General features: G+C 36.1%; 1 protein-coding gene, 1 long non-coding RNA gene and 1 pseudogene across 3 annotated transcripts, besides 3 other annotated features; 2 read left to right on the top strand and 1 right to left on the bottom strand.

Annotated features, from left to right (window-relative positions):
• Nucleotides 28494–28994: an enhancer, noted in NCBI's record as "H3K27ac-H3K4me1 hESC enhancer chr4:107994239-107994739 (GRCh37/hg19 assembly coordinates)". NCBI's record gives its function as "activates a minimal SCP1, AML or CMV promoter by ChIP-STARR-seq in naive H9 embryonic stem cells {active_cell/tissue: H9 hESC(naive)}" and the evidence as "EXISTENCE:reporter gene assay evidence [ECO:0000049][PMID:30033119]".
• DKK2 (dickkopf Wnt signaling pathway inhibitor 2) lies at nt 65763–180274 on the top strand. The gene is made up of 4 exons (NM_014421.3): nt 65763–66706; nt 176127–176277; nt 177376–177531; nt 177872–180274. Exons 1-4 carry the CDS (start codon nt 66485–66487, stop codon nt 178120–178122), a joined length of 780 nt encoding a protein of 259 aa, NP_055236.1. The 5' UTR covers nt 65763–66484; the 3' UTR covers nt 178123–180274.
• Nucleotides 122767–123538: an enhancer, noted in NCBI's record as "H3K27ac hESC enhancer chr4:107899695-107900466 (GRCh37/hg19 assembly coordinates)". NCBI's record gives its function as "activates a minimal SCP1, AML or CMV promoter by ChIP-STARR-seq in naive H9 embryonic stem cells {active_cell/tissue: H9 hESC(naive)}" and the evidence as "EXISTENCE:reporter gene assay evidence [ECO:0000049][PMID:30033119]".
• Nucleotides 123539–124312: an enhancer, noted in NCBI's record as "H3K27ac hESC enhancer chr4:107898921-107899694 (GRCh37/hg19 assembly coordinates)". NCBI's record gives its function as "activates a minimal SCP1, AML or CMV promoter by ChIP-STARR-seq in naive H9 embryonic stem cells {active_cell/tissue: H9 hESC(naive)}" and the evidence as "EXISTENCE:reporter gene assay evidence [ECO:0000049][PMID:30033119]".
• On the top strand, nt 264505–265575 carry ACTR6P1 (ACTR6 pseudogene 1; annotated as a pseudogene).
• LOC105377356 (uncharacterized) lies at nt 287793–576233 on the bottom strand. 2 transcript variants are annotated; one of them, XR_939051.1, is made up of 6 exons: nt 576141–576233; nt 474943–475042; nt 460062–460128; nt 394638–394738; nt 312775–312840; nt 287793–287874 (listed from the first exon to the last, which is right to left on the bottom strand). It is a non-coding gene; the product is annotated as an uncharacterized LOC105377356 (long non-coding RNA). The 2 variants fall into 2 exon arrangements; XR_939053.3 differs by lacking the exons at nt 287793–287874; nt 312775–312840 and adding an exon at nt 353724–353891.
• Nucleotides 576234–576716: the final 483 nt, after the last annotated feature.

Raw genomic sequence — 576716 nt, 5'->3', positions numbered from 1 at the left:
TGTCATTCTTCTGCATATAGATAGCCAGTTTTCCCAGCACCATTTATTGAAGAGACTGTCCTTTCCCCAAAGTGTGTTCTTAGCACCTTTGTCAAAAGTGAGTTCACTGTGGAAGCATGAATTTATTTCTGGGTTTCTAATTTGTTCTACTGGTCCATATATCTGTTTTTATGCCAGCATTATACCATTTTGTTACTATTTCTCTGCAGTGTAATTTGAAGTCAAATAATGTATTCCTCCAGTTTTGCTATAAGATAGCTTTGGGTATTCTGGGTCTTCTGTGGTTCTACATAAGTTTTACATTTTTTTTTCTATTTCTATGAAGAATGTCTCTGGTATTTTGATATGGATAGCAATAAATCTGTAGCTTGCTTTGGTTAGTATGGATATTTTAATAATATGCATTCTTCCAACCTATTATCTAGAATATCTTTCCATTATTAGTGTTCTCTTTGATTTCTTGCATCAATATTTTATAGCTTTTTATTGTAGATATCTTTCTTTTTTGGTGGATTCCTAGATGCTTTATTTTATTTGTACTCTTGTAAATGGAATTACTTTCTTGAATTCTTTTTCAGTGTGTTTGTTGTTAGCCATATAGAAATGTTGGTGATCTTGCAAGTTTACTGAATTTATCAGTTCTAACAGTTTTTTGATGGAGTTTTTAGTGTTTTCCAAATATAACATCATATAATCTGCAAACAAAGATAATTTGACTTACTGCTTTCCAATTTGGATGCCGTTTATTTCTTTCTCTTGTCAGATTTATCTAGCTAGGATTTCCAGTACTATGTTGAATAACAGTGGTAAAAGTGGGCATCCTTGTCATGTTCCAGATATTAGAAGAAAGGCTTTCAGTTTTTCCCCATTCAGTAGGATACTGGCTTTATTTACGTTGAGGTATGTTCATCTTATATCCAGTTTCTTGAGTGTTTTATTATGAAGGGATGTTGAATTTTATGAAATGCCTTTTCAGCATCAATTAAAATGCTAATATGGTTTTTGTTATTTATTCTGTTGATAAGATGTTTCACATTAATTGATTTGCATATGTTGAACCATTCTTACATCCTTGGGATAAATCCCAATTGGTCAAGATGAATGATCTCTTGTATGTGTTGTTGAATTTGGTTTGCTAGTATTTTGTTGAGCATTTTTTGCAACAATATTCCTCAGTGATATTGGCCTATAGATTTGCTTGTTGGTGTATCTTTATGTGGTTTTGGTATCAGCATAATATTTGCCTGACAGAATGAGTTTGGAAATGTTCCCTCCTCCTGTACTTTTTGGAATAATTTGAGTAGGATTCGTATTAGTTCTTTTTTAAATGTTTGGCATAATTCAGCAGTGAAGCCATCAGGTCCTAGGCTTTTCTTTGCTAGGAGAGGTTTTATTATGGCTTCAGTCTTGTTACTTGTCATTGATCTTTTCAGGTTTTTAATTTCTTCATAGTTCAATCTTGGTGCATTATATGCGTCTAGGAATTTATCAATTTCTTCTAGATTTTCCAATTTGTTAACATGTGGTTACTCCTAGTGGCCACTAATGATCTAGTGAATTTCTACACTATGTGTTGTAACGTCTTCTTTTTCATGTTCTATTTTATTTTGGGGGGGTCTATTTTTTTTTCTTAGTCTGGCTAAAAGTTTGTCAATTTTGTTTATCTTCAAAACCCACAACTTTTTGCTTGATCAATTCTGCTATTAAGAGACACTGATATATTCTTCAGTATGTCAACTGCATTTTCTAACTCCAGAAATTTTTATTGGTTCTATTGAAATATTTCTACATATTTGTTAAATTTATCTGATAGGATTCTGAATTCCTTCTCTGAGTTATCTTGAATTTCTTTGAGTTGCTTCAAAGAGCTATTCTGAAGTCTCTTTCTGAAAGTCATGTATCTCTTTTTGCCCAGGATTGGTCCCTAGTGCCTTATTTAGTTCATTTGTTAAGGCCATGTTTTCCTGGATGATCTGAAGGCTTGTGAATATTTGTCGATGTCTGGGCACTTAAGGTATTTATTGTTGCCTTCTCAATCTAGGCTTGTTTGTCCTTGTCCTTCTTGGGAACACTTTCTAGGCACTCAGAAGAACTTGAGTGTTTCTATTTAAGCTGTGTATGCATTAGGGGACACCCCAAGCCCAGTAACACTAGGGTTTTTGTAGACTCATAGAAGAAAGCCTTTCAATTTTTCTGAAATCTGGGGCCACTTTGATGGTGTTGGTGAAGATCAGGAGAAATTCTCAGGATTACCAGGCAAAGACTCTTGTTCTCTTCCCCTATTTTCTCCCAAACAAATGGAATCTTTTTCTGTGCTAAGCCATCTGGATCTCGGGGTGAGGTGACATAAGCACCCCTATGGCCATCACCACTGGGACTGCACTGGGTCATACCTCAAGCCAGCACAGCCATGGGTCTTGCCCAAGGTCTGCTATAATATCTGTCTGGCTACTGCCTATGTTTGCTCAAGGCCCTGGGTCTCTACAATCAACAGGTGGTGAAGCTAGCCAGGCTTGTGCCCTTCTTTTCAGGGCAGCAAGTTCCCCCAGGCCCCAGGTGGGACAAGACATGCCGTCTGGGAGCCAAGGACTAGAGTCAAAAACCTTAGAAATCTACATGGCATTTGATTGTACCGCAGCTGATCTGGCACTCAAATCACAAGACGCAGTCCTTCTCACTCTTTCCTCCCCTTTCCACAGGCAGAGCAGATTCACCCTGTGGCCATCTACCACAGGTCCGTGGGAAGTATTGCTGGACTACTGCCCATGTTCCCTAAGGCCTAAGGGCTCTTCAGTCAGCTTGTAGTGAATGCTGCATGGCTTGGGACTCACCCTTCAGGGCAGTGGGGTGCAGGTTGAAAAATGTTATTCAAGAGCCAAGTCCTAGGATTGCATACCCCAAGTGCCTGGTTGGTGCTCTGCCCTCCTATGGCTGAGCTGGTACCTAAGGTGAAAGACAGAGTTCCCTTTGCTTTTCCCTCTGCCTTTCTCAAGCAGAAGGAGTCTCCCTATAGCCTCCTTAGCTAGGAAGGTACTGAGTCTAATTTGAAGCCAGCAAGTGTCAGAGTCTCACCCAAGGTCCACGATATACTATCTGGATATACTGCTGGTTATACAGGGCCAAAGGATTATTTAGTCTGCAGGCAATGGCTTCTGCCAGCACTGGGGCCTTCCATCCAAGGCAGTGGGTTCTCTTCTGGCGTCTAAAAATGGGTGTGTCTAACAATGTTGTCTAGGATCTAGCGTCTAGAAAGGGGGCCTCACGACTCTGACTGGTACCCTATCCTGCTGTGGCTGAGCTGATATCCAAGATGCAAGACAAAGTCCTCTTTTCTCTCTCCTCTCCCCTCAAGCAGAAGAAAGGGATCTCCTTTGGAGCCACAAGCTGTGCAGCCTAAGGTTGGGGGAGGGGTGACACAAGTAATCCCTTAGCCACCTGGCTGGTGTCCTATTAGATCACCTGCCCCCCAAGTCCGCTGGCTCTGAGGCTAGCTCAGAACTAGGACTCACCTAACAGCTGCATTCCTTGTGGCCTAGACTGCCTTCCAAGTTTGTGTAGCATCCCAAAATACTTTAGCCTGAGTTGGTGATGCTTGCCAGAACTCAAGTTTCAATTGCTGGGATGGTCTTGTGTAAATGTTCCCTTCACAGGCAGGTGTCGACAAGTTCAGCCAGGTGTTGCTTTCTGCTGTGACAGGGCAACAGTGAGTTTAATGCAAAGTCTCACAATTGCTGCAGTCTCCCTCTCCCAACCCACAGATTCTCCGTCTGTGCCATGTGACTGCTGCCAGGGGATGGTGGAGGGGTGGCATTTGCAATTCAAGGCTGTCTTTCCCACCCTCTTCTGTGCCTCTTTCAGTGATATGAAGTTAAAATCGGGTACTGTGAATGCTGACCTGATTTTTGGTTCTTATGAGGGTGCTTTTTATTTGTAGATAGTTGTTAAATCTGGTACTCCTGGATGGGGAAGATTGGTAGAGCCTTCCATTTGGCCATCTTGCCCTGCCCCTCCTCTCTATGGATCCTTTTACAAACAAAATTGATGGCTTGTCTTAGTTGCTAAAGGAGAGCATATCAAAATTAAGAGATATCCAGCTTCTGATCTCAAGAAAAAGGTGGAAATCTCTAGAGGATAATATTTCCTTTGCATACTTGTACAAATAAATTTAGCCTTTCTGTGGAAAAGTCCTCAAAGTGAGGAAAAAAATGAAAATAAACATGTTGTCTGTTATCAGCTATCTGATAACTGTGTCTAAACAAATAATATATGATAAATAGAATTTGGAGAATATTTTACAAGTACAGAACCCATGCAGGAAATGTGGTTTTTAAAATTAGTTTATAACCAATGTCAATTTTTTCCCCATTCAACTTCATTTCTTTTTTGCAAAAGCAGTCATTTCCTGTTCTTTAGTGGACTCTTTTGAGAAGTTTAACTCAAGGATTGAAAAGCATCTTAGATATTTATGTCTCTGACAAATAACATTTCTAACTGTTTTGGGCTGGGAGTCATGATTGGATAAGTAAATAAAAAACCAAATAAATTTGGAATTATGGATTTGATTCAATATTTATCTCCCTTTTGTTATTTAATATGCTGGTGTAAAATGGGCTATAGCCACAGACGAAGACATAGTAATAGATGGCTTGATATAGGGAGGCTCTTACATGAGCAGTTTACCTTTACAGAGTTCTGGGAGCTAATGTGAACTTCTAAGTATGTTAACTTATGTAGCAAGAGGAAAAACAAAGCCATCCTTAAGAATATCCAAGGGAGATGGCTTTATGAATCCAGATATCAAGGGAAAGGGAACAGATAATGATACATCAAGCAGAGATTAGTCCTTGGGAAAAAAAAGAAAGAAGATATAAAACTGGAGTTAAGTCCACAAATAACAAATGTGAAAGGATACACAGAAGTCATGGGGACTGTTAGGTACTTTTATGTGTGCTAGGCATATATCCCTATTTTTGTGCACAAGGTACTTACACTTGTAATCATCAAGAGTAGAAAACTTAGTAATGGAGCAGAGAGGATTTAGAATCTTCAACTCCAATTCAAAGTCCATGATCTTTAAAATCTCCTGCTAAAACAGGACCAGCTGTTTGAAACAAAATCAAAGTCAAAGAGCAGATTGATAAACCACTGATTAGAAATCTTGCCTTAGTCTTACCAAGTCTCTAGGATAATGAGAAAGACAATTTCTGAGGAAAAGCATCAGTTATTATACTGAGATGTTCTAGATTTTAAGACTTGTTTTATTCTTGATTTTGGTAATGGTAGTTGAGAGACAGACACTACTAATTAGAGAAGCTTTATTTATTGTTGTTTTTCCTCATGTGTTTTTAAATATATAAACATATATTTTACTATTAAAGTTTCTCACTTGTGTTTTCTAATCTCCAGGGAAACATCTCTCATTTTTCACTATTTAGCACCATCCTTCTTTTTAGAAATGGCAGCTCGCCCATTCAATATGACTCTATTGGGACTACCGATCATAATATTGCACTCATTTGGTAACAGGAATGGGTGTGTGATCTAGACAATAATTTTTTTAACTCCCTTGCTATTGTTGATTGATTCAAAGGTAAGCAAGTGACCAAACGCAGGCCATCAGGGTTCTCTAAGAATCTTTATGTTGGAGCTAGGAGAAGATTCTTGCCCTTTTGGATAATAATGTTTAAAGGGTATGGCATTTGTTAGACTATGATTCAGCTGATGTGACAAAGACCTCAAGTTAGCATTAGCTTAAATAAGATAGAAGCTCATTAATGTGTCATGTAAAAGTCTGAGCTGCATGGTAGCTCTCCTCAACCAAGTCATTAAGAGCTCAAGCTCTTTTTGTCGTGTTACCCTGAAATGTTAAACATACAGCTTCTGTCTCATGGTCTAAGATAATTGTTCCAGCTTCTCCCATATGTCTGCATGACAGCTAGTGTGAAGGAAGAGAACAAAAGGAGGATACACCCCATCCCTTCAAAGGCATAAATAGGAGATGTACATGTTACTACTGCTCAGATCATATTGGCTATTGTTTACTTACACAGTTACTCTAAGCTGCAAGAGAGGCTTTGGAAAGTAGCCCTTACATGGAAAACCATATGCATAGTTAAAAATTCTATTATTATGGGAGAAGTGGAGGATGGAAATTTAAGGAAGCATATCTGTTTTCACCAAAGATAAGTATCAGGGTTTCCTGAAAGCTACTCCTTTTACTATATGAAGTCTTCTTGTAGTTAATAAGAGTTAGTTTAAGTATTTGAGGGCACTTAAACTCTTGAATATAGTTGTGGTACTTTCTGACTTTCTAGTTAAGTAGACAAAAACCTTTGTGGGTGTGTGTGTGTGTTTACACACATGTCTGTGTTTTGCTACATAAATTTAAGTCAAGCTGTTGCCCTTTGTGGTCTAAAGAGTCCTCAGTCCTACAGTGCTGCAAAGAGTGAGGGGAAGTTAATTCTTCATCAGCAAGAATGAATAAGGGAGGGAGAACAAGATGGCCAACTAGATGCATCCAGGAAGCACCCGTCCCACTGAGAGAGACCAAATATGGAGTTAAAAGACATAATTTGAGCAGATCTTTTGACAGAAAACACTGAGAGTGGATGGAGAGGTAACATAGACTCCCAAGTTGAAGAGGGAGGAATCTGGGAACCTTGCACAGGGTGCCCAAATGCTAGGGCTAGATCCCAGCCCCAAATTGGCTCCAGGAAAAAAAGGTGGGTAAACTACTGAGGCACAGCCTGCTCTTGCCATGGATCTCTGGGATACTATCTATAGGGCACCTCACATCTCCCACGGACTTTTGAGCAGGCAGAGGGATCTTCCCAGAGAGTAGGGAGAGACAGGGTTTCAGCTGGCGTGGAGCCCATGGGCTTTTGTGCTCAGAGAAGCTTGCGTAAGTGTGGTTATAGGTGCCCATCCCCCAGGGTTCTCCATCTCCCTTTGAGAAGGATTAGCCCCAGCTGACTTTTGGGCCAGGAGAAGGCAGGGCCAGCTTCCCTGCAGGACTAGGGCATGTCTGTTCTGGAGGGCCCACTCAAACCTCTGAGGGCCCCTTCCTTGCTAACCTGCAGTAGCATGTGCACAGCACAGCTTCTGCTGCCCAGTCTCAGTGCTTTGCTCCACCTGAGTACTTTCCCAGCATCTGGGGAGCAGTTCAGATCCCCAGTGAAGCTGGAGCCCAACTCAAAATGCAGGCCAGTCCCAGTGCCCAAGGGATGTGGTGCACAGCTTGAGAGTGCTAAGCCTAGATCTGTGGCTGGCACTGAATTCGGGGAGGAGTGCCCACCCTCAGAACACTGAGAAAGATGAGACACACAGGTTTGTGTACCTGTGTGGGAATGGGGCATACCTCCCTCTGCAGGGCCAGTTCAAAAAGGATATGGCCTATTTAGGAGCGCTTGTGGCCTGGAACACCTAAAAAAAGAATGTGTGTGTAACACCAGTGATGGGGGGATTCCCCCAAGGCCCAGAAGTAGACCTGGTGAGAAAGTTGTCTCTTCCCCCACCACTAAGAAGCATGCCTGCAAATGCAAGGAAATAAAGAGCCACATGACTAAGAGCTTTTCTACCAGCTGTTACTCTTCCATGCCATCTACTGGATCTCAGACCAGACTACAACATCAAAAAATATTCTGCTAACATTCACCCCTGTGAAAGCAAAGGCAAGAATCCAGCGACAAATAAAAATCCTGTACAGAGCCTTGGCCCTGTGAAAGCATTGAGAAATGAAGCCAACTGACTATACTCAACTTAAACACCAGACCTCCTAGATGAGAAAGAACCAGCACAAGAACTCTGATAATTAAAAAAGCCAGAGTGTTCCCTTACCTTCAAATGAGCCCAATCGCTCCCCAGCAATGGTTCTTAACTAGACTGAAATGACAGACATAGAACTTGGAATGGCAAAGAAACTCATCAAGACTCAGGAGAAAGTTGAAACTCAATCCAAGGAATACAAGGAATTCAACAAAATGATCCAAGATCTGAAAGATGAAATAGCCATTTTAAGAAAGAACCAAGGCCTGGCACCATGGCTCATGCCTGTAATCCTAGCACTTTGAGAGGCTGAGGCAGATGGGTCACCTAAGGTCAGGAGTTCAAGACCAGCCTGACCAACATGAAGAAACCCTGTCTCTACTAAAAATACAAAATTAGCCAGAGTGGTGGTGCATGCCTGTAATCCCAGCTACTGGGGAGGCTGAGGCAGGAGAATCACTTGAACTGGGGAGGTGGAGGTTGTGGTGAGCCGAGATTGTGCCATTGCACTCCAGCCTGGGCAACAAGAGCAAAAACTCCGTCTCAAAGAAAAAGAACCAAAGTGAATTTCTGGAACTGAAAGAAATCACTAAAAGAGTGTCCTCACTTCGGCAGGCTGAGGTGGGCGGATCACGAGGTCAGGAGATCAAGACCATCCTGGCTAACACGGTGAAACCCTGTCTCTACTAAAAATAGAAAAAATTAGCCAGGTATGGTGGCAGGTGCCTGTAGTCCCAGCTCCTCGGGAGGCTGAGGCAGGAGAATGGCGTGAACCCGGGAGGCGGAGCTTGCAGTGAGCCGAGACTGTGCCACTGCACGCCAGCCTGGGTGACAGAGGGAGACTCCATCTCAAAAAAAAAAAAAAAAAAAGAATGTCCTAACAATCAGAAGTGTTAACAGCAGCATAGACCAAGGTGAGAAAAAAATCTGAGTTCAAAGACCAGTTTCTTCAAATCAATTTAATTAGATAAAAATTAAGAAAAACAGAATTTTTAAAAGTGAACAAAACCTCTGAGAAATATGAGATTATGTAAAGAAACAAAACCTACAGCTTATTGGCATCCCTGAAAGAAGGAGAGAGAGTAAGCAACTTGGAAAATATATATTTGAGGATATAGTTCACAAAAATGTTTCTAATCTTGCTAGAGAGGTTGACATTCGAATACAAGAAATACTGAGAACACCAGCTAGATACTATCTAAGACAACCATTCTCAAAACACATGGTCATTAGATTCACCAACATCAAAAGAAAAAAAAATCTTAAAGACAGAGAGAAGGGTTAGAGAAGGGTCAGGTCACGTATAAAGGGAACCCCACTAGAGTGGCAGTTCATTGAGAAATGAAGCCAACTGACTATACTCACAGTAAGAACCTCACAGGCCAAAAGAGATTGGGAACCTATTTTTAGCATACACACACACACACACACACATTTCAGTGAAGAATTTTACCTTCCACCAAAATAAGCTTCACAAGTGAAAGAGAAATAAAAGCCTACTCAGGCAAGCAAACATGAATAAAATTTGTTACCACTAGAGCAGCCTTACAAGAGGTCATTAAGGGAGTGCTAAACATGGAATCAAAAGAACATCTACTGCCACAAAAACACACTTAAGCAAAGAGCCCACAGACAGTATTAAGCAACTACAGCATCAAGTCTACATAACAACCAGCTAACAACAACTTTGTCCAGATCCATCAGAGAAATCATGCTCTACGGCACCTACAGATTCACAAAATATATTTCTTAAATAATACTTGAAAATTGGAATTACTCCTTGATCCATGGCCTTCAGAATGGATGTCTTCTTATCAGGAAAACACACACACACACACATTAATCTCCTTGTAAGTCTCCATCAGAGCTCTTGGGTGACCGAGTGCATTGTCAATGAGCAGTAATCTTTTGCAAGAAACCTTTTGTTCCTGAGCAGTAGGTTTCAACAGCGGGCTTAGTATACTTAGTAAACCATGCTGTAAACAGCTATTCTGTCATCCAAGCTTTGTTGTTTCATTTACAGATCTCAGGCAGAGTAGATATAGCATAATTCTTAAGAGCCCTAGTATTTTTGGAATGGTATATGAACATTGGCTTCAAATTAAAATCACCAGCCACATTAGCCCCTAATACGAGTGTCAGACTGTCCTTTGGAGCATCGAAGCCAGGCATTGACTCCTAGCTATGATAATCCTGGATGGCATCATCTTCCACTAGAAGGCTATTCCTTCCACACTGAAAATCTGTTGGTTAGTATAGCAATCTTCATCAACTATCTTAGCTAGATCTTCTAGATAACTTAAAAAAAAAAAAACCCTTTCATTTTAAGTTCAGGGGTACATACGCAGGTTTGCTATATAGGTAAATTATATGCTGTGGGGTTTGGTGTACAAATTATTTTGTCACCGCAGTAATAAGCATAATACCCAATAGGTAGTTTTTTTATTCTTATCCTCCTCCCACCCTCCACCCTCAAGTAGGCCCCAGTCTCTGTCGTTCCCTTCTTTGTGTCCATTTGTACTCACTGTTTAGCTTCCACTTACAACTGAGAATATGTGGAATTTGGTTTTCTGTTCCTTTATTAGTTTGCTTAAAATAATGGCCTTCAGCTTCATCCATGTTGCTGCAAAGGAAATGATCCCATTCTTTTTACGGCTACGTAGTATTCCATGGTGTATATGTAACACATTTTCTTTAACCAGTCTTTCATTGATGGGCATTTAGGTTGATTCCACATCTTTGTTTCTGTGGTTAGTGCTGCAGTGAACATAGACGTGCTTGTGTCTTTATGGTAGAATGATTTATATTTCTTCTGGTATATACCCAATGATGAGATTGCTGGGTCAAATGGTAATTCTGTTTTAAGTTCTTTGAGAAATTGCCAAACTGCTGAACCAGTTTACATTCCCACCAGGAGTGCGTGTTTCCTTTTCTCCATAGCCTCACCAGCATCCTTTATTTTATTTTATTTTTTTGACTTTCTAATCATAGTTGTTATGACTGGTGTGAGATGTTATCTCATTGTGGTTTTTGAATTGCATTTATCTAATGATTAGTAATGTTGAGCATTTTTTCATATTCTTGTTAGCCACGTGAATTTCTTCTTTTGAAAAGTGTCTTTTTATGTCCTTTGTCCACTTTTTTATTTTATTTATTTATTTATTGAGACAGAGTGTCGCTCTGTCACCAGGCTGGAGTGCAGTGGCCCAATCTCGAATTGTTTGTTTTTTGCTTATTGGATTGTTTCAGTTTTTATAGATTCGGGATATTAGACCTTGTCAGATGCACACTTTGTAAATATTTTCTCCCATTCTGTAAGTTGTCTGTTTACTCTGTCGATCGTTTCTTTTGCTGTGCAGAATCTCTTTAGTTTAATTAGTTCCAATTTGTCAATTTTTGTATTTGTTGCAATTGCTTTTGGAGTCTTTGTCATGAAGTCTTTGTGGGGTCCTATGTCCAGAATGACATCTCCTAAGTTATATTCCAGAGTTTTTATAGTTTTTGGTTTTATATATAAGTTTTTAATTCATCTTGAGTTAATTTTTGCATATGGTGTAAGAAAGCTGTCCAGTTTCCATCTTGTGCATATGGCTAGTTAGTTATCCCAGCACCATTTATTGGTGGAATGGAGAATCCTATCCCCATTGGTTGTTTTTGTGGCTTTTGTCAAGGATAGGATAGTTATAGGTGTGCAGCATTATTTCTGGGCTCTCTCTTATGTTCCATTCGTCTATGTGTCTGTTTTTGTACCAGTACCATGCTGTTTTGGTTACTGTGGCCCTGCTTTATAGTTTGAAGTTGGGTAATGTGATGCCTCCAGCTTTGTTCTTTTTGTTTAGTATTGCCTTGGCTATTTGAGCTCTATTTTAGTTCTATATGAATTTTAAAATAGTTTTTTCTAATTCTGTGAAGAATGTCATTGGTAGCTGAATAGGAATAGCATTGAATCTGTAAATTGCTTTGAGTAGTCTGGCCATTTTGACAATATTGATTCTTCCGATCTATGAGCATAGAATGTTTTTCCATTTGTTTGTGTCATCTCTGATTTCTTTGAGCAGTGTTTTGTAATTCTCATTGTAGAGGTCTTTCACCTCCTTGGTTAGCTATTTTCCTAGGTATTTTATTCTTTTTTGTGGCTACTGTGAATGGGATTGTGTTCTTGATTTGGCTATTCGCTTGAATATTGTTTATGTATAGAGATGTTACTGATTTTTGTACATTGACTTTGCATACTGAAACTTTGCTGAAGTTGTGTATCAGATCAAGGAGCTTTTGGGCAGAGACTACGGGGGTCTTCTAGGTACAGAATCATATCATCTGCAAACAGGGTTAGTTTGACTCCCTCTCTTCCTGTTTAGATGCCTTTCATTTCTTTCTTTTGTCTTCTAGATAACTTGCTGCAGCTTCTACATTAGTACTTGCTGCCTCATCTTAGACGTTTATGTTATAAAGACAGCTTCTTTTCTTAAGCCTCATGGACCAATCACTCTTGGATTTCAGCATTTCTTCTGCACTTCCCTTGCCTCTCTTAACCTACATAGGCTTGAAGAGTTAGTGCCTTGCTCTGGATTAGGCTTTGGCTTAAGGGAACATTGTGGCTCATTCGATCTTTTATCCAGATCACTCAGACTTTCTCTATAGCAGCAATAAAGCTGTTTTGTTTACTTACCATTCATGTTTTCACTGAGTAACACTTTTTTATTTTCTTCAAGATCTTTTTCTTTGCATTCAAACCTTGGCAAACTATTTGGAGCAAGAGGATTAACTTTCGGTCTCTCTTGGCTTTTGACATGCCTTTCTCAGTAAGCTTAATCATTTCTAGCTTTTGATTTAAAGCGAGAAACATGCATCTTTTTCTTTCATTTGAACACTTGGAGGACACTGTAGGGTTATTAATTGGTCTAATTTCAATATTGTCTCAGGGAATAGGAAAGCCTGACTAAAGGGAGAAAGACAGGGAAGTGACTGGTCAGTGGAGCAGTCAGAATACATACATTTATTACTGAAGTTTGACATTTTTTATGGGTACAGTTCACAGTATCCCAAAACAATTTCAATAGAAAAATCAAATATCGTTAATCATGGAAGTTTTTGAAATATTGTGAGAATTACCAAAATGGGACATTGATACACCAAGTGAGGATGGGCTGTTGAAAAATAACCCTGATAGATTTGCCTGATGCAAGATTGCCACAAAACTTTAATTTGTGAAATAATCCCACAATATATGTGGAATGCAATCAAGTGATGCGCAATAAAATGAGGTATGTCTGTTATGAAACTAGAGGAATTTAAGAGACTTTTCATATGTTTCATAATAAGCAATGGGCACAGCCAAAATTGGAATTTTTTTATTTATCCTCCCTTTCTGCTGGTTATTCTATAATTCTCACTGAATATTATATTTTAAAGTATTCCTGAAAGAAATCTGCTGGTAGTGTTTTTGTTGACCCAAAATGGGTGTAAATTTACCTCATGACAAAGATTACAATGTTAAAATGGATTTAAACCAAATATCAATAACAGCAGAACTCACATCTAAGAGCTGAAAGAAAATACTCCCAAGTCTGTCTGCTGAAATGTAACCTTTTACTACTCCTTATGGAATGGTGGAACTTAGGTACTGGATGAATCTGCATTTAACAACGTCCAAGAAGCATTAGGAATGAGAGGCTCTATGCTTAATGGAAATTTCATTTAAAGTAGCCCCCCCAACCACAAAAAACTCATTAAACTTGTTTATTATAAATTTTGTACCAGTATTTATTTTCTCTTAGGAAGAGAGTGTTGTGAATGAATTATCTCACATAAGATTGAGAAACGTGAAATTTGGAGATAGTAAGTTTAGGGTACACACGTGATAAAACACTCTTACAGAAAATTAAGTGACTGTCAGCGTTAAAAAAAAAAAAAAAAGAATCACCAGAGCATGTGTTTTTAGTCATTTGATGAAAATACACAAAGTTTTAGAAAAGAGAAAGAGAGTACACTCCTCAGAGGTATTTACAGAATTCTTGGCTTGTGTCATTTCTAGATGAGCTGATGGCTCCATGTGGCCAAGGTAATGTTAGCTCAAATCAGCATTCTAGTTAAAACCTCTCAGAGAGTTGTGGCAAGAGTCAATGACAGTTGTCCTTAATGCTTCCTTATAACTCTGTCATTTAAAGTGATGTATAATATTTTATAATTAGGAATTACATTTGTTCAGTATTTTTCATGTGCCTTAAAAAGTTTCAAGTGGTTAGCATGTATTAAATTATTTAATCTTCTAAACGAACTTCTAAAATAGGCATTATAATAACTTCCATTTTTCAGATGAGAAGACTGTAGAGTGGTTATGTAGCTTGTCAAAAAATTGCCACTGGTCAACTAAATGCTGCCATGATTCATTTAGTTTCTTATCAAATTAGTGAGCATAGAATACTTAACTATATTCTAAAACTTCTGTAAATGAATTGATTAATTCATGCTTTGGTTGCTGTTATTTCTTAGCTCAATGATCTCTTCTACAAATACTGACTAACATATTCCACATCTATTTCAGAAATACTGATTGCCTAATCTGATGCCTCAGTATAAATTCATATTGAATGCTAAGTGTATTTCTATTTTTCATACTGTTGAACAGATAGGAATTGTATAATTTTTCAGGTTATTATTATTTATAAATAATGCAAGTTTGCTGTGAAAATCAATGACAATTATCTTGAAATTACTGACATGGTTTTTATTTTCCCTATAACTTAGAAAGCATGTCATTTAGGCTGAGGTGAAAGGGTCACTTGAGCCTAGGAGGTGAAGGTTGGAGTGAGCCAAGATCGCACCACTGCACTCCAGCGATAGAGGAAGACCCTGTCTCAAAAAACAAGAAGCCTTTCACTTAATTTTAAAATATGTCTTAAAGATACATCACACAATTTCATAATTAAAAATTTGATTTTAAAGTTTTTAACAAATTGAGTAAAAAAGTATAATAATATCAAATTTGTTGTGAAAACCTTGTACAATATTTCTTTAGGAGAACTCTGTAATTTCAGAGTTAGAATATAATATTTAAACTGCTCTTCAGTATCTACATAGTTTATAAAATAATCTATTATTTATAGGGTTATTCTTAATTTCATTAATAGCACTCATAATAATATTCGTTATTTTGGAGACTCTTTCACAAAGATTCTTGCAGACCAATTGTTGCTATGTATAATGCAATGAATTGGGAAAACATCTGTTTATACTTTTTTTAAGTTGACCATATACATAAATTGCATGTCAACCATAGCTTGGGCTCTATTTGTTATTGCAAAATGTATGCCATTGGGAAATGGATTCTTTTTCCAGGAATTAATTTTTAAGGCTTTCAAACATAAGTGACCCTTTTGTATACATTGTATGTAATTTTCAACATAACATAACCACTAATACTTTTGCATTCCTTAACAGTCTTTACATTATGAGTAATAAAACATCATTATCAAACAGGATAGTTTCATCTGTTATAATCAAAAGTTGACTGTAGTTTATTGCTCAGCTGGTTTTCTACCTCTTTCTCAATGTTGTTGACGTTTCTTCAAAAAGAACCATGGCTTGCTGAACAGAAGAAATTTTTTGTGATTATTACTTATAAACTCTTACTCATATGATAATATTAATTTTAGTTTAGTGTTGTGAGACCCATCATATTTTGTAATTATTTATATTCTTGTGTAAGAAACAACTTATTAAAAGCGTTTTAATCAATTCAGTGTTAGTATTATAATATTCATTCTTTTTCTCTGAATCTCGGTAATGTAATACACATTTGCCAATTTTATCCTTTATACTCTTCCTCTTACTACTTGCTCACCCTTCTCCCCTTCCTTCCTTCCTTCCTCCCTCCCTCCCTTCCTCCCTCCCTCCATTCTTTTCTTCCTTCCTTCCTTCTTTGCTTCCTTCCTTCCTTCCTTCCCTTCCACTCTCCTTCCCTTCTTCCCTTCCTCTCTCTCTCTTTCCATCTCTTTCTCCATATCCCTCTCTTTCAAGCTCTGTATATAGGTGAGCTGTATTTTATTAAACACATTCCCAACAATGTTCATTTAAATTTGCCCAATTTTTGCTGCAAAAAAATTAATATCTTAAATATGACTTTGCAAACTTATTTATACAAAATTTTTATAAATAGAATTGTTGGAACAAAGGGCTTAGACATTTCTTTGTGTTTCAGAGGAAGAACTGGAATTGTGTTCTCATTGGTGATCAGATTTCTATTTTTGTATTTTCTTCCATCTTTCACATTCTTTGTAGGCTGTTAAAATGCTATTTTTAATTATATAAATGATACATGAATTTATATTTGATGAATAATTACCTGGAGAAAATTTTTTATTCCCTTTTTACTCTCTGACAAATGTCCTGTGGAGAGGACATGCATTTATACACAGATACCAATTTTTTTCTCTTTATGTAAAGTGGGCTATACTATTCATATTATTCTATGAATATGTCAGATCATTAAGTCAAATTTTTATGTTTTCCCTTTTAAGTAGACTTTAAGGAGGGATAAATAAAATAAAATAAAATAAAATAAAATACATTCATTTAAAAGGTACAGGCCAGGCGTGGTGGCTCACGCCTGTAATCCCAGCACTTTAGGCAGCTGAGGCAGGTGGATGGCTTGAGCTCAGAAGTTTGAAACCAGCCTGAGCAACACGGCAAAATCCTATCTCTATAATAAATACATAGTATAGTTTATTGAGTTTTAACAAATGCTTACATCCACGTAGCCACAACCACAATCAAGATGTGAAACATTTTCATTATCCTACAAAGTTGTCTTGTGCTCCTTTGCAGGCAATCTCATTCCCAAATCTGGTTCTAGGCCACCATTAATCTGATTTCTATCATTTTAGATTAGTTTTACCAGATTTAAAAATTTATAAAAGTAGAATTATACAGTAAACAGCCTCTTGTGTCTGACATCTTTTTTGATAGCAGGCATTCATTTTTTGAGAGTCATTCATGTTGAATGTATTAGTCATTTGTTCCTTTCATTACTGAGTATATATATGGATTTGTTTATGCACTTACCTCTAATATACATTTGGGTTGTTTCTACCTTTTTACTATTATGAACAAAGCTGTTGTGCATACATGCACACACACACACACACATACACACATGTCTTTTTAGAGACATATAATATCATTTATTTGGGGTAAATACCAAGAAATGGAATTATTGTGCTAAATATAGCAGGCACATCTTTGATTTTATACAATTTTATATAGACCAATTTATTAACATTTTTAAACAGTCTCTGAATTTAGTTTCTTTCTTTTTTTTTTTTCCTTTATTATTATACTTTAAGTTTTAGGGTACATGTGCACATTGTGCAGGTTAGTTACATATGTATACATGTGCCACGCTGGTGCGCTGCACCTACTAACTCATCATCTAGCATTAGGTATATCTCCCAATGCTATCCCTCCCCCCTCCCCACACCCCCCAACAGTCCCCAGAGTGTGATGTTCCCCTTCCTGTGTCCATGTGATCTCATTGTTCAATTCCCACCTATGAGTGAGAATATGCGGTGTTTGGTTTTTTGTTCTTGCGATAGTTTACTGAGAATGATGATTTCCAATTTCATCCATGTCCCTACAAAGGACATGAACTCATCATTCTTTATGGCTGCATAGTATGCCATGGTGTATATGTGCCACATTTTCTTAATCCAGTCTATCATTGTTGGACATTTGGGTTGGTTCCAAGTCTTTGCTATTGTGAATAGTGCCGCAATCGACATACGTGTGCATGTGACTTTATAGCAGCATGATTTATAGTCCTTTGGGTATATACCCAGTAATGGGATGGCTGGGTCAAATGGTATTTCTAGTTCTAGATCCCTGAGGAATCGCCACACTGACTTCCACAATGGTTGAACTAGTTTACAGTCCCACCAACAGTGTAAAAGTGTTCCTATTTCTCCACATCCTCTCCAGCACCTGTTGTTTCCTGACTTTTTAATGATTGCCATTCTAACTGGTGTGAGATGATATCTCATTGTGGTTTTGATTTGCATTTCTCTGATGGCCAGTGATGATGAGCATTTTTTCATGTGTTTTTTGGATGCATAAATGTCTTCTTTTGAGAAGTGTCTGTTCATGTCCTTTGCCCACTTTTTGATGGGGTTGTTTGTTTTTTTCTTGTAAGTTTGTTTGGGTTCATTGTAGATTCTGGATATTAGCCCTTTGTCAGATGAGTAGGTTGCGAAAATTTTCTCCCATTTTGTAGGTTGCCTGTTCACTCTGATGGTAGTTTCTTTTGCTGTACAGAAGCTCTTTAGTTTAATTAGATCCCATTTGTCTATTTTGTCTTTTGTTGCCATTGCTTTTGGTGTTTTAGACATGAAGTCCTTGCCCATGCCTATGTCCTGAATGGTAATGCCTAGGTTTTCTTCTAGGGTTTTTATGGTTTTAGGTCTAACGTTTAAGTCTTTAATCCATCTTGAATTGATTTTTGTATAAGGTATAAGGAAGGGATCCAGTTTCAGCTTTCTACATATGGCTAGCCAGTTTTCCCAGCACCATTTATTAAATAGGGAATCCTTTCTGCATTGCTTGTTTTTCTCAGGTTTGTCAAAGATCAGATAGTTGTAGATGTGCGGCATTATTTCTGAGGGCTCTGTTCTGTTCCATTGATCTATATCTCTGTTTTGGTACCAGTACCATGCTGTTTTGGTTACTGTAGCCTTGTAGTATAGTTTGAAGTCAGGTAGTGTGATGCCTCCAGCTTTGTTCTTTTGGCTTAGGATTGACTTGGCGATGCGGGCTCTTTTTTGGTTCCATATGAACTTTAAAGTAGTTTTTTCCAATTCTGTGAAGAAAGGCATTGGTAGCTTGATGGGGATGGCATTGAATCTGTAAATTACCTTGGGCAGTATGGCCATTTTCACGATATTGATTCTTCCTACCCATGAGCATGGAATGTTCTTCCATTTGTTTGTATCCTCTTTTATTTCATTGAGCAGTGGTTTGTAGTTCTCCTTGAAGAGGTCCTTCACATCCCTTGTAAGTTGGATTCCTAGGTATTTTATTCTCTTTGAAGCAATTGTGAATGGGAGTTCACTCATGATTTGGCTCTCTGTTTGTCTGTTGTTGGTGTATAAGAATGCTTGTGATTTTTGTACATTGATTTTGTATCCTGAGACTTTGCTGAAGTTGCTTATCAGCTTAAGGAGATTTTGGGCTGAGACAATGGGGTTTTCTAGATATACAGTCATGTCATCTGCAAACAGGGACAATTTGACTTCCTCTTTTCCTAATTGAATACCCTTTATTTCCTTCTCCTGCCTAATTGCCCTGGCCAGAACTTCCAACACTATGTTGAATAGGAGTGGTGAGAGAGGGCATCCCTGTCTTGTGCCAGTTTTCAAAGGGAATGCTTCCAGTTTTTGCCCATTCAGTATGATATTGGCTGTGGGTTTGTCATGGATAGCTCTTATTATTTTGAAATACGTCCCATCAATACCTAATTTATTGAGAGTTTTTAGCATGAAGCGTTGTTGAATTTTGTCAAAGGCCTTTTCTGCATCTATTGAGATAATCATGTGGTTTTTGTCTTTGGCTGTGTTTATATGCTGGATTACATTTATTGATTTGCGTATATTGAGCCAGCCTTGCATCCCAGGGATGAAGTCCCCTTTCTTTACTAAAGAATCTTTGCCTGTCCTAAATGACTGAGCATTTTCTCCTATGATTTCTTCTAGAAGTTCGGTAGTTTTAGCTTTAACTTTTAGGTTTAAGATAATTCCAAGTTCATTTTAGTGTATGTTATAAAGTAAATGTCATTTTTTCCCATGGGAATATCCAACTTTTTTTTTTTTTTTTTTTTTTTTAAGGCAGAGTCTTGCTCTGTCGCCCAGGCTAGAGTGCAGTGATGCGATCTCGGCTCACTGCAAGCTGCGCCTCCCGGGTTCACGCCATTCTCCTGCCTCAGCCTCACATGTGGCTGGGACTACAGGTGCCCACCACCATGCCTGGCTAATTTTTTTGTATTTTTAGTAGAGATGTGGTTTCACCGTGTTAGCCAGGGTGGTCTCAATCTCCTGATCTGCCCGCCTTGGCCTCCCAAAGTGCTGGGATTACAGGCATGAGCCACCGCACCCAGCCTGGGATGTCCAACTTTTTAACACTATTTTTTTAAAGACTGTACTTTTCCAATTGACCTACCTTGGCACCTTTGTTGAAAATTAATTGACCAAATATGTGTGGGTTCATTTCTGCACTGTGTTCAGTTCCATTGATCTATGTGTGTATTCTTAGAGTAGCACTATACTGTCTTATTGTACCTTTAAAATAATCCCTGAAGCCAGATAATCTGTCTTCCAATTTTATTTTTTGTTCAAAATTGTTTTGGCTATCCTGGAATTTTTAACTCTTCATATATCAACGTATATGATATGATCTTCATATCAATTTGTCAATTTTCAAAAAAAACCTTTCTGAATGAAATTTGGTTTTCAGAACTGAACTTCTCTAGTTTTCAGAAATTTTATGATCATGTGCCTCAGTGTTGTTTGTATGAGTGTGTGTAAGTGTGTATGTGGTATCTGTGTATTTGTGCATGGGTATATATGTGTGCATTGTGTATATGAGCGTATGTGTATATATGTCTGTATATGTATGTATGCATGTGTATGTATACATGTGTGCATGTGTATGTGCCTGTGTGTATGTTTGCAGGTGTCTGTATGTGTGTATTTGTATGTACATATGTGTATGTGCATATATGTGCATGTGTCTGTGTATATATGTATATATAGATGTGTTTAAGTGTGTGCATATGCATGCATGCACTTTTATCTTGCTTTGGATTCCTTGTATTCCTTGGATCTATGGTTAATACTTTTCATCAAATTTGGTAAGTTTTTGGTCATAATGTCTTCAAATATATTTCCTGGCCAAGCATCCTGGGATGTCTAATTGAACATTTTAAGACCATTTGATATTGCCTCAGATGTTCCTAAAGTTCTTTTCATTTTTTTACAGTCTCCCCTCTACCTCCCCATCAATTAATTTTAATGGTTTCTATTGAAGTTTATTAATATCTTTTTTCTTCCAGTGTCAAATCTGATGTTTAGTCTATCTAACAAATTTTTTATTTCAAGTTTTTTTTTGGTTATGGAAGTGTCATTTGATTTTTAACAACAGTTTATGTCCTCATTATATTCATGTTTTCCTTTAAATCTTTGAACATATTATAATAGTTATTTAAAGATCATTTTTGCTAATTCCATCATCTGTATTATTTTTCAGTCTGATTCTATTACTGATTTTTCTTCTGGTTTAGGTTACTTTTTTTCTGTTTTTTGTCATTCAGTAATTTTTTAATTGAATACTGGTGATTGTAAGTTATATTATTGAGAATTTGGATTTTTGTGTCTTCCTTTAAAGAATGTATACTTTGTTCAGGCAAGCAGACAAATTACTTACAGATCAACTTGTTTCTTTCAAGTCTCGTTTTTCTCTTCTAGAGCTAGTTCAGCCTTTCTACTAAGATATGTCACTTCCAGGGTTCCTGCTGAATGTCTTGAGTATTCAACATGCTCTCCACAATGTGGCTTATCCACATTTGAACATCTCTCAGCCCTGCGTACCTGGAGGCCTTTTTGCCTGGCTTCTCTAGAGTTTCACTCCATCATACACAGGTTTACATTCATCCAAAGACTCAAGGAGACCCATACTCAGACATCTGAAGCTGTTTTTCTGGCTAGCACCCTTCTTTTCAGTGCTCTGCCTCACAAATTCCAGCCATCTCAGCTTCCCCCAAATGGACATCTCTCTTTCACTCAAAATATCACTATGTTCTTCCTCTACCAAGACCCAGAAAAATACCTACAGACCAAAATCCAGGTGGTTAAACTGATCACTTTTTTGGTTTCCTTTTACCAAGGATCACTCTCCCATATTATCTCCTGCCCAGTATCTAAAAATGCCTGTTTAATATATTTTGTACAGTTTCTATTAGTTTCACTGTGAAAGCCAGTCCAGTACCAGTTACTCCATCACTGCTAGAAGTAGAATGGTAGGGACATTTTACTTTGGTAAATTTTGCTGAATTTCCCTTCAAAGAGATTGTACAAATTATCACCTCCACCAACTCTGTATGATAGTGGGTACGTACTTTTCTAGCCATTGTCAAAACTGAGTTTCACTAACTATTTTAACAGTTGTCCACATTGTCCATTTGGAGGGTGACAGCACTTTATTTTTATAATTCTTTGACTATGAGCTAGGTTTGATCTATTTACAAATGTTATCAGTTATTTGCATTTATTTTTCTTTGCCTATTTATGGCTCTTGGATATTTTTCCATTATATTAGAAATTTTAAAAAAATTTATATATTATATATTTTAAATATTTATTTATATTTATATTTTTCATATATTTTTTATGAAAAATGTATTTTTATATGTATTTTAATATTTATTCAACTATTCATTCATTCAATCATTAAGTAAATATTTATTGTATACTGGCAATGTTCCAGGCCCTGTTTTGAGTGTTGAGGACACAGCAGCATGTTGACTACACACTGATGAATTTTATATTATAATGAGTAAGGAGGAGAGAAAAAAATTAATATAAACACATTTGCTACATCGCGTAGTGATAAGCAAGTATGAAGAAAAATAAAGTAGGGTATGGGAAATTCAGTACAATGAAAAGATATTATGAGGGGAGGCTTCTGTTTTATATAAGATCCGAGAAAAGTTCTTTGATAGGTGATATTTAAGTGAAGACTTGAATAAACAGAAGGAATGTGGCTATCTGGAGGAAGAGCATCCAGTTGGATGAAACAGCCTGAACAAAGGTTATGAGATGTTGTTGCTAATCCCACTGAAATAATTGCAGAGAGGGTACTATGGCTGACAGGGAAACAGAGGAGAGGTGGCGTAGCTGTTGTGGGTCCATCAGTTAGCAGGGGAAGGTGTCTAGGTTACATATAACTTGGTGGGAAATTGTGAATTTGTTGTTAATTCATTGATTGGGTTAAAATGGGAAGCCATTGGAGGATAATGTGCAGAAGATGGGCAGAACTCACTTTCATTTATAAAGGATCTCTCTGGTATCTGTGTGGAGAAGATACTGTAAGGGATCAAGAAAGAAACAGGAACAGTGGACATGTGTCTCAACACATTATTGAAAAACCTAATATTAATTGCGTTGTGCTGTAGTGTTACTGTTATTATATACTAAATTCTCAGATGCATTTGGATTTTTCAGTTCTTTCCATTTGGATCTCTCAGTTCTTTGCCTTTGTTTGTCTTATTGTTAATGTTAATCTTCATCTCAATATCTAGTAGGTCTATAATTAGGGTGACCATACTGTTCAGTTCACTGAAACAGTCCTGGCTTATGCCTGTTGTGAATCAACTAATATTGTTAATTACTTTTAATTTGCTTTTCCCATAAAGTGTCCTGGTTTGGATAATAAGTTACATGGTCACTCCATTTTTAACGTTATCACTATGCTTTTATTCCTAATTTTCTGGGTATTCTTGCATATTTATTTACTTTTCAACTATGGTTTGCTTTCTATCAGGCTTCAGTGAAAATCTAGCTGGCATTTTGTTTGGGATAAAATTGAGTTTTTAAATTAGTTTTTATTTTTTGAGATGTCACTCTTGTTGCCCAGGCTGGAGTGTAATGGCATGGTCTTGGGTCACTGCAACCTCTGCCTCCCAGGTTCAAGTGATTCTCCTGCCTCATCCTCCCAGGTAGCTGAGATTACAGGCACCCACTACCACACCTGACTATATTTTGTATTTTTAGTAGAGAGGGGTTTCACCATGTTGGCCAGGCTGGTCTCAAACTCCTGCCCTCAGGTCATCTGCCTGCCTTGGCCTCCCAAAGTGCTGGTATTAAAGACGTGAGCCATAACTTTCCTAACTACAATAGAGTTTTGCATTTTTAAATATTGAAGTATTCTATATACTTGAATATATTTTAAAGCTTTTAAAATATAGTTATTGCACAATTTTTAATTCTCATATTTATTTAACAAAATATTTTTTATGGAATGTTTCAAATATGCAAAACTAGAGTATAGGATGATAGCCTCATATAATCATCAGCTAGCTTCAATTACTATAATCATTTTCATAATTTTTTAGTAATTTTCTTGCTATTGTTATATTTCTCCTGCTGTATTTTCTGAATAATTGTTGTTTATTTATTATTGTTAATTGTCACCTTTCTGAATACTTTTTTTCCTTAAATCTTTATTCTCATTAGTTTGCCAAGTATAAAACCCTGTCAGCTGCAAATGATAATTTTGGTTCCCTTCTCTCATTATTTACAGCAGTTTTGTGGCATTCTTATGCTAACTAATCTCTTATTAACTAGCATAAATTTAAAATAGCATCATAATAGTTACGCTTATAACAAAATGATAGAAAATATGGTGACAGAAACTTTAATACTTTGTCTTTCTAAGAATCACAACTTGTTTTGCAGAAATTATTTGTCCACATTATTAGAGATTTCTTTTTGTAAACATTGTCAATATTATCTACTTATTGTGCAAATGTTAAAAAATATAGAAAATTATTTTAAACATTGATTCATTCAAAATGTCAACACCAACCTATAAGTTTTGGTATTTCTCTTCGGTAGTCATTTTTCTAAGAATTAAAAAATGTGTATTTAATATAATATTTAATACATGATCATTCAAATCCAGATTTTGCATCCTTAATTTTACAAGCTATGCAGTGGCAAACTTTTAAAGAAATCTTCATAAACATCATATTCAATGGATGCTACAATATTCCATTGACTCTGTACATCCCATCTGGTGGCAGACTATAAGCTCTCAGGCTGTGCAATACCCCCTTGGGAAGTACTGTACTCAGTTTCTGTGTGTGCAGCTGGACCATGAAGCCAAACCACAGCAAGCCACAAACCATTTGAGTAGTTTCTACGTGTCTGACCTTCTCCATATCGCATTCTATTCCATCACTTACAGTCAAACTGCCCGCCAATCTCCTACTTTTGACCTTCAAGCAGTCTCATTTTTCCTATTATAAACAACACTGTGCTGAACAACTTCGACTTAAAAAGAATGAAGGATCATCTTTTCATAAATGGTCTCAATATCCCTATATGAATATTTGAAATACTTCCCCAGTTTTATCTAGGGCTAAAGTCTTTGTAATACTTCCCCAGCAATATCTAGCCTAACATGGTAGGCTGTCTTTAAAGAACTTCTTGAGTTGTGAGCATATCACCACCTAGGCCAGAAAATACAGCCCAGAACCTGAGCTAATCCATAGCTGCAAAGGCTCAATCTTCACCATTTTTTCTAACTGCAGCACTGAGTTCAGAAGGGTGAATGTGTGTTATGTTGCTTATGTTGTGATATAACGTTTTATATTCTCCAGAGGCACTGACAGAGGTGGCAGAATAAAGCAATCTATAATCTTGAATGTCTATTTTCTCACTGTTGCAATTTTCAATATTAGAAGCAGAGTTTAATAAAGATATTTTTGCTTCATCTTTTATGTGGTAAGAACATCAAAACAATTTTTTACATGATCTATGCACATGTCTGATTATTTTCCCAATATAAATTTTTAGAATTCAAAGGGCTAGAGTAAAATGTATAGTGAACTTTATTATGATGCACACTTCCATATTTGCTTTCAGAAATGCTGTATCCATTTATGTTTTTACTAACAATGTTTGAGAACCCCTATTTCCTCACTTACCAGCCTACATGTGTATTATTAATCTTTTGAACTTTGGGTATCTGATGGGCAAAATATGATATCTCATTACTGCTTAAATGTGCATCTCTTTGATTAGACATATTTTCTGGCCACTTTTTTTTAAATTATACTTTAAGTTCTGGGATAATGTGCAGAATGTATAGGTTTGCTACATAGGTATACGCGTGCCATGGTGGTTTGCTGCACCCATCAACCCGTCATCTACATTAGGTATTTCTCCTAATGCTATCCCTCCCCTAGGCCCCCAGCCCCTGATAGGCCCTGGTGTGTGATGTTCCCCTCCCTGTGTCCATGTGTTCTCATTGTTCAACTCCCACTTATGAGTGAGAACATGCAGTGTTTGGTTTTCTGTTCCTGTGTTAGTTTGCTGAGAATGATGGTTTCCAGATTCATCCATGTCCCTGCAAAGGACCTGACCTCATCCTTTTTTATTGCTGTGTAGTATTCCATGGTGTGTATGTCTCACATTTTCTTTATCCAATCTATTATTGATGGGCATTTGGGTTGGTTCCAAGTCTTTGCTATTGTGAATAGTGCTGCAATAAACATACGTGTGCATGTGTCTTTATAGTAGGATGATTTATAATTCTTTGGGTATATACTCAGTAATGGGATTGTTGGGTCAAATGGTATTTCTGCTTCTAGATCCTTGAGAAATTGCCACACTTTCTTCTACAATGGTTGAACTAATTTACACTCCCACCAACAGTGTAAAAGCATTCCTATTTCTCCACATCCTCTCCAGCATCTATTGTTTCCTGACTTTTTAATGATTGCCATTCTAACTGGTGTGAGATGGTATCTCATCGTGGTTTTGATTAGCATTTCTCTCATGACCAGTGATGATGAGCTTTTTTTCCTATGTTTGTTGGCTGCATAAATGTCTTCTTTTGAGAAGTGTCTGTTCATATCCTTTGCTGACTTTTTGATGGGGTCGTTGTTTTTTTCTTGTAAATTTGTTTAAGTTCTTTATAGATTCTGGATATTAGCCCTTTGTCAGATGGATAGACTGCAAAAATTTTCTCCCATTCTGTAGGTTGCCTGTTCACTCTGATGATAGTTTCTTTTGCTGTGCAGAAGCTCTTTAGTTTAATTAGATCCCATTTGTCAATTTTGGCTTTTGTTGCCATTGCTTTTGGTGTTTTAGTCATGAAGTCTTTGGCCATGCCTATGTACTGAATGGTATTGCCTAGGTTTTCTTCTAGAGTTTTTACAGTTTTGGGTCTTATGTTTAAGTCTTTAATACATCTTGAGTTAATTTTATCTCCATTATTAATCACTTTACATAGCCGCAGTCTCTTTGGGTGTTTATATTTTTCTTATTGATTTGTAGAAGCATAGTTTTGAATAGGGATATCACCCATGTGACTGATATATATTATCCCTCCAAATGGCCTTGTTTTACTCTTTAGAAATTGTATAATAATAAGTTGATGAATATTTTCCTGTATTAAAATTTTCTTTAAAAATATTTCTAATGTTTCTCACTCCAGTTCTTAAGCAGAGAGGCAGTGAAGTACAGGGCCAGGCCACCTGTATTCAAACACTCACTCTGTCCCTTACTAGTTTCATGTCCTGTGGGAGTTTATGTAACTCCTGAGGTTCCTTCTTGTCAATCCTGAGTTCATCTCTCACCTCTTTCTTCCTTATACTCTGTGCTTAGGCATCCTTTAATGATGTTAAGCTCTCACTTGCCATGAGGCTTTTGTACATTATAGAACACTCCCCTCTGACTTTTCACCCTATGATTCCTCAAGTCTTCATGTAAATGTACTTTTTTTATTTCACAAACAAAGGGTAAGTTTTAGGGGCAGACACTGCAGGTTGAGTCAAAAACGATTTCCAACAAATCAGACACAGAAAAACAAATATTACATGGTCTCACTCCTAAGTGGCAGCTAAATAACATGTACACATGGACATAGAGTGTGGAGTGATAGACAGTGGAGACCTGAAGGGGTGAGGCAATTGGAAGGGGGTGGATGATGAGAAATTGTGTCCAGAATTGGTGGGTTCTTGGTCTCACTGACTTCAAGAATGAAGCCATGGACCTTCACAGTGAGTGTTACAGTTCTTAAAGGCAGCATGTCTGGAGTTTGTTCCTTCTGATGTTAGGATGTGTTCGGAGTTTCTTCCTTCTGGTGGGTTCGTGGTCTCGCTGGCTTCAAGACTGAAGCTGCAGACCTTCGCGGTGAGTGTTACAGCTCTTAGGGTGGCGCGTCTGGAGTTGTTCTTTTTTTCCAGTGGGTTTGTGGTCTCGCTGGCTTCAGAAGTGAAGCTGCAGACCTTCACGGTGAGTGTTACAGTTCATAAAGGCAGTGTGAACCCAAAAAGTGAGCAACAGCAAGATTTATTGCAAAAAGCAAAAAAGTAAAGCTACCACAGTATGGAAGGGTACCCAACCTCGGTACCAGTGCTGGCTCAGGCAGCCTGCTTTTATTCCCTTATCTGGTCCCACCCACATCCTGCTGATTGGCCCATTTTACAGAGAACCAATTGGTCTGTTTTACAGAGAGCTCATTGGTCCGTTTTGACAGGGTGCTGATTGGTGTATTTACAATCCCTGAGCTAGACACAAAAGTTCTCCAAGTCCCCACTAGATTAGCTAGACACAGAGCACCGATTGGTGCGTTTACAAACCTTGAGCTAGACACAGGGTGCTGATCGGTGTATTTACAATCCCTTAGGTAGACATAAAGATTCTCCAAGTCCTCACCAGATTAGCTAGATACAGAGTGCTGATTGGTGCATTTACAAACCTTGAGCTAGACACAGGGTGCTGATTGGTGTGGTTACAAACCTTGAGCTAGACACAGAGTGCTGATTGGTGTATTTACAATCCCTTAGCTAGACACAAAGGTTCTCTAAGTCCCCACTAGACTCAGGAGCCCAGCTGGCTTCATCCGGTGGATCCCTCACCAGGGATGCAGGTGGAGCTGCCTGCCAGTTCCGCGCCATGCGCCCTCACTCCTCAGCCCTTGGGTGGTCAATGGGACGGGCACCATGGAGCAGGGGGTAGCGCTCCTCGGGGAGGCTCGGGTCGCGCGGGCCAGGGTGGGGGGAGGGGGAGTGGTGGTGGGGAGGGGGATTGGTGGGGGTGGGGGGGAGGGGGATTGGTAGGGGTGGGGGGGAGGGGGATTGGTAGGGGTGAGGGGGAGGGGGGAGGGGAGGCTTAGGCATGGCGGGCTGCAGGTCCTGAGTCCTGCCCCCCACAGAGGCAGCTGAGGCCTGGCGAGAATTCGAGCACAGCACTGGTGGGCCAGCACTGCTGGGGGACCCAGTGCACTCTCCGCAGCTGCTGGCCCGGGTGCTAAGCCCCTCACTGCCGGGCGGGCTGTGCTGGCCGCCGCTCAGAGTGCGGGGGCCACCAAGCCCACTCCCACCCCGAACTCACGCTGGCCTGCAAGTGCCACGTGTAGCCCTGGTTCCCGCCCACACCTCTCCCTCCACACCTCCCCACAACCTGAGGGAGCCGGCTTCCGCCTTGGCCAGCCCAGAAAGGGGCTCCCACAGTGCAGCGGCAGGCTGAAGGGTTCCTCAAGCGTGTCCAGAGTGGGTGCAGAGGCTGAGGAGGCGCCAAGCGTGAGCGAGGGCTGCAAGGGCTGCCAGCATGCTGTCACCTCTCAAAATTACCTTAGGAATAAAATGTACATTATTTGGATGATGGATGCTCCAAAGCCCTAACTTCACCACTATGGAATCTTTGCACATAACTAAATTGCCCTTGTTCCCCAAGCATTTATACAAATAATTTTAAAACACCTGCACTAAAGCAAACAAACAAACATAAAACTATTTCCAAATCCCCTCACATTTTCTTTCTTTACTGTAGAGCAGAGAATATCAAAGTGTGGCCCTAGGATCCACAGCATCAGCTTTATCTGAAAACTTGTTAAAATCGTTAAAACCTACTGTATTAGAACTCTGCAAGTGGGGTCCAGCAATGTTTTAATAAGTTCTCCAGGTGATTATGAAACATACTAGAGTTTGAGAACCTCTGCTATTGAAAGCAGAATAAGTAGAATGCCAATACTCATTCCCCAGCTTCCCTTGATGCTAGAAGTGGTCACGTGGCATAATTCTGGCTGATGAAAATTAAGTGACCTTTGCTGGTAAGGGTCCTGAGAAAGATTTTTCTGTCTTCAAAAGAAAAAAATAAAAAAGACAGATGCAGTGGGATGGCTCTTTGCCTTTCTCCCTTCTTGCTGTCTACAGTATAAGAAATGCTCGGAGGTGCAGCAAGCATTTCACAATACCTGAATACCTGATAGCTTTGTTAAGCAGCTGAGCTAATTAGAAGAAATTAACACCTTTTTTCTTTTGTATCCTGAATTTTACATTATATATATATATAATATATATATATTAGTTAAAAAAGTTGAAAAATATAAATGCATTTATCTTTTTTTGTTGTTGTTGTTTTGAGATAGAGTCTTGCTCTGTCACCCATCCTGGAGTGTAGTGGCACGATCTCAGCTCACTGCAGCCGCTGCCCCCCGGGTTCCAGCAATTCTCCTGCCTCAGCCTCCTGGGTAGCTGAGATTACAGGCACACTCCACCACACCTGGCTAATTTTTGTATTCTTAGTAGAGACGAGGTTTCTCCATGTTGGCCAGGCTGGTCTCAAACTCCTGACCTCAGGTGATCCAGCTGCCTCTGCATCCCAAAGTGCCGGGATTACAGGTGTGAGCCACCGCATCAGACCATATAAATGCATTTCTATTTACAGTCATATGCTCTAGGAATTACCCTGAGAAACCCTCTTGTTACCATCTTTAGACATGTTCAATTGAATATAAAATACCTTATTTAAATGTAAGCTACATAAACCAAGAGAGAACTGAAGCCAGAGAGGTAAGTGGGAGTGTAGGCAATGATATTTCAGGAATGGACAGTTGGAGACAACTGGGAGTTAAGGTTTAAAGAGCCATGCAGGGGAAGTAGAGAAGACCTACCTACCCAACTGTGGATTCAGGCTGAGATCATAGCATTAAGTGGGGTAAGGGTGATAAAGGGAAAAAAGTTTCCCACCAGCAAAGGTAGATAGCAAGAAAACTTGATCATCATAGCCTAGATTCTGGAAAGAAAAACAAAATCTCTCTTGACAGTACTTATCTATGACTCATCTACAAATAAGCTAGGTGTTTTAATTTCCTGTGCAATCTTGAAATTAACATAAAAAGTGGTCTCAAGTTACTTACACATTTAGAGCACCTGGCTAAAACAAAAACAAAACTTCCCTAAAGGGATATACCCTCAATGCAGATGGTACTTCCAGAGATAAAGTCTCACAGAACATGAGGTCATAATCTAAATTTATAATGAACACAAGAATATAATTCACTACAAACAGCACATGACACAAGAGCAGAATCAGACCCTGCAGAATGTCAGATTCCTTAGACTTAAAAGACAGAGAATATAAAATAATATGCTTAAATCGTAAAACATTTACCATTTACATAACATAAAGAAAAAATCTGAGACTTGGACTTCTTGGTAGCAGTGAAAGGGATAAGAAGTTCTGGATATGTTTTGAAGGTAGAGTTGGCAGCATTTGCTAATGAATGAGGTGTGAATATATGAGGATATGAGGTGTGAAAAAAATTTCAGGTTTGGGGCATGGTTTTTGATCTAAATAATTGGAATAATATACACTAAAGCTAAAACAGTATTACAGTTAAAGAAGATAAGATGATTTCTTCATTAGGAAGACACGAGTTCTCTACACTTACGTGTACTGAAGAAAAGAGCCTCTGAGTATGTGATAAAATTGACAGAATTACAAGGAGTTATTGAGAAACCCACTATCATAGTGGAAAATGTTTAAGAAACTTCCCATAGTAATTAAAAGAGCAAAGAGAAAAAAGTAGAAATATAAATTATTTTAACAGCACATTTAAAATTTGATCTAATGGACATATATTAAGCTCCTATACTCAATAATGAGTGAATACACACTTTTACACATGTATGGTATTTACAAATATTGAAGTCATATTGAGCAATGAAACAAGGGTCAGCAAATGCCAAAACATCAAGATCACAAAGACAACATTTTCTGACCACAATGTTGTAGAGTTAGATATTAATGACAAAACATAATTAACTCCCTCAATGTATTTAAACATTCTAAAACATGTTCTAAATAATTTATGGATCAAAAAATCAATAAAAATAACAAAATATTTATTTCTTATTTAAAACATTTTATCTATCAAACTTTGTGAGTGGCAATTAAATTAGTATTTGAGAAAATGTGTAGTATCAAAAGCTCATATAATAAAATACAAATTTTATTTTCATCACATATGTAAGTGCTTTAAATTGCTGTTGAAAATGTTGTCTAGGACATAACCTAGTGCTGAGACCTCCTTCCATGTTAATGTAGACAGTCATCTTTTTATATGGTTTTAACACCAAGTGTGAATACACCTATGTGTATTATAAAAAAGAACGCTTTTATGCACAGTTGATTATGTCAATTTCTAAAGTTTCCATCAATACTTGCCTTTATCTTATGATCCATCTGAACCACTTAGGTGTTCCAAGCACATTGTTCCCTCTGTTTGGAATACCCTTCTCCTTTTATTTTCCTGGAAAATCCTCACCTTTTATTCACCTCCTATCAAGATATTCTTTTTGTGATTGTGGTCTTTAGCTTTACTCTCAACTCATCACTCTCTCCTCTGTACCATATCAGTTTCATATACTTTTATCTATTTCATAGATAGAATTGTATTGCAATGACTTTCATATACCTATCTTTTCTACTGACCTAAACATTTTGAGGGAAAATACCATATCTTAATCAGCATTAGCATAGTGCCTGACATATAGTATGTGCTCAGTGAATAGCTATTAAAGTCAAGCAAAGGTAAATTATGCAATCCTTCTGCCTTCTTTCTTCATGCATAAAGTAAAATGAATGATGTCTAAAATTTTCTTTTACTCTAATATAATTATTCTATATAGCTACTAGTCTATCTCTCTAGGGTATTATCAGAAAAGACTTTAAGAAAATATAAGAAGGGAGAGAAAGAGAGTCAGAGACAGAGAGAGAGAGAGGAAATAAAGATCAATATGCTTACAGAGCTTAAACTTTGCAGATAAATTCAACAAAATTCATAAAGGGAGGAAAGGAGAGAGTTGGACAGAAAGATGGGAAGCATTAATATTTAGGAAGTGTGAGAAATAAGGTCAATTCATGAAAGATTTAGATAAGAATCTACATAGGGAGCGGAGCCAGGACACTGAGTCAGAGAAGCCAAAGGAAAGACTGAGTGGGTGTCACTGAGAGGAGTGCGGATGTTGTAAGTGAAACAAAGTGGTTAAGAAGATGAGAAGTGAGAAAGGAGCTCTAGTTGAACCTTGAGCAACATAGGTTTGAACTATATGGCTCCACTTACACGTAGATTATTTTCAACCAAACTAGGGTCAAAAATACAGTATTTGTGCAATGAGAAATCTGCATATATGGAGGGTCAGCTTTTCCTGTATGTGGGTCCACAGGACCCACTGAGTATGCGTGATTTTAGTATACGCAAGGGTACTGGAACCTACCCTCCCATATACGGAGGGACAACTGTGTGTATTTGGCTGTCGGCTGGTAAAGGATTATATTTTTGTACTGGGCCATAGTAGATGTCATTAGAACTAAATGAGGGTTAAATATTTGGGGGTTTGGGGTGGACAGGGAATTTTTATAATTTAGAATAATTACAAAGAAAAAGAGCTCTGGAAAACCTTTCTTTTTTTGTTTTAGAAAAAGCCATTTATTTTTAAAGGAGGCACTTTCAAAATCTTTATCCAAAGTAAAAAAAAATTCATACTTTACCATAATTTCTCTAATTATCTACATGACTTTATATATTTTCTTTCTGTTTATTCAGGATAAATCTTCATTCTCTTTGGAGAAAAGTGTAAACACAACATATGTTACATTATTTCAAAGTTATCAACTGTACTTTCAGAATACACTTAGTTATGTTATATGTTACACTCCCTAACACTAAATTCTGATGGTTTCATTGTATCACAATGAAAGTCAGGGTGGGCTTAAGAAAAAAAGTGAAACTTTCAGAATGCACATTTGCTATTGATTATGAGAATGTGTCAGATTTGTGTGGGGGGAAGAGGGAAGGGTGAATTGTGCATGATCTATTAATAAGAAACAGTTTAATGCAGTAGATCACTAAAGCATGGCTAATTCTGAAGCCAAAAGCCACACATTCTTAACTTTCCCCCCTAGCTTTAGAACCAGTCTCCACACACTCCCTACAGGAACTGGAACATTACTCTTTGAAAGCAAAGCCGGTGTTTAGAAAATCTGAAATTGAACTAACAGCACAGCATATAGAAGTCACACAGGATGTTATTTTAAACTGTAATGCAGAAATGTCAGTTCCTTTGATATCTTTATTTGTTACATGTGGGCTTGAAGAAAGTGTGTTATGTACGCTTTAGCTTTACATAAACTGTGTTACAGGGTATTTTCAACTGTCAGGGAAGTTTGAGACCCATCAAAAAACAAGATCTTTGCTAATAGTTTTAAAAACTTGGAGAAAAGAACATACAATGATTTCTCTCATTTATTCCACTTGTAAAGATTATATTTAAAAATATCACTCAGGAGTGATTCAGAAAGGATGTCTAACTGGAAAAAATCATACAGCGTTTTAATTGATTTAAATCAATTTAAATGGCTACATAATTTAAACATCTAACTCATGTTCTATCAACCTGCCCCCTCTCCATTGCACACAAGTCAAAGATTTAAACACACAATTGGATCTAAAGGAAGAGTCGTGCAATATCCAGAGGTGGTGAATATCACGTTTAATTGGTCATATTTAATTGATGAATGCTTATGCTACTCTCCAAGCACTAAGGTTGAAATGTCTTATGTAGTACACACTCTGCACTTAGATTTTCTCCCTTTATTTCATTACCAATTTGTTTGACTTCTCCAAAAATGTTAAATAGGGTAGTTGATTGATGACCTTCTACTAATTGATTAGCTACTATAAGAGGAAAAAATGGAACATGAGGTTTTAAATCAATAACACATGCTTTCATGTTCACAATAATCTGCAGATTATTATGATAATCTGCACAATATATCTGCACAATATATACCTCTGTTCTGCGTAAAATATATAAAAATGATTTAAAAATCAATCTGAATTTTTATGTCTCCATACTATAGATAAGCAGAAAACTCTATTAGATATATCAGTAAAATAAAGTAATTCTTGGTAACTTTGTTGAAAATGTTTCCAAAATAAAAGAGAGAGAGAAAAGAGCAAAGTTATTTTTCTTTAACCAGGATGTAAAGAAAGAAAAATGTAAAGTAAAAAAGGACCTGAATTTTATCACCTTAAAAATTTAGAAATGGAGGTCTGTAAGCTATGCCTATATGTTATAGCTGTGTGGATAGTGTCTTAGTCTGTTCATGCTGCTATAACAAAGCACTGTAGAGTAGGTAATTTTCAAAGAACAGAAATTTATTTCCCACAATTCTGGAGGGCTGGAAATCCAAGTTCAAGACACCAGCAGATTCAGTATCTGGTGAGGTGTTCCGTCTCTCTTTCCAACATGCTGCTGCCTTGTTATATTTTCCAGAGGTGAAAAATGCTGTGTCCTCACATGGTGGAAGGGACAGAAGAGCAAAAAAGGGCCTAAGCTACTTCCCTCCAGCTCTTTTATAAGGCACTAATACACTCCTGATGGCAGAGACCTCATGACTTGACCACTTCCTAAAAGGCCTCAATACCACCACAGAGGATTAGGTTTCAACATATGAATTTTGAGAGACATTCAGATGATAACATATAGAAAAATTATACAATTTAGAAAAGGGTCCACCAAGGTGTGGTGGTGGTTTTGCATCTTGATTGAGGCCACAGTGTCTGAACAGCCAGAACATGTTGGAGATAATGTACTATAACTTCCTCTCCACTACAATTTAATCTAAAAGAACCACCTGTCAGTATAGATATTTCTAAACAGATGAAGGGATATATAAAATATTATATGATTTTAAAATTTTATCACCTTCAACAAAATATTTTGATAGGACCACATCTCTTTCAAAATTGTGAAATTAAGCAGAAACATATTTAATGTGGATTTTATAACCAAGTGTGCTCAAAAAACTAAAGCATACCTCTTTTGAAATAACTGAATTGAAAAATTTAAAAATAAGGAAAGCTAAAATTACTGAACACATTTTATTTAAAAATATTTATTTCAAGCTGCTTAATTAGGAGAGGACTCCACAGTTGCATGTCTGCCCCTGCCACCCCACAAAAAAGGTAACTATGCAGCAATCAAGAACACTTACGTTGACAGCCATTGGATTCCTTGAATGTTTTCATTGTTGTTGTTTTATATTTTTATGTTTTTACTTATATCCAATTAAATTAAAGGTTATTATTTTAGTGCAGTGGTTGATATTTTATTATGATTTAAATAACAGTAGTCAGTACAAATCCACTGTCAAGAATAACTTTTGGACAGTGAATACCTATAAAATAATTTTGTTTATTCATTCACTTATACATCCAGCAAATATATTTTGAATGACATTTCTTTAGTAGGCATCATTTAGGCACAGATGACATAGCACATAATAGTTCACTTCTTAATGTATTTTTGATAAGTTTGTCGTCAGTGTATTCCCTGGGATTCATTTCTTGATTGGAGGATCTCAAACTATTTTGAAGAAAATAAAAAGAAGAGATTGATGAGAGAGATCACTGAACAACTACATGTTTCTAGTTGTCAATTTTTAGATAGTTTGTGAGTTCCTCATGTTGTCAATGTTAAAATCACTTCCTTTTTTTTCTTCATGTGAGAAATATCCATCAATGAATGTGTTTACTTTGAGTTGACAAGACTGAGTTTTCCATCTTCAATGGACATGGGGGCACAGGAATTAAATTCACAAAGGGGATTGAAAAACTCAATTTCTGCATAGGTGAACTTGTGATGATAAACTATATAGCTATTATATACACATTGCAAAGGATTTTGTGGCATGTATAAATAAATTATTTATAAATCTTTACTTATTAGTATCTTCCTCATTTTTAGAAGGGAACATTTTTGAAATTCTGGCCTTGCTCAACCCAAGAAATCATGATGTTATTAACCACATATGCAGCTATTTATGGACTTTTCCAGTACATGGAGACACAGAGAGAGAGACAGAAAGAAAGAGGAAGGGAAAGAGAAAAATTTTAAATCCCACATTTAGTGACATGGTAAATAAAATATAATACACTGTGCTACTTTTGAGAATTTTGTACATAAAAACATAAGATAAAGAAATTCTACTAGAAAAATAGAGGTGGACAAATACATGTTGAAGGAATAATACTTTACAGCTTCAGGAAACATCAACTTGTTTCAATACATCAAATTCAGTGTGAAAAGAGAATTTACAGGAGAGAACTCGAAGAGTCACTCCAGATTGTGTTGGCACTGGCAGAGCAGACAGACCCACCACACATCTAAAATCTCCAATCTCACCAGGACTCAGCACCGTGGCTTGGCTGATCAATTCTGTTGCTCACAACAGAGTGACCAGCATGCAGACTCTGGAACCACACTGTATGGATTTTGACCTTTGTTATGAACTGTGAGACTTCAGGAAAACTAATTAACTTTATACTCTCTAAATTCCCCAAGGTAGTACTGATAAAATTCTCTAATTCATACAGCTGCTCTAAGTTAATAAAACTAGACCCTTTAAACAATCTTTGGTGCCCAATAGTTATCTGCTATTATTATTTTTGTTTGCATTAGTGTCTACTCCAAGTATTACCATTCTCCTGAGATCCATTAATAACTCCACCCATCTCATTCTCAACTGACAATCTCAACGTCCAATTTAACCGAGATTATTGAATTCCTTGGGTGTTATCTCTCTCTACTTCCCACTTCTATTAATTAGATTATCTATAAATTAACAAGTGTCTTAACTGTCAGTTTTCTAAGCTTAGAGATATGGTGTCTGCCCTATTGTGGGCCAGCCTATCTATATTCTTAAAGTCATTCTGTCTTTTTCATCTTTGTTACATTTGTTCTACTTAGAGTGAACTTTTCAAGTTAGTTTTGGTCAACTTGTTCCTCTCTGTAAATCCTTTTAATGGGATTCCTGGGTCCTTAGAATAAGTTGCTAATCAGACAACATGGCCTCCATGATCTGGCTTCTGTCTACATCTTCACTCACACTACCCATCACACTTCGCGTCTTGGCTTTTTGTGGTTTCAGCAACCTCATTTTTCTCTAGTCACACTAACAGAATAAGCTCCTTCCCACTGTAAAACTCTGCTCATGTGATCTCACTTGCATGGAGTGTCCTTCTACCATGCAAGCATCTTATTAAGCCTAACTTGATGCTACACCTCTTATTCCAACTTCAATATTACTTTATCAAGTAGAACTTCTCCATCATTCCAAAGTTGCTGATTTTAACCTCCTTTAAAGTATCCTAAAATTTCTCTACCATCTCTGAAGTGTTCTGACACTTCCCTTGATACGATCTAAACTGTAGACTTCATAATTACTTGTTCAATTCTTTGAAATCTCAAGCAAAACTTCAACAAAGTCTACAACTATGCCTTCTTGCTCATTGTTATATTTCTGGCACTAAGTGACTATTTTTTAATAAATAAACAAATGCTGGTGTTATCACTAGAAATTTTAATGTTAGAAAACTTTCTTCATCCTCCTCTTTAGGCTATTAAATTTCACTACATGATTTATGAGATTCACCTAAGCTTTAAAGTCTATGTAACCAGCAGAGAAACTGATGAGGAATGTTAATTATTTCACAGCAAATTATGATGAGTTGATTTTCTTACCCCTCTAAAATCATTTTATGGATTACTTATGAATGTTTATTAATGGCTTTTATTGCATTAGTTATAGCCATCTTGTAATTTTGTGCTGAAGAGGTGAAACTTTGGCAGGTTAGTTAATCTGTGTTTGACTTAATTTTCTAATTTTAAGTGCGAAAATATATTTGGTTATCTCTAAAGTTTTGTGTTTTTTTTTGTTTTTTTTGAGATGGAGTCTCTCTCTGTCACCCAGGCTGGAGTCCAGTGGCACGATCTCGGCTCACTGCAAGCTCTGCCTCCCGGGTTCAGGACATTCTCCTGCCTCAGCCTCCGAAGTAGCTGGGACTACAGGTGCCCGCCACCAAGCCCGGCTAATTTTTTGTATTTTTAATAGAGACGGGGTTTCACCGTGTTAGCCAGGATGGTCTCGATCTCCTGACCTCGTGATCCACCTGCCTCGGCCTCCCAAAGTGCTGGGATTACAGGCGAGAGCCACTGCACCTGGCCCCATCTCTAAAGTTTTTAAAGACATTGTTCTTGGAATATGATATCTACTCAATAAATGATAGAAGCTCCTTGTGATTCTTATGATTAATATTAAAGTCAGATATAAAAACTACAGCTTCAATCTATTATGTCTGTGTGTATGTGTGTGTGTGTGTGTGTATGTGTATATATATATATTTGAAAAACCTATAAAGCAAAGTATAGCTTACCTGGTTGCAACCCACCAAAAAGCAAAGAAGAAACTATTCCATGAGGAAGGACCAAGAACAGAATTTGTTGTGTACAGTAGTGTAAAGTATATGTTTGTTGAAAGAATAATAACAATTATAGTATTATAACATAACTTTCATTTTTTAGAAATACAGGAAAAATAGAAGTTCTTTCAAACTAGAGGGTTAATTTAACGAAATTAGGATATTTTAACATCCTATATGTCCATGTTGGTAGATAAATTTACTTTTTGATGTATTACTCTGGGTTTTTAAGTGTAATTTAAGGTAGTTAAACATTTAAATGTAGGACGCTTAAATTTGGAGTGAAAAGGAACCTTGATAAAATGCAATATGAATTCTTATTAATTTTTTAAAATTATCTAATACTTTCTAGTTATGGTAGAATCCTTCTTAAAAGGTTTGAAGTCATATATTATCATTTCTGACAATGGAGCCCGCATAGGATATTTTAAAAATCTCTATAATTTTCTTATCTTGGAGGTTGATTATGAGTGTCTGTTTATGGCAGATGTTGCAGGAGTAATTATAAACAGTAAAATGATTCTGTAAGATTTACATGTAGTAGTTGGCATTCTAGGTCTATCCTGCACCTTCAGAGGCAACTGTATTCTCCACTATTATTAGGAAAGACTCAACTAAGACTAACTAATAATTGATAAATATTGCCTTCCTTAACAAAGTCATGTAGCCCATAATAATACGGGCCCTGCTTCTCTGGATTTGTCTTGAAAGTAATAAGCAGGTGAAGGGTAAGCCCCTACTTCCGATGTCACCATGTTAGGAGTTGCAGGAGTTGCAAACATTGAGAACCTATTTTCGTTTTTCATTTTTTTTTTTTTTGAAACAGAGTCTTGCTCTGTTGTCCAAGCTGGAGTGCAGTGGTGCGGTCTCAGCTCACTGAAACCTCTGCCTCCACAGGTTCACGTGATTCTCCTGCCTCAGCCTCCTGAGCCTGAGGTTACAGGTGTCCACCATCACGCCTGGCTAATTTTTGTATTTTTAGTAGGGACAGGGTTTCACCGTGTTGGCCAGGCTGGTCTTGAACTCCTGGCCTCAAGTGATCCACCCACTTCAGGCTCCCAAAGTTCTGGATTGCAAATGTGAGCCACCTCGTCCAGCCTTAATAACCTATTTTCTTGTAAATGAACCATAGTTGAGGTCAGAGTGGGAGGTAGCTCTGTGGAGCCTCTGGGCCCTGTTCACAAACCAGGGCAGCTACAAAGACTTTCTAGCTCATTCCTATTAGGGTGGCACTCCATGAGGAAACCCTACTCTCTCTTCCATCTTTGTGCAGGAGCAAAGAGGACAAATACACCCAAACATGGCTAAAAAAAGACAATCACATCACATAAGTCAAAAGTTACATTTATTCTTAGGAAGAATACCTAGAGCTGTCCCTTGGATAGGGCCTTGAGACAGAAAGGGAAAACGGGGGTAGGTATGACTTGCATTTGCATTCACTACATGCCCTTCCATTCAGAAAATAAAAATCTACAAAACCTATTTCCTAAATTTCTAGGATTGAGAGCTCAATTCATTCAAACTATCAAGATAATTTTGGGAGTAATTATCTTTAAAATTATTTAGGTTTGTTGGGAGCCATTCTGAAACTTCAGTTGAATAAATGAAAATGTTAGACTGGAAACATATAAACCTAAAGAATGTTGCAGAAGTCTAAGTGTTCACTGGAGTGGAGAGTTGGAGGTAATGCAAATGATACTTGTCCGGTTTCTTACTCCTAAATAAGTTCTACTGATGGAGCTCCAAGTGTCTTAGCGGCACAGCACAGCCATTAATGAAACTTACAAGACAGACAATGCAATTGTTACAAAAAGCCTGGGACTTGGGAAATGGTTATGCCAGACCTTCCAAACCTGACTCTACCGGTTAGAATTTTATGTTGATTTAAGACAATATAAATGAAAGTTTAAGTAAAAAAACATTGAGATTGGTGGGAAGAGATGAGAGGCATCTTTTATAAAATAATTTATAACTTCATAAAATATGTGACTAAAGAATTCTTGCTAATAGAGAGTTCAATAACATGAAATTAGAAATACTGAGCTTTTCAGTATTGAATCTACTGTCTTGTGCAATTCTTTTTCTTGTGCAAAAGTATACATCTCCCTGTAAAATTAAAAATGTAATAATTCCAGACAAAAATTTCAAATTGTGTTCTATGAAATCCTGGAGTTGGAGCAATAGTTTAAAGAGGTTCATTGAAATACAGCGTGGTCACGAAAGACATGCTTTAACACCACCACCTTGGGGACCTGATGCTGACACGGAAAGTTATGTTGGGAATAGAAAATAAAACTGTCTTCTCTGGTTTGGGGAATTTAGAGTTGCTTTAGGGAAACAGTGACTAATTTATGACGAATATTTGGAGACGAGATAGTCTGTCAAAATAAACGTATCTTTCTTATTTGCTTGAGAGGAAGCAAGCTGCTTTGTGGAGTTCCTTGGAATCCTTAAAAATAGCAGTAAGATAACTGTTTCCATTATTCATGGAATGTTTTATTCTTGCAGGCTAAACATGTCAAATATTTGTGCTTATATAGGTGAAACTGAAAAACTCCACAAAATGTTGATTACTGAGCTCTTTAGGCATGATCCATGCCCATGGCTTGTACCTGTGTTCTGTTCCTCGGGCTTCCTCAGTCTAGGAACCAGTACCTGACTTTAGCCACACACAGATTCTGAAGATTATGTAGGTCAAACAGTGGGCAGGAGAGCACTGTATAGGGTAATAGGACTATAGTTGGAATTGAGTGCTTGTTTTCTTCCCGTGCATAAACAAGGCAGAATTTACACTGCAAATTCTTCAATCCCCCTGCTTCTATGCATCATCAAGACTATTTATTCTACCTGAAAAGCCCCTCATGTCTTCTTTCCCCCATCCCCCTTAAATTTAATGCTTTACTTTTGGGAAGCTTCTAAAAACAGGTATATCTGAGTTCAAAGCTCATTCTCATCTGTCAATTGGATGTAATATCAATTACTTGCAGGGATATGGTAAAGACAAGGTGAGAAAATATACATGCAGCACTTAATCAAATGACTGAGACATAAGGGACACTTCAAAAATGACAGCCTAAAGTCAAAGATACTGAGATCTGAATCTATTTGCTTTAAATATTGTCCATATCAATACTATCCCAATGTGCTCTTTCTCTTATTTTCAGTTTCTTCAGTGAGTACTACCTGTACTCTTCTTTGTATGATCATAGATAACCTATAAAATGATATTACCTTGTATTTTTTCTATAATCATACAACATTTTTTTCTATTATGGTTATAAGCTTACTCAGGTTGAGAAATAATTAACCAACTTCCTTAGATTTTATCCTTAGAGGCTATTTTAGGCACACAGTAGGGAGCACATAGAAGGTTTTGATAAATGATACGGAAAATGAATTTTAAATATGTAAAGGCCCCTGACCACATATCAAAAGTGGGACAGCTTAAGTAAACAATTTTTACTCTCTACTAGAAACAAATGTGCAAGATAAGTTGGTGGATGGTATTTGGCAGATTTGGATCATTTTGGAAGATATAGAGGAAAATAATACTTCATAATGATTCTAAATTTAATTTAAAATTGATTCAAAAGTGCTTCTTTTTGGTTATTACAATTGTTTAGGTTCTGGACCTCCTCCTCTAATTACCATGATTTCGGGCCCCTTGTATTTCTCCTTTATTTATTGCCAAGGAATAAAATCAAACCCTGCTGTGATTAGCTTTTTTAGTTTTTTTCAACCAAGCCGTTTTCTTTTCAGGAATATAGAGAGTAAAGCAGGGGAAATAAAGTTCTGTTTGAACTGTTCATCTCTGAATTCTCCTCCTCTGGGAAACTTTTTTTCTACATCTTCCCTCCCCTGAATCTCTGTAGATGCTATGACTCATAATTATTCACTTTTCTCACTAGCTTTGCACCCTGTACACATTGGTACTCTTTCACTTTACCACATTGTACTATAACTTATTTCTTTGTATACCTGACTCCCTTCTGAGACTGAGAGTTGCTTGAAGGTAAAGACTGTGCTATAGTAACTATCCTGAACTCCTGTTTCAATATATGTTTGGCAATTATCTATTGAAATTAATTGTTGTGTTCTTAGGTCATTACTGTTACTTTTAGTTAACACATTTTAAAAACATGTCTACAGTTTGCTTTCACAAGTGATCAGTGATAACTATTTGGCTAAGCCATAATTTTGAAAAATTGTCTACTTTTAAAAGTCGTTGTGATGTTTTGTAATCTCCAGACTCTTGGCAATGAATTACTTCTGCTTCACATGCAGCTTCAAGCTCGTGGTGAAAAGTTTCATGCCTGTTCTGCCTTTTCTGATTAATGTTTTCCTGGTGGGTGTGTATAAGTTACTTACTTTTCCTATAATGGCACATTCTGTCCAACTATATAGTGCCTTTTACCTATGTTGTTATATAAATATCTCAGATTTAATTGTCCCTAAGGAAATAATCTGATATTTAAAAGATTTATATTCTCCCTGTTGCTCCTCTGATAAGTTCAGCAAATACAGAAAGGATGTTCAATGGGATATTATGTAATATATCTTTAACTGGTTTAATTTTATTGCTGTGGGGGAGATAAACATGAGACTATATAAATTAATAAGTGAATTCTGTTTATCTCTCTTCTGTATTTTCAACTTTTATACTTTAATTTTTCACTGTATAAACTTCTAAATACAACAGCATTGTAATGTTAATACTAAAATTTTTCTCTCCTCATAAGAGGGAGAATAAAGCAAGATATATGTACATAGATAGAAATAGATATTGATATGGTTTGGCTGTGTCCCCACCCAAATCTCAACTTGAATTGTATCTCCCAGAATTCCCATGTGTTGTGGGAGGGACCCAGGGAGAGCTAATTGAATCATGGGGGCCAGTCTTTCCTGTGCTATTCTCAAAATAATGAATAAGTCTCACCAGATCTGATGGGTTTATCAGGGTTTCCGCTTTGTTTCTTCCTCATTTTCTCTTGCTGCCACCATATAAGAAGTGCCTTTCGCCTCCCACCATGATTCTGAGGCCTCCCCAGCCATGTGGAACTGTAAGTCCAATTAAAACTCTTTTTCCTCCCAGTCTTGGGTATGTCTTTATCAGCAGTGTGAAAACAAACTAATACAGATATACATATATTTTACATCAAAATGATTACTGATATTAGCACATATTAATAACAGTAAAATTATTTTCTACATGCAGTCAGGGCCGAAAGGGCAAAAATTAATTTTGTCATATAGAATTAAATTATTTTATGAATAATAGCAAATCAAATGTTTTTTAAAATATTTTAAATTATATTTGAAGTAAAATGATCTCACATTAGCTTTTTACTGTTTAACTGCTATGATATTTTACATTATTTTATAAAATCATAACATTAATAAGTTTAAAGAGACCTTAATGTGAGTTGTCATTTTGAAGATGAGGTTAAGTTACTTGCCCAAGGTCACACATCCAGCTATTGGCAGAGTTCTCTTGACGTGAAGGCTAAAGTCCTCTTACTTTTAGGCAAATACATCAAGAATACACATTAAACCATGAATTATACATGTATTCAGTTCTCTCTTTATCAACTATAAGACTTTTTATAATGGGCTGTATGTTTGGTGACAAATTTTCATTATCTATCAATGCAAGACCTGCTATAAATATGTAGAAAGCTATTGCTTAGTATTTGTCTCTTTATTTATTCAATAAACGTGTATTTAGTACCTACAATATGCTGCATGGTGCTAGGCATGCCAAAGTGGATGAGGCATTCCCACTGCCTGGGAAGGCATGGATTTAGTAGGAGAGCTAGCCATGTAAACTTATATTCTGAACAGCAAAGTCTCTTTGAATGTTCGATGAAGAGTGCATTTGAGTAAGGGCAGATTTCATTCTTGGAGTTGTCCAGGTTTAAGAAGCTAAAACTTTTAGAAGAATATAATTACACATATTGAAACTGTGAAATAAGTCAATGGGGCTCTCTTGTACCTAACTGAAAAACTGTTTTCCTGGCATTGTTACTTTTACAGTCTCATCTTGTTTGTCCTCAGGAGTTTCTATGCTCCACTTTTTCAGGACTGCTTGTTATTTCTTAAACTCCTGCCATGCATCTTTGCAGCTCAATGTCTTTTCACTTTTCTTGGGATCTGTTACCTTCCTCCAGGTCACTATTACCCATTCATTCCTTAAACCTCTGTTCAAACATCGTTTCTTATTGGAAGCATTTCTTGGCCTCTAAAAGCTGAATTTATTATTGAGTCATTCCAAATGCAATATATTTTTGAAGTGACTGCTATTATAAAATTCTGCTATACCTACTTTATTTTATTGTGACTTCACACTTTATTAATTAATTTAAGTGAGTGACTCCTAATATCTTCCTAGTCTTAATAGGCATATGCGGCTCTCATTAGAAGAAATATGTCTCCTTCCTCAAAACTGTATTGATGTAATTTAAAGACAACCTCCATCATTTACAACAATGATTGTTTTAATATTCACCTCATAGTATAGAGATAGGTTGACAGGAGTTTTCTTCTGAGGTTCCTTAACTTTCTGACTTATAATTGTAAGAGCAAGTCAGATGTTTCTGGGTGAGCTTTGAAAACCTTGATTTTGTACCACTGAAGAAATTAAACAAACTAAAAACTGCAGGTAGAGAACAGAGTGTGTGCCTCAAATAATAAAAAGTTTGAAGCTTCTTTAATGTGTTATCCAACATTTTTTTCTGTCTTTAAACATAAGAAAAATGCTTTCATGTTCAAAAACTGCCCAATTGGTTTATTAATAAAATATTATAATAATCACACCTTTATGAGTTTGAAATACCAAGCAATATAAGAACATTAACAGTTATAACAAGTATCATACACTATTTTATATTGTTCATATTAATGACTCTTTAATGTCATTTGCCTCTTTCATCTTCTAAACTAATATCATTTACTCAATTCCTTCATCAGTACTGTTTTGTTTTATTTTGTTTTGTTTTTGAGATGGAGTCTTGCTCTGTCACCCAGGCTGGAGTGCAGTGGCGCGATCTCTGCTCACTGCATCCTCTGCCTCCCGGGTTCAAACGATTCTCCTGCCTCATCCTCCCGGTAGCTGGGATTACAGGCACCTGCCACCATGTCTGGCTTTTTTTTTTTTTTTTTGAATTTTTTAGTAAGGACGGGGTTTCACCATGTTGGTCAGGCTGGTCTCGACCCCTGAGCTAAAATGATTCGCCTTCCTCGGCCTCCCAAAGTGCTGGGATTACAGGCATGAGCCACTGTGTCCAGCCCAGTACTCTTTTTAGTAGAGATTATTTCAATATGTCACTTTAGAAAAAATATCAGATCTTGGAAAGCCTGAATTTTTTGCTTTAGTTTCCTCCTAAATTGCTTTGTATATTAGGTCATTAAGATTTCCTAAAACTAAATCAGACAGATTCAATTTGTATGGTTATACTTTCTTTGTTTTAGATAAATATTATCTATTACAATAGAAATATGTTTTAAATTATTTTATGATGTCTTGAAAAATTATGTTCACTGTAACATCAGAAACAATTTTGAATTTTTCAATTGATCTTATGAATTAGTCATTGATGTTTTTCTATTTCCCTTTTTTCCCCTGAACTGTCCAGTAAAATCAACATTGCTAAACAATTATCAGAGTGAATGTAATGTTGATTTGTTTCTAAAATCTGTTTTGAGTCCTGAAGTATATATATATATACAAAAAAAATCTATAGAGATAATGCCATTAATTTGAAATGTCATAAGACATAATGGATAGAATAAATTTGAACATGTCTAATGAATTTTTTGAGATACTTATATTTTAATTTGTTCTTTAATACAAACAAGCCAGACTCTTTCGTATGGAGCAAAAATCATTCAATAGTACTTTTAAAGTATAAATTAATTATCTGAAACATTATGATTTGTTTTTAATACCATCTGTTATGATTTTATCCTGCATCCCCAGTGAGAAGAAATGCATAAGTACCCCTGTGGTAATCAGAATAGTTTTTACATTACTTTCTGTGGTAGAAAATGTAATCATTGCCTTCCTGCTCACGTCCTTTTTGAAAAGGCCCTTTCTCTACTTGAAGCCATGGGGGGATGGTGAACCAATGTAGGCTGTTTGTACCAGGTGATCCTACCCCTAAAATGACCTAAAATGATTCTCTTAGCCAGGTATTTGGAATTTAAAACCATCAAACTGAGTGGATCATCTAGCAGAGATAACTGAGTTCCAAGATCATAAAGAGTTGTGACTAGAGTTGGCTCTAAAGAAAGCCAAATGCAGTTGAAAGCCAAAGTTCCATAGCGAAGAGAGCCACAAGTCAGCAAACCAAAAGAGTAGTAGTAGAATCAAGCAGAAGCGCACAGCTAGGCAGTATCAGGAGACCAGATGTCTCACGAAAAGCAGAGGGAGTGGTCTTATTCTGGGCTCCCAGGTCTGGATCCCATGCTACCAAGCTGAGCTTTTGTTTTATCCTCAGATGCTTGGGTGCTCTTAATTGGGAGCCTGTTGTGCTCTTACTATCAAGTTTCTTCTACTGCTTACTTCAAAATTTCCATGCACATTTGAGCAAATTCTTGTTAGTTTCAAACTAATAATCCCAAGAGAGGTATTTATAAATCAAAAGTGTAAGAGATTCTTCTTACAGTTCCATTTCATAAAATTAGCAGATCCAAAGTATATGAATAATAAAATACATTTCAATCTTAAAATAAATTTTCAATCGTAATGTGTATACCCATATTGGAAAATCATAAGCACTTGTTTTCATATAATATCTATCACCAAAAACAGTTGTGTCAGATGTTCTCTAATAAATTCTGAAACATCTTTTTGCTTCCATTCAAACCCAAACTCTAGCATGTGTTAAGCTTGAACTTAAAGGAAAATAATACTTATGTGTTCAAGAGCTTCAGTAATGAATTTCCTCTATTTGTTTCTAGGTTGGAATTTTCCAAAGTAGAGCTTTGATTCATTCCAAATTCAGTGTATTTTTAATCTATTAGAATTCTTTTAATTATAAATGATGAAAACCCAGGCTTGAAGTAGCTTAAGTAAAAAGGGAAATTTATTGGTTTTAATAGGAATGTCTAACACTGGACTTCAGGTATGGCTCAAATCATCATCAGTAATTTTTCTCTCTTCATTTTGCTTTCCCTTGTATGACATACTTTCTCAGGTAAATTATCTTCTACCTTACATCCTGCTAGTTAATAAACCTTGACAAAAGGAGAACTTCTTATTTCCGATGCTTCCAGCAAGTGTCTGACCTTGCTGCTAAGAATCAACTTTTGTGGCCAGGGATAAAATACTCCAAGTTGCTAGGTCTGGATTCTCGGTTCACTGTTACAGCCACGTGAAGTAAGAATAGGGCAAGGGGAGTGGGGTAGTTCTACAGAGGAAAACCAGGATGCTCTTACTATAAGAAGGAAGATAGATGGTGGTGGGAGGCATAAGCAAAGATATCCCTTATATCCACCCACCACTTCACCTATTTCTGTATTCATTCTGACTTCACATGCCCACCTCAACTCTTATGGTTTTGTTGTTGTTGTCGTTGTCAGCTATGGGTTGTTGACCTACTCCTTCTCATGCACTGATAGTGCATTGTCTTTCAAATGGCATCCACTAATTCAAAAATTATTTATCCAATAAGAATCTTAGGATTTGAGATCTCTTACGTGATACAATTCAAAGAGTGCCTGGAGATTTCGTTTCCAAATATTTCCTCCCACTATGTGACACTATCACACTTTTTGAGGTCTTATGGGTCTTGGAATTTTATAGTTTTATTTAAACACAAATGTTCCCCTGGAGCAGTAGTGCCCTAAGCTACTCAGAGTTGGTGCAAAGGCAGGAATTTCATCATGGCCACTAATACAGTAGTTTTCTTAGGAGCAGTGTGTAAGGGAGACCAAATATTAGATGATTTTCATTGGCACAGCATCAAAGATTTATTTGATCTAACTTCACAATTTTGCTTAGAGTTATTCCTGCCTTAAGATATATTTTATGTCTTAAATTCCAATGGAAAAATACAGATTAATTACAACGGATATAAGATCGAGAAAAAAACTAAGAGAAATGAGAAAAAAACTAAGAGAAATGACAAAAAGGTGTATTATTCACAGATGTTGAGAAAAATGAAGAAATTTCAAGTGCCTAACCACAAGAAACACAAGATATGGGCCAGACACAGTGAATCACACCTGAAATCCCAACATTTTGGGAGGCCAAGGTGAGGGGGTCGCCTGAGGCCAGGAATTTGAGACCAGCCTGGCTAACATGGCGAAACCCTGTCTCTACTAAAAGTACAAACATTAGCTGGGCATGGTGGCACTCACCTGTAGTCCCAGCTACTTGGGAAGCTGAGTTGGGAGAATCACTTGAACCCAGGAGACAGAGGTTGCAGTGAGCCGAGATCACACCACTGCACTCCAGCCTGGGTGACAGTGTGGTGAGAATACATCTCAAAAAAAAAAAAAAAAAAAGACAAGATAATGATAGCAATGCATCAGTGTTTGCAGGCTGTTCAGACTAAGTAACAAAAAGATAATGCCATCTTTGAATGTTTTTCTGGTAAGAAAAACTTATTTCAAAATAACAAATATTGAGAGCATGAAAATATTATGAAATACAAGTACAGAGCAGTAATGTTTTATTGAGTTGAACTGAAGAGGATTTAATTAAGTCTTTTATTAAGTGCCTTCTTTTTTTATTTTCATTTCTTATTATACTTTAGTTCTAGGGTACATGTGCACAACGTGCAGGTTTGTTACATATGTATGCATGTGCCATGCTGGTGTGCTGCACCCATTATTAAGTGCCTTCTGCATGCCAGGCACTGACCTAGGTGTTTGGCATTCATCCATATGTAAAGTAGACTAAAATCCTCACTCTCACTGAGCTTACAGTGGAGGATGTATATAATAATCAACATAATAAATAAGTAAAATATGTAGAATTATACAATTTATAAATGCCATAGGGAAATATATACAGCAAGTTAACAGAGATAAGCACTATGGAGTGGTAATGGTGCAATTTTAAGTAGGGTAGACTTGATTGAGAAGATGATATTTGGGCCAAGATTTAAAACTGGCGAGGGAGTGGGCCACACAGCTGTTGGCAGAGGTGCCAGCTAGGGCAAAGTTCCCAAATGAGAATGGATCTCGAAGGTTCAGAAGCAGCAAGAAGGCTGGTGTGTTGGGATTTAATGAACAAGGAGGAAACATGAGAACAGAGAGAATGTCATATATTCTATAACAAAATATCTTATTACAAAGGTTGCATCCTCTGAGGTTTTAGAAGTGTAGCTATTACATTTTTTAAAATGTGTTCTGCTTTGTGAATATGACTAGGTTAACAAGATCTGTGCTATGGTCTACTTTGGTTAGATGTGGTTTTACCTATTTTGAAGTCAAAGTTCCATAGAGAAGAGAGCCACAAGTCCACAAACCAAGAGAGTAGCAGTAGAATGAGGCAGAACCACACAACTAGGCAGTATCAGGAGACCAGCAGTCTCATGAAAAGCAGAGGGAGTGGTCTTATTCTGGACTCCCAGGTCTGGACCCCACGCTACCAAGCTGAGCTCATTCCTCAATTTGGGATCTCATTTTATAAATAGATGTATAAAATCTCATTTTATAAATAGATGTGAATTACAGTCATGTGTCCACCACAACATTTTGGTCAACAATGAACCACATATACCACAGTGGTCCTATAAGATTATAATACTATATTTTTACTATCCCTTTTCTATTAATATGTTTAGATACACAGATATGTATCATTGTATTACAGTTGCCTACAGTATTCAGAAAGCTACATGCTGTATGGATTTGTAGCCCAGGAATAATATACCCTAGGTGTGTAGTAGGCTATACCATCTAGGTTTGTGTAAATACACTCTATGATGTTCACACAATGATGAAATCTCCCTAGGACGTATTCCTCACAATGTATCCCCATCCTTAAGTGATACATCACTGTATTTCCTAGATAGATGTTTCTCCCATGTATATTATCAATAAAAGAGTGCTCATAAAAATGTGTTTTCTTGATAGAACCTAAGGATGCAAAGTGGCTTTATGGAACTGTATGCAGCCATAGACATGACAATGATAAAAGGACATCACCTTGCTGCAAAATAGGCCCAAGAATGGATAACTGCAAACAATCTCCCTCTAGCGTCCAACAGGGAAACATGTGTAAATCCCACTAAAGTGGAATTTGTGCTGAAATGAAAAGTCACAGGGGGAGTTCACTTTGGGCTTTGCTACCTATACTCTGAGTGACTATGGGCCAGTTATTCATCAGAATCTTCGGTAAACAAAGAGGTTTGATTGCATCATTGTAAAGTAACTGAACCAGAGGTTAAATTGATCTGAGATCAGTTTTTACTATATGTATTTGTCAATTTGTAATTAAATTATATGTATAATCATTTGTTTCATAAACATTTTTAAGTATCAAACTCTGTGAGTGGAGCTAAAGTATTTTGAAAGAAAAATTACACAAAAAGAGAAAATCAGAATCCCTATTCTTAACTATAATATATTTTGGATTTTCTGTCCCAAATATTTATCCCTATCCCCATCTCTGCCACTAAGTGACACAATTTATGGCTTCTTTCTTTCACAAAATGTGATTACTTAGGGAATTGCAATTCATTTAATGTTAGACTAAGTAAAATAGAAGACATCTGGTTTGTAAAAGGAAATAAAATATGGAATTCCAAAAATGGGTCTTTTAATGGTAAATTGAGAATTGATAGAATTTTTTAATTGATCTTCTTTTACTGCTTTTTAGATCTTCTTTTACTAATTGTCTTGAAGTTGGTTTTGCCTTTCACTCTAGGTCTTTTATTGCTGTATTTCCTGGATATTAACATTTTTAAATTTTGTGGGTTTTTTTTTACCTATTCAAGTAATATAACACTTGAATATAGGTATATCTTAATATTTACATCATTTAAACAAAAATAGAAATGAACTATAAAATATTTAAATAATACTGAAATGTATAAAATTAAGTTACTTTTTACCAATCCCCCTTTTCTCAATTTTTGTCTCCTTCTTTGTTCTCTGGAAGAGATTCCTAAGAGTGGGATTTCTTACTGAGTCAAAGATCAAATGCATGTATAACTTCATTAGATAGTCAAATTCCTCTCCATACAAAGTGATACCATTTTGTATTCTCACCAGAATGTACAAGGGTGCTTGTTTTCTCACAGCCTTGCTGCAGAGATATGGTCAAAAATCCAAAAAAAAAAAAAATGGATTTTTGCAATCTGATAGGTAAGAAATGGTATATTGGTATAATTTGAATTTGCATTTCTCTTATTATGTACCAACATTTTTTTTCTTTTTTAAAGAGATACTTAGTTTTTTTCTCAAAACTTTCTGTTCACCTTTCCAGGCTATTTTCTCTGTAAAGTTGTTTAACTTTTCCTTTTTCATTTTTAGAAGCTCTTCATATATTAAAGATATTCACTATTTTTTCTTGGTATAAAATGCACATATTTTTCCTTTTGTCATTAATCTTTTAGCTTTGCTTGTAGTGATTTTTGCCATGAAAAAGCCATCTTTATGACATCAAATTTTCCAGTCTTTTTCTTTATTACTATTGTATTTAAGCCAAAAGTAAAAGTGTTCTGGTTATGGAGGAATTGAATTTATAAAGGAATTCATCTGTGTTTTCTTTTTATCTCTTGCATTGTTTTATTTCTTTTACATTTAAGTTCTTTATTCATTTGGAATGTGTCATGTTGCAGTGTGAGGAATAGATCCAGTTTTAACTTTCTTCATATGTCTATCTAGTTAAACCAATACTTCAAAAAAATAAGTAACTATGTGACATGACAGGTATGTCAATTTGTTTCATTATTTTAACCATTTTACTATCTATATGTATCCCGTAACAACATGTTGTAAACCTCATATGTACACAGTAAGATTTGTTTTTTAAAAATCCATCTTTTTCCTCTATGTATTTGAGATGCTGCTTCTATCTTATACTAAATGTTCATATGCAATTGACTCTACTTCTGAATTTTCTATTGTATCATATTGGTCTGTGTGTCTGTTTATGTGACAGTAACAAAGTAACCTCTTTTCCAGAGGCTTTAATTTCTGGTAAGTGTATCTCCAGTCCTCTGACCAATACTTTTCTTTTTCAGAGTTTTCCTGATCCTTCTTGTTTACTCTCCCAAAAGACGTTTATTCAATACATTAATTTTAAATAAACTTTCCCAGTTTAGAGAAAAAAGAAATATGATGTATTTTTATTGAGATTATATTAAATTTATAAATTAACTCAGGAATAATGGATATCTTTATGATCTTGAGTCTTCCACTTAAAGAACATTGTATAACTTTATGTTCACCTTAGGCTTCTTAAAATTTTTTTTCAGAAGTCTAGTATTACAGTTACATTCACATAGATTCACATAGATTTTCTATACTGTGGGTTATGTTGCATTATTACATTATTAGCTTTTGGCAATTGACATGGGGTCTTCTCTTCCATTATAATTTCTAATTTTGGGTTTTTTTTCTTTCTTTCTTTCTTTCTTTCTTTCTTTCTTTCTTTTTTTTTTTTGAGATGGTGTCTTGCTCTGTCACCAGGCTGGAGTGCAGTGGCATGATCTCGGCTCACTGCAACCTCCACCTTGGGGGTTCAAGAGATTCTCCTGCCTCAGCCTCCCGAGTAGCTGGGACTACAGGTGTGCGCTACCACACCCAGCTAATTTTTGTATTTTTAGTAGAGACGGGGTTTCACCACGTTGGCCAGGATGGTCTCGATCTCCTGACTTCATGATCTGCCCGCCTCAGCCTCCCAAAGTGCTGGGATTACAGGCATGAGCCACTGCGCCTGGCCTAATTTCTAAATTTTTAAAAATACCTAAAGGCTAATAATTATTGGATATTAAGCTTTAAAACTGCTTCTTTAGTAAGTGCTGTTCTTTGAATTTTTCAGATATATAATTATGTCAAATGTATTTTCCACATTTATACTTATGTTAGATATATACTTACGCAAATAGAAATTGTTTACTTTATACTTTCTAATTCTTATGGTTGTTACTTTTCTCTTGCTTAATTGAATGACTATTACCTCTAACACAGTGCTCACAGAAGTGGAGATTGTGGACATTCTTGTCTGAGTTTCCCATTTAAACATCAAGTGATTTGCTATTAAGTGAAGATGCTAACTTTTGTAATGAGGTGCATGTATACATGCATTCATAGATTCCCATTTTATTGATTAATTTTTTAACATGAATAGCATTGGTTGAGTGTTGCCAAATGCTTTTTTTGCATCTGTGAAAATGATCATATATAATTTTTCTCCTTAGCTCTATTATACTGATGGAGCATATTAGTGTATTGTCTAAACTTATATTTCTAAATAAGCCCCATTTAGTCATGGTTTATTATTTAAAAAGGCTTTTGGATCTTCTTTACTACTATTTTACTTAAAATTACCTGACATCAATATTCACAAGCAGATTAGTCTGTTAGTCTCTCTCATATAACTTGTTGCTGCATTTAGCCATTAGATAATACTGTGTTTTTCTCTGAAGAACATCATATAGTCTTAGTTCTACAGGTGATTTCATATTTATCATAGTCCCTATTCTCAACTATAATATATTTTGGATTTTCTGTCCTGAATTTATCCCTAGCCCTATCTCTGCCAATAAGTGACATGATTTATGGCTTCTTTCTTTCAAAAAATGTGACTACTTAGGGAATTGTAATTCATTTAATGTTAGACTAAGTAAAATACAAGACAGCAGGTCTATAAAAGGAAATAAAATATGACCTTCCAAAAATGGGTCTTTTCGTGGTAAATTGAGCATTGACAGAATTTTTTTAATTGATAAAATTTTAGATCTTCTTTTACTAATTGTCTTAAAGTCAGTTTTTTCCCCCCTCTAGGTCTTTAGTTGCTCAGTGTCTTTCATATCAGTCCATATTTCAATCTTGCCAATCATTGTAGTTGTTTTAATACTGTTTTCTGGTAAATTTCCAAGGTGGGGCTTATGTAATAATGTTTTCTGACTTCTTGCATTCGTAAACCATTTTGTCTGAAAACTGTTATGTGAAGCTCAGTTTAGCTGGATTTAAAATTATTAGTTCACATTTTCATCTCTTGGGTATCCTAAATATGTTACTTAATTGTCTTCTGATATAAAACGTGTCTGTTGAAATGTTCTTTGTAAGTGACATGATGTTTTTGCCCACTGGCCAAAGGTTGTTTTTTTCAAGGTCAGTAGTTTTACTAGAATATGTCATGGTGTTGTCCATCCTGGATTTATTTTCCCCTAAGAAAGTATATAGGTAGTTTGAAATCTTTTTGGTTTTGTTCTCATTATTTTAGAAAAAAAATTGATTATTGTTTTTAGTATTTGACTTGTTTCATTGCTTGTGTTTCTTATTTGGTGAAAACTATTATAAGTATGTTGGATCTTCTTTATCTATCGCATCTATATTATTCTGTTGAATTTTTTATCTCTTTACTTATTTCTCCTAATTTTCTCTTTCCCATCTTATATTTATCCTAAAGCATTATATGTTGCTTTTTTGTTCTTTCCAGTTTAATCTTCATTCTGAAATGATTTTTCTTCTTACATCACTTCTTCAAATCCTTTTTTCTTGAAACATGATTGGAAATTTTCTAGTTCTGATTTATAATGTTCTTTCATTGTTTACATATATTTCTTAAAAATTGTAGCATATTTTGAATATTAAGTTACTGTTTATATGTATTCTCTGACATTGCTTTATAGCTTGCTTCTATTGATGCTATTTTGTCCTTGTTTTCTTTTTTGTCATATTAGATATACACATGATTGGACCACAGTCTCGTTTGGTTACCAGGTTTAAGGCAAATAAGTTTTCCTTTGCTATCAGAGAGATGGTTGGGCCAGAATAACTTTTCTAGTTTCATTGTTCTTGGCACCCCCTCTTCTATTGTTTTTATGAGGTGATGCTTAAAATGGTGTCACATTTTTGAGATCTGCTTCCTCTCCATCCTGACTTTCATTTAGAATTTTTTCTTTTGTCCCTAATTTCTTAGCCTGCTCAATTTGGATTCTACTCCAAACAATTTCTCCTCACCAGGGGCTTTGATCCTGGAATTAGGGCCTGCAGAATCCATTTTCTTCTGATTTTGTCTACTATTTTCAGATTGGCTGTGCTCTTTCCAATGAGGATCTGTTGGAAATTTGAGGATTCTCTTGTTCTCAGAGCTCCATTGCTTTCCCTCAAACTTCCTTTTTTTTTTAAATGGAGTCTCACTCTGTCACCCAGGCTGGAGAGTGCAGTGGCATGATGTTGGCTCACTGCAACCCTCCACTTCCTGGGTTTGAGTGATTCTCCTGCCTCAGCCTCCCAAGCAGCTGGGATTACAGGCGCCCGCCACCACACTCTGCTAATTTTTTTTTTTTTTGTATTTTTAGTAGAGACGGGATTTCACCTTGTTGGCCAGGCTGGTTTTGAACTCATGACCTAAAGTGATCTGCCTGCCTTGGCCTCCCAAAGTGCTAGGATTACATGCCTAAGCTACCGCACCCAGCCCAAACTTCCTTTTTTATAGTAACTGATATTATGTGGGCCTTGTAATTATTGGGAATTAGGCTTACTCACCTTGTCACCTAATTTTACTCTAGATGTGTGTGTGTGTGTGTGTGTGTGTGTGTGTGTGTGTGTGTGGTGTGTGCTCGTATGTGCATTTTGGGGAATTGTTATCCTCATCTCTTTTTCTGGTTTTACATAGCACCGCATGAGTTAGAAAAACTATGCCATCATGTATTCCCAGATTCTACCTTCAAATTTTTACCTATGAAAATTTTGAATAACATCCTCACCTCCTACCATTGTTTTGGGTCTGCTTTATTTGATGGTTTATTTCAAGCGGTGGAACAAGGTGTAAATTCGGGATAATGTGATTGAAGAAAGAAACAGCTTGCTGAAGTAATTTTTGAAAGAACAAAGACAAAACATTGCTAACATCGTTAGCGTAGTAGGCAGTACAGCAACTAAAGGAAGGTAAAGATGGAAGTCCTTGGATTTTGTTGCATTTTTTTCAGGTAGTGAGAGAAAGACAGATAATAAAGTGGTAGTAAGTAAGATGAAAAAGGTGCTGTTAATTTCCAATGCATTCTGCACAGTCATGAGACCATTTACAAAGTTGCCTACCTGCCTCTGTTTCTGAGTAGTTTGGAAGAGCTTTTACAATGCTACATGGGCAACATCTGCATATGCCTTGGCATAGGAAAATCGTTCCTTTTCTATGAAGTTAGATAAGAGAAAACCTTCTGAATGTTTTTTTAGTTCAGTCAATCTAATATTTGAAGAGTGTTGCAAACTTTTCATGAGAGGAATAGATGCATTTATTTATCAGTTCTCCTCTATTTAATAACACTGGTATAGGAAAGGCCATTAAACACTTTTCTCCAGAAAAATTACTTTGTAATAATCTCTGGCTCATCTCTCTTACCATGACAAGTGTCCATTACTGCCCTCTGCTGCATGAACTTGGACCTCTCAGTATTTCCGACTAATAATCACTATAAGATCACTACTTAAAACAAACAATAATAACCATTACTAACCATTAACAGGAATTCTTTTGTTGTCAGAGAATAATACCATGATGGGTTGTCTTTTCCATCCCCCACATATAAAGATTTACTTAGAGGCATTCCTTAGAATGATTTCCTTAGAGACATTTTTAACATTAAATAGTCCCTGAAACAGAAAATTGGGTATGATTGTGTCAGCTATATTCAGGAAGTGTTTCACAAGTGAGTGACAGATATCATCATACAAATTAATTTAAAATCAGCCATCTTAGGCAGTATCTACACTTGGCTAAAGAGAATGAAGAGTTTGGACTATAACATGTATAACTTTTGGTTAGAACTTGCAGCTGGGGGCTTTTCTAATGAATTACCTTCTAAAATTATGCTAACATATAGGAGGAACACGAAGTAATTTAGTGAATTTGGAAGTTGTATTTAGAAGGCTGGAAATTAGCTTACCTTTTCATGTTAAAAAGAGCCCCAGTTTATAGCTATAGTCCATATATTCCTGGCCTCAGTGGTAGCTACCTCCAGTGTTAAGTGGTGGGGTGAGGTACATTGAATATTATAAAACAAAAAGATGGTTTTAAACTTTCAGTACTTCTGTTAATACTGAGCATATTTATACAATACATTTTGATATATAAAAGGCAAATTGATCAAAGGTTTGAGAGTTTCATTTTATTATTAATTTAAAAATACAACATTGATTGGCATTGGAGGACAAGGCTAACCCAACAATTTCAACTGTAACATATAAACAGCTGTTATGTTCTTGGAGATATTGATTGTTCTTTGATATATACAAATGTTCACATACATTCTTGACAATAACAACCAAAATACATTTTATAAATTTCAGAAAAAAACAACAAAAAGCTAAAGTAAATTTGAGCTTATTCCAAATCAGATTTCTTAATAACTTAAAGACTAAGTGGTCAAGTGCACTTATATTAAAAGTGATTTCATTACCAGTTTCAATGAAATTAGATATCCCCTCTGTTTTCACATATTTAGCACTGCCTTGAATTAATTAAAGGTACTGTGATTCCAAGGAACTATTAACTTTCTGAGTAAATTAAACAAATCAAATTAAATAAATGGACAAATTAAGTTAGTAACAGAACAACTTGCTGATTGCTAGATCACTGTAGTTTTGTTTGCTGCTTCCTTTTCCTTTGATCTACCATGATTTCACTTTTCTATCATGTACTGATATGTTTTATTGTTTCCATCTTTCATTAACCAGGCATTTATAAAAAATGTAGAAATGACTTTATCTTCTTGGCAAATTGCTTGCATTCTCTCTTTTCCTTTTCAGGGCCCCAGTGGAATATTGACAATCACAGTCAGACTCAGTTGGCTGATTTCTAATTTAGCCATAAGTCACACAAAAAGAGAAGGTGAAAAAATGAATATCATTAACACAGATCCAGAAATAAAATGGTAATAAAAATATTTAAATAATGTTTTCAAAATAAACATATAACACAGTTCTCCTTTGAGTTTAGGAACTCTGAGAAACTGCTGTATGTCTTGTGTACAGAAATGTTACTCTTTTCCCAAGTGTTTTAATATGCAACTACATGTATAAATCTATCTGTTATGAGCTGAATTTTGCCCCACGCCCTGCTGCCAAGTTCATATGTTGAAGCCCTAAGTCCTACTACTTCAAAATGTAACCACATTTGGAGATGAGTTCTTTAAAGAGGCAATTAAATTAAAATGAAATTAGGGTAGGTCCTAATCCAATATGACTGGTTTCTTTATAAGAAGAGGAAATTTGAACACAGACGTAGGGATGACCACAGGAGGACACGGTGAGAAAGTGGTGATCTGTGAGACAAGGAGAGCAGCCTCAGAGGAGCCCAAACCTACCAACACCTCGATCTTAGACTTGTGGCCTCCTAAATGGTAAGGAAATGCATTTCTGTTGTTTCAGCCACTAAATCTGTATCATTTTGTTATGGAATCCCTAGAAATCTAATATGCCATCTGTAGCAGAGGGCCTTTTTAAGTTCTCTGCTATATGATTTTTAAGGCCCAAGAGTTTTACTATATTAGGCAAAGCTTCAATACATGTAGTCATGTACTTATATTTTTGGTGTTCTTTGCAACCGTTTACCAAATGACTTATTTTAGCTCCTTCAGAGGAATCTGTGTTGGGGCCTGCTACAAGGGTGAAATGGCACCTCCAATTTCTTCTGATGGGTTCCCCTTTTCTTGTGTGCCTTCCACATTATTGCCATAACTGGGCATTCGTTACTACAAATGGAGACACACTGTGCTGCAAGCTACTCTTTGCTCAGTATTATTTTAATATTGGACTGTACATTCATTGTCTTAAAGGGATGAATTGTGGGATACAAATAAGAGACACTATATGTAAAGTGTTCAACAAACCTGGCACATGTAAGGCATTCAATAAATCTGACTATTATTATTACTTTTATTATTGCTGTATATTCTAAGCCAGTTACCTATAAAATTCCTTAAGCTGACTGCAGCATAGTGTCTTGACTTTCTTATATCCCAAACTATTTTTGAGCCTAGGTATTATGATTTATACCTAGAGCATCAAAAAGTAGGATCTATTACAAATGAATCTTCCAAAGATAAACTAAGCACATTTTTCATTTTCTGTTACCAAGCCCAGTTATGTTTCAAAGACAGATTTTTGAGTTGCCTCTTGAGAATCTATGTCTTTATTATTTGCAAGTAGTTTTTCCATTATTTTTAGTCTGCACCACAGTTTATTTTATGTGTGGTAAGAGTATAGTTAAAGTTTTGCCATATTCATTAATCATAGGTTCAGATAATTGATCAGGAATAAACACATTGTACAATGAATGGATTAGCTACCCTGCCTTTTCATTTTTAATGTTCCCTACTTTAAATGACCAAATCATTTCTGACTAAATAAATTGCCATATTTTTAATAGTTTCCCCATTTGAGTAATGTTCATTTTGGAAATTGTCTGTAATACTAACAGGGTAGAAATCAATCCATCATGTATTTGGTGGGTTGACGGCTCACAGAGTATTTTGTCCAATAAAACAATAACAAAAACAGGCACTTAAAATTTATCTTTGATCCAAGAGCTGGACACCTCTCCTCTGAAATATTATAAAAATTAGCACAGTTCTCAACTTACTTTGAGACCACTGCAGAACCCTAGAGACCCGAAAGGAACAGAGTCTGAAAATCACTGGTCCAGATTATCTAAATGTTGTTTGTTTTGTTGCTCATCAAGATGAGATTCCTTGGAATTGAACCTCACTCAAGAATTAAACATATGATTCTTTCACTGCCAAGTATTACTTGGTACTTTAGTACTGATTCAAAAGCTGAATCTTGAAAAAACCTGCCAGAACTCAGCAGTGAGAACTTACCAAAAAGGATATGCATTGTACAGAACTAACAAAAATTTTATATCGTAAAGGAAAATGTTTCTTATTAAACATTTGATGACTTTTTCTAATTCCACCTCCATCTATGGTCACATATATGCACAAGGCTCAGCAGAAGTTTTTATCTGCCTGAGTTTCAGATTATGTTATTTGCATTTTTTTTATTGTTTGGGTTCAGGCTCAAGGGGTAATATCTGTTCAGTAATCCTCTTTCATTTAAGTGGCAGGTGAAGTATGGATAAGATGACTAACTCGTTAAGGTTCGAAAAAGAAGCCGTTGGCTGAGCAATTGTTTCAGATTGATTTACTGTGAAATCTTCTGACCCATTTCACTTGTGCATGTTTTTGTAAGCATAGCTAGTGAATCAAATGTAGGTGATGAGATCTTTTTTATTAGCTGGTCCTGTTGTCCATGAGACCTTATCAAGATAGCATCAACAACTGAAACTAATGCAGGGATCAAATAGGAGATGCAATTTTTTCATATCTGGTATGAAAATTATTCCCATCAAGAAACACAAAAAATTTTCACAATATCAATGCAAGCTTACATTTGTTACCAGGTATTTAGAATTAATTTGCAGCAACACATAAGACTGTTGTTCTTAGGCAGAGGAGAAACATAAAACTCTCAAAGTATGAGTATTACTAGGCTACAGAGCCAGGTAGCTTGGTTTACTATGGAGAGGGAAAACCCATATAACCTTATTTTTCAGATCCTTAACATCCATCAAGTTTCAACCATACATTAAAGATTTTCATGTCTATTCTGTGTGTGCAAGATGCTTTGCGGTCCTGTGGGACCTACCAAAGACAATCTTACTTCCCAGGTTTGCTATTCTGTTCTTATTGACCTAACATGACCATCACTAGGGTCATTTCTTTGGGTTCAACGACAAATGTAGAAGTATTGTCTCTATGTACACCATTAAAATGTGCATTTAATTCTGAAGGAAAAAAAGAACTCTGGGGGACATATCTGATCACTTATATTCCCATAGTCACATGAATTCAAGCCAGCTTGGCTTGAATTCAAGTTGCAGCTATCCTGTGACAGATTGAACTCTGAGACTGGCATAATTCAGCAGTGGATGAGAATAAAGGCTCACAGCAGCAACTTCTGAGAGGGGCTAGGAGCAGATTTTAGTATATTAAGGTGTCTACAGAGCTCCAAGCCCCTTTAGAGGCAAGACCCCCATTCATTCACCTCTGTGTCCTCAGGGCCCCATACTTGCTTCACGTACGGGGAATGCATGAACAACTGCTAAAAAGGCTATTGTAGGAAATATTCACTAATGCAGGGAGAGAGGTAATGGGATGAAAATTAGTAAGCTTCAGTAAACAAGACTAAGGTAACAAGTTATATACTTAACTTACCTTTGGGATTAAGTATTCAGAAGGAATCCAGGATCCAGAAACAACTGCTGAGAAAGTAGTGGCTTTTCTATGGAACCAAAATGGCCCCACAGCTAGAGGAGCAAAGATAAGAGGGAATGTATGGCCAAAGGAAAAAATGTCCATTAAGGCACTTTCTTCTGGACAGGAAGGTTGTACATCCTGCTTTTGTACAGTCTTGTTTTTAAATATCTACTCTCTAATTATATTATTGCAAATGGCATAAAAATCTACTTTCCCAAGTAAAATATGAAGCTTTTGTCTTTACACTTAGGAAAACACACACAGGAAAAACACATATGGGGCCATGACAGTAATCCACAGGATTATGTTTATTTACAGTTAGTTGATTTTGTGTGTGCATATCTACTTGTCAACATATGGGTCATGTATGTTTGTTTCTGTCTGTCAAAAAAAATTTACACAAAGCATTTGGGTCATGAATGAAATTAGTTTTTGACTGCTTTTTAGCCTAAGGCGTAATTGTGTATGTTTTAGCTTTTGATTCTATATGTCTGATTTTGTTCTATATGGAAGAATGTTTGTGTAAGTAGATTTTATGTCGACTTTTAATTTAACTGTATTTGTAAAAAATTGCTTTTGGAACTTGCGGGGTTTGAATAAGCCTCTGAGATAATGTGTTTAGGATGGTACTCAGAGCTGAGAGTAAATGTGTTGTGCTTGATATATGTTTTCTGTTTAGCAGTACATGTGAGTAAAGTTAGGCCTGTGTATGTGGGATATTATTTTATTTAGAGGTAAAGAAAGAAGGAAGTGACAGAAATAGGCAAAGCATCTTCACATTTTCTCATGGTTCATTTGGGTTTGTTCTTCAACATATGGTCAAAGTCTACACCCTTCCAAGTGAATGTAGAGTGATCTGTTGCCTACATGTTTAGCTTCTATCTTTTCCTTTTGCTCTAAGCTACTTTTCAAAAATATTTAAACCAGTATACTCCTAACTTAAGTTTCTCAATTTCTGTCATGCTTTCTGATTGGCAAATCAGAATGAAGGCAAAAGATATACTCTTCTGTAAAGTCTAAGCTTGGAATCGTTAAGTACTTATTTATAGAGTAACGACCCATTTCCTTGCCTTTTATTAGTGCCTAGAATGCCTCACTTAACTTTATAAACTTACAAATTTATTACTGGGCATATATAGATGTTAAATGTTCTTACTACAATCATGTTATATGTATAAATACATATATATATTATACATGTATATAAAGTCACACACATATAAAATTTATATCTATATAGCATGAGATCTACCTTCTCAATAAGTTTTTAAAAATACAATGCATTATTGTTGGCTATAGGTACAATACCATATGACAAATCTCTAGAGTTTATTCATCTTAGTTAACTGAAACTTTATGATCATTGATATAGTAACTCCCCATTCTCCTCTCCTTCCAATTCCTGGTAACCATCATTCCAACCTTTGATTCTATGCATTTAACTATTTTAGGTACCTCCTATAAGTGGATTTGTCTTTCTGTGATTGGTCGAGTTCACTTAGTATGATGTCCTTCAGGGGTCACCCATATTGTTATTCCTGGCATATTTTTAAAAAGTGGAAAAAAAACCCCACACACTAAAATGTGAAAAATCTCTACCTTAAAGAAAGGAAATTCAAAAGATAAGAACACATGCCAGAGGGTGCATATTTTAATCCCCGTTTCCTTGTGTATTAAAAAAAAAATCTGAAAATGAAGAATTTCAGGGCAGACAGACTCATAGGTCAGGACTGAGAAATTTGCAAAACTGGAGCTGTCTGGGAGAAAATAGCTCTAAATCCACACTTTAGAACTCTGCGTTGTTTTGGGGGAAAATAAGAGTCACCAACGTTCTCACTTAGCGACAAGTTTAATTCGTACTCATGGACATGCGCCAGGATCAGGTGTGAAAGCTGTGAAATCTAGGTCCAAAAATTCTGAAGAGGATGCTGCTTGTATCCTCCCCTGGCGGCTAGCTGCCTTCTAACTTCAAGTTGTGGCTCAATGCTTGGATTTCTCTGCTCCTGGACATTAGTGTCTGCGAAGCAGAAATGCAATAACTTTCGAACAATCCCTTGCTTTGCTTGGAAAGTCTCGCACTTGGCCACCAGACATCACCGAACTCAGCGCTTGTCTCCTGCAGCAATTCCGTGGCTCGCTGAACGGCTGCCACTGGCGCCCCCAAGCGCCAGCGCGTCCCAGTCGTTCCCGGAGCAGCCTTCGACCTTCGGCCGAAGGGAATTGGACCTGGAGAGACCCGGGGGCTGACAGGAATGGCTTCTCTTGTAATTCACTGGGGCTAGAAGGCAGGAAGCCAAGGAAGACAGGATCTCAAAGGCTCCCTGCCCCCGTTCATTCCTATCTGGGATTTCCTATTCGCAAAAAGAGCAGTTGCCTGGCATGGTAAAGATGCTCATTCGAGCTGTGAGGTCCAAACCCTTGGAGCGTACCCAGAGCATCCCCTTCTTCCCAGTCCCTCAGAGACATAGACATATTCTACGAGTGCGGCGGGGCCCGGGGTTCCGAAGGAGGAGACTAAAAAGACCCAAATCGAACAGGCTCATCTTTTCCCCTCTTTGGTCTGCCCCTTTCCTTCCAGACCCTCTATCCGGATCATTGGCCACCCCCTGGCGCACCTATGTGGCTCCAGCTTCACACACTCCCTGGGAGGCACAGTCTAAAACCAAACGTGAGCTCACAAAGAACACAATACTAATGAGCAGATGCGCAGATGCTCACTTCTCTAAAGCTTCCATAGGGCTTTTCCAGCTCTCCTCGCGGAGTCAGGGGCTGAAGATGGGTGGGAAGATCTAAGAAAGGGTGGCAGCGATCAAGTGGTGTCAGCTTGCCCCACTCCGTTTCCACCTTTGGTCTCTGCCAGTTTCCAAAGACCCCTCCAACCGCTGGAGTTGTTGTCAGGAATTAGGAGCCCCTATGTTCCATTCACCTCATGGAAAAGCTAGATCCCCCTTTTCCAGTAGTTGTGGGTGGAGACAGAGCGGGAGGATGAGGAGGAGGAAAAGCTGGAGTGAAAGCCGCAGAAGCAGAAGCAGCACGCAGAGAGGAGGGGGGCGGAAGCGGTGGGGAGTGAGAGAAAAATTTTCACTCTTTGTCACTCTTGAATTGGGGGCGGAGGTAAAAAAAAAAAAAAAGTCCTCACTGTGGGAAGCTATAAAAAGCAAAGAGGACTGGGGAGAGAGCAGAGAGAGAGAAAGCGGGAGCCCGCGGCGAGCGTAGCGCAAGTCCGCTCCCTAGGCATCGCTGCGCTGGCAGCGATTCGCTGTCTCTTGTGAGTCAGGGGACAACGCTTCGGGGCAACTGTGAGTGCGCGTGTGGGGGACCTCGATTCTCTTCAGATCTCGAGGATTCGGTCCGGGGACGTCTCCTGATCCCCTACTAAAGCGCCTGCTAACTTTGAAAAGGAGCACTGTGTCCTGCAAAGTTTGACACATAAAGGATAGGAAAAGAGAGGAGAGAAAAGCAACTGAGTTGAAGGAGAAGGAGCTGATGCGGGCCTCCTGATCAATTAAGAGGAGAGTTAAACCGCCGAGATCCCGGCGGGACCAAGGAGGTGCGGGGCAAGAAGGAACGGAAGCGGTGCGATCCACAGGGCTGGGTTTTCTTGCACCTTGGGTCACGCCTCCTTGGCGAGAAAGCGCCTCGCATTTGATTGCTTCCAGTTATTGCAGAACTTCCTGTCCTGGTGGAGAAGCGGGTCTCGCTTGGGTTCCGCTAATTTCTGTCCTGAGGCGTGAGACTGAGTTCATAGGGTCCTGGGTCCCCGAACCAGGAAGGGTTGAGGGAACACAATCTGCAAGCCCCCGCGACCCAAGTGAGGGGCCCCGTGTTGGGGTCCTCCCTCCCTTTGCATTCCCACCCCTCCGGGCTTTGCGTCTTCCTGGGGACCCCCTCGCCGGGAGATGGCCGCGTTGATGCGGAGCAAGGATTCGTCCTGCTGCCTGCTCCTACTGGCCGCGGTGCTGATGGTGGAGAGCTCACAGATCGGCAGTTCGCGGGCCAAACTCAACTCCATCAAGTCCTCTCTGGGCGGGGAGACGCCTGGTCAGGCCGCCAATCGATCTGCGGGCATGTACCAAGGACTGGCATTCGGCGGCAGTAAGAAGGGCAAAAACCTGGGGCAGGTAGGAAAACCCCCAAACACATTCTTCAGACAGAAGAGGCAGGGGCCAGCTCTCTTGGGCTAGCGGTTTGCCATTGCATCTTGCAACATTCGGAGCGTGGCCCCAGATACAGAGAACAGGCGGCTGGGGAGGGATTCACCGAACAGGGTCTGCGTGGGCGGGGGGTGTCTGGGTGGCTGCTGGTCCTGCACTGCACGGAGTCAAAGGGTTAGGATTCTGTCTCGCCTTTGCTCTGGGGCGTGGGCACATATCAAGATCTAGTGCTTTCCTGTGGAGAAAGTGGTCAGGATGGTCCTTCCATTTAACACTGTGATGCAACTGATGAAGATGTTAATAGCATTTAACCTATAGCACCTAATAACGTGCCAGGCACAGTTCTAAGCGTTTTACATATTCACTCATTTAATCTTCACAACTCTGTGAGCTAGATGCTGTTGCTTTCCCATTCTGCTAATGAAGTAATTGAGGCACGGATTGATTAACGATTTGCCCAAGGCACACAGCTAGTATAAGTGGCAGAGAGGGATTTCAGTCTAGACATTGAGATACTGGGCGTTTAACCATTATATTTTACAATCTGGAGGGGACATTACTCCTTTTCAGGGTCTCCTTCCCTTCCAACCACTTACTCTCTTCAAAGAAGTAAGGTCACAGACAAAACAACTCCAGTAGACGCGCATTTCTCACTCACGCAGAATTGTACATAAATCACCCGGAAGGAAGCAAAATGATGAGATGACAATGACAGCGTCGTAGGCGCCAGCGATACAGCAGGACACTGAAGGCGTTTTTGAGAGAGGGAACTTTCCGCAGGCGCCTCTGTCTCTGTCATACAGACAGATAGATTGAAAGCCACTTGCAAACTGTTATACAAATAGACACGCACAGAGACGAGCGCGCACACTCGGTACCAGTTGTGGCTGGCGCGCTGTGGCCAGGAGAGGGGGCTCTGTGGGCACTGGGAATCATGACAGCTCCCCCTTCCGCTCCTTTTGTGGGAAGCCAAAACTGAGAAAGCCATTTTACCAATGGCACACGCACCTCGCACAACACAAGTGTCAACCCCTGGCAGCGGCCCACGCCCCAGAGATCCGAGTTTCCTTGGAACCGACTGATGCTGCTGTTTTGCGCGCTCTCGGTGTCCTCCGCCGCCCCTGTCCACAGCGCAGCCAGCCGGCTGAAGGTTGGTTGAGAGGGCCGAGCCATTCTGGGATGGACAGAGAGACAAGACCCGGGCTTGGCCCCCTACTGCCCTCTCACGGGGACAATTTTGCAGTTTTGCTAGTTTTGCAGTTCCAGAACTCTTCCCAGAGCTTTGAAGTGTGAACCGTTTCAGCTATCCTTTCAAGGGATTACAAAATCAGCAATCAGATTTTTTTTAAGGTCTCAGGAAAAATAAGAAAGTACATATACGTTCAGGCAAACATAACCGTTGCACATCCTCACACACGTGCACATGCCTACGCGCTTATGTGACCACTTTCCTTCGCTTTTTCTCTCCTGCGAGTCACCCCAGGATTTTCAATAGCAATGGTCCTAACAGTTTCTTAGAAGTCTGTCATGAAATGGAACAGGGATTAGAAAGAATGGGTGCTCTCAATCCAAATCATGACTCCTCTAATGCTACTGACTTCAAATTTCATGTTCCCAGTTGAAGAAAGCTTAATGTGTAGTTCCCCCAAGGACACAGGGAAGGAAACCTCAATAGTCCTGAGGTTCCTTTCCATTCTAATCTATGTATTTTCTGGGAATTTTTGTAAAGCGCTTTTTGTTTCTGTTCCACTATTGGGCCAACATACCTGATGTTCCTCTGTCAGAAAATCAGTTACATGCGTCGTTTCATTAGCCTTAGCGTTACACAGGGGAGACTGAGGGATGCATCCCAGAACCTAGCTTCTTCTTTATGTTTTAATACTGTATCTGTATATAAATCGGTATAAAATATGTTTTTGTGGTGCTACCTCTCCAAATAGCTACTTAATTATGCTTCTTAAAGAGTTTGGAAGTCTACTTACATCGCCTTAAATTGAGAATTTATTTATTTATTTCACAAATGAGTTGAATTTCTTATATGCCTTTCATAACATAGCAGTTCTATGGAATATATTTTATTATATTTACTTAACTGGAATCCTAGATTGTTAAAATTTGACATTAGGCTTGTGAAAAAAATTGTTAACATATTCAAGATGAAGGTAAAACAAAATAAAATACTGGGTTGAATAGCAGGAGGCTAGCTGGCAAATGTGAAAATTTTATTTTGTGTATTCTTCTTTAACGAATGATCTAAAGTATGTACTGTTATGAAGAAACAAATAGTAAAATATTTTCTCTTTGAAGTGAAAAGAATAATTCTTTGGATACTTATGAGTCTCTTTATCTTTTTTATTCTATAGTTATGTGGTCACCAACATTCTTAGTATTATTATTTTCAGAAATGAAATGGAAATTAGAAAGGCTATTACAGGGAAGATGTTATTTCCTTTTGTAGAGAAAAACTCTAGAATAGAAAGGTAGCTGAGCTGAATTTTTATGCATCACAATAGTAAATATGATTGAAAATATTGGAATTAATGTGTCAACTAATCAAATTAGCTAATCATGTAGTATCATCCTAAGACCTAATAAGTTTTATTTCCCCCAATTCCCTTTATACTTGACAGATGATGTTGAAATATATTCCTTTCAGGGATACAGGAGGAAGAAGCTCTAGGATGCAGCTTCAAGTAGGCAGATTGGAAACTCAGTCCTTGGTGTTCTTTCTCTTAAATGGATGTTGAAAATAGCCTATTTTAATTTTTCAGGATAGAGAATTAAATATTGCCACTGCAGAAGAAATTCTTGAATAAATTTAGTAATTCGTTAATCTACAAAAGTGAAAATGAGACTATATGAGCTCTATAGTTTTATTGAAAGTTGCCTGATTTCATATAAAGATAAACATTCTTATTTACAGGAATTCTACTTGTTCCATAGGCAAGGTGGATTATTTGTAATATCACTTCTAGAAAATGTGGCTTTGAATTTTAGAAAAAATTTAGAGAGAGAAAATCCACTGTTCTCCAGAGGTGTTACATTTCTCAATTTAAGGTTGGCTTTCAAAAACACAGTATGAGTTATAATGGAAACTGACATAGGAAATTGAGAGTGATAGTATTCAGATGATTGATACAGAATTAGCAAAAAATGAACTGCTGAATTATTCGCATCAATGTTTTAATTTGCCTTTTCATTTGCAGCTATTGCTAATAAGTACTGCATGTATGTGCTGTATATGTATACAGGCTAAATTAAGTTTCAGACTGTTACTAGTATATTTACATAATATATAAATATTTATGCATTTTAATATATATGTCAATTTCTAAGGATACTGTTTCAGATGTTCTAAATTAAAAGTAATTTCAAACAAAATCTTCAATATCATGTGAATAAATATATTTTGATGAAGTATGCCATTTCTCGATACTATCTCTAAAGTTTGAGGTGTTGACTTTTATGGACCACCTTCAAAACAAATTTTAAAAACCCAAACTACTAAAAAAATCAAGCTTTGCAATTCACATATTTTTCTGTGTGAATGAAAAACCTTTGGATTTGTGTTTGTAATTGCTTATTTTATTCTTCTCGTTTTGTCTTTCTGAGACGGGCAGATGAATTTAATTTGAATGCAATGCAGTAGCATTTTGCAATTCTTTTAAAAGTGACTAGAATAGTGATATTTATAGTTATATTTTAAATGTAGATAAACTTTCTGGCATGTGTTTCTAAAAAGAAGCTATGGTTTAACACAAATTCAGATTCTATGATTTTCTGATATGACTGGGACACTTCAAGGATAGTGGTTTGGATGAAGTTATGTTGTGAGAAAAGAATTCTTGAAATTCATTGAAAGAGAAGCTTGAACGAGTTGACTAAAGAGCACTAATATTTGTAGACTGCATTTTCTTTAATGAAAGTGTGCTGTATCTGTATGCACAAACATTCATGAAAGTGCTCACTGAAATAAACTATATACTCTAATATTCGGTAAGGGATCTCTTTACTTTCTGAAATTATCCATGACTTTTTTTTCTAACCTCAGCCCAACTTTCTCCTGCTTAGGAGTAAATAATCTGATAGCCTCTCTGGACATTGACTAACACTAAACACAATCAGGAAAGCAAATCATTTTTACGATTAAATTTTAAAAAATAAAGGAATTTGAAATAATCTACATTAACGTTCCTTTCCTCTCACCATGAATTATAGAAAATTGATAGTTGATACAAGTGGAAAGTTAGTTCTTGAATAGCAAGAAAAGTATTTTAATGATAATCTAATATGAACATCCATCATTTTATTTTTGTGTTAGACTAGAGAGCGCAAGAGGACAAAGTTGCTCAAACTTACTCCAGCTGTGACTCTGACCCTGTCATAATCTTCTTGAATATTCTTCTACAATACAAACTTTTGCACCCTCTTCTCCTTTCCAAGATATTTTGAAACTTATAATTTTAAGATTAGGTAAGGCAATGTCATAGAACTATAGCTAGTATATTCTGATCTAGGAAAATATTGGCTCTTCTTCATTTCCTTACAAAATTGCTTTAAATGTACATTAAAATAATCGGTTACATTTTAGAAGAAATTTATAATAGTTAACATATTTACCATTTTAGACTCAGTCTCTAATGGCTGTTTATTCTTTAGTATTGAATTAACAGCAAAATCAATTACAATCAAATTTCTACCTGTGACTTTCTGACGGCCTGTTGGAGTTGTTTTACTTCCTTATGCCTCTAGTCACTTGTGCTCACTTATAACAAGGAGATAAACCCGTTTTTAGTTATTTATCTGATTGTTCAAAAGGTTTATGTGATATTTGTGTCTGCCTGAGCCCCTTACTACGTCCTTTTTTTAACAGTCCAAAAGCATAAACCAAAAGGAAGTAAGGCTAATCATAATTGATAGACATATTGCATTATGTAGCATCGCTTTAAGATTACACAGAAAGATTTAATATAGAATGCATAAGAAAAATTTAGTATTACTATTTAAGGTAAGCAAAGGTCAATTTTCTGTTCCTCCTCTGTCCACTCTTGACAGGAACTAGAGCAGAATAACATATTTTTCTCTAATTGTAGTGTTAGGACAAACATAAAGCATTCTTTCAAAGAAGTCAGTCGATACAGCATTTGGTAGGTTCTTTTCTTTGTAATGGCAAATTTAATCAAAGAAAACTTTAAAGCAGAAAGATTGCAATATCCTGTTAAATTTTTTTTAATAGAAGTAATTAGTTTATGTATCACTAACAACAGAATTGCTACTCTAACATGTATTCCACAACCCCTGAATCTGCACAACAGATTATATTTTGGGAACCTGAATAATAGTTTAGATTTTTCTATGTGCTTTAAATATAAATTCAGAAATAAAATCAGCAAAAATACAAAAGTAGTCAATTTTTAAAAAAATGTTACTTATCTTTTTCCACAGAGTCAAAAGGGACAAATGGACATCAGATATCCTTTTAAATACTTTGCAGTATCTAATTTAAAACAAAATAATCTAGAGCAAAAAAAGAACAAATCTACAATTTTAAAAAATCAATGAGCAAATAAGTACATTAAATGACAAAACAAATAAAAATATCACAATTAGGGAAAATGACTTCTCAAAGTGGTAGTTCTGTCCAAACCTTTCCCAAGAGACATTAGATCTTCATGTTATACTTTATTATCCGGAATAAGATTGTTCTTTCTTCAGGGAAATAGAAGAAGTGAGCGATCTTCAGGTATATTATTTCCTTAAACTAGCTTGCAAGAACTTACGGCACACAATAACTTATAATAAAGGGTACCATTAATTGATTATTCACTCTATGCCAGGCATGAAACTAAATCGTCAATTGCGTTAACTCTTTTGATCCTCTAGGCAGCCTTTTGAAGCAAATCCTAGTATCATCCTTATTTTTATAAATGATGAAACATTTAATAAAAAAGACATTCCTGAGACATAGAGAGGTTATACAATGTGTACAAGTCACACCACTGTAAATGGAGAAAGCTAAAGTTCAAACCTAAGCAATCTAATATTAGAACCCATATATCAAACCACCTGCTTATGCTGCTACAATATGCTGTTTATTCTGAATTTAGGAAGAACATGAACCCTTACTCTTCTCTCTCTATACTTGAATGACATGGGTATAACTCCAATTTCATTAAAAGTCACAACAAAATCCAAACTCCCTGTTGCTCCCAGCTGCTATTCTGAGAAGTCTAAAGTATGTTAGTACTTCATGGATACTAAGGCAGGCACCATAGCAATACGTTATTTTCATCCCTGCCTCTACTTGCCCCCCGTCCTCCCATATACCCCTACCTTTCTTCTACTCTTTCCCATTAAAGTATAAATTATAGTGTCACCCCAAGTAGAAAGTAGATTCTGTTGCATAAAGCTTATTCTCTCTTCTTTCTTCAAAACCAGCAACAAACTCCCCTGTCCTCATCTTTCTGAATCTGAATGTCGCTATGTGACAGAGAAGCACAGGCTTTCCCAATGGTTTCTCTGCAATGGCTTTGTTTGTTTGGCTGACATGTCTTACATCCTGATCAGACTGGGGAAATTCTCTAAATTTAGAGTCTTGTATTGCTTTTGCTTTTTCCTTACCTTTGACCCTTTCTAGCTGCCGTTCAGATAATTAGATGATCTATATCCACATCACAGCACTACAATTTCAAACAGGTTTTAAATTCCACTCACCACTGATTAGTTTAATGGGTTTGGAAAAGTCACTTCATCTCTCTAGTCTTTTCTTTTTTTTAGTATACCCATAAAATAGGGATAACAATAACAACAATAACGTAAGAGTAATAATACTTAACTTACTGGGCAATGGTGAGGATCACATGAGATAATATATATGAAAAAAACTCTGAAGAATAAGAAAGTGCACTTAGTTATTTTGCTGATGACATCATTACCACTGCCATTACAGAAATAAGTAAAGTCAAATGCTCATGCACCAAATAAGTGGCCTCTTAATCTCCCCTCCAAGTTGGGCAGGGGTGACTAAACTAATGCATATGATGTACAAGAAGGAAACAAATGAACTCAATTACTCTGAGAGTAAGAATTATAAAGCAAAACAAGACAAAATAAACATGCACATACACATGATGTCACATTTCTACTATTTAATGTTTACATTAAGAGAGGATAAGTCAATGTTGTATTGCAGAAAATAAGCAAGCTGGCAAATAATTAAGTAATTAGTGGAATTGTGGAAAGAGCATGGAAACAATGGTACCTCAGATGTTAACAATACAATCATGGCAGGGCGCGGTGGCTCACGCCTGTAATCCTAGCACTTTGGGAGGCTGAGGCGGGCGGATCACGAGGTCAGGAGATCGAGACCATCCTGGCTAACACGGTGAAACCCCGTCTCTACTAAAAAATACAAAAAATTAGCCGGGCGTGGTGGCAGGCGCCTGTAGTCCCAGCTACTCAGGAGGCTGAGGCAGGAGAATGGCGTGAACCCGGGAGGCGAAGCTTGCAGTGAGCCGAGATCGCGCCACTGTACTCTAGCCTGGGCGACAGAGCGAGACTCTGTCTCAAAAAAAAAAAAATCATAATAGGTGGAGGTCATAAGCAAGTCAATATTAGTTGTTTAACCACAAGAACCAAAATAATTGAACAGCATATTAGACTGCTTCTAAAAGTATTAATTTGATATTTTCCAAAGTGAGATAGCCCCTGCACAGACAAGATTCTTGACACTTTCTACATAGTGTATTGGCCAAGACAGCTTGCTAGGATTTTGGAAGGCTGACAACCTTTGTTGAGTGTCAGCTGTCTCTTCCAGGAGGACTCAGAAACTGGGAATTCATTGTTTCCATATCATTTTCTTTCTTTTTTTTTTTTTCATTTTGAGATTTTTTGGCGATTTAGGTAAATTGAAATATTTTAGTAATGTTAAATCAAGAGTGAAACACATTTCATGGAAGCATGTGATAAATTTCATTTAACATATTGGAAACAAACTGCCAGTAAATGTTTCTATCTGGTAATGGACTAAAAAATCTTCATCCAAATGAGAGGCAGAGGGAAGAATTATCATTCAATATCACCTGAAATTACAATCACATTCAAATAATGGTTTTCACGTTCTATTTCCTCTCAACCCTTTGAAATTTGGAGCAACAGGTATTGTGTTAGTCTTCTGAAATCCAGAGTCTTTTTTCCCCATTAACCATGCTCTGTACTCTCAGCAGCCTATTGTCTAGTCCTTATACCTAAGTTATTTTTTGCATGTTTACTATTATGGTGTTTCTGTTTTTTTCTCTGGTTCATTCCTCTTTATTTTCTTCACTTATTTCTCTACAATTATCTACTTATAAATGTGAGCATTTCCTCCAGCTCGCTCAACAGTTCTCTTTTCTCTCTGTTCCACTTTCTCTTCTTTAGTGACAGTATTTTCCTTTTTGGAATATGCAGCCATCTACTTTTAGCTTTATAAAATTTTAAGCCCCATTTCTTGCTCAACTGTTTTGGAAATCCTGCCAGAAATAACAGCAACCACAACAGAAAAATCCTTGATAACAAAAATTACACCTTTACTGTTAACCTCATATTTTCTGGAGTCGGGCAACAAAATCGTGATTTCTCATAGTTATCAAAAAAGCCTGTACATTAATTAAAGCTATAACAATCAAGTCTGATTGCTGAAAATTCATTCTGTGCTCTGGTCTGTTTCATCACTCACGGGTGCCGAAAGAATGCTATGTAGGTTCTTACCAAAACAGGTGCTTTTTGTTTCTTTAATCCTACTTAATTTAATATTTGGAGTTTAAATATACTTCCATTTTTTTCTCTGTGATAGACTTGTTAAAGAAACTCATGTCTGATTAAAATGTGCAAGTAACTATGACTTAAGCTCATAAAATGTTAATATAATATGCACAAATATTTTAAACAGTATATATTTATCTTTATATCTTGAATTATGTACTAAAGAGTTTTTTTGCTATTTACTTTTCATAAATAATATTTTATTAATTTTCAGTGTGAAAAACCTTCTTAACATTTACTTTCAACCTGATAAGACTCTTTTAAAACGTTTGAATATTTTAATAACCAAGTAAGAGGATTCTTCAAATGTGCTTAAATATTATCATTAAAGATAGTTTTATAGAAAGGACCAAAAGAAACTTTATTATCTAAAAGTTTCAAGAACTTATACAACAGACTAAAGCAGGACACAGAACTGGATGACACATTGGGAATTGCCTAATTTAACTTGCTCATTTTACACACGAGGAAATCTGCTTAAGAGGTGTTTCATGATCTGCCCAATGTACTATAATCAATGCCTCTGACAAAGAAATTCTCACTGGAACTTGCATCCTCTGACTTCTAATATAAACATTTCAAATAATCAGAAGCAATGCTTTCTGTTAAATCTTGAATAAGAAAGCTTTGTGGAAGAATTACATTCAGTTGCCTTAAATTTATTAACTACCTGGTGGGAGATAAATTATACGTAGACAGTTTTTCAGCTCTAAATTTGTGTAGGTCAAAATATATTATCAAAGTTTACAATGTCACGATGACAGCTGTGTCAATCAGTTTTAAACAAAATTAATGAAAGGAAGTGGCTTCGACTGTATTGTTGTTGCTCACTTTTTCAGTCCTGATACTTTAAAGACATGGTTAACAAGAAGCCTGGCTGGAAAGTCTGCACAGCAATGGCAGGAGCACACAAAAGAAGGGACAAAAGTGGTGGTGGGGCTGCTAAGAATGCAGGCTGCTTGTCCTTTTTCCAAGTGCTAACTAGGATAGAGGCCAGTGGCTTTTAAACTTTTCTAACAGAGAAAGAAATATATTTTACATTGTGATTCTGTCTCCTCCCTCCTCCACTCACACTCCTAAAAAAAGTTTCAAAAATAAACTCTCTTACAGTAGGTAATGCAGTATGACTTCTCAATTTTAGTCCTTTTCTTCTCTTCTGCTGTGTGCTATTCTATCAGTCTGTTCTATCTTTAAAAAAATTTTTTAAATGTAAATCATTATTCATTGAATTGATTTGAATACCACCGACCCATTAGACTACGGCCCTTCCCTGGCAGAGAACTTGGGGCACTGTGCTTGGAGATCGGCAGTGTTTTAGGAAGACACTGTCTCAGAATCAGCTCCAGTGAGGGGTGCTGGAAGCAGCCTGAGCTTCATATAGAGAAATATCCATCTTCCCAGTCCTCTCTCAGTTTCCCTTCTTCAACCTCACGTGGACCTCTGACTTAGAGGGATGGACCTCTTTGCCTGGGGATATGGTTAACCTCTTCCTCTCTCTCCACTTCAGGAGTAAGTGAGCCATAACTATGAAACATTTGATACTCTGATGTTTCATACATGATTAATCTGTGTCTGTTACCCATGTTCAATCTGGGTATATGCCTTGTGCACTATCACACTTTCATTTCTAAGAACATACTGTTGAAGGTGGTTACGATTTCTGCATGGGACAGCGGGTGAGCCTGAAAGAGCATTGGATATCATTTTGGAAGAAAACCTTGTTAGCCTATTTTTTAAAAATATGCACGACCTCAAATAAATTGTATAACACCGTTAAGCCTTAGTTTTTTCATCGGTAAAATGGTTGTCATAATAGTAAATCCTTTCTCCATCTCTTTGCAAAGCATAAAACACTACTTATTTGCCTCAACATCATTAGAGGTTATTTTACGAAAAAGAAATTTAAGACCGTGCCACCCTGAATTTATAAAGTGCAAATCTGAATTAAGCAGTTAGAATCAACCAGAGAATAATTTATAATTTTGGAATCATGAATTTAGTTTCTGTTTTGATGGATTACTTTTTAAAAATATCGGTGGAGAGATTGAAAATAGAAGTTTTTTTGTTTGCTTTTTTCCTTTTGTCTATTTGTTTTGATTTTCTTGGATTTGTTTTAAAAATTAGTATCAGTAGTCATACTTTCATATTTCTGATAAGAACTTAGTTTTTTGTTCTTGCAGGCAGGCTACAAACAGCTTTCTTGCCTGCTGTTAGAATATCCTGTCTATTCAAGAAGAGCCCTATGTCTTTATTTTTTTCTGTCATGCCTGGGATGTGCTACTATTTACATATTTTCAAAACACCTTGAAAGGCTTGATAAGAGTCTCAATAATAGATATCAGTATATTTTTAAGGTTCTGAAACTAAGCTTTAGGGTCATATTTTGGACACATTATAGGTTACAGGCTTCAGAATAGACAAAGTTCAGAGAAATAACCAATTGTAAAGCCAGGTTGTATTGGTGCAAAACCACATAGATTAGGACAAAGGATATATATTTTGTCAAAAACTTTTTAAAGAAGAAAGTGAGTGTTTTTCAAAGTTGTTGAAAACACATTATTATATTGTTACACAAGCATCAAACAATGTAATAGGTCCATTTGTTCATATTATATGTGCAGGAATCTCAGAGTGGTAACATAATACATATACATATAATAATATAAGGGCAAAATTTGTGTTCAGAGAACTAGTGTGATTCTTTTTAAATTATTGTTAATAGGTTTTATTGGTTTTTGAGAGTAGTTTTAGTTTCGAAAAATAGTTGAACCAAAAGTATAGTCAGTTTCCATAAACTCCCTTACCTCCTTCTTTCCCTAGCTTCCACTATGATTTGTAGTTTGCATTAGTGTGGTAAATTTGTTACAACTGATGAGTCAATGTTGATACATTATTATTAATAAAACCCATACACAAGGGCTCACTCTTTGTGTTGTGCATTCTATAGGTTTTGATAAATGTATAATGACATTTATCCATAATTATAGTATCACACAGAATAGTTTCACTGTCCTAAAAATCCTCTGTGTTCCACCTATTTACCCATTCCTCCTCTCTAATGCCTGATATTCATTATCTTTGTACTGTATCTAGTTTTGTCTCATCCAGGATGTCATGCAGTTGTAATCATACCATATGTAGCCATTTCAGATTGGCTTCTTTCACTTAGTAGTATATATTTAAGATTCTTCCATGTCTTTTCACAGTGATTGTTTTATTTTTATAAGCTAAAATCGTTTTCCAAAATAAATGAAAACTCTTAATTTTATCCAGCTCTGAGTGTAATCTTTGACTTCCGGTTTACTCAATATGTGAGCAAAAGTAATTAATTATATAAACATGATTATTACTCTCTAATAACATGAAGAAAAGTTGAAGATTATACTCTATGGAAAAATTGCAAAGAGGGAGACTATTGTGGCAAAAATAAGGCCAAGGATTATAAGCTATCAATTATATGATTAGATTATCAGTAAAAGTTCTATATATCCACCTTCCCAGGGGTTACATCTACTTGGACATCTGACAGGCAACTCAAATTGAACATGTTCCAAAACTAAAAACAGTATTTATTTCTCTTAAACTTGCTTCCCCCCTTGTATTCCATATAAAGGCCATTAGCATCGCCACCCAACCATTTGACCAAGTTAGAAACAATCTAGGCTTCCTGCTTTCTATCCCTCCTCCAAAGCAATTATACTGTAATTAATAGGATTCTACTTCTTCCCTAATATTAATCCTTTTTTACTGGTTTATTGCTCTCCCAATTTTTCATTGCCTTGATCCAGTCCATTGTTATTTCTCAATAGATTACTACAATATTGTAAATGTTTCCTACTCTCTGAAACATTATCTACACCACTTCTAAAGTGAGCTTTCTAATGTGAAAATCTGATCTGTATATTCTCCATCTATGTCCATTTCTAGAACATGAAGTCTAAACTCCTCATCATGGCACACAATGTCATCAATTATCTTATTTCTCGCTACTGTGTCCCTCAAGCCACACAGCTCATGAGTAGCAGAGCTGGGATTTAAGGCCAAGCAGTCTTACTTAAGTCTGTATACTTAACCTACTTAATCACTGTGCCAGGCTATCTCATGTAAGTTGGAGGCCAGAGAAACCAGCTACAGACCTTCTTCTATTGGTATATTTCAAAATTCAGATGTGATTCAAATTCTTCAGATAAGTCAGTCAACGTGCTAATTGCTTACTTCTTAAGTGTATTAGATGCTATGATCACAGTCAACAAACATTTAGGACAAGGTATATGTAGCAATAAAAACAAATGTAGTGCACTTGAAGCATCTAGTTGAAATTTTAAGGTTGAAAGAGGTTCCCAGAAATTGTCTAGTTCTTGATTCTGTTTCTAATATGGTTTTAGAATTGGACAACTTGATGAGTTTTTCTTTTTCATAAAGATTTCCAAGGGTGAACATTTTTATTGTATCTCTTAGTTATCTAGTTAACTTCAGTTAAGGATGGAAACATTCTGCTTTTTGCTGGAAGTGAAGCAAATGAATAAAATAAACTGGATATCAATGTCCCCTCAAAAACCTTTCCTCATTAACAGAAAATGTAATCAAGGGATTTTAGTAATTCTTCACAGACTGGCTCTTTTGGCAGACAGTCAGGCTGACTTGTAGGTACAAGCAAGCTACCTCCACAAACAGTCAGGAAAAGATCTGATTGTGATGGGCATTATGCTGACATTGTAAAGAATTGATGTCTGTTTTTCCCCCCAAATATTGTAGGAGAAATTGAAGTTTGATTTTTTTGCCTTCGTAAATGACTCACTGTTCCCTGAGAAGGTCTGATTCTAACTTTGTAATTTTCAAATCACTTAAGAAATATTAGTGAGAAGAGGCAGGCTCACAGGGAAGTAGAAGTATGGGGAGAAATAACTAAGTTGGAGTGTAGGAATCGGCGGTAACCTCAACATGGATTGGTGGAGAGATGTCAGTAAAGTGGACAAGAACTTACTACAGGTAGGGCAGAGCAACAGAAAATGTGCTGAAATATATCAAACTAAGACATTTGATAAAGACGCACATTTAAAATATTGTCATAGATTTTGTAATCAAGCATGCTTAAACATTATTTTCCATATTAGTCACCACAGAGAACTCATTCCTTTGATATTTTTATGTAGAACGTTCTTTAGAAATTGATTTTAGAAGTAGTTTACATGTTTGTTTATTTTAGGCCATGACTTTAGGGCCATAAAAACATCATACATATTGATTAACACACCACATTCAGAATATTTGGCTCTGAGTGGCTTTTTGTTGTTTCCATGAACAAAGTACCCCATAGAAGGTGAGAATGTCAAATGAATGTATTGTTTCTCCAAATAAGTTTTTGAAACTCTAATAAACATTCTGAGTCAAGGATTCAGCATTGTGATTATAATTGTAAACCTTTCCATGTCAATTGCTTTAAGGTGGAAAACCCTCAGTTGGGTTTAGAAAGTCTTAAAATTTAAAATATAATGGAATATTATTTTATAATCTGGTCTTTTCCATTAGAAGAACGTGGTCAAAATTCATGTAATATGCTTATTATTTCCAAAAGAATCATGGTGTTCCAGAAGCAGTTAATGAACCTAGGTCAGTGGTATGTTCTCCACCCCAAACCCATGCTGTTTCTGAAAGAGGAGGCAGGAACAAATCATACTCAGTACAATTCTCCAGAGTCCAGTCTGGTGGCACATGTTACTTCATGTGCAACTTAGTTAAAATGTGCGCACAGAGACACACACACACACAAAGCCTGTCAAAAATTATTTTTAAAATGAGTTCAATTGTTTTAGATTCCACATGTAAGTGAAAACATGCATTATTTGTCTTTCTGTGCATGGCTTGATTTAATTATTCTACAACGTATTTAATAATCATAATATTACTTGTACCCATAGATTTATACAATTCTAAATTGTCAATTTACAATAAATTTGTTCTTAATTTTAAAAAGTTATTTTTTAAAAAATGCAAACCTGTCTTATTAAAATTAAGAGGAAAGACTAAACTTCTTAACCCCATAAAAATGTTCTTGCAGTTGTTCAAATTAATATAATGCTTCCACAGTACTCTTTGGAAATCCTTGTAAATTTCTTGTTTGCCTATTTGCCCTGCTGCTCTGCTGCTGTCTTCCCATCACTTTCCAGGAGGAAATGGCTTTTTAACAAGAAAAATCCTCTTGAAGTTACATTTCCAAATGGGTCCTGGACACAGCATCTGCAATGCATTGTAACATTTTTGGTCTTTTTAAAAATTCTCATTGTTAAAAGCATAAGTGGCCAATACTCAGGTCTTCTGCCACAGCCATCACAGTGATTGACTACAAATTGAATTGAAGTGTGTACTGTGAATTTTCTTGTTAGAAAATAAAAGCTTTCAACACAAAAAAAGAAATTATATTTGATGGCCTGAACCTTACAAAATTAAGACCTAAAAATATAACCCTGTTTTTTAGTAGAAATCAATAAAGAATAGTGTAGCTCAACCTCACCACTAATTTTTTTTTTAAATGTCCACTTCTGGGAGAGTCAGACACTAACAAAGAATATGCTCTAATGGTGGGACCAAGATGTTCTGGATATTCAAGGACTATTTCAAATATCTTAGGAAAACAAAGCCAAAGCACTGAACACATAATTCATGACAAATCCATGCTATTGGAATTAAGAATTGTATACTCAGTGAAGTTTCAATAGCAAACATTATAGTGATATTTAATGTAAGGTATTGAGGGAGTGATATTCTGTAGTTAAGATGCATGGAAAGGAAAGGAAGAACAAAACTGACTGCTGCTTTTAACACAATGATGAACAAAATCATTAGGATAAATAGACCAACTTCCAAATCATAGTCATTATCTGTGGATAATGCAGTCTGACATTAAATGTGGTATCAGTATACTACTCTAGTATATTCCTAGCAATATCCTACATACAGCATTAATGTGACTAGATATTTGAGAAATACATTCTTGTTTCTGGAAGATAGTGACAGCTAACATTTGTGGAGCACTTACTTTATACCAGGAATTTTATGTTGCCTCACTTAACCTTCCCTAAACCCTGTGAGCTTCTGTTATGTGCGGAGTACTCAGTAACTCTTTGAAGGAGGTAATCAAGCAGGAAGGATGATGTCAGGAAAGTGACCATATAGGTTTTGGGCAAGCTCAATCTTTGGTATCTGTGATCCCATGTGACTCAGTTTCAAACTCAGAATTATTTGATTAAAATTTTAATACAGGACAGTGTTGCCTCGTTAAGTGAGAAGACCACTTGAATTTTGTTTTTGTTTTTGTTTTTCTAAAAGTGAATGAGATTGGTTTTTTCCCAAGTTGGAGTTCTATTTTGTTTTGTTTTAGGAGGTTAACATCTCTATACAGCCGTGCCCGTAAACTCTGGAAACGTTGTTGAAGTTCTTATCTTCTCGTTTCTGAGGAGAAAATCCAAAATGACCATAATATTCAAGAGGAGCAGGTTGTAAATCTCTCTTCAAAGCAAAAAACAAACAAACAATAAAAACAACTAAAAACCACCACCAACAAAAAATAACATTTTAAATACCTGGTAGCTACTAGTAGTTACTGAAAGGTAGCAGATTGCAAAACCAGGACTTAAAGATAGTTGGCAGGAAATTCAGCTCCCCAAATTGCAAGAGTGTTAGTTTATACTTTTTTAGATGTCAGTTTTAGTAGGAAAAAAGATAGGCAGTTACTACTAATTATTCAATAGAGTTCGTATTGTCCACTGTGTTTCCTTTGACCAGATTTTCAATGATTAGGACAAGGTATGGGTCAAATATTGCACCATGTTTTAGAAGGGCTAGGAAAGAGAGATATTCCCTTCTTGGTCTGATTGTCACAAACCCAGCAACCCATAGAGCATTTTTGGAATGTGCACATGTTTAACACCTGGAATTATAGTCATACTTCATCCGTCACCAGAATGAAAAGCCAACGGCTGACTAAAGGAGAATTTCTGAGGCAATTCTTCTGGAGCTAGCAATATACCCTACTTGTCATCTCTCAGATATGAGCCTTTAATCCCCTCTTCCTAAAATTGTTTATTTTAAAATAAGAGAAAGGCTAGGGATGTTACAACCGAGTTCTGAGCTTTCTCTTTTAAGAATCTAATCCTTCAAACCCATCTTCAGCAAAGAAACTGGCATTTCATGTGCTGAGCAGATGATGTTCTGCAGCTCTGGCCAGCCCACATGTACAGCTGGGCCGGTCTGACACACAGGTGTTCTAATTTGGACCTTCTTAAAATTCTGACACCATACTCTCCTCCATTGGGAAGTATGACTTGGCTATGCTATTTGCTAGTGACAACAGTTATACTGACTTAACAAAAACAGCTCCAGCTAAGGTGATAACATAATCCTCTGGCTCAGACTGAGCTCAGATCGAGGGTGTGTGGTGTGTTCTAAGAGTCTGGGCCAACGTTTTGATTTTGATTTCCTCTTTTATATTGTGTATTGTCATTCATGTTTCCTCCCTTCACCTCTCAGAATTTTGGGTACTTCTAAGAAGGGCGGAAACATCCCTTGGTGGGAAAAATGCTAGAGTAATCGAACAAACAAAGCTAAAAATTTGTACTGAAATGGGTGTTTTTTTCAATCATTGGTAAATATTGAGCAACCACATTCCAAAGGTAAGTAGTCTGCAAGCATTTAAAAATGAGAAAAACTGGCAAATGTATAAAACTTTTCATAGCATTTGACAAAACAACTGTAAAAGTAAAAGGAGATTTCAAAAATATAGGCAATAAAGAAGAAATGTCATTGCTGTTCCTTCTGCATAATCTTTTATATAATCCTTTCAGTCTCACCAAAAATATTTCTCAGTGCAGAGCCCAGATGTTTTGAAGTTTTTTTTTTCAAGAAAGCAATATTTAAGAACTTTTCCATTCCTTTCCATCTTAGTAACAGCTGCTTCTAACAACCGCTTATAATAAGCATGGCTAAATAGGAAAAATAATAGTGGAAATGAATGAGGAAAGTAGATTGTATCACAGTTTAGAGCTTTATATTGTGTCGTTACTTGGTCTCTGATTCTCTCTCTCTAATGAAAACACAATTTTTAAAATTGTCTCAATTAGTAAAACCCACTCATCTTCACTCAAGTGTGCCTTGAAAAATCAATGGGCTCTGCCTTTAAACAGCTATAATTGCTAAGCTCAAGAGGAAACTAAAAAATTATTATCCAGAAGGGATTTTATCCCATTGCATTAAGATAACTTCAACCTTTGCCATTAATCTAAAATGAACCATATATTGAAGAGATATTCTGATTTTCAGAGAGGAAGCTTTGTTCTACAGAATGGTGAGCTTGATATTGATTCTGGACTACATTATAGAATGGATAAAGTCAAATACTTAGGGAAATAGAGAAACCTAAGAAACAACATAGGTTTACTCAGAATGAATTATGACAAACTAATTTCATTTATTTAACATGGGGACTGGTATGAGTATGACATTTCGTCCTCACCATCTCTAGTCGCTCCTTTTGTGACTTAATGGTCTTCCAGCTTTAAATACCACTACATGCCAATGACTCTCATATTTATATCTGTAGGCAAAATGCCTCTCTTGAACTACACATTTATATATTCAAGTGCCTACTTAACATTTCCACTACTAAATATTTCATATTCAGTATGTCCAAATCCCATCTTTTCCCTTTCCCAAACCTGCTGCACCCATGGTTTTCTCCATCTCAATTGACGGTAAATCTAGTTTTCCAATTGCTCAACCAAAAGCCTTGGATTCATCCATAACTTTTCTCTTTCCCTTATACTCATATTCAGACCATTAAGGAAGCCCCTTAGCTCTATCTTCAAAACACATCCTTAGATCCAAAAAGCATCTTTGTAAAAGTATGATAGTACCTTACAGAAAAATAGCTAAAAACAGTAAAAACAAATTAAAAACTAGAATAAAAGTTGCTCACCAAAAAATAATTTAGGAATTTAAATTAGGCTGAATAGGATATATAAGGACAGAGCAGAGCTTTCTAAGAAAATAGATTTATGCAAACATGAGAAATATCTTTATTTTGTAGTCTAGGGTTTGCTTTTCTCTGTCTACATTTAGAACATTAAAAAGAATTGGTATTCTAGAAACAAATTAAATAATCAAATCTGTCACGGCCAGGGCAGGGAAAATTACCAAGTAGCATTTGTTAAACTTGCTCTATAACAATAGAAAACTTTTATTTTCCACACGTTAACTGTGTTTTCTTCATGTCTCTAATTTTTTAAAAGTTTTCTTCTATGTTATGGTACACATACAGCAAACAGTGCATGCTAAGCAAACAAGGAGAATGACTTTTTAGATTTTCCACGATGTTCTCTAATGCTGTTCAGGTAAGATGGCGACTTAGCCCCCCAGACTCAGACTTTCAAATAACTTTGCTCTAATTTGACTCTTTGGAAGAGCAGGCCTTATTTGTTGCTTAAGGTTAAGAAAAATTATATCACACAAGAGGCGTTATGACAATGTTACCACACCATTTATCATATGTTCCAATTTTTATCATAAGTATTGAAATTTTCTCTTTGAATTTTCACTCCTATTACCAATATTCTTTATCTATCAGAGTGGTACATAGACATTTGAGGGAAATTGTATTTTGTTTTAGCAAACAAAGGCATCTGCTTTTGCCTAAATTTCAGGTCATTCTGTGACCCCATTAACAGAAATTAGTATTCATGTATTAAGAGAGATGAAAAGGACAGTTATTTAACTGACACTGTGGTATTCACAAATTAACCAACAAAACAGATTAGAGAGCCTAGATATAGATTGAGACACAGATCATTGAGGGAAAAAGGAACTATTTAAAAAGTCATGCTGGAAAACATTGGGTAACAATGTGGGAAAAAGTGGTATTTGAACACTATGTTACTACATACAAAAATTAATTTCCAATGAATTAGTGTTTTAAAGGTAAGAATACTAGTTTATCCAATGTACTATGAAGAAAATAGAAAACAGGCCACTAATTGGGAGATGTATGTAGTGCCTGTAGTCAACCCAAATCCTGTATGTCTAAAGATTCCTGTTTAGAATATACACAAAATCCTATAAATCAATAAGGAGTTACAAGAGAGATAAACAATCCAGTAAAAATGGGTAAAATACATGGAGAGGCATTTGACAGAAAAGCAAAATAATGGCTAATAAGTATTTGTATAGGTCCTCGATCTTATTAGTAGCAAAGAGAATGCAATTTAAGATACTGATCTTCCCTTTCATGACATTAGATTATCAAAACTTTAGAATATTAACAATACCAAGTGTATAGGTACCTATGTGAAACTTTAACATTATGGTTCATGGGGGTGTAATTACGGCAATCACTTGGCAATATCTTATAATTCTGGATATTCATATACATTATGATCTTGAAATTCTACTTCTAAGAATATAACCCACAGAAATGTTTCAGCACATGCACGAGAAGATATGTTTAAAATGGACCATAGAACCACTGCTTGTCATGTCAAAAGACAAGAAACAACCCAAATGTTCATGATCAAGATAATGTATATATAAATTAGGGTAGATTAACACCAGGGAGTTAACATTGGTGAATAAGTAAATAATCTACAGTTAGGAATAAACATGAATGAAGATTTGAAATACAATGGCTACTGATAGAAGACTGTGTGTGTGTGTGTTTGTGTGTGTGTGTGTAGAACCTATTTTTAATTTTGTTTATAATTGACTAATTGAGACATAATTGTACATGTTTATGAGGTACAGTGTGATGTTTCAATACATGTGAACATCGTAAAATGATCAAATCAGGGCATTTAGCATATCCATCACCTCAAACTTTTATCATTTATTTGTGGGGATAACTTTTAAATCTTCTTTTCTAGCTATCCTGAAATATACTATGCATTGTTATTAGCTATAGTTGATTTTCTATGTAATAGAACACCATAACATATTCTTCCTATCTAACTGTAACTTTGTACCCCATGACCAGCCCCTCCCCATCCCTCTCCCTGCTCCCCTCCTTTCTTAGTCTCTGGTAAACACTACTGTAGTCTATAATTCTATGAGATCAACTTTTTTAGATCCTACATATGAGTGAAATAATACAGCATTTGTCTTTCTTTTCATGGCTTATTATACTTAACATAATGTCCTTCAGGTTTATCTATGTTGCTGCAAATGACAGGATTTCATTCCTTTATATAGCTCAATAGTATTCTATTGTGTATATATGCCACATTTTCTTTATTCATTCATCTGTTGATGGACTTTTAGGTTGATTCCATCTCTTGACTATTGTAAATCATGCTACAATAAACATGAGAGTGCAGGTATCTCTTTGACATGTGGATTTCAGTTCTTTTGGATATGTACTCAGAAATGGAATTGCTGTATCATGTCATAGTTCTATTGCTAATTTTCTGAGGGAACTCCATACTGTTTGTTATAATGGCTGCATTAATTTTCATTCCCACAAACAGTGTATGAGTTCCACTTTCTCCACATCCTTGCCGGTATTTGTTATTTTGTCTTTTTGATAGTAGCCATTCTCTGCATTTCTCTGATGATTACTGATGTTTAGCATTTTGTCATATAATATCTCTTCTTTTGAAAAATGTCTATTAAAGTCTTTTGCCCATTTTTAAATGAGATTATTTGTTTTTTGCTAGGGAGTGGTTTGAGTTCCTTATATAGTCTAAATATCAACCCCCTGTCAGATGCATAGTTTGCACATATTTTATCCCATTTTGTAGATTTCCTCTCTGCTCTCCCCATTGTTTCTTTTTCTGTGTTGAAGCTTTTTAGTTTGATGCAATCCCATGTGTCTATTTTTGCTTTTGTTGCCTGTGCTTTTGAGGCCCTATCTAAAAATTTATTGCCCAGGCCAATGTCATAAAGCATTTCTCCTGCATTTTTTCCTGGTGGTTTTATAATTTCAGGTGTAACTGAATTAAGTAGTTAATCCATTCTAAGTTGATTTTTATGTATGTGAGAGATAGTCTAATTTCATTCTTTTACACGTGTATATCCAGTTTTCCCAGCACCATTTATTAAAGAGACTGTCCTTTCCCTAATGTATGTTCTTGGTACATTTACTGAAAATTAAGTGGTTGTAAATGTGTAGATTTATTTCTGGGTTCTCTATTTTGTTCCATTGGTTTATGTGTCTGTTTTTATGCCAGCACTATGCTATTTTGTTTACTATAACTTTGTAATGTATTTTGAAGTCAGGTATTAATAGTATGATGCCTACAACTTTGTTCTTTTTGCTCAAGAGTGCTTTGTCTATTCAGGATCCTTTGTGGTTCTATACAAGTTTTAGGATCGTTTCCTTTATTTCTGTATATCATCTATTTTTTAAATAGATTACCCAAACAAGCAAAGAAAAGATAAATAATATGAAGGATAGTGGTAATTTTGGAGGGAGTCAAGGAGTTGGGATAGGGGAGCTACACTAAATAGAGGCAAATTATTGGTATTGTTATAGTTCTTGGGTTGGATGGTGGGTTCACTCTTGTGGTTGATAATCTAAAGATGTTTAAATATATTTTGCATTTATAAAATATACTTAAAATATTGAAAAATATATAAAATATATTAAGAGATAATATAAAAGAAAGATCTGAGAATCTTTGTCTAACTTGGGGACCTTCCATTCAGGTAAGATACCTGCAGATAGGAGTCAAGGGAGAGGCAGATACCTCTGAGTACATCCTCTGAAAAGTGTTATTTTAAAAGTAATTTATAGAGAGCATATGCTGCAATATCATGATAAACAGTATTAGAGAAAGTTTTATAAAAGTAGAACTTGGACCTTAGAGAATGCAGTTAAAGCTTTTACAAGTTTCCTCCAAGAACAAAGACAAAACCCTTTCCCATTCTCACACTTCCCCACCTTCTGGAATATTAACTTGATATATGAACTAGTATATTCTTCTGTTACTCACCGTCTTTGAAAATATCCTATTTTGAGTACTTCTTACCTAACTTAGACACACTTTTCTTTTAGAAAAGCATTCATGGCTCCCAGAAACCATCCCTTCTGCAAAACACATCTCCATCCTATTGCTGTGACTTCCTAGGAAATTGGAGAGAGATGAAATTGCTTTTAATGAATGAGGAGAATAAAGAATCATAAAGTCTCAACACAAATAAATACTGATGAAATTTATTTTAATCATACTTACAAAAAACTGTTGCTGAATTGTTCTACTGTGAATGTTCTTTAATCTATTTGCTTCTTAGCCTTCTTACTTATAAAGTAAGTGATGGGTCTTAAGCTGTCATAAAACAGGTTTAATTTCTTTAAAATCTGTGTTTAAACTTTTCCTTCAGCAATATTATGTACATGGGATATGAGATCTCTCAGCACTTTAGCTTTGGATAAATTTGCTTGTAACACATGGAGGGTGTGATTAAAATGATTTTTGTTATTTAAATGGCAAGCTATATCTAGTTAGTGACTTCCTGTTATAAAGGTAATGGAGGAGGTGCTGCTACTCTTTAGGAGCAAAATAGAAATTTACTTTTACTAATATATTAAGATAAAAAATTGTCCTATGCCAGTGATTCTTCAAGTTTGGCCAGGACTCTTTTGAGAAGTCTAAAAGTTCAAAACTCTTTTCATTAATAATACTAAGGTGCTATTTGCTTTTTCTCACTGTATTGACATTTGTATTGATGGTGCAAAACACTTTGGGTAAAATTGTTGATACCTTAGCAGAAATCAAACTAGTGACAACAAACTGTATGTTGTGTTTTTTATCAACACACTCAAAATAAAATTATACACACCCACACACACACACACACACACACTCAGACAAAGATATATGCTAATTTCCCTTAGGAATGTCCATGATGAAGCAGCAAATGTTATTTTATTACATGTTGACTCTCGAATACACGTATTTTAGTTATTTTGTATGATGAATGCAGAGTATGTGTAAAACACTTTTGCTTTTGCTGCATACCAAAATATAATTGTGCAATACTTCAGCTGCAAGCTGGACTGATAGCAATTTTTCACCTAAAAAGAATGACTGACAAACAAGATATGGTTAATTATACTGAATTATTTAGCAAGTATATTTTCAGAAATGAACAAAGTGAATCTTCCACTTTAGGAAAATCAACTCATAATATTTGTTGCCATGATAAGCTTTGAGCTTTCTAGGTCCGCAGAATTCTATGAACCCACATTTTCTAAATGAACAATGAATGATATTACAAAATCACAGTGTAAAGTAGACCCAAAGAGTTTGATTGTCACAGATTATATGATGTTCATCAATATGGTTTCAGATTCCATATTGCAACTAAATTTTAAGAAACTACCATCTGTCAAGTTTTGTTGTAGTTATCAAAGAAGACTATTCATAATTATATGAAAAAGCTATTAAAATACTCCTCCCCTTTCAAACTACATATCTGTGTGAAGCCAGATCAAAACATCCACCAAAAAAATTCAGATTGCAAGAGACTGGATGCAGAAGCAGATAAGAGTATCCAGCTGCCTTCTATTAAGTGAGACATTAAAGAGATTTCTTAAAATGTAAAACAATGCCATCATGCTTCGCTCTACTTTCATTCTTGAAAATTGTTTTTAATTAAAATATATTATTTATATTAATATCTATGGGTTTTTAATGAATTAATAATTTTTTTTATTTTCTAATATGGTAACTATTGATAGATACAACAAATATAAACAAAAGCACTTTGGGGACCTCAGTACTTTTTAAGACTGACAGTGTCCTTAGATCAATAGCTTGAGAACAATTTCCTTAGGCAAATTATTATTCTTTCCTTTCCAATAGTTAGTAGAAAAGTAAATAAAAATTTTCAGGAGTTTCAGGACGTTACAGAAGTAAAAGGAAGGCAACTCGATCCCTTTTTTTTAGTTTGGTGTTCCAGTTTCTGAGACTTGACACGTCTTACTAAAGTTGGACCACATACTTATTCTCCTAATCTTTATTGTGAATCTTTTATGCAACAAGTATTGTCTAGAAGTAGGAATACAGAAAACAGAATATATGTCCCTGTCCTCTCTTAGAAGGATTATTTAAATATTGGATTTGGCTTAAATTGATAACAGTGAAACATCACATGAAAACAGCAATGTACACTTAGTAGATTATTTCAACTTAGAAAATAGGAATAGAATTATTATCTATTTTATTACCTAATGACTTCATACTTAGCTGTCCTAATAAGGGGTTAAAGCCATACTTTAAAGGGGAATCACTGGACACTTTATAGTTTTAAGTTGATGAGGCTTCAACCAAGAATCATGCTTGTAATTTAAATAAAATCACATACTATGAGTATAAATATTGTATTATTACTTGTTTCCTACTTTGGGGGAGGGCAGCCTACTGATAGGCAAATCAAATCACTCATTTACGTGAAAGGAAAAAACCCACAATTTTTTTAAGTGTAAAAAACAGCTAATATAAGGCTATGAAGTGATGGTAAACTTCACAGATGGAAAAATGCTTTGGGATCCCTAGAGGAAAATAAATTCTTTTGAAGTATAAATTTGAGGAATTGAGGCACAGTCACCTGGGGCCAAATTCTTATTCTCTGTAATTCGAGGAGAATTCCCACAGAATTACAGAGACTTAGAAACTGGTTAGCAAGTACTCATTTAAAGAAAAGTCTCTGTTAGCCAAAGAGCCTAAAATTGCTTTTTGCGTAATAAAATGCCTGATTCCACTTTGATACTTGTTCAAGAATGTCCCTTCCAATGCTGTGTCAAAGTGAGGGCTTGTGTATTTTATTAAAGTGACTTACTTGAAAAATATTGCTGTCCCTTTGCCCTCCCCCAGCTGCAAGTTCCCATGTTGAAGTATGATTTCATAAATTTATTCTGAAATAAAATTTCATTTTTCCTTTGCTCTACCCTTCCCAGCTGCAAACTCCTACCCAGCTTTGTGTTATAATTATTACATATGTTAAAATAAAAACTCATCTTCTCTCCTCACCCTCCCAGCTGCAGATATCTAGCTCTTTTGTGGTTTTATTCAGATTTTTGTTTGTAGTAATATTTCATAAATACAGAAAAAGTGCAGATTCTCTCATACCTCTTTCCAAGCTCACTCGGCTGTGCCAAGTTTCAGTGGTTCTGATTGCTGCCAGTCCAGATTAGCTAAGGTCCTTCTTCTGTTGCAACATTACCTTTACATTTCACTATTTTTATTTTATTTTTGAATTCTTCAGATCTCAAAATGTTACAAAATGAGCATTCAGAAAGAAAGATCATGTTATAAATGTTTGGTGTTAAAATTAATGGGGATTTTTTTTTTCTGTGGTTGAAGACAGTAGACACCTACCTTTGAACTGATCCTTTAGTAGGTAATCTATAATGCCTGTATGTTAAAGATGTAAGTCTGTAAAATCATTTTGGTGGTTAAGAAGATATACCTGGTTCTATCACAGTAACCCTTGATGTTCACGTTTGTTTCCATTTATCAGATTTGCAAACAGAAAATCTTTATTTGGCAGCTTATGAAAAGATATCAAATATAATCAAATATTCCTGATCATAGAGTAAGGAACTGATATTTCTGTTAGATAATCTAGTTTTGATTACGTTTCTATGTCATATTTCTGCCTGACCTTGAAAATTTCTGCTTAACATGTCTAGGAAACTCTTCTATATTATTAGTAGCACTAAAGTAATTTTATTTGACTTATAAATTTTTAGACTATTGAACAGTAAAAACTTGGAAACAAGTGTAAGCCTAATTAGACACTAAGTAAATAATTTGAAGTTCATGTGTGCATGTCTGTTTAGGTATCCCTGTGTATAGGAAATATTGAAAGAGCCTTGGCCCTCTCTCTTTGATCTTCTACATTGTGGCTCCAAGGCAAATCTGATTGTCTCTGCCCTTTAAGATAAAGCCTAACTGCCTTAATATAAGTTACAAGTCTATGATTTACAAGATTGCTTATTTTTGCCTAACACGGGGTGCTTTTTCTTTCTCCTATTAAAAATTCTACTTGGATATCTCTTACTCATCTTATAGTCTAAAATCCTATATCACTTTCTCCAAAAAGCCTTTCTTAATTTCTCAAAACCAGATTTCCTTCTAGGTGTTCCAATAGCGCATCATATTTATCCTCATTATAATTATTGCTGTTCTAAATATTTTTGGTCAGTATTACTGCTCACTTCCCATTTCCACTCAAACTGAAAGATCTTATCTTTTTCACCATCATACACCCAATGTCTAGCATGATAACAAACACAGAATAGATGTGTAGTAAATATTACTTGAATGAATGAATAAATGAATATTGAATTATACATTTTTAAGGTCCCTCTCAACCATGAAATATGATTCTATGCTGATTTTCACCTACGTGGCCTTCATGGGTTTTAATGGTGGTGATCAGAAATTCTCTATTTTCTTTTGGCTCTGTTTTACCAGCAGCTGAAACATAAGCTGGGACATAACTAGTAAAGAGCAATGGCATTGAATCAAACAAGTTTTTGCCAGGAAGAAACGGTCAGGAGGTGATATCGGGGACTAGTTTGGGAAGCTTTCTCACTCTGGGAAATTGATGTTTCCAAAGAAATCACCAAGCCTGTACAATAACAATCAATTGGAATCACCTCCTACTATTCACTGGAAGTTCTAGCAATATCAAGTATGTTTTTATGTATATACACTTATGACTTTATCCACACCAGCTCCTAAGCTTAGCTACACACTAGAATCACCTAATGCCCAGGCCACACTTCAGACCAATTAAATCTCATGATGTAAAATCTAGGCATCATTAGTTTATAAAGGTCTTCAGATGATTTCAGTGTGAAGCCACACTGATATCCACTGCACTTCAGGATGACAACAGAACTGCTGATTTGGAATCACATTCAGATTTACGAGCATGTTCAAGGACAGGCATTTTTGGGTTAAATAATCACCTTCAGTTGTGAACTGTAGCACCATCACACCCAAAATATTTGCTTTCTTTTCAAATCATTTCTTATTTTGTAGTGTTTTTATTCAAAATATATTTATTTTAAAATATGCATGACATTTCAAATCTATGGATAAACGGAGTCACTCTGATTATTTTCAAGAGTGCTAAAATAAATGCTCTATTTTGGCAAGGAAATACAATACATATGAAGAAATAATCTGATTCCTTAGTGCTACTTTGCTTAAACCATAATGATAAAGAACTTAAAATGTTTAGGACCATATGAAGAGAGAAGAGAGCCTTCATTATTCCTGGGTCTATTGACTCAGGGGGATATTAAAATTCCATGTAGAAGCATCAGTTTACAAGTTTAAAAATCATCACAAACAAATCACCTATGCTTTATAAATTCAAGATCTCCCACTGGAGGAAAAAAATCACTAAACTAAAAAAGTAAACTTTCTATAATTGTTGCTTTTCCAAGATATATGCACCCATTTATTTTATTCATTATCTCTGAAGACTTTCAGTCCTATTTGAAAGAATGTCTTCTATTTATGACATCTAAAAAAAAAAAGGACTGTTCTTTTGAAAAGTGTTCTGAGTCTATCGATGTTCGACATGTTTGTTGTGTTAACAATACTTATTTTCTTTCACCATCCTCCTCCAAAACAGATACATTTAATAAGGTAGGTTAAGATTTCCTTTTACTTAGCTCTCAAAGTGATGTACTTCCCATTCAAAAATTGAGAACAATATTTTAGCCAAAAGGTTTTTATTTAACAGTTATACATGTCCTTAATTTTCATTTAATTTGCTTTCTATAAATGCAGGACGCAAACCAAAGATTCTCAGCTGCCTTTTCACTTGTCTTTCACTTGAGTTAGATTGAGAGGTATGCAGTGTGGGTGTGGGGAAGGGGCGAGCAGAGTAAAAAGTGGAAACCACCTGCACTCAATTCAGCCATCAAATTAATCATATAGAATTTAACACTTGACAAATATGTGCAGTTAACATGATCTTGGAGTCATTAAAGATTTCAAGCAGATCCTAGAAATTCAACCCAGACAAACAAACCTTCTTGGTTACTAAAAGATTGTTTTCTGAAGGTATTCTTTTTTCCCACAACCAGGTGCTGCTAAGTGCAGAAAGAGGATCTGAGACCAGGGAGGACTTCCTCCCTGGGGTTTAGTTAGGTTTATAGAAAAATGAACTGCTTTGAAATTATCATTGAGATGCTGAAATTCTTCCTTCTGAATCACTCTATAATACCCTGCCCACATTACCAAAATTATATATTAAAAGATGATTGTCATTAATAACACATGAAAATGGTTTGCTTTTTTAAAAGTTATTTTAATGTGAACCCCCAAACCATTACCTTCTAGCTCTTTAATTTTTGTTTCCAACATTTACCTTCTAGCTCATTTGCTACATTCTAGCATTTTGATTGCTTTCTAGACCTTTGGTTTTTAGTTTCAATATAATCTTAAACGTTGGAATTGTTCTCTGAAGTAATGATTAGTTTTTACCCAGAATGGTGCTATTTACTTTAAGTCTCTTTGCCTTTAATGATACTCATTTTTGTAGAGATAAGCTGTTTTAAAACAAGGGACTATAGTAGTCCCTGAGAAGCTTCCACAATGATTCTGATGTACTGTCAGATCTAGAAACCCACTGCTCTAGAAGTCGAAGTTTATTAGATGAGGCTGAACAACTTCTTGTAAGTAGGGTAGCTTATGCAGTGGAAGAAGATACTTCTACTGATAACTGTATGGTCATAATATAGTTTATCTAATGGTGAGTATATGAATCTATCAGAAACTAAAAATGAAATGCTAATAAAATAAAAATCTCCTCATTTTAACTCCCTACTGAAAAACATCTTTGAGACTATCCCTACCTCTTTAATTGCAAGTTCAGAAAAATAATGTAAATGGGACTCGTGGGGAGCTTGACTGCATTCATAGCATACACCAAATACCACCCAAGGAAGAAAGAATATAATGATGTCGGAGCACCATCAGAATATCCACATTTATTTGGGGAGGACTGTGTTAAAGGCATCAAGAAGGAAGAAGCAGATCTTCTAGGACTTTTTGTTGATTCATTTTTTTAAAAAAATTATATTTTTTTGTTTTCTATGGCTGCTGTAATTAATTACCAGAAAATTAATGGCTTAAATCAAAACAAATAATCATCTTTTGTTTTTGTTTTTTTTTTTTTTTTTTTTTGAGACCAAGTCTCCCTCTGTCACCCAGGCTGGAGTGCAGTGGCACGATCTTGGCTCACTGCAAGCTCCGCCTCCCGGGTTCACGCCTTGCTCCTGCCTCAGCCTCCGGAGTAGCTGGGACTACAGGTGTCCACCACCACGCCCAGCTAATTTTTTGTATTTTTAGTAGAGACGGGTTTCACCGTGTTAGCCAGGATGGTCTCGATCTCCTCAAATCGTGACACGCCCGCCTCGGGCTTCCAAAGTGCTGGGATTACAGACGTGAGCCACCGCACTCTTATATATGTCAGAAGTCCAAAACTGATCTCACTGGGCTAAAATCAAGGTGTCAGTAGGGCTGAGTTCCTTGCTCCAGGCTCTCAGAAAGAATTCATTTCCTTATGTTTTCCAGTTTCTAGAAGCTTCCCACATCCCTCAGCTCCTGGGTTTCCCTTCTTTCATGTTTAAAGTCAATGATAGCAGGTTGAGTCCATTTCATCTTACATATCTCAAACCTTCCTCCCTTAGCAACATCTCTTTCACTATAGCCTGGAAAGCTTCTCCAGTTTTAAAGACCCTTGTGATTAAATTCTGTAATTTTATATTAATTCCCAGATATCCCAGAATAACCTTCCCATACAAAAGTCTTAATTACATCTGAAAGTTCTTTTTGCCACGTAAGGTAATATATTCACAGGTTCCAAGGATAGATATCTTCGGGGGACTATTATTCTGCCTACCATAACATGTGTGACCTTTAGGCAATTATTTTGTTTGCCATGTCTTCTATAATATGTAGAATTATAGAATTGCATAGTGAGGCAAATTTTGAGATTTTATTAGTGGTATTTTGTAGCAATTACATCTGCAGTTAATTCAGGTAACTTATGGATAATGGCAGGATAGATGTTACAGATTCTTAATTGGAGCTTTGGTCTAAGTCATCCTCGAACATTTCTTAGGAAGACATTATTGTGAATCCTAACATAGGTCTGTCAATAATAACCAACACAATTAGTTTTTCTTCTGTACTGGAATAGATCACTAGAATTGTGATCTGGACTGAGCACCAGATACAGTAGTTAGTAGATGAAATATCCATATCTCTAAACACTTGAATCACAGGTCAAGTGAGATGCCCACAGCATGAGAAGCACTTTGAAAATGAGACTGAGTAATGCTAGCATATTCATATAGCCAGTTCCTCACTGACTCTGCTTATGTGGTCTGGAATGGTGGGCTTAATTTAAATTGTTCCCTTTATTGCATTCTATTTTATTGATTCTTGTTCTGTATCTCTCTCTCTTTCAATCCACATAGTATTATGAATATGAGTGATGTTGGACCATACTGTTTCATCAATTCTATTTTTGGCTGTCTCTCATAAACAAGAGTAAATGAAACAAACACGGAATATAAATTCCATCCGGATGAATTTTTGCCCACCAGTGTGAAATGCAAGATTTACTTAATTTCTAGAGCTCTGCTTCTCAAAAGTGCGTATAAATTACCTGGGGATCTTATTACAATGCAAATTCTGATTTTGTAGGTCTGAGGTCTGATATTTTAAATTTTAATAAGGTCCTATGTGATGTGATGACGCTGGACCCGGTCCTGAGACAGGTTAGTTTTATACTACTGATGATATGTTGCTGCCGTGGTAATCTTGCTCAGTAGGAAAAGAATCTGCAAGTTCAGACATCTGGTGTATATGCTTGGCTGAGGAGCCAATGGGGCACAACTACCATCTGTGGAATTATGACCAAAAATCTCTAAGTCAGAATCTCTCCAAAGGAAAATGTTAGGGCAGTGCTACTGATCTTTGGTTAGCGCTCTGTGCAATGAAGGTATATGCTGGTGAGGTTGCCCACCAAGGTGGGCTCTCCAGACCTCTTCAATCTTCTGGGGTGCAAATTAGAGACCAGTCTTGTCCAGAGCATCCAAGAAGTAGAGCGTGAGCACAATGCTAGGGCCTAAAAGATGGTGAACTATGCCTGAGCAGAGGAAAGCCACAGGAAACTTGGTGGAGGTTTGTAGTGGTCCTGATGTGCAGATCGGTCATCTGACCTGGGTAAAAGAGTGAAAGACGGAATCTTCTAGTAGTTGGTTTCCTGCAAGTGTTCCTCAGTATAGTTGGCACACACAGGGAGGATGCTATGTGAAATTAAGGCAGAGATCTCTGAGCCAAAGCCACTGAAAATTGCCAGTAAACCACGAAAAACTAAGAGAGAGGCAAGGAACATTCTCCCTGAGCTCATTCAGAAGAACCCCTTCCTGCCACCACTTTTGAGGAACAAGGTTCCAGTAGACTTGAGCTAAGAAAAGTCTCACTTTCAATCTACTCATAATCCTTTAGTAGGTATCATGAATTATGTATTATTCCTCATCTGTAAGAGTGTTGAATTACCTAATGCTATATTAAGGATTTTTTATGTTATCTAATTTAATCACCACAACAATGCTAAGAGATGGGTATTCTCCCCATTTTATAGGAAAGAAAGAGAGATGAGAAAAGTCAAGTGATTTGTCCAAGGTCACACAGTTTGTAAGTGTCACAGTTGAATTCAAAAGCATCCACATTATTCCAGGATGTGAACTTTTAATTACTGTAATGCTAACTATTTCAACAAGGAGTAGACCCAGAAATCCAGGTCTAGTAGATAGAATATTATAATAACATTTATTTTCAGTTTCTCATTCTTAGGCCATACCAAATTTACTTTTGACTCAACATTTGTTCAGTGACTAGTGGTTTTCTCTTCCCTTTTCTTTTTTTTTACTGTCTTTTTGGCAGTAAAAGTCATTGAGACAGCAAAGCAGAAGCATGTGAAGCCCTCTAGCAGATAAACATTTTCCATTCACGTTTTGAAGAAAACAAAAAAGCTAAATAAAAGAACCCAAATGACAAACACTGTAAAGCCATATCTTTGTAAAAATAAATTTTTTCGGTGAAGAAGTCTTTCATTTGGAAATTAGATCCAGCTTCTGCTTATGGAAAAAGCAAGTAAAACGCAGAAACAACCAATAGGTCTGCTAACTATATAGCCACACATCATCAATACTTAGAGTTCAATAATACAAAAATGTAGACTTAAATGATTTTAATAATTTGTTTGCCTATCATGCACTATGAAATTAGACATTGTAAAGAAACAGTCTTGCAGTTAGTTCAGAACGATGTAATTTAGGACAGATTATTTTTTCCCTAACAGATGGTTTTGAAATTGAAGATTTCTTTTCTTTGAAGGAAGATGGAAAAGTCATTATATACCAAAGTGCAAAAAATTAAGTTTGAGTAAGACTTTCATAAAATGGAACATTTGACTTCCTGCTTAACTTTGATTGGGTGGATGTATTTGTTGTCAGCAAAGACCAGTGAGTTTTCCGGGTCTATCTGGGTTGAGGTCTGTAGTGGTGTAATCAAAGTAATGTAATGATAAGACTTACATGATCCAAAGGACACTAATTTATTCATATTGTGAATTCAACATGTTTATTGTTCTTAATTATTCCAGAAATCATCTTTAATGCATAGATGCACCCTTTCCTTATGGAAAATAAGTAGTCTTTCATTCTTTTAGGTTAAAATATAATTGTTCATTCTTTTATACATACAACATATTGTCTTCTGAGTGAGAACACACTGAATGGTATGAAACATGGTAATCCATGGTCTCTGCCCTCTAGACTTTAAAACCTGTGAATAACCTGAGAGAAGAGAATAGAAAAAGAAAGAGAATGCACTGTTCTTTACTGAGCACCAAGCATCTTCCAGGTTTGGGGCTAAGAACTTTAAATGTATTTAAAGAGTACTCGTTTTTTTTAAATTCTAGTTCTGTTGCCTCTAAAAGCTATTTCCTTAATGCAATCCTGAATGTAGGAATATCATCATATGAGAGTTAAATTGCTTATTTAGAAAATTCTTAGAAGAGAAAAGCCTTTAGGATTGCCCAAATCTCTATTATAATTTCCTGGAGTTGCTGTAACCAAGTAACACAAATTAGGTGGCTTAAAATAACAGAAATTTATTTTCTCGCAGCTCTGGATGGGAGAAATCTAAAATCAAGGTGTTGGCAGAACCATGTTCTCTCTGAAGGCTCTGGGGAAGGGTCCTTCCTTGCCTCTTCCTAGCTTCTGATGGTTGTGAGCAATTCTTGAGATTACTTGGCTTTGTATGTTGTACAGATTTGTGATGCTGGAAAGTGTAAAGTTATAACACCTGGTCTCATTGGGAAATTAAGTTTCTAAGCTGGGAGTAGGGTAGAGTTTTTTCCCCCTTTTGGTTTTTGTTTTTGTTTTTTTTTTCGTCAGAAGAGAGAGGAGCCCTATCCACATGTTATGGTGAGAAATAAAAAGAAATCAATCCATAGAACAGTCATCCTTAGTTTTTCCCTCCCAGGAAGCCTCAAGTCTATGAACTTAGAACCTGTTACGGTTAGTACAGTTTGAGTAATTTTGAAGTTGATGATATTTGTCTCAACTCTTATGAGTTCTGAGGGTAGGGACCTAAACTTCCTAGTTGTATGGCCATGGACATCATACTTGATACAAATTCTGTTTTTGCCTTCTATAAAATGGAAATAATAAACAATGTATGAATACTTTATGAGATGATGTATAAAGATTCTGGCATCATGCCTGGCATGTAAAGGACCATAGGTATTTGTTCTTTTTTGTCTTATGGCTTATATGGGCATGCTATATTACAAAAGTGCCACAACTTTGGAAATCTGGAACAGGGTCCCTTCAATTAGCATATAGAATAGGAAAACAGTAAAATGGAAAATGATTAGTATATAACAGACCAGAAAAACACTTAATAGTTACTAAATGCTTAAAAACATTGAAATATGCAGGTTTAAATTCCCTTTTGCCTTTTGAGTAGAAACCTCCACTATGAGTAATGTTGCATGTGCTAAAAGTAGTTTAGTGTCTAGAGTTACAAAACTGATGATATAAATTTTGCTTAGATCAAAAAACCCATAATCATTTTGTCCAAATGTTGTAAACAACATTCTTCATTCTAATGGAAATAAGTGCCATATTGTTGATGAATTAATCTCTAGTCATTAACATCATTCCAAAACCACTGATCTGTGATTTTAGTGTAAAAGACTAAGAAAGAAAAATCCATAGCAAAAAAAATAAAATTACCATTGACCAAGGACTAAGACTTTTTTAAAAAATGAGAATTTATTGGACATAGAGCCAATCCATTGAATAGTTTCAGTGGGCTTTTATCCTTGACTATTCATAAAATGATACATTCTTTTAAACATTCTGGCCTCTTAATGTTTATATTCTATTTTATCACCCCATTACACACTTTCCTCTTCTCTGATTAAATTTGCTCTTATCACATCTTTCTATACTTCTTTTTGTATTACGTATTTCATTATCACATTTATGCATTTTTGTAGTGAGATTTCAAAGCAATCCCCTTCCTTTCACAAGCATTTATTTCTACCATAGTTATTTGAAGAATTGAAACCTTGACAAATTTAAAATGCTCCATTTATACTTAAAATTTCCATTATATGTCTATAGAATATCAAAATTTAATACGAGAAAAAATACAAAAATTTGATGTATATTTTTAAATTAAATCTATTTTTTTGTTATGTAGTCATATCCTTTCTAACCAAAAAATAAAAATAAGAATTGATGCTGGAGGCATGGTGGCTGAATTTGAAAAAATTTACTTACAAAAAGATACAGGGCCGGGCACGGTGGCTCATGCCTGTAATCCCAGCATTTTGGGAGGCCAAGGCGGGTGGATCATGCAGTCAAGAGATTGAGATCATCCTGGCTAACGTGGTGAAACCCTGTTTCTACTAAAAATACAAAAATTAGCCGGGCATGGTGGTGGGCACCTGTAGTCCCAGCTCCGTAGGAGGCTGAGGCAGGAGAATCACTTGAACCTGGGAGGCGGAGGTTGCAGTGAGCCAAGATTGTGCCACTGCACTCCAGCCTGGGACAGAGAGAGACTCCGTCTCAAAAAAAGAAAAAAAGATATTTACATATGTGTTGGTATATGCACATAATGTACATATATGTATATGTTATACAGATTTTATTTATGAAGTAGGGTTACTAGTAATGCATTCTTAAAACTCTGCAACCTACTATTACCCAGGCTGTCTGCTAGATGATTTCCATACTTCAGTTGTGAGGGTCATAGCAACCCTAAAAGTTAGGCATAGAATTAGCATCAGGAAAGTTACTTGCCTAAGAACACACAAACTTAGCTGTGGGGTCAGGATACTAATTCAGATTTTTTAATCCCACAAGGTTTATATGCTTTCTCTGAAGCCAATCCCCCTTTTATTTTTCTAAAGAATGTCCTAACAGGGATAATTCTAAAGAGTTATATTATGTCCATGTTGGTGAACCCAGTGACTCCCCCATTTTTAACACCTCTGTTGTTCCTCTGACAAATTATCGCATAGTATTCAGTGAGCTATTTTTATCAGATGTAAAATCACATACTTACAACATAATCAATTTGTGAGATAAAAAATGACCTGAAATTTTACTGCTTTAGATGTAATCTTCCTAATATATTCCCCAGTAGGAGGTACTCTTTTATTTTTTCTATAATTAACACAAATAAACTGATTTCCTTTTCTGAAAAGAACATACGGCAATTTTTCTGAATAACTATAGCTATTCATATAAGACTTATTGTGAGAAAATCTGACAACAAATTTATTAGGTGTATATTTTTGGAAAGTATTATTCATACTTTGCAAAATTATTCCGTTTACATAAGAAAGCAGTGAAGAGTTTCATTTACAATTGTTGTAATTTCTAAAAATCACTATTCTTTATTGACTAGAGCTATTGAATTAAATGAGATTATTGTAACTACTTGTTGGCATTCATTTCAGAGATTGTTCTGGAAGGAACATTGACTGCTTGTCCTTATGGGAGTAAAGGAAGATAGATAAATATACCTTTACAACTTTGAGTAACCAAAGTGATTGCAATAATTTGATAGAGAAATGTGGAAACATTTTATGTATACTTCTTCTAGAAGAAAATTAAGCAAAATCACTTGTTTTGGGGCCAGATTGAGAGCTACCACATTTTGAGATTGAAACAGAATGGACTAGAAAAACCCAACACATTCAAAATGCATTAGAAAAATGTGATTCATTAATTTTGTGGAAAAACAAGATATCTTGGCAACTGAGAAGAAAAAGTCCCTTTGCTTGGATATTTCAAGCCCTCCATGCTAGTTGTTTAGCATTCTCCTACCTCACCTACTTACATGTTCACAAAAAGGGTGTTTCATATACCCAATGAGCTCCAGGTCATCCTTGTTCTTCAACAGTTCTGACAGCTTTAAGACTGTAATTCTAGAAACAAGAGCTTGATGTTAAGCATCTGCACATGTTCTCCATTATGTCCTCTAGAAGAGAACAATAGTTAGGTAACACTACACTCTAATGGAATCCATTTTCACAAAATAGGTACATTTAGTCAGTTGTAATTTGGTGGGCAATAAAAGGGAAAAAGAAGAAGCTATTTAAAATGAGAAGGTCAAATGTAAACCTATTAAAGAACTTTCTGAGTAACTGATTACACATGCATGCATAGTTGCAGACCTGAATATGCATTTCAACATACCTGCAGTCCTGGATATTATTGAAAAGAAAATTCAGCATTTAAGTCGCCACGACCTTTGTCATGGATGTTTTGGTCTGTAGAATGAATATGTTCCTGTCTCCCCATTAACTTTTTTTGGATGAAATTGCAAGGAAGTTTTTCAGTTGACATGGGAAAATAAGAGTTGAACTCTAAGGGAATTGAGAAATAAATCTCTTCGGTGACTGGATAGAGTTTTGTTGATGCTCTTGGTGGTCTCCTATATTTTGAGAGGAGTTGAATCTATTCGCATATTGCATTACATGCATGCACAAACACACATAAAACTTGGCTGATAAGTCTGAAAGCCATTTCACAGGATAAACAGAGAAAATAATGGAAGCGTTTTAACCAGGAAAGGATGTCTAGTAACATATTGACATGGAGTAATATTTTATTCATTCACATACTCATTTCATAAATATTTTTTGAAAGCCTTCTACGTGTCAGGTTCTGTGTTAGATGTTAAAAGTATAGAAAGAAAGAGCTCTTATGTTGCTTCACTAGTATAGTGGGAATAGTTATTCTCTGTATTATAACTGGAAAAAGAACTGGAACTAAACGATGGGCACTACAGAGATTCAAACTTGAGTTTTGCATGAGGTAAAAATTTCTAAACATCATAGATTTCTTTAAAAAAAAATGGCTATTTTAAGTTATAGAACTCTCCAGGAGTGTTCTAAAGGCAATTCTGTGCCAATTTGGAGGTAATCCTTAACATTTGAGAGTTGCTTTTTTTCTTTCTACTTTTAGGTTCGGGGGTTACATGAGCAGGTTTGTTACATGGGTAAATCACATGTCACTGAGGCTTGTTGATGAAATTTTCTAAGTTTCTGCTCATCTCAATGATTTATTTTTAACATAGTAAGTAATGTTTTCAGTCAAACTAAAATTAGGTTTTCAGAGTTATCCTTGGCCTATCAAGAAAGGCTAAAGTAGGTGTCAGGCAGACGTTTTTCAGAGAAGCAGGAAATAAATCTACTGGTTGTATTCCTGTCACAACTGCCTTAGGAAAGAGGAAGCCAATTTTGTGCAGCTGTTTTTCCTCATCCTGCTAGTTTGTAGACTAGCAAAACAGATCACCGAGGGAACTATGGAAATCTGTCTCCATCCCATGACCCTGTAATTTTGTGTGTGAGGTTAATCACCAGACAGCACCCTTTCTTTGATGTCTTGGGGAAAGAAGGTAGTTGTGGCCTTCAAGACTTGTCAATTTCAAAACCCATGTGATTTCGTATAGTTTATGTCAGAACTCGAGGCTCAAAAAGAACTTCATTCAAAAACCTTTCTTGGTAGCATACTAACCTTATAATCTGCTGTCTAGGAAAGGTGTTCAGTTACCTTTCCTAGAAAGAGAATGGAATCCTGGTCCAAACACTTGAAACAAGAAATGTCTCAGTTTGTACATTTTCCCTTTGAGTTGCATATTCTGTGTCTTTCTTAAGTTGAATTGTATACTATTTTAAAAATCTAATCTACAAATCGTTGGTGGTGTGGACAGCTTTGTATCTGAACAATGTTATTCTTTAAACAATTCTGTAACTGAAGATCCAGAATGACAAATATACATTGTCAATACAATTCTCTTTGACTTTCATTGCAAATGAAAGGCTTGCAATGTAGACTTTTTGTTGTTGCTTTTAATTCTTCAGAACTATTTTTCCTCCTTTATGATCTCTCAGTATCACAGAATTAAGAGTCTGAGACAAATATTCAAATAGCTGGTTGAGTAAAAACATGGAAGTAAAATTTCTTTTGGAGTGCCCATGGAGAAAGAGTTTGTTAAAGATACATAGAGTCCTGGCCAGGTGCAGTGGCTCACGCCTGTAATCCCAGCACTTTGGGAGGCAGAAGCGGGTGGATCACGAGGTCAGGAGATTGAAACCATCCTGGCTAACACGGTGAAACCCCGTCTCTACTAAAAATACAAAAATTAGCCTGGCATGGTGGGACACGCTTGTAGTCCCAGCTACTTGGGAGGCTGAGGCAGGAGAATCGCTTGAACCCAGGAGGCGCAGGTTGCAGTGAGCCGAGATCGCGCCACTGCACTCCAGCCTGGATGACAGAGCGAGAGTCCGTCTCTAAATAAATAAATAAATAAATACACATAAGGTCCTGTTCTTCAGTGACCTCATTCTGCATATGAAAATTATTTGCTTTTCCTCCTACATTATGTAAGATTATGTAATTCATATTAGTGAGTTTAGTTTTTAAAATTTCCTTTAGCAAAAACTGAATAAGCAAGAGCAAAATGAATTTGTTCTGTGTATCTTATTTCATGAGAAACAACAGAACATTGAGACTTTTATCACATGTAAAATGAAAACAAAACTAAGACAACAAATGAGAAATTGGTGACAATTCTGAGATACGGTTTTAATTTTAACTTATAAATTTTATAGAAAGTCGTGTAGGAAAAAGAATTTCAGTGCCCTAATCAACATATTTCCAATAATGTCTATAGCTAAGAAATAAAATAAAAAGAATAACAAAAATTCTATAGATTCAAATTCTGCAGGCATTAATTCTCAAAGAAGTTGCCTTAGAAAATGATGTTAGAAATATTACTAATCTTAATGTAATATTTAATATTATTAAATTTCAGAAACATAAAAAGGAAACAGATTATAGTAAATTAATATTTTAGGTAATAGTTCAAGTTTTATATGTGGTTAATACTGTTAACATTTTCTGTAACTCATGAAACCATGGTTTTAATAAAATAATATGCCAGGCTTGAGAAATTTTTGTTGTAGAATAACAGCTTATTTTAATAGAAAATTGAATGATCAAATGAGTACCCCCATCTCCCTAGAACTGTTTGAGCTGAGTTAACTGCATGTGCCCCATGTGTTGGCCAAACAGGAGCCCTTGCAGGGCTTCCTCCAGTGTCAGGTGCTGAGGGCATTCCATGGAGTAGCACCAGGACTTCAAAGGAGAGCAGCAGGGGGCCATATGGGCCAGTGGTAGCCATTAAAGCATTAATTGGGAGTTCCTTGCAAGCTCTAATTCTTCCCTGGCTTCTTTTCTGTTACTTACACAGTTATGTTATTGAATTGTAAAACAGAAAAAGAGAATTGGTCTCTACTCCCCCAGTTATTTTTTCTTCTATAGAAGATTCACTCAGCATAACACATCTTTTGGATTATTTAATTTAAAAATTATTATAAACTTTAATTGTGAACTTGTCCTATGTGTGTGTGTGTGTGTGTGTGTGTGTGGTGTACATGTGTGTGTGTGAGAGAGAGAAAGAGAGAGATAGGAAAAGAGAGCGAGAGAGACAGAGAGATTGTTCTGAAAGGTTTCTTTCTAGAAGAAAGGGGGATGACTATGTCTAGATCCCAGACCAAAATTGTATAAGTGAACTCTGAAAATTATGTCAAGTGAATGTAAGCAAACCTTTAGATGTGTTTGCCTTCAGAAATAGCCAGCAATAAACAAGCATTGCAGGCAAGCTCTGAAGGCTCGGCTTTTGTCTTCAAGAGGTCTTGGACAGGTTGGTAACAACCCAGAGATAAAGCTAAATCGCCTTACTTGGTGAAAGTAAAGGATGGTATGTGAACTTAATAGTGGAGAGACTGCTAAATACAGTGTCTGTTGGCAGTTTATAAGAACCACAAAATGCTCTTTAGGTTCTTCAAACCGAATTACTTCAACCGCTAGATAAGGTTACAATGCATGATATTATCATGCCGCAGGCTTTTTCCCTCTTCCAAGTTAATATCTTTGTTTTGATTTTGGCTGGGGAAGTTTCTTTGTTGGTCAGCCACAACATTTCCATTAACTCATATAAATTCTCCATCTCATGACTCCTGCCAATTTTCTCCCTGCCCAGACAGGATAGATAACATTAGCAATGTTGCATGAAACATTTAAAATTAAAATTATTTTCCCCGCAGCTTCCGACCACTGGATGGTGAACAACTTCAGTATTATTCACAACATTCATAATCAAAGCAATGAATTTGGGAAGACTTTTAACTAAGAATTAAAACTGTATACATTATATTGGACATTATGTAAAGGTTTAAAACAATAAAAGAGTGCCAAAGTTGCTTGAGAGATTACTTTTTGATCTTGTGAAATCTAGTTTGCCTATTTTGGCAGCTCAGAGCAGTGATCACTAAGAGCTTATATATATATTCCCCCTTTAATCCCTAATAGCTTGGAGGAATCCAGCAATTCAATCTGTCAGCAATCCAAGTAGCCAACGTATTTACTAAATACCTGTTAGTTGTAATGGAAATTGGTCTTCGTGGATATTATGGCAATGATTTCATGGATAAAGTTAGCTGATATTTTATGGTTTAAATAAACTAGGGAAATAAGTTTAGTAGTGGGTTAATTGGGAAACCTCCGTTTATTGAACATTTTAGTATGTACCAGCCATGAGGCTATGTGCTTTACACATATTATCTCTTGAATTCCTGACAACAATGCAGAAAGATAAATATCATTCAAATTTTACAGATTTACAGGCATAGCTTCTTTCAGTATTTGTCCAAGGCAATATAGTCACCAGCGGAAATTGGGAATTAAGCAAGACTCCAGAGGTTATGCTCTGAACAGTTATTTTATGCTGTTTAATTGAGCCCTGGCTAAAGCCAGTTTAGCCAGGCTTTGAGAAGAGTAGAAATGAATAAACTTGTCTACACTTGAATTGGTTTCTGATTCAAATGAACTCATAGAGAGGTCCATGCTGGTTCTTTGCAGTATCCATATGGAATTCTCATATCACTGGAAAAAGATCCCTGTTCAATCCACATGCAACTCTGTTTCTTCCACAGAAGACACAAAGACACCTGTTGAGGTCCCAGTTAGACATCTATGCAACAACAACAATAGCAACAAGCCCAAAGTGCTTTTGTCTTCAGCCAGGCCCTGTTTTAAGTGCTTTCCATGTAATAGTAGGTAGGATTTCGAGCACATATTTAAATAGAGAAATCTCCCTCTGCTACACTCTGCCCCCAGAACATTAGAATTTACCCGAGAGGGTTGCTGTGAAGACTGAATGAGATTTCTCTATTTAAATATATGCTTGAAATGCTACCTACTGTATTATTGCTTTAACAATTCACATTTCATATTGGCTTAGTAAAAGCTCTGAGAAGTTTTGCAGCAAAGAAATTTGTCTTTGTTATAGCCAGCACAACCCATATTTATTTTCATATACAATCCCTATCTTCATTCACAACTGTCAACATCTCACAGAGCACAAATTGAGGATGGCTGCTCCAGACCTTCAATAACAGCCTGAATCCAAAAGCAAACTTTCAATGGCCAAGAGGTGGGAAGAGGGGCAGCCAGGCATGAAGAAGTGTTCCTATTCCAGAGACCACACTGGAGAAGATGGACTTGGGTGAGAAAAGCTGGATTCCACACGTTAATCAGAAAGTTGTTGGCCAGTGCAGAAACAGTTGTAGAAAAATTTGGTACTTAATCACAGTCCAGCACTTAGTAAACCTAAACCTTTAGCATTTCTACTCCATCCTAATGAACATCTTTCATCTAATAATATGGTGACTCCGGGGCTTAGGGCAGTCTAGCAACACGTATGTTACTGCTAATGATAGGATAAATCTGTTCACCAGATATAAGCTTATTACATTTACTTGTAAAAGTTGTTGGTGTTTCCTAGCCTACTGCTTATCTCAGAACTCTGAGGAAAGTTTCAGCAAGTGACTGTCATTTAAAATCTAATCACCTTTCTGGATTCGTGGGATTATTTTTAGAGTTTAATGTTAAAATGGAAGCAAAAAGGAGTGACGCAAAAGACAGAATAGGAACAACTGCAGTGAAGATCCAGGTGCAAAATGATCAGGGAATCAACTGTCACTGGAGTTCGGAGTATGGAGCTGATGGTGTAGGCCAAATATGAAGCCTTCGAAAAGCTTGTACTTGAACCTCAATGATGGATGAGGTTTGGAAAAATAGAGATAATTAAAAGTGGTATTTTGGTGTGTATACATGCATGCCTGTTTTTTGTGTGTGTGCATGTATGTGTGTATGCGTATGTGTTGGGGCTGGGCAAAAATGAGTTAGCATAAAACGAAAACACTGTGGCAAATTGGGCCTGTGTTCTGGAGGTAGCAACAAGTTGATCTGGCTGCATGGATGTGCTCATATAGGACTTTAGAAATGTAGGTTAAATTCAAGTTATGAAGTTCTCAGAAGCCCAGGTGAAGAATTTGGACTTGTTTTGGTAGTCAAAAGAGTCTCTGAGGGTTCTTGACTAATGGGATGACAAAAAATGTGGTATCTTAGGAAGAATCACCTCATGGTGCTATGTAGGGTAATCTGGGAAGAAAGAGAGAAGGAAGAGGGCCATGGCAGGCAAGAACATGAAGTGAAGCATGATGAAAACCTCGATTTCTACTGCAGTGGGATGGAACTAAAAGAAAGAATCTGAAGGATTACTGGTTATGAGAAAAGGCAGCTGTAGTAGATTGTAGGTGTACAAACCTGGGCAATTCCAAAAATGGAGGATGAAAAAAATTAACTGGAGCAACATTTTATCTATGCAGCACTTCAATTTTGTCAATATACTGAATAATTACATTATTGATATAAAAACTTATTGTTTCATATAAAATGTAACATTTCAATAATTATCTGCTAAAACTCTTTTTTCAAAAGTTTTATAGAGGAAGGACATTTTTCCTTTGCACAAGCTCTATACTCACAGAACAAAAATTTTTCATCTAACAAATAAACAATCTGATGCCTGCTCTACTTAACATTCTGTCTTCAAAATATTCGAGCTATTGATTTCAGCTGCTTTATGACTGTCATTTTCTTCTACATGTACAGAAGTCAAAGATAAAAAGATAGACAGGTCTTTTAATTTTGAGCATCTAGTATACTTTCCACTTGCCCTTTCTGACCATTCTCCATTCTATTCAGTGCCATAGGAGGCTGATATGCATTCAGTGCCATAGGAGGAAATGCATCAGCTGCTTTCTTGCCTCTGGTTGCCAGTTGAGTTTGGCCAATAAAAGACACTAGCTGGAGACTGGACTGTAAGAGGTGCTTGGAGAGAGCACATTCTGCACACCTTTCCACAAGTCTGTGTTCAATGACATCATATTGTCAGCTTATAATTAGCCACGGTGAAAGAATTTAGACTATGGAAATGAGCAAATGCTGCAAATCAGGGTTTTCATTTTTGATAAGTCAAGTTACCAGCATGGAGCTAGAGGAGTGTGGTTGTAGATATTAATCCCTTTGTTTCCCTCTGTACTTGGTCTTCTAGGTTGGTTGTGTATCTCAATCCAAGGAATTCAAAGGGGGCTCTCTCCATACAGCTAACACTTGAGGTTTGTGAAACCACTGTATCCCCTTACTCTTTCAAGCTTAAAGCTTCCCTGCTCAGGTCACCTCAGACTACTACACTACGTCTTTTGTTTCTCTAAATCTGCATCATCCAATTTGAAGCCACTGGCTACATGTGGCTATTGACCTCTTGATAGTGGGACTGTCATAGTGGTGTGACTGAGGAAATAAATTTTGTATTTTATTTAGGAAAAATTAATTTATTAATTAGTGTTAAAATTTAAAAACAAAATATATAGTGCAAAATATGTTTTTATTAAACAACTTTATTATTTTTATCAGACTACATTTTACTTGAGGATTTATTATTTGAACAGGAATGGGCTGTAAATGTGAAATGCACACAAATTTCAAAGACAATATAAAAAAGAAAACATCTTACTAATAATTTTATATTCATTTCTGTTAAAATAATATTTTTGCTATGTTGGGTTAAACTAAAGATATTTTTAAGATTAATTTCACCTGTTTCATTTAACTTTTAAATGTGTTTACTAGAAAATTTTAAAATACTATGTGGCTTTGACTATTGGATAGTCCCACTCTAAGCTTTCACCATTATTATACTCTCCTCAAACACATAGCTTGAATATGCCATCAGTTTCCTTCTGTGACCCTAACTAACATCACCAACAACCAAAACAGAACAATCTACTATGATTAATTCATTTTATTCCTTGTGAGCTAAATTACAACGCTATTTTTAAAGAGAAAAGAAACAAGCTTCCTTTGGAATATAGTCAGTAGGCAATATTAATTAGGTGATACTTGGTTTCTAATGATGTTTGCTAAGCAATTGATATAATTTTTATAGTGTGCTCTACCAGAATAATTCTGAAAAATGTTCCCTGAATGGAAGGAAATATTAATATAGTGAAGTAGCTATCATATTCCAGGGAATTTTTGGATAGATTACCCAATTCAACCCTCTCAATAACCTCAAATGATAGAAATGTTTTGAGATACCCTAATTTTACAGAGCAGGAAACTGAGGCATGAAGAAATTACTTGTTCAAGTCACACAGCTGGAAAACATAAAGGCTAAAATAATAATCAGGTTTGCTTGGCTTTATAGTCCAGAATCCTTCTGGCACACTATACAATAAATATTCCTTACTCCAAGGCATTTTAAACACAATTTATGGGAGAAAGTTGTTGGTTTTACTAGATACTGATTTTAAAACTTTCCTCAAAATGTAGGTGGTCTTTAGCATGGCTTCTTCCTCAGACCACATTCCATTTCTTTCTTGACCCCAGGAGTAACCACTTTGAAATAGACATAGAAATCACCATACTCCTATGAAAAATTGCTTCCAAGTGCTTGTCAGGTCACTTACAGGAAGAGGCGAGTCAGAGGTTTGGTGGCATTAGGCCAGTTTGAGCATTCTGCATTCAGGTGAGCCTAGCTTCAACCCCAACCTTGTCTATCCCACCCTGACTTTGATCCTTAATCCCAGTGCTACTTGGCCCATTAGACAGTGTTGTTTTGCCTTTAGGATGCTGAAAAAGGATGAAAACAGAGGCTCAAACATGTAAACTGTACACAAGTCACAAAAGGAACAAAAGCCGTTGACCCTTGGATTGGAGACTTAACAGTGCTTTCTCCTGTTCTTACTTTCAGTCTAGAAATAATTTGATCCTCCTGCATCTGACTGTGACTTAAAGTGTAGTTCTTCATGGGAGTTTTTAAACGATGTTTACACACATGTTAGCACTCATTGCACTGGACTTCACTTCTCCCTTCTTGCTAAATGGGTGTGAAATAAAAATATTTTTTTAAATACAGGTAGACCCTGTACTTGAACTCACGTTAATTTGGAATTGTGCACAGCTGCATGACATTAAACACTAAAAGGAGAGTAACAGGAACTTCCAGGATCACAGCAAAATTGGTCGTTATTTAATGCAAGGAATCTTTTGGGTACATAATAAATACTGTCTGATTAAATGTAACAAAGCAATAAATCATTCCTTTTATATCCATTTTATATTTTTAGTCTAACCTAATATTATTGTGTGACCACCTAGATGTTCTCACATCTGAATGACTTTGAAACTGAAAACAAGGAGTCAATGTTACTTTGAGTTTAAAAACAGAGCTTGGAATCAGGCTGCCTGAGTTCAGCTGTTTTAACTAAAAACCACGTGACTGTGGACCACTGCCCCTTCACCTCTTTACACCTCAGTTTCCTCATCTGCAAGAAGAGGGTAACATTGGGCCGGGTGCGGTGGCTCACGCCTGTAATCCCAGCACTTTGGGAGGCCAAGGTGGGCAGATCACGAGGTCAGGAGATTGAGACCATCCTGGCTAACATGGTGAAACCCTGTCTCTATTAAAAATATAAAAAATTAGCCGGGCGTGATGGTGGGTGCCTATAGTCCCAGCTACGCAGGAGGCTGAGGCAGGAGAATTGCTTGAACCCGGGAGGCGGAAGTTGCAGTGAGCCGAGATTGTGCCATTTGCACTCCAGCCTGGCAACAGATTGAGACTCCATCTCAAAAAAAAAAAAAAAAGAAGAGAGTAACATCATGTCAGTTAGGGTTTTTCAGGTGCAAGAAACGGAAATCAACTTTTAACTATTTTTTTTAAAGAAATTTATTGTGAAGATATGAGGTAGCTAAAGGAAACAAATGAAGAACTGAACTGGGCCTCAGAAGGTATGAAGCCATCCAGCCCCAGGGTTTCAGAGAACAAGAACTTATGCTCATTATTAGGGTGCCAAAACTGGAATCAAAGAATGAATTGAATTGCATTCTTATGCCTGTCTACTGAAGTTGCAAATACCCCAGAAAGAGTCTGAGTGGCTAGTTGGGATCCTGCGTCCCTTTCCTCAGGCAGGGGAGAGGAGAAAGCAGGATGTCCTGATTGACAGCCCCATCAAACTGCAGACCATGCCTGAGGCCAAGTTTTCAAACAAAACATCAGGGTGGTGTTACACAAGAAAGGGACGTGGGTGTTAGACAAGCAAGAGAAATTGAAGTGTTTAATAGACTCCTGACTTATATAATTATTATGTTTTTCAAATGAGATAATTGACCAAGGCACACACAGTGACAGTATATATGTTATTAATAAAGATAATTCTTGAAAATTATAATTAGAAAGAGCTCACAATCTGGTTTATTCTTCTCTACTAAGAATAATCATGTTCTCAAAGATCATATTTTATACACAGCCACTTGCATACACACATATATGTATATGAATATGGATTATTTAAAACAGAACATTTTATAACAGAACATTTTAATATTGTGCTAACTAGGTGGAGATATATGAAAAACAAAGTAAGTATAATTATGCCTCAAATAGTTAGCATGCAATTATTTAATTAAAAAATCTGCCTTTGCTATTTCAAACATAAGCCAACAATAAATCCCACACCATCTATTTTAGTTATGGTAAATCATAGTTGTATGTGGTCATGATTATGGCTAATAGTGGGATAAAGTATTTAATTTTAGAATATGAATGAAATACACTCTTGTTGACATTTTATGCATGACAGTCTGGGAACAATAGGGGGAGAGCTAGCAGCTCTGTGATATAAATCCCCCTACAGAGAGAATAGTAAAGAAAGAATAATAAATCAAGGATTCTGATTGTTAATGATGGTTTTAGAAGCTCAGGCTCTCCATATTTAGAATGTACCAGCTGCTTCGAATTAGGAAGACTGTAGGCTCTTCTGACATGAGTTCATTGATGATGGTGTGTGTGTGTGTGATGTGAATGAGTCACTCTAGTTACATGTAACAGAAAATCTAGAACACTTCCCTGAACTATTAGTTTATGAGGAATAAACTGTTATTCCACACTATGATTGCCAATCTGCATTAAAATTTGTAGCTTTTTAAAGAACATTAAGAGATTATATATTTAGCACTTTGTCTGAAATTGCTTATAGACTGCATGACAACACCAAAACTTAAAAGGGAGGAACTCTGTATATCTTTTTAACTTCTGCTTTCACTTCACAACAGACAATGACTTCCATTCAACTAAACAATTAGCCCCGTCAAAGCAAGTCCTCAAACAATTAAGACTCAAAGTTATTCTCTCAGAAATCTTTAATAAAAAGCAAAATATTTATAAAACATGAAGAAGGAGGGAACTAGAGTATGCCCTTTGCTTCTTAACATGCCTCCAGGAAGAGAAACTCCTAGTGCGCTGACAGTGGCCATTTAGCGTCAAAATACAGTGGCTGTCAAAACTTCAGGGAATTCTGGAAATAAATAGAAGTTGAAGGAAATTTAAAATTGTGCCATTTTATTATTACACTGTGTGCAGCACACTGTGGGCATTAAATTGAATCTGAATAACCACGCTTCCCAAGAGGTAGCACTTCTGAGTCACCATTAAGTGGTGATGCCAAGGAGATTAGGCTGGCTGAGATCTGAAAGGTTTCCTGGTGAGATTTCTTGCCTTCCTCCCTTCCTTTCTTCTTTCTTCTTGCCTTCCCTCCCTTTTTGTCCCTCCTTCTTTCCTCCCTCCTTTCTTCTCTCCCTCCTTCCTGTCTTATTTTTTTTCTTTTTCTTTTCTTTTCTTTTTTCTTTTTTTTTTTTTTGAGACGGAGTCTCGCTCTGTCATCCAAGCTGGAGAACAATGGTGCAATCTGTGATCTCAGCTCACTGCAACCTCTGCCTCCTAGGTTCAAGTGATTCTCCTGCCTCAGTCTCCTGTATAGTTGGGATTACAGGCGCCCGCCACCATGCCGGGCTAATTTTTGTATTTTTAGTAGAAACGAGGTCTCACCATGTTGGCCAGGATGGTTTCAAACTCCTGACCTCAGGTGATCTGCCTGCTTTCACCTCCCAAAGTTCTGGGATTACAGGCCTGAGCCACCATGCCTGGCCCCCGTCTTAATTTTAGTTAAACTTTTTTTTCAGATAATTATAGATTCACATGCAGTCGTAATAAATAATGTAAAGACATCCGGTGTACCCTTCACTCGTTTTCCTTCAGTGGTAACACCTTGCCAAACTGTAGGACAATATCAAAACCAGGATACTGACACTAATACAGTCAAGAGACAAAACATCATCACACCATCACCACAAGGATTTCTCATGCTGCTTCTTATAGTCACATTCTCTTCTCTCCCACCTGTCATTTTAAGAATGTTATGGAAATGGAACACTACTGCCTATAATCTTTTTTTTTTTTTTTTTTTTGAGATGGAGTATCGCTCTGTCGCCTAGGCTGGAGTGCAGTGGCGCGATCCTGGCTCACTGCAAGCTCTGCCTCCCGGGTTTACACCATTCTCCTGCCTCAGCCTGCCTAGTAGCTGGGACTACAGGCGCCCGCCACCTCACCCAGCTAAATTTTTGTATTTTTAGTAGAGACGGGGTTTCACCGTGTTAGCCAGGATGGTCTCTCTCTCCTGACCTCGTGATCTGCCCGCTTCGGTCTCCCAGAGTTCTGGGATTACAGGCGTGAGCCACCGTGCCCGGCCCAGCCCATAATCTTTTGTGTTTAGCTTTTATCACTCATAATTTCTCTGGGGATTACAGGCTGTTGTGTGTATCAATAGTTTATTCTTTTTTATTGCTAAGTAGGATTCCATAGTATGCTTATTCCAGACTGCTTAACCATTCACCCGTTGAAGGATATCTGTATTTGTTTTCAGTTTTTGGCTAGTAAGAATGAAGTGGCTACAGACCCTTGAACACCAATATTCTTAGTGGCATTAGTCACATTAGCCACAAGGTGGAAACAACCAAAGTGTCCCATGACAGATGAATGGATAAACAAAATGTGGTATATACATACAATATGAGATTATTTGGCCTTAAAAATGAAATTCTGCTAAACAAAATGTGGTATATACATACAATATAAGATTATTCAGCCTTAAAAAATGAAATTCTGATACATGCTACAGCATGGACTAACCTTGACAACATTATGCTGAGCGAAATAAACCAGACACAGGTAACATGTTGCATGATTCCACTCATAAGCAGTAACTAGAATAGGCACATTTATAGAGACAGAAAATAGAAGTCACCAGGGGCTGAGGGAGAGGAAACGGGAAGTTAGTATTTAATGGGTATAGAGTTTCCATTTGAGATGATGAAAAAGTTCTAGAAATGGAGAGTGGTGATGGTTGCACAACACTGTGAATGTACTTAGTGTAACAAAACTGTACACTTAAAAATGGTTAAGATGATACATTTATTAATACCACAATAATTTAAAAAGTTAATAAACCTGCTACAAACATTTGTACATAGGTTTTTGTGTGAACAGAGTCTTCATTTCTCTGGGATAAAAGCCCAGGAGTATAAATACTGGGTTGTAGGATAGTTGCATCTTTAGTTCTTTAAGACATTGACAAACTGCCAGAGTGGCTGTGCCATTTTCCATTCCCCTCAGCGGTGTGTGAGGGATCCAGTTGTTCTGCATCCTCACCAGCCCGAGGGCTCTCTCATTTATTTTTTAATATAGCATTCTGATAGGTGTGTACTGATATCCTATTGTGGTTTTAATTTGCATTTCCCTAATAACTAATAAGGTCGATCATCTTTTCAGGTGCATTTTGTCATCTGTATATCTTCTTAGATGAAATGTCTCTTCACGTCTTTTGCCTACTTTCTAATAGGATTATTTGCCTTTTTACTGTTGAATTTTGAGAGTTCTTTATATATTTGAAATATAAGACCTTTGTCAGATATGTGGTTTGGAAACATTTTCTCCTAGTCTGCCACTTGTCCTTTAATCTTTTTAATGCAGTCTTTCACATAGCAAAAGTTTTTACTTTTGATAAAGTATGATTTACGATGTTTTTTGGCAGGGTTGGAGGGTAACCGTGCTTTCGGTATCAAATCTCTAAGAATTTCTGCCTAGTCTTAATTTCCAAAGTCTTTTCATACTTTTTTCTTAAAACTTTTATTGTTTCATGTTACATGTAAGTCTGTGATTCATTCAATACTTTTGAGTTAATTCTTGTGTAAGATATGAGGCTTGGCTTAGGTGAAGTTTTTTCTTTTTCTTTTCTTTCTTTTCTTTCTTCTTTCTTTCTTTCTTTCTTTCTTTCTTTCTTCCTTTCTTCCTTTCTTTCTTCTTTCTTTCTTCTTCCTTTCTTTTCTTTCTTCTCTCTTTCTCTCTGTAATATTAGAATCATAAAATATGTTATTAGAGTGGTGTTAGTGTTGAATTTGCTGACAATATTTTATTGATTCACCCAGTATTTACTGAGCACATAAATATTTAAGACATCATCCTAGTTGCTACTATGACCTCAAGGGAAAAATATTGCATAATTTCTGATTTCTAAAAATTTAGAAATTTTCTTTGTTTCTTTCTTTTTTCTTTCTTTCTTTTCTCTTTCTTTCTTTCTTTCATCTTTCTTCTTCCTTCCTTCCTTTCTCTCTTTTTCTTTTCTTTTCTCTTTCTTTCTTTCTCTTTCTTTCTTTCTTCTTCTTTTTCTTCTCTTTCTTTCCTTCTTTCTTTCCCTCCCCAATGTATAGAAGGCGACTATGCTTTCTCCATTGATTTTTTTTTTTTTTGAGATGGAGTCTTGCTATGTTGCCCAGGCTAGTTGTGAACTCTGGACTCAAACAATCCTCCCACCTTAGCCTCTCAGTAGCTGAGATTACAGGTGCATTTCACTATGCCTGTCTTGAAATTTTGTGCATTTCTCTCTCTCTCTCCTCTGCTTTACATAACCTACAGTATTTTCACTGTGGCTTTTTGTTTCTATAAACATAGGTTTGACACCTTTGTGCTATGAGATTTGATGCTTAATATGTATATGAAGACATGAATTTATATTTTCTTACATATTTACCAAATACCTAAATTGGAATTTCACTGGTCTAGTTATGCACTTTCATGATTGTCACATTAGTTAATGAGCAAAAGAAAGATTGAAATATGTAAAATAATATCAGCCCTCCCTGTTATACGAGGTACCCAGCACTAGCAGCCCGGATTCACCAGAGTTTCTTTCTGTTTGGGTGTGTTAGGAGCAATGGAAACTAGGGAATGAGACAGAGGTGACTTTCTAGTTAGTGGAAGGGGTGATGAGTACACTAACTTACGCAAATTCTGTGCACTTCTTTCTTCCCCCTCTCTCTTTTCTCTCCTTATCTCTTTCCTTCCTTCTTACACATACTCAATACATACTTGAGAATAAAATGTTGAACAAAGTATGTATTTGCTTTTATGGAGATTCCAGTCTAGTGATAGACAAATAAAATAACCAACGAAATAAACGAAATAATCACAGAGTGGAATTAAATATCACTTCATAAATTTTTATCCTTGTCATACATTGAAATACTCCAAATCTTAAAATATTTGTTCTGTGAACTAGAATATTAGAATCATAAAATATGTTATTAGAGTGCTGTTAGTGTTGAATTTGCTGACAGTATTTTATTGATTCACCCAATATTTATTGAGCACATAAATATTTGAGGCATCATCCTAGTTGCTACTATGACCTCAAGGAAAAAATATTGCATATTTTCTGATTTCTAAAAATTTATAATTTAGCTGGAGAGAGATTATACATAAACACATAAATATATTATATAAGTATGATATAAATAGGGTGAATGATAAATAAAAGTAAAGCAAAAATGGTTGGTAAAAAAAGAAAAATTCCTTTTCTCTGGAAGGATCATGAAAAGCACCCTTGAGTAGCATCCAAAAAGATGGGCTTTGCAGTAAACCTGAAAAGATAGGTAGGATTTCAAATAGGCAAAGTCCACAGAGGAGACAATGGGAAGTAAATGAGAAGATGATTGCCCTATGAAAGGCTCAGCATGGAGAGAGAAGGAGGATCTTCTGGTTCAGAGAATGACAAAAGGACTAATTTGGCATTATAGTTAAAAAGGGGGAAATTCAAATATGAAGGGAACAAGCATATGGTAATGCATTTTGAATGCTGGTGGAAAGCTACCTATTTGTACTTAGATGCTATACTCAACCATAGTTTCCAAAGCCATTCAAAGATACAGGCTTTAAATAAGAGGGGAAAATGTTTTCATCTGGGCAGTTTATTTTCAATATGTTAGACTGAAGAATGGAGAAAATGTATTGCTTTCTAAGAAAAATCTTTATTTTCCCAATTAAAGGCTAGAAATATTTATTTGCATATTGTGTCAATTATGAAATTATAATATTTTTATCATTAATTTCTTTTTTTTCCTTCAATTTAGACCACCCCTTCAAGTATCTTTAGGGCACAATTTTGCTTTACTCTGAGTCCCTTTTTCTCCCCCATATAGGTTGACCTCTAATGATTTAATAGCAAAGTCAATCAACACTTTAAACAGGCTTTAAATGACTTTATTATATGACACGTGGGCAAAATTATCAGCAAATTCCAGTTACTTTTTCATTTGGGCAGCAGTAGTAAATTCTTGCTCATGACACTTGCCTTCTTCGGGTGGAGGGATAATAATAATGCTTATTTCATATTGTTGTTGTAAGGACAAAGTGAGACCATGTTTGTGAGTTTTTAAAAAATTTGGTAGCACTCAAATCTAATATTATTATAAAATAAACTTTTGGTGGATTGGACTACCCTTTATAGATTGTTCATTCTCCAAGTGCCTTCATAGCTGGCATGTAGCACTTAGTTATTATTGGTAACATTATTGAAAATAGCAACAATATGACAGTGCATTTAATTTCCTTTACACATGAAACCTGCTTAATAAGCATGTTGACAAATAAACAGATAATGCTCTATGAACTTTAGCTTGCAGCGAATTCAGCATGTATTATCTTATTTAACCATAATAAATCATCCAGTATAGAAAAATTGTATTACTTACATCCAAAACAAACAAACAAAGAAAATTCTCACAGAACTATTACTTGTTATACTTTTGGGATGAGTTATCTAACATAATGCAGAATAAGAGTTAAATTACATATCTTCCATTGGCTTTACTTTGTCTAAGCAAACATAATACACATTATATAATAGTTAATATATAATATGCAGAAATGTTATGAAGCATAATTAAGTTTAGAAGATTTGAGCCTAAACATTTACATGTGACTTTTGATAACATATTGATAGACATATGCATATACCTGTGTATATATGTACATACACATAGATATCTATAGATATAAATTAATATATGTAAGTATATAGATGTGTAGATAGTAAAGATATATAACCATATAGTCTAAGTTGAAATCAATAATACTAGTGCTTCAGATGTACTGAGTTTCAAAGCATATTGATAGTGAAACAAAACATAATAAAACAAAATAAACATGTCTAGCTATATAGCAATTGCCTTGTTTAAATTAAAACTTTATTTCAGAGCTCTTCTAGCATACCATTTGAGAGAAGTTTTCAGTAATATAAGTTGGTATAGCAGTAACCATGATATGGACACCAAAATGATGTTTTAGAAGTTTTATGTGTATGTTTGTGAATGAGTAATTTAGACTTATTGTAGTAAACTATTTAAAGTGACCAGTATTATGAATTGCCCCCTTATGAATCTATTTGACCACTTATAAAAGTCTTGTGTGGTTCAATGTCATGGCTGAGCAAACAAACAAACACCTGGATACTGTGATGTATGAGAAAAGACAGAAACTGCATCTGTGCCTGAGTGCAGCGAGTTTGAGTAAGTCGGTAGTAAGGCTGGGAATAGCACAGCATCTGCATGTGTGTTACACACTCAGCAGAGCTGATCCTGAACACGTGCAAGCCCTCATGATTTTGGCCATGGTCAGCAACACTGTCCCAGAGTGATGTGAGGCTCCTTCTAGGATAACTCATGAGTATGTAATTTACCATGGAGTAGCCTATTTATGGTACACAGGAGGATACCTTGCTGTTTTTCCCTCCAAAGTTATTAAATCTTAGCGGCAGTTAAAATCCAAGATATAGTATGATTTTGCACAAGATGACAGGATGCTTCCTACACTCTTCCTGTATTTGAAAAAAAAAAAAAAAAGAAGGATACTAAGTAGTCTGATTAGAACTCAGGGAATGGAAATAATGTGAAGAAAGAATCTGATTTTTTGAGTTAGATGAGCTTGCCTTCAAATCCTGGAGTTTTATTTAACCTTTGTTAGCCTACAGTCAGTTTTTTGCCCAACAGACAAAGCAGTATGTACCTTGTGTGGTCATTGTGAGTATTTAATGAGGTAATGGGTGAAAATATATGAATATAATATCCTACAACTGGAGGCCACAATTCCTTTATAAAGGATGGCCACATTCCTTTATTCTTCAACACCACATCTCCTCTGAATTTCCTGTCATCCATGGAGAAGTTAGCAATAGAACTTCACAGTTTTATAAATTCTGAAAAAAAAACAAAAACAAAAACAAAAAACCTTTGAATGTTTCCTTATTTAAGATTAATACAGGTCGGGGAACTCCTTCCCCTACCCAAGGGAAGCTGTGAGGGACTGTGCTGTGAGGAGTGGTGCATTCCGGCCCAGACACTATGCTTTTCCCACAGTCTTCGCAACCCGTAGACTAGGAGATTCCCTCGGGTGCCTACACCACCAGGGCCCTGGGTTTCAAGCACAAAACTGGGAGGCTGTTTGGGCAGACACTGAGCTAGCTGCAGGAGTTTGTTTGTTTTCTTTTTCTTTTTTATCATACCCCAGTGGCACCCGGAACGCCAGCAAGACAAAACCATTCACTCCCCTGCAAAGGGGGCTGAAGCCAGGGAGCCAAATGGTCTAGCTCAGCGGATCCTACCCCCACAGAGCCCAGCAAGCTAAGATCGATTGTTTGAAATTTTCGCTGCCAGGACAGAAGTCTGAAGTCGACCTGGTATGCTTGAGCTTGGTGGGGGGAGGGGCATCCACCAGTACTGAGGCTTGAGTAGGTGGTTTTCCCCTTCCAGTGCAAACAAAGCCTCCAGGAAGTTTGAACTCGGCAGAGCCCACCGCAGCTCCACAAAGCTGCTGTAGTCAGACTGCCTCTCTAGATTCCTTCTCTCTGGGCAGGGCAACTATGAAAGAAAGGCAGCAGCCACTGTCAGGGGCTTATAGATCAAACTCTCATCTCCCTGGGATAGAGCACCTGGGGGAAGGGGTGGCTGTGGGCGCAGCTTCCGCAGACCTAAACCTTCCTGCATTCTGGCTCTGAAGAGAGCAGCAGGTCTCCAAACACAGCGCTCGAGCTCTGCTAAGGGACAGACTGGCTTCTCAAGTGGGTCCCTGAGCCCCGTGCCTCCTGATGGGGAGATACCTCCCAGCAGGGGTCGACAGGCACCTCATACAGGAGAGCTCTGACTGGCACCTGGAGATTGCCCCTCTAGAATGAAGCTTCCAAAGGAAGGAACAGGCAGCAATCTTTGCTGTTCTGCAGCCTCTGCTGGTGATATCCAGGCAAACAGGGTCTGGAGTGGACCTCCAACAAACTCCAGCAGACCTGCAGCAGAGAGGCCTGACTGTTAGAAGGAAAACTAACAAAAAGAAAGGAATAGCATCAACATCAACAAAAAGGACAGCCACACAAAAACCCCATCTGAAGGTCACCAACATCAAAGACCAAAGGTAGATAAATCCATGATGATGAGGAAAACCCAGCGCAAAAAGGCAGAAAATTCCAAAAACCAGAGCGCCTCTTCTCCTCCAAAGGATCACAATTCCTCCCAACAAGGGAACAAAACTGGACGGAGAATGAGTTTGACGAATTGACAGAAGTAGGCTTCGGAAGGTGGGTAATAACAAACTCCTCTGAGCTAAAGGAGCATGTTCTAACCCAATGCAAGGAAGCTAAGAACTTGAAAAAAGGTTAGAGAAATTGCTAACTAGAGTAACCAGTTTAGAGAACATAAATGACCTGATAGAGCTGAAAAACACAGCAAGAGAACTTTGTGAAGCATACACAAGTATCAATAGCTGAATCAATCAAGTGGAAGAAAGGTTATCAGAGATTGAACATCAAAGTAATGAAATAAAGCATGAAGACAAGAATAGAGAAAAAAGAATGAAAAGGAAAGAACAAAGCCTCCAAGAAATATGAGACTATGTGAAAAGACCAAACCTACATTTGATTGGTGTACCTGAAAGTAACGGGGAGAATGGAACCAAGTTGGAAAACACTCTTCAGGTTGTTATCCAGGAGAACTATCCCAACCTAGCAAGACAGGCCAACATTCAAATTCGGGAAATACAGAGAACACCACAAAGATACTACTCGAGAAGAGCAACCCCACGACACATAATTGTCAGATTCACCAGGATTGAAATGAAGGAAAAAATGTTAAGGGCAGCTAGAGAGAAAGGTTGGGTTACCCACAAAGGGAAGCCCAACAGACTAACAGCAGATCTCTCTGCAGAAACCCTACAAGCCAGAAGAGAGTGGGGGCCAATATTCAACATTCTTAAATAAAAGAATTTTTAACCCACAATTTCATATCCAGCCAAACTAAGCTTCATAAGTGAAGGAGAAATAAAATCCTTACAGACAAGCAAATGCTGAGAGATTTTTGTCACCATCGGGCCTGCCTTACAAGAGATCCTGAAAAAAGCACTCAATATGGAATAGAAAAAACAGTACAAGCCACTACAAAAACATACCAAATTGTAAAGACCATCGACCCTTTGAAGAAACTGCATCAACTAATGGGCAAAATAACCAGTTAGCGTCATCATGACAGAATCAAATTTACACATAACAATATTAACCTTAAATGTAAATGGGCTAAATGCCCCAATTAAAAAACACAGACTGGCAAATTGGATAAAGAGTCAAAACCCATTGGTGTGCTGTATTCAGGGGACCCATCTCATGTGCAAAGACACATATATGCTTAAAATAAAGGGATGGAGGAAGATCTACCAAGCAAGTGGAAAGAAAAAAAAGCAGAGGTTGCAATCCTAGTCTCTGATAAAACAGACTTTAAACCAACAAAGATCAAAAAAGACAAAGAAGGCCATTACATAATGGTAAAGGGATCAATTCAACAAGAAGAGCTAACTATCCTAAATATATATGCACCAAATACAGGAGCACCCAGATTCATAAAGCAAGTTCTTAGAGATCTACAAAGAGACTTAGGCTCTGACACAATAATAGTGGGAGATTTAACACCCCACTGTCAATATTAGACAGATCGACGAGTCAGAAAATTAACAAAGATATTCAGGACTTGAACTCAGCTTTAGACCAAGTGGACTTAATAGACATCTACAGAACTCTCCACCCCAAATCAACAGAATATACATTCTTCTCAGCACCACATCACACTTATTCCAAATTTAACCGCATAATTGGAAGTAAAACACTGCTCAGCAAATGGAAAAGAATGGAAATCATAACGAACAGGCTCTCAGACCACAGTGCAATCAAATTAGAACTCAGGATTAAGAAACTCACTCAAAACCGCACAACTACATGGAAACTGAACAACCTGCTCCTGAATGACTACTGGGTAAATAACAAAATTAAGGCAGAAATAAATAAGTTCTTTGAAACCAATGAGAACAAAGATGCAACATACCAGAATCTCTGGGACACAGCTAAAGCAGTGTTTAGAAGGAAATTTATAGCACTAAATGCCCACAGGAAAAGGCAGAAAAGATCTAAAATCAGCACCCTAATATTACAATTAAAAGAATTAGAGAAGCAAGAGCAAACAAAGTCAAAAGCTAGCAGAAGACAAGAAATAACTAAGATTCGAGTGGAACTGAAGGAGATAGAGACATGAAAAATCCTTCCAAAAATTAATGAATCTAGGAGCTGCTTTTTCTTTAAGATTAACAAAATAGACAGACTGCTAGCCAGACTAATAAAGAAGGAAAGAGAGAAGAATCAAACAGACATAATAAAAAATGATAAAGGGGATGTCACCGCTGATCCCACACAAATACAAACTACCATCAGAGAATACTTTAACACCTCTAGGCAAATAAACTAGAAAATTTAAAAGAAATGGATAAATTCCTAGACACATACACCCTCCCAAACTAAACCAGGAAGAGTCGAATCCCTGAATAGATGAATGACAAGTTCTGAAATTGAGGCAGTATTTAATAGCCTAGCAACCAAAAAAATCCCAGGATCAGATGGATTCACAGCCGAATTCTACCAGAGGTACAAAGAGGAGCTGGTACAATTCCTTCTGAAACTACTCCAAATAATACAAAAACAGGAAATCCTCACTAACTCATTTTATGAGGCCAGCATCATCCTGATACCAAAACCTGGCAGAGACACAACCAAAAAAGATAATTTCAGACCAATGTCCCTGATGAACATCAGTGCGAAAATCTTAAATAAAATACTGGCAAACCAAATCCAGCAGCACATCAAAAAGCTTATCCACCACAATCAAGGTGGCTTCATCCCTGGGATGCAAGTCTGGTTCAACATACTCAAATCAACAAATGTAACCCATCGCATAAACAGAACCAATGACAAAAACAACATGATTATCTCAATAAATGCAGGAAAGGCCTTCAATAAAATTCAACACCCCTTTATACTAAAAGCTGTCAATAAACTAGTTATTGATGGAACGTATCTCAAAATAATAAGAGCTATTTATGACAGATCCACAGCCAATAACATATTGAATGGGCAAGAGCTGGAAGCATTCCCTTTGAAAACCGGCACAAGAAAAGGATGCCTTCTCTCACCACTCCTAGTCAACATAGTATTGAAAGTTCAGGCCAGGGCAATCAGGCAAGAGAAAGAAATAAAACGTATTCAAATAGGAAGAGAGGAAGTCAAATTGTCTCTGTTTGCAGATGACATGATTGTATATTTAGAACACCCCATTGTCTCAGCCCAAAATCTCCTTAAGCTGATAAGCAACTGCAGCAAAGTCTCAGGATACAAAATCAATGTGCGAAAATCACAAGCATTCCTATACACCAATAACAAACAAATAGAGAGCCAAATCATGAGTGAACTCCCATTCACAATTGCCATGAAGAGAATAAAATACCTAGGAATACAACTTACAAGGGATGTGAAGGACCTCTTCAAGGAGAACTACAAACCACTGCTGAAGGAAATAAGAGAGGACATAAACAAATGGAAAAACATTCCATGCTCATGGATAGGAAGAATCAATATCGTGAAAATGGCCATACTGCCCAAAGTAATTTGTAGATTCAATGCTGTCCCCATCAAGCTACCATTGACTTTCTTCACAGAATTAGAAAAAAACTACCTTAATTTCATATGGACCCAAAAAAGAGCCCATATAGCCAAGACAATCCTAAGCAAAAAGAAGAAAACTGGAGGCATCATGCTACCTGACTTCAGACTATACCTCAAGGCTACAGTAACCAAAACAGCATGGTACTGGTACCAAATCAGGTATATAGACCAATGGAACATAACAGAGGCCTCAGAAATAACACCACACATCTATGACAATGACCATCTGATCTTTGACAAACCTGACAAAAACAAGCAATGGGAAAAGGATTCCCTATTTAATAAATGGTGTTGGGAAACTGGCTAGCCATATGCAGAAAACTGAAACCGGACCCCTTCCTTACACCTTATACAAAAATTAACTCAAGATGGATTAAAGAGTTAAATGTAAGAGCTAAAACAATAAAAAACCTTAGAGGAAAACCTAGGCAATACCATTCAGGACATAGGCAAGGGCAAAGACTTCATGACTAAAATACCAAAAGCAATGGCAACAAAAGCCAAAATAGACAAATGGGATCTAATTAAGCTAAAGAGCTTCTGCACAGCAAAAGAAACTATCATCAGAGTGAACAGGCAACCTATAGTATGGGAGAAAATTTTTGCAATCTCTCTGTCTGACAAAGGGCTAATCTCCAGAAGCTACAGGGAACTTAAACAAATTTACAAGAAAAAAACAAAAACCCCATCAAAAAGTGTGTGAAGGTTATGAAGAGACACTTCTCAAAAGAAGACATTTATGTGGCCAACAAACAGGAAAAAAAGCTCATCATCACTGGTCATTAGAGAAATGCAAATCAAAGCCAAAATTAGATACTGTCTCACTCCAGTTAGAATGGCAATCATTAAAAAGTCAGGAAACAACAGATGCTGGAGAGAATGTGGAGAAATGGGAACACTTTTACACTGTTGGTGGGAGTGTTAATTAGTTCAACCATTGTGGAAGACAGTGTGGTGATTCCTCAAGGATCTAGAACCAGAAATACCATTTGACCCAGCAGTCCCATTACTGGGTATATACCCAAAGGATTATAAATCATTCAACTATAAAGACACATGTACTTGATTTATTGCAGCACTATTCACAATGGCAGAGACTTGGAACCAACCCAAATGCCCATCAATGATAGAGTGGATAAAGACAATGTGGCACATATACACCATGGAATACTACGCAGCCATAAAAAAGGATGAGTTCATGTCCTTTGCAGGGACATGGATGAAGCTGGAAACCATCATTCTCAGCAAAGTAACACAGGAACAGAAAACAAAACACCATGTGTTCTCACTCATAAGTAGGAGTGGAACAATGAGAACACATGGACCCAGAGAAGGGAACATCACTCACTGGGGCCTGTAGTGGGGTGGAAGGGTCAGAGAGGAATAGCATTAGGAGAAATACCTAATGTAAATGACAGATTGGTGGGTGCAGGAAACCATCATGGCACATGCATACCTATGTAACAAACCTGCACATTCTGCAAATGTATCTGAGAACTTAAAGTATAAAACAAAAAGATTAATATGAAGTCATATGACAAGAATATAATAGCTTCTCATACATTGGTACTCATGGCCTAAAGCTAGACACTGTTCTAAGAACTTTATATAAGTTGTGATTTTAATCCTTGCATTAATAAATATCCTATCCGGTAAATTTTATTGCAAGCCCATTTTGCAGATTGTTGTCATAATCATGAGGGAAAAAGTGACAACTTACTTTTATTGGCTTTATAACAATAAAACAAGCTCTGAAAGAATAAGATATATCTTACCCTCCTTGTCTTTTAACAGTACTTTGTACTTAGGAAGTCAAGAAACAAAGTCTTTTTTTTTTTTTTAGATTTTCATTGTTAAACCTGGAAAGATAATAACATTCCAGAGACTCTCTGCTTCTTTGATTCAAGTAATAATCAAGAAGCTATGTAGTAAAAGTCTATCTAGGTAATAAATGAAGAAGCGAGATACTTGCTTTGTAATTAGTGAATAACCTGGATAAATTTGCTTCTGTAAATTGACTTGTTCATCAGTGTAAAAATGTGGGTGGGGAGGAGAAGTGGTGAGGCGGGGGTAGATGGCACATAATTCTCTAGGTTTCAGGCACAAGAAATTACAGTAAATTATCCTTGAAGCCATTGAATTGCATTCAATAGGTTGCACTGAAAAAAGTGTATTAGTAAAAGATTTATTACAGCATTACTGGCCTGAGGCCTTTATTTATTTGGACATATTAGCTAGCATCACAAATTAATGGACCCTTCATAACAATGGATTTGGAGTACCAAAGAAAGTAGTGTCAGGTTGCTACATCTGGATTATTTTCAGGAGTGGAAAAAGAAAATAATGAGGATGCCAACTAGGCCACCCACTGCAAAATGTGGGTGACCAAATGAGCCAACAGAACCTCTAATGAGTATTTACTCCAAAGGACTCTGCATGTAAACTACTTCCAGACTGATGTGGTGCCAAGCTTAGAGGATTAAGTCTTTCAATGGCTTTTGTTGATTAGCCGCCAAGGCATCTAGGAACAAAGGAGGGGTCTCATTATTAAACTATCAAGAATATTACTTTCAAACAAGAAGAATGCAAAGAATGGATCAAAGAACACTATAAAATAGATGGAAGACAGTAGAAATAAGTAATAGCAGCATCATTCATACTCTGGATGTAGGGGGACTTTGTTTAGTTAAGGCATTATTTTTCAGAAGACTTTAAAGCATCACTTAGCATTTCTGTGGTCTGGCCTACATTATAGGTAGTTGTGTACATGTCTTTGGTTTAGATGATCTTAGAGACAGAGAATTTTCTGTTCTGTACCATTAGAGTGTCATTAATCTTACAGTTATTTCCTCTTCCAGCACTAAACAGAGTGTAGATATAAGCTGTTTAATAATTAGTTTTGAAATACATTGAAGTGAATTCTGGGGCTACTATTGTTAACAATATAGAAAGGAATATAATGTGATTTCCTTTTAAGACAGAAAAATCCATAACACAAAGAAATTGCATATCAAGAGGGAATGGCTCAGTATCACTTAGAAAGTTAATTTCTGGGTTTATCTTGACTCATGGATCCTGTATATCTCCAAAGTAACCCAAATAACAGAGTACATATGGATAATTACATTGTCTATATGTTTACCCAGAGGGAACACAAAGCTAGAAAACATTTGCACACTGTGACAAAATTCAGTGCTCGAATAGATTCAAAGATGGCCACCCAAACAAATGTTTACTTCAGTAAAGCAAAGCAAAGCAAAACCTAATTTGGTATTTTAAAAGTTTAAAACTTAACAATAGCAGTTATTGTATTCCTTTTTTCTGTTTCCAAATGTTGACATTTTGGAAACTTCACCTCTCTAGTCCTTCTCAAAGTGCTTGATTGCATTTAATAGCAAGATTTCTTAAGAAACACTTTCAAATGTGAATTGAAACTGACCACCAGTTTTCCCCTCTTTAGGTTCAAGGTAACCATATGGGTTTTAAGTGTTGACCTGCACCATCTGGATTAAAGATTTTCCAATGATCAGCAGTGCCACTTTTGCTACAATGCTAACATTCTGTGGGCTCAGTAGGCCTTGTACAATATAGCAGTCCACAAACAAGATCACAGTGGTAATGAGATGGAATTTTGACCAAAACTGGAAACACCTATTGAGTCAATCATTTGAGAGGTTCTGTAATAGCAACAGGGATTGTCAATCAAGAGATTCTTGATGATGAGCGTGCCATGGGAAGGGTTATATAATCATGATAACATGGATAATGGTAATAATAATAGCTATTGTTGAGTACTTACTCTATGCTAAGCACATTTCTGGGGATTTCACATACTGTATGTGCCATTATCACTCTAAACATGCAGTGACATTTCATCTCACCATACCTCTAGAGTGATATTGGCAAAAATAGGTAACCATTACTCTCTTCCAGATCCACTATTGCAGGTTTGATGTTATGTGTGCATTCAAAAAGTTTCTGCAGTGCTTATCTATCTCCTTAATTAAACAATCCCACACAGTGTCAGAAAATGTTCTCAGTTCTTTACCTTAATTTAGTTAATCTTTACAATACCCTTGTGAAGTAGACAACAATATTGTCCCTATTTTATAAATGTAAAAACTCAGGCTAAACAATTGTCAAAGGTAACGCATCTCATAAGTGGTAGAACTAGAATTCGAATAAAAGCTACCTGGCTTACGTGCACTGAAGTTTGCTCCAAGCTTGAAATACATGTTGTGTTAAAAATAATGACAGTGGTTGAGTTTTCATAAAGTTTTATCTAACTCATAATATCCCTGAAACTGTATATTAAGAGTCCCTCTTTTACTTCCCAGCCAGGTCTGTAGTTCTCCAGGTCTTATGCCCCTGGAGTAGGAAGGCCCCACAGATTTGACCCGAGAGGAAGGTTAGAATTATGAGGGTGATAGGTAGATATCTGACCTATTTAAACTCTTGGAGATATTTTTGTTCTCTTCACAGCTCCATTTCTTCCTTTCATCAGCCTTTTCCTTTTGCTGCCACCAGTTAATTCCAAAGAGTTTTTTGGTCCCTGCTCTCTTCAGTTTAGAAAGCAGTAGCATATTTCTCACACGTGAAGAACTCACTCAAAATAAATATCAAAAGCTTTCAAAGTTTACAGGCCAGGGACCAAAAAAAAAATTAGAGAGGAGTGAAAATATGTCAGGGGAAAAGAATATCACTCCTGTCTTTTTTTAAACACTGTCCTCTTCTTCTCCTTTTAAATACTACACTTGGTGCAAGTTACTTATTAATTTTCAGAGTAAATTTTTTTTTCTGTTTAACTGTGGAGTCAGCATGGGGCTTTTCTGAATAGAGGACTGGGAAGCATAGGAAGTGATAGATCAACAGAGAGAACCATTAGTACTACAGAGAGAATCCCAGAAAAATAGTCATGAATACAGAGAGGTGGGAGCATCTGAGATGAGCCCTGAGTATGTGAGATGAGAGATGAGAGATGAGAGAGGAAAAGGGAGAGGGGAGGGGGAGATGGGAGACAAGCAGAGGAAAGAGGGGTCCCAAACTGGAGGCGAGAAGTTTGAGCAAAAGCAGAGCAAAGGAAGCCCAGCATCAATTCTGAGCAAAGATTAAGAAATGGCTTCTTTGAGGTCATTGATTCCTAAATTAGAAAAAAAAAAGCATAAATCAACTTCATTCTTCAGGAACTTAGCACTTAATTCCAGAAAGAACTGGGATGTACTTTTGCTCAAATGCTAAAATTTCTTTTTCAGTACTTTTGTTTTACTTTCCGCATGCCTATAAATTGACCAGGTATGCCTTAGTTATGCTTCTGTGAAATCCAAACTAGCAACACAGGAAAGGGAGGAAGAATATGACTGTGTATCTTGAGGGAATGTCTTTTTGTCTTCTTTTGGGTTGAGGAGTCAATAATATTAGCTGCTTTCCTCTTGACCTGAAGGAACTATGAGGAGAGCCAGCCCTTTAATTTTCTCTCAGCCACATGTGTGACAACCACTTGGGAATCTTACCAACTCATTCAAAACCAAACTGTCCAGAACGCCATATGGAAAATGAAGACTCAATTACTTCATTATGCAGTGCATTTTATGCATAAATAAAATTCCCACTATCTGTTAGGCGCACTGTGTCACAGAAACTTTACTTAAAAGTAAATATAATGTTTGCAATAATTTTAAGAATATATAAAGCATGGTCTCATTATTTTGATTCTTACTTGGAATCTAATGAAAATTAAGACATTCCCAGTGGAGACAGAGTAAAAGGACATGCGTGCACATACATGATATATGCCTACACACACACGTTCACATGAATGTGTTAATATTCTGGAGAGAAGGCTTGTGTGAGAACTGGTTACATCACCTTAAGCAAGTTGATTATCCTGGGCTTATCATCCCCATCTATAAAAATGGCAATAACGACCAAAATGAGATTACCTGGGATGTTTTGGAGAAAGTTCAAGGAGCCACGGTAGTAGATGGGGAATTGATTTGACTTGTCTCTAAATCCTATGCCTCTGCTGTGTCTCACTCTCTGATGTTTCCTTCCTTCTCCCCTTTTTCCCTCTCTGCCTACATTCCTTCCTGCATTCATTCCTTCCATCCTTTTTTTTGTCTCTTCCTTCCTTCCTCCCTCCTTCCCTCTCTTTTCTCCACCTTTCTCCCTTCCTCCTTTTCCCTTCCTTTCTCTCCCCCTTTCTTCATTCCTCCGTTTTCTCCCTTCCTTTTTTCCTTCCTTCCTGCCTTCATCTCTCCATCTCCTCTCTTACTACCTTTCTACTTTTCTCTTCATTCCTTTCTTTCTTTGTTTTCTCTCTTTCTTCCTTCCTTCCACCCCTCTCTCCATCCCTTAACCTGCCTCTCCCTCCCTTCCTTCTTCTCCTTTTGCTTCCCTCCTTCTTCCCTTGCCCTCTTCTTTCTTTGCCTTCCTTCCTTTTTTTCTTTCTTCCTCTCTTCTTCTCCCCTCCTTTCTCTTTTACTTGCTTCCTTTCCTAATTCCCTTTCTTTCCTCCCTCCCTCCCTCTGTTCCTTCCTCCTTTCTTCCTTCTTTTTCCTAACAAATATTTATCAGCTATATTAAGTGTCAGGCATTGTCTGCTAGGTACCAGATTTCACAAAAGCCCTGGCAGAGAAGACAGATCTGTGGCATAACATGTCATCACCCTCCTAAAAATCCTGTAGCTTCCTGTTTCTTCCAGGGCAAAGGCCAATCTCTGGAACATGGATGAGCAGCCTCATCTCACACCATCCCTACCTTGCTCTCTTCCCTCTGGGGCCTCACCTTCTTTTTCCCCAGGCTTTCTCCAGCCACAGGGACTTGACATAGGCCTTTTCACTTTCTGGTACTTTTCCTCAGCTTGGCTCTCATTGCAACTAGGTAACTCCTAGGTATCCTTCAGGTTTAGCTGGAGTACCACATTTTTGTGGTACTTCTGACTTTTAGTCTAGACCAGGTTCTTCCACTATGCAGTGTGTCACATTTATTCAGACTACTTATCTAAGTTTGGTGGCTTTATTTTATTAATTGCTATCTACTCCACAAAATAGTAAGCTCCCTAAAAGCAAATGTTGTGTTTGTCTTCTCCCACCACTTTGTGTAGCCAGTGCCTGACATGGTGCCTGGCCTGTGATAAGTGCTCAATATTCATTAGTTAAATGAATGAATTGATCTATTGAAGAACTTTGTTGATATCCTATTAGTAACTGTAAAGCTTTAAATACAGTTGTTCCTCCTTTAAACTTAAAAAATAAAATTCATGACTCCTATGATATACAAATGAACTATAGTAATGAAGGAAATTGATATGGTTTGGCTGTGTCCCCACCCAAGTCTCATCTTGAACTGTAACTCCCAAAATTCCCACTTGTTGTGGGAAGAACCAGGGGGGAGGTGATTGAATTATGAGGGTAGGTCTTTCCTGCACTGTTCTCGTGATAGTGAATGAGTCTCATGAGATCTGTTGGTTTCAAATATGGGAGTTTCCCTGCACAAGCTCTCTCTCTTTGCCTGCTGCCATCCATATAATTCTTTGGAGAGAGTTCCTCATTGTGACCTTTCTTTTACTTTATTATTAACCAGAAACCTATGGCTGAAATGGCTGTTAGTTCAGAGGCAGCCTCCAGAGAATTAGGACCTCTAGGCTCTTCATTAAGATGCCTATTGTTTAAAGAAAAGAGAACCCAGGGGCTTATAACATGCTGTTTCAAATATGACTATTTGTGAGCAATGATCAAGACATTTAGTTTAGTTTCTAACACATGAGATTTAAATAAAAAATACAAATACATTCTTAGGAAAATTGGAATGGTTCAAAATTTAGAAGAGATGGAGAGTGGTTGCATATTCTTATATATATTTCATTGTGTAAAATGTATATAAGAATCAATGAATTACACACTTGTCTGTAAACTTGAAGTCTGATTCCAAAGCAAAAAAACATTTATTATTCTTCAGAGAAAGAGTGGTACATCACAAAAGCCAACTTTTTTAGCAGAGTCACAATTATTGCATCAAATTACGAGGTGGTTATTCTATGATTTCAAACACCTCATGAGCACAAATTAATTATCACTGACTTATTACAAGCGTCCAAGCCTAAGTTAATTTGCAACCACTTTCCTAAAATCCTTTACATTTTCCCAAATTATTTTTAAATCTTAAATTACTTTATAGCGGCTGGTTCCGGTAAAGACACATGCACACGTATGTTTATTGCGGCACTATTCACAATAGCAAAGACTTGGAACCAACCCAAATGTCCAACAATGATAGACTGGATTAAGAAAATGTGGCACATATACACCATGGAATACCATGCAGCCATAAAAAATGATGAGTTCATGTCCTTTGTAGGGACATGGATGAAATTGGAAAACATCATTCTCAGTAAACTATCGCAAGAACAAAAAACCAAACACCGCATATTCTCACTCATAGGTGGGAATTGAACAATGAGATCACATGGACACAGGAAGGGGAATATTACACTCTGGGGACTGTTGTGGGGTGGGGGGAGGGGGGAGGGATAGCATTGGGAGATATACCTAATGCTAGATGACGAGTTAGTGGGTGCAGCGCACCAGCATGGCACATGTATACATATGTAACTAACCTGCACAATGTGCACATGTACCCTAAAACTTAAAGTATAATTAAAAAAAAAATCTTAAATTACTATAAGTACCACTGGATTTTCACTGAGTTTCAAGTATAACCAAGAATTAGTATTCTTTGGAATTAAACAGAAATAATTATATAAATATAAAAAACAAGGGAGGTTATATAAAATTTTATTTTTGGTGATATGTTCCAGTTTTTATTGCTTTTTAAGTGAGAAAACCTGTATAACTCTTGGCTTTGACATTCTTGAGAAACTTATTCCTGCCAAACCTTTAGAAATAACTCACTAAACTCACAAAAGGTTATGTTGTCATAGTTGAAACACGATGGCTAATATTAGTTGTCCCTCAAAATATAAAATATTAATTATCTGGATATTAACAAAATAGGGCAAAGACATATTTCAATTTTGTATCTTTGAAACTTCTATCCTATGTGGTGTTTAAATATCAAGAAACAAAATTTATAAGACATAGCTAAAGTAAGAAGAATGTAGGAGTACAAGAAAAGTATGGAAAGACAAAGATAAATATATTTCTTATTTTACCTTTATCCTATTTGAAATCATGTAGGTTGAGTGATAATGAACACTGAACTATATCAGGCAAAGTTTCCAGAGAATCAGAATCAATCAATCTATCTATCTATCTATCTATCTATCTATCTATCTATCTATCTATATCTATCTATCTATATCTAATCTATCATCTCTCTCTCTCTCTCTCCTATCTATCATCTATCATGTTGTTTAAGAAATTGGCTGACATGATTGTGGGACTGACAAGTCCAAAAATCCTTAGGCTGGAAATTCAGAAACAATTGGTGTTCCAGGCTTGAGTCAGAATTTCTACTTCTCTGGGAAATCCCATTGTATGTCCTTATGGCCTTTCAACTGATTAGATGAGTCCCATCAACATTATCCAGGGTAATCTCCTTCACTTAAAGAAAACTGATTATAGATGTTAACCACATCTAAAAAATTACCTTCACAGCAAAATGTATATTAGTATTTGATTATAGGGCACATGTGATATTTTGATACAAGCATATAATATATAATGCTCAATTCAGAATTACTGGGATATCCATCGCCTCAAGAAATCAACATTTCTTTATGATAGGAACATTCTAATTCCACTCTTAGTTATTTTGAAAAATACAATAAATTATTGTTAACTATACCCACTTTATTGTGCTATCAAACATTAGATCTTATTTCTTCTGTCTAAACATCATTTTTGTACCCATTAACCATGTCTTCTTTATCCTGCTCTCCCCACTGCCTTTCTCAGCCTCTGTTAAACACCATGCTACTTTCGACCTCCAGGAGTTCAATATTTTTTAATCTCCCACATACGAGTAAGAAGATGTAATATTTGTCTTTCTGTGTCTGGCTTATTTCACTTAATAGAGTGCCCTCCAGGTCCATCCATGTTGTTTTCAATAGCAGGATTTAATTATTTTTATGGCTGAATAATCTTCTATTGTATTAATTTCATTAATAATATTCCAGTGAACAAAAGAACAAAGCTGGAGGCATCACATTACCTGACTTCAAATTATACTACAAAGCTATAGTAACCAAAAAGCATGGTGCTGGCATAAAAACAGACACATAGAAAAATGCAACATAATACAGAATACAGGAATAAATCCAGGCATTTACAATAAAGTTGTCAAGAACATACTCTGGGGAAAGGAGAGTCTCTTCAACAAATGAATGGTACTGGGAAAACCGGGTATACATATGCAGAAGAATGAAAAATAGAGTTAGAAGAAATAAAATCTAGTGTTTGGTAGCACAATAAGGTGGCTATAGAAATGTACCCCATTTTCTTTATCAATTCATCCATTGTTGAACATGTTGAATCCCTATCTTGGCTATTATGAATAGTGCTGTAATAAACATGGGAGTTCAAATATCTCTTGTATACACTGATTTCCTTTCTGCTGGGATATATACCCAGCAGTGGGATTACTGGATCATATAGTTTTATTTTTAGGTTTTGAGGCACCTCCCAATTGTTCTCCATAGTGGCTACAATAATTCATATTCCCACCAACAGTGTATGAGGGTTCCTCTCTCTTCACATCCTCACCAGCATACATTATTGCCAGTCTATTGGATAAAATCCACTTTAATTGGGGTGAGATGATATCTGATTATAGTTTTGATTTGCATTTCTCTGATGATTAGTAATGTTGAGCTTTTTTCATATACCTGTTGGCCATTTGTCTGTCTTCTTTTGAGAAATGTGTATTAAGATTTTTTGCCTCTTTTTTTTTTTTAGACAGAGTCTAACTGTGTCGCCCAGGCTGGAGTGAAATGGTGCGATCTTGGCTCACTGAAACCTCCGTCTCCAGGGTTCAAGCGATTCTCCTGCCTCAGACTCCCAAGTAGCTGGGATTACAGGTGCCTGCCACCACGCCCAGCTAATTTTTGTATTTTTAGTAGAGACGGGTTTTCACTGTGTTGGCCAGGCTGGTCTCGAACTCCTGACCTAGTGATCCGCCCGCCTCAGCCTCCCAAAGTGCTGGGATTACAAGCGTGAAACCTCGCGCCCGGTTTTGTTTTGTTTTGAGACGCAGTTTCGTTCATATTGCCCAGGCTGGAGTGAAGTGGCTTGATCTTGGCTCACTGCACCCTCTGCCTCCCAGTTTCAAGCGATTCCCCTACCTCAGCCTCCTGAGTAGCCTCTTTTTAAATCCAATTATTTTATTTTATTTTTTTTCTATTGAGTTGTTTGAGTTCCTTATATATTCTGGTTTTAATCCTTTATCTGAGGTGCAGTTTGCTAATATTTTATCCTATTCTACGTGTTATCTCTTCACTTTGTTGATTGTTTCCTTTGCTGTGCAGAAGCTTTTTAGTTTGATGTGATCCCATTTATCTGTTTTGCTTTGGTTACCTGTACTTTTGAGGTCTTACTCAAGAAATCTGTGCCCAGACAAATGTCTTGGAGTGTTTCCCCAATGTTTTCTTCCAGTAGTTTATAGTTTCAGGTCTTAGATTGAAATCTTTAATCCATTTTAATTTGATTTTTGTAGATGGTGAGAGATGGGCATCTAGTTTCATTCTTCTGCATTCACACACACACACACACACACACACACACACACACACACACACACACACACACACACACACATAGTTTTTCTGGCTCCATTTCTTGAAGAGACTGTTCTTTCCTTAATGTATGTTCTTGGCACCTTTATTGAAAATCAGTTGGCTGTCAATGCCTGGATTTATTTCTGTATTCTCTATTCTGTTGCATTTTTCTATGTGCTCAGGATTGCTTTGGCTGAGTCTTTTGTGGTCCATATAAATTTTGGATTTATTTTTTCTATTTCTGGAAGAATGTCATTAATAACTACCAAACTTTTTAAATGGTGATGAGTGAAAACAATATTTTGAAATCCATAAATAACTATAATGAAATATGGACGAATCTGTAATTTCTACTGTTGACAACATTACAGATACTGCTAATAGTACTGTAATGGATTTTGTACATTCACAATTGAAGGACATACACTTAGAAGTTAGTGAAAATAAAGATGTCCTGTTTTCCCAGTCCAGTTCAGAACCCTCTGGTTAAAACCAGTCCACTGCTTGGTGAGAAAACTAATGATAGTTTGACAAGCTAAGACTTGAGAATTATCGGTGGATTTATGTTCTCAAGCTTTGCCCTGATGACAAGCATAATAATAGTAGTGGCTAACACTTACGGCACTTATTAATGTCAGATATTGTTTTAAGTGCTTTGCGTATGTCATAATACATCATTCTCAGAAAAACTCAGAGTGGTAAGATTTTACAGATGCACAGAGAGGTGCGGTAACTTGCCCAAAGTCAACAGTTTTGAAGTGGTGGAGGAAGGAATCAAATAGTACAAGATCTTTTAACTGTATAATTGACTGCTGGCCTGTCTGAATTACAAATGATTGTAACTAAATTGTTAATGTCAGCAGCACAAGAAAGAGAAAGACCATAAAACCATGTTTACGAAGAAAGTCTGTGACTTTTGACTTTTACCAGACTGTGTGTGTGTGTGTGTGTGTGTGTGTGTGTGTGCAGGCTGTTGGCGGCTGCAAATTTAAGAGTTTGAAATGTTTTCTAAGGTCAAACATTTTAAAATTTATTGTTATATGGTTGTTTGTTGAAATTCTGTAACCACTTATGAAAATGTCAAGGTTTTAAAAATTGTAACAAGATTAAAAATTTAGGAAAATTAATATGGTGTTAAAACATGGCTACTATAATTAAATATTAAAGTTTTCCAACTTTAATAATTTTGTAAAAGAGACAACTCACAACATGTACCAACTTTTTAGCAGGGTCAAAATCCTTTTTTCTAAAAGATTTAGTGAATTTCGGATTACAATTTTAGAACACATGGACATTTTCTTAACTTTTGATTTTCCAAAGAAATGGGAGGTGAGATGGCAAGAGTCTTCACAAATATTGTCAAGCCAAAATTAGTATTTAATATTAATATAAGCATTCTCTTTTATCAAAATATTAAACTTCTAACAAATAGATGCCTATTTAAAAGCAATTAGCCTCTTCATGTATTAACTTGCAGAAAGAGAAAACTTCAGATAAAAAGAGAGAAGAGAAAGAGCGAATGCTTGGACCCTTCTAAATATGTATAATTGTAATGAATAATAAATATACAGTGACAATATAATTTTACTATTTCCCTCAAGTAGAGCAGGCCTATGATATTAGAATAAAATAATCAGTAGAAAGGAAGAAATTTGGGAAAATATAAACCAGTCCACTTCATTGATTTTATAGTTTAATTTCTCATTATTGTTAAGACTGGCTTGGTAGAAAAAGAGAATTTAGTTAATCAATTATAAACATTCTCTCTAGTTTTAAGTTATAATGAATGCAAGGGAAAATTTATGTATTTTATAACAATATAAATACAATATGAAATATCCTGAAATTTCAGGCAGTGTGTCTTAGAGCTAGTTGACCATATATTTATTGAGACATAAATTTAGTGAGACATAAATTATTGTTGACAAAATGGATATCTTTTTTTGTTTTAACTTTTAATTTCAATAGCTTTTGGAGTACAGTGGTTTTTGGTTATATGGATAAATTGTACAGTGGTAAAGTCTGGGATTTTAGTGCACCTGTCACCTGGGTAGTGTACATTGTTCCCAAAAGTTAGTTTTTCATCTTTTAGTCACTTTCCAGCTCCCCTCTTCTGAGTCTCCAGTATCCATTCTACCACTCTGTATGCCTTTGTCTACTCATGGCTTAGCTTCCACTTAGAAGTGAGAACGTGTGGTATTTGGTTTTAGATTCCTGAGTTACCTCACTTAGAATTGTAGCCTCCAGTTCCATTAAGTTGCTGCAAAAGACATTATTTCGTTCTTTTTTATGGCTGAGTAGTATTCCATATTTTATATATATATCACATATCTCATATATATTCTATTATAGTAGTATTACTATATATGTGTGTATATATGTATATATATGTGTGTGTGTATATATATATATATATAACATTTTTTCTCTGCACATCAGCTGATGGATACTTAGGTTGATTCCTTATCTTTGCAATTGTGAATCACGCTTCAATAAAAAATATAATAAAAAGGATATCTAGATATCTAGTATAAAATGGATATTAAACATCAAAGTTTTTCTTTCTTTGCATAACTAGTTTTATACAGTTAGCAACTCTCATTTCAGCTTTTATGACACTAAGCAAATTGTTTTAAAAATTGATATCTTGAACAAACTCTGAAAGGGCATTTAAAAATTACTTGAACTTCATTGTGTATAAGCTTAATTGAGTATTTATACACCCCAAGGGAGGAAAGGCAACTAGGTTTCACAAGGGGCAAAAAGTATTTGGTGAATGAATGCATGAATGAATGAGTAAATGAACGAGGAGTGAACTTTTGCTAATTATAATTTTTTTCAATATCTTTTATTTTTCCAAACATATTGTTATGGATTTGTTTATATTCCATATTTTAAAAAGTTAAAGCTTTGAAATTTCCATTAAAATCACACCATTCTGTTCCAGAAATGAAGTTACTTATGGGAAGTTTACAAATTTTGAGTCTAGATCACACTTAATCTGTATATCCTCTTAGGCAATATTTGAAAAAATAGGCATGAAGAATCATGCCTATTTTTGGCATGCCTCAAATGGACTCCCCAGATAAATGAAAATATTTACATGAAAGGGAAAATAGTAATTTCCTTGGGTTGAGTACAGCAAGCCAACTATTTCTTAATGGCATGGAAGACCAATTTCTTAAGAATGAGATCAATCAAAAACATAAACTTATATAAGGCAATCAGGCGCTCATAAAAACAGCTTAATAAAATGAGCTTTTGGTGATGTGGATATTTGGGATATTTCATTCCTAATCTACCAGAAAAAACCCTTTTATATGTTTGGAATATTTTCTCATACAGGCAAATAAAATCTTTTTTTAGACATCTTATGATTTCAGAAAGTAAAATACAGTAATTGAGCATGTATTTTTGGTTTTCCAAAATACTGTCTGCTTGATATAATCAATTTTTAAGAAAATAAATTTACACATATGTATTTAATATCTTTCATCTTTTATATTCATATATTAACCTTTCTTATCATTTTGTTTTATCTAAGGAATGGAGATAACACTAGGAAAACTGAATCTATTAGGAATGAGGGCAATTGGTTGAACTGGACATCAAAAAGTAGAAGCAGCTGTGCTTAGTTAAGATTTTCTTTTTCTTTTATGTTTTCTTTCTTTCTTTCTTTTTTTTTTTTTTTTTTGAGATTGAGTTTCACTCTTGTTGCCCAGGCTAGAGTGCAGTGGCGCGATCTTGGCTCACTGCAACCTCTGTCTTCGGGGTTCAGGCGATTCTCCTGCCTCAGCCTCCTGAGTAGCTAAGATTACAGGCGCCTGCCACCACATCCGGCTAATTTTTTGCATTTTTAGTAGAGACGGGGTTTCACCATGTTGGCCAGACTGATCTTGAACTCCTGACCTCAGGTGATCCACCCATCACGGCCTCTCAAACTGCTGGGATTACAGGCATGAACCATCGTAATCCCAGCACTTTGGATATAGATTTTACTAACTATATCCTTCAAAAATACTGCTTGGCATGCCCCCATAAATTTAGACTTACTTCACAGTGCCTACCATATATTCAGTACAGCAGGACTATAATTTAATTTATATATAAAGGGGTGGAGGAGATATAACATGAACGGACAGTAATTATGACAATATCATGCTTGTTTCTTGAATATGGGTGCGAATCTTGTAAATTATGGGTAATGTATAATCCAGGCATATTCTCATAGATCTCGGGTTTGCATCTAGTTTTGACTAATCCTTTTAGAAAAGATTGACTAATATTTATACTTGAGTTTGGGATAGCTTTTTTTTATTATTAATAATGCTCCCAACAAAGATAAAGAGAGTAAAGCAGTCCATTCCAAGACCCTGTAATATAATCTATATATATAATATACTTTTAAAATATATTATCATTCCATCAATCATTTCTTTTGTAGGTCATAGAAACTGCAAAAAAAGTTTTGAAATGCAGACAATTCTAAATAAATTCTCAATTATTTTACTTTAATAGACATGGTCAGCTAAATTTTCTAAAGAATTATTACTCTTGGAAAAAAATGCTAGTAGAGAATCATCTTTTTTAAAATTAATTAATTAATTAATTAATTAATTTTAATTATTATTATACTTTAAGTTTTAGGGTACATGTGCACAATGTGCAGGTTAGTTACATATGTATACATGTGCCATGCTGGTGTGCTGCACCCATTAACTCGTCATTTAGCATTAGGTATATCTCCTAATGCTATCCCTCCCCCCTCCCCCCACCCCACAACAGTCCCCAGAGTGTGATGTTCCCCTTCCTGTGTCCATGTGTTCTCATTGTTCAATTCCCATCTATGAGTGAGAACATGTGGTGTTTGGTTTTTTGTCCTTGCGATAGTTTACTGAGAATGATGATTTCCAATTTCATCCATGTCCTTACAAAGGACATGAACTCATCATTTTTTATGGCTGCATAGTATTCCATGGTGTATGTGTGCCACATTTTCTTAATCCAGTCTATCATTGTTGGACATTTGGGTTGGTTCCAAGTCTCTGCTATTGTGAATAGTGCTACAATAAACATACGTGTGCCTGTGTCTTTACAGCAGCATGATTTATAATCCTTTGGGTATATACCCCTTAATGGGATGGCTGGGTCAAATGGTATTTCTAGTTCTAGATCCCTGAGGAATCGCCACACTGACTTCCACAATGGTTGAACTAGTTTACAGTCCCACCAACAGTGTAAAAGTGTTCCTATTTCTCCACATCCTCTCCAGCACCTGTTGTTTCCTGACTTTTTAATGATTGCCATTCTAACTGGTGTGAGATGGTATCTCATTGTGGTTTTGATTTGCATTTCTCTGATGGCCAGTGATGATGAGCATTTTCTCATGTGTCTTTTGGCTGCATGAATGTCTTCTTTTGAGACGTGTCTGTTCATGTCCTTTGCCCACTTTTTGATGGGGTTGTTTGTTTTTTTCTTGTAAATTTGTTTGAGTTCATTGTAGATTCTGGATATTAGCCCTTTGTCAGGTGAGTAGGTTGGGAAAATTTTCTCCCATTTTGTAGGTTGCCTGTTCACTCTGATGGTAGTTTCTTTTGCTGTGCAGAAGCTCTTTAGTTTAATTAGATCCCATTTGTCAATTTTGGCTTTTGTTGCCATTGCTTTTGGTGTTTTAGACATGAAGTCCTTGCCCATGCCTATGTCCTGAATGGTAATGCCTAGGTTTTCTTCTAGGGTTTTTATGGTTTTAGGTCTAATGTTTAAGTCTTTAATCCATCTTGAATTAATTTTTGTATAAGGTGTAAGGAAGGGATCCAGCTTCAGCTTTCTACATATGGCTAGCCAGTTTTCCCAGCACCATTTATTAAATAGGGAATCCTTTCCCCATTGCTTGTTTTTCTCAGGTTTGTCAAAGATCAGATAGTTATAGATATGCAGTGTTATTTCTGAGGGCTCTGTTCTGTTCCATTGATCTATATCTCCGTTTTGGTAACAATACCATGCTGTTTTGGTTACTGTAGCCTTGTAGTATAGTTTGAAGTCAGGTAGTGTGATGCCTCCAGCTTTGTTCTTTTGGCTTAGGATTGACTTGGCGATGCAGGCTCTTTTTTAGTTCCATATGAACTTGAAAGTAGTTTTTTCCAATTCTGTGAAGAAAGTCATTGGTAGCTTGATGGGGATGGCATTGAATCTATAAATTACCTTGGGCAGTATGGCCATTTTCATGATATTGATTCTTCCTACCCATGAGCATGGAATGTTCTTCCATTTGTTTGTATCCTTTTATTTCATTGAGCAGTGGTTTGTAGTTCTCCTTGAAGGGGTCCTTCACGTCCCTTGTAAGTTGGATTCCTAAGTATTTTAGAGAATCATCTTAACAAATATGGACTATATTAGTTCTTAGATTGTATTATTATTAGCATTTGGAATTACTGTATGTATTCAATAATTATCCACTGATCTTCTGTGTACCAGAAACTGTTTTGGGTGGATTTACAAATAGGGATGAGTTAACACCTAGTTACCCTTAGGGAAATTCTAAACAGCCATAGTAAAATGAGATCAATGTAGCTATGGTAAAATGAGATCAATGTATCAGTAAAGGTAAAAGAGTTCAGGGAGCAGGGCTGAGGGATTTGTTTCTAAGCTGGAGTGCAGGAGGAGGGCGTGAGAGGACTTGACAGAAGGGTAATATATACTTCAAATCTTTACTGGACTATGTCATAACTTAAATGTTGGATTTCTTTTTTTTATCAGTATTCTGGTAAAATAGCTTAGTACCAAGATATGGTTTTTTTATTTGTTCTCTTTATGTTTCTGATTGTGTTAAATAAAACCAGTTGGTATATCTAGATTTAGCTGCAATTTTGCCAAAGGTTTCCATGACCTATCATGTATTTGTTGATCCTTACTAGAAAACAATTTGATTCTTCTTTTGTATTGTTAGGTGTGAAAAGGGAGACTGTGGTGAATTCATGGGTGTGAAAAGGGAGACTGTGGTGAATTCATGGGTGAAATGTTGATGTGTGTTGGGTGTAATTCCATAGGGGGAAAGCAATTAGCCAACAGACACACTGTGGTGTGGCTGTTCCTCTGCCAATCCTACAATGCCCCAAATGCCTGGCCTAGCAATTGGAGCCAGCAAAGGAGTCTGTTTACAAAATGTCTTTACATTACATTATTTTCAGAAATTGTTAGCTGTAAAGATGCTTTACCTTTCCAACTTCTAAAGAAGGGGTAGAAAAATATGGATAAGAAGAGAGAGGCAAAAGGGCCATTTAGCCTTTAGCTTTTGGGAGGGCATTAAACATTAAACATTATAAGAAATAACATTATAACATTAAAAGAAAAAATAAAAGCCCATTCAGTTTCCAGTAACTTATTATTTTTAAGATAATTAACATTAAATTATAGTACATTATGTCTTGTTCATTATTACTTGATTTATGAATAAATCAAATTCCCATTGAGAAGACGTGAAGTTGCCCTGTTACACAATTCTCAAGTCTCTTCAATTGAAGCAAAGCAATGTTATTAATTATGAATGTGTGAGGTCATTGTCCACAATGGGGCAACCCCTGTACATTATTCAGAAATGTTTCCATTCCAGTCCCTACAGATAAAGCGTTCTGTTTAACATTGATGGTATTTTCTGTACAGCATGAACTGCCAAAGACCTGCTTTTCTCTGTCACATAAAAATGAACATTTCTAGCCGGGTGCAGTGGCTCATGCCTGTAATCCCAGCACTTTGCGAGGGCGAGGCAGGCAGATCACGAGGTCAGGAGTTCGAGACCATCCTGGCTAACATGGTGAAACCCCATCTCTACTAAAAATACAAAAAAATAGCCAGGCGTGGTGGCACACACCTGTAGTCCCAGCTACTCTGGAGGCTGAGGCAAGAGAATCTCTTGAACCTGGGTGGCAGAAGTTGCAGTGAGCCGAGATCATGCCATTGCACTCCAGCCTGGGTGACAGAGTGAGACTCCGTCTCAAAACAAAAAAAAGAAAAGAAAAGAACATTTCTAAAATCTGCTTTAGGATGTCATTTAAAATAATGGAGTTGTACATTAAAGAATATATTGTTATCTTGATTAAAGTGCAACATAATAGTCATCTCTTTTTCCTCTCTTATTTCCTAGGCTAAAATAAAATTTTTGATAGTATATATGAAAAAAATAAAGAAGTGATAATACTATTGTATCAGGTAAAATGAACCTGAAGCAAGAAACAAAACAAAAAAAGAACTCAAAACTTTGAAGTTCATATGCACAGTACTAGAACTTTTAGATAATAGCTTGCCTTTTAAATACATTTTCCAAAAGTGTAATGGGCACAGTGGTGACACTGGCTACATCTGGGAGAGGAGACAACTTTCCATCCTGCAGGTTATTTTCTACTCTAGAGCTTATATATAAATCAATGAGAATAATAACTTTTAAAAATATTTCATACTTTAAATAACATATTATCTCATTTGACTACTCAATGACATAGTAAATAGTAGTTATTATTATACTCACTGTGTATTTGTGGGAAACTGAGGGTTGTCCAGTAATTTGCAAGAGATGGTCCTCATACTTGGTCTAAGACCTGGATTTTCCTCACCACATTGCACAGCAGGACTTTTTACCATAAGAAAACTAGAAGTCAAGAGCTTAAGATAAGTTGACGAGAATTATAAAGTAAATGAATAGAAATTTGAATGCTTAAGTATTACGGTTTGTTTCCTGAAAGTTATTGGATTGTGCTGCAAGATCTATAAGCTCTATGTCCTATGATTCTGTGATTCTGAAATGTCAGAAAGAGGTTAAAGTGTTCCACTTCTGAAGGAGAACATCCTGAATCCCACAGATTGTCTCAAATTGACACAGAAAAAAAGTATTCTCTCAGTAGCCTCTGAGCTTCTGAGTGATGGGTGGAAAGAGTAGGAAATCTCAAAGCTTTCCCTTTTCATCTACAGAGTGAAACGTCTGATCTGTAACCTTGAAAACTGTCAAAATGGAATTGATCCTGCAAGTGGTAATGGTTAAAGCCTTCTTTGCTCCCCTCCCCACCCCATATCTTTGTGATTTTTTAAAAGCACTTTGTTCTTTTTATGTAGAGCAGAACTGCTGGGAAGGTATGAACAGAGTTTACATCAGAAGGGTGTGCAAGCTGCCTTTTTAAGTTGGTGCTGTAAGTGAATTTTTGTCTGTTTTATTTCTATAGAGAAAGGTGAAATCCAATTACCCACTCTGGAGTAGTGAACACATAGTGATAGGGAGGGCCAGCACTCAATGCTGGTTGCCCCGGTAACAACATCTCAAATCTTAAACTAACATCTGGTGTTCTTAAGTTTAACAGCTGGTGTCTACAGAAAAATTTGAACAAGGAGTTGAAACACAAATGGGAATACCACAAAATAAACGTGGTTACCTAGGAGGAACACCAAGAAATAACCTAACATAAGGAAGGAAATTAGATGCAACTTGCAAAAGACAGAGACAACTATAGCAGATATTCAAAAATATGGATAAAAGAGAATGTTGTCCCTAAAAAATACATTGAAAGTACTTTGTTTAAGTTTTGCATTATTTTTGATAAGCAAGTTGACCAACATACGAGGGGAAGATGAAAGATTAAATTTTGAAGAATTTATACTAACAAAAACAGACTGTTGACATGCTAACCAGCTAACCATGTGAACCAAACCTGATTCCCAGTTCAGCCTCTTGACCATTCATGATAAGGTGTTTGATGATCAGAAAATGCCCAGATCTTTCCCTAGAAGTAGTTGACCAATGACTTCTAGTTTTTTATTTCTATACAGTAAATTAAACATATTATCATTATATTTTAAGATTTGGAGGCTATTTTTATTTTTGAGAAGGCTGCTTACTTTATGGACTCACTGAATATGTATTGACATTGAAGTAGCCCTCATTTTAAATCATGACCTTAATATAAATAAAGAATTTTGGCATCAATATAACTTATCATTTTGAAGGAGATAGGATTTGATTAATTATGAAATGTTGTAAATAGAAAGGCACAGTGAAGATTCTTAACCTTCATCTCGTTTAAGTTGGAAAATTCAAGATGCCAGTTTCTATGGCTTAAGAAAGTTCTGCTATACCTACTATCATGCTAGGTGATATCAGTATAGCTGAAATAAAAATAGGTTCTTTTCTATAAGGAAATTAACTAAAGCCAAGAGGGTACTTTTTGGAGTTTAATATATAATCACAGCATTAAATAAAACTTCTGGACTTAAAACAGCCTACGACATACTCTGAGTTGATCTACTAGGAAGAACTATAAAAATTGAATAGGATACAAAGGTAAATAGATTTTTACTTTTTATAGGAAAGAACAGCTTAGCAATTCATTTTCAAAATGGAATGGACAGCCCCTTGAGGTAATGATTTCACCACTCACTGGAGCCAAGTTTGATGGCCACATGTCAAAATGCAGAGTAAAAATTCTTATTGCGTTAAATAACTGCTAAGCTCACATCCAAATCTAAGATTCTTTAGTTTTGTTGTTGTTTAGTCAATACCACACCAAACAGGCAGTTGTTTCCAAATATGTGTTTCTGTTTTATGGCATTTAACAAAATAAGCAAATTGACTACATTACTTTCCATTTAATACAAATGTTTTCCCAAATGGTAGACGTATCTATTATTTTCTTTCTTAGGAGCCATATTTTGCAGAAAATTTTAAAACACTAAATATTTAAAAAGAATAATTAAGCCCCTGATTCCCACCAGTTAGAACTAAGAGCTATTAACATTTTTGCATACTTGCTTTAAAAAAATAAAATGTTAGAGTTTAACATGTTTACCTTTATTGTCAAGAGTGCTCTGCCACCCACATATAGTTCTAAGCCTGTGGTGTCTGTCATTCTTCTACTTCATGAGGTCAACTTTTTTAGCTCTCATGTATGAGTGGGAATATGCAAATTTTGTCTTTCTGTGTCTTGCTTATTTCACTTAACATAAAGGCTTCCAGTTCCACTGCAAATGACACGGTTTCATTCTTTTTTATGGCTGAATAGTATTGCATTGTGTCTATATGCCACATACTCTTTATCCATTCACCCGCTGATGGATGCTTAGGTTGATTGTATATCTTTGCAATTGTGAATAGGACTGCAGTAAACATGTGAATGTAGGTATCCTTTTGATATATCGATTTCTTTTCCTTTAAATAAATACCCAATAGTGGGATTGCTGGATTGCATGGTAGTTCTTTTGTTGTTGTTGTTTTTTGAGAAATCTTCATACTATTTTCCATAGAGGTTGTATGAATTTGCCTTCCCACTCTTTCTCTCTTTTACATATATATAGAGATATACATATATTTTATATGTGTATCTATATCTTTTGATTAAACATGGGTGTGCATTTATTTTTGGTGTCACAAGAGGCAGGTAAATTTGATATGTTTGTACACTGAAAAAAGTGTGTCAATAAAAATAAATAATTATATTTACAGGCAACAACATGGGTGAATCAAAAACATGATACTGGGTAAAAAAAAAATCCATATACATTTCAAAACAACCCAACTAGTAGAATGATAATAAAAGTCAGAATATGGTAGACTTGCGGGGCTGGTAATATATGGGAGGAAGCACAAAGGAGGTTTCTGGAGGGACTATCAGTGTTTTATTTCTGTACTCAAGTTATGGTTTCATGGATGTGTTAACTTCGTGGAAAATTTAGCAATGTGTACACTTATGGATTATGTACTTTTATATGCATATTATAATTTAAAGTGCTAAATAATTTAAAGTAATAATTCAGGTAGTGAGGTAAACTTTTACAAGAAATAATAATTGGAGTAAGAATCTTTGGGGACTAAAAGACAGAGAACTTGTGCTCAGCCCTCAGCCCAAGGATGCTGGCATGTGGGAATAACGGCGGGAAGATGAACATGGCTGGAGCAGGGTAAGCCAAGGACAAGTAGTAAGAAAGAACCTAGAAGCACTAGCAGAAAGAAGGGGCTTGGGTGTTCACGCTGAGTGAGATGCAAAACCAGTAGATAGTTTTCAGCAAGTGAACTGACATGATGAGATTTCCTTTTCCACAGGTGCAGTAGGGCTGCTGTGTTGAGAATATGGTGTGGAGAATGCTGGGATAGAGGGGCAGGGTGGATATCTTGGAATAGAGTGGCAGCAATGCACACATTCAGAAGAGGCTGGATTCTAAAAACACTTTGAAGATAGAACTGACCAAATTTGCTAATGGACTTAAAGTTGGGAGTGAGAAGGGAAATTAGAATTGCTCCAAGGTTTTTGGTCTGAGCAAGTGCTTTTGTAGACTTTCCATTTACTGGGATGGGAAAGACTGTTGTTAAAAAGAAATAAAGTAGCATTTAGAATATTTCTTGAAGACCTCTAAAGAAATCCTTCCTTACCTAAAACATTTTTGCAAAACATATGTATCTACTGAGACCTTCTTGACATTCCAGTTTGTAACTGAATTGTGAAAGTTGTACAATGCAAGACATGTTTTACACTCTCCAGAAGCCTTCACACAGCAGTCATTGCCTGTAAAGCTCTTAACATAGAGCATGGCACAGAGGAAACAGTCAATATTCATTATTATTATAATTTTTTTAATAATGCTGGGCTGTGTTAACAGTGTTGATGCTATTTCATATTTAACAAATGTTCTGTCTAGGTGTTTGGTTTGGTCCTAATAGATAGACACAACAAAAAGAGGTCATGCCATACTATTTCTGTGATGCAAAAGAAAAATAGATTAATGAAAAATAGAATAGATCCAGGGCTATGGTAAGTTTTTCACTAATTGCAAGAGATAACTTGTTCAATAAAAACCCAAAACTGACTATTTAAAGCTGATTTCCTTCATTCCATATATAAGAAAACAGAAGCCCACAAATGTTAAGTGATATGTGTAAAGCTACATCTGAATTGATGGTAGAGTCAGGACTTGAACTTAAAATTCTGCCTCTCAGTCAGTGACTTTGACTACAAAATATTCTCTCTTGCTTAAAGCCAGACATCATTCTTTATGCTTTTATTTGATGTATGGGCAGAAGATAAATAAAAATCATACCAGTGTGACCAGAACTGTTATATTTTTACCCAAGGTAAAACAGAATCAAAATAGCCACCCACCCACAGAGAAGAGATCTAGAAATGTGTGAGTAATTCAAGTCACCTGGTACTATGAGCTCTGCAGGTGTTTGTAACACACACCCTTCACTGGAAAATAGTTTCCTGGTGTTGCATTTAGTCCCAGTGTCATTGCATAAAGAAGAAAATCTCAGACATCAAAGGAAGAAAGAAGATTAAAGTATCCCAGCACTTTAGAAACAAGACATTGTCAGCCCTACTGTTGACTCTCCTGCAATGCTCCACCTTACCCAACCTCAAACTAAATGACCAGGAGGGTGCACACAGATCTGGTAGGCAGATGTTGAAATATGTGTTGGCTATTTTACAGATCATCATTTATATACCCGTATACACAAAGGGAAAGGGCAAAGAAAATGGTTTTTGGTTGATGCTAAAACATTGGCCTCAACTTAAACAGAGATCTGAAAGAGAAGCAAAAGTCCCAGGCACTTCAATACATTAAGGTGGCTTTTTAATGCATTTAGACTAGGACACTGGCATGAAATCTGACTTGGCTAGTGATTAACATGTATAAAGCCCTATCCATGAAGTAGATCATATAAGTTCTGAACATTTGGAAGTGCTTCAAATAATACCAAAAGAAGCCCTCTTACCTTTGATGTTCAGTAAACTAATTTATTAGACAAATATTTAATGACTACTATATGCCAGGCACTGTGCCAGACCCACGATAGGAGATACTTCTGGTTCTGGCCTACAAACTTACACAGTTAATCAGTTTCCTCAGATGTACTATAAGAGATACTAAATTCAGCTAGCTAAGTAAAAGGGTCTTTAGAAAGACATTTAATTCTAATCTACATGGCAACTTTTAAGCTGGCAAACTCTTTTCACCTACATGTTTTCATTCCGATGGTGAGTTAACCAAATAACTGGTGAGGTACAGAAAGCAAGTACCCCCTACAAGCTGACTTTGTTTCAATATATAACCATCCCTGAATGAGTTAATAAAACCTATAATTAAAGAATAGGGGAATGGGAAATTCAATGTGGTGCAGTGGTTCCCAGAGTGTGGTCTCTGGATCAGAAACATTGGTATCACTTGGAAACATAGATTTTCAGGCCCCACACAGACCTACTGAATCAGAGGCTTTGAAGTTGGAACCCTGCAACCTGTGTTTTAACATGCCCTCCAGGTGATTCTGATGCACACTAAATTTTGAGAACCTCTGGTCTGGTAGAGAATTTGCAATTAGAAAAACTGGGTTCTGTTTCTAGCTCTAACATTTACTACCTGCATAACATTTGACAGTCTCGGAGTAGGCTTCCTCACCCGTAAAACTGAAGTTAATAATGCCCACTCAAACTGCTGAATGGATACAGAGTTTTATTTAGGAGTGATGGAAATGTTTTGGAACTACAGCTAGTGGTTGCATGACATTGTGAATGTACAAAATGCCACCGAGCAGTTTACTTTAAAATGGTTAATTTGCTGAGTATGTTGGCTCAGGCCTGTAATCCTAGCAACTCGAGAGGCTGAGACAGAAGGAGAGCTTGAAGCCAGGAGTTTGAGGCCAGCCTGGGCAACATTTCAAGACCACAGATAGGCATGGTGGTATACACCTGCAGCCCCAGCTACTTGTGAGACTGAGAGGGGAGGATTGCTTGAGCCTAGTAGTTCGAGGTCACAGTGAGCTATGATCATGCCACTGCACTCCAGCCTGGGTGACAGAGCATGAATCCATCTCTAAAAAAAAAAAAAAAAGAAAGAAAGAAAAAAGATAATTAATCAATTTTTTTAAAGCCTACCCAACTCACTTTCCTTATCAGATGGGAAAATATGTACAAAGGTTCTTTGCCAAAGAGAAGGTACGGTACAGATATGAGTTTATGGGAAGGCTGCTCCAAGAGTAACTATTCTTACCTCTTTTCATTTTTCCTGAAAAACTGACAGCTCTGTCATTTCTATTACACAGAAATTTAGGAAGTGTTGCCAAACAATGTGACATTTTAATGAAAATACTATCATTACAGTATCTTTCAAGCTGTTGTCACAGGGTACGGTACCTTTCAAGCAGCTGTCACAGGGTACCAATATTGGGCTGAGCAGAGAGGAGCATAGGCTGCTGATGTGGTTAGTAGCACAGACAGATGTTACCTTCAGATGTCACACCTCCAGGATGTATGTAGATCCCATTCATTCCAAGACCAATAAATAAATAAGTCAAGGCACTCCATATACCTGGAAAATTTTTACTCTGATCATATCCATTCATTTCCCCGTTTGCCCATGCCCACTCCAATGTAATGGAGTTCCTGTGTGGTCCCTGAAAAGACGGATTGAAAGTAAACACTTTGTCAGCACCTGAATGAGTTGTGACTACCCAGAAAAGCAATGGTTTGGTTCTGCCTTCTATAATATGGGTTTCTTGAGGGCAGTGAGGATGTTTTAAACATCTTTACCTCTGCTAAAATGCCTACATTAGTAGGCCTTTGGTAAATCATCAATGGATCACAATGGTTTGGAATGCATGTGTTTTCCTGTTAGCTCTTGGGATAATCTGTGCTCTAGGGATTTGAGGAGCAGAAGGTAGAGCACCTATTTATAAGCCCAGTTAACTCATGACTACCTTTGCACGGTGGATTTTGAACCATCCAGCTTGTGGAAGCTCAGAGGTTTATTTACGCTACCAGAGGTCTGTTCAGCCTTGTAACAACCGCATCAGAGGTTGATTTTTCAACCTCTCCAAGGAGAGGATGGAATGAGGAGAGCATTTTGATTCACAATGTCAGGGTGCTGCCTATGCTCTATGTGTAGGAACCAAGAGATTTGAGATTATGTCTTCAGCTGGCTGCTTCTTGAAGATTAGTTTGGGAGTTCTGTCTATGTTGCAGAGATTCTGTAGTTTTGTTTGTTTGTTTTTTAAGTGGAAATGTCAGAGATAACACAAAAATATAGAGAATAGTATGAGTGAACCCCTATGTGCCAGTTCTATAACTTCAACAATTTTTAACTCATGGCTAATCTTGTTTCATCTACACTTTCAACTCATCTTACTTCCCAGGGATCATTTTTAAGGAATTCTGGACATCATATTATTTCACCCATAAATACTTGTTGTTTCTTTAAGAGAAAGGATATTTTAAAAAATAGCTGCAATACTATTATCAAAACTAAAAATTAATCATAATTCCTTAATATTAATATTATTAAATATCCAATAGATGGAATTCTTGAATTCTTACAAATCTGGAAATTACCAAAGACAAGTGATTACAATTAAAATTTGTAATAAAGACCAGCAGTTGGTCTTTATTCATTTGTAAAATGACACATAGATAAAGTGCCTAAGCAAATTGTGAAATCATTTTGTAAAAAGTACATCTGCAAAATATCTGTAGTTTCCAGGAGCCTGTTATTTTCAGGGTCTCCTGGAGATATGTGCAGTTTGTAAAGAAGCTCTAGCAATCATGGCGTCTGTTAGCAGGAGGAGACTTTTGGCTGGTGAGATAGTGAATTTAAGGATCCATGGCTGGCTGTGGTTATGTGTAGAGTTACTGAACTCTAGTGAGAAATGTGAAATGCTCATCTTCACCACACCCAGGTTATGCACCCAAATTCCCAGACAATTTTTGTGTTATTTTCGGCAAATCTTGTCCTCAATAGAAAACATATTGCTCTATCACTGGAAACACATTTTTGACTTTGATTGGATATGGTTGAGGACTCAGCAGTGAACAAGCCAGACATCAGGATATGGGTATATATTACTACTCCATCTCTGTACATCCAAACATGTTTTTCTAACCATGGAAGGATTCCACTGCAGACGTGAACAGAACACATGAATGTTAAATAAAGTTCTTCCTAGAGCTCTCCAAACTTGTGTTGGAAGTTTGCAAAAGAGAAGTGGTTTGTTAATACTTAGGAAATTCATTAATTTGAAGACAAAAAGCTCTATGTACAGATGCTGTTTAATATTACTATTAATTATTATTATATAACCAGTAACTGGCTGATTACTCCTCTAACTGGTTCATTTTGTTACACTGTGTTTGAAAATCTGTAATTTCTTATTGGGAGGTTCCCAGAAAGTAGGACTGAACTTTTTAGCAAATTTTATGACACTTATTAACATTTCTATATAAGAAAATCATTCTAATGTTTCTTGGAAGCATCACTTGCAAGTTGTAAATGGCTTTCAATGTGCCATTAATAAAAGTACAGTTCCAATTCTCTTTACTGTAGGATGAACTGTTTTATTTCAAGGGCCCATTCTTTGCTTTTTCAAAACATCCTACTTAAAATCCTGGGCAAAATTTGATCAGTGTGTATCAGACAGTGCTGTGCTCTAGAAGGGAAGATGAAGAGTGGTGCATGACCATAACCTTATGCTTTTGATCTGTCTGTCCTCAGACAGGAGCCTGGCTAGTGCTAGGTTTTATAATAAACATCACTTCATCCAATTTTAATGTGGAAACAACCTGAGTTGTTTGTGTGAATAAAGTTCTGGTGATCTCATTTAAACCTAGGAAATGTTATAGTCAGACAGTAATCCATCCTGTTTGATACCTGCTGTGCCCAGGTGTTTCAGTGTCTTTCCTCTTATAGAACAAGGGAATCCAATTACTCTGGTCTCTAGAGTGTACAGCTAGATCTATAAGTCTTATAGACTTATAAATGTACAGTGTACAGCTAGATTTATAAGACTTAACATTTTCAAATGCACAGTGACATCCCTGTCTGGACTCAAAACATGTAGTAAACATGTAACTTAGGAAATTTAACCTAGAAAGTAGAGTTCTTATTTCTTGCCTCTTTGTCCAGGTAACAGGATTATATCATCTTTCTACAAATATCACATGTGAACCAAGCTTATGCTAAAGAAAGTATGTAAATTTCTTTAAATTATGTAAATTTCTGTAGGGTTTTAAACCTGGGATCAGGGTATGAAAAAATATATGGATGTTTCTAAAACTTTAATAAGCATGGGCATAATGAGAGGAGTTGTATAGATGTGTACAAAGATTGCAGACATTATTTGAAATGAATTTGGTTCAATACCTAGAAGCATTGTCTGCCTTTCTGATGAAAACGAACATGCCATGAGGTTTCACTAATTTAACATAGCTGGTGAGAACCTTGTTTAACTCAATTTGTTTAGGATCATAAACAAGTTAGACATCATATAAATGTTTGGGTGGTGACATTCTATGAGGCAAGCATTTGGAAAAATGTACTTTACTTGTTAGGTACTGGTTGCTATATTGCTGTGACTAAAGTGTATCAAGAAACTGATCTCCTTAGTACCAACAAGATGTTGAAGTCTATGCACCCCCAAGATGTTTAAAGGAAGCTGTCATGAAATATATTCTTGATCCTTTGCAATAACACCTCATAGCGATGGTGCTTAACTAGGAATACTATCAGATATGATCCACCAACAAGAAATATATTTAGTGACAAGGGCAAAGACAACTTAGAAATAATTGTTTAGGATGGAAGTGTCACCAGTGCCATCTGATCCTCAGAAACACCTATTGTCATAGCTCCCACATGCCATAGGCTTGAAGAATTTCCAGATGATTAGAAAAGGGGTAAAATAGTTACTGCTCTGAATAGCTATTGGGGAATCATTATTGCTGGGGCAGAAATAATGTATGCCACTTAGAAATGAAAGAGCCTAATTTTCATCACATACAATTTACAGATGAAAAACATGATCATCTGTAGAAATGTAATGCAGAACTGATGATAGTACTTGAAAATGTGGACTGATGGTTCAACATAAAATACTTGCAGCCAAGTTGCTGACTGCAAAAGTACTCACTAGCCAATGTTCTTTCTTCTCAAATACATATAATACTCTTCCCTCTATACTGTATAGGTTATAAATAGCTTTTGTAGGACTTCAATTTTAAAAATCAATTTAAAAATATCCACAAAGTCAACTCTTTAATTTTCAATATTTTCCTTTTTACCATTTCCTGATGGGTTCTTAATTGAGTATTTTTGTCAATTTAATGCTACAAACTTCCAACCACTGTTGCAACAAATTTCATGCATTAATTCATTAGTGGATAAATTGTGGAATGGTAAATTATTCCAGGTATAATGTGGCCACTGAAGATACAGAAATGAAAGATGATTTCCTTACTCAAAGAGTATAGGTAGGGCAGACGAAGAATTCAACAGAGCATAATCTACATCATGGTGCAAAGAAGCATGTGGTGTCAGCAACATGCAGGTTAAATGGAACATCAAGCTTATCTGGGGTGGTCAGCCAGCTTGGAAGGTTGCTTAAAAGTGAAGTCAGTTGATATAATCTCCAAATGATGAGTTGGAGTTGTTCTCATGATGAAGTAAATGGAGGAAGGGTGTTCTTGGCAGAGGGAAACTTTGCAAATGCAATGAGTCCTGAAGGAGTATGGCTGACTAGGGGATGTGCAAGTAGTACCGTACAGCTGGAGTGTATAATACAAGACCTGGAGAAGTAGGCAGGGAACACAGGGTTTATACAGCATATTAAGAATAGACATGTTTCTGGGTAGTCTTATTTGTAATGTAGATTCCTTCTTTGGTTAAAACAAACACCAGGCAAGATTTTATATAGCGTACTAAACATAGTTCCAGATACACTTCACTGTTCAATGTGAGGGAAAAAAAAATTTGAAACAAGAATAAGATTACAGACTGACCCTAGCAAAGTTGTATAAAAGCTCTATTAGCCAGTTGGTTAATAAATTTAATTTGTTTTGTTTGCCTAGACTTCTTATTACCCAAAACAGCACTCAAATTATGTGTTATGTATCTCAATCCCTGAGGGGAATTTCTTATCTGAGTTTTCCTTTCTTTTTCACTCTCCCTCCCCAGCTCACTTTTTGAAGCCCCATATCTGCTACAAAGGCTACTGGAATGGGAGGCCAGACATAGAGACTCTTAAAAAGAGTCTAGTATATCTGGGGATCCTGAGTAATGAATAAGGGCCAACAAAAGAAGTAGCAGCAATACAGAGGAGTATACTCTTTAAATAGACTAGAAGAACCAGTGGGATGGAGGGAAAGTGACTTAAATCTGGAGACAGGATTTCATTTTTTTATCTGGTAACAAATCTTTCCTTTCTTGCACTATTGAGAATGTACTGGTCACCACACCAAAGCAGATGTACTGGGATGTGGGTGGTGTGGGGGACCAACATCTTCAGTATGTTCTTTTGGGGATTACTAACACGTTGTGTATGTCATCACAAGATGTACCACATTTCTGAGGCTGAGATTTGAACACTAGGGTCACACAAACCAAAGCATCTATCATCTGGCTTATAATTTCCTCCCTTTCAAATCCTCTAGCAAAGCATTCAAACAGAACATTTTGATAGAGTCTTTCTCTGTACCATGTTGTTCACTAGACATAAATCTCTTTTGCCCTTGTGAGCTGACCTTTCCTTCTTCCACATAATAAAAATTTAAATTAATTTATGCTGGTAGGAGGCTGAGAGGCAAGTCCATGTATGTACTGAGATATTGATTATTTTTTAGAAAAGTATTTTAATAAATAACATGTGGTCATATTATTGCTATTATCAGAAACTTAAAAGAAAAATTCCCTCCATGCTGGGGCTTTTTAACTAAATCATCTGGAAAATGTCTGAAATAAATGAGTAGCTTTGGCTGTTGTAAAATTCTATCTGTCAGAAAAATAAGCAACACTTCTAGCAGGATGCTTAACCCTATCATTATGCTGAAACTCTGACGCTGCCCAAACTCTCTCAAACATAGTTTGTCCTGAGTTTTGGAACCCAGTGACGATTAGAAGGACAATATAGTGTACTTGGGGTGCTTCACTGCATAAACTGCTGTGTGAGATCTGCCTTGACAACTGAACAGTCCAAAGAAATGAGAATGTAGCTCAGGCATGGAACACATATCCTTACCTATTTTACAGGTTATGTAAATATAGGCCTGAGATACCTAGAGAAGGAATCAGGCTGGAAAATGGGAAGGCATACAGATAGTAAAAGAACTGATTATATGAGATAACTTCCATTTCTTTCTCTTACTAATGGACAAGCAATCTTGTTCAAAGCTCAGGAGTTAAAGTCCCTTATCCTGTTGCAAATATAACTTGCATCTAAGTCCTTCTATATCTCAGGGAGACATGATGATCTTAATCCAGAACTTATTCCAGAAAAATAAACAGACTTACTGTTTATTTTCTTCAAATGGCAAAGGGAGAAAAGGATCAGTTAGGTAGAGTTCTGTGGTGGAGCCGTGAATCACCTCCTTGTCATGCTTTTTTTTATTTTATTTTTATTTTGTTATTTTATTTTTTATTATACTTTAAGTTGTAGGGTACATGTGCACATTGTGCAGGTTAGTTACATATGTATACATGTGCCATGCTGGTGCGCTGCCCCCACTAACTCGTCATCTAGCATTAGGTGTATCTCCCAATGCTATCCCTCCCCCCTCACCCCACCACACAACAGTCCCCAGAGTGTGATATTCCCCTTCCTGTGTCCATGTGATCTCATTGTTCAATTCCCACCTATGAGTGAGAATATGCGGTGTTTGGTTTTTGTTCTTGCGATAGTTTACTGACAATGATGATTTCCAATTTCATCCATGTCCTTACAAAGGACATGAACCCATCCTTTTTTATGGCTGCATAGTATTCCGTGGTGTATATGTGCCACATTTTCTTAATCCAGTCTATCATTGTTGGACATTTAGGTTGGTTCCAAGTCTTTGCTATTGTGAATAATGCTGCAATAAACATACGTGTGCATGTGTCTTTATAGCAGCATGATTTATAGTCCTTTGGGTATATACCCAGTAATGGGATGGCTGGGTCAAATGGTATTTCCAGTTCTAGATCCCTGAGGAATCGCCACACTGACTTCCACAATGGTTGAACTAGTTTACGGTCCCACTAACAGTGTAAAAGTGTTCCTATTTCTCCACATCCTCTCCAGCACCTGTTGTTTCCTGACTTTTTAATGATTGCCATTCTAACTGGTGTGAGATGGTATCTCATTGTGGTTTTGATTTGCATTTCTCTGACGGCCAGTGATGATGAGCATTTTTTCATGTGTTTTTTGGCTGCATAAATGTCTTCTTTTGAGACGTGTCTGTTCATGTCCTTTGCCCACTTTTTGATGGGGTTATTTGTTTTTTCTTGTAAATTTGTTTGAGTTCATTGTAGATTCTGGATATTAGCCCTTTGTCAGATGAGTAGGTTGCGAAAATTTTCTCCCATTTTGCAGGTTGCCTGTTCACTCTGATGGTAGTTTCTTTTGCTGTGCAGAAGCTCTTGAGTTTAATTGGATCCCATTTGTCAATTTTGGCTTTTGTTGCCATTGCTTTTGGTGTTTTAGACATGAAGTCCTTGCCCATGCCTATGTCCTGAATGGTATTGCCTAGGTTTTCTTCTAGGGTTTTTATGGTTTTAGGTCTAACGTTTAAGTCTGTAATCCATCTTGAATTGATTTTTGTATAAGGTATAAGGAAGGGATCCAGTTTCAGCTTTCTACATATGGCTAGCCAGTTTTCCCAGCACCATTTATTAAATAGGAAATCCTTTCCCCATTGCTTATTTTTCTCAGGTTTGTCAAAGATCAGATAGTTGTAGATATGCAGCATTATTTCTGAGGGCTCTGTTCTGTTCCATTGATCTATATCTCTGTTTTGGTATCAGTACCATGCTGTTTTGGTTACTGTAGCCTTGTAGTATAGTTTGAAGTCAGGTAGTGTGATGCCTCCAGCTTTGTTCTTTTGGCTTAGGATTGACTTGGCGATGCGGGCTCTTTTTTGGTTCCATACGAACTTGAAAGTAGTTTTTTCCAATTCTGTGAAGAAAGTCATTGGTAGCTTGATGGGGATGGCATTGAATCTGTAAATTACCTTGGGCCGTATGGCCATTTTCATGATATTGATTCTTCCTACCCATGAGCATGGAATGTTCTTCCATTTGTTTGTAACCTCTTTTATTTCCTTGAGCAGTGATTTGTAGTTCTCCTTGACGAGTTCCTTCACATCCCTTGTAAGTTGGATTCCTAGGTATTTTATTCTCTTTGAAGCAATTGTGAATGGGAGTTCACTCATGATTTGGCTCTCTGTCTGTTATTGGTGTATAAGAATGCTTGTGATTTTTGTACATTGATTTTGTATCCCGAGACTTTGCTGAAGTTGCTTATCAGCTTAAGGAGATTTTGGGCTGAGATAATGGGGTTTTCTAGATATACAGTCATGTCATCTGCAAACAGGGACAATTTGACTTCCTCTTTTCCTAATTGAATGCCCTTTATTTCCTTCTCCTGCCTAATTGCCCTGGCCAAAACGTCCAACACTATGTTGAATAGGAGTGGTGAGAGAGGGCATCCCTGTCTTGTGCCAGTTTTCAATGGGAATGCTTCCAGTTTTTGCCCATTCAGTATGATATTGGCTGTGGGTTTGTCATAGATAGCTCTTATTATTTTGAAATACATCCCATCAATACCTAATTTATTGAGAGTTTTTAGCATGAAGGGTTGTTGAATTTTGTCAAAGGCTTTTTCTGCATCTATTGAGATAATCATGTGGTTTTTGTCTTTGGCTCTGTTTATATGCTGGATTACATTTATTGATTTGCGTATATTGAACCAGCCTTGCATCCCAGGGATGAAGCCCACTTGATCATGGTGAATAAGCTTTTTGATGTGCTGCTGGATTCGTTTTGCCAGTATTTTGTTGAGGATTTTTGCATCAATGTTCATCAAGGATATTGGTCTAAAATTCTATTTTTTTGTTGTGTCTCTGCCTGGCTTTGGTATCAGAATGATGCTGGCCTCATAAAAAGAGTTAGGGAGGATTCCCTCTTTTTCTATTGATTGGAATAGTTTCAGAAGGAATTTCCTCCTTTTACCTCTGGTAGAATTCGGCTGTGAATCCATCTGGTCCTGGACTCTTTTTAGTTGGTAAGCTATTGATTATTGCCACAATTTCAGATCCTGTTATTGGTCTATTCAGAGATTCAACTTCTTCCTGGTTTAGTCTTGGGAGAGTGTAGGTGTCGAGGAATTTATCCATTTCTTCTAGATTTTCTAGTTTATTTGCGCAGAGGTGTTTGTAGTATTCTCTGATGGTAGTTTGGATTTCTGTTGGATCGGTGGTGATATCCCCTTTATCATTTTTTATTGCATCTATTTGATTCTTCTCTCTTTTTTTCTTTATTAGTCTTGCTAGCGGTCTATCAATTTTGTTGATCCTTTCAAAAAACCAGCTCCTGGATTCATTAATTTTTTGAAGGGTTTTTTGTGTCTCTATTTCCTTCAGTTCTGCTCTGATTTTAGTTATTTCTTGCCTTCTGCTAGCTTTTGAATGTGTTTGCTCTTGCTTTTCTAGTTCTTTTAATTGTGATGTTAGGGTGTCAATTTTGGATCTTTCCTGCTTTCTCTTGTGGGCATTTAGTGCTATAAATTTCCCTCTACACACTGCTTTGAATGCGTCCCAGAGATTCTGGTATGTTGTGTGTTTGTTCTCGTTGGTTTCAAAGAACATCTTTATTTCTGCCTTCATTTCATTATGTACCCAGTAGTTCATTCAGGAGCAGGTTGTTCAGTTTCCATGTAGTTGACCGGTTTTGAGTGAGATTCTTAATCCTGAGTTCTAGTTTGATTGCACTGTGGTCTGAGAGATAGTTTGTTATAATTTCTGTTCTTTTACATTTGCTGAGGAGAGCTTTACTTCCAAGTATGTGGTCAATTTTGGAATAGGTGTGGTGTGGTGCTGAAAAAAATGTATATTCTGTTGATTTGGGGTGGAGAGTTCTGTAGATGTCTATTAGGTCCGCTTGGTGAAGAGCTGAGTTCAATTCTTGGGTATCCTTGTTGACTTTCTGTCTCGTTGATCTGTCTAATGTTGACAGTGGGGTGTTAAAGTCTCCCATTATTAATGTGTGGGAGTCTAAGTCTCTTTGTAGGTCACTCAGGACTTGCTTTATGAATCTTGGTGCTCCTGTATTGGGTGCATATATATTTAGGATAGTTAGCTCTTCTTGTTGAATTGATCCCTTTACCATTATGTAATGGCCTTCTTTGTCTCTTTTGATCTTTGTTGGTTTAAAGTCTGTTTTATCAGAGACTAGGATTGCAACCCCTGCCTTTTTTTGTTTTCCATTTGCTTGGTAGATCTTCCTCCATCCTTTTATTTTGAGCCTATGTGTGTCTCTGCACGTGAGATGGGTTTCCTGAATACAGCACACTGATGGGTTTTGACTCTTTATCCAATTTGCCAGTCTGTGTCTTTTAATTGGAGCATTTAGTCCATTTACATTTAAAGTTAATATTGTTATGTGTGAATTTGATCCGGTCATTATGATGTTAGCTGGTTATTTTGCTCATTAGTTGATGCAGTTTCTTCCTAGTCTTGATGGTCTTTACATTTTGGCATGATTTTGCAGCGGCTGGTACCTGTTGTTCCTTTCCATGTTTAGCGCTTCCTTCAGGAGCTCTTTTAGGGCAGGCCTGGTGGTGACAAAATCTCTCAGCATTTGCTTGTCTGTAAAGTATTTTATTTCTCCTTCACTTATGAAGCTTAGTTTGGCTGGATATGAAATTCTGGGTTGAAAATTCTTTTCTTTAAGAATGTTGAATATTGGCCCCCACTCTCTTCTGGCTTGTAGGGTTTCTGCTGAGAGATCCGCTGTTAGTCTGATGGGCTTCCCTTTGTGGGTAACCCGACCTTTCTCTCTGGCTGCCCTTAACATTTTTTCGTTCATTTCAACCTTGGTGAATCCGACAATTATGTGTCTTGGAGTTGCTCTTCTCGAGGAGTATCCTTGTGGCATTCTCTGTATTTCCTGAATCTGAATGTTGGCCTGCCTTGCTAGATTGGGGAAGTTCTCCTGGATAATATCCTGCAGAGTGTTTTCCAACTTGGTTCCATTCTCCCCATCCCTTTCAGGTACACCAGTGAGATGTAGATTTGGTCTTTTCACATAGTCCCATATTTCTTGGAGGCTTTGCTCATTTCTTTTTATTCTTTTTTCTCTAAACTTCCCTTCTTGCTTCATTTCATTCATTTCATCTTCCATCGCTGATACCTTTTCTTCCAGTTGATCGCATCGGCTCCTGAGGCTTCTGCATTCTTCACGTAGTTCTTGAGCCTTGGTTTTCAGCTCCATCAGCTCCTTTAAGCACTTCTCTGTATTGGTTATTCTAGTTATACATTCTTCTAAATTTTTTTCAAAGTTTTCAACTTCTTTGCCTTTGGTTTGAATGTCCTCCCGTAGCTCAAAGTAATTTGATCGTCTGAAGCCTTCTTCTCTCAGCTCGTCAAAGTCATTCTCCATCCAGCTTTGTTCCATTGCTGGTGAGGAACTGTGTTCCTTTGGAGGAGGAGAGGTGCTCTGCTATTTAGAGTTTCCAGTTTTTCTGTTCTGTTTTTTCCCCATCTTTGTGGTTTTATCTACTTTTGGTCTTTGATGATGGTGATGTACAGATGGGTTTTTGGTGTGGATGTCCTTTCTGTTTGTTAGTTTTCCTTCTAACGGACAGGACCCTCAGCTGCAGGTCTGTTGGAATACCCTGCCGTGTGAGGTGTCAGTGTGACCCTGCTGGGGTGTGCCTCCCAGTTAGGCTGCTCGGGGGTCAGGGTTCAGAGACCCACTTGAGGAGGCAGTCTGCCCATTCTCAGATCTCCAGCTGCGTGCTGGGAGAACCACTGCTCTCTTCAAAGCTGTCAGACAGGGACATTTAAGTCTGCAGAGGTTACTGCTGTCTCTTTGTTTGTCTGTGCCCTGCCCACAGAGGTGGAGCCTACAGAAGCAGGCAGGCCTCCTTGAGCTGTGGTGGGCTCCACCCAGTTGGAGCTTCCAGGCTGCTTTGGTTATCTAAGCAAGCCTGGGCAATGGCAGGCGCCCCTCACCCAGCCTCGCTGCCGCCTTGCAGTTTGATCTCAGACTGCTGTGCTAGCAATCAGTGAGACTCTGTGGGTGTAGGACCCTCCGAGCCAGGTGTGGGATATAATCTCATGGTGTGCCGTTTTTTAAGCCCATTGGAAAAGCGCAGTATTCGGGTGGGAGTGACCCGATTTTCCAGGTGCCATCCGTCACCCCTTTCTTTGACTCGGAAAGGGAACTCCCTGACCCCTTGCGCTTCCCAAGTGAGGCAATGCCTCGCCCTGCTTTGGCTCGCACACGGTGCGCGCACCCACTGACCTGTGCCCACTGTCTGGCACTCCCTAGTGAGATGAACCCGGTACCTCAGATGGAAATGCAGAAATCACCGTCTTCTGCCTCACTCATGCTGGGAGCTGTAGACCGGAGCTGTTCCTATTCGGCCATCTTGGCTCCTCCCCTTGTCATGCTTTTTTAACCAAAAGGTTTATTAGTCTATTTAAACTTTGTGGTGATCACTGTTGAGCAATCCTCTTGCTCAAACTCTGTAGGTAATCATTTGGGGCCAGCTTTTTCTCAAGTCATTGTCTCTCTGCACCAGCACACCTGAGGGATAAAATGCTTCCTGCCTTCTTGTGTATAGGTTCTACATTAAAATGGGAACATTTTATAATTTTTAAGCAAAAATTTTGTAGCCCTTAAAGTATCTCTTTTAAAATGGAAATTAGAAGTCATTTCACCATAGAATGAATATCGAGGATTATATTTTGCTTTGCTTTTTTCTATCTTCCCAACCATGAAAGAACAGTCTTTCAAATTTTATCTGCTTCCTTCAGCTGTTTCTTCAAAAGCAGAGTAGAATTTGACTATTGATCTGGCTTAATTCCTAGAGGAAATGAAAGAGAATTCAACAAGATTAGAGAAGTGTTATGTTTGGAAATTCCTATATTAAATGAAATTAACCAAGGCAATAAACATTAGCTCAATTAAATAATTGTTAAAAACAATGCATTGTGTATGTGTATGTATATTATATGTGTGTGTGTTTGTGTATGTATTTGAATGTTACATTGGTAGTCTAATTCTGCTATTAAGATGATATTTCTGAAACAAAACACAATTTTTAATAAAGAAACTTCAGTCGAGGTGCTTGATACCTCTTCTAAAAAGCTCTGCCTCTAGGAAAATAAAATTTTTCCAGCTCTCTTAGTATGAAACCATAAAGCATAAACTAGCAAGAAGACATTTCACTTTAGTATTGTAGTATTAGCTCCTCTTTAAATTGCATTAATTTTAATAGGTAATACTTGCATCTAGTGCAGATTACAAAATGTTTAAAAGAGTTTAATGTAAACGAAGTTTTTTCCTTTCCTCTGTTCTTGATCTTGTCTGGTCTCAATAATCCTGTCTACCTTCCTGTTACACAATTTCTGGGCATATTTCCTGAGATAACTTGAGCTAATTTTATACATACATATGTGTGTGTGTGTGTGTGTGTGTGTGTGTATCTGTGTGTATGCAGATGTATATATATATAGTGTGTGTATATATGTATATATACATACATATATACACATACACACACACACACACACACACACACATTTACAGGAAACTTACGTCCTCATTTCTGAACCCATATGTTAAAAATTACTTAAACTTGTATAACATTTAAAACTCACAAGTGTTTACATTTTGGGTGCAGAAATATTCACCAACCATAACCTGTTCTATAATCATAAAAAAGTATTTTCTAAACAACAATTTGAAAGTATGTTTTCATATCTACCTGAATATAAACTTTTGAATTTTAAATGTCATTTTCATTGGAAAAGAGAAAGGTGATGCTATACAAAGAAGAGCATATAATAAAAGCAGACATCATCTATTTATCATACTTGATATGGGGAAGAAGAGTGTTTTGTAAGGGCCCACTGGATACAAAATATAAAGAAAATGCAAAGTTTGCGCATTGCCAGCAAGACATAGGTGTATACCACTTGAGGATATGAAACAATCCAGCCATAATGGGTGTGTTGACAGCTCTGAGTCCACACAGCGTTCCTCCCAAAGTGCACTGGTGTGTGTGTTATGTGTTATTTTACTTTTTCATACAGTTGTAGAAATTCTCAACACCACCACCACCAAGCACAGTGGCTAAGCACTAGGAGTGAAGATGAACCTTCCTGGAAATTGTTGTTATTGTCAGTGAGCCTCTCATTTAGACTCACGTTGTTTTCAGGGAACTAATCCTTCACTTAGACCCATGTCTATCTGGAGGTAATACTGAGTTGCATTTTATACAGACCAGGCATTGTCAGTATGATATATATGCAGGAGGCATCAGTAATCTTGCAACAGTTCTATATAGCCGTGTTTCCCTATCTTACCTTATTGTATCATCACCAGGACAGTATTTGTTAAAAGTACAGATTCCTGGACCCCATCCAGTCTTCTAGAAATAGAATCTCTATTAGAAGAGTCTGTGAAGCAGTAATTTGTAAAGAAACCCCATGGAATTTTTATGATTAAGTAAGCAGGGAAACACTGCTGAATTCAGAAATTTTATCCATTTTATCATAGAAGAAACTAAGATTCAGTAATTTAGCTAACGGTCACTCAACCAATCAATTTTGTTTGATTTAAGGAAGCATAAATTGAATTGCAGTATAACTCCAAATTTTGCCCTACCATGTTACTTCTCTGAAGTAAAATTAGGTCATGACATCAGGAAAATTTATAAGGCAACAATGAAAATGTTTTACTATAAATCCCAGATTTGGAAGAGACCTTAAGATTGTGCAGTTTCTTCCTCTCTTTTGGTTAGGACAATTATACTTATCCAATTACAAATTATAGAGTACTTTATAATTATATATTACTCCCAACCACTGCTGTAAAACCTGAGATGCTGCTTTTTGAGCATGGAGTGGAAGTGTTCTGTCCTATCCATTTTAAATGAGTGGGGATGGGTCTAAAACAAACAAAAACAATCAAGAGCCAGGTAAACCTCGTAGTTTAGATATCTCTAGGAGCTGAGACCATATGGAAAAGTTTAGCTCTCTCCATTCATCCCATGATCAATATCAGTATTGTACATGCTACAGTTGAGAATGTGGTCTATGTTCCAAGTAGAGCATTCCCTAGAATTTCCTTTTGGTTTAATGACATGCAGAGAACAGGGAGGAGCAACCAAAGTTAAAGAGGACTTGCCTTCATTTGATAGAGTTACTGTTTCTTTGGATTTAAATGACGCTTTCTGAATACATTGGAGAGGCTAATGGACCACTAGAAAAAATCCATTCCTAATTTGTAATTCAGATAGTTTTAGGAGATACTCTTTCATCTCTGATCTTTCGTATCAAAAACCAATTTTCTAACTACCCTAGCCTTAAAATGAACATGTGTAAAAGGTACTGAAATATTTTCCATGGGGTGCAGATCACGAGTTGTTCTAATAAAATCAATGTCCAGATCCTCAACTTCCAATTTTTTTCTTAAAATTCTCAAGGAATATGCCTGGGTTTACATTAATTTTTTGCCATTTTATGTGGCAAAAAAAGGCAAAACCTTCATGCATTCCAAATCTCAATAGACTGCATTAGCCAAAGGTACAAAAACTTTTTTAGGTGACAAATAAGTAAAATTTGGAATTTTGATTGGAACAAAGATATGTTTAATGATTGATCAGGGCATCTTAAACTCACAAAGGTACTTTCTTTCTTTGTCTTATACTTAATTTTTTAAAAGTGAAACTTGGCCCCAGCTGGAAATTCTGTAGGCAGAATGTTCAAAATAGTTGCGATGACTTGTATATTTTATAATCTAACTGAAGGTTTCTCAGATTATGTAATTTTTCAAGAGAAAATGCCCATGAGTAAATATGTTGTGATTAATTTCAGGATCAGTATGCTTTGATTAATATAATAGTCAGAAGTCATTTTATTAATCATGTCAAATTACTGCAAATTTTATCTTAGAAAATGTTTAATTAATAGTCAAGTTATTTTATTCATATCAAATTACTGCAAATTTTATCTTAGAAAATGTTTAACATTATATTTCATACTAATACAAAAACACACACACCAAAAAATTTTAAGTGTCAAATGTATTGAAGGATATATGTTTTTTTCAAAATTATTTTGGGGGTAACAGACAATACATTTGACTGTATTGTCACTGACCTAGTAGTTTCTGGATCATAGTTGGTGTTCAATAAATAAATACTAAATAAATATTGATTGAATACTGAATAAATACCCAAGCAGCTGCCTTAATGAACCTGTAACTACACATGCAGGACATCATGTAATATCTGAACTTTTCCCCTTAAATTTAATATAGCTCAATCCCCCTGGCCTGATGTTCATGAATCCTCAAAGATGCATCCAGTACACCCTTATCCCCTAGAGGTAATAGGAGACAAAGTGAAAGATGAGATTGCACAGCCTTTGGCAGATAGTATACAACAGCACACAGGCAGATTGACATATAAGTCCCTGCACCTCCTGCAGTTGCATTTTAGTGTTTGATTTTGAAGTGACCACCTGAAGGGTAGTGTACCTTGACTGTTTGTGGAAATATAGATCTATCATGTAGAATATCATGATGAGGAAAATTAATCTTTTCTCTAAGGACTCAGGGCAAGCCAGTCCGATCAGGTTTCCCAAATGTAATTGCCAATCTTCTGCTGTGCTCTCAGAGACCCCAGATATATTCTCATCCCCAGTTCTTTGCTGCTACCTCCATCTATCCACTAGCCTCAAATGTTTTTCATTCCCACAGCTGGGTCGTCCCCTGCAGGCTTTCTTCTGCCTGCCTAGCTGATGATGTTTTTCTGGCTCCAGAAAGCTTCCGAGATTGTTACAAACAGTGCTTGTAGGGACAAAGGATTGTCCCGATTAAAACAACAAAAAAACGAGGACGGTCTTGCAAGAATCCAGATGGGTGGCCATCCCACATGAACACTGTGATGTTTCTCTCTTCTTTTCTTCCTCTCATCATTAAATAAGGACAATATTATTATTTTGAAAACTTAGGAGTTAAACTAAGGTTTTAATTGTAGTCAAAGGTTTATTCAATGATTTTGCTACTGAGATACCCAAAACACTTTTTCTCCTTTCATTGTTCTTAGGGATCTGATTACTTCATTGTTGTATTTTCATGTTCAAAGGGATAGGCAAGTGAAAATTAATTCAACCCTAAATGTAAGTCTCAAGTTATTGGGCCTTTTCTTCCTGCAGTTTTGAGAAGACTTTGGGGGAAGACAGACTCAATTATTTCAAAGAAGATTGAGTGACTACATTTTATTTTACTTTTGTTCATTAGAATATTATTTAATTATCATTATTTTCATTATGGACTTTTGATTACAACTCTGATTTACATTGAGTTTAAATGAACAGAAAACTGTGCTCAAGAAATAGAATGAGAAAATACTGTTCACAGCTTTGTCAGTGTTTTCTGCCAGTATTCTCTTTTTCCAACAGCTGCAGTAGGACATGCTGTTGGTATTCGGAGGCTTCTAGAAAGAGATGTGGCCAAGTATATTTTTCTAACCTCTAACTTCAGCACATAGGTCACCACTCAGTCACCTTGTCGATGTATCCTTTAAACTCTCACTATTAATTGCTCTTAGTAATGATATCTGAGGCCTGAACGCCAGGGAAGAACTCAAGGTCTCTAATTTCCCTGCCACTGAGCACACATTACTTATTTCTAGCAGTTACTTAAACTCTCTTTACTTTACTGCTAAAATTTTAGGTAATGATTCTAAATTAGCACAGAGGAAACAGACTTTAAAAAATATTTTATGCTAAAACGAAATACCAATTTCTGATAGATTTTATTTTCAAAATGTGTCCAATGTGTTTTTCTTCTTTTAGTTCATGTCATGGTTGTAATAATAAGTAACACTGCTATTTGTGGAAATTCACTCTATTTTTAGCCTAGAAAGGGGGTTGCAGAAAATGTCTTTGTTTTTTTGGCCTGATCACTGACAGTTCTCATGTATTCTGAATTTATGGCCAATCGTTTGCTATTATTAGGTGTCCTGAATTAATTCATCTCCTAATTATAACTGATGCAATAATGAATGATTCTGCATGAAGCTAAGTATTCCTGGATGCTCATAAGCTGAGCGTATGATTCAATTGTGGGGCAGTTTAGCATGTGATAGGTGTACTAGAGTCCTTCCCTAATTCTTTCACTTGATTTCCAGTCTTCCACACAATCATTGTTCCTCAGACAAAAAGGAAAAGTTATCTAGTCTGTTCCAGGTAAATGAAGAGCCATGAGAATGCACTATTAACAATTGCCATAGCAAGTAAAATAAAAATCAGACCTTTAATTCACCTTTAAAATAAGTACCAGGTAAGCATATTATTGATTTCGTTAAAGGGAAACTTAGACTAAGGTATTCAAGCTTATTTGTTGCTTGTCACAAAGCCATCATCAAATGAGACTAGACAATGGCCTTTGGAGGTCAAAGTAAATGGAAAATAAAGATTATCTATGTGAGAGTTTCTGAATGGCACTTTAATTAATGTATATAATTCCCTCCAGCAGTCCTTTCATTGCCACAGTCATCGCTTCTTCAGGGTCATCCACAACTACTGTTAACCCTCTATCCCTCTCTCTCTCCCTTTCACCAATGATATCATTTCCAGAAACTTTAGAGGGGCTAATGTAGGAAAAAAGCCAATGGCAACTGGCAACTGCAGAACCCTCATACTTCAGTAGAAAATGCCTTCTTTAAAACTCTTTACTAAAATAAAATGCATTATGCTTAGTAAGACATGAGAATTGTTATTAATGGGTTAGAACCATATTATTTCATGTTTTATGTTTTCTTGCTAGAAGTTATTACAAGGTAAGCTTTACGGTTGAAAAAATCTGGGCTAAGGGACATGGATTTCAGAGGGCAAGGCATGCCCCCAAATACCACTTGCTTTCCCTATACTCTTCTTTAATCAATTTATTTCATCCCTTCTTGATTGTATTCATATATAAAGACTGTTTATTGGATCCAGGAGTTACATAAGCATATTAGAAGCTGTGTAATACAACTTTACTTTTTAATTATTAAAAAATTTATTTTTAAAATTTCCAAAGAATGTCTCCTAGTATTTATGTTCTGAAATTCCATTCCAAGTACAAGTTCCCAATATACATAACCTTGTATAGTTAGGCATTTTTTGGCATACTTTCTCTGCCTGTGTCATTTTTACTTCAAGTTAATTAAAAGAGATATTGGAGCATAATAAAACTATGTATTTTCTAATATACTTTCTATTTTTGATCAAATGAGGTTCCCTCTTTCAAAATTAAATTATTATAATTTTATTGTAATCCCATTCAAATATAAGGCTACTGTGCACCCCATTTTTTTAATGTCATCTGCATCAGATATTTGTCATTTTAATATTTTCCAGTTCCTGTCAACTGAGAATGGAAAGATGGTGATGCGCCATTCACAATTTTTTGGCAGACACTGCTACTTTTACCAAACAACCAGAAAATAAACAGCTATCAATAACAGCTAATAAATAAAATAGTGTATCCTGTGGACTATTTTGGGGGGATGGAATCCAGGATTATCCTATACTCAGAATGGCTTGAGGACTTGTTATTTGAGTTGTAAATAGCACATGATGTTTTATGTGGCACATGTTTATTTCCATTGAAAGAGCATGTCCTATTTTTGAGGAAGGAAAGAAACTTGTAACTTCAAATGTTTGTTGCAAAACAATTTGATGAAATAAATGTAAATGAATCAGAAACATGTGAATTGTATTTCATTAAAATTAATGGGTTTAAATGTGAAGGGGGTAAAATGCTTGGGGGAAAGAGTGTGGTAAGGCGGGAAGGGATATTTGTTTTGTTTTCATCAGTCTTGGATTCTTGAAAAATGGCTTAATAGTCTGAATTTCATCTCACTAAGATTCTCTTAAGCCTAATGGTGGAGTTACAGAGTGGAACAATGAAATGCAAATTTATTTTATAGCTTTGTGTGGCTCCAGTTATAAAGTATGCATCAAACATTGCCACTATGCAGTCCTTCAAAATAACTTTCAATTTGAAGTTGGTGGTTTTTCTATATAATTCTTTAAAGGGTAAACAAGAAATTGTAATGATGCTAAAATACATTTTTTATCTCTCAGACTCGTACATAAACTTCACATTTCCTTTTTCTAACTGAAGATGATCTGATCACCTAAACGGAAAACATGTGAGGGCTCAATGTGTAGACATATATGCAGGAGATGGGCAGGAGGAGAAGACACTGGAAGAAAGGGAAAGAGTAAAAGAAATAAAAGGAAAAAAAGACATGAGCAATGCAGGCCGAGCTATACCATCAAACCTAATTCATAAGTAAAGCACTGAAATCTCACTAAGTATTTGAGAGCCATAACCATTTTATCCCATAGTTTATGTTCAAATTATTTATGGTTGCTTAAAAACAAATACATAGCTTATTTTATATTTTGTATTTTCAATTAAAAAATCATCTATTACTCTGAAAATGAGAAAAATATCAACTTCAAAAAAGAAAAAAAGGTTTACAAATGAGTCTCCCTGCCTCAAAATCTGAGTAAGTTTGATGTGGGTTATGACATTTTAGTTTCTCAACTTCCAGTCTTTGAACACAGGGACATTTTTAATGTTCCAAATACTTCCAAGAGGCAAGGGGTGCACAAATGGGTATATATGTATGTATAACCCCTGAAATCTTCATTTTCCTAAACTCTGACCACCTTCTGTATTATTTCACATGTATTTTTTTTTAAGATAATATATGACACTGCTGAAGTAGCCTTCTGGACATACCCCTAGGTAGAGAAATGTATGAACAGAGGTTCTTTCTTTACAATAGAAGGCGTAGTAGCCTGTGGGGCTATTTCAGGTCTGTAAGGAGTCTGCTTTTGTGCTTCCTGGGAATATAATGATATAATTGGAGCTTAGCATCTCTCTGGCTGCTGGGAGCTCAACTGCTGCTTATCACCGTGTTTGGAATGAGGATCCTGTTCCTTAGTGTCTTTGTGCCAAATAATTCACTGCCTCATACTGTTCTGGAAATGTTTCTCCTCCTTGCTTTTATAGGCAGGAACTGAAAGGGTTCACTTTTAAAATATTTGTTTCATAATTGGGCAGGAGATACATTTTGGCTTCTAGCATAGCCCTTTGTTGTTTTATTTAACATTTCTCTCATCGTTCTTTAACAGGTGAAAAAATCGAGTGGCTAAGATGGCTGTGTCATTTTTACCTTACAATAGCATCAATGCAATAATTACAACTGCTCTTGAGACCCCAAAGTCACACATAAGGGTCCTATGAATCAATAAAAGTCTAAATTCTAACTCTAGCGTTGTGTCAATGAAAATATACAAACAGCGTCAGCTTTATCTTTGTCATCAAGCAATAGATATTTATAAGGTCCTCAATTAAGTGTGACTACTTAGGCTCTAGGTTCAGAACATTATGATGATGGTATAGTTCCTTCCGGGTGAGATATATTGTGATTCATTTTCTATCATGATTTGCTATAGTAATGTTTCATAAGTGAAACACGATCTAATCCTTTACTTCTGGTGTTGTTCCACTTGATGACAGGCCTACCCTTGTAGCAGTGATAAGGAGTGTGAAGTTGGGAGGTATTGCCACAGTCCCCACCAAGGATCATCGGCCTGCATGGTGTGTCGGAGAAAAAAGAAGCGCTGCCACCGAGATGGCATGTGCTGCCCCAGTACCCGCTGCAATAATGGTAAAAGATCTCACTAAGTGTTAATGGGCCTCTTTCTTTTCATCATCATAAGCCTGTCTCTCAAGTCAGGCTATCGTCTCCTTACTCAGACTCCTGAAATATAAGAAGCCTGGTAGAACTGGTTTAGGTAGTGTAAGATTACCTGGATTACCTCCCCAAATCTTAGTTTTCCTAGAGTCTGGCTACTTTCTATATTTTATGACCTACACTGATCTAGAATATTGCCATGTTGAAGTGTTGTGTATAAATAGCAAGATGTTCTATTTCAGTAAACACATAAGTGAATGCATGTAAAAGAACCAAAGAAAGAAACTTGATATGATTTAGTAATGCAGTTGCAAATATCTATTCCAGTTTTGTGCTTTGGGTTTAGTCAAGATGTTCTGTGGCTCAGTCTTATGGTAGTAGAGTGATTGGTTCCTCCAAAGGGAGATGCAGCATTTTATTCCCCAACCTGGCTTCATCCAATATCAATGAATTTATAGGCAGACAATTCAGTAATAATGATGAAATGGATCACAGACAAGATGTGGCAAAAACATTAAATAATTGCAGAAGGTAATTAGAAATATATACTTAATCATATAAAACAACATAATCAGGCTCATTTTCTCATGCCTATTCCTGACCTCTGGGTGTAGACCTACTGTGAGTCTCTTGCACAGGAGGTGAAGGGAAGAAGACCTCACACCATTAGAGAAGTTTACAGTGTAAACTAACATTATGTTGTTAATTAATAAAGGAATCTGGATCCAGAGGATGTATGTCTGATCAGATTCTTTAAAAATAGTAATAGCTAACATTGATTCTTCACATATATTCACAATAACTTTGTGACTATATAAAATTATGCTTTTATTCCCAGTTTTGTCCAAGGTCACTTGGTCTTGAGAGAGACAAAATTCATATTAAAGAAGTTTCACTTTAGGGCCAAAGTATGCTCAGTCTCAATAAATAAGTAAATGAATGGATGGGTGGATAGATAGATAGATACACAGATAGATAAATGGCTTCATATTTCACATCAAGAGAGTATGTGGATAAGTATCACATTTCATAGAATTGAATTAGTCTAACTGATTATATGATCATCTCCAGGCATCTGTATCCCAGTTACTGAAAGCATCTTAACCCCTCACATCCCGGCTCTGGATGGTACTCGGCACAGAGATCGAAACCACGGTCATTACTCAAACCATGACTTGGGATGGCAGAATCTAGGAAGACCACACACTAAGATGTCACATATAAAAGGTAGGGATATCTGTAGTTCTGGGGTTTTTTTAAAATAAAGAAATAGAAGAAAAATATAGATAATTAATTCCATTGGTTTTAGAAAAAATTACAAGGAAGTTTCTTTAATCCTAGCTAGTCATTAAACTTGTTATTTAGGTGGCAAATAATGGAAACAGACCATAATAGATTTATGTGATAAGAGGCAGAGCCAATTGGTATCAACCAAGACTTTTCATTATAAATGGTAACAACATAGAAGATAGTATAAGTAAAAATATTTTATGTGCTTCTGATTGCAAAATAGAATTTTTTTTTTCTGAAGTGTCAGGGTAACATCTATTGGTCATCATCTCTGCAGGGCATGAAGGAGACCCCTGCCTACGATCATCAGACTGCATTGAAGGGTTTTGCTGTGCTCGTCATTTCTGGACCAAAATCTGCAAACCAGTGCTCCATCAGGGGGAAGTCTGTACCAAACAACGCAAGAAGGGTTCTCATGGGCTGGAAATTTTCCAGCGTTGCGACTGTGCGAAGGGCCTGTCTTGCAAAGTATGGAAAGATGCCACCTACTCCTCCAAAGCCAGACTCCATGTGTGTCAGAAAATTTGATCACCATTGAGGAACATCATCAATTGCAGACTGTGAAGTTGTGTATTTAATGCATTATAGCATGGTGGAAAATAAGGTTCAGATGCAGAAGAATGGCTAAAATAAGAAACGTGATAAGAATATAGATGATCACAAAAAGGGAGAAAGAAAACATGAACTGAATAGATTAGAATGGGTGACAAATGCAGTGCAGCCAGTGTTTCCATTATGCAACTTGTCTATGTAAATAATGTACACATTTGTGGAAAATGCTATTATTAAGAGAACAAGCACACAGTGGAAATTACTGATGAGTAGCATGTGACTTTCCAAGAGTTTAGGTTGTGCTGGAGGAGAGGTTTCCTTCAGATTGCTGATTGCTTATACAAATAACCTACATGCCAGATTTCTATTCAACGTTAGAGTTTAACAAAATACTCCTAGAATAACTTGTTATACAATAGGTTCTAAAAATAAAATTGCTAAACAAGAAATGAAAACATGGAGCATTGTTAATTTACAACAGAAAATTACCTTTTGATTTGTAACACTACTTCTGCTGTTCAATCAAGAGTCTTGGTAGATAAGAAAAAAATCAGTCAATATTTCCAAATAATTGCAAAATAATGGCCAGTTGTTTAGGAAGGCCTTTAGGAAGACAAATAAATAACAAACAAACAGCCACAAATACTTTTTTTTCAAAATTTTAGTTTTACCTGTAATTAATAAGAACTGATACAAGACAAAAACAGTTCCTTCAGATTCTACGGAATGACAGTATATCTCTCTTTATCCTATGTGATTCCTGCTCTGAATGCATTATATTTTCCAAACTATACCCATAAATTGTGACTAGTAAAATACTTACACAGAGCAGAATTTTCACAGATGGCAAAAAAATTTAAAGATGTCCAATATATGTGGGAAAAGAGCTAACAGAGAGATCATTATTTCTTAAAGATTGGCCATAACCTGTATTTTGATAGAATTAGATTGGTAAATACATGTATTCATACATACTCTGTGGTAATAGAGACTTGAGCTGGATCTGTACTGCACTGGAGTAAGCAAGAAAATTGGGAAAACTTTTTCGTTTGTTCAGGTTTTGGCAACACATAGATCATATGTCTGAGGCACAAGTTGGCTGTTCATCTTTGAAACCAGGGGATGCACAGTCTAAATGAATATCTGCATGGGATTTGCTATCATAATATTTACTATGCAGATGAATTCAGTGTGAGGTCCTGTGTCCGTACTATCCTCAAATTATTTATTTTATAGTGCTGAGATCCTCAAATAATCTCAATTTCAGGAGGTTTCACAAAATGGACTCCTGAAGTAGACAGAGTAGTGAGGTTTCATTGCCCTCTATAAGCTTCTGACTAGCCAATGGCATCATCCAATTTTCTTCCCAAACCTCTGCAGCATCTGCTTTATTGCCAAAGGGCTAGTTTCGGTTTTCTGCAGCCATTGCGGTTAAAAAATATAAGTAGGATAACTTGTAAAACCTGCATATTGCTAATCTATAGACACCACAGTTTCTAAATTCTTTGAAACCACTTTACTACTTTTTTTAAACTTAACTCAGTTCTAAATACTTTGTCTGGAGCACAAAACAATAAAAGGTTATCTTATAGTCGTGACTTTAAACTTTTGTAGACCACAATTCACTTTTTAGTTTTCTTTTACTTAAATCCCATCTGCAGTCTCAAATTTAAGTTCTCCCAGTAGAGATTGAGTTTGAGCCTGTATATCTATTAAAAATTTCAACTTCCCACATATATTTACTAAGATGATTAAGACTTACATTTTCTGCACAGGTCTGCAAAAACAAAAATTATAAACTAGTCCATCCAAGAACCAAAGTTTGTATAAACAGGTTGCTATAAGCTTGGTGAAATGAAAATGGAACATTTCAATCAAACATTTCCTATATAACAATTATTATATTTACAATTTGGTTTCTGCAATATTTTTCTTATGTCCACCCTTTTAAAAATTATTATTTGAAGTAATTTATTTACAGGAAATGTTAATGAGATGTATTTTCTTATAGAGATATTTCTTACAGAAAGCTTTGTAGCAGAATATATTTGCAGCTATTGACTTTGTAATTTAGGAAAAATGTATAATAAGATAAAATCTATTAAATTTTTCTCCTCTAAAAACTGAATTCAAAGCTCCTTGTCTTTTGTCTACGGGAAGAATTTTCATAGAATCATACTTTCTGAGAGTTCAACTGGACTTGGTCTGATTTTGAGGACTGGGTGTGAATCATTTGGAGGACATCAGCATGAGATAACTCAGAGCAGTTTACTATTACAAAAGGTAGTTTATTTCTTGGCAGTTTAGCTGTAATTGTTAGAAAGTTGTTTCTGTTTTTTTTTTTTTTTCCAAACCAAAATATTCCAGCTTGTGATTTACACCCATTTAGTCATATTTTGCCTTCCAGAACAACTTGGAACGAGAATATGCTCTTCACAAATTCTTCAAAATACTTTAAGACAGGTAACATATACCCCATAATCTTCTCTCTAGGCTAAAGTTTTCCAAAATGGAAATACTATTATGCTTAGAGTATTGGTTCATTTCTACATGAACCAATGAACGTGAGCTACACGATACCTTTTTCTGTGTTTGGAGAGAAACTGAGTGAAATCAAATCCACTTCCTGGGAAGCAAGTCTTTCCTCTGCTTCCTGAACCAGAGATGTCAGGAGTGTTTTGAGGAATAGTGTTCACCAAGTATGAGCAGGGATGCTACAAGAGCCCATGTTTTATTAGACATCAGAATGGGCTGCATATGTGGATAATAAACATTCTGTGACATAGTGAATGAATTAAATGTAGCTATGGCTGCTTCATGAAGCTAAAACAGTCCCACAGCTAGAAGTTAGAGTTAAAAATACCTTAAGCATTGCTGAAATACTTTCCACCATATGTTAATTAGTCATTTAAGGATATTCTTAAATCATTGGCCATTTCCTCAAATTGAGAATATTTATATTTTCTAGTTAAAGTGTGCTTTTGACTATAACAATCATATAGGCGATCTTTTTCTTTTCTATTGTGCTCAGTGAGATGCTCTGAGAAGTGACAAATTGTCCTGACATTTTTTTTTTTTTAGTTAAGAAATAAAATACCCTTAAGTAGCCTTAGTATTTTAGGGGAAAACATTCAGTTACACTTTTGTAAATGTAATTGTAGCCTTAGGATTTTAGGGAAAAACGTTCAATTATAATTGTCTTCACTCAAAATCAGGCCAGTTGAAAAACAGATTTTTTTAAAAAATGGGCAAATGAAAGATTACTCTATTGCTGGTGAAGCTGATATTGAAAAATGTAGCATATACCTGTGAGCAAGAAGACATTCTAACACTAAACACCAGAAATAGATTCTGTGCCCATTCACATTCAACACCAGACTATATCAGTTCCATCTTATGGGAGCTGCCCTGTAAAATTTATAATATGGATGGGCAGAACAGAATGACAGGCCTCCTTCTGGCAGTTAACACCGAAGATGAAGTGGGTGGAAAGTGGGCTGAACTATGCATTTCTCATTCAAAAATCTCATCCAAAATTTTCCAAAGCTGGACAATTTGTACTACATGAAAGGAGTGAGTGAGGGGTGGAGTGAGACAAAGATGATCATTCCATGCCACATCGAACTCACTTTAAAGATTGAGAAAGAAGAAGCCCTCCTCATATCCTTCCCCAGATATTTTTAACCCATTGTGCATACCATTTGTCTATGGTGAAGATATGAGTTTTAGCCAAAATCTGACCTGCTACCTCCTAGGGGAAGTGCCTGATGAAGTCTTTTTTCCTAATGACATCCATTTCTTCTTTATGGATCCTCTCAGGATGTGGTGTGGTGGGAAATTTAGCTGTTGTCCCCAGGAGCTAGCAAAATGTATGAAAATAATACATTAATTAAATAAACTTCAAGACCACTCTATATCCAGGACTAGAAAATAATTCTCTATTCTTTTAACTGCCCCAAATTATATCCATCATGTCATCTAACACAGTCTATTAGGGATTTTGCAGTGAGACTAAATGATGCATTGAGTATATGATAATAAAATATGTGAAAGCATTTCATTAATAAAATTCTAACAATGCAGAGATGCCCCACCTTTGAATATAAATCTTCTTCCATTGAAAATTTCTTAGGGAGAAAGTAAAGGACAAAAATTAAATCCTCTTGCATGTTAAAGTCAAAATAACTTGAAGTTCAAAAGAATTAAAGTCTGCAATCATTATCTTCCTGTTTATGATAAAGAGCCCAAAGACATCAAAGTTTAAAATCTTCAGGTTAATAGCTAAAATTTTTCTTCCTTATTCCATATTTTGCTCTGTCTCAGCCATAGGGTTTCCAGATGCCTGGGTGAGCTAGAACTTCTTCAGCAGCTATGGCCTGAGCAGTTTCCCACTAGAATGACTGCTGGTTCGATAGAACCTCAGAAGATTTATTAGTTTGACAACAATCTCTGATGCAGCTCACTTTTACTAAAGTCCAGTGAATTATTATATCACACTCAATTAAGCCAAAGGTGCCACCACATTTAGAAAACAAGCTAATCTTGTTCTTAGAACAGACACCTTAGGCAAAGTGCTGTTAACATATGCAGGGCTTACAATGCCAAAAATCATAGCAGAGATGAATGGACTCTGAATGTAGAAAGATGGAGAAAAATCTGGTTTTGGTTTGCTAAAAATGTCAGTAAATCCAAACCAGGTGTCTGTACCCCATGGTCTGTGAAACTTAAACTTATATGGGAAAAATGTCCCATCAAGAAGTTAGATATGGCACTATATTTTTCCTTATAGTAGGGTGGGAGGAGAAGCCACTTGTATTCTATCTCCTTATAGGGAGTGAGTGGTAATTGAGGTATTGCTGCCTTCAGTAAACGTGGTCAACTTTAAAAATTTTGCCATGACATTAGCCTCATTAGGGCTTCTTTCTTTTGTAGTTAGCCTACTCAAAGCCTCACCAGTGCTTAATTCAGAATAGGCTCTGTCTGGTGATGTGTGCTCCAATTGTCTTACAAGCGGAACTTTTTCAGGGCTGTGCACAGTGGCAGGTTCCACTGCTTCATGCTGTAGAATTATTTACTTCCTCATCTCTGCATTTGTTCTACTTGTACCATAACATCAATAGATTCCTGAATTAAAATTGCTATTGATACCTCTGAAAGTTATTTTAGCAAAGTATACACTCCTAGGAGCTAAGAAGACACTCCTAATTTACATTCCGTCATTCAACATATTCATCAAGCGTCTATTATGTGCTAGGCCACTTTGTAAGCACAATGAGTAGAAGTAGAGTACCAAACTAATAAAGTACATTTTTACATTCCAGTTAATTTTTAGGGCAATGGCTAGGAGGCAGAAAACTAAATAACAAAAATATCAATACTACAGGAGACAAAGATGAGCACTGTGAAGAAAATTGAAGGAGAGTAAAGGAACAGAGGGAGATGATTAGTGTTATTTTAGATTTTCCAGTGAGGGAAGATCTCTTAAAGAAGGCAGATTATGAGCAGAAACCTGATTGAAGTGACAGAGTGACAATGAAAATGTCTGGAGAAACTGACATGGGCAGTGGAAGAGCAAGGTAAACATTTGACAATGGGAAGAGGTTGAAAATGGAGACTAGGATGAAAAAAGGGAGGAGATAAGAGATGAGACTAGACAAGTAGCTTGGTCAGGTCATGTAGAACCTTATTAACCATCATTAGTTTTATTATGAAAGAGATATGGAACTGGTAGAAGCTTTTGAGCAAGCGAGTAGCTTGAGCTGACATGTTTCCCCAGGATCACCCAGTCTGCTGTGTGGAGAATAGACCATAGGGCAGTAGGGCATCCAGGCAAGAAATGCTGGCTCGGATAAGTGAGGTAAAGTGAAAGCCATGAGAGTTGTTGGATTTAGGGTATGCTGGAGGTGGATTTGCTGTTGGATTGCTTATCTTTCCTTCCAGCTGTAGTGAAAGAATGAAGGTGGTGAAGGAAAGAAGGGAGTCTCTCTAGACTAGCCTGAGGAACACAGAAAAATAAACTGTTGATAAGAAAAGTTAAAAAAAAATTTCCTGTCCACTGTCCTTGTATTTAATATGTAAAGAATTGCCTCTCAGTAGAATATCAGAAATTCCTTAGAAAGTGGATCTTTGTAAATCTCTCATCAGCCATCTTGAGATCTTAAGAAAAATTCTACGAAAGAAGAATTACATCCACAAAATAGAGCTTATTGGATGTGCTAAGGGAAGTGGTTGCAAACAAATGAAAGGGTGAGGGAGTGGCAGGACAATATAGAAAAGAGAACAAACAGGGATCAGAGAACAAAGACTGAGCAGAATTTCCAGTGAGAGTATAAAAAAAGAGATGCATCATCAAGTGGAATGCTGGGAATCCCAAAACGTGCTAATAAGAAGCTTCAATTTGACATAGATACCAAAAGGTGTCAAGAAAAACTTACGGGAACAGAATAGTTAACACACAGCAGTAGGCTTAGAAAATGATTTTAGCAAAGGGTGCAGCTCAGGCAACTCTCCCATTGACGTTGGGCCAATGAATTGCATTAAAGGGAAATTTCTCAAAGTAAGTAATAGTTCTCTTTGAGTATTAAGTAATTGTATAGTTCAGGACCTGGGAATTCTAAAGAAATAACAGTATGCAAGTAATTGAAGTACTTTCATGAGAAATACACTTGCCATCATACCTCTCACACATACGTCATGAATACCACAGTGCACATAACCTTTTAAAATTTCCTGGGGGTCAGCATTTCTTACGGATGCCATGGACTTTTTTATTTGCTCCACACCTTCCCACTTCACTGCACCTGCTGCACCAGTCATCATTTTGTGTTTAATGGCCAGTCAGTCTCCAGGGCCTAGTAACAGATGGAGAATATCAGATCAGCTAGCACCTGTAAAATATTCTAAGTCCTACTTAAGCTTTTCAGGCAGACATTGAAATTAAGACCGTTTTAGCCTCCATTTATTTTCCTCCCTTCCTATCTTTCCTTCCAATGGGATCTTGTTCTTCCTAATAGTCAACAATTCTGTGCCCAAGTGTATGCCATACATAAAGCTGACTTAGATAACCGTTAGATGCAGCAATGTCTGTGGGAATTTCAGAGTAACTTTCAAGCTGTTTAACACAGGTCCATGTCTTAGAACTTTTCAAGATTCAAATATAGTGATGCTTCCTTTTATAATGCCTGAAGGGAACACACAACATGACTGTGTTTTACATGTTTCAAGGGACCTTGCATTCTGTACAGGGAGTAAACACCCCAAGACACTATGGGCTTCAGTTTGAGACTGTTAAAAATCAGTATTAGCTCTGGAGAAATGTGGGGATGCTGTACAAAACTTTTCCTAATATAAGAGAGGTCAAGGCAACTTGAAAGCATTTAGGATTCACTTCTTCAATGAATATAAAGTTGCTCAAAACACTGTTTTAAGGTTACAGAAGAAAATGGGTATCTGTTGTTTAATAGAAAAGACAACCCTAAGAGAGATCTACTCAGTGTTAAGAGTAAGATAGGCAGAAGAGTTTGATCATCTGGGAGAAAGGGGTAGGAAGAGGTGATTCAAGAAAATGTTCAGGGAGCAGGAACTAGGTGGACTTCCCTTTTAGAAAAACATGTTTTGGTAACCTTGAAATAGGACAAATAAAGGGAACATTTAGAAAGATTGATTGGGTGAAAATTTGCTGTTAGGAATGGGGGCTTTACAGAAAAACCAGTGACTTAAGGACTATCCAAACAGTATTGTGTTAGTCCAACATTCTCTTCTTACTCATTAGGTCATCTTATCTCATTATCACTTGGCAAAAAGCATAATTCATAAGGTATCTCCCCATAGGATTAAAAAATAATAGTAGTGATAATAATCTTACATCTATTCAGCACTTTTTACTTTGTCTCAGAATACCATCAAGGGTGTTACTACACTTTATTCTTTACAATAAGCTACACTTTATTCTTTACAATAAGCTGTAATTCTTTCTATTGAATGTTTGCTATAGACTAGGCGCTGGCTTAGTGCTGTCTCTACATCATCTCATGTCATCCGTCACAGTAACCTCTGCACAGTTAAGAGAGGTTAAGCCAGGATTTGAGACCTTGACTGTCTGAAGCCAGAACTTTCACTTTTAATCATGAATTTATACTGCTTTCATTAGAAATCAGCCTGTTTACGATTTGGGAAGATTCTGTGGCTTGCCTGCTGTCAAAGAGTTCATGAGTATCAGAGCTGAGGTTAAAGGCTATCTTTGGCAATCATCTCTTTACTGTAAGCTTTTTTGATTACATCCTAAAACAGTTTCCTAACTTCCTCCAAAACCGTAGAAGTTAGTGCTGGTATTAGGGCTAACAATCAACATGTCACTCTCTCCTCCACCCAATATTGCTCCCTGTTCATTTCTTTTCAGAGGACAAACTCAACCACCAGTCAGTATTTGGACATTAACGAGAACAACTTAAGGGTTTATCACATTCTTCAGGTTATAAGGCATATAACTAAAATCTATATCATTTGATATGTAGAGAATTGAAAGGTAATTTTGAAAGTGCAAAATTTCACAAACAGAGTGAAGAGTAGGAATGTGATTTTTATAAACAGAATTTAAGGAGTATGTGGCTGGAATTATTAGACTTAGTATGACTAACACACTAAAATAACAATTGGCTCTCCATCCTATCCCCACCTTGCATTCTGCTGTGAGAACATGGTTCAGAGTAGAAAATCACCATTTCTTTGAAAATATTGTTATATTTTAGAAGTCAATTTAAGTTTCCACTGAACTTATGCTCTGTTGTGTCTCTTACTAGAGCACTATCTCTATGTAGATAATACACCTAGTTACTAAACATAATGAAAATATATACACCACTCTTTGACTGCATACACTTTTTAAACGTTAATCATCCTGTCACGGAAACTGAAATGCAGACAGAACCAAATGACTTGCCAAGATCACTGGGTTGGAGGCCAGACGAAGTAGAGGTGGAGATTTGTCTGAACTACGACCAATATGCTTTGATTTCACACCTGTGCTTTATTTGTGGGCCAAGTTCTCTTATATGTTCTTTAAAAATATTACTATTTCTTGTTTCTTTCCATAGTGTGGCCTAGAGAATGTATCAGCTTCTGGAGGGACTGTGATTTCTTATACTAAACAGTGCTTTGTTGATATCATCCATTCATCCATTCATTATGCTTGACTCCTTAAAGATAAAATTGATTCTCAGTTCATACATGTTTTTCTTGAAGCCCTGAGGTTTATTTATTTATTTATTTTTTGGTGGGGGGGGTCTTACTCTTTTGCCTGGGCTGGAGTGCAATGGTGCTATCATGGCTCACTGCAGCCTTGACTTCCTGGGCTTAAGCAACTCTCCAACCTCAGGATTCCATTCCTTTCTCATTGTCCTCTTTCACAATCTACAAGAGTCAAGATGTAATGTCATAATGATGGTAAATTATCAAGACCAGGCCTTAATCTGGCTGCCAAACATGTTTAGTTTTGTACACAGACAGCTGGCTTGTACAGTTGTCCTTTGGTATCTGTGTGGGAATTGTTCCAGGACTGCTAGCGGATACCAAAATCTCAAAACACTTGAGCCCCGCAATGGCCCTGGGAAATCAGCCAATAAGAGTCAGCCCTCAGTATGGTTGGGTTTCGCATCCTGTGAAAACTGCATTTTCCATCCACATTTGGTTCTGGATGTGGAACTCACTGATAAGGAAAGTGAACTGTATTTATTGGAAAAAAATCTGCATATACATGGACCAGTGCAGCTCAAACCCGTGTTATTCAAGGGTCAACGGTTGACTGATTCTAGAAAAATTTGTATTATTTACCAATATTTTGAAAAAGGAAAGTTTATCACATACAAATATGGATTTCTAGATCCTCCTGAAAAAGAAACATTCTCCCTATAGGGAAATTCTGGGCCTGAACCTCTGCCTATCAGTCATTAATTAGTGCTAAGAGACAGCTGGAGTTTTCTGGGTCTTTTCAGTTCACACCACTTCCTGATTTTTCTGAATATCAGTTGGCTTTTAAAAAAAATCAGTGTGGGCTTCCCCCTCCCTTACTAAACATTAAGGAAAAAATAATTCTCACACCATTCCTTGGCTACAAATACTCTGAAGTCTCCCATTCCCTCATAATAGCCTCTAAATCCCTTGTGATACGGCCTATCTTCTAGGCCTCATCTCCTATCTCTCTCCCTTTCTCTTGTGGCATTCCAGCCAAACTGATTTTCTTTCTGTCCCATGAACAGATCAAGCTTGTTCCCATTGAACTCATCCGTCCTTGAGTCCTTTTGCCTAGTATAGCTTCCACAAATACACCTTCACTTGAACTTCGCTGGGCTTCCTTACTTACTTTCTTGAGGTCTGTCAAGTGCTACCTTTTCAAAAACTCTTCCCTCTAGAATCTGAAGGGCTCCGTTTAGAGAAGAGAATCTAGCATGTATGCATACAACTCCAGTGGTGTTCTTTTTTTTTCTTCTGGCTTCTCTACCTTTTATTTATTTATTTACTTTAATTCCAGCCCCACCACCTCTTAGCCTCATCCACCAGTGAGTCCATAAATTGTGGCAACAAGTGAACAAATACTGCATGACCTCTATAAGGTCCAGGTTGTGAATGTTGCTTCAGCCCTGGGATTAATGGGTAAAAGAGTTATTATGCAGTATTAAAACCAGATGGTGTTATTTTAATTAGAGTAATGGGGGCTCTTAATCAGGAAAGGTGCACTAACAAAGCCAGGATATATCATCTCATCATGAACCCTAAAAAAATCAGCAAAGAATTGCAAAGCCATTACATTAAAATATCCTCGAAATTTTCTAGAAATAGCCATTTCCATTAACATGTGTACTTGTAATCCTTTTTTCAAAATTTCTTCCATAATCTTTTATTTTTTGAGTTCTTTCAATGAAAAGACAAAAACATAAATGTCTTAAAAGCACATAAACTTTGAATTTTGGTGCTTCATTTTTTGAAGGGGGAATGTGTATTTTCTATGTGCGTAAGGTGTGTTTTCCTCAGAAATAAATAAAATAAAAGACAAATCCTCCCTTTGGAACCATTACCCACAAAAGATCCCTATGAGAAAAGTGAAATTTAATTTGGGAGGGATGAATGGAACAATCTGGTCCCATAAGTAGTGCAATATACTTTGCTCCACTCCAATCATTTTAATAACTCACACCCACTCTTTATCCTTTTCACTTGCCTGTGTTTTAGCACTTCTATATATATCTCCAGAGACCTGAGCATTCTTTCCATGTTTCTGACACTTGTGCTTATACGTATTGGGGCTGATCCTCTCTCCTCCATTAGGTTTTAAATTTATGGTGCACCCAGAACTTTGTAACTCCCCACACTACTTAGTAGCCCCACAGCTGAAGCCTTACCTTCTCCACGAACTCTCCTATAGATCCTTCTGACCCCTGGTGATCCTTTTCTTCTCCAAATTCATACTGCATTTTTTCACTGCATCACACTCTGCAGCACTGTGCTGTAATAACCTTTACTGAGCACTTGTTATATGATACATACTTTTTTCTGTACTTTATATACATTACTTAATTCAACTCTCACAATAACTCTATGCATCAGGTACTATCGTTATGCCAGTTCAATAAACCAGATTAAAATACTCGCTCAAGCCATACAGCCAGTAAATGCTAGCACCTACCCAGGCTTCTGAACTTAGAGACCTTCTTTTTCACCATTCTACTTGATCATGTTACACAATCTCCCATATAAATAATGTCTATCTTCAGTTTCAGCCAAATGTACTTTACTCAAATATCATCTACAGTGCTCAGGTCTATTCTATGGGAGGCACTCAATAAATATATCTCAGTGAATTCAGAAGCTATAGTTGGAACTCAAAGGTCCTTATCAGCATCTCTGCAGTCCTACACTAGCTCACCTAGCTGAAAGAGGCCAAGTTTTTAAAATCTGTGAGACTTTTGTATTTCCATTTTGAAATCCATTAGAGTGCTCCAAAAAATGAGTTATGTTATGCAATTAAGATTGTCATTTTCAGGATCTAAGAAAGAAAAACTGAGCCAGCAAAACCTTCCACACAACAACATGATTAGAAAAAGTAATTCCTTTCTGGTGTAGAGTGAGTTACCATGTAACTAGAAATACTTCACCTTAATTTATGATGTGTGGATAAACAGAGAGAGAAGAAAAAAAAGAGGCACCATTTATTAAGCTTCTCTCTATCTTATTGCACAGATTTAACTGGTGTTTTAAACTATTAAAGCTGTGTCTTACAGCAATTTAAACAAATCAATCACAAGAAACTAAGATATCTGTGTTCCTTTCTTTGTCCTTGTGTAGGAGTTCTTAGAACTTGATGGTGTCAACAAACAGACTCCGGGGTGTTCAAAAACATTATGAAATTCTTTGTAAGATTTTTTGTCTGTTGTTATATTGAAGTGAGAGTTTTCATAGCTTCCATCATTTCCTCAAAGGTCAATAGTCTCAAAGTTAGAGACCAATAAGATCCATCAGTATACTTATGATTATAATTCATCATAAGTAACTGAAAAATTATTTACTTTGCATGATCAAATAGAATAACTAATATTAAACTTACATGAAAATTTTCAGTTTTTAATGTCAGGAAAGTGAAAACAAACAAAATTGTTTGTACTTTAGAAAAGCACTTCTGAGGATCATTTTATACTCTCAAAAATGATTCAGGACCCCTAAAGTGCTTTGATATTTGTGAGCTGGATCGATTAATATTTGTATTAGGGATTGGAACAGAAAATTTTAAAATATCAGCATACATAAGCCCACATTCCATTAGTCCTCAAAGTGACAGCAGCATCACATACCATGTAGCCCCTGGAAGACTCTATGTTGCCGTCCTGCGAGAATGAGAAAGAAACGGCAATGATGGTTTTGTCCTATTAAAAATAGTTTCCACTTTATAGCCCTCCAAAGAGTGTAAGAGATCACCAGGCATTCTCAGACCACATTTTGAGAAACCACTGTTTTAGAGAAACTAGTCTTTTCATTGATACTATTTTCCCATTTCTCGTTTGTTTTTGGAATGATAAAATCTAAATGTGAGACTATCTCTAAAAAACGGAGCTAATGTTATGAAAGTGTTAATCAACCACATTACTCTCTGATTTCATTATTTTCCCTTTGCCTTACTTTTGTTAGATATTTATTTAACTTGCTATATTGTGTGCATATTTATAAATCTCCTTAAATCCTTTTTGGGATAAGACAGTATTTAGTATTTGAAGAGAAAGAAAAGCACTACATCACAAAATGCTGAGATGGAAACAATTTCTTAAAGTAATTTATTCTGAAATTACTAAGTGCAGTGTCAAGATACTATTAGAAAATTTGTAACTTTTAGCAAGTGAAAAACTTATATAATATGATAAATTTAAAGCTAGAAGAAATTTTGGTGCTTTAGTCAAATCATGTCTTTCTACAGAGAAAGAAAATAAAGTAACAATGTTTTTCTCCAGTTTCCTCAACTACTAAATATGGGCTATACAATAAGTTTTTTAAAATTCTTGATATAGAAGTTACATTGGTAGAAATACCACATATTTTCTCATAATTTTGTTGTTAATGGTGGTGAGCATTTTGATAATTTTTTTACATGAATGAGCCATGATGCCATTTACCTTATGTGACTTCAATATATAATGGCTATATATTGTTAATATATAAATAAAATAAAAATAAAAATAAAATTTAACTGATGTTGAATTTTTCCTTGAGTTGGTGATCTTGAATGGGAGTCAGCACAACAGAAGCAGCTAGTATCTGTTTCTATGCACTGTTCATAATTGACAATAAAATACCATATCTTTTATGTGCATATGGTAGATTTCCCTCTGTGCCAGTAGTCCATTGTTAAAGATACTGTTTGCAAAGAGGAGATTTCTCCCATGAAACCATAAATCTGTGTTTGTGGTATTGTCTAATCTCTGTTGTGGGAATGGATCTGACATCACCATCTGCAAATTATGACTTTTTTCAACTAAAAACCACAATGCAAATGACCATGAAAAAAATTTCCTCTTTATATTACGTATAATTTTGTTATACACAACAACAGAATTGTGTATAATCCTGTTACCTATGTGAGAGTTAAATGGACTTAGAGTTTACTATCCTTTAATTAGAATTATCTTTCATAGATGTTGTGGTTTATGTGTTCACTAAAAGCAATTGAACTGAGCCCTTCCTTCTCTTCTAGCTAATCCTGGGCTGGAGAATGCAAATGTCATCAGTGTAATATTATAAGTCATGGAAACAACCCAGAAAAGGGGATTTCCATCCAAGGGCTCAAATCAAGTCCATATTTCCAGGTCCCCAACCACTTCCCCATGTTCTTTCATCAAATATTTCCAGTGTACATCACACCTTGCTGGAAATATTTTTTAAATTCCACTTGTCAGATTGACATGATGCAAAAATTTTGCTTTATCGTAGAAAAACAACCTGCCACCTATTTATCCATTCACCCTTCCTTCAATTCCTGACAACACCCTCCAACAAAATAGTATTGCTTTAGCTACTTCCCCCCCCTTTTTTTTTTTTTTGATATTTGAGCATATGTTGGAAGCAATGACATCATGTGCTAAACTTCCTGTCTCAAAGAGCATACAACACCTTTCAAGCAAGATGCTCGAAGCAAACATTAAACATGCATCCCACCTCTCCTCTGTATGTGGTTAACCATCTCCACGAATGCCACAGAGAAGCTGACCTACAGGTCACTCCACGATCTGATGGTGTAGCTGGGAATAGAAGCCAGAAGCCCCAGTAATTTCTGAGGTTCTTCAACTAGAAAACACTTGGCCTGTTTCTTCAGGGATTTGGCAAATGGGGCGCAGGTCAGGGCTTCTTAAGCTCTGAAATGAGCACCCTTTTAGATACCTTCACAGTGGTTCTTATGTGGGTGTGGCCTTTGCTGAATAATTATTTCTATCTGTGCAAAGACAATTCAGATCCACGTTTGATAGCAATATGGAGGCAATTTTTCTTATTTCAAAAGGAGTATCAAAGACTGGAGGAGAAGGGCTGCTTTGCCTGGAAAAACCCCAAACACACACCTTGACCTATGAAAATAAATCAAAACAAGCAAACAAACCAACAAAAAACCCATTGTGTTTCTCTATGAACAGCAGGCAAAAATATGCTCGCCTTTTAATTTGAGGGATTAATACGTTTTTGTTGCTATGAGTCGCATTAAGTATTTTGGGCAGCTACTTTGTTTGGTATTATTAAAACTTAAATATGTTGAACTTATTCAGGCCTCAGAATCTGAAAGTTTCAGTACAGTCCAGCTGTGCCCTTCAATCCTTTACCAGCAGGGTTAAGTTCACCAGCACTGGGGGAAAACATTTTGTTAAAAGAAAAACGTAGTTTGCTTTCCATCTGTATTTCCAGCTCAAAACATGTTGTCAAATATTTTTTGACTATAATAATGAAAATTGCTGTCAAAACCCCCATGCCTGTGAAGGATGACCATTCCCTATGTTTTTTCTATGGGGAAAAAAATGCACCATTATTAGGGGTGGGCAGCTCATGGGATCCTGAAGAATAATTCGATAACATCTCCTGGCCAGGCGAGGTGGTTCACGCCTGTAATCCTGGCACTTTGGGAGGCCCCGTTGGGTGGATCGCCTGAGGTCAGGAGTTTGAAACCAGCCTGGCCAATATGGTGAAACTCTGTCTCTACTAAAAATACAAAAATTAGCCGAGCATAGTGGCGGGCGCCTATAATCCCAGCTATTTGGGAGGCTGAGGTAGGAGACTCACTTGAACCGGGGGCAGAAGTTGCAGTGAGCTGAGATCGTGCCATTGCACTCCAGCCTGGGTGACAAGAGCGAGACTGCATCTCAAAAATAAAAATAAAAATAAAAATCTCCTGCAAAATATTTTGAGATCTATCATTACTCATGCAGTCATGGGTTGTCACTACTGAATCAAATGTGTCATCAGACTTGATTTTCTTTAACCATACTGTGTAATTATTCCCTTTGCATTACTCTAATTGGCCAAAGCAATGAAACCTCTATGTCTACTTAAGTCTCATTTTTCAGAAAGGCAAGACCTAAAGGAGGAGAAGGAAATTTTTCCTTGTATACATTCAACATGACAGTCAGATTTTAAAGCAATTTTTAATTCTTATTTGTAAGTTCCCTATAAACTAGACCTTCTTAAATAAGGTTATAAAATCTTCAAATTAAATACAATAGCTGTATTTGGCCAAGTGGGGTGAAAGTCAGACATTTGCCAACGAGTAGCTTGGACTACTGGTTGTTTATATGTAGAGTGACATATAAACTTGTATTAAGAAGTGATAAACATGAGTTAATTAGCAGGACAATGGGAAGAGTTCAGATGGAGAGAAAAAAAATCAAAGTAATTTTTAAGTTAGTAACCTTTCACCTGACTCACATTGGTCAGAATCCAATATTGACCAGAGGGACTGAAACTCATTCTGATGATGTGATGGTAAAAAGTTGTGAGTTCAATATGTCTGGTGGTCTTGGCATTATTCCCAGAGAATTTGAGTTCCCAGCACATAACTAAAGGACCTCCACTTTGGTCCAAATTGCAGTCTTCGTTCTGTCAAAAAAGACTCAGGGTGGAAATGGGCTATAGGGACACATTTTTTTCTTCCTACTGACAGGCTTCATCTCTGAATGAGTGGAAGGGACTTTGGTGGTCGCCCTGGAGAAGTGGTGTCCAGGACCCTATTCTCACTCTGACCTGTGGTTTCAGTGGACTTGGGTTTTGAAGGAGTCCTTCTCAAGGGCTAATGCTATCTTTGGGGAACATAACAGAATATAAAATTTATCATTTGGAAAGATAGAATGAGTTCATGTGCCGCCTTCAGATCAGAATCCTCAAGGAGAAGTGATGAATAAGCTGAGAAATTTTATTCAGCAGAACTGTTCCCTTGGGTATGGGGAAGAGTGAGCCATGGTCATCTTTATTAGAAATTATGCACATGAAGGCTCCCAGACAGAGTGAGAGAGCATGCATAACCTAACTCTAAAACACTTTATGGAAATCTTTAGAATGCATTAGTGCATTAATACACAGGGGTTTAGCTCTGATTGCCTGATACAGAAATCCCAGCTGCTCATCTTTAAAAAGCTAACACTTTTCATTATAATATGATTTCTCCCCTCACTGGTTTTCTTCTTTCTTTTAATTCACAATATTCATCTACAGAATCCTTAAATGGTCCCTATGGTTTCCAAAATTACTAAAGAAAGAAACGCTTCCCCAAAGTCATTGTAATTGGCTGTGGTGAATGATTTTTGTTGATGGATCAAGATCCAAAAACATATGAAAAAAATGCAAGCAAGGTTATGGTGAAGTGATTCTAGTTTCTATAATGTACCATTCTACTGGTGTTCCAACCCAAATGGATTCTTTGAAAGAGAATGGTGCAAAGCCCAGGAGTTTCCTGGTGAGGTTCAATCCCAGTGTGAGAAGGATACAGGCAATCAGAAACAAATATTACAAAATTAATTCTATAAAAGAGAGGACAAGGAGCTGCTATACAATTTCCACAAAAGAAAAAGTCACATGCTAAGCAAGAGGATGCAAGATGAAACTTTAGTCAGCACCCCCCAACTTGTACCTTATTTGGGCTCTTGGCAAAATCTGACACTTTACAATGCCCTCTGTCTTCGAATTTTCTCTTCTCTTGACCTTCACAATAGCAATTTCCTATCTGGGTTCCTACTCTGTTAGCTTTCTGCCTGGAAAATTTGATTCTTTCAGGGACCTAGATCCTCTTTTCTTCCCATTCTGCGGACTCTCCCAGGAATATCTTCTCCTATTCTTTGGCTTTAGATTCCATTTACTTGATGACAACTTCTGACTTGGTCACAGATCTGTCAGAGGCTAGTAGCAGAAATCCAAATTAAATCAAAGGAATTTTTAAAGGTATTTGTTGGCTCACCTAACTGAAAACTCTAGGCATAATCATGTAAAGGTTCCTTCATTTAACAATATTTATTGAGGACCTACTATGAGCCAAGCACTATTCTAAAGATTGGAGATAGAAAAGTGAACTAAATTTAGAACGATCTCTGACATCATGTAGTTTACAATAAAAAAATACATCACAAATATTTTTAAAGTATACTAAAACATATTGTATGTTGGATGCTGATAAGTGATAGAAAAATAAGGCAGGGAAAGCACATAGGGAGAGCTGTGATAAATTGGTGCTGCTATTTTAAGTAGTCAGGGAAAAATATCACTGAAAAAGTGATATTGAGTCAAGATAGAAAGGAGCTAAAGGAGTGAGCCACATGGATGATTGGAGAAAGTGCATCCTAGGCAGAGGAAACAGCAAGTGCAAATGCCTTAAGATAGCGTAAGTCTAGGGAGTGTGAGATTTGCAAGGATGCAGGGTAATTGAAGAAAAGTGAGTAAAGGAGCCAGAAAGAGATGGATGTAGAGAGGTATCCAGTGGCCAGACCATACATAGCCCTGTGAGCCTTTTTAAGGAGCTTGGCTCTCACTTTGAATGAAATTAGAACCATTGCTGTGTTTTAAGGAGATGAGTACCATAAGCTAACTTATGATTTGATAAGATTATTCTGATGACCATAATAGGAAGAGAAAAATTAGAAATAGAAAGACCAATTGATGGGTGTATCACCCTAAAACTCAGCGACTTAAAACTATAAACATTAATTTTCACTCATGTATCTTTAGTCATCAGGATATTTTCTTTCTCTGTTCTCAGTTGAGCCCACTCATACATCTGTAATTGACTTCAAGGTAGCTCAGTTGATCTTAGCCCTCCTCCATTTTGGAAGATTGATTAACTGTAGGTTAGACACAGATAGACTTGTATGATCTGGGCTGGGATGACTGGGATCTCCTCTTTATGTGCCCTAATTCTTGCAGGCTGGTCCAAGGTTGTTCACATGGTGGTAGCAGGATTTCAAGAGACAAAGCAGGAGCACTCACAGCCTTTGTGGCTCGGCCACAGAACTGTCACAATCACCTCTTCCACATTTTGTTGGCCAAAGCAAGTCACGAAAGCTAGTCAAGAGTCAAGGGGTAAAGAATAGTTCTCTCACTTTATGGAAAATGTAGCAAAGTCACAATGCAAAAGGTATGTAGGGAGGCCAATGATGCACAATAGTTTTTTTAATGTGATTAAATTCTCTATATTATAAAAGTAGAGCCAAGAAAACAAATGCAGCATGTGAGAGAAAAGGGAACTGAAATGTAACTTAAATTTTTCTATCTCCAGCAATCAGAATGCTAGAATTACTACTAAACTGGAAAGAGAGGGTAGCAGGAGAAGAATTACTTTTCTCTCCGTCAGGACTTTATTTCTAACATCTGATTTCCTCTAAAGGAAGTTTTCCCCAAATCTGGCAAAAATGGTCACCAGTAGCTTCAGGAATATCTATTTTTCTGGATTAGCAATTGAGTGAAAAATGAGTTTCTTTTCCCATATTTTTATTGGGAGTTCTGACTGATTTTCATTAAATCAGTCAAGTCTTGTGCCCATTCCAAAACCAGTTATTGTGGTTCTGATTACAAGAGTTAGTAAATTAATATTAGGTATCTCTGTTGCAATGTTGAGGAGAACTCAAGCATTGAATCCTCTGTGGCCACCTTCCTCTTTGAGCCCTTCGCTTGACTTCTAAGAAAAATCTCAGTTCCTACTCCCTCAAGCTCCCCATACCCACAAGCTTCAGGAAGCTTCTTGCGAGAGAAACCTTGGAAAATTCTTGACATTTAAATCCTTTTTTTCACAAAGGTGATGACTTCTTCAGTGATGCAGTCAAATCATTAAATAGAATACCTAACCTGACAGCCTGAAGGATTTGTGTTTGGATGCTGTTCCCAAAGTCCTGGCCTCCCAAAACACAAGCAATATCAATCAAAACGGCCAAAGGGGCTCATCAAAACAACAACAAAAAGAACATATCAACCATAATATCTACTGCTCTCTCTTTAAAGTTACACAAGGCCAATTTCTGGCAATTTTAGAACAGTGATCTTGTCCTGAAAGTCAGCCAATAAAGCTTCAGATATATTGAGGCACAGTCAGAAATCTGTAGTAGGTAAATGCTAAAATTTAAATGTTTTTCTCAATAGTGAAGCTAAATATGGATTTTCTAAAATCATCTGCCTTTGCTAAATAGAACTTCATGTAGACTATCCTAGAAAGGTATCTATCAAGGAGATCTCAAGCCCAAATTTGTCACTTGTTTTTAAAACAAGTGTGGGAAATTTAATGTTTTACCCAATTTACTCCCACTACCATTTCCCTGGCATCTCACCCCAGAAGAGGCTCCCTCTTTGCCCATAAAATATGCTTTCAAGTAAACTTGCTCTAATACTATCATTTAATTCACTTTCAGAGACTTTTTTGTCCTTTCTGCTTTTTTCTTTTGTTTTTTTTTTTTATACTTTAAGTTTTAGGGTACATGTGCACAATGTGCAGATTAGTTACATATGTATACATGTGCCATGTTGGTGTGCTGCACCCAGTAACTCATCATTTACATTAGGTATATCTCCTAATGCTGTCCCTCCCCCCTCCCCCCACCCCACAAAAGGCCCTGTGTATGACGTTCCCCTTCCTGTGTCCCAGTGTTCTCATTGTTCAATTCCCACCCATGAGTGAGAACATGTGGTGTTTGGTTTTTCATCCTTGTGATAGTTTACTGAGAATGATGGTTTCCAGCTTCATCCATGTCCCCACAAATGACATGAACTCATCATTTTTTATGGCTGCATAGTATTCCATGGTGTATATGTGCCACATTTTCTTAATCCAGTCTATCATTGTTGGATATTTGGGTTGGTTCCAAGTCTTTGCTATTGTGAATAGTGCCACAATAAACATACGTGTGCATGTGTCTTTACAGCAGCATGATTTATAATCCCTTGGGTTTATATCCAGTAATGGGATGGCTGGGTCAAATGCTATTTCTAGTTCTAGATCCCTGAGGAATTGCCACACTGACTTCCACAATGGTTGAACTAGTTTACACTCCCACCAACAGTGTAAGAGTGTTCCTATTTCTCCACAGCCTCTCCAGCACCTGTTGTTTCCTGACTTTTTAGTGATCGCCATTCTAACTGGTGTGAGATGGTATCTCATTGTGGTTTTGATTTGCATTTCTCTGATGGCCAGCGAAGATGAGCATTTTTTTCATGTGTCTTTTGGCTGCATAAATGTCTTCTTTTGAGAAGTGTCTGTTCATATCCTTCACCCACTTTTTGATGGGCTTGTTTTTTTCTTGTAAATTTGTTGGAGTTCATTGTAGATTCTGGATATTAGCCCTTTGTCAGATGAGTGGATTGCGAAAATTTTCTCCCATTCTGTAGGTTGCCTGTTCACTCTGATGGTAGTTTCTTTTGCTGTGCAGAAGCTCTTTAGTTTAATTAGATCCCGTTTGTCAATTTTGGCTTTTGTTACCATTGCTTTTGGTGTTTTAGACATGAAGTCCTTGCCCATGCCTATGTCCTGAATGGTATTGCCCAAGTTTTCTTCTAGGGTTTTTATGGTTTTAGGTCTAACATTTAAGTCTTCAATCCATCTTGAATTAAATTTTATATAAGGTGTAAGGAAGGGATACAGTTTCAGCTTTCTACATATGGCTAGCCAGTTTTCCCAGCACCATTTATTAAATAGAGAATCCTTTCCCCATTTCTTGTTTTTGTCAGGTTTGTCAAAGATCAGATGGTTGTAGATATGCGGCATTATTTCTGAGGGCTCTGTTCTGTTCCATGGGTCTATATCTCTGTTTTGGTACCAGTACCATGTTGTTTTGGTTACTTTAGTCTTGTAGTATAGTTTGAAGTCAGGTAGTGTGATGCCTCCAGCTTTGTTCTTTTGGCTTAGGATTGACTTGGCAATGAGGGCTCTTTTTTGGTTCCATATGAACTTTAAAGCAGTTTTTTCCAATTCTGTGAAGAAAGTCATTGGTAGCTTGATGGGGATGGCATTGAATCTATAAATTACCTTGGGAAGTATGGCCATTTTCACGATATTGATTCTTCCTACCCATGAGCATGGAATGTATTTCCATTTGTTTCTATCCTCTTTTATTTCATTAAGCAGTGGTTTGTAGTTCTCCTTGAAGAGGTCCTTCACATCCCTTGTAAGTTGGATTCCTAGGTATTTTAATCTCTTTGCAGTAATTGTGAATGGGAGTTCACTCATGATTTGGCTCTCTGTTTGTCTGTTATTGGTGTATAGGAATGCTTGTGATTTTTGCACATTGATTTTGTATCCTGAGACTTTGCTGAAGTTGCCTATCAGCTTAAGGAGATTTTGGGCTGAGACAATGGGGTTTTCTAGATATACAATCATGTCATCTGCAAACAGGGACAATTTGACTTCCTCTTTTCCTAATTGAATACCCTTTATTTCTTTCTCCTACCTGATGGCCCTGGTCAGAATTTCCAACACTGTGTTGTATAGGAGTGGTGAGAGAGGGCATCCCTGTCTTGTGCCAGTTTTCAAAGGGAATGCTTCCAGTTTTTGCCCATTCAGTATGATGTTGGCTGTTGGTTTGTCATAGATAGCTCTTATTATTTTAAGATACGTTCCATGAATACCTAGTTTATTGAGAGTTTTTAGCATGAAGTGTTGAATTTTGTCAAAGGCCTTTTCTGCATCTATTGAGATAATCATATGGTTTTTGTCTTTGGTTCTGTTTATATGCTGGATTATGTTTATTGATTTGTGTATGTTGAACCAGCCTTGCATCCCAGGGATGAAGCCCACTTGATCATGGTGGATAAGCTTTTTGATCTGCTGCTGGATTTGGTTTCCCAGTATTTTATTGAGGATTTTTGCATTGATGTTCGTCAGGGATATTGGTCTAAAATTCTCTTTTTTTGTTGTGTCTCTGCCAGGCTTTGGTATCAGGATGACGCTGGCCTCATACAATGAGTTAGGGAGGATTCCCTCTTTTTCTGGAATAGTTTCAGAAGGAATGGTACCAGCTCCTCCTTGTACCTCTGGTAGAATTCGGCTGTGAATCCTTCTGGTCCTGGACTTTTTTTGGTTGGTAAGCTATTAATTATTGCCTCAATTTCAGAGCCTGTTATTGGTCTATTCAGAGATTCAACTTCTTCCTGGTTTAGTCTTGGGAGGGTGTATGTGTCTAGGAATTTATCCATTTCTTCTAGATTTTCTAGATTATTTGCGTAGAGGTGTTTATAGTATTCTCTGATGGTAGTTTGGATTTCTGTCAGATCGGTGGTGATATCCCCTTTATCATTTTTTATTGCGTCTATTTGATTCTTCTCTCTTTTCTTCTTTATTAGTCTCGCTAGTGGTCTATCAATTTTGTTGATCTTTTCAAAAAACCAGCTCCTGGATTCATTGATTTTTTTGAAGGGTTTTTTGTGTCTCTATTTCCTTCAGTTCTGCTTTGATCTTAGTTATTTCTTGCCTTCTGCTAGCTTTTGAATGTGTTTGCTCTTGCTTCTCTAGTTCTTTTAATTGTGGTGTTAGGGTGTCAATTTTAAATCTTTCCTGCTTTCTCTTGCGGGCATTTAGTGCTATAAATCTCCCTCTCCACACTGCTTTGAATGTGTCCCAGAGATTCTGGTATGTTGTGTCTTTGTTCTCCTTGGTTTCAAAGAACATCTTTATGTCTGCCTTCATTTCGTTATGTACCCAGTAGTCATTCAGGAGTCTCAGACCACAGTGCAATCAGACTAGAACTCAGGATTAAGAACCTCACTCAAAACTGCTCAATTACATGGAATCTGCTTTTTTCTTAGTTAAGGACATTTTCTATCTGGCACAAATTCCGAGTCAGAGAAGAAGATTCTACAGAGGACAAGTATTTCCTCCTACAACAGATCATTAACAATCAGGGTAAGCAACAAGACTGGAGGCTTAGAACTGTCTATTTAATTATAATTGATTTTTTGTAGAACTGAAACAACTGTGTTGAGAAATGTCATTGACAGCGACAGTTCAGATAAAGTATGGGAAGGGGAGGGATGTTTGCCTTTTATACAAGGCAGACTCCAGAGAAGCTTACCATATAGATCTTAAAATTCTGATTAAAGACACAACAAAATGAAGCAACAAACTAATAAGTAACTTTTATGAAAATTGTATGCTTAATTCAAAGCCACCATTTTTAAGGAGTTAAATTCTAAAAGTTATTTCCAGGCTTTCTATTTCCTTTCATGTTAGTCAAGAAAAAAAAATTCAGTGTCAAACAACATTTAAAAATTTAAACTTTAAAATCACCTTTTCCCAGGAAAACAATTTCCATATTTGAACACTTCTCAATACCAGAAAACTGATTTAAGAAGAAAAGGCCAGGTGCGGTGACTCATGCATGCAATACCAGCACTTTGGGAAGGTGAAATAGAATGATCTCTCGAGTCCAGGATTTCAAGACCAGCCTGGGCAACATAGTGAGACCCTGTCTCTACACATTTTTTTTTTAAATAGCCAGGCCTGATGGTGCACGCTCGCTCATAGTCCTAGCTACTCAGGAGGCTGAGGTGGGACAATCACTTCAGCCAAGGAGTTCAATGTTACAATGAGCTATGATTGCATTACTGTACTGCAGCTTTGGTGACTGAAAATTTATCTCAAAAAAGGAAGAAAAAAGATAAGGAGCATAAAGCTTTAAACATATTGATGCATGTGAGTGAGATGAGAAGGATAAATTCAAATTACAAAGTCGGAATTAATGCAGGTATTATTATTAGTTTGGAAGGTGAAATTTCAAACCTTTATACTAAATCTAAGAAAAAAAGTCAACACTTCAAGAAGTCACCAAAGAAAGTGAAATACTACCTATATGAATGGGTATCTGAAAGAGAGAGAAACTAGACTAACTGCCATGAAATTAAATTCCATTGAAATAACATTGACATCTTATGGAAATATTTTAACATTTTCTGACCTAAAATGAAAAATGATTTTACTATATAATCCATGTAAGCTAGAATGCAAATTCTACTTAAATAGTTAGAATAAGTAACACTGATATTTTATGAGTTAATCATAACATAAAGTTTAACTTTAGAACTCAGAGAATTCAGACCTTACTCTTCATAGGATGCTAAATGTTCAACCAGCAGAGGGCGATGGTGTATGCTTACAGCTCAGCTCGGAACAGTGCAGAAGCAGTCAACTTGGTAAATAATCCATTGGAAAGAAAGAAAGTGTAGAGAAGTAAACATGCAAAGTACAACATGTTAGAAATTATTGCAAACATTTTCAAGATTTGATAATAGTGGGAGATAAGTCATTTCAAATCTTAAAGATTTGTCGAAATATTGGTACAAACAGCCTAGAAGGGAAGAAAATAAGCTTTTGAGATACTCTAGCTTCAAATGACAGATTCAGCTGAGTTAACATTAGTGGGAATTATATGACTTTTCACTTTGTAAAAAACTTTTAACTCCATTTCTAATTTTTAAACTTAACACTATTAAAATTATGTTGTTTTACCGTTGTATGCAACAATAAAAGTAGTGGTAACTAATATTTATTGAGTATTTTTAATTTAGTTCATTGATCTCAATAATTGTATTGCATGTGTACTATTATATTTCCTTTCTAAAGATGAAGAAACTGAGGTTAAGTAACTTTTGTACATCTCGATTACTGCTTCTCACAGGGTAAGCATATTTTAAATTATTTCCTCCACCATATTCTATTGTATGTTACTGTACTGCAAGGGCATAGATTGCCTCCAACGCGCCATTATGCAACCTGAATTGCAGTGAACACATTCAAATTTTTCTCCTGTCCATAACTATGAAATATGTGTTCATCTGTGTAATCATTTGGTTGAAAGGTATATCAATACTTAGTTTCACTAAGAACTGCCAATTTGTTTCCAGAATGGCTACACCAGGTTACACAGAGAATTCTTGTCTTCTCACATTCTCACTAATTAATATTTTCATGTGGATCTTTTAATTTTTCTCATTGCTAATAAGCTGTATCATTTCTCTAAATAAATTTGTTGCCCATTTGAGAATTTCCCAAGTGCCATTTCAAAATAATTAATTTTGATGTGGGAAAGTCTAGTTTTCACTTTAAGTTTTATTTTTGGGGGGGTCTTATTTAAGACTTCTCTGACCTTGGGTCACAAAGATATTGCTTTTCTTCTATTATCTTTTCATTTTACCTTTTGCATCTAGGTTTTAAACCACATAAACCCACTTTCATATGTAGCATAAAGTCGAAATTGAGCTATGCTTTTCCGCATATAGTGAAGAGTTTTCCCAACACAATTTTTTCCCAGTCATTTAGTAGTGACTATTCATCAACTAACTTCTTACATACTCTCAGTGGCATACTAACAGTATAGTTTTCTGTTTTTATGTTAGTTTCATAACATTTTTCATACTAAAGCTTTATTATATTCTACTTTTTGTTAAGGTGTACTAGCTTGTAATTTACAAATACTGAACTCGCCATTTTAAGGTACAGTTCTATGATTTTTGAGAAACACATACAGTTAATGTAACCACCACTTGGTACTGTATCTGTAATCAAGATACAGAAAAAATTCTATCCCCACTTAAAATTCCCTCATGGTCCTTTGTAGGTCACTTGGCTCCAACCCAGATTCTGGCAGTCATCATTTGTTTGTTGTCCCTTTAGATCTGCCTTTTCCAGGATGTCATACAAATGGAATTACATAGCATGTAGCCTGTATCATGACGAGAAGGGCTTCTTTCACTTAGCATATTTCACTTAGACAATCCACGTTGTTGCATGAAAGAGTAGTGTGTTCTTTATTATTGCCAAGTAGGAAGCCATCCTTTGGATATACCACAGTTTGTTTACACACTCACGACTTCAAGAATATTTGACCTGTTTTCCACTTTGGGTGATTATGAATAAAACTACTATAAATAATGACATACAAGTTTTTATAAGAATATAAGTTTTTATTTAATCTGGGTAAATAGCAAGGAATGAGGTTGCTAAGCTACATATTTAAATATGTAGAAGAAACCGTCATACTGTTTTCCAAAGTGGTGATAATATTGTGCATTCTTATCAGCAATATATGAGATTTTCAGGTGCTCTGCACCCTCTCTAATAACCATAGCTTTTTTCTTTTTCTTTCTCTTATTGATCATTGAAAGATATACGTTCTTGTATCCGATTGTAATTTTAATTTGCTTTTTCAAACTGGCTAATGATATCAAGCATCTTTTCATGTTTTATTTAACTTTCATTTTAGTTTAAGTGGTTACATGTGCAAGTTTGTTATATAGATAAATTGTGTGTCATGGAGATTTGGTGTAAAGATTATTTCATCACCCAGGTAATAAGCATAGTACCTGACATGTAGTTTTCTGACCATCACCCTCCTCCCACCCTCCATCCTCAAGTAGGCTGTAGTATCTATTGTTCCCGTCTTTATGTCCATGTGTACTCAATGTTTAGCTCCCACATGTGAGTGAGAACATATGGTATTTGGTTTTCTGTTCCTGTGTTAATTTATTTAGATAATGGCCTCCGGATCCATCCATGTTCCTGCAAAATACACGATCTCGTTATTTTTTATGGCTGCATAAGTATTCCATGGCAGATATGTAGTACATTTTCTTTATCTAGTCTACTGTTGATAGGCATTTAAGTTGATTCCATGTCTTTGCTATTATTGTGAATAATGCTATGCATACATGTGCCATTATAGTAGAATGATTTATATTCCTTTGGGATCCAATAATGGGATGGCTGAGCTGAATGGTAGTTCAGTTTTAAGTTCTTTGAGAAATTGGCAAACTGCTTTCCACAGTGGCTAAAGTAACATACATTCCCACCAGCAGTGTATAAGCATTCCCTTTTCTCTGCAACCTTGCCAGTCTGTTATTTTTTGGCTCTTTATAATAGCCATTCTGCCTGGAGTGAGATAGTATCACATTGTGGTTTTGATTTGCATTTCTCTAATGGTTAATGATGTTGAGCATTTTTTCATGTGTTTGTTGACCATGCACAGATCTTCTTTTGAAAAGTGTCTATTCATGTCCCTTGCCCACTTTTTAATGGTGTTGTTTTTTGCCTGTTTATTTACTTAAATTTCTCATAGATTCTGGATATTAGACCTTTGTCAGATGCACAGTTTGAAAATCTTTTTCCCATTCTATGGGTTGTCTACTTACTCTGTTGACATTTTCTTTTGCTGTGTAGAAACTCTTAAGTTTAATTAGGTCCCATTAGCCTATTCTTGTTTTTGTGGCAATTGCTTTTGGCATCTTCACCACGAAATCTTTGCCAGGGCTTATGTCCAGAATGGTATTTCCTAGATTTTCTTCAAGAGTTTTAATAATTTTAGGCTTTACATTTAAGTCTTTAATCCATCCTGAGTTGATTTTTGTATATGATGTAAGGAAGGAGTCCAGTTTCAATCTTCTGCATATGGCTAGCCAGTTACCCAGCATGATTTATTGAATAGGGAGTCCTTTCCCCATTGCTTGTTTTTGTTGACCTTGTCAAAAATCAGATTGTTTTTGGTGTGCAGCATTTTTTCTGGGCTCTCTATTCTATTCCATTGGTCTATGTGTCAGTTTTTGTACCATTTCCATGCTGTTTTGGATACTGTAGCCTTGTAGTATAGTTTGAAGTTGGATAGTGTGATGCTTCCAGCTTTGTTCTTTTTGCTTAGAATTGCTTTGGCTATTCGGGCTCTTTTGTGGTTCCATATAAATTTAAGAATAGTTTTTCCTAATTTTGTGAAGAATGTCATTGGTATTTTGGTAAAAATAGCATTGAATCAGTAGATTGTTTTGGGCAATATGGCCATTTTCACAATATTAATTCTTCCCAACCATGAGCATGACATGTTTTTCCATTTGTTTGTTTCATCTTTGATTTCTTTGAGCAGTGTTTGGTAATTCTCATTGTAGAGATCTTTCACCTTTCTAGTTAGCTGTATTCCTAAGTATTTTATTTTTCTGTGGCTATTGTAAATGGGATTGCAGTCTTTGTTTTGTTCTCAGTTTGAACGTTATTGGTGAATAGAAATGTTACGGATTTTCCTACATTGATTTTGTGGCCTGAAGCTCTGCTGAAGTTTTTTTTTTTATCAGATCAAGGAGCTTTTGGGTAGAGACTATGGACTTTTCTAGGTATAATATCATATCATCTGCAAACAGAGATATTTGACTTCTTCTGTTCCAATTTGGATGCCTTTTCTTTCTCTTGACTGATTGCTTTGGCTAGGACTTCTAGTAGTATGTTGAAGAAGAGTGGTGAGAGTGTTTCAGCTCTATTAGATCATTTTGGTTCTTTCTTAAAATGACCATTTTATCTTTTAGCTCCTGTATTGTTTTATTGTATTTCTTAGATTCCTTTGATTGAATTTCAGCTTTCTCCTGAATCTCAATGATCTTCATTCCTATTCATATTTTGAATTCTGTGTCTGCCATTTCAGTGATTTCAGCCTGGTTAAGAACCATTGCTGGGAACCTAGTGCAGCTGTTTGGAGGAAATAAGTCACTCTGGTTTTTTGAGTTGCCAGAGTTCTTCTGCTAGTTCTTTCTCATCTGTGTGGGTTGATGTTCTTTTATCTGTGGTATAATTTGAGTAGTCAGTTGACTTCGTTTCTGGATGTTTTCAGAGGGACTAGGGTTTGTCCTGGGACTTTATTTGTGGCTTAATTCTTGTCCTTGGTTTCACACGGGGTATATTTTAGGCTTTTGCTCAGCCATGTGGCTCCTCTGTATTTCCTTGCATTTGCAACCATGCTCAACCTCAGTGCTCTGAGAGTCTGGGCTCCTCTCCCACTGGAGTGCTGGCTGCAGATCTCGGCTTGGCACTCCCAGGCTGTGCACTGCAGCCCCGAGGCAAGCTCAAGTTTTATGTTCCCTCCTTAGCTTGTAGGCAACAGGGGAAGGAAACTTGGCAGTGGCTGTGACAAAGGACCTTTCACTTGTCTCTTTGAGCTCCACCCCAGAGATATGCAGAGCTGCTACCAGTCAAAGCAATCAATGCAGGGTGGTGTGGCTGCATTGTGGGTCCAAACTGGGGGGCCCCTCCTGGTGAAAAGCAGGAGTGGCAGAGAGTTTGCAGGGGAAATAGATTGGCCTTTTTACCTGTGGGTGGCCACGGTGTGCTGAAGGTGTGGGCAAAGCACTCAGGGTCTTTGTTTCTTCCCTAGTCCAATCGCAGCAAGGGCAGTACCACTGCAGTGGCAATGACAGAGGGCTGTCAGTTGCCTCTGGGAATTCCTTCCTGGAGAAACACAGAGCTGCTGCCAGTGGGAATGCTCAGCTGGGGATGGGGCAGCTGTGCTGCAGTCCTGAGCTGGGCGCCCTGGCTGGGGCTGAGGGCTCACAGGGAAGAGCAACTGGGCTCCTTTTTTTATGGTAGCTACGGTGCGCCGGAGGTGTCAGTGAAGCAACCAGGCCCTTTTTTCCTTCTCCAGCCCAAGGGCAGTAAGGGCGTACCACTGCAGCTGCAATGGCAGAGGGGCTGTCGGTTGTTTCTTCCCCAGCAAAACACAGATCTGCTATCAACTGAAGTGTTCAGGCAGAGGCAGGGGGGGCCTGAGTCTAGAGGCCCTGCCCAGTGAGGAATAACAGAGGCAGGGACTCACATGGAAAACAGTCTGGCCACTTTTCCGTAAGGCCACTGCTCTGTGCTGGGTGCCTGTGTTAAAACTTAAGCTCTTCGCTCCTTCCCTGGCTTACGGGCATCAGAAGTCGGCACTGCAGAGCAGTAAAAATGGCGAACCTGTGTGCTACCTCTGGGAGCTCCATTCCAGTGAAGTACGAAGACATTACTGGCCCAAGAGCTCAGCCAGGGCTGAAGTGGCCGAGAAAGGGTCCCAGGTCAGTAAGCCTTGTCTGGTGAGATGCAATAGATGTCAGGCCTGTAGTCCATCTGCTCCTCAGCCCCATGGATTTGGCCCCGGTCCTGGAGGTGTGCGAGGAAGCCTGGCCTCCCCCCTTTCTGGAGCTACAGCCACTGGTGCCAGGGTGCCCAGAAATCCAAGGCCCCCAAGACTCCATATATGCCTGAGTGGAAGCTCTGTCCAGACTCCAGGAAGCTCTCCATTTCTGTCTGGAGGCCCCGGTTGCGGGGTGGGAGGGGATAAGAGGAATCTCCTGAGCCCAGGGTTGCAAAGGTTTGTAGCATAAGTATGTGTCCCTGGGGCCTCTCACTCACTACCATTTTCCCATAGTGTGGAGCCTCTCCTTGCTGCATGCCAGTCCTGGGTGGACAGCTGTCCTGCTTCACTCTTCTCTGTTCTTTTGGGTTGCATTGTTTCTTTGATGAATCCCATGTCCACCTGGATGATCCAGTTGTAGAGCTGGTGTTTCCTAGCCATTCTATCTCCTCTCCATGAGAGCGCTGCACACTAGCTGCTTCTCGTTAGCCATTTTGGCACTTCTCATGTTTTCTTGACAGCTGTATATTCTATTGTGAAATGTCTGTTAAAACTGGCCCATTTTTTATTGGGTTGTTTACTTACTACTGAGTTTCAAGAGTTCTTTGTGTAGTCTGGATACAGGTCTTTTTCTCAGATACATGTTTTGCAAATATTTTCTTTTACTCTGTGGCTTGACTTTTTTTTTTAAGAAACGTGTCTTTAGAAGAGCAGAAATATTTAATTTTGAAGAAGTCCAGTATGTTAACTTTGCCTTTAAAGATGGTGCTTTTGAAGAGGTATCTAAGAAATATTTGCCTAAATCCTAGTCACAAGTATCTTTTTATCATGTTTTCTTTTACAATTTTTATAATTTTACCTTTATGATGAGGACTAGCATCTATTTTGACATAATTTTTGTATATGTTGTGAGTTATGGGTCAAGGCTACTTTCTTAATATGAATATCCAATTTTCTCGGGGCCATTCGTTGGAGAGATTATGCTTGGTCTTTCACTTTCCTTGGCACATTATTGAAAATAATTGATCATATATGGGGTCTATTTCTGAACTCTATTTGATTCAACTATTCTATCTGACTATCCTTTTGCCAATACCTCACTGCCTTGATTATTGTAGCTTTATGGTGGTCTTTAAATCAGATATTGTGTCTCCTCTTTGTTCCCCTTTTTCATAATGTTTTCAGGTATTCTAGGCCCTTTGCCTTTCCATGTGTATTTTAGAATAAGCCTTTAGGTTTCTAAAATTTCTGGGATTTTTATTGGGATGACAGTGAATGTATAGATCAAATTAGGGCATATCAGTGTTTAGAAATATCATGTCTTTTACTCTGTGGGTTAGAAAGGTCCAAATGAACATAGTGCCTTTTCCACAAGCAGCATCCATGACCCTCTTTCAAGCCTACAATGCTGTCAGGAGTTTTCTTGCATTTCTGCCTGTAATTTTTCTTGTGAGTGACCACTTGAAGTCTGTGGAGGAGAACCTACAAATTCATGCCAACTCTCCTTTTATCTGCAGCATCATATGCATCATTTATCCTTGCCCAGGGATTTCACACCTGCATAGTCACCAGGGATTTAGCAATTTGTTAACAGTTTTTGCTAAATTCTTCCCATCCATTTTTATGGCAGTATTGTCTGCCTCTCATGCTCAGACATGAGTTTGGGGCACCGGCTTTTCTTTAGATTAGGGGAGAATAGGAGAATAGATCACTCTGCAACCTCAGTTACTAAGAAATTGAGGACAACAATGATTTTGTAGATATTCTGGGTTTTTCTTGTCAGGGTGGGAGTGATATGTTTTCCATCTTTCTACATCCTGGGTGGAAGCCAGGAGTTATTACTATAGCTTTATAAAATGTTTTAATATCTGATATTAAGTCTCCTCTCTGATATTTGTGAACTTCATTCTTCCATATAAATTCGTTTTATATAAAAGTTTGTTGGTATATTAATTGGTTATACTGTAGAATAGAATTTATGAATGACTTGGAGATAATTGACATATTTTCTAAGTTTCCCATGCATAAACATGATTTATATAAATATACATATATACATATACACACATACCATATAATATATAAATATAATATCCACATATTCAGAAGATTTTATGTCCTTTAATATATGTTTATTTATTTATTTCTACTGATGTGCAATTCACATGACATAAAGTTAATCATATTAAAGGGTACAATTTAGTGGAGTTTAGTACCTTCGCAATGTGTGCAACTGTCACCTTTATTAAGTTCCAAAACATTTTCATCATTCCAAAATAAAACCCTGTACTCAGTAAGCAGTCAGTCCCCTTCCCCACCTGGGCTAGTTCTGATAACCATCAGTCTGCTTTCTGTCTCTATGGATTTACCTATTCTGAATAGTTCATATAAGTAGAATATATGAGTTCTTGTGTCTGGCCTCTTTCACTTAGTATAAAGCTTCACAGTTCATGCATAAAAGCTTTTGACTGGACAGCAAGGACAGGAAAGGAGAAAACAGGTGTATTTTTAATTTATCATTTCAATTTTCTTTAATCATTCGAGTTTTCTATCCTGGACTCTGGACGCTAAATACACCAATTACATCCCCAGCCACTGTGATAATCACAAACACTTGCACTGATATTCAAATGCCGGATAGAGATTGATATTCACTCTGGTTGAAAACAATGGTTATAGATTATGAAACTTCTTAGCATATATTGTTCAAAGTCTTCTTATGTCATTTCTTAAATCTCTGGTATTTGAGGTTACTTTCCCCTTTTACTGTATGTTTTTGCTTTGCACATTTTCTTTTTACTGTAAGTTTTGCCAAAGTTTTGATTTTTTTTGTCAATCTTTTTGCTTTGATGTCATTCTTCTCTCTTATTACTTTGTTATTTTAATAATTTTTGCTTTTATGTTTATTGCATTATTCTTATTTCATAGGGTTTGCTCTGTGGTTCTTTTCCAAAAATTAAATTTTCATTACTTCAACATTTTTTGCTTTATGGCTAATTCATATAAAGCTATAACTTTGACAATGTGCTTTAGCTCTAATAAACTTTAACTGCAATATTTTCATTTTTGTTCAGTTCTTAATGTTTTGTACTTTCCCTAAAGATTTGCTCTTTTACTTAAGGGCCTTTTTATAGTGCACTATTTAGTTTTTTTCAAACATTAGGTATTTTTTAAAGTTTATTTCAATTATTTCTAATTTTATTGCTTTGTGATCAGAGAACACATTCTGTAAAATATTAATTCTTCTGAATATATTAAAGCTTCCATATGGCCTTGTCAATATTTAATTTTTGACTGTTTCTCATTTAGTTACTCAAGAAATATTTAATAAATACTTATTCTGTGTCTGGTACTCTCTTAAATACTTGGGATAAATTAAACACAAAATAATTTTCCTCATGGACTTTCTACTAGAAAGAATAAGATAAAATAGCCATAACAGATAAATGGAAAGTTAGATAGATATAAATACATGTGAAAAAGTAGAGTTAACATAAACTGGGTTGGGATTGATAATTGGGGTAGTATTTCAATTTTAAATAGAGTGATCAAGGTAGGCTTTATAGAAAAGATGCCATCTGAGTAAACAGGAAGTGAAGGAATTAATCATTGGGATATCTGGAGGGATATGATTCCAAGGAGAAGGGCCAGCCTATGCAATGTCCTCTGGTAGAAATATATTCACTCTTCAAGGATTGTGTGGCAATGGCAACCAAATTATGGAGAGTCTTGTAGACGATTGTAAGGAGTTTGACTTTTACTTTGACTAAGATGGGAACCGTTGATGTTTTTGAAGAGGAGAGTTATGTGATTCTCACTTACATTTTAAACACTGGCTCTTGAGTGAGGACAGACTGTGGGTCAAGAATAGAAGCAAGGAGGGGATTTAGGAAACTGTAGCAATAATCAAGATAATCAGAGATGATGAATCGTATCACGTTTGTTACAGTAGAGGTGGTAAAATACGGTTGGATTGTGAACATATTTTTAAGACAGTGAAAACAGAATTTTCTGATAGAGCTGATATAGGAAACGAGAGAAGAAAGGAGCACAATCCACTTCCAGGCTGTGGGTAAAGTAGGTGTAAGGGTAATTATAAGTTTCAACAAGGTAAGTTTAAGACATTGACTGATAAACTAGATATACAGGTCAGGAGAAATGTGTAGGCTAGAGATATAAATAAATGTGGGAAAAACTTATAAGATTGGATGAGGTGAAAAATGTATAATTTTTATACGTTGAAAGTAAGGTTCTCCACGTATCTATTTATTACATGGTATTGCTGTTTAAATTGTCTGTCTTTTCTTGCATATATGTTCATAATTAGTATAGTTATTATATAATAGCATGAACCCTAAAATCATAGTAACAGGGTTTTGATTCTGGATTTAACCCTTTCTTGCTGTGGACAAGTTACCAAAAAAATCTATGGCTCATTTTTCTCATCTACTAAATGTGGATGATAGAAGTACCTGTATCTTTAGGTTGTTATGAGGATGGATTGTGTTATAATATGTAAAGAGTATAGAACAGCACCTGCAAGCAGTATACTCATCATTTTATATGTGTTTATATGCATCATGAGCATTATTATCATTTTATAACAATAATCACATTTTTCCTTAAAACTAGTTTTCATTTCAAATTCAATTTGTCTGATGATATGATTGGTACTACATATTTCTTTGTGTTTGGTATCTATTTTTCCTTTTATTTAATTTATAGTTTCCTTTGATATAACTATGTCTTACTGATAATATATTGGTAAACTTGTTTTCCATCCATTGGAGAACCTTTAGTTTTTGTTTTGATTTGTGAGTATATTACATTTAGATTTCCTAAAATATTATGTTAGGACTTATCTATAGCATAATACTTTCTTTCATTTCTTTTTGTTTGTTTGTTTCCTGTTCCAATTGTACAGATTATATTTCCTTTTTTCTGCTGATTTAAAAGTTATATATGTTTTACTTTGCTATTAGTTACACATAATTTAAAATCGAGTTTTTAAATTAATTGTTAAAACTTGTTATGATCTATGTATTCTACTGAAACAAATTCTATTTCCCTCTTTATATCAATACCCCGTTCACCAGTCATTTAGTTATTACCTTTCTAAAACTGTTTCTGTGTTATATGGGTTATCTTTCTTGCATTTTTAAACTGTGTGTGTGTGTGTGTGTGTGTGTGTGCATGTGTGTGTGTGTATATGTGTGTGTCTGTGTAGTTATTGCTTGCCACTACTTCTCACTCATGTCATACTGACCTCCTGGGTTTATTTCTCTTCATGGAGCGTGCCCACACCAAGGATTTTCAAAATGGGTCTTTGCATGGTTACATTTCCGGTATCTTATTCCACTGATCTCATATTTAAAGGATAACAGCCAACTACAAAATTCTAGATTAGATATTCTTTCACTTTAATAATTTAAACTTTTTACTTAATACTTTTAGTGCATCTTATGTCACTTTTTGCAAGGCAATTTGATTCTTGCTCTTTTTGAGTCATCTGCTTTTACTCTTTGAAATTATTTAAAATGCTCTTTTTTACAATTTTAGTATCACATGTCTAATTATGCCTCTACTTGAAGACATAGCCCTTACTCCCATGGAATGATTCCAACTCTTAGGCTTTAGCCCTTACTCCTAAGGTGTAGCATTTATGATGTCTTAATTGAAATATAGGTAGTAGGCAGAAGGCTCATAATACAAGCAAAGGTAGGATTTGAACTATAATCTTTTGTACTAACAGCCCACAGGTAAACTCTCTCATCAGCTTAACATCCTTATAGTTATTCCCTACTGCATTTTTTTGAAGTTTTTCCATGCACACATACATCTTAGGAAATGGCAAAAGACCTGGATAATGTCTATTAAGAATTTTAGTGTCTTTCTCTGTTGTTTTCACCATTCCTGAATTCTGTTCCTCAAGTCTCAGTCACTTTGGCTGTACAAAACTTCAACTTCTGTCTCTTGAGCTATTGAGATCACTTCCCTCCTCTTGGGTTATATTCTTCTACCCCACAATGCAGAAATTTCCTTCAGAGTATAAGTGAGGTTAATGTGTAACTTACCTGTATGTTTCTCTTTTCTCAAGTACTGTCATCTCTCGAGTCCTCCTGAGTTGATTGCTCTCAAATGTCTTTAAATGGTTGTTTTACGTACTATGTTCAGCATTTATAGTGATCTGCAGGAGGCTTAGCTCAACATAATACAAGCCATTGGATTATGGCCAGAACTGGTCTGCATATGTTTTTATTTTAATTTATACATAACCACATCATAGCCTGGAACCCTGATCAAAGCTGGACCAATTATATTCTCATGCCACCACCCCCACCTTGCTTGCTACCATTAATAGAGCATTTATCAAATGCTGTAAATGGACTCTAACATGGACATCCAGAGGTATACACGATGTCATCAAAACAATGCTTCTCTTCATTTTCTTGTCATCTTTTCCTATATGTTGACTTTATTTTCAGGCAGGCATTTTCCTATGGCAGCAAGGATGACTTCCAGCATCCACAAGATTATAATAATACTTTTAACTCATATTCCCAGTTGGAGATGGCATAAAATTCTTATATACAGCATCCATATTAATCCTAGTCTCAAATAATTCTAATTTGTACTGATGTGGTTTTATGCTTACCTAGAAATACTTATTATTTCTACAGGAATGTAGTACACTGATGGGTTAACCTTGATTGCACATCTATACCTGTGGTGAGGAAGTATTGCCAGAAATTCCCCACCCCTCCTAGAATTTCATAGTTGGGAAAGGGCAGTTCTCAAATAAAACAAGGTTGTCCTATTAACAAAATCTGCTAGGTAAGTAAAACAATAGATAAGTCACATAGAGCTATTCCCTGGAACTACTGAGATAAAACTGAAGAAGAGAATGATTCCTGCATGTATGAGTCTTAGAAACAACCTTCTATAAAATATGAACCCTAGGAGATGCTGGAGGCCATGTTATTAGACTTGTTGAGAAAGCCATTGGGCAATGTGAGAGAATGAAGCTAACAAAGGTCCAGAAATTCATGAAGTTCCATGTTCTATTGGCTCTTAAGTCTCTAGTTACATCTTTGGTTCTTTATTGCTTGGACTTTCCCTGGTTTTACTGGTCCAATAAATTCCTATTTTGCCTAAGTTATGTCACTTGCCAGCCAGAATCCTAACTAAAAATATGGCTACTGAGCACTTTAAATGTGGCTGGGACACAATGAAATGTTTTGTAACTGTGAAATACACATTGGACTTTGAAGACTTAGTATGAAAAATATAACATAAAATATCTTATTAATACATTTTAAATGATTACACATTAAAATTATGTTTTGATATATTAAATATAAAATATTAAAATGAATTATATCTTTTTAAAATAATTAAAGTGACTATGAGAATATTCAAAATTGTATATGTAGCTTACACTATATTTTTATTGACAATGATGCTAGATGATTACTTAAGATATGTCTCTAAATATATAATTTGTAAAATCCGTATTTCTTTTTCTTATTATTATTTTACTTCAAGTTCTGGGGTACATGTGCAGAACGTGCAGGTTTATTACATAGGTATACATGTACCATAATGGTTTGTTGCACCCATCAACCAGTAATCTACATTAGCTATTTATCCTAATGCTACCCCTCCCCCAGACCCACACCCCCTGACAGGCCCTAGTGTGTGATCCCCACCAGCCCTGTGTCCATGTGTTCTCATTGTTCAACTCCCACTTATGAATGAGAACATGTGGTGTTTGGTTTTCTTTTCTTGTGTTAGTTTGCTGAGAATGATGGTTTCCAGCTTCATCTATGTCCCTGCAAAGGACATGAACTCATCCTTTTTTGTGGCTGCATAGTATTTCATGGTGTATATGTGCCACATTTTCTTTATCCAGTCTATCACTGATGGGCATTTGGGTTGGTTCCAAGTCTTTGCTATTGGGAACAGTGCCTCAATAAACATACATCTGCATGTGTCTTTATAGTAGAATGATTTCTAATCCTCTGGGTACATACCCAGTAATGGGATTGCTGGGTCACATGGTATTTCTAGTTCTAGATCCTTGAGGAATTGCCACACTGTCTTCCACAATGGTTAAACTAATTTGCACTCCCAACAGTGTAAAAGTGTTCCTATTTCTCTACATCCTCTCCAGCATCTGTTGTTTCCTGACTTTTTAATGATTGTTATTCTAACTGGCATGACATGGTATCTCATTGTGGTTTTTATTTGCATTTCTCTCATGACCAGCAATGATTAGCCTTTTTTCATGTGTTTGTTGGCTGCAAGAATGTCTTCTTTTGAGAAGTGTCTATTCATATCCTTTGCCCATTTTTTGATGGGGTTGTTTTTTTTTTTCTTGTAAATTTATGTTCTTTGTAGATTCTGGATATTAGCCCTTTGTCAGATGGATAGATTGCAAACATTTTCTCCCGTTCTGCAGGTTGCCTGTTCACTCTGATGATAGTTTATTTTGCTGTGCAAAAGCTCTTTAGTTTAATTAGATCCCATTTGCCAATTTTGGCTTTTGTTGCCATTGCTTTTGGTGTTTTAGTCATGAAGTCTTTGTCCATGCCTGTGTCCCAAATAGTATTGTCTAGGTTTTCTTCCAGGGTTTTTATGGTGTTAGGTCTTAGGTTTAAGTCTTTAATCCATCTTGAGTTAATTTTTGTACACGGTGTAAGGAAGGGATCCTTTGTCAAAGATCAGATGGTTGTAGATGTGTGATGTTATTTCTCAGGTTTCTGTTCTCTTTGGTCTATATATTTGTTTTACTACCAGTACCATGCTGTTTTGGTTACTGACGCCTTGTAGTATAGTTCGAAGTCAGGTAGCATGATGCCTTTAGCTTTGTTCTTTTGGCATAGGATTGTCTTGGCTATGTGGGCTCTTTTTTGGGTCCATATGAAATTTAAAGTAGTTTTTTCTAATTCTATGAAGAAAGTCAGTGGTAGCTAGATGGGGATAGCATTGAATCTCTAAATTACTTTTCACGATATTCGTTCTTCCTATCCATGAGCATGGAATGTTTTTCCATTTGTTTGTGTCCTCTCTTATTTCATTGAGAAGTGATTTGTAGTTCTCCTTGAAGAGTTCCTTCACATCCCTTGTAAGTCGTATTCCTAGGTATTTTATTCTCTTAGTAGCAATTGTGAATGGGAGTTCACTCATTATTTGGCTCTCTGTTTGTTTGTTATCGGTGTATAGGAATGCTTGTGATTTTTGCATATTGATTTTGTATCCTGAGACTTTGCTGAAGTTGTTTACCAGCTTAAGGATATTTTGAGCTGAGATGATGGGGTTTTCTAAATATAAAATCATGTCATCTGCGAACAGAGAAAATTTGACTTCCTGTCTTCCTACTTGAATACCTTTTATTTCTTTCTCTTGCCTGATTGCCCTGGCCAGAACTTCCAATACTATGTTGAATAGGAGTGGTGAGAGAGGGCATCCTTGTCTTATGCTGGTTTTCAAAGGGAATGCTTCCAGTTTTTGCCCATTCAGTATGATATTGGCTATGAGTTTGTCATATTCAAAAGCTAGCAGAAGACAAGAAATAACTAAGATCAGAGCAGTACTGAAGGAGATAGACACATGAAAAATCCTTCAAAAAATCAATGAATCCAGGACCTGGTTTTTTGAAAAGATCAACAAAATAGATAGACCACCAGAAAGACTAATGAAGAAGAAAAGAGAGAAGAATCAAATAGATGCAATAAAAATGATAAAGGAGATATCACCGCCGATCCCACAGAAATACAAACTACCCTCAGAAAATACTATAAACACCTCTACACAAATAAACTAGAAAATCTAGAAGAAATGGATACATTCTGGGCACATACACCCTCCCAAGACTAAACCAGGAAGAAGTGGAATCCCTGAATAGACCAAAAAAAAGTTCTGAAATTGAGGCAGTAATTAATAGCCTACCAACCAAAAGAAATCCAGGACCACGTGGATTCACAGCCGAATTCTACCAGAGGTACAAAGAGGATCTGGTACCATTCATTCTGAAACTATTCCAACAATAGAAAAAGATGGAATCTTCCCTAACCATTTTATGAGGCCAGCATTATCCTGATACCGAAACCTGGCAGAGATACATCAAGAAAAGAAAATTTCAGACCAATATCCCTATTGAACATTGATGCAAAAACCCTCAATAAAATACTGGCAAAACAAATCCAGCAGCACATCAAAAAGCTTATCCATCCGGATCAAGTCGGCTTCATCCCTGGGATGCAAGGCTGGTTCAACATAAGCAAATCAAGAAATATAATCCATCACATAAACAGAACCAATAACAAAAACCACACGATTATCTCAATAGATGCAGAAAAGGCCTTCAACAAATTGAACAGCCTTTCATGCTAAAAACTCTCAATAAACTAGTTATTGATGGAACGTAAAATTCATATTTCTAACCTGCAATGCACTTAAAGAGTTCAATAGAATTGTTTAAGACTTCAATTCTAAATGATGAATATTAAAAAATAGTAGGCATAGGGCAATAGGGGAGGAGATATGTAGTATTTGACCAACAACATTGTTTCTAACTTTGAGAATGACATGTGCTTCAAACTATTTGTCAGTGACAGTCTTTAGCACATTCTTCCCCAAAATATGGCACCTTAGCATTTGAGAAAACGTCAGAAGCAGGAAGTTCACTTCTATCTTCCCCTTGCCTTTTTTCATGAAGAGGCCATTAAATAATTCTCTGACCTTTCTCTAAAGTAAGTCATAAAATCTTCATCTCAGAGCTATCCTCCCTATACCTGGAAGAAATAAATGCCCTTATTCCTGAAGACACAGAGCACAGAAAAGAATCTGAACAAACAGATCTTGCTTTGCTCCACCCAGTTTGTTACCATTAGGTTATTCCCCTTTGTCCTCCAAATATACTTCTGCACAACTGTCCTTGCTTCTGAAGACCCCTATGTCACATAAAACTTACAGTAAGTAAATTTGAATGCTTTTCTTTTGTTAATCTGTCTTATTTTATAGGTGTCTCAGCCATAAAACACCTTGTGATGAATGAGAAGTATTTTCTCCCCTGCACCAGAAAAGTAGTAATAAGTGTTATTTGCAATCATTTAACTAACACTGGTAAAAGAAACATAATAAATATACTAGAAAAGTTTAAGGCACAAGTCAGTCATTCCTTCTCATTTAAAGAATGTTTTCTGAAACTTCAGATGGGAAATGGTGCTAACATGGGAGATAAATGGAAATGAGCCAATTAAAAGTTTCTTGTTGCTGAATGTTCTCCAGCTTTGCGACATCCTATTAATTTCACCCAGCACAACCATGGTGTAAGCCAGGTACATCAGCCCTCACCTGCACTGCTGGGCTCTTGAGTAAGCAACCTGAGGAGCATGTGAGGAATGCACACTTTGGCATGTTCTGCAGAGTGAATGTAGGCCACTGATCATAGCACTTATTTCTAACATCTATAGTCATAGCTCTTACAATTGAAGCAGTCTTTAATTGCCATTTTTCCTGTGGAAAATCACAATTATGGAGATTAAAAACAAAATTAGTTATTATCTGTGACAGTATAATGTAGTAGCTGATTATGAGGCTTGGAGTTAGACAATCCTGAATTTCAATCATTCTTTTACCACATTGTAACTATGTAATCGTGGATTTATTACTTCTCTAAAATACAGTTTTCTCTCTGGCAAAATGTGGAGGATAAAAATGGTATCTACCTCAAAAGATTGTAGAAAGAAATAAAAAAAATTAAGTGCCTGGCATTTACTGAATAAATAATAAATATTATTATTTATAATATGGCCATGGAGAAAAAATAATTGTTACCTCAAAATAAGTTTTACTTTTTATAAAAGTTAAATATTACATTAAACACATAAGAAATTAAAATCAACCAAAATCTTACAATGTAAAACCTATAGTATATTACAAAATTTACAGATGTAATAAACAGTCTGAAAATAAAAACCGATTACAAAATGGATATTTTAGGATGCATTTGTCATTACTGACATGTTCCATAAGCTATATTTCAGTAAATGTTATCATTATAAAAGTTACCATGAGTTACACTATTTAATACATTTTACAAGGACTCTAGAAAAAGAAGAAAACAGGATTAAAAAGTGTTATGTAAGTAATTATGTAGTACTATATATAGTTTTATCATTGATTACATCATGCCTTTGTGGTTTGACCACCAAGACGCAATTTACAATCAATACCTCTATATTCCAGTAAAAACTTGGTTATGCTCTAGCCATTGAACAATCAGTTCATTTCTTCCTTTATTGTTTTCTCATCATTTTATTCTTGCTATACTTTCACTTCAAGGACGAAGATTTTATTGAATACAATCTTCTCTTAAAGTACAGATTTGAGTTAATTTCAAAGCATTTCTCAAAAATGTGGAGAATCCATATATTACATTTTAATTGACACATTATACTTTTGTGGACTAAGCAGGGTAGATTTTAATTGTGGACTAAGCATGGTAGAGTTTAATTGTGGACTAAGCATGGTACATTTTCATTGGTCATGAAGTGAGGTAGGCAAGCTATTCTAGGGAATTTGCTGGCTCTATTTGGAGAAAGAAATCCAACTTTCATTTTAATATACATTTTAACAATTAGTATGATACATGCTAAAACATAGGTAGTTTAAAATGTTCTCAAATACAACTACTGCTTTATTAATATAGAGCACATATAATCTCTCTGTGATCATTTTTGTAGTTTTAAAAATTCAATTGTTTTTATTTTTTAATCTGCTCAATAAGTGACAAACCAACACGTCACTGGTTTTAGTCTGCAAGACGTGTTTGTTCTGTCATTTGAGTATAAAGCATTTTATTTTAGAAAGTGAAAATTGACCCAGGAAGTGTCCATATTCACTCCCCTCTAAGTTGACCATCACAAGATCTAGTCTTCTGAGGTGATAGAAAGGAGACTAGAATTCCATTTGTCTCTGTGGCAGATATTCTTTCTTGCCCAAATTCTTGCCCTTTAATGCCATTACCACCTGATACTTGAGTATTCTTTTCTGGTTGCAGGCAAATACTTGAAAAGTGTTCAGGCTCATGGAAGTTCTTGAATCTATGGATTGATGTATTTCATCAGTTCTACACATATTTAATATTTATGGGTAATTACCCAAGAAACCAGTATCTGTGATTTTCTATTATGATTTGAGGGTAAGGAGTGAAAGGAAGACTTATTTTTCCATATTACCATTTTCAATAGTTGTCATTCACCATGGACTTAACTATCACCATTTTTGACCATTTAACAATTACATGAAATTTGTACTGACTATAGAAGATGGGCAATATTTAAAAATTTAGTGAGAAAAGAAGATAAAATACTTTCTCATGTTGTGTAGGTGATAAAATCTATCATTTTGGTTAAATTTTATATTTGTATATGGAAAGTAATAACATTAGAGAGATTATAAAAATTATAACCCGATTTAGTGTTCAATTATAGTTTTTGTATTTTGACAGGTAAAGAATATTCAGTACTTGAAGATATCTCACAGAGAATGAACATATGTTGGTTGATATTTTATGTAAAAAATTCAATACCAAATTTATAAACATTTCTTTCAAAAAAACAGAAATTAACTTTTTGTACTCTCTTACATCTCTTATATGTGCCAGGCACAGATGATTGGATGGGGCATTTTCTTTTTAAATAAAAAGTTCAATTATAACCAAATTTCTCATTTGGTAATAATAAAATAAATTTTAAAATTGTGTAAACATATTTAAATTGAGCAAGCTTATAAGACCTGAAAATATGTAGAATCATTGCATATACGGATATCAATGATGCTCATTCTGAAATAGAATAAAAAATATTTATGGCTCTTTCCCTTCCTTTTCTCATTCCCCTTCCCATTCTGTTTCCCTTCTCTTACTTTGCCCTTCCCCATTTTCCCTTTCTCCTTCTAAATAATTAAGTCTACAGCCATTAGGTGAGGCTGACCAAGGTAGGTGTTGGCACTAGGAAAATGGAGTGAGTCATGGGGACCTAGATTGGTGCTCAAGCAGGGTGAGAAGGGCTTTGGCACAGAAGAGCTCTCAAGCCCAAGAAGGGTAAAGAGGATATCCATGCATTGGAGCACCCCATTGTAGGATATGAATCTAGGCAGGATTAATAGGGTGATATGGCCTAATGAAGAGTGTCAGAGTCTAAATGTGGATAGAAAAGCTTTCCAGAGCTGGGTGTCAAAGTCGAAAATGTGTGAGGATATCATCTATCCAAAGGAAAAGCTCACTACTGGGAAAAGAGCAAATAGGAGGGCCTAGCATGGATTGCTGGAGGTTGAGTGTGATAAAAAGCTGCCCATGCACATCAGCCGCCTGGCATAGCATGCCTGGAAACAAGCAGGATAAGGAGAACATCCCTGTGAAAAATGACCTGATGAGAAGTGCCAGAGTCCAACTGTGGTTAAGAGGGCATCCATGTGGGGGAAGAGGGGTGAGCATCCTAACTTAAGTATTTAAATTTCAAGCAGGTAAAGCAAATGTCTATGCTGGTAAAAGGGTGGTGGGGAGGCAAAGAAGGATGATGTAAAGGAGGCAGCATAGAGATTTGGGAAGAATATCGGAACCTGAGTGACATTAGGACACTGTCTGCAAAGGGGAAGGAGCAGTGGCAGTGGGAGATTAGTTACATACATAAGTATTGATCAAATATGTAAATATCTTATGGATAATGAGATCTGGTATTTTCACTGTTGGATAATGATATCTGGTATTTTCACTGTAAAATGATAAAGCCAGAATGATTCTTGCTATGTTAGACTGGAACTGGCGGTATCAGTGTAAACTCACAGTCTCCAACATACATTGACGGATGCAGAAGTATAACCAAAAATAAATATGAGTATGTACAAGTGGCATATATATATATATACATATATATATTTTTTCTTATCCTTGTCCATAGAAAGGGCCTGGGAATAGTGGCATTCTAAAAGTGAGCACCCATTTTGGTTTCTAAAAACCATTTTCTACTCTGAAGAATCAAGGGTCTTTGAAGAAAATAGCAGATTCCATAGTTAGATAAGAGAAAGTATAATATGAGCCTTGAACATCTCATTATGCCAAAAAGGAAGGAGATACACAAAAAATGGTGGGCACGTGTCTAAAAGACACAGAAACCTGATTGAAGGGGCTCACACTAGCCAAATCTAGAACAATATGAAAGCACACATTAACAGTAAAGAATAGGAAGCCATGAGTCAATACTAATGTAAATAAATAAATATAAATAGTAAATAAATGGACAGCTTGATTAGCATATCAGTTTTCTATTGTTGTATCACAAATTCTCCAATTTAGGGCCTTGCCAGCCTACTGTCCAGCTGTCAGCAGGACAGTGGTCTCATCAGAGGCTCGCCTGTGGGAAGATCTGCTTCCAAGCTCCCTCAGGTTGTTGGCAGAATTTATTTCCTTGCTGCAGAAGGGCTGAGGGTTTTGGTTTCCAGCTAAAAGTTACCCCCAACTCATAGAGGCTATCTCTAGTTCTTTCTGTGGGAGCTTTACAAACATTGCCACTTATTTCATATCAGCTTTCTTCTTCAAAGCCAGAAACAGAGACCCTTCCTGCTGGAAGAAGGAGTCTTATATAACATAATGTAATACTTACAAGAATGACATCCTATCACTTTTGCCTTATAAAGTTACATAATCAATTATAAAGTAATGTTCATCACCTTTGCTATATTCTCTTGGTGAGAAAAAAGCAAGTCATACATCCTTCCTATTTTCAAGGTGAGATTATACACGCTCTAAATTCGGGAAGGAGGGGATTCTTGAGGTCCCATTAGGGTTTACCACTACAGTTTGCCCTCTAACTCCCAGTGATTTGCATTCCTTTCATATGCAAATGGGCATTTTCATATATTATTAGCAGAATTATAAATCATTAAATACTCTCTAGATGAAAATTTGACTGTAGACCCATTTTACATTAATTTTTCTTCAGGGAAACTTAGATTAAGGCAACAATTAGGGATATGCAGAAAAATTTAGCTATGATGGATGATCTCTGTTTTGTATAATAGCAAAAAATTGGAAAATTAAACTTCCACACAGGTTGGGAGAAATGTTTAGTTTTTAAATGAATTGCCACAAAGCCCTCAAAAATATCATAGAAGTAGTGTTAGTCTGTTCTCACACGGCGATAAAGAATTACCTGAGACTGGGTAATTTATGAAGAAAAGAGGTTTAATTGACTCACAGTTCCACAGGGTTAACAGGAAGTATGGCTGGGGAGGCCTCAGGAAATTTACAATCATGGCAGAAGGTGAAGGAGAAGCAAGCATGTCTACCACAGTGGAGCAGGAGAGGGAGAGGGGTGGGGAGAGAGAGAGAGAGAGAGAGAGAGAGAGAGAGAGAGAGAGAGCACAAAGTGGGGAAGTGCCACAATTATAAACCATCATATTTCATGAGAACTCACTAACTATCATGAGAACAGCAAGGGGAAAGCCACCCCCATGATCCAATCAACTCCCACCAGGTCCCTCCCCCAACACTGGGGATTACAATTAAACATGAGATTTGGGTGGGTACACACAGCCAAAGCATATCAGAAGCATTTGTGTTTATATAGCTAAATGTGCAAAATACTGTTTTAAAAACTATGTTACTATACAGTATTTATGGTACTCAGATTTTTGTGAAACCTATACCACATCCATATGCATAGATGGCAAACTGAGAAATATATACTCTAGGATATTAAAAAGTCATTTATTTTTGCTTTATTTTTATTCTTTTCTTTTATATATATTTTCTGATATTAAAAAAGCATAGTTTAATTTTAGCATTTAAAAAATTAAAATTTAAAGTTTAAAAATTCAACATCTACAATAATGTAAAAATGATTAATTCATCAAAGGATAACAAATTTAGCTAATGAGAGAACATTTACACAACAAAAATTAATCCTAACTTATTGACATGAATAACATTTTGAATCAGTTACAGTGCACTTTATCCTTTTATAAATGTTCAGGAATTAGGAATATTCCCCAAACATTTACCCAGTTTGACACAATGTAGGTAAGAAACATTCATGAACTATATCCACAACAATTTTTAAATGTGCATATTGCATTAAATTCTTACTTTCTCTACTTCACAAATTCAATTACTTCTGTTCCTTTTCCTCTCACCAAATTATATATTTATTAACTTTGTATTCAATTCACCTAAATTATCTTAATGGGGCCAGAAATCCAGTGCCTGGAATTTCCTTATGAAGTAAAATAATTTGTTTCCCTTTTGTTCCTCTATACTTAAAAACTCTTCTCTCTGGGGGCAAGGCATAGTAGAACAAAAGGCAGCAGACAGCATCTGCACAATTAAAGGTCCCTGTCTGACAACTCTGAAGTGGGCAGTGATTCTCTCAGCATGGCGTTCGAGCTCTGAGAACGGACAGACTGCCTCCTCAAGCGGGTCCGTGACCCCCGTGTAGCCTGACTGGGAAACACCACCCCCTAGGGGCCAACAGACACCTCAAACAGGCGGGTGGCCCTCTAGGATGAAGCTTCCAGAGGAAAAATCAGGCAGCAATATTTGCTGTTCTGTAGCCTCCACTGGTGATACCCAGGAAATAGGGTCTGGAGTGGACCTCCAGCAAACTCCAACAGACCTGCAGCTGAGGGGCCTGACTGTTACAAGGAAAACTAACAACCTGAAAGGAATAGCATCAACATCAACAAAAAAGGACATCCACACCAAAACCCCATCTGTAGGTCACCAACATCAAAGACCAAAGGTAGATAAGACCACAAAGATGGGGAGAAACCAGAGCAGAAAAGCTGAAAATTCAAAAAAACAGAGTGCCTCTTCTCCTCCAAAGGATCACAGCTCCTCACCAGCAAGGGAACAAAACTAGACGGAGAATGAGTTTGATGAGTTGACAGAAGTAGGCTTCAGAAGGTTGGTAATAACAAACTTCTCCGAGCTAAAGGAGTATGTTCTAACCCACCGCAAGGAAGCTTAAAATCTTGAAAAAAGTTTAGACGAATGGCTAACTAGAATAAACAGTGTAGAGAAGACCTTAGGAGCTGAAAACCATGGCATGAGAATTTTGTGATGCATTCAAAAGCTTCAATAGCCAATTCGATCAAGTGGAAGAAAGGGTATCAGTGATTGAAGATCAAATTAATGAAACAAAGCAAGAAGACAAGATTAGAGAAAAATGAGTGAAAAGAAATGAACAAATCCTTCAATAAATATGGGATTATGTGAAAAGAGCAAACCTACGTTTGATTGGTGTACCAGAAAGTGACAGAGAGAATGGAACCAAGTTAGAAAACACTCTTCAGGATATTATTCAGGAGAACTTCCCTAACCTAGCAAGGCTGGCCAACATTCAAATTCAGGAACTATAGAGAACACCACAAAGATACTCTTCTAGAAGAGCAACCCCAAGACACATAATTGTCAGATTCACCAAGGTTGAAATGAACGAAAAAATGTTAAGGGCAGCCAGAGAGAAAGGTCGGGTTACCCACAAAGGGAAGCCCATCAGACTAACAGTGGCTCTCTCTGCAGAAACCCTACAAGCCAGAAGAGAGTGGGGGCCAATATTCAACGTTGTTCAAGAAAAGAATTTTCAACCCAGAATCTCATATCCAGCCAAACCAAGCTTCATAAGTGAAGGAGAAATAAAATCCCTTACAGACAAGCAAATGCTGAGAGATTTTGTTACCACCAGGCCTGCCTTACAAGAGCTCCTGAAGGAAGCATTAAACATGGAAAGGAACAACTGGTACCAGCCACTGCAAAAACATGCCAAATGGTAAAGACCATCAACACTATGAAGAAACTGCATCAATTAATGGGCAAAATAACCAGCTAACATCATAATGACAGGATCAAATTCAAACGTAACAATATTAACCTTAAATGTTAGTGGGCTAAATCCCTCAGTTAAAAGACACAGACTGGCAAATTGGATAAAGAGTCAAGACCTGTCAGTGTGCTGTATTCAGGAGACCCAACTCACTTGCAAAGACACACATAAGCTTAAAATAAAGGGATGCGGGAAGATCTACCAAGCAAACAGAAAGAAAAAAAAAAAAAAGCAGGCATTGCAATCGTAGTCTCTGATAAAACAGACTTTAAACCAACAAAGATCAAAAGAGACAAAGAAGGCCACTACATAATGGTAAAGGGATCAATTCACCAGGAAGAGTTAACTGTTCTAAATATATATACACCCAATACAGGAGCAACCATATTCATAAAGCAAGTCCTTAGAGACCTACAAAGAGACTTAGACTCCCACACAATAATAGTGGGAGACTTTAACACCCCACTGTCAATATTAGACAGATCAACTAGACAGAAGGTTAACAAGGATATCTAGGACTTGAACTCAGCTCTGGATCAAGCAGAACTAATAGATATCTACAGAACTCTACACCCCAAATCAACAGAATATACATTCTTCTCAGCACCACACTTATTCTAAAATTAATGACATAATTGATAGTAAAACACTCCTCAGCAAATGTAAAAGAACGGAAATCCCAACAAACTGTCTCTCAGACCACAGTGCAATCAAATTAGAACTCAGGATTAATAAACTCACTCAAAACCACACAACTACATGGAAACTGAAAAACCTGCTCCTGAATGACTACTGGGTAAATAACAAAATTAAGACAGAAATAAATAACTTATTTGAAACTAGTGAGAACAAAGACACAATGTACCAGAATCTCTGGGACACAATTAAAGCAGTGTGTAGAGGGAAATTTATGGCACTAAAGGCCCACAAGAGAAAGCAGGAAAGATCTAAAATCAACACCCTAACATCAGCATTAAAAGAACTAGAAAAACAAGAGCAAACAAATTCAAAAGCTAGCAGAAGGCAAGAGAAAGAAATACAGGATATGCAATTAGGAAAAGCAGAAGTCAAATTGCCTCTGTTTACAGATGACATGATTGTATATTTAGCAAACCCCATTGTCTCAGCCCAAAATATCCTTAAGCTGATAAGCAAATTCAGCAAAGTCTCAGGATACAAAATCGATGTGCAAAAACCACAAGCATTCCTATACACCAATAACAGACAAACAGAGAGCCAAATCATGAGTGAACTCCCATTCACAATTACTACAAAGAGATTAAAATACCTAGGAATCCAACTTACAAGAGCTGTGAAGGACCTCTTCAAGGAGAACTATAAACCACTGCTCAACGAAATAAAAGAGGACATAAACAAATGGAAAAACATTCCATGGTCTTGGATAGGAAGAATCAATATCGTGAAAACGTCCATACTGCCCAAGGTAATTTATAGATTCAATGCTATCCCCATCAAGCTACCACTGACTTTCTTCACAGAATTGGAAAAAGCTACTTTAAAGTTCATATGGAACTAAAAAAGACCCAACATAGCCAAGACAATCCTAAGCAAAAAGAACAAAGCTGGAGGCATCATGCTACCTGACTTCAAACTATACTACAAGGCTTCAGTAACCAAAACAGCATGTTACTGGTAGTAAAACAGTACCAATGGTAGTAAAACAGTACCATTTTCTAATGGTAGTAAAATAGACGAATGGAACAGAACAGAGGTCTCAGAAATAACACCACACATCTACAACCATTTGATCTTTGACAAACCTGACAAAAACAAGCAATGGAGAAAGAATTCCCTATTTAATAAATGGTGCTGGGAAAACTGGCTAGCATATGTAGAAAGCTGAAACTGGATCCCTTCCTTACACCATATACAAAAATTAACTCAAGATGGATTAAAGAGTTAAATGTAAGACCTAACACCGTAAAAATCCTAGAAGAAAACCTAGGCAACACCATTCAGGACATAGGCATGGGCAAAGACTTCATGACTAAAACACCAAAAGCAATGGCAACAAAAGCCAAAATTGGCAAATGGGATCTAAGTAAACTAAAGAGCTTCTGCACAGCAAAAGAAACTATCATCAGAGTGAACATGCAACCTACAGAATAGGAGAAAATCTTTGCAATCTACCCATCTGACAAAGGGCTAATATCCAGAATCTACAATGAACTTAAACAAATTTACAAGAAAAAAACAAACAATGCTATCAAAAAGTGGGCAAAGGATATGAACAGACACTTCTCAAAAGAAGACAATTACGCAGCCAACCGACATATGAAAAAATGTTCATCACTTGTCATCAGAGAAATGCAAATCAAAACCACAATGAGATACCATCTCATGCCAGTTAGAATGGCGATCATTAAAAAGGAAACAACAGATGCTGGAAAGGATGTGGAGAAATAGAAACACTTTTACACTGTTGGTGGGAGTGTAAACTAGTTCAACCATTGTGGAAGACATTGTGGCGATTCCTCAAGGATCTATAACTAGAAATAATATTTGGGCTGTGCGCGGTAGCTCACATCTGTAATCCCAGCACTTTGGGAGGCCGAGGTGGGCCGATCACCTGAGGTCAGGAGTTCGAGACAAGCCTGACCAACATGGTGAAACCTTGTCTCCACTAAAAATGTAAAAATTAGCCAGGCGTGGTGGTGCCTGCCTATAATCCCAGCAACTAAGGAGGCTGAGGCAGGAGAATGGCGTGAACCCGGGAGGCAGAGGTTGCAGTGAGCCAAGATATCGTGCCACTTGCATTCCAGCCTGGGCTACAGAGTGAGACTTCGTCTCAAAAAAAAAAAAAAAAAAAGAAAGAAAATAAATACCATTTGACTCAGCAATCCCATTACTGGGTATATACCCAAAGGATTATAAATCATGCTGCTATAAAAACACATGCACACATATGTTTATTGTGGCACTATTCACAATAGCAAAGACTTGGAACCAACCCAAATGTCCATCAGTGATAGACTGGATTAAGAAAATGTAGCACATGTACAACACGCAATACTATGCAGCCATAAAAAAGGATGAGTTCATGTCCTTTGCAGGGACATGGATGAAGCTGGAAACCATCATTCTAAGCAAACTATCACAAGGACAGAAAACCAAACACCACATGTTCTCACACATAGGTGGGAGTTGACAATGGGATCACATGGACACAGGGCAGGGAACATCACACACCGGGCCCTGTCGGGGGTCAGGGGCTGGGGAGGGATAGCATTAGGAGAAATACCTAACGTAAATGACGAGTTGATGGGTGCAGCAAACCAACATGGCACATGTATACCTATATAATAAGCCTGCATGTTGTGCACATGTACCCTAGAACTTAAAGTATATATATAAAAAAACTCTTCTAATTTATTCTCAAGTATTCTCTTTTATTTTTCTTTTTCCATGTCTCCAAAACTCATTTTCCTCTTTCATTTCTATTTTCAGCCTCTGTTCTCTTTCTGTCAAGTCATTTCTGCTTAATTTTCCTTTATCATCCTCACTCTCCTTGCTGTGGGAAGGTGGGCATCAGGACTGCCCATAATAATGTGAAACTAAGCATAGCAATAATCATGCAGGTAATGGGCAAAATGCTTGCCCAAATTATTTTTTTAATTATTAATATGTCATAACTTGGTTCAGGGTTCAGAGACAAAGATTCTTAAACCACTTTCTTTGAAATTATCTCTTAAGTTTCAATTTGCCTCAGGTAGAAGTTTGTTAGTAGACCTGGTTAGTGTACCTGAAGGCCATGAGGAGTCACAGAACAAAATGGACCAATGACTAGATAAAGATAAATTTCCTTCAAGTTTCCCTTGAATGAACAAGCAAATCAAGGAGATACTTTTACATAATGATATTTATGAGACAAGAAAGAAAAAAATTAGAGCCTCATTTATTTCTGAGGCCATAGGAAGAGTTCTGTTTAGATATAAGTCATTGGTAACAGACCTAGTTTGGTGAATGATGATGAACTACCTTAATTGGTTTTTACTTGATCCTGCAGTTTCTTGATTTCTTTTTTTTTTTTTTTTTGTGGCCATGATCCTCGAGAGCGGGCATTTGGCTTTTAGGGATCTATTGATATTAAAGCCTTTTCTTGTCTGGCAATATTATTCCAAACATGCTTCCTAGCACAAATTTATTTCATTGATTTCATCTCATTTTGATCTGAGGTAAAGCTTTTTTTTTTCAAATGTGTCTCTATGTGTGTGAACATGTATGTGTATGTGTGCATGTTTCTTCTCCAATAGAGGTAGGGGAATACATTGGATAAGCACGGGGGTATATTGCTTAAGTCTGAATCCTGGCTTAGAAGTTTACAAACTGTGACCCTGAAGAAGTTATTTCATCACTTTTTGCTTCAGTGTCCTCTCTGTAAGCAATGAGTAAGAGTAATACCTACTTCAAAAGTGGTGATGACTAAATGGGTTAATATGTGTGAAGCAGTTGCTACATGTGAAGCATGCAGTCAACAACATAGTATTTGTTTTTATTATTTGTATTTAATATCCATATTACAGTTATAAATATAATTTAAATAATATGTAAAAAGCTTTACTTAATATTAAGTTTAGCTTTTAGAGCTGGCTCTAGTTTTTATGGCCTAATCTTCCCAAAACAATATCTGGAAAAGAAAAATGGCAAATTATTTACAGTGAGCAACACATCGACATTTTTCTTGATGACTTTTGGGAGGCTAAAATTAAACAAAAAGTCCTTTGGGAAACTAAGCTACAGATAATAATCACAGAAACTTTTCAGGAAATATTAAAAGGAAAACAAGAAAGTCACCTTAGTTTATGTAGCAAATGACATGCTAATTAATTCTAATTAATTCTAATTAAATAACATTGATTTCCTTTTCTAAATGCCTGAGCATTGTAAGAGTTGACTCCAAATAGACTATAATCCTGACCCATTGCTTTTATATCCTCTTTCATTTCACCATCATTCTCTCATCAGTATTTAGGCAGGAGAATCGGAAACACACGTAAGGCTCTGGTTGTGTTCTTTGGTCTTTATTGTTCCTGAGCCATTAACAAGAAGGAGCTTCCTTAAGTTTATGCAATTTGCACTTACACAGTTGTCTCCTGCTCAATCAATCCTTCCTTCTCAGACTTTGATCTTCACCCTCATCTGAACTCTCTCTCTCCATTCGTACCTACAATAGGCCCTGAACCACTGGGTTTTATTTTCTTGGCATGGCTTCAAGATTCATACACTTTTCTCACTACTGGCCTGCTGCTAGCTGATCAAGAGCTCCCTAGTGAACATGGATCTAGATGCCTGTTTAACTTCTGTCCTCAGCATTTCAAAATTATTAGTCAGGATCTGGACTGGGGCCAAAAGAATATGAATATTTTAAGATGCACAGTTACTCCCATACTTCCCCCACCCCTGCATCTGGAAGACAGATAATGACTCCCCCAGAGTCTTGCTTATCCATACCCCATATTAATTTTAGTTACGGTCCTAAGTTAATAGCTCATTTCTGGCTATTAAGTTTAGAAAAGCTCAAGTGGATCTGGAGACTTCTGGCATGCTGAATTACCACAGAGTGGCTTTAGGACATATGGAGAGACTAGTGGAATTGAATTCTTGGGCCATGGAGTATTTGAAGCTTAAAGTACACCCTAAGTTCTCCCTCATATCAGCTGATTCTGCCATTTTCATTCCAATAGGATAGGTCCATGACAGTTTGGATTGACTGTAAGATAAGTGCAGTTCCAAGCCAATTTATTGTCAGTGTGAGCTTCTATTCCTAAAACCCGCTCAATCCCCAGGCACTTGTGGCTCCAGCTGCATCTCTATAAATACAAGGTCCTTGTTCTTGAGGAGCCCTACTGTTAAACTCATCTGCAGGTATGCAGTGCCTCTTGGAAGCCCAGTCCCTAGGCAGGCTTTCTATCTTTAATTTCTCCAGTCTCGGGTTTTTTTTCTCTCTGGGGAAAAATAACCCCGATCTCACTAACTCTTAATTTCTGGGAATATCACAACACATGCTGAATCTAAATAGAATACGGGTAACCAGCAATAGCTTTTCTGCCAAGACTTACACTATAAAGCTGCTGCCCCTTCATTCTTCAATAATCCATATTTGTCTTTTTCCTACTCCTCTCAGCTATTCCTCTGATGATTTGATTACTCTCTCTTATCTTGTTTTAGCTTTTCTAGGATCACCTAACTCTATTCTTTACTGTTTTCCTTCTTAACATTTTTTTCTTTCCTTTCTTTAGAAGACTTTCTCAGACAACCCCTATTTTGTATAAGAAATAGCTTGTGTTATATGTCAAACTTTTACTTTTCCTTTTGATTTACACAAAAAATAATATTTCATAAAATTAAAAAAATTAAAGCTAATTTGTATTTTCTTGACAGTAAGTATTCAACAAAATCTTTCTCACATAACAAAATAATTGTCATGTGGTTAGTGTATGACCTAGGTATACTTCTCAAGCTATGAGGAAGATCTATACATACTTTCTATATTTCCAGAAGAACAAAAAATCAAAATAAAAAAGTCATCATTGCTTATAAGTATATAGAATTATTTTTAAGTACCATATTTAAACCAGCAAAATCATTTCATAAAATGTAGAAAATATTCAATTTGAATATACTCTTGGATAGGGTGAAATAAAATCTTTCCTCAATTTTTCATGAGAGAAATAGACACTTTAATAAATGACATATAAATAATTAGAATTTACATTTTAAAACATTGGATATCAAATAATTGACTTCATATCAATAAGTTTAAAAAGCCAATTATGTTTTCTGCAATCAGAAAAAAAGTCAGCTGACAAAAAATATAATTTTTATTACATTTAAACTGTTAATTTATGTACCATTTGTATGATATATTTGACAATGGGAATACAATCACAAAATGTGGTAGGGTAAAATTCTATGATAAATAAATGATACATATTATCTTCTTAATACTTTGCCCAAAATGAGGACGTTTTAGAGTTTATGTACCATTGAATGAACAGAGAGGATTAAATCTGAGAATAAACACTGAGGATTAATCATTAATCAAATAGAAGAAATTACATTTTCCTTATGTACAGTAAGTTATAAAACACTATTCTGATTGTATTTTTAAATTCTCTGTTATAATAAAACGCACTGTGTACAAAAAAAGAAGATATCAAACAGAATCACATGCATGTCCATATTCGAAAAGCTTTTTTGATTCCATATTTGAAATGCTTTACATTGGCCATGATATTTTCTTAAATTTATCTTCTAGAAATAAATTTTAGACTTAAAAATATATGAGTATTCTTTCCTTATGTGCCTTTTGATGTCTCTTACAGGAAAAATATTTTGTTACTTGTGAATGGAAAGTAAATGAGCAGATTTTCAGATACAAATAAACATCAAATAATGTGAAGTTATTTGTAAACAGAATGAGCACCTGAACTCTTACAAAATAAAGTGAGGACACAGAACATATCATGTTAAAAGGTAGGAAGTTAGAAATAATGATTTGGGCTACCAGTTGATATCCACATTGTTGAATGAACGAAAAAGTAATGTACAGGGTAAGAAAAACATTAAATTGGAGAAAAGCATGTTTAACAATTTCTAAATTTTTTTCCAACAGGACATAAGTATTAATGTTCATGCTGAAAAGACTTTGGATATACAAAATTCCTGAAATATACTGGAAAAAAGTAAAACAATACCCAATTTGAGAGACCATCATTAATTAAAGATTTTCTTAGCCTTGGTTTTATACTAAAGAAGCAGGCACTTTGGTTAATGGCTCCTTTTGACAAAATATTGCTGTGACCAGCAGATGATCTCTTTAGGTAGCTTTTACTATGATGCATTTGAGAACAAAAAATCTGTCATTAACAAAGAATATTTCTAGTCTTGCAAGATTTACTGTGCTAGGTTCACTCAGGATTTGGAGTCATACCAATGACATATTGTTCTGAGGAAACCCAATAGTCATTATAGCATATTCGGTCGTATAATAACCCGCAAGAGAAAATATCTCCCTGTCCTTGACTGACCAACATCATCACTCAAATTAGAAGTGTTGATGGTCATCATATTTTCCTTTGTAAAGAGATGACTAAAATTTACATTAAAATATTTTGCAGTTTTCAAAATAATCCTTTCATATATAAAATTAAAGCAAATCAATTTAAACCTGGCAAAATTAATGATGTGATTTTGCATGTTCATTTTGGTTGAATACTTTATAATGATAATTTGTACTTGTATATTAAGTTCTTGTAAGTCATGCTCAAATACTTTATTTGTTGTCTTTTCATTTCACTAATTCAACAAATATTGATTGAGCATCTACTCTGTGACAAGCACTGGAATAGCACTAGAAATAGAGCAACAAACAAGGGCACAGGGCCCTGTCCTCAAAAACTTTACAGCCTCACAACATCATCCTAAAACCCCACGAGGTAAACCATAATGCCCATTTTACAGATTGGGAGAGTGGACTTCAGAGAGAGAGTATGTGACTTGAAAAAGAGACATATTTAATAAATACAGAAACCATGACTTGAAAGCTGGTTCACACATTCTTATTTTTTAATTCAACAAACCATTTGGCAATAGCTGTAAAAACACATGCAGTGATGTTCGGGAGTATGATTGGTGGAGAACTTCCAGATAAGGCTCCTAATATGACTTTCTGGCTACCTTGCAGAACTGAAAGAGTTGAACAATTCCTGCAGCACTATTTACAATAGCAAAGACTTGGAACTGATCAAAATGCCCATCAATGAGAGATTGGATAAAGAAAATGTGGCACATACACACCATGGAATACTATGCAGCCATAAAAAGGAATGAGTTCATGTCCTTTGCAGGGACATGGATGAAGCTGGAAACCATCATCCTCAGCAAGCTAACACAGGAACAGAAAACCAAATACCACATGTTCTCACTCATAAGTGGGAGTTGAACAACGAGAACACATGGACACAGGGAGGGGAACATCATACACTGGACCTGTTGGTGGGTAGGGGTCATGGGGAGGGAGAGCATTAGGACAAATGTCTAGTGCTTGGGGGGCTTAAAACCTAGATGACGGGTTGATAGGTGCAGCAAACCACCATGGCACATGTATACCTATGTAACAAACTTGAACATTCTGCACATTTATGCCAGAACTTCAAGTAAAATTTATATACATATATATATATTTTATACAATACACACACACACACACACACACACACACACACACACACACACACATATATATATATATATATATATATTTGAAAGATTTGAGCAATTCCATACCGTAACTACCTGAGGGGCTATCCTTTCTTCCCAACATCACCAGATGGATCATTGCTGCTTTGGGGTCACTGAGAAACTCAGACTTGTGGCACTCACATTGTCTGTTCCCTAGCTGCCTCTTGAGTCTTTATTGCTAAGTTACCCTTTTCTATTATAATTTATTAGAAGCAAAACACACTATGGCATATGTTTAGTGTCACTTTATGAGAACATCATTATAGTGATCCTGTTTTTGAAAAGGTTTTCATTCTCCTCTAACTTGTTGATCAAATTTCCTTAGAGATGCAAATTACTTTTGGCATGTATTCTCTGAATTAAGTCACTTTTCTTTTTAACATTGGGTAGTTTTGAAAGATTCCTTTCACATATGCTTTGTGGCTAGATCTTAAGGACTGAGAATTGTACAAATACCAGGGTAGCTGAGAGTCATTTGGCATGTTGACACTCTCTGTGAGGAAGTTATGCTTCATACCAAGACTCTTAAGCACTGAGAAAACAACTTGAAACTCTGGCATTTTCAGCTTTTAAAATATCAAGGTCCAGAATTAAAATAAAATACTCTTAAGTTTTCAAAGCCAGGCCTCTGGTTCCTGATAATAGATTACAATAAAATAGTGAAGTCAAAGTTCAGAGTTGGACAGATACAACTGTCCAACTATGCCTATAGTTATAACATTTAAGTAATGTTATGCCATATTTCTCCCAGAAAGGGCATACTCCTTTGGCATTTGTCTTAGCTTCTGCATTCTTGAACAAAGACAATAGAGGAAAAGGGAGGAAGAAGCCTTAAGAATCCAGTTGTCAGGGAACCTTTTAATGATCTCTCCAAAATTATACTCTGAAAGTAAGTGTTCTCTCTTGGAAAAAGGAATGGAAGTTTAAAGGCAGTAAATGACATTTTTTTCAATTTGCAAAAAAGAGTGGTACCTTAGATTATCATTTTCTAAACAAGAACAATAGGAAAGTCCTAAAAAACACTTTAGAAACATTTTGAGAAATAAAGTAATATAAACAAACATAATATTTCTAAAATAGCTAAATCTCTTCTTTAATTTTGTAAGCCCCATCCCTGTCAACACCAACCCCCACTGGCTCTGCCAAAAAATTTATTATCTCAAGAGGAATGATAAAACTCTCAAAATTAAATGGATTTTAACTTAGTTTCCAGAACATGTTACAGAAAACATTTAAGAGGTTCGTAAGGACAGTATCTTATTTACATTTGTTACTCCAGTATGAATAATGGAAACCACCCCTTTTTTTAACTAGTCAATTATTTAACAAAGCAAGAAAGTTGAAGAAGATTCTTAAAACTATCTAAAGTACACATAGATTTATTTTTAATATTGGAACTGTAATACATATTGCAGTTATATATTTGCATATATATATATACACAAAACGTATTTCTTATATTTTAGCTACTTGCTACTTTGTAAGGACATACCATCTCCTTTATAAGACAAGATCCAGAAACTCCAAGGAATGATACAGGAAGTACATGAACCTCATAATGACAGCTATTGTTTGAGGTATTTACCCTGTGAGTAGAACCATTTTAAATGTGTTCTCTATGTTCCTACACCATTTAGTATTTAGAACTACATTAATATATATTGGTTTTACTTCCATTTTGGTGGTCAGGAAAGAGGTTAGGATAATTAAATGACTTGTCCAAGACACATACTAAGTTCGTGCAAAAGTAATTGCAGTTTTTGCCAACTTTTGCACCAACCTAACAGATTATAAATGAAAAAACAAATGCTTAAACCCAAAGTCTGTCTACCTCCAGAGTAGTAGTGCCCTTAATCTGTACCCTGATAGCTGTTCATGGGAAGGAAAATGTATACTAAATAAACTCAGATTTTTTAATGACAATATTTTACATTTACTCATACAATCTTACAATGCTGTCTTCTATATAATCAATTTTGGAGATTAAATATTCAAATTCAGAGGCTAACCCCACTCTAAATCACTTTGGCCACTAACGGTTATGCACACTATCAAAACTAACTGTGGTTGCAATTGTGGACCCCTTTTTCAATTTTGCTGTTGATCATAGAGTAATTTTGAGCCAATTCAAATTATCTACTTTCTTCTTAATAAAATTAAGTGAAGGAAGCAAAATAGCCTCTCTTAAAAATCAGCCAAAAAGATTTTGAGCCAGATGATCTGTCATTTGGAGTTGGCTCATTTGAAAGTCTTTTGAAAATAAGTTATTTGAAGTTAGCTCCTCCCAAATCCTCTGCCTTTGATAATACTTCAGTCTATTTAGACTTAGGACTATGTATTGTCTTTAATTTCAACATCTTATTGGATAGTCTTCTATTTACTCAAAAGCTTTTTTATTCGAAACCTAATGAGAATGTAAACTTTGTAACAGCATTTTAAAAGACAACTAAAAACATATTTTCTCTGTTTACTAAATAAAATGTATTTTCACAGTTCCAAAATTAAATGATTTTCAAGAAAATGTATAATATTTGCTCCAGAGCTTCTTTTTGTTATTAACATAAAATTTATATATGGTAAAACTTTTCCTCTTTAGTGCACAGCTCTATGAGTTTGACACATACACACAGTTTTGAAACCATCACCACAATCAAGATGTAGAAAAGTTAAAACACCCCCCCAAATAACCTTGTGACCTCTGTTAGTCAACTACTCCTAAAACCCCAGTGGCTGGAAACCTGACTTTCTGTTCCTCTAGTTTTGCCATTTCCACAATGTCACAAAAATGAGTTCAGGTTCTTTCATTTAACCTAATGCATCTGATATTTATCCATGTTATTGTATCTAGAAATAGTGTCAACAAATGAATATTTCCATGTGTCTTCATGATAAAAGCTTTCTGAGCAAATTTTACAGAAACCTAAATTAAAGGACAGTCTTAGAGGTCAAAGGGTATTAGACCCAGAGCTCTTATTCACATTTAAAGAGTAATAAAATTTAAAAACTTCTGGAGCAAAATGCTAGCTTTCTGGGGTAGAAACTTTTCTCTTTATTTCCAGATAGCCCTTCTTTACTTTTCAAAGAGCAATAAAACCTCGAACAATAAAACTGGTGACTTAAATTTCAAAAGATTTTAAATAACCAGGGAGCAAGTATTTCTCTATCTCTCCCAGGAAAGGTGGATTGTGGTGGCCACAACTTATATAACCTCCAAGATTCATAATCTCCAATTCTTCTCTCATGGTGCAAGAAATCCTCTTTAGTATACATGCAGGGTCCATATGTCTCTCATCACAATGCCCCAGGAAGAGGAAGAATTAGGATGTTGGAAACCAATGCAGTTATTGTTATAATTAATAGTAATCTTTTCTTAATCTAGAAATCTGATGTTTACATTCAGGATAATATAAATAGTGATGTTAAAAATGTATCAAATAATTTATTTCTTTTTATCATCAAGTGGTATTCCATTGTGTAGATATTCCTTAATCCATTCTTGAATGAGCTTGGCAATTTGTGTCCTTAAAGGAATTGTCCATTTCATCAAAACAGCTAAATTGTTGAAAGTCGGTTATATTATTATTTTTAACAATATTATTATTTTAATATCTTTAGGATCAGTAGTAATATACTTTAATTGATGTGATCATTTACATTTAATTATTGATATGGTTAAGTTAGAATTTGTCATCTTGATAGATATTTCCTATTTGGTGTTTCTGTTATTTAGGGATATTTTTGTTGCCTTTTATTAAGTTAATGAAGTAATATTTATATTCTATTTTATCTTCAGTATTTTAGTTTTTCAGGGAATTCTAAGGTTTTCAATAAGCATCTTTCTTTAATAAAATATGGTCTGCTTTCAAATAGTAGTATATCTTTTCATGTGTAGTATAAGAAGCTAACAACAGTATATTTCCAATTCTTCCTTCATATCTTTTGTTTTTATTATTATAAATTTACATATTCTATAAACAAATAATACATTGGTACTATTTTTGCTTTAGACAGTTATTTTTAGAACAATTAAAAACACATTTACATTTATTTATTCCTTTTCCAATGTTTTACATTTCTTTTTATTGTTCCATGTTTTAATCTGGAATAATATTCATTCTGCATAAGAACTTTTAAACTTTTTTTAATAGTCTGGGTCTGTTCTTCATGAATTCTCTCACTTTTGTTTACATGGAAAAGTCTTTAATCTCCTAATGTCTCACAGACATTTTCACTGGGTATAGAATTCTGCATTGGTAGGGCTGTTCTTCCTTCCATTTCTTTATAGATGTTACTCTATTGTCTTTTGGCTAACATAGTTTCAGATTAAAAGTCTGCAAATATTTTTCTTTGTATTCCTCTGGGTAATGCATTCTTTTTCACTGTTAAGTTTGATTTCTATTTCTAGCATTTCCTTTTGATTCTTACTCAGAGTTTCTGTCTCTCTGATAAAATTTTTCATTCATTCATGTATGTCTACTTTTTCCACTAGTGATTTTAACATATTAGTCATATTTATTTTAGATTCCTTATTTGATAATTCCAACATATGGGTGATATAAGTCTGGTTCTGTAGTTGATTTATCTCTTGATAATGTTTTATTTTTCTTGTGTTTTATGCATCACATTAATTTTTGGTAAAATCTGGTTATCTTTTGTAGAATACAAAATAAGGAAAATAGTATTTATGCCTGGAAATGGCATGTTTCTGCTTTTATTAGACCTTTAGTGTCAGAGTTGAATCAATCTAGTCAAAACATGAGGTATGTTTGGGGTCTGTTGTTGCTATGGTTATTCTCAGTTTACAATAGACTTCAAATTAACTTGTGTATAAGATGGGAGCAGGCTTGCCAGAGTGTTTTCCTCAGTGTCTGTTTAATCACCAGCTTTAAATCTTCCCTCTGGCCCTGTGCTTCAGCAAGGGTCTCTCTCCATGCTCTTATTCTCATCCAGAACACTGTTACTTGTTACTAGACTGCTAGCCTTATGGTATGCAGTAGTGGTGGGGTCCCTCTCTGTTATTCCAGATAATTTTCTATGTTAGGTAAGCACTGTATCCTTGGGATTAGGGCCTTGTCAATGATACTGCCTCTCTTCTAGCAGTAGGAAATTTCTAGTTTTGGCGGCCCAAGACCTATCCATGTTCCTCCACCACAAGTCTTATCATTCCCCTTCTTCAACTGCAATTGGTCTTCACTTGTGACCTAATGTTAGACAGTTTGGTTGCTCTTCTCCCTAAGGTTTAAGGCTTTTGTTCCAAGAAAATATGGCGTAGAAATATCTTTGTGGTTTTTCTGGAAAGGCTGCTATTTTCCTCCCAAGATCACTAGGGAGGCTTTTTTCCCTCCCTTGACATGCATTAAGTCCTTGTTGTAAACATCATTTGAATTCTGTGAAAAAGACTCTAAGTGTATACAAATTGCCTTACTGTGTTTAGCTTGCAATGAGTGTATTCTCAATATAGACTACACTTGGTGTTTTGCAATCTTTTAAAATTGCTTCATTCTTCTGATCTATGTGGCTTTCAGTACTTGCCCAAATGAAGCAAGTGATAGGGTCCAATTTGTCTTTGGAAGCACCTGCCCTTCCATAGATGCTGAGCAATATGATTATGCTGTAACCTCAACTTTTAAGAAAAGTTGTTATTTGCAGATTATCTGTGTGGCTTTTTTGTTTATTTTTTGCTATAAGGGTGGGTCCAATGGTCTTTTCAGCTTTGTATATCTTAAGTCCAAGCCAGGATCCTAGAACAACATCTGTCCTCTTCTTTCTTCTCTTTCTTCCCTTTCTGCTCCTCCTCCAACTCTTCCCCCCTCCTCCTCCCCCTTCACCCTCCCCCTCCCCTCCCCCATCCCCTTACCTTTCCCCTTCCTCCTCCTCTTCCTCCTTCTTTCTTCTTCTTCTTCTTCTTCTTCTTCTTCTTCTTCTTCTTCTTCTTCTTCTTCTTTTTCTTCTTCTTCTTCTTCTTCTTCTTCTTCTTCTTCTTCTTTCTTCCCCTTCCCCTTCCCCTTCCCCTTCTTCTTCTTCTTCTTCTTCTTTGGGGAGCTATTAAATCAGTGGTACATTTCAAAATTAAAGTTATGGGGAATGGAGCAGTAAACCAAATAACTTTGACTGAAGTTCTGGAAGGCAGCTGGAGCACCTTTTTAAATCTAGTATGAGTATTCCTCATGGTTCTGTCCTTGCTGGTGGGAGTAGGGAAAAGGATTTATTTCTTTTTATGCAAGGCCCTGACCACTCTTCATGGCTATCTTCACCATCAGTGGTGATTTTGAATTGAGAACATATAGTAAATTAACACTCAATCCTGTTGGATGCTGCCAATTACAACTAAATCCACAGAGGTGATTGTCACGTAAATTATATGAACAGATACCATCTATTATAGGGTTAAGCTGTTAGATAAAATGTCAACTATTTTATAACTTAATTCCCATTGCAAGATACATACTGATTTCCAAAATGTGCTTTGAATTGAGAAATCATAGCTCTTTCCTTTAAGTACTTTAATAAAAGTGCCTTGATTCTCTTGGTACAGTTGAAACAGGCAGACTTTCAAAGAAACTTCAAAGACAATTTTAAAAAACTGAATAAACACACACCACACACAAAGAGGTTTGGCATCTTCCATAGCTGTATCTCTGAGAATTCCAAGCTATGTTCTTTAGTACATCTAGCTTCACTGCCTCACTTTCTGTTCTCCTTCTCTCTAATAGCCATCACTTAAACACCCCCCAGTCAGGAATAAACACCTTGACTTTTTATTTAAAGTTCATACAAAGGAAAAAAAATTGCCTTTCTTTCTATTGAGGGCCTTTGGCTTGGCTCCCATTTGGGTAGGAGGTACTCAGCTCTTCCCTAGATAATTAATATTACAGAATCCAAAAGCTTTATGTTCCTAGAAAAAGTTCAGAATCTTCCCATGCTGTAATGCTGCCACTTGTTAACTAAGAATAATAGTAGTTACCACTAGAGAAAATTTCTGTAAGAAGTCAATGAGATGATACATGTGAAGCACTTAACACAGGACCTAGAACAACACAAAAATTGTTAATTACTTTTATTATTGGTACTATTTTCACCACTATTACGAATACTAACATAACGCCACAACCATTACCTTTCCATATAAAAACAGTGTCTTGATTTTTCAATTTAGTAATGCCAACTAACTTGAGATGATAAATCAGCACCTCTTGGCAGTTAAGTGACTGCCAATCTTAGCAAAATTTTTAAAAAGTGTTAAGAGAAGGAAAAGATGAGCCACAGACTGGGAGAAGATATTTACAAAACACATATATAATTAAGAAACTTGTATACAAAATACACAAAGAACTCATACAACTCAACAGTAAGATAATGAACAAACCAAATAAAAATGGGCAAAGACAAGGAAGGGTGGGAAGGTAAGAGGAGGGTGAGGGATGAGATATTACCTACCGGGAACAATGTACATTATTTGGAAGATGGTTACATTAAAAGCCCAGACTTCACCACTCTACAATGTATCTATGTAACAAAATTGCATCTGTACCCCTTAAATTTAGACAAATTTTAAAAATGGGCAAAAGGATACTATTGAGAAAGTGAAAAGATCAGTGTTTGTCAGGAATTGGTGAGAGGTTGGGCGAGGGATAAATGGAGAAAGGAGGATTTTTAGGGGAGTGAAAATATTCTGTGCAATACTATAAGGGTGGATACATGAGAGTCTGCGTTTATTAAAACTGTACGAAACAAAGAGTGAATCCTAATGTAAACTATGGACTTTAGTTATTATTAATGTATCAGTATACATTCATCAAGTGTAACAACTATGTCACTTCAATACAATATATTATTAATAATAGGGAAAACTATGTGCTGGTGGGCTGGCAGGAAGAGAGGGGGTGTGGGGAGCTCTCTTAGCTTCTTATCAATTATTCTGTAAACATAAAACTGCTCTATGAAATGAAGTCTATTAATTATTTTTTAAAAAGTAACCATAGGGTTGATGAAGTTAAAGTCATAATGTTCTTACTTTTGCTATATGTTTAAGAATAATTTTGTTTATTTACCATCATTTTAATATTTGAAATTCTGGCATATTTATCTTGTGATTTTTGAGCAAAAATATACAAAATGTTGACTATTTGCAAACTATATTAGAATAATTAAGATAAATTAACTTGGTTAATTTATCTTTATGTTTAGGTTACCTTTAAAATTATGACTATGTTGGTACTATAAATTCATTGTTTGAAATATCTAGAAAATTTAAAATAATTTTGAATATAATAAAATTTTTAAATGCAGTTTAAAATGTATATGGAGTTTAAGTTTGTAACTCTATCTGATGATTTAAGAGTTTATTCTGTTCAATTTGATTTAGTATAATATCGTTTTTAAAAAATGATTGTGACTATTATTATTTAATAAGATCAATAAGTATTGTAGCAAGATTTGTAAGTTTAACTTGATGCAAAAATTCAGAGTTAAAAAAAATTAGTTGGTATAAACTGAGTATTATTTTAAAGCATAATTAATTACAAGTAACTTTCTATCCCAAAGTACCTCATCATAAAAACTCAGATTGTCAGCTGAATTGGTAAGATTTAAACATATTTCTTTATTCAAAATTCATTAGATCTTTTAATATTTTAACATAAAATTTGAATTTCTAAGAATTTACTGTAGTATGTAGTATGTATTTAGTTATTTGTCCATGGGAAACATTTTAATTTGTCATCACTATTAACATTATTATCTATTAAAAATGTTTTTTGGAAAAAGTCTTAGAAAGAAATATAAATGGAACAAAATCCCTTATTAAGAGAGAAAAATAAATGAGAAAATTTATTCAAATATGATTTCAAACAGATAACGTAACCTAAACAGTTAAAAATAAATAAATATATTAATATATTAATAGTAATAAATATATTAATATATTAATAGTAATAAATATATTAAGAAAACAGAAAAAAGTAAATCACAGGATGCAATATTAATATCAGAGTAAAATTTGCATTGAAAGCCCTAATATGACAGGATGTTGATACATTTTTCAATATATATTTGATTCTATCTAATTAGATTAAAGAAAATTTTAATAAGCCTATGATATAATTGTTCAAAACATGAACATATATATACATGTTCATAGACATATACACACATGCATATATGTGTTTGAATATAAATATTTATAGATTACATATTCTTGTATACATTCTCCCAACAAATTGATTTTTAATTTATGAAGCTGCATGTCCAGAATGCTCACTTTGTTCATTCTCAACCAGGTTGCAAAAGATTAGAGAAATCAGAAAATGAAACTAATTTTGTTCAGCTGTAGCCAAGGATATTTGATACACAGGATACATGGAAAATTAATAATACAATAAATAAAATTTATTTAATTGCCTCATATATTATACACTGACACCCACAAAGAAAACACTTTCTTCAATTCTTACGGTACTCCTAGAATTGATGATACATTCGGCCAGAAAGAATATCTTTCAAAAATCTGGAAATATCAATTGTACAAGTTATATTCCCCTTTGAAATGAAATAAAATCAGGTAATACTAGCAAGAATAAAAAGAAAAACAAGCAACTGTAATACTTATTCATTCAGAAATTTAATAGTACTCTCTTAAGTGACTCTTGTATCACTGAAAAATGTAAAGTGCAATTATAGACTATTTAGATACTGTAACTGCCCTGCAAGTTATGGAATGCAGCCAAAAGGAAAAAACACTGTAGCCTTAAATGCTCTTCCTATTAACAAAGAAAGAATGAAAACAAATTGAATATTCAGCTAAAGAAATTAGTAAATGCACCACACCCAACAAAAGCCAAGCTTAAGAAGCACATAAGAAAACAATAAAAAGAAGAGGAGAAGCTAACTGACAAGAAAACAGAAATACAGTGGAATTGCTCCTTATATTTGAGCTGTTTTTTTGAAAAGTTCTATGACATAAACAAGACTCTGGAATAGCTAGCAAATGCAAATACAGGCTATATAACCATGTATATGGAGAAACTACTTCAAAAATATATTAAAATATATAACTAAGCTATAAAACTTGAAAATTTAGACTACTTTAATGTTTCTCTAGAGTATGTAAATGACCAACATTGAATATGGGTAGGCTTCCCAAACCATTAAAATAAATGGAAAATACTGTCAAAAAAACTACCATCATATAGGTTCAGGGCCCAGATGTTTTATGGATGAGCTCTATCAAACCTATGAGAAACTGATAATTCCACTGAGTACTTATTTCAGATCACAGAAAAGACAGATACATTTTACCTTTATTTTAAGAAGGTAACATAAATCTCTTTTAATTTATTTTGTCGGGAACCTATAGAGCCATTTTAGTATTCATATTTTTACATCCTAGAAAACAATCTCTAATATGTATCTTTGATCTATTGCTTTTTTTTTTATTTGGTCTAAATATTTTCTCCAGAAGTATTGACTTTCAACTCCCTTCTTTGCAAACTCACTCAAATTTTTCCTACTAATTATTGGTTAAAATGTATATACTTTCAATATACAGTAGTACATGGTGAATTTTCAATCTGACATTGTTAGTTTTTCTTGAACTTCTTTTTAATCTCCTACCACCCTTTCACCCAAGTCTACTATCTTTTCTCTTTTTTGTCTCTTCTACTACTATGTTTTAGGTTTTCTGGTCTCTTCTGACACAATATTAAAGATTCTATAATTTCTTGACATTATTTCTGGATTTCACTGGAGACAGTTTTTAGAGGTAGCTTATTTCCCCCGTTCATCAAAACATTTTTTCTAGTGTTCTGTCATATTTTAAAATTGATTCTGGTGATATTTTTATCTGTACAAAGTTTGAAGTGGTGAATATCTGAGGTAGGGTCTGGGGCAGGACACACTGGGCTCTGCTGTCTTTCTCTACTGAATGATAATTGGGAGTTCAGACACTGGAGCCAGACTGCCTGGGTTCAAATCCCAATTTTATCATATACTAACACTGTGAACTTGACTTTTCTATGTTCCATTTTCCTCATTTGTAAAGTTTAGGTTATAACAGTACCTCCTTCATACATTTTCTAGAAAAATTAAATGAGTTAATTTATATAAAGAGCTTAGGATGATACCTGGAATGTACTAAATCCTGTTTTGACTTAGTTGAAAGGCAACCTTCTCAGATCAACAACAAAAGAACAGATCAATGTTCATAATTCTAATGTAATCTCTAGTTTAGGGAAAAGAAGTCTGCCATATAGACATGCTGTCTTCTCACAAACTGTTTCTCTGCTATTCTGATTTTTGGAAAAATGAAAAAAATAATATTCCCAGCAATTTAACAACTAATAATCTTCTTACCTTCTCACTATAAGACTGTCAAGTTTACACAACCCCATTGCTATGTCATTTCCTTTCTGTCCAATTGTTTGCTTGGGGTTACTACTTCTGTATGAATGTAAAATCATTACAGAAGAGGCTGGAGATAGGGATAGTCGACTGCAGAAACCAGGATTCTGACCTCCTCAGTAAGTAGCACCTACTTACTAAGGAAAGGTTACCCTAGGCCTTTTATCCAATTGGGAGTAGGCTGTGCTAGAGATACAGAGTCTTTCTATCTTCTCTAATTCTCTACTACATGTGACAATATCCAGAGGTGCCATGAGATCAAGACACATACGTGCATACATATATACATTCTTATCCTGGTTCCATCTGCCCAGTAGTTAGTGAAGACCTCAGCTAGGTCCAAGCACTTATCATCTTAATTGGTGTTCATTATTTTTTAAAATTTATACTTTTTTCTTGGTGATATTATACATATTTAAAGAGAAGCTTGCGGGATGCTGGGGCTATAAGGCAGATAATTGCAAACTTTGTATATTTTTAGTGTAACAGAATACTATATACAGGATTTTCAGCTTCAGCCTTCCGTATAAAAATAAGAAATATTTTTCTTCCTCCAATGTACTGCCCAGCATCAGTTCTTTAAAACAGGTAATAATTAGATGTTTATGTATGATGTATGTGTTAAGTTGATAAGGAGAAAAGTCTCCTTTTCATGCTTGTTCCCCCAAACTTAATAGTAATGAAATAAATAACCCTGGCTTAATACAAAAGTGCTGTTTGCAACTGTCATATCAGATGAATTACATTAAGAAAAATAACCACAAACTGTCATAGGCATATGTCTCCTATAAATAAGACTATTTAATACTCTTCCTCTTTCTCCAGGAAAACTCCCTTCATAAACACGCAATTTTGTAATAATTTCTCCATGTTTTTTCATGATCTTTCAGGCTTTCTAAATGAGAACTTCCCACTCTCCCACATTCCAGTGTCATTTAGTGTGATTTACCTCTTTCACACATGTGGTTTTCACTTGATTTCAGGATATTTAGCAGATTTTCTCTTAGGAAAGTTACATTAATTAATTGAAGCCAATTGAAACAAACAGTATGGCTTTTGAAAAACTATGATATCTGGTATCCTTTTTCCTCCAAAGTTCTCTTTAACCATCCTTTTTAAGCTTTATTTTCTCACTAAATAGAGACAGGCTAAGGAAACAAACGAATGTAACTACTTGGCTATTTGGGTTAATCTATTTAATTTAAATTAAAACCATGTGTAAGAAGGATCTCAACATCAAGGCAGGTATAATACAATGAAAAAGAAAGAAAGTGATGCTGTATGAAATTACAGAGTCCTTTTCTTTTTCTGGTTGAACTTTGAGCATTCTTATATTTGGATCTACCAAATATTTTCCAACTCCAGTAGTTGGATCTCTTGCTAATTAAAAAATAGTGACTCTGTGGTTGACTGGTATTCCAACCATGTAGCAGATGTCTATTGTGCACAAACAAGTCAGGAGCTTCATGGAGCAGCAAATTTCATGGCTTTTGCCTCTCCTGTACTTAATGCCATAATCTCACTTTTTAAAAGAAAAACACTGAAAGATAACTGGTGTTGATAGTCCTTCCCACTGACAAAAAAGATCTTGGTTGCATATGTTTTACATATTTTTAAGTAGCCATGAAGAAAAGTATTTTGTTTATAAAGATCACTGCACATATGGTCAACAACTGGAATTCACACAGAGGTTTCATCCGTGTAAACAATCATTGAAATAATAAAATTGGCTATTTTGGTCCTCTGGGCTGCTTTGTGAATCAGAGCTAGCAATTAATCATTTTCACCATTCTTATTAAGAAAAATTTACTAAAAATTTGAACTTCTGAGATATCTACATTGTTCCGTTATTCTCTAGCCTAACTGTTCTGCTTACAATATGAAAAACAGCACTTAAAATATCCTCTACATAGACAGTCTCCTACTCTAAGATTATATAGCATAATGAATACATTATTCCCATAGTTTTTCATAATACTGAATTTATACTTCTATTATAATTTACTTTCCATTCTAATAAGCTCAACTGGACAGCCATTTCATTTTCATGTCAGAACTCAGAAATAATAAGAGAGAAATCAAAATTTGAGACAACAAGCAAGAACATGACTGTATGAGACAGTTTCTTTCCTCTTCTCCTTCTGGAATTCATAAAAATAATCAACTAGAAGAAAGAAAGAAAATCAGAAAACTACATTTTAAAGAAAACTAAACATATATATATAGCCTACAAACTGCAAATTACATATGGGGGCTACCAAAACAACTGAGTTCAGGCAAAAAAAATGCAAGAGGAATTATAGAGAAGAATCTCAGAGACGTTTAATGTACCTCAAATTTACCAACAGATGAATACTTACCAGAAAAATATAGCTAGGGAGGAGATGAAAAGCATTATTTGTTTCAAAATTAAAATGATGCAATTTCCTCTAAAAAGAAATTTAAAATAGGGAGAATTCAGGAAAGAGATGTGAAAACAGGATTAGTCAAAATATGAGCAGGTGGGCAGGCAGAACTCATGAAAGAAGTTGAAGAATATGCAATGGTAGCAGAAATAATAATATTCAAAGGAGCGTGAGGAAGCACTGACACAGTTGAAAATACTGCATAGGCTGTAGAGAATGGAAATGAGTAAATGAATTTTAAAATACTGAAAATAAACGACTAAAGGGGAAATAGATATAGATGATAAGCAAAGAAGATTAAGAAGATACTATCTGATTTCCTGAACAAGACATATTTAAAGGCCCATATTTGGAAACTCTACTAAAATAAAAGAACAGCTTGAATTTACAAATTGAAAAGGCATACTGTGTATCAAAGGAAATAGACCAAGAGCATAATAATCAAAAACACTTAGCAGCCAAGCAGTAAGATTATCTAAGAAGTTAGGGAGAAATGTGGAGATTATATTAGAGCAACATATATAAAATAAACAAGTAAAGAAATTATGATCTAGGGATTTATATCTAGTCAGGTAGCTTTTAAGCAAAAAGATTTCAAAGATTTTGAACATGCAAGAATGCAGAAAAGATTTTTTTCCTGATCTCTTCTGAGGAAAATTCTAGAGAGTAAATTTCAGCTTACCAACAATAATTGCAGAAATAAACCAAAGGACTGGAATGAGCATTTAATATATTTGACCATACAACTAAAAGCTAAGGTATTAGTATGATATACATGTTTTATACAAAGACACTATCCAAAGAATAAAAGTAGCAAGAATTGGGAGAGGGAAGATCAAGGTGGTAGGCAACATAAATTTGTTGAATTTCCAGGATCCAAATGATCTCATTTAAAGCTAATAAATCATGTAAAAGAAATGTAAAGACATTTTATACCACAAAGGTAAACACTAAGAATGAAAACACCGTTGACTATATAGAAGAAATAGAAGGAAAGGATACGGAAAGTTCTCCAAAGTACTATTAAGTAAATGACAGTGATGTGGGATTTTTTTTCTCCATCCCTTTCCAAGTCGGGCACTTCCAGCCAATAACACCCCACCTGGATCCCACTTGGCCATGCTACCGTGCCCCAGCTCGCCTGTGTTATAGCTTGTACCCACATTTGGCAGTTCCCGAGCTCTTGTACTGAGCCCAAAAAGAATAAGGATATGCTGGACATCGAAAGGTGAGGAAGGCGGAAAATAATTTTATTGAGCGATGAAACAGCTTTCAGTGGAGAGGGAATGCAGGGTGGTCCCCCTACCCAAAGGCAGAAAAGTTCCGTCGTGTGGCTGGATCTGAAGTCTTTTATGGACTCAGAGTGGGGAGTGTGTGCTGATTGGTTTGCGAGTATGCAAAAAAAGGTTAAAGCAAAGACGCCACTCAAAAGGCGGGCATGACAGTGTAGTAAACCAATTAGGAAAGGGTAGGTATATGTAAAACAGATGAAGGGTGGGTACTATTCAGAGGAAAGTGCGCCAAACAGGAAGACAAGTTCTCAATCCAGGCCGAGGATCTAATTTGTAGCTTGGCTTTCAGGCTTGAAGCTATCTTTGGCTTGGAGGTGGGGTTTCACTGGGGACTAGTCCCTATCTGCCTAAGCATTTGGCTGCTTCCTGTCACCATCAATAGGAAGGTGCAGAATTATGTATAATATTCATCTTTTGTGTAAAAGGAAGGAGAAACAAGAACAATTATTTGTGCTTTCTTTATTTACATGAGAACATTCTGGAGGAATATATCAGAAACAAAAAGATTTTGTTCCTGGTGAAGAAGGAAGTACCAGGCAGATTGAGACATATGTGGGAGGAAAATTTATACATATATATATATATATATATATATATATATATATATATATATATAAACATTTGAATATACCATTCTGCAGAAAATTAAAATAAAAAAAGAATAAACTAATTAGTATTTGCTTGTCTTCCTAGGACTAGGCTATTATCAAAAGTTGACATCCTTCTTTATCCAAGGTTAGTCTCTTAACTATGTCTTTAATATGTCCTTGCAATTTCAGACCTTGCATTTTTTCCCAAGGTCAATCCATTCCCTAAACATTTGTTATCATTCCTCTAAACCTTCCTAACAGGTCCCTTCTAATTATCACCTCTTCCATGGAGCCCTCTTCCAGTCCCCTTACTCTGATTTTGTATCCCTTTTTTGAGATCTTTTTATGCATATACATTGTAATCTATTCCTTGATATTTTATTATCTATAGCTTTATAGTGTTCCCTAATATGTTTAAATATTTGTTCTCGTGTCCCCAAATATATAAGAAACTCCTTTAAAAATGGAGAAATGAAGGAGAAGAAATCTAGGATTCTATTCCTTGCTTAAAGAATACTTATTTGTTGTGTGAATGTGAGCAAGTTATTTTACCTCTCTGGTATCTCCTACATAGTCTTAAAGTCTCTTTTTTACCTAAAAACATTAGCAAATTCTAAGTCTTGACATCGTTTAGAAGAAGGAAATGAATCAGCAAGTGAAAAACAGTACTATAACTTCAGTGGAATAAAAACAGAGATCCAAAACACAAATTTATTATCCTTTTTAGTAATGTACCCTCATTCTTCTTTCAATCTCCTGACCATTCATTATTCGGTGAATATTTACTGAGTAACTTTCACATTTCTTGGGTAATTACAAGTAGCTACAAGCCTACCACTAGGCAAGAGTGATACAAGAAGAACAAATACTCTCAAGAAGTTTATAATTTTATTGTTGTGTATGGTGTTTATACTGGTGAATGTCTTTGTACAGGTGTGTTTGTGTGCATGCTTTAAAAGTGGCAAATGATTTAAAGGTAAAATTGATTTTTTTCAAGGTGTTTGGCTATTAGGCAATTAACAAACTATCTTCAAACAGTTATATTAGTATTTACACAGTCAAGTTGGTATTTTCTTCTTCAAAGCACTTATCTTTGGAGCCTATGAATGTAGTATGGATAAAACTAATATTTAAAATATTTTTAAAGCATTTTTCATCTTTAGCCATGAGCAACTTAAACTCAGAAGCATGACTATTACCTTGGAAAGAGTTAAGGAAAATATCTATTGTATTATTGACCTACTCTATAAACTATGAACAATTTATATAAGAAATATTTAGATCAAGAGTTCATCGGTGTTATAGTTATTTTTAATAATAATGTTAATAATAGCAGTTCACATTACTTGAATACATATTCTATTCCAGGCACTGTTTTAAGTGCTTTGCAAGTTTTGAATCTTAACTACCATTGTAGCTTATAGAATAAATAATACAATAGATACCTTGTATGATCAATATTAGTGAATCAATATTTTGAGGCATGGATAAAACTTAGAAATATATTAATCAAGAAATTTTTGGTTCTATGTATGCCATTAAAGAAAGATTTGATTTAGTCATTGGTAAGTGTTTGTAGCTTAAGATAAACCTTTATTGATACCAGCTCATTTTCAGGTCACTTAAAAGTAGAATGTTTAATTTTAGTGTAAGCACCACTGCTTTTGCACTATTGCCATTATCCTGAAGTAGTAACTGAAGAGAAGAGGTGGTGGTAGAGTTTGAACAGGTGAACTGAACAGGCCACATAAATAAAATGCCATGAGTGTGGAAACATGGAGTTAGAAAGATGCTTCATGTTGACATATTTTATTATTGAAAAATAAGGGGCAGTGAAATAATAATGAGGTGTGAGGCTGTAAGCTACTAAGAAATATTTAGATCAAGAGTCTGTCAGTGTTATAATTATTTTTAATAATAATAATTGCAGAGCATATTATTTGAATACATATTATGTTTCAGTCATTGTTCTAAATTCTTTGCATGTTTTGAACCTTAACAAACATCATAGTAGGTGCAATTATTATCTACATTTTACAGGAAAAGCACAAAAGATTGAGATATATGCCCAAGGGCAATGATACAAGTAGTGACACTTGCATGATTAAAGAGTAAAATATAATTTATCTTTGTGTGTACAAATTCTATTTTTTTAAAAGGCCTAAAGGAAATAAGGTAGAAATGTTGGAGATCCTTTGGCAAAGTATTGTGGGAAGGGTCAGAAGATGGAAAAAGATAGACTGCTAGAATAAAGGGTGCGGTAGAATGTTAAAATGGATTTATTGCATGCAAACAGAAAAACTACTACTTGCCTATGCTCCCTAGAAGACGCAGGGGACATTATTTATATTAAGGCAATAGGGATACTCTATGTAGTCAGGGTGCACTGGCACCTCTGAGAAGTTCAGAAATTGCTATCATCTGTACTGTGTAACTAACTGTATGCTCTCATGTCAATGGAGAAAATAAGATACGGAAATAGCAGAGCTCAAGTGGTAGCACTTAATTATTAGGAGCACAGTAGACATAATTACTAGAACTGGCAATTATGGGAGCATAATTGCTGATTATAATTATTAGTCAAAGAACGCTGCTTTGCTGGTCAAAGAACCCTGTTTGCCACTGTGGTACTATTACCAGAGTTCTTTGACTAGCAAGAATTTGTGACAATAACTAATATAACATTTTCTCTTAGGGCACCTGCTGGACTTGTATAATTGGAATAAATATATATTCCACTACAATGTGCAATTGCAATTCTTCAAACACTTTCAGCTCCTAGCCAGTTCTCAAGCCTAGTGCTCAATTAAAGAAGAGATTAAGTCATCTTGAGGAATGGCCTTGAAATAACACAACAGTATATACAGCAATACAGCAGTTATTTCCCAAGATTTTTCCCTCAAAAAGACCTGTAGCCATTTACTAGAATAACTATAACTTAGGGAAAAGGAAATAATCAGATCTTCAAGAGCATTTGATACAGAATCTGACCTGACATTGATACTGTGGACTTAAGATGACCTCATGTCCCGTGTCTAATTGGAGTTGTGGCATTTAGGGACAAGGTGATAAAGGACCCAAGTGTATAATGTAGTGAATCTGATGTGTCCCTGGTGCTCACTGTCTGATCCCTGAATACATAATTGTGATAATATACTTCACAACTGAAATAACTATCACATTGTTTCTTTGATCAATGGAGTAGAATTATTATGGTAGGACGGTAAAGTGAGGCTCTTTAAACTGCCAATTTCCTGCAATCCCAGCCAAAACATTATTGGAAGCAAAACCACATTCTCACTGAATTGCAGATATTTGTGTCACTCATGTAGTCTGGAGTGATGGCCCCATCATTCACCCATTCAATTTACCTAGTGGCCACTACACAAACTAGATAGACTGAGGTAAATAACAATGGATTATCATAATCTTAACCAATGGAAGTTCAAATCTCAATGACTAGGCCTGATGTGGTAGTTTAGTTTCTTCGGGCTTCTGTAATAAAATGCTGCAAACTAGATGATTCAAAAACAACTGAAATGCATTCTTTGACAGTTTGGGAGCTAGATGTCCAGAATCAAAGAGTTGATAGGGCCGTAATCCCACTGCAATTTTAGGTGGAATCCCTCCTTGCCTCTTCCTAGCTTCTGTTGGTAGCCGTGAATTCTTGGTGTCTCTTGGCTTCCAGCAGCATCACTTCAATCTCCATCTCTGCCATCACATGGCATTTTCCCTTTGTGTCTCTGTCTTCTTATAAGGACATGAGCCATATTGGATTAAGGCCCATCTTCATAACCTCATCTTTACTTGATTACATCTGAAAAAGACACTGTTTTCAAGGATGCTCACATTTAGAGGTACTGAGGTTTAGGGCCTCAACATATCTTCTTAAGGGTCACAATTCAACGCCATAGCTTATAATATCTGTACTGGAAAAGATCAACTCACCCTCTGGTACTTGATATGTACTTATTGATATGGTGAATCAGTTATTTTTATTCCCTTATGCAAGAGAATCAAAAGAAGATTGTTTTTATGTGAGAAAAGAGTATTTATTCAAACTCTTATTACAGAAATGTTAACTGTCCTGCTATTTGTCACCATATGTTTTTCAGCAGTCTTATTTCTCTTGATATTCCATCAACTATTATGCTGTTTCAATATTTGATGATATCATGCTCATCAGACCAGATATACAGGAGTGTCAAGTACTCTAAATACCTTAGTATTACGTGTATTCAAGAGGGTAGGGGAGAAACTCCATAACGATTTAGAAGCCTGCCACATCAATAGTCTTTTAGGGGTCCAATAGCCTGGGACACTCTAAGACTTATCTCTTAAATAAAGGACCAGTTGGAATTTACACTTCCTATCATTAAAAATGAGACAGTTTGGGCTTGGTGGCTCACTCCTGTAATCCCAGAACTTTGGGAGGCCAAGATGGGAGGATTGCTTGAGTCCAGGAGTTCAAGACTGGCCTAGGCAACATAGCAAGACCCCATTACATATATATATATATATATATATGTAATGGCAGTAGTCTGAACTGCCCAGTCTCAGGTATCTTTATCATCAGCATGAAAATGGACTAATACATAATGTTAACTGTGTTAATTCTACACCCACACGTGTGTGTGTGTGTGTGTGTGTGTGTGTGTGTGTGTGTGTGTGTGTGTGTGTGTAGAGAGAGGCAGAGACAGAGAGAGAGCTGGGTGTGGTGGCACATGCCTATAGTTCCAGCTACTCAGGAGGCTGAAGCAGAAGGATCACTTGAGCCCAGGAGTTTAAGGCTGCAGTGACCTATGATTGCCACTACACTCCAGCGTGGGTGACCAGAGTGAAATCCTGTCTCTCTCTTAACAAAATAAAATTAGCAAAACATTTGGTACACCTATTTGCTTCCTGGAAGTATGTATTGCACTTGGGAATACTCCTTGTTCTATTTAAAATATTTCTCAGAAGGTACTATTGAAGTATAAGGGGAAAAAAAGGATTCCAGTGCTGTTCTTGAGATAGTAAATGGGTCTCATGAGATCTGATGGTTTTAAAAAGGGAATTTCTCTGCACAAGCTCTCTCTTTGCCTGCCACCATCCACATAACATGTGACATGCTCCCCCTCACCTTCCACCATGATTGTGAGGCCTCCCCAGCTATGTGGAACTTTAAGTCCAGTTAAACACCTTTCTTTTGTAAATTGCCCAGTCTTGGGTATGTCTTTATCATCAGCGTGAAAATGGACTAATACATAATGTTAAATGTGTTAATTGTACTAAAAGTTAAAGATCCTTAGTTGTGTTTGGAAAGCTTCAGCTTAGGCCACTGTGATTTTGGAGTAAAGCCATTCCTTTAACATCCAAGAACTACGGATCATTTGAAAAGCTGGCTTTTAGCAGAGACTGGGTGACTGATAATAGGAGATTAAGGGAATATAGCTGCCTACGATGAACTGAGTCTTATCAAATCTGCCAAATCATAGTTTGGTGGGTAAAATAGCAAGCCATCATACACTGAAAAGATACTTTGGAAATCAGGTCTAAGCAGATATTGAGGACACATGTAAGTTCCAGCACTAGATTGCCCAAATCCCTATCTCTCCTATTGTTGTCGAACCGATGCCTCCCCATCTCACTTCTATGGACACATGAGTTTGTTCTATAACTTGCTTGGGAAGAAGTAAAGAAACTGAGATCTAGGTCACAGATGGGTTTGCTGCATATACGAGTGTTAGCCAATGCTGCCACTTGACAAATCAATTCATGGTGGTCTGAAGAATAGGAATGAAAATAAATCCTCCAAGGGGTCAGGGTGATGAGCAAATTCAGTCAAACACTTTGTATAGAAGAAGAAGTGTCTGAAGAAAGGCTGTCAGTCAACTGTTGGCAGTAGTGAATGGCTTGGCTATTTGGTCATGTGCCTAGAAAAAGCAACATTTGAAAATTAGAGACATAGAAGTCTATAAAAGAAGCATTAAATATACTTAGAGGAATAGGTACAAAGAATGCATATATCTGTGTCTTATGTGAATGCCCAACAAAGAACAGGTTTTGTTAGCTCTCAAAAACAAGGTAGGCAGAATAACTCATTTGATGGATGTTAGTCAGTTTTTGCCTGTTTTCAATGCTAGTGGTTCATAGAGATTATGGACAGCCACCTCCTTGAAAACTTAGTGGCAGTATGGATTACATGGGGCACACATAGACTGGAGTGAAACAAGACAGAAAATGTAGCAGATACTACCAATATATCCCACATAACAGCCCTTTAACCAACCTCCAAATCAGTCACAGATGTGGTCCCTATTACAAATGACCCTTTTTTCCTCAAGAGTTCACAGGATTCCTTTCTGTTTCTGTCTTAGGGTCTTCTCTGAAGCTGCAGAAGCCCATTTCACTGACTTGTAAATGCATGAAGCATGAAGGAGGTAATACCTCTGGGGACACCTTCAAGAGTGAGATAGAGGAGCCTGTTTATCAATGCTTCAGCATCCCATCATTCAGGTAGAAAATTTCAGAAGCATTCAGATTGCTTTTTAGAAGATCCTTGTAGAAATGAGCCCCCATTTTTGACAATCATTACCGTGAAAACGTACTCTTATATTGCCTTTTCTTACTATTTTGACTCAATTTTCTGAGTCCCCCTCTCCTTTTTCTATGATAATATCTCAAATATAATTTTTGTACCCTAATCTTTGTCCCTTGTTCTGCTTTGGGGGCAATCTAAACTAATCTACTTGCCATTAAGAGTAGTTTGGGATAATTTTGAAATATATTTTGGTAGTTAGATGTATGAGAACCAAATTTAGGAGGGTGGTTATGTTGTTGATGGCTGGTTCAGGATCTTGACCTTGCTGCAAAGAAGAATTTGAGAGTGAGTCCAAAATAAAAGTAGGCAAATAAGTTTATTCCAATGAAAGGGTACACTCTGATAGCTGGGTCAGCACAGGCTTCTCAGGAATGACAGCCCCATCTGACATTGGGGAATTTCTCTTTATAGGATGTTTGTAGGATTATTCATAAGAGGATGGGGACAGACATTGCTGTTAAGCATGTTGCTGGTGGTCTCCTGGGTGCACATGCACAATTGCTGTACATGCTAGAATATACCTCACGTCTCATTAACATCTTAATTATCCACTCAGTGCTGTGTTTTTTAGTATTATCATGAGCATACATCAACCCAAGGACACTAGTCATGGATTTTGTGTGCTTGCTCAAATTTGGGGATTTTCACTTCTGCTCTTCTTCTTCCTTGCTGCAGGATATTCTAACCACAAGCCCTGGATGCTGTTTGGGCACTATCGAGCAGTATGTTCTCTTTACCTGTTTGGCAACTTTGTTTCCCTTTAAGGGAGGCTATGACCACCCTATCTACCTACCTCAGTTTGGACCAAAGATATAAATTTGTAAGTGGTTCAATAGACAGTTTTAAAGCCACATGATTGAATAAGGTCACCAAGCTAGTGGAATTCTCTGACATAAAACAAATCTGTTGGATAAGGTATTGTCTCAGTTCCTCCAAAATTCTACTCCTCTTTTGAAATCTACCTGGATCTTCTGTAAATCTATTAATTTAACTCCATGATAGTCCAGTGTGTATTTGATTCAGGGAGGTAGTAGTAGGAAAGGGCAGTGATCAGCAAGCTGATAGAGTTCCCCCTTTCACTGTCACTTCAACCATAACACATGTGCTCATAGTTATTGTATGGAAAAGTTCACATAATATTTAATTAGCTGTTTTCAAAAAGTTCTTTTAGTTTGAAAATTGAATTAGAAGATCCGGTCCAGGAAAGGAAACTAACTTTTATTATAAATCTAACACGCTCTGAACACCATGTTATATATTTTTCCATTTACTCTTTCTACTAACCTACTTACTTTCCTGCCCAGGTAGGTGAAGGTCTCCAGAAGTTAACTATCTTGTCCAAAAGTATATGCCCCTTAAGTGGATTTGAATTTCCAGTATGACTCCTGAAAACTTTTTTTCCTGTGTTTATAAGTGTTTAAAAAAGCCTCCACGTGGTGGTTTGAGGTATGGTCTATTCTCAATATTTCTTTCCTTTTAAGCCTTAAACTTGTGATGCTTTCTATATTCCATTAAACTAAGTAAGATCTAATTTTCAAACATAAATAAATAAAATATAAACAAAAAAATCCTGTAATAATTGAGTTCAGACTCTGGCACTAGATATCCTAGTTCAAACAAGAATGGCAAATTAATACTTATGTGATTTTTCACAAACTACCTGCCAACTTTCTGTGCCTCAGCTCTTTCATCTGTAAAATATACAGGTCTATGAAACAGTGTTCAAGATCACTAATCATCAGGGAAATGTAAGTTAAAACTACTATGAGGTATCACCTCACACACATAAGAATAGCTGTTATCTAAAAGACACAAGATAAAAAATGTTGGTAAGGATGTGCAGAAAAGGGAACCCTAGTACACTGTTGATGGGAATGTAGATTGGAACAACCATTAAGAAAAACAGTATGAAGGTTCCTAAGGAAATAAAGAAATAGAACTACCACATGATCCAGTAATCATTTTTCTGGCTATACATCCAAAGGGGATGAAATCACCACCTTTTATAAGTTTCTGCACTCTTATGTTAGTTGAAGCATTTATTCACAATAGCCAAAATATGGAAACAACCTAAATATACATTGATAAGCAAATGAATAAAAAAAGTATTATATATATGCAATAGTTATTATCCAGCCTTAAAAAACCAGGAAAGCCTGACATTTGCCACAACATGGATGGACCTGGAGGAAAAAGTACTATCTCCTACATAATGGTATACTTATAAAAATTAATTAATATGAATAAGGTACTCAGAAGAGTAGTACTTAGTACATGAGTTTGTTTGGGCTGCTATAACAAAATACCATAAACTGAGTGGCTTATAAACAACATAAATTTATTCCTCACCTTTCTGGAGGCTAATAAGTCCAAGATCAAGGCACCAGATCCATTTACTCTTTCTATTTACTCTTCCATTTACTCCTTCTATTATCCCACTTACCTTCCTGCCCAGTTAGGTAAAAGTCTCCAGAATTTAATTATCTTGTCCAAAATTATGTGCCCCTTAAGTGGATTTGAATTTCCAGTATGACTCCTGAAAATGTATGATTTTCTCCAGGTCCATCCATGTTGTGGCAAATGTCAGCCTTTCCTGTTTTGGTTTTTTTTTTTTTTAGGGCTGAATAATATCCATTGTGCATATATATCACATTTTCTTATTCGTTTGCTCAAGGCATTCAAAATATAGCCTAGCTGCTTCTAACAACATATGCTCATATGCATTAGCAAAGAAATGACCTGAAACTGGACCTTATATTTAAAGGGGAAGCAGAGTGTAAAAGTTTGGAAAATTTGCAGCCTGGTCATGTGGTAGAAAAGAAAAGCCCATTTTCAGGAGAGGAATTCAAACAGGCTACAGAAATTGGCATAAATAAAGAGGAGCCAATTGCTAATAGCCAAGGCAAAGAGGAAAGGGCCTTCAGGGCATATCAGAGACCTTTGCGGCAGCCCCTCCCATCACAGGCCCAGAGGCCTACGAGGGAAGTTTCATGGGCCTGGCCCAGGCCCAGGTCCCTGCCACCCTGCACAACCTCACAACACTGCTCCCCACATCCCAGCCACTCCAGCTCCAGCTGTGGCTCAAAGGGGCCCAGGTACAGCTTGCGTTGCTGCTTCACAGGGTGGAAGCCATCCACGTGGTGTTAAGCTTGTGGGTGCAAAGGGTGCAAGTGTTGAATCTTGGGAGCTTCCACCTCAATGTCAGAGGACATGTGGAAAAGCCTGGATGTCCAGGAAGAAGTCTTCTGCAGGGGTGGAGCCCTCATGGAGAACTTCTACTAGAGCAGTGCAGAGGGGAAATGTGGGGTTGGATCCCCAGCAGAGTCCCCACTGGAAAACTTCCTAGTGGAGCTGTAAGAAGGCCACCGTCCTCCAAACCCCAGAAAGGTAGATCCACTGACAGCTTACATCCTGCACCTAGAAAAGCCACCAACACTCAACGCCAGCCCTTGAGAACAACCATGTGGGGTGAACCCTGCAAAACCACAGGGGTGGAGCTGCCGAATACATTGGGAACCCACCCCTTGCACCAGTATGCCCTCAATGTGAGATATGGAGTCAAAGGTGATTATTTAGTAACTTTAAGATTTAATGACTTCACTGCTGGGCTTTGGATTTGCATGGCACTGTATATCCCTTCTTTTGGCTTAATTTTCCCTGGAATGGGAGTATTTACCAAAGAGTATTTATCTGTACCCCCATTTTATTTTGGAAGTAGCTAACTTGTTTTTTGATTTTACATGCTCATAGGCAGAAGGCACTAGCCTTGTCTCAGATGACACTTTGGACTTCGGACATTTCAGTTAATGCTAAAATGAACTAAGACTTTGGGGGACTGTTGGGAAGGATGATTGTATTTTGAAATGTGAGAAGGGCATGAGATTTGGGAGGGGCCAGGGGTAGAATAATATGGTTTGGATCTGTGTCCCCATTCAAATCTCATGTTAAGATGTAACCCCAGTGCTGGAGGTGGGGACTGGAGGAAGCTGATTGGGTCATGGGGGTGATTTCTAATGGTTTAGCACCATCCCCCTAGTGCCATTCTCCTAATAGAGTTCTCATGAGATCTGCTTGTTTAAAAGTTTCTAGCACCCTCTCCCTTTCTCTCTTGCTCTTTCTCTAGCCATGTAAGACATGCCTGCTTCCCCTTCAATTTATGTCATCATTGTAAGTTTCCTGAGGCTTCCCCAGAAGCCAAGCAGATGGCCAGCATCATACATCCTGTATAGCCTGTGGAACCATAAGCCAATGAAATCTCGATTTTAAATAAATTACCCAGTGTCTGGTATTTCTTTTATACCAGTGTGAGAATGGACTAATACAGCCAATGTGTACTGAGACTCTCTGTGAGAGTCTGAAAAGATGACAATCCATATTATTCTGGGGTAAAACATTTAGTAGAAGTGTCACCTGTCGTAACTTGGAAGGCTAGTAATGTACTGATTCCATTTGTGGTTTTAGGTGGAGTGATTAGTCAGTAATGTTATACTGTGCCTTCGTTGCACACAAATAAGGTGATACAAGAAAGGTATGAGCTCAGAAGTGAATTGGTTACTTTTCAGGAATGAAAGAAAACCATATATTCCAGATAGTTCAACACTTTTAGGGACACTTTTATAATGTGAGTGTTTCTCATCTTTGACAAGGGCAATGAAAATAAGAAGGCCTTAAGCAATAAAGGCCAATTAAAACTCCTACTGGTGGCAACATCAAAGGTACAGTATTAATACTCTTTGTTAAAATATTTATTATTATGTGGCACTGAGCAAGTCCTCTATTGGACAAAGTGGCTCAAGGAAAAGAAATAAAATACAGTTCTTCTGGGAAAGACTGATAATCTTAAATTACTGATAATGAAGTAAAGGGAGAGAAGATTATCTCTCTCAGAAAAAAAACACGTGGGCATGGCTATTGGCACACATAATAAACATAAAATAACCTGTAATTATTGAATATATAAGAATAATCTATAATGGAGAAATAAGAAGAATAAAATAGATAAAAAGAACTAAAATTACAAATGACCTAAGTGGTGGACAACAAATCCCATTATGCTAACATCCATTATGGACACTAAACAGTTTGATCATTTATTTTTTTTAATCAGCACATATTAATTACTATTTTTATGGCTAATCAGACAGATGAAATAAAACATCTGTCTTGACCTAAATTCTTCCTTGTAAGAAGGGCTGCTTGGTGAATTTGAATTATCTATTTCATGAAGAAATGTATCAAGTTACGTATCGGGGTGATTCTTAGATACTAATAGTATTATCACTGAAATATATTTTAACTCTATATCACATCACAATGAATAACATGCTATTTGAAGAGTTACCATTTCCAAACAATATTGAAATTAAATGCTCAGGCTTTTAGTCCACTTAGCTGGCTTGCAGACAGCTGTTTTATCCCTGTGTCTGTCCTCTCATGGCTTCTTCTCTGTGTATGTGCAGAGAGGGAACAACAGAAACAGAGACAGAGTGCTCTGGTGTCTCCCCTTCTGCTAAGGACACCAGTCCTGTTGGAATAGGGCACCACCCCTGTGACTGCATTTAAACTTTATTACAGCATCTCCCTAAAGATCCTGTCATCAAATAGGTGGCTAGGCTTCAACTTATGAATTTTGGGAGGCCACGATTCAGCACATAATAAAAGTCATCTGGAAAGAGGTCAGACGTTTCTAATTTTTTAGTCATTGACAAGGGGAGATATGATCCTAAGAGAAAAAATACAAATTTGAAAAACAAATACTTTATGTGGCCAATGAGAGATGTGCTTTGTCAGAAATACTCCTTAATCTCTATAACACAGACATTCAAGAAATGGGAATTCCAAAAACTATGACCTATCCTAAGCAGAACATATATGAAGAAATGCAGCCACATTATTAAGGGCCTAAATTTGTCATGAGATAATTTACATTTCCCAGGATTCCTGAATAGATACACTCAGAAGTTTGAAGTCTCACTCTGACGGAATATGATGTTTCTCTTATGCTGCTTGAAAACTCAATTACTTATGTCTGAGAAGACAGAAAACCGATACCAGAGACATATTGCAACTAAGGGAAGATAATAAAGAAAACAGACATAGCCTTTGTGAAGAGACATTTGATATTTAGAAAGCTCTCTGAATAAACGTCTTGACTGATTATAATTGAAATGCTTGATTTTAATATTCTTTTGTAAAGAAGTAAAAGAAGACCTGTGTTATCTTTATCCAAATAAAATTCCTTGAACATATATAAAAACTATTTTAATGGTAGGTATTTGTAGGGGTTAGCTATCCTTTATGTTAAAACAAAATATAAATCAATAAGCCAAAACCATAAAATTCACTCACCTCAAATTGTTTGTTATGAGCTAGACTATGTAACAATGCTTTACTATTCCTGAGAGTAAGTCCTTTATAAATAAAAGAGTAAATACACTTAATATTTTATTGTTTATATTAGCAAGCACAAACTTAGCCATCTTACTGGTCACATTTTCCTAAGAAAAGAGCTCTACTATTTTATGTGTGACTGACTAGGAATGTGGAAATTGTATTTTCAGGCTGTTTGGATCTCTGCCACACCCTGATTTTTAACAGAGCTCAGTAAATTGAATTTTTAAAATTTAAACTATTTTACATACCAAATATAGACATAACAAATCTAACATTTGAAGGGCAGTTGTATTGCCCAAAGTGCCAGCAGTATAGATTATAAAATATAGTGAATGCTTGAGACCTTTTGGCTCTCAAGTTTCTATGGGCACAGCTCAGGCTAAGGAAACTGTACAGTACCTAGTGGGGCATATTCTGCAATGGCACCTTCACATGTAGCCAAGGAAAAAACGAAGAAACTAAGGACCTTCCTGAGGGTAGAGACTGTGGCAATAAAACATTAAAATAAGTTGACTCAGGAGCTACACTTAGAAATCCAACTCAGAATCTAATCAAGAATATTACTCATTCTCAGGGTATAGTTAAAACTACCACGTAAAAAAGGAAAAAAAAAAAAAAACTTTTGTAGAGAAATCTGACAAATGCTACCTTAACCAGGTGATTAAGGTTAGCTTCAACAGTGACAGGCCGGATGCAGTGGCTCATGACTGTAATCCCAGCACTTTGGGAGGCTGAAGCGGGCAGATCACTTGAGATCAGGAGTTCGAGTCTAGCCTGGCCAACATGGTGAAACCCTATCTCTACTAAAAATATAAAAAATTAGCCAGGTGTGTGGGCCACGCCTGTAATTCCAGGTACTCAGGAGACCGAGGCACAAGAATGGAGAACCACTTAAGCCTAGGAGGTGGAGGTTACAGTGAGCAGAGATTATGCCACTGCACTCCAGCTAGGGTGATGGAGTGAGACTGTCTCAAAAAAAAAAAAAAAAAAAAAAAAAAGAAACAAAAAAGTGACAAATTTTGTTGACAGACAATATCGTTCTTGATATATGATTAAAATAATACTTTACCTCTATAGTGTTCCTTTCAAAACATATAAATCGAGTCTAATTATGAGAAAAGCATCAGAAAAATTCCAGTAGAGAGGCATGCTACAAAGTAACTGACAAGTGTTCCTCAAAAGTGTCAAGGTAATCAAAAGCAAGGAAACTCTTAGAAATTATCCCATCAAAAAGGAGCATAAGAAGCTATGATTACTAAATGTAATGTGGTATCTTGGATGGGATCCTGGAACAGAAAAAGGACATTAGGTTAAAAACTAAAACAGTCTTAGTTTTTAAAGCATGGACTTTAATTAATAATAATGTATCAACATTGTTTTTTTGTAAAAAATGTCCCATACTGAAGTAAGAAGTTAATAATGGAGAAAAATTGTGTGTGGGGTTATATGGAAAATCTATACTATCTTTCCAATTTTTTTAGTTCCAAAAATGTTTTAAAATAAAAATGTTATTAAAAGAGAAAAATTAAAAAGAACAGTTTTGTATTCATTGTGTAGGTTTCATTTTTTGCCCAATATTAAGTTTCTGATATCCATGATGTTGACATTTGTAGCTATAGATATTTATTTTTACTGCAATATAGTATCTTGTAAATGAATATACCATTTCTATTTCTACGTTCTTATTGTTGTTGACATTAAATTATTTCATATTAAAACATATCAGTATAAGTAGTTCAGTCTATATCTCTTGACATATTTATATCAGTTTCTTTGGTTTGTTTGTTTTTGTTTTTTTCTGAGATGGAGTTTCGCTCTCGTTGCAGCGTACAATGGTGCAATCTCGGCTCACTACAGCCTCTGCCTCCTGGATTCAAGCGATTCTCCTGCCTCAGCCTCCCAAGTAGCTGGGATTGCAGGTGCATGCCACCATGCCTGGCTAATTTTTTTTGTATTTTTAGTAGAGACAGGGTTTCGCCATGTTGGCCAGGCTGGTCTCGAACTCCTGACCTCAGGTGATCTGCCCACCTCGGCCTCCCAAAGTGCTGGGATTATAGGCGTGAGCCACCGTGCCTGGCCAAAAACTTCTTTAGAGTGTATACCTAGAGGTAGAATTGTAGGATTGTAGGGTAATTGCATATTCAATGTCACTACATAATACTGTATTGTTGCGTGAATTTATTCTCTCATTGGCAACGTGTAAAAGTTCCTGTTACTTCACAAATCATTTAACATTTTATATTGTCACAGTTTTTGTTTTTGTTAATGTTTTAGATGTTAAATGAACTTCAGTATAAACTTGCATTTTCTAGATTATTAATGAGATTAAATATTTTAAAATAAGATTATTGCCTATGTACATATTTTAAAATCTGTGATATATATATCCATTTACTATTAGGAGTCTCTCTTTCTCATCGATTTTTTTAGTATCTACTGTCTCAATTTTAATCTTTTGTCACTTACTTGTGCTGCAAATGTATTTTTCAATTAGGTTGTTTAGGCTGGGAGCCGTGGCTCACATCTGTAATCCCAGCACTTTGGGAGGCCGAGTCAGTCAGATCATTTGAGGTCAGGAGTTCAAAGCCAGCCTGGCCAACATGGTGAAACCCCGTCTCTACTACAATAAAATAAAATAAAATAAAATAGCCAGGGTTGGTTGTGGACGCCTGTAATGCCAGCTACTCAGGAGGCTGAGGCAGGAGAAGCGCTTGAACCTGGAAGGTGGAGGTTGCAGTAGTGAGCAGAGATCACATCACTGCACTCCAGCTTGGGAGAGACAGTGAGATACTGACTCAAAAAAAAAAAAAAAAAAGGTTGCTTATATTCTCACAGGCTTTTGGTGTCTTTGATGAATAGACATTTCTAATTTTAATGTATTAAATGTATTTAAACTTATTTTTCCCTTATCATTTATAATTTTTGTGTCTTACCTCCTGCTCATAAATATATTTCACATTTTTAATGAAAAATGTTAAAGTCCATGCAGAATTAAATTCATTCACATATAGTAAATTTTATTTTCTTTTATTTCCACACTTTTATGAGTTTTGGCAAAAGTATGAGTCATGTAACCATCTTCAAGACAAGGTATAGCAGATTTCCATCACCACAAAAAGATTTCCACATGCCATTTGTGGTAACGTTCCCTTCACCTCCTCACTCTCAGCGCCTGGGAAACACTCATCTATTTTTTACCTATAGTTTTGCAATTTCCCAGCACAATGAAATAGTACAATATATAGTCTTTGCTGTCTGGTTTCCTTCACATGGCAAAAGGTTTTTTAGGTTCATCCATATTGTTGCATGTTTTAATTCATTCCATTTCATTGCTAAGCAAAATTCCATTATATGAATGTAGCAAAAATTGTTCATTCACTAACTAGTTTGTGAACCTTTGGATTGTTTCCAGTTTTTTATTATAAATAAAGGAACTATAAATATGATTATACAGATATTTGTGTAGATATGTTTTCAATACTTCTGCATAAATGCAAAGGAATAACATTATTCATTCATACAGTAAGGGTATGCTTAACCTTATAAGAAATGGATACAAACTAGTTTTTCTAGTGGCTGTACCATTTGCATTCCAACCAGTAAAATGTACAAAAATTTAAATTGCTTCAAATTCCCTCCTACCTTTTGTATTTTTAGTTTTTGTGATTTTAGACAGTGTAGTACTGCCTAGTAATACCTTATTGTGGTTTGCATTTGAATTTCTCTAATGAATAATGAACTTGAGCATCTTATCTTGTGATTACTAGGTATCCAAATCTCTTGTATACAACTATTTGTCCAGTATTTTAAGGATAGGTTGATTTTACATTATTGAATTGTAAAATATCAGTCTTTAATCTATCTATCTATCTATCTATCTATCTATCTATCTATCTATCATCTATCTATTCATCTATCCTGAATATAGACCCTTTATCTAATATGAGATTTGTAAATATTTTCTCTTCATTTATTGAACTTTTTTTAAACTTTTATTTTAGGTTCAGAGGGTACATGTAATACATATATAGATTTGTTACATGGGTAATTGTTTGTCACTGAGGTTTAGTGTACAAATGATTCCATCACCCAAGTAGTAAACATAGCACCAGATAAGTAGTTCTCAACCCAAGCCCCCACCCTGGCCTAACACTTCAAGTAGTCCCTGGCCTGTATTATTCCCATTTTTGTACCTATGTGTACTCAATGTTTAGCTCCTGCTTATAGGTGAGAACATGTGGTATTTCCTGTTCTTGCATTAATTTGCTTAGGATAACGGCCACCAGCTGTGTCCATGTTGCTGCAAAGGTCATGATTTCATTCTTTTTTATGGCTGCATACTATTCCAAGTATTCAATGGTGTATGTGTATCATATTTTCCTTATCCAGTCCACTGTTGATGGACATCTAGGTTGATTCCATGTCTTTGCTATTATGAACAGTGCTGCTGTTGAAACTAGCCCAACACTCCCATAGAATTGATGTTTACTGTTTTGTGGATAATGATAAAAATTGACCCTCCTGGTCTTAAAGCTCAAACCTACATTTGTCTTATCTGAGTTTCTTCCCCAGGAACACCACCCTTGGCCTCCCAGATAGTATTCAGGAACTGGACTCACCAGATCACTACATCCAGACAATGAGATGCCAGAGCCCTCATTCATCATGATTCTTGTTTACCAACTCCTCTTCTTACCTCTCCCTGATTTCTGCTTTTCCACATATAGTTCCATTTCTTCCTTGCTATATAAACTCCTAATTGTAGTCAGCCAGGGAGACAAATTTGAGTCTCATCTCCCATTTCTTCTTGGCTATAGCACTCAAATAAAGCCTTCTTCCCTAGCAATACTCATTGTCTCAGTGATTGGTTTTCTATGTGGTGAGCAGCAGGACTCACACCAAACCCCTGGTGTTTCAGTAACAAAATGAAGATACATATGCATGTGACTTTTAGATAGAATGATTTATTTTCCTTTGGGTATATGTCTAGGAGTGCAACTGCTGAGTGAATGGTTGCTCTGTTTTAAGATTTTTTGAGAAATCACCAAGCTGCATTCTACAGTGACTGAACTAATTTACATTCCCACTAGCAGTGTATAAGTGTTCCTTTTTCTCTGTAGCCTCACAAACATCTGTTATTTTTTGACTTTTCATTCTGACTGGTGTGAGATGTTATCTCATCATGGTTTTGATTTCCATTTCTCTAATGAGTAGCTGAGTATTTTTTCATGTATTTGTTGGCTGTGTGTATGTCTTCTTTTGAGAAATGTCTGTTCATATCCTTTGTCCATTTTAGATTGAATCTGTACATTGCTTTGGGCAGTGTTGCAATTTGAATGATATTGATTATTTCAATCCATGAGCATGGAATGTTTTTCCATTTGTTTGTGTCATCTTTGGTTTCTTTCAGCAGTGTTTTTTAGTTCTTGCAGAGATCTTTCACTTCCTTGGTCAGCTGTATCCCTAGAAATTTCATTCTTTTTGTTGCTATTGTAAATGGGATTGCATTATTGATTTGGCTCTCAGCTTGAACACTATTGGTGTATAGAAATGCTACTAACTTTTGTACATTGATTTTGTACCCTGAAAGTTTACTAAAATTGTTTGTCAGTTCTAAGAAGTTTTTGATGGAGTATATAGGGTTTTCTAGGTATAGAATTATATCATCTGTGAAGAGAGATAGTTTGACTTCCTCTTTTCCTATTTGAATGCATTTTATTTCTCTTGCCTGACTGCTCTGGCCAGAACTTCCAGCACTAGGTTAAGTAGGAGTGGTTAGAGAGGAAATTCTTGTCTTCTAGTTCTCAACGGAAATGCTTCCAGCTTTTGCCAATTCAGTATGATGTTGGATGTGGATTTGTCATAAACGGCTTTTATTATTTTGAGGTATGTTCCTTCAAAGCCTAATTTGTTCATGGTTTTTATAATGAAGGGAAGTTGAATTTTATTGAAAGCTTTTTCTGTATCTATTGAGATAATCATGTGGGGTTTTGTTGTATTGTGTTTATGTAGTGAATCACATTTTTTTTGCATATGTTGAACCAACCTTGCACCCCAGGAATAAAGCCTACTTGATTGTGGTTGATTAACTTTTTGATGTTCTACTGGATTCAGTTTGTTATTATTTTGTTGAGGATTTTTGCATCTATGTTCATTAGGGAAATTGGCCTGTAGATTTCTTTTTTCAGTGTATCTTTGCCAGGTTTTCATATCAGAATTATGCTGACTCCATAGAATGCATCAGGGAGGAGTCCCTCCTTGTTGACTTTTTGGCATAGTTTCAGCAGAATTGGTACGAGCTCTTCTTTATGTCTGTTAACACTCAGCTATGAATCCACCTGGTCCAGGGCTCTTTTTTTGGTTGCTAGGTTTTTTATTACTGATTCAATTTCAGAATTCATTATTGGTGTGCTCAGGATTTCAGTTTATTCCTGACTCACTCTTGGGAGGTTCTGTGTTACCAGGAATTGATCTATTTCCTCTAGATTTTCTAGTTTGTGTGCATAGAGGTGTTTGTAATAATTGCTAAGTGTTTTTTGTAAGGTTTGTGGTAATGTCCCCTTTGTCATTTTTGATTATGCTTATTTGGATATTCTATTTTTTTCTTTATTAATGTAGTTAATAGTCTACCGATCTTGTTTAATCTTTTGAAGAACTGACCTCTAGTTTCACTGATCTTTTGTATAGATTTTTGCATCTGAATTTCATTCAGTTCAGCTCTGGTTTTGGTTATTTATTTTCTCCTACTAGCCTGGAGTTGGTTTGCTCTTGTTTTTCAAGTTCCTTTAGATACAATGCTAGGTTGTTAATTTGAGATCTTGCTAACTTCTTGATGTTAGAAATTCTGTGATATAAACTTTCCTCTTTACACCGTTTTTGCTGTGTCCCAGAGATTCAGGCATATTGTGTCTCTGTTTTCACTAGTTTCAAGGAATTTGTTTATTTCTGCCTTAATTTTCTTCTTTATCCAAAAGTCTTTCAGGAGGAGAAAGTTGTTTAATTTCCATGTAATTATATGGTTTTGAGACATCTTCTTGATATTGATCTCTATTTTTATTGTGTTGTGTTCCAAGAGTGTGGGTGGTATGATTTCAATTATTTTGAATTTGTTGTGACTTGCCTTATAAATGAGCATGTGGTTGATCTTGGAGTATATGCCATCTGGAGATGAGAAGAATACATATTCTGTTGTTGTTGAGTAGGATATTCTGTTGATGTCTTTTGAACTGTGATGAAGTCAATTTATAAATATTTTTCATTCATGGCTTTAGTTGTTGTGTGCTAAGAAATATTTACCTAATACAATGCCACAGAGTTTTTTTTAATCCCCCAGAAGTACTACAGTTTTAAGTTTTACATACAGTCTATCACCAACTTTATGTTATTATATAGATTATAAGAGTTAAGATTATTTTTTGCATATGGAATCCCAATAGTTCCAGTACCATTCGTTGAAAATATTTTTTTCTTTCCATTGAAATTATTTGGCAACTTTGCTGAAAACAAATTGAGCATACATGTGTGGATGTATTTATATGCTCCCTCTTCTGTTCCATTCATCCATGTAACTATCCTTATACTATGCCATATATTTATCACTGTTACTTTATAGTAAGACTTGAAATCAGGTACTATGAGTCTTACAGTATTCTCTTATTCAAAATTGTTTTGTGTCTTTTAATTCCTTCACTTTCCCAAGTAATATATAGCCATTCAACTTGAAAGAAAAAGTCTAGTAGGATTTTTATTGTGATTAAATTCTTAGATCAATTTAGGGAGAATTGACACAATATTCAGTCCATTAACATAGTATAATTTTGAACACATTCAGGCCTTTTCAAATTTTTGTCATCGATGTTGTTTATTTTTCCGTGTTCAAATCTTAGTTCCTTTTGATATATCCCTTTTTTCACACTTTCTGATGCTATTGTAAAGGGTATTTTATTGTTAATTTTCAGTTGTTTATGTCTAGTATGTAGAAATTCTATTTTTTTGTAAACTGACCTCATATCCTATATTACTGCTAAGCTTATTATTTCTCATAGTTTTTTGCAGATTTTTAGACATTTTCTAAAGAGCTCCCTCTTTTGATAATGGCTAATTTTAAAGTTTGTTGTTGAATATCCAAATATTTGGTAATTTTCTAGGTAACTTTTTATTGTTGATTTCTAGGTTATTTCTCTTTGGATCTAAGAGTACACTTTGTATGATTTCTAAAAATTTGTTGAAATCTCCTTTATAGCCCAAATCTCTTCTATGTTGTTAAATTCTTAGTGTGCACTTGAAAAGAACATTGCTACTGGTTGAAGGAGGGAGGAATGTCTTATAAATATTGTTTAGGTCAAGTTGTTTGATAATTCTGTCCAAGTTTTTGATAGCATTATTGACTTACTGGGTTTCTGTTTACTGAATAATCACTGAAAGAAGATTGTTATAACTGGATTTTCTATATCTGGATTTTCTATATTACCAAATTCCATTTTATTAGGTTTTATTATATGTATTTTGAGATTTAATTTTTGGTTGAATACACATTTAGAATTGTTTCGTTTTCTTGGTGAATTGAAACCTTTGTTATTATATAATGCCTCTCTTTATGCCTGTTTAAAAAGTATTTTTAATTGTTGCTATTAATTCTCATTTGGTTTCTGTAGTTTATTGTTTCTCATTATTTTTTGGAAATTTTTGGCCATTTCTCTTCACATATTTCTACTATCCTGTTCACTCTCTTTGTCTTCTTCTGGGTTTCCATTTTAATGTATCACAAATCTTTTGATTTCTTTACAACTCTGTGAGGTTCTGGGTTTTTTTTTTTTTTTACTCTTTGCCTTTCAGATTAGATAATTTCCATCGATGTATCTCTCAGTTTACTGATATTTAATTTAAAAATTTCTAGTATTGTGATAATTCTATTGAATAAATTTTTGATATCTGATACTGTGTTATATATTCCTATAATTCTATTTAACTATTTTTATAGTATCCATCTCCCTATGGAAATTCCTCATGAAAATCTATCTGTTCATGCATGCTGTTCACCTTTCTAACTAGATCCTTTAATGTATTAGATGTAATTATTTTAGAATCTTTGTTAGCTAGTTCTAACATCTGAACCACTTCTGAGTCTGGAAATATTGACTGCTTTATCAGTTGAAATGTTTGTATTTTTTAAACCTCTCTTTTATGTGATTCATAATTTTTAATTGAATGCTTGGCATTGTATTAAAAAATTAGAGACTGAAGTAAATAGCATTATTTATGAAAACGGATAATCTTCTGTCAGGGTTTTAGTGTGGGAGTATGAGTCAATTTATCAATAGTTGAGAAGTGTTTAGGTTTTTTTTTTCCTCTCTTTGCTTTTGGTGCAAAATAAGCTTTATATTTTTCAGTGGGGGGTTGTTGATACCATGTGCTTAGTGTCGAGTCAGGGTTTGGAAGCATTTTTCTCAGTGTTCTTGCTCTCCCATAAGGTAAGCAGTCCCTGCATGCCTGAGCCTTAAAAAAGATCTTTCTCTATGTTCTTATCCCTTCCATACTGTTGTAATGCAATTACTTTTTATCCTGTGTTTGGCTTAGGATGGAGCATAGGAGTAGTGTTTCTGTTTGCTTGGTACAACATTGGTTTTGGGCAATTCCTCTGTGCTTAGGCCTCATTGGTGGATCTCTTAATTTCCCTGACCCTCTTTCTCAACCTGGGGCAAACATACTTTGCTTTATGTCTATGGTGGCTCTTGGTCAGGATAATTTTTCTTCTCTACCCCAACTGTTGCTTTGTGCCCATGCAAGATCCTGAGCTCAGTAAGTTTTACTACACTTCCCCAAATGCAGTGCATCTTTGTCTAGGTGCTAGTAGCAGGAAGGTTTGCTGAGACTCCCCCGAGAACTTAAAACTTTGTTTCATATGAGAAAGGTTACAGGAAAGTGAAAAGTTTTTGATGTCTGTCTTCTAGTAGAAGTCAATCACTACCTGCATACCTTTGATACTATGGGACTATATCTCTCCAGACTCCTTATCCTCTCCAGCCTTTCTCAGAAGAATCCAGTAGAGGTCTGTAAAAAAGTTTCTTGTGTTGAGGGCTCCAAGTTTTTCTAAACTGACATGCTGCATCACAGCAGGCCTTTAAGAAATTTTAAAATTTTAGCTGCTTTCTTTTTATCCACTCTTTTGGTAGTTACCTCTTCCTGAGCTCTGTTTGTGTGCCTTATGTACCTAAGTGTGTAGGGCTTTGTCACTGTTTGAAATTCAGTTCTCATATGTGTATGTGTGTTTAATGAATTCAGTGCTTTAAGAAAAAAAATCAGATTATCTGAAATTTTTTTTGATTTTTAGGGTGGAAGTAATATTTTTTCTCACATCTTTGCTATGTGAAAATGAAACAAAATTAATTTTTATAGATAATTTAAGGTAAAAATTATATTTTAATTTATTCTCTGTAAAGAATCAATTATCTCTGAATCGTTAGTTCAACAAATTTTCTATTTCATATTTTTCTCGTTTGCTTTACTTTGAAGTGTTTGAAATCTTCAAACCATGTAATTAATTTATTTGTTCTTGATTCTGATGTAATTACATTGTGGTCAGAGAACATGGAATGAATACCATTTCTTTGAAATTTGGCGAAACTGCCTTGATGGGATAGTATGTTTTTATTATTTGAAATAGTCTATGTATGCTTAAAAATAAGTACTTTCTCCAGTTGTTGAGTTTATTATTCTACATATGTACTTCAGAAAAAGCTTAACAACTAGGTTGTTCGCATCTTCCACATGCATATCTTATGTCTGCTCAGTCTATCAATACTACAGTATGTATATTACAGTTTCCCACCATAATAGTAGATTTAACAATTGCTACTTGTATTTTTGTCACTTTTTCCTTTATATGTACCTGTTTTACGTGTTAAATGGTGTATACACATTTAAAATTGCAATAGATATTTATCAATAGAAATAGTACTCACGTACAGAGATCTCACATTTTTATCTTTAATGCTTTTGTTTCGCCTTAATATTTACATTGTCTGTAACTCATATTGCTACTCTAGGCTACATTTATCTGTTTTTTTGAGTAGTTTAAGTTCTTATATCCTATTATTATCATACTTTTTGTGCCTTATGTTTTAATTTTTTTATAAATACATATTTTGTAAATTTTTATTTGTATATACCTGGCAATCCTTATCCATAAACTTGAGTGTTTAGTCTATGTGTTTCCATTACAGTTTATTTTATGTATATAGTCTTGCTTTATGCTTCCCACTTATCCCAATTTTTCTCTTTCTTTATTAATGCATATTTTTCTCTTCTATTTAATGCTGTATTTTAATAATATTTTAACTTTATTTTTAATAAATCATATCAATTAGAAATTATGGGGTTCTTTACTGTTAATATTTGTTTTATCATATCTGCATATTTGCCAATATCTTTACTTTTGATCTTTCTTGAATATCAGAACTTCCATTTAGGGATTTTTTTCTTTGCATGAAGTAGCCACTTTAGAATTTCCATAAATGAATGGTTACTGGTGATAAACACTCTGTTTTTCTCTGTCTGAAAATATTTTTATTTTGTCCTCATATTTGAAATATAATTATTCTATATTTCTATGCTGACAGTTATTTTCCCTGAGCACATTGAAGACTATTCCATTGTCTTGTGCTTCCAACACAGATATTTGGATAATTGCCTCCTTTTTGGTAGGTAATATGTTTTGCCTTCTTATTTTCTTTTAAAATGTCCCCTTTGCTTTTGGTGATTCCGTTCCATTAATCTGAATCTAGTTGTGGTAGGCCAAATAATGCCTCCCTCAAGATGTCTACACCATAATCTCCAAAACCTGTGGACACACTATTTAGTTGCTAAATAGAAATGAGAAAAGGAAAATAAAAGGAAAGCCTTAAAAATAATCTAGTCCTTTCTTCCACACAGGGACTTATGTCCCAAGAATCAGGTTTCTTCCAGTAACTAATTTACTATCAGAAAAAATAGAGATAGTGGGGCGGATGTCTAATTTTAAAAGGTTACGAGCCTGTGTCTCAATATGTACCAGTGATGTCTCTGTTCTCTGTTACCTCATATATTGGTACTGGTAGAGTGGGGTGCTGCTGTAAAGATACCTGAAAATGTGGAAGAGACTTTGGACTGGGTAACATGCAGAAGTTGGAATAGTTTGGAGGGCTCAGAAGAAGACAGGAAAATGTGAGAAAGTCTAGAACTTCTTAGAGACTTGTTGAATGGCTTTGACCAAAATGCTGATAGTGATACAGACAACAAAGTTCAGGCTGAGGTGGTCTCGGATGGAGATAAGGAACTTGTTGGGAACTGGAGTAAAGGTCAGCCTTGGTATGCAAAAACACTGGTGGCATTTCACCCCTGCCCTAGAGATCTGTGGAACTTTGAACTTCAGAGAGATGATTTAGGGTGTCTGGCAGAAAAAAAATTCTAAGCAACAAAGCATTAAAGAGAAAAAAGAGCATAAAAGTTTGAAAAAATTGCAGCTTGACCATGCAGTAGCAAAAAAAATAAAACCATTTTTCTGGGTAGAAATTCTTGCCAGCAGCAGAAATTTGTATAAGTAACAAGGAGCCAAATGTTAATCAACAAGACAATGAGGAAAATGTCTCCAGGGCGTGTCAGAGACCTTCAAAGCAGCCTCTCCCATTACAGGCCCAGAGCCCTAGGAGGGAAAAATGGTTTCCTGGGCTGGGTCCAGGGCCTTCCTGCTGTGTATAGCCTTGGGACTTGGTACCCTGCCTTGCAGCCACTCCAGCCATGGCAAAAAAAGACCAACATACAGCTTGGCCGTAGCTTGAGAGGGTGCAAGCTTAAAAGCTTGGCAGCTTCCATGTGGTGTTGGTCCTGTGGGTACACAGGGGATAAGAACTGAGGTTTGGTAACACCACCTGGATTCCAGAGGATGTATGGAAATGCCTGGATGTCCAGGCAGAGGTGTGCTGTAGGGCTGGAGCCCTCATGGAGAACTTCTACTAGGGCAGTGCAGAAAGGTAATGTGGGGTTGGAACTCCCACAGAGAGTCCCCACTGGGGCACTGCATAGTAGAGCTGTGAGAAGAGGGACACCATCCTCCAGACCCCAGAATGGTAGATCCACTGACAGTTTGCTCCCTGCCTGTGAAAGCAGCCAGGCTGGAGAGGGGTGGACACCTAAGCCATACCCTGTGAAACCACAGGGCTGGAGTTTCCCAAGGCTGTGGGAGAAACCTCTTGCATCAGTGTGCCCTGGATATGAGACATGAAGTCAAAGGAAATAATTTTGGAACTTTAAGATTTAATGACTGCCCTATTGGATTTCAGACTTGCTGAGTCTTCTGGCCTTCAATTTACTCCTGTGCTGGATGCTTCCTGCCATTGTATATCACATTCGAAGTTCTTCGGCTTTTGGACTCTTGGACTTACACCAGTAGTTTGCCAGGGGCTTTTGGGCCTCTGGCCACAGACTTAAGTCTGCACTGTCGGCTTCCCTACTTCTGAGGTTTTGGGACTCTGACTGATCCACCACTGGCTTCCTTGCTGTTAAACTTGTAGACAACCTGTCATTGGACTTTACCTTGTGATTGTGTGAGTCAATTATCCTTAATAAACACCCTTTCATATATACATATATCCTATTAGTTTTGTCCCTTTAGAGAACCCTGACTAATACACTTCACTTTAAAATGATTTCAATCACCATGCATATTATATTAATAGGACACAACTAGGGTTTCCTGAAAAATGTGAGAGGACTTTTCAGAGCTCTCACATCTATAATGAACACAATGAAATATATTGTTGGGGTTTCTGCAAAATAGGTACAAATAATTGATCTGGTAGCAATTGCCTGAAAGATTATTTTAATTGAGTGTGTTTTGCTGTTGTCTCATGTCTCAATATCTGCCTATTATCTGCAATATTGAAACTGTATGGCATGATATGACAGGCAGGAAAGCTGCATATGTCTTTTTTGCCCTTGCTACTTCTCATGCTCATATCCAGCACTGTCTCTTTGTATCTATTTCCTCTTCTGAAAGTTTCCCTTTCCTGCCCCATCCTCAGGTACAGTCCCCAGAGAGCAACTCTTATTCTTCTATGTCTCCCCAACCAGATACTCACAGGCATTACTCTTTCTGTTTAGTTACTAGGCACCAATTTTCCATTTTTATTATTGGAAATTCATTATACTATACAAGATTTAAATTGTTCTCTGCTTGAATTTTATGTGCAAATTTTTCCAAATTTGCCACATAATGCCAGCCTTGCATATACAGAAACAGGTATTTATATATTTAGATTGAGAGGAGATAGAATCAAACTACTCTTAAGTTTAACTTCATTAAATGATTAAAATGAAGGGTCATTAACCATTGGTAAATACAGATTGGATTAAGAAATAAATTATAAAGTTATTATATAGTTGATACTCTATTGATTACTAAATATCATAACACTATATAAAATATAATTGAATAAAACAAGCATTTGTTCTTTTCTGATTATAACATTAATGTACAATTATTTGAAATATATTTCCCTAAAGTATAGTAAAATTAATATTAAAACTCCAGAATTATATGCTGCTTTTCCAAAAATTTCAAAACATTTACATACAAATTAAATTATTTACAGAAAAACATCCAGGGCACACTGATGCAAGAAGTAGTCTCCCACGGCCCTAGGCAGCTCCAGCCCTGTGACTTTGTAGGGTTCATCTCACACCCCCATCTCCCCTCCATCCTGGCTGCCTTCACAGGCTGGTGTTGAGTGTCTGTGGCTTTTCCAGGTGCATGGTGCAAACTGTCAGTGGATCTACCATTCTGGGGTCTGTAGGATGGTGGCACTCTTCTCACAGCTCTGCTAGGCAGTGCCTCAGTGAGGACTCTGTGTAGGAGTGTCAACCCCACATTGCCCTTATGCACTGCCTTAGCAGAAATTCTCTATGAGGGCTTTGTCCCTATAGCACACCTCTGCCTGGACATCCAGGCATTTCCATACAGCCTCTGAAATGCAGTGTTCATGAATTTGCAAAATAATTTTGAAAAAGAACAAAGCAGAAGATTCACACTTCCCAATTTCAAAACTTACTACAAAACTATGTTGATCAAAACAGTATTGTACTGGCACAATGATAAACTTATACACCCATGGAATACAATTTAGAGAGCATAAATAAGCCCAGATATCTATGGCAAACTGCTTTTTAACAAGAATGGCAGGATCATTCAATGGGAGAAAAATGGCCTATTCAACAATTAGTACTGGGACAACTGGATAGCTACCTGTAAAAGAATAAAGGTGGACCTCTCCCTCACTCTGTAAACAAAAATTAATTCAAAATGTATCAAATACCTAAATATAAGAATGAAAACAATAAAACTCTAACAACAAAATAAAACAAGAAAACACAGGGGTAAATCTTCAAGACCTGCAATTTGGTAATGGGTCTGTAGATACAATATCGAAAGCATGAACAACACAAGAAAAAATTAGACGAATTGGATTTTAGCAAAATCAAAAACTTTTAAGTGTCAAAGACATTATTAAGAAAGTGAAAGGACAACATATAAAACAAGAGAAAATGTTTGCAAATTATGTATATGATAAGGATCTAGTCCATGAATAAATAAAACCTCCTACAACTCAACAATAAAAGGAAAGCAACCCAAGTACTGGAATAGACGTTTTCTCAAGGAAGATAAAAAGGTAGGCATAGAAAAAGATGCTTTACATTATTTGCTATCAGAGAAATGCAAATTAAAACCACAGTGAGATACCATTTCACACCCACTGGGATGTCTATAATTAAAAAGACATACAAGTGTTAATCAGGATGCAGAAAAACTAGAAGCCTCATATTTTGCTGGTGGGAATGTAAAATGATGAAACATGCTGTGAATAAGTTTGGTAGTTTCTTAAAAAGTTAAACATAGAATGACCATATGACCCAGCAATTCTACTCCTAGAGAAAATCCCAAAAGAATTGAAAACAGGTACTCAAACAAATACTCACATGAATGTTCATAGTAGCACCATTCACAATACTAAAAGTAAAAACAACCAACCAGACAGATAAAAAAATTGTGGTGTATTCCTAAAACAGAACAATTTTATATCATAAAAAAGAATGAAGTGATAATACATGCTACAAGGTGGATGAATCTAAAAAACATTATGCTATGCCAAACCAGACACAAAATGTCACATGTTTCATGATTCCACCTATATGAAACATCTGGAATAGATACATCCACGGAAGCAATGAGCAAACTGGTGTTTGCCAGGAACTGAGAGAAGGATGAACGGCAAGTAACATTTTACTGGGTATGGGGTTTTATTTTTGCGTGATACAAGTGTTTTGGAACTAGGTGGAGGAGGTACTGGTATACAACACTATGAATATACTAAATACCACTGAACTGTTAACTTTAAAATACTTAATTTTATGACTTAACACCTTCACCCTGTTAGGAACTGGAATTTCTGTCTCTCTAAATTTCATATGTTGAAGCCCTAACCCCAATGTGATGGAATTAGGAGGTGAGGCCTTTAGAGTTAAGTAGGTTTAAATGAGGTCCGAGGGTGGAGGCCCCTTGATGGGATTAGTTCCCTTACAAGAAGAAGAGGCACAAAGCCTCCTCCCTCCACCAACTGAGGACACCAAGGTACAGTGGCTGTTTGCAAGCCTGGAAGAGAGCCCACACCAGAATCCAACGATGCTGATGATCTGGTGTCAGATTTCTAACCTCCAAAATAGTAAGAAATATATTTTCTGTAGTTTAAACCACCCAGTCAATGATATTTTGTTACAGTAGCCAGAGCTAATAAAGATATATCTCAATTAGAAAATAATTTAAAAATTATGAATCTGTCTATAGAATAATTTGCATTTCAAAACTAATTTGATCACTTTTGCAGCCATTAATTTGATATTTCTATTTCATTTAAATCTAATGTGAGAGGATAAAGAGATGAGCATATTTTAATATTTTTTTCTTGTTTGCTTGCTTTGTGAGAAATTTTCTTATGAATTTGGATTGATCTAATTTGAATAGAGGATTTACTTAGAATAACACATTTTGGTAGAAATGTAATTTACTTGAATTATACTTAGTGGGTTAAAATTATTTTTAAAAGTTCATCTTTTTGTTACTGAATTGTCTAAAAATATAATATTTATTTAATCCTTAGAAAATCTTATGAGGAAAATGCTGTATGATTTTTTGAACTGAAAATATTGCCCACCAGAGGGCTCTCAGTTTTCTTCTATTGTGCATTTTGGAAAAATGAAAGTTATATTTTAATAATCATAGCTTCTATTATTGAGCAAATCAAATATATTTTGTGAGTATATATATGCAGCAGCTTCCTGAACAGTAATTTAATTACAATTCAATACATTTAAATAAGTGTAGTGAACACATTAAGTAATTAAGTACATTTAGATAAGCTTGTCGTAATTGAGGTACAAATAAAACATACTTTAGATGTACACACTCAGTGTTTTCTGCATTTCTTTATAAAACTCTCTGTGAAAAGGAATTTGTAATGTGAACTGTTATGATTTATCAAGCAGAAAATAAAACAAATTCTGCCTTTGGAAAGTCATAGAGATCAACCTCCAATGTATAGTTAAGTTTAAGTATTAATCTCCATTGAGATGGAAAGAACTATTCCAATCTGGATCTGAAAATTGATAAACTGAATTTATGTGTAAAAAATAATTTTAATGCACTGATACTATGTCTTCAGGATATATGAGTAATTAAGATACAGATACTTTTCTTGAGAAGCTCAAACTATAATAAGAAATAAGCCCATGGATAAATTATCATATCATTTAATGGCAATAAGAAGTATGTCCAATCAAAACATTGTATCACTAAATCTCAGGGAGAAGTGAAGACTGGGAATGTAGTATATTTTGAAAAGGTATCTCCAGGCATTCTCATCCCTCTCACATTCCACTGTTGAGAACCAACGTGCTAAGTGAAGATTGTGAAGGGAGTTAGTTATAGTTAGTTAACCGTACCTAGGCTATCAGGGAAGTTTCCTGAACCTGAAATTAAAGAGTGTATTAGATAGATAAAGGGTGGAAGGGGCAATCCAAGTAAGGGGAAGAAATTAATCAAAGCCACAGAGCTAAGAAATTGATAAGAAAAAAAAATAGGCAAAGGAAAAAACATCTGATATTTTTACAGATCAGCACATGATTCAAGTGTCTGGGGAAATGCTTTGGCCATGTAAATGGTGAAAGATGCCGCCACTGGAGAGTTTGGGATCACACCTTCCAAAGCCCTGAACGCATGCGAAAGAGTTTGACTTTACCTTAAAAGTAGGAAGTTTAGAGTCAGAAATCATCTTTAATCAGGAGAATGGCTTGAACAGATCGTTAATTAAACAGCTAAGTTTGAGGGACCTGGAGAGTAAATTAATGGTATGAAAAAGCAGAAGCAATAAAATGTGAGACATAGAATCTGATTAAGAAGCAATTACAACTGTTGAAAAAATTAAGAAACTTTAGAAGACCTGGACCAGTGTGGATAATGAAAAAGAGACTGAGGAAAAGACATTAACATCATTAAAGAAACATTTTACCAAGCTTTAAGCTAAGCATATAACTTTATCTGCTCAATGACCTTGAGCTTGCTAGAGGTTATCCAACTCATTCCAGAACTGTCTGTAGTTCTGTGGGGTAAACCAGAGAAATGACCAATCCCTAACAATACTTTTTTATTCTCACCTCTACTAATCAAATGATATTCTACTTTGTTCAGGGAAAATTTCCTTTCTTTATCCTGTTAAGTGATATGGTGAGGTGAGACCTATAAAAGGGCAGGACGATGTCCCATTAGAATGGAGAACGAACTTCTAAGCAGAAAAGAAACTGGTATAAAATAATGGTGACAGATTTAACAAATCAGGCTAATTCATTAAGCCTCATCCTAGGATTATGGTAAATTTGTTAGCTAATATTATTGTGAATTCACTATATGCCATGCACTACTCTAAGCATTTTACATGTACTAATTTATTAAAACTTCACAATAATTTTATTGGGGAAAAGTTTATTGTTATGCCCATTGTGCAGATTAAATAGTGAGGCAATGATTGATTAAGTAACTTGCCAAGCATACTCAGCCAATGATCACAAAACCATTAGCTGAATCTAGGCAGGGTATATCTTTTGAATACTACTCTATCCTACCTCATCAACTAGCAGGAGGTCAGATATGACAGAGTTAATTGCGGGCTAAAGAAAATCTTGGCCTCCATCTACCAGGCTTCCTGGTAAACATGCTAATGTTAGATTTTTTGGAGTTCTTATCTAAAAGATGATTTAAGCAGGTGTGCTTGGTCTGTCTATACTGATTATGGTAAATAAATCTTAAACTTATATAATTATATAATTATGGGAATATAGCTGGCTGGAGAATGGAATGAGTCTTATGCTATCATTGCCCAGGAATGACTACCCACATTATAAAAACTAAGCAGCTTAAAATCTGAATGACTTGCTCTGAGTTGACATACATACCACGCATTGTTAGTGCTTGCTTGCTACTCTCAGTATGCAAAGGGGATGATTAGGATGCTGTTTTGAAGGCTAAAGCCCCTTAAGAAAGAAATATGCATGTGTGTCTGCTTCATGCTTGTGTCTTTTGAATCATTAGTAATTTGGTATTGGGTAAGACCTATGATTTGTATGAGTTTGTTTTGACAATCTTACCTTTTTTGTAACTCAAGAAGAGCACTCTGGTGGGTGTTTGGCTTTGAGCAGCTAGAGCCTTGCCCTAAGTTAACCTATTTTTTATACAGAATTCAATGTAACACCTACTTATACTTACACACATACCTGCAGTATCAACAATTCCTAAGCTTCCTTCTAAGAGTCATAAGTCCAGTTCAGGTCTTTAGTTTGGCAGAATGGGAAATACAAATTTTGGCAGGTACAAATTATTTGTTTTAAAAAAGCCAATGTTATTGTTTATTTATCTTCACTATTAACTTGTTTACTTTTCATAGTCACCTTATAAGATTAGTAACCTTATTATTGCTGTTTTATAAGTGGAAAAACTTAACATCTGCATCCCAATTATTGTGCTCCGTCTGGCCAGTGCTTCCTTCCTGCAGAGGGGCGAGGAAGCTGGTGCAAGGAGTGGGAAGAAGCAGTCACCCCTTCCCTCAGAGGTAATGCTGGTGTCTCCCTCAGATTCTATCTCCTGTTTAGTCAACCCATATGGTTGTATTAGTCTGCTGGGGCTACTATCACAGAATACTGCAGACTGTGTGGCTTAAGATCTATTTATCAGAATTCTAGAGACTAGAAGCCTAACACTGAGGTCCAGCAGGTTTTGGTTGGTAGATGGACAGATGGACATCTTTTCACTGTGTCCTCTAATGACCTCTTCCCTGCATGTGGAGCCAGAGAAAGCTCCCTGGTGTCTCTTCTTATGAGGACCCTCATCCTATCGGATTAGACCTGCCCTTATAACCTCATGTAACCCCAAGTATCTCCTTAAAAGCTCTCTCTTCAAACATAGTCACATTGGGGGTTAGAGCTTTGACATAAACCTTTTGGGAGGATATGATTCTGTCTGTAACAGTGGTTCCTTTATCTTTCTGTCCATCCACTCTTCCTTTTCCAATTGCCTCAAACCTTTTGAAAACCTCTATCTTCTTTGCCTTGATTTCAGCCTCATGGTCCTCACAGAGGTGAGAAATAATTTTGCCACTCTTCCTGCTGAGAACAGAGGAATCAGACTTGCTTCTGACTGAGCTCCCTGCCGTCTCGCCTTCTCTCTCTGCCTCCCCGGTATATTTTTCACATGGCCACCATTATTTTCCTAAAAATGAATTGGATGCTCTCAATTAGCTAGACAACAATATCAAAATTCTTAAGCATGGTTTCACAGTCTTGCCCAATCCACTTTCCTTGCCTCATCAGCCTGTGTTTCAGTCTAGATTTAACACTACTGGCTGATCTGTCGCTTCCTGCCATTCAGTGCTTTGCACCTGCCTCTGCCATGACACTTAGATCCTTCCCTTTTGTATGCTACTAGTTGTATATATCACTTTTATAAGATTATAAACCTCAATAGGTCAAATCAGTATTTATTTATCCCTGTGTACTTATCTTGACAGGGGTGTGTAGAGTCTCAATCTTAAATTTTAAATTATATGATTACTTATTTAATAAGTATTTATTTGATGCCTATTATATACCAAATATTCTGCTTCAAGCTGAAAGCTAAAAAAAGAAAAATTCTATTAAACTGTTTTTCAGTAGGAAATGGTCTTTTAGTTTAGGCAACAACTTACAGGGTAGAAACAAATATTCAAAGGTTTTGGAATCCCTAGTTGAGGTTTCAAAGAATGCTATTAGTTCTCTTTTGTATCCATTAGGATTAGGCTTAGCTGAATGTAACTACATCATAATAGAGTAGTTTACAGTACCTTCCTCATACACAAGAAAAATAAGTCCAGAAGTAAAAAGGTCAGAGCACGGATGCAAGGGAGGGGTCCAAGAGTGTCAGAGACCCACATCACTTAGATGTTACCCTGCTTCCATGGTGCTCCAGCCGCCACATCTGCTTTCCTTGCTGTCAAGCATCTGTCTTGCAAAACAAAATGTCCATTTAAATCTCACTGGCCAGCATAATCATATGGCCAGACCTACATGTAGAGTAAGTATGAGAAATATAATCTTTTAGCCAAACACATTGCCACGCTGAATAAAATCAGATGCTTTATTAAAAGAGAAAGAATGAATGGATATGTGGGTGTTGTTTTTGTTTGTTTGTTTTTTTGTTTGTTTGTTTTTGAGATGGAGTCTCACTCTGTAGCCCAGGCTGGAGTGCAGTGGCGGGATCTCGGCTTACTGCACGCTCTGCCTCCTGGGTTCAAGCAATTCTTGTGCCTCAGCCTCCCAAGTAGCTGGGACTACAGGCAAGTGCCACCATGCCCAGCCAATATTCAGGTTTTGATAGAAGTACATGTAAAGTTCTTTAACCAAAGTAAGCAAATCTGTAAATCTGAAATGAAATGGGATTGAAAAATGAGTTTTTAGATATAACTGAGCTGAACTTGGAACTGTTTACATTCTATTAAATTGCAGCTTAAATAATCAGTCTGAAAATTAAAAAAAAAACACAAGCAAAAATCATTGTCAGTTAAAATTTGAAGTTTAATTGGCCAGTGGGCCAAATACATAACTCTCTCTTCTTCATCTATTGTCTCCTGTCATCTCCTGACAATTTACTCACCCACATTATTATCCATTTACTTTTATGTCCTAAGGACTATTTTCCCAAGAACTCTCCTACACAGCCCCTTTTCTTGGCATCTATTGCCTCTTATCACCCTTGAAGTGCTTAAATGTATGCCTAAGTAGCTTTCCCAGGCAGAGTTGGGATGAGTAAGATTTATTTGCTGAAAAGCCATGAAATTAATTATTCTCCTCTTTGGGGAAGGACATGAAATAGTCTTCCTAGAAAAATAGCACAGTAAGAGTTATAGGGTTGGTAAAAAGGAACAGAAGAGCAGAGCAAGCAACTGATCGCAAACTCCTACACTGGCAAGTGCTATCTTGAGATAAAAGAACAAAAGACTTCCAAATGGGAAAAATGTAACTGCCATTATAGCCCATTTCATTTTCATTCTGTACTTCCAGAAAAACCAGTGTTGTTTTTCCTAAAAATGTGTCCAGAAAAATATGATAAATATGTATGTACAGTATTGCAATACAAATGATTTGAATGTTATCTAAGAAAAAGTGGGAAATAATAGGCTGCTTTTCGAAAAGCTAAATTCTATGTGATTATAATGAGTGCATTTGGGAGATGATTATCCAAAATAATCCATCCTCTTTGTCTCTTAATGCTAGTGTTTCCACTAAACATGTTCAAAATGAAAAATCAAAATATCTTTTCCTCCTATTGATAATTCTAAACTATATGCAACTAAATTTTCCTCTTAATAGTAGCTCTAATACAAAAAAGTTGAACTAATTTTTAAGACTTTTTACAGAGCACAGAAGATTAAACATGTTTATTTCAACACCTCTTAAAACTGATTTAAATTATAGCAAATAAAAATTTAAAAATATTAAAAATGCATGGTGGATGAGAGGAAATACCAGTAGATGAGAAATGTCACCATATCTTTGGAAGATACAAGGTGAATTGATAAGTGACAACTGACTTTGTAGGTGAAATCCAAATGCCTACAGAGGGAAATATCAACAAGTTCAAGATTGGAGGGATCTGGTATCACAGATAGAAGTAACAGAAGAATAGGAAATGAGCCTATTTAGGAGTAATTAGATCCCAGATACCCTTTCACACTATACTTCTATAACCTTCCTTTACTGCAGCAGAAAATTGAAGATTTACTCCCTGGAGAAATTACATGAGAAAGTCTCTCTGTGCAGAGGTGAATGACAGGCTGGCCAGCCCTAGAAATGGAGAAAGTACCTGGGAATATCCTGTGGACAAGTGGGAGAAAGTTAACACACAACTCACTTCCCTAAAGTTGGTCCTAAGTTTGGGCAGCAGGCCTCATCCCCAGTAGAATTATTTCCAGGAGAGAATGACTAGCTAAAGAGAGAGGACTGTCATTTGCAGAACTGCTCATTAAACAGATGGACTTGGTTTTATTGCCCTATGTGAAGCCAACCAGTTGAGAAAAACCCTTCCACACACATAGTTTCCAATGAGCTTTTTAAGGTCTCCTTCTCAAACATTAAAGGCTAGCCAAGAGCGCCAGGATGATTAAGAAATCCGCCACATAAAAAATGAAAGAAAAACACAATAAAATAGAGGAAAAATTCAAAAGAATACAGAAGGAAAGAGGGATGGGGGGAAATATACATATATATACACAAACGCATATATATATATATATATATGTGTGTGTTTGTATATAGTATTATGCATAATTTTTAAGAATTGTTTCTTTTTCTCTGCACTCTTTGTTTGCATCTTTTCAGATGTCTTCTTCCCTACTTCGCCATGAATATATTAATTATTTTTTAAAGTTTTATTCTCCTTTGTCCAAAAATGGAATTGATAGAGTACCTGATGCATGTGACTACACTGAGAGGGCTTTGGCTGCTCAATAGAAAATTTGAGAAGTATTAGTAGTAGTTACACCGAAAGTTAAGCAAACAAAACAGAAGGTGACTGTTAACTCCAAGAAAAACAAGTTGTAAAGGAAAGGAAACAAAATAATACCACACAGTGTGGCCTAGCTATGAAACTTGCTTACTTAATCACAATGATGTAGACATTGAATATCGATATAATAAGAAATTGTGGTATAATGGAACATTACGAGAAAAGGGTATATGTATGTGTGTACTAAATTTGAATCCACTTTACCAAGCAGAAAGTACATAATAAAAAAATTCAAGGAATAGTATTATAAACATATTATCTAGAAATGTAGAGGCAAATAAAACAAAAAGTTAAACATTTTAAGGTATGGTAAACTTGGGAGAAAGAGGAGTGGGCAAATTGCCGTTTTCTTTCAAGACTTTTGTACTGTTTGGTCTTTTTAAACATATATCTATGTATTAATTTAATATAATAAAGTACTCATTTTAATTTTGCTTCTATTTATCTATTACATGACTTGACTTATCATAGATAATTTTATTTCAGTTGCAAGATCTCCTCCTCGTAAAGTTTCATCCATAAAAATTATTTCCGACCAGAAAATATCAATAATTTCTATTTTTATTAATCACATTTAATATTAAGTACCCCACAGCATCTTTACTAGTTATTGAGCTCACATAAGAGATGAAAAATTGATTTATCATCATTAAATTTGTATTTATTTGATATGTGATTAATAATTAAAGATAAAATTAAACTGCCAGCCACAGTTCTAAGTCCTTTGTATACATTAAGTGCTATGCATATAGTTTACATACATCAATTCGCTTAATATATGAGGCATGCATATCATTTTGGAATAGATTTGGCTGCAAGTGAGAGAAAGCCTAAATAGCAGTGCCTTCAACAAGAGGGCAATTCATTCTCACATATAAGAAACGTGTGGGCCCGGTGTAGTGGTTCATGCCTGTAATCACAGAACTTTGGGAGGCTGAGGCAGTCAGATAGCTTGAGCTCAAGTGTTGAAGACTATCCTGGGCAACAGGGTGACACCCCGTCTCTACAAAAAATACAAAAATTAGCCAGGTGTGGTGGTGCGTGCCTGTAGTCCCAGCTACTTGGGAAGCTGAAAGGGGAGGATGGCTTGAGCCTGGGAGGAGGAGGTTGCAGTGATGAGAAATCACATCGCTGCCCTCCAGCCTGGGTAACAGGGCCAGAACATATTTCAAAAAAAGAAAAAAAAAAAAAAGAAAGAAAAAGGAAATGTCTGGGGTGGGCACAGTGGCTCATGCCTGTAATTCCAGCACTTTGGGAGGCTGAGGCTGGAGTATCACTTGAGGCCAGGAGTTCGAGACCAGCCTGGGGCAACATAGAGAGACCTGATCTCTACAAAAAAAAGAAAAAAAATTAGGCCAGCGTGATGGCATATGCCTGTAGTTCTAGCTACTCTACTCATGAGGCTGTCAGGAGGATCACTTGAGCCCATGAGGTGGAAGTTGCAGTAAGCTATGCTTGCGTCACTGCACTCCAGCCTGGGTGGCAGAGTAAGACTCTGCCTCAAAACAAACAAATAAAAAATAACAAAACAAAACAAAAAAACTAAAAAGACACATAATTACCATTATTAAATCAGCTGATTCTGTCATTTGAAACTGGACACTGTCTCTAAAAAAGAGAAGGAAGAAGAAGGAAGAAGAAGGAGGGGGAGGAGGAGGAGGAAGAAGAGGAGGAGGGAAAGGGAGAGGGGGAGGAGGAAGAGGAGGGGCAGGAAGAAGAAGAAGAAAGAGAAAAGAAGGAGGAGGAGGAAGAAGGGAAGGAAGAGGAGGAAGAAGGGAAGAAGGAGGAGGAGAAGGAGAGAAGAAAGAAGAAAGAAGGAGAAGAAGAGGAGGAAGAGAGTGAGGAGGAGGAGGAGGAGGAAGGGGAGGAAATGTGTCTGAAGATAACAGGGCAAGGGGCTGGTGAAAGGTTCTGCTTCAAAAAGCCTTCAAGAACCCAAGGTCCTCCCAGCTCTTCGCTCTGTCATGCCCAGAGTATGACCCTTATTTTTATGGTTTAAGATGAACACAGACAACCTATGGGCTACAGAATAGAAAAATGGATGAAGAAGAGAAGCAAAAGGTGAACTTCATCTTTTACTTGAGGAAGGCTAACCAAAACTGTCATAGGCCGGTCTAGTTCAGTTTCCTTTGGCTATGTTCAAACTACTCTTGGTAACTTTTTACAAAGAAATAGAACACTTTAGTTCTAAATGTTTCCAATATTTTAAATAATAGTGTACTGTTACTTAAATATATATATTTAATATACAATATATATTTAATGTATTATTATACATGTTAGTGCTCTGATATTTTATTTATTTCTATATTTCTAACTATCAGTAAGGGTTTTTATGGTTTTTAAAAATATTTTCAAAGGTCATTGAGCAATTGTAATCTCCCTTATTAATTATTAAGACAATCTTGCATGTTCCTACTTACATGGCTATTATGATATGTGAGTACTGATAATCAGAAATTGTGGTATACTGGAATATATATGTATATATGATTTGATATATCATGTGCAATGTGAAGATTGTCTTTACAAGAGTAAATAGGCAATGGCAAATGGCTTGTATAATTGTCTAAGGGTTCTGAAAAGAAAAAGGAGAAAAACTGAATAATGAGAAATGAAGATGTTCAGGACAGAGGCATGTAGTTATGGGAAAAAGAACAAAGTGTGATGATTTTGGTTTTGCAGTTTAATGCGCATTACAGATTATCCCCTACAGAAGTGAATGAAACCATCAAGTTAACAGAATGACTTGACCAGTAGATGTCAGCCAGACTCTATCCTTAGCCACCCTACTGCTCCTACAATGAGATCACGACCTGAGAGTAACCATACTGGCAGAGATGGATGAGTTTTATAGGCCAAAAAGCATGAGCTTTTAGGCCTATTGCATTTAGCTGGACTATTCAATGTCCAATATCTCATCAAGGCATTTAGTCATCCAACTATTTAATGTTCAACCTGCCAGCAAAATAATCCAGTGTTGATCTTCTACTATGGTAACATTCTCTGAGGAAATCGAAGCCACTTATTATTAGCTGTAGATGTTTTATAGATGACCTATATCCACAGAAAGTCCCTTTATTCTTAGTTTTTATAATGAATGGGTGTTAAATTTTGTCCAATGCTTTTTCTTCGTCTATTGTGATTGTATGTGTTTTCTTAGTCTGTGAATATGGTAAAATATATTGATTGGTTTTCAATTGTTAAACCATCCTTGCATCCCAGGAATAAACATCACTTGGTAATGATGCAACTTGTTAATATGTTTAAAATATTTGTGCCACCTATATTTGTGAAGAATATAGGTTTGTGGTTTTCTTTTCTTATGTTGTCTTTGGTTTTGGTGTCAGGATTATGTCAGTCACATTAAATAAGTTGAGAAGTGTTCTCTTTATCCTGCGAATAAGTTTTGTGGTATTTTTTTCTTTAAATGTTTACAAGAATTCAGCAATAATGTCATCTGGGCCTGGAATTTTCTTTGTGGGAAGGATTTCAGTTACAAACTTCTATAGTAGAGACGTATCGAGATTTTTTTTTTCCCTGGGGTCAATTTTGTTAGTCTTTCAAGAAATGTGTCCATTTTATCTAGGTGATCAATTCATTGACATAAAATTTTTTATAACATTATTTTATTACCCTCTTAATGTAGGATCTTAGTGCTGCCCCCTCTTTCCTTTCTAATATTGACAATTTATATCTTTTTTCCTTTTTCTTCATCAGTCTAGCTACAGGGTTAACAATTTTCTTGATAGTCTATCTGTAATATTCATCCATTTTCTGTGTAAGTTATTTCTGATTCTATATTCATTATTTTCTTTTTTCTGCTCACATTGATTTTAATTCTTTTTTAGCTTCTTAAATTGGAAGTTTTGGTAACTAATCATCTTTAATATATGCGGTTAGTTATAAATTTTCCTCTAAGTATTGATTTAACCATATTTCACACATTTTGCTAGACTTGATATATTGTGTTTCATTTTCAGCCAGTTCAAAATATTTTATACTTTCCATAGATTTTTTTTCTCTAATCCATGGTTTATGGAGCAAAATCTGGCTTAATTTTCTAATACATGGTGATTCTTAGATATCTTTCTGTTATTAATTTCTCACAATTCCCTTGTGGTCAGGGAACATGTTCTGTATGATTCAACTCTTTTCAATTTATTAAAACTTGTTAATGGCATAGCTTGGAGCACATTTGATCAATGTTCTACATGTACTTGAGAAAAAGAGTGATGCGCTGTTGTTGAGTGAAGTTTCTATTAATATCAGTTAGATCAGATTGGTAGATAATTTTTTTAAGACTTTTTATTCTTACTTTCTGCTTTAGTCATTCTACAAATTATTGGGAGAGAAATATGAACATAATTGCAGATTTTTTTGTTTCTCCTTCCTGGTGTATCATTTATGCTTCATGCACTGTGAAATTGCTGTTATATGCATAGACACTTAGCATCGTCATGTTCTTGTTTTCTCAATCCACTTGTTAGGAAATATTTCTATCTCTGGTACTATTTCTTTTTATGAAATATGATAGTAATATGGTCCTTTGGTTTTCTTATAATTGTTTCCATGGGATATATTTTTCATCTTTTTAATATATCTTTTAGATTTAAAATGTATCTTCTATAGACAGTGTGTGTTTACGTGTGTGTGTCTGTGTGTGTATGTGTGTGTATATGTGTAAATAGCTGGGCCTTGCTTTTTTATCCAGTTTGACCATCTGGCTTTTTATTGGTGTTTGCCATTTATATTTAATTTAATTACCAATAGAATCGAATTTACATCTGCTATCTAATGCAAAATCACTAAATAAAATAGCTAAAGATTAAGCTATAACAATAAAAATCTGATTGCATCTATCCTAAAAATGTAACATTTAACTAGGAGAATACCTGTAAATGATTTTAAAATCATTTCAATGAGCTGCTTAAGAAAAAAAAGAGCTAAAAAGTTTATAATTTATTTTGAAAAATTACATATGTTTGAAATTTAAAATAACAATAAAATTTATCTCTTTTAAACATACTATTAACCCCACAATTACTGGAAAAAGTATAAAACTATATCCATATAAATTTTAAAAGCATCAACTTTTATGGTTTATAGCTTCTTTATAGTTTCATCATATGAGAAAACAAGAACATGACAATGCTAAGTGTCTACGCATATAACATATTGTAGTTTCATCTGTATCCTTAGACACTATGGTATGTCATTTTGCATAGTTAAAATGTATATGAATGAAATTATACTGCAACAAGATTTTTCATGAATTACACTAATGATATTCATTCATGTTGATTTATGTAGTTATAGAGTATTTATTTTCCTATCTGTATTAATATGACAAAACATATATATCCTTTTTACTGTGTATAGACATTTTGGCTGTTAGTCATTTTTCTATTATAAGTAAATGACTAACTACTACTCATACAAATCCAGGAGATGCTTATCATATAGAATACAATGTGAAGAGTATCTCACTGAAGTTGAATGGTACATGGATTCTTACTAGCAATACTAACAGAAAATTTTTTTTTATATGTATCTCTTGCTGAGTTTGTGCAAAAGTTTTTTCTGGGATATATCTAGAAGTAGAGCTGCTACAATAAACAGTATATGAATTTTCAAGGATACTTTGACATCACTTCACTGTTTGCCAAAGTGGTTACACAAATTTACACTCCCATTAATAGTACTTGAGTTTCCATTACTCTACAATTGGAATGTGTAAAATGGTGAAGTGGTATTAAATTGTGGTTTTAGTTTGCATTTCCTAACTATGAATGAGGTTGTTCATCTTTTACTGTTTATTGCCCATTTGTGTTTCTTCTATTTTTTTGTCCAAGCCTTTGGCTCATTTTGTATTGGCTTGTTTATCTTTTTCCTATTTATGTTTTTATATATTATAGGTTCTATTTATTTATTATATGTGTTGGAAATTACATCTACCTATATGTGGCCCATATTTTCATTATATGGTATCTTTTCATGAACAGATAGTTTAATTTTAATGTATTTTTAAACGTTAATCATCAGCTAGTCTTCTAGAGGTTCTTCTTCTGTGACTTAAGAAACCCATCTGTACCCCAGGGTCCTAAAGAATGTCTTCCTATATTTCTTCTAAAAGTTTAATAGTTGTGCTTCATTAAGTCTTTGATGAATGTGGAATTTATTTTTGTATATGGTGTGAGCTAAGGATCTAATTTTATTATCTCCCATATTACAACCAATTTTTCCATCACTAGCCGTGTCACAAAGGAAGTATTCATATGTGTGTGTGTTTCTTCCTGCTATTGCTGTGTCACCCCATGGTAGAAAGCAAAAGGGCAAGACAGCAAGAGAGAGCAAGAGAATGAGAGAGGACCAAACCCATCCTTTTCTCAGGAAATCCACTTCCAGGATAATAAATGCATTCCCTTGATAGCGGCATTAATCCATCCATGAGAGCAGAGACCTCACAATCTAATCACTTCCTAAAGGTTCCACCTCTCAATTTTGTTGCACTGGGGATTAAGTTTCCAACGCATATACTTAGGGGTGTAGCAGGACGAGTCACAGACAAGAACCCCTCCGACACTGAGTTGTAGAAGGAAGGGCTTTATTCAGCTAGGAGCATTGGCGGACTCAAGTCTCCAAAAACCAAGCTCCCTGAGTGAGCAATTCCTGTCCCTTTTAAGGGCTTACAACTCTAAGGGGTTCCACGTGAGAGAGTTGTGATCGATTGAGCAAGCAGGGGGTATGTGACCATGACCAGGGGCTGCATGTACCAGTAATCAGAATGGAACAGAACAGGAGAGGGATTTTCGTGATGCTTTTCCATACAATGTCTGAAATCTATAGATAACACAAGCAGATAGGTCAGGGGTTGATTTTTAACTACCAGGCCCAGTGCGCAGTGCTGGGCTATCTGCCTGTGGATTTCATTTCTGCCTTTTAGTTTTTACTTGTTTTTTTCTTTGGAGGCAGAAATTGGGCATAAGACAATATGAGGGGTGGTCTCCTCCCTTAGGGGGACACATCCAAACCATAGGAAGTCACTTCCATTTATGTATGTATGTTCTATTCTGTTCCATATGTCATTTTTTTCTATCCCTAGCCCAAAATAAATTATAAGAATATGTTATTGCTAATAAATATGATTTGGAGAATGTGGTATAGGTGTGTAGCAACAAAGGGCTTTTTACAACATAGCAATAAAGGGCTTTTTACAACATAGCAATAAAGGGCTTTTTAGAACTGTATCCCAGAATTGAACTTATCTTTTCTGTCACAGTTCTAAACAAGCACAGGTCTTTCTATATTGGATTGGGGTCTGCCCTTGTAAAACTTATCACGCCAAGTTGCAGAGGAGAATGTCTGGCTCATGTTAGCAGCTTGCTCTCAAAAAGAGGTAAAAGGCAGGAGAATTCCAAATTTCTCTTTTCAAACTTGCTAACTGGAATTCACTTACTTCCATAGGAAGAGTAAATAAGGAGGGTAGAAAGGAATAACGTTGTTATTATAATAGAACTTCTTCCAAATGGCAATTCAGCCTCAGGGAAAGAAATTTCCCACATTTTTTCAGGGTTCCCAGTTCTAATTGCTATATCTGGTTAAATTTCTTCCCCATTAATGAATGAAAAAGCACAGGTGGGAAATTTGAATGAAGAACACATGACTTTAAGATCACAATAGGATACCTTTGCCAAGGCAGTTAATATATTCAGTAACTCCCTGTTACCTGGACTTACTTAGTCTTTTACCATCATGTTCCAGAGTTAGGTTGAGGATTTGGCCTCTGAAGAAATACAATCTTCATTAAACACTCAAAAATAAACTCAAGTTTTAAGGATGCAAAATATATTATTAACATATTGTTAAAGAAAACCAGAGCTGGACAGTAGTTAAAGTGGTAAAAACAAATTGTATTTAGGAACTATTAGGATAGGATAAAAGACCTAGGTAAAGAACTGGGCTCAACTCTAAGCAAAACATGGACAAGTGAGGATTTATAACTGAGGAACAGGGCGACGGTCAGTGGATGGAAAATTACTGAGAGGAAACATCAGGGGTGGTAGTGGTAGGGATTCTAGTTATCTGGACCTAATGAGATTTTTGCTGAAGTCAAGCCAGGGTGATCAGATATTGCCTGGGGGATGGTGGAAATTGAGGACTTTGATCTGATTCCTAGGGTGATCAGATAAGGGCATGAAGGGGATTCTTCCTAAACTGATGTAACTGGATTCTTGCTATAATTGGATGATGCAGGACTGATAAGGATAATGCCAAGGTTGAGGTCTAGTGGGCTTAGAGGAGCCTGACTAGAGTTTTGTTAATATTTTATGCATCGACGTATCCCTCCATCAATTACAACTAAGACGTTGAAAAAACTTCATCTTAACCAAGTCAATACTGTGAAAAACTTCATCTTAATTATTAACAATACTGGAAAAACTAATATAATGTGGCCCCTAATAAGATGTACTGAGAAGGATATAACATTATTTCAGTGCCATTCCTGCCAGAATACCCACGAGCAAAATCTAATCATGAGAAAACAAGAAAATAACACATATTTTTATTTTATAAAATAACAGGCCTGTACTTTCAAAGAATTCAAGGTCAAGAGAAAAAAAAAGGCTGAGGGGCTGTTCCAAGTTAAAAAGACTAAAGAGACATGAAAACAAAATATAATGCAAGATCCTGGATTGGGTACTGGACTGGGGAATAAATAGCTATAAAAATGTCACTGAAACAATTCATCAAATTGGAATGTGGACAGTGGATTGGATTGTATACTGTATCACTGTATTACATTTCCTGATTTTGATGACTATACTGAAGTTATTTAAAGGAATTCCCTTGTTTGGGGGACATATACGCTGGAGAATTTAATGTAAAACAGCACTATGTCTCCAACTTCCAAATGTTTTGGAATAAATAGAAATGTGTGTGCATACATGAGGAAAGAGGGAAGAGGGAGGGGAGGGGAGAGGAAGGGAAGGGAACGGAAAGGAGAAGAAAGGAGAGGAACAGATGGTGTAAACATATAACCAATTGGTAAATGTGGACAAAGGTCATATTTGAGTTACTTGTAATTTTTTATTAGGACAAAAGGATAACAAAGTAATTTAACAAAAGGTACCATGAAAACTTCTTAAAGAGTTATAGGGCTGTAGTTGGTAGGATGTGACAAATGTCATTAAGAACAGCTATGTTTCTGTTTCTGTGAACTTAACTGTTCATGAATTAAAAGGTTCTGAATGGCAGACTCAATTTACAATAAAAATTAACACTCAATTTATAATAAAAACAAAAGCAATCATTCTTTATTAAGGCTCTATTTTGTGCCCAGCACTATACTAAGAATTTTATACACATTGTGTTTAATTTAAACAACAGTCCTATAACATTGAACTATAACAGTGCTCATCATACAGATGAAGATACTGAAATGATGAGAGGTTAAGCAATCTGCATAAAGCCATACAGCTAGTGGTGGAGATGTCAGGATTTGATCTCGAGACTATATCACCCTAAAATACATCCTGTTAAACACTACATTATACTCATTTCCAAATATAGTATACATGTTTGGAAGATCAGTCCATTAATTACTTGAAGTTGGTGCACTGAGGTTATGGGTTTTGTTTTCCAACAGCAAGACACAGTACTTTTTTCTCTTTAGCAGAGGATCTGCTCAAGCTTTTCTAAAACACTGTGGTCTTTGGCTCACACCATCTTAATAAAACCCAGGTGTACTTAGCCAGATTATATGACACATGTTCAGGTTCATGTTTGATTTCAAATTAAGCATCTAGATGATTTATGGTAAAGAGTTTACCTCCTTCTTTCCCGTGGGGATTCTAATTCTAATCTTCAGCCTGCTCTTCCAACACTTCCAGCACTTAAGAGTTTTCCCACTTAAACCCTTCGTTATTTCTATAATCACAAGAGACTTTTACCTAGCCTAGCACCTGTTATTATTTCCTTAATTTTTTTTCTTTTAGAAAAGGGAATGTGACTACACCATATTTTACCAAATTCCTAGGGAAAAGCATTGCTTTTTTGTTTCCCTAAATGTATTTGATTACACCAGTATGTAACTATAATAACAGAAATCATTTAAGCAGTATAAAATTTTAAGTCATTTCCATTTTAAATGTTGAAATATGTAACTATAGGAAATTTATTCTCTACACTTCTCACATTTTGAAGTAAGGTATAAAGGCAAAGACAGTTACATTTTGGGGACAGATAACTTGAATTCTAGTATGATTGATGAATCAGATTACAAAAAAATCTAAACATACTGTAGTTTTCATCACCATGATGAACTGAAAACCAAACCTACATGAAAGTTCAAAAACACTTCATAACTGATTTTATTCATTCTATTATTTCTACAGTTCTTGATTAGTCTAACGCCAGAGTCACTATTTCCACAATTGTGTAAGACAAGCTTTTGGGCTGACTAAAATTAGGAAGCTGAGAAAAGTCTCTGGCCAAAGGCTGTTTTCCATTGACTTTATTTTACTGCAGTTTTTTGTACTTGAAAAACCAACAAAGAGAAAATCCTCTTTCATGAGATTTCCAGATTTTTTCCGATAAAAAATTCAGTAAAATACGTAAACATGGGCATTGTTACTAAACTCTGAGTTGTTGAGTGTCATTTTTATTCACTATATATGGTCTAACAATTTCAGAGAAAGTGCCAGCCAGCAGGTAAAATTGTTTCCAATGCATAATGTAAATGGGAACACGGTTTTACTAGAATATTTGCCAATATGTTATATTATTGAGAGGCCTGAGTCTATCTGCCTTAAGCTAACTTTCTTTCCCTAATAAGAGGGATTCAAAGATGAGCAGGCCAGCCATTAACTCACTTATGCCATTTTTTTTTTTTTTTTGGTGAAAAGTCACAAAAAGTTTGCAAATTTTTTTTTGTGAAAAGTCAGGCCTTGGTGATGACCTTGAGCAGTAGGATACATATAACTCCTACAAGCTTAGCGTTCCAATAATGGAACACTAGGCATAAATAGGTTAATAAGCTTTGGATTAGTCACTGGTGTTTTTTGCTTGTGCCACAGCTAAATTTTGCTGTAATTGGGGACCTACACAAGACCTTAAAGATAAGCAAATCCATAATTTTGAGTTTATGTTTGAAAAACTGAGGCTCAGATATATTGACCTGTACATAAGAAACTGGGTGTCAAATTAGAACATAGAATGCTTATTTCCTGATTTAGGACATGTTTTGTGTTTTTTATTTGTTTATGGACCCACAAAAGCAATTGCTTTTGAAATTTTAACTAATTTTCTCCCTGTGGAAATGTGAGATGCCTACAGGAACTGCCAGGATCACATCCTCCATGCCTCTACTCAACAAGAATAACCCCGAAGCAGGCAAAATGGACAAGTACCATATCAACAATGAAATACCCACTGATTATGCACTGACGGTTTTAATTGTTGATGATCATGTTTGTATTCCACATCAGAAGCTTGATCCCTTTCATAGATAATTAGGACCAGGAGAACAATCTGAGCAATGAACCAATTCACACATGTACCATCAGTAGAGCCTCCACATTTACCCCCCTCTTGATGTCCTCCATGTAGGGATGTTAGTCACTAGTACAAGAGAGGTAACCTGGGTGCTCAATTACATGATTTATGAATTACACTGATCTGAGCAGAGACAGCAGGTGAAGCAACTTGGGTGTAGTTCCAAGATATATATTCTAGTGAATAGACTTGCATCAGCCTTTTTTTTCTGCTCACAAACCTGTCCCTCACTTCTCCACACATCTTCCCACAACACTAACTGCATTGTTAATTACCTTAAGTGCTTTATATTACTTACTCCGTTATATGCCCACTTGAGTTTTATCAAAATACAATAAGGTAGGTATTATGTTTTCCATTTTACAATGGAAAAAAACTGAGTCATTAAGTGGTTAATTTCTTATAGTCTTCTTTCTTGTTCATTGTGAAATAACAGTTCAAAGTCCTAGTGTCTAATCATTATCATCAGGCCTTATATCTTCAAATGTGATTTTTAAAGTTTCAGGAATGGAAATACAGTAATCACTTTAGGATTAAACATACTTATGGTTAGGATAATCTCTAATTAAAGTATTGACTTTGAAGTGTAATGCTCATGGTATTTTAAGATTTGGAAACAAAAATATGAAAGAAATAAGCTACAATGTTCCATAAAAAGATTAAACTAGTTGTTACCTTCTAATTTAATTAAAGAGTACATTGGCACTACAAAATAACTAGATCAGGTAGTAATTCATCAAGAATTTCTATACGGCTAATAATACCAAAAAAGCTGTATAGATTTTTTTTTCCAACTTGTTTTCATTTATCCTAAACCAGACTGTACATTAGTATTGGGAAATCTTTAGAACTCTAGTAGGTTATTTGTTTGCCCTAATAACTAAAATTCACTTAATTAAGGGAAAGTACGTATATGTGTTGGGAAGGGAGTGAAAGTAATATGCATTTTATGTGTACTAAGAAAACCAAAGAAGTGCTTCTTACATAACTACAACCACACTATGTATTTACGATATGGGGAGGAACGAGATAGCAAGAAGGAGGGAAAGAGAAATAGGGTGAGGGAGGGGGAGACAGAAGTGGGAAAGTGTTATTATGTACATGTACATCTTAGATCAAAATTACTTTAATATGATAGCAGGGTTCTTTTCCTATCAAAGCAACAGAACACTTTATTTTAAAACAAAGAATCAGTACTTTCTCTTTGTCATAAGAATACCATTCTATTAACTGCCACACTGTCCTGCTCTTGTTCACATTCATGCTTTTGTTTTTGATGTAACACAAATGGGATTGCATAGTTGAGAGCTGCTAAATTCACTGCTTTTCTTTAAGTCTTCTTTTGGCTGAAGTAAGTTATTTAGTCAGTGATGGCTACCATAATTTTATTGTTTGAGATCTGTAGCCACCTTTATTACTCTTTAAAAGGAGAAGCTCTGTGCAAATGACAAATACCCAATTTAAGAAAATACCGACAACTTTTACCTGTTCATCGAGAAAGTTTACATATACCAATATTCTATCTACAAGTACTTACACATCATCTAGATAGCTTGCAAAATCTTGTTTTAATGAAACACATTTGGAATATGATTTTAATGGAACACATTTACACCTTTATGTCATGGTTTGTGAAATAAAATACAGGTTTGCTGCACTATGTGTGGCTCATCAATAACCTGCAGGCAACCTTGGCTGTTATCAATCACCTACATGCCTATCTCTCTCATCAACGCTTTCATTTCCTTTGGCTTATTGCAAACCACTTCACATTTCCCAAGATGAAAAGTAAGGGGAAAAAGCTTCCTTACTTTAAGTTTAGAATTGAATCTTTTAATAATAATGTTTTATATGAACATAGTACTTGTCTCCCAAATATAATCTATACATACAGTAAATAGATCTTCTCCCTGCACTAGCATTATTTTTAAGGCAATATAAAAATGTTGAAAAGGATGGTGTATGTTGGAAAGATCTTGCACAGAAGAGCATAATCTGAGGAAATTGTCATGGGATATTCAAAAACCCAGGAAAATACATTAGCTTCTACTTGAAGAAATCCTTGAATGATTCAGAAATTGCTACATAAAAATAAAGCTCTTCTGTCTTTAAAATTAAAGAATGTTTGTTTCACAAATTGTAATAAACAAGTATATCCTCCTCACTTGTTATTACCTTAATAACAAGTATAATATATAATAACAAGTGTATGTCTTAATAACAAGTATAATCTATAATACATTAAAAACGTATTATAGAACAAGTGAATTATAGGTGAAAGAATTGATATAAGTAATCTTTATATTTTTTGCACGCTGAGACTAAATAGACACAGTACTTAAGTTCCCCTTCCTCTAAAGTCACATCATAATATTTGAGTGAAATGTATGAATGTAGACCAGATCCAAATTTTGTGAAATGAGTATATTTGAATTGATGTTATTCTGCCAGGACATCTTTTCAGCTACTCAACACACCTATGAACTCCAGTAAATAGTAATTAATTGTGACAGGTCACTCTAACTTTGTGATCTGTGTAAAATACCTGTCAAAGGTTTAACAGAAACACACTGTTTAGTGATAAGACCTTGTAACTCAAACACCAGATGCTTTATTCTACACTTTTTATGGCATTTTAGTATGTAGAGCTATGCCAGAGAGAATCCAAAGCATATACAAAAATTACTACTGCTTTTTAAAAGGTAAACATTTCTTTAAGCCTTAAAAATGTTTCAGGAAAACAATTGAAGATAAAATGCATCAACCCGCTTTAGGGAAGAAAAAAAATTTAGACAGATATGCCCACTTTGACTAATCAGAATGTCATATTCTAATATTAATATAAAAAGTGGATATACTTAAAGTTTATGTTGAATTTGAAATATTTTGTTTCATCATTTACTACCGATCATTTCTTCAATCTGGATGGCAATAATTTTAGATTGTAAACTTTAATTCTAGTTACTTCTTTTTCACTCTGTATATGATCTCCTCATATAATTTCCTAAATTTAAAAAGTTATGTTAAATTTCTATAATGAAGACTATCAAAATGATTAACGTGAAACCAATAATTTCTGAGCCTATTGCACTTTTATATTCTTTCTCTTTCATGCAGATGGTTAATGATGATCTATTAGCATATTCCATTTGTATTCTAGTTTTTTAATTATCCCTTGATGGCTTGAAAAATAATTTAATGCCTTCTGTGAAGTAAAAAAAAAAATGAAAAAACCCCTTAACACATTTGAATGCCTGCTGTTGAACATGCTAAATGAGCTAAATAATGGGAAACACATTTACAATATACTTTAATGGTGAGCCTATCCAATTTGTGATTTAAGAGGTCAAACTATTGGTTATTTTTGCATTCTTGGTAATTTAAAGAGAAGCAGACTGGGAAATATGCACTCATAGGCCTTATAAAACTGCTGCAGTGATTTTGACTAATAGACATTTATTGCCAATGTTCTGCTGTTAGAAAAACAGCCTTGTAAGGTTGTAAACTAGTAGGAGAGCTCACAGAACCTTGAAGTGTCCACAGCCACAATTGTGTAAACAAAGCCAAGCCAGAAATGAAGGAATCTTCTGTGTTTGTGAATTTATACAATGTGGATAACCCATTAACAATCCAAGGCTGCTTCGTGTGTATGTGTCCACACATATGTGTATATGTTTAACCTTGGTCACCTAAGTCAACAGATAAGATTTAACCAGTAATTTTCTATCTCCTGAACTCTTCCCTTATTTCACATTGTTCTCCGTTGATTAATAGAGCTCCCCTTTCCCCCACTTGTATCCTGTGATCCAGTATGGGAAAAGCTTGTGATTAATAAATGCAAAAACTACAATTAATTTTGCTATGCTAAATGAATCTTCAAATAGAGCCAATAGGAGAAATTTCTGTTTTGGTGACATTCCCAGAGAAAATTACATACCAGAAATTATAACCGATGATAAATAGTTCTTAGGTACAAACACATCCCTGTTTGCCCAAAGGCTTTCACTTGAAGAGTGAGAAAGAGACGAGAAACAGAACATTAACTTTCCAACAATTGGGTAAAATTTGTCATTTCTGTTCACATATTCCCATTCCTAGTCTTTATGGGGAAAAATATGATTTGTTAGGACAATATGAACATTCTCAACTCATGCAAATGTTGTAATAGTTTTCATTTCATTCTTTATTAACATTTTAATGTTTAACATATTACACTCTATTTATGAATAGTAAAAGCATTATTTTTCAACATCTTTTATATAATGTACTCAATAAAATCATTTTAATCCCTGCCTAAATCTCAGACACAGATGAAACTATGAAGAATGATACAGAAAACTTTGATAAAGAAAATTATTTGAATTTTTCTCTCCAAGAGTTTAATAGTTTATTTTAACAAAGAAAATTTTCTATGCAATTGAAAAACAATGTTGTTAATATAACAATCTTTGTTCATAATATATTGGAGAATATAAGGAGTGAAATGCTTAAAAAAGAAATAGGATGAGAAAGAATAGGGATAAAAGACTTTATAGATTGTTGAAATAAATACAGATTATCTAAAAATCTACAAAGACAGTTAAATCTGGCATAGTATATTTTCAAGTCCATGGACACTACTACTTAAAAGCACTTATTACATACCAAGCTTTATCAGTATTCATGTGATTACATTTACAACAATCCTATGAGTAGGTATTAAAATTATCCCCAGTTGTTGATGTGGAAACTGAAGCACTGAGAGGTCAAGTAACATATCTAAGGTTATTAAAGGTCAGGGGGTCAGTGGGTAGACACCAGCTGCTCTCCACTGGATCTCCAGACCACTCCCTACCTCCAAACACTGCATCTTAAGATGTACTTTTATCAAAATCCCTGAGACCAAATATTATGAATATATATTTAAATAGGTTTTGAGGGTTTGAAGTTTTCAGGGCTAAGATACGTTATTAAGAAATTTAAAGTATGTCCTGTCAGCACATTTTAACCAAGTTGATTGTGACTAAACATTCCTTAGCTGCACTTCTACTCAATTTCAAAAGAATATTTGTTTCCACTAAATTTTAACTTTCTCTACTTCATTTTGTCAATGCTGTATTTTAATTGAAGAAAATGTTTCTGAAAAGTTATATCTTTGGGTACATACCCAAAGTTGTTACCAATTATTTCCTTTCTTTTGCTCTTAAGGGAGTCTATTAATAAGATAAAATCCAGTGTAGTCAATCCAATGGCCTGGGATCTATATTAACTAGTAAATTGTTTGGCAACAACAGTCTTGCATTAACAACTGAGAGAACTGTATTATTAATGAAAATTGAAATGAGAAAATACCTATAAATTCATGCACAAAATATGTTTTAAATATTATGACATTCAATATTGTAATGCCATATAAATGTTTCAACATTGCCTTGTGAAGATAATTTCATTTCATATTTTCATATAACATTTCTGAAAAAATGATAGGATTCTGAATTACTAAAGTAATGGTCAATGATAATGCAGCTGCACTACTTGGTTGATTGGCCTAAGGATAAGAGGCCAAACAGCCTCTTCCTAAATAATTTTTAGCACCCTATACACACCTCTCATATGTATAAAACTTTAAGGATTTATTTAGAGAAGTGTAATATTTGTATCCTGTCAATAAATAATGACAAAGATTATGGAGGCTAAAGCAATTCCATCTTGGATGCTAATCTGCCATGCTGATTTCCAGTTAACCCCAGTTGCAGGAATATCTCTAAGATTTCTATATTATCTATTGTTCTTTGTGTAAGAGTATATGTACTTACCATAAATCTCTCCCTTAGGTCAAAAAAAGCTTGATGCTATCCTACTTCAATTGGCCTCTGCGTACCTTCTGAATCACATATATACTTTTCCTATAATATAAAAGCCCTAGATTTGCACAGGTAATAGAAGAAGGATCCATCATCTTGTTTCACCGGCCCCTAAGAAACAGACGTGGCTTCTATTCATAAGTCCCTATTAAATGTTTCTTTCTAAGAAACTGGATATGTCGGCCTCCTTCTTTGGTATCTCAGCTTCCTCACACTTTGGGGTAGGTCTGTATAGACCTGCCCACCACAGAACAAGGATTAAACAATAATATCAGTGTAAGTTAGGGTTGTTAGCTGCAAGCAATAGAAACCTACTATATGAGGGGAAAAGGAATTTACTGTAAGGAAATTAGGTAGATCCTAGATCTATATGAAGACCAGAAAATCAGGCTAAGCAAACAAGATGAATTCAAATGAGGCTTTGCAGCAAAAATAATCTAGTCAAAAACACTAAGGTATCCTTACTCTTTGGAAACCTAACCACTGACCACAGACCTAACAGCCACAAATCAAATCTCAACTTTCAGTAGTCTTTCTAGTGCTTATTCAAGTTTCAAACTCTTTAGGAAGAGAGTACCATTGCTGAAGCTATCATTGTGGACTGGCTGCTTCCTTGGTAGGACATAATGATTTCACTTCTGCTGTTTGGGGAGGGGGTGTGTGGAGAGGGGAGGGGTAGGAATATGCCTCCCACCTCTTATACATTGGGGAATTCCACAATATAAGAATGGTTGGCCCAAGGCTGGGAAACTACTGATTATAAAAAAACAAAAGTCTATAAAACAGTTTTCATAGAAACTATAGCAGATATTTTTTCTGCTCCATTTCATCTTTCCCACATGAAATGTTTATCATCATAATTGCAGGGCGAAGATCAGTGTTCTGTATGAAGGCACTGAAGCTCCATCTCCATTCTCCAAATTCCCAAGAAGGGAAACATTTAATAAGGGTTGTAAATGAGACAGATCATCAATGACATATAAAATCAACTACATAAAAAGTAGGTCTGTTTTCTCTATAATTGTAATATTACTATTTTCCTACCAAAATAGGAAATTAAAAACAAAAAAATGCTATAATTATGGCATAGTTCATCTGGTGATTGATTATATTTTAATTTGCCTCCTCTAGAAGACTGGGTCCTGCCGTTTCACCTCTCCCACTAAGTATCCTGTGGTTTTCAATAATACTAGGGGAATTCAAAACTCCACTGAAAGCATCACACATTACTGAGGTAGAAAACTAACAAAGAAATTCGGGACTAAACTTTGACACTAGACAAATTGGACCTGATAGACATCTACAGAAAACTCCACCCATCAACCACAGAATATACATTCTTCTCATCTGCACACAAAACATACTTCAAGATCAACCACATTCCTGGCTAAAATGTTCAGCTAATACCAATCATACTCTCAGATCACTGTGGAATAAAAATAGAAATCAATACCAAGATCTCCCCAAATCACACAATTAAACAACTTATTCCTGACTGAGTTTTGGGTAAGGAATGAAATTAAGGCAAAAATCAAAAGATTCTTGAAATTAAAGAAAGCAGAGATACAACATACCAAAATCTCTGAGATGTAGTGAAAATGTGCTAAGAGAAAAGTTTATAGTGCTAAATGCTTACCTCAAAAAGTGAGAAATGTCTCAAATTAGCAACCTTATATCACACTTAGACAAACTAGAAAATCAAGAACAAACTAACCCCAAAGCTAGCAGAATAAAATAAATAAATAATGTTGAAAGAAATTGAGACCCAAAGTCCATGCAAAGAGAAATGAAACCAGAAGTTACTTCTTTGTAAGGATAAATAAAATAGATAATTCACTAGCTAGATTAACAAAGAAAAAACAGAGAAGATCCAAATAAGCACAACCAGAAAGAAAAAGTAACATTACAACCATTCCCACAGAAATACAGACAATCCTCAGAGGCTATTATGAACATTTCTATGCACACAAACTGGAAATCTAAAGGAAATGAATACGTTTCTGGAAACTCAAAGCCTCCAAAGATTGAATCAGGAAGAAATTGGAACCCTGAATAGACCAATATCAAGCTCCAAAATGGAATCAGTAATAAAAAAAACTACCAAACAAAAAGATCCCTGGACCAGATGGATTCACAACCAAATTCTACTAGATATACAAAGAAGAGCTGGTCCCAATTCTATTAAAACCATTTCAAAAAATTGAGCAGAGACTTCTCCCTAACTCATTCTATGAAGCCAGCTAATTACCCTGATACCAAAACCTGGCAGAGACACAAAAAAAGAAAATTTCAGGCTGATATCTCTAATTAACATAGACATAAAAATTCTCAGCAAAATTCTAGCAAATTGAATCCAGCAACACACCATAAAGTTAATTCACTATGATTAAGTAGGCTTTATTCCTTGGATACAAATTTGGCTCAACATATGTGAATCAATAAATGTGATTCACCACATAAACACAATTTAAAACTATATGGTCATATCAATAGATGAGAAAAGCTTTCAATAAAATCCAACATTCCTTCATGAAAAAAACCCTCAACAAGCTAAGCATCAAGGGAACATAACTCAAAATAATACGAATAATCTATGCTATTACAAATCTATATCCAACATCATACTGAATGAGTAAAAGCTGGAAGCATTCTCATTGAGAACTGGAACAAGACAAGGATGCCCACTCTCATGACTCGTATGCAACATGTACTGGAAGTCTTTGCCATGGCAATCAGGCAAGGGAAAAAATAAAAGGCATCCAAATAGGAAGAGAAGAAGAAAACTCTTTTTGCAGATGATATGATTGTATACCTACAAACGCCTACAGAGTCCAGCAAAAGGCTTTTAGAACCAATAAATGATTTTAGTAAAGTTTCAGGATACAAAATAAATATACAAAAATTAGCAGCATTTCTATACAATAGCATTCAATCTGAGGACCAAATCAAAAACACAAACCCATTTATAATATGAACAAACAAAATCAAATATCTAGAAATAAATCTAACAAAGAAGGTAAAAGTGCTCTACAGGGAGAACTACAAAACACTTCTAAAAGAAATAATACATGACATAAATAAATGGAAAAACATTCCATGCTCAAGGATTAGAAAATCAATATCACTAACATGGCTATATTGCCCCCCAAAATTTATAGATTCAATGCTATGTCTATCAAACCACCAACATCATTTTTAACAGAATTACTGTTCTAAAATTTATATGAAACCAAAAAAGAGCCTGAAAAACCAAAGCATTCATAAGCAAAAAGAGCAAAGCCAGAGGCATCACATTACCTGACTGTATACTATAAGGCTGCAGTAAACAAAACCAGTACCAAAACATGGTACTAGTACAAAAGCAGACACAAAGACAAAAGGAACAGAGTAGAGAACTGAGAAATAATACCACATACATACAAACACCTGATTTTGACAAAGTCAACAAAAATAAGCAAGGGGGACATGATTCCCTATTCAATAAATGGTGCTAGGACAACTGGCTAGCCATATACAGTAGAATGAAACTGGAACTCTTTCTCTCACCATTCACAAAAATTAACTCAGGATGGATTAAAGATTTAAATGTAAGACCCCGAACTATAAAAATCCTGGAAGAAAACTTAGGCAATACCTTTCTGGATATAGGCAAATAATTTATGACGAAGTCTTCGAAAGCTACTGCAGCAAAAACAAAATTTGACTAGTGGGACCTAATTAAACTAAAGAGCTTCTGCACTGCAAAAGAAACTGTCAGCAAAGTAAACATACAACCTCCAGAATGAAAGAAAATGTTTGCCAGATCTATAAGGAACTTAAACAAATCAAAAAGCAAGGAAAAAAAAAAAACACCACACACACATATAAAAAGTGGGCAATTGACATGAACAGATACTTCTCAAAAGAATACATACAAGTGACCAACAAAAGTGAAAAAATGCTCAATATCACTAATTATTAGAGAAAAATTATTAGAGAAATGCAAATAAGAACCATAATGAGATACCATCTCACACTAGTCAGAATGGTTATTATTAAAGTAAAAAAATAACAGATGCCAGTGAGACTGCATAGAAAAATGTATGCTTATACACTGCTGATGGGAATATAAATTAGTTCAGCCACTTTGGAGAGGAGTTTGAAAATTTCTCAAAGAAAAAGAACTGAAAACAGAACCCTAACCCTAACTCTAACCCTGCCCAGTACCATAATCTGGGCAGCTTATAAATAACATAAATTTATTTTTCACAATTATGGAGGCTAAGAAGTGCATAATCAAGGCACCAGAAGATATGGTGTCCTGTTCCTTGTAGACAGTACCTTCTCATTGCGTCTCCACATAGTCGAAGGGGCAAACAAGCTGCCTTGGAACCTCTTTTTTAAGGTCATTATTTCCATAATGAGGACCCTTTTCTTATGACCTAGTCACCAACCAAAGGTTGCACTGCTGTTATTACACTGGCACTAGGTTTTGACACACAAATTTTGGGGGCACAAATCTTCAGACCACATTATGTGTCAATCAATAGGCAGAGATCAGCAGAATGAATTTTTTGAAAAATATCCAAATGTATACCTCTAGGAGAAACAAGTTGATAAGTAAGATAAAAATAAATTGAAAGTAAGTTGATGTGAAGAAGACAACATATAAACTATAATCACCTGGAAAGCTAGAAGAGCTATACAAATAGAAATAAAAAGACTTTGAGAATAAAATTATTAATAAAAATAAAAATGGATATTTTATGCTGATAAAAGTGCCAATCCATGAAGAATACATAATTATAAACATATGTGTACTTACAGAGCCCAAAAATACATGAAGAGAAATCTGACAAAATTGAAGGAGAAATAGATGATTCCACAAAAATAATTGAAGATTTTAATAGCCCAGTTTTAATAATAGATCAAAGAACCAGACTGAAGAACAATAAGATGAAATATCGGAACAACACTAAAAATCAAATAGAGCTAACAGACAACTATAGGACAGTCCATCCCCAATTGGGAAAATACACATTCTCCTCAAGTCAACCTGAAACATTCTGCAGGATAAACTATGTTTGGTCATAAATATGTTGCAAAAACTTAAAAAGCTTAATGTTATTTGAATGTTTCAAAGACAATGCAATAAAATTTAAAATCAACACAACTGACACAGTAAGATGGCAAAATAGGAGTTTCTGGCCCTCATCCCCCAATCAAAACACCTATTTAAAATCATCCATGGATGAAAATACCTTTATGAGAGCTCCAGAATACAGGTGAGAAGGTACAGCATCCTGTTAGAGCACAGAAAGGAGAAAAATGCATTGAAAATAATATTAATAATAATAAAACAAAAACAGTTTCACTTTACCTGCTTCACTCATTTCCCAAATCTGACATGTCAGGACACAGAGAGCACCTCAGCCTGCAAGTTGTCCTATGGAGAAAAAGAGAATGAAGTGAGCATCTGACCTCCCTAGTCTTTTGGGGCACACCTGACTAGCTTGCCTATATCACACAACACACAGAACATTGAGGGAATCAATATGGCTTGATAACCTGGGGACAGCTAAAGACAAAAAGGGATAGTAGTCTTGATAATCAATTTGGGGACCTTGACAGCCATCTTGTGACCCGTGATAACAGTCCCTTCCCCACCTCCCTGGGACCCTAACAACATGCCTGCTGATGCACAGACCTTAGAACTGAGCATACCCACCCACAGAGGCCAGCTGTGAATCCAGAGCTGTCTGTTGACCACTTCAATAGGCACCCAGACTATTTGGTCACACTGACTACACTGACTAGTGAAGGACTTTAGCCAGTCTGTATAGACCAGAAGAGCTAAATTCTTCCTTAAATTAACAGATACTAATGCAGGCTACAGGCATTATAAAGAATCAGGAAAACATGACATCACCAAATAAATAAAAAATAAAAATAAAACTCTAATATATCAACCCTACAGAAAATGAGACCTGTGCAATGCCTGACAATGAATTCAAAATAATTGTGTTGAAGGAGCTCATTATGCTACTAAGAAACAGAGATAGATAGCTAAATAAATCAGGAAAGCAATAAATCAACAAAATTAGAAGCTCAAAAAAAAGCCTACCCAGAATCAAACCATAGAGGTTAAAAAAAAAAAAAAAAAAAAGAAAAACAAGAAAAGAGAAAAAAACAATTAAAAGAACCAAATAGAAATTCCGGTGCTGAAAATACAATAACTGACCTAAAAAATTAAATAAAGAACTTCAACAGAAGTTCAATCAATCAGAGGAAAGAATCAGTGAACTTGAAGATAGATTGTATAGAATTATCTAGTCAAAGTTGCAAAATTAATGAAAAAGAGTCAAGAAAGCCTGTGGGATGTATGGGATATAATCAATAACACCAATATATGCACTATGGCAATGCAGAAGGAGCATACAAAGAGAAAGGAGCAAAAAGCTTATGTAAAGAAATTTTGGCTGAAAACTTCTCAAATATTGGGATGTAAATGGACATTTAGATTCTTGAAGTTTAAATAAATTTTAGATTAAGCCTAAAGAGGTCTACATGGAGACACGTAATTATATTGTCAAAAGTCAAGGGTAAAAAAAAAATTTGAAATTAGCAAGAGAAAAGCAATTCATTAAGTAAAAGGGAAATTCCATACGGCTATTAGCAGAAATCTCAGCAGAAACCTTTCTGGCCAGAAGATAGTGATTATATATTCAAATTTCTAAAAAGAAATATTTTTCAAACTGCCAACCACAGATGCTATACGTAGCAAATCTGTTCTTTAAAAATGAAGAATAAAGACTTTCTCAGACAAAGAAATACTGAGGGAATTTGTTACCATAACACCTAAATTACAAGAAGTGTCAAACAGTTTTTCAAGTTGATATAAAAAGACAATAAACAGCAACACAAAAGCATATGGAAATATAAATCTCACTGGTGAAGATACCTATATAGGCAAAAACAGAATAATGTAATAATGTAATGGTGGCAAATATCTTTTTTTAACCCAGGTATAAAATTTAAAAGACAAAAGTAATAAGAATAATTATAACCACAAAAATGTGTCAATGGATTCACAACATAAAAAGAAGTAAAATCTGACATCAATGACATAAAATGTATCAGGGGAATAAAACTGTAAATTTTCTGTATGCAATTGATGTTAAGTATTTATCAGATTAAAATAGATAGTTATGACAAGAATGTTTTATGTAAGCCTCATGGTAACCACAAAGTGAAAATATATAGTAGATACACAAAAAATGAAGAGAAGAAAATAAAAGCACACAACTGCAGAAATAATCCATTCACAAGGAAAGACTGAGAGGAAGAAAGAAACAACAGAACTACAAGAAAAAAAACAAATCAAAAGCAATGAACAAACAGGCAATAGTAATTCCTTTCTTATCAATAATTACTTTAAATTTAAATGGACTGATCTCCCTCAATCAAATGATGTAGTGGCTGAATAAATAAAACAACAACGTTTAATATTAATGCTACCTACAAGACTCATTTCAGATTTAAAGACATATGTAGGTTGCAAGGAAATGGGGTAGAAAAAGATATTCTACACATTTGTTAACCAAGAGAATACAGGATGTCTATACGTATGTCAAAAAAAAAATGGATTTTAAGTCAAAAACTGTCACAAGGGACATAGAAGGTCATTTATAATGATAAAAGTGTCAATTCAACAGAATGATATAACAATTATAAATACTGCCCAACATTAGAGTATCTAAGCATACAAAGGAAATATTGACAGATCTGAAAGGATAAATAGACGGCAATACAATAATAGTAAAAGACATTACTAACTCCATTTTCAGTAATTAATAGATTATCTGGACAAAAAAATGAACAAGAGAAGACTTGAGCAACATTATAGACCAAATGGACCTCATAAACATACAAAACATCTTAAACAACAATAACAGAATACACATTTTTCTCAGGTGACCACAGAACATCCTCTAGAATAGATAACAAGCGAAGTCATAAAACATTAAAAAAATTTAATAAGACAAATTATTCTAAGTGCATTTTCCAAACAACAATAAAATAAAACTAGAAATCAATAGCAAAAGAAAAATGTAAAAATTTATGACTACATAAAAATTAAACACACACTCTTGTACAACATATAGGTTGAAAAAGAAATCAAAAGGGAAATTGGAAAACATTTCAAGACAAACAAAAACACAACATAACAAAACTTATGGGATACAATGAAAGCATTATGAAAAGGAAAGTGTACAATGATGAATGCCTACATAAAAAACATCCCAAATAAAAATCCAACTTAACACCTCAAAAAAAAAAAAACCTAGAAAAAAGAAAAATAAACTAAGCCCTAAGTTACCAGAAGGAAAATAACAGTAAAGATTAGAACAGAAATAAATACGAGAACAGAAAAATATTACAAAAATTCGACAAAATAGAGTTGGATTTTTAAAAAGGTAAACAAAAATTTAAAACTCTTAGCATGATTTTAAAAAGAGAGAAGACTAAAATAAATGAAATAAGACATGAAAGAGGAGACATTAAAACTGATGCCGCAGAAATAAAAAATCATAAGGCACTATCATGAATAATTATATGCCAACAAATTGAATAAACAAAAGAAATGGATACATTTTTAGAAGCATACAACCTATAAATAAAGAGGGGGAGAGGAAACGTTTTGACGTAATGGATATGTTTATGTTATTGATAGTTATGATGATTTCCTAGGTATATACTTACCTCCACACTTATTAGGTTGTATACCTTAAATATGTGCTGCTTTTTCTATGTCAGTCATACCTCAACAATGCTCTTTAAAAATTATAAAATAAAACAATTTAAAAATTAATAACGGGAGGGATAGCATTAGGAGAAATACCTAATGTAGGTGACGGGTTGATGGGTGCAGCAAACCACCATGGCACGTGTATACCTATGTAACAAAACTGCACATTCTGCACATGTACCCCAGAACTTAAAGTATAATAAAAATATTAAAAAATAAAAATAAGAAAATTTTGAAAAGTCATCAATATGTAGATATTAGCATTTCTAAATAACCAATGGGGCAAAGAAGAAATCACAAAAGAAATTAGAAAATACTTTAAGATGAATGAAAATTAAAACATGACAAATACAACATGCCAAAACTTACTTGATGTACAAAAGCAGTAGGTACAGGGAAATTTATAGCAATAAATGTCTGTATTAAAAAAGAAGAAAGATAACAAATCAATAATTAAACCTTAATAAATGAGAAAATAAAAGGCAAACTAAAACTGAAGCAAGCTGATTTAAGGCTATAATATAGATCAAAGAGAAAATGAGTGCAATAGAGAATAGAAAAAAAATTTAATTGAAAAAGACCAACAGTGCATTCTTCAAAAACAATGAACAAATTGACATTCCTTTAGCTAGACTGAACACTAAATTAAAAAATGAAAGCCCAACTACTAAAATTGGGAAGGAAAGAGGTAACATTATTACCAAACTAATAGAAATAAAAATGATTGTAATTGAACACTATAAAGAAGGTATGCCAAGAGATTAGATAATATAGATTAAATGGAAAGATTCTTATTATAGAAAGACAGAAACTACTGAAACTATCTCACAAAGAAAAGGTCTGAATATAACCACAACAAATAAAGATAATGAATTCATAATCAAAAATGCCCCAGTAATGAAAAGCCCAGTAAAAGATAACTTCACTGGTGTTGTCTACATAATGTTTAAAGAAGAGTTAACATTTATTTTTCCCAAAATCTTCCAAAATAAAAGAGGAGCAAAAGCTTCTCAATTCATTCTATCCAGACAGTATTACACTGCCACCAAAATCACACAAAGACATTACAAGAAAACTACTGACAGATATCACTTAGGAATAGAGACATGCAAATTCTTAACATTATATCAGCAATCAGAATCCTGCAACATATAAAAAGGATAATACAACATAACCAAATGGAGATTATCCCAGAAATGCTAGGTAGGGTGGTTCAACATAGAAAAATCAAAGTGATACATCTAAACAAAAATGATCATCTTGATAAATAAAAAAAGCATTTGACAAAATCCAAATCATTTAATGATATAAGAAAACACTCAAACTAGAATAGAAGGGAACTTCTCCAACCTGACAAAGTGTATCTATGGAAAATACAAAGCTATCATTATACATAGAGATAAAGACTTCATTATAGTGAAATCTTTTATTTCACTATAATAACAGGAACAGGACAAGGCTGTGCTTGCCACTTCTTTTTTGCATTTTTTTCATTTTTAATTTTTGTGAGTACATAGAAGGTATGTATATTTATGAGGTACATGGGATATTTTGATACAGGCATGCAATGTGAAATAAGCATATTATGAAGAATGGGTTATCCATCCCTTCAAGCATGTATCCTTTGAGTTATAAATAACCCAATTACAGTCCTTAAGTTATCTTAAAATCACAACTAAGTTATTGCTGACTACAGTTACCCTGTTGTGCCATCAAATATTAGGTCCCACTCATTTCTTCCAACTATTTTTCTGTGTACCCATCAACCAACCCCAGCTCCCCTCATCCTCCCACTACCCTTTCCCAGCTTCTGGTAACCATCCTTCTACTTCCTATGTCAAAGACTTCAATTGTTTTGATTATTAGATTCCATGAATAAACGAGAATATTCAATGTTTGTCTTTCTGTGCCTGGCTTATTTCACTTAACATAATGACCTCCAGTTCCATCCACGTTGTTGCAAATCACTGGATCTCATTCTTTTTTATGGATGACTGGTACTCCATTGTGTATATGTACTACATTTTCTTCATCCATTTATCTGTCAATGGACACGTAGGCTGCTTCCAAATCTTAGCTGTTGTAAACAGTGTTGCAACAAACAGGAGCGCAGATGTCTCTTCAATATACTGATTTCCTTTCTTTGGTGTACATACCCAGCAGTGGGATTGCTGGATCATATGACAGGTCAAGTTTTAGTTGTTTGAGGAATCTCCAAACTGTTCTCTAAAGTGGTTCTACTAATTAACATTCCCACCAACAACATACAAGGATTCCCTTTTCTTCATATCCTTGCCAGTATTTGTTGTTTACTGTCTTTTGAATATAAGCCATTTTAACTGGGGTCAGATGATATCTCATTGTAGTTTTGATTTTCATTTCTTTGATGATCAATGATGTTGAACCCTTTTTCATATACCTATTTTCTATTTGTATGTCTTCTTTTGAGAAATGTCTATTCAAATCTTTTGTCCATTTTTTTGATCAAATTATTAGATGTTTTTCTTACAGAGGTGTTTGAGCTCCTTATATATTCTAGTTATTAATTCCTTTTCAAATGAATAGTTTGCAAATATTCTCTCCCATTCTGTGGGTTGTCTCTTCACTTTGTTAATTGTTTCCTTTTCTCTGCAGGATCTTTTTAACTTGATGTGAACCAATTTATCCATTTTTTGCTTTGATTGCCTGTGCTTGTGAAGTATTGCTCAGACAACTTTTGCCCAGTCCGATATCCTGGAGATTTTCTCCAAATGTTTTCTTGAATTAGTTCTATAGTTTGAGGTCTTAGATTTGCCTTCAAACCACTTTGATTTGATTTTTGTATATGATGAGAGATAGGGGTCTAGTTTTAGTCTTCCGCATATGAATATCCAGTTTCCCAGCACCATTTATTGAAGAGACTGTCTTTTTCCTAGTGTATATTTTTGGCACCTTTGTCAAAAATGGGTTCACTGTAGGTGTGTGGATTTGTTTCTGAGTTTTTTTGTTGTTTTTTGTTTGAGACAGAGTCTCACTCTGTTGCACAGGCTAGAGTGCAGTGGCATGATCTTGGCTCACCGCAGCCTCTGCCTCCGAGGTTCAAGTGATTCTCCTGCCTCAGCCTCCTGAGTAGCTAGGATTACAGGTGCATACCACCACACCTGGCTAATTTTTTGTATTTTTAGTAGAGACTGGGTTTCACCATGTTAGCCTGGATGGTCTTGATCTCCTGACCTCGTGATCCGCCCGCCTTGGCCTCCCAAAGTTCTGGGATTACAGGTGTGAGCCACTGCTCCTGGTCTGTTTTTCAGTTTTCTATTCTGTTAATCTATGTGTCTGTTTTTATGACAATGCCATGCTGTTTTGGTTACTATAACTCTGTAATATAATTTGAAGTCAGGTAATATGATTCCTCCAATTTTGTTCTTTTTGCTTAAGATATCTTTGGCTATTCTGGGTCTTTTCTTGTTCCATATACATTTTAGAATTGTTTTATATTCTGTGAAGAATGTCTTTGGTATCTTGATAGTGACTGCGTTGAATCTTTAGATTGCTTTGGGTAGTATGGACATTTTCACAATATTGATTCTTTCAATCCATGAATATAGAATACTTTTTTCATTTTTGGTGTCCTCTTCAATTTTTTATCAGTGTTTTATAGATTTTATTATAGAGATCTTTCACTTTGGTTAATTCATAGATATTTAATTTTATATGTGGTTATTGTAGATGAAACTACTTTTTTAAATTTCTTTTTCAGTTTGATCACTGTTGGCATATAGAAATGTGACTAATTTTTGTATGTTGATATTGTATCCTGCAACTTTACTGAACTTGCCACTACTAATCAACACTGTTTTGCTCCAGACCCACTCCAAAAAATATGCAAGAAAGAGGAAAGACATCCAGATTGAAAAGGAGATAGTAAAACTGTCTTTAATTGTAAATAATATAAATTTGTTAAGTGGAAAATCCTAGGGAATCCACCAAAAGCATCAGAACTAATTATCAAGTTCAGCTAATTTCAAGATAGAAAATCAAAAAGCAAAAATCAATTATATTTGTATAAACTTGCAATGAACAATCCAGAATGAAATTTAAAAACAGTTCCATTTACAACAGCATCAAAACAATATCATACCTAACATGAATTTCACAAAAGAAGTATAAGACTTGTACACTGAAAATTACCAAACTTCATTGAAAGAAATTACAGAAGTCCTAAATAAATAGAAAGATATTATGTGTTTATGGGTTTGAAAACTTAATACAGTAAAGAGGGTAATATTCCAAGTTGGTTTGAAGAGTCAATGAAATCCCTATTAGCTGCCTTTTTTTTCCTTTGCCAGAATTTCCAAAGTGTTCCTAAAATTCATATAAAATTTGAGTGCTAATTTACTCAAAAACAATATTGAAAAAGAACAAATTTGAAGGACTCATACTTCTCAATTTCAAAACTTACAGTACTCATAGCTATAGCAATCTAGACAGTGTTGTACTAGCATAAAAATAGACTTATGATTTGAGTAGAATTGAGAGTCCAGAAATAAATCCTTACATGTAATTCATTTCCAGCAAGGCTGCCAAGACAATGCAATGGGTCAATAATAGTTTTTTAAGAAATGGTATAGAAACAACTGAATTTCCTCAAGCAAAAGGATGATGTAGGACAACTTCCTCACACAGAATATAAACAGTAACACAAATTAAAGACCTAAATGAAAGAGCTAAAAGTATTAAACTATTGAAAGAAAACATAGGTATAAATTTTAGTGAACTTGGATTTGGCAGTTATCTTTTGGAACTTACACAAAAAGTACAAGCAGAAAGAAAAAATATATATATAAAATGAATCTCATCAAAATTAAACACTATTGTGCTTCAAAGGACACTATAAAGAAACTGGAAAGGTAACCCTAGAATAGGAGCAAGTATTTGCAATTCACATATCTGATAAGAAAATAAGTATCTAGAATATGTAAAGAATACTTATACAAAGATAAATAACCCATTTTAAAAATAGGCAAGCATTTGAATAGACATTTCTCCCAATGAATATATTCAAGTTGACAATCAGCACATAAAAAGATGCTCATCACTGGCCATCAGTTAGATGCAAATCAATGTCACCCTTAGATACCACGTCATACCTACTATAATGGCTAGAAACAAAGATATAAACAATAACAATTTTTTTTTTAGGATGTGGAAAAATTGGAATCTTTACAGTGCTGGTGAAAATGTGAAATGTTGTAGCTACTTTTGAAAACATTTTGGCATGTCCTCAAAAAGTTAAACATAGAGTTATAATATTACCCAGCAATTCCATTTTTAGGTTTATACCCAAGACTAATGAAAACATATCTCCACACAAATATGTACATGTATGTTTATAGCAGTGATATGGTTTGGCTGTGTCCCCCACTGAAATCTCACCTTGAATTGTAATAATCCCCACATGTCAAGGGTGGGGCCAGGTGGAGATAATTGAATCACGGGGGCAGTTTCCCCTATACTGTTCTTGTTGTAGTGAATAAGTCTCATGAGATCTGATGGTTTATAAAGGGGAGTTCCCCTGTACGTGCTCTCTTGCCTGCCACCATGTAAGACATGACTTTGCTCCTCATTCACCTTCCACCATGATTATGAGGCCTCCCCAGACATGTGGAATTCTGAGTACACTAAACCTCTTTCCTTTATAAATTACTCAGTATCAGGTATGTCTTTATTAGCAGTCTATTAGCGTAGACTAACACAAGCAATATAACAGCATAAAAGTTAAAACAACCAAAATTCCCACAAACTGATGAATAAGAAAAATGCAGTATATTCCTAAATTGAAAATCATTTAACCGCATCAGAGAATGAAGTATTCATACACGCTATAACAAGATAAACCTGAAAAGATTATGCTAAATGAAAGAGGCCAGACCCCAAAAGCCACATATTATATGATTCAATTTTTAGGAAATGCTCATAACAGGAAAATCCATAGAGATAGAAGATAGATTAATGACTGTCAGAGGCCATGGAGCTGAGGAGTTGGGGAATGTCAGCTAATGAGTATAAAGTTTCTTTTTGTGGTGATGAAAAACATTCTGGAATTTGATAATTGTGATGGTTGAGAAACAACTGTACACTTTAGAAGGGTGAATTTTATGGTATGTGAGTTATATCTCAATTAATTTTTTACAAAATATTGTCTTTAAAAAATTAACCATTAAGTGAAAAGTGATCCACATTCAAAAATGTAATTGACTTGGTGCAATTTTTAGAAATTTAACTAGAAATTCAAAAAGCTCAATGTCATCTATTATTTTATCAACTTTCTCTCTTTTGATTACAGTTATTTAACATATTCTTCAATATAATGATTCTTACATTTTAGAGCTTTTATATACGTTATGACGTGGCTAATCACAGCAGCAAATGTAGACCATTCATTTTCTACTCTAAATAATCAAATGTCACTATTGAGCCAAGATTGGTAATCAAATTGCTGAAATTTGAAGAACTCAATGGGATTGTGAAACAACATTTGAGCAACTGATGTTTTTGGCATGATCCATAAAAGAAAGAAATAATTGATAAGCTAGACATCATTAAAATTAAAAATTTCTGCCCTGTCTGCAAAAGACATTGCCAAGAGAATGAAAATACACACCACAGATACAGAAAACATTTGTATAATACTATGTATCCACCTTTATAGTATCATACAGACAAGGTTTCCTGCCTGAAAAAAATTTCTGTGCTCTTCCTATTTATCCCTCTCTCCTTCCCAACCCCTGGCAACCACTGATATCTTTATCATCTCCAAAGTTTTAACTTTGCAGAATGTCATATAGTTCAAATCCTACAGTATGCAGCCTTTTCAGATTGGTTTTGTCCACTTAATGTGTGTTTAAGTTTCCTTCACACCTTTTCATGGCTTGATAACTCATTTCTTTTTAGTGCTGAATTATATCTAATTGTCAGGATTAACTACAGTTTATTTATCCATTCACCTACTGAAAAACATCTCAGTTGCCTCCAAGTTTTGGCAATTATGTATAAAGCTGCTTCAAACATCTGCGTGCAGGTTTTTGTGGGGAACATGTTTTCACCTCCTTTGGGTAAATGCCATGGAGCATGATTGTTGGATCATATAGAATGCATATACTATTTAGTTTTGTAAGAAACTGCAAAACTGTCTTACAAATTTTCTGTGCCATTTTGCATTTGCACCACTAATGAATGAGAATTCCAGTAGCTCCACATTCTTATCAGCATTTGGCATTGTCAATGTTTTTTGATTTTGGACATTTTAATAAGTGTGTAGTGGAATCTTGTTGCTTTAATTTGCATTTCTCTAATGACATATGATATGAAGCATCTTTTTATAAGTTTATTTGCCATCTCCGTATCTTCTTCAGTGAGCTATCTTTCAAGGTCTTTGACCCATTTTTAAAAAGTGTGTTGTTTTCTTATTGAGTTTTAAGGGTTCTTTATGTATTTTGAATAACAGAATAACAGCTTTATATATTTTGAAGAACAGTTTTTTGTTTGTTTGTTTTTGAGACTAAGTCTTGCTTTGTCACTCGGGCTGGAGTGCAGTGGCACAATCTCAGCTGAATGCAACCTCCACCTCCTGGGTTCAAATGATTCTCCTGCCTCAGCCTCTTCAGTAGCTGGGATTACAGGCTTGTACCACCACACCCTGTTAATTTCTGTATTTTTTAGTAGAGACGAGGTTTTGCCATGTTGGCCAGGCTGGTATGGAACTCTTGACTTCAGGTGATCTGCCTGCCTCGGCATCCCAAAGTACTGGGATTACAGGTGTGAGCCACTACGCACAGCCTGAATAACAGTTCTTTATGAAGTGCATCTTTTGGAAACATTTTCTCCCAGTCTGTGGCTTGTCTTTTCATTCTCTTCCCAGTGTCTTTTGTAGACAAAATAGAATTTTTTAAATTTTAATACAGTTCAGCTTATTCTACCATTGATCATGCCTTTGGTGCTATATCTAAAAAGTTATTGCCAATCCCTAAACCACTTAGTTTTTCTTTTATGTTATCTTCTAGATGATTTATAGTTGTATATTTTACATTTAGGTTTATGATCCATTTTGAATTAATATTTGTGAAGGGCATAAGGTCCATGTTTGGATTTATTTTTTGTGTGTAGATGTCCAGTTATTCCAGTACCATTTGTTGAAAAAAAAAAAACACATCTTTTCTCCACTGTAATACTTTAGCCTCTTTGTCAAGGATCAGTTGACTATATTTTTGTGAGTTTATTTCTCAGCTGTCTATTCTGCTTCATTGACCTGGGTGTCTATACTCTCACCAGTATCATGCTGACTTGATTATTAAAGCTTTATAGTAAATCTTGAAGTCAGGTACTGTCAGTCCTCCAACTTTAATCTTCTCCTTTAATGTCATGTTGGATATTCTGGTACTTGTCTCTTCATATGAACTTTAAAATTAGTTTGTCAATTTCCACAAAATAACTGGGATTTTGGTTGGAATTCCACTGTATTTATAGATAAATTTGGGAAGAACTGACATCTTGACAATACTGAGTCTTCCTATTTATGAACATGAAATATCTATTTGTTTGTTTAGTTCTTCTTTGATACCAGGCATATTTTGACCATGAAAAAAATCTTAATTTTATAAAGCTGTCTTACCAGTCAAGACTTAGCTTTATAAGAAGAAAATAAATTTTTCACGTTTAAGCCACTATCATTAGGTCATAAGGACTTGCAGCCAAAAATACAAAAAATTCTAACTGATTTACTTCCACTGTACCATCTCCTAGTTATCTCTGTTATCTTTAACATTTTAGCCATGCAATTCTTTTATTTGATTATGTTCAAAGTGTCTAAGTTATGTAATAAAATTTATTTTCTCTAAGTAAGAGTCTAGTTTTGAATACCTTAAAAGCTGCAGATGTAGTCATGTGAGAAAATAAATATTATGGATGCTTCAACATGTTATCCACTACAAACAGGTAATAGATGTATTTTATATGTACTAATAATGCTCAGCTAAGACTCCAGACTACAGCAGGACTACCATATTAATTTAACTATGCTCAGCTTGAGAAAGGGCCCACCCATAAAATTGTAACTCTCCTAAATAAATGTTAGACATTTGTATGCATGCTATGATCTAATTAACTTCAGATGCATATGCTCAAAATTGGCACAATAAGAAAGATATCATAGCCACAGATATTTTTAATTATGAGAACTTAACAGTTATCATGAGAAATGGCCCAGTTCCATAGGGAAGGTCTTAATCAAGAATTTAGAAAGTTTATAATAATTGCAATTTTATAATTCAATATGATAACCTGAATTAAGTTTTATGACTCTAGAATATCAAATTCAATTTAGAAATTAATGTATAGTGGTTAAGTAAAGCAAAGTGACACACTTTCATTAAAATTAAAATAATACCTATATACTAATGTTACAACCATGGGAATGTTTATAGCCTACTTACAACTGTATGATAGTAACATATATCTCAATCTAAAATTATTATATTCATTATAAAAGAGTTAAAAAATACAGACAATTAAAGAAAATTGTTATTGTGTATATGCATTTGTTTGTGTGGGTTGTGTTTGAATACACACTCACACAAAAATTGAAAGTGTCCATTGCTCTGAAAATGACAATCGAATTTAGTAAACATTTTCATGTAGGGCTATCACTCCTTTTTCTTTTTGTTTGTTCCATTTTTTTCTTTGTTCAGATTTATTTTTCTTTGGTTTATTTTAGCATGTTCATACTAAATATTACAATAAATTACTTATGACATTTATAATCATTGAAATAAATCTATGAAATCCTTTATATATCTCTGAAAATCTTTTCCTGACACAAGGGGGAAAATTAAACTCCTGCAAAAAGAACAGTTTTGAAACTACCAAGTGCAGTAATTATTTCATTGTAACATAATAGAAATTAGGTATTTGACAGCTTCTTTGATGAATTTCAGTTGCCAATGACAATCTGCAGAATTGTAAACATATAGCACTTATGCAATTTCTCTGATGCCCTTTGCTTGCTAAACCACAAAGGAAGTTAATATTTAGAACAAACGAGTCTTTAAACTATACCCTTCAATTCAACACAAAGAGATATTTCAACACAAAAAAAGCACACACTGGGGCAGAGGAAGTGTTTTATTGTTTATTTTTCTTTTATTTTTTACCTCAAAAAAATTCTTTTTTTGATGCAATTTAGAACATCTTAATGAGACCTTAAAATTGGTTAAAATTTGTTAGCAGGACATACAAAAGGATTAATCATTAAATTTAATAATTTACATTTATCAAGAAATACCACTAAGAGAGCAAACATCACCTGCAGATTGACCGAAATTCATATACAACACATATCACACGCCAAAGTCTTGTATAAAGAATAGAAAAATAGAAAAAAAATACAGAAAAATGCAAACAACACAATAGATAAAAAAATTGAAAATAATATTGAGAAGTCATTTCATACAAATAAAAAGACTATCAAACAATGAATAAACATTCTGAGAGGAAGTTCAGTTTCTTTATCTGATAAACCACTGTGAAATACCATTAAACACACACACACACGGTAATGTTTACAATTAAAAAGAGAGAAAAGGCTAAATGCTGGCAAGGATATAGAGCAACAGGAATTTAATTATATGTGTTTTTTATTAGTGTAACTCAACATAATCACTTTGAAAACACTGTTGGCACTATACACTAAAATTGAACTAAAATATATCCTATCACCAACAATTATCCTCCTGGGTATTAATGTGGATGACCTTTGACAGCAAATATTCCTAAGAAAAAATTTGTATTTTAAAATGGTTTTTATAGCTTAGAACTCATACATACTCCTGTACCTATGACAAAACTATAGTTCTATATCCTTATTTTGTATCTAACAACAACACCTACAGCAAAACTTTAAAACAATCATGACTGAATCTTTAAAAAATAGAAAAAAAATGGAAATTTTATATATATGCTTAGAGAAAAACATATACAAGAATATACATAGCAGCATTATTTATAATAGCCTAAAACAGAAAACAACACTGTATTAGTCTGTTCTCACACCGCTAATAAAGACATATCCAAGACTAGGTAATTTAGAAAGGAAAGAGGTTTAATTGACTCACAGTTCAGCATGGCTGGGGAGACCTCAGGAAACTTACAGTCATGGTGGATGGGGAAGCAAACACATCCTTCTTGACATGGCAGCATTAAGGAGAAGAATGAGAGTGAAGCAAAGGGAGAAACCCCTTATAAAACCATTAGATCTTGTGAGAACTTACTATCATGAGAATAGCATGGGGGAAACCGACCCTATGATTCAACTACCTCGCACCAGGTCCCTCCCATGACATGTGGAGATTATGGAAACTACAATTCAAGATCAGACTTGGGTTGGGACACAGCCAAATCATATAATTTCACCCCTGGCCCCTCCCAAATCTCATGTCCTCACATTTCAAAACACAATCATGCTCTTCCAACAGTCCCCCAAGTATTAACTAATCTCAGAATTAACTCAAAAGTCCAAGTCCAAAGTCTCATCTGAGATAAGCCAACTCCCTTCCACCTATGAGCCTGTAAAATCAAAAGCCATGTTAGTTACTTCCTAGATACAATGGGAGTACAGGCATTGGGTAAATATTCTCATTCCAACCGGAAGAAATTGGCCAAGACAAAGGAGAACAGGCCCCAAGCAAGTCTGAAATCCAATATGTCAGTCAGTAAACACTTAAAGTTTCAAAATGATCTCCTTTGACCCCATGTCTCACATCCAGGTCATGCTGATGCAAGAAGTGGGCTCCCATGGCATTGGGCAGCTCCACCCTTGTAGCTTTGCAGGGTACAGCCCTCCTCCTGGCTGCTTTCATGAACTGGCATTGTCTGCGGCTTTTCTAGGTGCATGTTGCAAGCTGTCAGTGGATCTACCATTCTAGGGTCTGGAAGACAGTGGCCCTCTTCTCATAGCTCCACTAGGCAGTGCCCCAGTGGGGACTTTGTGTGAGGGCTCCAACCCCACATTTTCCTTCTGCACTTCCCTAGCAGAATTTCTTCATCAGGGCTCTGCTCCTGCAGCAAACATCTGACTGGACATTCAAGCATTTCCATACACCCTCTGAAATCTTGGCAGAGGTTCCCAAACCTCAATTCTTGACTACTGTGCACCCACAGACTCAACACCATGTGGAAGCTGCCAAGGCTTGGGGCTTGCCACTCCCTGAAACAACAGCCTGAGGTAGACCTTGACCCCTTTTAGCCAGAGCTGGAGTGGCTGGGACACATGGCACCAAGTCCCTAGGCTGTACACAGCAGCGGGGGCCACATCTCTCCCCACACAACCTTTTTTTCCTCCTAGGCCTTTGGGCATGTGATGGGAGGGGCTGCCATGAAAGTCTCTGACAGGCCCTGGAGACATTTTCCCCATTGCCTTGGTGATTAACATTGGGCCCCTTGTTACTTATGCAAATTTCTGCAGCTGGCTTGAATTTCTCCCTAGAAAATGGGCTTTTCTTTTATGTCACATTTTTAGACTGCAAATTTTCCAAACTTTTGTGCTCTGCTTCCTGTTGAATGCTTTGCTGCTTAGAAATTTCTTCCAACAGATACTGTGAATCATCTCTCTCAAGTTCAAAGTTCCACAGATCTCTAGGGCAGAGACAAAATGTGGCCAGTCTCTTTGCATAGCAAGAGTGACCTTTACTCTAGTCCCCAACAAGCTCCTCATCTCTGTCTGAGACCACCTCAGCCTGGACTTCATTGTTCATCTCACTATCAGTATTTTGGTCAAATCCATTCAACAAGTCTCTAGGAAGTTCCAAGCTTTCCCACATGTTCCTGTTTTCTGAACCCTCAAAGTATCTAGAAAGTTCCAAACTTTCCCACAATTTCCTGTCTTCTTCTGAGCCCTCCACACTGTTTCAGCTTCTGCATGTTACCCAGTTCCAAAGTCACTTCCACATTTTTGGGTATCTTTAGAGCAGCACCCCACTCCCTGCAGTATCAATTTACTGTATTAGTTCATCCACATGCTGCAAATAAAGGCACACCCAAGACTGGGTAATTTACAAAGGAAAGAGGTTTAATTGACTCACAATTCAGCATGGCTGGGGAAGTCTTAGGAAGCTTACAACCATGGTGGAAGGGGAAGCAAACACGTCCTTCATCACATGGGAGCAGCAAGAAGAAGAATGAGAGCTGAGCAAAAGGAGAAGACCCTCATAAAATCATCAGATCTTGTGAGAACTTACTATCAAGAGAATAGCATGAAGCAAACTGCCTCAGTGATTCTATCACCTCCTGCTGGGTCCCTCTCATGACAGGTGGGATTATGGGAACTACGATTCAAGAGGAGATTTGGGTGGAGATAGAGCCAAACCATAACAAACACAAACGTCTATTGATAGAATATATAAATTATGGCATATTCATATAACGGAATCATATACAACCATAAAAACAAACAAATTCATGCCACATACAAATGCTATGTGGATTATCATAGAAGTCTCATAAGTGAAAGAAACTAGATACAAAAGAGTATATACAATCTATGCTAATTCCATTTTTGCAGAGTTTAAACTCAGACAAAACTAATCCATGATAATTGAACGTTAGGAGTTTGGGATGGAGAAAAGTTGTAATTATGGAGATAAACAAGAAGAGGACTTATGGCTTCCTAATAAAGTTTCTTTTTTAAAAATATTAAGTGGTAATTACATGTCAATTTTTATTTTGTGATAATTTTTGAGCTGTACACTTATGAAATTGCACTTTGTATGTTATACTTCAATACACATTTTAAATTAAAAATGAAGTTGTAATGTCATAATCATAGCATTGATATAGATATTTATTTTCCATAATATGTATATTTAATGCAAGTGTGCATTTATATATATATACACACACACATATGCTAAATTGAGAGTCAGAGTTATTTTACAATTTATTTATCAGGTGGTTAGTAAATATGTTAAAAATAAAACAATTCAAATTTGTGTGCATGTGTATAAGTCATATTTTCTTAAGTTTTTTTTTAGTTTTTGTGGGTACAGAGTAGGTATATATATTTATGGAGCATATGAGATATTTTGATACAGACATGTACTATGTAATAATCACATAATGGATAGCAGGGTGTTCATCCCTCAAGCATTTATCTTTTGTTTTACAAACAATCCAATTATACTCATTTAGTTATTTTTAAATATACGATTAAATTATTATTGACTAGTCACCCTGTTGTGCTATCAAATATTATGTCTTATTTATTCATTCCAACTATTTTTTGTACGCATTAACCATCTCCACATATCCCTCACCCCTCCACCACCCTTCACACCCTCTGGGAACCATCGTTCTACTATCTCCATTGGTTCAATTGTTTTGATTTTTAGATTCCACGAATAAGTAAAAACATGCAATGTTTGTCCTTCTGTGCCTGGCTTATTTCACTTATCATAATGATCTCCAGTTCTATGCATATTGTTGCAAATGTCTGAATCTCCTTTCTATAGCTGAATAGTACTCCATTGTGTATAAGTACCACATTTTCTTTATCCATTCATCTGTTGATGGAAACAGGTTGTTTCTGAATTTTGGCCATTGTGAACAGAGCTGCAACAAACATGGGAGTGCAGGTATCTCTTCAATATATTGATTTCCTTTCTTTTGGGCATATACCCAGCCGTGGGATTGCTGGATCATATGGTAGCTCTATTTATAGTTTTCTGAGGAACCTTCAAACTGTTCTCCACAGGGGTTATACTAATTTATAACCCACCAACACTGTACGAGAGTTGCCTTTTCTCCACATCCTCACCAGCATTTGCTATTGCCTCTCTTTTGAATACAAGCCATTTTAACTGGGGTGAGATGATATCTCATTGTAGTTTTGAGTTGCATTTCTCTGATGATCAATGATGTTGAGTACCTTTTCATATGTCTGTTTGCCATTTGTATGTCTTCGAGACATGTCTTCAAATATTTTGCCCATTTTAAAAATAGCATTATTCTATCTTTTTCCTAGAGAGTTGTTTGAGCTCCTTATATATAATCCCTATTTAGATGAGTAGTTTGCAAATATCTTCTCCTATTCTGTGGGTTGTCTCTTCACTTTGTTGATTTTTTGTTGTTGTTGTTGCTGTACAAAATATTTTTAACTTGGTATGATCCCATTTTTCCATTTTTTGCTTTGGTTGCCTGTGATTGTGGGGTATTAGTCAAGAAATCTTTGCTCAGACTGATGTCCTGGAGCGTTTCCCCAATGTTTTCTCATAGTAGTTTCCTGAGTTTGAGGTCTACTATTGCTTTCACTGTGTCCCATATATTTTGTTATATTGTGTTTCAACTTTTAAGAACAATTTCAATTTCTTTCTTAATTTCTTCATTGGCCTGCCAGTCATTTAAGAGCATATTGTTTAGTTTCCATGTATTTGTAGAGTTTGCAAAATTCCTTTTGCTATTTATTTCTAGTTTTATTCCACTGGGATCAGAGGAGATGCTATACATAATTTTTTTGGATCTTTTAGAATTTATTTTGAGAACCAACATATGGTCCATCCTTGAGAACAATCCATGTACTGAGGAAAAAATGTGTATTATACAGCCATTGGATGAAATGTTCTGTAAATACCTGTTAGAATCATTTGGTCTATAGTGCAGATAAAGTCTTATGTTTCTTGGTTGATTTTGTGTGAAAGATCTGCTCAGTGTTGAAAGTGGGGTGTTGAAATATCCAGCTGTTACTGTGTTGAAGTCTGTCTCTCTCTTTAGCTCTAAAAATGTTCACTTTATATATGTGTATGCTTCAATGTTGGGTGCATATTTGTTTAGAATTTGTATGGCCTCTTGCTGAATTGACCCCTTTGTTATTATTTAGACCTTTCTGTATCCCTCTTAGACTTTTGGCATTGAAATCTATTTTTCTGATACAAGTAAAGTGGCTCCTACTCTTTTCTGGTTTCCATTGGCATGGAATATATTTTTCCTTCCCTTTGTTTTCAGTCTATGTGTGTCTTTATAGGTGAAGTGTGTTTCTTGTAGGCAACAGATTAATGGGTCTTGCTTTTTAATCCATTTATCTACTCTATGTCTTTTGACTGCAGAGTTTAGTTCATTTATAAAGTTATTGTTGATAAACAAGGACTTACTCCTTCCATTTTATTTGTTTTCTGTGTTTGTGTGTGTGTGTGTGCGTGCACGCACGTGTGTGTGTGTGGTCTTCTCATCCTTCTCTCTTTCCTTCCTCTCTTCCTTTGAGTGAAGGTGACTTTCTTTCTCACTAATTACTTCTTCTACTTGACCAATTCTGCTATTAAAAGACTCTGATGCATTCTTCAATACGTCCATTGAATTTTAAACTCCAGAACTTCTGCTTAATTCTTTTTAATGATTTCAATCTCTTTTTTATCTGGTAGAATTCTTAATTCCATCTCTGTATTATCTTGAATTTCCTGGAGTTTCCCCAAAAACTATTTTGAATTATCCGTGTGAAAGATCACATATTTCTGTTTCTCCAGGATTGGTCCCTGGAGGTTTATGTAGTTCATTTTGTAATGTCATGTTAACTTGGATCATCTTGATACTTGTAGATGTTCATCTGTGTCTGGGCATTGAAAACTTAGATATTTATTATAGTCTTCGCAGTCTGGGCTTGTTTTTACCTTGTTTTTCCTTCTTGGGAAGGCTTTCTAAATATTCCAAAAGACTTGGCTGTTGTGATCTCAGCTTTATCTGTTTTAGGGGGAACCCCAAACCCAGTAGTGTTGTAGTTCTTGCAGACTCATACAGGTACCACCCTGATGGTCTTGGACAACATTCAGAAGAATTTTTGGATTATGAGGCAGAGACTTTTGTCCTATTCCTTTACTTTTTTCCCAAACAAAAGGAATCTCTCTCTGCTCTGAGTAACCAGAAGCTGGGGGTGAAATGAAAGAAACACCCCAGTGGCCACCACCACTATGACTCTGCTGCGTCAGACCTGAAGCCAGTATAGCACTGGATCTCACCCAAGGCCTGCTGTAACCCCTCCCTGGCTACCATCTATGTTCACTCAAAGCCCTGGAGCTCTAAAATCACCAGGTGCAAAGCCAGATAGTTCTGTGTCCTTCCCTTCAGTGCAGTGAGTTCCCTCAGTCCCCCTGGCAGGTCCAGAGGTGCTATCTGGGACCCAGGGACTAAAGTCAAAAACCTTACATGTCCACCTGGTATTCTACTGTACTTCAGCTGTGTTAGCACTCAAACCATAAGATACAGTTCTTCCCACTCTTACCTCTCCTTTCCAAAGGCAGAAGAGCCTTACTGTGTAGCCACCATCACCTTGGGCTTAATACTACCAGACTACCACCAATATTCCCATAAGGCTCAAGGGCTCTTCAGTTAGTGTGTGGTGAATGCTGCCTGACCTGGGACTCACCCTTCAAAGGAATGGACTCCCCTTTGGACCAGAACATGCCCAGAAATGCTGTTCATGAGCCAAGTCCTGGAATTGGGGACCCTAAGAGCCCATTGGTGTTCTATCCTCTGTAGCTGAGCTGGTACCTATGGTGCAAGACAAAGTCTCCTTTACTTTTCCCTTCACTTTTCTCAAGCAGGAGGAGTATTGCCTCATGGTCACAACAGCTGGGAATGTGCTGAGCCTCACCCGAGGCCATCAGGTCTCAGAGCCTCACCCAAGGTCATTGACATACTATCTGGGTATCACTGCTAGTTACTCAGCGTCCACAGGCTTTTCAGTTAGCTGGTAATGAATCCTTCCAGGACTGGGTCCTTCCCTTCAAGGCAGTGGGATCCCTTCTGGCTCAGGATATGTCTAGAAATGTCCAAGAGCTAAGGCCTGGAAAGGGAGCCTCAGGACTCTGACTGGTGGCTTATCTTGCTGTGGCTGAGCTGGTATCCAAGATGCAAGACAAAGTCCTCTCCACTCTTTTGTCTCTTCTTCTCAAGCAGAAGGAAGGGATTTCTTTTGGAGCTGTGAGCTGTGCAGCCTGGGGTAAGGGGCTGCCCCAGGTTGTGTCTTAGTAGGTTGTATCCCCCCTACCTTCCAAGTCCACAATCTCTAGGCCCAGTTCAGCCCTAGGATTTGACTAGATGTTGCAGTCTTTATGGCCTGCACTGCCTTTCAGGTTTATTTGGGGCCTCAGAGAACTTTAGCTCGCAGTGGCAAGGCTTACAAGAACTCACACTTTATGACTGGAATTGGCCATTCCCCTCTGGTTTAAATGCACCCTCTGTGGGTGGGTATCAGCTGAGTTTAGTCCAGTTTTGCAAAATTTCTGCTATAACAAAGGTAGCACTGAGTTCAATGCCTCACAATTGCTGTCTCTCCTTCTCTCCAGGCACAGAAATGCTCTCCACACCACATAGCTGCTGTGGGGAATTGAGGGAGGGGTGTTGTCAGTGAGTCAAGAGTGTTTTTCCTACCTTTTTGGTGCCTCTTTCAGCAATATGAAGTTAAAACTTGGTACTATGAGTGCTCAACTAATTTTTGATTCTTACAAAGGTGCACTTTTTGTATGTAGAATGTTAAATTGGTGTCCTTGGTGGGGAAGGTGACAATCAGTGGAGCTTTCTATTCCATTTCTATGCCATTTTTCTCCACTCCCAGGTTCCAATAATTCCAATTTTTAAATTCCTGTATTTGGATGTGCATATGCGCATGACAGAGGGGGAGGAATGGATGTTGTTTTCTAGCAACAGTTGTTAGAAAAACATAGAATATAATACTACTAGTGAAATTTTTCAGGAGAACACTTTGTGATAAGATTAAATTTGATTATCAATAACTCTCTTCAATAAAATTAATATGGAATGTAACACTTTAAGGAAACAAAAGATATAAGTTAAATTGATAAACCTAGAAAATTTGAAAAATATAAAAATAAGGAGAATCACAGAACTTGATCTCACTCAGTTCAATCCTTTCATTACACAAATAAAGCAACAGATCTAGATAATATAAATTAATAACCAGCTTGTTAATGCAAAGTTAGGGATTCTGATACCCCTGACATGTAGAGCACTGTTTTTTTCCTATTCATCAATGAGCCTCTCAACATGCATGTATTGTAATGTGTCTGTGGTTAGAATACAAATTTTAGACCTAAATTCCAATGAGCCTCTATTTAAGTTCACATAGTTTCAATTCCATTCCCCTGCCTCCCAAAATTCTTCAAATGGCTGTGGTACTCTCAGCCTAATCCAATATTATGTTTCTCTATATGATGAATTGCCATATTGACTATGAGTCTGTTAAAAAAAAATACATTTTTAATAAAGCAACAACTCATACTAAAGTATAATTTTAAACACATCTTTTCATGGTAATTGGAAATTAATGCCCCGAAACACAACTGCCATGAGGACACCCACTGAATTACTAAAGCCAAGCTTCTTAAAAAGGAAAAACCAGGAGTAATGGTTATCTCTTTAAAATTTTGTTTTAAAAAGATTAAATGATGAAATATATTGCAATTATCAGTGATTACTAGTAATCTGCTACAGTTTTTCAAAAATAAATCATTGCTTCTTTGGTTTTAATTATTTCTCTCTATGGCAAAAAATAATTTTATTATATTATTTATTTATTTATTTTGGAGACAGAATTTCGCTCTTGTTGCCCAGGCTGGAGTGCAATGGCACGATCTTGGCTCACTGCAACCTCCCTTTCCTGGGTTCAAGCAGTTCTCTGTCCTTAGCCTCCCGAGTAGCTGGGATTACAGGCGCTCGCCACCATGCCCAGCTAATTTTTTTTATTTTTAGTAGAGACGGGGATTTACTATGTTGGCCAGACTGGTCTCGAACTCCTGACCTCAGGCGATCCACCGGCCTCGGGCTCCCAAAATACTGGGATTACAGGCGTGAGCCACCATGCCCGGCCAAAAATACAAATTTTATTGTAGTGTCAGATGCAACTTCAACCCTTATCACGTATCATAAGGGTTACTAATGACTTTATGTCATACAGGTGGCTCACAACTACCTATCTCTTTTTTTCAGTTCCTTTATTCAATAAATATTAATGGGTAACTATGATATACAAATCAGTGTGCCATTTTTTTAAAGGAGCATTAATTAACTCTTCCAAAAGATATCTCAGCTGCTTTTTTAGGAGTTCACAATTCCTTAAGCTCATGGTACACATTGTCTTTCAACAAGACTCCAAAAATTATGGCATGTAAATGATGAGGTTTTCAAAAATTTTGAATCATCTATCTTTTCATACCACTGCTCCAGATAGACACCAGTGTTGTGGAAACACCCTTGTCCTATCAAATAACTTTAAATTTAATTTAAATAAATGTTCATATCAAATGACTACTGCAACTGAGGCAATGTCAGGTATTCACATTGGAATGTGATTTTTTTTTTTCTATACAGGAGTCCCCCTTATCCCTGGAGATATATTTCAAGACCCTCAGTGGTTGCCTAAAACTGCAGATAGTACCAAACCTAATTTCCATCAATTGGATCATGTTTCTGTTCACATCTTCCACCACAAATATAATGCCTTTTCCATCTTAACTAAGAATTTATCATACACTGTGGCTATAATTTTTGCAGTATGAGGTGTGACAGCAAAACTAGCATAGATTTTGCTTTTCCTTCACAATTTTGCAGTTAGATTTGTTTTTACTGCAGATCTTAGCAACTTAACCATATAATTTTTTTCCTTATTAAGTTGAGAACTTTCACCTTTTCACTTAAAGGAAGCATTTTACAGCTTCTCCTTGGAATATCCAAATTGCTAGCACCACTACTCTTGTACTTTAGGATTATTTCATTCAGGAAAATAAGGGTTACTTATCACAAGCACTGCAATACCCTGACAGTCTGATAACAGACAACTACGGAGTGACTGGTGTGGATATCCCGGACAAAGGGATGATTTGCGTCCTGGGCAGGACAAAGTGTATGGCACTACTCGCAATGACATGCAATGTGAAACTGATGGTTTATTTCTGGAATTTTCCATTTAATATTTTGAACTGCAGTTGACTGTGGATAACTAAAGCCATGGAAAGTGAAACAGTGGATAAGGAGGGACTACTGTACATTTTTTATTCTATTATTCAGCTTACATGGGCCTTGTGAAAATTTTGAATTTATGATCTATGTTAAGTATTTTCTTGAAGTATTGTTGAAGCCATATTCATTTGTATTCTGTTCTTTCTAATCCTGCAGAAATATTAAAATGTGAAGTTAATTTCTTTAAAGCATTTTAAACATATTTCTTTTCCAATAGCAATAAGTTCTGGCTCTTGAATGTATTCTGCTGAGATTTTCCATGCCTGAAGTGAAATTATTGAACTCAAAGTACATGGAATAAATATTGCAGTTAAACTCACTATAGGCAACATATTAGATCCATAAAATCCCACTGTATCTCAGGTGACCCAATATTAAAGGTATTGAAACAGACATCATGGCTGTTTTCAACTGCAGAGAGAACAATTCTCAGTGGTATTTCATCAATTGAATGCTTATCTTATGAACTGGTAAAGGGCTCATGCCTAAATTTTAGTCATATGCTGTGCATACACAGCCTTAGAAATTTCAAGGAGTCCTGCTTTCTTCTTTGATTTTTAAAAACTCCATCATTTTATTATTCCAAATTATATTTCAAGAAACATATTTGCAAATGGCGGGCATTTGAAAGTGATTTCTTAAATCAGTAACTTTGTGGTTTGGGGATATTTATTATAATGTACCCTTGTGAGCATATGCAGACAGATGCATTAGTGTCAGGATGTGGGTTTTCACAGAGTGCAGTGTTTCCCAACTTTCATATTTATAAATATATATATTTTTGAAATATAACAGGTATTCAAATTTGAAAATGTGACCCATACTTATTTAACATTGACAAAAGTGTTGTTGCTATTTACGTTTCATAATAGATTTTAAACCACTGAGGAAAATACCAAATGAAAAGGTTTCTTTTATTGAAAACATCTATAACAGACTCAAAATTATTTCAAAGATTCATGGAAAGTTCTAGAAGACAAGCTAATGATTGAAATGGTAAAGAATTTATAGGATTTATATATCAAAGTTTTAAGATAAGCAGATATTTTCACTTTCTACATTTGATTTGCATGGGCATAGTGTAAAAAGAATGTGTTTCTGGGCATTTTAATACATGTATTATGAAGTTGTTCAGAAGCTGTCACAGACATATTCATATCTTAATTGAAAATAAAGGAAAAATCTATAATGGACAATGTATAATAGAAAGAGTATGGGGGAGAGGGGTAAAATACATAAGACCTGACAAATCAATAACACTTTCAAGCCCCAGTTTCCTAATTTATAAAATTAGGAATATAAATATCTGTGATAGCCTCCTCACAAGGTACTTACTGTGAAGGCTAATGTGTCCATACAATACAAAAGCACTTGATAAACTGTAGAGTGCATTAAACCTGAGATTCGAAGGCATCTGTTCAATTACATGAGCAAGGCTTCAGCCCATAAGTAAATAAACAGCTTGTGTGACATCTTCCTTGGCAACAAAATTTCTCCCCTAGGACTCTCCCTAGTGGCTCAATTCCAGGACACTGAGCAGAACTCTATGGGAAAATGCAGAACCAAATTTGGCCTGTTCCAAGGGCAGTGAGAGTCTTCGTGGCACAGCAGGCTTTTAGAGGAAAGCCTGCATTGGTGTCCTGGGGAAAGCAAAGCCATGATCCAAAGAACAATCAAGACTCCACATGCTCCAATAAACCACAATTGGGGAAGAAATGCTCATCGACCAGATTAGTACTGAGCTATTGAGAAACATACACACCTCACCTCTTTCTCTGCTTTCTCTCATAAATTGTTGTGCCTACTAGCACTAATGTTTTCCCTTGTTTTTTTTTTTTTTTCCTTCTTTTTTCTCATTTACTCTAAGTGCAGACAGCTTAGCAAAACTGCAGATGTTAGCCAAAAAAGTTACTTCATTTCAGAACCAGGGTTATAGTTTTTAAATTAATATTCACTTTGGCCCATATTTCACTGTTGTTTATATTTTTCTCCAACAATATAAGTCATACTTGAAAAGAATCATTTACAAAGCAGCACAGGACGCTGGCTTCCAAAAATAATGGAAATAAAACCTGACATCCACAATAATCAGATATGCCACGTGAAGGACTCTAGTACAGCCTCTCAGAGTTAATTCCTAAGAGCTTCTTTATAAAATGTACTGACATAAATGCATATTGAAAGCTGAAGGTTTTTTTAACTTCCCATTTTTCATACTTTATCTTTTTGAAAGATTGGTCCACAAGTGGGGCTTTATAAGAAATTTAGGAAGAAGGTTGAAATCTACAAGGCATTTACCTACAGAGCTTGATGACTGAGATCATTAATTTGAAAACCATTGATTTATTATAAAATATGCAAATGTGACAGAGTTCCAGAAGTTTCAGAACACCTGTTTTTTGTGTGGTACCCACTGAAGAATGTTAACCTTGGCAATAAAAGAACACATTATGGAGATTCTTCATAATAGATATCCTGATTTCAAAACACTGTCAAGCCTGTCAAGCAAATGTGTAAAAAGAGATTATAACCACAGAATGTCTATAGCATTAAAATGATTAGATTGCTTTTTATGTCAACTATCAGTAAAATAGACAAAAATAGTTTTCTTGATGTTATCATGGGTAATTTCACCTTATTTGTTTAAAGAAACAGTTAAATTGGACCACAGAGATGTAAAAGTCACATATAGATATTAAGTATTTCAAATGCTTTATTTTGCCTTGCTGTGTGGTTCTAGGCATTCTTCTAAATTTCCACTTCTCAACACCTCCTTTCTGACCACATCTTTCTCTAATTATCTTGACTTCTCTCCCAATTTTCAATGACCTCTTATCGGCTATCAATTTAAGTCTACAGATGTAAACGTATAGTCAGCTTTGCCTGCCTGGATGATAGATGAGGCCCTCCATAGAAGTTACCAAACCCTCAGCTGAGTTCTAGATCATTCCCATGGACACTTCTTCCTTCATGTCTGCATATAAATTTGTAAGAGGAAAAAAACACAGAAACGTGAAAATGTACCAGATGAAATCAAAATCAGTTAACTTATTATACTACATTAATTTCTTAATTTTGTATAAGGTTCTGTAAAACGTAACATTAGGGCCAAGTGGGTGAAGGGCATATAAGAATACTTTGTACTGTCTTTGTAGCTCTTCATCAAGTGCAATATTATTTCAAAATACAAAGTTTAAAAAAGTACCAGATATTGCCATTTAACACAAATTTAATATATTTTGCCAAATTCTATATACTTTTTTTCTATCAATTTCCTTAATATTTTATCACTGCCATGTTAATTTTGGCTCAGGAAGTGTATTCCCTTTGCTTAATTTTTCTCATAATTCATACTAATCTTTAAATATGTCTCCCTTCGAACATTGTTTACATTTTTTTCCTCATAGGATTTACTGCCCCAACAGAAAGTATAGGAGTTAAAAACATTAGGAATGAAAATTATTTTTTTCCAATCCAACTTCTATCTTCCATTGCAAGAAAATCTTTATCTCATTCCAATTACTTAGAAATCTTATTCTCCTGTTCTGAGATTTATACCCTGTTATCTCCTCCTTTACTAATCAAGTTTTGCAACAGCAAGTGTTTTTACTAACCTGAAACTATTTGTGTAGAATTATATATTTCTTAGAACTTTCTTCCTAATCTCGTCATCAAATTTAATGATTATTTATATATTTTCCTGTCTAGATCTATAGAGTCTGATAAAAGTAAGCATTAGCTCCATACAGCTACTGAGCAATTGAAGTGGGGCCAGGCCAAATACAGAAGTGCTATAAGTGTAAAATATATACCAGATTTCAGAGACTTAGTATGAAAAACAATATAAAATATACCATTAATAATCTGTTATATTGATTACATTTTGAAATGATAATGTGGATATATTGAGCTAAACTATTGAATTAAACTTACTTTTACCTATTTCTTTTTACATTTTTTTTTTTTTTTTTTGAGATAGAGTCTCGCTCTGTCACCAGGCTGGAGTGCAGTGACACGATCTCGGCTCACTGCAACCTCTGCCTCCCGGGTTCAAGTGATTCTCCTGCCTCAGCCTCCCGAGTAGCTGGGACTACAGGCATGCACCACCATACACAGCTAATTTTTGTATCTTTAGTAGAGATGGGGTTTCGCCATGTTGGCCAGGATGAACTCGATTTCTTGACCTCGTGATCTACCTGCCTCAGTCTCCCAAAGTGCTGGGATTACAGGCGTGAGCCACCGTGCCCGGCCTCTTTTTACATTTTTACATGGCTACTCAAATATTTAAAATTAAAAATATTGTTCGCATTATGTTTAATGGGACAGTACTCTAGATATTTATTTCCCTCCTTCACTTTCTAACCACATTAAACAGGATTAACCATCTTCTTTCCATCCTTACTGATCTTGGTTATGGATGCTCTAGAATCCTTTACTTCTTCCCCTGCTTCTTTTCTTCTTACTCTACTTCTTTGTCAACCCCTGACCATTCTCTCAACATCTGTCAAGATCAACTGCCTTGGATCTTTTGCACTATTTCTATATCTGCTTCCTTAAAGAGGTTGGGTTTGTTTATTTTGCCTTTTTTTTTAATTCCTTAGCTGTTTGCTGGTAAAGATAGCTCTCAAATTTCTGCTGTAATTTCAGTTTAGGTCTCAAATGATAACCTCATTTCCAAAAATTTCCTTAGGCAATCTCCATTAGTAAATTTTGTATGAAAACCAAACTTTCAAGTACATAATTCTGAATGTGTTAACTTTCCTAACAAGTCAAGTCAGCACTTGCTGTTTTCCAGGGCCATGACCTGTGTGTTATTTTTCTAATTTATTTTCCCTCATTTCACTAGAGTCCAGTCTTGAGTTCCTGGAACCCAGCAGATTGGACAGCTTCTTGCATATTCCATTGTATAGAGAGGAGGGTGTTCACCACATGTTTTTTAATTGACTTGAACTGATCCAAATTGATGAAGTGTTTTGTTGGTGTTCATGTTGGGGGTCTTTTATTTAAGGAAATTTTTTTTTCATTTCTTTTTTCTTTTCCTGATCAAATCAGGATTTTTTTTTGCATTGTCTTCTTAATGATTTACACATCCAGATTATTCTTTCTAATCTTCAACATATTATCACAAGGTGAATTTACAAGCCAACCTTTTTGACCAGTCTATAACTCTCTTTACGGTTTTCTAATGGTTATTTTGCATTCAAGAGATGGAATTCTGGGTTCTATTGTATATTTTACATGAACACTATTTAATTTTAATTATATTATTTATCACGTGATACTTATTTTAGCTATAATCTATCTTTGCCATTATTTCTTCTGCTTTCTCCCTATATGCTTCCCTGCACTTTTAGCTACCTGATTGGTATAAAAAAGTGTTCAGCGTATGAGATTTTAGCCTATTTGTTAATGTTTCCTGAATACTGCCAAAATATACTAGATTCCTGCATCAATTAAAAAGGACTTTGTTACTCAGGCCTTCATTTTCATTTCCATTGGTTCTCCAGGTTCTTCGAGTCCCACAGGGAAGAATGGTGCTGGTGATCCTAAATGATACCTTCACGTTCAGTAGATTGCATTACAGGAGAGGAACCCTGATCTTGGAGGATTTACTGCTTTTTTAATGAGCAGAAGTAAACCTCTCTTTGTCCAGAGAGAGATGCTATTTCATCATCTGAGGTTTGCTCTAAAGACAACGCTGAGCAAATAATTTGGGCAAAGAACAGTTAGAGCCTTTCATTCTTAAGATACTCACCAAGAATGAGCAGGAATGCTCAGTGACCATGGCAGATGGCCTCTCCCAACAATTGACCAGATGTTATTGAATTTCCTATATACTTAGCATTATATCAGCTATGTGCAATGAGAAATAAGAACCAATTTGTCTTACACTTTATATATATATATATATATATATATATATATATATATATATATATATATATATTTTAAATCTTCTTCTAAGTTTAGGCTTATTTTGCTCTTCTTTTTCTAGTTTCTTGAAATTTTCTGTTAGGCTGTTTATTTGAGATATTTATTCTTTCTTGATATAAGCATTTATTGCTATAAGCTTCCCTCTCAGGACTGCTTTTGCTGTATCTTACAAGCATCGGTATGTTGTATTTCAAATTTTGTCTCAAGATGCTTTCTAATTTCTCTTTTAACTTCTTTCTCTTTTAATGACTTCTTAGATCTATTGCTTGTTCAGGATCCTGTTGCTTAATTTACACATATTTGTGAGTTTTCCAAAATTCTTCCTGTTGTTGATTTCTAGTTTCATGCCACTCTGGTCAGAAAAGATATTTGATGTGATTACAATATTCTGAAGTTTGTTAAGACTTGTTTTGGAGCCTAACATATGATCTACCTTGGAGAATGTTTTGTGTGTACTTGAGAGCAATGTGTATTCTGTTGCTGTTAGATGAAATGTTCTATAAATATATGTTAGGTCCATTTTGTCTAAAGCATACTTCAAGTCCAAAATTTCCTTGTTGTATTTGTCTAAGTAATTTGTCCAATGTTTAAAGTGTGGTATTGAAGTCTCCTATTGTTACTTATTGCAGTCTATCTCTTCCATCAGATCTCCTAATATTTTATATTTTTAGCTACTCCAATATTGAGTGCATGTATATTTATAATTGTTAAAACTTCTTGATGAATTGACCCTGTTACCATTATATAATATACTTCCTGTTCTCTTTTTTCAGTTTTTGAAGCAAACTCTATTTTGTCGGATATAAATATAGCTCCCTCCACTGTCATTTGGTTTTCCTTTGCATAAAATGTCTTTTTCTATCCCTTTACTTTCAGTTTATATGTGTCCTTAGAGGTAAAGTCAGTCTTTCCTGCAGCATTTAGTTGGGTTTTAAAAATTAATTCAGCCTCTTAATGTCTTTGGATTGGATAATTTCATTCATTTGCATTAAAATATTATTCATAAATAAGGGCTTATTATTGCCATTTTCTTCAAGGTTTTCTGGTTAATTTGTAGATGCTTTGCTTCTCTCTTCTCTTGCTGCCTTCCTTTGAGGTTTGATAATTTTCTATGGTAGTATTTAAATCCTTTGTTTTTATCTGTTGTGTATCTACTAACTATTTTTGCTTTGTGGTTACTATGAGGTTTACATAAAATATCTTATATTTAAAACAGGCTATTTTAGGCCAATAACAACTTTTATCACTTGCACAAACTCTACACTTTTACTTCCCCCTCACAATTGGTTTTTGATGACGTTTTATATCTTTTATAGTTTGTGTCCCTAACAACTTATTGTAGCTATAGATATTTCTAATAGTTTTTCCTTTTAACTTTCATACTACAGATATAATTGATTTTCTTTCTTTCTTTCTTTTTTTTTTTTTTTTTTTTTTTGAGATGGAATCTCACTCTGTCGCCCAGTGGCTCGATCTGGGCTCACTGCAAGTTCTGCCTCCCAGGTTCACGCCAGTATCCTGCCTCAGCCTCCTGAGTAGCTGGGACTACAGGTGCCCACCACCAAGCCCGGCTAATTTTTTGTGTATTTTAGTAGAGACGGGGTTTCACCGTGTTAGCCAGGATGGCCTCGATCTCCTGACCTCGTGATCTGCCCGCCTCGGCCTCCCAAAGTGCTGGGATTACAGCCATGAGCCACCGTGCCCAGCCAATATAGCTGATTTTCATACCATCATTAAAACCTGAGTGTTCTGAGTTTGATTATATACTCACATGTACAAGTGAGTTTTAAATTTTTCTGTTTTTATGTTGCTACTTAGCAACCTTTTTGTTCAGCTTGAATAACTCCCTTTAGCAGTTTTTGTAAGGTAGGTCTAGTAAGGTAGGTCTAGTTTTTATAAGGTAGGTCAGGTTTTGTTTGCCTGAGAAAGTTATTTACCTTACTTTTCATTTTTGAAGGACAGAATTGCTGAATATATCATTCTTGGAAGGAAATAACAAAGATCAGAAGAAATAAAATAGAGACTAGAAAAATAGAAAAAATCAACAAAATGAAAGTTGGCTTGTTTTTTGAAAGATAAACAAAATCTACAAAACTTTAACAGAAAAATGAGAGAATACTCAAACAAAATCAGAAATGAAAGAGATGGCCTCACAACAGATACAACAGAAACACGAAGGTTTTTAAGATACTACTATAAACAACTATATACCAAAAAATGGATAACATAGAATAAAATGATGCATTTTAGAAACATGTACCCTACCAAGGCTGAATCCTGAAAAATAGAACATCAAAACAAACTAATAAGTAAAAAATTAAATAAGTAATAAAAAAAATCTTATCAAACAAAAGCCCAGGACCTGATGGCTTTGCTGCTGAATTCTATCAAACCGCTAAGGAAGAACTAATATCACTCTCACTAATTCTATTTAACATAGTATGGATGTCCTAGTCAGAACAATTTTGCAAGACAAAGAAATAATAGCCACCTGTATGAAGAAAGGAGGAAATAAAATTGTCTCCATCTACTGGACATATGACTCTCTCTATATATAGAAAACCATAAAGACTTCACCCAAAACTGTTTGAACTGATAAACAAATTTACTAAAGACACAGTTTACAAAATAAGCATACAAAATTAGTTTTTATACACTAACAGCAAACTACCCACCCAAAAAATTAAGAAAACAATTCTATTTACAATAGCATTAAAAATACTTACTAGTAAATTAAACCAAAGAAGTGAAAGATCTGTACACTAAAAACTATAGAACATCAATGAAAAAAAATTGAAGAAGACACAAACAGATGAAAAGATATTCCATGTTCATGGATTAGAATAATTAATATTGTCAAAATGTGTATACTATCCCAAGTGCTCTATAGAGTCAATGCAATATCCATCAAAATTCCAGTGTCACTTTTCACAGAAATAGCAAATTAATTTTAAAATTTGTAGAGAACCATAAAAGACTATGAATAGCCAAAGCCATCTTGAGCAAAAAGAACAGCTGGAGACATCACATTCCCTGATTTCAAAATGTATTATAAAGCTATTGCTATAAAAATTGCATGGTACTGACATAAAAATAAATACATCAACCAAAGAAGCATAATAGAAAGCTCAGAAATAAACCCAAGTATTTATGATCGATTGATTTTTGACAAATGTGCCAGAATATACAGTGGGGAAAGGACAGTCTTTTTAATAAATGGTGTTGGGAAAATTAGATATCCAGATGAAGAAGAATGCAATCGGGCCCTCATCTGACATGTTACAAAAATCAACTCAAAGTGGATAAAAGATTCATATGTAAGATCTCAAACTGTAAATCTAATAGAAGAAAACAGAAAATTTTCCACAACATTGGTCTGGGCAATTATTTCTGGGATAAGACACCAAAAGCACAGATAACAAAAGTATAAATAGACAAATAATACTGCATCAAACTGAAAAGACTTCTGCATACCAAAGAAACAATTACAAGCATGAAGAGACAGTTCATGAACTGGGAGAAAATATTTACAAACTATACATTTGATAAGGTGTTAATATACAAAATATATATATAACTAAAACAACTCAGGAAGAAAACAACTCAATTAAAAAATGAACAAAGAATATGGACAAACATTTCTAAAAATAAAATTATAAATGGACAGCAGATATATTAAAATCTTCAACATCTCTAATTATCAGGGAAATGCAAATTAAAACTACAATGAGAAGATATTAACCTGATTCCTTTCATCATGGCCATTATCAAAAAGAAAATGACAACACGTGTTGATGAGGATATGGAGGAAAGGGAACCCTTGTGCATTGCTGGTGGGAATGTAAATCAGTACACCCACTATGGAAAACTGTATTGAGTGTTCTCAACGAACTAAAAATAGAACTACCATATGATCCAGCTATCCCACTTCTGTGTATATATCCAAAGGAACTGAAATCAATATTGCAAATAGATATCTATACTCCCACATTCATTTCAGCATCATTCACAATAGCCAAGATATAGAATCAACCTGTGTCCATCAACAGATGAATGGATAAAGAAAATGTTATATATATACACAATGAAATACAATACTGCCTTAAGAAGGTAAGAAATTCTGTCATATGTAATAACATAGATGGAACTGGAGGACATTATGCTAAGTGAAATAAGTCAGACAAAGAAAGACAAATACCATATGAGCTCACTTACATGTGGAATCTAGAAAAGTTCAACTCATAGAAACAGAGTAGAAAGTTGGTATCAGAGGCTGAGGGTAGAAGGGACAAGATAGGGAAAGGGGTTATGTTGATCAAAGGGTATGAGGTTTTGGTTAGACTGGAGGAATATGTTTTAGTGATCTATTGTACTGCATAGTGACCCACAGTTAATAATAATGTATTATATTTGAAAAATAATTGTATATTTCAAAATTGTTTAAAAAATGGATTTTTAACGTTCTCACTACAAAAAAAAATGACAAATTGGTGAGGTGTTGGATATGTTAACTCATTTAATTGAATCTTTCTATAATATATACATAGATCAAAACACCCTATTGTACTCCATAAATAAACATAATTGTCAGAAACAAATAGGCAAATAAATATTTAAGCACTTCATTACATAGTTTACAGTTTGGTAAACACATTCATGAAATTAATAACATAACAACACAGCTTGTAATTAATATTCTTAGATTCATAAAAAAAGCAATCATTTTGAGGAGATTAGATGACATAGTTAAAAAGAACTAATAAAACACTTAAGATCTGAGGTAAAAAATAACACTGGCATAAAATATTAAGAAATAACAAATGAACCCAAAGTATATCCCTTATCCATTTGATAATTGATTTAAACATCTCTGAACTAACTCTATCTTTCTAAACACTTACTTTTACAAAATAAAATGCATGCATCTGATTACCTTCCAGATCAATAAATAGAATATGCAATTTATCCCAGAAGCCTCATGACAACTTTTGGTGAGAACTTGAAGTATCCTCTCAATTTATACAGGTCTTATTTTAATTTCTCTCACTAATGTTATGTAGGATTTTGAGATCTTACTCATTTTTTTTGTTTTATCTTTTCTTAGTTTTATATTTTTTGAAGCTATGCCATCAGGGAAAAGATTCAAAATTATGACACTTTCCAGTGGATTAGCCTTTTGTCATTAATACATGTCATTCTTTCCTAGGTCAGATTCCTTTGGGGAAGAGCACGAGCTAAAGATTCTTGTGTAAGTGATTTATTGAGTGCTCTTTAGAGAAAACTGCAAGGAAAAGAGAAGCAGGAAAGCAGAAAAGGAGGAGCCAAGCATAGGTTTGGGTTCAGCTAGAGTCTAAGCTCAGCCAGATCCCATAGGCACTTTCGATAACGAAGGGTGCTCAAACCTGACCTTACTTAAGGAATTTTGGTTTTAATATACTTATATCTGTCAATTATTGGCTGCATTTTTTAAGAGAGTAAATTTCATGTTACATGTTTTTTAAAAATATTTATTGGCTAGGAGTCACCCTCAGGAGGGGATATAACCCCCAGCATCTCTGGGTGACATAGTTTTGGCATTTCTCCAGAGCAAGTACAGTTGTGAACTGGTAGCAGCCAGGACTCAGAGGGCCCAAGGGACAGGGCCTCTAGCATTGGAAAGGGATCTGCATTGAGCACTGAGAGCATACAAGATAGGCTTCCAGTCTACCAACTCTGTCTTCACTGTGTACCTTGTGCCATTAAACTGATCCACTGACTTCTTACGGTCAGTGTGGGTATTTTTCAGTTCTACAGTGCCTATTTTTTTTCTTATATTCTATTTCTTTGGTGAAATTCTTCATTTTTCATCTATTTTCTTCAAAATAATAATCCATTTTTTTTCAAGTTTGCATTTGATAACTCCAATATCTGGGTCAACTGTGGGTCTCTTCCTAGTGTTTCTTTTCCCTTTGGTTGTTTTGAGGTTTGTTGGTAATTTTTATTGAAAATCAAATATTTTATATGAGAAATAACTGAGGTATTGGTAGAAGTTATCTCCCTCAATAGTGAATTCACCCTTTTTGTTGGAAGGCAGCTAGAAAAGGGACACATTAGCTCAGTCCAGCCAAATGCTGAAATGATTGGGGTTGAGCTATACTCCTAGGAAGATACAGTCTACCTTTGATGTACCTCCTAGGATATTGCTCATGGTGGTTTACAAATGAAATTCTTGAGTGCTGCTTCCCCTTTAATGGCCTTAAATTGGAACTTTTACCTTTCCAGCATTACAATATGATTAAAAAAGAAACTCAGCTCTTCTTTTCACCTATTTTCTGCTTGACATTTTAGACTCCCTTTCCATGGAACTTAAAAATCAGCAAATATCTTGAGGGAAAAACTAGTGTTGAATGTTGGGTTTACTCCAGATCTCTAGTCCCTCCAGCCTTGGCTGCCTTGGCAGTCTCATTCCAATTTCGGTCTCCCCCAAAACTATGAAATTGCTGAAAGTTCTTCTGGGTTTTCTGCCTCTGAGCAGCCATCTTCTGCCCAGAATTTTGGCCTCTCTCCTATTCCTTGAGTTGAGAAATGATCTAAGAAAAAAACTCACATAAAATATTGGGCTCCCCAAAATGCAACTCTAGACTCTGCAATATGTAGGCTTCCTACACCATTTTTCTGATGCCTCCCTGCTCTCTGTGACACAACAATATTAAACTTAGACCAATTAACAACCTTACAATGGCCCCTGAGTGTTTACTTAAAAAGAATGAGTCACATGTATTACTTTAAATCAGAAGGTAGAAATAATTAAGCTTAGTGAAGAAGGCATGTCAAAAGCCAGGACAGGAGGAAAGTTAGGCTTCTTGCATCAAACAGTGAGCCAAGTTATTAATACAAAAGAAAAGCTCTTAAAGGAAATTAAAAGTGCCATTCCAATGAACACATGAATGATAAGAAAGCAAAACAGCTTTATTGCTGACATGGAGAACGTTTTAGAGGTCTGGATGAAAGATCAAACCAGCCATAACACACCCTTAAGCCAAAGCCTAATCCAGAGAAAGACCTTAACTCTCTTCAACTTTATGAAGGCTAAGTGAGGTGAGAAAGCTGCAGAAGAGCTGAAAGCAAGCAAAGCTTGGTTCATGAGGCTTAGGGAAAGCTGTCTTCACAACATAGAAATGAAAGGCAAAGCAGCAAATGCTGATACAGAAACTGCAGCAAATTATCCAGAAAATTTTGCTAAGATAATTGATGAAGGTAGCTACACTAAACAACAGATTTTCTATATAGACAAAATAGCCTTTTATTGGAAGAAGATGCCATCTTGGACTTTCATAGCTAGAGAGGAAAAGTCAATACTTGGCTTCAAAACTTCAAAGGACAGGCTGACTCTCTTGTCAGGGAATAATACAGCTGATGACTTTAGATTGAAGCCAATACTCATTTACCATCCTAAAATTCAGCTCCTAATAATGATGCTAAATGTACTCTGCATGTGCTCTATAAATGGAACAAGAAAGCCTGGATGACAGCATATCTGTTCACAGCATGGTTTACTCAATATTTAAGCCAATGTTAAAACCTACTTCTCAGAAAAAAGACTCCTTTCAAAATATTACTGCTCATTGACAGTGCTCTTGGTCACCCAAATGCTGTGATGGAGACATACAATGAAATTAACATTGATTTTCTGCCTACTAACAAGTAAACTTTTTTTCGGCAGCCTCTGGATCAAGAAGCAATTTTGACTTTCAAGTCTTATTATTTAAGAAATACATTTTGTGAGGCTATGGCTGCCACAGATAGTGATTCCTCTGATGAATCAGAGCAAAGTAAATTGAAAGCCTTCTGGAAAGGATTCACCATTCTGGATGCCATTAAGAACATTAGTGATTCATGGGAGGAGGTCAAAATATCCACATGAACAGGAGTTTGAAAGAAGTTGATTCCAACCCTCATAGATGACTTTGAGTGGCTCAAGATTTCAGTGGAGAAAGTAACTGTGTAAGTGATGAAAATAACAAGAGAACTAGAATTCAAAGTGGACCCTGAATACAGGACTGAATTGCTGTAATCTCATGATGATTGTGATTATGGATGAGCAAAGAAAGTGGCTTCTTGAGATGGCATCTACTCCTGGTGAAGCGCTATGAATGATGTTGAAATGACAACAAAGGCTTTAGAATATTACCTAAACTTAATTGATAGAGCAATGACAGAGTTTGAGAGGATGAACTTCAATTTTAAAAGAAATACTACTGTGGGCAAAATGCAATCAAATAGCATCACATAGTACAGCGAGCGAAATCTTTCCTGAAAGGAAAAGTCAATTGATGTGGCAAACTTCATTGTTGCCTTATTTTAAGAAATTGCCACAGCTACCCTAACCTTCAGGAACCACCACCCTGATCAGTCAGCATCCATCAACATCAAGGCAAGACCCTCCACCAGCAATAACATTACAACTCCCTGAAGGCTCAGATGATTGTCAGCATTTTTAGCAGTAAAGAACTTTTAAATTAAGGTCTGTATAATGCTACTGCACAATTAATAATAAACATAACTTTATATGCACCAAGCAACCAAAAAATTTGTGACTCACTTTATTGTGATATTCACTTGATTTTACTCGTCTGGAACCAAACCCACAATATCTCTGAAGTGTGCCTGTATGTACTTAATATTTGTTAGATTTTTCTATCTAATTTCTGTTTGGCTATCTACCATTTTATCTAGTCTGTAGTCAAATGGCCTTTAATTTTCCTCTGTAATTTTTAAATATACATGTTGCAGTATTAATAACCATAAAAATATTTTCCTGTTTTACAGGCTCTTTGAGCTATAAATGCCTTGAGAGTGGAGATTGAACTCACATTATATGAAGCATGAAGCCTGGGTTAAATAAGTCCTCAAAAATTAATCAGTAATATAATCTCATCAAATAATATTTGTCTTCATCAGTGGAAAAATTATTTTTTTATTGTTTTGCCATGTAATCAAGAACAATGTAATTTGTATGTGTGCACAGAGTTTAAGTAAACAATTCTCCCCAACAATTTATTTCTGGTATCTTTGGCTTGTGTGTTCTTTTCTAGAAGGAAACAGGTAGATAAAATTATTTCTCCAGACTCTTTTTAGACTTCCTCAGGAATCTATGTTCTAATATCTCTCACATTAGCACCTTTAACAGAGTTCCCGGTTAACAGAGAGTTAACATGCATCCCTCATACCTGGTTCTGTTTGGGCTGTGAGAGCAATTATAGGTCCCTAGCCAAGGATAACATCTAAAGTTGGACAAATGCTTAGTTCTTCCAATGCTGAAATGAAATATTTTTTCTTTCATCCATGATAGTACCTGATATTTCTCCAATCCTCTTTTCACTGGAAATGTCAAAGCCACGAACACAGTTATTAGGATACAAAATGGTTGTACTACCTGACCCCATAGTGTATCTACGACACAAAGTTTTCAGTATCCTCAGAAACACACTCTCAGGAAAATAGTATTAGGGTGGCTTGTTTGCAAATAAATCTCAAAGTGCCTTTTGCATCTTTATCGACTAGGAAGATGAATTAGTTTATGTCATATGAAAATCTAAAATAAATATAGTAAAAGCTCTGTTTGTTGACAAAGGAATGCTGGTCTTAAGGAGTTACGTAAATTTTGTTGGATGTGATATTATTATGTTTAAAAAAGAGTCATAATTTACTTGACATACATAATGAATTATTTATGCTTAAATAATATGATTTTAGGATTTTATTTCAAATAATTGGGAATATAAATACCACAAAATGGGGGCAATAAGTAGAATAAAAATATGTAGGAAGTTGATGATTATTCAAGCTAAGAAATGGTAGTTTTTCTTTACGCTCTTCACTTTTGTGTGTATTATACATGCTTCATAACAAAAACTTTAAAAACCTTTTCCCTTCTCATGATGAAAAAAATGTTAGTTTCATTTTTAAAAGTCAGCATATGAGATACTATAAGCCCTCAATACAACTGAAGAATTTGTTTTATAATTTTTTCCTAAACAACTTAAACTTGCTTAATTTTTTATAATTTGGTTCATCGTTAGATCAAATCATAATAAGTCTTTAAGAATTCTTTAAGCTCTGAAATCTATATGGGAAAAAATGAAAGAAATGTAAAATAATTTAACTAGTTTTCTCTGCAACATTTTATTGCATGAAAGGAGCACCTTTCACCCTCACACCCGTTTCTTTCCACAGGCTTTTGTCTAAAGACTTCTCTAAACCATTGCTAGCTTCTGTTCCTTGTTCTTCGATCTTTGTCTTCAATCTTACTTTCTTATTTGTCATATCATGATCTTCCTTAGCAACCGATACCTCTTCTACGCAAGTGGCTTATTTCTCCTAAACAAACATTTCTTGCTGCTGCTTTGTACTGACCCTACTAATTGACTGGATCATAATTCCCTGTAATACTTTCCTTTCTGATAACAATATTGCCTATTAACTCCTCTGCTAGGTTTTGACACCCCTCCTTACTCTGGCCTTCTTCTCATGTTTCATCTCTAGACAAATTGCCTTACTTAAGGCTTCTTTCCAGCCTTGATTTCCAGGTTCCTCGCATTGATTGTATGTAATCCATTCTGGTGTTTAACCAAGTGTTGCCAGTTTAGCAGTGGTATTCTCCATCTGCACGTGTCTCTGTGAACCTTCACCATATGCTGAGTCTCCTGGGTCTCAAATGTATATCACTATTAAGTCAAAATTGAGATAAACGTTTATTAACATTTTACATGTTTCCCAAAATGAGCCCAAGCAAAAACTCATTTCATATTAGCCTCCTCTAAGACTATCAACAATATAAAGGAAAAATGATCAGAAATACAGTATTTCTTATAAAAGCCAAACATAATAATTTCTATAGTAATTTCTAAAATAAGTCCTTATATGTCTTAATAAATCATTTAAAATATAGTATAGTATATTATTATAATTGCTAAAATTTGAGCATATTTTCTTATTGCAAATGATTCAGTTGTTTGGAATTATATTTTTATACTTTACATATAGAAACTTTTTTATATTTTTATATATAAACTTTCAAAATTATAAACTTTCAATGAAGTACAAAAAAATCAGAGAGCATAAAATAAGACAACCAATGTAAAAATATACATATATTATCACAATTTTAAGTTGGTTAACACTCATCTATTAAAATACTTTAGAACAAAACACACAAACAAAATATTATGTATATTTTCAAAAGCTACATTGGCTTATAACTTCCCATGTGTAGAAGGTAACTTGTTAGTTTTGATCATCCAAACTCCATTTCCCATTTCAAATAGAACCACAAATTTCTTTCTTACTCCCTAGTAAATGATCTATACTTCCATAATTGGATTCTATCTTCTGGAGATTTAAATATTGAAATGGTTATGCAAGGATAGAAGAAATACCATTGCTCATACAAAGTGGCAACACCCAGTCCATGTTGTTATAGATCTCTTCCTGGAATTTGTGATTCTTGGGTCCCCAAAATGCCTTGATTACAATTAATTTTCAAACCTTGCTCTCTAACCTTTTCAATAATTCTATAACTCCCTTAGGTTTTCAGCAAATTCAAATTCACTTATTAAGTTAGCCAAAATCAGTTTCACTTGCTTGCAAAGATCTGAATTGATACAGATATTGGTACAAAAATGAGAACTGATAATATCTAGGGAATTGTAGACTGTTTGGGACTGTGCTGTTGACATGGGGTAGAAGAGAAATACTTTCCATTAATATGTGCATATATGATTCCAGGATAGAAAATTTGGAGTCTTATAACAAAATAGCCAATTAAATATTTACTTATTATGATCTAGAACAAAGTCTTACTGAGAGCAAGTTTCAGAAGGAAAAAGTTGTGGGCACCATAAAATATTTTGAAGAGCACAAGAAATGTGAGTATCCCTCTGGTAGGGTGGCTGATTTCTATGACATTGCGAAAGAATGACAGGCTTAAAACCCCAAACTATCAAATTAAAATATGAACTGATGCTCATGAAAAAGTAAGAATTCAACTGATTCTGTAGTTTAGCACATATAGCCTAACTCTTTGCTTTTTATTTGTGGCCATAAGGCAATGATCACAAAAACAGTACTCTTAAAAGGGGAAAAGAAACAGGAAGGAATGACTCACTGCATCATCTCCTATGAAGCACTCTACACTGTCATTGCCTAAGAAAGAAATTATTTTTATTATTTGGAAGTTGCTCTTCTTCCCTGGCTTTAAAAAAAAAAAGAAAAAAAAAAGCTGCTGTTTCCTTGCCTGAGGAGTCTCCCTTATATGTGGTAATTATTCCTTTTCTGCCTTAAATCATTGTCATTAAACCAGTAACTAGAACCAGACTCAAGAATGCCTGGGTGTATATGTAAAACCAAACTTGTATAGAGAAGACCAACAAACCAAAAGAATGGCAAGAATTTGCTGGTTTATACTGTTATAAATCTGTTATTTTGGCCTTTAAGAGTACATCACCAAGGAAGGCAAAGTAAAATTTAGATTGGTCTGAATTTCTCAAAATCCATGTACTTTCAAAAAAATATACCTACCATATGTCTTCTGAAACACCAAGTATGTTCCTAAACTTTATTAGTATTTTTTAATGAACCTAGACTGAACATTGAAATTCTCTAAAGAAATGTGACATGCCAGAAATCCTATGGCATAGAGGCCAGAATTCAGAGGAATTTAAAAATAATAAAAATGGAGTTTTGCTTTTACCAATTGTATTAGTCTGTTTTATACTGCTATAAAGAAATATCTGAGACAGGGTAATTAATAAAGGAAAGAGAGGTTTAATTGACACACAGCTCAGTGTGGCTGTTGAGACCTCAGGAAACTTATAATCATGGTGGAAAACAAATGGGAAGCAAGATCTTCTTCACACGGTGGCAGGAGATAAAATTTCAAGCCAGGCAAATGTTAGAGGCTTATAGAACAATCAGATCTCCTGAGAACTCACTCACTATCATGAGACTAGCATGTGGGAGATGGCCCCAATGATCCAATCACCCCCATCCCTCTACACCTGGGGGTTACAATTCGAGATGAGATTTGGGTGGGGACACAGAGCCAAACTGTTATCACCAATCATGTATATTCCCTCTTTTCTCTTTAATTTTGTCCCTAAAGAGGGTTAAAAACCTATCTTTTGCATGCATTGGTACAAGAAGTGTCAGTATCCATAAAAGTTACTTTGTTGACTGTTCTGAAGCTTAGGAAGAGTGTGAAAGATAATAGAGTTAAAACAGGCTCCATAATCTTAGTGGGAATGAAAATACCCTGTATAGGTAGAGTCCAGAGGACAATACCAGAAGGAAAGTGGCTGAGATAACTATAATAGCTAGTGGTGATCAGAATAGTCTGAACTGTATAAATCTCTGGTGGTGGTTAATTAATCATGAAGTCCCTAAAAATAAATTAAACTTGTAAAATATTAGGGTTTTACTGTTTTATGTGACAAAAATATAAATTTTAAATTTTGATTAAAAAAAGAAAATAAGAAAATTTCAATCTGGGAATGTAGACTGAAAATCACAAAGAGGAGGCTAAAAACAAACAAAGTGATACATTGGCACTGACCCATCTTTTGCCATGGGAACATTTGTGAGTATTGGTAACCAAAAAAATTAAGCTTTAAGGATTTTAAAGGACAATTCACACACACACACAAAAATCCAATAAATCTCCTAAATAATCTCACATTAATTGGGAAAATGCAAAGTAAAACAAAACTGAGAACAAGCTTTGTACACATCAGAAAAGTCTTACAATATTAAGGCTTACACACTGTTTTGTAATTATATATTTTATACAACCTTATTAGAGAACTACTATCTAATAAAACTAAAGACATATTTTCCCTAAAACCTAGAAATTCTGCTTTTAGGTATATAAAAAATTATGTGTACAAAAGACATGCACAGAATGTTCACTATAATGTTGACTATAATAATATAGAAATAAAAACTGTAAATAATCTAAATTGTTCATCAAAAGAGGAAGGACAAATTATGACATATTCATACAATGGAACAATATGCAGTAGTTAAAATGAATGAAATAGAGATAACTTTACCCATATAAATACCAAAATTATAATGTTGAACAAAATAAACATATTACCTAAAGATGTACAAGATATTATCTATTTTAGATGAGGTTTAAAAACATAAAAAATCTATCTAGTGAGTATTAATGCTATATTTATAGAAAAATTATGAAAAATATAACTAGAAATCGTAAACCACAAGTTCAATAATTTGGGTATGTCTACAGGTGTTTATTTCTTAAAAATATAGAAGACCTGACACCTTTGAAGTGTCTTCCAGGAACCTTTATCATTACAAGTCAAATGATTAAAATTGATTCCTAAAAGAAGTCATCCCAAAGAATTCCTGGCATTCCATCCATTTTCCCTGACCCTTATTTCTCCTAGATAATCAGATCTTCAGAGAGTCCCCAATAGCAAGAAGATTTTCAGCAGATATGGCTTTTTGCCCTTGGACTTCTCAGCCTCTATAACTGCAAGAAATAAATTTCTTTTCTTTATAAATCAGCCAGTTTTAGGTATTCTATTATAAGTAACAGAAAATTGACTAAGACAATACTAAAACTTCTAGTCTATTAGATCAAGAGTCTCACAAATGGGTACTGTGGGAGACCAGAATATGCCACCCCAAAATATGAAGAATTGTGGAGGAGCAGATACAAGAAAGCTGTCTGACCTCCCTGTATTTGCCACAAAGCAGGACACAGATTTACAAAGACAAAAGGTATCCTGTCCCCGCTTCTACCATGGAGAACAAAGGTTAACCACTGAAGACAGCTTTGAACTCTTATCAACCTGAAGATGGTACCACAGGAATCTACTTTAGTAAGCTTTACTAACTAGACATTATCTGTCATGTATTTGCTTTTCCACAAGTTGACAACCCTGGAGACTCAGAGTCCATCTTCTTTGCTGTGTCACTTTTCTAAAAATTTACTGTTCTTTGTTGAAGGTGCTGTATAAACTGGAATTCAAAGCCACCTCTTTGAGAACTACTCATTCCCTGGGTGTCCCCCATGTGTGTATGAAATGTACATTTATAAACTTCTGTTTGTTTTTCTATCTGCCTTTTGTAACAGGGGTCCATTCCAACTAAAAACCGACGGAGATTATTCTTCTCCTACAAGTCAAAACTTTTTCTGAATCTGGCAAAAGGTTTAATAGTGAGAAGAACTTGCCTCGTGTTTATATCTTCAGTTTCCAAATCTATGGCTGTGAGAAAATTAGCACTGTTTATATTGGTCACCAGATCTACACAGATACTGCATTTTGTGACCCAATTATGCATCTGAGCCTTTGATATATCATTTTTAAATACTATACAGCCAGGTGCTTTTAGATATAGGAGTTATTTAGTGAAGTCAGAAATGTATGTGTTGTATTACTACATGCATCAGTATTTAGTAAGTTCATATAAGGTAATGCTTGCAGAGATATACTAATTAGGAAAAACAAATGTAAGTCTAGAAAATCTCCAGTGAGGACAGATATTTGATTCTTTCAGGATAAAAGTATAGAATAATTAGCCTGAAAACAGGGAAACAGGGAACTGACACCTGACCCCAAGACACAATACCATCAAGAATCACCAAAAAAATGAACTCTTCCATAATACCTGACTTGTCTCTCAATTAGGTAAGTGCCCTAAAATGTCTTCACATAGCAACTAGTACCATAGTTTTTACCAATATTTATTATAAATATTTTAAGTGTCTATTGTTACTATTTGACTAAGTGGTATGAAGAAAAGAACTTTACTTACCATGTTTGCCACTAAACTTTAAATTCCTAGGACAATGTCTGGCATGTAGTAGCTGCTTAGTAAATACTATTGAATGAGTGTCTGCTCAAGAATTGACAGATATCAATAAAATATTCCAGTTCATAAGAAAATAAAATGCATTATAAAAATTATATTTCCAATGATCAAAGAAAGGATTTCAATTTAATAATAATAGATAACATTATAGAGTGTTTGCTACTTTCCAGGCACTGTTTTAAGCACTTTCTAGTAGATTATCTCATTTAACACTCAGACACCCAAAGAGCTCACATTTATCATTAGAATGGTTAAGTACCTCAGATTTTGGTCCACAGACATATTTTGAGGATTTACAAAATACAATGTTAAAATTTTGAGTGCATTAAGATGAACAATATGACAGAAATTCATAATACACTCTCCTCACCACCTATTGCATTTTACTTGCCAACTTCAAGGTTTTTTGTCACCTGGCTGGTGACCAATGCCATAATAAGTAAAAGTAATTGCTACTTCTTTCTACTCACACGGTAATGATCTTCCAGCTTTCTGCAAGTGAGTGACTATAGGTAGTATTCCCCAATGCATTAGATGCAGAGAACCTATTTGCTGCAGAGAGTGGAATAATTAGTTTTTTTTTTAAAGGATAGTTTAACTTACTAAATATAAGGGTGGGGAGGGGTTCCAAAGGCAACTTGTATTGGTTGTGATAAAATTTCCATCTTGGGTAGAAAAAAATATTCCTAAAGGAAGGTGAAATAAGTACCCACCAAACTAGCTTAAGAACAAAAGCTAGCCATATGCAGAAAAAACTGGCTAGCCATATGCAGAAAACTGAAACAGGACCCCTTCCTTACACCTCATAAAAAATTAGCTCAAGATGGATTAAAGACTTAAATGTAAGACCTAAAACCATAAAAACCCTAGAAGAAAGCCTAGGCAATACCATTCAGGGCACAGGCATGGGCAAAGACTTCATGTCTAAAACACCAAAAGCAAGGGGAACAAAAGTCAAAATTGGCAAATGGGATCTAATTTAACTAAAGAGCTTCTGCAAAGCAAAAGAAACTATCATCAGAGTGAACAGGCAACCTACAGAATGGGAGAAAAATTTTGTAATCTAATCTGTCCATCAGACAAAGGGCTAATATCCAGAATCTACAAGGAACTTAAACAAATTTATAAGAAAAAAACAAACAACCCCATCAAAAAGTCGATGAAGGACATGAACAGATGCTACTCAAAAGAAGACATTTATGCAACCAACAAACATATGAAAGAAAGCTCATCATCACTGGTCATTAGAGAAATGCAAATCAAAACCACAATGAGATACCATTTCACACCAGCTAGAATGGAAATCATTAAAAAGTCAGGAAACAACAGATGCTGGAGAGGATGTGGAGAAATAGGAACGCTTTCATACAGTTGGTAGGAGTGTAAATTAGTTCAACCATTGTGGAAGACAGTGTGGCGATTCCTCAAGGATCTAGAACTAGAAATACCATTTGACTCAACAATCCCATTACTGGCATATCCCCAAAGGATCATAAATCATTCTACTATAAAGACATATGCACACGTATGTTTACTGTGGCACTATTCACAATAGCAAAGACTTGGAACCAACCCAAATGTCCATCAATGATAGACTGGATAAAGAAAATGTGGCACATATACACTATGGAATACTATGCAGCCATAAAAAAGGATGAGTTCATGTCCTTTTCAGGGCCATGGATGAAGCTGGAAACCATCATTCTCAGCAAACTAACACCAGAACAGAAAACCAAACACTGCATGTTCTCACTCATAAGTGGGAGCTGAACAATGAGAACACATGGACACAGGGAGGGGAACATCACACACCACGACCTGTTGGGGGACTGCAGGGCTAGGGGAGGGACAGCATTAGGTGAAATACCTAATGTAGGTGATGGGTGGATGGGTGCAGCAAACCACCATGGCACATGTACACCTATGTAACAAACCTGCACGTTCTGCACATGTATCCCAGAATTTAAGTATATAATAAAAAAAAAGCAAGTGTCTGTTAATTCAAACTCTAGTTCTTTCTGAGGCCATAAGTGTTCTATTAAGCGCAAGTAATACAGTTAATTTATTTCAAAGAAAAAAAAAGAATAGTAGTTTGATATAAAAGCAATTGGATGGCTCTGAGTTTAGTAACTTTTCTCCAGCAAGCTCCTAGTTGCTGAGTGGAGAAAATGAAACTATAGCAGATGTTACTCATGGTCAAAGGCAAAACCTTAGAGGAATTTATTAATACCTTATACAGCTCATGGCACAAAGTAAAGCCCTGATCCATTCAAATCCTTATTCAAAAGACAGAGTTTAATAGCTCCGACAAATATGTAATTTCCCAAGTTCCTCTCAATTCCTCCATCTTCCAGAAAAACCTAATTAATTTACTCACTCATATCATACCCAAACATAGATGAGGGTGATACAGAAGGCAGCAAAGAGGTTCTTATCTGAAAAAATAACTTTGCTTTTGCCCTAGAATTTCTCCTCTGGCTTTCTTCTTTGAGCTTATGTCACCTTAAATTTTTGAGCATGCAGGAAGGAATCCAAGTGTTACTAGAAATCTTGGAACTTCAGTTTCTTCCTAGGTCCAGCATTATCACATTATTGGATGTCAACAAATATTCAGGATTATATAGACCACAAATTATCTTGGTAAGAAGTGAAATGTCAGAAGCTTCTCAGAGGGTGGCTCCCTTAACCAGATAAAATTCAGTCTTGAGAGCCACGTATTTCCTAACTCTGGCACAACAGGACTCTGGACATTAGAATCCTTCCCCAAATACCTTTGAAGGCATCCTAACATTTACATCTACCTGAAAAGTCCTAGTCAGATTTCAAGTCAAAATTCAAATGTACCCTTCTCAATAAGGCCTTCACAAGTTCATTTCATCACAATTTGTCTCTCTTTCTCAACCCTCTTAAGACTTCGTTTTACTCCTATAAAATTGTCACCTTTGCCATATGCATTTTATATTTGTTTCCTCAACCAGACTATAGCCTCTGGGAGAAAAGATCAGTTTTGTATTCAGCAACTTATTGAATGCAATTGACTTCATAGATGCCTGAAACTCTTTGAGGAAAAGTACAGTATTTTTTACTCTTTCAGTCTGTTCCAGTCAAAAGTTGCTCACCTATGGCAATCACACATGAGGTACCCTGGACCCAAACCTACCTCAAAGTTAGAATCAGATAGCTCACCAATGAAGAAGAAAAAGGTCTTAGTAGTTTAGTTTTTCTCATTGACTATATCTTGATGCAGGTCTCACTATTACCATCACTTTCATTTATTAGTAACAAAGGTGGTTGGTAAAGTGCAGAGACAAACTGTTCATGTGGGGAAAAATATTCAAACTGGAAAGTATAATCCACAAATTAGGAAACAAGGGAAATTGCTTCACATGACATATCATGACACTCAGGAAGTACATTTCATAGGAAGGAAGTTATTAAACAGCATAGGTGACTCAACTAACACCTAATTTTTGGAAGCAATCAAGAAAAGTAAATACAAATGAGAAGTCTCTTAAAATGGATTCCAATATTCTAATAACTTAGAAAAAGACACACTAACTAAAAACCCTGGATATTTTTCCTAAATAGATATTCAATTTTCCTCTTGTTTATAAATCTTCAAAGATTAATCATAATGGATATATTTTTCTAAAAGAACATTTTAAAAGGGATGAATCCATTTCTTGTCTCTACAGATATAACTGTTTAAGCAAAAGAAAAAACATCATTAATTCCAAGAGCTATAAAATTATAAAATTTTATGTAACAATGATAATAATGCATAATTAACAAAAAATAGCTAATTCTGAAAATAACAATGTTTCTACCATAACAAGGAACTCAAACATCTAATGCTTTTAACTCAACTATTCAGTCAGAACTCAATTTGAAATGGTAGTGAACAGGAGGCAACCTTGATAATGAACACAGCAGTAAGTTTATTATTGTTACTGAAATGTTATTTTTAATTATGGGAACACTACGTACTTATTGTTTTAAGTATCTTTACCATATATTTATTGATAATAATCACGAAACTGTATAGAATTAAGATTTCAAAATTCCAAAACATAAAGCAGCATATTTTACTAAAGTTCTCCCCCAACCCACACCCTCAAAATACTTCACTTCCAGAAATGCACTTACTAACACCTGCTAGTATAATTTTGGTTAATCATCGCTACTAAAATGTTAGTAAAAGTTGAAAATAAGTATCATCTCTTCCACAGTCACTAGAGTATTAACTCTCCTCTAAATCAATCATGCAACTATTATACAGGTTCTAATGACCAGATGTCTTATGCATCCTCAATCATCTGATAGCTTAAGAAACAGTCCCCAGATAATTAATTGATTTTTTTTCCCTTTCCATTCTTTCTGAAGCTCATGGGAGTCCACTTATATTAAGCAGCAGGAACAGAATAGAACTTTTCTGACATTCAGAAAGACTTTAATAAAGCATAGTTTGAAATTCAGCTAAAAAATTCAACCTGTATCAGCACTGGAATTATCCTATGATCGTTTTGCTGCTAAATGGTAGACTCAAACACATGGTGCTATGCAAACCTGTGTCTCTTTAAACCTCAAAGATTTCCATTAGGCTTTTATTCTGTATGCTACTTCCTCTTGTCTCCTTCATTCTTTTTTTTTTTTTAAATTGTGGTAAGAACGTTTAAAATGAGATCTACCCGTTTAACAGATGTTTAAGTGCGTGTGAGTATTGTTATCTGTAGGCATAATGTTGCACAGTAAATCTCTGGAATTCATTTATCTTGTGTAACTGAAATTGTATGCCCGTTGATAAGGAACTCCCTCTTTCCCTCTCCTGACAGCTCCTGGTGACCACAATTCTATTCTTTGTTTCCATGAATCTGACTATTTCAGATACCTCATATAAGTGGAAGTATTTGTCTTTCTGTGACTGTCTTATTTCATTTAGCATAATGTCTTTCAGGTGTATCTACGTTATCATATACTACAGGATTTCTTCTTTTTTAGGGTTAAATCATATTCCACTGTGTTATATAACACACTTTTAATCCATTTATTTGTTAGTATACATTTAAGTTGTTTTCACATCTTGATTATCATGAATAATGCTACAACGAACATAGACTCCTATGTATCTATTCTAGTATCTGTTCAAGATCCTAATTTCAATTCTTTTGAATAGGTACTCAGAAATGGAATTTCTGGATCATACACATATTTTAATTTTGAGGAACCTCCATACTGTTTTCCACAGCAGTTGCACCATTTTGCATTCCCACCAACAGTGTGCAAGGGCTCGAATTTTTCCATATCCTCATCATTTGTCTTTTCTTTTTATATATAACAGCCATCCTGCAAGATGTGAGGTGATATTGTGGTTTTGATTTGCATTACTCTAATGATTAATGATGTTGGGCATTTGTTTCATATACATGTCAGCTGTTTGTATGTTTTCTTTGGAGAAATATTCATTCAAGTCCTTAGCCCATTTTTAATTGGATTGTTCATGTCTTTTACTACTGAGTTGTGGGAGTTCTTTATATATTTTGGAAATTAATCTCTTATCAAATATACAGTTTAGAAATATCTTCTTCCATTCTATAGATCGCTTTTTCACTCTATTGATTGCTTTCTTTACTGTACAGAAGCTTTTTAATTTAACATAATTCCACATGTCTATTTTTGTCATCTCCATTCTGATAATATAAAATATACATTCACTATGGATTCTAAATTACTGGTCAGGTAAAGAGTATGGGTTAATCAGTTCATCACCTCTTTATGCCATTCTTTGCGTATTTATTGAGTACGTGCAATGTGCCAGACACTGTTCTAGACACTGCAGATAACAATGGTGTAAAAGATAGGCCATGCTCATGCAGAGCTTATTTGCTTGGGGGAGAGAGACAACAAAAATGTAAAAAAGCAAATATATGTGGCAAAATGTCAGACATTCTTTGTTTTGTAAAAAAAGAAGCAGGATAAAGTAGTAGAGAAAGACCAAACTGCTTTACTTTATTGCTTGTATTCTATCCCATTAAATCCACTTAACTTTAAGGTTTTTTTTGTAAGATAAGTAGCAAAGCCATAAGTAACGAAGCAAATTAACCAAAAGCATGGGATTCAAAGAGCTAATCAACACTAATCAAATTGTCCTTCTGCTGACCTGCATGAAAATCTGATGGGAGAGCAAGGGGACAGAAACCCTCAAGCTAATCACCTTTTAAATTTCTGAAGATAGGTAATTCTTTATTCTTTTTTATTCTCTTGAAGAAAGTTAGATTTCTGAACTAAAAATTCCAAGATGAAAATAAGACATTTGACCTCTGCCACCATATTCTTTCATTCTTCCCATCTATAATTCTGAAATCCTTAGGTATAAATATTAAGGATTTACCAACTGTTAAGTATTTATCAACTCATACTATCTTCCTTTAAAAAAATCAAAGGAACTTATGAAAAGCTTACATAAGGATTTTTGTTTGTTTTTTAATGAGAAGGCTTATGACTGACATCATTTAGTACCTTAAAAATGCTATCCAAGTTCATTTTTATATTGGCAAATGAAAAGTACCCTTATATCAAACATGATATTTAATCACAAAATGTTCATAGTAAGCATTGTCAAGAAAGAAAACCTGGATTCAATCAGCATGGCCTATGAAAGAAGCTAGGATGTTAGTATCTTGCGGCTAATGGAACTTTGGTAAAGTAATGCATTTATATAGTCATGGTGTTTCTGCAAAAACTATGCATTTTATGTAGATTAAATCAAAATATTTGGGGGAAACTCACTAATGAAAATGCCCTGTTGTTAGAAAAGTTAAAAGTGAATAAAATCTACCACCAATCATGAACTTCATTATTTTCTTTTCCTTTTCAATGACATCCCTCAAAAAGGACACTCAAACTGTCCTTTTTGAGTCTATCTAGTATTCTACTATTGAGTGTGAATCTGTTTCTTTTTTTTTTTTTTTTTTTAGACGGAGTCTCGCTCTGTCTCCATGCTGGAGTGCAGAGTGCAGCGGCGCGATCTTGGCTCACAGCAACCTCTGCCTCCCGGGTTCAAGCGATTCTCCTGCCTCAGCCTCCTGAGTAGCTGGGACTACAGGCCCTCACCACCACACCTAGCTAATTTTTGTATTTTTAGTAGAGATGGGGTTTCACCATATTGGCCAGGATGGTCTCAATCTCTTGACCTCATCTGCCTGCCTCGGTCTCCCAAAGTGCTGGGATTGTGAATCTGTTTTTTTATGATAGGCAAGAAAGGTAGGGGCAGTCAGCCCTATGATACAGGTATCTGATTGACATATCTGGAGCTGCCATTTCTTTCCTTGTTTACTAGGTGCATACATATGGAATATTTGAATGGAGATGCAGCCCATCAATGGCAGCTACTGCTGCTATTTACCTAAACATCTCTAATTCTATTCTGTGTGTGTGGAAGGACTGGACTTCCTGATCCATTTGTAGGTTGGTAAGGCCATGTGAGCAAAAAGGAAGTGGACTTCAAAGAAATTTCACTTTAATATGATGTATACACCTCTTATGTGAATTTAGCTCTGTTTCTAAACCAGAGTACTGAAAGATATTTAATATGAACAGCCATAATTATAAGCCAATTTTTAAAGTATTGGAGTCTAGAAATAGAAATATTTGCCTGTAAGCTTATTTATACAAATATGTAAATACTTAGATATTTCAAAATGTTTTAAAGCTATTTTCAGTATAATATATACATTCATTGAGAATATAAACAACAATATCACATTTTATTTTTACTTAATACATGTGTAACAGCTACGAAAGGAATTCAAAAATTCTAAGACTTGCAGAATTGAGATAGAAAACAGTAAATAAAATACATAAATGCATCAACAAAATGACTATTTTTAATATCTTGATTATTCAAATGTGGCATCTGTTAATTTTAAGAGATAGCCACTCACTCTGACCACCTGGGTCCTTGCTCTCCTTTTTAGCATTACAGCATTTTAAAATTATTCAACATCACATTCTGAAAAACAGCATATAACCATGATTCATTGGGCAGGTGATTTTGTTAATACCTTGAAAGATAACTGAATCTGTCTTTAAAAACTTTCTTACAATAAGTTTCATTTTCGTTGATTTTGGTGAATGCTGAAGTATTCCACTGTAATGAGCCTAGCGAATTATTCAGGGGGCAGTCTTTGCCACAGTAATAGAGAATCTTTCACAGCTATCCTTAGAGCCCTTTAGACAGGCCTCAGACAAAGGAAACCACTAGGTTTAGTCTCTCTTTTTCATCTTCCTTCTACTAATTTCAGTGTTCTATTTAGAGAGGTGCCCTCAACATGGGGGGAAAGTCATGAAAGATCTCAGGGGATCTTCAAAATGACTCAATCCACATATTTTGCAGGAGAGGGCACCAGTATTCACTGGGCATATTCTAGAAGGAATTTTTCATAGAACTTTAATCTGAAGAAAATCTTCTAATAAGTCTCCAAAACATACTAATGGTTTATAAGTTCAGAGGATCTTTTCATGTCACATAAATGTTAGGTGAGAAGAGCATTACCGCAGCAGAATATTGTTTAGTGTTTTTTTTTCTTCTCTACTAATAAATTACTCAGATTTGCTCAGCGGAAAAGTTAAAATTTGGCAATTTGTGCATTTGCAACAGTTTTTTTTTTTTTTTTGTCAAAGTTAATGTTATGATCTTCAGAGCTACACAAATACTCCCCGAAGTACTGTTTTAGTTCTGTGATATGTATTTTTTCTTTCATGTGTTTTGCTTAAATGCATAACTCATAACAATAGCTACCATATATAAAGTAAAAAATGCCTCATGTACATCATACACCAACAAAGTTACAAAAGATGGTGTAAATTCTAAATATAGTTGAGGAAATTGAGGCTTAGATAAGTTAACTGCTTACAATTCCATAGTAAGAATTGGAATGGTGATTTGAACCAGAGCTTTGATTCTTGTGTCTTATCAAAATATTATTACAACATTATTTTACATATATATTAGGTGAATAACATATGACATATATAGTATAATATTTTGTCATATTTTGCTTTCTCAAAAATATAGTTGATACTAACCTTGAGAAATAACATACATGAAATTTATTACTTTCCAGATACAGTGGATCTGGTATTAACAGAATAATTATATTAATAATAATAAGTTCTTGGACAGGGAGATGGTAACTGGAGGCAAGTATATTAACAATATTTGTGTTTTATTGTATTTCAGCCAAGAATAATCAATGAGGTAGAGAGAGTGTGAATCTGAACTACTAAACTAAAATTTATTCTGAAAGTCAGGAAAATGTAATACTTGGTTAAAACTATTTCCTCTCATTGTTCTAATGACACTTCTCTCCTTTACTGGAATTTTTAAAGTATTGCTACTGTTTCTATTTTGAAATAGCACACTAGAATCTTTGAAAGACCACATTTTTCTGCCTTTTCATCACTGCACATTTGAAAGCTTGATGTGACAAGATTTGATTACAGGTCATTCTGTTCTTTTTTTGGGAACCAAAAGTACCATAAGTCTCAAAGAAATTAGTTTGTGAAGTTTTGATTTTTTTCATCTCTCATCCCTACCCATATTAAATTTTCCTTATCATTGTACACAAGTATGGAAAAAAAAGCAAAACCACTGTATTAAAATGTAATCCTACAATTATTTAGACCGTGATAATTTGTGTGGCAAAAATCTTTATCACCTTAAGAAAACATTCTTCTACCATACTTATCCTAGTACATGGGAATGTATTTTTAAGGCATGGACAAATTAAAAGAGGAGAATTTAAACGGCATGGCCTTGGACTCCATTGTAAATTGAAGCTAGGTAAAGAGATTGAGATATATTTAGAATTATAATGTGAATTAGTGGGAAAATATGATTCAATTTGCTAAAATTTCTAGGAATGTGGAAGAGGAAGGTTATTAGCAGTGGACTATACTGATTTACATTTATGTCACTAGAAGCAGATGTAAAACAAGAAAACTAGTGAAACCTATCAAATGATAAAAACAATTTCTCCCTACTCTTCTCAACTGGACACATACAAGCCATGAGAAAATCCGTCTGGAAACTTGGCAGTAGAAAAATTCGGCTTTTCCCGAGTTCCTCAGAACCGGTATGGCTGACTAGGCTTGTCCCTAGTTGGGAGTTAACTTTATAGCATCTTGTCTCATTTACCTGACTTTCTGGGCTGAGCTTTGACATGCTTGTCAGTGGACCTTTTATCATTTTATAGGAGATAAATTTTCATGTTACAGGAAGTATTTTCTCTGCTCACTGACTTTATAGTTGTTTCAACTATATCCTACTAATTATTTTACTGTAATAGAATTATGCTGTCTTGATTTTTAACCCCTGACCAGTCAGTCTTCAGGGAATTGCTTCATTGCATTATAATTTTATCTTTTATTTATTATTCTTTCAACAGTATTTAAAATTTAGATTTTTTAACCTTTATGTGTATGTTATTAGTCCCTAAGTATTACTTTACATAACTTTGTTACAGTGCTTTAAATTATGGCTTTAAACTGCTCTTACTATACACCCCAAACCTCTGACCTAACTTCTCCACTGAACTGCAGATCCATATATTAACTACTTTCTGGAGACATGTACTTAGACATCCCCAAAATGTTTGAAACTCAAGATGTACAAAGCAGAATTCCTTGATTCCCCATTAATTCTGATCTACCTGTCTTCGCCTACTGGAGACCCAGTGTCTCATAACAAGAAACTTGATGATAATCCTTGAATTTACCTTTTCGTCAATGACCATAGCCCGTAAGTCATCAAATTCTGCCAATGCTACTTCCTTAAGCTTTCCCTATACTTTGCCTCTACTGCTTTAATCTCTCCCTATGCTTTACCTCTACTGCTAGTGATATTACCATAGTTTGAGTCCTCATTATTCCTCTTCTCTTCTGGACATGAATTCAAAACCTATCTGCAACCTTACTAGTTGTGACTTTGAATAACTTTAACCTATCTGAACCTAAGTTTTCTTACCTGTTAAATAAAATATATTAAATTCTGCATACTGGTTTGTTTGTTTTTTTTGACTATAAATTGTGTTAATATAGGCTAATCACGTGGGCAATGCCTAATTTACAGTAAGCATTCATTAAAGCTGTATTTGCGATAGCTTTTTATTGATATATCAAAAAATACAACTTGAGAGACTACTATGTTTCAGGCATCTGGCAAGATAGACAAGTAATTAGGCAATTTTAATACATGTTGCAAGTGCCCCAGTAGGCATGGACACATGGGAATACACAGGCAGGACATCTAACCAAGTCTTTAAAAATCTTGGAGATTGATGAGTAAGCTAAAAGCTGAAGAATTAGTAGGAATTAAAAAAGAGGAAAAACTTTCAGGAGATAGAATGGCATGTGGCAACAAGTGAATGAACAAGAGATTTATTTCTAAGTCTTTAAATTTAGTATTGTTGAAGCCTAGCAGTCATAAAGAGGAGTGGAAAAATTATTATTAGTAACAACATATACGTGGACTATCCCCAAAATAAATAAAGAATCCTTCAATAATAAGAGTGTAAAATGAGATAAATACATTAAAAATTCATGCATACACATGTATGCATGCATATGAACACACACAAACACAGAGAGAGTTTCCCTGTATTTCTCAAATAATTAATGTAGTAGGTAGAAGATTCCATGCATAATTACAAAAAGTACACAAAATATGTAGGATTATAATATAAATATAAATGACTATAAAGAAAATGATGAGCTCTATTGAGGATATCTATGAGATCTTGAAAGACCGATGGAGATTCCATGTATATGAGAGGAAAATCTCAGTGTTATAAAGATACCAACTCTTTCAAATTCAACTTTAATGTATAGTAACCAAAATCCAATGAGCATTTCATGCATTTATTTTAATATTAAAAAGATGTTTCTAGAATTCTTTTGTAAAAACAACTTTTGATAAGAAGAGCCAGTGAATTTCTGATAAAGAAAGTTAGAAAGGAATACTTGCCTAGATAAATATTAAACCTAATATAATTGACAGAACAATAAATAGAGGAAAAATACCCTTGAAACCACAGGTATTATATATACATACATATTATATATAATATATATATGATTTTTGTTCATAGTAAAGTTAGACTGTAAATTCAATAAGAAATAAGTAATTCAGTAAATAATGTGGATATTTCTATTTACTTCACAAAACTTGAATGAAACTAAAATAAAGTTATATTCTACCTCATATCTAAAATCAAAGTAATTCCAGAAGGAAGAAAGCATAGATACATTTGTTTAATAAAATTTGAGTGGAACAGGTACATCCTTGTACAGCACCAAAAGCAGGAAGTACCAAAAAATGGATAAATTTGATCACATAAAAACCTTCTTCAAAAAATTAAAGGAAAACAACAAACTGGGGTGGTGCTGTTAGCCACCAGTTGTGAAAATGCATGATGATGTGTAGTTGTCACTGTCTTGCATTATACAGAGTTCTTAGTAAAGGTATCTGGCAAGCTGTAACGCTTAAGGAAATCATGTCCTTCAGTTCTGGACATTTTTCTTGAATTATGTCTTTAATTATGTTCCTTTCTCCTATTTCTTCTGTCCCTCCTTTGTAAATTCCTATGATTTTAATATTGGATTATTTGTACTAGTCCTCTAATTTTTTTCCCTTATTTTTCATCTATTTATCTTTTTGCTCTATTTTCTTGGGAAGTTCCTCAATTTTATATTCTATTTCTTCTAATGAATTTTCAATTCTGCTATCATATGTATAATTTCCAAAACTCTTTTATTTTCTAACTTTTGTTTTTAGCATCCTGTTATTATTTAACAGATGTAATATACTCACTTTCTACCTTTAATCTATTTCTGCCAAGTTACTTTTGCTTTGGGCTCTGTTTCCTTACAGAACTAATATTATTTTGTTATTTGCTCCTATTTATATGTGGGAAGCAAAAAAAGCTATACGCATGAAACAAGTAATCAGCTGTTGGCTACAGGATAATTTACCAGGTCATTTCAATAAGAAAACCCTCACATCTTAATCTTTAGGTCTTTCTATTGTATTGTTTAGATTCTCAGAGAACACACTATAAATCTGCTTCCTAGAAAGAGTAAGCAATTCTGTGAAAGGGGAATGGAAAGAAGTCTGGGGAACTGCAATATTAAAAACATAAACTTTCACTTAACCCCCTTTTAACCATAGTATCACCTCCCAGCTGGGACTAGGTTCTACAGTAAAAAGAATAAACCTCTGGTCATCTCTGGAGAGAGAAAGTCTTCTTCCTGAGCAGAATGGAAGAGAAAATCAAAAGGTCCAACTGATTTTTAATCTGATCTTCAAACAATTAACCATATTTACTACTACCTCCAAGGTAACTAACACTGCCATTTTCTGTAGTGTAAGTTGGAATGCTCTGGGCTTTCTCCATAGCAATCTTACGATTTAATTTTCTCAAGTCTGCATCATTTACCACTTATCCATCTGCTTTCTAGCTTCCAAAGATGTTTTCATTTTTTTCATTATTTAATATCATTTTACAGTTTCAGGAGGAAGCAGAACCAAATGAAAACATAATGAGTGGTTCAACATACCATCTTCAACAAAGCAGTCCTAATGCTGAAAAGTTGAAAGTCTGCGTTCAGTATGTGATTATTCATGTAGCCCAGGCAAAAATGAATCAACCAACAGAGATAAATTCTCCAGCTTCAAAGGAAAGAAACTTAGGATCAAGAATCCAGATAGATCTTTCTTTATACTACAACAATGAAAGTACTGTATTATTGTTAAACAGATGCCTAACTACATTCAGAAATCCTATTACTAGGGAAAAAAAAGCTAAAAATTTCATTAACATTAAAATGCCACGATGCTTTTTCCTGTTTTCTTCTAAGAGTTTTATAGTTTTACTTTTTATGTTTAGGTCTTTGACCTGCCTTGAGTTAATTTTTCTATACGGTGTAAGTTAAAGATCCAACTTTAGTTCTCCCAACACCATTTATTCAAAAGACTGTCCTTTCCCCCATTGAATGGTCTTGGCACTCTTGTCAAAAATACATTTACTGTATATGTGTTTATTTCTGTGCTTTCTATTTCATTCCATTTGTCTCTGTGTCTGTCTTTATAACAGACTGTATCTTTGCAGTAAGCTTTGAAATCAGGAAGCACAAGACCTTTGATTTGTTGTTTTCTCTCTTTTTTGGCTACCCAGAGTATCTAGATATTCCATATAAATTTTCAGATGGATTTTTCTATTTCTGTAATCTAAAAAAAAATTCTGCATCTTAAAAAATAGGAAGTCATGCAATCCATAAACATAGATGTCTTTTTTATTTGTGTCTTCTTTAATTTCTCTTAGCAATGTTTTATAGTTTTCAGTGTACAAGTCTTGCCTCCTTGCTTAAGTTCATTCCTAAATTTTTATTCTTTTGATTCTATTGTAAATGGAATTGTTTTCTTAATTTCCTTCTTTATAATATTCATTTTATTATATAAAAATCCAACTGATTTTTGTGTGCTGATTTTGTGTCCTTCAACTTTGCTGAGTTAATATTATTAGGTAAATGGGATTTTTGTGAAATCTTTAAGATTTTCTAAAATATATAAGATCCACTCATCTGCAGAGAATTTCAGTTCTTGCTTTTCAATTTGGATGCTTTTCATTTCTTTCTCTTCTCTAGTTGCTCTGGCTAAGACATCCAAGACTATGTTCAATAGTAATGGTGAAAGTGAGCATCTTGCCTGTTTTTCGTCTTAGGGGAAAAGTTTTCAGTCTTTCACCATTGAGTATGATGTCAGTTGTGAGATTTTCTTAGGTGGCCTCTATTATATTGATGTAATTGTTTTTCGATTCCTAGTTTTTTTAGTTATTTTTAATCATGAAAGGGTGTTGAATTTTGTCAAATGCTTTTTCTGCATGAGATGATGAAGTTTTTCCCTTGATCATGTGTTTACAACTATAAATTTCCCAGTTAGCATTGCTTTTGCCACATCCCATCTGTTTTGTTATATTCTGTTTTTCTTTTCATTTGTCTCAAGGTATTTTCTAATTTCCTTTTGACACGTTGATTTTTTTAGTGTATGTTGTTTAAGTTCCATATATTTGTGAATTTGCAAGTTTTCCTTCTGTTGATTTTTAGTTTTATTTGATTGTGATCAGAAAAGGTACTTTGTAAAATTTCCATTTTAAAAAACTTGAGATTTGCTTTTTGCGCTAATACATGGTCTCTTATGGTGAGTATTCTGTGTGCACTTGAGAAGAATATGTATTCAGCTGGTTGAGGGTGGAGTGTTCTGCATATGTTTATTAGCTCCAGTTAGTCTATAGTGTTCTTCAAGACCTCTACTTCCTTACTAATCTTCTGTCTGGTTGTCCTATCCATTATTTCAGGTGGTGCGGTAAAGTGTCCTACTATATTATTTTAGAGCTTCCTATAGTTCACTTCAATTCTGTCAGTGCTTACTTTGCACATTTTCAAGCTGGTGTTTGGTGCATATATGTTTATAATCGTTACACTCTCTCATTAAATGGACCCTTTAATATAATATCATATTCTTCTTTGTCTCTTAAAACAAAAAAGTCTATTTTTATAATATTGGTATAGCCACTCCTACTCTCTTTTGTTACCATCTGCATTGAATATCTTTTGTCCATCCTTTCACTTTAAGACTCATGTGTGTCTTTAGATACAGAGAGAGTCTCTCTCTCATACACAGCATAGAGTTAGATGTTGTGTTTGTTAATCCATTTTACCAACTTATGTATTTCGACTGGGGAGTTTATTTATTTGCTTTTAAAATTATTACTAATAGGAAAACACTTGCTTTTGCCACTTTATATTTGTTTTCTGTATGTCTTATAACTTTTTTGTCTCATTTCTTTTATTAGTGCCTTTCTTTGTGTTTAGCTGAGTTTTGGAATTACATATCTTTACTCCCCTCTCATTTCCATTTGTGTGTATTCTATAATTATTTAATGATTATCATGGGAATTACATATAACATCTTAAAATTATAACAATCTATCTAAAACTGATACCAGTTTAACTTCAGTCACATACAAAAACTCTAACCCTTTATATATCGGCACCCTCACTTTATTTTCAGAATTTTATTGTAAATTGACAAGTTATAATTGTATATATTTAAGGGGTACAATGTGATGTTATGTTATATGTATATAATGTGGAATGAGAAAATTAATCTAATTAATAATCCATCCCCACAAATACTTCTGTGATGAGAATATTTAAAATTTACTCTCTCAGCAATTTTGAAATATATATTAACTATAGTCACCATGTCATACAACAGATCACTAAAAATTATTCATCCTGTCTAATTGAAACTTTGTGCCCTTTCACCAGAATCTCCTCATGCCTCCCACCTCCAGTCCCTGGTAACTATTACTGTATTTTCTGTTTCTATAAATTCTATTATTTTAGATTCCACATACAAGTGAGATCATGCAGTATGTCTTTCTGTGCCTGACTCATTTTACTTACAATAATGTCCTCTAGTTCATCCAAATTGTCAGAAATGACAGAATTTCCTTTTTAAAGGCCAAATAGTATTCCACTATGTGTATATACGTACATCATTTATTCTTCATTTGATGATAGATTTTTCTATATTTTGGCTATTGTGAATAATGCTATAATAAACATAGAAGAGCAGATATTTCTTCAATATTCTGATTTCAAATCCTTTAGATCAGCACCCAGAAGTGGGATAGCTAGATTATGTGGTAATTCTATTTTTGAGAAACCTCCATATAGCTTTCCATAATGGCTGTACCAATTTACATTCCCACCAGCAATGTACAAATGATCCCTTTTCTCTGCCTCCCTGTCATCACTCATCTTTCATCCTTTTGATAACAGTCATTCAGACAAGGGCAAGTTGACATTTTGTTGTGATTTTAATTTACATTTCCCTGATTATTAGTAATGTCGAGTAATTTTTTACATATCTGTTAGCCATTTGCATGACTGCTTTTGAAAAATATCTATTCAGGTTCTTTGCACTTTTAAAAATTATATTATTTGTTTTATTGAGTTGTAGGAGTTTCTTATTTTTTTTATATTAACCCATTATCAGATGTATGGTTTGCAAATATTTTCTCCCAATCTATAGGTTGTCTCTTCACTCTGTTTATTGTGTCCTTTGCTTTGTGGAAGCTTTTTAGTCTGATGTAATTGGTTTTGTCCATTTTTTCTTTCGTTGCCTGAGCTTTTAAGGTCACATCTAATTACTCAGACTAATTTTGTGTAGCTTTTGCCCTATGTCTTCTTCTAGTATTTTTACAGTTTTAATGTTTAAATTATTAATCAATTTTTGTATATGGTGTGAGACAAAAGTCCAGTTCTATTCTTCTGCATGTAGATATCCAGCTTTCCTTACATTTGTTTTATTGAAGAGACTGCCATTTTCCTATTGTGTGTTCTTGACACCTTTGTTGAAAATCAATTAACTGTAAATGTATGGGTTCATTTCTGGGCTCTCTAGTTTGTACCATTGGTCATTGTATCTATTTTCAGCCAGTGGCATGCTGTTTTTATTACTATAGCTTTGTAATATATTTTGAAGTCAGGTAGTGTGATGCCTCCAACTTTGTCCTTTCTGCTCAATATTGCTTGGGATATTCAGGTTTTGTGGTTTCATATAAATTTTGCATTTTTTATATTTTTAAGAATTCCATTATAATTTTGATAGGGATTACAGTAACTGTGTATATTACTTTGAGTAGTATGGATATTTTCACAATATTAATTCTTCCAATCTATGAATAGAAAATATCTTTGTACTTATTTATATCTTATTCAATTGCTTTTGTCAATGTTTTATAGTTTTTAATTGTACAAATATTTTACTTCTTTGGTTAAATTTATCCTCTTGCTTTATGTTATGTATGTCACAGATTACATCTTTATGTATTGTGTATTCATTAACAGCTTTATAATTGTTTTGTGCATTTTTTATTTTAAATCTTGAACATAAATGTAGTTACAAATAAAACTGAAATACTATTTTTTATATTTTTATGTAGTTATCTTTATTGATGAATTTTATATGTTTGTATGACTTAAGTTGCTATCTAGCATTCTTTCATTTCAACTTGAAGAAATCCCTTTAGCATTTCATGTAAGACAGGTTTAATGGTAATGAAATCCCTCAGCTTTTTTTGTTTGTCTGGAAATGTCTTAATTCCTTTCACATTTCTGAAGGACAGAATTGCCAAATATGTAATTCTTAGTTGAAAGGCTTTTCTTTCTGCACTTTAAATATACCACACAACTGCTTCTTGTCTGCAAGATCTCTGCTGAGAAACTCATTGATAGTCTTACTGAGCATCCTTGTTCATGATAAGAATAAGAAAGTTTGCTTGGTGCTTTTAAGATTTTTCTCTTAAGTCTTTGGCTTCTGACAGTTTGATTATGTGTCTTGGTGTGTCTAATTGGGTTTAAACTACTGTGAATCTGTTGAATTTCTTGGATTTGTATATCCACATATTTTCTCAAATTTGGGAAATTTTCAGGCATTATTTGCTCAAATAATCCCACTGCTCATTTCTCTCTCTCATCTCCTGTTTGGCCTCTCATCCGCCAGTTGGTTCACTTGATAGTGGCCAGTAAATTCGGTAGCCTCTGTTCACTTTTCTTTATCATTTATTTTTCTTTATGCTATTTACATTTGATGATTTTAAGTGATCTGCCTTTAAATTCATTGATTCTTTCTTCTTCTGTTTGAGTATTCTGTTGAACCCCTCTGGTTAATTTTTCATTTCAGTTATATTTTTCAGCTACAGAATTTTCATCCAGTTCTTTTAAATAAACTCTGTCTGTTGAGATTCTAATTTTGTTCATATATTACTTTCTTATGTTTTATTCTTTGCCCACATCTTCCTTTAGCTCTTTGAACATATTCGACACAGTTGTCTTGTCAAACATTTGTCCAGTAAGTCAGATGTATGTTTTTGTTTTTTGTTGTTGTTGTTGTTTTAGGAACATTGTTATAGACTGAATTGTGTCTACTCCCCACAAAAACATTTAAATGTTAAAAACCCTAAACTTCAATGTGACTATATTGACAATAATGCCTCTAAGGAGGTAATCAAGGTTAAATTAGGCCATAATGATAGGTCCCTAATCTAATAGGACTGGCACTTTTGTAACAAAAGAAGTCAAACCAGAGATTCTTCTTTCTTTGTGCAAACACACAGAGGAAATGCCATGAGAGGACACAGTGAAAAAACAGATATCTACAAGCCAGAAAGAGGCCTCATCAGAAACCAATCCTGACACCACCTTGATTTATTTTTAGCCTACAAAATTGTGAGAAAACTAATTTTTGTTATTTATGCCACCCTATCTGTGGTATTTTGTTATGGCAGATGGTTTCTGGTGATTTATTTTGTTTCTTTGAACAAAAGGTTTCTGGTGATTTATTTTGGTTATTTGAATGATTTGTTCCCCTGTTTCTTTATATGCTTTGTGATCTTTTCTTGAAAATTGAACACGAAAAAAAAAAAAAAGAAACCTCTCTCATTTTTGCATGGAAGACCTTCGCTAATTATCAGGCCGCTGAGCCTTGAGATTACCCCATAGTGAAGATTTAAGTTCTTCTTAGGTCTTCTCAGGCCTGTCAAAGCCTGTATGTGCTTTTTAAAAAAAACTATTTTCCCATGCTGCTTTTAAACGTCTTAAATTTCCACAGTCTGACTTCAACTTCTTCTCAAGGCCCTAGATGTTTCATTGTATTCCTCTGCCTATAGTCTCTTGCCCTCCAGCAATCCATGGGCCTGAACATCCCCTTTATACATCATGGTAATGTATATTTTGAATGTTATTTTAATCTTACACATTTTTTCTATATTTGTTCATGTAATCCACAGATATAAATTATTTTATCAAATTTTTGCCTTATAGTTTAATTTTTTAAAGGAAAAACTGTTACAGTTGATTTTTTTACAAACTTGTAGCATTGAGACATATTCATGTTTAATTAGAGTCATTGCTCATAGTCATACTAGATCAAGTTAACACCTTAATTTTACTAAACCTCTAATCTATTGGCTTATGTATTAAAAGTCATATATTAAGTTGGAAATAGAAAAGAGGAAGTCAAATTGTCCCTGTTTGCAGATGACATGATTGTATATCTAGAAAACCCCATTGTCTCAGCCCCAAATCTCCTTAAGCTGATAAGCAACTTCAGCAAAGTCTCAGGATACAAAATCGATGTACAAAAATCACAAGCATTCTTATACACCAATAACAGACAAACAGAGAGCCAAATCAGGAGTGAACTCCCATTCACAATTGCTTCAAAGAGAATAAAATACCTAGGAATCCAACTTACAAGGGATGTGAAGGACCTCTTCAAGGAGAACTACAAACCACTGCTCAATGAAATAAAAGAGGATACAAACAAATGGAAGAACATTCCATGCTCATGGGTAGGAAGAATCAATATCGTGAAAATGGCCATACTTCCCAAGGTAATTTATAGATTCAGTACCATCCCCATCAAGCTACCAATGACTTTCTTCACAGAATTGGAAAAAACTACTTTAAAGTTCATATGGAACCAAAAAAGAGCCTGCATCGCCAAGTCAATCCTAAGCCAAAAGAACAAAGCTGGAGGCATCATGCTACCTGACTTCAAATTATACTACAAGGCTATGGTAACCAAAACAGCATGGTACTGGTACCAAAACAGAGATATAGATCAATGGAACAGAACAGAGCCCTCAGAAATAACGCCATATATCCACAACTATCTGATCTTTGACAAACCTGAGAAAAACAAGCAATGGGGAAAGGATTCCCTATTTAATAAATGGTGCTGGGAAAACTGGCTAGCCATATGTAGAAAGCTGAAACTGGATCCCTTCCTTACATCTTACACAAAAATTAATTCAAGATGGATTAAAGACTTAAACGTTAGACCTAAAACCATAAATCCATAGAAGAAAACCTAGGCATTACCATTCAGGACATAGGCATGGGCAAGGACTTCATGTCTATAACACCAAAAGCAATGGCAACAAAAGACAAAATTGACAAATGTGATCTAATTAAACTAAGGAGCTTCTGCATAGCAAAAGAAACTACCATCAGAGTGAACAGGCAACCTACAAAATGGGAGAAAATTTTTGCAACCTACTCATCTGACAAAGGGCTAATATCCAGAATCTACAATGAACTCAAACAAATTTACAAGAAAAAACAAACAACCCCATCAAAAAGAGGGCAAAGGACATGAACAGACACTTCTCAAAAGACATTTATGCAGCCAAAAAACACATGAAAAAATGCTCACCATCACTGGCCATCAGAGAAATGCAAATCAAAACCACAATGAGATACCATCTCACACCAGTTAGAATGGCAATCATTAAAAAGTCAGGAAACAACAGGTGCTGAAGAGGATGTGGAGAAATAGGAACACTTTTACACTGTTGGTGGGACTGTAAACTAGTTCAACCATTGTGGAAGTCAGTGTGGCGATTCCTCAGGGATCTAGAACTAGAAATACCATTTGATCCAGCCATCCCATTACTGGGTATATACCCAAAGGACTATAAATCATGCTGCTATAAAGACACATGCACACGTATGTTTATTGTGGCACTATTCACAATAGCAAAGACTTGGAACCAACCCAAATGTCCAACAATGATAGACTGGATTAAGAAAATGTGGCACATATACACCATGGAATACTATGCAGCCATAAAAAATGATGAGTTCATGTCCTTTGTAGGGACATGGATGAAATTGGAAATCATCATTCTCAGTAAACTATCGCAAGGACAAAAAACCAAACACCACATGTTCTCATTCATAGGTGGGAATTGAACAATGAGAAGACATGGACACAGGAAGGGGAACATCACACTCTGGGGAGGGATAGCATTAGGAGATATACCTAATGCTAAATGATGAGTTAATGGGTGCAGCACACCAGCATGGCACATGTATACATATGTAACTAACCTGCACATTGTGCACATGTACCCTAAAACTTAAAGTATAACAATAAAAATAAAAAAATAAAAAATAAAAGATGGAAATGGTATGTATGGCTGGTGTATTTTCTGACACATTTAAAAAATATTTTTTGTTGCCTTCACATTTTTCTTCAAATTTCTGTTGACTTTTTCCTTTTTTCTAGGAATTAAGTGTCATAAAGAAGAATGAGGCTAGTTGGACTTTTTCTTTATACATGGCATGTTTATCCCTGTTTCACCAGCCAGAATAATTATAGGGTTTTATCCTTATTTAATATGCTTAAAGATTCCTTAAAGACTTTTTTCTCCTAAAACTTCCCGAGTCTGTTAATCTGTTAATAACAGTGTGTTATTTTAGTTCAGAAATGTGTTTTATCAAGAATTTGATAAGGCCATGTTTCTTATAATTTTAGACCCTCAAACTCATATCTTCTAAAATATTCAAAAATATGCAATATGTAATATGCACTTTGCCACTCACAGAATACTAACAAATTGATCATTTATTGAGCCATATATTAATACTTCCTAAAAGTGGAAATCGTACAGGCTTCATTTGTGATTACAAATACTTTACATTTTTAAATTAATAAGAAATTATATTCTTAAAAAACCAACAAACCATAAGGCAGTTTTCAGTCTGTTACATATCTTTTGCACCAATGACAATATTTTTAACATACAATAATTTCAAAATATATAACACAAAGAAATAGAAGCCTTGAGTGGAATTATCATCAAGACAGAAGCTAAAGTTTATTCAACAAACTTTGTTCACAAAATGTGCTAGCCTCAGTTGTTTTACATGTGAGTTTTCTCAAACTCTCAAGGAATAGATAATTTCCCATATACAAAATATTTGGGAAAATAGTTGTTATTATGATTACACCTAACAAGATATATAAAATGAAGCAAGCCAATATTATTGATGAATATAAGTACTAAAATTCTAAATAATATTTCAGCAAATTAAATCTCACAATCTTTCATGAAATAATACATAGCCAATTTTATTTCAGAAATACAAGATCTGTGTCCATTATTCTCAGCATTTGATTTTGCCTCTTACATCACTTAGAACACAGAGTTCATGTACTGTAAATGCTCTGAACTTCTCCCCTTCAATACTAAGTGCCTTTCCAATATTAATTGTCCAGCTGGCCTTTCAATCCCAACTCTTTTTGTTTCCTTTAGAATTTTTCCCAACACTTTGTTTTCACCTCAATTTCCTACAACTTCAATAAGTCCTTTTGATTGATTTATTCCTTTACTTCTATATCGAGCTGTTACCAATTCTTCTTCCTTTCTTCACAGAATTCCTTTTCTACCTCCACTCCCTTGTCATATACTTACTCCTTAACCATCTGCAATATATATTCTGTCCCACTTATCCCAAGATCTTAAACTTCTCACAAGTCCAAACAAGTAGATTTTTATCATACTCTGCAATCATTGACTGATCTATAAAATTAATGCTGTTGACCACTTTCCTTTTACTATAGTGCCTCTGTTCTTTACTGAGTTTCCTTCCTCGTCTCAGAGCACTTTTTCATGCTTCTTTGCAGTTTACTCTTCTGTAGCCATCCCTATGAAATGTGTCCTTTTTTTTTTTTTTTTTTTTTTTTTTGAGATGGAGTCTCGCTCTGTCAGGAATCTTAGGAATCTACTTGGTGCTCTATTCTACTGTGGCTGAGCAGGCATCAAAGCCACAAGACAAAGATTTTTCCACTTTCCCTCTCCTTTCCTGAAGCAGAAGGAGTCTCTCCCCATGGCCACCACTGCCCCAGGCCTGTGGCGAGTACTACCTGGCTACCAAGGAGTATACTCAAGGCCCAAAAGCTCTTCAGTCAGCTTGTGGTGAATGCTGCCAAGCCTGGGTCTCTCCCTTCAGGGCAGTAGGCTCCCCTCTAGCCCATTGCAAGTCCAGAAATGCTGTCCAGGAGCCAAGGCCTGGACAAGGAGCCCAGGAGCCTGCTTGGTGTTGTACCTCGCTGTGACAAAGCTAGTACCCAAGCTGCAAGACAAGACCCCAGCTGCTAGAACCCTCTACTCTTCACTCTAGTTTCCTCAAGTAGGAGTCTCTTCCCATGGCCACCACAGCTTGAAATGTGCTGGGTCACACTTAAAGCCAGCATGGCACTGGGTCTCCTGCAAGGCCCATGGTGAGTACTGCCTGATATTTATTCAAGGCCCCAGGGCTCTTTAGTCAGCAGGTGGTGAATCCTGCCAGGAATGGGTCCTTCCCTTCAAGGCAGCAGGTTCCCTTCTGGCCGAGGGTGTGTCTTGAAATGTCTTCCAGCAACTAGGGCCTGAAATGGGAGTCTCAGGACTCTGCCTGGTGCCCTATTCTACTGTAGCTGAGCTGGTATCCAAGTTGCAAGAAAAAGTCCTTTTTACTCTTTCCTCTTCTCAAGAGGAAGGAAGGAGTCTTCTCTGGACCTGGGAGCTATGCTGCCTGGGGTGGGGAGAGCGATGATGCAAGCACTCTCTTGGCCACTCTAGCTGGTATCTCACTAGGTCATGTGCACCCCAAGTCCACTGGCTCTAAATTCAACACAGCAAGGACTAGACCAGGAGTTGTAGTCCTTTTGGCCCAGACTATCTTTCAAGTTTATTTAGTAGCCCAGAATACTTTAGCCCACAGGGCTGGGGCAAGCCAGAACTCAGGTTCCAATGACTGGGATAGATTATTTCCCTCTGCTTAGGACTAGTCTTAATGTTCCTTCCATGGGTGCCAGCTGAATTCTGCCACATGTTGCTTTCTGCTGTGACAGGACAGCACTAAGTTCCAATGCGAAGTCTCACAATCACTGTGTTCTCCATCCCCCAAGCACATAGATTCTTTCTCCCCACCACATGGTGCTGCCAGGGGATGGGGGAGGGGCTGTGGAGGCCAGAGGATGGGAGGAGAGGCTGTGTAGGCCATTCAAGATTGTCTTTCCTACCCTCATCAGTGCCCCTTTCTTTAATATGATGTTTAAAACCAGGTACTGTAATTGCTCACCTGATTTTTGGTTCTTATAAATATGCTTTCTTGTGTGGATAGTTGTTCAATTTGGTGTTCCTGGGGGCACGGTGGATGACAATCACTGGAGGAGTTCTATTTGGCAATCTCGCTCTGTGCAGTCCTTCAAACTGATGATACTCTTTACTTATCAGGAGCTTTACATGTATTGGCCAACATATATTTATTGAGCACTTTGAAAATCTTGATAATCATGTAGGGACAACTGTTTCTCTTCTCTTCAAGTTTATGACTTCCGTAATACTGAAAAAAAAGTCTGAATGATTCTAAAGAAAATGAGGTTTAAGTTCTTAGATTCCTTGAGTTGACAACAAGTTATCTTTGCATCCATTTGCCGTTTGTCAAAATACAAACCCTGACACCTGTTCCAGTGTAATTTATTATTAAGCAATATATTCGTCTATATTCATCTAGACTGCAAGCTGACATTCCACTGAAAACTTGGAAAACTTTAGGCCCAACAGATGCGTAATACGTTTTGCCCATCAATCTGGCAGACTTAGAATAATTGTTTCCCATAACACATTTTGAATACTGTAGAGATTTCAGTGCCAGAATTGATGTTGGCTCATTAAGACCTGCGGAAATATCTACAAAGTACGTATTAGCCCAGCAGGCCTTTCCCTGGAATCAGTATCTCAGAATAAGCACATAAATTTGGTTTGTGGTTGTTCAAATTCCTATTATTATACCAAATACACTGTTCCCATGGAACCAGATAAAATAACCTCTGTGGAATTTAAATGGTTTAAACAAGTAGAGGTGCCATGACTATGCACAACATCAAACTTTTCTCCACATTTGCAAATGTTATTAATAATGTTATGATTAACAAAAGAACTGAAAGCAATATCTACCAACTAGTTTTGGCACTTGGCATTCCTGATAGTTATTCCCACTTTCCTCTACTTATTTGGAAGTTGCTAAATTTTTGCCTGTTGAAAACTTTAGAAAGCATGTCCATTTTATTAAGTAAGATACAAAAGAAATAGTGGTGATTGCGGAGGAGGCCATTTTCCTAGACCCTTAAAACTGATCTATCTTAAAGGCCTGACAAGTGTGCTCTCTACATTGAATCTTTGTTTCCATTTGCTGTGCTATCATCCTAAGAACGATCTTTATTAGCTCTTTCACAGGATATTAAAGTAATTCTGTTTATTATTTTTATCCTTTCTCCAATCAGTCTCTACCTCAACAAATCCTTTTATTATAGTCATTTTACTATGTATTTATTTGATAACAATTGAGAGGGAAACTTCTAATGGCTCTCTGATACCCTCCATAATAAAATATTTCTCTAAAGTTTTATTACTTCCAATAACTTAACTCACTTAAAAAACTAGTCTTTCAGTACCCAGTTTTCCCCTCAATTTTTTTCTCTTTTCACTTTATTAACTTAAAAAGGTTTTCTTTTTCTTCTTTTCCTAGCTGAGATCCAATTTTTAAGAAAAAGATTAAATCCATTTACTTCACAAAACTTCTAGATTAAAATGACGTTTCCCTTAAGTAACATAGAGCAATCACAGGCTGTATAATCTGAGGATTTTTAAAAGTCTCAGCTAGGTAAAGATTAAGAATAAGATGCTTCTTATTCCTCAAAATAGCCATTCTAGTTATCATCTCTCTAGGATAACTATCTGTATGGCCACTTCCATGAATAGATGAACAACTAACTTACTCTTGCATTACAGCTCATTTACTTAAATGTGCCTTTATCCCAGAAGTTAAAATAACATTATTTAAGAAGATCATTTTTTTAAAAGCCATTCATCTTACTTCATTCTCATTTCTTTGTTCTGCAAAATGCATTATAGAGTCTCTCTTAATAGCAATAATTTATATTTGTCATTCTTGTAGGCAGGAACTCAGGCTCAGAAGCTGGTCAAATGCAATTAGCTTGAGAATTTCAGGCCTCAGATTTGCTGAAGTATTATATCTACAATAAAGAAAGCTCCACATAGTCTCACAGTAATGAAATCCACAGATTGCCATTACAACTGCAGGCATCATCTGAAACTATTTATTGATATAATTGCATTCTTTGGGCTGCTTTGGGATATCTGTACTGAGAACTGTACTTTCTTAAGTATACATTCAAGACCCAAATCAGAATGTATAGATTTAATATTTGAGAAGATGATTTTAAAAAAGAATTTTACAGCAAGACAGTGAGCTTTGAGATGTGGTGGAAAAGATGACTGAACTGAGGTGGAAAGAACAAGTTAAATTATATGACAAATTGGCTGGGTGCGGTGGCTCACACCTGTAATCCCAGCACTTTGGGAGGCTGAGGTGGGCGGAACACGAGGTCAGGAGATCAAGACCATCGTGGCTAACACGGTGAAACCCTGTCTCTACTAAAATTACAAAAAATTAGCCAGGCATGGTGGCAGGCGCCTGTAGTCCCAGCTACTCCGGAGGCTGAGGCAAGAGAATGACGTGAACCCAGAAGGCAGAGCCTGCAGTGAGCCGAGATCGCGCCACTGCACTCCAGGCTGGGCGACAGAGTGAGACTCCGCCTCAAAAAAAAAAAATTATATGACAAATCAAGAGAGGTGGTCATGCAATTTTTAGGTTGGAATATTGTTTTAATTTTTTTCTGTCAAGTCCAGAAATATTTTTCAAATAATGGTTTTCATAAATTCCCTTATTTCCATTAACATGTATTACTTTGATTTAGTTAAATGTTACAAGTTTTTACTTGCATCTCAATATGTACAGTCCTTTTACTATGCAAAATTTTATCATTACAAAGAAAAGTATTCCAAGTCCAAGCAGACTGACGAAGTCATAGTGTTTTATGGATTTATGATAAATGTCATGATGGTAAGGAATGTACACTGGGAGTCAGGCAAATACATTCAAATTCCAGGTCAGACATGAATTGTGAAGACTTGGACAAGTCATTTAAAATTTCTGAGCCTCAATTTCCATTTACATTAAATGATCCTCAAACTTGTTTGACTAGCAATGCTCTTAGAAAATGTATTTACATTACACACTATATATAGTACACTATATATTATATTTATTTCCATTATGTAAACTTAGAACAATTTTGTTTCTACAAAAACGTGAATTTTTAATATAAATACAGGTCTTGACATCTTAATAAAACCATTTTTTTGAGAATAATTAAGAAATTACATTTCTGTGGATTTGGGGTGGAGAGTTCTGTAGATGTCTGTTAGGTCCACTTGGTGCAGAGCTGAGTTCAATTCCTGGATATCCTTGTTAAATTTCTGTCTCATTGATCTGTCTAATGTTGACAGTGGGGTATTAAAGTCTCCCATTATTATTCTGTGGGAGTCGAAGACTCTTTGTAGGTCTCTAAGGACTTGCTTTATGAATCTGAGTGCTCCTGTATTGGGTGCATATATGTTTACAATAGTTAGCTCTTCTTGTTGAATTGATCCCTTTACCATTATGTAATGGCCTTCTTTGTCTCTTTAGATCTTTGTTGGTTTATATCTGTTTTATCAGAGACTAGGATTGCAACCCCTGCTTTTTTTTGTTTTCCATTTGCTTGGTAGATCTTCCCCCATTCCTTTATTTTGAGCCTATGTGTGTCTCTGCACCTGAGATAGGTCTCCTGAATACAGCACATTGATGGGTCTTTACTCTTTATCCAATTTGCCAGTCTGTGTCTTTTAATTGGAGCATTTAGCCCATTTACATTTAAGGTTATTATTGTTATGTGTGAATTTGATCCTGTCATTACGATGTTAGCTGGTTATTTTGCTCATTAGTTGATGCAGTTTCTTCCTAGCAATGATAGTCTTTACAATTTGGCATATGTTTTTGCAGTGGCTGGTACTGGTTGTTCCTTTCCATGTTTAGTGCCTCCTTCAGGAGCTCTTGTAGGGCAGCCTGGTGGTGACACAATCTCTCAGCATTTCCTTGTCTATAAAGGATTTTATTTCTCCTTCACTTATGAAGCCTAGTTTGGCTGGATATGAAATTCTGGGTTGAAAATTCTTTTCTTTAAGAATGTTGAATATTGGCCCCCATTCTCTTCTGGCTTGTAGAATTTCTGCCAAGAGATCACCTGTTAGTCAGATGGGCATCCCTTTGTGGGTAACCTGACCTTTCTCTCTGGCTGCCCTTAATTCTTCTCAGCACCACATTGCATTTATTCCAAAACTGACCACAGAGTTGGAAGTAAAGCAGTCCTCAGCAAATGTAAAAGAACAGAAATTATAACAAACTGTCTCTCAGACCATAGTGCAATCAAACTAGAACTCAGCATTAAGAAACTCACTCAAAACTGCACAACTACATGGAAACTGAACAACCTGTTCCTGAATGACTACTGGGTACATAACAAAATGAAGGCAGAAATAAAGATGTTCTTTGAAACCAATGACAGCAAAGACACAACATACCAGAATCTCTGGGACACATTTAAAGCAGTGTGTAGAGGGAAATTTATAAAACTAAATGCCCATAAGAGAAAGCAGGAAAGATCTAAAATTGACACCCTAACATCACAATTAAAAGAACTAGAGAAGCAAGAGCAAACACATTCAAAAGCTAGCAGAAGGCAAGAAAAAACTAAGATCAGAGCAGAAGTGAAGGAGATAGAGACACAAAAAACCCTTCAAAAATTCAATGAATCCAGGAGGTGGTTTTTGAAAACATCAACAAAATTCATAGACTGCTAGCAAGACTAATAAAGAAGAAAAGAGAGAAGCATCAAATAGACGCAATAAAAAATGATAAAGGGGATATCACCACGGATCTCACAGAAATACAAACTACCATCAGAGAATACTATAAACACCTCTATGCAAATAAACTAGAAAATCTAGAAGAAATGGATAAATTCCTGGTCACTTACACCCTCCCAAGACTGAACCAGGAAGAAGTGGAATCCCTGAATAGACCAATAACAGGCTCTGAAATTGAGGCAATAATTAAGAGCCTACCAACCAAAAAAAGTCCAGGAGCAGACGGATTCACAGCTCAGTTCTACCAGAGGTACAAGGAGGAGCTGGTACCATTCCTTCTGAAACTATTCCAATCAATAGAAAAAGAGGGAATCCTCCCTAACTCATTTTATGAGGCCAGCATCATCCTGATACCAAAGCCTGGTAGAGACACAACAAAGAAGAGAATTTTAGACCAATATCCCTGATGAACATCGATGCAAAAAACCTCAATAAAATACTGGCAAACCAAATTCAGCAGCACATCAAAAAGCTTATCCACCATGACCAAGTGGGCTTCATCCCTGGGAAGCAAGGTTCAACATATGCAAATCAATAAACGTAATCCAGCATATAAACAGAACCAAAGACAAAAACCACATGATTATCTCAAAAGATGCAGAAAGGCCTTTGACAAAATTCAACAGCCCTTCATGCTAAAAACTCTCAATAAATTAGGTATTGATGGGACATATCTCAAAATAATAAGAGCTATTTATGAGAAACCCACAGCCAATATCATACTGAATGGGCAAAAACTGGAAGCATTCTATTTGAAAACTGGCACAGACAGGGATGCCCTCTCTCACCACTCCTATTCAACATACTGTTGGAAGTTCTGGCCAGGGCAATCAGGCAGGAGAAAGAAATAAAGGGTATTCAATTAGAAAAATAGGAAGTCAAATTGTCCCTGTGTGCAGATGTGATGATTGTATATCTAGAAAACCCCATTGCCTCAGCCCAAAATCTCCTTAAGCTGATAAGCAACTTCAGCAAAGTCTCAGGATACAAAATCAATGTGCAAAAATTACAAGCATTCCTATACACCAATAACAGACAAACAGAGAACCAAATCATGAGTGAACTCCCATTCACAATTGCTTCAAAGAGAATAAAATACCTAGGAATCCAACTTACAAGGGATGTGAAGGAACTCTTCAAGGAGAACTACAAACCACTGCTCAATGAAATAAAAGAAGACACAAACAAATGGAAGAACATTCCATGCTCATGGATAGGAAGAATCAATATCATGAAAATGGCCATACTGCCCAAGGTAATTTATAGATTCAATGCCATCCCCATCAAGCTACCAATGACTTTCTTCACAGAATTGGAAAAAACTACTTTAAAGTTCATATGGAACCAAAAAAGAGCCCCCATTGCCAAGTCAATCCTAAGCCAAAAGAGCAAAGCTGGAGGCATCATGCTACCTGACTTCAAACTACACTACAAGGCTATGGTAACCAAAACAGCATGGTACTGATACCAAAACAGAGATATAGATCAATGGAACAGAACAGAGCCCTCAGAAATAATACCACACATCTACAACCACCTGATCTTTGACAAACTTGACAAAAAGAAGAAACGGGGAAAGGATTCCCTATTTAATAAATGGTGCTGGGAAAACTGGCTAGCCATATGTAGAAAGCTGAAACTGGATCCCTTCCTTACTCCTTATACAAAAATTAATTCAAGATGGATTGAAGACTTAAATATTAGACCTAAAACCATAAAAACCCTAGAAGAAAACCTAGGCATTACCATTCAGGACATAGGCATGGGCAAGGACTTCATGTCTAAAACACCAAAAGCAATGGCAACAAAAGCCAAAATTGACAAATGTGATCTAATTAAACTAAGGAGCTTCTGCATAGCAAAAGAAACTACCATCAGAGTGAACAGGCAACCTACAAAATGGGAGAAAATTTTTGCAACCTACTCATCTGAAAAAGGGCTAATATCCAGAATCTACAAAGAACTCAAACAAATTTACAAGAAAAAAAGAAATGACCCCATCAAAAAGTGGGCGAAGGATACGAACAGACACTTCTCAAAAAAAGACATTTATGCAGCCAAAAAAAACACATGAAAAATGCTCATCATCACTGGCCGTCAGAGAAATGCAAATCAAAACCACAATGAGATATCATCTACACCAGTTAGAATGGCGATCATTAAAAAGTCAGGAAACGACAGGTGCTGGAGAGGATATGCAGAAATAGGAACACTTTTACACTGTTGGTGGGATTGTAAACTAGTTCAACCATTGTGGAAGACAGTGTGGTGATTCCTCAGGGATCCAGAACTAGAAATACCATTTGACCCACCCATCCCATTACTGGGTATATACGTAAAGGAATATAAATCATGCTGCTATAAAGACCCATGCATACGTATGTTTATTGCGGCAGTACTCACAATAGCAAAGACTTGGAACCAACCCAAATATCCAACAATGATTGACTGGATTAAGAAAATGTGGCACATATACACCATGGAATACTATGCAGCCATATAAAAGGATGACTTTATGTCCTTTGCAGGGACATAGATGAAGCTGCAAACCATCATTCTCAGCAAACTATCTCAAGGACAAAAAAACCAAACACCGCATGTTCTCACTCATAGGTGGGAATTGAACAATGAGAGCACTTGGACACAGGAAGGGAAACATTACACACTGGGGCCTGTCGTGGGGTGGGGGGAGGGCAGAGGAATAGCATTTGGAGATATACCTAATGTAAATAACGAATTAATGTGTGCAGCACACCAACATGGCACATGTATACATATGTTAGAAACCTGTACGTTGTGCACATGTACCCTAGAACTTAAAGTATAATAAAAAAAAGAACTAAGAAAACAAAATAAACTATATAAGTAAATGTAAAAAAAAAGAAATTACATTTCTAAATTTTCCTTTTTTTATTTGTAATTTGGGCATTCATTTGTTACAGCTCAAAAAAAGAGCATTAAGTGAGTTTTTACATACTTCCCTATATCACAAAGCTAATAATTGGCAGAGTCAGGATTTAAACTCAGGCCCTGAACACTGAGCTGTTCTTTGAGATACTCTGAACTACATGATCCCTTTAGCACTAAATTCCAAGATTACATTATTAATAACTCCAACAAATGTGTATTGTTGATGTTCACTATATTATACTGGGGGTGGGAATACCAATATGAATCTGATGTTTGGTCCAGCCTTGGGGAAGTATAGGAAGAGAAAACAACATGTAGAATGGGAGCAACAGGGCACTGTAATGTTCCAGCTGAAAGAAGGGAGCTCCTACTTGGCTTTGAGGAAGGCATGATTAATGAGGGGGCATCTTCCTAAAAAAGATGACTCTTGGGATAGTGTAATTTGAGAGTAAAGATCAGGTTGAGAGGAATAGGAAGATAATGATAGTATTGTTTTGGAAATGTTGCTGTAGATAAGCACAATTGAAAATATGAAACTGTGCTGTAATCCCAGCACGTTGGGAGGCAGAGGCAGGCAGATATACTCAGGTCAGGAGTTTGAGACCAGCCTGGACAACGTGGCAAAACCTCGTCTCTACTAAAAATACTGAAAAAAAAATATTCTGAAAGTATGAAACTGAGGAACAGTGACTTAAACTATACTGAGATAAAGATTAAATGGTCAATATTCCTTAGATTGTGGTTGAACTCAAGAGAAATTATTCTCTCAGCTTCTGTGGGCAGGTAAGAAGAGGAAAGGGCCTAAAGCCGTAATCCTAAGAAAACCCATGTTTAAGGAATTGGCATTAGAAAACAAACCCACAAAGAGACTAAAACAGAGAGAAGGGGTAACCTAAGAGCGAGATGCAAGTGCTAAGGGAGAAGAGTTTGTCACAAAGATGGCAGTAAATGGTTGGATGCCACAAAGAAATCAAATAAGTTGAGAGATTTTTTAAAAAGACTTATTAGTTTTAGAATTGAAGGATCCAGGGTTTTGCCAGGGGGACTCATCACCCAGATTCAGAAACCATCAAGGCATAGCCAATTTCACTTCACCCTAACCTCCACCCAGTTCTCCCTTTCCGGCATTATTTAGAAGCAAATCCCAGATATCACATCAACAGCAGATATGTTTTTAATATGCATTACCAATCAGACACATACTTTGCCAGAGTATTTGCAGAGGGCCTGTGTGTGAGGCATACTGATGGCCAGGGTTACGGCATGAGTGGGAACCAAAGAACTGAACTCCCTGAGAGCAGACTCTTCTTTGAGGAACAGCAGAGAGCAGGAGAGAGAAAAAGAAACAAGGGGAGGACACAGAGTCAAAGCAATCAGAGGGAGGCATTTGCTTTTCTTTGTTTTAATTTTTAACCTAGAAAATACAAGAACTTGTTTATGGACCACTGGAAGGAGGCTGTAGTAATAGAGAGACAGAGGCGTACATACACACACATATGGAACAGCCGGTAGAGGTGGCGTTTGGGTTGTGGATTCAAAATACAGAAAAGGGAAGGGCTGATAGCGATTGTATAAGAGATGAAAAGGGACCAGCTCAAAAGCTGTGGGACTGACCATGAACAGACAAAAAAAAAAAAAGCTTCCGTTTTTCTGAGACTGGAGAAAAGAAGTGATAGTAAAGGCAAATGTCACTTTATTTGAACAGTGGGAGTCCAGAATAAAGAAGTTCATAATTGCTAGCCTTCGTTTTCACAAAGAGGAAGAATACATTCATGTTTTAACAGAGATGAGGACAGTGAAAGTAAAAGGGCTTGAAAGAGTGGTGAAGTTGTCAAATAGTTACTAAGGGGAAATGGAATAAGAACCTGCACAGAGACAAGCAGAGGGGTCTCTCAGTGTGCCCGAGGGCCCAGGGGAGAGTGGCCACAGTGAACACTAATATAATCAACCCACCACAGGCACCTGGCTCAATTAAAGTTCTACTTGGCCTAGTCTATCTGACATGTTCCTCTATATGACTAATCTGACACCACAGGCTGGCTGGCTCTCAAGAAGGAAATACTTTCCTCAGAGAAATTTCCATTCTCAAAGTATATCTTGCTTGCTCATGTGCTACTCCTGGTTTGCAGAGGTCAAGATTCTGCCCAATATCTCAGCAGCACTGGCATGGGCTGCAGACAATATGACCAAGAGGGGTCCACTAGCCAGACATGCTCTGCAAATGTTTTGCTCAATCTGCACAGGGTTTTAAAATTAAGGAAATTAAACATAAAACTCTGGAGTTTCCCCTTTTGTTATAAAAGTCCAGAGAGCTCTTGGTTTGTGTAAGGGACTGGCTGTAGGAGAATTCAGAAGGTCCACATGCTGTTGTTCACCACAAGTCCCACCACATCCTTCCTCATCATCTTAATTCACTTATACTTGTTTCTGCTAGAAAGGGAATGGTATTTATTAGGAAGGTTACGAGGAAGTGATATTTACTAAGAAGATTACTAATGTCACATTTTCACCTTTACTACAAAATACACATAAGACCATAGAAGTCATCTTTAAAAGAAGAATTTTAAGCAGCTTATTGATAAGAAGATAAAGGCAATTCTGGAGCTAAAAGGTCTTTCCTCTATTATCTAATAATAGCTCCTCCTCTATTATCTAATAAAACAATGTATCCCTACTCAACAAGTGAGTGCCAGGACATTGTAAAAGTTGTGAATTGTGTTTGCTGTATGAAATCTCACCTAGACTATCACAATAGCCTCTCATCTGAGATTCCTGAGCTCTTCTCTTACAATTTTCTTCTCCACCAGCAATACTGTTCACAAATGTTGTTTGACAAATGAGGAGAACACAGAACAAAGAGGTCAAATAACTTACCCTATTATACAGCTTCTGGGTATGGTACCGGGAAATAGGCCTTCCTGTTTCTTCCCATACTCTTCATGGTCTGTCTTGTTTTCTAGAATGCTGTTTAATCCCTGAAAATGGAAAACATAATTTTTTCCTAAACTTTTTTTTCCAAAAATTAAATACTGCTTGTATTTCCTTGTATAAGATTTTAACTGCTATGGTTGTATCTCCTGTACCCCAACTTATACACATACCATCTCATTTGGTAGTGAACACATAGTAATGGCTCCCATAAAATGAGGCACATTATACACAAATAGGGTAGGCGGTCTTGAAAAAGATATTTCTACGTCAGGCATAGGATAGACAAATGTAGCACATATTAAAATGTTTTGAAACAAACTACTTTTTCATTAATATATCTTATGTCATTTGGATACTGTTATAATAGGGTTACATAGCAAATCTGTATCTTATTTGCAAAAAGTATTTTGGGGGCCTGTATAAATCCAGCCAAACCTGTGTTCTAAAATCCTCTTCTTCCTTTCATATTCTGGACTCTAATACATTTTACACTGGCCCTTAAAACTGTGTAATTCTAATTTTAAAGTATCATGGAATTGGCAAGATGAAAGTCTTTTATTAGAGAACTATTCATTGTAATAGCTACACTCTGCCTTTCAGATTACTAGGGAATTAACCACATAATATTCCACCATATATAAATTTTGAATGGCATGTGTGCAAGTATAAGAGTAAGTATTTAGAATAAATATTTGGATTATTATTTAGATTGTGTGATAAAAATGTAGTACAATTCCCTGAAAGTTTTGCTGATAACTATATTAGTCAAATTCAGGGGTTTTATAATCTGGAAAGCAGCACATTCAGTCTTTTTCCTGGCTGATCATGACAATGGAGGACAGAGATGTGTTAAGCACTCGATTGCATTTACTATGTGACAAGCAATGTTCAAAAGGCTTTACCAATAATCAATAATTGAATCCTTTCAACAAATCTATGAGGTGCATACTGTTATTATTCTCATTTTACAGATGAAGAAACAGAGCTATAGAAAGATTAAGTAACTTGACAAGATCATACATCGAACAATTACTTCTTTCAACTCATAATTTTGTAGTTGACGGTTTAAATGTATTCATGTGACACTAGGAGGAAAAAAAAACTGAATGAATAAATAAGACAAAGACAAGAAAAGTAAAGCTGTAAATGAGAAAGACACAAATCCAGACAAGAACAAAATACACAGCAGTGAAAAGTAGCAATACTGTGCTAAAAAAAAATCTAAAACCAGAAGAGAATTACAGTTCTCATTCAGTCTCTCAGTTTTTAAATTGGATGTTGAGGACTACAAAAGTACGGTATTGTCTTCACACTTCCACAAATGATTAACATCAGGGTCTAGACTAGGAGTCTGACAGACACTCTCATTGAGCACCATCTCTGAGCCAGGCCTACACTGAGCACATAGGGTAAAATCTAAACTAGTCAGAGTCCTCACCCACCAGGAGGTCACCGTTAAGAGAACAAGACCAACAGATGCATAAATAATAACTCTAGTGTGAGGTAAGTGCTAGTAGACCTCTGGACAAATAGAAAGGATTAATGAAGAGTTCTTGGGAACCGCAGGAAACATTCTACAGGATAATTGACTATTAAACAGATATATAAAGGAAAAGAAAAATTTTGCCAGGCAGAGAAAAGGGAAAGTCATTACAGTTGAAGGCCAAAGCTCACAAAACAGACTAGAGTTCTGAAGCACCATAGCATGTTCCATGCACACTGTGTGCATTAGATGTATTCATTCAAATATTTTTTATTCAACCAGCATTTGTTGAGAACCTACTATATAGCATGGAGAATAGTGTTTCATACACCCATGATAAAAATGGTGCTGGTCAGAGAGTTCTCAAGTCTAATTAGGAAAGCCAAGTCTCCAGAGAGTTCACAGTTTAATTAGGAAAGCCAAGTGAGTAAACAAATTAGACTAAGTGCTAAGAGAGATGTCTTGGTCTACTTTGGGGCTTAAAGTTTAAAGAGGTAATTTCTACTGGACAGGAAAGGTTGGCAAGGAAAGGCTTCAAGGTCAACACTTAGTTTGTGTCTCAAGAAATGGGTAGCTATTTGGCAGGAATGTAGAGAAATGAGAAGAGGTGTGAAAATTTGATATAAATATCTTGCTAATGAGACAAAAGCTATCTAACTTGATAAGAAGGCAATGTTGGTCATTACCTCATAACTGGCTCCTCCTGGCATCTGGATTCACGTCAATTAGCTAGACTTTTAAGAGAAATAAATAATTCTAAATCTATAAACCTCAAATATAGCCCATCATCTTGAATGGTGCTGACACCAGACCACATGAGGTGGCAAATTCTTTTTAAAAACACTTTCCAGATGAATCAATCACAAAATAAAATGACCCTAGCTACAGAAAACAAATAGAAATCCTTGTCTATTTTATTCTTTTACTTTACACTGTTGGGAAAGCTCAAACCAGCAGTACAGTTTCCTAAACCACACAGGCCTCACCACACACCAGTCAGCATTGTGCTGGTGTCCAAGCCCTTGGAGCAGGGGCTTTGCCTTCATCTCTTTGGGTGGCAACTGAGAAATGGTCCACGGAAAATAATAGAAACACATGTGGAAAGAAGCACAACTGTGACCCTTAATTTTGCAGGCTGAAAACACCAGATCATCCCCAAACCCTTCCTGTTTCACAAGAAAGACGTAGGTGGTAAGAGGGATGACAAGAGGGTTGCAGTTTACATGGATGAATACCTCGCCTCAAACGCAAGCAAGTTGATGACTAAATCTGTAGTCAGGGATCACCTAGCTTCTGATGGGGATTAATTAAGTGCAGCAAGGACACTTTTCAGCAATGTGCTTGCCACCCGTCAATAGCGTCTAACCAATCTTAGGCATCTCTAAGTTTGCCTTAAAATCCCAAATTATTTGTCAAATACCATGCATGTCTAAGAACATGCTGAGTCAGGCTGTACACCAGTAAATGCCTTGGGATTGTAAGCATTTTTGAACAAAACATCACAGAAGAAGAAAGAGACTACCAAGAATACATAAACTATAAAAAATGAAAATGAACAGAAGGAATAAACATTTTGAAGTTCACATCATCAAGCTAATCAACTAGTGACTAAAACCAGTAATTCATCTGCAGCCTCTTTAAGAAGGCCACAAATTGTCCCTGCTGAAGCAGCATAACTGACGTAGTTTGCTGGTTGGAACTGTGAAGACTGGACATCAGTTCTTCAAGAAAAATTTTGGAAGAAGCAAGTCCAGTAAATAACAAGCTAGACTCATTATCCTTTCTAGCAGATTTATATTCTAGAAAGAATACAATGAGATCGACATGGTCTAATATAAATAATAAAACTCAGGTCCCTCACTTACCTTATGAGCTTTTCATAAGTGGTCTGTATTTTCTGTTCTAGGGACTTTAACATAACTAAAGGGACTGTTTGCTTTTCAGGTTATGTTAGATATAGTTACACATAGTGAGTGAGTGAGTGACAGTTTCTGTGAGGCACGTGAGGTCAGAGGTAAATAATCTCATCATTTTTCTCCTAAAATTTGCTACAATATCCTATGGACCTTAATTAAAATTTGTTTACACCAAATAGATTAAGTTTTTGAGAACTTTTGTCCCAGATAATTTTTTTAATTGTACTTTAAGTTCTGGGGTACATGTGCAGAGCATGCAGTTTGGTTACATAGGTATACACATGCCATGGTGGTTTGCTGTACCCATCAACCTGTCATTTACATTAGGTATTTCTCCTAATGCTACCCCTCCCCTAGGCCCCCATCCCCCGACAGGTCCCAGTGTGATGTTCCCCTCCCTGTGTCCATGTGTTCTCATTGTTCAACTCCCACTTATGAGCGAGAGCATGCAGTGTTTGGTTTTCTGTTCTTGTGTTAGTTTGCTGAGAATGATGGTTTCCAGCTTCATCCATGGCCCTGCAAAGGATATGAACTCATCCTTTTTTATGGCTGCATAGTATTCCATGGTGTACATGGTGCCACATTTTCTTTATCCAGTCTATCACTGATGGGCATTTGGGTTGGTTCCAAGTCTTTGTATTGTGAACAGTGCTGCAATAAACATATGTGTGCATTTGTGTTTATAGTAGAATGATTTATAATCCTTTGGGTATATATCCAGTAATGGGATTGCTGGGTCAAATTGTATTTCTGGTTCTAGATCTTTGAGGAATTGCCACACTATCTTCCACAATGGTTGAACTAATTTACACTCCCACAAACAGTGTGAAAGCATTCCTATTTATCCACATCCTCTCCAGCATCTGTTGTTTCCTGACTTTTTAATGATCGCCATTCTAACTGGTGTGAGATGGTGTCTCATTGTGGTTTCGATTTGCATTTCTCTAGTGACCAGTGATGATGAGCTTTTTTTCATATGTTTGTTGGCCATATAAATGTCTTCTTTTGAGAAGTGTCTGTTCATATCTTTCACCCACTTTGTGATGGGGTTGTTTTTTTCTTGTAAATTTGTTTAAGTTCTGTGTAGATTCTGGATATTAGCCCTTTGTCAGATGAGTAGATTGCAAAAATTTTCTCCCATTCTGTAGGTTGCCTGTTCAAGCTGATGGTAGCTTCGTTTGCTGTGCAGAAGCTCTTTAGTTTAATTAGATCCCATCTGTCAGTTTTGGGTTTTGTTGCCATTGCTTTTGGTGTTTTAGTCATGAAGTCTTTGCCCATGCCTATGTCCTGAATGGTATTGCCAAGGTTTTCTTCTAGGGTTTTTATGGTTTTAGGTCTTACATTTAAGTCTTTAATCCATCTTGAGTTAAGTTTTGTATAAGGTGTAAGGAAGGGATCCAGTTTAAGTTTTCTGCATATGGCTAGCCAGTTTTCCCAACACCAGTTATTAAATAGGGAATCCTTTCCCTGAAAATTGCTTGTTTTTGTCAGGCTTGTCAAAGATCAGATGGTTGTAGATGTGTGGTGTTATTTCTGAGGCCTCTGTTCTGTTCCACTGGCCTATATCTCTGTTTTGGTACCAGTACCATGCTGTTTTGGTTATCGTAGCCTTGTAGTAGAGTTTGAAGTCAGGTAGCATGATGCCTCCAGCTTTGTTCATTTGGCTTAGGATTGTCTTAGCAATGCGGGCTCTTTTTTGGTTCCACGTGAACTTTAAAGTAGTTTCTTCCAATTCTGTGAAGAAAGTCATTGGTAGCTTGATGGGGATGGCACTGAATCTATAAATTACCTTGGGCAGTATGGCCATTTTCACAATATTGATTCTTCCTATCCATGAGCATGGAATGTTCTTCCATTTGTTTGTGTCCTCTCTTATTTCCTTGAGCAGTGGCTTGTGGTTCTTCTTGAAGAGGTCCTTTACATCCCTTGTAAGTGGTATTCCTAGTTATTTTATTCTCTTTGTAGCACTTGTGAATGGGAGTTCACTCATGGTTTGACTCTGTCTATTATGGTGTATAGGAATGCTTGTGATTTTTGCACATTGTTTTGTGCCCTGAGACTTTGCTGAATTTGCTTATCAGCTTAAGGAAATTTGGGGCTGAAATGATGGGGTTTTCTAAATATACAATCATGTCATCTGCAAACAGAGACAGTTTTACGTTCTCTCTTCCTACTTGAATACCCTTTATTTCTTTCTCTTGCCTGATTTCCCTGGCCAGAACTTCCAATACTTTGTTGAATAGGAGTGGTGCGAGAGGGCATCCTTGTCTTGTGCCGGTTTTCCAAGGGAACACTTCTAGTTTTTGCCCATTCAGTATGATATTGGCTGTGGGTCTGTCATAAATAGCTCTTATTATTTTGAGATACGTTCCATCAATACCTAATTTATTGAGAGTTTTTAGCATGAAGGGGTGTTGAATTTTTTCAAAGGCCTTTTCTTCATCTATTGAGATAATAATGTGGGTTTTGTCATTGTTTCTGTTTATGTGATGGATTACATTTATTGATTTGCATATATTGAACCAGCTTTGCATCCCAGTGATGAAGCCGACTTGATCATACTGGAGCCCCAGATAATTTTTTTTACAGCAGTGAATTTAAAGTAACTAAATATTTTTCCAAAACACTGTAGCAGAAATCTATTTGTAATATGATTTCTAAAAGACGGAGAGTGAGGGCAGGCAGAGGGGATGGATTTCAAGAGGAAGAAAAGTGCTATATTTAGTTAAATTAAAATGGAATGGTTTGCATCTATACATAGTGAATTAGCTGTCATTGCATAACAGATGATTGACATCTATTTGCACAGTGATTAAAGAGTATTTTCAGTCCCCAGAGTCAAAATCCACATGGAGTGTTATATGTTCTCATCTGAATAATTACTCAGTGGTCAAGAAAAGACAGGGACTATATTCACAAATGGACACCATATTGAATCAGAATCAAGAATTTCATTAGACTCTCATCTGTCTTTTCAGCAGAAAACATTTCTATCCTTCATTCATTCTTTTCATCATTCTTTCACAAATTTTGAGTGAGCAGCAAAAAAAATAAGGAAAAGGAAAAAACCTTATATTCTGGTTAACAGAGATAGATAATAAATTACATAGTATGTTCTGTGTCATGTATGTTAGATTAGTTAATAAGAAGAATAATAAAGCAGGGACTAAGGCTCAGAAATGTGAGGGGAAACATTTAGGCAGAAGAGCAAGGAATAGCTTGTTAAGAAAGTGGCATTTTATTCGACATCTGAAATAGGTAAGGGAGTGAGCTAGGTACATGGCTAAGAAAATAGAGTCCTAGGAAAGATTACTGCAAAGGCCCTGAGGGTGAAGTACGTGGTGTGTTCAGTGACACCAAGGAGGGCAGTGTAGCTGGACTAAGTGAGAAACAGTTATGGGCATAGAAAGGACATCAGAGAGCTCCCTGGGAACCAAATTAAGGAGCGCCTTTATATAAACAGGACTTCTATTTTCACTGTGATTGTGATGAGGAATCATTGAAAGATTTTTAAGCAAAATAGTAAGATAATATCACATTCTTTATAGCAGACTATTTCAAGAAGACTTTTAGCTATGCCATGAATAGTTACAATATTCTATTCCAAAAATATTTCAACTTTATGGTGGGGCATGGTGGCTCATGCCTGTAATCCCAGCAATTTGGGAGCCCAAGGTGGGCAAATCACTTGAGGTCAGGAGTTTGAGACCAGCATGACCAACAAGGCAAAACCCAGTCTCTACTAAAAATACAAAAATTAGCCAGGTGTGGTGGCAGCCACTTGTAATCCCAGCTACTTGTGAGGCTAAGGCAGGAGAATTGCTTGAACCCAGAAGGCAGAGATTTCAGTGAGCCCAGATCGCACCAACTGCACTCCAGCCTGGGTGACAGAGTGAGACTGCACCTCAAAAACAAACAAACAAACAAACAAAAATTTCAACTTTATAAATCTTTGGAGTTGATCTAACAATAACTCCAAATTCCTTACTTTACAGTGAAGAAATTAAAGCCCAGTGATGGTGAGTGACTTTTCCCATTCCAGTAGTTGGTAGTTAAGACCAAACTTTTTAATGGAATAAACTAGAGGAAGAAGTGGTAAGTTTTGTTGCTCAAAACCAGGAAATGCACTGATTTATTTTGGAGGAGCTCATTTATAGAGGACTAACTCACAAGATTGAATTACAATTTAAGTTTTGGCTAGATCTGTTAATTTTATATGGTCATAACCTACATCTTCTTTCTTTACCAGTAATCCCAGTGAGAATGATGTCATTTAGCCTTTTCCATACTCCAGATACTCTTATCACTTTTTGCAAAACTGGGAACTGAGGAGTATCTTTTCCATGGAGTAGAAAAGACTAACTTATCGACTAGATAAAGTACAGATGACTCTAGGTTTGAAAGAAAGCACCTTGGTTAAACAGAAAAAGCTTCAGCTGAACAAAGAACCCTTCATAGCTGTTTCAGTTAGTGACCTTTTTGATCAAGGCTTTGACCATATAGACCATGACCACATTTAAGTTATTCATATGGCCGTGTTCCTGAATAAAACCTTTTGGTTCTTCAAAAGTTAAATCACCTAAAGCAGATATAATTTATTTATAGAAGTATACTCTTCTTTACTAACCTAAAGTATGAGGTGTTTTGGGGGCACAATTTGGCTGACTTCTACTACAAGGAGCTACACCTTCATGAAAGACAACATCCTTCTCTTCATAGAGTGATTGTCCTCCTGTAGCCTGAGTTCTAGACTCATAGGTCAAAACTCAATTTGGGCAAATTCACATGGGGTGGAAATCTTGGTATCTTTCATCATACCAAAACAATGTACAGTTTTAAAACTTAAAGCACTAAAGAAGCTAGCATCACTGAAAATATCCTCAGGAAAAAATCTGAAAGCCTGGACAAATTCTGAGTTAAACAAACACTATCAAAATCCCAGGGATATATTAGTCTTTTGAACATTGCTACAAAGCCACATCATGGCACGTGGTAAAGGGCCCAAATGAATCAGAAGATAATTAAGCATCCACACAGTCACTGGTCTTCCAGTTTAAAAGGAAGAGAGAGGAAAGTGGCTAGTATTCTCACACAGGTCTTATCAATAAGACTAAGTTATCAAAGTAGAGCCCATCAAAAGTAGGATTGGTGTAGCTCACTTGGTGGAAAAGATAATTAAGGGTGGCAGGATGGGTTAAATAAAGAAGATACTGGAGATAAGAAAATGCTCAGGAGGCTGTTGTCATCCAGATATGATGCCAGGAGGAGGGCAGGAGGGGGTTGTTTCCAAAGTTATCATAACTCTTATGGAAAGATTGGCCTCTGTAGATATTTCAAGTAAAAATCTGATAAAACATGGTGATTAGCTAGATCAGTAGAGGGATAAAGATTACCAATTTATTTCAAACCTGGAATGTTAGAACTATGACAGACGTAGACAATTAAGAATAAAATTTGGATTGAGGAGACGAGAATGAAAGAGCTACCATTCATTGACTACTTCCAATGTACTAAGCCATGTGCATTCATTAGCTTATTTAATGTTCTCAACAACCCTGTTGATTCATTACTTTATCCATATATTTATTCATTGACAAACATTTACCAAGTGCCTATTATAGATTGGGTGTTGTTCTATGTAAACATCATTATCTCCAATTTTATACATGAGGAAACTGAAGCTCAGACAGGAACAGTAATATGTCTAAGGTACCTAGCCAGTAAATGGCAGAACTGGAACACAAACCCAGGTTTAATGGGTTCCAATGTCACCATAATTACTGTATTAAATTGCTCTGAATTTTAGCTTTGGATTTAATTCAAAAGATGCAACTGACCCCCAAGAAAGTCCAGTTGTGGGACAAAAAAAAAAAAAGGATTGGAGGGCCATGAGGCTACTGGCATTGGCTGAATAAGAAAGGCACCAGGACATTGGGAATCAAGTGTGTATGTGAGGCATAAAGGGAGAAGCAGCTTTATTACATGAACATCTCAGTGAGGACATTGGCTTTGGCTAATAGTATGGAGGGTCGAGGGCTATAAAACCAAGTATAGCCGCTGCTGAATTTTCTGGTCTCTAGGAGAAGAAAGGATGTTGTAGGGATGAGATGGACCCATATCTCCTCTGAAATTCAGATATCCAGAAACTGACATACCCTATGATGTTAAAGATATCAATGGTACATTAAGTTATTTAATTAACACAGACTGGATAAGCCTGTTTTTTTTTTTAATTTTTAGTACTGTTCTGGTTTGAATTGTGTCCCCCAGAAACAATATGTTGATGTCCTAACCCCGAATACCTCAGAATGTGATCTCATTTGAAAATAGAATTATTGCGGATATAATTAGTTAAGATGAGATCACATTAAAGTAGGGTAGGCCCTTAATCCAATGCAACTGGTTTTCTTATAAGAAGAAGAGAGACACACCTGGGAATACCATGTGATAACAGAGACAGAGACTGGAGGGATGCATCTACAAGCCAAGGAATATCAATCATTGCTGGTAACATCAGAAGCAAAGAGAAGGGCATGGAACAGATTCTTCCACAGAGCATGCAGAAGGAACTAACTCTACCGACACCTTCATTTAGACATCTAGCCTGCAGAATGAGAAATGAATTTCTGTTGTTTTAAGCCACCCAGTTGGTGATACTTTGTTGTGGCAGCACTAAGAAACAAATATAAGTATTTATCAAATTAAAAAAAATCACTCTCATGATGTCCCAGGAATGTTCTAAGTGCTATACCAAATAAACTAATTTGATCACCGTAACAATCCAATATGCTAAGTACTATTATCTACATATTACTGATGAGAAAATTGAAGCATAGTGAGGTTGCATAACTTGTCGAATAAAGATGTGAGATTGATACACACATGTCTGGCCCCAGAGTCTACGTACCTAAACACCATGCTCTGCTCTGTGTCAAGAATTCCTATTGCCCTTACTTTTCAGTATACCATCCCAGGCCCCTCAATTTCATTCCCAAAGCACTGACAATCTTTTTTTTTTTGGATGAGTCTCGCTCTGTCGCCCAGGCTGGAGTGCAGTGGCGTGATCTCGGCTCACTGCCAGCTCCGCCTCCCGGGTTCACGCCATTCTCCTGGCTCAACCTCCTGAGTAACTGGGACTACAGGGGCCCACCACCACGCCCGGCTAATTTTTTTGTATTTTTTGTAGAGACGGGGTTTCACCGTGTTAGCCAGGATGGTCTCGATCTCCTGACCTCCTGATCTGCCCGCCTTGGCCTCCCAAAGTGCTGGGATTACAGGCGTGAGCCACCGCACCCAGCCCCAGGACTGACAATCTTAAATTACATAATCTCAAATGATGACAAGAAAATTAATTTGTCCACTGGTTCAGCATTTAAACAAATATTTCTCATAGTCAGTCTCACATTTAATCCTTGAAACATTCCAGGGTTGGCCTATCTTTTGTTTTGTGGAGTTTGTTGATAAGGTAGAACACAGTGATTTGAAAAACAATTATATGGTGTTGGTAAATGCATGTTGAACCATGGATGTTGAATAAACTGAAAATTCCAAGGGATTTTCATGTAATGTATACACCAATTTTGCAGGATTCATAGAAGTTTCATTACTCTTTTGACTTTGGTTAACTGCTCACATATTGTTATAAAATAAGATAGAATAAAGCAAAATATTTGCTTAACTATATTAAAGACTGATGAGGGACTTCACAAGTTTGCTCAGGATGAGGTGCACATATTGGAGGAGAGCTGGACGACATCCTCTCTGGATGTTGCCAATTCTCTTTTGGAGTCATCTTTTTGCTTCATTATTAAGAAAGACAGGATACTCCCTTCCCTAAGGGGACAAAACAGACCCACTCCACAAGAGGCCAGGACCAATGTGCCTTAACGAGGAAGCTGAACTAAGTTTGCTTCAGGGCAAAGCACTCCCACAAGTCCCATAAACTTTCCAGGAATCCACCAGATTAGCCAAAAGAAACAATGCTGTGAAGTTGAGGGAAAGGAAAGAAAGAAAAAGAAAAAGAAAAAGAATCCACATGCAACTAAACTCTCTATGTAATCCCCAGCTGCCTCAAATTGGCAGTTCTATGAAGCAAGAGTTCAGAGCAAAAGCTATCAAAAACTTTTTTTCTGATGTGGGAACCTTGCATATGAAAGTCCAAACCAAGTCATAGAACAATATGGAAAACACATGTAGGTATTGTTGATTGACTATGAGAACACAGTTAACCTCCTGTCAGCTTTGTCAGCTGCCTAGGGAATAGCTGTTCGACTTTCAGTTCCCATCCCCATGAAGCCCACAGACAAGGAAGTAAATCGGAAGTCTGCTTTCTAGGGTAGTTTTCAATGTAGTAGATAAAACTATCTCCCATTTCCTGAATACTAGAGAAAACCATTTAAAAATGCCCAGACAGAAAGTAAAACACACACACATAACATAGTGGCCTGAAATGCAGTATGTTTTAATTGATAAAGGTCACTCTGTTAAATAATGATTTATTTATATTAAAATTGGAGATCAAGTAGTTGAGCTAAGGAACAAAATGGAGCATATGCTCCACAGGAAGAGCAATGTGGTTTCATTGTTTTCTTTGAAAAATGTGGGTTCTCAGAACAGCAAATAGACATACTGAAATCTACATTTAAACTGCTCCTCGGTTTTAAGTGGTTTTAGAAATATTAATGTGGAAAGATAAATGCAAGTGTATCAACATATAGCACATAAACAACTACCTAATTATGTTAATTAATCTTGCATGTTTGGTAAGAAAAAAATTAAGCAGTAGAGGCTATTCTATCCTCCATTTATTCAATAATTCAGTGAATGGGTGCTCTGCACTACGTGTGATACCATTTTGTTTCTTGTAGTGCAGACTTTGCCACAATAGGCTGAAACAGATCCCAGGACACAAAGCAACCACCGCATCTGGTGCTCAAATGGAGAAAAAGCCATCTGTTCCAATGGCGAAGTTAAATCTGACTATGTTAAACTTCATAAATAAGAGAGAGAGTGTGTGTGTCTCGGGCCATTCTTGCATTGCTATAAAGAAATACCTGAAACTGGGTAATTGATAAAGAAACATGTTTTACTGCTCACAGTTATGCAGGCCGAATGGGAAGCATCTGCTCAGCTTCTGGTGAAGCCTCAGGGAACTTGCAATCATGGCAGAAGGCCAAGAGAAAACAGTTACATCACAAGGTGAAAGCAGGAGCTAGTGAGAGAGGGAGAGAGAGAGAGAGACAGAGGGAGAGAGAGAGGTGGTGGGAGGGGGGAAAAGGTGTCATACACTTTTAAATGACCAGATCTCATGAGAACTCACTATCACAAAGACAGCACCAAACCATGAGGAATTTACTTCCATGATCCAAACACCTCTGGTATTAGTCTGTTCTCACACTGCTATAAAGAACTACCTGAGACTGGGTAATTTATGAACAAAATAGGTTTAATTGATGCATAGTTCTGCAGGTTGTACAGGAAGCATGACTGGGAGGCCTCAAGAAACACAATCTTGGCAGAAGGTGAAAGGGAAGTGAACACGTCTTCACATGTCAAAGCAGGAGAGAGAGAACAAGTGAAGGAGGAAGTGCCACACACTTTTAAACCATCAGATCTCATGAGAACTCACTCACTATCTTAAGAATAGCAAGGAGGAAGTATGCCCCATGATCCAATCACCTCCTGCCAGGCCCCTCCAACAATTTGACATGAGATTTGGGCGGCAGACACAAATCCAAACCATATTATTCTGCCCCTGGTCCCTCCTAAATCTCATGTCCTTCTCACATTGCAAAATACAATTATCCACTCTCAACAGTCCCCCAGTCTTAACTCATTTCAGCATTAACTCAAAAGTTCACAGTCCAAAGTCTCATCTGAGACAAAGTAAGTCCCTTCTGCTTATGAGCCTGTGAAACCAAAAACAAGTCTGTTACTTCCAAGATACAACGGGGGTACAGGCATTGGGTAAATGCTCCCATTCCAAATGGGAGAAGATGGCCAAAACAAAGGGGCTACAGTCCCCATGCAAGTCTGAAGCCCAGATCAGTCGTTAAATCTTAAAGCTCCAAAATTATTTCCTTTGACTCCATGTCTCATATCCAGGGCATGCTGATGCAAGAGGTGGGCTCTCAAGGCATTGCGCAGCTCTGCCACTGTGGTCCTGTGGGGTACAGCCCCTCTCCAGGCCACCCTCACAAGCTAGCATTGAGTGCCTGCGACTTTCCCATGTGCAAGGTGCAAGCCATCAGTGGAGCTACCATTCTGGGGTTTAGAGGATGGTGGCCCTCTTCTCACAGCTCCACTAGGCAGTGCCCCAGTGGGGACTCCATGTGGGGGCTCCAACTCCACATTTCCTCTCCACGCTGCGCTAGTAGAGGTTTAATAAACAAAGAATTCCAAGGGATCTTCAAGTGCAATTTTGGCAACAAGTAATTATTAACTAACACACTTATTTTATTATCTAATCCAGAATAAATGTATCTAATATATATCTTTTTTAGATCTGGTTATTATTTTAAATGTCATATCATTTATCTGTTATATGCATAAAATTGAATATGAATTGCAAATATATATACAGTTTTACATAAAATATATATTAAGTTTTATATATAGAGAGAGTTATATATATACATATGTAACTTATGCTTTTTACCCACTTTTTTATAGGCATATGGGGATTACAAAGACTGTCACAGTAACAAAGAAGTTAAATACACTTGTATAATGTAACACAATTAATAAACCCATGTCTTCTTATCCCAAGTCCAGGCCTTTTCCCATTAGGAACATGGTTGCTTTCCCTATTTCCAAACATAGAAAAGTAAATATGACTTAAAGGACTTAGGGGCATCACAAATGAAGTCTAAGGTAAAATAGTGATGGTGGATAGTAAAATAAAAGTGAAAAGTTATCTGTAAAACTCTGAGGCAGAATGGGTTAGAAAAGAATGAAATCATTTATGTATTTAATAAAAGCTTTGTGGTTTGGCTCGATACATGAGCAATATTTAATATTGTGTTTATCTATAGCGTTCAGCCCCATAATTTGTATGTACATCTAGCTAGCACTAAATATCACCAAGCATGTTCTAGACAATGTGCTAAGTACTAGCAATACAACAAAGCAGCAAGCATGGATCTTGACTCTTCCCAAGAGGAATTTATGATGTTCCAAAGTGAACCAAAATGAACACAAGGTAATCACCTCAAGAAAAAGGAAAATGTGTTTGCTAAGTCTAAGGATAGGCAAGTAAATGCTAAAGAAAAAGTGTGTGGCACTTCCTCCTTCACCCTCTGTCTGTCTCCTGCTCCAACATGTGAAGACTCACTTCTTTGCCTTCCACCATGATTGTAAGTTCCCTGAGGCCTTCCAGCCATGCTTCCTGTACAGCCTATGGAACTGTGAGTCAATTAACCTTTGCCTATTTCCCAGTTCCAAAGTCACTTCCCCATTTTCAGGTATCTTTATAGCAGTGCCCCATTTTTCTGGTACCAATTTTCTGTATTAGTCCATTCTCACATGGTTATAAAGAACTACCTGAGGCTGGGTAACTTATAAAGTGCCACACACTTTTAAACCATCAGATCCATCTATCACAAGAACAGGAAAGGGGAAATCTGTCCCTATGATCCAATTACCTCCTACCAGGCCCCTCCTCCAATTCAACATGAGATTTGGGTAGGGACACGAATCCAAACCATATTAACCTCCAACCAGGCCCCACCTCCAGCATTCATGACTATATGCAACATGAGATTTGGGTGGGGACAAATATCCAAATTATATATAAATATATAAAATCATGTATTTTATAATAAAGACAAACCAACTGCCAAAATGTATAAATACATTGCCAAGATTTGGCTTTCCTGTATTCAAATTGGAAGAACAGAAAGATAATACAAACAGTGGGCACCTGAGTCAGGATAATACTTTGCTGTTCCTTCACATTGGTATACTTTAAATAATCAAACATTTACTTATAGAAGACGCAGACTACTGTGTGGGAAGAGAATAGAAACGTAGCCCCCTTGTGGCTATTCCCAAATTCTCTAACATCTCAAAAGCTCTATTCCCAACTGCACATTCTACTAAGAAAATAGTAGCTTTACAGTAGGTGCCACCCTGCTTTAATGGCAGATTAGGGACAATATATTTCATGCTCCAAATGACTTATGAAAGTATTATTCAACTATGTTTTTGCTAGAAATGTTATAGTAATATTTTATATATCTTTGCACATATTTCACAATATTTTAGTAATCAATGATGTACTCTTCTTTTTTATTATTATTATTATTATTTTTGAGACGGAGTCTTGCTCTGTCGCCCAGGCTGGAGTGCAGTGGCGCAATCTCGGCTCACTGCAAGCTCCGCCTCCCGGGTTCACACCATTCTCCTGCCTCAGCCTCCTGAGTAGCTGAGACTACAGGTGCCCACCACCACGCCCGGCTAATTTTTTTGTATTATTAGTAGAGATGGGGTTTCACCATGTTAGCCAGGATGGTCTCGATCTCCTGACCTCGTGATCCACCTGCCTCTGCCTCCCAAAGTGCTGGGATTACAGGCTTGAGCCACTGCGCCCGGCCTCAATGATGTACTCTTCTTTATAGTTTAGTATTCACGTAAGTAACCCACCTACCCTACTTCTTAATCCAGCAATATTTCTATAGCTATTCCATTTAAATGAAGAATGGTCTTAAAAGCTCTAAAGAGTATTTTCAAATTTGGCATGAACAATAATATCCCATCAAAGGAGATCTTCCCCTAATACTATTTCATCATGTCAGTAATTTGAAGAAAAGCTAATAGTTTGCCTGTTTTGCTGGTTTCAACCAGCATACAGTGGGTGGGTGTGTAGGCTTCAAAGTTGCAAAAATGGAAGTATTAATTGAACATAAAGTACTATATGCAGAATGAAAAGATAACATTATGTGAGAAAATAACCATTTGAAATAATAGAACCAAACTAAAACATTCTCAGTAGATCATCAGGTTCAAGTCGTTTCCAAGTCAAAGGAATTATTCCCCCAAACAGAGCTGCTTGATCTACTATAAAAGTTATTTAATAAAAGATATACTTCAGCTTCCTCAGAACAAATCCTTCTGTGTATGTAACCTTTGCACATAGAAAATTCTCCCTTACTATTAACATGAGCCCCGTTTTGCATACTTAAACTTATGAACACAGAAATCATATAAAATCATTCTTGGCAGTTCTTCTCTTGACCAGAATGACACATGCCATGATGATCTTATCATAACGTGCAGCAGGAAGTGGCTAATGAGGTCATCCTAGCAACTACAACCTCGTCAAAGAGGCCCATATTTTCTGGTGAAATAAGGCAACCAATCTATTCATTTAGCTCAGTCTCTCTTTTCATCTAAGTTGTTATCACAAAATTCCCAAGTGTTGGGTTTATAGCCACAGATTCTTCCTTCAAATGAAGTAGGCTCGTGCAATTGTCTATTCTTGTAAAAGCTGCTACTAATTTTGTACTTCCTCATATTGACCTCAGAATCATCCTGAAAATGATTCTCTGCCCTCGTCCTGAATATGGGCTCAGTTGATGAAGAAAAATACAATTTGGAAAAAAACGATTCAGGACATCTAAAGAGACTGAGCTGACAAAAAAAAAAAAAGTGCTGGAGATTATGGCTCTATTTGATTTCAAAATGAACAAACTCATTAAAATAAATTGCTTCATGCAGAAAATGTATAAAACATATGGAAAGCAGAATATCAAGAAAAATATACATAACATTTATGAAAACAATTATTCAATTTGGCATTCAAAATTATACTTCAGTGGAAAAGATAAAAAGGATATAGGAAGTGCCAAAATAACATTTCTGACACCACTTTTCGTATATACCCTAAATTGGATCTAACGTAAAGTAGAAAAATATGTGGAAAACCTAAAATCAGTAATATAAATGAAGGAAGTGCAGTGCCCTAAATGCGTAGCACTTTAAAGCTGGAAAGAACGTCAGAAATTATTTATAAACACAATGCCTCATTTTACCAAAAAAACCTGAAGTTTAGAGCAGTTAAAGTTCTTGCCTGAGGTAATACAGCTAGTTAATGAGAGAACCAACACAAGATCCTCATGCCTCTCAGTCCAGTACTTTAATCTCCATTCACACTTAAAGTAACTGATAGCAGAATATATGCCTTTATTTTGAGATAGAATAGGGATTTTGTACACCTGCGGTCATAGTCCGTTTTCACATTGCTATGAAGAATACCTGAGATTTGGTAATTTATAAACAAAAGAGGCTTAATTGGCTCACAGTTCTACATGTCTTGGGAGGCCTCAAGAAACTTACAATCACGGAGGAAGGCAAAGGAGAAGCAAGCACCTTCTTCACAAGGTGTCAGCAGAGGAAGAGAGAGCAAGGGAAATCCCACTTTTAAACCATCAGATCTCGTGAGAACTCCCTATCACAAGAACATCATGGGGCAACCACCCCCATGATCCAATCACCTCCCACCATATCCCTTCCTCCACATCTGGGGATTACAATATGAGATGAGATTTGGGTGGGGACACAGAACCAAACCATATCACCTGGGTTCCAATCCTCTGCTTTTCCCTCCCTGCCTCTAGTCCAGCTCTGCTCAGCCTAACCATGTTTTTGATCTGACGATACAGAAACAAAAGAGGGTTTTCTCATGCAGCATTGTGGCTGTAAGGACAGAAGAATAGCAGCTACAATCTTGGAGGGCAGAGATGACATGGGGAGATAGCAGGACAGTTATACGAAACATATGTTGTCTTTCCTTAGCTACAATAACTCAGTTTGATCAATTTGAATTATACATGGTAGATGCTTGGCAATTGCAATACTACTCTGATCTCTTTAAAAGTGGAAAAATGAAAAGCATTATATATTAACACAAAAGGAAAATATCATAAACAAACAAGGCATGACTATGACTGAGTCTCACTCTAGCAAACCAATGATTATGCAGGGAAGTCCAGCAAGAGAAATAAGCAGAGATAGCTAGGAGGAGGCTATTTGCAAATTTTTAAGGATACCTACTATATTTCAAAGGTTGTTACCTGAAATGAAAAGCAGCTACATTATGTCAAATAATTTCCCATGGACAGCAGCAATGAAATTTTTTCTAGTCCAACAGCTTCCTTGAGCCCCACAGTGAGGTTATGCACACAGTGAAGCTGCAGCTGAGAAAACCTATCAGAGGGTAGGGCCATATGGAGTGGTATTTTTTAGACCACAATTTTTTATCCTCAGGTAACACTGTGTAAAAAAGAGAAGTGGGGAAACATGGTACTCATGCAGCCTATAGTGCCAGCACTATACTGGCCTATGTAAAGTAGATGAATACAACTTTCAACATTGTGTTTTATATTTATTCACAAGTGGGAAAAATAGATTGTGCTCTTCATGATCAGCAAATCTATGTGAGTCATGCAAGGAAATAGAGGAGAGCATATTACCAAATGTACTGTAGGTACAAATCACAGCAAAAACTTTAAAGATGCAACGAAAGCTCCAACACATTATTTCTTTTATAACTTATTGATGCTGAAAACCGTTTTCTAGTCCACAACACTGGCATCAACAAGAATACTATTACTTTTGTTATTATTATCTTTTCAACTTTTAAAATGTTGGAAAGAATTTTAAAACTAATCACAGAAAATGAGCTAAATATTTCAGAAAAAAAAATCTGCCAATACATTTTTTCTGTCCTCTCATGTACCTTATAGCCATTCTGCCTATTTTTGCTTCCCAATATGCCTTGGTATTTCAGCTACTAGCAAGAATGCTATAAGAATTAGACTTCACTGTCAGTTTGCATTGTGTCAGGATTGATGGCTAAAAATAATATTTTAGTTTTTTTAGAGGTATTTTTTCTGTTTTAAGTTTTTCTTTCAAGAACTGCCCTTTTCATCTGGTACAGATGCCAATAATGGCTGTACCTCCACTGCCAGTGGGATCAGAATGACACCTGATGAGCCAGTCTAAACACTGTATCTCATTCAACATAGTAACTGATCCAGAAATGAGAATAACACCCAATAGAATCAATCAAAGTCCATTTGAAAGTTTTATATGGACATAAATAGAAAAGAAATACCTTTCTTACCTTCAGAGATCCTGAGCATGAAAAACTATGTCAGCTTAGAGCTTCTGGAGGCCATCTTTACTGTAACATGGAAAACACCTGACTGAGAAGCCAACAGACAAAAGCAAAGCTGAGATGTTATAGAAACAGTTTCCTGTAACATCATGAACACGTGGATTCAGCCATACCTGAATCTAATGCATTGCTTGAAATTTCCAGTTAAACGTGGCAATAAGTTTTGACCTTTCTTCCTTTGGTCAAGCTACTTAACTCATGTATAAGAGTATTAACTAATACCAGGCCTCAGCAAAAGCAGTGAGAAAATGAAAAAACTAATTGTTATAATTAACTTTGTAACACCTCACAGTACTATATGTATTGGTCAAATGGTGCGTGTACATGCATCACTGACTCAGCTTAAAATATAAAATTATTAGATTTTTGTGTCATGTGAATTAAAAAAGTTATTAAGGTGAGCATTTAAGAGAAATTCAGCATATATTTATAAGAGAATAGATGGAGATGATTTGGCAAAAATCAAAAAAATTTCTCTAACTCTTAATTCATTTATTCATTCAACAAACATTTACAGAGCACCTACTCTGTACTATGTACTGCTTTAGGTTCTGGGAACACAAAGTGAACAAAATCCCTGCCTTCATGTGGTAGATGATGAAACAGGAAATAAGTAGGACAAATGAGTAACATAAATAATATGCTGGATTGTGATAACTGTTAAGGAGAAACAATAAAGCAGTAAAAAAATACTTAATTTGTTTCTTAGTGGGGAGGCTATGTTTAAAATGTCATATTCAGTGGCCAGGGAAGTCTCACTAAGGTGGTATCTTTTGGGTAAATAACCTGAAAGCAGCAAGGGAGTGAGTTAAATAGATGTCTAAGGAAAGATCACTCCAGATAGAGGGCACAGAAAGTGCAAGACACTGACAGGTTTCTAAAAGAAGAGTGACATGGTCCGTTTATGTTTCACCAGAATCACTTTGGTTGCTGATTTCATAATAGACTGAAGGAAGGAAAAGGTAGAAGCAGAGTGCCCAGTCGGGCCGCTATTGCAATAATCCAGGTGAGAGATAGCAGTGTCTTGGATTAGGGTGGTGATAGTGTGTGTCTTGAATGTAGAGCTAATGCTTACACATAAGATATGGAGCCTGAGAGAAAGAAAAGAATTAAGGATGGCTTCAAAGCTTTGGGCCTAAGCAACTGGAACAATGGAGTTTCCATTCATTGAGATGGTAAACTCTGCAGGAGGAAAAGGATTTCCTGGTGTCAATGGGGGTAAGTTGTGTGCATGGAGGAGGGGTATAGTGGTTTGGGGCATGTTCAATTTCAGATACCTGGTGGAGACATCAGGAAAGGTGTTGGATATACAAATCTAAGACATTCTATTGGGAAAAGTCCCCACTCCTTAAGTGTGGGTTGTGCATAATGACTTCCTTCCCAAGAATAAAGTATGAAAATGAGGAGGAAAATAACTTTATAGTGGAGAAATCTGGTAAGTATTACCTGTGGTGGTTAATAGTAAATGTCAATCTAATTGGATTGAAGGATGCCAAGTTTTGTTCCTGAGTGTGTCTGTGAGGGTGTTGCCACAGGAGATTAACATTTGAGTCAGTGGACTGGGAGAGGAAGACCCTCCCTCAATGTGAGTGGGCACCATCCAATCAGCTGCCAGCTTGGCTAGAAAAAGCAGGCAGAAGAAGGTGGAATGAGCAGACTTGCTGAGTCTTCCAGCCTTCATCTTTCTCCCATGCTGGATGCTTCCTGTCCTAGAACATCAGACTTCAAGTTCTTTGGCTTTTGAACTCTTGGACTTACACCAGTGGTTTGCCAGGGGCTCTTGGGCATTCGGCCACAGATAAAAACCCTAGAAGAAAACCCAGGCAATACCATTCAGGACATAGGGATGGGCAAGGATTTCATGTCTATAACACCAAAAGCAATGGCAACAAAAGTCAAAATTGAGAAATGGGATCTAATTAAATGCAAGAGCTTCTGCACAGCAAAACAAACTACCATCAGAGTCAACAGGCAACCTACAGAATGGGAGAAAATTTTTGCAACCTACTCATCTGAAAAAGGGCTAATATCCAGAATCTACAATGAACTCAAACAAATTTACAAGAAAAAAAAAAACAACCCCATCAAAAAGTGGGCAAAGGATATGAACAGACACTTCTCAAAAGAAGACATTTATACAGCCAAAAACACATGAAAAAATGCTCATCATCACTGGCCATCAGAGAAATGCAAATCAAAACCACAATGAGATACCATCTCACACCAGTTAGAATGGCGATCATTAAAAAGTCAGGAAACAACAGGTGCTGGAGAGGATGTGGAGAAATAGGAACACTTTTACACTGTTGGTGGGACTGTAAACTAGTTCAACCATTGTGGAAGTCAGTGTGGCAATTCCTCAGGGATCTAGAACTAGAAATACCATTTGACCCTGCCATCTCATTACTGGGTATATACCCAAAGGATTATAAATCATGCTGCCATAAAGACACATGCACACATATGTTTATTGCGGCACTATTCACAATAGCAAAGACTTGGAACCAACCTAAATGTCCAACAAGGATAGACTGGATTAAGAAAATGTGGCACATATAGACCATGGAATACTATGCAGCCATAAAAAATGATGAGTTCATGTCCTTTGTAGGGACATGGATGAAGCTGGAAACCATCATTCTCAGCAAACTATCGCAAGGACAAAAAACCAAACACCGCATGTTCTCGGTTATAGGTGGGAATTGAACAATGAGAACACATGGACACAGGAAGGGGAACATCACACACCCACACCGGGGACTGCTGTGGGGTGGGGGGAGGGGGGAGGGATAGCATTAGGAGATATACCTAATGCTAAATGATGAGTTAATGGGTGCAACACACCAACATAGCACATGTATACATATGTAACAAACCTGCACTTTGTGCACATGTATCCTAAAACTTAAAGTATAATAATAATAAAATTAAAAAAAAAAAAAGGGTTGCACTGTGAGTTTCCCTACCTTTGAGGTTTTGGGACTCGGATTGAGCCACTACTAGATTCTTTGCTCCTCAGCTTGCAGACAGCCTATCATGGGACTTCTTCACCTTGTGATCATGTGAGTCCAATTCTTTTTAGCAAACTCCCTTTCATATACATATATCCTATTAACTGTGTCCTCTAGAGAACCCTGAATAATACAGTGCCTCAATAAGATGATAGAGATTAACATCAATAATGGTGAGTCATATCAATGGTATATACTCTTAATATGATGTAATGAAAATGGCACTTTACCTCTGTGGTCTGCATCCTCCAAATCCACAACCCCAATCCCTAAAACTCATAACCCCCAAACCCATGACCCCATGAGGTAAACATCAGACAAATTCCAAGTAAGGAATATTTTACCAAATACTAACCAATATTCTTCAAAATTGTTCAAGGTCATCAGACACAGAAAGTCCAAGAAACTGTTACAGCGACAGAAGCCTAAGAAGATATGATGATTAACTGTAATATAGAATCCTAGATTGGAGCCTAGAACAGAATGTGGCATTGCATAAAAACTTAAGAAACCTGAAAATATGGATTATAATTGTTAAAAGAAAAACTTCAGCCAAATTAAATGTAAAAGAGTTTAATTGAGCAATGAACGATTTGTGAATAGAGCAGCCCCCAGAATCACAGCAGATTCAGAGAGACTCCAGTGGTGCCTCATTGTCAGAACAAATTTACAGACAAAAAATTGGAAGTGATGTACAGAAATCAGAAGTGAGGTACAGAAACAAATGGATTGGTTACAGCTCAGCATTTGCCTTGTTTGAATACAGTTTGAACACTCAGCAGTATATGAGTGGTTGAAGTATGGTCGCTGGGATTGCCCAAGACTCAGCTATTGTTACAGGTGCATACTCCTAAATTAGATTTTCAATCTTGTCTACCTATTAACTTAGGTTGCAGTTCATCCACAAGGACCCAAATATAGAAGTACGGAGTCCTTCTCAGGCCATATTTAGTTTGCTTCAAGGTAATATACCAACATTGGTTCATTAATTGTGATAAATATTAATGTGAGATGTTAAAATAGAAGAAACTAGATATAGCTATGTAGAAACTATACCGTCTTTGCAAATTTTTTGTAAGCTAAAAACTACTCTATAATAAAAAGATACAAAGAAGCATTACCTAGAATAATGAAGACATGCTGCTATCCTAGAAGGTTAGTATAAAGACTGTTTTTTAAAGAGACGAGAATAATTTGTCTTGTCAAATGCTTCTTCTATTAATTTCCTGTTACCGTTGTAACAAATTGCCAGAGATCTAGTACTTAAACCCACACAAATTTATTATCTCATAGTTTTGGGAGTCAGAAATCCAAAATGGGTGTTGCTACACTAAAATTAAAGTGTTGGCAGGGCAGCATTCCTTCTGGAAGCTCTTGAGGACAATCCATTCCCTTGTGTTTTCTACCTTTTAGAAGCTGTCTTCATTTCTCAGTTTGTGGCCTCTTTCTCTGACTTCAAAGCCAGCAGTACGGTATCTAAAATCTCTTCTCAGATTCTGTTGTCACATCTTCTTCTCCAACACTTACCCTCTTGCCTCTCTCATATAAAGACCCCTGTGATTACATTGGGCTATCATGGATAATCCAGGATACTCTCTCCATCCATAGTTTAATCACATATGCAAAGTAACTTTTGACATCTAAGGCAACATATTAACAAATGCCAGGAATTAGAATACGGGGAGAGCAAAAGAGGTATTATCCTGTCTACAGAGGATGAAAATTGGCCATTATTGTTAATTAGAAGTCATTAGTGTTCTTGATGAGAAATTTTGACAAGTTACGGGGTGAAAAATTGATTGGAGTGGGTGAAAAGAGAGAATGGAAGTAGAGACACTGGAAACAATGTATATAAACCACCAGCAAGGAATTTGCTGTAATGGTATGTTAGTTAGGGTTCACCAGAGAAACAGAACCAACAGGTTAGAGATTTATTTTAAGGAATTGGCTACTGTGATTGTGGAGTCTCTGGCAACAACAAAATCTGATGGAGGAGGCCAGTAAGCTGGAGATTCAGGAAAGAGTTACGGTCAGAGTCCAAAGGCAGTCAGGCTAGAGACCATGAAGTGCTGATGTTGCAGCTGTAGCCTGAAGGCTGTCTAATGGCAGATTTCAGCCTTTTGTTCTATTCTGGCTTTCAACTGATTGGAGGCCCACCCACAATATGGAGGGCAATTTGTTTTACTTAAAATCTGTAAATATATAAATCTCACCCCTAAACATCTAGAATAATATTCGACCAAATATCTGGGCACTGTGGCCCAGCCACACTGACATATAAAATTAAACATCACAACTAGGAAAGAGTAAAATGAGCATTAATTTTAACAGGAAGTGAGGACAAGAAAAAGTTTTTAAGATGAGAGAAATCAAAGCACATTTCCATAGTTAAAGGAAAGCTCTAGTAGAGGTAAAAATAATACTAATAATGTGGGAGAGAGGGGAGGCAAAAATATCCTTGGGTAGACAGAAGGGATGAAATATGAAGCACAGGGAGAGGGATTGACCTTGATGAAGAGTATGAACAGTTCTTTAATTTAGTAATAGGAGGGACAATAGGAAACCTGCAGACACAGTTGTATGGAAGTGAGTGATGATGATAGCTTGTGGAAATTCTCTTTAGATTGTTCCAATATTTTAGTGAAATAGGAAGCTTGGTACTCTCAGCTGAGAGCAAAAATGAAGTTGGGAGTTTTAAGGAAAAAGAAAGAAGTACACTCAGGAAATAGGGGAGAATTGATGATGCAGAAAATGTAGTAGGAATACCTGGTAATATTGAGAGGTGACAGTGTGCTGGCAGCCCTCGCAGCCCTCGATCGCTCTCAGTGCCTCCTCAGCCTCGGCGCCCACTCTGGCCATGCTTGAGGAGCCCTTCAGCCCACCCCTGCACTGTGGGATCCCTTTTCTGGGCTGGCCGAGGCCAGAGCCAGCTCCCTCAGCTTGCCGGGAGGTGTGGAGGGAGAGGCATGGGCGGGAACCAGGGCTGCGTGTGGCGCTTGTGGGTCAGCGCAAGTTCTGGGTGGGCATGGGCTCGGTGGCCCCGCACTCAGAGCAGCCAGCTGGCCCCGCCGGCCCCGGGCAGTGAGGAGGCTTAGCACCCAGGCCAGCAGCTGTGGAGGGTGTGCCGGGTCCCCCAGCAGTGCCAGCCCACCAGTGCTGCGCTTGATGTCTCGCCGGGCCTTAGCTGCCTCCCCGCAGGGCAGGGCTGGAGACCTGCAGCCCACCATGCCTGAGTCTCCCCCCCGCCCCCATGCTGTGGGCTCCTAAACGGCCTGAGCCTCCCCAAGGAGCACCGCCCCCTACTCCACAGCACCTGGTCCCATCCACCGCCCAAGAGCTAAGGAGTGCGGGCGCATGGCGTGGGACTGGTGGGCAGCTCCACCTGCGGCCCTGGTGTGAGATCCACTGGGTGAGGCCAGCTGGGCTCCTGAATCTGGTGGGGACTTGGAGAATCTTTATGTCTAGCTAAGGGATTGTGAATGCACCAATCGGCACTCTGTGTCTAGCTCAGGGTTTGTGAATGCACCAATTGGCACTCTGTGTCTAGCTCAGGGTTTTTAAATACACCAATCCACACTCTGTATCTAGCTAATCTAGTGGGGACATGGAGAACTTTTGTGTCTAGCTCAGGGATTGTAAATGCACCAATCAGCACCCTGTCAAAATGGACCAATCAGCTCTCTGTAAAACAGACCAATTGGCTCTCTGTAAAATGGACCAATCAGCAGGATGTGGGTGGGGCCAAATAAGAGAATAAAAGCAGGCTGCCCGAGCCAGCAGTGGCAAGTCGGTGGGGTCTGCTTCTACACTGTGGAAGCTTTGTTCTTTCACTCTTTGCAATAAATCTTGCTGCTGCTCACTCTTTGGGTCCACAATGCCTTTATGAGCTGTAACACTCACCGCGAAGGTCTGCAGCTTCACTCCTGAAGCCAGTGAGACCACAAACCCACAAGAAGGAATGAACAACTCCAGACGTGCCGCCTTAAGAGCTGTAACACTCACCGTGAAGGTCTGCAGCTTCACTCCTGAGCCAGCAAGACCACGAACCCACCAGAAGGAAGAAACTCCGAACACATCCGAACATCAGAAGGAACAAACTCTGGACACGCTGCCTTTAAGAACTGTAACACTCACCGCGAGGGTCCGCAGCTTCATTCTTGAAGTCAGATCAAGAACCCACCGAGTCCAGACACAATATCAATGTCCCACTTACACAGAGTCATGAATTTAAAGTGAGAACAGTCAGTACAGGTTTTGTCTTCTCTTTAGCATCATTCAGCAGGACGGCTGTAGGCATGGAGCAGGAGCCATTTAACCAAGCTGGTGGTCTAACCAAGTAAGTCTGACAAAGTAGGAGGGGGGTCACAGAATTGCTGGTGTGTGCAAGGAACTGATTACAATGATTGCCCATGGAATTTTAGCTGTATAAGGACGTGAAATGATGTAAGTGAAGATAAGACAGGGTGAAAGATGGTGAAAGATAGTGAACAGGTGAAATTAGCTGAATAAAAATTTTCATAAGATAGAGTTTTTGCATTTGAATTAACTAGGACAAATGAGCTGTAAACACAGCAGGAGGCAGAATGTGAGTCAGATGAATGGTATCAAGGTTATGAATAGATTAAAGTTATTACTAATTATAAGGAAAAGAACATGAAAATGAAAGGTGCCTGCCATAAGGTGGAAGATAATATAAAGAACTGGGGGGTCAGGGTGTTAAAATGTAATGCTGACATCACTAAGAGTTCTGACAGTGTCAATACCCTCGAAACTAGGATCACAGGAACACATCTGTATTTGAGCCAGGTGGGCTTTTTATCTTGTTGCAGTGAGGAAGAACACACACCACAGGAAATCATGGAGCATCTCAGTAAGAGGGTATTAGCAAGAACCAATTATAGGGTTTGAACTTTGGTTGAGGGACTTGAGCGGGTATCTAAAGAAGCTGAGTCCACTACAGACTTGAATGCTGTCAGGAAGCAGGAACAAATCTGTTGTTCAACAAATCTTATCTCCAGGAAGGGGACACTAGAGCAAATCTAAAGTTATCCTTGCTAAAGAAGTAGAAATTACTTATTTTAGTAGTCAAGATAAGAGGGATCTTTTATATCTGGGGTAACGCATTGACCTTATTTTTGTCTGTGCTTAGACGAAATTATAAAATAGTCTTACTTTGTCTCCCCTTAGTCTCATAGTCTGAGGCTGATATTCTGTGAGGCTGTTTATACCCAATAAAAAAGTAACATGGCCTAGTTTCCAGATGACAGGGACTGATCATTTATTTGTTTAAAAACTGCTTTCTCAACAGGAATAGGAGAGTGGCAGTAATTCAAAGTTGAAATCTTTAAGGGGTAAAGTTGATGCAAGTAAGATACACTCCCCAGGAGTGTAGATGACTAGAAACAGAAATGTAGAGAAGGTATAGTGTGATAACAAGAGATTCAAGATGTTTGCTTGTTTATATTACTAGGAGGTTGGGAAGTTTGTCTGGAAGCAGCAATAAGAAGGAAGGAGGGTACTTCCTCTATCTCAAGGCTCAGTGTTAAAGAGGAAACCAGCCACCACATGGGGGCTACAGAGGAAGCAATACCACCAAGTATCATTAGACTTTAATTATTAGAAGATAAAAAGAATATTCACAGAAGAAATGAGGATAAATGCACACTGAAAAGGCTTCAGAAGAGAAGAATCAGTGGGAGGCAGTTTACAAAAAGGGATATGTGGAACTACGTGAGGGATGGCCTAATTCTGAGGCAGATAATAGTGGTAAAGCTGTGGATGCTAAGGAGAAAGAGGGAGAGATGGAAAACTTCCCGGATTACTCAAAACTCTGGGCCTTTACCTGAACTGTGGCAATGGAAGCATGGAGTTCTGCACAGGAGCAATCTTCATCATTGCATGGCACTTACTTGACTCTTGCCAAAGGTTGGCCTACAGAGGGATATTTTTACTTTAAACATATAAGCTGCTCTTCAAACTGGAAAGTATTACAGTAGTCCAGTAGTCCCCCCATATCCAAAGTCCCACTTTCTGCAGTTTCAATAACCCATGCTCAACCATGGTCCAACAATAGTGAGTATACTACAATAAGATATTTTGAGAGAGAGAGAGAGACCACATTCACATAAATTTCATTACAGTATATCTTTATAATTGTTCTATTTTATTATTAGTTATTGCTGTTGCTAGTCTTTTACTATGCCTAATATCCAAATTAAACTTTATCATAAGTATGTATGGAGAGGAAAAAAATATAGAATGTAGCATATGTACAGTTCAGTACTATCTGTGGCTTCAGGCATCAACTGGGGGTCTTGGAACATATTCCTCTCAAATAAGGGGAATGAATGCATCTGTTGCTGGTTCACTAAAATGTTTTTATTACTTGATTTTATTTTAATGATTCATAAAAGCCAAAACAAATTGCTCAGTTAAGAACCTATCTGTCTCAAATAATGATGGACTACTGTATTTGTTAATAATTCACCAAATGTTGTGAAATGTTCACCAAAATTACTTGATTTTAATGATTCACAAAAGCCAAAACAAATTGCTTAGTTAATCCTGTGTATTATATTGTATTAACTTGATATTACATATATTTTTTGAAAAGTCTCCAGATGCCTCTCAGATTTTACATCTTATTCTTTCCTTTTTTAAAATAATTAACTATGGACCTTGTTTGCTTGTTCTTTGCATACCTTATTATTTGCTTCAATATGCATTTGTTTAATGAATAGAAGTATCAATACATACTTTAATGAATAGAAGTATCAAATGAATAGTTTAATGAATAAAGTAGTTTAATGAATAGAAGTATCAAAATATCCTATTGTTTTGCTTTGACAAATAAATATGTTAAATCGATGGGCTCCTGATAAGGGGAGATCTTCCTACAACATATCTGAAAATTCTTCTTTATCACATCCAAAATTCCCAACAGTAGTAGATCAGTGGGCCAGTGCAGAAGAAAGTCAAACTGAGAAGGAACTAGGTCAAAAATTTAGTACTTTTCTTCTGGGCAGAGGGATTATGAATAATATTTTCACCAAGTTTTTCTATTCTTTCCTATATATTTTTAAGTACTCATACTAAATATTCATTGACTTAATAATCAGGACAAATATTTTTAATGAGGTCAGTTTGGCAAAAACTTCCAGAGGAGATGAGGGCTCTGGCATGGCCAATTGAAAGGGAATTTTATGAAAATCCTGGTGGGATATGCTCAGCTCAGAATTCCTAGAAGGATGAAGAAGACTAAAGCAGAGAACATCATCAGCTAGCAAGTGCTCTCAAATTCTTGTTTTTGTCTTATAAAAAATGGCCTAGACCTCCCAGAAGAGTCTGTAACAAACATCACATTCCAAACAGAAATCATTCATCTAATGATTTTTGCAGGCAACAAAAATGAGTCCATCTTCTGCAGAAGTAATATTCTGAAAAGCAAGTTAAATTTATGACATTAGGTCAGTTTTACAAGCCAAGAACTTTGAGTCTATCTAGAAGAAACAAATGAAAAACTACTTTGCATCCAGAAGGCACTAAAGTGCAGCTTCAATAACCTTCCATGGGAAAGAATTCTAATTTTTGTTTTCAAGTACATGTAGTCACATTACTTTTTGAAATAGAATGATTTGATAATAATTATTTGAACCGATCTGTCATATATGACCAATAGTGCAAAGCAAAAGCAAAAACAGTCGCTATTTATATGGGTTTTCTCAGAATTACCACAATAAAAATCATTGTCTATTGCTAAGCTTTTTTTCTTTTGAGACAGCACAACATCAGTCTTCAAGTTAAAATAAAGTGTGACACTCCAATAAAAAGAAAACTATAGAAATCAAATCTTAACTTATTACCATAAGTAATAGAGTAAGCAGTCTACAGATGGAAATAAAATAATATGCATTTTTGCCTATATTTGCCAAAAAGGAAATCAGAACCATCAAGTACTTACATACCATGTCTAGCATTTAATGCAATATTCACACATAGCAATAGAATAAGTAAAAACATAACTTGGTGTACTGTTGAGGATTACGTAAAACAGTGCATTTCCAAACTCATCAGATGGCCTAATCCACCAGCATTTCTCATCATGTAAACCAGGATGTGGTTATGTTTTGACACCAACAATTTCTTAACAAGGGTGTTTAGTTTCTAGGAAGATTTGTTGAAGTCTCAGACGTAGTTACTGAAGACTAGCTATTATAAAGAAAAGTGGGTTTAGCTTTTCTCTAAGAGGAGACTCATTGTAAGTACTAGAATATGTCTTGATTCTCTTCATGTATGGTGAATGAATTAAAATTAAGAAAGGATTCCTTTCCTCAGACACATTTCTTTATGCTTCCTAAGCTGCATTATGAATGCATGAGGCTCTCCCTGCAGAATTCTCTACAGGCACACCATGTCTAGTCTTAACGCTTTATGCCCTGCTTGTTTTGTTTCACCACAGAGTTGTGCAGATGCCTATATCTGTTCTCTTTCCACAATGTACTTACAAGCATATTTGGAACTCTTTTAGACTCTGATAAGGACAGTTAAATTTAAGTGAAAATGTTGGGAGAAAGCTGAAAGAAGAAATAAAAAAGAAAATTAGAAGATAATTTTAGGAAGAGGTTGCTTTAAAAGATTGAACACAGATTACTTCATTCCATTCAATTTAAGGGGAAAAGAGTTGAACAGAGATACCCTGCCAGTGGTGATGTTTTCACAACACTGTGAGTGTATTAAATGCCACTGAGTTTTACATTTTAATGGCTAAAATGTTGAGGTTTTATTTTATTATTATACTTTAAGTTCTAGGGTATACATGCACAACATGCACGTTTGTTGCATATGTATACATGTGCCATGTTGGTGTGCTGCACCCATTAACTCGTCATTTACATTAGGTATATCTCCTAATGCTATCCCTCCCCCAGACCCCCACCTAACCACAGGCCCCAGTGTGTGATGTTCCCCATCCTGTGTCCAAGTGTTCTCACTGTTCACTTCCCACCTATAAGTAAGAACATGTGGTGTTTGGTTTTCTGTCCTTGCAATAGTTTGCTGAGAATCATGGTTTACAGCTTCCTCCATGTCCCTACAAAGGACATGAACTCATCCTTTTTTATGGCTGCATAGTATTCCATGGTGTATATTTCCCACATTTTCTTAATCCAGTTTATCATTGATGAACATTTGGCTTGGTTCCAATCTTTGCTATTGTGAATAATGCTGCAATAAACATATGTGTGCATGTGTCTTTATAGCAGCACGATTTATAATCCTTTGGGTATATACCCAGTAATGGGATGGCTGGGTCAACTGGCATTTCTAGTTCTAGATCCTTGAGGAATGGCCACAATGTCTTCCATAATGGTTGAACTAGTTTACAGTCCCACCAACAGTGTAAAAGTGTTCCTATTTCTCCACATCCTCTCTAGCACCTGTTGTTTCCTGACTTTTTAATGGTCGCCATTCTAACTGGTGTGAGATGGTATCTCATTGTGGTTTTGATTTGCATTTCTCTGATGGCCAGTGATCATGAGCATTTTTTCATGTGTCTGTTGGCTGCATAAGTGTCTTCTTTTGAGAAGTGTCTGTTCATATCCTTTGCCCACTTTTTAATGGATTGTTTGCTTTTTTTCTTGTACATTTGTATGAGTTCTTTATAGATTCTGGATATTAGCCCTATGTCAGATGGATAGATTGTAAAAATTTTCTCCCATTCTGTAGATTGCCTGTTCACTCTGATGGTAGTTTGTTTTGCTGTGCAGAAGCTCTTTAGTTTAATTAGATCCCATTTCTCAATTTTGGCTTTTGTTGCAATTGCTTTTGGTGTTATAGACATGAAGTCCTTGCCCATGCCTATGTCCTGAATGGTATTGCCTAGGTTTCTTCTAGGGTTTTTATGGTTTTAGGTCTAATATTTAAGCCTTTAATCCATCTGGAATTAATTTTTGTATAAGGTGTAAGAAAGGGATCCAGTTTCAGCTTTCTACATATGGCTAGCCAGTTTTCCCAGCACCATTTATTAAATAGGGAATCCTTTCCCCGTTTCTTGTTTTTGTCAGGTTTGTCAAAGATCAGAGGCTTGTAGATGTGTGGTGTTATTTCTGAGGGCTCTGTTCTGTTCCATTGGTCTATATCTCTGTTTTGGTACCAGTACCATGCTGTTTTGGTTACCATAGCCTTGTAGTATAGTTTGAAGTCAGGCAGCATGATACTTCCAGCTTTGTTCATTTGGCTTAGGATTGACTTGGTAATGGGGGCTCTTTTTTGGTTCCATATGAACTTTAAAGTAGTTTTTTCCAATTCTGTGAAGAAAGTCATTGGTAGCTTGATGGGGATGGCATTGAATCTATGAATTACCTTGGGCAGTATGGCCATTTTCACGATATTGATTCTTCCTATCCATAAGCATGGAATGTTCTTCCATTCGTTTGTGTCTTCTTTTATTTCATTGAGCAGTGGTTTGTAGTTCTCCTTGAAGAGTTCCTTCACATCCCTTGTAAGTTGGATTCCTAGGTATTTTATTCTCTTTGAAGCAATTGTGAATCGGAGTTCACTCATGATTTGGTTCTCTGTTATTGGTGTATAAGAATGCTTGTGATTTTTGCACATTGATTTTGTATCCTGAGACTGCTGAAGTTGCTTATCAGCTTAAGGAGACTTTGGGCTGAAACGATGGGATTTTCTAAATATACAATCATGTCATCTGCAAACAGGGATAATTTGACTTCCTCTTTTTCTAATTCAACACCCTTTATTTCTTTCTCCTGCCTGATTGCCCTGGCCAGAAAATCCAACACTATGTTGAATAGGAGTGGTGAGAGAGGGCATCCCTCTCTTGTGCCAGTTCTCAAAGGGAATGCTTCCAGTTTTTGCCCATTCAGTATGATATTGACTGTGGGTTTGTCATAAATAGCTCTTATTTAGAGATACGTCCCATCAATACCTAATTTACTGAGAGTTTTTAGCATGAAGGGCTGTTGAATTTTGTCAAAGGCTTTTTCTGCATCTATTGAGATAATCATGTGGTTTTTGTCTTTGGTTCTGTTTATATGCTGGATTACGTTTATTGATTTGCATATGTTGAACCAGCCTTGCATTCCAGGGATGAAGCCCACTTGATCATGGTGGATAAGCTTTTTGATGTGCTGCTGGATTTGGTTTGCCAGTATTTTATTGAGGATTTTTGTATCGATGTTCATCAGGGATATTGGTCTAAAATTCTCTTTTCTTGTTGTGTCTCTGCCAGACTTTGTTATCAGGATGATGCTGGCCTCATAAAATGAGTTAGGGAGGATTCCCTCTTTTTCTATTGATTGGAATAGTTTCAGAAGGAATGGTACCAGCTCCTCCTTGTACCTCTGGTAGAATTGAGCTGTGAATCTGTCTGCTCCTGGACTTTTTTTGGTTCGTAGGCTCTTAATTATTGCCTCAATTTCAGAGCTTGTTATTGGTCTATTCAGGGATTCAACTTCTTCCTGGTTTAGTCTTGGGAGGGTGTATGTGTCCAGGAATTTATCCATTTCTTCTAGAGTTTCTAGTTTATTTGTGTAGAGGTGTTTATAGTATTCTCTGATGGTAGTTTGTATTTCTGTGCGATCAGTGGTGATATCCCCTTTATCTTTTTTTATTACCTCTATTTGATTCTTCTCTCTTTTCTTCTTTATTAGTCTTGCTAGCAGTCTATCAATTTTGTTGATCTTTTCAAAAAACCAACTCCTGGATTCATTGATTTTTTGAAGGGTTATTTGTGTTTCCATCTCCTTCAGTTCTGCTCTGATCTTAGTTATTTCTTGCCTTCTGCTAGCTTTTGAATGTGTTTGCTCTTGCTTCTCTAGTTCTTTTAATTGTGATGTTAGGGTGTCAATTTTAGATCTTTCCTGCTTTCTCTTGTGGGCATTTAGTGCTATAAATTTCCCTCTACACACTACTTGAAACATGTCCCAGAGATTCTGGTATGTTGTGTCTTTGTTGTCATTGGTTTCAAAGAACATCTTTATTTCTGCCTTCATTTTGTTGTGTACCCAGTCGTCATTCAGGAGCAGGTTGTTCAGTTTCCATGTAGTTGAGCAGTTTTGAGTGAGTTTCTTAATCCTGAGTTCTAGTTTGATTGCACTGTGGTCTCAGAGACAGTTGTTAGAATTTCTGTTCTTTTACATTTGTTGAGGAGTGCTTTTTATGTTATGTGTATTTTACCACAATTAAAAAATTAGCCCAAGTAAAAGGGGAAAATGTCCTTTACCACAGACATATAGCATCTCAGGATTATAAAGAACCTTAAATGTAGTCTAGGCAAGTGTTGTTTAAACTCCTGGCAGCAATAACTTTGTGGGTCATGAAATCCATCTACAGAAGACCAGAATTTTAATAAAATAGAAAAGGAAATGTCCAAGTGTATCATATATAGTAAGTATAGTTTAATAATACTATGTTTCAGTTGTATGTGTACATGTATGTTCGTGTACTCAGATATAATGTAAAACATATTTCTCACCATATGTTAAATCAAAAATGGTAAAGGTATCTCATCTGGCTCAAATTTTGATCGGATGCAACTATCCTTTCTACAGAAGTTTGACCTTTACATCAAAGGAGTAAAGACAGAGGATCCTAAATTTAACAGTAGTAAATATATGATCTATAGAAGACCTAACTAATGGAATCAGGTATAGACTCACACCAAAATTATAAAGATATCAAATTTTGAAACTCAAGTATAAAACTATAGAACTGATATGTACTAGTGGATACCCTTTGTGAAGTGTCACTTACAAAAATGACTCAGAATGTGACCCTTAGAAAGCCATGCCAAGGAACACAGTAGTATAGAAATGAAAGCACATGCCAATAGAACACTTAAACTAGCAAAATCTGGCAGGGAAAAGGCAATCAGCATTCTGCAGACGCTATTGCTGACTAATCTGCAAGTATGTGACAAATGTTCTGGAATTCTTTAAGGATGTGCAAAGGTAGGACATACAAATCACTAAAAGTGATTTATTTAGATTTATATTAGGTTCTATCATAAATCTAGGTTATTATATTGCAGTTGCACAGCAATCTAAGAAACATAATAGAGTCTGAAAAAGACATATAACAGAGTTTGGAAAAGTCTGCAGGGTTGAATGCAAACTAATTAGAAATTGATATAATTTTAGAAAATATTTTCTAAAAATAATCAAGTATGTTAATTGATTATCTTTATCTTCATTTCCAGTACCATCTTCATTTCCAGTACCATCAAGTATTAGGTGCCCCGTAAGGGTGAGCCTTTCCACTGAAAGTCAACATTAGCTTGCCCTCAAATTCCAAATGGTTTGTTATAGTCAACTAGGACATCTCAGTCAGCAAGGAGGTCACTGTTCTCCAAGATTTACCTCTTTGTAGATAAGATATAGTAACACATATGGTCCTTCTTCCTGATCTTCTGAGACCCACCAGACTTAAAATGCATTCCTGGCAGAGAAATCAGGGACCTCAGTCTAAATCACTCATCAAGGAGTGCCAGATGCTTTTGTGGAAGACAAAACAGAAAAATGCAACATATTCTAAAATGACATATATGCTACCCACAGTGGGGTATCAGTAAAAACTTGCTGACAGTTCAAACTTAAAATTTCCTGCTTCCCGAATGCTGATAATAAAAATCCAAAACCATAGACACTTACGCAAAATTACTTCTTCTCAAGTGTTGAAAATAGTTTCTAGGACAGCATTCATAAACATTTCAAAACATTTCTCAGACAGGAGGGCTTTACCATGGTTTAAGAAGATTTGCAGTAAAGATGCTTAGACAAAATGTATTTGAAAGTAGCTGAGGAGTCACTACTTCCCTCGTTTACAGGAGAACTAGGGGGTAAGAGGAGGTAAGGAAATAATATCCTTAGAGAGCTAAACTGATAACCTCTTTTCTTCAAAATGACAAAACTGGCTACCTAAAGAAGTAACCAAGATGACTGCAAATGAGTTACTGATGGATCTAGAATACTTAAAATTCCAATTCAAATGATATGGAGATGTAAAATTGGAATGTAATTATAACTGAAAAAGGCAAAGTCTAAACTATTATTCCTATCTTAAAGAATAAGCCTATAGTTTAACCTTCATTATGAAAAAAATATTTTATAATAGAAAGATAACCAGCATGGAGTCTATTTAAAATAAAAAACTACCAAATATGTTGATTGTTTTTTCAGTAAAATATAATAAGCAGGAAATGTGCATCAGTCCATGATGAGTAAATAGGTGTCACACTTACAGTCCAGCTGTAAACAAACCATAAAACCGGACAAAATACATGAAACAAAGTATTATCAGACAATAGAGAGTATGGCAAGACTAAGATTCCTAAGGGAAACAAACAAGATGATCCCAAAATCATCTCAACTTTTTATCAGGTAACACATTATAGATCACAGTGCAAAAAATGGGAAATAAAGCAGACCACAGCAGATTCACTGAATTGATGAGTCAGAGACTGCAGTTCAGAGAGGGAGGCAAAATCAACTAAAAGTTGAAGATGCAGCTAAAACAGTGTTAAGAGGAAAATTTATGACACTAAATGCCTTCATCTGGAAGTTAGAAAACTCTGAAATTAACAATCTAACTTTTCATCTAAAGGAACTAGAAAAAGAAAAGAAAAAACCAGCCCCAAAGCTAAGAAAATAAGTAACTAAAATTAGAGAAGAACTTAATGAAATTGAGACACAAAAATCCATATAAAAGATCAATGAAACCAAGGATTGGTTCTTCAAAAAAGTAAACAAGATTGTTAGGCCATTAGCAAGATTAACAAAGAAAAAAGAGAGAAAATCCAAATAAGTATCAGCAGAAGAGACAAAGATGACACTACAACCGATCCCACAGAAAAACAAAAGATCCTCACAGAATGCTATGAATAACTCTATGTACACAAATTAGAAAATCTAAAGGAAATGAATAAATTCCCACAAACTCAAAGCCTCCAGAGATTGAATCAGGAAGACACTGAAACCCTGAATAGACCAATATCAAGCCATGAAATTGAGTCAGTAATTAAAAAAAACAAAACCCTACCAATTACAAAAAGCTCTGGACCAGATGAATCCACAGCTGAATTCTACCAGATGTGAAAAGAAGAACTGATACCAATTCTATTGAAACTATTCCAAAAAAATCAAGGAGGAGGGACTCCTTCCTAATTTCCACTATTTAATATAGTACTGGAAGTCTTAGCCAGAGCAATCAGCCAAGAGAAAGAAATGAAAGGCATCCAAATAGGAAAAGAAAAAGTCAAACTATCTTTCTTCACAGTTCAAAGAATTTAAAACAGAGGGACCTTTCAACCCAGCAATCCCATTACTAGGTATATACTCAAAGGAAAATAGATTATACCAAAAGGACATATACAGCAAGATGGTGAATTTAAACCCATCAATATCAATAAGTACATTACATAAAAATGGTCTATATTCCAATTAATAGGAAGAAATTGTCAGACTGCATAAAAGAAGCAAGATTAAATTGCATGCTATATAGAAGAAGCCCATTTGGAATATAAATATAGAGATTAAAAGTAAGAGGATCAAATTTATATCATGCAAACACTATTCCTAACATTGCAGTGACCCACTTATAAAATATCAGATAAAGGCTGGGCGCAGTGGCTCATGCCTGTAACCCCAGCACTTTGGGAGGCCAAGGCAGGCAGATCACGAGGTCAGGAGATCGAGACCATCCTGGCTAACATGGTGAAAACCCGTCTCTACTAAAAATACAAAAAATTAGTCTGGTGTGGTGGCAGGTGCCTGTAGTCCCAGCTACTCAGGAGGCTGAGGCAGAAGAATGGCGTGAACCCAGGAGGCGAAGCTTGCAGTGAGCCGAGATCGCACCACTGCACTGCAGCCTGGGCAACAGAGCAAGACTCTGTCTCAAAAAAAAAAAAAAAAAAAAAAAAAAAAAAAAACAGATAAAATAGACCTTAATACAAGGAATATTGCCAAGGATAAAGAAGGATATTTCATGTTTAAAGAGTCAATGTATCTAAAAGATATGAGAACCTGGAACATGCAGGCCCTTGATCAAAGAGCTTCAAAAGATATGCAGCAAAAACTGGCAGAAATGAAAATAATATATACTCACAAATATAGATGCAGATTATAGAAACAGGAAAAAATTATAAAGAATAGCAAAAACTTTAACAATGTTACCAAGCAACTAGACCTAATTGACATTGATAGAACACTCTACCCAGCAACAACATAATACATATCACTGTCAAGTGCACATGGAATGCTTACCAAAATAAAGCATACGGATTATAAGATAAGGCTCAAATTTAAAAGTATTAAAATTATATAGCATATGTCTCTGACCACAACAAGAAAAAAATAGAAATCAATAACATAAAGATATTTGGAAAATACTCAAATTCTTGGATGTTAAACAACAAACTTTTTAAAAAACCATGAATCCAAGAGGAAAGAAAATAAAAGATACTTTTAACTGAATGAAAATTAAAATACAACATAAAATTTGTGGGTTTCAGCAAAGTTGGTTCTTAGAAGGAAATTTACGTTTTTAATGCTTATATTAACAATGAAGAAATAATTAAAACAAACAATCTAAGCTTCTACTTCAAGTAAAAGATGAGCATGTTAAAATATGCAGACAGAAAGAAATAATAAAGACAAGAGGAGAAATTGCTTTTAAATAACGGAGAAAAACAGAGAAAAATCAATAAAACCAGAAACTATTTGTATTAGTTTTTACAAATATTAGTAAAACTGATAACCTCTAGATAAGCTGAAAAAGCAAAAAAGCAATATAAATTACTAATATTAGAAATTAGCAGGAATATCAATACATATTCTATGATATTAAAAGTACAATAGAGTATTAGTATGATCAGTTTATGCCAATAAATTCCACAATCTTTAAGAAATGGACAAACTTCTCAAAAGACATAAATTACCGAAGTTAACATAAGAAGATGTAGAAATTCTACATAGGCCTACATTTACTAAAGAAATTGAATTTGTAATTGCAACTTTCCCCAGAAAGGAACTCCAAGACCATATACTCTCACTGGTGAATTCCATTAAATATGTAAGAAGAACAAACCAACCATATTCAAATACTTTCAGAAATTATTGAAAGAGGCCATCAATAGTCTAAGACTAAAGCTGGACAAAAATAATTATAAGAAAACACCAGGCCAATATGTCTCATGAACACAGAAAAAAAATTTAGAAGACATTGGCAAATAGAATCCAGTTTTATATTTAAAAGATAAAATATCATGGCTGACAGGAAATTATCACAGGATTTTGAGACTTGTTTAAAATTTTAAATGAATTTTATAATTTACTATAACAGAAAAAAATATTTAAAATATATAGAATTATTTTCATAAATGGGGAAAAAACATTTGATAAAATTTGACAGTCATTCATAATTTAAAAACAAAACAAACTAAAATAAAATAAAACCTCTTAACAAACTAGTCATAAAAGGGAACTTCCTAACTTTGAAAAAGGGAGCATTGAAGAAAAGCCTATCAATCACTGGCAAAATACTTAATGATAAAAGGCTGAATGCTTTCTTCCTAAGATCAGAACCAGAGTGAATAAGAAAAGAAAAAAAAATCAAAGACATGAGAATTGGAAAGGATGAAATAAAGCCCATCTTTATTCTCAGACAACATGATTAAGTACATAGAAAGTCCTAAGGAATCTACAAAACATTATTAGGACTAATAAGTGAGTTTAGAAAGGTTGCAATATGTAAAAATCATAGCTCACTGCAGCCTCAAACTCTGGGGCTCAAGAAAAACAAAAATAGGTAAATGAGACTTAATTAAACTGAAAAGCTTCTGCACAGAAAAAGAGATACTAAAGACAGTAAAGAGACAACCTACAGAATGGGAGAAAATATTTGCAAACAATGCATCTCACAAAGAGCTAAGATCCAGAATCCAGAAGGAATGCAAACAACTCAACAAGAAAAAAACAAATAACCTCATTAAAAAGTGGACAAATGATATGAACAGACATTTTTCGAAAGAGAACATTCAAGTGGCCAACAAATGTATGAAAAAAATGCTCATCATCACTTACCATCAGAGAAATGCACATTAAACCCACAATGAGATACCATTTTACACCAATCAGTACGGCTATTATTAAAAAGTCAAGAAACAACAGATGCTGACAAGCCTGCCGAGAAATTGGAGCACTTATATGCTGTTGGTGGGAATGTAAATCAGTACCTCTATGGAAAATAGTATGGAGATTTCTCAAAGAACTAAAAATAGAGCTAACCTTTGATCCAGCAATCCCACTACCAGGTATCTACCCAAGGAAAATAAATCATTATATTACAAAGACACATGCGCTCGGATGTTTATCACAGCACTATTCACAATAGCAAAGTCATGGAAACCAACCTAAGTGCCCATCAGTGCGTGATTGAATTAAAAATGTGATATATGTCTACCAAGGAATACTACTCATCCATAAAAAACAAATGAAATCATGTCTTTTGCAGCAACATAGATGGAACTGAAAGTCATTATCCTAAAATGACTGAGAAACAAAAAGTAAAGAATACATGTTCTTACTTATAAATGGGAGTTAAACAGTGGGTGCACACAGACATACAAAATGGAATAATAGACATTGAAGACTCCAAATGGTAAGGGGGGATAAGGGGTAAAATACCACCTATTGGGTACAATATACATTATTTGGGTGTTGGGTACATTAAAAGCCCAGATTTCACCACTGTGAAGTATATCCATGTAACACAACTACACTTGTACCCCTAATTCCATTAAAATAAAAAAATTAATTTTAAAAATGAATAAATATATGTAATATGAAATAATTTTATATTAGTATTTTAATTTCATAAAAAGGTTTTTGTAAAGTTGTTTATACTAGCAAACAGCCATATCTTCAAAATATGTACTAAAATGCTGGAAAAATATCTATTGGCAACCTCTTAGTGCAAATCACTTCACCAATTAACTAAAAAAAGGTCAATTTTTGAATTTTATTATTCTGCACATATTATTTTCAATTTCCCCTTGCAACTGAATATCCTTTTTGATTCATTTAGTTGATGGCAGCATGTGAACATGTAATTAGATTACAGATACTTCAAGATTGAAAAACTAGGATTCTTCTGAAAAAATATATAGATCAATTGCAAATATGTTAATTATCAATAAACAGAAAATAAAAATGTATAAATTTCATACTTCATAAAATAATTAAATATTTATGATAAATTTAGGAAAAAAGTGCATGACTTGTAAACTGAAAACTAGATGGTATTGATGATAGAATTTAAAGATCTAAAGACATGTTTTCATGGATTAGAAGACTCAATATTGTTAAGATGGAAGTTCTTCACTAACTGATCTATAGATTCAATGTACTCTTAATCAAAACCCTATCAGACTTGTTAGAGAAATTGATAAGCTTATTCTAAAATGTATAGGGAAAGCCAAATGATAATTCTAAAATTTCACAACTTCTACTAGATTTTAAGACTTGCTATGAAATCACAGTAATGTGACAATGAGGTATTGCTAGACATCAATGGAACAGAATGTAATCCAGAAATGGACACTTCTTTACTAGGTCAACTAATTTTTTACAAATGTGGCAAGATAATTCAATGGGATAATGAACAGATTTTACAACAAATAGTCCTGGAACAACTTGACATCAATGTGTAAAAAATAAACTTCAGATTTGTCTCACGTCACAGACAAAAAAGGAACTTGAAACATATCATTGATTTAAGCACGAAATCTAAAAATACAAAGCTTTTAAAATAATATATAGAAGAAAATCTTCAGAAGAGGCAAAATTTACATAAGTAGTGCAACATAAAGTATCAATACAAAATTAAAAATTATATATTGAAGTCTTCCAAAGAAACCATTAAGATCATGACAATTAAGCCACGGAGTAAATATACATATATATATATATATATAGATGCATATATCTGACAAACAAGTGCGATCCAGAATATATAAAGAACTTGTAAAACTCGATAATAATAATTCAAGCAAAAAAATTTTAAATGGGCAAAGTATTTGAACGGATACTTCACAAAGGAAGATGCACAATGACAAATAGGCACATGAAAAGATGCCATCATCATTATTCATCAGGAAAATGACAAAAACACAGTAAGACTAAAACTTAAAAGAATGACAAAAGCAAGTATTGATGAGGATGTAGAGCAATTGGAACTTTCTTAACTTGCTGATGGGATTGTAAAATGGCATAAATTCTTGGGAAAACAGTTTTGTACTACTTTATAAAGTAAACCATATACTTACCATACAGCCCCACAATTCCATCCTTAAATATTTACCCAAGAGAAATGGGTAAGCCACACAGAATCCTGTACATGAATATATTCAGAGAAGCTTAGTTCATAACAGCCAAAACTAGAAATAATACAAGTGTCCATCACCAGGTGAAAGGATTCATAAAGTACGGTACAATTCACAATTGTGGTACAAGGAGTACCACTGCATGGAATACTACTGAACAATAAGAACAATCTGTTGACATGTACAACACATGGATTACTCTCAAAATCATTGTGCTAAGTAAAAGCTGTGAAATTCAAAAAAGTATATACTTTATCACTCCATTGATATAAAATTCTAGAACAGGCAGATCTAATCTATAATGATAGAAAGCAAGCATATAGTTTTGGTTGCATCAGGAGTTGGCTGGGGCATTAACTAGTGAGAGGCCCAATGGAACTTCTGAGAGTGATAGAAATTTTCTATATCATGATTGTGATGGTAGGTACATAAGTGTATGCATACAGCAAAACTAATCAAACTGTACATTTAAAATAGGTGCATTTCATTGTATGCCACAGTAAAACTGACTTAAAATACACTTTAAGGAACCATATGTGTATACTGAATGAATGCTTAACTAAAACATCTGAGGAATAGGAGGTGGTTACGTGAAGTAACCAGATGCTTCTAACTGTACCATCCTTATTCCTTTATATTCAATAAATTAAAATACAATACATTAAATTTTACACTGTAGTTGTACTAATTGAAAGTTTTCCAGTAATCCAAAAACTATTTTATAATATTGCCTTGTTTTGCGGCTACTTATATCATGAGGGTTTATAAATATTGTGTTATAGAAATGGAAGGCATAAATAACTGAGTTACACTCATTTGGAGTGTAAATGTAAACTGAAATAAAGCTATAATGTAGTTATGTAATCAAATATACTTCTATAAGTACATATATATAAATAGAATGTGTGTGCTCTCAAAGATTGTTTTCAAATTAATTGAAATTTACTGACCCTGCAATAAAAGAATATGGCTAAATAATATTTCAAAAGATGAATTATGAGCTGATATTATTTTAAGTCACCCAGTTCTTACACCAAATAATATGCTATATTTGCCTGACATACCCAAGAATTTTTAAAGGAAGAAACTTACACCAATTTTATATCTAAATAATGTAAAAAACTCCAGCATTTCCTCTATGTAGACCACATCTTATTTATGTAAATTTTAGATATCTCATTGGCTTTATCTTCTATCTTTTAGTCTTTTGCTTAGTAAGTACTTATGCTGTGTATTTACTCTAGCAAATAAAATGCAAAGAAACATCATAAAGAGATGGTTTTCCAACAAATGAATTAATTCTTTATCTTTAATCCAGATCTATAGTTTAAAGGCACAATTAGCTAAGTGTGGAAGCTTGAAAAGAGACTTTTTTAGTACTTTTCTTCCAGATATATTCATATTCATTAATTCTTTTACTTTTCATTTACTGAGAGTATAGAATATGGCAGGCACTGAGCATACTGTTTGTAATATAAAGATAAGGCAGGATGTGCAATATCATAGAGCTCATAGGAGACAAATATTTAAAGAAAACAAATTCTGACCTTACTCTGGAATATCTCCAATTATTTTAATACTGATACAAAACTACTTGAAAAGTTTGCAGCAACTCAAATGTATACTCTTTTCTCGGTGATTTCATTCAAATTCAATAAACATTCATCCATTTGAAGAGAACAAAAATTATCCACGGAAATGGTATGAATTACATCATCATCATAAACGAGAAGCAGAAAGATTTGTTTCATTCTCAAATTATCTTCTGATGCAACTCATCCATGAGTATGGAGACATTGCTTTATAGGTTTGGTATAACACGTAGTTTATAAGCCATTTCATAGAGTGTTATATTATGTCCTTTTCTACCCACTATGACTAGGAATACATGACATGAATTAGATATCTGCTTTCTTATTTGCTCATTACTTCACAGTTTTGTCTTAACCACCTATAAGTAACCTATCTTTTAAACAAATAAAGTAACAATTTAATAAAACACAGCAGCAATAAAAAAGCAACAATCTATTTTAGCAGCCAAGGAAAACATCTGTACTGAAGACAGAAACATTAGTCTCTATTCATATGTAAAAATGGCTAAAATCAAACTCAGACATTAGTAATTGATCCAGGATGTCTCAGAACTCCATGACCTATGGCTGTCAAAATTCGTTGCTATAATAAAAAATAAAAATTGTGATTGCATTGGTGGAGTGGGGGTGGGGATGAATTTCCAAGGCAATTTGGCAAATATAGGAAACGGTTAAAAAGATAAAACTGAAGACTTTGTATAAAAACTAAGCCAAACATGTAATTTTTATATGCAATGCAATTAAACTAATTGTTTTTCTTCTAGAGTTGATTAAGAAACACTGACAATTGAAAGGGAATAAAATGCTTTTAGTATTTGGCTTGGAATTATGTCAAAAGAAGAAAATCTTCATTTTTAAAATAGACAGTTGTCATGAGGTACTTTGGGCAGGTTAGTTGGTGGATCGTGAGGAATGCTTTCTCCTTTTGCATGCCACATGACAGAACCATTCTTAGACTCTTTATAGGATGAGGTTTTTGGACACACCTGAAGATATTTCAAAAGTGATCACTGTTACAGTTCTTTTACAAACAGAGAAGCAACCAAAGCAATTTATTCTACTTTTAAAACAATCTGATTACATAATAAAAATATAATCTAACATCTGCACATTTAAAAATATTAAATATTTGGTTTGTTTCCCCCTTGGGGGAGAAAAATTTCTGAAACTTTCTTTCCTGCTTACTTATCACCACCTTCTTTTTTCATACCCCCAGCACACCATTCATTCTCTCACATGAAAGGGGATACCTTTGTCCAAATGCCTTAGTCCAAAATATAATAGGCATTTGGATCATTGCAGGTCAAAAGGAAAAGGTAAAATCCCTTATTTTACAAATATTTTTTCCAGAATCAATTTCCTGCAAATATAGAGCTTTGGGGTTTTTTTGTTTTGGTTTTGGTATGGGTAGCCTTACATTTTAATAGGTAACATTCACTGAAAGCTTGTATATATAATGCATTTTTAAAAATATTTTAACTTATAATAATTGGTTTAAATTTTACAACTCTAGGGAGCAAGTAATATTATTATCCCTTCTTACAAATGAGAAAATTGAGGCACAGAGAAATTGAGTTACTCAAGGTAAGTGCTTGAGTCAGAATTTAATCACTGATGTTATAACTCCAGAGTTAGTATGCTTCGTCAATATGCTTTTAACAACAGGAATTCTGAGAAATACAAGTTACAGGAGAAATGGATTGTCTCATCTGTGTGGGGTCCTAAGCAAAGCATTTTCCATTTGTTTGTTTGTTTGTTTGTTTGGGCAAAAAACAGAAACCCACCCAAACCACCTCATCTAAAAAGAATTATTCCAGGCTACAACAGGCTTTCTCAGAGGCATAAGAACAGAAGTTTAGCCTGAACTGAAGTTGAAAAACTGTTAGAAACAAAAGCTCTTTCCTTTGATTCTCAGGAAACATGTAGTCAATCCATCGGTGGCTCCTCATTACAGATAGAATGTATGTTCCCATGTTGCCCAGGCTGGTCTCGAACACTTGGGCTAAAGCGGTTCGCCCAACTTGGCTTTCCAAAGTGCTGAGATTACAGGCATGAGTAAACCTGCCTGGCCACCATTCACTCCTTACCTAGTAAACTCTCTCTCACATCTATAACCAGAAGGAAGTGATGATATTCCCATTTTACAGATGATGAAATTGAGGCTCAGAGAGATTAAACTACTTTCACAAAGCCACAGAGCCCTAAGTAGTGGCTCCTAACATTTGAGAGTACATCACCTTATTTAAAACACACATTATTGGGCCCCATCCCCATAGTTTCTAATTCTGTAGGACTTTGGTGGGGTCTGAGAATTTGAATTTCTAACCACTTCCCAGGTGAATTGCAAATGGTTTTAACAAAATGCTGAGGACATGGAAGAGGAAGAATATCTTTCCAAAATTAGGAAAGGGAAAATACTCTTTACAGAAGAGATGATATTTGAGCTGGACCACTGAAAGATGATTAAACATTCACATGGCAGAAGAATGAGACAGGCCAATAGGAGTAGATCTGGAGGTACAAGAACTCAATGTACATCATTTGGAAATTCACTAGAAAAGGACATAAAGGAACTTTCTCTGATGATGGTATTAATCTATATATTTCTTCTCTTGAGATAGGAAAGCAGAAGAAAATGGTAAATAAAGATAAAAATAAAACTGGGGCCAAGGAGGGGGATGTTGAGTGAATTCATACCTGTTAAAATTCAAATTGCCATCTGAATGGCCAAGTTTACTTATAATTATAGTATCTTTCATTTCTGAGTTTCTCTAAACATTATCTGGTACTCACTACAAGAAACTTCCATTTTTACATGTGTTTCTATTGTCTTTACCAAATTTATTGCAATTTTCATACTTACTTCAGTACCCCTCCTTATACTCATTTAATCTTCACTTATTTTGTAGAATGAATCTCAGGAATACTCCTTACTTGTTGTATCATACATACACTGATCTATAGTACATAAATTAATTTTCACATTTCTTTGATACTAGCACTTTTAAAAAAAGTGAGTCTGTATTGGTTGTTAAAAATTGATGATTATTAGTAGAGACAGTAAAATTTCAAGAGATGTCACAATCTAATATGTGGTCTTTGTCATTGTTTTAGTGCAGTATAAGTATATTGCACAATCCAAAACCCAGCTGCTTGTCTTTCCTGTGCAATGAAGTATAATTTGGGAAGGAAGCCGGATATCTGGTTATTAGTATATATCCATGTTCTGGTTCCACTCTCTCAAATAATGTCTTTGTCTGACAGATGTTGCATAATCTTCTCCATACCATTACCACATCTAACACAAAAGAAAGTCATTGTCAGTATTTTAGTGGAGCCATTGTTTGTCTTGAATATTCTCTTATGTCATCATAGTCTTACTTGAGATAAAAGTTGAGACATTTCTTAGTCTAGAAAATGTTTCCAGGCTACAGTTCTCTGATTGAAGGAGAAGAGAAACACTAGTTTCCAATAGTCATACCCACTGCTTACTGAGAAAATAAATATCAGTGTGACTTCAAGCAAGTCACTGAATCTCCATACACCTCAGTTTCTCTATCTATAAAGGGTAAGTATAGAACGGTGAGGATAGAAATAGTATCCACATTATTTAGTTATTATGACTATAAAATCAGTTAAAATATGCAAAGCATAGACTAGTAACTGGCTCTCAGCCTAAGATCTTTTTTTCTTCATTTGTTAAAAAAAATTGTCATAAAAAATGTTTCAGTAGATATATTTAGTTTATTGTTTTCTAAAATCAGAAAAAAAAAGTTGCTAAGCACTGTAGAATATTTGTATTGCCCCAATGTGGGTGTGATTTTACAAGGTTAAGAAGCAATTTGAACTTGTGCAGGACCTACGTTTGTTTCCATTTCGGTTTACTTGCCTTCTCGGCATGTAGCATTTAAGAAAGGTTTTTTTAAAAAAAAAAAAGTCCCCGGAGTTTACAGTCTCCCAGGAGAAAATAAAGGAGTTTTACATGAAGAATTGAGAACACAGTTTTGGAAGTAAAATTATTTATCTCGTGAACTCAGATCAATAATGTTAAAGCAATTATACTCTGGATGTCTGGGAATTCTTTCTACTTGATGCTTTATTTTTTATCTTGTGATTTCTTCTCTCTTCCAGACTTATACAACCTTAAATTAAGTACATAAAGATGGACATGGAATGATTTTCATTGAACAAAAGCAAGATAATTTTATTAAAATGTGCTTATTGATGGTAGCAAAACGATTCTGTATGATACTGTCACGGCATATACATGACATTATGTATTTATCAAAACTAGCAGAATTTTCTAGCACAAAAAGTGAATCTTAATGTATACAAATAAAAAATTATTTAGGAAGTAATGAGATTCCAGGAAAATATCCCAACTGTAGGGAAAAAAAACCCTCACTATATTACAAACGTATCGAAGAAAAAAAATAACTCATTGAAAGGGATTGGGAAAAGGTACATACCTCGGTAATCTGAGGAATGTGTACAATCTGTAAAACTTAAAGCAAAACAAACTGCACATGAATGCTGTATTCTAGTTGTTTTCCATTTGGGTATGGATTAATAATATTGATACTACTATATGTGTGACCTGGAATTGAGCAACTAATAAATGGATGGCAAGTGGTAATGGCCAGTTTTCTCACTGTTGGAATGGTAACTTATAGATAAGCAAGGGGAAGAGGCTTGAATAATGTGAGTTAGAATTGCAGATGTCAATAAGAAGTTATGTTTATCATAATATAGATGATCTAATTACATATAGAAATGTTTATTTCTACGTATATATAGACCAGTTAATGCACACATATTTTTTTGCCCTTTCAGAAAAGAGAGCCTAAAAGAAATGGTGCCCTGGAAGCAAAGAGCATGCCTAGAATTCAGATCCTGCTTTCTAATACTATTTTCCAATAAAAAGAACCAGGACTCTTTGGATAAATGGTTGATTCTAGGAATGGGGGAGGAAGTGCATAAGATAAGCCTGAAACATCTTGTGGTGCCAGAAAGTAAGGAAGGACTTTATAAAATTAAAAAAAAAACTTATATTGATGGAGGCATAGGAGTCAAGTGAAAGATATTCCAATGGCCAAAACTGCAATAATTTGAGCAACATGAAGTAGTGCTGTATTATTGCCCCAAATATAAAACAAACATTCCTGACTCCATGCTTATATAAATAAGTGACTGAATAAATAAGTATATGAAAGATAATGGAAATTCACCCATGTAGAAAAATTCCAAAGAATTTATGTGGATACTCCACCCTTAAGGAGTGGGGAATATAACTCTCTTTTAGTGTGGGCTGTGCATAGAGACTTCCTTCCAAAGAATACAGTATGAGAAGAGGAAGAAAAAAAGAGTAACTTTATAGTGGAGGAGATATTCCTACACTACCTCAGCCAGGTGGTGAATGTTAAAAATAATGATGATAAGTCAAGTTGATAGCATATACTCTTATGTGTTGAGGGTAGCATTTTACTTCTATTGTCTTTCTCCCCAAAACACATAGCCACTGTATAATCCTGGGAAAAAAAAAATCAGACGAATTCCAATATGGGAACATTCTATGAAATACCTGACTAGAACTCCTCAAAACTGTCAAGATCATTGAAAACAAGGAAAGTCTGAGAAACTGTCACAGCCAAGAAGAGTCTAAAGAGACAGGACAAAGGTAATGTGGTATACTGGGTGGAATCCTGGAATACAAAAAGGACAGTATGCAAAAACTAAGCAAATCTGAATAAAGTATGGACTTTAGTGAATAATGTGTCAGTATTTATTGTTACAAATGTACCATACTCATCTAAATAATGCTAATAATAGGAAAAATTTTGTTTGGGGTATATGGTTATTCTCTATATTATCTTCCCAATATTTTTAAGTATCAAAACCATTTTTAAAAGTCTACTTTAAAGGATATGGTCACTGGTATCAGCAAATATGTTAAGATACAGAGTTCATTTATGTCTGGGTTTTTTTTTTGAACTAATTAAGTGGCAGAATACATCCTAGAATAGTGGACTACACCAGTTTGACAGTGACTGATCCATTAACATGATTTCTAAAATATCTCAACCATTTTACTTACTTCGCACATGTGTGGGAAAGGGAGGCAAGTAATAGAGCCTTTATGTGCTGCTCTCCACAATGGTGTGATACATGTAGAGTATGGGAATAACAAGCAGCATTTCTGATCAGTGCTGTGGTCTAGGAATTAAGAGCTAGAATTTCTTGACTCAAAGGAGAATAAGTCCTTTTATCATTTTCCTGCTAGTTATTTTTAATTCTAGTTATTCACTTTAATTCTAGTTATCAACTAGAATCCCAAAATATTAACATCACTTAATGTCGTTTCAACTAAGCTGTGTTCATACCAGGTTGCCTCTGAGTTCAAGGGTAGTATTACTGAAATTAACACAAGAAATAGTCAAAATGAATAGTACTTTAATATATAATACTTAAATTCTAGCATGTACAGATTTACCATGAAGCTAACAAATCTTAAATTGTAGGACCTCTCACTAGCAATGACCCTATTCAAGTTTTTGTGCTTAATTTTATGTCTTTAATTTCATGCTTTTTTTTCTAAAAAAAAAAAAAAAAAAAAAAAGGCTTCTGAAATTGTGTGAGCTCCAGGACATATGACGCCCTGCAGCATACCTGCTAGCCATATAACTGAATGAAGGAATAAAATAGATATTTAAAACCCATAAATAAAGTCCTAGTTTAATCCAATAATTTTAACATTTACATCAAAATAAGTAGACCCTTGTAGTAGAATTGAAACAATTAGCACAATTGAGTAATTTTTCCACATTCTGTTTCCTCTATACATTCTCCTAGGGAAGGAACAAAAGAACAGTAACATCATCAAATGTAAGGGAGCCATAAATAGGCTTCTATGAAGTTGATTATCAGCTACTATATATTCATATGTAATTAAACATGACACTTGAGTACTATTGAGTCATAATAACGTAAGAGAATTCTTGATTCTTTATCAACATTATTTCTTTTTTCTTTCCAAAGTTTCTTTCAGATTCAAAGGGCACATGTGCATGTTTGTTACATGGGTATTTCATGTTATGGGGGTGTGGGGTACAGATTATTTCATCACTCAGGTAATAGGCATAGTACCCAATAGGTAGGTTTTTGATCCTCACCTTCCTCCCACCCTCTACTCTCAAGTAGGCCCTGGTGTTTGGTGTTTATTATTTTTCTTTGTGTCCATGTGTACCCAATGTTTAGCTCCCACTTATAAGTGAGAACATGTGGCATTTGGTTTTCTTTTTCTGCATTAATTCACTTAGGCTAATGGCCTCCAGCTCCATCCATGTTGCTGCAAAACAACAACAACAAAAACAACCAAAAAAAGGATGGTTTTTTTATTTTTTTATTTTTTTTATGGCTATGTAGCCTAGACTATATTAGTCTCATTGAGTCCTTTGTGTTTAACACTGTTTTTAGAAAATATTTCCCTTATCTTATGGGAAAAATGCAAAAAAAAAGTTTATCTTATAATCCCTTCCAGGGCATAATATTCTATCTTGTCATTAAAATACAGAAAGGCAAAAGGCTGCTTTCATTAAAATCCTTCCCATTTCTCAAGGTCTATTCCATTAACTGCTTATTCTGTGTCATGCACTGTACCCAATGCTATGGAAACAAAGATGACCAAGGCATCCCTGACCTAAAATGCATCACAATCTGGTGGGTGAAGCAGATGTGATAATCAACTATAAAACAATGTAGAAACAGTGGGAAACACAGGATCCTCTAATGAAACAGGAGACCCATATTACTTAGTTGGTTTGTAGTAGCCACAGGAAGACTTACTGGGTTTGAGAACCACTAAGAAAAGCAGGAGAATTTTGAGCAAAATCATCCTACAAGCAGTTCGGAGTTGCTGACCATAAATGTTGGTGTAGAGATTATTAAGAGTTGGCCTGGAGAGTTAGACAAGAAAAAGATTATGGAAAAACTTACATATACAGAATATCAAGGAGTGGGATTCTATCCTACAGATTAGGAGACAATATTGAGCAATTTAAAAAGGGGAATAACATGTCCAGAACTGTGTGATATATATATCACAGTTTCTTTATCCACTCGTTGATTGATGAGCATTTGGGCTGGTTCCATATTTTTGCAGTTGCAAATTGTGCTGCTATAACATGCATGTGCAAGTATCTTTTTCATATAATGACTTCTTTACCTCTGAGTAGATACCTAGTAGTGGGATTGCTGGATCAAACGGTAGTTTTAAGAAATGAGATAGACAGCAACACAATAATAGTGGGGGACTTCAATAATCCACTGGCAACATTAGACAGGTCATCAAGACAGAAAGTCAACAAAGAAACAATGGATTTAAACCATACACTGGAACAAATGGACTTAACAGATATTTACAGAACATTCTACCCAACAACCACAGAATATACATTCTATTCATCAGTGCATGGAACTTTCTCCAAGATAGACTATATGGTAGGCCATAAAACAAGTCTCAATAAATTTAGAAAATTGAAATTATATCAAGTACTCTCTCAGACCACAGTAGAATAAAATTGGAAATCAACTCCAAAAGGAAACTTCAAAACCATGCCAATACATGGAAATTAAATAACCTGCTCTTGAATGATCATTGGGTCAACAATAAAATCAAGATGGAAATTAAAAACTTTTTCAAACTGAACAATAATAGTGACACAACCTATCAAAACCTCTGGGATACAGCAAAGGCAGTACTAAGAGAAAAGTTCATAGCCTTAAATGCCTTTATCAAAAAGTCTGAAAGAGCACAAATACACAGTCTAAGGTCACACATCAAGGAACTAGAGAAACAAGGACAAACCAAACCCAAACCCAGCAGAAGAAAGGAATTAACCAAGATTAGAGCAGAACTAAATGAAATTGAAACAAAAAAAATACAAAAGATAAATGAAACAAAAAGCCAGTTCTTTGAAAATATAAATAAAATTGATAGACCATTAGCAAAATTAACCAAGAAAAGAAGAGAGAGGATACAAATAAGCTCTGTAGAATGTATATGCCAGCTATGAACATCATAGTAATGAAAGAGGAGGTATTACAATTGACTTTAATGTGTTAGTATAGCCTATCTATGTTAATAATAGCTGCCATTTTTCCTTTTTTCCCTTAAGTTCATTTTAGCATAACTAAAAGGCTCACAAAACGAGAGAATACAGCTGGTATTTAATATTCATATCTTTAATACTGGTATAGAGTATTCACTTTTCCATTAGTTTTTACACTTCTATCTCTTGGCAATGTTGCTGGCAATATTTTATTAGTACCATCATTAGCAAGCAGTCAATAAACTCACTGTCCAATGTGCATAGAAGGGAATAACGTAGCACCAGCCTTTGAGAAAAGACAGGCTTTATTGCAAGTCAACTGGCAAGGAGATGGGAAGAAATGCTCAAATCTGTCTCCCCAAGCTGGGGTTTGGGTCAAGTTTTATAAACATACAGTAATGAAGTGTGATCCGATTGGATTTTGCAACGAGGTGATGCTGAAAGGCATAATCTGACTGGGTCTTACTATGGGGTGATGCCAGGTCTCAATCTGATTAAATCCTGAATCCTGCCATGTGATATCTGCTTCTTAATTCAGTCCCAGCTCCTCAGTCCAAGCACTTACATTCCACCTGTGGTTGCTCATTTGGTTCATCTGGGCATATTCAGGTTACATGACCTTTAACTGGAAAATCCATGGCAACTGAAAAACAACTTACAACTTTGTTCATAAAACTTGAACCACCATCCTGGCCAACATAGTGAAACCCCGTCTCTACTAAAAATACAAAAATTAGCTGGGCATGGCAGCACATGCCTATAATCCCAGCTACTTGAGGCAGGAGAATCGTTTGAACCCGGGAATCGGAGGTTACAGTGAGTCGAGATCATGCCACTGCACTCCAGCCTGGTAACAGAGTTAGACTACATCTGAAAAAAAAACTTAATTAATTTAAAAAAAACTTGAACCAGATTCGTCTGATGTGGTTACTCCATGATTATATCCCAGTAGCATATTCTATGGGACCATTCCCTTGGAAAACTAAAATAGTAAGGTCCTGATATTAAAAGCCATATTTAAAAAGTTTGGGTCACTTTGTTCATATATGCTATCTCCTGGATGGCTGGAATAGAGTTTAAAGAAAGCAAAAATAAATATTTTTATGGGGACAATTTTAATTATTATTATTAAATAATCAAACTTTGCTCTAATTTAAATGTTGTTGAAGTCTCTAGGAAAAATGTATGTCTATCTTGCAAGTTGGACTTTCCAGACCACCCTTTAAAGAGAAATAAACAAACACTATTGGGATTTAATTTGGAGATTTAGCTTAATTGATCACACATGTAGGAAAACTACTAATTGGAGACATTAATAACTTGCTGGTTCACTAGTGGTTGTCAGGCTATTACTAAGCCGATTGAGCTTTTTTGGTTCGTTACTTAATACCAACTACTGAACCTGTGGTTTTAATAAAGTTCAATTTATTTTTAAAAGACAATCCAATCCATCTCCATGTGTGCTTCTCTTAAAGATTAATTTAGGTGACTCATAATACATTTTTTTGAAGATGAGAGGAATGAAAAAACAAGCCCCAATTGAATTTCTGTTTTGGAGCTGGGTGAAAATGGAGCAAATTGTGACTTCCTTGACATTACTGCAGCTTTTTTTCTGCCATAATATTCCAACCAAAACATTGGTAGGGGAAAAAACACATGTACAACAATTTTTCAAGAAATAAGCTCATTCTGTTTGTGCTCCTCTGTAGAATGTGTATGCCAGCTATGAACATCATATCAATTCTACTATAAGTTCCAATATAAGTCCAATATAGGTGCCACTTCTGGGACTCCTTCATAACTTCCAGATTCCTGCAGTCTGCTTTGATTTCCCCTCTTTATGTATATATCCCTTTAGCAAAACACTTATTATACATACATTCTCTGTTAGGTACTGTGATAGGCTCTGGATATACCAAAATTAAGACTCAATCACAAGCTCACTAAGATCAGAGAAGGACAGAGATAAGAAAATTGAGAAATAAATACACTGCTGTTATTACCATAAAAAAATGTTTGTTTGTTGTGTTTGCATGTGAAGGGTGTGTGTGGGTGAGGGTAAGAGGACAATTACTTATAAAAGTTCTCTGAGATGTTACAAATGAGCTGAGTTAGGGGTTAAAAACTTGCCTGAATAGATTATCATTACATTTTTTAATAGTGTACAACTGATTAAACAACATAAATGTATTACAGATTTTGATGATTATTAATTATAACAATATTTTGGTAGAAATAGATCTCTTAATGAGACTTTGTGTTCAATAAGTTCATGTATCTACACATAAATTTTTTAGCATGAGACATTTGTCAGCATCAATTCTATTCCTATTTTTCATTTTTATACAATTCAGTCAACATGTGGTCATATAAATAAGTAGGTGGAAATGGAAAATTTTCTTAATAGTAATATTGCTCAAATCTTTGAACTCCTTCTGAGCTTCTGCGTCATCTGCCAAAATTACCAACTAATCTATCATACAAATAATTCGTAATGATCTATCAGCTGCAACTCAATTATTCCCTGAAATTCTTTAAAAACAAAGAATGGGGAACCGCCTGATTTTAAAAAGGCATTTAAAACAATTTACTTCCTGTCCCTAGATTGTTAGGAAACAATGTTTCATGAATATTTTCATATTTCTGCACAGAAAGAGTTTTTCTTTTTTAACAAAAACTACCACTATCAGCAACCTTGATAAAGAATGGATGACAAATAAGCCTTGAGAGTTAAAGATACAGACCTGCAGAGAGATTAGTAACATTTTCCTTGGAGACATCTGTTTACATACAAGGAATTGTAAACCTAGAGAATCTCAGCTCTTCTCCTTGGAGAGGATTTGTTTATCTTCTAGAGCAAAGCTCTCTATCTCTATCTCTATCCCCATAGGGGAGGAGGATTAACTGTTCTAACTGCTCTATATGTTTCTAGACGTATAATTTCAAGGTTTCTTTCTGTATTAGTCTGTTCTCACACTGCTAATAAAGACATACCTGAGACTGAGTAATTTATAAAGGAAAGAGATTTAATTGACTCACAGTTCTAGATGGCTGAGGAGGCTTTAAAATCATGGTGAAAGATGAAGGGGAAGCAAGACACATCTTACATGGTGGCAGGCAAGAAAGAATGAGTGCCCAGCAAAGGGAGAAATCCCTTACAAAAACCATCAGAACTCATGAGAACTAACACTATCACAAGAACAGGATGAGAGAAACCACCTGCATGATTTAATTATCTTTACCTGGTCCCTCCCCTAACACATGGGGATTATGGGAACTATAATTCAAGATAAGATTTGGGTAGGGACACAGCCAAACCACATCATTCTGCCCCTGGCTCCTCCCAAATCTCTTGTCTTCACAGTTGAAAACACAATCATGCACTTCCAACAGTCCCCCAAAGTTTTAACTCATCCCAGCATTAATTAAAAGTCCAAGTCCAAAGTCTCATGTGAGACAAGGCAAGTCCCTTCCACCTATGAGCCTGTAAAATCAAAAGCAAGTCAGCTTCTTCCTAGATACAATGTGGGCACAGGCATTGGGTAAATACGCCCATTCCAAATGGGAGAAATTGGCCAAAAAAAGGGGCTAGAGGTCTCATGCAAGCCCAAAATCCAACAGGGCAGTCACTGATCCTTAAAATTCCAAAATGATCTCCTTTGACTTCATGTCTCACATCCAGGTCATGCTGATGCAAGAGGTGGGCCCCCATGGTCTTGAGAAGCCCTACCCCTGTGGCTTTGAAGGGTACAACCCCACTCCCAGCTACTTTCACGAGCTAGTGTTGAATATTTATAGCTTTTCCAGGTGCACAGTGCAAGCTGTTGGTGGATTTACCATACTGGAGTCTGGAAGGCAATGGCCCTCTTCTCACAACTCCACTAGGCAGTGCCCCCAGTGGGGACTCTGTGTGGAAACTCCAACGCCACATTTCCCTTCTGCACTTCCCTAGCAGAGGTTCTCCATAAGGACCCCGCCCCTGCAGCAAACATCTGCCTGGACATCCAGGCATTTCCATAAATCCTCTGAAATTTAGGCAGAGGTTCCCAAACCTCAATTCTTGACTTCTGTGAACTCACAGGCTCAACACCACGTGGAAGCTGCCAAGGCTTGAGGTTTCCACCCTCTGAAGCCTGAGTTTTGGGTGGGAACACAGACAAACCATATTACTCTCATATAGTACAAAGTCCACTATATACTCAGGTATTATCTGCAGTTACCATGTCTCTCCAGCGGAAATTGAAGCAAGATATTTGGTAAGTAAGCATAAGTCTGTCTCTAGTCCTGAGGTCTCATGATTAAGTGTGTTTGTGAGTGTGCGTGTGCACACACATGTATGTATATGCATGCACGTGAATATAGAGTATATAAAACCATGCAATAAGAGTAACATCTCAGACACTTCACAGTTTCAGGCCAAACATAGATTAATTCACTTTCTCAAGTCCGATATTACTAACTGTCCCTGCTTTGAATCCCTGAAGGTTTTGACACTACGTAACATTGTAAGGACAGGGATGTCTTTCTTTTGTAAAGGAAAAAAAGACTATTGTAAAAGTATAGGTGGGAAAGGAATACCTATAACTGTCTTATAGACAGATCAATTGTAACATGTGGTTTTGTACCCTTTGGAAAGACTTTACATATACCAAGTTGCACATTATAGGACAAGTAAAAGAGTGGGTGAAAAAAGTAAGTTGTAGAAATAATTGAGGATGATTCTTTACATTACAAAATTAAATATTACATTTTTATAGTTTCATGTATCTGTGGTTAATTGATTAAGAAAATTTAGGGAGTAATAAAAATACAAGGCAGTGAATTTTTTAGGGAAAATGGGGACAGTTATGGAAAGCTTCAAAGATACTGGTCAATGTTGTGTTTTCTAGTTGTTTATTTCAATATTTTCTGTAAACTATACAGATATTACTTTAAATTTTGTGTATTAAATGTTTCATAATTTTTGTCTCAATTTTTTAAGGTAACTGTCAATGTCACAGCTGAGTGATTGAGATGCCCTCAGTAACACCATGAGTGCCTGTATTATATAAAGCACAGTAAATAAAAATTTTATATTCATTCATTCTTCAGGTATTTACAGATCAGCTATGTCATTGTTCTTGGTGCTTCTAAAATAGTTAATAAGACAGGATGGAATGAAGGAGTGTAGTTTAAAGACTATTGTAATAATCTAAGTGAAAGATGATGGTGGCTTTGACAGGGTGGTAGCAGTGGAGATAAGTCATAAGGTAGTAGCAATATTGTGAATGTAGAACCAACAGAATTTCCTGATAGTTTAGATATGAGGTGTAAAAAATATTTAGTATGACTCTAAGGTTTTGACCTAAGCAACTGGAAATATTGAGTTTCCATACATTTGATAGGTATGAGAATGTGGATAAAACAGGTTTGATGGGGGAGAAAATTTGTTATCTGTATTAGATATAAAGTGGTACTGAATGTATAGGGCTGGAGTTCAACAGAGAACTATTTAAACACCAGGTGCACTGCTCACCAATTCTGCCAATTAAAAGCATCTTATTCTAGCTTAAAATTTTCATTTAGGTTCTTTTGTTTTTCAGACAACTCATTTTAGCCATACCAAAAGTTGTGTTTTGACTCAGAACTATATATTTTTTAAAAGTTTTTTTAATGATAAGGTCTATGATTTTCTAAACATATAGCTTCAGTACAAATACATGTGAATGTGTGTGCAAGTGTGTTTATGTGTGTGTGTATTTTTAATAAACTATAGTGCTAATATGGCTTTGCCATTGATTTCCAACTGTCTTCACTGGGAAATGTTGAATCATTGGCTAGTAATAGCTAAGGAACATGCCTTTGTCATCTTCTAATGCTGTGTTGTCTTTCTACTGACCTCTGTTGTGAACCATACCATTTTGGTCTGAAATTGATATTTCCTTCAGTCATGATTTTTAATACCAATTGCAAAGATGTCTTGGTCTCTGTGTGTAACCAAGCACTCAAGTGTCAGGCTTCAAACAGAGAGCCAATTATTTGTCTGGGTCTAGTAATCTCTGTTTTTAACCACAGGTCCTTTTATTAGTATTCTGTTCCCTATGTAAACATTCTGTACAATAGCAGTTGCAACTCTCTCAGTTTTGAATACTCTCTCATATTCACCCTAGGTCTCAGCCCTATCTCTAAATAGCACAACAACAGTAGGAAACATATTACAGGTATTTTAGGGTTTTTTTTTTAAATAAAACATAGTAGATTCCACATGGCTAAAATACTAACTGGAAAAAGTCTCCCCATTTGTGCAAAAGTCATGATTCCTATTTTATTTCATATGTAACATTAGAAAATATGTTGTTGCCTATAGAACTCCAAATTTTACTAGTTGATTATATTATAACCTGTTTTATAAATACTAAAACAATAATTTTGTGAAGTTAACTCAAGTCTAAGTTACACTTTTTAACTTTGCACTTTTGGAAATTTGATTATCAGTTAACACAGATGTCAGATTTATATTATTGGGATAGGTAAACTTAGACCATCAATTTATCATTTTATATTAAAATATAAATTTTTAAATGATGAAACTATAATGTTCATTTGACTCTTTATACTCTTATCTGCAGAAAATTTACATAGAAAGACACATTTCTACCAAAATATTTCTTAATGAGTAGAGCAATATTGTTTTGAGTGATTGGTTTTAATACCCACAGTTAACAAATTACATTTGAGAAATGAATTAGAATTAGGAAAACTTTGCCCTATATTATACCTAGCTCTTGAAAGAGTTTTAATCTTTGGCTCTTGTCCTCGTACACACCACCACTCATCTTGGTATATATCATTACATCAGATGTGTAATAGCAGTCTTTCTTTATATCAATTATACTGATGTAATATATATTCATTATCACGTTTCTTACTTCTTTATTCTATATCTTATACCGTATTAAGCATGAGAGATATGAATTGGAAAAGAAATTAGCCATGAGTGACATCAGCAAGAAGGTGGAATATCAAGTATCTTCTCCAACCACAATGGAATAAAACTAGAAATCAATAGCAATAGGAACTCAGAAAACTGCCCATATACTTGGAAATTAAATCACATGTTCCTGAATGTTCAACAGGTCAATGAAAAAAAGTTTAAAATTTTTCTAAAACAAACAAAAAAGGAAATACGGCATACCAAAATCTATGGGATACAGGAAAAGCAGTACTAAGAGGGAATTTTACAGCAATAAATATCTAAGTCAAAAAAGTAGAAAGATTTCAAATAAACAGCCTAACAATGCATCTCAAGAAGTTAGAAAAACAAGAACCAACCAAACCCCAAATTAGCAGAAGGGGGGAAAAAAAAAGATCAGAGCAGAACTAAATAAAACAAAGGCTGAAAAATAAGGCAAAAGATCACTGAAACAAAAAAGTAATCTCTCTTGAAAAGGTAAACAAAATTAACAAATCGTTAGCTATTCTAAAAATAAAAGAGAAGAACCAAATAAATGAAATCATAATAAAAAAAGACGTTATAACTGATATCACAGAAATACAACGAACCGCTAGAGACCATTTTGAACAACTATACACCAACAAATTAAAAAGCTTACAGGATATGAATAAATTCCTGGACACACATAACCTACCAAGATTGAACCAGGAAGAAATGGAAAATCTGAACAGACCAATAATGAGTAAAACTATTGAATCTGTAAGAAAAAAATCTTCCAAGAAAGAAAAACCCAAGATTGAATGGTTTTACCGCTGAATTCTACCACACTTTTAAAAAACTAACACCAATTCTTCTCAAACTATTCTAAAATATAAGGAGGAAGGAGTTATTTTTAACTCATTCTATGAAGCCACCATTACCCTGATAACAAAACAAGACCACAGCCAAAAAAGAAAACTATGGTCGATATTCCTGAGGAACATAGTTGCAAAATTTCGCAACAAAATAATAGAAAGCTAAATCTAAGAACACATCCAAAAGATAATACACAGTGATCATATGGAAATTATCCCAGGATGCAAGAGTGATTCAATATACAGAAATCAATAAATGTGATACATCACATCAACAGAATGAACAAAAACCATACATATGATCATCTCAATATATGCAAAAAAAGGCATTTGTTCAAAATCAAAATCCCTTCTTAACAAATTAGATATAGAGAGAGCATCCCTCAACACAGTAAATGCTATATATGAGAAACCCACAGCTAACATCATACTGAATGAAGAAAAGCTGAAAGCCTTTTCTCTAAGAAATAAACAAGACAAAGATGTTCATTTTCACCTCTCTTATTCAGCATAGTACTAAACGTCCTAACCAGAGCAAACAGGCAAGAAAAAGGAAGGGGGGATATGTTGGTTAATGGGTATAAAAATACAGTTAGATAGAAGAAATAAGTTCAAGAATTCAATAGCATAGTAGAGAAATAATAGTTAACAATAGTTTATTATTTTAAAAGAGAAGAGAATTGTAATGTTCCTAATACAAAGAAAAAATAAGTGTTTGAGGTGATAGAAATCCCAATTACCCTGACTTGGTCATTATACATTGTATACATGTATTAAAATATTATATGTACCCCCCAAAATATGTACATTTATAATTCATAACTTACAAAAGACACAACAAACAAATAAAGAGTGTCCAAATTGTAAAATAGAAAGTCAAATTGTTTCTCTTTGTAGATGGCATAATCTTATAAATAAAACATCTTCAAGACTCCACTAAAAAATTCTTAGAATAAACAAATTCAGTAAATTTGCAGGATACAAAATCAACTAACAAAAACCAGTAGCATTTCTATGCACAAATAACAAACTAGCTAGAAAAAAATTAAGAAAGTAATCCCATTTATAATAACTACAAATAAAATAAAATAACTAGGAATAAATTAAACCAAGGAGGTAAAAAATCTTTACAATAAAAATTACAAAACATTGATAAAAGAAATTAAAGAGGACATCAAAAAATGGAAAGACATTCTATGTTCATGGATTGGAAGAATTAATATTGTAACAATAGTAAAAATTACCCTACTACCCAAAACAATCTACAGATTTAATACAATTCCTATCAAAATACTAAATAACATTCTTTACAGAAATAGAAAAAACAATTCTAAAATTTGTATGGAACCACAAAAGCTCAAATAGCAAAAGGAATCCTGAGCAAAAAGAACAAAGCTGGAGGCATCACACAACCTGACATTAAAAAATACAACAAAGTTATAGTAACAAGAACAATATGATATTGACATAAAAACAGACATATAGACCAATAGAACATAAAAGAGAACCCAGAAAGAAATTCAGGTATTTAAAACCAACTGATTTTTGACAAAGATAACAAGAACATACATTGGGGAATGGAAACCGTCTTCAATAAATGGTGCTGAGCAAACTTGATATTCATATGCAAAACAATAGAACTAGACCCATATCTCTCACCACATACAAACAATTCAAAATGAATAAAATACTTAAACATAAGACCTGAAACTATAAAACTACTGGAATAAAACATAGGCACAACACTTCAGGACGTTGGTTTGGGCAAAGATTTTAGAGGTAACACTTCAAAAGCACAGGCAACAAAACAAAAATAGATAAATGGGACTACATCAAACTACAAAGCTTCTGCACAGCATAGGAAACAATCAACAGAGTGAAGAGACAACCTACAGAGAGAAAATATTTTCAAAGTATTCATCCAACAAAGGACTAGTATCTAGGATTTACAAGGAACTGAAACTACTCAACAAAAACAACAACAAAATCAATTAAAAAATAGGCAAAGGATGTAATAGATATTTGTTAAAAGAAGACATACAAATGGCCAATGGGATTAATGCTCAACAATAATCATCAGGAAAATGCAAATCAGAGTTAAATAAGATAGCATCTTACCCTAGTTAGAACGGTTATCATCAAAAAGACAAAAAATAAATAAATAAATAAATGCTGGTTGAGGATGCAGAGAAAAGAAAAAACTCTTATTTGCTGTTTATGGGAATATATATCAGTATAGCTGTTACGGAAAACAGTATGCAGGTTTCTCAAAAAACTAAAAATTGAACTCCCACATGATCTAGGAATCCCATACTGGGTATTTATCCAAAGGAAAGAAAATCACTACGTTGAAGAGAAACTTGGACCCCCATATTTATTGTAGCTGTATTAACAATAGCCAATACATGGAATCAATCTAAATGCCCATCAATGGATAAATGAATAAAGAAAACGCCACATATATATATATATATATATATATATGCGCAATGGAATTCTACTCAGCCGTAAAAAATAATGAAATCCTGCCATTCACAGCAACACGGATGAGCCTGGAGGACATTTTGTGAAGTGAAATAAACCAGTCACAGAAATATAAATACCACATATTCTTAGTCATATAGAGGAGCTAAAAAAATACCGAACTCACAGAAGTGGTCAGTAGATGCTGAGAAGGATGGGGGGAAAGTAGACATTGGTTAACAAATACAAAGTTACAGCTAAACAAGAGGAATAAGCTCTAGTGTTCTATAGTACTGTAGGGTTACAAATAATTTAGTGTATATTTTCAAAAAGCTAGAAGATTTTCAATGTTCATAACACAAAGAAATAATAAATATTCAAGGTAATGGATATGCTAATTACCCTAATTTGATTACACATTGTAAATATGTATTGAAATATCACTCTATAGCCCATAAAATATATATAATTATTACATCAATTAAAAAAGAAATTAATAATAAAGGTATTTGAAATATTGATTTATATCCACCATCATTAGTGGTTAATCTTGCCCTACATTTATTTTGTATAAGAATATTAACTAAGAGTAGCAGAACATTTGAAAATATTTTTATTTAATTACCCTCTTGTTTTATCTTGTTCTATCTACTGATAGGATTATGCAATGAGAAAAGCATGAAAAACATTGGCTTTGGGGAGCCATTGAAAGGCTTTCAACAGAACTATTGCATGGCCATACTTTCAGTTACAAATCTGGGAATGGGATTTGTGGAAGATAAAGAAAAATAAAGAATAAAATACAAGTAAAAAGTTGAGGTTAGAGGCTGTTGTAGGAGCTCAGCCAAGAGATGATTAGGACCTGTAGTATAGAATTAGTATTAAGAATGAAGGTAATTAGACTCTCTTGTGAACAATTTGAGCCACAAAATTAATAAATGGGAAGACTGATGGGGCTTGAGGCTGGTGCAGTGCTGAGACTAAGGTGAAATCAAGAAGGACTGCAAGTTCCCTGGATTTGGGGAGAGTGTGGTGTACATCCCAGTGAGCTTTACCAAGATGTGACCAACTCCTCAAACTCCCCCGAGAGTTCAGCAACACATTCTGTACACTGCTAATCTTTTCTGTCTTACATGGAGTTTAATTATATTACTAGTTATAAAGATATAATCTCTGACTTTCAATTCAATTGATATTAATATACAGTTATTGAATATCTGTTTATCAACTCAGTATTGAAGCTTCAGAAACATATTCCACTTGGGGCTCCTTTTATTAAATGTTGTGATAGGAATGTTGAGATGTTATTTATTATGCATTTATTATATATCCATTCATAGTTTCCACTCATCAATCATTCTTTTTTAGACCAACACATAATAAAGGACAAAATGGAAAAAAAAATACTGAAGTCATCAGAATTTCTACACAATACCTTCAGTGTTCTTGCACTTTGCAATGCTGCCATTTTTCTCTTGTAGCTCTTTTCTCATAGCTTCTCTCTGAAAATGGACAAAGCTACAATTGGTAATGAAACAAAGATAAGTGAGTCTGAAAAGCAAAATGAACTCTAAGCCAAAACTAGTGAAAAATTACACTATTGCTGCCAGTGAAAATCAAAGCCTAAAAATATATGACTGCATGACTGAATGAGAAAAACAGAGAGGAGGGACAGAATAAGAAGGGAAATAGAGCAAAGGAAAAAAGAGAGGTGGCATATGCTACAAAGAATAAAGACACAGGTCCTCAGTCTTCCTGAACTCTGGCAGTGACCTTGGTAAAGCTGTTCCAAATCTTGTCTAAAATTACATATTAGTCTGATATGTGGAAGTAAGCAATTATGACTGCTCCATATTAATAAAAAAAAAGACTTTAAGCATTCCTGAAGACTACCTGGAGCATGCCCATTGAAAACTTGTGGATCATAGGCACCCAGCCTGAAAGTATTTAACAAAGAGAAGACCATTGGGAAAGTTTCTTTTTTTTGTTTTTTTTTTTGTTTTTTTTTAAATTTTTTTTTATTATACTTTAAGTTTTAGGGTACATGTGCACATTGTGCAGGTTAGTTACATATGTATACATGTGCCATGCTGATGCGCTGCACCCACTAACTCGTCATCTAGCATTAGGTATATCTCCCAATGCTATCCCTCCCCCCTCCCCACACCCCACCACGGTCCCCAGAGTGTGATATTCCCCTTCCTGTGTCCATGTGATCTCATTGTTCAATTCCCACCTATGAGTGAGAATATGCAGTGTTTGGTTTTTTGTTCTTGCGATAGTTTACTGAGAATGATGATTTCCAATTTCATCCATGTCCCTACAAAGGACATGAACTCATCATTTTTTATGGCTGCATAGTATTCCATGGTGTATATGTGCCACATTTTCTTAATCCAGTCTATCATTGTTGGACATTTGGGTTGGTTCCAAGTCTTTGCTATTGTGAATAGTGCCGCAATAAACATACGTGTGCATGTGTCTTTATAGCAGCAAGATTTATATTCCTTTGGGTATATACCCAGTAATGGGATGGCTGGGTCAAATGGTATTTCTAGTTCGAGATCCCTGAGGAATCGCCACACTGACTTCCACAATGGTTGAACTAGTTTACAGTCCCACCAACAGTGTAAAAGTGTTCCTATTTCTCCACATCCTCTCCAGCACCTGTTGTTTCCTGACTTTTTAATGATTGCCATTCTAACTGGTGTGAGATGGTATCTCATTATGGTTTTGATTTGCATTTCTCTGATGGCCAGTGATGATGAGCATTTTTTCATGTGTCTGTTGGCTGCATAAATGTCTTCTTTTGAGAAGTGTCTGTTCATGTCCTTTGCCCACTTGTTGATGGGGTTGTTTGTTTTTTTCTTGTAAATTTGTTTGAGTTCATTGTAGATTCTGGATATTAGCCCTTTGTCAGATGAGTAGGTTGGGAAAATTTTCTCCCATTTTGTAGGTTGCCTGTTCACTCTGATGGTAGTTTCTTTTGCTGTGCAGAAGCTCTTTAGTTTAATTAGATCCCATTTGTCAATTTTGTCTTTTGTTGCCATTGCTTTTGGTGTTGTGGACATGAAGTCCTTGCCCATGCCTATGTCCTGAATGGTGATGCCTAGGTTTTCTTCTAGGGTTTTTATGGTTTTAGGTCTAACGTTTAAGTCTTTAATCCATCTTGAATTGATTTTTGTATAAGGTATAAGGAAGGGATCCAGTTTCAGCTTTCTACATATGGCTAGCCAGTTTTCCCAGCACCATTTATTAAATAGGTAATCCTTTCCCCATTGCTTGTTTTTCTCAGGTTTGTCAAAGATCAGATAGATGTAGATATGCGGCGTTATTTCTGAGGGCTCTGTTCTGTTCCATTGATCTATATCTCTGTTTTGGTACCAGTACCATGCTGTTTTGGTTACTGTAGCCTTGTAGTATAGTTTGAAGTCAGGTAGTGTGATGCCTCCAGCTTTGTTCTTTTGGCTTAGGATTGCCTTGGCGATGCGGGCTCTTTTTTGAAACCAACGAGAACAAAGACACAACATACCAGAATCTCTGGGACGCATTCAAAGCAGTGTGTAGAGGGAAATTTATAGCACTAAATGCCCACAAGAGAAAGCAGGAAAGATCCAAAATTGACACCCTAACATCACAATTAAAAGAACTAGAAAAGCAAGAGCAAACACATTCAAAAGCTAGCAGAAGGCAAGAAATAACTAAAATCAGAGCAGAACTGAAGGAAATAGAGACACAAAAAACCCTTCAAAAAATTAATGAATCCAGGAGCTGGTTTTTTGAAAGGATCAACAAAATTGATAGACCGCTAGCAAGACTAATAAAGAAAAAAAGAGAGAAGAATCAAATAGACACAATAAAAAATGATAAAGGGGATATCACCACTGATCCCACAGAAATACAAACTACCATCAGAGAATACTACAAACACCTCTACGCAAATAAACTAGAAAATCTAGAAGAAATGGATAAATTCCTTGACACATACACTCTCCCAAGACTAAACCAGGAAGAAGTTGAATCTCTGAATAGACCAATAACAGGAGCTGAAATTGGGGCAATAATCAATAGTTTACCAACCAAAAAGAGTCCAGGACCAGATGGATTCACAGCCGAATTCTATCAGAGGTACAAGGAGGAACTGGTACCATTCCTTCTGAAACTATTCCAATCAATAGAAAAAGAGGTAATCCTCCCTAACTCATTTTATGAGGCCAGCATCATTCTGATACCAAAGCCGGGCAGAGACACAACCAAAAAAGAGAATTTTAGACCAATATCCTTGATGAACATTGATGCAAAAATCCTCAATAAAATACTGGCAAAACAAATCCAGCAGCACATCAAAAAGCTTATCCACCATGATCAAGTGGGCTTCATCCCTGGGATGCAAGGCTGGTTCAATATACGCAAATCAATAAATGTAATCCAGCATATAAACAGAGCCAAAGACAAAAACCACATGATTATCTCAATAGATGCAGAAAAAGCCTTTGACAAAATTCAACAACCCTTCATGCTAAAAACTCTCAATAAATTAGGTATTGATGGGACGTATTTCAAAATAATAAGAGCTATCTATGACAAACCCACAACCAATATCATACTGAATGGGCAAAAACTGGAAGCATTCCCTTTGAAAACTGGCACAAGACAGGGATGCCCTCTCTCACCACTCCTATTCAACATAGTGTTGGAAGTTCTGGCCAGGGCAATTAGGCAGGAGAAGGAAATAAAGGGTATTCAATTAGGAAAAGAGGAAGTCAAATTGTCCCTGTTTGCAGATGACATGATTGTATATCTAGAAAACCCCATTGTCTCAGCCCCAAATCTCCTTAAGCTGATAAGCAACTTCAGCAAAGTCTCAGGATACAAAATCAATGTACAAAAATCAGAAGCATTCTTATACACCAATAACAGACAAACAGAGAGCCAAATCATGAGTGAACTCCCATTCACAATTGCTTCAAAGAGAATAAAATACCTAGGAATCCAACTTACAAGGGATGTGAAGGACCTCTTCAAGGAGAACTACAAACCACTGCTCAAGGAAATAAAAGAGGATACAAACAAATGGAAGAACATTCCATGCTCATGGGTAGGAAGAATCAATATCGTGAAAATGGCCACACTGCCCAAGGTAATTTATAGATTCAATGCCATCCCCATCAAGCTACCAATGACTTTCTTCACAGAATTGGAAAAAACTACTTTAAAGTTCATATGGGAAAGTTTCTTTTTTTCTCTTTCCTTTTTGCTTCCTAATTGCTTTAGAATTCCTGACACAATTAATTAGGCAACAATAAAATGCAAAAGGAATTTCTACTGGCATTTGGCACTATAAATATTATGTATACAGGAATGATAATTTTGTTGGCATTCTGCAATTCCCTGTTTTCAATTTCCTTCATTCTTTTATATAATAAAGTTTTGGTTACGCCTCCAGATACAGAATAAACTAGGTGAAGTTTAAAGCCCTGTTGTCCCAATGAGTTTTCTTATAAAATGTTATCCAAAAGTCTTTTATTTAATGATGTCCCTATTGATGAGACATTGACTTCGTCGTTGTTTAATCTTTCATTCTCAAATGTCTGAACTTTGTAGAGGTACACTCTATGTTGAACAATATATTAAAATCTTTGCATGGAAGTATTCTCATCACCTACCATAGTCCCTGGCATTTATATTCCAGTTAAATAACATTTTAGATTTAGATTCTCTATTAGTTTATTCTCACACTGTTATAAAGAACTACCTGAGACTGAGTAATTTATGAAGAAAAGAGGTTTAATTGACTCACAGTTCCACAGACTATACAGGAAGCATGACTGGAGGCCTCAGGAAAATCACAATCATGGCGGAAGGTGAAGGGGAAGCAGGCACGTCTTACCATGGTGGAGCAGGAGTAAGAGAGCCAAGGGGAAGGTGCCACACACTTTCAAACAACCAGATCTCATGAAAACTCACTCACTCTCACAAGAACAGCAAGGGGAAAATCTGCCTCCAGGATCCAATCGCTTCCCACCAGGTCTCTCCTCCAACACCGGGAATTATTAATACAATTCGACATAAGAATTGGGTGGAGACAAAGAGCCAAACATATCATTCCACTCCTGGCCCCTCCCAAATCTCATGTCCTTCTCACATTTCAAAACACAATCATACCTTCCCAACAGTCCACCAAAGTCTTAATTCATTCCAGCATTAACTCAAAAGTCCTAGTCCAAAGCCTCATCTGAGACAAGGCAAATCCCTTCCTCCTATGAGCCTGTAAAATCAAAAACTAGTTGGTTATATCCAAGACACAATGCAGGCACAGGCATTGGGTGAATGTCAAAAATATAAATGTGAATTTTTGTAACAAAAGCATAATTTTAAAGAAACTAAATAGAGAGAGCTGTGGTAATCAGAGGACTTGTCTTGGCTTTTTTTGTTTGTTTGTTTTTTGAGACGACGTCTTTGGAGTGCAATGACACGATCTCAGCTCACGCAACCTCCGCCTTCCAGGTTCAAGCGATTCCCCTGCCTTACAGCACCCGCCATCATGCCCGGCTAATTTTTATTTTTGTAGAGATGGGGTTTCACTATGTTGGCCAGGCTGGTCTCGAACTTCTGACCTCAGGTGATCTGCCTGCCTAGGCCTCCCAAAGTGCTAGGATTACAGGCGTGAGCCACTGCACCCGGCCTTGCTTTGGCATTATTAAAACTAGCTAAGAATTATTTTTCCCAAGCAAAATATTTATTGCAAATTCAAAACTTACTTTAGAAAAAATAAAGAATTTGTATATCTTTCTTCTCTCCCCAAATTCCCTACCCCCCAATCAGAGAGGATATTTCAAAACACTTTTTCATCTTCCTAAATAGAAAATAAAATGGGAGAATAATATGCCCTGGACCAATGAAGCCCAGATAAAACTAAAATCATTCTGTTAGAGAAGGAAATCCATAAATACTATTAATATATTTGAGTTACAAAGAAACTTGAGCCTTCAAACCAAGACAATAAGAAAGTTTAATGTTTTAGCACATTAGTTATTAAAGCTGCAATTCTTTACACACTTACCTTAAGTATAGTAAGCATGTGATTTGACTAAATTCCCTCAGTGCTATGAAGTAGGTACTAATACTCCTATTTCACAAATGAAAGTATTATAATTTAAAATGGTTAACTATTTCCCCAAGACTCCATGGCTTAGAAGAGCAAAAGCAAGTCTTGAACCAAGTCCATTTGGTTCTTAAGACCAATACCCTCAGAGCACACTGTTGTAGGCTTCCAAAGGCTTTGCAATCCCTGCAGTATTCTTTCTCAAAGCTTTTGGCCATGAGATCTTCACTACCACTGTTTTTTCAGGTTTTTGTTTGTTTGTTTGTTTTTTGCTTGCTTTTATACCTTCTTTCGAAATAAAGAGATGAAAGAAAATAAAAGATTATAGCCAAAGATATTCCCTCACACCTTCCCTCATACCACCCAAAAGGAAAAAATTATCAGCTACAAAAACTTTTCTGGCAGTGCCTTGAGATTATGTCCTATGGGACCATTTGTGATAGTCATTTCTGTTATTTTCCAACTCCCAGGAGCTCCAGCCCATGTTCTACCTAAGATACACTCCATTCCCTCATACATCATCAATCACTGACTACTGTGATGGTGCCCTTTTGCAATAGCTTCCTTCTCTGCTCCTCCAGCATTCAACTTGGTAGATAAACCTTTGTGTTAAGAAGGCCAGTTTACTACTTAGGTACTTCAATTGTGTGAACAAATAGCACAGGCAGCAGTAACCCCTAAACATATAAGAATTTATGCCTGCAACAATGTTAACCCTATTTGTAGTTTTTCACAATATACATCAAGACAATATGTTCATTTTTTCTCCCTGAACTCAAAAAGAACAAATTTCTAGTTCTTCAGGAGAGTACTTTGGCTCTCTTATCTCATAAGCAATACCAGTAATATCGTGAAAAATCAGCGAGTAAAAAATAAAAATTAAAAAAGACAAGTGAATAAAGAAGTAGAAAGAGTGATGAATGCATAATGAACCAAAAAATCACCAATGAGATGTGTGAGATTAATACTTTAAATGTTTCTTAACCACAGAAACCCTGTTTACTGTTGCTGCATATATATTTCAAAAAAGTGAGAAAAACTAAAAATAATAGAGGCAAGAAATTGAAAAATATAACAGCCTGAAGCCATTAAGTATAAAGCAACCTAAATCTCAAGATAATAATTCAGAATATTATGTCACATTATAGCATATTAATTAGTATTTCTAATGACAGTTCTGAGACAGTGCATGTTTTGGAAATTTGAACATTTACAGAGAATGTTTAAGTGATACCAAATGCCCTTTCTTGCAAAACCAAGAGAAATGTGTGAAACATTTTTTAAAGACTCCCATTAAAAAAATAAACTTTAGCACTTAACATAGATAAGCTTCAGCTGGAAAAATCACTTACATGGATCATTTCATTTCACACACACCTAAAATATTGGGTGTCTATTCCTACCATGTGGAACATTTTGTTTTTTAATGGATCACTTAGTCTTTCTCAGAGACTGAGGAAGATAATGACTCTTGGCTTCTAGCATCTAAAGAAATCATCAGCTTTACTCTTCTCTTTTGGAAATGAATGACTGGGAATAAAGACATTCCTCCCTCTCTGCTTTTCACTCCAACCTTACCAACTAGTTCAATGCCCAGAGAGCCCATGCAAATTGTTTCCTACATATGCTTTTGGCAAACACCTCTAGCACTTTCTCTTCTGTCAAATTTTCTCAGCCTCTGGCTGGGCGTGGTGGCTCATGCCTGTAATCCCAGCACTTTGGGAGGCTGAGGTGGATCAGTTGAGGTCAGGAATTTGAGACCAGCCTGGCTAACATGGTGAAACCCCATTTCTACTAATAAGACAAAAATTAGCCAGGCGTGGCACATGCCTGTAATCTCAGCTACTGGGGAGGCGGAGGCAGGACAATCTGTTGAACCCAGAAGACGGAGGCTGTAGTGAGCCAAGATCTCGCCATTGCACTCCAGGCTGGGCAAAAAAGTGAGACTCCATCTCAAAAGAAAAAAAAAATCTTCTCAGCCTCTAAAATATATCAAGGATAATTGAAACAAATATGATGAAGACATTCCAGGATAGAAATCATAAAACAATGGGCTGGGCACGGTGGCTCACACACTTAATCCCAGCACATTGGGAGGCCGAGGCAGGCGGATCACAAGGTCAGGAGATCGAGACCACCCTGATTAACACAGTGAAACCCTGTCTCTACTAACGATACAAAAAATTAGCTGGGCATGGTGGCGGGTGCCTGTAATCCCAGCTACTCGGGAGGCTGAGCCAGGAGAATGGCTTGAACCCGGGAGGCGGAGGTTGCAGTGAGCCAACGAGATCACGCCACTGCACTACAGCCTGGGCAACAGAGCAAGACTCTGTCTCAAAAAAAAAAAAAAAAGAAAGAAATCACAAAACAAAATGCTTAACCCTAAATTAAAGAGGTGGTCTGTTTATCAGCAGTCAATATTTGGAAGAGGCAAATAATTAACTATGGTAACCTTCTCTTCTTTTTATTTTATTTTATTTTATTTTTTTTGAGACAGAGTCTCACTCTGTTGCCCAGGCTGGAGTGCAGTGGCGCAATCATGGCTCACTGCAACCTCCGCCTCCTGGGTTCAAGCAATTCTCCTGCCTCAGCCTCTTGAGTAGCTGAGATTATAGGTGTGCGCCACCACGCCCAGGTAATTTTTGTATTTTTAGTAGAGACAGGATTTCACCATGTTTGTCAGGCTGGTCTCGAGCTCCTGACCTCGCGATCCACCCGCCTCGGCCTCCCAAAGTGCTGGAATTACAGGCATGAGCCACCGCACCCAGCCCCTTCTCTTCATCTCAATCGAAGTTTCACCTGACAGGCAGTGTGGGTCAGAAGTAGAATTATATAATACAGATATAATGTCATTATTAACATTAAAAAGAAACTACTCTTTTGAGATCATGTAAATCTAGTCGGGGATAGTTCTTATTACAGGTGATCTCTTTATTGTATCACTTTGATGTTGAGAGCCAAGCCAGTATAATATAGAAGCAAAGAAAAAAAAAAAGACAGAGAAAGGAAGAATATCTTCAGTCACAGGCTTTGTGAGGGCAAGGTACCTTAAATCTTGTAATGTAAATTTACAACACAATAGCTATACATCAGTAACAAGGACTCAGAACAGCAAAACTCTGACATCAAAACACAGTAACGTTAGTAGTCATCTTAGTAATAAGGTTTACTTTCTAGAAATTATCCTGTTGGCTATAGATGAAGCCACTGTGCTGTACCTTCTTTACAAAAGAGTCTTGTTGAATTTCCTCTTGTTTGTTCTTGACTCTCCTTCATTTGTACTCCTTTGTCCAAAAAATGACTTCATGCCTCCTAAATAACTCTTTGGTCATTGTCACATTCTTAGTTCAAGCCACCACATCTCTTGCTTGAATATCTGCAGCAGCATCAGAACTTCCTGCACACAGTTCCATTGACCCCACCTCTAGAACATTAAAAATGCTCTCACTTCTATCTGTTCCCTTCTGTTGATAAGGTGGTTTTAAAAATGCAAATCAATCATGTCACTCCTTTATTTAAAACTCTTGAATGTATTCCGATTACCCTGTAATGAAGCCCAAATTCTTAATACATACTAATAAGACTCTCCTGAGTCAAATCTCTCCATAACTTTTCAGCCCCATTTTGTACCAGGAAGGTTTATTAGGGATCTGTACATCTGAAAAAAGGGGAAAGAATTAAGATTGGGCAGAGGGAGAAGCTGGACTGCGATGTATATCTAACAAAGCCTCAGCCAACCTGGAGGGGACATATGGAGGACATATTGCCCATTAGAGTCATCCTTCACCAAGCTAAAATTAAAAAGCCTTTATGGACATGTCTCAATCTGTAACTGGATGCAAACTGCCCAAGGATGGAATGACCTAAAGTGAAACAGCTATATGCAGCTAAGGCAGACTCTGACGAGTTGGCAGCTGGAGGGTGCCTACTAATCTTCCTCTCCACATTTGGTCATCTAGATTTTTCTGGGATAAGGAATTGCGTTATGCATGCCCTCATCTACCACAGCCCATTTCTTATACCACTCATATTATCTTTTAAATACACTCGGGGAGCAGCTTCTCCAGGATTTTGATGGGCCTGTCTTCCTGAGGTAAAACTTAGAAGAGACAATTTAGTAGGATAAGCAATAGTCTTCACTTCTACAGCTATCTCAGGTCCACAGTTGATATTCATCATCTCTTTGCTTCACTGTCTACTCTAGATTTCCCTCATGCTTAGCTTCTACTTCTTCTGTCCTGGGTGATTTACATGGTGCCATGACCCAAATCTTCATGCTCAAAGACTCTAGGTTCCAGGCACCATGCTGTAGTTTATGTATCTATATATTATCAGTAATATTTGGGAAATGGAGTTCCAGGAGGTACCCATGTGGATCATCTGGGTTCACACATATTCCTTTCTGTTTTACTATGTAACAGCAGGTCCAACTCCTCCTGCTGATTAGTCAATTACCCCTGTCAAGTCAGTTACCTCTGGCTCTTGCATGCTGGCCCTGGGATGCAAGGATCCCAAGTGTGTAGCTTAAAATTTAATGGTAGCTTTGCTATGTCCCCTGCTTACAGTGTGCCCTTTTGGAAGCCTAGGACCTCTAACTCTTTAGATCCTAGTGTTGCAAGGATGTGAATCACCAAATTCCCCCAGCAGGTTATTGGGAGGGATGGTACAAAGAGCTACTCCTTTTTCTACCTCTTTGTTTCATTTCCCACTGGAAATACAATGCCGTATAAGCTTTTCCATTCAAGGCCTATATTGCCTTGAATGAAATCCTAGAGGATAACATGTCATACATGCAGGCTACCACTTCCCAAGCTGGCACTTCAGCTATGCCTTCCACAGGCTATTCAGTGATCTATCAGGCTGTCAGCTTGTGGGTAGTGCAGAATGTGACATGAACAGTTGATCCCATGGTTATGAGCCCAAATATCCCTTTTGATATAAAGTTTGCTGCCTGTTCTAATACAACATTGTGTGGGGTTTTACACCAGTGGATCAAACACTTAAATCTTAAGATAATGGTACTGGGTAAGGCCCTGTGGACAGAAAAAGAAAACCCATATCTGGGATATATGTCTATTCTTCTGAGAATGAATCACTGCTCCTTCCAGGATGGAAAGTCCCCAATAATATAATCAGCTGGCCAATAAGGGATGAATTTATCTCCTTGAGGAATGATGCCATATTGGGAGCTCAGTAGTTACCTCTGTTGCTGGCATATCAGACATTCAGCAGTGGCAGTAGCTAGATCAGCCCTGGTAAGTGGGAGTTCATGACATTAGGCCCATGTGTGACTTCTGTCTCCATTACTGGTACTGTATGGCCAACCTGCCAGCACTGGGTAGACAACAACAGAGGCTGGCTGAGTTTAAGACAGGTTGGGTCATATTGTCCTCTTGGTTGCATGAACTACTACTAATATAAAAATCTTGATCTTTCCACGTGTGCTCACTTTCATATGTTTATCGAAATGTCTGTACCCCAGACTACTTCGTCTCCAGTCTTCCAAACCTTTTCCTTCCAAACTTAAAAGCTTTCATGCTAGACCATTTGCCTCTGCCCATAATTCACACATAACAAAGTGCACTTCCCAAAGGTCTGCCTATTGGAAGAATTTTTAACCACCATTTGTTAAGCCAATCCCCTAGTAAGGCTGCCATGTGTTTTTGACCCACACTCACATTAATTCATTCATTCAACTTTTATTGAACACTTAATCTGTGCCAATTACTTTCCTAGGGTTTGGGAATCAAAGAACAATAAGACAACATCTTTATTCACTAGTTCACAGCCTAGTGCAAGTCAGAAATAAATAAAACACAGTAAGTGATACTTACAGGATTAACAGCACACTTCCAAATTAATAGGTATAAATGTTAGATATTTCAAAAATAAAAGTTACCCAATAGCAGAAAGATTGGCCTGCAAACTGAATAGGTATGGATTTATAAAATTACAGTTGCAAGTAAAATTAATTAAAATACAACCTGCAAATGTGATTATCTGCTGTCAAGATGAAGCCTGAATATACTTTAGGGAAGCTGGCAAAATGGCCCCTGGTTAATACTATAAATGCTGCACACCAAGCAAATTCTGAGCTCATATAATTCCTCTTTTTCAAACATGTGGTTCAGGGTGCTTCTCAGGGCCATTATTGCCTGCCAACACTGGAGTGGATTGCATCTTTGGGAAGGCGATAAGAAATAGTGCCAAAGGAGGCAAAAAGAGAAAGGGGACAGAGTTGTGCAAAAAATAAAGACGAAGTACCACCGGAACAATGTGTTCCTAAATAATATACGTGATTATTACTGTTCAGAGTCTATGCGGTTTCTGGCATAGCTCCTCAAAACAAATCAATTAGATATAGGCAAATGTTCTCAGCATTGCAGAGTGATTGGTCAAGAGTACAAAAAGGAAATCATATTTCAAATGATATTTGGAAACAAAAAATACCTCAAGCCACTTGAAGAAAGCTAACCATGTGCTCCAAAAAAGGTGTTGCTTATCTAAAATTCTAGGTATCGATCTAGGTCTCTAGGTGGAAATTAAGAGAACCCAACCTAAGAAACTCTCCCCTACCCCAGGCAAAAACAGTCACAGTGTAAATCTAAACCTCAAATAGATATTACAAGCCCAACTCTGAGGAGTGTTTTCTCTCCTCTAAGTATACAAAGAGAAAAGGAAAAAGAAAAAAAAAATCAGCTAACCAAACACTGAAATCTTAACAGAACAAGCACTGGAACATTGGACAACTATCCATGTCTTGTAAATGTCCAAACATTCTTAACTTAAAAAATCTGGCTGTGTTTATCATGGAAAATATAGAATTAAGGTATTTCCAAGCCTTCCTGGATTTAATCATAAAGTACCCCAGACCTCCTGTATGACTCACCCATCCTAATGATGATGATGGAAATGAAAGTATGTTTCTTGGTGGATTAGCTAACAGTGTCCAAGTGAACAACAGCAAGTCCAGAATTATTATCAAGGCATCACGTTCATCCTTGGCATGACAAACATTCAACACTAAGAGTAAATGGCATTTTGTGAAAAAGAAAGTCTTGCCTAAAGAACAAGTGAGTTCTTCCCGATGAATGGAAAAGCATTTTTATAGTTTATGCCAAGTAAACAATAATCTATTTTTTAAAAAGACATAGTGGGAATCATTTAAGCACTTAAAAGATCCAGTGCCACATGCAGTAAGTGAGTGGCATAAAACATTCCATGCTTAAGGAATATGCCACTGGAATCCTCATAAGTAATATCACCACTTAATGGCTGCAGGCACTTCAGACACTAACTCTTCTATAACAGGATTCATGGTGAATTTGTTATACTCATTCATTTAAACAATGATCCAATATATGTTAAATACTGTTAAAATTAATTTGAGTGTTGTTCCTGCATAATATAGTGTGTCTGTTAAATTCTTTCTTATTGTAATTTTTTATTTGATCCACCTCTTTCCTCATAGCTAATTAATGTCAGACCTAAGCTCTGGATTCCAAAACTTACTCATTTTACAAGAGTATTTCACTGATTGTATAAACAACAAAGAGCATGTCAAAATAACAAAATGTCTTTTTTTTCTTGGAAGTAAGAAGAGATTTATTAAAGTATTTGTTTTGGCTAAAGGCTTCAGGCTGGGCACTGTGGCTCACGCCTGTAATCCCAATACTTTGAGAGGCCGAGGTAGGCAGGTCACTTGAGGTCAGGTATTTGAGACGAGCCTGGCCAACATGGTGAAGCCCCATCTCCACTAAAAATACAAAAATTAGCCTGGCATGGTGGCGCACACCTGTAATCCCAGCTACTCGGGAGCCTGAGACAGGAGAGTCCCTTGAACCTGGGAGGCAGAGGCTGCAGTGAGCCAAGATCGTGCCATTGGACTCCAGCCTGGGTGACAGAGTGAGACTCTATCTCAAAAAAGAAAAAAAGAAAAAAAAAAAAAACTTCAAATTAATTCTCCCATAGTCTTCACTAACCATATGTGTGCGTGTGTGTGAGAGTCTGTGTGTATGTATATATAATTTAGAAGAAAAAAACATACTAAAATCAGTGTCAAACTGAGTTTTTAATAATATTTTACCAAATGGAAAAATCTGTTGGGTGAAATAATGGGTTTTTCTCATAAGGAACTAATTAACATACTGTGCTTCCTGTCCTATCTGCCTTTCATCATAAACATTAACTTGTTACAGCAGCATAGCATACCCCTACTGCCTGGAGATACAATAATACCCCATAGAGCTTAATCCTAACATTTTTTTTTTTCTTTGACATGGAGTCTTGCTCTGTCCCCCAGGCTGGAGTGCAGTGGCGCGATCTCGGCTCACTGCAAGCTCCGCCTCCCGGGTTCAGGCCATTCTCCTGACTCAGCCTCCCGAGTAGCCAGAACTATAGGCACTTGCCACCACGTCCGGCTAATTTTTTGTATTTTTAGTAGAGTCGTGGTTTCACCCAGGATGATCTCGATCTCCTGACCTCGTGATCTACCCACCTCGGCCTCCCAAAGTGCTGGGATTACAGGCGTGAGCCACCGCGCCCGGCCAATCCTATCAATTGTTTACCATGAATATTTCTTTTTCAAATTTGTATTTTAACTATTCAGCCATAAAAAGGAACGAATTAATGGCATTCTCAGCAACCTGGATGGAACTGGAGACTACTAGTCTAAGTGAAGTGACTCAGGAATGGAAAACCAAACATTGTATGTTCTCTCTCATAATTGGGAGCTAAGTTATGAGGACACATAGGCATAAGAATGATACAATGGACTTTGGGGACTTGTGGGAAAGGATGGGAGGTGGGTGAGGGATAAAAGACTACACATTGGGTACAATGTACACTGCTTGGGTGATGGGTGCACCAAAATTTCAGAAATCACCGCTAAAGAACTTATTCATGTAACCAAAGACCACCTGTTGCCCCAAAAACCTATTGAAATAAAAAAGAATTCAAAAAATTTATTTTAAAAACCAAATTTGTATTTTAGATTGCGAAATGCTGTGCTTTTACAACTTTTACTAGCAGAAGAATGGAAACAGAAGTATTACAATAAGGTTATGAAATATCAGGTTATGAGTCTAAACATTTGGCAGTATCTTTGGCCACAAGTAAAAGAAATTCTAAGGAAACTTAAACACTAAGAAAATTTATTATTCCACATCATAGAAATGAAGAGAAAGTTCAGGTTTCAGGGTTGGTTACTTACGCATTCCAACGGTCATCAAAGCCTCAAGTTCTTTCCTTCTCCCCTTTCTCCTTTCTTCCCTCTTTCCTTTGACCTCATCCACAGGCTGTTAGATAGATTGCTGCGGAAAAAAAAAAGAAATCAAATTCTTAATTCAGACCAAAATAAAAAAAAGATCCAGACAAAAAAGATAGACTATCCTCTGATGTGGATAGCTCTTAGGGTGGAGGAAAATTTTCTAGAAAATGTACCAGAAGACTGAAGTTTATAGTTTGTTGGTTAGGATTGGGACATATTTCCATTCATAGACCAATCACTTGGAATGATAATCAGCCCACCCTTAGAAAAAATGAGTTATGCCTCTGTAGCTGGGATGGGGTCATATTTTGGGGGCACATGACTGCATGAGAATGCTGTATACCTGAATAGATCCAGATTTCATTTGGAAGAAGAGGAAAAATGAATAGTGAGTAGATCATCAAAAATGTCATCTTATAGTAACTGTAGCTGCATTACAGGTGTAAAGGCTAAAATTTAGGAGTGCAGGTAAGTAGAGTATTGTTGAGGAGGTAATGATCAGAGATTAGAATTTTAAATTAAGTTAAGCTAATGTGGGTTTTTAAAATTTTCTTAATAAAATGAGGATTAGATATAACTAAAAAATAAGTCCCCAATAAATAAAGATTGAATCAAAGACAATGCATCTTTCTGGACTCAGTATCAGTCTTTCATGTATCAGTATTAAAAAATACAAAATTATGAAAATTTCAATCCAGTTGCTCTGTTTACAAATGAGTCCAAATTATCTGAGATCACATAAGAATCAGTGATAGGCAGATATCCTTAAACTCATGGTATTTTTCCTGTCCCAATATTATGTTACATTTTTTACTGAGTATCATGTCGTTATAAAGATACATCAGTTATGATTTTTTAATGCAAAAATTATCATTCCATAGGAGTGCAGGTGCCTTCTTGGTAAAATGATATATTTTCTTTTGGGTAGATACTCAGTAGTGAGATTGCTGGATTGAATGGTAATTCTATTTTTAGTTCTTTGAGAAATCTTCATACTGCTTTTCATAAAGGTTGCATTAATTTACATTCCTACCAACAGTGTGTAAGCATTCCCTTTTTGTGTCCATCAGTGAATGACTGGATTTAAACTGTGGTATAAATATACCATGAAATATCACTCAGCCATATAAAAGAATGAAACCATGTCTTTTGTAGCAACATGGATAGAACCAGAGACCATTATCCTACGTGAAGCGACTCCAAAACAGGTCAAAAGCTCCATGTTCCCACTGATAAGTGGGAGCTAAACAATATGTACACATGGACACACAGAGGGGAATAATAGACATTTGAGAGTCCAGAAAGTAAGAAGGTATGAGGGAAGTGAGGGATGAAATAATATCTATTCCTATTGGGCACAATGTACACTATTCAGATGATAGGTGCACTAACAGCCCAGACTTCACCACTACACAATATACCCATGTAACACAATGCACTTGTATGCCTAAATCGACACAAATAAAAAAATAAAATCATTATTCCAAATTGTTCTGAATGCTTTTACATAAGCATAATAAGAAATGAAACACCTCTTTTCTCTTTTAGCACTCTTTATTTTATCAGAAATTAAGTTACTATTATTAATATTGATGCCAAAAATTGGCTATCTACTATGTGTCAAGTATTGTGTCGGGTGCTTTGTAATCATTATTTCTAATTGTCCTAACAGCCCAAAAGGGAACTCAATAGATCCTTTTTGAAGATGGACTGAGGTTCATAGGCTTTAAGTTCTTTGTCCAGGACAAGTTGATTCTGGAGCAAAGATTTAAAGGTTTGTTTACAAATAAACTTTTTGTTTGTTTACAGAGCAATATTTTTTATAATCATAGATGCAAAAATTCCAAACAAAATTTCTGAAAATTAAATCTGACAAGATATAAAAACAATAATATATCACAACCAAATTGAGATTATCCCAAGAATGTAAGGTGGGCTTAATTCTTGAAAACCAATCAGTATACTTCATCATATTAAGGGATTTAAAAATTAAAAATACTTATTATCTAAATAAGCTCAGGAAAAACATTTGACAAAATATAACATCTACAAATAAACAAAATAAAAACTTCACAGTAAACCAGAAATAGGAGGGAACTTCCTTAACCTGATAAAGATCACCCATGAAAATCCTTCAGCTAACATCACACTTATAGTGAAAGACTCATGTTTTCCTCCAAGATGAAGAACTAAATAAAAATGTTAGCTCTCATCATTTCTATTAATACTATACTGGAGATTCTGACTACTACCATAAAACATGAGAAATAAACATAAAACATCCAGATTGGAATGTAAAAAGTATGACTGCCTTTATTCACAAAAGAAATAATTGTATACGTAGAAAACCTGATGAACTGTGTAAAATAACTTCTAGAACTAGTAAGTGAGATTAGTAAGGCTGCAAGGTTAAAACATCAATTGTATTTCTATCAAAAAATAATTTTATAATCATCTATAACATTATAAATATGAAATACATAAGGATAGATTTGAAAAAGATGTGGCAACTACAAAACACTGCTAGGGAAAATTAAAATCTAAAAATATAGAGAAATATAGCGTGTCCATGGGTTGGAAGACTCAGTAATATCAAATGTCAGTCTTCATTAAATTATTATGTAATTGCAATGCAATTGTAATCAAAATCCCAGCAAGCTTTTTGTGTAGGAGGTTTCAAGTAGAAAAGGAAATTCAAAGGACCTTGAAGAGTCAAAACAACTTTGAAAAAGAAGAGCAACATCAGAGCATTTACACTACCTGACTTCACCTTACAGTAAAGTGACAATAATTAAAGAATACAGTATAAATGTAAATATAAACAAATAGATCAATGGCCTCACACACATATGGATGATTGATATTTGTAAAGATTCACAGGAAAGTCAGAGGAGAAATGGTAGTTTTTTCTTCAAATTATATTTTCTTCAAATTATATTGAAACTATTGGACATGCAAACTACATACAAGACAAAAAATTGCCATATACAAAAATTAACTCAAATGGAATTTAATATAAAAACTAAAACTATAAATCTAGGAGAAAACTTTTTCGATCTTGGATTAGATGAAGGTTTCCTAGTTACAATACAAAAGGCATGATTTACAAGAGAACAAATTGAAAAATTTGACTTTTTCAAAATCAAAACTTTTCAGAAGACATTGTGTTTTATTTATTTATTTATTTATTTATTTATTATTATTATACTTTAAGTTTTAGGGTTCATGTGCACAATGTGCAGGTTAGTTACATATGTATACATGTGCCATGCTGGTGCGCTGCACCCACTAACCCGTCATCCAGCATTAGGTATATCTCCCAGTGCTATCCCTCCCCCCTCCCCCCACCCCACAATTGTTACGAGAGTAAAAAGATAATCCACAGACATAGACAAAATATTTGTAAATCATATATTTGATAAAAAGATTTGTACCCAAAATATATAAAGAATTTCAAAATTAAACAATAATAATGCCTTCAAAAGTTGGCAAACATGTGAACAGACATTTTTATCAGGGGAAATAAACAGATGAAAAATAAACACATGAAAAGATGCTCAACCTCATTAGTTATTAGGGAAATACAAATTAAAATCACAATTAATATGACTGTATACTTTTAGAAAGGTTGTAATTTAAACAACTCACAATACCAAGTGTTGGCAAGGCCATGGAAGCACCAGAATTCTAATACAATGCTGGTGAGAATCTTTAATGGTACAACCATGTTGGAAAATACCTTGGCCATTTCTGAATCTGTTAATTGTACACCTACTTTGTGATCCACCCATTTCATTGCACAGTATTTACCCAAGAAAAATAAGAACATATTTCTATAAAAATTGTGTGTAATGTTCGTAGCAGTTTTATTTTAATAACCAAAAACTGAAAACAACCCAGTCTATCAACAGGTGAATGAAAGCAAATTGTGGAACATATAAACAATAGAATACTATTCAGCAATAAAAAGTAAACTATTAATACAACAAAATGGATAAATCTCAAAACAACTGTGCTAAATGAAAGCAGACAGACAAAAAGAGTTTTACAAAGCACATGAGAAAATTTTTGCCAGTGATGGACATGCTCATTATTAATTCTGGTAATAATTTCTCAGATATATTTTTATATATTCAGAAATATATCAAAATATATCAAATTGTATGGTTTAAATATATGCAGCTACTTGTATGTCATTTATACCTCAATAAAGCTGTTAACAGCAACAAAGTAATCTTACTTATTTTGAAACTTCAGGCTGAACTTAATCCAAAACTCATATCCCATCCTGCACGGACTAAACCAGAAGCCCTGGCTGCATAAAGTAGACGGGGTTGGAGAGAAGGTTTTAGGTCCTCTGGTGTGGGACAAGGATAAGGAAAAGAGAAGGCATTATCTTTTTACGTGACTTTCCTTTTGATGGTAGTTGGGAGGTATTTCCATCCTCATTCTAGTCATGTGGTTTCATCTGATGTTGAGAATTTTGCTAATATTCGGGGCTCCATGTGGGTGATGTGCATGGGTTCCTCAGGGTGGTGTTTACTTTCACCTAAGCTTCGTCCATTGTTCAAGAGACCTCTTTAGAGGAGCAACTATGTCTGCCATTGGCTCCACCAGCAATAATATTTATATATATATACACACACACACACACACACACATACACACACACATGCACACACACACATACATATATATGCATGTGTGTGTGTGTGTACATATATGTGTATATATATATATACCTCCCAACAACTTCTCTGGGTTGGGCATTTTGTCACTTTTCTCAATGGCTATATAAGTTTCTATTCACTACCGTCTAAGTGTGAAGGCACCTCTCAAAAGCCTTGCAGATTTGAGATCGGGAAACAATAGCCCTAATTTGCTTGCTCAGATAAATTATTCTATGTCATTAGCCACTCAAATCATGCTGTTCCAGGGAGCCTCCTGTCTTCAGAAAGCAGATGCCAGTCTCTGCTCACTACTGAGGCCATTAAACCTTATTCTTCTCAGAGTGGGAATGGAGGAACTTTAATAAGACTGCATGCTGTACTCTTGGGCTCCCTACAGTTCTTTTAAACACATTCTCACCAAACTCTGCTCTGGAGAGTTCTGAAGCTCAGAAATCACCTATTAAGAGAAGAGATCTCAGATTCCCCCTCCTTAAGGAACACTAAGCATGATGGAGTTATTTATATCCTACTGCTCAAGGTAGTCACCAAGGTCTGTTTGCAAAAAGTTAAAAAACTGCAACCTCAGGCATAAACAGGTTAAAGATACTCCCAGTCTTCATGAGTGATCTTGGGTTCCCCTTAACTTAAGTTCAGTAAAGGAGGGAGGGAAGACTCTTTGTTCACAGACACTTTACTCCACAGTGATACAGTCAACTAGTTTAATAACAAATCTGTTTTCATTTTTTCTTGGGCACACAGCAAGTCTGTTCCTAGAATTGACAGCATTTACATGTGGCCATGAGTTCTATACAGTGAGCAAAAGTGAAGTACTACTACTACTTTTAGTCATAGTACATTACAATCTCTAAAATAATAATTTTATATGTTTCTTCCCTAGCTTCAATTTGGATATAAATGCCCAGAAAGACCACAGAAGAGAGTAGAGCCTCCAACAGCCTGGGTCCCTAAATAAATACATAAACCCAAGACCCCTGTGCCCCAAACTAAACCGACATTAATTCCTAAGTAAGAAGAAATAAATTACTACTCTTTTAAGGCTTCAAAGTGCTTTTATTTGCCTGTTACAGTAATTTATCATAGCAAAGACAAAAATTGATATTTAGAGTGGAATATTGCCTTAAACAAAGACATTGTCTAATTAGGCAGCAAACAGTTATATATATACACATATACGTATATATATACACATATATATGTATATATGTAAGCTAAACAGATGGAAACTCATGTTACACAGTGGCAAAATATTTGGTAAAATCATCATCTGCTTGGAAGATAAGCCAGCGGCACCTGAACCTGCAGTTTGGGGGAAAGTGAGAGTAGGATTGAGAGTGAGTGTCTTAGCTTTTACCTAATGCTTTTAATGAGGTATTACAAGAGAAAAAATGAGATCAAATTGCATAGTCTGCAAGCATAAATGAAAGGGAATTAAAATTTTCAGAAATGTGACCTCTGAATAATTTGGAAAAGCGAACTCTTTCTGGACACAAAAGAGTAAAAGATTGATAAGCCTTTTGAGTAATGTAAGCCCTGTAAGACTTTACTGAACAAAAATTCAGCACTGTCTTTGAGACTGAATGAAGGTTAATGCATTTCCACCACAAATTATTGTTTCATATGGCCACAAGGTAGTTTTGCTTAAGCTGAGAGAGGCATGAAGAGGAGACAGCAAAGAAATAAGCCAGATTTCAGAGCTCTATTTGGGAGAACATTTTAGGTGTGCATATTGAAATGTGAAATTGATTGAAAGCAAGATCAAAAAACTCCTAAGATATAGAGGGGACTGTATTGTCAAAAAATATATATGTTAATTACTTCTCAAGCCTTTAAACAACTTATGGGTGCTCAAACTTACCTGAGCACTAAGTGAGCTACAAAATCTGAACAACTCAAAATGGGCATAGCCCCAAAGCCCACTTGAGATGTGCCCATGGAGAATAATAGATAAGAGGAAAACTACCAGAGAGTGCAGCCAGAGGCCTCACAGGAGAGTGCTCAGGGACGGTCCTCCTAGAATACAGAATAAGGGTCTAATTAAGAACTTTAAAAGCAAAGGACCCTTACAAAGCCTGCCCTACAGGAGTTGATTATTGCTGTTTAGCAGTCACTGCTATGTCTGTCACTCATTCCTCATTTGGACAGTTCACTGTTGTTATTCTATCCCTGCTTTACTCTTATACAGTAAGTGTGGAGGCAGTGAGTGAGCAGATAATTGTCTTTATAGTTTAGTAGTCACTGGATCATGAGAAGCAACATCTGGACCTGGTAGAAAAGACTGCATATCACCTGGAGATCACAGACATTGAGTCTGTAGACAAGGTAAGTAAATTCCATGAATAAGAACTATGAAATGAATATTTAGTGACCAGACTATGGAAGAGATGGCTTCCCAGTCAAACCAATGTCTTCTCTTTCTTCTTCCTGGGAAAGATAGCTGTATTTCCTAGCTCCCTTTGCATTTAGGTGTGACAATGAGACTGAGTTCCAGCCAAAGAGTCCATGGAGTGGAAATGACACACACCATTTCAAGGCTTGTCCCATGTTATGGGCTGAATTATATCTCCTTAAATTCACATGTTGAAACCCTAACTCCCAGTAGCCCAGAATGTGACTGTATTTAGAAATAAGGCCTTTAAAAAGGTAATTAAGTTAAAATGAGGCTGTTAGGCAGATCCTAATCTAAGCTGACTGATGTCCTTATAAAAAAAGGAAATTTGAACAAAGTAACACCAGGGATGTACACATAAGGGGAAAAATCATGTGTGGACGCAGTAAGAATGCAGCCATTTCTAAGCCAAAGAGAGAGTCCTCGGAAGAAATCAACTCTACCTACACCTTGATCTCGGACTTCTTTTCTGCAAAACTGTGAGAAAATGATTTTTTGTTACTCAAACCACCCAGTCTGAGGTGCTTTGTTATGGCAGCCCTAGAAAACTGATGCAGCCCATAAAGCCCTCCTCTATGCAATCCTCTATACTCTTCCTTTCTGGCTGGCTGGAATGGAGATGACCCCCAGCATAAGGCTAGATGCTCTTTGCCAAGAATGGCAAATTTACAAACCGGAAAAAATCTTCTCAAAGGAAAATCATTTAAGCCAGGAACACCCACATTGTTGAATTACATAAGTGAAAAATAAAATTTTATTGTATTAATCTACTAAAATATGGGGGGTTGTTAGTTACAACAGTTAGCATTACTCTTGACGATTCCCTTTTCTTTCCCCAGTTCTCTTCTTAGTCACTGTTGGCAGGGGGCGGTATATACTTTTCACCTCTTAACAAGCCCTGTGGGAATATAGCTGGGTTCTATTACATACTGGCTTTCAAAGTGGGATACTCAGCTCATCTTGTCCACAACTGAAGTCCTTAACTACAACTCTGGGACACAGTAAATTTTTCACTCAATATCTTCTAACATGGTTTAAAAATAGATGGCTTAAGGTAAAATAAATAGAAAATTCACAAATATATTAATTAAAAACTATATCCCAATTTTAACGTGTCAATCAAGGGGGATGTTTTCCATTATTTACGAGGAAATGAGGAGGCTAGCTATTATTTTTAAAGCTAATTCTGTCATAAAGAAGCTCATATAACTGTCCTATCTTTTAAGACTGGAATATAAAGATTACAGTCCAGCTATAGATATTGTTAAGGACTTTGAGCCCAACAAATGAAATTCTTTCCTCTCATCTTCTACTCATGCTTCTTAAGAATGGATAGGAAGGAGAATACCTTTTATAAATATATGAATTTAATATATGAATACATGAAAAGCATTCTTCACACAAATAATCCATTTATTAATATATTTATGTAATTAATACCATGCTTCTTGCCTTATCATTGACTCTGAAAAAAGTGGCCTAAGCATTGTATCTTTGAACTAATATCAGATATTTTGGAGAAATTATAATGAAATTTAGAATAGTTGTCTTAAATTGGAGCTAGAGATTAGGATAAATCAAAGGGTTATTTTAACCAAAGAGTCTGGACACTAATGTGACATCAAAGGAAAACTACTTAGGTAGTGAAAGAAAGTAGTGAAAATGAAGTGACAGCTGAACATGTAAAGACCTACAGAAAAACAGAGACCCAGGAGTAATCAACAGACTATGCTCTAACATCACCAACCAAAGCCACTGCTGCACTAACCTGGTATAGCCCTCTTTTGTTGGCTTGGAAACAGGCAAAAAGAAGTCTTAACATCTAATAGTTCTCTATAGGCAGGGTGACAATATGTCTTAGTTTGCCCTAGATGGCCCCGAATTATTGCTGTAAAAACTGTACTATTGTAATATTTAGGTGATAAATTTTATAATCCTGTTCACAGGATAGACTCAGTATATATTTTGCAAGAAGGGACAGAAGAAAGGGTTCCTTGAATAACTTTAAGGACAGTTTAAACTGCAACTACATTTCTTGCTCCAAGAAACCATATCTCGTCTTCTCTTTGGTTCTCTCTAAAGGCAGCTGTATTAGTCTGCTCAGGCTGCCATAACAAAACACCATAGATTGAGTGGTCTAAACAACAGAAATGTATTCCTCACAGTTCTGCAGGCTACATGTCCCAGATCAAGGTCTGGAAGAGTGTTTCTTATGAGGCCCTTCTCTTCCTGGCTTGCAGACAGCCACTTTCTTGCTGTGTCCTAACATAGCCTTTCCTCAGTGCATGCATATGGATAGAGAGAGAGATTTCTCTCTTCCTCTTCTTGTAAGACCACCAATCTTATTGGATTAGGACCCCACCCTTATAACCTTATTTAACTTTAATTACCTCCTAAAATCCCTATCTCCAAATGCAATCACATCAGGAGTTAGGACTTCAACATATGAATATGGGGGTATACAATTCAGTCCATAGCAGTAGCTATAGTTTTTGAGGTACCCTTGTAATTGCTTCCTAGTATATTACCACAGCTTAAGTGTAAAAGTCAGAGTCATAGCTATATATATATTTTTAATTTTCTTCTTGGCACCTGCCATGAAATTTGGCCAGTCAGGATCAAAGAAAGCCAGGATTGTAAACACCAGCCTGTATATTTTTGTTAGTGGTGTTTTGTCATAAGCCAGAGCCTGAACCCATAGCTGAGAGATAGCATACTTTGTTTTGTAGAGAGTAATTGGGTTGATGAGCTTCTTTGTTCAACCCAGTTACATCAGCAAAACAAGGATGGATATATTGAGGTATGCATTGATTCATTTGGAGATAGTAAAATGGCTTAAGAGACAGTGTGGCATAAGCTTACTTCTCACTTTAAGGGAAGGTCATAACTGGCATTTGGATAAGTCTGTGTGGTTTAGAAAATAACTATTTACTTATATCAAACAACTATCTATAAATCATGAGATCAGAGAACATACACTGTCCTAAATGTTTTTCCTGTCTTCACAAAACTAATTATTTTCCCTATATACCTTGTTTCTGAGGTCACTTCTCAACTTTACCATAATTGCCTTAAGACAGTAATCTCCCACTGACTCCAATAAAGAAGTCTGATCATAGTGATTACATAAGCCAAAATTATGGCTTGAAGACCATTGAAGTGCTGAATTTCAAAAGTAAACAGGAAAGAATGGAAATCCATCTCTTTTGGAAGATAAAAGGAAGCTCTTATACAGATGGGATATATAACTTTAATTAAATCATTAAAAATATGGGGGCTCCCAATAGTAGCCAAATTCTGTACTTTGCATTTGTGAAATTAAACAAACCTTAAGCTATGATTTTTAAAAGTCTTGGCTTTAAAAATGATAAGGCAGCAAACCACAGGATGTCATAAACTCGGGCAAGAACCAGGTTATCTTACAAGCGACTTTGTGTAATATTACAGAGAAGTCTATTTAGATATATTGATATTGGGACAACAGGTAAAATAAGAAAGTAATGTTGTCCAGACTGACAGCAGATCAAAGTCCTATAGGTGCAGCTATTTGTATGGGCAGACAATAGGGAATGACAACCCCAGTAAAGGAAAGGATAGCAGCATTTCATCTAAATAACATGTTGTTGACATCTTAGATTCCCAGCAGAAGTTAGAGGGGATATTGAATGCTCAGGGAGGTAAAGGATGGCAAGGATTTTAGAAAAAAAATTATAAATGACCCCAGAGAGAAAGCAAAAGCCAGAAGTGTTTAAACATTATCTGGCAATAAAAGTTAGGGATGAACTTGTGAGTCACTGGATCACACCAGATTTCCCCCTTGCCAATTTCCCTTCTGCCCTTTCCTCACGACAGGAAACAAGATTTTTTAACCTGAGCCAGAAAGCAAGTGATAGCTGATGATTGCTGATGCAGATCACAAATGAAACAATAAAGTGTTGTGGAAGAAGCTGTTCTTGGGACAGAATACTTCCAATGACGCCTGTTGAAAGTGTCTTACTTTTTGAGGGGGGAGGGGAATGTTTTGTTGCTATTATTTGTTTGTATTAAATAGATTTACTGAAGTATAACTAATATTCAATATACTCCACATATTTAATGCATACAATTTGATGAGTCTGGACATCATTCATGTTCTTAAAACTTTCCAGTGGCTTCTGATTGCAATCGTAATGAAATCCAAGGCAACACTTACTGGTTTCCCTTAAATGTACTTTGCTCATTCTCACCAGCTGCTTCCCCACAGGAAATGCTCTTCTATATCATGTTTATAAATGTATCTTTCTTCTCTTTCAGAGCTCAGACTAAACACCATCTCTTTATAAATGCCTTCTATGGCCACCCAATAAAGAGTAGCCACTCAGACACTCTTATGTTCAAAGAATTTGCTGAGTCAGTATTATTTATTGATGACCACCTCTTTTCTTCTGTTTACAAAGCGCTGTTCTCCCTTCTACAGCGGTTTATTGTCTAAGGACTCGTAGCCCTTCACCCTGAAATGTGAGCATGCATCAGTTTCTTCTGGGATGTATTTCTGATTTGGGGTTATTTTCCAGTCACCAAAATGCAATTAACTTTGATGATGACAGAAATGCTTTAATTCCTATTAATTTTATTTGCCCCACAAATGCTTGTTGACCTGTGTACAAAGCACAGCACTAGGTTCTCTAGAGGGTGTTGGGAAAAAAAAAATTACCTTGTTCTTTCCTCCACTGAGGGCTTACCATCTATCAGCCATGGTTTCTAGGACCCTTGGGTACTGAATTAACTGTAAAACGCTTGCTCTTATTAGTATTATATCCTAGCAGAGGAAAATAGGTCATAATTAAATAAATAAGAAAGAATGAAAGGCAAGTGTGATAGTGACTTCAACAAAACCTAATATTCTGTTAATAGAAGTTTGAAAAAAATGAATACAAATAAAAAGCAGGAATTCCAATGACCAACATCTCTTGTAGTGCCTGTCTCTACAGATGTATTGCCTAAACATTCAGCTATAGAATTTCCCTCCTTTGGTTTTCTTCAGATTTACCCTGGGATATTTTAAGTGATACAGATGCCTTTTAGTAGGATGGCTTCTACTAATGGAGTTCTCAAAAGTGAACATCACTAACATAAATAAATTCCGTGTCTACGTTTATAACATATCTCACAGTATTTCCATAGATATTGATAATGTTCCTTCCAAACGTTCATTTTCTTTAATGTTTTAATAAACCATTCCAGCTTATAAACTTTTGCCACAAGTTTTCCTTTCACTTTGTGCATAGATGGAATACAGTAACAGCAACAACTGAAATGAATTTTCAGCTTGGAAAGAATGTGCAGAGTGATCTCTCGACCTCATTCAAGTTCAGGAAAAATTCAGTTCAGGTTACCTTTCATCATCTTTGCTGTTTATTCTATAAATTCCATCATCAAGAGTAGCCTAGGGCAGACTTAGCCACGTTGACACAGCAGAACTCAATTTTTTAAGGGAATAGGAAAAGAAAACTTTAACGTGTTAAAACAATTTCTGATTATTAGGTGAATATTTTTAGTTCTGAAAAGAAAAGCATCTAATACAAGCTTTATTTACAGAAATTTTAGGGGCTTTTTTTAAAGTTGCATGAACAAAATATGATATTTCCTGTAATTATGTATTTTTAAACTCTATACCAGGAGCTTATAATCCTGAAGGGAGGAGGAATTTTATAGTTAATCTGCCAGAAGCCAAACCATCAACCTTGGTGTGCATGCATCTGCCCTCTTGAGCGCTTCAAGGTAATCACTTACTGCATATCAGAATTGAGAAAAATAAATCACCTAATTAGAGTCCTATTTTAAGTATTACTGTATTTATTTAAGTACCAATGAGCTAGGCATCATCCGACCTGTCCAAAGACCCTTTTTGTCTGTAATTACACGTGCCTTCAGTCACATCTACAACAAATGACCCCACCCTAGGGTTTTCCTACTGGGAGATCCTATCAAGGTCACATCCTTCTGTAAGTGAATTTGTGAAAATAGACCCAATTGATATTTTTCATGTAGTTATAAATGGGTTTGTTAGCACCTCATAAACACATCTTACTCAATATTAATGACATTCCTTTTTATAGGCTTTTCTCCCAGTCTGTTTCTCATAAAGAAGATACAATAAGACTTAGCTGCTGAAGAAACATTCTTTGCATTGCACTGATACTTTCTTCTTAATCAATTATAAGGAGATCTCCAAGCCATAATAAGGAATCAGAAAAAGAGTATAGCATTTATAGGCTAGAGAGGATAGACAATGTTGTCATACTACCGATTTTGTGAACTTGGGCAAAATAATTAACTGCCACAATGTCCATATCTGGAAAACGAAGCTAATGCAAAATAAAAACTCCTACATAATAAGCTTGCTATGAAGATTAAATAAGAAAATATTTGCAACATGCTTGCAATGATGCCTGGTATGTAGTCAGTGCTTAATGAAAATTAGCCAATATCATAACTGTGTTAGAAGAAGTGTATCAACAACAGTGTTGGAGTTGGTAGGAAAGGGAAGGAAGAGTTATTTGGAGTCAAAGATGGGTTTTTTTCATTGTTGTTTTTATTTTTAGCTGTATATTAACAGTTGTAAAATTATGATTGGAATTCCTGTTAGAAAAGTAACACCCAATGGCAAAACTAAAGCTTTCAAGTTCGAACCCCGCATTTTGCATTGAAACAATTATTTTTTTTTTTTTTTTTTTTTTTTTTTTTTTTTTTTTTTTGAGACGGAGTCTTGCTCTGTCGCCCAGGCTGGAGTGCAGTGGTGGGATCTCGGCTCACTGCAAGCTCCGCCTCCCGGGTTCACGCCATTCTCCTGCCTCAGCCTCCCAAGTAGCTGGGACTACAGGCGCCCGCCACTACGCCCGGCTAATTTTTTGTATTTTTAGTAGAGACGGGGTTTCACCGTTTTAGCCGGGATGGTCTCGATCTCATGACCTCGTGATCCGCCCGCCTCGGCCTCCCAAAGTGCTGGGATTACAGGCGTGAGCCACCGCGCCCGGCTGAAACAATTATTTTATAATATGGTTTATGCTAACTCAAGGGCTCTTAGGAATACAACTACCAGTTTATAGTTTAGTATTAAATACACAGTCTTACATCCAAGGAGCAGATTTTTAAAATTGAGACCAATAAAAGAGAATATTGAGATTGACAAAAGGTTTCAAAGGAAAACATTTTGTATTAGATGGAAACCTCAAAGCAGTGAATTTCCTCCACCAATGCTTTCAACACTCTTGAAAATTTCCCCCACAAAAGAATTGGTCCAAATGGTGTGTGTAGCACATGGACCAACAGACTAATTCTCAAAGTTTAAAAAACACAATATTGCCAGTCTAGTTAGAATTCCTCTCATCAGGAAGGCAAATAGGAGCAGTGCAAAGGCAAATACTGTGAACAAACCCAGCTGTAAATGTATTACAATCCGCTTCATAATAACACTCTACTACATAAATAATGATATCATGGCAAAAGTCACATGTTCAATCCTGCTACAGACACATCTTGTTTTATTGGCTTCACATTATTTATTTCACAGATATTGTGTTTTTTACAAATTGAAGGATTGTGACAATTCAATCAGCGCTATTTTTACAACAGCCTGTGCTCACTTCATGTCTCCGTCACATTTTGGTAATTCAAGCTGTTTCATTCTTACTGTATCTTTTATGGTAATATATAACCAGTGATCTTTGATGTTACTATTATCATTGTTTTAAGGCACCACAAACCACTCCCATATAAGATGGCAAATTTAATCAGTAAACATTGTGTGTGTTCTGTTCGACTGCTCCATCAACCATTCCCCTATCTCACTCTCTCTATTCCCTGAGACACAATATTGAAATTAGGCCAATTAGTAACCCTAAAATGGCTTCTAATTGTTCAAGTAAAAGGAAGAGTCACACATCTTTTGCTTTCAATCAAGAGCTAAAAATTATTAAGCTTAGTGAATAAGGCACGTGGAAAGATGAGATAGACCCCAAGCTAGGCTTCTTACATCAAACAGATAACCAAGTTGTGAATGCAAGTAAAAAGTACTTGAAGGAAATTAAAAGTGCTAGCCCAGGGATCACACAAATGATAAGAGAGCAAAATAGCTTTATTGATGACATGGAGAAAATCTGAGAGGTCTGGATAGAAGATCAAACCAGCCACAACATTCCCTTAAGCCAAAGCCTAATCCAGAGCAAGGCCCTAACTCTCTTCAATTTTATGAAGGCTGAGAGAGGTGAGGAAGCCTCAGAAGAAAAGGTGGAAGCTAGCAAAGGTTAGTTCATGAGATTTAAGGAAAGAGGCCATCTATATAGCCTAAAAGTGCAAAGTGAAGCAAGAAGTGCTGATGTAGAAGCTGCAAGCTATCCAGAAGATCTAAGATAACCGATAAAGGTAGCTACACTAAGCAACATATTTGCAGTGTAGCAGTAACAGCCTTATATCAGAAAAGGATACCATCTAGCACTTTCATAGCTAGAGAGAAGTCTAGGCCTGGCTTCAAAACTACAAAGGAGAGGCAGACTTTCTCTTTAGCAGCTAATCCAGCTGGTGACTTTAAGTTGAAGCCAATGCCTATTTACCATGTCAAAATCCTAGGACCCTTATTAATTATGTAAATTTACTCTGTGTATACTTTATAAAGGGAACAACAAAACCTGGATGACATCATGTGTGTTTACAGTATGGTTTATTGAATGTTTTAAGCCTACTGTTGAGACCGGCTGCTCAGAAAAATAGATTTCTTTCAAAATAGTACTGCTCATTGACAATGCCCTTGATAAACCAAACCTCTGATGGAGATGTGCAAAAAGAATGTTGTTTTCATGACTGCTAATGTTACGGGATCTTTGGAGTGTCAATTTTCTGGCTGGAAACTTCTGTGGCCAGTGGTGCCTTTGCCCAAGTTCGTGTCCTGCATCCAGAAAGAATGAGGTATGCAGACAAATGGAGGGTGAACAAGACGAAGAGGAGCTTTATTGAGTGTTAGAGCAGCTCAGAGGAGACCCACAGCAGGTAGCTGTACTCTGTAGGCAGTTCCTCCTGTCAAATGTTCAACTCTCAGCAGAGAGGAGGCCCTGGAGAGGGTAGCTGCTCTCTGCTACTGGTCGTCCCAGTATCTTCTGCTCTCAGCAGAGAGTAGGTCCTAGAGAGGGCTGCTTCTCTCTGCAGCTGTAGTCCTGACATCTCTTCAGGTCTCTGAGTCTCTCAGAAGAGAGGGTAGCTCCTCTCTGCAGCTGGTCATCCCACAGTCTGTCTGTCCTCTGCTCTGGCTGAGCCCCAGGCTTATTATGGACCTCACAGGGGAGGAAGTGCATGCCAATCAGTCCCTGGGCAGCCATAGGCAGGCCTGGAAGAGGAACCACATGTCCCCACTTAGGTCCTCAGGACTGGCAGCTCAGCCCCCAGCCTTTAGGCCCTACTTGGACTGAAGGTGGGTCCTTACCCGGGACCCGCCCCCTTCTGTTCAGGAATCTGCCTCTCAGTATCATTCATGGCCCACTGGCTCTGCCCCAACTTTGCTGGTGATCAGAGTGGGTGCCAACAGCAGGGAGAGGCCTGGCAGCAGAAGCAGGCACTTCCAAGCCTCTGAGGGTAGGGGGACCTTCCCAGGCCCCCAAGAGTACAGGGATGCCTGTCTACAGCCATGGTTTGGGCAGCTCCTGCTGCTGCACCTGGGCGGGCAGGGCTCTTGCCTGTTCCTGGCTCCCCAAGATCACAGGGAGGCTCGGATCTACAGCTGTGGTTTGAGTAGCTGCAGCTCTGCCCACAAGCACAGCAGTGCCCTGGTTTCAGTGGCGGCTTGGGCAGCTGCAGTTGCACCCATTTGTCCCCAGCCCCTACTGGCTCCATGGAGCATGGCATTGGGCTATGCCCATCACAGCCTGGAATGGGGGCTTCAAGTCCTTGCTGGGCCTGGGCTAGCATCTGGGGCAGGGACGATGTTGCTGTGAGCTCCTCCTGTGGCGCTGGCACCCAGGGGCGGCCTGAGCTCCTTCTTGCCTGGTGCACAACCAGCCCCTTAGGGCAGTGGGCTACAGGGGGTGGGGGTGCTGTCTGCCTCCTCGTTGTGCACCCTGAAGTGGCCAACATGATAACAGCAGCTGCACCAGATGGCCCATGGCTGCCATCACGAACACAACATCCACTCTTCAGCTCACGAGTCAAGGGGTAATTTTGACTTTCAAGTCTTATTATTAAAAATTTTTTAAGGCAATAGCTGTCATAGAGAGTGATTCTTCTGATGGGTCTGGGCAAAATAAATTGAAAACCTTATGGAAAGGATTTATAATTCTAGATGCCATTAAGAACATTTGTAATTTATGGGAGGAGGTCAAAATATCAATATTTGCAAAAAATTGATTTCAACTTTCATGGAGATCTTGACGGGTTCATGACTTCAATAGAGGAAGTAAATACAGATGTGGTGGAAATTGCAAGTGAACTAGAACTAGAAGTAGAACCTGAAAATGGGGCTGAATTGCTGCAGTTTCATGATAAAACTTTGAATGAGTGAGGAGTAGTTTCTCATGAATGCTCAAAGAATGTGGCTTCCTGAGATGAAATCTACTCCTGCTGAAGATGCTGTGAACATTGTTGAAATGACAACAAAATGGTCAGAATGCTACATAAAATTAGTTGATAAGGCAACAGCAGGATTTGAGAGGACTGACTCCAATTTTGAAGAAGTTCTACTGTGGATCAAATGCTATTAAATATCATCACATGCTATAGGAAATCTTTCATGGAAGAGTCAATTGATACAGCAAACTTTATTTTCTTATTCTTAGAAATTGACACAGGCACCCCAAACTTCAACAACCACCACTCTAATCAGCCAGGAGCCATCAATATTGACACAAGGTCCTCTACCAGGTATATTTAGTTAAATTATAGGACACTTAGTATGTGTCCACTTGAGAATTGCTTGGTTGGTGTGAGACAAATAAACAAACAAAAACAACAACAAAAAGTACCCCACACATCTGGTGTCAGAAATGTTGAGTTACTGTGTAAGAGTAAAAAAAAAACACTTTGGGATTTTTTTCCTAGCACTATAAATAGCACTTATCACTGTATGAAAATGTTTATTTATTCATATATATTCTTACTTAATTTCTACCACCCCAACTCATTGGGCACTGGTACCATATTTGTTTGGTTTACCTCCACGCATCAAGTGTTAATATATAGTACAGTGCCTAGCACACAGCAAACCCTGAACCCGTTTCCATAGAGCAAATGAATAAGGATAAAAGCGCTGCAAGAGACACATCTAAACAAATTTGCCAATATCAAAAATTTTACAGACATCATATCTTATTTTGGACAAAGAGAATACAGCATAAACTCATTAAGTATAAAAGAAAACAACTCACTCGGACACTTAAATACAGTTGAGTTAATTTCATTCCTCTTATTTTGTAGTCCACTAATTTTTTACATTCTTACTCATTTCTTTTACCTTCTTTTGTCAATGCAGATTCAATAAATAACAACTGACATGTAGTGCTTCATGCAATAGTTTTTGTGTAACTTATTATTAAATGACTTCCAAAAAAGTCATTTAAGTCATTTAAGTTGGGGAGAGTATCTAAACTCCTAATGAAAAGGTAAATTTTAGCCTTGCTCTTTCCTGTCCAGATAATGAAGAAGTTCTCCAGCAAATCAAGGTGCAGAGTTGAAATATTTGCTGCAACAAGCCAAATCTCTTTCATCAGAGTAAACTAGGACTTCACTTGAATCCACACTTCAAGTTAGAATAAATGTTTTTGCCTTTTTAGTTTCTAGCACTATAAAAGGGTTCATGAACTTCAGTAAAATAATTCCAGCTGCTGGTACCCAATTACTAAAATTGAACAAAAAAATATAATTTGTGCAGAAACAAAACGGGCATATAACCACCCACCCCTAAATCCAAAAAGCATGCCAAAACAATTTCTCAGTGGTTCACAAAACATTACCAAAAGGCCTTGCTTGCACTCAGTGATCATAAAGCCATAGGGATAAGATAGTCCTTAGGTGCGTTATGAAGACTAATGTTCTAGTACTGTTTGAATTCGAGTTGCAAGAAATCATCTTAAGCTCAATGAATTACTCCCTGAAAAACATCTTCCAGGCCATTCACCAATATATTTTGTGAAAATTTTGCAATTGCTGAGTAAAACATGAGCAGTTAGAGCAGGTTGGATTTTTTCCAAAAATTGTATGTTCCTGTGGATAAAGGTCCCTGAGGACATTTTTGATAGTGATCTTACAATGCAGTACTGCTTCAGAGTTGGGGAAATTGATGTTTGGTGAATTGGTGCTTTTGCTATTTTTTCCTAATTCAATTTCCTCCAATACTCTAGGGAAATCAGAGAATCTAGTATGTTATTTCCTTCATAGGTCAATATTTTTTTTGACATGTTAGTTGAGTAATGACATCTCGTTTCTTTTGACCAATTTATTATACCAAGAAAGATTTTCTGCAACATAAATAAAACTCGAAGTAGAATTTATTTTAAAAATAAAATCATACAGTTACTGACAGTATCAAGAGCTATGACTGATATTTAAGGAGATACTTCAGGCTCATAGGTCAATGAGAATCTATTCTCCTGTTTAATTGCCTTCATACCATTTTTTATTCTTTGAAATGACCTTGTTTAGTTCCTTCTCTGTTGTATCTCTTCCTCTCCCTCTCTCCCAGGACAGCTGTATCCTGTACATGGTTGCAGTTTTCAGTCAATATTTCTTGAATTAATGAACAAACAGCCACTGATTAACAGCATGAAGAGAATATTGTGACAAATTATTTCATACAATAAAGCTATAGTAAGTTAAATAAAATAGAGTGCCCCAAAAAAGATACATCCAAGTCCTAATCTCTAATAGCCATGACTGTTGCCTTATTTGGAAATAAGTCTCGCAAATATAATTACATTAGAGATCTCAAGACGAAATCATTCTGGGTTTAGAAAGGGCCCTACATCCAATGACTGGTATTCTTATAAGTAAAGAACAGAGAGTTTTGAGACACAGAGTCATATGGGAGAAGGCCATATGAAAATGAGGGTAGAGATTGAAGTGATGCATCTAATTTGTGACCCAAACCTCAAAGACACACAATTTATCCATGTAACAAACTTGCAGATGTGCCCCTGAACCTAAAATAAAAGTTAAATTTTTTTAAAAAGTGATAATAAAAGGAGAGATGATAGGCAGTGGGCATAATATTGTGATGTAGACAGATCTATCCTAAGTCTTCATCCAAAAGACTGCTCTGTCTTTTCAGAGGAAGAGTAAGCAGATTGCTCCCATTGTTCAGATTTCCCAAAACTGCAATAAATTCTTTGTACCCTTAAAAAAATGATTCCTCCCTCGTCTCTACTAAAAATACAAAAAATTAGCCGGGCGTGGTGGTGGGCGCCTGTGGTCCCAGCTACTCGGGAGGCTGAGGCAGGAGAATGGCGTGAACCCAGGAGGCGGAGCTTGCAGTGAGCCGAGATCGCGCCACTGCACTCCAGCCTGGGTGACAGAGCGAGACTCCATCTCAAAACAAAACAAAACAAAACAGATTCCTCGTAGTCACTAGAAGCTAGGAGAGGGGCATAGAATGGATACTCTCTGAGAGCCTTCAGAAAGAACTTTGGGCTGGGCGTGGTGGCTCACGCCTGTAATCCCAGCACTTTGGGAGGCCAAGGCAGGCAGATGACGAGGTCAAGAGATAGAGACCATCCTGGCCAACGTGGTGAAATCCCGTCTCTACTAAATATGCAAAAATTAGCTAGGCATGGTGGTACACACCTGTAGTTCCAGCTACTCGGGAGGCTGAGGCAGGAGAATCGCTTGAACCCGGAGGCGGAAGTTGCAGTGAGCCAAGATCGCGCCACTGCACTCCAGCCTGGCGACAGAGCGAGACTCCATTTCAAAAGAAAAAAACGAAAAAAAGAACTAACTTTGCCAAGAACTTGATTTTGGAATTCTGACTTCCACAACTGGGTAAGAATAAATTTCCGTTTTAAGCAACCCAATTTGTGGTAACTTGTTGCATCGACCCTAGGAAACTAATATGGGAGCAAACAATTAAAATCATCTTTATTTAAATTTTCTTTCTCATTATGGCAGAAATGGAAAGAAAGACAAGATCTTAAGTGAACATTCATCAGTCTGTGATGGAAAGAGATGACATCTAAAATATTTCACTAGTAACATTTGCTAGTAACAGTAATGAAAAATCATGACAATGGAAGTACCAGTTTGGTTAGATAATGGGTCAGTGAGGCAGTGTGAGCTAGTGATGCCAGACATCTGCATTCAAATCCTAGGTCTACCGCTTTCTAGCTGTGTAACCTCAGACAAGTTATTAATGTTTGACCTCTTGAACTCTCTGAAAAATAAGGATAATAATAATTTCTACCTCCTAAGGTTGTTGGGGGGATTCATGCAAGTAAAATATCTAAGTAGTGCCTGAAACAAGGTGCTGAGGAAGTGTTAAAGATTATTCATAGACTTCTTAATAACTTAAGAGAACACAAGTTATACAAATAGAGCATAGGATTAATATTGGTTGAAGATGGCATGAAGGGTACACGAAGAAATATGTTCCTGATTTTTAAAGCTTTTCAGAGGTTTAAAAACTTTTATGATTTAGGATCTCTTTCTCCTTTTTTCTCTCATTCTCTCTCTAGTACTTCTTTCTGTCTGAAAAGGAGTGTTTCTTCTACTGATTTCATTCAAATCTCTCCTTCTGTACCCTAATGCTCTTGGGAAAAGGAAGGAATGAGAGCAAGAAAAGTGTAGAAATCTGTCCCCATCTCTCTTCCATGCTAATGGAAGATATTAGAGGCATTCAATTTTGAGATTGAAGTCCCATTCAAAACCATCTAGTTCAATTCCCTTCTTTACAAATTTTCAGAAAATTTATGAACCTCATCCAAGGTTACTAGGTTGTATAGGACAAAGAACTTGGGCATCTTATTCACTGCTATTTACTTATATGCTAGCATAGGTCTGGCATGGAACTGAAAAACAGATGAATGATTGACAAGCAGTTGATGGCATTGACTGTAGTGGTGGCCCATCTGGAGCAGCCATTGCCATCACACCAGCTGCAGTAGGGGAGGTACAGCCAGGGCTGTACTTCCCATGGAGCCGGCGAGAGCCAGGAGCAGGCAGAAGCCCTGCCACCTTCCAAGTTGGAGAGGAGGGAACTCCACCCTCCCAAGCAAAGCTGCAGCCACCTGGCTGCAACTGTGGACCTGGGCATCTCTGCACTCTTGAGGACCTAGGAAGTCCCCCTTCCCCTGCAGGCTCAGAAGGGCCTGCTCCCACTACCTGGCCTCTCCCCACTCATGGAACCCACTCCAGTTTTGGAGGAAAGTTATGGCTGAGCCCAGGCACTGTCACAACCCAGCCTGTGTGTGTGCACTTGGGGAAGCACTGACATGCCAGCCCCCTGCCACCTCGGCCCCCTCTGGACTTTGGGTGCCAGCAAGCATGGGAGGGTGGCTGAAAGAGAGCTAAGGGTGACTCGTTGCAGGCCTGCAGGCATCTCTTGGCACAAACAACCTGGGTGCCATGGGCACTGTAGATGGGAGGTTAATGGTGGCAGGATGCAGACAGGCTCCTGGATGGTCAGGGGTGGGTCCCCAGTGAAGCACCACCTTCAAAAGCCAGGGATGGCCTGAAGCCTGGGGACTGGGCTGTTAGTTCCACAGACCAGAGTGAGAACTTATGGTGCTTTATCGGAGCCCACCCACAGCCACCCATGGACCAATCCGCATGTACTTCCCCGACTCTGAAGCCCATAAGAAACCCTGACTCAGCCAGACCTGAGAAAATAACCAGATGCCCTGTCTGCAGAGAGGAGCTACCCACTGTGGGTCTCCTCTCTGCTGAGAGCTAAACGGCGGGAGGACTTCCTGCCTGCGGAGAGGAGCGACCCACTGCGGGTCTCCTTTGAGTTGTTCCATTGCTCAACGTAGCCCATCTTCTCCTTGCTCAACCCTCTATTTGTCCACGTACCTCATTCTTCCTGGACATAGGACAAGAACTCGGGACCAGCTGAATTGTGGGGCTGAAAGAGCCATAACACCAACAGGGCTGAAACACACTCCTTGCTCACTTCATTGCAGGCAACAAGAAGGAAAGAAGAGAGAAGGAAAGAAGAATTGTGGCCCTTTGGGTTGGCCAGACCTAGGAGCTCCCTGAGCCAGGCTGTGACAGCCTCTATGGGGCTCTGCAGTTCCTGGTGCCTCTAAGCTTCTGGGTGCCACCATGTTCCCCAGTGCCAGGCGTGGAAGCTGCTTGAAGTACACCTGGTCCAGCCACCTGGTCCAGCCACAGTATCGCAGGGAGCCAGCACTCACGCTGGCACCTGGAGCTGCCCACCCTGCTGCAGCCAGCATGCCTGGCTATGTGCAGTGTCCAAACCCATTGCTCACTCCCTCACACACCCCTTGTCACTCTGCACCTGGCTTACCCTTGGCAGGCATGAGAACTTGGCTGGTAGCATGAGCTGAGAGCAGACTGAGTGGGCAGAATGAGCCCAGTGGGTCCAAGGAAAATAGGCAAAGGCGCCACTGGCCATAGAGGTTTCTGGCTGGAAAAGTGACACCCCAAGAATCCTGTGACAGCATCATCCTGGTATTGTATTAGTTCCATACCTCATTATGTATGACCATATAGTAAAAAACAAATATATTGAATTATGTCCACATGAAGCTAAAGTATGTAATTTTGATTATTTTGGGCTGGAAAGATGATCCTTGATTTTGCTGAAAATTAGTATCATCTCATTGGAATCTATGCAAATAGTAAAGATGATTTTATAAGCCTAGAGCCACTTAGAGTAAAAAAGGTTTTATAATGTATATATTTTATCTTTTTCTTGCTCTGTAAGATTTCTCTTAAGGAGGTTTTTAGTGGAGTATCAGCTGTTCCTAGAAATGCCAGATCCCCTTTTTATTCCATCTGCAGGACACATGTAGCCATCTCTTCTTTCTTTCAGAGGGAATCAGTCTGTGTCCACATCCCAGAAAGTAAATTTGGGAGGTTGGAGGGAGTGGGAGGTGGTAGGAAAGTCAGCCAAAATGAGCAATTTCAACTTATTTGATTTTCTTTTTTTTTTTTTTTTCTGTATAAGTGCAGTGGCCAAGACCCAAACAGGCCTGACTCTTCCGCCAGCATGCAGTTTTTCCATCACTCCTCTCTAGCTAGAACATTGACCCAACAGTATCACTCACAGAGTTTTTACCATCAGGCGTTTAACATCCCTTGGAATTCTGATTCTGGGCCTTCCTAAATAATATTAAGGAAAATAAGTAAACTTTACCATATTTTAAAATGTACAGTTCTGCTCTTTGCCACTTTTTCTGACATTTGTCTCACTTTAGAATTACTTTAGACACATCATCATTTTATAATAGTATTCTATAAATGGAGTTCTTTTGCCCAAGGATTCAAGTTGGGTAGATAGGAACAAGATTAGGTATCTATGTAAAAAATGATTTTTACTTAAAATATATGAAAACCAAAAAAAAAAACTCTTAAGGTTTTATTTTTAATTTACTGCAAAGAGGAAAATATGACTCAATTTGAATCAATGAGAGTTCTGAATCCAGATATAGAAATATCAGAAGGCCACTGAGAGAAGAGTCATGAAGAAGCCTTAAGGTACCACAGTAAATGACTTGTGGAATTAAGACTACTTTCATTGTATCAAAAGCCACTTCATGACCCACAGTATTCCCTCACACTGAAATAAAAGAAATTTATTTTGTTAAAATTCTGCCTTTATTCTATAATCTGAGACTTTTTCTTGAGGTGGGGGAGTAGGGTCTTGCTCTGTCACCCAGACTGGAATGCAGTGGTGTGATTGCAGCTCACTGCACCCTTGATGTCTGAGACTCAAGTGATCCTTCCACCCCAGCTCGTGAGTAGCTGGGACTGCAGGTGCATGACACCACACCCAGCTAATTTATTATTAGTAATAGTAGTAGTAGTATTTACTTTTTGAAGAGACCAAGTCTCCCTATGTTGCCCAGGTTGGTCTTGAACTCCTGGGCTCAAGCAATCCTCCTGCCTTAGCCTCCCAAAGTGCTGGGATTACAGGCATGAGCCACTTCGCCTGGCCCTAATCTAACACATTTTATGGGTTTTCTGTTTGTTTTCTGGAGGGGTTTTAATTTAGTGGGGAAAGATACTTGGCTTCCAAATAGTGAGCAGGTCACAACCTTAGACATGTTTCCTAAAGAAGACTTTTACAAGTTTAAGCTTCTTTAGAACTTTGACATCATCAGTCAGCTATGAGGCTTATCACAAAACCAGGAATTCTTATTGCCCCATTATTTCTCCCCCATCCATCTCTTAGGCTTAGTTTTTCCTTCTTTTATGAGTAGAACTTTATAATCAGTAGAATGTGTACTTTTAAAACTTTTTCTTTAGTGACAGGCTTCATGTTGTCATTAACATTCTCCTACTCAGTTCTCCTTTAATCCAAGGGTGAGTATTTGTGAGCTACTGATTAGAACAGGTGTTCATTTTGTGGCCACTGGACAGAGTTTCCTCTTGAAAGTTCATTTATATCTTGATCTCTTTACTACTACCTAAAGAAGAAACTAACAGAGAACAAATGGTCTTTTTAAAACAAAGAATAAACTCTATGCCTATAAAGAATAACATTTAAGTTTGTGCTTCTCTGCTCAAAGAACTGGTTTGAGGCATTTTACATTGCAGGTTAATTTCATAATACACCTCTACTTCATACAACAGTGCAACCATAATATTAAATCTTACTATTGAAAATTATGAGCTTTGAAAGTGCTATGATTCTAATTTCCCAAACTGTTTCTTCAATTCAGGCTGACTTTAATAGAACACTTAAGTTGGTTATTATGGAACCAACTTAAGTATTCTATTAAGTGTTCTATTAAGTTGGAGACCAACTTAAGCATTCTATTATGGAAAAAAATGTATATAATACTAAATACTTTAATTAAAGTCCATTTAAAAGATTAATAATATTTCAAAATGTCTTCTGAATAGAAGTAACACATGAGTAAGTCACTTAATTTATCAGACTCTCAGTTCTCTTATCTGTAAAATGAAGTGCTCCGAGTAGCTTATCTTTAAAGTCCCTTCCAACTTTAAAAGTCTATTTGATCAGAATGTTTCTTCCCTAGGATTCCTGGTTCTAGAAAAGCATTCCAGCACAGGAGTTATCTGCTAAAATCCTAAACTAGATTTTTTTAAGTTCCAACCCCAGTAACCATCCCGTATTATCTAAGTCAGAATACATTCTTGGGCATATTTGCGATGTCAAGCCAACCTGAAATACAAGCCTCTGACTGTCAGCAAGGTAAGCATTCTGCATATACTTCCACTTGCCTTGCTTAACAGAGGCTTCCAAACTCCAAGAAAACACCACCACCAATCTGGAATTAGAAGGAGGAAAGATATATAAAAGTCCTCAAGAATAGAAAATACTTCAAAACCAGACCAACTATGGGCCAAAACATGTACTATTACAGAAAATAAATCACAGAATGCAAAAGAAAAAAACTACCACATAAGTAATTTGCTTCCAAAAATTTTACCTATGAAATTAAATTAATTTGATCAATATTTTAGAGGTAGAAGAAAAAATCCTCCTCTGAAGTGAAAACAACTTTTTTCCTTACCTCCAAAATTAAAATGGTAACAAAATGAAACTACATGAATGGAACACTTTGCCTGTATATCTGTACCTTTTAAAAAAATAATAATAATTTTTATTGCCAGTGACAAGAGAAACCTTAAAAGCATTCCTACTGGTTAACGAAGACAATTTGAAGAACTCTCCCTTTGGATCACAGTATTTTTTAAGATATTCACTGTTTCCTTGTCTTTGCTGTATGTTTTCCAGCAATATACTTAGCATGTCACCTTTATGTGGCTGCAGTTTCCCCAACCATTTTCATAGCTCATAAAATGGTTAGGAAATGTTTACAAAAAATGCCCAAAGAAACTGAGCCACAAATAACATGAGCTTCATGGATCTCAATGGTCCAGCTTTAATTTAGTTTACAAGGAAGGAATTTTTTTCATTGTAAATACACTGGTAACATCTGTATTTTAGGTTCTCTTGGAAAGATAAATAAGAAGCAGTTCCACCCAATGTGTATTATTTGGCTGTCACTCTGAAATATGTGATGCTCTAATTATTCTTCTCATGAAATCATACACATAAAAGAATTCTCTCTCTTTCTGCAACATCACCCTCCTTTTGTTGGTCACTTTCAGTTATCTGACCATGGTGGAAAGACATTCTGCCAAAACTGCATAATAATATCTGCATACAAAAAATTAGCCGGGCTTGGTGGCAGGTGCCTGTAGTCCCAGCTACTTGGGAGGCTGAGGCAGGAGAATTGCGTGAACCCAGGAGGTGGGGCTTGCAGTGAGCCGAGATCCAGCCTGGGCGACAGAGCGAGACTCCGCCTCAAAAAAAAAAAAAATATTCCATTTGGAATCTATTGCATGAACTGTCAAAATCAAAGTATACTCTTGAATTTGAAGTCCACTACTTACGAGGGATGACCTTTAGCCCTATAATATTTGAATATTTTTTCCGTATAGGCTGCTAGGGGATGCATGGCCAGAAAAGTATCCCAAATAAGATCTCAGTTTATAGTTGTCTGGAGAATCACTGAATGGAACAACAGCATACAGTGTAAGTATCAGATTGCCTTTTCTATTTCATTTTGGTGTTTTACAGAATAAAGGGTGGTACTGGACTATTTGAGTTTAATTGAATGTGCAGTCAATTCTGAAATGCTGGTTTGGAACCCTACACTTGAGTCTTATGCTGAACTTCATGTAGTATAACTGTCAGTAGGGCAGCTTAATAAATACACAACATATTAGGTGTGTGCATGTGTGAGTCCATTATCCAAACTCTGCAGAGGAAGCTAGCTGTCAGACCAACTCTAACAGATGTCTCATCCTTGAATGCCATGCCCTGGAGAAAGGTTCCATAAGGAATTTATTATCTAGACTTCCCTTTTCAATAATTTATTTGATCAACCTATTTTAATGTATATTTTCCCTTAACCATTCTGGGTCAGTAATTTGTGAAGAAAATGAAAAGAAATCTAAAATCAAAAAAGATTCTCATTATGCAGACTAATGCTACAATTTTTGCTTGACAATTCCAAAGTTGTATGTGGGTAACATGTATACTTTCATGAAAACGTATCTGTGACCCTCCTTTTTTATATATCTAACCCAGAGAGAATGATAATGAAGATCATTGTCCCAGTTACTTTCCTGGAAAGATAAAACCTTGTCTACATGTAGGAGGCTTCTTCCTTTTAAACTGATACACTTATAGAACTAAACAATTAGGGGATGGTGAGATATTGGAGCCAAAGGTATATAAGTTCCTACTGCATGCTGTCTATATGAGGTTAATTATAGACTGTGTTGTCTGTGTTCAGTCATGGCTCATTACCACATGTCTTTTGGAATTTGCCATATGGGAAAAAAATTTTCACAATCTCATCAAGCACATGGTGAGTTTCCAGTCTCCTGAGGAAAGGTAAATCTAGTCTGCCCCTCACTCCCAAGTCCTCAAAACCCTCACACTTGTAACACCATAAATTACCTTTAAAAACATGAGAAAAAAAACAGATATTAGGCTAGAGAGATTAGATGTGAGATGTGTAACCAAGGATACCTATCCATAAGGCTTAAAAGAAAAAGGAATAACGCCTCAATCTGTGATATGAAAAACATTATTTGACTTAAAGAATATGTTATTAATTGTCCTAGCACTGAGCTTTATCATAACTTACGTAATAAGAGATTTTGTGTACCTCTTAAGAAATACACAAATACAAATAGACCAAAAGTTGGCAAGCTTTTTCCAGCTCTTTCATTCTGAAATAAAAATGATTTGGAAAAGCACAGTGCAAATCCAACTTCACCGTTTAAGGAGTTTTTCCCATTCTAGACTTGGTTATCACTGCCTAAATCAAGTAAGAGCAAATAAAGCCAACCCCAATCCCAGAAAGACCCATTAGCAGGGGTCCCGCTAAGTTTATTGTCCTGATTGCTTCTTTGGCCTGCAGAATCAGGCACAGCACAACTGACCAGGTGCTGAGATGGGACCTGCTGAGGACGTTCCACTTCTAAAGTCAGAAGGTAATTTTACCAAATAGGAAGAAGCTGACTATTTCTCTTGCATTTCCAGAAAAGAAAAAGGCTCTGGGTTAACCTGTAACGACAGTATTAGCTTTCAAAGCATTCTAAGCCTTCACAAATTGTGCCAATGGGGATGAAGAGAAATATTAGGTACAGGCCAGCTCATGAGGTTCCATGATGCTTTCAGGAAGAAGCAATAAGGCATGGGAACTCTCAAGGAGAAGTTCCCAACCAATCAGAGTAGGTTCTATCTTATTTTTTTTGTATTAAGGAACACCAGCTAACTAATAAGAGCTCAAATGGTTCCTGGAATATTCTTGACTCTTTACTCACTAGAATAACTTCGTGACCCCAAAGACATTTAGAATCATTTTACAGTGACCTTGGCTGACCCAGCTTGCTCACCAAAACCATCTCTATAGGTGCTTTCTTTTTTCTTCCCCTAGAACCAGGTTGATCTTCAATAGGATCAGTCCTTTCATAACAGGAGGGTCACAAGGACAATGAAGAGTGAGAGAGGAATAAAAAGCAGGGACTAAGATCCAGGCTTAGGAAGGACACTGACAAAACACAGACTCTACTATTTTATTTGAGATTCAGGGCCAGGCATCAATTTTACAGGGAAACATACAATAGGCAAGGTAACAAGGTAGACTACAGATAGAAAATCAAAACATAAGCCCATGCAGAAGGCCAATATATAAATGAGAAGGGAGGCTGGAAAGTGGAAACTACATTTCCTCATATATAAAATATGATGCAAAAGGATTCATTTGATTTAAGACCTGTGATTCAAAGTTTTATTCTTGAGGTTTATGATTATTGTTTTTTTTCTTTGATGCTTTCTCTCCTTCAGAAACATCTATCTCTCTGATGTCTGCCCTCCATTTCTATTGATTTTCCATCTCATTATTTTCATCTTCATTCCATAATTCTTTCTTCATTCTATGAGACCTTGATTCCAGATAGTATTATTTCTAATACTGGAAATCCTAGAATTACCCAGCATTATATATTTCACATTTCCATTGCATTATTTTCAGTTACTGGAATAAAGTCAAAAATAATAAGGTGCAACATACAAGGTTTTTTCTTTCATAACACATTGTCATTTTTAGCCTAAAGAAGTATAAAGCAATGTTGATATACAGATGCTAATAAGTTTAATATTTTACCTGATCAACATAATTTCCTATGCCCCTTCTTTGGTTTCTCATACTCCTTGTGTTCCTAGAAGAGCTGTCAGTCATGTGTTCATCACTCCCTTTGTCAAAGGGACACGTGATCAAGTTTGATCCAATCATAATACAACATCTCGCTCACAGTGATAGGGTTATCATAGGCCTAGGACCTAAGGTTGGCCAATTAGAACCCTCTCAGGGATTCTTTAGCTGCTTCTGCTGCAAGACTCTTCCATTTTTATTACAACTTCTAATGATCTAGCACTTTTTTCTAAATAATGAGAGTCTATTCATGTAGAAGAAGCTAACACATGTGTATAAGTGATGAGAAGCAGAACCAAAAGACAGAGACAAAGCTCAAACCATGAAAATATCGTTTGAGCCCAGATTCCAGCCTTGACCTCCCAGTTCCATCAGCCAATAAATATTGGTCTTTACTTAAACTAGTTTTAATTGGGTTCCAATCACTTAGTACTGAAGGAGCCCTGGGATGTATAAATGTCAAACACTATTAACAGGAACACAGCTGAGACTAATAAAAAGCCTCCACAGCTTAATGATAAATGACTAATGTATGCTGCCCACATTTTCCAGGAATTCTTGATGCCTAATGCCAGTAATGTTGTACATGCTCAGTCAGGTTGGTGAACATATCAATTACTGTGGTTTACAGATGAATTTCCAGGTCACTGATTTTTTTTTAATTTTCTGCTGTTTTAAACAGGGTTGTGGATTTTAGATTTAAGATGATGCATATCTTCTTGACTTCAAGAGGCTATACAATATTGGACATGACATGGTTAAATAGTAAAAAACCGTACTGTGCTGAAGTGAGGGGCAAAATTGTGTAGTCACACATAAGAAGTATCTCTATATCTTCTACTCAAATGAGAGAAGCCTCTTTGAGTTCATATTGAATCCTGAAGTTGTTCTCATCTCCAAAAATAAATACAGCAAATTGAAAACACTGCCCTATTTCCCCTGTATTTCCAATTTCAAGTGCATTCATCCACTGAAAAAAAAAAAAAGTCTTTACTGATGGCCTACTATGTACCACAAGGTAATGTACTATATGCTATGGATAGCAATTGAGAGGATAAAGTTCAGGCCTTGGTGATGAAGCCAAGCAACAAACCTATAAACAAATAATTAATTTTGGGTAGTAATAAATGTTCTGAAGAAAAATAAGTCGGGTAAAGATATAGGGAGAAGAAGCCTTCCCTGAGGAGGTAGCATTTTTGAAGGAATCACATGAGGGAGGACAGGAAATGAAAAACTATAAAGTTAAAAAGGAATAATGTCAGCAGATTCAAGGAATACGAAGTCTAGACCAGAAGAAGCAGAGTGAATAGGGCCCTGTAAACCTTGGTAAGAAATCTGGATTTTACTTCATACATTATGTCAAGTGATTGGAGGGTTTGGGTAGAAGAGTAGCATAATTCAAGTTTTCAGTAGGTTACTCTGGGGGTAGGAGAGAGGTAGTACTCATAGAAGCAGGGAATTAATAGATGCCAGTTAAGGAGGTAAGCCAGGTGAAACCACATGCTGGCCAGGTAAGACAAAATGCTGGCTTGGATAAAGATGATAGCAATGGAAGTGATGAGAAGTGGGTTAGGGATAAAATTTCAAGTTAGAGTTGAAAAGACTTTCTACCATATTGGATGGAGGCATAGGAGAAAAACAAGAATCAAGGATAAATCAATTATTTTTTAATCTCAGTAACTGTGTGAATGATGATGGCATTTACTGAGATAGAGAATGTCAAGAAGGAACTTTGTTTCACAATGAAAATTCAGATTGGATTTCTGCCTTCCATGTATGAATGGCACCTGGGGAGGCAGTCAGACCTCAATTTCCTATGCTCAGCATGACCAAGTGGAAGCATAGAAGTTGGTTTGCATTGTCTGAGCAGAGAAGCCTAAGAGAGCCCAGAGTTGCCCATACCCAAATGTGATGTTGGAGCAGTTAAATATTTCCCCCACATTCAAAGACAACAGCACAGAAGATTGAAACTCTCAAGCTTTTATGATGGCAATAAGAGAAAGCACATCAAATGTCTATAGAAAGACAGCTTAAAGCCCCTTCTGAAAAGAAAATATCTCAGCAGAAGCCAGAACAAATGAATGACAATGACTCAGACAAGGCATGCCATCTGCCTCACCCCATTTACTGCCTGATGCCTAGAAATGATGTAAGCCCTAGTTCCACCCTGGAGAAGCTTGATGTGATTCTGCAATAAATTTGATAGGCCCAAGTGAAAAATGATTTTGTCTTGCAGTTGAATAGAGGCTTATTACAATTCAGTTATAGGAAAAATAAAGATAACCACATTTCACCTCTAAGTTTGTAAGCTTGAATTTACATCTTCTACATAGAGTAGAGATTACCCAAGGGCTAATTAACATGGGTTTTGAAGAGCCAGAAACAAGAGGAGGAATTACTAAAGTACGTGAGAGCTAAGCACAGGCATATTTCTTCATTCAATATTTGACCAAGGGTTTCACTAATTTCTTTGGAAATTAAGTCATTATCAATGTCTAGGATAAATGCAATTAATTAATACCAAGAACACATAAAATCGCTGTAGGTAATTTTTAAAATATTAATTCTAAAGTGATCTGTATAACAAACAATATAACCATAAATCCAAAATATATATTTGATTATTTCCATTTAATCCATTTGTTTTATGAGATCACGAATTCTAAAATCCCTTCTGAAATTGTCATGTATGTGTAAGAGGACAGGTGCTTCCCAAGTCACAATGGCTGTCACAATGCTGCTGCACAGAAAGGGTAGCTTAGGTAAATGGTACTACTTACTGAATATTATCTCAGCTAGCCTCACTCTTACCCGTGGTGACATATGGTATCACAGCAAAGATTTCTATGTAAATGTGTGTAATTATAAGCTATATGTCGCACTGTCCTCAAGTAAACCAATGTATCTCAGAGCATTTTCTGTCTGTTCACTTGAGAACCATAAGTTGGTATCTACCTATTCAGTATGAGGAATACTGTCATTTTGGGTATTCAATGCTATAGAAATATTGCTTTGTAGTTTTTTAACTTACAAATATGGTGGAATTAACTTGCATATAGAAATGATCAACATTTTTATTAAGAATTATAAATTTTATGAGTTATTTGAGGAATTGAACTAAAAGCATGGGGTAAAAACATTAGAAAATATGGCTTCTCATTGCTCTTTCTTAATTTTTTTTGTTGTATCAAATGATACAGGGCTTCCTGAGATTGTTTTGTGAGTTTATTATTGTGTTAGTTCATGTTTTGTTAATTCAATTATCGATTTCCATATCATAAAATATAGAATCAAATGTAGATTCTTAAAAAGCAATGTCTCCAAGAGGAAATAAAAATTTTAGGGACAGACAACATTCCAAACTGAAGATGATTTACCATGGAAAATATTTAAGGGAGATATTATTTGGCTGTCTACAGTAATAACACTGACAATCATCTGTGGATAAACCTGAACAATGTCAAATTTTTCAAAGGCCTTCTGTCACCAAGAAAAGTAAAGGTATATTTTCCTTATTTAGGAATATGAGTGCAACTCTAGTGTTCTTGTTCACAGTGCTTTTGTAGTCTAAACAAAATGTTTATTACATTAGACTGTAGTATTGGGCCAATTATCATGAAACCCACAATGAATTAAAATACTTCATTGTTTATCTATTTAATCCATTTTAAATTTGTATTCCTTTAGAACATAAGATTTCAAGTAAAATTTGTACAATGCCCAGATTCAGTTGGGGTGACAATAAATTTCCCAAGAAAATTCTCATTCTCTTAGAAAATAGCTTTTAAAAATCTAGTGCCAACTTTATAATTTGGGGAAGAAATACGACATGGTGACTTAAGTAACTTTGGTGCAGGTTTCATAAGAAAACATTTTAAAAGTCATCCTTATTAATCATAGCAACTATAGCCAATATCTTTTATTTTTGCCTGCCTAGGAACCCTTCTATTTCTGGGTGAAATAGAGGCCTAATTTGCCTTTTGGAAACTATCTTTCTCTCCATTCAAATCGTTTTAATAAAATGGTAAATGATATCCCAACTACCTTTTCCTATTTCTGCCTCAACTGAGACGCAGTTTTTTAAGCTTCAGTTTTCTCATCTATGTGATATCAACCACAGAGTAAATGACGTATTCACATTTTTTTGTATAATATAAAGTATTACAAAATGAGAGGCATTATTATTACAATGTCTATTGACTGGAAAAAAAATGAATATTTATAATGACATAAGAAAATGCTCTTGCAAGTATGACTGTATCACCACATGTAAGAAAAATGAGATGAGCATTTTCTAATATAAAAGTTGTTTGTATTATGTAAGGTGACCAGATACAGAAAATGTGTGTTCCAGATGATCTACAGGTTGGTTTATGTATTTCAACACCTTGCTCAGACAGGTAATAGTCATTGAAACTCAGGAGTATTACTCCGTTCAAATGTATAGGGACGAAATAGCTCAGAATACTGTGGCATTTATGGCAATACTCATAAACGGCCAGGATGAAATCCAAGTTGATTTGGATTATTGTATATGTATCAGTTAGAGTTCTTTGGCTAAGTTAAAAAAAGAAAAGGAATTTATGGGAAGCACTTGAGGTTGTCGATGGAATCTAAGAAAGATTTGAACAAGCAGCTCAAGATTCTGTGGGTTGGCACTTTGGGCTGTCTCACCTGATGGTTCTCATGACTGGCCCCTGCTGAGCTCACCACTGCATTTGTGGACAACTCATAATATGCCTAAAGCTGGCTGTTTTTTCTCGAAAGGGTAGGGTCACTGAGAAACGTGTTGCTCATCATCCTGCAGGCTAATTTAGCTTCTTCTCATGGTGACAGCCAGAGGGTCTTCAAGAGCAGTGAGAGGCAAGCTCCAGTGTGCAAGACTTTTTCAGATCCCCGCCTGTATCAGGTTTGCTCATGTCCAGATGGGGAAAGCAAATCATAAGACCAGTTCAGAGGATGTGAGAGGAACTACCAACAGGAATGTATAAAAGGAAGATGATCATTAGTAGCCAATTTTGGAACCACAACTCATTTATTTGTTGATTGGTCAATCTACTTTCGATACTAGGCCAGGTTAGCTATGTCCTGTGTGGCATATGGTGTAAGCATAATATAATTTCCACTAAACTTGAAAATCAGAAGAGTTAAACCAACTACTTTAAATTATCAATTTAAATTCAAATTAAATTACAAATTAAGAGATAATTATAAGGCTTTCAAAAGTCTCTAAGTTTACTAAGACCATATGATCATATCATTTTTTCCATAAAGTAAAAAAAAATGCTCTATGGTTCATAATATAGACTAGGGCTACTGCCAAATTTAACATTCCATTTATTAATTTATCAAAAATTTCTATTTTCTAGTTAAAAAAAAAACTTCTATAAACCTCATCCTTTTTCTTCTTATCCATCATAAGAACTAGTAATTGGCTTTCTTTTCAGGGCCATTTTTATACACACCCTCCCTCGCCCAAAACCTATGACAGTGTTCTCACTTCAATTTACTTGAGTTATTTTATAGAGATTGAGTAGAGAGTACATATCATGACCCAATGAAGATATTAGGTGGTCATCTAGGTGATTTATAGACAAATGTTTTCTTCCTACATGTGAAGCCTGTCTCAACATGCAAATCAATGAAGACCTCAGCAAAATCATTGATTTAAAACACATCATGAACTTGAAAGATCCTACACAAATCATTAAAACCAAGAGTGTTAAATCCATGACTACTGAGGTTATATACTATCTTATTCCTCATGATAAAGAAAAATAAATATTAGGGTACCTTTAAATACATAGGGGGTATATGTGTGTGTGTGTGTGTGTGTATGCTGGCTCAATTTTTAAGATAGGAAGTTGTATTATATGCCACATAACTTGTTTCTAATAATGCCAATGTTATCCAAAACGCTTCAAAACTTTATATTAGGTTGGTACAAGAGTAATAGCGGTTTTCACCATTAAAAGTAATGGCAAAAAACCGCAATTACTTGTGCACCAACCTAATACTTATAAGGAATTTAATTCTAAAAACTGTTATCAAGAAAATGCTCTGCCAGACTGCGTAAGTGTCTCTTTCATAATTTACAGCACTTACCAGTGGGACGGGCTTATCTCTAACATATGCTTACAAGTGGCATGTCATTCAAGGACCCAAGCTTCTTACAAGTATTTTGATAGTATCCTTTGATATTACCTTTGTAAATGCCTGTTACAACTCTATCTAACATTAACTCCTCAGTTAAAAAATATTTAAGGGCTACTAAACTATTTATTCAACATAGGATGACATTTTTCTCTGCCACATTAATAAAAATTGCATCTCAACCACCAAACAAAAATGAGACAATGGTAGCTAAAGAGCAGCTTTGTTGGCCAGTCGAGGAGTCATAGGGAAGACCCTGGAAAAGCACTTGATCTCAGCTGGTTGTGCCCACCATGGTTAGCATGAGATGCTTCTTCTCTTACACAGAATGAAGATTCAGGAAACTTCTCCACACTGTTGGTAGGGTCAGACAACTTGGAGGTTTGCTGGGAAATAAGAGCTGAGTGCATTGTGCTTTGTTTTCCTGCCACACCATGCAATTGTCTGCTTTCCAACATCCTTCATGTACTGCACTTTTCCCCAGCAAGTTTCTAGCACCCTGCAACAAGCCTCTTGAATTATGGTCACACATCTACACCCCGTTGTTCTATAAAGATAATAAAGAAACACGGTAACGTGCTACATTTGGACAGCCTTCTCAGTGAGGCAAAACAGATGTCAAGAGAGGAAGACTATCAATCTAAAGCTAAAGTGAGAGAAGAAAATTAAAACAAAAACTTCAAAATAAATCATTCACTAGGAAGAAGGTAGATGACAGAGTATGACAAAGTGAGGTGGCAGCTCAAGGTAGGAGACTCAAGACAGGCTCAAGATCCTGTTCAGAACCAGAGTGCATTCAAAGTGTCACAAGTGCCTCATTTTAAACAGAATCAGCTCTAGATGCCAAAAAATTGCAAGAGGCAGAAATTCTTAGGAAACTGATCATTGGTTTCTTTAGAAAGAAATGTCCAAAAGCTATTTATAAATCTATTCTATAATCAGCATAGATGTGTATGCATCAATTACGAGCTCCAGCCTTCCAACATCATCTTTGAACCCTCTAAATATTTGTGCAATTAAATTGTAGTTCTCCCTCTTTCTTCTTTCTTCTGTCTCTCTCTCTCTCTCTCTCTCTCTCTCTCTCTCCTCTCTCTCCTCTCTCTCCTCTCTCTCTCCCCACTCCCCAACCCCACCTCTGGCTTTTGTTCTTTCAATCTATCAATATATAAATGGATAAATAGATGAACAGACAGAAAGAGGATGGGTGATATCTCTCTCGCATTTTGGTTTGGGTTTGGGTTTAGGTTTTAAATCTCCAAGGTTCTTTAAACTACAAGGTTCTGGAAAGCAGGAACCATGTCTGTTCTTCAACATGTACACACAAGTGCTTAGTTCATGTGGTGGTTGCTGAGAAATACTTTTGCACTGTCTGATTAAATGATTCAAGAGTTTAAAAATTCTTTTACAAAACATAATGGAAAATATGCATGTAACAGAATATATACAATGAGAACCAAGTGCTTTTAAATGTTTTCAGAAGAAAGATGCCAAACCCTGCTTGGCAAAGACATGTGCCTTCATTTTATTTCAATGGCACTTCAACAGACACACCAGAGGCCAAAATTTAATATTTTTAAAATATAAAAAATACTCAGAATCAGCAGCTTATTTCTGTTTTTGTAAGTTCTACATTTTGGTACTAGAGGAATTATATTTCTGGGGCAAGACGATCACCCTATTCTTGATGCTGTGGCATATAATTTGAAGATTTCATAGCACTGAATTATAGCAAGCATCTGATTCGGTTAAAGTTTGGAAAGCTCTGGTTAAGAAAAGAATTCATCTGGCCTAAATCAAACTGGGTAAGAGCTTACCAGAGAATAAGATATAGAACAGCTATGTTGGGGTATAGGAAATTGTTCAGTTTTCAAAGGAAGTAAAATTCCAGGAGAAGCAGTAGTTAGTCTAATTTGAGTCTCATTTACAAAGCTTGTCTTTCAAGGTAAAGGACTAGCAAGAAACTAGGTCAAAATACTGTTTCTTTAGTTTCATGTGAGATTGTACCTCAACTCTTACTTGGAGAATTCCTTCTCCTATCTTTCATCAATTCTGCAGCACTGCCATCAATATCACCCTCACTGTGTACCCAAATCAGCAACTCCATAAATTTCAAAATCCCTTGCTCTAGCATTTTACAGTACCTGTACCAAGAAGCTCTGACCATGTTTAAATTTAAGCTTATTCACTTTCTATTGTAAAAAACAATGCATGCAGACACCTGCAAATCATCTGAATATAACAAATGCATTTTAAGGAAAACCTAGAGGATGACCCCTATAATTAAGAATGATTCAATAAAAGAATAAGAAAATACCTCAAGTACATAGGTCAAAGGAACACATTACATTTTCTTGTAATTTTTGATAATATAGTACTTTACTTAGGCAGGCTTGCTTTAGATGACACAATGACTTTCTGGGTACCTGTAGGGAATTTAAGTTTAATCAACTTCACAGAGGCAAAAGGCTATGCATTTCCATACTCAAAATAATGGAAAACAGTTACTCTATCCCAAAGCCTGTTAAGAGGCCAGTAAAATCACTGTATTGTATTAACTTGCACTTCTGGTCCTCTAGATGGTGGTTGTAAAATTGTAAGTGTTTGGATGAACACTTCACAGGATTTGATGATGAGTGCTTTTCACAAAAGAGAATGAGTCACACAGCTTTTACAAGGATATCTGCCTCATAGAGAAAGCCTGAAACACTGGAATAAAACATTACCTCTGCCAGAAGAATGTCGGGAGGCAAACCAAAACACAACATGTGAAACTAAATAAGTTACACTGTGTAAATCAAAGCTCCATTTTGCTATTTAGAACATGGTTTTTGGCAGCACATTCTTTATTGTTCCAAACAACAATAGTAAGAACCAGAATGGTTGCTAGGAAGTTTACAAAGTTTTCATAACCCAATGTTCCTTGGCACTTTTTTCCCCTCTGGGTATCGTACTTTGCTTGATCATGGCTGAAAATGATAGAAACATTTTCATCAAAATATTATTTAAATAGATATATTTAATTATAGTTAAATATTATATGACCCTTTGCCCTGTTGAGTGGGAGACTTCAATCCATGTAGAAGATGTAATGGCGGGGATGAGGGGCAACTGTTTATCTGTACACCATGCATCAACCCAGCAATTAAGCAGTTTTCTATTTTATATTCAATATGGATATATTTCAAGAAGTTATAAAATTGTGGTAATTTTGAAGGATTGTTAAAATAAAATATAAAAATCCTAGAAATAAAAATCTGTTTATTTGTATAACTAAATTATTAATATTTGGGGAGTGGACTCAAACAATGACACTTTTCAAAACTATTTTTTAAAAAACATTTCTAGTTATTTTTAGTTTCTGGATTTTCAGAATAAGTATTCCCGAATAATATTTTTAACTTTATTATGAAATGTTGCTATTATAAACATTATGCTTTTACATAATCAAATTGGGACTTTAAAAATAGGCTAAAGATAAATAAGTACTTTGACTGTCTTTTGCTTTAAGTTTTTGCATTTTACTTTAAATACAAACATTTTTCATTTGTTCAACTATTATATAACTTTCCAAAAGGGGAAATATATGTAGATGTAGATCTCTAAGAATTGTTTTAAAAGGAAAGAGAATATTAACTTTTAAAGATAAGTGTTTTGACAAAAATTTCTATTATACTTCCTTTGGTTGAGTTTCCACATTAGTCTAAATCTTTTTGTTTACTACCAACAATAATAACAAAAAAAGACAATAAAAATATAGAATAACATGGATATAATTTTTTTTTTTTTTTTGAGATGGAGCATCACTCTGTCACCCAGGCTGGAGTACAGTAGGGCAAGCTCAGCTCACTGCAACCTCCACCTCCCAGGTTCAAGTGATTCTTCTGCCTCAGCCTCCTGAGTAGCTGGGACTACAGGCACGTGCCACCATGCCTGGCTAATTTTTATACTTTTAGGAGAGAGGGTTTTCCACCATGCCAGGCTGGTCTCGAGCTGCTGACCTCATGATCCACCTGCCTTGGCCTCCCAAAGTGCTGGGATTACTGAGCCACTGAGCCTGGCCTAAACATTTCTATTAAAGAATGCAATTTAAAGGTAAATTGAGAAAACACATTAGTGTTACTCATTAAAAGTTCAGCTCCATTTTTTGAAGTCACATTCCTGGACATCTAATACATATTTTACAACAGCATGCCCAGATCTGTTTTCTAAAATAACAAAGATGATGGATAATGTTAACATTAGTCACTTATTCACAGATTCCAATAAAAGTAGGGAAAAAAAATATGTGAAGAGGTAAAGTAGATAATGCCATAACACAATTATCACTACTAAAGTTTATATGCTAAGTTTTAACAATCAGATCAGTAATTGTCACTCCCTTAAGAATGCAAAACGTTTGCATAACTATAAAAGATGTACCAACCAGTATCTGAATTATGTGCTCTTTCCTCCAGGCCAAGTTTAATTTCATTGCTTTCTCACCCACTAAGTGAATATTACACAATTCTAGTAGGTGAAATGACTATATTATAGAGATAACCATCAGTCTGCTCTGATTTTTTTTTATTAATTGCTTTAAAAAAAACTGGTCTTGTATTTTTGCAATGCACCACTGGGAATACATTTTCCATCAGATGGTAACATATGTGGTTCTCAGGATACAATGGCTAAAAAGCAATACTTTTTAAAAAGTGTTTTAAAAATAATATTCAATACTGATTTACTATCAACATGTTTAAATGTAAAGTTATATCCAAAAAGCAAAAGTAAACCAAAAATATGTTCCAGAGACCACATGAAGACACACAGTTGCTTGCTAAACCGCATGTTGATTATGAAAAAATAATAATCAGATTAGTTTTCTAAATCATAAGAGTTTGTACTGAAGATGACTTTTCCTAGAGCACCAACAACTTCAGGACATTTAGCCTTATGTTTAACTGCAATTAAAACAAGTGAACATTCTGGTGTCTCTAAACAGATCCTAATGTCCCTAATTCCTTACAAAGGAATAATTCAAATATTCTTATTCACAATATTCACATGCAACGTTTGAGAGTCAAATGCTGATAATCTCTGGCAAGCAAAGAGCAAATATTTAAAACATCTCTCCAGTGGCACTTAGGTGAGTGTCACTAAGAATTTTCTGTAAGTGTATAAAATCATGTAATGCTGAGAAAACAATTCCTGTAATTTCAAGTTTAAGGTTCATAAGGAGGATAACTTCTATGAAGAGAAGGGAAAGCTAGTATTTTCAATTTGGAATAAAAATATATTTTAACATTTTCCATTCATTTTAACTTCAGAATCCTTGGAAAGAGTCAGGTCAGGATTAAGCCCCTTCTGGACTGTAAATGTTGCCATTTTTAGTTTAAGTCCTTAGTAAACATCTTTGTCTCTCTCAAGGGCTCTTTCCTGGAAGGACCTCCATTGAAGGTCCATGTACATAACATGTACATTTGTCATATTCAGAAGAATATTATGGCACAAGAATATCTTACTTCTAACTACATCAACCCATTACATGCATCAAATGGCTTGGTTTTCATCCATGCCCAGATCTTGGTCTTAGAAGTCAGTACCTTATGGATATTTGAAAGGATAAGTTTACCAAACAGATGGCAGAGTCTTCATGAACTTTCAGAAGGAAACCACAGAACTAGTTTACATAAATCTGAAGAGAAAATACTTGCCACAATTTGAAAGGATTACCACAAAAATGCTGCCCCTCCCTCCAAAATTGCAAAAGCTCACAGAGATAAAACTTATAAATTGCCATCATTTTGGAGGGAAATAGAACACATGCAATATTTTCCATTGACCTCCCCAGCATCCATCCACCCCACCCCATTCACAAGACCCTTTTCAACCTACTTTACTTTCCATCCTACCTGCCAGCTGTGACACAGATTGGCTATATGCTCACACATTACTTTCCACTTTCTAGATACAAAGATATACTACATTTTGTAGATTTCTGGTGTTTTTGCTTTGGTTTTTATTTCACTTTTGCACAGAGGTAGTTAAGACAAGTGTGTCTTCTTGAAGCTTTCTCTTTTAACTGCAAATTCATGAGATCAAGCAAACTTCTTGCCATATATGAGAGATGTAGAGCCACAGCAGGGAACAGCTTAGGTCCCTGAGTGACTGCAAGGAGCAGTTTCTGTCCCCCTGACCCACATTGAACTTCTATGAAAGCAAAAAGCAGACTTTTATTGTGTTAAGCTTCTTGGATTTAGGTGTTGTTTCTTACAGCATTTGACCTATTTTCATTAATGAGATTTAACAACTATTTCTCCTCCCCATTTTCTCAGTTTTCTCTTCACCTCACAACACACAAAAATTGTAGTCAAAACCAAACTGAAGCACAGCTAGGAACTGAGACTAAGTAAAATGCTATGAAATATTACCCATGAAATAAAAAAAATCCTCAGTATTTTCATTTGTTATTTAAATACCTAAGATATTTTCACAGTCAAGTAACAATTGTTGTCAAGTGATATCACAGTCAAGTAATCTGTTACTCATTAGATTTTTTTTTAAATTTAATGTGGAAGGAGTTTACCATGGCCAACCCAGTAGAAACTTTACGAAGTACCTCTCAGCTGGAGTTACCCTTTGTATCTTCCTTACTCATGACTCATCCAATGATCATTCTAAAACCATTTCCTTCTTTGCTACTACAATTCACTTAAAAGAATGGAGAACTTCTTACAGTAGGATAATGACCTTGGAGTTCCACAGAGAGGCTAGCAGTATGAAACGGAGATGAGATCACCCTACACTGAACTTGCATAACTATAATTTCATAATCAGATGTGTTAAATCATGTTAAGTCACTAACTTTGGTCCTTCTAGAAATTTTCATTGCTCTACAGGATAATAAACTATTCCATAAACCAGAGATATATGGGACAAAAAGGAAATTCAAGTAGCGAAATGGAATTAGCCTTATCTTGTAGATATTTCAGAGTTTCCTACATTTAACCTTTATGAGTAGTGTGCTACAATTCTTTGGGGATGAAAAACACAGGGAATATGTTAGATAGTTAAACTTCACTGTTTGACCACGCTGGAATTCTTAGCCATTGTTTTCAGCTGGAAAAATATAAAATAATAAACTTAGATGTTGTAAGTGTGACCTTTGGAACTTTCTTTGTTGATACTATCATGAGCACACATATTAAAAGTGAAATGGAAGATGAATAGTTTTGCGGGTAAAGAAATATTTTCCATCTTCACAATCTATGGTTTCAGGGTTCCCCTAAGGCCTTAAAATGAAGTCTACTTGGTGGTCTCAACTCTAACCCCTGGAGAATGTATTCCTCATCTCCAACACAGAACACCTGATTCTGCAGAATTTGACACTTCTCTGCAGCCTCCACACAGAAGAAATGAAGGACTTGACATACATGGAAATTAAATTATCTTCTACCCCTAGAGATATGCTGTCCTCCCAGGTCAGGGTTACATGAAGGTCAAATGAAGGAGCTCACATTTCAACCAAGTCTGCCCTAGCTGTGAATCGACAGAAAACACATCCTTTTGAATTCTTGACAGTATGCTACATTTTATGTGATCCATCAAAACTAAGAATGGAATAAACACACAAAGTAAAAATCAACTTAAAGGAAAAATAGCTTTGCATTATCAAACTAGGGTGTTTACCTGAAAAGCTAGAAGTTGCCTCTGAAGCGTGAGTTTCCCATGAGTTTGAAATACATAAGTAAATTATAAAACAGTCATAAAGATACAGCCTGTATCAGCAAAGACTGACTGTTACTGTTCCATGTAAACCTTCGTGGACATTTAGAAGTCATGTACTTGGTTTTGCTGATTAGTAAGTCACACTTCCACATAATGACTGATGGCTTAGAGGCAGTCAAAAACAGAAAGAAACATCATAAAGGCTTCACTGAAAATATAGAACAACTTGCAAAATAAGGTAAAAATCCATTGAATCAGAAATAATCATTGGTATTCATAGATGCACATTCAACATATCATTACATTAGACTTACTTAAATGTTATATATTTTCAGAGGACTCTCATCACTAAAAGTAAACTATTTTACATGTTCACTTCAGCTCAATTCCTTCTTAGCTGACATGTTAAGCCATCTATTGGCTGAAACATGATAAATCTCAGCCAAATTGGAAAGCTAAAAACATAAAATTCTTTGCACAATAGAATGTTTTCAGCTCATCCAGAATACATTTCATTTCCCACTCTCAGTGAAAGTTTTGAATATTTACTGAATTTATGTAATTATGCTAAAAATAAGGATGATTTGTTTTAAAGCCTTTGAAGACACCCACAACTTTTAATGCAGAAGATATGAAAGTCTTCTTGATCCCAGAGGTCATCTATTCTATTCTTTTTCATTCTTTGAGGTGCCTAATCTGGGTCATAGTTATTTTGCAAGAGAAATAAGCTTTCCATCCTCTCTTGCATTTAGAGACTATTAATCCATGAACCCACAGCCTCCACTGAAGACCCAAAAAAAAGATTTAAACAATCCTATCATCTCATGGGTAGCAGCAGGTAATTAAGATTAGACCTGTGCTTCTTTAGAACTCAGGCTACCCTTTCAATAATGTGCATTGAAAGGGTAGGTTAAAGTCATGTAATTATCAGCAAGTTCTTTGATCAACTGCACTCACATTTTAATCATCGTCTGCTAAAACAGTCACTTTGCCACAAAAATTTTATATCACAATGCATCCCTAGTAAATATACATAGATATGCAACTCTTCTCACTTTCACAATCTAACAGAAAACGAAAAGCCTCCTAAGTAAAGGGAATACAAAGAAATGAAAAAGAGTTCCACAAACAATTAACAAAGGCAATGTAAAGACAATGTGTGGTCCAACTAATATATCACCCGAGACTGCTTAATTATCATCCATAATTTATCTTTTCATTTGACTAAAATGGAAAATGAATATTTTCAACCAATAGAAATATGATGTTAATACAACATGCATATAATAAAAGTTTTATATAATAAAATTTAAATCATCAAATTACATGAAAGAGTAAAGCTCGGGTTTCCATATCTGTGGCCCATCAGCATTAGATCAAAGATCATTTTGCCCACCTTGCTCGAAAGAGGGTTTTCCTATGATATTTTTGAGAAGAGCTCCTTGGCTTAACTAGCTCACTTTAGAGCCTGAAATCATTACCCTTATAGCCTCTCAGACATTAGAACCCTGTTTGCCCAAATGTATACAAGGACAAACCCACCCTTTCTGGTTCAAACTACAAAATTCTCCTGCCAAGCAGCAAAAATGTCACGCCTAGACATAGCAGCCCTACTCAACAGTAAGTGGAGGAAGCAGCCTTGCTGGATACAGTTTCTCCTGGACAGCTCTACTGGTTTGAGCACCAAGCTCCTGGTCTCTTGTATTATCATGTGAGGACAAAGTTAAGCTGACTTTCTGCTCTCCAACTCAGAGTAATCTGGTCAATCACAAAATCACAGAAAGTTCCTATTACCAAAAAACAAATATGTATTTTCCAACCAAATAGTACATATTATCTGCTCGTTTATTTTAATGCAAAAGTAATAACAAGTAATATGTGTTGATTATAAAATCACATTATATACAGAAATAATCACTTTCCCCCAATACCACCACCTTCACCAGAGGTAACCCTCCCAAACCTTTTTTGTGCATTTATAGATATAGATAATGTCTTAGTCCATTTGGGCTGTTATAACAAAATATCATAGACCGGGTATTTGAAAAACAAGAGAAATTTATGTCTAATAGTTCTGGAGGCTGGGAAGTCCAAGACCAAGATTCCAGCAGATTCAGTGTCTAGTGAGGGTCCCCTTACTGATTCATAGTTGATGTCTTCTTGCTGTGTCCTCATACGGTAAAAGGAACAAAGAAGCTCTCTGGGGCCTCTTTTACAAAAGGGCACTAATAAAAATGAAGCCTTGATAAAAAGGGCACTAATACAGAAGGGTATTATAATAAAGGACACAAATCCTATTTATTAGGGCTCTTCCTTTATGATCAAATCACTTCCCAAAAGGCCCCACCTCCTAATACCATACATTGAGGGTTAGAATTTTAATATATGAATGTTGGGAGGTCACAAACATTCATATCATGGCAAATAATAAAAGCAACAGTCAAAATATATCTAGTACTTACTATGTGCCAGGATTTATACCAAGCGCTTTCATAAATTCTAAATCATTTAATTCTTATAATAATAAGGACTTGATTTCTATGAGACTTGCTTTTTAACCTAACAATATATCTTGGAAATTTTTCAAAGGGAATGGTAAGGGTGGAACAAATTTCAGTGCTTCTGTAAAATACATATTAAACTGTGACTTATGTTTCCTATGTTCCTAAATTTTCACAGTACATTGGAAGTAGGAGTACAGGATAGATTTGTGAAATAGCCCTTTTATATTCTTCTCTTTCAAAATCTATAGCAAATGCTAAACAAGAGCACTGTGGACCACACAACTTTTCTCCAAAAAGATTACCAAGTATTAGGAAGAGATAACTGCTGTTAATTTACCCTCCTTCAACTTACTGAAAAGCAAAGGGAATCGTTCATGAGAATTGGTAGAGAGAGGTGGAAAAAGGAAAGAAATATTAAAAACACTGCAAACTACTTTGTGTATATTTTTTAAAACTACATAAATAAGCTTATTACATGTAGTAGAAATAAATGGAAGTATTTTGCAGGATTTTCATTCTAGCTAAAAGGCCAGGTCTGAAAATAGTGAAAGAACAGCCAGAAGACAAAGGGCTTTGAAAATTTTAGGAGACATTTTCATCTTCATAGCTTCCTGATGCCAAAAAATGAAGCAAAGCTTTAATAATATCTTCAGCACAGCAAAATCATGACCCTCAAATATCAGACTTAATATTCTCATTTAGTATTTCATAAACTTCTACAAGTTTCCCAAGGAGAGCAAGTACTTTTTTTCTCCAAATCCTTTTTATGGAAAACTAGAATGTGCCCAGAGGAATCCTCAAGCCATATTCATTCACACATACAAAGAGAAAAAGCTAAAGTTGTTCACTAACAAGTTGATAAACTGCAACCCAGCCAAGAGTTGATTCTTATGGAATTGTTTTGCTATGTATTGAAATGACAGAAGTATAATGTCTGTTGTTTCTGTGTATGGATTACATCTAGCAAAGTATAGGATAACAGAAAATCATATTATCCTACTAAAAAAATCTGTTATGCTTGTTTTTTATTTTCCATTAAACACGTTGGCTTAAGTATGTGTAATCTGATAAAGGACATATCACCTGGATGTTTGCTGAAGGGATGACAGAGGTTTAGTCTTGTGGGTCAAATGCAGGATGGTATTTTGGAAGTGCATGCTAGGAAAGTGCAAGGATCCGGTTCCAAAACTCATTTTTTTTAAAGAGGTACTTGAATGCCAAAGAGTCTGAGTGTTACATTGCCAAGGTGCTCTCTAAAGGCAGGGGTCATATAGTGTACACTCACAAAGACGACAGCAAGAGTGTAGCAGTCTCATAGCAGGGAGACCCTTACTAAGAGGGAGTCTGTTTCTTTCACCCAAGATGTTGGTCCCCCTTTCTATCTGCTTTTCTGTCGAATTCAGTCCACCACACCACCTAAGAAAAAAATAATCCAATTCCTTTGCTTATAAAGTAAGGGGTTTACTTCTGCAATGTAACACTCCACAAACACTACCAAGTGGTCTAGAGGTTACAAGGTCTAGCCCACACTTCATAGCCCAAGAGAGAGCTACAGTTGTTGAATATTCATGTTACTGTGCCAGTCAGCCTCAGAGAACTCCAGCTTCCAGCCACTGAGTACAAGTATTCAGTAAAATAGAGAGGTCTATGGATGTCTTTCCAACTTACCCACTTAAACAACTCCAGCCTTAAAGGTCAGTATAGAAGGTGGGTTGAAGAACACAAGTTGAGTGTCTGCTACATTTTTTAGAATTTTCATAATTTTATCCCTACTTGTAAGAGGATGAGTGAGATATTAGAATATCTGAGAGAAGAAGACAGCATTTTTAAATTTAGGCAGCAGATTCAATTTAAGAAACAGCTTAAGAATACCAATCTCAAAATTCAAGCAGAAAGTACATTACAATATATCAACTAAAAACAGTAGCTACTAAAGAAACCACATCTGTCTATTGCTTTAATTTTAATTGAGGTTATATTGTTTTGTTTGCCATTCATCTTACAAGACAAATTATATTTAGTATTTGCCTAGCACTTCAGTTTGAACACTTAACACAATTAATCCTCGCAATAGCCTTATCAGGTAGGTAGCAATGTTCTTGCTTTATATGGCAACGTTCAGTCTCAGAGAGGTTTAGAGACCTGTCCAAGAACAATCAGTTTTTAGGTGAGAGAAGTCAACTCTCCCATGTTTCAGTCCAATGACATTATGCCACAGCTATTTCCTAAGTCACTTAAGTCCCCAAACAAAAATGTGGCAACAGTCACAGAGGGTTAATTAAGGAAAAGGAACTTGTGAGACTCTAATGACTTATAAAACCAGCTATTAAAAATGGTTCTCTTGGACCCTGAAGCCACTAATGAATTGATTTATTAATACTGGACTCTCATTATCTTGCCTGATATCCCCCAGGTTGAATCATGCAGAGTGTCCCAGATCCTGAAATAAGATATCTCTCAGTCAGTAGGAACCAGAATATGCGAAAGAGAAATAAGGCCTTGCCTGTTGTAGAGACAAGACTTTCTCAAGACTTTTGTTAGTCCCTGGAGATAATCTGCTTCCTGGCATTAAAATCATTCAATTAAAAAAAAAAACTTTTTAAAAGAAAACAGTAGTTTCATTTACATATTTATTGGGAATATTTAGACAGACCAACAGTTTAAATTCCCATTAATTAAATTAAACCATAAGTATAATTAAACCATAACTATAAACCAGAAGACAGATTGATATCAAAAGCAAACAAACAAAACAAAACAAGGAAACAAACAAAAAACGCCTCATGTTCACACTGAATGACATTTTGTAACTCTAATAATTATGTGTCCTTCATCAAAGAACTTCTGGTATTTTGTGCCTGAGCTCCTAAGAATATTTTCTGTAAGTATACTTAGGAGCTTAGGCACAAAATACCAAAAGTGAAATACCAAAATACAAATGTGAAACTTGCTGATTTGGAATAGAATGTTGCAATTCTTTAAGATGATATTGGTCAAGTGGGTTAGGCCAGGATATTTATGCAATTTAGTAAGATAATTCATTTTCGTCTGGTAAGACTACAAAAATTTCTTTGCTATCACCATACCTACTTCACGATTTAGTCAAATTTAATAAAGTAAAATGTCATCTTAGCCTGTTAATGCCTTCTCTTAAAATTTATCTTGTATAGGAGGAGCCAAGATGGCCGAATAGGAACAGCTCCGGTCTACAGCTCCCAGCGTGAGCGACGCAGAAGACGGGTGATTTCTGCAATTCCATCTGAGGTACCAGGTTCATCTCACTAGGGAGTGCCAGACAGTGGGCGCAGGCCAGTGTGTGTGCGCACCGTGCGCGAGCCGAAGCAGGGCGAGGCATTGCCTCACCTGGGAAGCGCAAGGGGTCAGGGAGTTCCCTTTCCGAGTCAAAGAAAGGGGTGACGGACGCACCTGGAAAATCGGGTCACTCCCACCCGAATATTGCGCTTTTCAGACCGGCTTAAGAAACGGCGCACCACGAGACTATATCCCACACCTGGCTCAGAGGGTCCTACGCCCACGGAATCTCGCTGATTGCTAGCACAGCAGTCTGAGATCAAACTGCAAGGCGGCAACAAAGCTGGGGGAGGGGCGCCCGCCATTGCCCAGGCTTGCTTAGGTAAACAAAGCAGCCGGGAAGCTCCAACTGGGTGGAGCCCACCACAGCTCAAGGAGGCCTGCCTGCCTCTGTAGGCTCCACCTCTGGGGGCAGGGCACAGACAAACAAAAAGACAGCAGTAACCTCTGCAGACTTAAATGTCCCTGTCTGACAGCTTTGAAGAGAGCAGTGGTTCTCCCAGCATGCAGCTGGAGATCTGAGAATGGGCAGACTGCCTCCTCAAGTGGGTCCCTGACCCCTGACCCCCGAGCAGCCTAACTGGGAGGCACCCCCCAGCAGGGGCACACTGACACCTCACACAGCAGGGTATTCCAACAGACCTGCAGCTGAGGGTCCTGTCTGTTAGAAGGAAAACTAACAACCAGAAAGGACATCTACACCGAAAACCCATATGTACATCACCATCATCAAAGACCAAAAGTAGATAAAACCACAAAGATGGGGAAAAAACAGAACAGAAAAACTGGAAACTCTAAAACGCAGAGCGCCTCTCCTCCTCCAAAGGAATGCAGTTCCTCACCAGCAACAGAACAAAGCTGGATGGAGAATGATTTTGACGAGCTGAGAGAAGAAGGCTTCAGACGATCAAATTACTCTGAGCTACGGGAGGACATTCAAACCAAAGGCAAAGAAGTTGAAAACTTTGAAAAAAATTTAGAAGAATGTATAACTAGAATAACCAATACAGAGAAGTGCTTAAAGGAGCTGATGGAGCTGAAAACCAAGGCTCAAGAACTATGTGAAGAATGCAGAAGCCTCAGGAGCCGATGCGATCAACTGGAAGAAAGGGTATCAGCAATGGAAGATGAAATGAATGAAATGAAGCAAGAAGGGAAGTTTAGAGAAAAAAGAATAAAAAGAAATGAGCAAAGCCTCCAAGAAATATGGGACTATGTGAAAAGACCAAATCTACGTCTGATTGGTGTACCTGAAAGTGATGTGGAGAATGGAACCAAGTTGGAAAACACTCTGCAGGATATTATCCAGGAGAACTTCCCCAATATAGCAAGGCAGGCCAACGTTCAGATTCAGGAAATACAGAGAACGCCACAAAGATACTCCTCGAGAAGAGCAACTCCAAGACACATAATTGTCAGATTCACCAAAGTTGAAATGAAGGAAAAAATGTTAAGGGCAGCCAGAGAGAAAGGTCGGGTTACCCTCAAAGGAAAGCCCATCAGACTAACAGCGGATCTCTCAGCAGAAACCCTACAAGCCAGAAGAGAGTGGGGGCCAATATTCAACATTCTTAAAGAAAAGAATTTTCAACCCAGAATTTCATATCCAGCCAAACTAAGCTTCATAAGTGAAGGAGAAATAAAATACTTTATAGACAAGCAAATGCTGAGAGATTTTGTCACCACCAGGCCTGCCCTAAAAGAGCTCCTGAAGGAAGCGCTAAACATGGAAAGGAACAACCGGTACCAGCCGCTGCAAAATCATGCCAAAATGTAAAGACCATCGAGACTAGGAAGAAACTGCATCAACTAATGAGCAAAATCACCAGCTAACATCATAATGACAGGATCAAATTCACACATAACAATATTAACTTTAAATATAAATGGACTAAATTCTGCAATTAAAAGACACAGACTGGCAAGTTGGATAAAGAGTCAAGACCCATCAGTGTGCTGTATTCAGGAAACCCATCTCACGTGCAGAGACACACATAGGCTCAAAATAAAAGGATGGAGGACGATCTACCAAGCCAATGGAAAACAAAAAAAGGCAGGGGTTGCAATCCTAGTCTCTGATAAAACAGACTTTAAACCAACAAAGATCAAAAGAGACAAAGAAGGCCATTACATAATGGTAAAGGGATCAATTCAACAAGAGGAGCTAACTATCCTAAATATTTATGCACCCAATACAGGAGCACATAGATTCATAAAGCAAGTCCTCAGTGACCTACAAAGAGACTTAGACTCCCACACATTAATAATGGGAGACTTTAACACCCCACTGTCAACAATAGACAGATCAACGAGACAGAAAGTCAACAAGGATACCCAGGAATTGAACTCAGCTCTGCACCAAGCAGACCTAATAGACATCTACAGAACTCTCCACCCCAAATCAACAGAATATACATTTTTTTCAGCACCACACCACACCTATTCCAAAATTGACCACATAGTTGGAAGTAAAGCTCTCCTCAGCAAATGTAAAAGAACAGAAATTATAACAAACTATCTCTCAGACCACAGTGCAATCAAACTAGAACTCAGGATTAAGAATCTCACTCAAAGCCACTCAACTACATGGAAACTGAACAACCTGCTCCTGAATGACTACTGGGTACATAATGAAATGAAGGCAGAAATAAAGATGTTCTTTGAAACCAACGAGAACAAAGACACCACATACCAGAATCTCTGGGACGCATTCAAAGCAGTGTGTAGAGGGAAATTTATAGCACTAAATGCCTACAAGAGAAAGCAGGAAAGATCCAAAATTGACACCCTAACATCACAATTAAAAGAACTAGAAAAGCAAGAGCAAACACATTCAAAAGCTAGCAGAAGGCAAGAAATAACTAAAATCAGAGCAGAACTGAAGGAAATAGAGACACAAAAAACCCTTCAAAAAATCAATGAATCCAGGAGCTGGTTTTTTGAAAGGATCAACAAAATTGATAGACCGCTAGCAAGACTAATAAAGAAAAAAAGAGAGAAGAATCAAATAGACACAATAAAAAATGATAAAGGGGATATCACCACCGATCCCACAGAAATACAAACTACCATCAGAGAATACTACAAACACCTCTACGCAAATAAACTAGAAAATCTAGAAGAAATGGATACATTCCTCGACACATACACTCTCCCAAGACTAAACCAGGAAGAAGTTGAATCTCGGAATAGACCAATAACAGGAGCTGAAATTGTGGCAATAATCAATAGTTTACCAACCAAAAAGAGTCCAGGACCAGATGGATTCACAGCCGAATTCTACCAGAGGTAAAAGGAGGAACTGGTACCATTCCTTCTGAAACTATTCCAATCAATAGAAAAAGAGGGAATCCTCCCTCACTCATTTTATGAGGCCAGCATCATTCTGATACCAAAGCCTGGCAGAGACACAACCAAAAAAGAGAATTTTAGACCAATATCCTTGATGAACATTGATGCAAAAATCCTCAATAAAATACTGGCAAACCAAATCCAGCAGCACATCAAAAAGCTTATCCACCATGATCAAGTGGGCTTCATCCCTGGGATGCAAGGCTGGTTCAATATATGCAAATCAATAAATGTAATCCAGCATATAAACACAGCCAAAGACAAAAACCACATGATTATCTCAATAGATGCAGAAAAAGCCTTTGACAAAATTCAACAACCCTTCATGCTAAAAACTCTCAATAAATTAGGTATTGATGGGACGTATTTCAAAATAATAAGAGCTATCTATGACAAACCCACAGCCAATATCATACTGAATGGGCAAAAACTGGAAGCATTCCCTTTGAAAATTGGCACAAGACAGGGATGCCCTCTCTCACCGCTCCTATTCAACATAGTGTTGGAAGTTCTGGCCAGGGCAATCAGGCAGGAGAAGGAAATAAAGGGTATTCAATTAGGAAAAGAGGAAGTCAAATTGTCCCTGTTTGCAGACGACATGATTGTTTATCTAGAAAACCCCATCGTCTCAGCCCAAAATCTCCTTAAGCTGATAAGCAACTTCAGCAAAGTCTCAGGATACAAAATCAATGTACAAAAATCACAAGCATTCTTATACACCAACAACAGACAAACAGAGAGCCAAATCATGGGTGAACTCCCATTCACAATTGCTTCAAAGAGAATAAAATACCTAGGAATCCAACTTACAAGGGATGTGAAGGAGCTCTTCAAGGAGAACTACAAACCACTGCTCAAGGAAATAAAAGAGGACACAAACAAATGGAAGAACATTCCATGCTCATGGGTAGGAAGAATCAATATCGTGAAAATGGTCATGCTGCCCAAGGTAATTTATAGATTCAATGCCATCCCCATCAAGCTACCAATGACTTTCTTCACAGAATTGGAAAAAACTACTTTAAAGTTCATATGGAACCAAAAAAGAGCCCGCATTGCCAAGTCAATCCTAAGCCAAAAGAACAAAGCTGGAGGCATCACACTACCTGACTTCAAACTATACTACAAGGCTACAGTAACCAAAACAGCATGGTACTGGTACCAAAACAGAGATATAGATCAATGGAACAGAACAGAGCCCTCAGAAATAATGCTGCATATCTACAACTATCTGATCTTTGACAAACCTGGGAAAAACAAGCAATGGGGAAAGGATTCCCTATTTAATAAATGGTGCTGGGAAAACTGGCTAGCCATATGTAGAAAGCTGAAACTGGATCCCTTCCTTACACCTTATACAAAAATCAATTCAAGATGGATTAAAGATTTAAACGTTAAACCTAAAACCATAAAAACCCTAGAAGAAAACCTAGGCATTACCATTCAGGACATAGGCGTGGGCAAGGACTTCATGTCCAAAACAGCAAAAGCAATGGCAACAAAAGACAAAATTGACAAATGGGATCTAATTAAACTAAAGAGCTTCTGCACAGCAAAAGAAACTACCATCAGAGCGAACAGGCAACCTACAACATGGGAGAAAATTTTCGCAACCTACTCATCTGACAAAGGGCTAATATCCAGAATCTACAATGAACTCAAACAAATTTACAAGAAAAAAACAAACAATCCCATCAAAAAGTGGGCGAAGGACATGAACAGACACTTCTCAAAAGAAGACATTTATGCAGCCAAAAAACACATGAAGAAATGCTCATCATCACTGGCCATAAGAGAAATGCAAATCAAAACCACTATGAGATATCATCTCACACCAGTTAGAATGGCAATCATTAAAAAGTCAGGAAACAACAGGTGCTGGAGAGGATGCGGAGAAATAGGAACACTTTTACACTGTTGGTGGGACTGTAAACTAGTTCAACCATTGTGGAAGTCAGTGTGGCGATTCCTCAGGGTTCTAGAACTAGAAATACCATTTGACCCAGCCATCCCATTACTGGGTATATACCCAAATGAGTATAAATCATGCTGCTATAAAGACACATGCACACGTATGTTTATTGCGGCACTATTCACAATAGCAAAGTCTTGGAACCAACCCAAATGTCCAACAATGATAGACTGGATTAAGAAAATGTGGCACATATACACCATGGAATACTATGCAGCCATAAAAAATGATGAGTTCATATCCTTTGTAGGGACATGGATGAAATTGGAAACCATCATTCTCAGTAAACTATCGCAAGAACGAAAAACCAAACACCGCATATTCTCACTCATAGGTGGGAATTGAACAATGAGATCACATGGACACAGGAAGGGGAATATCACACTCTGGGGACTGTGGTGGGGTCGGGGGAGGTGGGAGGGATAGCATTGGGAGATATACCTAATGCTAGACGACACATTAGTGGGTGCAGCGCACCAGCATGGCACATGTATACATATGTAACTAACCTGCACAATGTGCACATATACCCTAAAACTTAGAGTATAATAAAAAAAAATAAAAATAAAAAAATAAAATAAAATAAAATAAAATAAAATTTATCTTGTATAATTTTAAAAAAACATTATTTACTAATTTTGTCTATAGTCTTCCTATATAATGAATAGATATGAAGATTAAATGTTCACAGGTTTTCTAAGAATGGGTCTGTGAAATGTTAATTAGAATATGAGGGGAAAGCATTTTTTTCAAAACTTAAATATGTTGATCCCAAGGCTCTCATTAGAAGTTAGCTTTATAACTGAGATGACTCTATTTTCTTCTTTTTTCCAAAATTCTTGTGTCAATTATTCAATTCTGCTTTTAGTGGCCTCAATAATATTGCTGCCTGGCTCTTTTCAGTGTTTAGCGTAACAGTACAATACCTGAGAATGTACCATGAAGAACAAAACACTATAATGAAGCTTCAAGACCAGCTCTGATAAAAGTTTGCCTTCTGCCCAAGGTTCAACCATTGCCGCCACCACCACATAGTCCCAAGTTTATTAGGTAAACATATTTAACTGCAATTTCTTACCTATCCTTGTCAATGTCTTCATTCAACTGAATTCAAGTACCCTGAAAATTGGGTACTTAGATTTTATTTATCCCAAAAAGCACCTAAAAGAAGTTTCTATTCTGAAATGTCATTAAACAACTGTTTGTTGGATTTGGTGCATTCATTCTGATGTCTTATACTTGATTTCAATAAAATTAGATCTCAGCCTGAGGTGCAGGGCACCCAGCCATCTTCAGAGTCATTAGGTTATGGTAAGCATTACACATAATCCCAAATGGTGAAGTCCTTTCTGACACTCCATTTTTTGGCAATTTAGCCTTTTGGTGAGAGTAAGTCGGCTTGATGGATGATCCTGAACAGAAATTATGTGATCTCTGGCCTTCATGTGATAGAAAACATTTTTTTTTTTTTTAGAAAAACAGTGTCTTGTATAATCCATCATGAAACAATCTTTCAATTTAGCTGTTGTGACTCCAGTCTTCCGGCATCAATGTAAATGTGCTTCAGATCATGTTAGTCCCAGTTCAGATGAAATTCTGCATTTGACAATCCACACACCATCGCCAGCTGGAATGAGGCCTCCTTGAGTTAACACACACATTTAAGATCCAGGCCCAGATACAGAACGAGCTATTTGTTGAACATAGATCATGTATGAACCCAACAGATGTAGAAATGCAGCTATAGCCAGATCCACAGTGCAGGCAGGCAGGATTCGCTATGGCCCAACTATGCTGACACCCGGGAGCCATCTGGTCTTCTCCACACCACCAATTAGCACTAAAAATGTCATTTGTGATGTAAAAGTGGGAGGTTTTTTTGTTTTTTTGTTTTTTTCTGTCTCAAGTAGCCACATCGCTCACCAAACAGCCACCAAACATTTTTTCATGGTGTTTGCGTAAGTGAGAACCAAGAGGAGAAAGATCTTGGCACATTAGAAAATAGAAAACCACCCATTGCTGCTTGAATTGCTTTCCGGCATAGTGAAGGTTTCATTTCTGTTTTGGCTGTGGTTTCACAACCTTGAAGAAGCCAAACTGTGGATGTGTAAGTTACTTGATAACTTAAAATACAAATTCTTAAATCACTCACTGCCTTTCCATTTCAAATAGCATACAGTGAACAATCTGTTTGCAATAATAATAGGCATAACATTTTCCCACTTCCCCCTAGCTAAATGGATGCTGATACTAGAACTCTGTGTTTACTTTTGCACCTGAATTCCTCTGTGGTGAGTATTGGGGAGATTCATATTCCAAGAGAGGATTCCAAATGGCATTCTGGCAGATGACAAACAATACAAATGTAGTTCATTTTTATATTAATTTATAGGCAGCCTTATCCCAAGCCCCTTGGGCATCCTAGCAAAATTAGAAAAAAGAAAAATAACTACAAACATTTATCCAAGTGAAACATATCCAAATAAAACCAAGATCAAGAGCTCAAAATAAATACTGCTATAATGAATGCTGCAAACTACAAAAAAAAAAAAAAAGGTTTAAATTACTCAGAGCCCTTGAGGCTAAAGATGTGATCAACCAATTAAGAGTTGCAAAGCATTTTGGAGCTATAAAGCTTCCTATCAATGAAAGTGTTTATGAGTTTGGAATAAAGATTCACAAGAAGATGCCCTTCTCAGCCAACCCTATCCTGATTGCAGCCAGCAGAAATAATTCCAGGTCTGCAAGCTGCTCTTAGTGATTTGGGCAGGACCCAGAGCAGATGTTTATTTATTTGTATTTATTTCATACATGTTTCAAAATAAATTGACATAAATCAATAGATCCCTTCTACAAAAGAAATGAATAATTTTATCCTTAATAGAAAGAAATTACTGGCTTTGGTGAAGTTGAAAGAGTAGAAATCATGATATTAAATGAAGAAATAAATTATTTTAAATACCTATTAAGGTGTTAGTCAATTAACGATACTGTATTATCGATTTACCTTGGAGTAGGGGGCAGGGGAGGGCTTTTTCCTAGAAATAATGCAAGGATATAAATCATCTTAATATCAGAATATCTTTACATGGAGTCTTTGATTCAAACCCAATTAGTGATGTTAATTGATGTCTGGATTTAAATATTTAGACCCTTTTATGTGAAGTAGAAACAAGTAAACTTTAGTAAATGAATTAACTTAATATTTTTAATGTGTAGTTACATAATGAAAATAATTGACTCAGTCTTCTTATGTTTTAGGGCTCTGGAACACAGAAACCAGTACTGAATTTAATGTGGGTCCAAGAAGTTGGCACTGCCCACTGAACCATATATAAGGGGTGTTGCTGAGTCAAATCTTAGAGCAATGCCAAGATCACATCTACAGTCAAGTTACTGAGATCTTAGTCCAGGCACTACTGTCAATGCACCACTACCATGTGGAAACCATATAGCAACAATTTTAACAACCTTTGCTTTCTTTGAATGACTGAAATTTAAATGTCAAAGTGAGAGAGCAATAAAACTCAATATATAGCATCAGCAAATTTGTTCAAGATTGTAACCCAATAGAATAGGATTTCTGCCAACACTAAAAAATATTTTCAGTTTTTCATATTTAAATTCAATTCTAAGTTGTATAAGTGTAAAGAAATTACATAGTACAATATACTAGTTCTCATACTCAAATTTAAGCAGAAGAGCCCTGGGCATATACATAGGTTTTTAATAAAATCTTTAACAAAATGTCAAAATTTAATTTAATTTATTTATTTATTTATTTTGAGATGGAGTCTTGCTCTGTCGCCAAGGCTGGAGTGCAGTGGCGCGATCTTGGCTCACTGCAACCTCCACCTCCAGGGTTCAAGCAATTCTCCTGCCTCAGCCTCCCGAGTTGCTGGGACTACAGGCGCGTGCCACGACGCCCAGCTAATTCCAAAACAGATAAAAATAGAGCTGTCCTATGGAAGCAGGACCAGGGGTCTTGGGCTTCCTGCTTTGGCCTCCTGTTTCTCATATCATAATTATTTGTTTACTTCTTGTATTCCTCCATACTATCATAAGCTCTTTAAAGACTGTGACTGCCTTGTTTCTTTATATTCTATGGTACTGTGTACACAGGCTGTGCTACACAGCCTGACCATAGTTTTAATAAATAAATTTTGAAAAAAAAAGGGAGGGAAGAAAGGAGAATGAGAAGAAAGGAGGGGAAATAAGCAGATGCTTGGAACTTAAAAGTGACACTCACTACACATGATAATTAGTATTTGCGTGTGAGTACTCTGGACAATGAGTGGTGTAAGTTGTTATCTCAGATGGGCTTTTAGAAGGCAAGCATGAAGCTAGGTTCATAAAAGTGTTCCCATAACACCTTGCACATTTCTGTATTATAACATTCAACATTTTTCACTTCAGTGTCTGTTGACATATGCCTGTGTTCTGACAAGACTGAATGTTCTTAAAAGGTGATGACTATTTCTTATTCAAATTTGTGTTCTGGACAATTTACAGAATGCCTGGACATAGTAGGTGCCCAATAAATACTTGTTGAATGAATAATCTCTTTAAGGTTTTTCAGATTTTGTGAGGAAAAGTGGTACTTAATTACAAAATTTTCATCTGAGATATTCAGTGTATATTTTAATTCTTAGATATACAAAAGCATGACTAGTGAATTTATTAAATAGGATAAATGTATTTTTGTTCAGTGTAATTTATTCATTGAAAACATTACCTCCTAGCTCTTTTAAAAATGCTTAGTGCACAAATTTTGTTTTACAATTGTGGGAAAATTAATATCAGCCACGGGCCAAAAATTTGGATGATGATCAATTATGGACATAATTGTATATCTACCTGATGAAATACATATGTATTTAGAGTGATGATTTTGAAGGCCTATTTAGAGATGTTTAAAATATTATTTAGCACAAAGGACATACACTCTAATGTGTGGATAATACCATATTTCTATGACTTTGTTCATATAATTTTGTTGATTGTTGGCTTACCCATAGAATGAGAGCACTCTCTCCTTTCCAGTGGCATAAATTTACCTACAGATTAAGATGAATTACATTCTGACAATCTATAAACTCAATAATTCAAGGTATTTTAACTTATGACTTATAAGAACACTTATTTTCTTAGTAGAGATTAAATAACATCTGTTTTTTTTTCAGATAGTATAAAAGGAAAGGAAACTAATGTTTTTGAATACTCTAATGTGACAAGAATTTTATTTTGTTTTTACAGCATTTGATTACATCTGATTCCTTTTTCTGGTTGGTATGTGACAAGAGAACAATGAGTAAAGCCACCTCTCTAAGGTGCCGCAGGAGAAAGAGGCACTGAGCCTCTCAAATCCTGCCCTAGTCACCGGCATATGCACCCCACCTGTTTATTGCTGATTTAGAGTGGCTCAAAAATAATACTTAATACTTTGGAATTGAATTAACACACAAAAGTGAGAATGATGCCTAGCTCCTTTGAAGATAGAATTGAACCCAAAATGATCTTGAAAAATAATAGAAGTAACAACAAATACTTAACAGGAAGGCAATCAAGAAAGAAAAACAAATACCTGACATGAATTCAGGATGCGGAAGAATGGGTTTGCCACAGAGGCTGGAAGGTGCCATTGTGAATTATGAACTGAATATGAGTCAGCAGCACACTGCTATTATTTTTAAATCAAGCAAGATAGAGGAATGCACTAACAAGAACATAATATGCAAGACCTGTGAAGCAATGGTCCCGTTGGGCCTTGGTCAGGCACTTAGGATAGTACTATATCCAGTTCAAGGTCCAGAAACTAAAGAAGGATAAGAAAACTTGGAGAGAGACAAAAGAAAAGCAACACCAAAGATTAAAAGTTCAAATAAAAGGATCTATAAAGAATTGGAAATCACAGAGGGAGACTACAAAACAGCAACTTTCTTCAATGTTCAGATAGTTACACATTTTTCCCATAAACTTTGGACTTACGGAGAAGATATTGCAATCCTCTCTTGGGGGCCTTACGGTCTTTTAATGACAACGGATTAAGACACTCTTTAGGTTGGCAGTGTTAGGAATAGAAAGAAATAAATGCTGACTCTGTGTCAGTTTCTTAATTTAAATGAATTCTGTATAGGCATCTGCAGAATATTTATTACTAGTACCTCAAACTTAAAATAAATTTCCTCTGTCAAAAATCTATTTTTCATCTTGAATCCCCTTATTTAGTGGCATCACTATGCCTCTAGTCACCCAAGACTGACAAAGAGCCATCTTCGACCTCTCCATCTCTCTTACCAGACACACTCAACTAATGATGAAGTTCCATTGATTCTACCCACTAGAAATTTTAACTCGACTCCTTCCTCTCCATTCTTCCTGTTCTTATCTTCATCTAGACCTTATCATCTCTTCCTTGTACTGTCTCCATGGATTCCTGTGTATTCTAATGTGAGTCTCTACTCAGAATCCCTCCTCTGCTTGAAGACTTCAGCTGGCCCTATGTATGCTTCTTAAGGGACAAAATCAAAGCTTTGTAGCATGACATGCAATACCTTTCATGTCCCCAAACGAGCTGCTGGCCTCAATCCCTTTACATCTCTTCCAAATATCCTATATTTCAGCCACAATGAAATACCTTAACACTTTCTAACTATGATTCAATATCCTTTCATGTCTTCATGATTTTACAATAAGTTTTTTGCTCTGCCTGAAATGTCTCTATGCCTTTTCTATCTCCTGGACTCCTAGGCTTTTGCATTTTCTGCAAAACTGTCATTAGAGGTGATATTTCCCCCCAGATCCTCATAAACCCATGTCCAGAATCTAGGTTAGATTTCTTGCCTATGTGCATCCTTGGGCTTATTTCCTTTATACACTTTTTGTTAATACCTGTCAGGTCACCATCTCTCCATTCAATCTACAAGCTCTTTGAAAATAGAAAATATATCATTTACTATTGTTATATCTCTTTCTTAGAGCTTGAAATATAATGGGCAATCAAAAAATGTCTTCTGTCAAAAAAATGTTTCCCCGCTGGATTACAGATACCTTAAGTAAACACATCATCTTGTATTCATCTTTGTATATTTATTGAATGAAACTTGAAAGAATAAATGATTTAGCAACATTCATTACCAAACTCATAAGTTGTTTAGCTCTCTCATAAGTTCCTATTCATAAGGTGATTTAAAAGATTATTATTGACATGCAGGTTGGGTTCTAAACAAGCTACAGCATACCTCAGAAATATGATCTAACTTTTATTGGCTTTCACCTGCATTCCAGAAACTTAGCCAGGGAAAATTGTCATGAACTCAATCACATCTGTGGAGCTGGCAAAGTTATGTAAAGAATAACTAGCCAGATGATTGGAGCCAAGATGGCCGAATAGGAACAGCTCCAGTCTACAGCTCCCAGCATGAGCGATGCAGAAGACAGGTGATTTCTGCATTTCCAACTGAGGTGCCAGGTTCATCTCACTGGGGAGTGTCAGAAAGGGGGTGCAGGACAGTGGGTGCAGCACACTGAGCATGAGCCAAAGCAGGGTGAGGCATCGCCTCACCCAGGAAGTGCAAAGGGTCAGGAAATTCCCTTTCCTAGTCAAAGAAAGGGGTGACAGACAGCACCTGGAAAATCGGGTCACTCCCAAGCTAATACTGTGCTTTTCCAATGGTTTTAGCAAACGGCACACCAGCAGATTATATCCTGTGCCTGGCCCGGAGGGTCGTACGCCCACAGAGCCTCGCTCATTGATAGCGCAGCAGTGTGAGATCAAACTGCAAGGTGGCAGTGAGGCTGGTGGAGGGGCGCCCGCCATTGCCGAGGCTTGAGTAGGTAAACAAAGCAGCCTGGAAGCTTGAACTGGGTGGAGCCCACCGCAGCTCAAGGAGGCCTGTCTGCCTCTGTAGACTCCACCTCTGGGGGCAGGGCATAGCCAAACAAAAGGGAGCAGAATCCTCTGCAGACTTAAATGTCCCTGTCTGACAGCTTTGAAGAGAGTAGTGGTTCTCCCAGCACACAGCTGGAGATCTGAGAATAGACAGACTGCCTCCTCAAGTGGGTCCCTGACCCCTGAGTAGCCTAAATGTGAGGCAACCCCAGTAGGGCAGACTGACACCTCACATGGCCAGGTCCTCCCCTGAGACAAAACTTCCAGAGGAATGATCAGGCAGCAACATTTGCTGCTCACCAATATCCGCTGTTCTGCAGCCTCTGCTGTTGATACCCAGGCAAACAGGGTCTGGAGTGGACCTCCAGCAAACTCCAACAAACCTGCAGCTGAGGGTCCTCACTGTTAGAAGGAAAACTAACAAACAAAAAGGACATCCACACCAAAACCCCATCTGTATGTCACCATCATCAAAGACCAAAGGTAGATAAAACCACAAAGGTGGGGAAAAAACAGAGAAGAAAAACTGGAAACTCTAAAAATCAAAGTGCCTCTCCTCCTCCAAAGGAACGCAGCTCCTAACCAGCAATGGAACAAAGCTGGATGGAGAATGACTTTGATGAGTTGAGAGAAGAAGACTTCAGATGATCAAACTACTCTGAGCTAAAGGAGGAAGTTCGAACCCATGGCAAAGAAGTTAAAAACCTTGAAAAAAAATTAGACGAATGGCTAACTAGAATAACCAGTGCAGAGAAACCCTTAAAGGACCTGATGGAGCTGAAAACCAAGGCACAAGAACTACATGATGAATGCACAAGCCTCAGTAGCCGATTCAATCAACTGGAAGAAAGGGTATCAGTGATTGAAGATCAAATGAATGAAATGAAGCAAGAAGAGAAGTTTAGAGAAAAAACAATAAAAAGAAATGAAAAAAGCCTCCAAGAAATATGGGACTATGTGAAAAGACCAAATCTACATCTGACTGGTGTACCTGAAAGTGACGGGGAGAATGGAACCAAGTTGGAAAACACTCTGCAGAATACTATCCAGGAGAACTTCCCCAATCTAGCAAGGCAGGCCAACATTTAAATTCAGGAAATACAGAGAATGCCACAAAGATACTCCTCAAGAAGAGCAACTCCAAGACACATAATTGTCAGATTCACCAAAGTTGAAATGAAGGAAACAATGTTAAGGGCAGCCAGAGAGAAAGGTTGGGTTACCCACAAAGGGAAGCCAATCAAACTAACAGCAGATCTCTTGGCAGAAACTCTACAAGCCAGAAGAGAGTGGGGGCCAATATTCAACATTCTTAAAGAAAAGAATTTTCAACCCAGAATTTCATATCCAGACAAACTAAGCTTCATAAGTGAAGGAGAAATAAAATACTTTACAGACAAGCAAATGCTGAGAGATTTTGTCACCACCAGGCCTGCCCTACAAGAGCTCCTGAAGGAAGCACTAAACATGGAAAGGAACAACAGGTACCAGCCGCTGCAAAAACATGCCAAACTGTAAAGACCATCGATGCTAGGAAGAAACTGCATCAACTAACGAGCAAAATAACCAGCTAACATCATAATGACAGGATCAAATTCACACATAACAATATTAACCTTAAATGTAAATGGGCTAAATGCTCCAATTAAAAGACACAGACTGGCAAATTGGATAAAGAGTCAAGACCCATCAGTGTGCTGTATTCAGGAAACCCATCTCACATGCAGAGACACACATAAGCTCAAAATAAAGGGATGGAGGAAGATCAAACAAGTAAATGGAAAACAAAAAAAGGGAGGGGTTGCAATCCTAGTCTCTGATAAGACAGACTTTAAACATCAAAGATCAAAAAAGACAAAAAAGACCATTACATAATGGTAAAGGCATCAACTACAAGAAGAGCGAACTATCCTAAATATGTATGCATCCACTACGCGAGCACCCACATTCATAAAGCAAATCCTTAGAGACCTATAAAGAGACTTAGACTCCCACACAATAATAATGGGAAACTTTAACACCCCACTGTCAACATTAGACAGATCAACGAGACAGAAAGTTAACAAGGATATCCAGGAATTGAACTCACATCTGCACCAAGTGGACCTAATAGACATCCATAGAACTCTCCACCCAAAATCAACAGAATATACATTTTTCTCAGCACCACATCACACTTATTCCAAAATTGACCACATACTTGGAAGTAAAGCACTCCTCAGCAAATGTAAAAGAACAGAAATTATAACAAACTGTCTCTCAGACCACAGTGCAATCAAACTAGAACTCAGGATTAGAAAAACTCACTCAAAACTGCTCAACTACATGGAAACTGAACAACCTGCTCCTGAATGACTACTGGGTACATAATGAAATGAAGGCAGAAATAAAGATGTTCTTTGAAACCAACAAGAACAAAGACACAACGTACCAGAATCTCTGGGACACATTCAAAGTAGTGTGTAGAGGGACATTTATAGCACTAAATGCCCACAAGAGAAAGCAGGAAAGATCTAGAATTGACACCCTAACACCAAAATTAAAAGAACTAGAGAAGCAAGAGCAAACACATTCAAAAGCTAGCAGAAGGCAAGAAATAACTAAGATCAGAGCAAAACTGAAGGAAATAGAGACACAAAAAACCCTTCAAAAAATCAATGAATCCAGGGGTTGGTTTTTTGAAAAGACCAACAAAATTGATAGACCGCTAGCAAGACTAACAAAGAAGAAAAGAGAGAAGAATAAAATAGATGCAATAAAAAATGATGAAGGGGATATCACCACCGATCCCACAGAAATACAAACTACCATCAGAGAATACTATAAACACCTCTACACAAATAAACTAGAAAATCTAGAAGAAATGGATAAATTCCTGGACACATACACCCTCCCAAGACTAAACCAGGAAGAAGTTGAATCCCTGAATAGACCAATAACAGGCTCTGAAATTGAGGCAGTAATTAATAGCTTACCAACGACAAAAAGTCCAGGACCAGATGGATTCACAGCCGAATTCTACCAGAGGTACAAGGAGGAGCTGGTACCATTCCTTCTGAAACTATTCCAATCAATAGAAAGAGAGGGAATCCTCCCTAACTCATTTTATGAGGCCAGCATCATCCTGATACCAAAGCCAGGCAGAGACACAACAAAAAAAGAGAATTTTAGACCAATATCCCTGATGAACATCGATGCAAAAATCCTCAATAAAATACTGGCAAACTGAATCCAGCAGCACATCAAAAAGCTTATCCACCATGATCAAGTGGGCTTCATCCCTGGAATGCAAGGCTGGCTCAACCTATGCAAATCAATAAATGTAATCCAGCATATAAACAGAACCAAAGACAAAAACCATGTGATTATCTCAATAGATGCAGAAAAGGCCTTTGACAAAATTCAACAGCCCTTCATGCTAAAAACTCTCAATAAATTAGGTATTGGATGGGACGTATCTCAAAATAATAAGAGCTATTTATCGCAAACCCACAGCCAATATCATACTGAATGGGCAAAAACTGGAAGCATTCTCTTTGAAAACTGGCACAAGACAGGGATGCCCTCTCTCACCACTCCTATTCAACATAGTGTTGGAAGTTCTGGCCAGGGCAATCAGGCAGGAGAAAGAAATAAAGGGTATTCAATTAGGAAACGAGGAAGTCAAATTGTCCCTGTTTGCAGATGACATGATTGTATATCTAGAAAACCCCATTGTCTCAGCCCAAAATATCCTTAAGCTGATAGGCAACTTCAGCAAAGTCTCAGGATACAAAATCAATGTGCAAAAATCACAAGCATTCCTATACACCAATAACAGACAAACAGAGAGACGAATCATGAGTGAACTCCCATTCACAATTGCTTCAAAGGGAATAAAATACCTAGGAGTCCAACTTACAAGGGATGTGAAAGACCTCTTCAAGGAAAACTACAAACCACTGCTCCAGGAAATAAAAGAGGATAGAAACAAATGGAAGAACATTCCATTCTCATGGGTAGGAAGAATCAATATCGTGAAAATGGCCATACTGCCCAAGGTAATTTATAGATTCAATGCCATCCCCATCAAGCTACCAATGACTTTCTTCACAGAATTGGAAAAAACTACTGTCAAGTTCATATGGAACCAAAAAAGAGCCCACATTGCCAAGACAATCCTAAGCCAAAAGAACAAAGCTGGAGGCATCATGCTACCTGATTTCAAACTATACTACAAGGCTACAGTAACCAAAACAGCATGGTACTGGTACCAAAACAGAGATAAAGACCAATGGAACAGAACAGAGCCCTCAGAAATAATACCACACATCTACAACCACCTGGTCTTTGACAAACCTGACAAAAATAAGAAACGGGGAAATGATTCCGTATTTAATAAATGGTGCTGGGAGGACTGGCTAGCCATGTGTGGAAAGTTGAAACTAGATCCCTTCCTTACACCTTGTACAAAAATTAATTCAAGATGGATTAAAGACTTAAATGTTAGAACTAAAACCATAAAAACCCTAGAAGAAAACCTAGGCAATACCTTTCAGGACATAGGTATGGGCAAGGACTTCATGTCTAAAACACCAAAAGCGGTGGCGACAGAGCCAAAATTGACAAATGGGATCTAATTAAACTGGGGAACTTCTGCACAGCAAGAGAAACTACCATCAGAGTGAACAGGCAACCTACAGAATGGGAGAAGGTTTTTGCAATCTACTCATCTGACAAGGGGCTAATATCCAGAATCTACAATGAACTCAAACAAATTTACAAGAAAAAAACAAACAACCCCATCAAAAAGTGGGCGAAGGATATGAGTGGACACTTCTCAAAAGAAGACATTTATGCAGCCAGGGGACATGTGAGAAAATGCTCATCATCAATGGCCATCAGAGAGGTACAAATCAAAACTGCAGTGAGATACCATCTCACACCAGTTAGAATGGCGATCATTAAAAAGTCAGGAAATGGCAGGTGCTGGAGAGAATGTGGAGAAATAGGAACACTTTTACACTGTTGGTGGGACTGTAAACTATTTCAGCCATTGTGGAGGTCAGTGTGGCGATTCCTTAGGGATCTAGAACTAGAAATACCATTTGACCCAGCCATCCCATTACTGGGTATATACCCAAAGGATTATAAATCATGCTGCTATAAAGACACATGCACACGTATGTTTGTTGCGGCATTGTTCACAATAGCAGAGACTTGGAGCCAAGCCAAATGTCCCACAGTGATAGACTGGATTAGGAAAATGTGGCACATATACACCATGGAATACTATGCAGACATAAAAAAGGATGAGTTCATTTCCTTTGCAGGGACATGGATTAAGCTGGAATCCATCACTCTCAGCAAACTATCACAAGGACAAAAAACCAAACACGGCATGTTCTCACTCATAGGTGGGAATTGAACAATGAGAACACATGGACACAGGAAGGGGAACATCACACACCAGGGCCTGTTGTGGGGTGGAGGGAAGCGGGAGGGATAGCATTAGGAGATATACCTAATGTTAAATGACGAGTTAATGGGTGCAGCACACCAACATGGCACATGTATACATATGTAGCCAACCTGCACGTTGTGCACATGTACCCTAAAACTTAAAGTATAGCAAAAAAATAAAAATAAAAAAATAAAATAAGAAAAATTTTAATTATAAGGCACTATAAAATATGAAGTATGATTGGGGTATTGTTATTAACATACTCGTTTTGTGGGAAGAGGTCATCCATGCTTCAAGTGTTTATCATTTCTTTGTATGAGGAACATTCCAATTCCACTATTTTAGTTATTTTAAAATATACAATAAATTATCGTTGACTTCAGTCACCTTGCAGTGCTATCAAATACTAGATCTTATTCATTCTAACTATATTTTTGCACCCATTAACCATTTCCACTCCCCCCACCCCTTCCCAGCCTCTGGTAATCATCATTCTCCTATCTCCATGAGTTCAATTGTTTTAATTTTTGACTCCCACACATGAGTGAGAATATGCATTTATATTTCTGTGCCTGAATTATTTCACTTAACAATGTTCTCCAGCTGCATCCATGTTGTTGCAAATGGCAGGATTTCATTCTATTTTAAGGATGAATGATATTACATTGTGTATATGTACTACATTTATTTTATCCACTCATTCATTGATGGACACTTGGACTGACTCCAAGTCTTGGCTGTTGTGAATAGTGTGCAATAAACATGGGGGTACAGATATCTCTTTGATATACTGATTTCCTTCCTTTTGGGTGTGTACCCAGCTGTGAGATTGCTGGATCATAAGGCTCTATTTTTGTTTTTTTGAGGAACCTCCATACTGTTCTCCATGGTGGCTGTGCTGATTTACATTTCTACCAACAACATACAAAAGTTCGCCTTTCTCCGCGTCCTTGCCAGCATTTGTTGTTGCCTGTCTTTTGGTTATGAGCCATTTTAACTGCAGTGAGATGCTGTCTCATTGCGGTTTTGATTCGCATCTCTCCGACTGATGTTGAGCATTTTTTCATATATCTGTTGGCCATTTACGTGTCTTCTTTTGAGAAATGTCTGTTCAGATCTTTTGCCCATTTTTTTTCTCTGACCTGTTAGGGATGAATTTTGCCCATTTTAATTGGATATTACATTTTTTCCCATTGAATTATTTGAGCTTCTCATATATTCTGATTAATCTCTTGTCAGATGAGTGGTTTGCGAATATTTTTTCCTATTCTTAACTTTGTTGTTTTCTTTGCTGTGCAGAAGCTTTTTAACCTGATGTGATCCTATTTGTCCATTTTTGCTTTGGTCGCCTGTGCTTTTGAGGTCTCACTTGAGAAATCATTGTCCGGACCAAAGTCCTAGAGACTTTCCCCAGTGTTTTCTTTTAGTAGTTTCACAGTTCCAGGTGTTAGATCTAATTCTTTAGTCCATTTTGATTTGATTCTTATACATGGCAAGAGAGAGGGGTCTAGTTTCATTCTTCTGCATATGGATAGCCAGTGTTCTCAGCTAACATATGCATTTGTCTGGGCTTTAGGATTCCTCATAAACTAGTCCCCAGGCAAGAGTAGGGAGGTTTCCCCTGAACCCTGGTCTTAAAATTGCCAAGGCAAAGGATCCCAGGACATAGCTGGAGTGCATCAAATTACTTTCAGATTTTAAGTTTCCCAAATTGTGAATTCCCTATTGGTCTGATTCTGGGTTAGTAAAGTGGCTATTATCTAGGGAGAAGTGTCTTTGTGATCAGAGATCAGGTTTTTGTATCCTTACATACAAAGGTGGTGATTAAAGCCACTGTGAAGAATGTGCTTGCCCAGAGAGAGTGAGGATCTGAGAAGGGGACTGAGGTTAATGCCTCGGGCAACACCCGCACAAGATTGTTCATTTATTAGATTTCCTGGAGCTCAGCTCAGTGCCAACCATGCAGTGGGTAATAGATAAACATTTTTTGAATTGCATTCCATTAAATAGTATATTTTTCATTCATTGATTCATTCACTCAATAGATACTTGTTAAGTACCTAGAAACGGTTAGGTTATGGGCTGGGTACTGAGAATGCAATTGAAGTGATCAAATTAAGCACTGTGCTGGGAACTTAGAGTTGGGGGACAGGAGGTTGGAGGCAGACCTTCATCAAATAATCTCAACAATACAATTATCAATGTGATAACATATAAGCTAGCCTGAACTCTAGTGGAATGTATTTCTAATAAAGTGACATTTAAACTAAAAAAAAAAAAAAAAAAAGAATAACTAGCCACATCAGTGGATGTAGTGTTTTCCTTACCAAAAGAAAAGAAATTATTAGTTCTAGATAAACACTGGCAGCAGTTAGAGTTCTATCTGCCAGTTAACCCAAGGAAAGAATATCCTTTCAACCACTGCTCAATAGTCAATCCTAGGGGTGATCACTGTTCAGATTTCTATCATTGTAGTTTTTCATTGTGCCTATTTTTAAGCTTCACATAAATATATGTGTACTCTTTTGTGCCCAAATTCCTTTAATTTAGCATAACATTTTTGAGATTTACATTGTCTATTCATTTTTGTTTGCTCATTGATTTGCTCTGTCAATTGTACAAATGCTCTACTCTCCATTAATTTGTTTTCTATTGATAATTTTTTTAATGTTTCCAGATTTGGGATATTAGGATAAAGCTATCTTTTGTAGATAAATATTTTATTTCTCTTGGGTAAGAGTGGAGAGTGGATTCCTGAGAGAGAAACACTGAGAGTGGAATTGCTGGATTACAGGAATTGCTGAATACATTTAAATTGTAAGCAACTGTCAAAGTAGTTGTATCACTTTAGTTTCATCAGCAATGTAGGAGAGTACCACTTGCTCTTGCTCTTTTCCTTACCAAAATTTGGTATGCATGATATATATTTTTAATTTTAGCATTCTGTGGTTGTAAAGAGGTATCTCCTTATGGTTTTCATGTTTATTTCCCTAATGAATAATGAGATTGAGTATATTTTCATCATCCTTACTTTGTTATGTATATTTCCATCTGCCTACTTTTTAACTGATTTGTCTTCATTATAAATAAGTGATATAAATTTTTATACTGGTTACAAATCTTTTTCAGATATACGTATTTTAAATATTTTCTACTAGTCTGTAACTTGAAATTAATTTTTTAAGGGCAAGTTTTGATGAGCAGAAGCATTAATATTAATGAAATTTAATCAATCATTTTCTTCACATTTTAAGAAATCTTTATCCCAAAATTGCAGATATATTTTTCTGTTTTATACTAGAACCTTTATGCTTTTAGCTTTTATATATGGGTCTATGATTCATCACAAATTAATTTGTGTGTGTGTTGTTAAATAATTGTCAATATTGATCTTTCTTCCCTAGATGAAGATCCAGGTGTTCCAGCAACAAAAGCACTGTCCTTTCCCAGTTGAATTGCTTTACTACCTTAAATAAAAAACAAACATATGTTTGTGAGTTATTCCTGAACTCTATTCTGTTCCATTACCCCATTTGCCTTTGCATTAATACCTTGACTAATGTAGTATTAAGTCTTAAAATAAGACAATGCCAGTCCTCCAATTTGATCTTTTTCAAGATTGGTTTGGGCATCCTATGTTTGTTGCATTTACATATAAATTTTAGAATCAGTTTATCTATTTTTATACAAATAATATCTAGTTTGGATTTTTTTATGGTTAGAATAAATCTATAGATTTGGGTAAAATTAATATAACAACACAGTGTGGTATATATTTCTGTTTATTTATATAATATTTCATTGTTCTCAACAATGTTTTAGAGTTTTAATTGTAGAAGTAATCTGCATATTTTTAAAAAGTATATTCCCATTGTATTTTTAAGATGCCTTTGCAAATAACATTTAAAAATTTAATTTTCTAGTTGTTCATTACTGGTCTGCACAAATATAATTCATTCTCATGTATTGGCCTTGTGTCACATTAGTTGCTACTTTCATTAATTAGCTTTTAGCCTGAAGTGCTGCAGTCAGGACCACATGAGGTAGCTAAAATTTGAGCAAAAACCCAGATTCTTATTTGCACAAAGAATCAAAAGACAGAACTCAGGAAATTAACGCAGTTAGAAAATAAAGAAGGTTAATCTAGAAAGGAGAGAACAGAGAGTGGGAGCCTCAAATTCTCTGTATCAATTCTACTCCAATTTCCTGCACAGACAGGCTTCAAACAGACCAACTTAAAAAACAGCAATTTCAGCTGCTGTCCATTGCAGGGGAGCCTAAATTTGGAGTTTGAGTCCAGCCATGCTAACTTTCTGCTAAACAAAAAGAAATCAATGCTCTTTGAAGATCAAAGCAGCATCTTCAATTTCCATAATGTATTATTTATAACGTTGGGGATTCAGGTTGACTGCTGGAAATTGCAATGTTACATTGTACTGAAACTGGATCATGATGTCTACCGTTAAAGAGTGTTCAGCTTTGTTCTGGCAGGCAGTTAACTATGGCTTACCATTATCTTAAGTGGATAATATAAAAACTTTATTGAAAATCATTTCTGACATATTTGTCTTTAATAAAACATAATTTTAGTGTAACTATTTCTTAATAGGGAGCTGGCTAGGAGAGGGGAGTTTCCCCTGATTTTTGACACAAAGTACCCTAAACCTGGCAAGACATGGCTCTAGGCGTTAAGGCAGTTCTAAAGCATCCCTAGGTTTGGAGTTATTTATAATGTGTCACCTTTTGAGGACCTCAATTACACATTGCTTCTTGTGAAACAGTAAATCCGATTTACTTTACAGTATAATTTCAGAATCATAATTCCAAAATGTTTTTATAAAAATTATTTACGTGTATTAATCATTTTAGCGATACCAGTTAGCTTCCATTTTGCATTTAAAGTAAAACCATATGCATTACTTTTATTGGATTTCCTTGTCACCTGAAATGGATGTTTATAAAAATTTTGGAGTCCAATAGACAAACCAAGTGCCAATATGTTATGCCCACCTTAAAATACTGCTTATATAAATAATTCCTTTCTTCTATATCAACTCCAAAGATATGCCAAAGAAAAAACTCATCTCTCACTTCTTCAAATGAGAAAAAGAGTTTTAATTTGTATCATTATTCTCAAGTATTGAGTCTCGAAAATCCTATCTCACAACTGATGGAAGAGTAGTCAGGTGCAATTCACAGAACTTAACAATAGACAAACCACCTGTTTTGTTTGGTTTTCTACCCCACCCAAGATAGGATGGTATTGAAGGTGGCCTCCAGTTATGGTAGAATCTTTGAAATAGTTCAAGGAAGGAAGACACCCTCACCCAGAAAGGGTCAGAAAAATGGTATGGATAATATATTATTATTACTTAAAGTTATCTTAAGTGGATAATGAAATTTATTGAAATTCATTTCTGACATATTTGTCTCTAAGAAAACATAATTTTATTGTAACTATTTCTTAATAGGGAGCTGGGTGGGAGGTAGGAGTTTCCCCTGATTTTTGTCTCAAAGTACTTGTATTCATCCATTTTTTCGCTGCTGATAAAGACATACCCAAGACTGGGCAATTTACAAAAGAAAGAGGCTTACTGGCACTTACAGTTCCACATGGGTGGGGCAGCCTCACGATTATGGCTGAAGGCAAAGAGGAATAAGTCACATTTTACATGGATGGCAGCAGGCAAAGAGAGAGAGCTTGTGCAGGGAAATTCTACCTTATGAAGACATATTCGCTATCATGAGAACAGCATGGGAAAGATCTGCCCCCATGATTCAATTATGTCCCACGGGGTCCCTCCCACAACATGTGGGAATTCAAGATGAAATTTGGGTGGGGACACAGTCACACCATATCAGTACCTTAAATCTCCAACACCTAGTGCATCAGTGAACATTTCAAACACAAGTCTATGGGTCAATGCTTATTTCGTTGTTTTTTTTTTTTAAAGAATACACAAGCTATGGATTCACAGGAACATTCCTCTTGCTAAATTCAGAGTATTTTCTGTATCATACTCCAAAATGAGCAAATAGGCATTCCATTTGATTAATAGTCAATCACTTTTTATCTAATCCATGTATGTCTCCAGAGTGAATATGCTAAGTATATGAAACCATTACTATTTTGCATGTGGCATTTTAAGATCACAAGAGAACTAGGGGGAATGGAAGCAATAAGTAAAGAATATTTTGTGTGGGAAAAATACTTTACACTGTTTTAAAAACCAGTTTTATTGTTGTGCTATTCAAATTACAGTATAATATTTGCAACAGAACGCGTTGGCTTTGAGCAAGATCTGTGGCCTGGGTACTTTGGGCAGAAGGAGATAAGCACTGCCTCTGTGCCAAGTATATTCAACTCTGCTGAAACCCATAAGGTTTTCAGTTTCACCTGGAAGAAGACAGAGAATCATTTTGAGGCAGGGACTCTAAAGGGGACAGGAAATGAGGACAATGGGAGGCAAGGCTGGCTTTTATTATTACCTCCCAACCAGCCTGAGAGGCAGGTTTTTGAGCCTTTATAAGAGTTTCAAAACAAGAAGCTGAAGAAATTGTGTAAATCAACAGTGAAACCCTGAGAAGATGCAATAGAGTCTGAGGGTCCAGTGAATATATGTAACATGTCACCTGCGTCCACGTGAAGAGACCACCAAACAGGCTTTGTGTGAGCAACAAGGCTGTTTATTTCACCTGGATGCAGGTGGGCTGAGTACAAAAAAGGAGTCAGAGAAGGGAGATAGGGGTGGGACAGTTTTATAGGATTTGGGTGAGTAGTGGAAAATTACAGTCAAAGGGGGTTGTTCTCTGGTGGGCAGGGGTCACAAGGTTCTCAGTGGGGGAGCTTCTGAGACTCATTGTCCAGGAGAAGGAATTTCACAAGGTAATGTCATCAGTTAAGGCAGGAACCGGCCATTTTCACTTCTTTTGTGATTCTTCAGTTGCTTCAGGCCATCTGGATGTATAGGAGCAGGCTTGGGCTCAGAGGCCTGACATAACGGAGTTAGGGAAACGCCAGTGTCCACCTCCCAGAGCCTTTAATACTATAGAAGACCATGCTCGGGTGCCACCAACAGAGCCTGGCTGTGGGGAAAGACTTCACATGGAACAGGCAAATATAGCAGGGACAAGGATGACACTGAGTCTTAATTAGGACCCTGAAACTGGAGGAATCTCCCTATATACCTAGGGGAGGTTTAGAAAGGGCCTACATTCCTATAGGCACAAAGCTGGCATTAAAATAGAGAAAATGCATCCATTAAAACTAAAGTGGCCTCATTTATACTCAAAGGTGGGGCTTTCAGGTTATACTTACAAACAGCTCTAAACCTAGAAAGTTGCATCCATGTATGCACAAGTGCTTAAATACCTATCAGATGTGTACTACCTCTTTTCTTCTGTGATATTGACCCTTATTTTTCACTGCTCAGCAAATTCTTCCACAGGCTGACCTTTTCTTAAGGGTACCCACACATCCATAATTCCCTTTAGTCCTCTCCCCTTACATAATTTGGCCTAGTCACCTAAGAAAATGACATTTGCCCTTCCTCCTCTATTTTTTGTTTCACTTTGAAATGACAACCAAAAAAAAAAGTTATTGAAATAAATATTTATTGAGTGAAGATGCAATATAATGCCTTATAGTTTGTGAAATATAAATTATTCTCTGCCTGCAGGGAGATTAAAATCTCCTAAGGTAAATGGGATAGTATATAAGTTAACAGAAAACAAGATGGAATGTGATAATTTAAAGAGATACCTAGCATAGGAGCATTCAGAAAGAGAAAATGAGTAACAATGAGATTGTCCAGCATTTAAGAGACAATTAATAAACGTCAAATGCTATTCTCAGTGCTTTATGTTTATTACTTCATTTAATCCTCACCATAACCCACCGAGATAGTTACTATTACCTCTGTATTTTTTAATATGAGCACACTAAGGCACAGAGATTAAGTAACTTGTCTAAAGTCACACAGCTAAGAATTGTCGGAGCAGATCAGAACAGTACGAATTCACTACACCAAACAAAGAAAAACCCAAAAACATTGAAAATTGAAATCAAATTAGAAACAATAAAGGGCCACTTCCATTAACCTCTAAAAACATAATGCTGACAATAAGTCTTCTTTGCTTTTCACTTTTTATAAATTAAACAAAATTTCTCAAGTACAACCACCTAAAATTAAATACAGTTTCCTATTCAATTTCATTTTTCCAGGCTTTCATCATTATTTTGCAGTTGTATTGTTTTTACTTTCTTTGTAATCAGAAGTATTTCAGACAATGGGTAAAGCAGACTTTTACAGGCCAAACTGGAAATCTAATAATCAGATTTTTAAAAACCAACTTACAAATGAATCTCTGAAACACCACCTCCTCTTGTATTGAGAATATGAAACACCATCTCCTGTGATTGAGAACACCTATGGCAGGTATGAACATCAATTAAACAGAAATACTGCCTTCTAGGAGTTTTTAAGATCATTTTCAGTTAAGATTCTGCCTTCTAAGAATTTCTCATATATGAGAGGAAATAAGACAAATAAATAATAATTTAAAACAAATAGATGACATGTTATTTAAAATAAATAGAAAAATTGCTATTGTCAATTTGGAGAAATTTTGTATTGAATGTCAGATACCTTTGAAGATCTTTAACAGCAAACTGACACACGTCTATGAAAATTGGTCAAATATCCTCACTGTTACATAATTGGCATTAATTGGATTTAAGCAACAAAAGAGAGTATTCTTCAAAAAAAAAAACAAAACAAAATGAAACAAAACAAAAAAGTAGCAGAAAAACTAGACCACACACACAGTCAGAATAAATTGCAGCACTAAGCTTCAGTTTAGTGAATAGTTTTTCCAAATTGGAGAAAAAGCAGTTTCAGAATAAGGATCCACTTACTTCTTACCTCCAATTCCCTCCCCTGTGTACATCTACCCATACATACACATACCACAACACTTACATTACTATAGAAAGCACATTTACAGGCTGGGCGTGGTGGCTCATGCCTGTGATCCCAACACTTTGAGGAGGAGGAGGCAGGAGGATCACTTGAGCCCAGAAGTTCAAGACCAGCCTGAGCAACACAGGGAGACCCTGTCTCTATGAAAAAATTTAAAACTTAGTTGGACATGATGGTGCTTGTCTGTAGTCCCAGTTCCTCAGGAGGCTGAGGTGGGAGGATTGCTTGAGTCAGAGGTCAAGGCTGCAGTTAGCTGTGATCATGCCACTGCACTACAGCCTGGATGACAAAGCCAGACCCCACCTCAAAAAGAAAGGAAGAAAGGAAGGAAGAGAAGAAAGGGAAGGGAAGGAAAGGGAAGGGGAGGGGAGGGGAGGGGGAGGGGGAGGGGAGGGGTGGAGGGGAGGGGAAGGGAGGGGAAGGGGAGGGAAGGGAGGGAAGGGAGGGAAGGAGGGGAAGGGAGGGAAGGAGGGGAAGGGAAGGGAGGGAAGGGAGGGAAGGGAGGGAAGGGAGGGAAGGAAGGGAAGGAAGAGAGGGAGGGGAGTGGAGGGGGAAGGGAGGAAGAGAGGGAGGAGAGTAGAGGGGGAAGGGAGGGAAGGAAAGAAAGAAAAAAGTCATTTACATGTTTACTGAGGAATAATTATCTTCCTTTATTTTTGGAAATCAAGGATGTACATATTAAAAGCACATTTTCATATAACTTACTTCTAAAATTAGCAACCAAGATAAAATAATCAGATTATAACACCAGCATTTTGTTTTTTTTAATTAGTTTATTTATTTTAGGTTGAGGGTTCAATGTGAAGGTTAGATAGATAGGTAAATTTTATGTCGTGGGGGTTTGGTGCACAGATTATCTCCTCACCCAGGTAATAAGCATAATACCTGATAGGTAGTTTTTCAATCCTCTCCCTCCTCCATCCTGAGGTAGCCCTGGTGTCTGTTTTTCTATTCTTTGTGTTCATGTGTAATCAACATTTAGCTCCCACTTATAAGTGAGAATGTGTGATATTTGCTTTTCTGTTTCTGCATTAGTTCTCTTACAATAATGGCCTTCGGCTCCATCCATGTTGCTGCAAAGAACATGATCTCATTCTTTTTTATGGCTGTATAGTATTCCATGAAAATCATCATTTTAAATTATCACATTTTGAACATTCATGTTCTATCACAGAGAATTTCCATACAGTATAGTATTTTTTCATTAACTCCAGTGGATTTTATAATTTCCACCAATTAACTAGCTTATCAGTGAGAGTTATGTCTGCCTGTTTTTTTACTACCCATAAAGGAACACTATATTAAGCTAAAGGATCATTTTCTGACTACTGCTTTCACTTATAATTTCATAGTTATATTTTTTCTTGATTACCAGATTAAAGATCACTGAAAAAATGTGGCTTTGAAGCAATCCTTAGGAGATAACATAGAAAACTTTTGATTTAGAAGCTGAATGAATTTAATCAGGATCTCATTCTAAATTAAGACTAATAGGAGACTATTCCTCCACCAAAGCCAGCATATATTCAAGCTACTTCCTCAGGTATTATCATTACTTAAAATTGTGAGAATGCCAATAAGAAAGTGATTTACTTCTAAATTAAATAACTCAAATTAAATTTACTCTGATTATAATAGGTTGTAATTGTTATTTTGATCAAGAATAAAATTTGTGGCATTTGCTTCATAAAACTTCTAGCAGCATTTTCCCCCAATTTTGAGATTAATGAAAATTTTCTTTCTATTTTTTAAAAACTTACTTATTTGTTTTCTTGAAGCAGCTATAGATTCACAGGAAAACAGAGGTGAATACAGAGATTTCCTTTATATTCCTTGGCCCCACACATGCACAGCCTCCCCCATTATCAACATCCCACACCAGAGTGGTACCTATGTTACAATGTATGAACCTACGTTGACACATCATTATCACCTACAGTCCATAGTTTACACTAGGGTTCATTATTGGTGTTGAACATTCTATAGGTTTAGACAAATGTATAATGAGATGTATTCACCATTATAGTGAATACAGAGCATTTGCTTTCACTGCCCTAAAAATCCTCCATGCTGTGCCTCTTCATCTCACCCTCCCCACAACCTCTAGCAACCACTATTCTCTTCACTGTCTTCATAGCTTTGCCTTTTTCAGAATGTCATATGTTTGGAATCATACAGTATGCAACCTTTTCAGATTGGCTTTTTACTTTTCTATTTTAAGTCATTGCTTTTCAAAGGAATTTGATTTTGAACATTTCTCTGGGCTAGTAGAAGCTTCTGTTAAAACAAACATCAAAAATTATTCTAATTTGGAAAATACAGTTCTTTTAAGGCAGCATTTCACAGTTAGAACTCTGGGATAGCTATACAGAATGAGGAACCTGAAAGATTTTTTTGTTGTTAATTGATAGTTCATAATTTTCTATTGGATTCTGACTTTAGGAAATTAATTTCTGTTTTTGTAATTTAAATTTAAGAAATCTTGGTAAATTCTTTCCGGGTAGAATTCCTTAACATTTAAAAATAATTACAATCATAATACTAATGATGCTTGGCTACTGTTTTATACAGATTTACTCTTATAAAATATTTTAATAAGGATTGAAAAAATGAGCCTTTAATTATAATTCTATTATACTAGTGAGACTTAAAAATAACCCAGGGTGAATCATTTTTCCCTTGGATATAAATAAGTTATCTTGGGAAATCCATTAATTAGTGAAGACATCATATAGGAGTTATTGCTCCCCTTGAGATGTCTCTGACTTTCTCAAATACAGGATTTGATTTATTTTGCCACTATGAAACTAAAATAGACTTATTTATGTGATTAATGATTTACTAAATTATAAATCACTTTGATTTCTCTAAATTGTCTTTTCAGTAGCAAAAGCAAAGTATACGAAAAGATCTTTCTCTGTAAGAACAATATATGGAATTTTTTTCCCTATCCTGCTTTAAAAATGTAAAATTTATTTTCAAAATTACTTCTCCGGCAAGTCTCAGAACTGTATTATCCAGGTTTTACTTTTTGTTGAAGCATAACATATATACTCTAAAATGCACAAATCTTAAAATGTACAGCTGAACAAATTTTTGCAAAGCAATCACGCCTATGTAAACACACCCAGATCAAAATACAGTTGACCCTTGAACAACACAGGTTTAAACTGCGTTGGTCCACTTATATGTAGATTTTCTTCTGCTTCTGCCACCCCTGAGACAGCAAGACCAACCCTTTGTCTTCCTCCTCCCCCTCAGCCTATTCAAAGTGATGACAATGAGGATGAAGATCTTTGTGATGATCCACTTCCACTTAATAAATACATTCTCTCTTGCTTATGATATTCTCAATAACATCTTTTCTCTAGCTTACTTTATTGTAAGAATACAGTATATAATACACACAACATATAAAATATGTGTCAATCGGCTGTTTATGTTATGGATAAGGCTTCTGGTTGACAGCAAGTTATTTGTAGGTAAGTTTGAGGGGAGTAAAAAGGTACACTAAGATTTTTGACTGTGCAGAGGTTGACACCTTAATTCCCGTGTTGTTCAAGGGTCAGCTGTAAATAACATTACCAGAACCTCATCCCCCTAGTCATTACCACTGCCTACAACTAAGATAAGAAATTTTGTCTGCATTTTATTGTCAAAAATTATTGGTAATATTTATCTTTGCTGTTGCAGATCCAGAAATTCATTATTTTTCAACATGATCTTGTATCCCATGTACGAATTAAACCATGTTTATCAATTTGAATTTTGATGGATGGTTATTTCTAGCATTGGGCCATTTTGAGTTATGCTGACATGTGTGTTCTTGAATGTTGGTGAAAATATGTATTCATTTCCACAGATGCCTTTAGGAGTAAAATTGTCAGGTCATAGAGTACACGTAAGTTTAGATTTAACAGATGCTGCCAGAAATGTCTTCACAAGTGCTTAAAGCCATCTATGAAATTTCCAAATACTTCACATGATTGCTAACACTGAGAATATCTTTCCCCCAACATTCTGGTGGGCTTACAATAGTATCTCCCAATATTTTTGATTTGCATTTTCTTGGTGAGTAATGATGCTCAGCACCTTTTGCATATATATTTTATATATGATTTTTGTGAGGTATCTATTCAGATTTTATGCCCATTTTAAAATTAATTTTTTGCTGATTTGTAGAATTTATATACATAAAGGAAATGTTTTTTGTCAGATGTATGCATATGTCTCAACTCTGTAACTCATTTTTATGCCCTTAGAAGTATCTTTTGATGAACAAAAGTTGATAATTTTGATGAAATGCAATGTATCCATTTTCTTCACTGTTTTATGTTTCTTTCACTGTTTTATATGTGATTTAAGAAGTCCTTGCCTACCCACTAAAGTCATGATGATTTTTTTCTGTATTAGCTGTTGGCATCTCTATCGTTTTACCATTCATATGTTAACGTATGCTGTGAGCCATGTGATCAGGTTCACATTGCTATAGCACTTTTGATGTAAGTCTATTGTATATATGGGTCTGTTTCTATAATCTGGTTTATTGCTATATTTATCATTGTTCCAATACCATATTGTCTTAATTACCATAGCTTTAAAATAAATCTTAATACCTAATAATTCAAATTGTCAACTTTTGTTCATTTTCAAGATTATTCTGGCTTGACAGACTTGATGCTTCCCATTTCCACAGAAGTTTTAGAATCACTTTATCAATTTCTCTGAAAATACCTTAATGGGATTTTATTGGGATTGCATTAAAGCTATAGATCAATTATGAGAAAAATTTATATCTATACTGTATTAACTCTTCCAATCTTCTCTGGTTATATATTGCTGTATACAAACCATCCCCAAATGGTGACTTAAACCAATAATAATCATTTCCTTTCCTGATGACTCTGGGAATTGTCCGAGCTCATTTGGGCTCAGTTTTTCATGTAGTAGCAGTCAGATGGTGGCAGGGGTAGTGTTCAACTCCTCAAAGGCTTCTTCACTCATTTGTCTGGTCCCTGGTCTGGGAAGACACAAGCAGATGTAGACATGAACTGCCTAATGACATAGAACTCATAGTATCTCGGTTTTCTATTTCATGAATTTCTGACTTCATCCTTATTTTCTGCCTTCTATTCTCTTTGTCTATAATTTGCTTATCTTTTATTGAGATATAGGCTTACATAATTGATTTTCAGTGTTTTTCACTTCTAATATTAGCATTTAAATCTATAATGTTCTCTATCTATTTCTCAATTTTTGATATATACTTTTTTTATAATTACTGTCAGGTTCAAAGTATTTTCTAATTTCTGCCTTGATTTTTCTGCATTTCTTGCCGATTTAAAATGAGTATTAATTCAAAAACATCCTAGATCTTTTAGGTAACCTTTTATTTCTAGCTTAAATTTTTGGGTAATGGAAAATACTTTTTAGAATTTTAATCCTTTGAAACTTATTAAGACTTCTTTTATGAAATAGTGTATAGTTTGTTAAATGTTTCATGTGTTCTTGGAAAAAATGCATATTTTGCCAATGTTGTATGCATGTCTTACGTCAATTAGGTCAAGTGTGTTATTCAAATCTTCTGCATCTCTGCTATTTATTTCCTTGTACTGTCAGTCACTGACAAGTTAAATATTTGTGTAAAACTGGGTTTGTCTGTTCCTTTCAGCTTTGTCACTTTTTTTGCTTCGTATGTTTTGACACTACATTATTAAATGTATACACATTATACTTATTATACCCTCCTGGTTGAATAACTAGTGTAGCTATCAAGTTTTTTGTGTTAGTATAGTTATACCTAGTTTATTTTTCCATGTGGCATTCTTTTCAACTTTTCTCATCTTTATATGTAAGACATTAAAGCATCTTATAGTTGGGTTTTATTATAAATCTACTGAAATATTAAATTTACTTACAATTAATAGAATTACTAGGACATTTGGGTTTAAATCGACTATTTTCCTATTTTTTTTCTATTTGTCTCTATGTTTTTCTTTTCCTATAATCTATTTTCATGGAATTTTAGACTAATCAACTATTTTTATCATCCATTTGCCCCATTTTTTGTAGAAATATATTATTTTTTATATTGTTTCCCCTAGTGATTTACACAGTTGTTACTTTTTAACTTTTAAGATTAGGGTTACAAGCGTAGGTATGTATCATCGGGGTAAACTTGCATCACCAGGGTTCATTGTACAAATTATTTTATTACCCAGATATTGAGTCTAGAACCCATTAGTTATATATAGGAGGGTCCCCTCCCTCCTGCCACCCCCTTTACCCTCTGAAAGGCCCCAGCGTGTGTTGTTCCCATCTATGTGTCCATGTGTTCTCATCATTTAGCTCCCACTTATAAGTGAGAACATGTGATATCTGATTTTCTCTTCCTGTGTTAGTTTGTTAAGGATAAGGGCCTCCAGCTCAATTCATGTCCCTGCAAAAGATATGACCTCATTCTTTTTATGGCTGCTTAGCATTTCACAGTGTATAAGTACCACATTTTCTTATCCAGTCTATCATTCATGGGCATTCAGGTTGATTCCATGTCTTTGCTGTTGTGAATAATGCTGCAATGAACATATGCATGCATGTGTCTTTATAGTAGACTGATTTATATCCCTTTGGATATATCCAGTAATGGGATCACTGGGTGGAATGGTATTTCCAGGTCTTTGAGGAATCGCCACACTGTCTTCTACATGCAGAAAATTAAAATTGGACTTCTTTCTTTTACAATATTCAAAAATTCATTCAAGATGAATTAAAGATTTAAATGTAAAACTCAAAACCATATAAACCCTAGAAGGCAACCTAGGCCATTCGGGACATAGGCATGGGTAAAAATTTACATGTTTCTTCTTGATTTATATCTACATTTTTTTTTTTTACCATTTTTCATATGGTTTGAGAATTGTTCACACTTTACCTTTCCTCTATTCTTGACATGAATTTTAATTCTACAAATATTTTTGACATTCCTTTACACTATCACTTTTGCGTATATTATTTATTTTTACCCATATATTTACCTTTTACCATGATCTTTCTTTCTCCTTTTTTTTTGTACTTCATCTGTTTTTGTACTTCCATCTATTGTCCTTTTGTCTGGATAATTCTCTTTAGTAGTCCCTTTAATGAAAACTGCTGGTGATAAATTTGTTCGTTTTTTGTCTGAAATTTTTTTCATCTTCAATTTGGAATGGCATCTCTACTGCATATAGAAACAGATTGGCAATTGCTTTCTTATAGTTAAAAAAATCAATTTGTCTTATAGCCATCATTGTTTCTGTTGAAAAGGATTATGGTTCCTTCTTTGAAAGCATATTTGTGTTTTTCTCTAGCTGATTTTAAGATTTTCTTTTATAATATAGTTTTCAGCATTTTTACTATGATGTACCTAAGCATAGTTTACTTTGTATTTCTCCCACTTGATTCACAGAGTGTCTAAAATTTATGCCAATATCTTTTACAAGTTTTCAAAAATTATTTATTGGCCTGTATCTTTGAATATTGCTTCTGTCCCTTTTTCGTTTTCTTCTTCCAGTAGTTCAATTACTTATATGCTAGACATCTTCATTTTGCCTAATACGTCTCTTTTCTGTATTTTGTATCTTTTTTTAACCTCTTTTCCCTTCAATCTGTGTATGTTTTACTGATCTATTTTTCAGTTCAGCAATCCTGTCTTCTGCTATATCTAATATGCTGTTAAATTCATCCATCCAATTCCTGAGTTTGGTGTTATTCTTTTCAGTTCTAGTATTTCCTTTTCTTTCATTTTTATAAATTCCAGTTCTGTTGATTCTTCAGCATGAGTCATAGTTATTTTAAGTCCATGTCTTATTTCAATTTCTGAGTCATCTGCAATTCTACTTCTAGCATTTGTTTTCTAGGTTTCCAATCGTTTGGACCTATTTCCTAGCATGTCTGATAAACTTTTGTTGAATACTTCACATGGCATATGAAACACTGTAGAAGCTCTGGATGATATTAATTCATCTCCTGAGATGGGCACATAAAAACAAATCACCAGCGTGGGTTCCAAGATGGCCAAATAGGAACAGCTCCAGTCTACAGCTCCCAGGATAAGGAATGCAAAAGATGGGTGATTTCTGCATTTCCAACTGAGGTACCGGGTTTATCTCATTGGGGCTTGTCAGACAGTGGGGGCAGGACAGTGGGTGCAGCCCACTGAGGGAGAGCTGAAGCAGGGCAAGGCATTGCCTCACCCAGGAAGCGCAACGGGTCAGGGAATTTCCTTTGCTAGCCAAGGGAAGCAGTGATGGACAGCACCTGGAAAATTGGGTCACTCCCACCCTAATACTACGCTTTTCCAATGGTCTTAGCAAATGGCACACCAGGAGATTATATCGTACACCTGGCTCAGAGGGTCCCATGCCCACGGAGCCTCACTCATTGCTAGCACAGCAGTCTGAGCTCAAATTGCAAGGTGGCAGCAAGGCTGGGGAAGGGGCGCCCACCATTGCTGAGGCTTGAGTAGATAAACAAAGCGTCCTGGAAGCTTGAACTGGGTGAAGCGCACCGCAGCTCAAGGGGGCCTACCTGCCTCTGTAGACTCCACCTCTGGGGGCAGGGCATAGCTGAAAAAAAGGCAGCAGAAACCTCTGCAGACTTAAATGTCCCTGTCTGACAGCGTTAAAGAGAGTAGTGGTTCTCCCAGCATGCAGTTTGAGATCTGAGAACAGACAGATTGCCTCCTCAAGTGGGTCCCTGACCCCCAAGTAGCCTATCTGGGAGGCACCCTCCAGTAGGGGCAGACTGACACCTCACACGGCTGGGTACCCTTCTGAGAGGAAGCTTCCAGAGGAATGATCAGGCAGCAACATTTGCTGTTCAGCAATATTTGCTGTTCTGCAGCCCCCACTGCTGATACCCAGGCAAACAGGGTCTGGAGTGGACCTCAGTGAACTCCAAAAGACCTGCAGCTGAGGGTCCTGCCTGTTAGAAGGAAAACTAACAAACAGAAAGAACATCCACACCAAAACCCCATCTGTACATCACCATCATCAAAGACCAAAGGTAGATAAAACCACAAAGGTGGGGAAAAAACAGAGCAGAAAAGCTGAAAATTCTAAAAATCAGAGCGCCTCTCCCTCTCCAAAGGAACGCAGCTCCTTGCCAGCAACAGAACAAAGCTGGACCGAGAATAACTTTGACGAGTTGAGAGAAGAAGGCTTCAGATGATCAAACTTCTCTGAGCTAAAGGAGGAGTTTGAACCCATTGAAAAGAAGCTAAAAACCTTGAAAAAAGATTAGATGAATGGCTAACTAGAATAACCAGTGCAGAGAAGTCCTTAAATGACCTGATGGAGCTAAACACCACAGCACAAGAACTACAAGACAAATGCACAAGCTTCAGTAGCCAATTTGATCAACTGGAAGAAAGGGTATCAGTGATGGAAGATCAAATGAATGAAATGAAGTGAGAAGAGAAGTTTAGAGAAAAAAGAGTAAAAAGAAATGAACAAATCCTCCAAGAAATATGGGACTATGTGAAAAGACCAGATCTACGTTTGATTGGTGTACCTGAAAGTGATGGGGAGAATGGAACCAAGTAGGAAAACACTCTGCATGATATTATCCAGGAGAACTTCCCCAACTTAGCAAGGCAGGCCAACATTCAAATTCAGGAAATACAGAGAATGCCACAAAGATACTCCTCAAGAAGAGCAACTCCAAGACACATAATTATCAGATTCACCAAAGTTGAAATGAAGGAAACAATGTTAAGGGCAGCCAGAGAGAAAGACTGGGTTACTCACAAAGGGAAGCCCATCAGACTAACAGCTGATCTCTCAGCAGAAACTCTACAAGCCAGATGAGAGTGGGGGCCAATATTCAACATTCTTAAAGAAAAGAATTTAACCCAGAATTTCATATCCAGCCAAACTAAGCTTCATAAGTGAAGGAGAAATAAAATCCTTTACAGACAAGCAAATGCTGAGAGATTGTGTCACCATCAGGCCTGCCCTTCAAGAGGTCCTAAAGGAAGCACTAAACATGGAAAGGAACAACCAGTACCAGCCACTACAAAAACATGCCAAATTGTAAAGACCATCGATGCTAGGAAGAAACTGCATCAACTAACAAGCAAAATAACCAGCTAACATCATAATGACAGGATGAAATTCACACATAACAATATTAACCTTAAATGTAAATGGGTTAAATGCTCTAATTAAAAGACACAGACTGACAAGTTGGATAAAGAGTCAAGACCCATCAGTGTGCTGTATTCAGGAGACCCATCTCACGTGCAGAGACACACATAGGCTCAAAATAAAGGGATGGAGGAAGATCTGCCAAGCAAATGGAAAAAAAAAAAAAAAAAGGAGAGTTTGCAATCCTAGTCTCTGATAAAACAGACTTTAAACCAACGAAGATCAAAGGAGACAAAGAAGGCCATTACATAATGGTAAAGGGATCAATTCAACAAGAAGAGCTAACTATCCTAAATATATATGCACCCAATACAGGAACACCCAGATTCACAAAGCAAGGCCTTAGAAACACACAAAGAGACTTAGACTCCCACACAATAATAATGGGAAACTTTAACAACCCACTGTCAACATTAGACAGATCAACAAGACAGAAAGTGAACAAGGATATTCAGGAATTGAACTCAGCTCTGCACCAAGAGGACCTAATAGACATCTACAGACCTCTCCACCCCAAATCACGAGAATATACATTCTTCTCAGTACCACATTGCACTTATTCCAAAACTGACCACATACTTGGAAGTAAAGCACTCCTCAGTAAATGTAAAAGAACAGAAATTATAACAAACTGTCTCTCAGATCACAGTGCAATCAAACTAGAACTCAGGATTAAGAAACTCACTCAAAACCGCTCAACTACATGGAAACTGAACAACCTGCTCCTGAATGACTACTGGGTACATAACGAAATGAAGGCAGAAATAAAGATGTTCTTTGAAACCAACAAGAACAAAGACACAACATACCAGAATCTCTGGGACACATTTCAAGCAGTGTGTAGAGGGAAATTTATAGCACTAAATGCCCACAAGAGAAAGCAGGAAAGATCTAAAATTGACACCCTAACATCACAATTAAAAGAACTAGAGAAGCAAGAGCAAACACATTCAAAAGCTAGCAGAAGGCAAGAAATAACTAAGATCAGAGCAGAACTGAAGGAGATAGAGACACAAAAAACCCTTCAAAAAATCAGTGAATCCCGGAGCTGGTTTTTAAAAAGATCAACAAAATTGATAGATCGCTGGACAGACTAATAAAGAAGAAAAGAGAGAAGAATCAAATAGACGCAATAAAAAATGATAAAGGGGATATCACCACCAATTCCACAGACATACAAACTACTATCAGAGAATTCTATAAACACCTCTACGCAAATAAGCAAGAAAATCTAGAAGAAATGGATAAATTACTGGACACATACACTCTCCCAAGACAAAACCAGGAAGAAGTTGAATCCCTGAATAGACCAATAATAGGCTCTGAAATTGAGGCAATAATTAAGAGCCTACCAACCAAAAGAAGTCCAGGAGCAGACAGATTCACAGCTGAATTCTACCAGAGGTACAAGGAGGAGCTGGTACCATTCCTTCTGAAACTATTCCAATCAATAGAAAAAGAGGGAATCCTCCCGAATTCATTTTATGAGGCCAGCATCATCCTGATACCAAAGCCTGGCAGAGACACAACATAAAAAAAGAATTTTAGACCAATATCCCTGATAAACATCGATGCAAAAATCCTCAATAAAATACTGGCAAACCAAATCCAGCAGCACATCAAAAAGCTCATCCACCATGATCAAGTGGGCTTCATCCCTGGGATGCAAGGCTGGTTCAACATATGCAAATCAATAAATGGAATCAGGCATATAAACAGAACCAAAGACAAAAACCACATGATTATCTCAATAGATGCAGAAAAGGCCTTTGGCAAAATTCAACAGCCCTTCATGCTAAAAACTCTCAATAAATTAGGTATTGAAGGGAGATATCTCAAAATAATAAGAGCTATGACAAACCCACAGCCAATATCACACTGAATGGGCAAAACTGCAAGCATTCCCTTTGAAAACTGGCACAAGACAGGGATGCCTTCTCTCACCACTCCTATTCAACATAGTGTTGGAAGTTCTAGCCAGGGCAATCAGGCAGGAGAAAGAAATAAAGGGTATTCGATTAGGAAAAGAGGAAGTCAAATTGTCCCTGTTTGCAAGTGACATGATTGTATATTTAGAAAACCCCATTGTCTCAGCCCAAAATCTCCTTAAGCTGATAAGCAACTTCAGCAAAGTCTCAGGATACAAAATCAATGTGCAAAAATCACAAGCATTCCTATATGCCAATAACAGACAAACAGAGAGCCAAATCATCAGGGAACTCCCATTCACAATTGCTTCAAAGAGAATAAAATACCTAGGAATCCAACTTACAAGGGATGTGAAGGACCTCTTCAAGGAGAACTACAAAGCACTGCTCAATGAAGTAAAAGAGGACATAAACAAATGGAAGAACATTCCATGCTCATGGATTGGAAGACTCAATATCGTGAAAATGGCCATACTGCCCAAGGTAATTTATAGATTCAATGCCATCCCCATCAAGCTACCAATGACTTTCTTCACAGAATTGGAAAAAACTACTTTCAAGTTCATATGGAACCAAAAAAGGGCCCACATTGCCAAGACAATCCTAAGCAAAAAGAACAAAGCTGGAGGCATCACACTACCTGACTTCAAACTATACTACAAGGCTATAGTAACCAAAACAGCATGGTACTGGTACCAAAACAGAGATATAGACCAATGGAACAGAACAGAGCCCTCAGAAATAATACCACACATCTACAACCATCTGATCTTTGACAAACTTGACAAAAACAAGAAATGGGGAAAGGATTCCCTATTTAATAAATGGTCCTGGGAAAACTGGTTAGCCATATGTGGAAAGCTGAAACTGGATACCTTCCTTACACCTTATACAAAAATTAATTCAAGATGGATTAAATACTTAAATATTAGACCTAAAACCATAAAAACCCTAGAAGAAAACCTACGCAATACCATTCAGGACATAGGCATGAGCAAGGACTTCATGTCTAACACACCAAAAGCAATGGCAACAGAAGCCAAAATTGACTAATGGGATCTAATTAAACTAAAGAGCTTCTGCACAGCAAAAGAAACTACCATCAGGGTGAACACGCAACCTACAGAATGGGAGAAAATTTTTGCAATCTACTCATCCTACAAAGGGCTAATATCCAGAATCTACAATGAACTCAAACAAACTTACAAGAAAAAAATAACCCCATCAAAAAGTGGGCGAAGGACATAAACAGACAGTTCTCAAAAGAAGACATTTATGCAGCCAACAGACACGTGAAAAAATGCTCATCATCACTGGCCATCAGAGAAATGCAAATCAAAACCACAATGAGATACCATCTCACACCAGTTAGAATGGCAATCATTAAAAAGTCAGGAAACAACAGGTGCTGGAGAGGATGTGGAGAAATAGGAACACTTTTACACTGTTGGTGGGACTGTAAACTAGTTCAACCATTGTGGAAGACAGTGTGGCGATTCCTCAAGGATCTAGAACTAGAATTACCATTTGACCCAGCCATCCCATTACTGGGTATATACCCAAAGGATTATAAATCATGCTGCTATGAAGACACATGCACACATATGTTTATTGAGGCACTATTCACAATAGCAAAGACTTGGAACCAACCCAAATGTCCATCAACGATAGACTGGATTAAGAAAATGTGGCACATATACACCATGGAATACTATGCAGCCATAAAAAAGGATGAGTTCATGTCCTTTGTAGGGACATGGATGAAGCTGGAAACCATCATTCTCAGCAAACTATCTCAAGGACAAAAAACCAAACACCGCATGTTCTCACTCATAGGTGGGAATTGAACAATGAGAACACTGGGACACAGGAAGGGGAACATCACACAACAGGGCCTGTTGTGGGGTGGGGGTCTGGGGGATGGATAGCATTAGGAGATATACCTAATGTAAACGAAGAGTTAATGGGTGCAGCACACCAACATGGCACATGCATACATATATAACAAACCTGCACGTTGTGCACATGTACCCTAGAACTTAAAGTATAATAAAAAATAAATAAATAAATAAATAAAACAAATCACTTTAATCTAGTTGAGGTGTACCTATTTTCATTTGTCCTTACTTTTAGGTTTAGTTATTTCAAGGGTATTAAGTGAAAGCCTGTGTTGTTTACCATAGCCTGTTTTTGGCAAAGACTACACTCCACTTTGTTTCTCAAAAGTCCATAAAATTGTAGTATTTTCTGTTTATTTTTTTAGCATATTAGCAACTGCTTTCTTCATTTCCCTCTCTGAACTTGTACACTTCTAGAGCCAAAAAATGCTTTGATAAAAAATTGTATGCAGAATATAGGTATTTACTATTCTGCAGTTCTTTTTTCTTTGGGATCCTGACCCATTTATTCTCGATTTCCTTGCTAGCCCTCAACTCCAACTGATTTCTCTTCAGCCCAGTGAGACAAACATAAAATCTATACCACATCTTTTTTGGGGGTTCCATGCCCTCAAGTAATAGTTGACAAGTAGCCCAAAGGGAAAAGTGGTCACAAATGTAGAATTCACCTCAATGCTGTTCCTTCCTTTCTGATATCTTCGTAGTTCAACTCATTTGCCTTAATTGTAATCTAATACCTTATAAACTACTGTTTGTTTTGCTTTGTTTATCCACATTCTACATCTGCCCTCTGCTACAGGTTTAACTTGATCCAGTTATCCTATCATAACTGAAAAGCCTCTGCAGACTATTCCAATATATTTCATCCACTACAGTTGAAAGAAACGTCATGGAAGTTATTTAACTTTAGGATATACTTTAAAGAATAAAAAGGGGGCCAGGCATGGCGGCTTATGCTTGTAATCTCAGCACTGTGGGAGGCCAAGGCGGGCAGATCACCTAAGGTCGGGAGTTCGAGACCAGCCTGACCAACATGGTGAAACCCTATCTCTACTAAAAAATACAAAAATTAGCCAGGCGTAGTGGCAGGCGCCTGTAATCCCAGCTACTCGGGAGGTTGAGGCAGGAGAATCGCTTGAGTCCAGGAAGCAGAGGTTACAGTGAGCAGAGGTCGTACCATTGCACTCCAGCCTGGGCACAGGGCAAGACTCTGTCTCAGAAAAAAAAAAAAAAAAAAAAGAATAAAAATGGAAAAAAATTTTGAACTCACTTGAATGTTACATTAAACATCTTACATGTGTATTTATTATTATTATTATTACTTATTTTTAGAGAGAAAGTCTCACTCTGTCACCCAGGCTGGAGTGCAGTGGCACAATCTCAGCTCACTGCAACCTCCGACCCTAAGGTTCAAACCATTCTTATACCTCAGCCTATCAATTAGCTGGGATTACAGGGATGTACCACCACAGCTGGCTAATTTTTAAAATATTTTTAGTAGAGAGACAGTTGCGCCATGTTGGCCAGGCTTATCTCAAACTTCTGGCCTCAACTGATCCACTCACCTCGACCTTCCAAAGTGTTATGATTATGGGTGTGAGCCACCGTGCCCGGTCTTACATGCATAATATTTTATGGAAGTGTGGCAGGCCAATTCTCCCTGACAATCACACAGAAAGGTCTGTATGACAATCACACAGACAGGCCTGCATAGCACTTAAGTTACACAGACAAATTTCCACAGAGCTGCCTTAACATTGAGCAAATAGTTAAGCCTAGGGAAATCAGTGCCCAGACATCAAAGCTAGAAATGAAACATATGGTCAGTAGAAATCTTGCATGGGCTTCTCCCTAACCTGGAGCAAACCAAAATAATAGAGACTTGTCTTTCATTCCTGGTGCCAGGACCCATATCTGAGACAAGTCAAGGTAACAGAGGCAGCTGTTTGAATAGATTCATTCGAGAGTCTAAGGCAGCTCTCCAGACTAAGCTGTAAAAAAGATAAGATAGAAATAATCACCCTGGTACCACAGTAGACAGGCCTTGGAAGTACTGGGGCCCTTTTAATTGGACTTAGCAAGCATTTTTGCCTCTGATCTTCTAGTTGAAACAAAATTAGTTACCAACAAACTTAGGCGAATGTTATACGGCACCTAGGCACGTAACCCCAACCTATATAAGCACTAAGAAAATTGTAACATTTTGACTTGGTCTGGTGGAATTATCTCTGGCCTTCTCCCTGTATCCAGTTACAGCAATAAATTCCCTTCTTCCCTAGTTTGTCTGTTTCTCGTTATTGGGCCTTGAGAAAACACAGCCTGACCCGGCTTGGTTCCGGAAACAGAAGTATTTTCTACTTTAATTTCGCACATTCAGTTTTGCTTCAGTCTTAATCTACTAACAATTGAATGTGTATTTATTCTTTTTAACCTTACCTAAATATTGTTATTTGCAAGCTTTTTACCTAATTACTCTTCTAAGAGTTAATTAAAATCTCCCTTTACAACATATTATTTTCTTGTATTTTCTTCGTATTAAAATAACGCTTGTCCTTTAAAATCAGCTCTGATTAGAGAGCTTCATTTTTATTTTCCACTTTTCAGAGGATTAGCAACAACATTCATGTGAAAACACTGATGCACAGGTAATAAGTTGCTTCAGGTTCTATTTTGCAGACTTAAAAAGAGGAAAAAACTATTTCATGCTTTACACATTTAATTTGTCTCATTATACTTTAAGTTTTATGTTATTTCACAGCTGGTAAAAAAATAAAATAAATCTTCATTGAGTTTGTATAGTACAATTACCAAGAAAGGAGGAACTTTTCCTGTTTGACTCAATGCTAAATTGCTCCATGTCTAGAACAGTGCCTGGAAGATAGTAGTAACCCATAAGAGTTTATGTTAAGAATAACATATTGCTCTTTCAATTACTATTTTCAACTCTTTTCTTGTCTAATTTCTACTACTTCTGCCTAATATCTATTGAACACTTAGTATATGCCAGAAACTTTCACTTAACTTTATTACATTTAATTATTACAATAAATTTTATAAGTGCATCACCCACATTTTAATAACTAGAATGTTAGAAGATTTATATGAATTGCCTAAGAGCATACAGCTAATAAGTAAGAGAAATGAGATTTCATCATCAAAACCCATTGGTGATCTCTGAAATTCAAATAAAATTGATTGAATCTCCCTCTCATAAGCAAGGATCTCTGCATCCCTCACAATCTGGAGACATAAGTTAATGCAAACAGCACTAACATGTTTTTTCTAATGATGTTTGATCCTGGTTTAGTTCTGGTGTCTACAGAAGGTGTTCCTGTTAGATATGTGTTTCACCATCTCATCTGAGAAAAGGAACACAGCCCCTTTGTTTTTTCTAAAATTTAATTGATACAAGGCATGTGTGCAGCAGACTTCAATGAAATTTCAGGGTAAGGTAAAGAAGTCTATATTACAGCTCTTAACAGCAGAAAACATCACATGTATTAGACCACTGTACTTAAAAAGCTCTGGAGATCTTTTCCCCAATTTGGGCTCCAGAATTTCACTATGTAATTCAACTTTCTCTTACTTTCTCTTTTCTCTCATTTCTGCTGTCCTCTCAATTACCAAATTCCTGTTTGTTACATGCTTGTTTGTTATTATATGAAGATGTACTTATTCTTTGTGCCTACCAACCCATATCCTAAGGATCTTACTATCTACAGCCACTCAAGCTAAGACAGTGCTCTTCCTGAGAGGAATTCTAAAATCGGCTATTATGATTTAGTGTATGGTTTGCCTGTGTATATTTTTAATAGTTAAATCAGGTCATTGGGAACTCTAAATGCACTGTCCTTATAATCATAATGTATTTCTAATTTATTGAATTGCTTTGCTTGTACCCACTTCTTGAAGAAATATTTTCTTTTGAAGGGTTAAGGATTATATTTTCTCAGTTGTTATATTATCTACTCTCCATTCACTTGCCTATTAGAGGGAATTCTCATATCACTCTACATACTAGTAAAAGGCAAAAGATTTATACCATCTCAAGAGAAACCAGAGTATCACTCTACATACTAGTTCAACTGAAATTTTTCTCTCTCAACTTTGGTAAACAAGCACAAGATTTAGTGGTACAATCATCACTACTCCTGTGAGTTCTTCCAAAGTGCAGTTCATTTTTTCAACTGTTACTTCATCTCCTAATGTTTTCATGGTTTCAACATTTGGCCTACCAATTTCTTTTCAGGATAATCAATCAAAACACATTTCCTGTCTTAAACCACAGACCTATAAGTAGAAGTTTCCAATAATAAATCTAAGAAAAATTGCATACTTATCTATAAATTGTCATGACAAACTGCTGTAATAAGCTAAAACAGCACAGATGTTTTTCCATTAGGTTGGTACAATATTTATTTTGAAATGATTTTGTAATCTTGTTGCTTTTCTGTTGTAATTTCTGTAAGACAGATGTGATATTTTAGCAAAATGATTCTAACATGACTTCTTTAAGAAAATATATGCCTCTATGTGAGCTTTTAAACCCTACTTATAAATGCTTATCTCTAACCCTTTATAATAAACTTTAATTTTTCATTTAAATTATTTTTCAAATTTTTGTTTTGAGTTTTTTTGCTGATTAAGTTAACTTTTACTTTACAAATACCTGTTTCCACTCATTCCCAATTGGGTCCCTTTTCAAAATACATGTTGTCATGTTGAAATCACCTCATTGGTAATAGATTTCAAAACAAAATTGGCAATGAGGTCTCAAGATGATCAAGCCTTGCCTGAAATGTTAGTTTTCTCACAAAATTCAATTTGGTCCTGTTCCCTCTTACTTTTTTAAATTCTGCATTACTAGGCTTGCATCTAATCTGGGGTCTGAACACCTACCTTCAAATGCCTAGACTAGCAAAAAGGAAACTTAAGTTACCTTAAAATATATTTTCATAGAAAGTTAATTAAAAGGTAACTTTAAAGTGATGTAGACTGAGGAAGAAAGAAGTGACTAAGTATGGTCTGTTTGCCTTCAGACTGACAGATAAGTGATTCAAGTTTCTTTCTGACTCTTCCTTTGGTTCATTTCTTGGTTCACTACTATAGTTTCTTCCCCAAGTCTATTTCTTCCTCCAATGGGCGCCTTTGTGTTTTGCAACTTGGGTTCAAGCTAAGCAATTGGGTAAAGAGGGGCTTTTTTTGGTTAAAAGTAAGAAAGGAAGACTACTCTTTTTAGCCATACTGGAGAGTGTCTAGATTTATTCTACTTCCTGAAACAACTAAAAAATAGAAAAGCTATGAAACAGTCATCGTTAACAATTTGAACAATAGTCAGGAAAGATGAGTAATCCCTGAGAGATGAGGAAAAAATTAGATGTGCCACACAATTAGCCCAGTGTATTATCTGGAGAAAGTTTCCAGACTGAAGTGCAGTGAGGAGAAACTGAGGTGGAATCAGCAGTCTCTCTGGGTGGAGCTAAAGCTGGAAGTTCAAGGAGGCCAAGATAGCTGTGGTTGACAGGGCAGAGGAGCGGACAAAGACATTACAAGAAAACTACAGACCAATATGTCTCATGAACATTGATGCAAAAATCCTCAGCAAAATATTAGCAAGAATGTATAGAAAGAATTATAAAGTATGCCTGAGTGGGATTTATTCCAGATATGTAAGGTTGACTCAACATTTGAAAATGAAGTAATATAATCAATCACATGAACAGGTTAAAGAAAAATATGATGCAATCATATCAGTGGGTCCAGAGAAACCATTTTGCAAAATCCAAAACCATTTATGGCTTAAAAAAAAAAAAATTTCAGCAAATTAAAAATAGAGAATAATTTCCTCAACTTGATTTAAAAAAAAAATAAAGAACCCAAAGCTAACTTTATATATATATATATTTATTATTATTGTTATTTGAGATGGCATCTCCCTGTGACACTCAGGCTGGAGTGCAATGGCACAAGCTCAGCTTACTGCAACCTCCACCTCCCGAGTTCAAGTAATTCTCCTGCCCCAGCCTCCCAAGTAGCTGGGGCTACAGGCGCACACCATCACGTCCGGCTAATTTTTGTATTTTTAGTAGAGATGTGGTTTCACCATATTTGCCAGGCTGCTCTCAAACTCCTGACCTCAAGTGATCCACCTGCCTCGGCCTCCCAAAGTGCTGGGATTACAGGAGTGAGCCACCGCGCCCTGCCACTTTATATTTAATAGTGATAAACTTGAAGCTTTCCTGCTAAGATCAGGAACATGACAAGAATGTCCCCGATTACCACTCCTTTTCACATATTATACTGGAAGTCCTAGCTAATGCAAGAAGACAGAAAAAAAAAGGCATACAAACTGGAAGTGAAGAGAAACTGTCTTTGTGCACAGATGACATGATTGTAGAGAAAATCTGAACAACAAAACTTCTGGGAACTAATAAGTGATTTCATAGCAAGGTTTCAGGATATAAAGTTAATATGTAAAAGCCAATCACATTTTATATACCAGTAATGAAAAAGTGAAATTTGAGATTAAAAACTCATTACTATTTAAATTAGCACCAAAAAAAATGAGCTCCTCAGATAAATCTACCAAAGTATGTGCAAGATCTACAAAAGGAAAACTACAAAACTCTGATGAAAGGAATCAAAAAGAAAAAAGAAATAAATTGAAAAATATGCCATGTTGAAGGATAGGAAGACTCAGTACTATCAAGATGTCAGTTTAATAGATTTAATACAATCCCAATCAAAATCCCAACAAGTTGTTTTATGGATATGAGTGAACTAATTTTATTATCTATAGGGACAGGCAAGAGATTCAACTCAATATTGAAGGAGAAGACAAAGTCCAAAGACTGATACTACCTGACTTCAAGACTTACAATATAGTGGCAGTAATTACCACAGTGTGATATTGGTGAAAAAAAAAACAGTTCAGTGGAACATAACAGAGAGCCCAGAAATAGACCCACATAAATAGAGTCAACTGATCTTTGACAAAGGAGCAAAGGCAATACAATGGAGAAGAGATAACCTTTTCAACAAATGGCAATGCAACAACTGGTTATCCACATGCAAAAAAAATAAATCTAGACACAGATCTTACACCCTTCAGAAAAATGAACTCTAAATGGCTCATAGACCTAAATGTGAAATGTGAAGCTTTAAAACTTCTAGAAGACACCATAGAAGAAAACCTAGATGAACTTGGGTAGGGTGATGGTTTTTTATATACAACACCAAAGGTTCAATTTATGAAAGAAGTAATTGATAAACAGGACTTCGTTAATATTTAAAAATTTCTGCTCTGTAAAAGACAAGAGAATATGAAGACAAGTCACAGACTATGAAAAAATATTTGCAAGAGACACATCTGATAAAGGACTGTTAAAATATGCAAAGAACTTCTAAACTTCATCAATAAAAAAATGAACAATCTGATTAAAGATTGGGCAAAAGACCTAAACAGCCACCCCACAAGAATTATATATGGCAAATAAGCATATAAAAGGACATTCAACATAATATGTCATCAGGGAAATGCAAATCAAAACAATGAGATGACTACATACTTATTATAATGCTCAAAATCTAAAACATTGACAACACGAAATGCTGACAAAGATGCGGAGGAACAGAAACTTCTTCACCACTTATGCTGGTGGTAATGCAAAAGAGTACAGCCAATCTGTTTGGAAGACAGTTTGGCAGTTTCTTACAAAATTAAACATACTTTTACCATGTGATTCAGCATTCACACTCCTTGGTGTTTATTTATATAAATCAAAATCTGCACTTACAAAAATCTACAGATGGATGTTTATAGCAGCTTTATTCATAATTGTCAAAACTTGGAAGCCACAAAGATGTTACTTTTTGAGCAAACAGATAAACTGTGGCACATCCATCCAGACAGTGAAATATTATTCAGTACCATAAAAAGACATGAAGGAGAAACCCTAAATGCATATTACTAAGTGAAAGAAGCCAATCGGAAAAGGCTAAGTACTTCATGACTCCAACTATATGACATTCAGGAAAAGGCAAAACTTTGTGCCATGGAGGCAGTAAGAAGAACAGTGATCGCCAAGGGTAAGAGGAAGGGAAAAACGAATAGGAAGAGCACAGAGGATTTTTCGGGTAGTGTAACTGAACATCCACATGCCAAACATTTGATGAATCTATACACAGAACTTATACCTTTCACAAAAATTATTTCTAAATAGATTATAGACTAGATGTAAAACACAAAACTTCATATTACACTATAATGGTAGATAAATGTCATTATTCTTTTTGGACTTTCATCCAAACTCCTATGATGTATAATACCAAGAGTGAAACCTAATGTAAACTGTAAACTTTGGATAATAATAATATGCCCACGTAAGTTCGTCAATTTTACCAAAGGTGCCACTACCATGTGGGATCCAAAACAATCTCAATCAAAATTTCAGCATGTTTTTTGTGGTAGAAATTGATATGCCGATTCTAAAATTCATATGGAATATAAATGAGGAGATTCAAAACAACTTTCAAAAACAGCAGATTCAGAAGACTTATGGTACTTGACTTCAAAACTTATTATCAAACTATGGCAAAAAAGACAGTGTGGTATTGGCATCAAGATAGACAAACAATTATAGAACAGCATAGAGAATCTAAAAATAGACCCACAGTTGTTTTTCTGCAAAGACATAAAGTAAATTTAATATAGTCTTTTCATCAATTAATACTGGAATAATTATATATGCATGTTTTTTAAAAAAACAGCTTCTATTAATATATTGCATTATATACAAAAATGGATACAAATTATAGATATAAGCATAAGATAAAAAATGAAATTTCTAGTGAAAGCATAGGAAAAAAATCTTTGTAGCCTTGGTTAGACAATAATTTTTTGTAACAGCTTTTTTTTTTTTTTTTTTTGAGACAGAGTCTCACTCTGTCATCCAGGCTGTAGTACAGTGGTGTGATCTCAGCTTACCGCAACCTCCGCCTCCCAGGTTCAAGCGATTCTCCTGCCTCAGCCTCCCAAGTAGCTGGGATTACAGGCATCTGCCACTACAACCAGCTAATTTTTATACTTTTAGTAGAGATGGGATTTCACCATGTTGGCCATGCTGGTCTTGAACTCCTGACCTCAGGTGATCTGCCCATCCTGGCCTCCCAAAGTTCCGGGATTACAGGTGTGAGCCACTGTGCCCAGACAACAGCTTTATTAAGATATAATTTACATATAAATTTGGAAAAGGATATTGTATTAGTCACTGTTCTCTAGAGGGATAGGACTAATAGGATAGATGTATATATGAAAGAAAGTTTAATAAGGAGTATTGACTCACACCATCACAACGTGAAGTCTCACAATAGTGAGAGGTGACAGCGTGCTGACAGTCCTCAGAGCCCTTGCTCGCTCTCAGCGCCTCCTCTGCCTGGGCTCTCACTTTGGCGGCACTTGAGGAGCCCTTCAGCCCACCGCTGCACTGTGGGAACCCCTTTCTGGGCTGGCCAAGGCCACAGCCTGCTCTGTCAGCTTGCAGGGAGGTATGGAGGGAGAGGAGCCAACGGGAACTGGGGCTGCGCACGGCGCTTGCGGGCCAGCTGGAGTTCCGGGTGGGCGTGGGCTTGGCGGCCCCGCACTCGGAGCAGCCGGAGGGCCCTGCCGGCCCGGGCAATGAGAGGGTTAGCACCCGGGCCAGCGGCTGCAGAGGGTGTACTGGGTCCCCCAGCAGTGCCGGCCCGCTGGCGCTGCGCTTGATTTCTAGCGGGACCTTACCTGCCTTCCCGCGCGGCAGGGCTCGGGACCTGCAGCCCGCCATGCCTGAACCTCCCACCCAATCCGTGGGCTCCTGTGCGGCCCGAGCCTCCTCGATGAGCGCCGCCCCCTGCTCCACGGCGCCCAGCCCCATGGACCACCC

This window comes from Homo sapiens, chromosome 4 (genome assembly GCF_000001405.40).
Source record: "Homo sapiens chromosome 4, GRCh38.p14 Primary Assembly".
Taxonomy (NCBI): Eukaryota; Metazoa; Chordata; class Mammalia; order Primates; family Hominidae; genus Homo; species Homo sapiens.
Note: the sequence above shows the minus strand (reverse complement) of the source record. Positions and strands in the feature narration are given on the sequence as shown.

What these genes read in the sequence shown, in the direction of transcription:
- DKK2 (NM_014421.3), top strand. Translation starts at nt 66,485, where the DNA reads ATGGCCGCGTTGATGCGGAGCAAGGATTCGTCCTGCTGCCTGCTCCTA. An exon ending in AGGGCAAAAACCTGGGGCAG is followed by an intron (nt 66,707 to 176,126) that starts GTAGGAAAACCC and finishes ACTTGATGACAG; the next exon opens with GCCTACCCTTGTAGCAGTGA. An exon ending in TAAGATGTCACATATAAAAG is followed by an intron (nt 177,532 to 177,871) that starts GTAGGGATATCT and finishes TCATCTCTGCAG; the next exon opens with GGCATGAAGGAGACCCCTGC.